The sequence below is a fragment of the Hemitrygon akajei genome, chromosome 5 (genome assembly GCF_048418815.1).
Source record: "Hemitrygon akajei chromosome 5, sHemAka1.3, whole genome shotgun sequence".
Lineage (NCBI taxonomy): Eukaryota > Metazoa > Chordata > Chondrichthyes > Myliobatiformes > Dasyatidae > Hemitrygon > Hemitrygon akajei.
In genome coordinates this window covers 82,448,087-83,024,802 of record NC_133128.1, presented here as the reverse complement: position 1 = coordinate 83,024,802, position 576,716 = coordinate 82,448,087, and the positions used below count along the sequence as shown (strand labels likewise).

Sequence of the window (576,716 nt, the reverse complement as noted above, 5' to 3'; positions counted from 1 at the left end):
ATGATTTATGTGATGAAGAGCCTCAGGGATATTCTTGATGTTCAGGTGCCATATAAACTAAAGATGCTGCTGATTAACAAAGGGCTGTAGTGTTTCTCAGAGAATTGAGAGCGAGATGGAGAACTCTCTATTGGCCAAGGGTGGGAGTTGAGGAGAATGGTAGGTGGTGGCCACCAGATTGAAAGCTGCAGCTCCAGCTCTGGATCAGTCAACATGGAAGAACTGCCATGATCTTCCACACCGACGCTTGGAAGATCAGCAACATACCGCTTACTGGCGATTGTGAACGCAGGGAAGAGGATCCACTGGCCTCTTGGAGACGGATGGATGGACAATGTTGAAAGAAAGCATTGACTCTGGAAATGTTATGAAATAGTTTGGTATTGCTGGCCACTTTTCATACTCTGTGCAATACAGAGATCACTTCTCCTGCCTCGAGAGCAAGTTAAAGTATGCTCCAAAGGCCCAAACATAATAACGTGTATTGGATACTGTGAGCGTGGCAGTACCAAGCACATACTCTTCTGTCTCCCAGAAGGAAATGAGCTTGATTGCAAATTAATTGCTTAATTTATGTGCAGCAAAGGAATGAAGAGCATGCGGTATTGTAGAGGATTATCTCTACTCACTGTGATACTTGTATCATAAAGAATAAGTACAAAGTACACCCAGTGTCCACTCACTTTAGGCCACTGTTACAGCACATTCTGGACTTGGGGTGGATAGCAAAATATTAACTTCAGCCACACATCTTTAGACCTGCAGATTAAATTTAAAATGCAGCTCTGGACAATAGGTCCCTGGAGCTGTTTATTGAAAAACCACACGATGCCAGTAAACATTCATTATGGTCGTCTGGAGTGTGGGCCCAAAGAAGGAGTTGTAAAAGTTATATGTAATTCAAAGGAAGCATTGTAGATGCATTGTAATATAGAATCTTTAGCATATAAAATGTCATGGAATATTGGGTCGAGCAGGCCTCTTCCTTCAAAATGGTCTCAATGTGATGCCTGCTCTGCTCCATTTTGTCAAATAAAAGACTACTTCATACCTATCAGCTGCATCTCTCTGTTCACACAACAACAACCACGGTAATCCAAAAGCTAATCCAAAGAAAGCACTAGCTTTACACATGCAAGACAGATACGTCGTACCTTACCTATGGACACCCAACCTCCCTGCAGTGAGAGACCAAGGTAATCCTGATGCTTTTAACCTTTATCACTCAAACCTGTCGCTGCCAGCTCATCTACAGTGGTAAAGATTACAGCATCGGCAGCCCAGGTACAATCCTGTCATCCAGCAGTGTTGTGTTGGGTTTGTGCATTATTCCTGTGACCCTGTGGGATTCCCCCTGCATCCTAAAGATTTTCAGGTTGGTAGTTTAACATGCTGTAACATGTCCCTACTTTGTAGCTAAATGCTAGAGTTGATGGGACTGTGAGGAGAATAAAGTGAAATAAGCTTATCACTGAAAATGAATGCTTGATGGTTGGCCTAGAGTTAGTGGACTGAATCTGTTAATTATTACCTTTCATGGCTGTCAATCAAACACAAAACCTCCCTTGTTCCTTGGTTTTGATATTAATTGCTTGGCTTGCTTGCTGCTGAAGATGGCAAACATCTTTACCCATCAGTCATAATCATCCCTAAACTGCCCACCTATCAGTATCAACAAGCCCTTGGAAGAACCCCATCGCTCTTTTTAAATATTGACCTTTTTGCTATTAGGTACAAAAATATGCTGGTAAGTGGGAATTACAACTTAAGCCTTAGTAAGTGGACAAAAATATCAAAATGTTGAGCATCCTCACCCGCCTACACAACACAAATAAAATACATTCCAGCACCAGGGAAGGTGTTCATCAACCCATGGCCAGTTACCATATCGGCTCAGCAAGGTCCCAGAAAGCATCATTTGACTGGACCTGACCAAACCTGTCTGTGCCTCTCCTGAAAGGATAAGAAAGATTTGGACTTAAATGGCATCCCATCTGGCCTCAGGGTCCGCCAAGAATTCTGATTCCAACAAAGTATCTGTGGGGTGTACTCACCACTGGGATGGGGGGGAAATGCGGTCTGTGCACAGCAAGATTCCAGCAGCAACAGTGAGGGGGAAAGACAAGATGATTTTTATGGGGATGCTGGTGTAGGAACAAATATTGCCCGGACATTGTCAGATAGAATTTCTGGATTCCTTAAGTCTATAAGAAAGGCAAAGATGAATTAGGGGAGATCAGTGCAGGAAAGCTGCATAAGGTATCCTACATAGTGTTTCAATAAATGAGAAGGTATAAAGCTGAAAAAGCTTTTTTTGTTTTGCTTTAAAGGGTCAGAGTACAGCCTTTAATCAAGCAAAATACCTATCAGATATAACTACTGCACAGTACTTCAGTATTAAGTCGCAGGGGTTCTCCTCCCTAGCTGCCCCTCTACCTGCTCCTCCAGGCATTAAGATCGGGGCCTCCTTTCCTTTCTTCTTCCCATAATCTTCAACTTCTCTACAGTCAAAAGCCTGTCTGTGTTGGCCCCAGATACAATGCTTCGGTTCTCCAGCTCCCAGCATAGAATTCCAAATATTGATGGCTCCTCGGGGGAAACATTCTTCTCCTTTCCATCTTAAATCCTGAAATGAGGGTCCCTGGTTGCAGATAACCCCACTGCAGTAAAGGTCATTTCAAGAGCCCTCAGAAAATATACATGGTGTAAATACTCAGCTAATCTGACAGCATCCGTGGAGAGGGAAACGAGCTAACACTTCAGCCTGAAAACACTTTCTCTGAACTGGAGTCAGAATCCAACCCTAGCTCCATGTGCAGCTTCCATTCATTATTCATTTTTTAACGTCAGAATCAGAATTATTATCGCTGACACATGATGAGAAACTTGTTTTGTGACAGCATACTGTGCAAAGACATTAAATTACTATAAATCACAAAAAGGAATAGTGCATAAAAAAGAATAACAAGGTCGTGCACTTGGGTTCATGGACTGCTGGCAGAGGGTAAGAGGCTGCTTCCTAATTGTTTAATGTTGTAGGTATGCAGATATATGTACAGCAATGTAAAACATAAACTTCAAAGCAGATACTCCCAACTATGCATACTTTTACACATTTTTGATGTTAAAAATCACTGTTAATCCTTGATCTCTTGGTTATTCAATTCAATTCAAGTTTCATTGTCATTCAACCACACAGGAACACAGCCAAACGAGACAGCGTTACTCCGGGGCCAAGGTGCAAAACACAGAACCAACAGTCACACACAGCACAAAGCACACATAGCACATGCAAGACAGCAAGCACATAAAATTATCAGTAAGATTCGGCAACAAAAATAGTCCAGACCCGAGCCATGAGTGCCGCAGTAACCTGCAGTCAACCACAATACAGCTTGTCCTCTGCCGAGCAGGCACTGGGGTGTAGCACTGACCCCAGCCTGGAGCCACGCCTCACCACCCCGTAGGAATGCACCGACTCCGATGCCTTTCTCCTGGTGGCTGGAAACAGGCGACACCACGGCTTGAGGCCTAATCCTCACACATACAAGATAGCAAGCACATATAAGTTATCAGCAAAATACAATCATGCAAAATATATATATATACACACAGTATATAGCTATGGGGAATTACTGAAGCATTGTGCAGAACTAAGTTGACAAGTCTAATACTTCCTGCAGTATAATTTTCAAAAAGCTCCCTCCAACAAAACTTATGACTGCTTACTGAACCCAGGGTCTCTACAGTCGAGGAGGACGAGGAAGCAGGATCACGAGAACACCACTATTGGTAGATTTCCCTCCCAGTTGCACACTATCCCAATTCAGAAGTGTATTACCAGTACTTCACATTTATGAGGTACTCCTTGGTTTTCCCAGCACAGTTGGTGTACCTTCACCTGAAACACTGCACTAGTTCAGGAAGGTGACTCATACCAACTTCCCAATACCAATTAGGGATGGATTTGCTGAAGTCCAAAATTTTAAATTGATTTTTTAAAGAATTGCCTGTAAAATTTCACTGAGCTGGCATTTTAAATAGTCAATCCTATTATTTTTATGAGCAATTTTTAAACTGAAACTGTGCCATAATAATACCCCTCCCAATATTAACTGTGTGATCAGTTCCTTGTTCATCGATGTACATGTGTCTGTTGGTGCCATTTTCACTCTAGAGCCTGTGGTGGAGTAGACCATCTCAAGGTCTTTCATCGGAAGTCCATGACACCAGAAAAGCTCTTTATACAGAACTAAAGAAGGGGACAATGACTAAAAGATTGATCAATGAGGCAGGAATTCTCAGTTGTGCCTTAAAGGAATGATGGTGAGAGGTTTACAGAGAAAATTTGGATCTTCAGGGTCACCAGTGATGGAGCATTAGAAATCAAGAGACCAGAAATGGGGGAGCACACCTCAGAGGGCTGGGCAGGTGCAGGAGGTGAGTGAAATGGGGTGATTGGGGGGGGCGGGGAAGTGAGATTATGGTAAATTAAAGAACACTAGGGTAACAATTTTAAACGCAGAGCTTTCAAGGAGCCAGTATGTGAACTCGGTGGGAGTTTCAAATCAAGTAGGATTTCAATATATCTGTGCAACGTTCTGCTACTTTAAACTTACAGATCTCTCGGCATTTAATACATTGCACGTTGTGATGATGGGAGACAAATCTATGTACAAAAAAGAGGCCCACATATGAAATTAATGATGAGAGACATATGTCTCAGGTGAGATGTACTTTTCAAAATGCTTGCCCAACAGGGTTAAGTGCTGGGAACGATACATTGTAAATTACCCTATCTTCAATTTTAAGGAGGTAGAATCTTTCCCTCTCCCGTGCTCTTTCACACACTTAAATGTAAGGGCTGAAAAAATATAATCTAGTGGGAGAAAAGTCTCTCTATCCAAACTGGCAACTATAGGACAAATATCAGGGCAACCTCTCGTCTCCAACTGCAATTAAAGACTTCGTCTACGTCCAGTGGCTAGAAAATTACTTGTAGTCCTAATCTTTACTATCCTTTATGCTTTCTGTATTCCAGGATATGACAGTTTGTGGCATTTCTGTTCAGTTCTAATGTAGTGCTGCCAATTCGTGCTCCCCAAAGATGGAAAGAAACCCTTTCGCTAAACAAAGGAACTGAATACCTGGTTACAATGAAACATTTCCTCCTGCCACTGCACCCTTTAAAAAATCATAAGAATTTATCTGTTTTTAATAAGGAGTAATGTCAATGCAATCAGTGTTTGGCAGCACCAAACATTTTTGGACCGTGAGAAAGGGAAAACACATGATTACTACACAAAACCATATAACCATATAACAATTACAACACGGAAACAGGCCATCTCGGCCCTTCTAGTCCATGACGAATGCTTACTCTCACTTAGTCCCAATGACCCACACTCAATTGACCCAATAATATTTTCATTAATAGATCTGCTTCATTCAAGATGACAGAGTCCCTGTATGTAGAGGCCCAGAAATACAATACATTAATTCCATAGCTTGCTCATTTTTCTTTACAAGCTGGCAGAGACATGCTACATGTTGTGATATATACGTAATCACTTTTATTTATTTATTGACGTACATCGAGCCGCACTGCCCACCAACCCCCGATTTAATCCTAGTCTTATCACTGAACTATTTACAATGACCAATTAACCTACCAGTCTCTGTGGGAGGAAACCCACTGGGTCACAGGGAGAAGGTACAAACCCCTTACACCCTTACAGGTAGTGGCTGGGATTGAACCCTGGTAACTTGTATCATAAAGCGTTGTTCTAACCACTACCCTACCATGCCACCCCATTACTACTGCTATTCAGGTGAATTGTCCGAGTCAAGTTCTCCACAGTTTTAACTCAGTTATCTCATGAATGTTATTTACGGGTAATTGGTTTATTATCACCACACGTACCAAAGTCCAGTGAAACGTTTTTGCTTCAAACCATCCGGACAGACTGGTCCATTTTGAAGGCATTAAAAAGGAGGACAGGGGAAACAACTCATATTATAGTGTTACAGTTACAGAGAAAATACAGTATGGGTAGAGAAATAAAGTGCAAGGGCCAGGATGAGGTAGACTGAAAGATCAAGAGTTCATCTTTATCAAAAATCTTATAGTAGTATGACCATTATTTTCTTTTAAAATTGCTTCTTCTGGTGAACTTGACAAGGTGAGCATTTACTCCCATCCCTCACTGCCGGCTTAACAATCTTACCTGCTACACCAGAAGACCATAAGACATAGGAGCAGAATTAGGCCATTTGGCCCATCGAGTCTGCTCCACCCTTCAGTCATGGCTGATCCTTTTTCCCCTCCTCAGCCCCACTCCCCAGCTTCTTCCCATAACCTTTGATGTCCAATCAAGAACCTATCAAGCTCTGCCTTAAGTACACCCAGCGACTTGGCCTCCACAGCTGCCTGTGGTAACAAATACCACAAATTCACCACTCTCTGGCGAAAGAAATTTCTCTGCATCTCTTTTTTAAATGGACGCCCCTCTATCCTGAGGCTGTGCCCTCTTGTCCTAGACTTCCCCACCATGGGAAACATCCTTTCCACATCTACTCTGTCTAGGACTTTCAACATTTGAAAGGTTTCAATGAGATCACTTTTCACCCTTCTGAAGTCCAGCAAGTACAGACCCAGAGCCATCAAACATTCCTCATAAGATAACTCTTTCATTCCCAGAATCATCCTTGCGAACCTCCTCTCAATCCTCTCCAATGCCAGCACATCTTTTCTTGGATAAGGAGCCCAAATGCTAACCTTGCATTTGCCTTCCTCACCACCAACTCTACCTGCAAGTTAACCTTTAGGTTGTTCTGCACAAGCACTCCCAAGTCCCTTTGCATCTCAGATTTTTAGATTTTTTTTCCCTGTTTAGAAAGCAGTCTGCATATGTATTTCTACTACCAAGGTGCATGATCATGCATTTTCCAACGTTGTGTTTCATTTGCCACTTTCTTGCCCATTCTTCAAATCTGTCTAAGTTCTTCTGCAGCTTTTCTATTTCCTAAACACTACCTGCCCCTCCACCAATTTTTGTATCATCTGCAAACTTGGCAACAAAGCCATTAATTCCACCATCTAAACATTGAGGTACAGCATAAAAAGAAGTGAACCCAACACCAACCCCTGTGGAACACCACTACTCACAGTGGATGTAAACAGCGGATTAATAAATGTCAATCCTGCTGATGTGGCACTGCAGTCACACACAGGTCAAAAACCTCAGGTTTTCTTCATCAGCACAGCGGCTGTTTTACTGAGCTGGTAGGGCTGAAGCCGAGACTGATAATTTGGAGAGATGAAATAAATAGCTTCAAGTCTGTTTGTATTAAAACCATCTTTTTAATTACCAAATTGCTCAGATTGAATTTAAATTCCCAAATTGATAGAATATTAATTAACTTTCTCCAAATTGTTAGTCTAGACATTTACATTAATGGCTCTGTAAAGTAGTCAATGCTCACCTATTATTAAAAGATAACGTTATCTTTTTCACAAACAAGGGAAAATCTGCAGATGTTGGAAATCCAAAACAACACACACAAAATGCTGGAGGAACTCTGCAGGTCAGGCAGCGTCTACAGAAAAGAGTACAATCAATTATTCAGGCCAAGACCCTTCAGCAGGGCTGGAGAAAAAATGTAAATGACTATATTACTTATTCATACATATCCAGAAGGTAGGTCAGAGCATAGCATGGATTAAAGTACCAATTGATCTTCCAGAGAAGGTCAAGACTAAGAAATATTTTCATAGGAGTGTTTTAATGAAATTGTTACAGATATTCAGAGATTAGGAATTTGTTCCAGAGAAATGAGAGTGTCTAGAAAGGTGAAGTGTCTCAATTGCCCTGAAAAAGGTAGTAGTGAACTGTCTACTGTCTGCATTTTATATTGTGAAGGAACTTCTGAGATGTTGCTTGAATGATGATTCCATGATATAGACTCAACATTTCTGATGGAATTACAGTGTGTCCTAAATTAGGATGATATATGATGCAAGGTGTTTGGGGTGTGAACCAATCATATGACATGAAATACCAGGGCAGACAGCCCTGCAGAGTATTTTCCAGTGTTGGTCATGTTACATTCAAAAATATATTTTGTTTTGGACAAAGAATTATCGTGACAAGGTATTTTTTAAAACAAACCTGAGAAGACTGTTGAAGTGCAGGGATAAGTTCAAGCTTTTAAAACAACACAATGAGAAAAAGTTGAGTTAAAAAAAATTGCAGCATGTTTTTTTCCGTTCTGAGCAGTACGTTTTCTTTGCAAAAGGGAAGATGTTGGAACTAAAAAAAAAAGGCAGGAAACAGGAGAATTCATAAACAGTGAGTACTGGGTGATAACAATCGTAAACAAGAGCAGAAATGATTGCCTGCATCAGAATGATTGACGTGTTTGATTACACAACAGATACTGGATATTATATATTAAACCGATTGAGCAGTATTTTAAAGCTAATGAAATAGTCAAAGAGAAATGAGTACCAATTTTGCTGAATGCATTGGATTTAAAGGAATGCAATTTGCTTAGAGATGTAACTGCTCCAAGCAAACCAGCTGAAATGATATTGTGAAAATAATGCAGGGACATTTAAAAACCAAAATTGTTGTTGATTGGAGAACGCTTTGGGTTTCAGAAGCAGAATCAAAGAGAAGGAGATTCCATTTCAGCGTACATGGCTGAATTGAAGAGATTGCCTGAGCATTGCCAGTTCAATGATGGGCTTAATCATACACTGAGAGATGGTTTAGTTTGTGGAATCTTACATGAAAGCGTTCAAAAATGTCTCCTATCTAAATCACAACTTACATTTGAAAGAGCAGTTGAAATAGCTGTATCAATGGAAACAACAGACAGAGATGCAATTGAGCTGCAGTCAAGAGTGTGAACAAAATTGTAATGTCTAAACAGAAACCAGCCAGGCCAAACAAATTGTGTTTCCGTTGTGGCAGGGGCTTACATACACCAGACCAATGCAGGCAAAACCTGCAGAAAGTACAACAAAGTAGGGTATATACAAAGAGCATGCCGGGCAGACAAAAATAAATAGGGAAGAGAAAAAGTTAAAAAGTCAAGTTGCAATTTCAAAAGGAGAACTAATCTGCATACTGTTGATGAAAAATCTGATAATGTTGAGAGTGACACAGGACCGAGTAGCCTCGAGATTTACCATGTAAAAACTAACAATAGACAAGCAATACAGCTTACACTAGAAGTGAATGGCATGTTAATTAACATGGAATTGGACACTGGCTCAGTTGTTTCAGTCATTCCATAATATGAGTTTGAGCAGTATTTCAAAGATGCTGAAACGAAGCCTGCAGATATCCAACTAAGAACTTTTACTGGATAAAAGATAACTCCTGTGGAAATTCATAACAGAGAAATTCAAAAACCAATAAGCCACATTGGACTTGTATGTAGTAAAAACACAAGGGACAGCATTATGGGGATATGCTGCGCTGTGACAACTAGAACTTGATTGGAGATCCATCCACCATTTGAATACCACATCCCCTGCAATAGAGTCAACTGAAAGTGAATTAAGAAAGGTACTGGATGATGCCACAACTGTCTCCATGCTGTAAACCATGAACTGTTGCCCAACATAGGACAAACAGGTATGTTGGTGTCAACATCTGTGTCTCTAGTTGGAAAGCATATTGGACCAAGGAAGGACCTTGCTGCTCAGAGGGTTCATGAAAGTGACAAAGCAATGGTCCAACTATAACAGTTTCTGTAGGCAACATATCTGAGAAAGCTTCTGATACGTTTATCAGGCAGTTACTTGTGAAATATGGCTTGGTTATAAGCTGAAAGGAAGTTCAAGGAGCTTCAGGAAAGTTGCAAGCATTCATGTTTTGTGAGTATAAACAACCAGAATCTACCCTGCGTGCATTGAGGTTATTCCATGAACTTCAAGTGGGAGACAAAAAGCAGCTTATGAAAATAGATGCAAAGACCAAAGCTCAGCTAGATGAACAGAAGGCCAAAAAGAAAGGAATGAATGGAGTTACGAAAACAGAGCAGTTTTCAGATGACGTTGTGGATAAGCAAACCAAGAGGAAAGATCGGATCATAAAGAGAGCAATAGAGGATTAATAATACTCCTGTGAACTAAATGCACCTTCCCAATTCCACGACTCACATCCTAGAAAGAAGAAAAAGGAAGATGACAGAGTACAAAAAATCGAAGCAAGGGGCGGAGAGGGAAGACATAAAAAAAAGCTCGGAGAGAAGCCGTTTTGTTTTTAACTGATCGGGGCAAAGAGGCTAGACTGAGCAGGCAGGTGACGTAGCATGCCAAGGGTTTAAAAGAAAGACCACCATATACAGCGGCCATCATCGTAGCAGCCATCCTCGGAGTAGACTGAGGCAGAGTGGGTCGACTTTGGCTCAATCGGGCTTCAGTGAGAACAAGCAGAAGCGAGGTTTGAACGGGGCATAACTGCGCAAGCACATGAAAGTCAGCCTCTGAGATCAGCGGGAGAATTTAAAGAACAAGCAGAGGCTGAGGACGAGCTTCACTCCAGGTGAGGTAAGGCCAGGTAAGCTCCTTTAATTAATCTGATTAGTTTAGGAGTAGGTAATGGAGGCAGCAGTTAGGGCAGTTGAGTGCTCCGTTTGCAGTATGTGGGAAGTCAGGGCGAGCACTGTTGTCCCTGATGACTACACCTGCAAAAGGTGCTTCCAGCTGCAGCTCCTGACAAACTGTGTTAGGGAACTGGAGCTGGAGCTGGATGAACTTCGGATCATTCAGGAGGCAGAGGCAGAAATAGACAAGAGTTTCACGGAGATAGACACCCCTAAAAGTCAGGAGACAGGTAGTTGGGTGACTGTCAGGAGAGGGAAGGGGAATAGACAGGAAGAGCAGAGCACCCCTGTGGCCGTTCCCATCAACAGTAAGTATACCGTTTTGGATACTGTTGGTGGGGACAACCTACCAGGGACAAGTTGCAATGGTTGTGTCTCTGGCACTGAGACTGGACCCTCAGCTCAGAAGGGAAGGAGGGAAAAGAGGAGAGTAGTAGTGATAGGGGGATTCGATAGTTAGGGGGACAGATAGGAGGTTGTGTGGAAGAGATCGAGAATCCCAGATGGTCTGTTGCCTCCCTGGTGCCAGGGTCCGCGATATCTCGGATTCTCAAGCAGGAGGGTGAACAGCCGGATGTCGTGGTCCATGTAGGGACCAATGACATGGGTAAGAAGAGTGAGGAGGTCCTGAAAGGTGAGTTTAGGGAGCTAGGCACCAAGTTAAAGGACAGGACCTCCAGGATAGCAATCTCAGGATTGCTACCAGTGCCACATGCAGGTGGGTTTAGAAATAATAAGATAGTGCAGATCAACACGTGGCTGAAGACATGGTGCAGGAGGGAGGGCTTCAGATTTATAGATAATTGGGCAGTTTTCCAGGGAAAGTGGGACCTGTTCCGGTCGGATAGTTTACATCTGAACAGGAGGGGAACAAATATTCTTGCAGGTAGGTTTGCTAGAGAGGCTCCAGTGGACTAAAGCTAGATATGAGGGATGGGAACCAGAGTGTAGGAACAGATGTATGGGAGAAGGAAGAAAAAGAAGACAGTAAAGTTATTTGTACCATTAGTGATAAACAGAGAAGAAGAAGTGGAGAATTTCTTAAAAGCATTTATTTTAATGCTAGGAGCATTGTAAGAAAGGTGGATGAGCTTAGAGCATGGATTGATAGCTGGAAATATGATGTTGTAGCTATTAGTAAAACATGGTCGCAGGAGGGATGTGATTGGCATTGATTTCGTTGCTTCAGCTGTGATGGAATTGGAGGGTCAAGAGGGGGAGGTGTTACGTTGCTTGTCAGAGAAAATATTACAGCGGTGCTCTGGGAGGATAGATTAGAGGACTCATCTAGGGAAGCTATTTGGGTGGAATTGAAGAATGGGAAAGGTGTAGTAAAGGTGTATTATAGACCACCTAATGGGGAGCGAGAATCGGAGGAGCAAATTTGAAAGGAGATAGCAGTTATTTGTAGTAAGCACAGGGTTGTGATTGTGGGAGATTTTAATTTTCCACACGTAGACTGGGAAGCCCATTCTGTAAAAGTGATGGATGGTTTGGAGTTTGTAAAATGTGTGCAGGATAGTTTTTTGCAGCAATACATAGAGGTACCGACTAGAGAAGGGGCAGTGTTGGATCTTCTGTCAGGAAATGAAATAGGTCAGGGTGACGGAGGTATGTGTTGGGGAGCACTTCGGGTCCAGTGATCACAATGCCATTAGTTTCAATATAATTATAGAGAAGGATAGGACTGGACCCAGGGTTGAGATTTTTGATTGGAGAAAGGCTAACTTTGAGGAGATGCGAAAGGATTTGGAAGGAGTGGATTGGGACTATTTATTTTATGGGAAGGATGTAATAGAGAAACGGAGGTCATTTAAAGGTGAAATTTTGAGGGTACAGAATCTTTATGTTCCTGTTAGGTTGAAAGGAAAGGTTAAAAGTTTGAGAGAGCCATGGTTTTCAAGGGATATTGGAAACTTGGTTAGGAAAAAGAGAGATATCTACAATAAATATAGGCAGTATAGAGTAAATGAGGTGCTTGAGGAATATAAGAAGAATCTTAAGAAAGGAATTAGAAAAGCTAAAAGAAGATACGAGGTTGCTTTGGCAAGTAAGGTGAAAATAAATCCAAAGGGTTTCTACAGTTATATTAATAGCAAAAAGATAGTGAGGGATAAAATTGGTCCCTTAGAGAATCAGAGTGGACAGCTATGTGTGGAGCCAAAAGAGATGGGGGAGATTTTGAACAATTTCTTTTCTTCTATATTCGCTAAGGAGAAGGATATTGAATTGTGTAAGGTAAGGGAAACAAGTAGGGAAGCTATGGAAACTATGACAATTAAAGAGGAGGAAGTACAGGCGCTTTTAAGGAATATAAAAGTAGATAAATTTCCAGGTCCTGACAGGATATCCCTAGGACCTTGGGGGAAGTTAGTGTAGAAATAGCAGGGGCTCTGACAGAAATATTCCAAATGTCATTAGAAACGGGGATGGTGCCGGAGGATTGGCGTATTGCTCATGTGGTTTCGTTGTTTAAAAAGGGTTCTAAGAGTAAACCTAGCAATTATAGGCCTGTCAGTTTGACGTCAGAGGTGGGTAAATTAACGTAAAGTATTCTTAGAGATGGTATATATAATTATCTGGATAGACAGGGTCTGATTAGGAACAGTCAACATGGATTTGTGCGTGGAAGGTCATGTTTAACAGATCTTATTGAATTTTTTGAAGAGGTTACGAGGAAAGTTGATGAGGGTAAAGCATTGGATGTTGTCCATATGGACTTCAGTAAGGCCTTTGACAAGGTTCCGCACAGAAGGTTAGTTAGTAAGGTTCAATCGTTGGGTATTAATATTGAAGTAGTAAAATGGATTCAACAGTAGCTGGATGGGAGATGCCAGAGAGTAGTGGTGGATAACTGTTTGTCAGGTTGGAGTGCTAGATATTTAATTTCAACTGATTACCATGGGAATAACATCTACATCCTGTAGAGTGCAAGCTTATCTCCAGCCTTCTTGCCCCAGTCAGCATCTATCCCGTTGGATGATGAGCTTCAGACATCTCATGCCCATTTGGCTGTGTACCGGGTGCTCAGAGGCTATTTTTGCACATATTATGATTGATATTGCAATGTAAGGCTGGGCCTTGAGGCACTGCACTAGCTTCCCACTCAGTCTGTTGGGATCTGAAGATGACAGGAAAACACATCTCTGGGCAGTGGGAAACAGAAGGAAGCTTCCGCCATGTCTCTGTGATGTGAGCCCGTCTCTTATCCCTAGATAAAGCACAGCAAGGCATTTGGGAATCACAAACATGAGAAGTTCCTCCAGTATCTTGTGTGTCTTGCAAAGCATTTGGGGAAACTAGTTAAAAGGTTCAATCGTTGGGTATTAATATTGAAGGAGTAAAATGGATTCAACAGTGGCTGGATGGGAGATGCCAGAGAGTAGTGGTGGATAACTGTTTGTCAGGTTGGAGGCTGGTGACTAGTGGTGTGCCTCAGGGATCTGTACTAGGTCCAATGTTGTTTGTCATATATATTAATGATCTGGATGATGGGGTGGTAAATTGGATTAGTAAGTATGCAGATGATACTAAGGTAGGTGGCATTGTGGATAATGAAGTAGGTTTTCAAAGCTTGCAGAGAGATTTCGGCCGGTTAGAAGAGTGGGCAGAATGATGGCAGATGGAGTTTAATGCTGATAAGTGTGAGGTGCTACATTTTGGTAGGAATAATCCAAATAGGACATACATGGTAAATGGTAGGGCATTGAAGAATGCAGTAGAACAGAGTGATATAAGAATAATGGTGCACAGTTCCCTGAAGGTGGAATCTCATGTGGATAGGGTGGTGAAGAAAGCTTTTGGTATGCTGGCCTTTATAAATCAGAGCATTGAGTATAGGAGTTGGGATGTAATGTTAAAATTGTACAAGGCATTGGTGAGACCAAATTTGGAGTATTGTGTACAGTTCTGGTCACCGAATTATAGGAAAGATGTCAACAAAATAGAGAGAGTACAGAGAAGATTTACTAGAATGTTACCTGGGTTTCAGCACCTAAGTTACAGGGAAAGGTTGAACAAGTTAGGTCTTTATTCTTCGGAGCGTAGAAGGTTGAGGGGGGACTTTAGATAGAGGTATTTAAAATTATGAGGGGTATAGATAGAGTTGGTGTGGATAGGCTTTTTCCATTGAGAGTAGGGGAGATTCAAACAAGAGGACATGAGTTGAGAGTTGGGGGCAAAAGTTTAGGGGTAACACAAGGGGGAATTTCTTTAACTCAGAGAGTGGTAGCTGTGTGGAATGAGCTTCCAGTAGAAGTGGTAGAGGCAGGTTCGGTATTGTCATTTAAAGTAAAATTGGATAGCTCTATGGACAGGAAAGGAATGGAGGGTTATGGGCTGAGTGCGGGTCAGTGGGACTAGGTGAGAGCACAGACTAGAACGGCCGAGATGGCCTGTTTCCGTGCTGTAATTGTTATATGGTTATATAAATGAGGAAATGCCATTGCTAAAGTATTGTTAACTACAGATAGGGATTTAACATTATGGTGGAAAAAATAAATGACAATAGAAGTCTGTCATATCCGTGATGATTAAAAAAGAGTTACTTTGACCTGGCACAGGATTCATAGCACTACAGGGAATGACTCTTCATCCAAGTACTGTTTAACTGCAATATGAGTTTCTGTCTCTCCCACCAGACTCTCACCAAGTTTATATGGTTCAAAAGGAAGGCGAGAAAAAAGAAAGGCAAGAAGTTGAGAAAATGAGAACTGCTAGAGAGAAAGAATGTGAGCAAGAAAGAGAAAGCCATAAAAGAGAGAAGGAACATGAGAAAGAAAAAGAAAGATCAAGACTGGGATAAAGAGAGAAAGAAGAGGGACTGGGAAAGAAGCAAGGATCGAAGATGATGCAGAGAGAAAAGGAAAAAGAAAGATGACCAAAGCTGACAGAGGCCCCTCCTGCTGTGTCAGGTTTGGCTCCTGCAGCCACCACAGAGAAAGCCCCAGAGCCTGAGACAGTTTTCACGCCTATGCATCTCACCTTGCAAGCAGAGTGACCTCTTTTGTCAGGAAAGATATTATCCCGCAAAAATAAGAAATCCTCCACAGCAAATAAATCTTTAGGCCTCAATCAGACCATTTAAAAATTTACTGTGCTATGGATGTCTATATGGTAGTCACTTTAGATAGATAGATAGATAGATAGATAGATACTTTATTCATCCCCATGGGGAAATTCAACATTTTTTCCAATGTCCCATACACTTGTTGTAGCAAAAACTCCTTACATACAATACTTAACTCAGTAATAATATGATATGCATCTAAATCACTAACTCAAAGAGCATTAATAATAGCTTTAAAAAAAAAAAAAAAAAAAAGTTCTTAAGTCCTGGCAGTTGAATTGTAAAGCCTAATGGCATTGGGGAGTATTGACCTCTTCATCCTGTCTGAGGAGCATTGCATCAACAGTAACCTGTCGCTGAAACTGCTTCTCTGTCTCTGGATGGTGCTATGTAGAGGATGTTCAGGGTTTTCCATAATTGACCGTAGCCTACTCAGCGCCCTTCGCTCAGCTACCGATGTTAAACTCTCCAGTACTTTGCCCACGACAGAGCCCGCCTTCCTTATCAGCTTATTAAGACGTGAGGCGTCCTTCTTCTTAATGCTTCCTCCCCAACACGCCACCACAAAGAAGAGGGCGCTCTCAACAACTGACCTATAGAACATCATCAGCATCTCACTGCAGACATTGAATGACGCCAACCTTCTAAGGAAGTACAGTCGACTCTGTGCCTTCCTGCACAAGGCATCTGTGTTGGCAGTCCAGTCTAGCTTCTCGTCCAACTGTACTCCCAGATACTTGTAGGTCTTAACCTGCTCCACACATTCTCCATTAATGATCACTGGCTCCATATGTAAGGTGAGATGTATTCTATATTGAGTTGGACTTTATAGCTAAGTAGGAGTGTTGTGTATTTAATATGTCAATAATATTTGAGTAATAGTGTAAATATAGTTTGATTAAGCATTCTTGTTCATTTAAATAATTCATTATGGGTTATATGTAAAAATACGTGAATTGCATACGTCATGACACTACCATGTGATACGTGACTGCCTCACTTAAAGTAAAAAAAAATGAAGTTAGACACACATTCCAGGCTCTTGTTTTTATTTCGATTAGTCGTGTGTTTTGGAATTACAAAACGTAACAGGCAGGAACTCCCTGGAACAGTAAATGGCTCCGGTGAGAACTATCTTGCTCGGATGAGTTCGAAGGAAAGCTGGGTATTGAGAGGAGGTATTAACGTTCTGTTAAGATTTACTTAAAAAGTGGTGGTTGGGGGTGGGTGGGATGCTTGCTTGAAATAAAATATTGACACAGTGTTCTGAAATGGTTCATCTATGGGAGAGCTATCCCAGATCAGTTGATAGTAAGGAAGGAAGACATTTAAAGACACAAACAAGAAGCAGGAGGAAATCAACGGACCAGGCTGCTTCCTTAGAGGGAAATGGGCATTCTGAGACCCTTCATCTGGACTGAAGTTAGAGGGGAGTAATGACTGACGGGTGATGATAACTGTGACGAGGAGGTGATAGATAGAGGGCTGTAGGTGAGGGAAGGCAAGCTGATACAGAAGGAAGGTGGAGCATGGAACTAAATAAAGGACATTGACTGGGCAGATGCTTCAGCAGATAGTTAATTGCTCCACATTCCAGCATCTACAGTCACACGTCTACATTTGAAGATTAGATTAGACTAGTAACCAGTTTACCAAATACAGCAGATTCTGGTTCAATGGGCCATTAGTTAATCGGAGCAACCACTTATTTGGGCCAACTCTTAAAGAACAAAAACTAAACAAGAAAATATTTGGGACACTATGCTATTAATAGGGCAGGAGCATGTTACCAAACGGTTTCTAACTAGCGTCAGCCACGTGCACTTGTGCGGCCATCTGACACTACAGTGTGCTCAGAGTGAACAGTTTTTAAATGGCGTCACCTGCGTGTGTTTGTGTTAAAAAAGCAGTGATTTTTGTCGCTGATAGTTGGTGAGAAATAAGCTGTAAGACAATTCATAACTGTTTTGCTCAGTGTGTTTTCAAGCATTCAGGTTTGGAGATGCCAGAAATGGCCGGGAGTGAAAACTAAATGATTCAGCACTTCAATAAGTTACAAACTACTAAGAATTTGAAAGGACTGACAGTCTGTGTCTTTACTGCTGCTTTGCTCACAATTGAGTGCTTGGTGGTGGGTGCTGATGCTTTTTTTTTGCCATTGGGGGGAGGGGGGATTGTTACTTGCTGCCGCTTACGCATGGGAGGGAACTGGGGGGGGGGGACTTTTAAATGTTAGAACCCCACTGTTATTCATTCTTTGGGGCTCTCTGTTTTTGTGGATGGTTGCCAAGAAAAAGCATTTCAGGATGTATATTGGATACATTTCTCTGACATTAAATGTATCTTTGAAACCTCTAAATTACCCCTACTTATTTTTAAACTCATGTCTGATACAGTAATTTGTGCACAATTTACACTTAATTATTCAGATATGTATTCTTCTCAACTTCTGTATCTGCTGCAACACTTCTCAGCTCACTGGCATAACCCTGACTCCACATAAAATAAGCTTTCCTGAAATGACTAATGCTTGATTCTGGCAGCAGCATGAGACAAAGTGGCTAGTTATGGTGTTTGTAAATCAATATTGTTTCTAAATTTCTCCTATGACCGCTTCACATTTTTGTTGTGGCATCAGAATCAAAATTATGTAAATCTTGCTATTTTTGATTCAAAATACAAGAACTTTTTAAAAGCAACACGTATCAAAACATATAGTTCACACTGGTGATATTAAGCCTGATTGTGATTCTGCATTCTTTAGCAAGGCAACCTTTGTCAGAGCATTAATTCATCAGGAGCACACAAATGGATCAACACAATTCCAGGATCATTGGTCAATATTAATATGTGCACAATATTCTGTCGAGGTGTGCAGAATGAAGATCCCTATGTTGTTGGAAGTGGAAATTTTCTGCTATCCACATAGAAATAATAGCTTTCAAGTCTCTCTGAAGAGGGAGAGAATGCTTCCTTTCCTTGCCAACAGGAGAGTTCCCTTTACCATCTCTGTACCTACAGCTAGAGATCATTACCAGTACTGATAGGACCTTACATTCCACACTGTGTTTCACAGAGCAGTGACTATGTGTCAAGAGTCATCAGTCTAATGAAAGGATCATTTATTTATTATTTACTTTGTATTATTTTATAGCCATGTGACTCATGATGTATGCACCTTGGGGCCATATTTATGCATTAGTTCTTTTAAACTGTGTGGTGCAGTCACTGTCACTAAAGAGAAGTGGGGTTCAGTTCTTCCCACCTTACTTGCCCATATTTTATAGAGATTGCATCTTCATTCTGGGAGGGCCGAAGCTCAGTCCACTCCAATACAGTATAACGTGAACGCTCTCAGTGCTCACACTGTTGTAGCACTTGCTATTCACCTGGAGGAGCTGTGCTTTCCTGGTCAACATCAAGCAATGGAACACAACCTTTAACAACAATTTATTGAGAATGAAGGGTATCACAACTTCATCATTGCATCAGTGGGTATCCCATCTGCATTAGGATTATTACAGTTGGGAGCCAAAGGAGGATGCCCTTGGATATACTGCACACAGTACTGGGGAATATCATTTATTTTGCTACACATTAGCCATTGATTTTTAAAATTGCAAATTAAGTGCATTGGGATAAAATTTCATAACCACAGTTCAATTGATATTTACCAAAACATTGGAAAATTTTAATGTAATTTATGTTAATAGAGTTTAATATATTTACACCTGTAGCTTTATCCAGGACTCTACATCTAAACAGATCCACTTTCCATTAAAGAAAAGGTTTACTTTCCATTTCAGATGGTAAGCTTCTGCGGATGACATTGAGGGCCTTCACTTTGATTTAATTCTCTCAGAGCAGCAGAAGTAGGAATATTTTATATATTTTAATATAAAATTAAATGATTCAATGTTCAAACTAAGTTTATTATCGAAGTACATATATGCCACAATATAAAACCCTGAGAACCATTTTCTTGCAGGGAAAAAAATCAATAAATCCATGATCGAATAAAATAGAATCAATGAAAACCACACCAACCTGGGCATTCAGCAGCGTGCAAAAGAAAACAAACTGTACAAATACAAAAGTAAATAATGGTCATTTATTTTATGGTTATTGGATTATTGAGTCTGCCCGCAGGAAAATGAATCTCAGGGTTGTATATGGTGGCATATTTTTACTTCGAAAATATTTACTTTGAACTTTGAAATTCCAGGCTGTGTCTGGAAGTTTTGCGACAAGGAGTTTGAGAGAATCATCGGGTTGATGTTTTGGTTTGAAGTGAAAAAGATGTTAAGTTAAAGGCACAGCAAGTATATCTACAGGTGCAATGAAAAACCTATTGCAGCTGCATCACAGGCACAAAGCATCAGATGCGGCCAGTTCATGCACCAGACAGTTTGATCACATGGAGTACAGCTCTGAGTGTGGGGTGGATGAGATGACATGGAACTAGGGCAGACACTGTCTACTGTACTCAATGCCTTCTGAACCAAACAGAACTCTTTATTAACAAGCAAGGGTCAAGTTCCCATAATCTAGATCTTGGAAATGTGCCCCATATAAATGTTTTAAAAGTGGTGGAGAGATGACAAAATGTGCTTGTGACCTCAAGCCTGCAATTGCAACAAATTAGAAAAAGCAGCAACACACACAAAATACTGGTGGAATGCAGCAGGCCAGGCAGCATCTATAGGAAGAAGCGCTGTTGACGAAGGGTCTCGGCCCGAAACGTTGACAGTGTTTCTTCCTATAGATGCTGCCTGGCCTGCTGTGTTCCACCAGCATTTTGTGTGTGTTGATTGAATTTCCAGCATCTGCAGATTTCCTTGTGTTTGCAAATTAGAAAAAGAAATGTTGCTTCAGCTACCTGGAGCTGATGGTCTTCACTGACGGTAGTGCTGTCAGAGGAATCTGTGTTTTCCCTCAGTCCCTGCCCCTTCACTTTCTTGCCTCAGGGAACAGTGGGGACAATGGCCAGTGAGGAGGTGAATACTCTTTCTATGCCATTAGCACCTTTATACTAAATGGTAAATTAGATGAAGGGACTTGTGCCAGAAGCCTTCAAGCACCTTCTGTGTCACTACTTTCAATAAACTATGTACCTGCACATCCCAGTGTCTCTGCTCCAGACTATTCCCCAGGGCCTTGCTACACACTGCACATGTCCAGCCCTGGCTTGTCTTGCCAAAATGCAACCCCTCACATTTACCTGAATTAAACTCTATCTGCTGTTCCTGGGCCTACTGCCCAGTTGATCAAGACCCCATTGTAATTTTCCATGAATTTTGATAAATGTCCAAGTTGCATTATAATGCAAGTCCATACACATTGTAAGATTAGTTTCACTTTTTTTTTGTTATTGTTGTAACTTTCCATCAGCCATTGTCAGATTCGGGACTTCAACACTTCTTACTGAATAGCTACGGGGATCTGACCATCTCTAGCCACAGCCCAACCATGCAGCTGGCTTGTGGCCTCTTCATGCAAAGCAGCATCCAGCTCTCTTAGAAATTCGCAGAGGACAGGGCCCCATCCGTGTAAACGGACCTTGCAGAGGCTGAGTTTGGGCAATCCCAATACAGTAACACAACAAAGGTGATAAATCAGGAGTCGAGGTCACCAGCACTGGATCAGAACTTTGAGCAGCGTATTCGCCTCCGAATTTCAGAAGTCTGCAAATGGAAGTAGTTAACAATCAGTCTAATAGATCCCAATTAGAATGGGATTCAATTACTACCTAGGAAAGTCACAAATATGTTATGATTTTTATAACCACACTTCATCGTAGCTTTACAAATGTAATGAACACGTGTGGGGATTTACTCGAACGCAGATATGAGGAGCCTAATTGAAACTCGCCAAGTTCCAGAAACTGAACTGTCAAATTGACCGGACAACGTCCGCCTTAATATATAGTTGGTTGGATATTTGCCAAACTACCCTTGGAAACTGATCCTAAAAATAGGAACGTAGATTTTATAATCCAGAATAGGAGAAAGGGTCTTGGTTCAATTTAGCATCCAAGACAGCACATTGCCTTAATTTAACAACTCTGCTATGCAATAATCGATCCTTTGGTGCCGTACTGCCCCGGAGTACGATACAAGTTTCTCATTCACAAAGCACAATGTTAGCAATGAATGCAACTGGCATTGAGAGAAAAACAATTTTCCCTAATTTTGAGAATCTTAAAATGCTTTATAAATTGTAAATAAACCCCTGAATAAAAAAAAACCAATGACTGCACGTTTAGTTTGTAAAGAAGCACGAGATTATGGCTTTTTATAAACAGGATACAATTATCCTTACCCAATTACACCCACGTACCAATCCAATTCCTTGGTGTCGCATAGTAACTACCTTCTTCAGTTCATAGTGGAGTTAAACGACTACTAGCTCAGCAGATTTAGAGTTGGTCCACTACCGACTGCTTGGCCAATATGCCTTTCCAACATCTTCATTACAAAATAAATAACGCATAACTGGAGTCCGACAATGTAATCTGCCACTGGAAATTCAGATGCTTTTTTTTTTAAACGCCCTTGCTAACAGCCCTACTTCTTGTCTTTGGAATAAGGAAACCGCTCCCTAATTTGCTCAATTTTAGGAATAGGAACGAAGAGATCATGAAGAGGCAGAAACACGTTTCAAATTTCTGATGATCAGAGTCGGAGATGATCAGTTTTGGAGTCCATTATGGGTGCAGAAGAGCCACGCAGGCCGATCCGATAATGTTCAAGGGGAACTGGGTAGAGATTTAAAGAGAAAAGTTGCAGCAGTTACGGGGTAAGAGCGAAGGGTCGGAGATGGACAGTAAACCGAAAAAGCCGGCACAGGCACAACGGGTCAGTTGGAGTCCTCGTGAAACCACGAGTGCTGGAATTCGGCACGGAACTAGTTTAAAGTTCTGCCGCCCTAACGACGCTCGCTCTCGAACGAGTCACGGATTAACGGCGTCCTAAATTGCTTATCACTGCAATTAAAAATGGAATTCAGATAAGTGTTGTTGCTTCAGTATCATTAAATTTAACATTATAACTGAAATCAATTTCAAATTGTTTTTTTCCCCCCACTTTCATTGCGTAGAAGAATAGCTAGCTTTTGTGAATGTTGTGGGAAGGGAGTTTCAGGTCTGGTATGTATTTACTAATTAAACTAAGAGGTAATTAGTTGAATCTACAGGAGGTTCAGACAACCCAACAATAAATTTGTAAAACCTTAAGTTCATAAGACACAGGAGCAGAATTAGGCTTTGTGGTTTATCGAGTCTGCCCCGCTATTCCATCGTGGTCGTTTTTATTATCCCTCTCAACCCCATTTCCTCGTCTTCTCCCGGTAACCTTTAGCGTCCTGATTAATCAATAAGCTATAAACCTTCTCCTTAAATATACTTAATGAACTGGCCTGCACAACCATCTGTGGTAATGAATTCCACAAACGCACCACTCTCTCGTTAAAGAAAGTTTTCCTCATCTGTTCTAAACATTCCGAGTCGATTCCGAGGTTGTACCCTCTGGTCCTAGACTACCCCCCCCCCCCCCCCCCCAACTATAGGAAACATCCTCGCCATATCCACTCTACATGGGCTTTTCAATATTCGATAGATTTCAATACCCCCTCCCCAATTCTTCTAAACTCCAGCAAGTATGGGCTCGGAGCCATCAAACGCCCCCCACCCCACATTAACCCTTTTATTCCTGGAATCATTCTCGTGAACCTCCTCTGCACCCTCTCCAATGCCGGCACATTTTTTTTTAGATAAGGGTCCCAAAACTGTTCACAGTACTTTAAGTGTTGTTTGACCAATACTTTATAAAGCCTCGGAATTATATCCCTGCATTTGTATTCTAGTCCTCTGAAAATAAATGCTAACATTGCATTTGCCTTCCTTACCATCAACCAGAAAGTTACCTTTATGATAGGGCTTCCCAATTTTTAATGCCATGGGCCAATACCATTAAGCAAGATGTCCATGGACTCCAGGTTGGGAACCGCTACTTTACGGAATCCTACACAAGGACTTCCAAGTCCCTTCGCAAAATTTTCTCCCCATTTAGCGATTAGTCTCTGCTTTTATTCATTCTACCAAAGAGCATGACCATGCACTTCCCTACACTATATTCCATCTGCCACGTTTTTGCCAATTTCCCCCATTTTCTAAGTCCTTCTGCAGAGATGGTGCTTCTCCAACTCCCGCTGGCTTTCCATCTACATTCATAACATCCACTAACTTGGACACAAAGCCATCAATTCATTCATCCAAATAATTAACATATAGCGTGAACAATCCCAACACCAATCTCTAGGGCACATCACTAATTACTGGCACCCAACCAGAAAAGACACCCTTTATTCCCACTCTTTGCCTCCTGCCAGTCAGCCAATTAACTATCCAATTTAGTATCTTTTGTGTAATAACACGAGCTTTTAACTTAAGCAGCCTCATGTGTAGCACCTTGTTGCCGGCCTTCTGAAAATCAAAATAAACAACATCCAAGGACTCTCCGTTGTCTATCCTGCCTGCTATTTCCTCAAAAAAATTCCAACGAATTTGTCAGGCAGCATTTCCCCTTTAGAAAACCTTGCTGACTTTGGCCTAGTTTATCATGTGCCTTCAAGTACCCTGAAACTTAATCCTTAATATTGGACTTCAACGTATTCCCAACCATTAAAGTTAAGCTAACTGGCCTATAATTTCCTTTCTTCCACTTCCCTACCTTCATAAAATGTGGAGTGACAGCTGAAATCCTCCATTCCTCCAGAACCATTCCAAAATCTATTGATTCTTGAAAGATCATTACTAATACCTCCACAATCTCTTCAGCCACCTCTTTCAGACCTTGGGGTGTACTCCATCTGATCATGTGATTTATCTACCTTCAGATTTTTCCGTTTCCCCAGCACCATCTCCTTAGTAATAGCATTGACACTCACCTCCGGCCCATGACACTCTTGCATTTCCAGCATTCTGCCAGAGTCTTCCCCGGTGAACCAATCACAAACAAGAGAAAATCTGCCGCTGCTGGAAATCTGAGAAACACACGCAAAATGCCAGAGGAACTCAGCAGGCTAGGCAGCATCTAGGAAGTGTACAGTCGACATTTCAGGTCTAAACCCTTTGACAGGACACAGTGAAGAGTGATGCAAAAGTTTGTCCATTTCTTTGTCCACCATCACTACCTCTTCAGCATCATTTTGCAACATTCAATGCCCAATCTCGTCTCTTTTACTCTATATGTCTGAAAATTACTTTACGTATCCTCTCTTATGTTACTGGTTTGCTTACCTTCATATTTCATTTTTTCCTCATGTTATGGTTTTTGTTAGTTGCCTTCTGTTGGTTTATAGAAGCTTCCCACTCCTCTACCTCTGCTGTCTTTGACTTTCCTTGTCAGGCACGGTTGCCTCATCCTCCCTTTTAGAATACTTCCTCTTCTTTGGAAAGCATCTTTCCTGTTCTTTTCGAATTACCCCCAGAAACATCAGCCATTGCTGTTCTGGTGACATCCCTGAAATGTCCCCTTCCAATCAACTTTGGTCAGCTCCTCTTTCATTCCTCCATATTCTCTTTAATACTGATACATCTGAGTTTAGCTTCAGGGTGAATTCTATCACTGCCTAAGGGTTTTTTTTAAACCTTAAGTTTGCTAATCAAACCTGCTTCATTACATAACACTCAATCCAGTACTGTCGTCCCCCTAGTGAACTTAACCACACACTGCTCTAAAAAGCCATTTCACAAACATTCTACAAATTCCCTCTTGGGATGCAGCACCAATCTGCCTGCATATTGAATCCACATGACTATAATATTGCTTTTTTTTACATACCTTTTCTATCTCCTTTTGCAATTTATAGTCCACATTCTGGCTGCTGGTTGGAAGCCTGTATCTAACTCAACTTTTTTTTTCTTTACTCTATGCACAAGGATTCTACATCTTCTGATCCTGTGTCACTTCTAAGGACCTGATATCATTTTTGTTAAAACGAACAGAGCCACCTCTGCCTACCTGCCAGTCCTTTCAATACAATGTATATTCTTGGATGTTAAACTCCCAACTATGATCTTCTTTCATCCATGACTCAGGTGCCCATATCATATCTCCCCATGTCTAACTGTGCTTCAAGATCACTGGCCTTATTCCTTATGTGTGCATTCAAATGTAACATCTTCAGTCCCATATAACATGAGGAATAGGAGCAGGTAAGCCCATCTGGCTGTCACGACTGCTCCACCATTCAATAAGATCATGGCTGATCTGGCCATGGCCTCATCTCCACCTACATGCCTTTTTCCCATAACCGTTAATCCCCCTACTTTGCAAAAATCTATCTAACCTGGTCTTAAATATATTTACTGAGGTAGCCTTCACTGGGCAGAGAACTTCAGAGATTCACCACTCTCTGGGAAAAGCAGTTCCTCCTCAATTTCATCCTAAATCTACTCCCCCGAATCTTGAAGCTATGTCCCCTAGTTCTAGTCTCACCTACCAATGGAAGCAACTTTCTTGCCTCTATCTTTTCTATCCCTTTTATAATTTTATATGTTTCTACAAGATCTCCTCTCATCCTTCTGAATTCCAGTGAGTAGTCCCAGGTGACTCAATCTCTCCTCATAGTCTAACCCTCTCATCTCTGAAATCAACCTGCTGAACCTCCTCTGCACTGCCTTCAAAGCCAGTATAACCTGCCTCAAGTAAGGAGACTAGAACCACATGCAGTACTCCAGGTGCGGCCTCACTAGTACCCTGCACAGTTAAAGCATAATCTCACTGATCTCAAATTCAATCCCTCCAGCAATGAAAGCCAACACTCCATTGGCCTTTTTGATAGCCTGCTGCACCTACAAACCAACCGTTTGTGATTCATACACAGGCACTCTCAAGTCCTTCTGCACAGCAGCATGCTGCAATCTTTTACCATTTAAATAATAATCTGATCTTCCATTTTTCCTTCCAAAGTGGACAACATTGTACTCCATCTGCCAGACCCTTGCCCACTCACTTAACCTATCTATACCTCTCTGCAGATGCTCCATATATCCTGCACAATTTACTTTTCCAGTCAATTTAGTGTCATCAGCAAACTTAGGTACACTACACTCGGTCCCCTCTTCCATATCATTAATATCTATCATGAAGTTACGGGCCCAGCACCGACCCCTAAGGCACACCACTTACCACTAATTGCCAACCAGAGTAACACCCATGTATCCCAACTCTCTGCTTTCTATTAGTTAACCAATCTTCTATCCATGCTAATACATCACCCCCCAACTCTATGCATCCTTATCTTATGGACTAGTCTATTATGTGGTACCTTATTGAACTCCTTCTGCAAATCCAAATAAATAACATCAATCTGTTCCCCTCTATCCACTGACCTTGTTATATCCTCAGAGAATGCCAGTAAGTTTGTCAAACAGGACCTGCATTTGCTGAATCCTTGCTGCATCTGCTTGATGGATCAATTTCTTTCCAGGCACCTTGCTATTTCCTCTTTAATGATGGCTTCAAGTGTTTTCCCAACTACAGCTGTTAAACTAACTGGCCTATAGTTACAGTGGCATGCAAAAGTTTGGGCACCCCTGGTCAAAATTTCTTTTACTGTGTGTAGTTAAGTGAGTAGAAGATGAACTGATCTCCAAAAGTCAAAGTTAAAGATGAAACATACTTTTCAATATTTTAAGCAAGATTAGTGTTTTGTACAATTTTAGAGTGGAAAAAAAAGGAAAGGAGCACCATGCAAAAGTTTGGGCACCCCAAGAAATTTGAACTCTCTGATAACTTCTACCAAGATCTCAGACCTTAATTACCTTGTTAGGGCTGTGGCTTGTTCAGTCCTCATTAGGAAAGGCAAATATCAAAGCTTTATAAATACCATGATTCCTCAAACCTTGTCCCAACAACCAGCAGCCATGGGCTCCTCTAAGCAGCTGCCCAGCACTCTGAAAATTAAAATAAATGATGTCCACAAAGCAGAAGGCTATAAGATAGTAAAGCGATCTCAGGTAGCTATTTCCTCAGTTCATAAGGTAATTAAGAAATGGCAGTTAACAGGAATGGTGGAGGTCAAGTTGAGGTCTGGAAGATCAAGAAAACTTTCCGAGAGAACTGCTCGTAGGATGGCTAGAAAGGCAAATCAACTCCCCCTCCCCCACCCCCGTCTGACTGCAAAAGACTTTCAGGAAGATTTAGCAGTCTCTGGAGTGGTGGTGCACTGTTCTACTGTGCAGTGACACCTGCACAAATATAACCTTCATGGAAGAGACATCAGAAGAAAACCTTTCCTCACCACAAAATTCAGCGTCAGAAGTTTGCAAAGGAACATCTAAACAAGCCTGATGCATTTTGGCTACAAGTCCTGTGGACTGATGAAGTTAAAATAGAACTTTCTGGCCACAATGAGCAAAGGTATGTTTGGAGAAAAAAAAAGGGTGCAGAACTTCATGAAAAGAACACCTCTCCAACTGTTAAGCACAGGGGTGGATCGATCATGCTTTGGGCGTGTGTTGCAGCCAGTGGCACGGGAAACATTTCACTGGTAGAGGGAAGAATGAATTCTATTAAATACCAGCAAAGTCTGGAAGCAAACATCACACTATCTGTAAAAAAGCTGAAGATGAAGAGGATGGCTTCGACAACAGGATAATGATCCTAAACACACCTCAAAATCCACAATCAAGAGGCGCAAGTTGAAGGTTTTGCCATAGCCCTCACAGTTCCCCGATCTAAACATCATCGAAAATCTGTGGATAGACCTCAAAAGAGCAGTGCATGCAAGACAGCCCAAGAATCTCACAGAACTAGAAGCCTTTTTTAAGGAAGAATGAGCGAAAATCCCCCAAACAAGAATTGACTCTTAGCTGGCTACAGAAAGTGTTTACAAGCTGTGATACTTGCCAAAAGGGGTGTTACTAAGTACTGAGCGTGCAGGGCGCCCGAACTTCTGCTTTGGGCCCTTTTCCTTTTTTGTTATTTTGGAACTGTAAAAGTTGGAAGTAAAAAAGTAATCTTGCTTAAAATATTAAAGAAATGTGTCATCTTTAACTTTATGCCTTTTTGAAATCAGGTCAGCTTTTACTCGCTTAGCTATTCACAGTAACAGAAATTTTGACCAAGAGGTGCCCAAACTTTTGCATGCCACTGTACTTGTCTTTTGCCTACATCCTGTTTTGAACAGTGGCATGACATTTGCAGTCTTGCAATCTGCTGGGACCTGTGCAGAGTCCAGAAAACTTTGGTAAATTATCACCAAAGTCTCTACTATAACTTCTGCCATTTCGTTCAGTACGCTGGGATGCATTCCATCAGGACTAGGAAATTTACCCATCTACAGGCCCACAAGTTGGCTCAGCACCACCTCTTTTGTGATAGCTATTGTATTGAGGTCCTCACATCTCATCACATCCATAACATCTCTCTATGGCATGTTAGACCGATACAAAATAGTCATTCAAGCCTCTGCCATTTCCTCATTACTGATAATCAATTCTCCCTTGTCCTCCAAGAAACCTATGTTCACTTTAGCCACCCTTTTCTGCTTTATATTATAGAAACTTCTATCATCACCCTCATCAATTTTGCCCCCACATTACACTTCAACTCATCCCACTGACTGTAATTTTGTCATATCATCTGCCTCTCCTCAGTTTTACTGCACACAGTATCTACTTATATACCAACTGCTCCATCATTAGCCCTATTCTTCTGGTTCCCATCCTCCTGCTGAATTATTTTAGATCCTCTGCAACAGCTCTAGCAAACCTACCTGCAATAATATTGGTCCTCCTCAGGTTCAGGTTTTTATACAGGTCATACCTTTCTCAGAAAAGATCCTATGATACAGAAATCCAAAACTCAGCCCCCTGTAACATTTCTTTAGCCATGCATTCATCTGCCGTATCATCCTAATTTTACCTTCACATGCACATGGCAGAGACACCAAATCAGAAATTGTTACCCTGCAGGTCTTACTTTTCAGTTTCCTGCTGAACTCCCAACATTCTCTCTTCAAGACCTCCTCCCTTTTCCTACCTACGTTGTTGATACCAATATGCACCACAGCTTCTGGCTGTTCATCAATCACTTTTAGAATGCAATCCAACACATCCTTGACTGTGGCACCTGGAAGGAAATGTACCATCCAGGTATCTTTCACATCCACAGAATCTGCTTTCTGCTGCTCAGATTATGGAAGCCCCCATTACTACTGCACTCCCCTCTCCTTCTGAACCACAATGCCAAAGACCCAGTCACTGCCACTTCCTCCAGAACCTTTGCCCATCACTATTCAAAGCAGTATAGTTATTATTGAGGGAATGACCACAGGGGTACTCTTCAGTGATTACCCACTCCTTTTCCCTTGCCTGAGAGCCACCCAGTGCCTGCCTCCTGCAACTTTGGGGTGACCACCTTCCTGTAACTTCTATATATCACCACCTCATTTTCCCATATAAGCCAAAGGTCATCAAGGTGTAGCTCCAGTTCCTTAATGTGATGTCTAAGGAGGTGCAGCTTGATGCACTTCACGCAGATGTAGTTATCAGGACTGGTCTCACACAAAGAACATACCACATTCTCAGTGCACTAGCTGTGTACTAACAGAAAAAACTTGCTTTGAACCTTCACCTGTGATTGCCCAAGCCGGACCACTCTAACACTGCCCTACTCACACAATGGCCACTCCACTTACTGTTCTTTTTATTGGCCCTGCAGTGATTGCAGCCTGAAAACCATCTGAGCTCTTTTTAAATCTCACACTGTTAACAGCCTGGCAAAAAAGAGCCAATAAGCAGCGGAGCCCTTTTTCAATCGTGCTGCATCACCAAAAAATGACCTCTCATGCTGATTGCAGCCCGCAAGAATCTTTCACAAACACAGAATCACATCAGCCAACTAATGTCAATGGGTAAGGTTGCTCCAAGTAATCAACGATCACAAATTTGTCAACTGTTTAAAGTATGTAAGATGTGACATTGAGGTTCAAAGAATGTTGATTTAAGAAAATTCACAAGCAACAGCAGTTAATAATAGATTGAATTAGACACAATATTTGTGTAAAATAACAATTGTTTATTGTACTGAATGGCCTGGTATGGAACCAGTAATGCCCTTGAATGGAAAATCCTACAGTCGTGGATACAGCACAGCCCATCGCAGGTAAAGCCCACCCTGCCATTGAGCATATCTATACAATGAGCTGTCGCAGGAAAACAGCATCTAAAATCAAGCACACCCTCCATCCATGCCATACTTTCTTCTTACTGCTGCTCCAGCACCAGGGTTAGGAACACCTATTACCACTCAACTATCAGTCTCTTGAACCAGAGGTAATAACTTCACTCAATTTCTCTTGCCCCATTGCTGAACTATTCCCATAACACATGGACTCACTTTCAAGGCCTCTTCAACTCACATCCTCAGTATTAAATTGTTTATTTATTATCTTCTTCCTTTTTGTATTTGCGGTTTGTTGTACACACACTGGTTGTTTGCAGGTCCTTTTGGGTATCTATAGTGTTTCTTGTAATTACTGTGAATACCAGCAAGAAAATGAATCTCAGGGTTATATATGGTAACATATACTGTATGTACTTTGATTAAAAAATACTTTGAACTGGCAAACATTCAAAACATTGTGTCTAAAAACATGTTAATAAGGAACAAAATCAATGAAGAAATATTCCTAGGAGTCAAACTACTGAACATGTTATTTAGTAACACCATTTATCTTGACAGTGAAATTAAAGATTTTATATCCCAGCCAATAGAAAATTCATCACTGGCACAGATGGCTATTATCAGCACTATGTACTTTCAAAGCAAGTGGCAGAATTCATTTTCACTCTCAGAGATCCAGCACTTCACATTTACCAAAGCAGATACATCACTGGCACTTTAATGACACACCAAACATCAGAGGTGTCATACTGGTTCTTCAATTGGACTGGTAATCCAGAAAATAAACTCAAAATGGAAACCTTGGCTGGAAAATAAAAGCAAACACAATTAAGTGTCTATAAATGTGCTTGTAAAAGTACTTGAAGGATTACTGCCCTGCAAGGAAGATTGGATTGCTAAACTTCTCCTTTCTGGTCATATCTGGAACAACAAAGAGGCCATTCTTAAATGAACCAGCACGACAACAGTCTGAGCCGTTTCTTTCTAGCAGTGGTTATGACCAGCCACATTAGCAACATTCAATGTGAAGAGTTTATTTGTTAATTACAGGAGAAAATTATGCTCATTCTTCAGTTTCTAAAGTGGTGCTGATAGAAGAGCTGATGCATCTGAGCATGTGACCTGGATTCAAGTCAGAGCTATGGTGCTGTTAATATGAGTCTCCAGATTCTTTCCATGACTGTTTGGTTACCCCACATCCTAAAGACATGCCAATCAATCAATAAATAAAACAATACACGAATGCCATGGTAATTTACTGTGTGCATGGGAATTAAATGGGAATGTGAGGCAGAAAAGGTTACAGAAAAATGTGGAGAATAGAATTGATGACTGCACAGAGTTGACCAAAGAGGGGCATTCAGGTTATTGAGTCTTTTGTGATAAGAAAACATACCTTTATGGGAAATTACAATTTAAGAAAGTACTCTTTAAGAGCTGGGAAGATCAATTATTCTTCAAGCTCAGTGAAATAGTGAGGTCCTCTGATCAGGATATCCCTACGGCATACAAGGACATACAGTTGCAAGTAGTTTGTGAACTTTGCAATTACCTGGTTTTCTGCATTAACTACTCATAAAATGTGGACTGATCTTCATCGAAGTCACAATAATAGACCAACACAATCTGCCTAAACGAATAACACACAATTCTACTTTTCATGTCTTTAATGAACATATTGTTTAATCATTCACAATCCAGGCTGGAAAAATTATGTGAACTCTTTTATGTAATAGAACATGGAATAGTACAGCACATTACAGACCCTTCAGCCCACAATGTTGTGCTGACCCTCAAACCCTGCCTCACATATAACCCCCCCCCCCACCTTAAATTCTTCCATATACTTGTCTAGTAGTCTCTTAAACTTCACTAGTGTGTCTGCCTCCACCACTGACTCAGGCAGTGCATTCCACGCACCAACCACTGAGTGAAAAACCTTCCTCTAATATTCCCCTTGAACTTCCCTCCCCTTAACTTAAAGCCATGTCCTCTTGTACTGAGCAGTGGTGCCCTGGGGAAGAGGCGCTGGCTGTCTATTCCTCTTAATATCTTGTACACCTCTATCATGTCTCCTCTCATCCTCCTTCTCTCCAAAGAGTAAAGCCCTAGATCCCTTAATCTCTGATCATAATCCATACTCTCTAAACCAGGCAGCATCCTGGCAAATCTCCTCTGTACCCTTTCCAATGCTTCCACATCCTTCCTATAGTGAGGCGACTAGAACTGGACACAGTACTCCAAGTGTGGCCTAACTAGAGTTTTATAGAGCTGCATCATTACATCGCATCTCTTAAACTCTATCCCTCGACTTATGAAAGCTAACACCCCATAAGCTTTCTTAACTACCCTATCTAACTGTGAGGCAACTTTCAGGGATCCATGGACATGTACCCCCAGATTCCTCTGCTCCTCCACACTACCAAGTATCCTGCTATTTACATTGTACTCTGCCTTGGAGTTTGTCCTTCCAAAGTGTACCAGCTCACACTTCTCCGGGTTGAACTCCATCTGCCACTGCTCAGCCCACTTCTGCATCCTATCAACGTCTCTCTGCAATCTTTGACAATCCTCTACACTATCTACAACACCACCAACCTTTGTGTCATCTGCAAACTTGCCAACCCACCCTTCTACCCCCACATCCAGGTCGTTAACAAAAATCACAAAAAGTAGAGGTCCCAGAACAGATCCTTGTGGGACACCACTAGTCACAACCCTCCAATCTGAATGTACTCCCTCCACCACAACCCTCTGCCTTCTGCAGGCAAGCCAATTCTGAATCCACCTGGCCAAACTTCCCTGGATCCCATGCCTTCTTTCTGAATAAGCCTACCATGTGGAACCTTGTCAAATGCCTTACTAAAATCCATGTAGATCACATCCACTGCACTACCCTCATCTATATGCCTGGTCGTCACCTCAAAGAACTCTATCAGGCTTGTTAGGCACGATCTGCCCTTCACAAAGCCATGCTGACTGTCCCTGATCAGACCATGATTCTCTAAATGCCCATAGATCCTATCTCTAAGAATCTTTTCCAACAGCTTTCCCACCACAGACATAAGGCTCACTGGTCTATAATTACCCAGACTATCCCTACTACCTTTTTTGAACAAGGGGACAACATTCGCCTCCCTCTAATCCTCCAGTACCATTCCTGTGGACAATGAGGACATAAAGATCCTAGCCAGAGGCTCAGCAATCTCTTCCCTCACCTCGTGGAGCAGCCTGGGGAATATTCCGTCATGCCCCGGGAACTTATCCGTCCTAATGTATTTTAACAACTCCAACACCTCCTCTCCCTTAATATCAACATGCTCCAGAACATCAACCTCACTCATATTGTCCTCACCGTCATCAAGTTCCCTCTCATTGGTGAATACCAAAGAGAAGTATTTACTGAGGACCTCGCTCACTTTCACAGCCTCCAGGCACATCTTCCCACTTTTATCTCCAATCGGTCCTACCTTTACTCCTGTCATCCTTTTGTTCTTCGCATAATTGAAGAATGCCTTGGGGTTTTTCCTTTACCCTACTCGCCAAGGCCTTCTCATGACCCCTTCTTGCTCTTCTCAGCCCCTTCTTAAGCTCCTTTCTTGCTACCCTATATTCCTCAATAGACCCATCTGATCCTTGCTTCCTAAACCTCATGTATGCTGCCTTCTTCCACCTGACTAGATTTTCCACTTCACTTGTCACCCATGGTTCCTTCACCCTACCATTCTTTATCTTCCTCACCGGGACAAAATTATCCCTAACATCCTGCAAGATATCCCTAAACATCGACCACATGTCCATAGTACATTTCCCTGTAAAAACATCATCCCAATTCACACCCGCAAGTTCTAGCCTTATAGCCTCATAATTTGCCCTTCTCCAATTAAAAATTTTCATGTCCTCTCTGATTCTATCCTTTTCCATAATAATGCTAGAGGTCAGGGAGCGGTGATCACTGTCCCCCAGATGCTTAACCACTGACAGATCTGTGACCTGACCCGGTTCATTACCTAATACTAGATCTAGTATGGCATTCCCCCTAGTTGGCCTGTCAACATACTGTGACAGGAATCCATCCTGGACACACTTAACAAATTCTGCCCCATCTAAACCCTTGGAACTAATCAAGTGCCAATCAATATTAGGGAAGTTAAAGTCACCCATTATAACAACCGTTATTTTTTCACCTTATTTTTGTACCAGTAATAACTGGTAGAACCTCCTTAAGTAACAATAGCCTCCACCAAACATTTCCTGCAGCAGCTAATCAGACTTGCACAATGACAAGGAATTTTAGATATTCTTCCATACAAAACTGTTTCAGTTCGTCAATATTTCTTGCAAAACTGCCTAATCTGAGGGAGTAATGATTTCTAAGCTGTATTAAAACATTTCACAGGAGAATGTTGGAGTAGTGGTCCATTACCTGAAGGTTAATCAAAGTTGGATGATGCATCGAGACAACAATTCCAAAAACTGCTTCAAATCATGCTACAGCATCTCAATTGGGTTAATTGGACTCAGCCATTCTAAAACACAAATTTTCTTCTTTTTAAACCATTCTGTTGTTGATTCACTCAGTGTTTCAAATTGTTGCCTGTTCCCCAAAAACAACATTGCTGCACATCTTAAGTTTGCAAAGACACTTCAGGGTCAATGTTCTGTGGACAGATGAGACAAAAGTTGAACATTTTGGTAGAAATGCACACTGCCACTTTTGGAGGAAAAGGCACTGCACACCAATGTCAAAACTTCAACCCAACTGTGAAGCATTGGTGGAAGGAACATCATGGTTTGGGGCAGCTTTGCTGCCTCAGGGCTCAGCAACTTGCAATCAGTGAGGGAAAAATGAATTCAAAATTGTATGAAGACATTTTACGAGAGAATGTCAGGGTAGCTGTCCATTACCTGAAGCTTAATAGAAGTTAGAGGATGCAACAAGACAATGATCCAAATCACAAGAGTAAGTCAACAGAATGGTTTAAAAATAAGAAAATTCATGGTTTGGAATGGCCAAGTCCTTAACCCAATTGAGATGCTGTGTCATGACCTGAAGAGGGCTGTTTTTGTGAGGTATTTCAGAAATACTGATGAACTGAAACAGTTTGTATGGAGGAATGGTCTAAACTCTCTCCTTCGCATTGTGCAATTCTGATCAGCAGCTACAGGAAATGTTTGGTGAAAGTTATTGCTACTAAAGGAGGTTCTGCCAGTTATTACGAAAAGGGTTCACATACATCTTGCAGCCTGGATGGTGAATGATTAAACAATGTGTTCAATAAAGACATGAAAAGTACAATTGTTTGTGTGTTATAAGTTTAGGCAGATTGTGTTTATCTATTATTGTGGCTTTGATGAAGATCAGATCACATTTTATGAGTAATTAATGCAGAAAGTCAGGTAATTGCAAAGGGTTCACTTTTTCTTGCAACTGTACATAAAAATAAAGGGTTTATTCTTAAAATCAAGGCTAATTTGACACTTATCTCTTCTCTCCCCTGAAATTTCAAGTCAGATCAAAATGGGAGTTTTAGTGGTTGAACTCAGCAGCTGAAACACACAATGAGCATGTTTGTAATCATTCCCAGTGAAAGGGGGAAAAAGTATCTCCTGCGTCGAGTCACACGTCACTGTTCCAACAATATCAGCATGGTCTAAAAGTACAAGAAGAATGAAAATGGAAGTTTTCATACCCAGGTAAGTTTGGGGCTTGCAGAAATAAACATACATACAATACTGTATATACAAAGACAAATTACATTAATAACACCCTCCATAATGTTTCAGTAAAAAATTGTAGAGGACCCTTGAATGACATCACAATTCAAATTATTTCTCCACATATGCTGATTTGGTGAAAATGAAGAATTTCAGTCATAGCATATTAATATTAAATTGTGGAGCCATCATTCAAACACCACAGATGAAGCAAACTTCTGATGAGCTTCCATCTAATGATACCTAAATTGCATCTCTAAGACCCACATGAGCAAATGTAACTCAAGCAGATTTTTCTCTAATTATATATATCCAAGCTTTTTGTCATTTCAGTTCACTTACTCATCTTGTTTAATTAATTCCCAAGCTCTAGAAGTTACCAACTGTCAGACAATACTACTTGCATGACTTAATGCAGTTAATGGATCATTTCCACAAGACCAAATTACTGCACCTTGACAATAAACAAAATATCACGTTTTTTGCAGTTCTTAAATTTTAGGGTAAACACAACAATGTTAATAGTCTTCTAACATTAATTGATAACTCCAGTAGCTTTCCAGTTTCCTTGTCCCCAATCCAGTGTGCTGCACTTAAAAGTGTACTTAGAAATTGGTCACCTTTTTATCCTTTACAGATAGCATCAGATTGACAAGACCACCAAGAGACAAAGCAGACCTGCCTCCACTTCACACCCCACCTACCCCTCCCTAACCAATATCGTTAGTTTGATTTTCTGCAGCTGAATGGGCAGCATGGGAGCATCATGACTAGAACAACACTATTACAGCGCCAGCAACCTGGCTTCAATTCCACTGCTGTAAGGAATTTGTACATTGTCCGTGACCACATGGGTGCTCTGGTTTCCTCCCACAGTCCAAAGGTGTACGGGTTAGTAGGTTAATTGATCACAAGTCTAATTAGGTGGCATTGACTTCTTGGTCCAGAAGGGCCTGGTACTAGGCTGTATCTCTAAATAAAATGAAGAATGGGGGTCAGCTGACAAATTAAGATGACCTTTCACTGCTGTGGTTGCATGAACCACCAAACTGCTTCCTGTCTAGTCACCTGATACTTGGGTTTCAAGAAATGCCAAGCAAGTTTAATCTCAAGACAGTGTAAATAACTTTGGCAATCACCAATCTTTTCAGTCCCAGCAAAGATGACTACAAGGGGAATTCTGGTAAGCAGACTAATCCTAAAAAGACAGGAAGTATTTATATGAGACACTGTAATAGATTTCTAATATTCCTGTCTAACCTTCATTTAAAGCATTTGGGTCTTCCTATTCAAACCATATTAAATGCAGAGACAGCTTGTTTGTTATCTTCGATAAAATGGTTGATAGCTTATTTCGTTAGAAACTAATTTAATAATCAAGCTCCATTTTGAAATGCAAGTGATTTTGAATGTTGAGTAGTAACCGGTGATGGTGCATAATTTTAGAGCATAAAGTCAATTGTTTCTGAACCTCTTCATGAAAAATAGAAGTAATAGAAGATAGCACTGAAACTGTTATGAATGAAGCTGACAGGCATTTACTGTTATGAATGTACTCATCCAGAGTAACTTTATGCAGCCATACAGTTGTTCCTCTAGGGTGTACAAAGTGGGTTCCCTTGAATTAGAGTTATAGGCATGTGCAGAGTAACAAAGGTTTGTGTGTTTTCTGTAATTACCATGTTAAATCTACATTAAACCTGTGGTTAATCCTGAGGGCCCTCCACCTGGACAAAAAAAGACACGTACTTTCGAATGCTGTTAATAGACTTCAGTTCAGCATTCAACACAACCATTCCTCAGCACCTGATTGGAAAGCTGAAACTGCTAGGCCTGAACACCACCTTCTGCAACTGGATCCGAGACTTCCTGACCGGGAGACCTCAATCAGTCTGGATCGGAGGCAGCATCTCCAACACCATCACACTGAGCACAGGGGCCACCCTGGGCTGTGTGCTCAGTCCACTGCTGTTCACTCTGCTGACCCACGACTGGGCAGCAATACACAGCTCGAACCACATAATCAAGTTCGCCGAAGACACGTCCGTGGTGGGTCTCATCAGCAAGAACGAGTCAGCATACAGAGAGGAAGTGCAGCGGCTAACGGACTGGTGCAGAGCCAACAACCTGTCTCTGAATGTGAACAAGAGATGGTTGTTGACTTCAGGAGAGTACGGAGCGACCACTCTCCACTGAACATTGACGACTCCTCTGTTGAGATCATTAAGAGCACCAAATTTCTTGGGGAATCTCAGGGATTCAGGGTCAGGGATGTCTCTGATTGCGTGCACAGCATTCTTAAAGTGGGAGGGTGAGCAACCAGATGTCATGGTACATACACATTGGTACCAATGACGTAGGAAGAAAGAGTGAGGAGGTCCTGAAAAATGAGTATAGTGAGCATGGTAGGAAGTTAAAAATCAGGACCGAGGGTAGTAATCTCAGGATTGCTACCTGTGCCACGTGCCAGTGAGGGCAAGTGTAGGATGCTCTGGAGGATAAACACGTGACTGAGGAACTGGTGTAGGGGGCAGGGTTTCAGATTTTTGGATCATTGGGGCCTCTTCTGGGCCTGGTGGAACATGTACAAGAGAGATGGGTTACATCTGAACTACAAGGGGACCAATATCCTTGCAGGGAGGTTTGCTAGTGCTATTGGGGAGGGTTTGAACTAGATTTGCAGGGGGTTATGAACCAGAGTGCCAGAGCAGATAGTGGAACGGGGGTGAAAATAATGTTAAAAGTTCAAAGTCAGAAATAGAAGGGTTGTGTGCGGTGGGAATAATCTTCTGAGGTGTGTCTATTTCAATGTGAGGAGTATTGTAGGGAAGGCTGACGAGCTGAGGGCGTGGATTGATACATGGAATTATGACATTATAGCCATTAGTGAAACTTGGCTACAGGAGGGGCAGGACTGGCAGCTTAATGTTCCAGGGTTCCGATGTTTCAGACCTGATAGAGGCAGAGGAATGAAGGGTGGGGGCGGCATTGTAAAATGTTACAGCAGTGCTCAGGCAGGACAGATTAGAGGGCTTGTTTACCGAGGCCATATGGGTGGAGCTGAGAAACAGGAAAGGTATGACCACATTAATGGGGTTGTATTATAGACCACCCAATAGTCAGCGAGAATTGGAAGAGCAAACCTGTAGGGTGATGGCAGACAACTGCAGGAAACAAAGTTGTGATAGTAGGGGATTTTATTTTTCCACATATTGTGACTCCCATACTGTTAAATGTCTAGACAGGTTAGAGTTTGTAAAATGTGTTCAGGAAAGTTTTCTAAATCAATATATAGAGGTACCAACTAGAGAGGATGCAATATTAGATCACCCATTAGGAAAAAAGTTAGGACAAGTGACGGAAGTGTGTGTAGGGGAACACTTTGGTTCCAGTGATCATAACACCATTAGTTTCAACTTGGTCATGGATAAAGATAGATCTGGTCCTTGGGTTGAGGTACTAAACTGGAGAAAGGCCAAATTTGAAGAAATGAGAAAAGATCTCAAAAGCATTGATTGGTACAGGTTGTTCTCTGGCAAGGATGTGATAGGTAAGTGGGAAGCCTTCAAAGGAGAATTTTCAGAGTGCAGAGTTTGTATGTTCCTGCCAGGGTTAAAGGCAAAGTGAACAAGAATAAGGAACCTTGGTTTTCGAGGGATATTGGAACTCTGATAAAGAAAGGAGATGCATGACAAATAAGGTGTTTGAGGGGTATAAAAAGTGCAAGAAAATACTTAAATCAGGAGGGCTAAGAGAAGACATGAGGTTGCTTTGGCAGTCAAAGTGAAAGATAATCCTAAGAGCTTCTACAGGTATATTAAGAGCAAAAGGATAGCAAGGGATAAAATTGGTCATCTTGAAGATCAGAGTGGTCGGCTATGTATGGAACCAAAAGAAATGGGGCAAATCTTAAATGGGTTTTTTGCATTTGTATTTACTAAGGAAACTGGCAAGGAGTCTATGGAAATAAGACATACAAGTAGTGAGGTCATGGAACCTATACAGACTAAAGAGGAGGAGGTGCTTGCTGTCTTGAGACAAATCAGAGTAGATAAATCCCCAGGACCTGACAGAGTATTCCTTCGGACCTTGAAGGAGACTAGTATTGAAATTGCAGGGGCCATGGCAGATATATTTAAAATGTCGGTATCTATGGGTGAGGTGCCAGAGGATTGGAGGATAGCTCATGTTGTTCCGTTGTTTAAAAAAAGGCTCTAAAAGTAATCCGGGAAATTATAGGCCGGTAAGTTTGATGTCAGTAGTAGGTAAATTATTGGAAGGAGTACTAAGAGATAGGATCTACAAGTATTTGGATAGACAGGGACTTACGTATTTTGACAAGGTCCCACATGGGAGGTTAGTTAGGAAGATTCAGTCGCTAGGTATACATGGTGAGGTAGTAAATTGGATTAGACATTGGCTCAGTGGGAGAACCCAGAGAGTGGTAGTGGAGGATTGCTTCTCTGAGTGGAGGCCTACGACTAGTGGTGTGCCACAGGGATCAGTGCAGTAGAACAGAGGGATCTGGGAATACTGATACATAATTCCCTAAAAGTGGCGTCTTAGGTAGATAGGGTCATAAAGAGAGCTTTTGGCACATTGGCCTTTATAAATCAAAGTATTGAGTATAAGAGTTGGAATGTTATGGTGAGGTTGTACAAGACATTGGTGAGGCCAAATTTGGAGTATTGTGTGCAGTTTTGGTCACCAATTACAGGAAGGATATTAATAAGGTTGAAAGAGTACAGAGAAGGTTTACAAGGATGTTGCCGGGACTTGAGAAACTGAGTTACAGAGAAAGGTTGAATAGGTTAGGACTTTATTCCCTGGAGTGTAGAAAAATGAGAGGAGATTTGATAGAGGTGTATAAAATTATGATGCGTATAGATAGAGTGAATGCAAGCAGGCTCTTTCCTCTGAGGCTAGGGGAGAAAAAAACCAGAGGACATGGGTTAAGGGTGAAGGGGGAAACGTTTAAAGGGAACATGGGGGGGGGGGCTTCTTCACACAGTAGTGGGAGTGTGGAATGAGCTGCCTGTTGAAGTGGTGAATGCAGGCTCACTTTTAATATTTAAGAAAAACTTGGACAGCTACATGGATGAGAGAGGTATGGAGGGATATGGTCTAGGTGCAGGTCAATGGGACTAGGCAGAAAAATGGTTCGGCAGAGCCAAGAAGGGCCTAAAGGCCTGTTTGTGCTGTAATGTTCTATGGTTCTATGGTCCCTCAACACCAGCTCCATAGCAAAGAAAACCCAGCAGCGTCTCTACTTTCTGCAAAGGCTGAGGAAAGTCCACCTCCCACTCATCCTCACCCCATTCTACAGAGGATGTATTGAGAGCATCCTGAGCAGCTGCATCACTGCCTGGTTCGGGAATTGCATCATCTCAGATCGCAAGACCCTGCAGCGGATAGTGAGATCAGCTGAAAAGATCAGGGTCTCTCTTCCTACTATTACATTTACACCACACGCTGCACCCGCAAAGCTAACAGCATTGTGAAGGACCCCACGCACCCCTCACACAAACTCTCCTCTCTCCTGCTATCTGGCAAAAGGTACCGAAGCATTCGGGCTCTCACGACCAGACTATGCAACAGTTTCTTCCCCCAAGCCATCAGACTCCTCAATACCCAGAGCCTGCACTGACATCTACATCGTTATTATTTTGTAATTTGTCCTCTGTCTGTTGTCTTGTTTATTAATTTCTGTACTGCCCTGCACTGTTTTGTGCACTTTACGTAGTCCTGTGCAGGTCTGTAGTCTAGTGCAGTTTTTATGTTGTTTTACGTACTCTAGTGTAGCCTTATGCTGTTTCATAGTCTAGTGTAGTTTTGTGTTGTTTCATGTAGCACCAAGGTCCTGGAGGAACGTTGTTTCGTCTTTACTGTGTACTGTACCAGCAGTTTGGTGGAAATGACAATAAACTTGGGGCATTTTTCTTGCTGGGGTCAGAAGGTTGTGGGTGTAAATCCACATCACAGATCAAAGCACAAAGCTCAGATCGACAGTCTGGTGTTAAGTCTGCAGAAGTAGCATTATTTACACAAGTCATTAAGCATTCTGCACTATCAGGTGCATGTGAAAGATCCCATGGAACTACCGCACAAGATATTCTAATTCTAAACAGTTAGTTATCACTAATGCTGTTTGCAGGACCTTGCTGAATGCAAATAGTATGTAGTTGTGGAATATAGATAAAAGGGGAAATAGTGTTTGTTATCCCTTGCCAACAGGGGTGGAGGTAATAAAGTTATCCTACTTCTCTCCAAGTAAAGCAGCTCTAAAAACAAGAATTTAAAAAGTATCTTCAAGAAACACAAAATGACATAACTGCCAGGAATGGTGGTACACAAAGACAAGGACATATAGTTAATACAAATACCTTAAGTTAATATAATGAATTTCTTAAAGTGTCACATGAACTTTTATCGTGTATCTGGGACAAATTTGGAATTTTGATTAAATCACTGGGACGTATGGAGAATTCAAGATTGTAGTTGGATTTATGAAGGGACAAGATACCAAACTTACCATGGAATGAAGAAAACTAGCTATGAAATACCCTTCACCAAAGAGTAATTTTATTTTTAGTTTGGCCTGTTAACTCTGTTCTGCTTTATTTTAGCCATGATTCTACTGACAAGATCCTGGGCACTTGTATTTAAGGCTGACATGCCATTTTACTTTTTGCTGTGCCATCGCAACATAGGTAAAATGATATTGACACATGTTGCTTTTCAAATAATGCTCTTCATATGCAGTTGTTCAAATTACCATACATTTATACACCTCTTCCCTTAATATTTTATGTTCACAAAAGAATCCCAGTGTTTGTCATGTTTCCACATAACTGAATATCCTCTTTTGGGCTTCATTTCTTGCAAATCATCCCTGCATCCTTCAATGTCTTTTCCTAAGTTTAGAGCTAGGATTTGAAACCACACTCAGTGGTCCAACCAGCGATAGGCATTGTATTTGAAGCTTAATCCTTCATGCTTTTGCTAAATACATAGTACATTTAAGATAATTAAGATGTTGATTTATAATTAATTTGCTCAAAAATAGTACATAAATAGTAGCACATTATGTAGCATTCTAATTGTTCAGGCATTTGGGCAAATTTTACCTCGCAGAACTTGGAAACAATGTAAAAATGTCATTTTAATACAGGCTATTTAATTCCACAGGACAATAGTTTTCATGGGTCAAGTAATGGATCCTCATGAATAAAGACATTTCAAAGGTTATTGGCTGTTTTGGATGAACCATTAAACTGAGGCCCACTCTGCTCATTCAGGTGCACACAAAAGATTCTATGGTACTATTTTGCAGAATAGCTGAGTTATCCCCAGCATCCTGACCAACAGCTACCTTCACCTGTATCACTAAAGCATCTCACCTTTAGTACACTGCTGTTGGTGGCAACCTCATGTACAAGTTGGTTCAATGTTCCCTACATTTCAACATTTGAATATCAAACAGACAACTGGTTTTAAAGAATTTTGCAATATCCTGAAAGGTGCTACAGAAATTAAAATCTTTATGGAATTTTGAATTATTAATTAAGCAATAAGCCCTTTGTACCTTCCAGGAATTTGTATGTTATTGTTCTATTTACTTTGTTAATTTAAATAGCATCTAGCTGGGGAATTACTAACTATACATACCACTTGACAAATAAGATTGCATAATTTAATTCTAGAAGTAGTAGTTAACTCATCTATGCAACAGAAATTCAGAATTATTTAACACTTTTTTCCTAAAGTAAGGTTTGTTCAGTCAAAGTACTATTTACACAAGGAGTAAAACTGCCTGAGAATTCCCAAAAGGGGTACATTCAAGTGGTACATCACTTCCTTTCTTGAGTCCACTCAAAATATTTGGACTTACCTTCTACAAAAGTGAAAATCCAGTCCAAGACATGTATTAATCAGTTGAGTACACTGCCAATGCATCACTACACAGCAGTTCAGATAATTAATATCTACAAAAATGGCATCCTCCCAAGTAGACAGTGGGGCCAATTGTTCAGGAAAAAGACACCCAGAGTACACAAGGCTGGTTACACACGCACAGGAAAACAATCCAATATAAAATAGATATTTTTAATGCAGGAAATAGTAACAAAGGCATTTAAATAATCTCCAAAATATGGCCTTTTACGATAGAATGTTCCATTCAAAAATAATTTGTCTTAGGCAAATCAGTTTTGTTTAAAAAAAGACAAATGTCCTTATTATTTATACAACTTTCTTGATAAGGGCCAGTTCCCAAAGATTTATCAGAAGGACTGACCTGAGTAAACCAGGGCAGGCCAAAAGGAAACTGTGACAAAATGCAGACAAGACAAAAACACATCTTGGAATTCATTGGACACAAAAGACTTTTCCTCCTTTTAATTCCATGCAACATGAAAATCCAATTGGGTTCACTTTTGCCAAATGATTTATCCCATTTTTGAGGCAAGTTCCTTCAACACAAAAACAATAATTAATCACAGAAAGCATATGTTACAGAATGGTGTCTTTCTGAAGGTAAAATAACATAAGTCATCTGTTTAGATAGTAACGTGCCTTGTGCCCAGTGTCCTGAATGTGTCATACAATCATCTTTATCACCAAATGATGGCACTCCTAACACTACTTTTGCCAATGTCCAGATAGATCTATTGGCGCAAAGAAAAGTGAAGGCAAATTTAACCACAGAATGAGTGAAAGTACAGTAAAAATAAGCTTGTGTGGTCCATTGTGGCTTTCTCAAATGTTTTAAGAGAATACCAGAAAACAGTCCGGTCTCACATCTCAGGATTCATTATCGGCTGTTGATAAAATTTACCCGACTGGATTTACTTTGTATTTCTTCCAAAATCCCTTCAAGTTCTTCAATCAGTACTCGTTTTTTAAACCTATTTAAAAAACAAAATTAAAGAGCATTAGTGTTTTGTAGCAAAAATCCATTAATGGTTTCTTCATCACGGAGATATTTAGGGTGGTGGAGACCTTTCAATCATGAATGATATTAACTGCTGGAATTAATCAAAATATTGCTATAATCAAAAACTGCTATAATCAAAATATGTATAACTTTCCTATTCCTATCAAGCTGGTTTATTTCAATCACATGAGCATCCAAAATAGGTCTAATCAGACTCATTATAAGCCAGTCAAATTAATTTAAAGCCAAATAAAGATTTTGTCACTTTCCCACTTGAAAACACCATCTCACTAAATAATGCCTAATTTTCAAGTATCTCTACACCTTCAGTCTCATGAAGAGCCTTAACGGCTTTCTTTCAAAAGCTGACTGATTGCTTCTTTGTTGCTGTTCACAGCTGGAAAGAGAGAAGTCATTCCAGTACAATGTGAGGTATCCACTGATTACTGAAGAAAACATTCTCAGGAAACCAAATCATTTTTTGTTGTTAAAAAAAAAGAGGAAGATTATGCTTTAAAGGAAACACAAATATTTTTCCCCCATGTGTTTTCTGGGGAGGGTAGAGGGGAGAAACACAGCTGAACTGTGGATGAAATCACATCCACACTGGTATTACTCTGGTCATGCCTAGTCAATGCTCTGCTGCCCGCCCACCTTTATTCCATTCACCATGAACTTGCTCCAACACTACTGCCAGCATCCAACTCTCAAAATGCCTTCGCCTTAAAACTTGTTTTCTGTATTTGCTCCCAGTCTCGTATCAGCTCCCCATCGCCTTGCTCTCCCTGGAATTATATAAGCAATGAAATTCTCTTCCTAAGAACCCACATTTAGAACATAGACAAATGCAAATCATTGTTGCAATAAAATTACAAGCTGCAAGATCAATTTTCAAGAAATTCTCAGAATAAGACTGCAAAACAGCTTGTGAAAGCATGACTCAAGCATATTGCTCTATGTATTGTATGTGAATCTCCTACAAGTTTGCTAGTAAAATCCTCTCCAAAATTTGCAGCCACACACTGACCTTCAAAATGGATAACATTTTCGTTTTCCATGGTTAGTCTCTACACTGCAGTTGTGCAATATAGATAGATTCTGGTGGTTCTTTATTGCACAGCACCAGTTCACCATTGATTTGTTGCTTCAAGGTCTCAATAGCTTGCTGTGCACGCCAGAGAAGTATCTGCAGTTGTACAAGTTTCATAACCATGCTCTGCATCAGATATTAGCCAAAGGATACAAGGACATCAGCCATAGCTGAAGAGGTTAACTAAGTCGTCCTTGCAGATTGTCTCCACATTCAAAAAACAACAGAAAAAAAGTTGAAGAATACTTTCAAATGAACCAGCTGTGCTTGGGAAGCAGGAAATGATCCACAATTAAGTACGTGATCAATAACAGATGGATGCATAGAGGTTCCGCAGTAAGCATCAGGTTCTGGGTGCCCAGAAGATAATGCCAACTGTATAACCAGAATACCATGAGTTTTTAAAACATTATGTAGCCAGTCACATCACATTATTGCTCAACAGAAAAGTGAATGAAGACATTGCCATGAAAAAAAATCTGTACAACAATGTGCCTCAAATGAATTTTTATTATAGATATCTTAAGTAGGAGGTCTTTGAAAAGCCAAAGGCAGTAGTAATCTTGAGTGAGTATGCTGCCCTGGGATAAGCTAGGGAGGATGTTAGCAGATCTGTTTCAAACTGTCAACCGTTCAGAAATAGTTGGCTGGGTGAACGAGTTGGCAAGAACGCTTTGATTCTAACACTGATAAACTTTGGGTGACCCTATAAACATTACTGTCCTGGCAGCAGTGATTCCAGCCAGTCTGGATTGTCCTTGCATTCTTTGTTTAATGAATATTTCCTTCTCTATAAATGCAACAAGAGAGAAGCAGTATGCATTTCATTACAAACATTTGAAATTCAAATATAGTAATTTGCAGGGGACAGAATTTTACATAACATGTTATGAAATGGAGAACTGCAGGCACTCTGAATTGAGTGAGAAGTTCTCAAGGTGTACATTCAGAACAGAAACTTGAAATAAAAGTGTGATTCTCACATCATGAAGCCATTAAGAGACATCAAATCAATTTCTAACCAGAAGCTTGAAAGTAGAAATACACACACTCAAATTATTCTGAGCTCCAAATCCTTGCTCAATATGCTTAGACCTTGGAATTTACTTCTCTATTTAAAAAAGACACTGAAAAAATTCATCAAGCACTGAAGATATTTAAAACAGCTGTCGGTGAAAACTAATGCAGCTTTTTCATGAGTTGCAACCTGTTTTATCACCACAAGGGTATGAATTGTAAACCAGATTGTTATCCTGCACAATATACCTAATAAAGTGGCGGGCTTTATCAGGTACACCCCATAAACCTGCTCATTAATGCAAATATTAAATCAGCCAATCATGTAGCATCAATTCAATGCATTAAAGTGTGCAAACTTGGTTAAGAGCTTCAGTTGTTACTCAGACCAAACATAAGAATTGGGAAGAGATGTGATCTAAGTGACTTTGACTATGGAATGATTGTTGCTATCAGACTGGGTGGTTTGTATGGAATTTCCCTGATACACGCACTGATCTACACTAAGAGCTTTTCTTAACCAGAAGGAAGTTGTAATCAGATTGCACATAGAAGCTAATTAATATCTTCCAAATAATTTTCAATAAAGTGTGGAAGATCAAAAGAATCTAGAACAGAATGATCAAAAACATACAAATACAAAACTGAACCAGAAGCAACCAAAACAGAGACACACATACATACATATAGATACACACACACACACACACATCAATATATGGATTCAATTTTTGTTGTTTTTGCACCTAAAATCAATCCTGGTGCATCTAAATAAATGTGATCCCATCACTCCTGTAATAGATACTTCTATTTTGAGTATCAACACCTTTTAAAATTTGTAGGCTTGTCAGTTGCCAAAAATGACTTGAAACACAAGGGTGGGGGTGGAGGGAATGAAAGTGTCCCTTCAAAAACATAACAGGTCAGCATAAGATGTGAATGCAGCAAAACACTAAGAAAAACAAAGTCCCAACTATACCATCACCAAAGTGCAATTGATCAATTGGCTACTTTTGATATATCAAATAATCCTTAAACTGGCATGATGCACTTTCAAATTCCCATTGATAGATCATTTGATGAATTACCTTGCTGCCTCTTTAATGACATTTTGTACAAAAACCATCCGTGTCTCCAGACTGCCTTGCACTAGTTTCAATAAATAGAAGATATTTTCATAATCTGAAAAACAGACAATATTAAATTAACATTGTAATTTAATACTCCAGCATCTTCAAGTGCTACAGTGCTTTAATTGTTCCCATCATAGTCAATGAAAAAAACAATCCTGGTCAGTGTCATGCCTAGCAAAGTCACGTGATCACTACAAGGCAGGGGTGCCTCCACTACAAACTTACTAAGATGCTAGGTTGCTGAGACCCTATCCATCTTAGGAAAGGATCGCAACAATACTAAATGGTTAAGACCCATTCCCATCCTCCCTTTCAACTCACCAGACCTTTGTTTTCCCACTCAAACTTTCCTGGCTCACTATAAAATTATACTATTAACATCTTAAAAAAGGCATATTAAAGTCTTGTGGAGTAATATCTAAGTTTAGAAAACCTTTCAGTCTGGTACACAAGGACTGAAGGGTGTTGAATTATCCAAATCTTACTGTAAATGTTTTCAAAGTATAGACACTAATTATCTATTGAAAATTGAACTGAATAGAACATCGGTTTACTGTACCACATCCGTACGGACATTCCAAGATGTGTCCATGAACAGTTAGGAGAAAGCAAGAGTTTTCTAATGTTTATTTCAGTTTCCATATTGTCAGAAATCATTTCTGCCATTGATCTGCTTATATCTTGAACTCTGCCAACTAGCCAACTGTAAAAATATCAGCAATTATAACATAATGGAGTTATTTGTTTGACAGGTGGTGTACCAAACATCTTGTATGGCTCCATTATTGTGAATGGAATTAATTACCTGACAAGTTACACAAAGTGATGATTATAGAAAGCATAAGGATATTGGTTTCATACTAAGATACACAATTTCCTTAAGGAAACAAAAAATTTTAAACAGATGTGGCCTGAACTTTGAACACTACTACAATCCTCAGCAGAATTTCGTAACCATGGACTCAAAAGTACGAAATCACCCAGTGTTACCTTTTGATGTGGGCAAAAATGTTTACACCTTTGAAATACATCATTGAGCATTTGAGCAAAATACTGAAATGGTGCTATATAAATGTAAAATAATCTTTCCCCAAATATATTTTTAAAATTGTATATACTCAGGTCAACTAGCACTTATTGAAGACATTAGTTACTCCTCTTTGCAGAGGATTTACCTGCAGTTTTGTTGTACCCAATGTCAATGTTGATGGAATTTATCAGTTAAATTTCGCAACCAAAAGGGTGCCATGGATGAATCAACTAGCTCCATAACAAAAGGTCAGTGCCTTCATTCAAGTACAAATCCTTGGTCAGGTACAAGGGTAATGACGGGACCAAATCTCTACAGTGCAGCTTTTGATAAATTCCAAACTGCCCCTAGTTTAACTAACTTGTTTTATACTATCTCTACGGACACTATTCAAGGAAGAGGACTTCTATTAAATTGCACTTGATCAATCTTTGCCAGCATTAGAACACTCTTTGCAGTTCTGCTGATGATCAGGATACAAGTGATTACTTATCACAGCAGTACATAAATCACAGCACAGACTAACCAAAGTTCAGGGTAACTTGTAGCAGGAGGTAAAGTTGTTGCTCACTACAGTTACCACCACCTAGTTCCAGTCTTGCCTTTGCTACACTTTCTACAATCTAGCGAGAAAAGCTGCAACTTTCTGCTGTTACTAAATTACCGTCAAAAACAGATTGGGACTTTACCCTTGTTCATAGACCCGAGGATAAGAAGTTTGTTTGATATGAAGACAGAAAAGTGTCAGGCTCAATTAGCTGCCTACAGTGAATTAACTATGGTAACAGAGATTGAGACCTTAATGCTTCTGCTGTCCCAGTTTTTTTTTTTAAAGTGGCTAAATCAATCTCCTTAAGTCCACCAAATGATAACAGAAAATGGAGTTGAAGTCAGTGAAACACAATCAGATTTGTGATTTCCACTGTCAAATAATCTATGAAAAGCCAAGTAAAATACTCAAAAGACAAATTCTAAAGGGACCAGTCAACTGGCTAGACCAGATTGTGTTCAAAAAAATAAAATGATAAAACACAGGGCAAATCTCTCAAACACTTCATTGTCAGTTCCAGCTGCTGATTTTTTTTTTGACAAAACAGACAGCAATATCTAGTTAAGTAGAATTAAATTCCAAAACTGTGGTCCACAGCCTTAAATACTAGAGGGCCATCTATAGTATCATAGTTTTGTGTACATTTGATTAAATATCATGTCTGGCCTTCCAAAGAAATCACTGAGGAAGTCTAACTTTCATGCAAAACCAATTGGTTTCTCCTGGTCCTAGTGCAACCCAGGACATTTTTCATTATTGCCAGTAATTTCAACCAAGCTAACTTCAAGAGGGTTTCCTGTCCCACTAGGGCCCAGACATTTGTGACCATTGCTATATAACCAAAGATGCCTACCTACTTATTCCTCATCCACACTTTGGTAAATCAGACCAGCAAGTTGTGCTCTTACTCCTTGGATACAAACAAACTGAAAAGGGAGGATCATGAAGACAGTCATACAGTTCTGGTCTGAGGAAACATGAGATTCCATGTAACTGTTTTGAGTCAGTGGACTGGTCTATTTTCAAAGACTCAACTGCCAACCTAGATGAATGTGTCACTACCATCACAGACTTTATCAGCAAGTGTGTTGAGGACTGTGTACCAAAGAAAACAATCCAAAAACTATGGATGAACTCTGCTGGAAAGCCTAGGTCTACAGTATCCAAATCAGGTGACCATGACCTTTAAGAATTCAAAATCTGACCTCCATAAAGCTATCAGAGATGGTAAGAGACAGTACTAGTAGAAAATTAGTCTCAACCATGGCAGGGTTTATGTACGAAATGGGTTACCAAACAAAGTTCGGCAGCATCACCAACAATAGCACATCCCTTCCTGATGAGCTTACCACACTCAAGCATGTTTTAAACAAAAGGGAATGGACACGTCAGCACCCACCCTGATAGTGTACCTTAATCCACAGTAATCATCACAGATGCAAGATCCGTCTTTGGCTGTGTCCTTAGATCCTGTGCAGATCAGCTGGCAGGGGTATTTGCAGACATTTTTAACCTCTCCCTGCTTCAAGACCATTATAATCCCGGTACCCAAGAAAAACAAGATAATGACTACGGCATCCTACCATCAAGTGTTTCAAGAAGTTGGTTATGACACACATCAACTCCAGCTTTCAGACCCAGATAAATCACTGTGATTTATCTAGAGCAGACACCATCTCTACACTCATCTCTGGAGCAGAGAAACCTACGTCACCCTATTATTTATTGGCTACAGTTCTGACTTCAAAACTATTATTCCAAGCAAACTCATCACCAACCTCTGGATCCTGGGAGTTAATGCCTCCCTCTGCAACTGGATCCTTGCCTTTCTGACCAACTGACCATAATCAGTAGGGATAGACAGCAACTCCTGATACCGGTGCTCCACCTACTCTACTCCCTGCATACTCACGACTGCATGGTCAAATTCTGCTCCAACTCCATATACAATTTTGCAGATGATAACATTGTAGTGATCTGCATCTCAAAAAAAGATGAGTCAGAGTACAGGAAAGAGAGATGGAGGACTTAGTGACAAGGTTTCAAAACAACAACTTTTCCCTCAATGTCAACAGAAGAGCTAGTTAACAAATTCAAGAAGAGAAGCAGTGCACATGTTCCTGTCAACATCAATGACCACAAGAAACTACAGAGTTGTGCGCACAAACCAGCCTCCTCTCAACATGCATATTTCTCACTGCCTCAGTAAAGCAGCCAGCATAATCAAAGACCCCTACCCACCCTATACATGCTCTCTTCTCCCCTCTCCCATTAGGCAAAAGATAGAAACGACTAAAAGCATGTATCAACAGGCTCAATTTCCTGGCCTTAAATTTACCTCATTATAATCCTGCACTTTATCATTCATCTGCAGTGCACTACTTTAACTGTTACTCTTTATTCTACACTGTTATCGTTTTATCTGTTCTAGCTCAATGCACTGTGTAATGATTTGATCTGTATGCAAGACTTTCACTGTATCTTGTTACATGTGATAATAATAAACCAAACCATCAGCCAAGTGGCATTAGGGCTGTGACAAAGACTTGGGAAAGCAGATCCACATTCAACTCTGGACACTGTACCAGGTACGACTTTGACAATAACCACTGGATGTTTCCAACATTCTTCCAATCATACAACTGATCCATACACCGATGTTAATGCAGACCACTAAGCACCGCTTCTGCAGATTCTTTGCCTTCCTAGCTTTGGTTTTTTAAAAGTTTGATCGTGTGACAGGTAACTATACAGATAGAGTAAGGAAAATAACAATGACAAGGAAAATGAGAACATGTTAAATGAGACTACTTCTGGAACAGAGCCTCACCATGTGAGAGTACAGACAGCTACTACAATACCTGAACACCTCAAAAGCTTAACACTTCAGATCATCTGAAGCAGTAGCAAAGGCTGCAGATGAGATCAACAAGCAAAGTCAAACATTCTGAAAATGCATAACAGAAACATTGCTAAAGACTGTTACTCCAGGGAAGCAAAGCAAGTGACATTTTATTCTTCAATTATACTTACGTCTGCCTGGTTTACGGATTTCCTTAAAAATTTGTGCCCTTAGCTCTATATTAGTCTCTTGCTGTTTTGACCTCATAAGTGTTTTAATAGCATTTGGTGAAGACCTGTTCAAAAGTCCATCCTGACAAACTCCACTGTCTTTTGATTCCTCGTGATTAAGGTCAACACTGCTAATAGAATTATTATTGACCACTAATAGACCACCGTCCATCTCATGATTGGTGAATTCTTCTGCAAACTCCACGGAGCCAGAAGTTGAATGGATCAGCGGTGATGATGAGTCGAGTCTCTGGGATGGAATTTCAACTGCAAGTGAGTCCGCAATATTGTTTTCAACATAATCAACACACATAGCCTGGTTTTCTTCAGTCTCTACAAAAGGAGAAATAAACAACCCAGTAAACATTAATGCAGCCATTTAAAATTTTACATAGATTATTTACTCTTTAAACAAAGCACTCCATTCATTTGTCTTTGAGAGTCATCGTGGTTAGATGACTTTAACCTTGAATTCAGAACATGACAGATCAACACCACACAATAGTTCTTGTACACAATCTGGGTGATATTTCAATGTAGTAAATATTACACTGTTGGTGGTGCTGCTTGCCTGCTCAGCCAGATGTCAACAGCTCCCCCAACATCTTACAGCAGAAAAGCCAGCTCTCAGTGACTCAACCAAGACTCTCCCAAATCATTACCAGAGAAAAGCTTCATTCACCTTTGTCGTATATTTCCCTGAACTAATTGCCTGATATCTTTACCATTGCTCGATTGTGACATGGCTGCTAATTGAAGTTCCATTCCAAAGACCTCAGGATTGAATAATGCAATGCAGCACTAAGGAAGAAATGCACTGTTAAGCAGCATTGCCTGCATCAGTTGAGGGAAAACTAACATTGGTAGCTATAGTCAAGCTCAATCTGTGGAAAAGTCAAGGGTAGTATGTTGAAAGTCATGTCCCAAGCACAACTATACAGAATATTATTAAACATAATAAAGCCATAAAACATTGAGCAGAACTAGGCCATTCAGCCTACTTCACCATTCCATCATGGCTGATTTATTACTCCTCTCAAACCTCATTCCCTTGCTTTCACCCTGTAACCTTTAACACCCTGACTAATCAAGAACCTATCAATCTCCATTTCAAATATACTCCACACCTTGGCCTCCACAGCCGTCGATGACAATGAATTCCACAGATTCACCCCCTCCGGCTAAAGAAATACTTTCTCATCTCCATTCTAAAGACATATTCTTGTTTTCTGAGGCTGACTCACCCACTACAGGAAACATCCTGCCCACATCCACTCTACCTAGGACTGTCAATATTCAATATATTTCAATGAGATTCCCCCCTCCCCCATTCTTCTGTACTCTAGCAAGTACAGGCATAGAGCCATCAAACACTCCCAGAATCATTCTTGTGAACCTTTTGACCTTCTCCAATGCAAGCACATTTTTTTTTAAAAAAAGGTAAGAGGTCCAAAACTACTCTCAATACTCCAAGTGTGGTCTGACCAATTCATTACAAAGCCTCAGCAAATTCTAGTACTTTCAAAACAAATACTAACTCACATTTGCCTTCCTTACCACCAAATCAACCCACAAGCTAACCTTTAGGAAATCGTGCACAAGATCTCTCAAGTCCAATTGCGCCTGATTTTTGAATGTTCTCCCATTTAGAAAATAGACTATGCTTTTATTCCTTCTACCAAAGTGCATGAATGTACACTTCCTTACACTATATTCCATCTGCAACTTCTTTGACCATTCTCCCAATCTGTTCAAGTCCTTCAGCAGACTCTGCTTCCTCAACACTACCTGCCTCGCCAACATTCTTCACATCATTTGCAAACTTGGCCACAAAGCCATCAATTCCATCATCCAAATCATGGACATATAATATGAAAAGTGGCCCCAATACTGACCTGCACACCACTAGTCACCAGCAGCCAATCAGAAAAGGCACCTTTTCTTCCCACTCTTTGCACCCTGCCAGTCAGCCAATCTGCCATCCAGGCTACTATCTTTTGTGTCATACCATGGCTTCTTATCTTGTTAAGCAACTTCTTGTGCAGCACCTTGTCAAAGGCCTTCTGAAAATCCAAGTAAACAACATCCACGGTCTCTTTGTCTATCCTGCCTGTTATTGCCTCAAAGAATTCCAACAGATTCATCTGCAAGTCTTCCCCTCAAGGAAACCATGCTGACTTTGGCCCATTTTATCATGTGCCTCCAAGAGCCCCAGAACCGCATCCTTAATAATAGACTCCAACATCTTCCCAACCACTGAAGTCAGGCTAATTGGACTACAATTTCCTTTCTTCTGCCTCCCTCCCTTCTTAAAGGGTGGTGTGACATTTGCAATTTTCCAGTCCTATAGAACCATTCCAGAATCTAGTGATACTTGAAAGAATCCTTCAGATACTTCTTTCAGAACCTTGGGGTGTAGTCCATCCAGTCCAGGTGGCTCATCTACCTTCAGACCTTTCAAGCTTCCCAAGTACCTTCTCCTTAGTAATAGCAACTACACTCACTCGTTTCCACTTACACGCTCGAACTTCTGGCATACTGCTAATGTCTTCCACAATTAAGAATTACGCAAAATACTTAATCAAGATTGTCCGATATTTCTCTGTCCACCATTACTACTTCTCCAACATCATTTTCCAACAGTCCAATATCCACTCTCAACTCTTTTTAATATACATATGAAAAACTTCTGGTATCCTTTTATATTATTAGCTAGCTTATCTTCATATTCTCCTCTCCTTATGGCTTTTATTCCTGTTGTTTTAATAACTTCCCAATCCTCTAACTCCGCATTAATTTTTGCAATATTATATACCCACTCTTTCCCTTTTATGTTGCCTTTGACTTCCTTTGTTAGTCTGTGGCCTCATCTTCCCTTTAGAATACTTCATCTTTAAGATTTATCTATTCTGGGCCTTCTGAATTGTCCCCAGAAACTCTAGCCATTGCTATTCTGCTGTTATTCCTGCTAGTGTCCCCTTTCAATCAACTTTGGCCAGTTCCTCTCTCATTCCTTTCACTCCACTGTAATGCTGATAAATCTGACTTCACTTTTGCCCTCTCAAACTGCAGGGTAAATTCTATCATATTATGATCACTGTCTCCTAAAGTTTCAATTACCTGAAGCTCCCTAATCAAATCTGGTTCATTGCACAACACCCAATCCAGAACTTCCATTCCCTTAATGGGCTCAACCACAAGCTGCTCTAAAAAGCTTATCTCACTGGCATTCTACAAATTCCCTCTCAAGTTGATAATGTCATGAAGTTCAGTCTTTGAAGACACCAGTTTCTCAGTAAACAGTCCCTGTAGGCTCTCAAAACAAGGACAAAGAACAGATGCTAAACTAAATATAATGACAATAAGACATTGTACTCTTTTAGGATACCCAATGTAGGATAATAAATTATTAGTATCACACGAGCCCAACATTAATATGTTATAATCAGAATCAGGTTTAATATCACCAGCATATGTCATGAAAATTGTTAACTTTGCTGCAGCAGTACAAGATAAATATAAGAAAAAACTGAATTACAGTAAGAGTATGTGAAATAAATAGTTCAATTAAAATTACTGCAAGAACAGAAATAAAAGTTGAACCACGCACCTACACAATAAAGTGATGGTAAAATTGAAACAAAGGAGCAGAAAGGGCTGTAAAAGGTAGTCCACAAGGTTTGTAAACACAGGACAGAGGTAAACCAGAGTAGAAACTATGAGTGGTTAAGGCTTTGGCCATTTACAATAATGAAACAATCCTCCAGCAAAATGTTAAAAAAAAATTAACCAAATCCAATTTGAGTGAATTCAATCTAGCATAGGTCTGTTTAACTCTTCTGCATTCAACACAAGTGACTGATATATTCTGTTCCATTTGCTTTATTAACAGCAAACTCATACCAGTTTGAGATACAGGCTTTTCATTAGTTCATGTACAAGCTTGTTTCAAATCTTCATGTTGGACATTCACAAACTGCGTAAGTTCTTACCTTGAATAGCAGCCACCGGCTTTATAAGATCTGCCTGTGGTTGTATAACTGGGATAAGGGGAGGGCCCTTGCCACCACTGTGATTAGCCACTGTTGATAGCGTTAGTGGACGTCCCTTCAATAAAGGTGACATACAGCGACGCCTTTTTGGAATTCCTGCCACATTCAGTTCTGTTGGTCTCTTGCTTCTGTTCTGAGGTCCTGACACAAACTCATCAGCTTCATCAATCATCATTCCCTGCAAGACAAAGGTCCTTAACTCAAGTCCATATAAGGAAATGTGAGCTTTAAAAGATTGAAGGTATGTTTTAAAACATATGGTGAGAGTAAAGGAAAAAGCCAGTTTCAACTAAATGGAGGGGAAAAAAAATCTCAATTTCAAGCCAAGAGTAAAAGAGTGAGACTAAGTAGGTAGCTTGTTCAAAATAAACTTATTATCATGAGACTGAATAACGTCCATCTAGCTGTATCTTATGATCAAGCAAAAAGCAAGTACAATATGCAAGTCTGCAAAGAATCAGGGGGCAAATTTCCTCAAATTAATAACTTATCCAGTGACAGTCAGGATGATATTATTCATAGGATTACTCTTAGTCTCAGCACCTCTATTTTAAGCAAGGAGAGAACAAATACAATACAGGATCCAATCTGCACTGTACTTTAACTACTCTGGCAAGGAGCGTGTAAACCTCAATTCAAAGTCTCATTGATAAACAGCACACCCATTAATGAGATTCATCCATAACATCACTAAGGGTGCTGGAAAAGGCTCACAACCCATTGCTACCACCTATAAGCTACAGTTTTAGGAGGACGTAGAAGTGGAGCACAAACATTTAACATGAAAATCAAAAGGCGACATTTGCTAGAATTCTTAAGAACAGAAAAAGCTGGAAATAATCAGGTGGTCAGCCAGCACCTGGATAGAAAGCTAGGTTGTGAATGGAAAAGGGATAGTTGTGGTAGGAGACCAAAGCAATCAAATGACATTGATGCCACCTACTTAACAGATGAATTAGAATGAATAGATAACCTGAAGAAAATAATGCAACCAACTTAGTTAATATTGGGCATTCTTAAAACTGTTGAATGGATACTTAAAGTGGGTTTAAAATGCATTGATGGTAGATCAGATCAAAGTTCTGGTAGCAGTACTGCCTTATCATATTAAAAAAATGGGAAACTGAATTGCTCTGTGTCTGTTGGCTCCATTTTCAGGTCAGATTTGATACAAAATACATTTCACTTTGATAGTTAAATGGAATATTGTACAGCAGCATTTTGCCAATTCCAAATCCAATCAGTAAAAGCAATGAAGGTTATATTCAAAAAATAGTTAGTTCTTCGCCCCCGCCACCTCCCCAAGAAAAGAATGTTCACATAAGGTACAGTACTGTGCAAAAATCCTTGGCACATAAATAGATAGAGTGTCCAAGACCTTTGCACAGTATTGCAAATGTCTTTTCAGTTATCAAATAACACTTAAAGAGTGCTTAGCTCTGTATTAGTTCAGTAGTATTTCCCCAACCACTTTGGCAACGGCATATGATGAATGTCGAGCTTTATGACGACCTACCGATGCTCAATATTAAAATCAAGGCGAGAAGACTGCAACTAGCAGGGCACTGTCTATGCCACCCTGAGCTACCTGCCAGCCTAGTCATCACATGGGAGCCCAAGCATGGGAGGATGAACCCTGGGCACCCTCTCAAGACTGTGGTCAACACGTTCCTAGAAGATAGCGGCACAGCTAATGTAGATGAACAGAACACACTGATGAGGGAGAGGGAGGAGTGGTGAGCCCGTCATAGCGCCCGACGCCGGCCCCCTAGGCCTGAGTCGACGTAGTAGTAACCACTTTCTCATTTTAACCAATAGATAGTACTGTGCAAAAGTCTTAAGACACTCTAGAGATATAGATATATAACACATATACACACACACACCCAAGACATTTGCACAGTACTGTAGATTTAACCAAGACATAACAAATATTCCTTGTAAGCAAAAGTACTGGAGCAAAAACAATCAGTCTCCAGAGAGCCATTAACATGTCTGCCCAATGACTTATGCTACTTATGGCTTCAGTTAAAATCACTAAAGAAAAATAGTACAAGGCAAAAACAGAAAACTCCCAACAGCTCAAGAGACTCAAGCTACAGTACAGCAGGAAATGTTTGTATAAACACCTTGGAAGGACGCCGAGGTATACAAGCTCTTCTGGGAAAGGTTAAGGAACACTCAAGTGCAGTAGCCCATATTTAAATACATTGGCATTTACCTTCTTGTCCAATTTGAAAGGATTTCCAAATGTATGCAATCTCCTGGGCTGATCAGGGTCAAGTTCGCGTAGAGGAGAAGGCACATGTTTCAGGAATTCCTGGTAATTTCCCATCTGTGCTATTGGGACACTGTGCACCTGATCTGAAGGAGAATAAATATTAACATGGACAAGTCATCATTTCTCATTTTCACAGCAGACCCGAGTATAATGCCAGAGATTCTACTCATATACAACACTACTACTTCTCACAGCATACAACTATACCATTAACTTGCAATATTTCATTAATCCCCATCGTCAAAGGCAGAAACTGGAACCGAGCAAATTCCATAACAAAAATAGTATACATTACATACATGAAAATAATTTTTAAATATTCTTAAAAAAATGCAACAATTACATATGGCATGTAGGAACTCTAGAAATTGATGCCCAAAAATAACAGATAAAAAAACACACACAACACACAAGACAAAGGAGCAAAATTAGGCCATTTGGCCCATTGAACCTGCTCCATTTCATCATGGCTGATCGGTTTCCCTCTCAACCCCATCCTATGCCTTCTGCCCATACCCTTGTATGCCCCGATTAATCTAGAACCTATCAACCTCTGTCTTAAATACACAAAATAAACTGACCTCCACAGCCCCTTGTGGAAACAAATTCCACAGATTCACCACCCTCCTCAACTTTGTTCTAAATAGATCCCCCTCTATTCTGAGGCTGTGCCATCTGGTCCTAGACTCCCCCACCATAGGAAACATCCCCTCCACTATCTAAGCCTTTCAAGTTTCAACAAGATTCTACCCCCCCCCCACCCCACATTCTTAAAAATTCCAACAAGGCCCAGATCCATCAATTGCTCCTCATACGACAAGCCTTCCCATTACTAGAATCATTCTTGTGACCCTCCTGTGAACCCTCTCCTATTTCTTAGATAAGAAACCCATAACTGCTCATAATACTTCAAAGTACTGGCTTTTTTAGTTGCTTTCTGTTGGAACACACATATTATATGTGCCTAAGACTTTTGCATAGTTCTGTAGTAATTTAATGTATTGCACTGTACTGCTGTCACAAGAAAAAGTCATGACATATATAAGTGAAGATAAACCTGATTCATAGGGGACAGAACAGGAAGCACCAGAAAGACATTCTGCAATGATCAATAAACCAATTGCTTGAATCACATCACTTTGCCTGGTGTCTCAGGGTTGTGTGTGCCTGCACCCACACCACCCCAGCACACCAGCTGTCACCTGCACCATACCCCTACCGCAGCACTCTACCCTCACCATTTCCAACATCATTTGCTCCTGCCAGATTTACAAACTTGCTCTCTGCTCCATATTGACAAATAGTAATTTAAACACCTTAGTTTTATATACATGGCTAAGAGCTTTGCACAGTACTGAACACACATAAATATGACATTTCAAGATGAACTGTAAAAATGAATTAGAAAATTAAACAATTCCATATAACTACCAACTCCAAAATGTGATAGCATTTTAACTGAGCTACAAGAACAATTTAATAAATTAATATTTCAAGGTGCAATGCTAATGACTGCCTCTATGTAACTAAAGAAACTACAAGTTCAGATCCCATTTTAAGACTAAAAGTAAAATTTTAATTATCTGTGTCCATTCTTAGTCTTGCCATTCTGTATGTCTAACTCCACTGGCCTCAGACTAGAGATAATTTCTTCAATGCTTTCTCCAACAACTCTCCTCAAAATTACCCATCTTTTTCAATATTCTTAAGGATAATGCATAGAAAGTTTTTAATACAATTTTTCCTATCATTTTGGATTCAGTGTCAATGTTACACTGTCCTGAAGTGTTTTGCAGTTTTATTTTCTTCCCTGGGTTAGAATAAATGAAATTATTGCTGTCCTATTTGACAGTACTTTGCACAGGAGGCAAAACACTTTTGGACCACTCCAGGTAACAGTGTGATATGAAAGCACATTTTCTTCTTCTAAATGATCAGACATCTCTTTTCTACCTTCTTGAGTTATTAAATACAACAGAATAATTATAAGGAAAAGCACAACTACTGTTTGTTAGATTTCTTTGACACTAAAAGAAAAAGGTTCTTTTGCGAACACCGAGTAATTGTTTTTCCTGCTTCATTGCTTCACCCAATTAATAATGAAAATGGTGTTTAATTACCCATATCATGCACCCATTACAATGGCACCCATTCAAATGACATGTACAAAGCATTAAATCACATCCCATTTTCCCCCCACCTTCATCTTGTCCTTTCAATGGGCCGTGTGCTGTTTTTAATAGGTTTAACCTCATGCGTGTAAGCTGATCCAGAAGATTTCTTCTTGGTATGTCATAAGCATTCTTGTAACTCTGTGGCTTCAAATCCTTAAAAAAAATTTAAAAGGAAATAAAATTTAGATACTAACATGTTCTTACATGTCAGACATTTGCTAAGGTGACTTTCAAGAACCAGGTCCAGAACTGTGGTGCTTCTATAGTTACAGTTGCATTGATAATTCTGTCCAGTGCACAATCAACTCAGGGTCATGTGAAATATATTTATGAACAGAACTGCCTGCTGTTTCAACCTAGAGATATGGTAACACTAGGATCAGGAGAAACTAAGTGGTTTTGCATGAAAACACTTAGTTCCAACAGACTTCCTCAGTGAGTTCTTTATTTAAAAGGCCAGATATAATTATTAATCAAATATACACAAGAGAAGGAAACATTACTCTCCATTGGAAAAATACACATCAGAATACCCGTAAGTAAAATCAGAAGCCATGGCCTTGTCTTGGAACCCAAAAGGTATAGATATATCCAATTAGAAGTCAAAATACCATCCTTCTTTAGCGATCAATTCTGATCTAACATTTGAAGAAATTAATATTGCTGGCAAAATTTTAATGGAATAACAAGACTCACATAATTGCAATAAAATCCCATTCCACTGTGTTGCAACATGATAGAAAACATTTTAAATAATTTGGTGATCTTGGTTTAGCATGATTCATCATTCTGAAGTTATGATAAACTCCAATTAGTTCCAAACAGGATAACCTAACAGGCATAGCAAAATACAAACACTGGGAAATCTGCAGATGCTGGAAATTCAAGCAACACAGACAAAATACTGGCAGAATGCAGCAGGCCAGGCAGCATCTATAGGAAGAAGCACAGTCAACATTTCGGGCTGAGACCAGGGGGCCTGCTGCGTTCCACCAGCATTTTGTGTGTGAGGCATAGTAAAAATATCTGCTTTGTTAATCAAAAACAACTAATTTTGTCTAGATATCAATACAATTTCAGGGAAATACTCAATGGATTCTACAGCTCACCAAAGGAGAGTTTGACAAAAGATTTCTCATTCAAGATGCTTCTTTCTACCTTCAATGCAGAAAATCACCATAATGTATCTGGTGATCAGCTTTCACTAGTTTTCTGGAAATTTCATTCCAAAATTGTCCAGTTTTTCTTTTCTCGATTAAGGACACCTCCCCCCCCCCCCCCCCCCACCCTGACTCTAACCTTGGTACCTTGCATAATAAAACACACACTTAGTGGCCACTTTATTAGGTACACCCGTTTGTTAATGCAAATACCTAATCAGCCAATCATATAGCAACAAATGAATGCATTAAAAGCACACAGGCATACATAATCAAGAGGTTCTGTTGTTGTTCAGACCAAACATCAGAATGGGGAAGAAATGTTATCTAAGTGACTTAGACCGTGGAAGGATTGCTGGCACCAGATAGGGTGGATTCCTGGATTTTCACTCAGGTCTCTAGAGTTTATAGAGAATGGTGTGAAGAATAAATATCATGCAGTGAACAGCAGTTCTGTGGGTGAAAATGCCATGTTAATGAGAAGTCAGAGGAGATTGGCCAGACTAGTTCAAGCTGAAAAAAGGTTACAGCAACTCAAATAACCATGCGTTACAACAGTGGTGTACAGAAGAACATTCCTGAATGTATAACACGTCGAACCTTGAAGTGGATGGGCTACAGCAGGAGACAACATGGGGTTCCCCTCCTGTACCTAATAAGTGGCCACTGTGTAAAGGCAAATCAGGAACTGGCATCATCTGCCCTAGGTTATAAAATCACTTTCATTAACTTCAAATATTGCCTCTTAAATGAGACTTAACCAACAGGCTCCAATGATTTACTGTTAGAAAATCCAAGCCTATTTCACAGTAGAGTACTCACCAACAACTTTAACTTTTGTTTTTCTTTTTTATTTACAGCACAGAATGGGCCCTTCAAGCCACTCCACCCAACAATCCCCCATTTAATCCTAGTGTCATCATGGGACAACTTACAATGACCAATAACCTACCAGTAGGTCTTTGGACTGTGGGAGGAGACACACGAGGTACAAGAAGGTACAAACTCCTTACAAACAGTGGCAGGAACTGAGTCTGGATCGCTGGCATCGCAACGCTACGCTACCATGCTACCCTGGAATACTTGGTGCAAGGCATTGCTTCTCAGGATGCTTAACTACAAATAAATATCTTCTTCAGTGAATTACAGCCTTCATTGCTCTAACAAGAAATGTAATGTGATGCCAAAGGGCTCAAACCACTTTCCTGCAGATTACTCTGTTTATCATTAAGGAGGCAACATACCTCTAGTGATCATCACAATTTCCTCGTGAAGCTGAAGAGCAAAAGATTTCCAAAACCAAAGCTTTTAACTTTCAAATCAGCCTGATATGAAAATGGAAAGTTCTCCTTTTGGTTCTGGAAATCTCTTTAGAGAAGTTAATTTTAAAAAACCTTTTCAATTCCTGTGTTTTATATTCAAATAATAATTCTCACTTAGGCAATAAAATAATTTCTGAATTTAAAACTGCAAATACCTGAAAGGTGTCTCACCTTAGTCAGAATTCCAATTTGATAGCCAGCAAACTCCTTCACATTTAGATCCATGAGTCTGTATGGAGGCTCTCCTGTGATGCCCATAAGAATTTGCCTCAAGTCTTTGCGTTGTGTTAACAAGAGAGCATTGCTTCTGTTTCTTACTTTAATGCCAGACTCTTGAAGTTGCTTCTTACCCACTGAACTTATGATTCGATCAGATTCTACTTTAGCCTGAGAATTGAAAGAAGGATGTTTTACCAAGGAAATAAATCAAAATTCAAAACAGAGATGACAGACAAGCGGTTGAAAAATATTTCTATTAACTAAATATTTAAAGAATCGAGATCACATTCCATGTGTGACAATCAATGAGGAATCATCTAAAGTGCACAAACATATTCAAGAACCAAAATGATTTCATTCAAAGATGTAAGCAGTTAAAAATAAAACCAAATTTTCACTGCACTTTACAACCTTTGTCCCAAAGCACAAAGGCTTGATTATAAATCTCTAAACTGTAAGCAAGCAAAAAATGGACAAAACAAAAAAATTGAAGTGAGCACAACTAATACTATATACAGCCTTTCTCAAAATCACTGAAGCCTTTGACCAGGAGGAACTTATGGAACACTCATTTAACATTCAATTGCCCACAGAACTAGGTCTCTAATTTACATTTGCTGTATGATGAGATGCAAGTCACAGGTCAAAAACGGAGTTGGTCTCAGTGAAGACAGGTGTCAAACAAGGCTGTAATATTGCCCCCATTTTTCCAAATCTTTATTATAGTGCTACATTTCTCTTCCAACAAGCTTCCAACAGGAGTAGAGCAAATCTTCAAAACTAATGGTAGACAATTCACCTATGGTGCATCACAGGGACACAACTAGTAGAGCTGCTGCCTCATACTAAGAGTGACCTGGTTCATTACTGACCTCCAATGTAGTCTGTGTGGAATTTATGTATCCTCTTTGTCATTACTGTCGTATGAGTGCAAATGGGCTTTGTGGGTCAGAGGCAGTTTCTGTGCTATACAACCACGGCAACACCCCAAAACCTTACAATAGTCAAGGTGCATACACTCATTCAACTGAGCACCAAGCCACCATCAATTCATTGACTGAAGCAGACGAGGACCTTGCACCCAATACCCAGAGATAAAAGATTGTCTGCTAACTAGCCTCCAATGCAGACTTCTCACAAACAACCCACAAATGATCACAGAGGTACTCTGGAAATCATAAAAATCATCACCTACCATGGACCATCAGTCTTTGTTCAATTGAGAAACAGTATCATCAAGTCCTCAAATTTGGCGCAAAACCCATGTCTACTAAACATTGACCCTGCCCTCCTAAATGCTCTTAAGAACTAGAGTACCAACAGAAATCCAACATGGCACTAGAAAATGATGTTGCTAATATCACTTCAGCAAAACCCTCAATTTCACTGGAAGAATAAGCAATGATCAGTGGGAGTGGCTGTGGACCATACCCACCAGTACCAAGGTCCCAGTTATGCTCAGTAAATTCCTTCAGACAGGCCACACTGTTACATAAATGACATCAGAATCCTGAATCTGCAATACTTTTCTAATGTTTTACTCACAGGAAGAGACTAAGAAGCAGATTAATGAAAACATTTAACAATGTTCACAAATGATAAAACACAGCATCAATAATGATTGCTGGGAATTACATACACAGGATCAATTTAAGGAAAGAGTAGGCCATTAGGATTGTATTCATGCAATGAAAACACACAGAAGTCATGCTCAAAAAGCAAAAATTGCATACCCTCTCACAAACTAACCACCCATCCTGTATGTACCTCATACCTTTTCCTCACTAGCTACCCGAGAACCCACAAACTGGAGTACAAGAAAACCAGTTTCCATTCTGAGGAAAATCCTAAGAAAAAACAGTGCTATTAGCTGGATACTATGCCAGGGTCCCCCCACTCCTTAAAAATTGTTTCTCCCCCATAACAGAAAGCAGGTGTAATAGCTTTTTCAGCAAAATTATCTCCAAGTACTATCAAGTCTCTCAGTGCTCAATTTTAAAACAGTATTTGATGCATTAGATGAATTTGATACTAACAGCATTGAGATAAAGCACTGCTGCTTGCTTACCATCAGTGAAGCAACTCAGAATGCAAATCTCAGTAGTCAGAAAAGTAGATCAAGAGAAAGTGAGCAAATATGAACTACAACCTTAGGGATTGGAAAATACAAACCAAAGCAACACAAGAAAATTACTATATGTAGCCCAGCTCATCCCTCAAGCCTGCCCAATCATTTAATATGATCATGGCTGATTTGCACCAGGCCTCAATTCTTCTGTGCTGGAATGATTGAAACAATCCTAATTTCGTATTTGTGCCAGTGAAAATGTATTGGCAAGGATGGAGCTCTGTGAAAGTGCTGCTATTTCCACACCAACACACAAATAAGTGATTTTTTAAACTTTAGTTAACGTGGCCACAAAGTTGGATTAAAAACTTAACTATTCTTTACAGGAAATACTCAAGATCTCCAAACCAATCCAGTGTTACCACAGTGTGGGAAGGGTGCTGGAAAGAAGTGATCAGATAAATTGAAAATAAAATCTTTACCTGCTGGCTAAGTTTTTTGAGGTAAGAAATAACACTGTAGCTGAGACCATAGTCCACTCCTTCTGCAATCAAATTTGGAGCTCCCATCATCCTCAATGCTTTTTTCAAAGGCTGTTGAAATTTAAGAAAATATTTACTATATCAAATGTCATTAACACTCAAGGAATCATCAAAATGAAAAAAAAATGCTGTGAAATTTCACACTGCATCAACTCTGCCTAAGACACAAGCAAATTTTTCTGGTCTGAGTACCATATTTGAAGATGATGGCACCAAGATTACAGTACAAGGAAATGTAGATGCTTAAGTGTAGAAGAAAACATCAACTGACAGAAGAACTCAGTAGGTCAACTAGCTTATTGGAGCTAAGAAATAACCATTTCAGGTCAAGATCCTGCATCTGCCCAGCACTGGTTAAAGGATAGAAATATAGACGATCCCATGGCTTCCACATTTGCTGTTTAAACCACCATGTGTTCTTCCAGTAGTTTTTTTTTTACCCTTGACATTGTAATGAAGGATCACAATTGCAAAAATAAAAAAGTTCTGCTCCTATTGCATTCATAAACTGGTCTCTGGATGTCCGATAACATTTAATGCCACACAAACTGCTTTTTAAAATGGTACCTTCATACAAAATGTACATTTGTTTCAGCACATTGACATTCAGGAACCAACTGTCTATGCCACATTGCAAACCTCAAAGCAATATACACTCAGGGAAACCTGTAACAAATATCTATGGCTTTAGCAATATATACCAAAGCCAGTAGAGACAAAATTTCTTCTGATAACTTTCTTTGTGTAAGATCACAAACATTATGGAAATGCCAGTCTAGGCACTCCAGAGACATTGGGTAAATGACAGCAATTTGGAGGCCAAACAATCCAATACCTGACTTTCACCTAATTAATAAATATTGTGTGCATTTCATCTCACATAGTCACCTACAACACACATCAGTGCCCTGCATGAATTAACAAGACCTTTGTTATCCAATTCTGCTACAAAAGCAAGGATACATGGCTCTGCAATCAGGCCAAACCTCACCAAAAAAAGGCCAAGCAGAAAACAACGTTGTGCCAAACAAGCCGACAACCAACTGTTCCAAAATCACCTTTGCTAGTTTCCAAGTTAACTAACAAAAGCTTTAATGTAATCTGGAATTGGCCACTAGATAGGGAAATGGGGAAGCATAGTTTCAGCCACTTTAAAGGAAAGCATGGAATTATACATGAGCCAAAATTTATGGAACAACACTTTAAAAAATTGTAATTATATTTGAACTAATCAAATTGATATTTTTCTGTAAATGCTAACAGTTCCAGAATTTATAACAGGCTGGGCTTGAAAGATAATTTCTTGAGATTTGAAAAGAGTGATACAACATGTCTTCAGAATACAGGGTGATACAGTATAGAAATAAGTTAGCCATGAATTTATTGGAATGAACATCTTAACACAACATAACCCTACCATCATTTTTCATCAAAATGTCAGTTTAACTCTGATGTAAATTCAGTGTTCCCTTAATTCTGTGTTATTTACCTTCATTCACGTTTGTGATAGACCTCACATTCTGACCAAAACCACTCCTTGGTAATTTTGTCAATTGTTTTCTTTGTCACCACAAGCAGTCTCTACTTCTATCCCTGAAAATTTTATATATTATAAATTACCTTTAGCAAAAAAATAAGCTAGCCTCAATGATGTGACTACAAAACCAGAGTGCTGATAACAAAGACCTGATTTTCTAGTGTCCATCTTTAGGCAATAGGCTTTCTCAGTCGAACAACACTATCAAATGACAATAAATGCTGTCATTTTTAGCATGTTCACACTCCAAGTGAAATAACAAGAAAAACAGTTGGTATCACTGGCTTCAACATTTTGCACACCAACCTTCAAACACCTTTACATATCAGCACTGATTAGTTCATGAGATTTGTTTCATGAATTTATAAAGCACTAAGAACTGCATTAAGGCCATTACTGTATATAAAAGAAACAGCACTTTGCTGCAGTCCTCTATCTTAGACCATTCACAATCTTCAAATGTCACAAAACACTTCACAGCCAATTAAGTGTGTTATGAAATGTAATTGCTTCATGCATTAAACACAGCAGCCAGGTTGCAAGCAACAATACCCAGAAGGCAGTTTCTGCAACATTAATTGACCAATATTCACCAACACACCCAAGTACACAGGGCACGTTTATATTTCATCTCAAAGGATAATTCAGATGGCACAGAACTTTCAAAGTACAGTGAATTCCAGTTAATTGGTCCCGGGGTTAATAGGGTACCTGATTTACTTGATACAACTCTTAAGGAATAAAAAACTAATCGAGAAAATAGCCAGGATTCCCTTCACTTAATTGGGACACTGCTGCTTAATTCAAGTTCAATTGTCATTCTACTATATATGAATATCAATACAGGCGAATCGAAAGAGCTTTCCAGAGTCAAGGTGCAAACACAGTACTGACACGGCACAAGGCATATATTGCACATGTAAGATAGCAGTAAAGTCATAAAAAATATAGTATAGCTCAAGACGCTGAGAAAATTCATGCCCTGTAGTTTGATGTACTCCATAATGTACTGGTTAGGCACAGGAGTACATTCAGCCAGAGACTCATTCCACCGAGATGTAACACTGAGCATCATAGGAAGTCATTCCTGCCTGTGGCCATCAAACTTTACAACTCCTCCCTCGGAGTGTCAGACACCCTGAGCCAATTGTCCTGGACTTATTTCCACTTGGCATGATTAACTTATTATTATTTAATTATTTATGGTTTTATATTGCTATATTTCTACACTATCCTTGGTTGGCGCGGCCGTAACAAAACCCAATTTCCCTCGGGATCAATAAAGTATGTCTGTCTGTCACACGGATGTTGTCAGCAAGAACAAGCCCACAACAGTCAGCAGACGAATGCAATCCAGGTCGTCTTCAACTGGAGGGCAACACTGACATGAGGGGCCAGCCCCCAACCCAGGTTGGACACCACGCCACACCACCTCTGGTGTCTTCTCTCCTGGGCGACTGCAACAGGAAAGCATGCGGCAGGAGGCCGAGTCTGCACTACATCTGAGGCCACGCAGTGCTCCCCCACTGTCAGTCTCGCCAATAAAACAGTGAAATGGACTTACAGTATTTACATTACCAATGTCCAACAGGGTCTTGTGATCACAAGAAAAATGTCCAAGACAACTATTTGCTGTTCAACTGCACACTGCCTTCGCACACCGATTCTGACACCTTTCTATAGCAGGCAGCATCATCATCTGCACCAAGTCCAGCTCCTCTTGCAGTACTTGAAGTTCTTAATATCCAGCTGTATCATGCAATCATATAAGAGACACTTAAAAAGACAGTAACACCCTTGGTTTGATCCTGAGAAACAGATGCAACTGAGCTCGCTGCCATCTTACCAGAAGATGTTGGGACAGGAGACTGGTGCTGAACAGTGTAAAATTAGTTTAGGTCTCATTTAGAGCGAACGGTTTTTAAAATAGTAGCACTTGTGCATGTGTGTTCAAAAAGCAGAGGTTTTTGAGACAGATACTTAGCAAGCAATAAGCAGGAAGACAATTTAGAACTGTTTTGCTCACTGCAGTTTCAAACATTCAGGCTTGGAGATGCCAAAAGTGGCCAGGAATGAAAATGACAGCGAGGAGAAAAATCAGCAGATGCTGGAAATCCAAGTAACATAAAATGTTGGAGGAACTCAGCAGGCCAGGAAGCAGCTATGGGACAGAGTAGACAGTAGATGTTTCAGGCCGAAACCCTTCATCAGGACTGGAGAAAAAAAGATGAGGTCAGTAAGGTGGTGGGGGAAGAGGAGGAAAAAATACAAGGTAGTAGGTGACAGGTGAAACTGGGAGAGGACGACAGCTGAAGTAAAGAGCTGGGAAGTCAATTGGTGAAAGAGACAAATGGAGAAGGGGGAATTTGATAGGAGAGGACAGAAGGCTATGGAAGGAGGAGGAATACGAGGTGATGGGCAAGCAAAGATGAAGTGAGAGAGGGAATACGTTGATATACAACGTAAAAAGCTGCCCCAACACTGACCCCTGTGGAACACCACTGGTAACCATCAGCCAATAGAATGGGATCCCTTTATTCCCACTCTGTTTCCTGCCAATCAGCCGACGCTCTATCTACGTATGTAACTTTCCCATAATTCCATGGGCTCTTATCTTGTTTAGCAGCCTCATGTGCGGCACCTTGTCAAATCCCTTCTGAAAATCCAAATACACAACATCTACTGCATCTCCCTTGTCTAGCCTACTTGTAATTTCCTCAAAAAACTGTACTAGGTTTGTCAGGCAGGCTTTTCCTTTAAGGAAACCATGCTGAGTTCTGCCTATCTTGTCATATGCCTCCAGGTACTCTGTAACCTCATCCTTGACAATCGACTCCCAACAACTTCCCAACCACCGATGTCAAGCTAACAGGTCTATAATTTTCTTTTTGCTTCCTTGCCTCCTTCTTAAATACACCATTTCGGCTTACGAAAGGTTTCATAAGAACGCTCTACTTTCAGATAGTGGGGGAACCTGTACAGTGCCAAGCTAAGTATTCACCCCCTTGCAAGTTTTTGTTTTATTGTTTTACAACATTGAATCACTGTGGATTTAATTTGGACTTTTTTGACACTGATCAACATAAAGACTCTCTGTGTCGACTTCCAGTAAGATGGCGATTGTTTAGTCGCTTCAAACTTTTGCTCTGTTATACTTCCTTATCTTTGCACTATGTGTCTCCCTTTTTAAACCTTAGTTTGTTATTTTATTTGTTTTCTTTTATCTGCCTGCGAATACATCTATCTCATTATAGCTACAAAAGGTACTAAAATCAGGAAAAAAGAAACTTCCACGGCTCTGTCGACTGAGATTCTCGCTATTTTGGAACAACATCGACAAGATACTTTAACGGATATCAAGACTGAATTTAGAGCTTCTATCAATCAACTGGAATCAAAATTGGATCAGATTAATGCCAGAGTGGATGACCATGCTGAACATTTATCTCGCATCGACCTAACCTCTGAAGATTTAGAACGCCGTGTTCAACATCTCAAAACTTTCTGCTCCAACCTAGCGGAGAAGAACAGTAAACTTACTTCCAAAATGGTGGATCTCAAAAATCAGAGCAGACACTGCAATCTGCGAATTCTCGGTTTGCCAGAGGCCACCGAAAAGGGCTCTTGCGTTGAATTTTTCTCTTCTTTTCTCAGATTTTCGGGAAAGAATTTCTTCCGACTCCACCTGAGCTAGAAAGGGCTCACAGGATTTATGTTCCTTGCGCAATTTTGGGTTCCCGTCCACGGCCAATTATTTTATGCTTTCATCGATACCAGGTGAAAAACTGTTTGATTATGGAGGCACGCCACAGAGGTACTTTTGCTTTTCAAAACACAAATATTCGTTTTGTGGAAGATTATGCCCCCCAGGTTCTGAAGATGCGTGCTGAGTTTAAAGGCGTAATGAAAGTGCTTTTTGATCGTGGATTCAGGCCTTCTCTTCGTAATCCAGCCGATCTTCGAATTATGCTTACTATTGGAGAATATAAGTGGTTTAAATCAGTGAAGGAGGCTGAGTTGTTTGTTGGAAATCTTCCAGCCATCTTGGCTTCTTCGAACCCAGTCTGACTTTCTAAAATGGCTGATAAGTACTTTTTGAAGTAAAGTTCTTTTTTCCCGAACTCAGACTCTACTTGAATAATTCAGACATTAACTATTGAGATTCTAAGGGCTCTAGTTAATCTCTCCCTGGACTTGGTGCGTTTTTCCTAAATAGATGATTTAAATTTAATGTTTCCCTGCGGACTTTTAGATTTTACCTGTGTAATTTCATTTACTTCTGAATAACTTTATCTATAGAGAACTACAATTGATCTTAATTTGTTTTGGAGGCTTGGAGTTTTTTATTGAAGGCCTCCCTGTTGGTTGATTTATAGTATAAGATTTGCTTTTTTTTTTGTAAACGGCTGATAAGTACTCTCTTTAAATTTATAATTTCCCCCCTTTTCCCCTTCTCCCTTTTTTATTTTTTTTCTTTCAATTTTTCATAGTTTCTCGCGGGTAGGTTAGTTTTTTTTCTGATTTTTTTTGTATTAAGTTTTATACCTTTTCTGATGAAGTTGTTCCTATTTGTAATTTTGCTCTCTAGTGCATAAATTAGCTATTATTTGCTATATTATATATACGGAACCTTTGTCAACGATACAGAACTGGAAGTCATTTTTGGGTTAACATTCTTTGTAGAGCTAGCTGCTTTTTTGGGTAGCCATCTAGTTTTGGGTTGCAAGGGTGGGGTGGGTTCTCCAGTTCCAACACTACTCACTGCTTTTTTTGTTTTCCCTTGTTACTCAGGACATGTCTGTGTCCTGATTCTACTGATTTATGTTTACATTTTTGCTCCCAGACTGTTATTGTACTGTTTGATTTTTTATATGCCTACTACCTTCTATGCACTAACAATTGATAATAGTTTATACACTTAAATTTGTGAGCTGGAATGTAAAGGGATTGAATCATCCTGTTAAAAGGAGGAAGGTCTTCTCTCATATTAAACAACTCAAAGCTGACATTGCTTTCCTTCAAGAAACTCATATTCGTAGTTTTAATAATTCTCGGCTTTTGTCAAAGTGGGTGGGTCAACATTTTCATTCATCCTTTGCCGCCAAAGCTAAGGGGGGGGGGGGTTTCCATCCTTATTAATTCAAATATTCCTTTTGAACTCCATAATAAGATATCTGATACAAATGGCCGTTTTATTATCATTTCCGGTAAATTATATAATACTGAAGTTGTACTAGCAAACCTGTATGCTCCCAATTTTGATGATGTTAATTTTTTTTGAACGTTTTTTTCTCCTCACTACCAGATTTAAACTCATATTCTCATATACTGGGTGGCGACTTTAATTGTTGGTTAGATCCTAATTTGGATCGATCGTCCTCTGTTACTAGATCACCTACTAAATCTGCCTTAGCTATTCACTCTTTTCTTTCTAATTATGGTATCTCTGATATATGGCGTTTCCTTCATCCTACTGAGAGAGATTATTCTTTTTTTTCACGTTCATCATACCTTTACTAGAATTGACTATTTTTTTACTTGATGTGCTGCCTTTATGGCAGTTATTTAGTTTATAATATTTTCGCTTAGTAATTTGTTAGCATTTTTTTAGTCAAAGTTAGGGTTGTTTAAATCATTTATTTGTCTGTAATACATCGCGGCTGCGATGACGTCACATCCAGGTTCGCCGCGTCTTGTGGGAAATTACCGGTTTGAGATTCACGCAAGGGTGGGGGTCACTCACATGTGCCACCATAACTCCGGCTAGGTTTTCTCTATGCACCAAAGACACAGTGAAAGCAACGCTGTAAGTCATTAGATAATCGATATGTTGAGTTAAAATGTTAATGCCGATTCTGTTAAAAGTAACGATGGTCGGTAAGGTTTATGTTTTCGTCAGTTAAAGAGTTGGGATAGTTTGTATTGAAGTGTATCTGAAGCAGTCAATGGAGCAGCTAGATTCTGACTGTATGCTGCACTTTAATGTAATGTAGTTATTGTAGTTTTACCTTTGCAAGTATTCACAATGTAAATGTGATATTTAGAAGGAAACAAACACTGTACCAATCTTGTATTGTTTTTCAACAGTTTTCACCATATGTTAATGTGAAGAGTGAACAGTAAATGGTTAATCTTACTGCGGCCTCGTTTGCATTGATTCTGGTTTATCTCGACGTTTACCTCGGCGTTAGGTCACACCCGAGCGAGAACGTTACACTTGATAATCAACTTATTTCATTTGTCCATTCTTGTGATTATCAGAGTATACTGATTTCTGATCATGCCCCAATTACTTTGTCTTTAAACTTTCCTGGTCTTCCTCAGAGGAATAAACACTGGTGTTTTAACTCGACTTTATTATCAGATGATGATTTTCTAAAATTTATTAAGGATCGGATAACTTTTTATTTTAACACTAATACATCATCTGAAGTGTCATCCCAGATTGCCTGGGATGCCATGAAAGCATACTTGAGGGGTCAAATAATCTCATATACAGCAAATCTTAATAGAAAGTCCCATATAGATCAATTAGACCTAATTAATCAGATTAAAGAATTAGATCAATTGTATGCTCAAACTAATAATCCTGAATTATACAAGAAGCGTGTAGAACTTCAAACTAAATTTGATCTTCTGCCTACTCAACCTGTTGAATGCCAACTTCTTGAAAGTAAGAGTCACTTTTATATTCATGGTGACAAATCCGGTAAATTTCTAGTTAATCAGCTGAGGCGTTCTAAAGCTAAACAACATATTACAAAGATCCGGAAGGAGAATTGAGATTTTACATCGGATCACTTAGAAATCAACGACGCATCTAAAAATTTTTACTCTGGGCTTTATTCCTCTGAATCTCTGAATGAGAATATTTCTGTTGATCTTTTCTTAAATAATCTGAACATTCCTTCGCTTTCATCTGATTTTAAAGCAAAACTTAATGAGCCTATATCATCAGAAGAAATATCTTTTGCAATTTCTGCATTGTCTTCAGGAAAATCTCCTGGACCTGATGGGTTCCCCGTAGAATTTTATAAATCATTCTCTTCACTCCTTTCTCCTCAGTTACACTCAGTACTATCTGACTCGTTTAATTATGGTAAATTGCCACCCTCTTTTAATGAGGCATGTATTATTCTTTTATTAAAAAAGGGTAAAGACCCAACAGAGTGCTCCTCGTACAGGCCGATTTTTTTGCTTAATGTTGATGTTAAAATCTTGGCCAAAGTTTTGGCTCATAGATTAGAAACTGTTATTCCCTCTATTATTTCTGATGATCAAACTGGTTTTATTAAAAACCGTCTTCCTTTTTTTAACATTCAGCATTTATTTAACATTTTATATTCACCTTCAACTGGGATTCCTGAATGCGTTATTTCTCTCGATGCGGAGAAAGCATTTGATCAGAAACAGTGGAACTACCTCTTTGCAGTTTTAGAAAAATTTGACTTTGGTCAAGTTTTATCTCTCGGATCAAATTGCTGTATCTGTATCCTACCACCTCTGTTTTGACTAATTTTCAGCAATCCCAGCTATTTAAGCTCAAACGTGGCACCCGTCAAGGATGCCCTTCAAGTCCCTTTCTTTTTGATTTGGCTATAGAACCTCTGGCGATAGCATTCCGAAGCTGTCCTGAACTGACTGGGATTTGGAGGGGGGGGGGGGGGGGGTGTTGAGCATAAAGTTTCTCTTTATGCTGATGATCTATTACTTTTTCTTTCAAATCCATCCACATCCTTACCTCCAATGTTTTCACTTCTTGATCAATTTAGCCAGTTTTCTGGCTATAAACTTAATTTACATAAGAGTGAACTTTTCCCAATTAACAAAGAAGCACAAGTATTAGCATTTCGTGACCTCCCCTTTAAAGTAGTTCATAATCAATTTACTTACCTTGGGATTACAGTTACAAGGAAGTTTAAAGATCTTTTTCGTGAAAATTTTGCCAATCTTTTATATACTACAAAACAGAGTCTGTCACTATGGTCACCTCTATCTATGTCCTTGGTAGGTCGTATTAATGTTGTTAAAATGTATGCTCTCCCTAAATTTTTATATTTATTTCAATCTATCCCAATTTTTATTCCTAAAACCTTTTTTGATTCCTTAGACTCTATTATTTTGACATATCTGTGGAAGAATAAGCGTTCTAGAATTAATAAAGTTTATCTTCAAAAATCTAAAAAAGAGGGTGGCATGGCCTTACCTAACTTTCGTTTATATTACTGGGCAGCAACATATGTTGTACTACCTTTTGGTCTTTTTTTCCATAGTCAATCCGAGTGCCTTAATTTGGTGGCAATGGAGTTGAATTCCACTAAAGATTTATCTATTTCTGCACTTCTTGGCTCTGCACTCCCTAGTAGTTTGTCTAGACTAATTGTTAATCCTCTTGTCAGACACACTTCGCGAATATGGGCCCAGTTTAGGAAATTTTATGGTTTTTATGGTTTTTCCCTTTCTAGTCCTATCTTACATAATCATCTTTTTTTACCTACTATGTATGACTCAACATTCTATTATTGGTATAGGAAGGGCATTACACATTTTGAAGATCTTTTTATCGGTAATCGCTTGGCATCCTTTCAACAGCTTTCTGCTAAATTCAATCTGCCTAATGCCCATTTTTTTTTAGATATCTCCAAATTAGACACTTTATCAATCCTTTAATTCCTAACTTCCCTGAAATGCCCGAGAAAAATGTTATGGATTTATTTATTTCTATTAATCCACTGGGTAAAGGTTTAATATCATTTATTCGTGATAAATTAGCATTCTTACGGCATGCCCTTGTGGATAAAATTAGAATGGCTTGGGAGCATGATTTAAATATCTCTTTATCTGATGAGATTTGGGACTAGATTCTCAAATCAGTTAATTCAACCTCTCTTTGTGCTCGCCATTGCCTTTTACAGTTTAAGATTGTTCATAGAGCCCATATGTCCAAATCTAAATTATCTCGATTTTACCCTAATATTAGTCCTCTTTGTGGTAAATGCAAAAGGGGCGAGGCTTCTCTTATTCATATGTACTGGTCCTGTCCTAGCTTAGAGAAATTTTGGAAAGATGTTTTTATAACTTTATCCTGTATTCTGAATCAGCACTTAGAACCTAACCCTTTAATTGCTCTGTTTGGTTTTTTGGGTGAGACAGATATACGTTTGAGTTCGACTAAGTGTCGAATATTATCTTTTGTTTCTCTCCTGGCTAGACGTCTCCTTAGATGGAGAGATGTTGCCCCGCCCATGCATGCTCAATGGCTTAATGATATTATGTTCTGTTTAGACCTTGAAAAAATCCATTATTCAATTCTTAATTCGGATATAAAGTTTCATAAGGTCTGGGGACCTTTTATTGAGTACTTTCATAACTTTCCTCTTAAGTTTTTTTTTCAGTCCCTTACTTTCAGCTCTTCTTTTTTTGGTAGTAGGCATTATTATCTTCTGTTTTCAAGTGTATTTACAGTTTTGGGGGTTTGAATGTCCTGATTTATATTCTCTACATTTTGTCGTGGTTGGTCTGGAGTTTTTTTTTGTTGTGGGGCTTGGGGAGGATACTAACTTTACATGACTTCAATTTGGGTGCATTCTCAATTATCTTTTTTGTATTATATTATTATTGTATGTTTATTTTGCACTGTATTAATTTTCTATTTTGGTTTGGGTTTTTTTTATTTGTAGTGTTGTAGAAAATGCATTAAAAAAATCAATTAAAAAAAACTGTCAAAGTGAAAACAAATCTTGACAGAGTGATCTAAATGAATGACAAACATAAAACAATTGATTGCATAAGTATTCACCCCCTTCAAGTCAGTATTTAGTGAATGCACCTTTAGCAGCAATTACAGCCATGAGTTTGTGCGGATAGGTCTCCATCAGCTTTGCACACTGGGCACTGCAATTTATCCCCATTCTTCTGTACAAAACTGCTCAAGCTCTGTCCGATTGCATAGGGGTTGTGACTGAACAGTCCTTTTCAAGTCCAGCCACAAATTCTCAATTGGATCAAAGTCTGGACTCTGACTTGGCCACTCCAGGAATTCACTTTGTTGTTTTTAAGCCATTCCCGTGTACCTTTAGCTTTATGCTTGGGGTCATCATCTTGTTGCAAAACAAATCTTCTCTCAGGTCGCAGTTCTCTTAGAGACTGCATCACATTTTCCTCCAAGATTTCCTTGTATTTGCTGTATTCACTTTACCCTCTACCTTGGCAAGGCTTCCAGAGCCTGCTGTAGTGAAGCATCCCCATAGCATGATGCAGCCACCAACATGCTTCACAGTAGGAATGGTGTGTTTTTGATGATGTGTAGTGTTCGGCTTATGCCAAACATAGCATTTAATCTGATGGCTAAAAAGCTCAAGTTTGCTTTCATCAGTCCATAGAACCTACTTTCAGCTAACTTCAGAGTCTCCCACATGCCTTCTGGCAAACTCTAGCCAAGATTTTAATGAGTTTTTTCCTTCCCACCAACAGTATCTTTCTCTCTCCCATAACATTGCAACTGGTGAAGCACCCAGGCAACATACGCGCAGTCTCTCCCATCTCAGCCAAGGAAGATTGTAACTCCTCCAGAGTTGTCATAGATCTCCCGGTGGCCTCCTTCACTAGTCCCTTTCTTGCACAGTCACTCAGTTTTTGAGGAAGGCCTGCTCAGGGCAGATTTACAGCTGTGCCATATTCTTTCCATTTTTTGATGATAGACTTAACTGCACTCCATCAGTGACTTGGAAAGTTTCCTGTATCCATCTCCTGTGCTTTTCAATAACCTTTTTGTGGAGTTGCTTGGACTGTTCTTTTGTCTTCATGGTGTAGATTTTACCAGGATACTGACTCACCAGCAGTTGGACCTTCCAGATACAGGTGTATTTTTACTACAATCGGTTGAAACACTGACTGCACACAACGATCTCTATTTAACTACGCGATTTTTAAAACCAACTGGCTGCACCAGTGATGATTTGGTGTATCATATTAAAGGGGGTGAATAATTATGCAATCAATCATTTTGTATTTTATATTTGTAATTAATTTAGATCACTTTTTAAAGAGATCTGTTTTCTTCTTGACACAAAAGTCTTTCTGTTGATCAATGTCAAAACAGCCAAATTAAATCCACTGTAATTCAATGTCATAAAACAATAAAACATGAAAATTTCTGGGGGGGGGGGTGGAATGAATACTTTTTATAGGCGCTGCATTAGAGAAATGTGTTTGTATTTAAGAACTGAACAAGGGGAAACGGAGATGAATAGGTGCACATTATTTTTTTCATTAACAAGCAGAATGACTCGAGGTGTCCATAATTAGTTGTATTTAATGCTTCTTTGAAATTGCTTTTAATTCATTAAAAGTACAAGATGCCAATTCAGCTATTTATGCAAGAGACACTGTACTCTGCATCTCACCAAAGAAAACTAGATAAAATCTAGTGCATGAGACGTGCCGCACTGTGAAAATAATTTAAATTCCCTGGACAAATTTACATCAAAACCATAATCAAACAAATAATGCAGTAACATATGGATGCAACGATCTGGATTCTAAAGCAATGTATAATTCTACCTTTTACTGAATATTTGTAGATGTTTTCTTTGAAAGCTTTCAACAGCAATTTGCACAAGACAGCCTGATGGATACATTAACTGGAAAGGGCATAAGTATGCTTGCACCAACACCTCAAAAATTTTCAAATATATTTCTGAACAAACATCAGAAGTGGGTTAGAGATGAACTGCATAGTGTGGCTCTGCCTTCAGACACAGTGCTGACAACTCAATCATTTCTTTAATTATGATTATAATTGTGGAGTTGGTCAGGATTTGCAAATTAAAGTTTAACGCCATGACAAAGAGTTAGAATGAAAGTCAGCAACATCATACTAAATTTTCAAATGGCCATTCTATTCGCTACATATTCACACAACTACAATGCAAGATGGAGCTATTGCTCAGTGCACCAATATTCATTGACCTTGTCCAGTGTTATGTTTTTCCCTTTCCTAACCCTTCTTTTCACCACCACATAACATTTCTCAATTAACAAAATGTGTCTTTAAAACTTTGTCTTAACCATCAGCTATAGCTAAAACGCTATCCCGCCCACAATGAACCTACACATGTAATTGCAAATCAGATTTACAAATGAAGAAAAAAGATCAAATTAAACATACCCCAATATAATAAGGAGGCATTGTCTTCAAATAATTTTCAAATGCCTGTCGCCATTTCATAACTGGCTTCATTTTATGCACTTTAAACAAATCATCTGCAAAACAAAAATTAAATAACAATGAGTTATTATTTAAGTGCAAGGAGCAATTCTCTTTTGTACACCAGTTGACCTGGGTTTTCATGCAAAAATATATTTAATGTGTCATCTCTGTTGCAGTCGATGCATCCCATGTGGTTTTTCCCAGGCCATTTTATTTTAAATACACTGTAAATAACTGTGCCTTTGCCATTACAAAGCTGGCCCTCTTCAAGATCTTGGTTTATACTTGAAGTACAGCAAGAGGGAATAAAATTAAACCTGCATCAATTTATCTAACAACATTAAAAGTTTGAACTCTAGAGCAGCTTGCAGTCACAAGATGGGTTAAAGACTCAGTACAGTCGCTTGGGCCCACAAATCTGTACTGCCCTTTGAACCTACTCTGTAAATCAATCAAACCCTTCCCTCCTACATAGCCCTCCACTTTATATCATCCATGCTATGTAAAAAATTTCTTAAATGCCCCTAATGTATCTGCCAGTACCACCACCACTGGGAGGGCACTCCACACATTCTGCTTGTATATAAAAAAAACTTACCTCCGACATTTCCCCTATATATTCCTCCAATCACCTTAAAATAATGTCTCCTCATATTTATTAGCCACTTCTGCCCTGGTAAAATATATCTGGCTAACCACTCGACCAATGCCTCATATCATCTTGTACACCTCAATCAAGTCACCTTTCATCCTCTAATCCAAAGAGAAAAGCTCTAGCTCACTCAACCTGTCCTTGTGAGACATGCTCTCTAATCCAAACAGCATCCTGGTAAATCTCCTCTGCAGCCTTTCTAAACCTTCTATATCCTTCCTACAATGAGGTGAACAGAACTGAACAATATTCCAAGTGTGGTCTAACCAGGGTTTTACAGCGTTGCAACAATACTTCGTGGCTCTTGAACTCAACCCCCCGACTAATGTCAAACAACACACCATATGCGTTAACAATCCCTATCAACATGCATGGCAACTTTGAGGGAAATATGGACATAGACTCCAAGATCCTTCTGTTCCTCCACATTACTAAGAATTCTACCTTTAATCCTGTATTCTGCCTTCAAATTCAACTGTCCAAAGTGGATCACTTCAAACCTTTCTTGGTTGAACTCCATCTGCCACTGCTCAACCCAGCTCTGCATATTTATGACAATGGATCCCAAATACTTCATTCATTTAATTAAAATTTGAATACACACAAAACAAATCCACATTCCAATTAAAAAAACAATGTTTATAGATCAAGAACTATCCTGTAAATTCAGATTCAAATATAAAGCGAGTGTTGAATGAATGCTTTCTTTCCCTCATTGTGAAGGCTACCTACCAATCATGTTTGGGTGGTCTCTATCCAGTCCCCCAAAGCAACACATTCAACATTCCAACTCTATTCATTCACTTGTGCATTGCTGCTAATTTCAATCAGATTCCTGGCAACCTACATAATTGCTCATGTTCCATGTATATTGTACAGAATCCAGTTTTTCCTCACCATGGCAGCAGAACTTTTGACTCCTCAAAGTAAACCTAACTATGCATGAGAATAAAAGTAGGTTCGACGAAATGGCTGGCACCAGATGCATGGCCACTGTTCCAAAGTTATTGTAGCCATTTCATTATGCCAAAGCAGAAAGAAATTTATTTTGTACTTGGCCAAACTACAACTGATGTGGAAGAGTCCTGAAATGCTCAAGAACTCACATTATTCTGCTTCATGAACATCTCCCACAATGCACTAAAATGACCAAAAATGCAAGGTCAAAATATTAAAGTGAAATAGTTTTGTCTGTTAGAAAAATTTGGCAACACCATTGAGATCCCAAATTTATTTAAAAACTATTTTTAAGGCAGTAATAACATTCGGACTTCAGCTTGCAGTTCAGAACCTTCATCAAGTCATCAATTAGAGAAATAACATTTTCAGTCTCATATGGTACCATTAAAACTAAGATATCCAGCACTAAATATGGAATCTATACTTGAAGGCCATTAACAATAATAATGAAGTAACACTAAAATAAAACAAGTTGAAGCAACGTCCACATTTCTGGAATTTGGAATGAATTAGAATCAAAAAACATGTATAAAGATCACATGTATAAAGACCAGCATAATTAAGTCACTTCTATAAAACAGCATCAGATACACAAACACATTTATACTGCTCTCTGGTTCTGACTGTGCAGACAAAACCTGCCATTTGAGTCATCTGGCCTGCTTGTTTAATAACTTGCTGTATTAAACAGTCAAAGCTGCACATATCTTTTATTATTGCCAATCCAATTTGGCAAACCTCAGCAGCAGTAGCAATGTAAAAATTATGGGTTTATTTTATTCCAGCTAACAACTTACAAGTTCAATATACCCTATAAAGCACAAATCCTCAACATGCCCAACTTTCCCGCTCTACCTGCAATCTGACAAGGCCAAACACCTTACAGCAGGGGTTCGCAATTTTTTTTAATGTCTTTGAGCCTTACCATTAACTGAGGGGTTTGTGGACCCCAGGTTGGAAACCCTTGCCTTTAGGCATTTTTACCCTGAGTCTAGTCACTATCAAACAAGAAAAACATTAGAATCATTTTGTGTATAGTGAGAAGTGCCCTCATAAAGTAAAACTATTAAAAGATTTTTTTTAAAAACAAAGCCCCATATACAGGGAGACAGAAAACAGATCGCTTAGTACTTCAGATGTGTTCTCAGAATCAAGAACACAAACAGAGTCAACATTAGAAGGGGGCACAGCAGTACAAGAGAGAATGTGTTATCTCCAACACTGCTCCACTGGGAATCGGATGTGAAAATACCCTCCCAGTATGTCAGGAACAATGTACACCTCAACCCTCCCTGTTATTATGTACTACTCTGAATCCTTACTTTCCCCACAGATGTGTCAAATCTGGCATGAATCTCAGCTCTCTGCTGGCATTCCACAGCTGAGTACTAAGAAGCTGACTCAGAAGACTGCAGTTGGATAGGCCAGGTCAAGTGGTGAGGCTGCTCAGTACTGCACCCCAGCCACAATGGTGTGCACAAGCCATCGTTAGGGACTGACCGATTTTTCTCCACACGTGAGCAGATACCTAGATTCTGTAGTCTCTCTCATCACCACCTACTGAACATGATGGAGACTGCCCCCCTCACTTGTTTGGCTGTAGTTTCTTCCACCCCACAGATTTCACCATGGTAAAATTATCCATAGCAAGTGACCACTGTTTTATTTATTACCATACACCAGTCACTGGGGAGGGAGATCAGTGAAACCAAACAGAAGTGGGAGACAGCACCTTCCAGAAGATGAAAAAATTAGACTTACCTGTAGGATTCAAGGGGTGGCCAACACAAACAGCAGCTACTGCCAGACAACAGAAGGAGCCCACACTCACCATGCTGGCCAAGCACAGCCCTGAAACTACCATCTCAACTTTGAAAGGCCACACCATTCTACCTTGGCCTGTTCAACACTGGATCCTCACAGCTGGTCTCTGCACACTGAGCCATAGCTGCTGTCTGAGGCAGGGATCTATTTTGACCTTCAAGGTCAGTAACACATAGCTCAAATGAATACATTTTTCCCAATACCTAGGAATGTACCTCAGGGTTTGGACTGAGTACTGTATCAAATAAATGCTCTGCAGAGTGCCAGTGTATCAAATTTAAGCAAAATGACAATTCAGCTTACAACATCCGTAAAAATTTAATTCCATTAATCCTGAAAGCAATACAGGAGTTCATTATCTGTCAATTTATCCATTAAACCATGCTCTTTAGCCAGTAAAGAGAAAGGAAGTAGAGATGGAAAACTCTCTCAATTTATCTGTTTGAAGTCAAACCTCAAACTTTGGTCATTATGTAGAAAGCACGGCAGCATCTCAACTTCCTAAAAAGTTTGCGAAGATTCGGTAAGTCATAGATAGGCAATGGAGAGTATACTGATTGGTCACATTATGGCCTGGTATGGAAACACTGATGCCAGAAAAGCTAAGAAAAAGTAGTAGATAGAGCCCAATCCATCAAGGGTAAAACCCTGCCACCCACCATTAAGCTGATCTATACAGAGTGCTGTCGCAGGAAAGAGGTATCCACCCAGGAAACCCACCATCTAGGCCATGTTCTCTCCTTGCTACTACCATCACAAAGGTGGTACAGGGGCCTCAGGACCCACACTGCCAGGTTCAGGAACAGTTATTACCACTCAACCATCAAGCTCTTGAATAAGAGGGGATAACTTCACTCAACTTCATCACTGAACTGTTCCCACAACCTATGGATTCATCTACAAGGACTGTTCATCTCATGTTTTCAATATTTAATGCTTATTTATTATTATTACTACTTCCTTTTTCTGCACATTGGTTGTTGTTCATCCTGTTGGGTGTAGTCTTTCATTGATTCTATTTTGTTTCTTGTATCTACTGTGATTGCCCGCGAGAAAATGATTCTCAGGTGACACATGTACTTTGATAATAAATTTACTCTGAACATTGGATTTTGGTTAGTGAAGTGCTCAAGTCTGAGAAAATGCTCATGCATAACAAATGTAAAGTTCACAGCAAAGCTAGCTGACTTACTAAGGCAGGTTGCAGGGTATACAAACTGATTTGAAAAAAATTTCTGTTACTTGATGTTTCCAACAGGTTCATTCCAGTTTGTGTCAGTGACGAAAAACCCCAATAATCCAAAAGAAAATCAAGTAAACATTTTTAAATGACACTTTATAGTGGTCACAGATTACATGGTCTGCTCCAAAACAAGGTTAAGGACAGCACAACCTTCTATAACAAAACCAACACTTAATATACACAGTTAGAGCTAAAGTCAATTCAATATATATCTATAATATTTAATTAGAAAACCCAGCAAATTAAAATCCATGACTTCATTTGAGCTTAATGCTTTCTGATCTGTTGATGGTGGTTTTGTCCTATTTTGGAATTAGCAAGGAAGATGAAACAAGCAATAGGAAGGGAAGGACGTTGTACAATAAAGTTCCCACTTGATGTAGAATAGATGCAAGAATGATGAAAACATGGACCTGTACTTGTTGGCTAAGAATAGCTAATAGCCCAACAAGAGTTTCAGCTCAGATTTTTTACTTTCAATACATCCATAAGCTAGCTGCTCCCCATCTCTAATAATTCTAAGACTCAGCTCTCTGCACTACTCCAACAATGACGATTCATAAACTAACACTCTTACTGGTGGCTGCATGTTCAGCTACCAAGGTCACGTGGTCTAGAATTCCCTCCTTTAATGAGAGGTGTGGACCCCCTCGACTCTGGCCCATCTTTTTTGACCAAGCCTAAACATCTGTTTAGATACCTCTTACAACAGCATCAAATAAAGCTAATCTAACTAAAATTGTGATTAATATCTTTGGAGCAATTTGGATTATTTTGCCATGTTAAAAGGTATAATATTTATATACATTATTCCTCAGCTCAATCCAACAAGAATTTGGATTCACACAGCAACATTAATGTAACCCGTTCCAAGGCAAAAAGTGTCTTCAGACAAAAAGATGCTACCTTGAAATAGAAGGGGATGCTTAGTCAAAAGAGATGGATCATAAAGAGAAGGGCGAGCTACTAAAACAGAGGTAATTCCTGCTACCCAAAATGGATCTAAGTGCACAGAAACAGAATTGAAGAATGCAGAGTTCTCAAAGGGGAAGGGAAAGGCTATGAAACTATTTGAATTGACTGAGAATTCTTTTTTTAAAAACCAAAGCAATGCTGGACCAGGAGTCAATGTATGTTAACAAGCACAGTATTAATTATTAATTAACAACTTTCATTATTAATCCATCGAACGAATCATCAGTGAAGACTATTTTAAATGTCACCCTTGTTCTTCTAATTATTTTATATGCTTCTATTGATAATACTGCAAAAACCAACATGGACTAAGAAATCACAAATAATGTGCAGTCAATTTGTCAAGGTGGTATCTGATTAAAGTTTTAACAGAATGCTGAGTATTCATTATTGTCCAGTAACAATTCATACCAAATAAAATATAACCTCATGAAATCCAAATAAATTGGAAGGAAGCAATTGCATGAGAAAATGTCATATAATACCAGAGTTCAGCAAAAGTTACCTACCCATGAAACAATGCAACAGCAATGGCGGGCCTTGGTGTCGACCAATGAACCATGTTTTCTGACTGTCAGAGGAAGTCGAGAGAGAGGCTTATTGGTCAGGCCCAGTTGGTGCTGATTGCATTTCTCTGGACATGTAAAGACACACACATATATACCATCATTAGATTCATGAACAACAAATAAATGCAACATATAGCAATACTAAGGCCCAGAAGAAGAGATGCAAAAGCAGATCTTGTTTACATCTGTTCAAAAAAAAAAAGAACCCTGAAACACTACAGGGATTTTCGTAAACACACAGGTCAATGATCAATTTCGGTGTTAAACTCAGAGCTCATAAACTTAAAAAAACATTTTTATGAGCATTGTTTGCTTAATTCAAGCATCAATCTCTGGGACAACAATTACTACACAATGAAAATGGGTTATACTGCAACCTTGCCTTCCATTAATACAAAATGAGCCAGAGAAGCTTGGAGAACAAGACAATATTTAATCATAATCAGTTTATATATGGCTACAATTTCCATTCCACATCATCCACAATATTTCAGCAGGATGTTGCCTGCATTGGAAGGCTGGAGTTAAGTGATATAGGATAGGTTGGGTTTATTCTCACTGGAATGTAGGAAGACGAGAGGTGACTTCAGAGGTTCATAAATGAATTGCATGAATAGGATAGGTCAAAATCTTTTTTCCCCCGGGACAGAGGAGTTAAGAACTAGAGGACACAGCTTTAAGGTAAAGTGGAGAAATTTAAAGCAGATCAGGAGGATGAGTTATTCCCATACTGGTAGAGAATATGATGAACAAGCTACCAGATGGAATGGTAGAGCCAGATACCATAACGTTTAGAACATGTTTGGACAGAAACAACAAAAGGATGTGCCTAATGTAGACAAATAGGATTAGTGTAGATAAACTTCATGGTTGGCATGGACAAGATGGGCTTATAGATATAATTTCTTTATCAGCCTTTTCATCAAATACAAAAAATCATGACTCAATCCATTCTCTCCAGAAAAACCAAGACATCATTACTTGGCAATTTATTTGTTTGTCACAAATCTTATAACTGGCCTTCAAACTTTTTGGTGGGTAGCAATTACATATGAGCAGAACACAGCTGTTGTCGAGTCAGCATTTCTAACCTCCTTTAATGAGGTGAGATCCTGCCGGTACCACCCATGGCTTCTCTCAATGATGTCTATTACTCTACTACTTAAAGTAACCAATAAAACAGCACTGACAGGGCATTTTAAATGCACAACAGCTGCATTTTACTTATATTCTTACTTAATATTTATTATATTTTCTTAATTCAAGATTTTTTTTCACTTATTATTTTATCTCAATTAAATTTAACTTCTAAGACCATGTCTATGAATAGCACATGAACCATCCAGTGATTGGAATGGTGTAACATATTACTGTGTCGCAAATATATATATTTATATATTATATATATATTTTACTTCGGGCAATGGAAAGAAGCTGGAAATTATATTTAATACCAAGCCGTAAAACTAAAATGTGCAATTCCTCTCCTACAGGCCAATTGCAAAGTGTTGCATATATTCAGAGAAATACTGATTGATTCTCCACAATATGCTTAGAAGATGCACAATTTTGACTCCAAACAAGTTAACCTGTCTGCATGAAAATACTTCCCAGCCAAGAATTGGTGAACAACGCAAATTGCCCAAAATGTCTCATTTTTTGTCTTAAGCATCACAATCAACACTCGCTATGAGCTGGCATTTTTTCACAGCTCAATTGATACTCAAGTGTTTCTATGCAGGATTTCAATCTGCAATCGGTAAATTAAGTGACTTCCAGTAGAAGCAATCAATTGATTCTAATTTAAACAATATAACTCATGATATTTCAATTTAATGACTTCTTAGCAACCCATCTGCATTTGCATCCCATAGTATATATAGACAATGACCACAGTCAATGTAAATTAACAAGAATGAAAAAGAAATCAGGTTGCATGAGCACTATAGTTCACTTCAAAACTTGGTCCTCCATTAGAATGCTTTCAAAACAATATACTTACCCAAAAGTGGAAGCAGTACAGGATAGTTGTAAGGCATCACAAAGAGATTAACACAATTCAAAGCTGTACTAGCTTTCAGATAACCAAAAGGATGACCCAGGTCACTATACTTTCCACTGTTGTTCACATACACCTGGAATGACAATTTAATGGGTTAGAATGTTAAGATGGAAGTGTGAAATCAGATCTGATTTCTACATGCCTACAAATGGTGTATTTTGTCCACCATTTTGTCCAATAGTAAACTGCATGGCTTAGATCAAGTTTGATGAACACAAAATCTAAGCACGCGAAAAAGTTTTTTTGTAGAATTATTTCATATATTCAATTATGTTTTAACTCACTGGCTCCATTATTTTATAATGAAGTTCATGTAAATATTCCATCCTGGTTTCCAAGTGCTAAAATCAAAATATAAAGCTTGAAAGAAACTACCTGATCATCCAACCAAAACATTGTGAAAAAACTGATCACTGAAAGGAATGGTCATTCTAGCACTCGGCACATTCCTTATTCAACTAGGCAAAAGCTGATATTTAACAACTCAATATGCCCAATGTTGTTTTATATTCTTGAAGATCTTCTGCTACTGTAATAACCTTATCTAGTAATCAGAATCCTGAAGTTGTCAGTTACAACTGCAGATCACCAGCAACATCCAAAAGGTTTATGGAAGAGTTTCACAGACAGACTTCTTCAACCACCTCTATCACTCCATTATGTTAGTTGATTCCTTGCTGTTAGTTTGCTCAATTCCAGTATTGATTAGCCAAGCAATATGGCATTCTGCATCAGGGTGAATGAAATTCAGCTAAGAACAGACCATGAATGCAAATCTACTTGGTGGGCACAAAACAGTACAATCTGTGCCATTGCTTTAACCCTGAATTTCCTTTGACTTTTTTAAAAATATCATCATAATTTGAGATTAACAAATGGAATCCATTTGATTCATGCTCTGTTATCCAGTTTTACCAGTATTGTATTAGATTTTTTCATTCTCAATGAATACAATATGATAAACAGGTGGCTAGATAGGACACCAACTTTCCAATTTTCTGCATCATACAGGTGAAGCTACTGTAGCAACTTCATTCAGCCCATGCTGCATTCATAGCTTTTCCCCTGTACTTCTTTTCAGAGGAGTGAGAATTGAAAATAGTTTTAATTGTATATGCTAAAAATCTAAAATAAAAATTGCCATAAATGCTCAGTAGATCAAGTAGCAACTGTGGAGAGAGAAACAACTCGTGTAAAAACAGAAGTAACAAGCCTGGGTAATATCCTTGATTGAGGTTCGAATTTTAAGAAAGTAACCAGAGCAGCATTTCCCTACTCAAGAAATATTGCAAAGATATGTTTGCTTCTTTCACATAATGATGTTGAAAAACTAATTCATGCCTTTCTATCGAATAGACTAGATTACCGCAATGCACTTTTTACTGGCCTTCTAAAGTGATCTATTGACAAATTTCAACTCCTTCAGAACGCCACTGCCAGATTCTTAACTAAAACCAGGAAGAGTGAGCATATTACTCCCATCCTAGCTACTACTTATTTGCTTCCTGATCTTTTAGAATTGATTTTAAAGCTCTCTCATTTGTCTTTAAAGCTCTCAAAGGTCTGCACCAGAGTACATCACATAATTGCTTTCTTTTTATAATTCTGCTCAAGCTCTCACATCTTCAGCTGATCTCTTAAATTTAAACAATCTCCCTCAAAAGATAATTGGCAGGTCAGCTTTTTCAAACTACACTCCTAAACTATGGAACCCAATAAGGGATGCACACTCAGCTGACATTTTTAAATGCCAGTTCAAAACCAAGTTATTTATCTTTGCTTCTAAACTAATATTTTTGTCTTTTATTTTCATACTTGCACTTCATCCCATTATAACCACTTTAAACTACATTGTATGAAAAATGCTCTATGTTACTAATTATTGATATTTCAGGTCAAAACTTCATCAGATCAGATATCTGATGAAGGCATTCAACTTGAAGCACTAATTCTGTTCCTCTCTCCATAGTTGCTTCCTGACCTGCCGGAAGTTTCCAACATTCTCTGTCTCCAAAGCAAACACCATTTTGAAATTTGAAATTAATTGCTGACAAGAAAGCAAACCAAGGGCATTTAGTTGTGGAATACAAATGTTGGGATACAAGAAAAAAGGCAAATTCTTTGGACAAGTAATAGAACATAACTTGACATTAATATAAAAACATTAAGTTATGTTAGCACTGTATAAAAGGATTGTGAAACAGCATCATGAAGATCAAACAACATTTTAATATTAACTAAAATATTTATCAATTTTGGTTATGTACTTTATCTAACAAGAGGTTGCTGTTGCAATAATGGAAGGAACTTTACATATAAGAATAGAAAATAACACACACACACACACACACACACACACAAGACAATAGCACTGAACAACAGAATATCCCAAATGATAAATTATCAAGATTACATTGACCAGGTACAAAAATAATTGACTCTTAAAATGATGCTTGATATATTCAATGCACAAGTTCCCTGAACGTGCATACAGCTCCTATGCTCAAAGCATATTATGCACAAAGAACAAAAAAGTCATACTGTGCAGTAGTTTTACGTCCAACAGTTTTATAAGTCTTCCCTACAAAATGGATAGTTTAGTGAAGTGCAACATTGAGCAAAGAGGTAAAAATAAAATCAAAATGGCCAACTAGACAACTCACAAATGATTTAAAACAAGGTGTCGTTACACCAGTTAAGAGTTATATTAGCATCTGGGAGACTGGGCAAGCTAGTAATAAATGGAAGTGTATACAAATGCAGAGTAACAGATCCAGAAGGAAGCTGGGTAGGTGAAACAGGCATGTGGATTACTTGTATTCTATTCCTCAAGTAGAAAGGCAAGAGTACAACGTCAAACGCGAGTTAGATGACAGCTTGAACAGTGAATTGCTTTGGTCACAATACAAGGAGGATGGGACAGCACAAGACCAGATACAGATGAGATATAGAAGACAAGTAGGTTGAATGTTATAGGTATGAGTAGAGTGTGATTGGGCTAGAGTTGTTTTGAGTGGATGTATCCAGAGATACCGGCCACGTGACAGATGCACTGCCACCTGGCTGGTCGGAGGACACACCACATGCCAATCAACATTTGGTCCCTCCCAACTAATCAATGCACACCTAAATTATTTATCACCTTAATTGGATAAACTCACCCAGCCCCATGCTTTAAAAGGTGAGACTTGCCCTTGGGCTAGCCCTCTCTTACAGACCACCACATTGGAGGTAAGTGCATTGATTTATGCTTGGGAAGGTCTACTGTTTGTCCTGGTAAGGGAGCCGCAGCTATCCAAGGTCAAGGGGGATAGCTGTTGTAGTGCTTTTCCCTTGTTCTTTGTTTGTGTAACCGTACCCTGTCCCCACACCGCTTCCTGTGTATTGTAGTTGCTTGTGTTGACCCGACTTCCCCTTGTAAATAAATTCCTTATTATTAAAACTGTGTGTGTCTAGGCCTCTACTGTTGAGACTCAAAGAACCAGTTATTTTCCATCACAACATTTGGCGCTGCGAGCAGGGTCTCATTGGTTTTGGCTGGACACAAGCACAGGGGATAATGTTCTGGAATAAGGGGAAGAAAGCCAGTGCAGGCACCCAGGATAAGATCCCCGGGTGGGCTGATGAAAGGGAGGGATTTGAGAGTCTGGCCAGCATGCTGGCAGACCACGGAAAACCAGTGGACTGGTCTGAGCAGTTAGAGCCCCGTGGAGAGAAGTTGGGCCATCATGTGGTCTCCCTCCTGAAGGAATCAGGGTTCCCCAAAGCCAAGGGGAGTCAAAGGGGTGCCTTCTGGTTGTTTGCGTCCCTGCTGAGACGCCAGGTTAGAATTACTGATCACCTGCAGCACTTGTGTGGTCAGAAGGACAGGGAAATTGAAGACCTCAGTCAGCGTTGCTGCACGCTGAAGGAAGCAGCACAGGCTGCCCAGGCCCGAGCCAATGACCTTGAAGTTAGGGGAACTGAACTTGCCTGTCGCCTCATAAAACTTCAGCAGGCCAGGGCAGCCCGTCGGTCTGGCTGGCAGCCGGACCCATTAAAGATTCGAGCCTTAGTCCAGTGTGGCGACAAGCTGGACATATGGCTGGGGGATGGGGACATCTGGCTGGATAGTGACGACGAGGGGCTGCCCGAGGAACCAAGGTCCCACAACCACCCTTCCCCCTTCTCACCCGAGCTCCAACATGCCCGACCCGTCACCACGCGGTCCCAGGTTCACCGCAGGGAGGAAGGGAACGAGGGGGAGATGGTCGGACCTTCCCCTAGTCACTCCGAGACCACGGAGACCCGGGACTTCTCCCCCAAGGAGCTGACCCAGTTGGCGGATCGCTACCGCCAACGACCAGGCGAGCACCTCGCGGCCTGGCTGCTCCGGCTGTGGGACGAAGGGGGGCCCAACCTCAGCCTCTCCCATCAGGAGGCAAGTGCCCTGGAAAGCCTCTCTGACCAGCAGAGCATAAACAATGCACTGCGGGCGCCACAAGCAGAAATCTGCGACGGCACAACCCTGTGGGATCGGGTAGTGACCGCGGTACAAGCTCGCTATCCCACACTTCTGGAGTGGGATCTACACGGGCGCCCGCAATGGGGTACGGTCAGTGAGGGCACCCGGGTTATCAGGGAATGGGCACTGGTCAATGGCATCTATCGAGGTGCCTGCGACTGTAACTTCCTTGAAAACACACGCGTGACCGGTGCCCTAGCGGGATAATTGGTCACTACCGCACGCCCCGATCTGAAGTCGGTAATCCTGCCCCTCATGGCACCAGCCAACGGTAGGACCGTACGGGATGCCATCACCCTCCTAGAGGGATTAGAATATATGCAGAGGGGGGCACCTACGCAGGTCCGCAAGACCGAGACAAGGGCCCTAGACACTATCCCTCTCAGATATACACGCAGGCAGCTGTACACGGACCTGCTGCGTGCAGGGGTGGATCGTAACCAGATAGATGGCATCCCCACCCCCAAACTATATGCCCTGTGGAAGGAGCATTGCAGGGGGAAGACTACTTACAAAAAGACCCACACCGAGCCACCCTCCGCACCTTCCCTGCCCGAAACTGTCTCGGAGGCCCTCGAAGCAGAACTCAGGCAGCTCGTCAGGCAGGAAATGTCCCACCTCCACCAGCAAAGTGCCTCACCCCCGGCATGGCAGCCCTCTTCCCCCCTCCCATAGGATGAAGGCCAGGGCCCCCGGTGCATTTGCTCTCTCGCCCTTTCCCGCCTGGGGGACCTGAGGCCACATATACCCATCACAGTACATTGGGGAAAGGGAAACACACAGAGGTGGATGGCGCTTGTCGACACAGGCACCCAGCACACGATTATCCCAGGCAATCCTGCCTTGTGGAGGGGTACGGACATGCAGATAGAGGGATTGGGGGGCTCCCTGTTACCAGCTAGGGAAGTCACCCTTCGCCTAGCCATAGGCAACCATTCCCCCAGACGTGTACAAGTCCTTATTGCCTCCTCCCCGGAATGTATCCTCGGGATCAATGTTTTAAAGGGACAATCACTTGAAACAAACAGGGGCAAATTCACCTTCGGCATCGCGCAAGCCACTATTGTCGTCGGGGCAGCTAAGTGGGAGCCAATTGTTATTCCCCCTCCCTCCAAGATCATCTGTAACAGTCAGTACAGATTGCCGGGGGGGGGGGGGGGGGCCAAGAAATCGCAGACTCCATTCAAGCCCTGTTACGGGAGGGAATTATTAGAACTGCTGCCTCGCCTTTCAATAGCCCCATTTGGCCCGTCCATAAGAGGAACGGCTCCTGGCGGATGACCGTTGATTATAGGCAACTGAACAAGGCTGCACCCCCCCTCGCCACCGCTGTACCTGACATTGTCACCCTTATTGAAGACATCGCAGGCCGTCCCCATAAACCCTGGTATGCTGTTGTCGATTTAGCGAATGCATTTTTGTCGATTCCCCTGCACTCAGATAGCCAAGACCAGTTTGCCTTTACTTCATAGCAGACAATACACATTTAATCGCCTGCCCCAAGGCTATATTCATAGCCCCACAATCTGCCATGGCCTTGTCTCCCACGATTTACACAACATCCAATTCCCACCGGAGATTTCGATTGCCCATTATATAGACGATATCCTTCTCCAAGGCCCTTCTGAGACCATTGTGTCAAAGGCCCTTCACATGCTAATCGAATCCATCAGGGGACGGGGCTGGGCCATTAACATGGAAAAAATAGAGGGCCCCAGCCAGGGTGTCATTTTCCTTGGAGTACAATGGAACTCCGGGCACAGAAGCATGCCCGATGCCGCCAAAAATTTTAAATTTTGCCGTCCCCTCGAATAAAACTGACACACAGAGATTCGTGGGGCTCCTGGGCTATTGGCGGCAGCATATACCCCACTTGACCATGCTTCTCTGGCCGCTCTATAGGATCTCCAGGAAAAAATCCACATTTCTCTGGGGGCCAGCGGAACAGGCTGCCTTTGATACGGCGAAACTAGCGGTGGAACAAGCCATGCCACTTTCTTCCCACCAGGCGGGTCTGCCTTTTGAGTTACAGGTCTCAGCGAGCGAGACGGTCGCCGAGTGGAGCCTCTGGCAGAAGACCCACGGGCGCAGAGTCCCCCTCGGTTTCTGGACTAAGTCCCTACCTGAAGCGGCAGTGTGCTACAGCCCCTTCGAGCGCCAGCTGCTAGCCTGCTACCTGGCGCTCCTCGCCACAGAACACCAAACCGGCACCAACCCTGTCGTCCTTCGCCCCCATCTCCCCATAATGCGATGGGTCAAGTCCCCCGATTCTACCACAAGGAGGGCCGTGGTCCTCCATTGTCAAGTGGAAGTGGTACATTGCAGACCAGGCTGAGCCCGGTCCTGAAGGGGTCAGCCGCCTCCATGAACAAGTCATGGCTTTCCCCCAGTCCCAGGACCCTGCCCCGGACATCCCCGAGGTACAACCCTCCCCAGTATGTTGGGGTCAACCCTTCGCTTCCCTCGACCCCAGCAGCAAACTGCGTGCCTGGTTCACAGACGGCTCCAGCCGCTGGAAAGGGGGTAAACAATTTTGGAAAGCGGCAGCACTTTATCCCACCACGGGTAGAATTTTAACCACCGAGGGAGAGAGGGGTTCCAGTCAACTTGCCGAGCTGGCAGCAGTAGCCCTCACCCTCCAAAACACTACCGGACCAGTCCACACCTATACTGACTCCTGGGCAGTAGCTAAGGGCATTGCAGTGTGGATGGCCCGGTGGCAAGACATGGGGTGGGAAATACACGGACGTCCCCTCTGGGGACAGCACCACTGGCATTTCATTTGGGACCAGGCTACCCACAGAAAAAATTTCTATCCACCATGTAGATACCCATACCCGGAAAGATAATGAAGAGGCAACGTTTAACGCTGCTGTGGACCAGGCTGCCCAAATATCATCTGCCACCACTTCCACCCCTGACACAGACCCCAGTGCACTAGCTGCGTGGGCACACCGCAAAAGTGGCCACTTAGGGGCCGATGGCACGCGGCGCTGGGCTGAACAATTCGGTGTTGACTTGACACTCGATCAATGTAAAACATCTGTAGATAACTGCCCCATCTGCCAGCAAGTCAAGCCACAGGACTGGCCGATAGGGCCGCCGGGCCACATTCGTCGCGGCACGGGAGCGGGTCAGGTATGGCAAATTGACTATATTGGACCGCTCCTGCGACAGAATAAGAAGCAGTATGTCCTCACGATGGTGGACACATACTCAGGTGTCCTGGTGGCGGTGCCCTGTGAGAGGGCCGACCAGAACGGCACCATCAGAGGATTACAGCACCTCTCCTCTCTCTATGGGGTCCCATGGGAGGTACAATCCGATCAGGGCTCACACTTTGCTGGGAATCCACCGAACCCCCCGAGGCCGAGGACTCGGGCAGAGTATGGATCCGACAGCCGCAGAGCCTCCCCAGAAAGGGAGAAATTGTCGCGCGCGGTCCAGGGGACATCCGCTGGGTTGCCATTCCAGGCAAATCTGATTTGTCCTGTATACATACCCGGCATTTAACCAGACGGGAATGAGTTTCCTCCTACACCTACCCCCACCCCCGTCTCCCTCTACAGGACAATGGTGCGACTCCAGTCATCCCTCCTGGTCGTTGCGATGCTCGGCTCCGTGACAGCTGCCAACACCTTCCTCAGGGTCGCTTATGAGTTTGCCAGCAACACCAACAGATCGGACTGCTGGATCTGCTTGCGGGCCCCAGCACACGCTGATGATGCGCTGCCACTCACGCCAATCCCGCTGGATGACATTGAGATGAACTGTTTACACAGACTGTTTGCTCCTGCTGGTTTTGGTAGATCTGTTTGGGGGGGGGGGGGCCTGCTGGCAGTCCCCCACCACTCTCCTCCCCACTACACAACATCTCTTCCCTTGACCCCCAATGGGGTTGGTGCTTCAGGAACTGGCATTTCCCTCCCTACAATTTGACCTCCACCCGAGTCCCCACCCTCAGAGTTATTCCACAGCCACTGAGTATACCTAACAAATGCTGGTGCAGACTCCGCAATACGCACACTTCTAACTTTTCCGTTGGTCACAGCAACCGTGAGCAAAACTGGTACCCAGGTGCCCCAGTGACCACTGCCGACGATGCCGCTAAGCTGGGAGCTCCCTGGACTCTAAACGGGACCCACTGGATCTGCGGCCACCGCGCCTACCTGTGGCTCCCCACAAGCTGGTACGGCTGCTGCTTTCCAGCATATGTGGTGCCCCTTCATCCACCCCCTGAATGACCTTGGGAAACATCCGGTGTACAGCGGCCACCGGGACAAGAGGGCCATTACAGAAGCAGAGAGGTTCTGGATGATAGCCTTTCCCAGTTATGGTACGGCCTGGCTGTCCCAGGAGGTGATCCAGATGGCCAGTGTGCTCGAGACTCTGGCCAACGAGACGGCAGTGGCACTGCAACACACGGAGGATGCCCTCACCCGAACGGCGGCAGAAATGACAGCTGTCAGGATGGTCGCCCTGCAGAACCGAATGGCACTGGACTACCTACTCGCTGCTGATGGTGGAATGTGTGCAGTGGTTGGTAAGGAATGCTGTACCTTTATCCCTGATGAGTCCAGCAACATCACTCACTTGGCCGCTCACATTCGGGACTCGGTGGCTAAAATTCAAAAATCAAGGGACCAGCTCCTCCAGCACAACACCTCATGGGACAATTGGTGGCCGTTTGGGTCCCTAGAGAGGTGGTGGGCAACTGTCATTCACTGGTCCATCGCACTCATAGCCATTTCTATACTATGTTGCGCATGCCAGCTGATTAAGAGTGTCTCTGCATTAACTTAGCTGCTCAAAATTGGTTATTTTTGGTATACACGATTTTGTTCCACCCTCTTATGTGTGTTGGCTATGTGGTGCGTCTTCCGAGGGGTGGAGTGTATCCAGAGATACCGGCCACATGACAGATGCACTGCCACCTGGCTGGTCGGAGGACACACCACATGCCAATCAACATTTGGTCCCTCCCAACTAATCAATTTGTCACCTTAATTGGATTATCTCGCCCAGCCCCATGCTTTAAGAGGTGAGACTTACCCTTGGCTAGCCCTCTCTTACAGACCACCACATTGGAGGTAAGTGCATTGATTTATGCTTGGGAAGGTCTATCGTTTGTCCTGGTAAGGGAGCAGCAGCTATCCAAGGTCAAGGGGGATAGCTGTTGTAGTGCTTTTCCCTTGTTCTTTGTTTGTGTAACCGTACCCTGACCCCACACCGCTTCCTGTGTATTGTAGTTGCTTGTGTTGACCCTACTTCCCCTTGTAAATAAATTCCTTATTATTAAAACTGTGTGTGTCCAGGCCTCTACTGTTGAGACTCAAAGAATCAGTTATTTTCCATCACAACAGTGGAATAAAGGATAATGAGGGGAAAATTGAAGTGTACAAAACCATGAGAAGCCTAAATCAGGGAAACTAAAGATTTAAATAAATAGATGAAATTAGCCAAAATCTTTTATTTTACACCCAAAAGTCACTCAGGGCCCACGTTTGCTATATAAAAGTGATTAAAAAAACAGATGAAAACGTAAGAGAACTTGATTATACCTTGCAGATTCCACTATTTAGTTATATCTGGTCTACTAAAATAGGCACCTAGTTTATGTGCAAGTCAGAAATCAAGAAACTGGTCTCACTGCAGGTTAGTGAAGTCAACATGTACACTTGCACAACATTGAATTAAACACAAGAAGGGTTAAATATTACTTTGCCATTTCCTTACATTGAAAGGTCACTATTCACATTTATTTCGCTTTTTGTTTGAGCCATTCTATATTCTTCTAACTCTGATATACCAAATGTACTTGCTAACTAAATCCATAAATCATTATACTTCATCTCAATACCCGCAGAACTATGCAAATGCTTTAGTTTTATTTTCTTAGTTGCAAGTTTCTGGGTGAAAATCACAGCAAGTAGTTTGAATAATCATTAACAATAATTAAGAATGTTAATCTAAGACATTAATGACTCTGAAGACTAATTTCAAGATAGATATATTGAAGGACAGAACCATACCAGGTATCTTACCTGCCAGCAGATGTGAGGGGATTTGCGTTCCAGAATATACTGAGTTAAAGGTGAAGGTTCCAGTTCATATTTATCAAAAGGCAGTTTATCAATAACCATTGGGTCACAATCAACACAAGAAAACTTCACCACTGGATGGGCACTACGAGGTGGCTGGATTAAATGATAAAACATCAAGAATGAATTATGAGTAACCAGTAATGAATATTTTTACTTATCTCTCCTTTGTTCTCACAAGTTGTAATCACCAGCCAGCCAAGAGTATGGGTGTAAACAGTATGCCTTTTAAGTAATAAGTGGCAGAGTGAAGAGAAACTAACTCAAATTTATATTAACATATAAAACTTCACAATTTTAGGAGTTCCTTACTTGAACAACCAAAACTGAAAGTAATCAAGCATTAAGAAAATGTTGTGCTAAAGTACTGGAGCAGTATGACAGTTTCTTCTGTAATTCCCAATTTTGTTAGCAATCCACACTTTCACCACCCTCTGCCAGAAGAAATTCCTCCTCATCTCTGTTCCAAAGGGATGGTCTTCTTTTCTGATGTTGTGTCACACACTCTTGGATGATCCTCGCCACGTCCACTTTCAATATTCAGTAGCTTTCAGAAATTCTCTCCAAAACCACCCTCCCAACATTCTTCAAACTCCAACAAATACATGTCCAGAGCAATCAAACACTCCTTGTACGCTAACACTTCTATTCCTCGGATCATTCTTATGAACCTCCTCTGCAATGCCAGCATATCCTTTCTTAGATAAGAGGCCCAAAACTGCTCACAATACTCCAAGCATGGTCTGACCAACACCTTATAAAGCCTCAGCATTACATCCTTGCTCTTATATTTTAGTCCCCTTGAAATGACCACTAGAAATATATTTGGCATCCATACTACTGACTCATTCTGCAGGTTAACTTTAGGGAATCCTGCATGAGGACTCCCAAGTCCATTTGCACCTCATTTCTGAATTTGCTCCTCATTTAGAAAATAGTTTTTATTCCTTCTACTAAAGTATCTGGCCATTCATTTTCCTACATTGCATTCCAATTGCCACTTCTTTGCCCATTCTCCCAATCTATCCAAGTCATTCTGCAGACTCCCTGCCCCTCCATCTACCTTTGCATCATCCACAAACTTGGTCACAGAGCCATGAATTCTGTCATTTAGATAATTAACATACAAAATGAGAAGTAGTGGACACAACACCGATCCCTGCAGAACACTAGTCACTGACAGCCAACCAGAAAAGACCCCTTTTATTCCCACTCTGCCTTCTGCCAGTCAACCAAGCTTCTATCCAAGCTAGCACCTTCCCTAAACTTTGGGCTCTTACATTGTTTAGCAGCCTCATATGTGGCAAATTGTCAAAGACCTTCTGAAATTCCAAGTAAACAACATCTACTGATTCTTTGTCTGCAGTGCCTGTTAATCTTCAATGAATTCCATTTTTTTTAATATAAAAGTCAAGCATGATTTATCCTGAAAACCATCTTGACTTCCATCTATCATATCATATGCCTCCAAATATCCTGAAACCTTTTCCTTAATAAACTCCAACACCTTCCCACGTCAGGCTAACTAGTCTATAATTTTCTGTATTTTGCCTCCCTCCTGAGAGTAGAATGATATTTCCAATCTTCCAGTCCTCCAAAACCACTTCAGAATCCAGTGACTCTTGAAAGATCTCTGAAAAAATGCCTCCATAATCTCAACAGCTTCCTCTCTCAGAACACTGATGTGTAGTCCATCTGGTCCAGGTGACCTACCTACCTTTAGACCTTTCAGCTTAACAAGCATCTTCTCCTTAGTCATAGCAATTATTCTCACTTCTACCCCCAACACTCTGAATTTCTGGCATAAGACACGAGAAGAATTGGGCCATTTGGCCCATCGGGTCTGCTCACCAATCAATCATGGCTGATCCCTTTTCCCCTCCTCAGCCCCACTCCCTGGCCTTCTCCCCATAACCTTCAATACTGTGGCCAATCAAGAACCTTTCAATTTCCATCTTAAATACACCCAATGACTTGGCATCCACAACTGCCTGTGGAAACAAATTCCACAACTTAGTACAGGCCCAGAACTAATAAACATTCCCACAATCATCTTTGTGAACCTCGTCTAATCCTCTCCAATGCCAACACATCTTTTCTTGGATAAGGAACCCAAAACTGTTGACAGTATTCAAGGTGAGGCCTCACCAGTGCCTTTCAAGCCTCAGCTTCATATCCCTGCTCCTGTATTCTAGACCTCTTGAAATGAATAGTAACACTGCACTTGCCTTCCTCACCACTGACTCAACTTACAAGTTAACCTTTTGGGTGCTCTACACAAGGACTCACTGGTCCCTTTCCATCACAGATTTTTGGATTTTCTCTCTATTTAGAAAATAGTCTGCACATTTATTTCCTCTACCAAAGTGCATGACCATGCATTTTCCAACACTATTTCATTTGTCACTTTCTTGCCTATCCTCCTAATCTGGCTAAGCCCTTCTGCATACTACCCGTTTCCTCAACACTACCTGCCTTTCCACTAAATCTTCATATCATCTGCGAACTTGGCAACAAAGGCATCTATTCCATCATCTAAATCATTGGTATACAGCATAAAAAGCAGTCCCAACGCTGTCCACTGTGGAACACCACTAGTCAGCCAACCAGAAAAGGATTCTTACACTTCCAGTCGCTGCCTCCTACCGATCAGCCAATGCTCAAGCCATGCAAGTAACTTTCCTGTAATACCATGGGCACTTAACTTGGTACGCAGCCTCATATGTAGCACCTTATCAAAAGCCCACTGAAAAGCCTTATCCACTGCATCCTCTATCTATTGTACTTATAGTCTCCTCAAAGAATTTCAACAGTTCGTCAGTAAGATTTTCCCTTAAGGAAACCATACTGACTTTGTCCTACCCTGTCCTGTGTCACCAAGTACTCCATAACCTCGTACTTAACAAGTGACTCCAACATCTTCCCAAACACTGAGGTCAGACTAACTGGCCTATAATTTCCTTTTTGCTGCCTTCCTCCTTTCTTAAAGAGCAGAGTGACATTTGCAATATTCCAGGCCTCCAGAACCATAACCAGAGTCCAATGATTCTTGAAAGATCATTAGTAATGCCTCTACAATCTCTACCACTACCTTTTTCAGAACCCAAGGGTGCAGTTCATCTGGTCCGGTTGACATATGCACCTTTAGATCTTTCTCTTCCCTCACAAACTTCAACACCCAGCACGCTACTAGTGTCTTCCACTGTGAAGACTGATGCAAAATACTCATTTAAGTTCATCTGCCCTCTCCTTGTCCCCTGATATTATTTCTTCAGTCTTATTTTCTAGCAGTCCTATATCTGTTCACATCTATCTTTTTCATCTACTTGAAAAAGCTTTTTCTATCCACCTTGATATTGTTTGCTAGTTAGCCTTCATATTTCATCTTCTCCCTCCTAATTATTCGTTTAGTTGCTTTTTTGTAAGTTTTCAAAAGCTTCCCAATCCTCTATTTTCCCACTAATTTCTACTTTGTTGTATGCCCACTTTTGCTTTTATGTTAGCTTTAACATCCCTTGTCAGCCACAGTTGTACTATTATACATAGGGGACATAGGGTCAGGAGAAGTAGAGTCTGTGTAGATAGAACTGAGGAACAGTAAGGGCAAAAGGACCCAAATGGGTGTTGTCTACAGGCCACCAAACAGTAGCATGGATATTGGGTGCAAGTTGAATAGGGAGTTAACATTGGCATGTGGCAAAGGTAATGTCGCAGTAGTTATGGGGGATTTCAACATGCAGATGAACTGGGAGAATCAGGTTGGTGCTGGACCACAGGATAGGGAGTTTGTAGAGTGCCTACGGGATGCGTTCTTGGAACAGCTTGTACGAGAGCTGACCAGGGACAAGACTATTCTGGATTTAGTGTTATGTAATGAACAGGATTTGATAAGCGATCTCACAGTAAAGGAGCCATTAGGAGGTAGTGATCACAATATGATAAGCTTTTATCTGCAATTTGAGAAGGATAAGGGCAGCTCGGAGGTGTCAGTGTGGCAGATGAACAGGGGAAACTATGGAGCCATGAGGGAGGAGCTGGCCAAAGTTGACTGGATGGATAGCCTAGCAGAAAAGACAGTGGAACAGCAATGGCAGGTATTCTTGGGAATAATGCACAAGGTGCAAAATCAGTTCATCCCCCAGAGAAGGAAGGATTCAAAGGGGGGAAAGGGGCCACAGTGGTTGACAAAGGAAGTCAGAGATTGCATAGCATTAAAAAAAAGGAAATATGACAGAGCTAAGGTGAGTGGGAGGACAGATGATTGGGAACTGTTTAAGGAACAACAGAACTTAACTAAAAAGACAATACGGGGAGAAAAAAATGAGGTACGAACGCAAGCTAGCCAGGAATATAAAGGAAGATAGCAAAAGCTTTTTTTTTTGGTATGTGAAGAGAAAGAAGATAGTTAAGAACAACGTTGGGCCCTTGAAGAATGAATTGGGTGAAATTGTTATGGGAAACAGAAATGGCAGAAGAATTTAATGAGTACTTTAGATCTGTTTTCACTAAGGAAGACACAAGCAATCTCCCAGATGTATGGATGGGCCAAGGACATAGGGTAACAGAGGAAATGAAACAGATTGACATTAGGAAGGAAACGGTGTTGTGAAGACTGATGGGACTGAAGGCTGACAAATCCCCAGGTCCAGATGGTCTGCATCCTAGGGTACTAAAGGAGGTGGCCCTGGAAATTGCGGATGCATTGGTAATCATTTTCCAATGTTCCTTAGATTCAGGATCAGTCCCTGAGGATTGGAGAATGGCTAATGTTATCCCACTTTTTAAGAAAGGAGGGAGGGAGAAAACAGAGAACTATCGACCTGTCAGCCTGACATCGGTGGTGGGGAAGATGCTAGAGTCCATTATTAAGGATGAAATAGTGGCATATCTAGATAGCAGTGATAGGATTGGGCCGAGCCAGCATGGATTTACCAAGGGTAAATCATGCTTGACTAATCTGTTGGGAGTTTTTCGAGGATGTAACCAGGAAGTTAGACGGGGGAGATCCAGTGAATGTAGTGTACCTCGATTTTCAGAAGGCATTTGATAAGGTCCCACATAACAGATTGGTGGGTAAAATCAAAGCTCAGGGCATCGGGGGGAAGGCATTGACATGGATAGAAAACTGGTTGGCAGATAGAAAGCAAAGGGTAGCGGTGAATGGGTGTTTCTCTGAATGGCAGGTGGTGACTAGTGGGGGGCCACAGGGTTCGGTATTGGGACCACAGCTGTTTATCATTTACGTTAACGATTTGGATGAAGGCATGGAAAATAACATCAGCAAATTTGCTGATGATACTAAGCTGGGTGGCAGTGTGACATGTGATGAGGATGTTAGGAGAATTCAGGGTGACTTGGATAGGCTGGGTGAGTGGACAGATGGCGTTTAATGTGAATAAGTGTGAGGTTATCCACTTTGGGAGTAAGAACAGGAAGGCAGATTATTATCTGAATGGTGTAGAGTTAGGTAAGGGAGAAATACAAAGAGATCTTGGAGTCCTTGTTCATCAGTCACTGAAGGTGAAAGAGCAAGTGCAGCAGGCAGTGAAGAAGGCTAATGGAATGTTGGCCTTTATTACAAAGGGAATTGAGTACAAGAGCAAGGAAATCCTCTTGCATTTGTACAGAGCCCTGGTGAGACCACACCTGGAGTACTGTGTACAGTTTTGGTCTCCAGGGTTAAGGAAGGACATCCTGGCTATAGAGGAAGTGCAGCACAGATGCACGAGGTTAATTCCTGGGATGTCTGGACTGTCTTACGCAGAGAGGTTAGAGAGACTGGGCTTGTACACACTGGAATTAAGGAGATTGAGAGGGGATCTGATTGAAACATATAAGATTACTAAGGGATTGGAGAAGATAGAGGCAGGAAATATGTTCCAGATGCTGGGAGAGTCCAGTACCAGAGGGCATGGTTTGAGAATAAGGGGTAGGTCATTTAGGACAGAGTTAAGGAAAAACTTCTTCTCCCAGAGAGTTGTGGGGGTCTGGAATGCACTGCCTCGGAAGGTAGTGGAGGCCAATTCTCTAGATGCTTTCAAGAAGGAGCTAGATAGGTATCTTATGGATAGGGGAATCAAGGGATATGGGGACAAGGCAGGAACTGGGTATTGATAGGAATTGATCAGCCATGATCTCAAAATGGCGGTGCAGGCTCGAAGGGCCGAATGGTCTACTTCTGCACCTATTGTCTATTGTCTATTATTTCTTTGTTTTTGGAATACATCTATCCCGCACCTTCCTCATTTTTCCCCCCAGAAACTCAAGCCACTGCTGCTCTGCAGTCATCACTGCCAGCATCTCCTTCCACTTTGGCCAACTCCCCTCTCATACCACTGCAATTTCCTTTACTCTACTGAAATACTGCTATGTCAGACTTTCTCCCTATCAAATTTTAAGTTGAACTCAATCTGGCACGCTGCTGATGTCTTCCACAGTGAAGACTAATGCAAAATACTTAACAGTTCATCTGCCATTTCTTTGTCCCCCATTACTACCTCTCCAACATCATTTCCCAACAGTCCAATGTCCGCTCTTTCCTCTTTATATCTGAAAAAGAAATCTTTTGGTGTGCTCTTTTATATTATTGGCTAGCTTATCTTCTGTTGGTTTTTAAAATCTTTCTAATCCTCCACCTTCCCACCATTTTTGCTATATCATATGCCTTAAGAGATACAAAATGTATTAAATGCACACAACCGCGACTTACTAGGGTTGGAGAGTTTTGGTCTGGCCAAAAGGATTCAGGGATTGGCCAATGTCCAACTGGAACACCAGTTTTGTGGTTGGGACGTACATAAATGAGTTTGTGACAACTGTGCCAGAGTTGTGGTCCAAGCAGAGGGGTAGATTTAAGGGCATCAGGAGCACCATCTAGAACAGATAAACAGCATTCATGTGATGAACCACCATATTTACCATTAGTTGTTTCAAAACACTACAATACCTTGCACAAAGAACTGCACATCTTCCGTTCACTATATCTAACGATTGCAATCACAAGGGAGGTCAGCCGAACAAGAGGCTCAAATTCTTTTGGGTAGCCTTTCAATTGTAGGATCTTTGTTTCAAATGTTACTCTTGATTTAGTGAAACAAAGTTTCCCACTGGTTATTTGAATTTATGGGCATGGTCTTGTAGTACAGAGCTGTCTTACTTTCATGTAGTGAGAAATAGCTACGTTTTCACATCCTAGTCCCAAGGATGTCTGAAATGGATAAAATGTGCTTTAAAATGCAAAGACCTATTATCCATAACAATAGGCTAAATGAGCACAAAATTATTACAAGTTGTAGCGACAGTACTGGGCACATCCTTAATGATAAATTCACATTTATCCACCCATACTCAACCAAGGAACAACTAAAATAAAGGCATCTTGAGAGTCTTTGGTTGGCTGTTGCCTTTTGTGCATTATCAAAAAGATTTAGAACAGCAAAGATAAACATTCAGAGAATATTACTATTCCTATTGAAGGAAGACTAACATTGAACAACTTTTCTACTCATAGACCTTTCCAAAACTTTTTTTCAAAAATATTTGACAGGATTCTGATCACTAAATTTGAAACAAGCAACTCCACAAAGCAAAACTAGCTTACAGCCTAAAACATTTTCATCATTCTTCAAGATTAAAATAATCCTTTCTAATGATAAATAAGAATAAAATTAAAACATGGCAAGCAAAGAAAGAGTGTATGCAAGATGGCTGAATGAAAATATTTTTAAAATCCACCTCTTACTGGAATGTTGGTAGAAGGCTGTTGAAATAAAAAAAATTTTTAAGTTACTCCTCTCCACCCAAATGTTAGCAGGATTGAGGTTACACAGATCAATATTTTGATGATACGTGTAAATAGTCTGGATTTCAGGTCATCGTGAATCTTGTAGTAATTAACTAAAACCACATCAGCAAAGAGTCAAAGATAGCAAGATTTTAATAACTGCAAATGTTTAATGTGATTATACTGGACTTTCAGAAATATTCAAAATGTTCAGACTAAGCAGACAGCTTTCATTCAGCAAGTATAAAATGAAACAGCTGTGATTAGGACAGTTTAGAACTTCAATGCTTTCTCGCAGTTGTACTTACGAAAAACAGATTGAAGTTGGCCAAATGAAACAGCACTGTTAATTTACCTTATTGTCATGTTCATCTCACTGCACTTCAATGCTCCATGAACATGCCACAATTCCCTGATGTTGCAACCAAATATGAAATCAAAGATTTCTTTCTCAACAAATCTGATTCAACACGCTCACAAGAACCTATCTGATACATTTATAATGTTCCATAATATGTCACCTCCTATGTCTCGTCCTTCTCACACTTTCTTTGTGCAAAGACCTTTAAACTCCTTTTGTTTTTATATATCAATGAGTCTTGGACAAATGCTCAACCCAAAAGCCAAGCAGCAAATCACATTTGTTGTTTACAACTCCACATTCTGGCTCTGCTAAGAGGTTAGACACTTAAGAAGCCTCTTCACATTCTTCCAATGTAGCCTTCATTAGTCTAACTCGTTTAAGCTTTGGATAAACTAGCATCCTCAGAATACATCCTCTGATGGGATGGGAGAGGTGTTATTATACTGCAATAAGCCTTTATTATGCCACACAATAAACAACAAATTCACTAGACCAGTGTGAAAACAATTGACTCCTGTATTGCGACTGTTGAGGTAACAAGCATCTCCACTTCAAAAATCACTACTCAAATATGAGATCTGAAATTGACGTGGGAAACAAACTGCAGAACATTTTTTCCATCTATTTTTAGTCTCTCAATGCTATGGAGTAATAAAGTTTGGATATGAAGTTACAGCATTAATTGAGTTGGCAGTCACGACAAAGTTCCTCCTTTGTCGTACTCTTTCCAGCCTGAGGATATGTGAACAGATATCTAAGAGTGCACTGCTGCCATGGTCTTCATCTACAAGGTACTTTCTCTAATGCATTGTAATATGGAGAGTTACAGTAGTCATAGCTAGCCCTTGGTATTTTCCAATTCCTCCCACTTCCAACCAAGTCATTGTGCACCCTTTACACCCCAAATTCCATTGATACCATCTTTCTCCCATGAACCCTGATTCTCAAACCCCATCCCTTTTCTTGATAACCCAGTTCTCAAAACCTGTTTGCTGCCTTGAGGCAAATTAGGGTGGATAAGTCCCCAGGGCCTGACAAGGTGTCTCCTCGCACCTTGTGGGAGGTGAGTGCAGAAATTGCAGGAGCCCTGGCAGAGATATTTACAATGTCCTTAGCCACAGGTGAGGTGCTTAAGCACTGGAGGACAGCTAATGTTGCTCCACTGTTAAAGAAAGGCTCTAAGAATAAACTGGGAAATTACAGAGGCAGATGAATCTGATGTAAGTAGTGGGCAAATTGTTGGAATGTGTTCTAGGGACAAGATATACAAGTATTTCAATAGACAGGCATGATTAGGGATAGTCAACATGTCCTTTTGTGTGGTAAGTTATATCTAACCAATCTTTTTTCAAGGAAGTTACCAGGAAAATTGATGAAGGAAAGGCAGCGGGCTTCATCTACATGAACTTTAGCAAAGTGTTTGACCAAGTCCTGTATTGGACTGGAGGCCTGTGACTAGTGGTGTGCTGCAGGGATCAATGCAGAGTATGTGTTGTTTGTTATCTACATTAGTGATCTGAATGATGACGTGCCAATCTGGATCATCAAAATTGAGGACGACACCAAGACTGGAGGCATTGTGGACAGAGAGGAAGGCTATCAAAGCTTGCAGTGGGATCTGGACCAGTTGGAAAAATGGCACATGGTTTTTAATGCAGACAACTGAGGTATTGCACTTTGGGAGAATAAATCAGAGTAGTACTAAGGAAAGTACTAAGCACGAAAGAATGTGGTAGAACAACGGGATCTGGGAATACAGATGTACAATTCCATGATAGAGGAGTCATAGGGTTGTATAGAGAGTTTTTGACACATTGGCCTCCATAAATCAACATTTTACGTAGAAGTGTTGGAATGTTCTTTTGAAATTGTACAAGATGTTGGTGAGGCCTAATTTGGAGTACTGGGTGCAGTTCTGGTCAACTACCTACATGGAAGATGTCAATAAGATTGAAAGAGTACACAGAAGATTGAATAAGATGGGGCTTTATTCTCTGGAGCATATGAAAATGAGGAGATTTTTAAATAGAGGTGTACAAAATTACGAGGGGTATAGATCAGCTAAACGCAAGCAGGCTTTTTCCATTGAAGTTGAGTGAGACTAGAAGTAGAGGTCAAAGGCTAAGGGTAAAACATGAAATACTGAAATGCAAACCTCAGGGGGAACTTCATTCAGAGGGTGGTGCAAATGTAGACTGAGCTACCAATGGAAGTGGTGGATGCAGGTTTGCTTGCAACATTTAAGAAAATTTTGGTTAAGTATATAGATGGGAAGGGTATGGAGGGCTATGCTTCACATGTAGGGCAATTGGACTGGGCAGAATTACAGTTCAGCAAAGACTAGAAAGGTCAAAGGGCCTGTTTCTGTGCTTTAGTGGTCCATAACTCTAATCTACATGCCTGGCCCATCTCCCAAACAGCCTCTCCTGAGTCTAATGTTGGCCTCAGCTGTTAAATCACCAAGTGCAACTATTAACACTTGTCACCCATGATGAAATATTTTAATATGGGAGTAAAGCATCCCAGAGGACAACACTTCAGCTTGTAAAACTGTATTCAATGGGAAAAGAGGACTTCTGCTACAGGGAATTCTAATACAGATAGTCCTCCAGGCATGCAACTCTTCTGTAATGTAAGGGTCACCTGCACACTATACCACTGGCCAAGCAGTCAGAACCTAGTCAAACTTTAAAAAAAAATTACTGTGCACTGCCAAGGCTTTTTATTGGCATAAAATTTAATAGGATAGATAAATAGAACTTATGTCCAAGTACATAACAAGGACATAAACAAAATTAGAGTGAGATAAAAGAAGATTCTTAACACCTGTGATCATTGAAATCTGGAACACTATTACTAAGCTTCCCTCCACCAAGGTTATGATTTTAGAATCAAGAAGAACAGATTCTTTGAGAAGCATTTCAAGGATTGTAGTACTAAAGCAAGAAAATGGGGTTTCATATACAAAATCAGACATGATAGTGGAAAAAAAGAACATGCACAACCTGACTGGCCATTTATTTCTTTGTTTCATTATAACCACTCCTCTTTGATTGGCACTCTCACCACAAAAAAAAATCACTAATCACAGATCATTGATCAAACTCTAATGTAGAAGTCATGGGAATTAGATAATTTAGTTTTGGTCATCAATGCCTGCAAAATCCCAACTGACCTTCGCCAATAGGTGGTGGATCTGGACCAGTTTTTTCAAAGTGCAGCACCACTCCACTTTGCACTTTCTGCACAAGTGACTCCAGACACTGAAGCAGCATTCGCTGTGTGCACACACAGTATGAACGACCTGGATCATTCACAGAAAGAAGTGCAATGTTAGCTATATTTGGCAACATTTTTAATAGGACAATAAAAATAGTATAGAAATCTTTGCAAGCATATTGTTCATATTAAATTTAGCCAAAATAAAATTCTAACATATCCAATGCGTCAAAACACCAGAAAAAGTTGAAAGTTAAGATGCCTGTCAAAAACATTACAAGTTCCTTTTTTCAGCTGAGTGGGGTGGAATAAAGGATCAATTCTCTGACAAGTTACTGCAAGTAACAGAACATGTAACTGGGGTACAAAAGAAGTAAATGGGAAACAAGAGATTAACAGTAAAATTCCTGCCTTTTACTCAACATGGCCTCCTACTGTACACGTGCAGATCACATCCATATTGGAATACAAAACACTGACTAACATTGGAGGAACCAGCTGTACAATGATAGTTACCTGTGTTATACACACAGGAAATGTGTTCATGCATCTTCACAGAAAAGCTGTAATCAAAAGTCATCAGCCTGAAATGTTAATCATCTCTCTATGCATGCTGGCTGGCCTGCTGAACATATCCAGAAGTTCATTTACACTTCACAACACCTGAAAATTAACACCTTGAGAACCAATATATTCACTTTGGTTGGTCAATCAATCTGAAAATCAACAACTACACGAATTTTAGACTATGATACAAGCCAGGTTTTTGGAACTCAACAAGGTACTTGTGTAACAAGAAAATAACTAGTCCCAATGAAGTGTCTCAACCCAAAATATCAACTCTTCATTTCCCTCTACAGATTCTGCCTGATCCACTGAGTCCCTCCAGTGGTTTGCTTGCTCCAGAGTCTCCAAGTCAGCAGAATATTCATTACAGGATAGGAACAAGTTATATAAGCTTAAGTTCAGAACAACCCAACGTGCAGCAAGAGACTTGAATACCTGGAAATACCTCTGACCTAATGTCTGATGGGTCAGACAAGCAAGGGGAATACCTTGTTCTGAGTAAGTTTAAATGACTGCAAGATGGAGATAGTATCTCAGACAACTACAGGCAACAAACGTAACGGGGTGGGAGGAGAGTGGGTTTCTAGAAATATATCTTTTTACCAGAAAATTGATTTTCCTTAATCTGAAGCCCTGCATCATCTGTCTACGTGCCAAGAAACAGGTTAGAAAAAAAAGTGATGATTTACTTTGTTTTCCACAAAAATTCTAAATGCAAGCTTTATTCTGCATCTCAAATTTTTGAGTACCCTAGGGCAAATTTCTTTAACCTGAACACCTGTACCACACTGTGTGGGGAGGGGGAATGGCAGGGGAGTGGCCTGTAGTAACAAATCAACTGCCCTTCACATGATAGATTTGCACCTTGAACAAGCATTTTTAGACCAATCATACAGGTCAATAGACCAAATGCTATGTTTTTTCAATAAAAGCCTACCTCATGTACAATTTAAAGTGGTCATATAACCGCAGTGTGCTAGGATAATCAATGTTACCTTCTGTATAACCTCAAGCCAAAAATCAAACTTAACAGATCAGCTAAGTCTTAATTTTAATAAGAACTGTTCAAATAACTATTACATGCATTTGTAATGTATTCTCCAGCTCATTGAAGGTAAATAGGCTTGTCAATATTGAAATTCACGTAGATTGAATCTGGTATCACATAGGGGGATTTAAATTTAATTAAATCACTCTGGAATAAGTGACAACAAAACTCAGATTATTGTTGAAAAAACATCAATTTCATGAATGTTGTTTTGGTAAAGAGATCTGCTGACAGTATGATGCAAGTGGCACCATACCCACAGAAACACAGCTCACACTTCTGAATGGCTTGGATCAAGTTTCTCAAATTCACCAACAAGCCACCTCTCTTTGTGACAAAATCTTCATGGATTTCAGTGTTTTGAAAGACCAGCGTGTTTTCTCATTTAAGGATAGTCAATGTGCTGGCCCTGCCAACAACATGAACACCACATGTATAAATTAAACTTTTCCACAAGCATACTGTCATACTGACCGGAAATTTAAAGTGCTTCAAAACAATAACAGACTTATCCTCATCTGGTCATTTAGAGCTTCAGTTAGAATGCTTGATTTGATCACCATAATAGGTTCCATGCTAAGACTAGGTGATATAACTAGAAAACATTTCCTGAAGGAATTTTATCAAAAAGGCATGTGTAATTGAGTGAAAGGATACACATAAGCACAGTTAAGAGTAAAGTAACAAGAAATTAGTAAAATCAAAGCAGGAGGCTGAAATACTAAACGGTGACTCCTTTGCCTACATCTTCAGAAACAGCTCTATTTCCATCTTTAATATCCTTATTTTCCCCTTTCAGGGTTCTTTTGAAGACCCTGACCTGGAGTTAAACGCTGACTTCAGTTCTTTGCGAGAATGAATGGGACCTGCTCTCGGGGTTCCATAACTGGCCTTTGTTCAGCATGCCAAGGGTTCAGCATGCCAGACTCTCAGGCTCAAATTCGGAAATCTAAGATCTTGGGGTTCTGGAGACAGGCAGATTGAGGGTCAGTGTCACAGCAGGAGACCCATGCGTCGTCAGGGGAGTCAGGATATCTGCTGTGGGCCCAAAAACCCGAGATCTTATCGATCTTCGGGCACAGAGCTCGGAAAAAGCAACGTAACAGACTTCTAACATCATAAGCCAGTGAGCTGTTTGTTATGTCTCCCCACTCACTGGTGAAAAGCGGAGACACCTTTTTCTTCCTTATTAGGGAAAGGGAGAGAAACTGCGGTATGTCGTACGCCCGATGAAACGCAAAGTCTTTGGGGTAACTGCAAATCTGTGTCTTGGCTATTGCTTTGCTCGGTGGTGGTACCGATGCTTGCTTTTTATTGCCGATGGGGGTGGGGAGAGAGCAGGGGAATTGTTGCTTGCTGCTGCTTACACACGGGATGGAGGGGAGCTGGGGGGACTTTGGGGTTCTAACGTTTATCTGTCGTTCATTCTTTGGGGGCACTTCTGTGTTTTCATGGATGTTTGCAAAGGAAAAGCATTTCAGAATGTATATTGTATGTATTTCTCTGATATTAAATTGGACCTTTGAACCTTAAAGACTTAAGAAACTTGGACAGGCACATGGATAGCAGAAAAAAAAATGGAGGGTTATACAGGAAGTAGGTGTTAGATTGATCTTCGAGTACGTTAAAAGGTCAGCACATCATGGGTCAAAGGGTCTAGTTTTATATACATACATACATATATATATACACACACACACACATATACATATATATACACACACACACACATATATATACACACACACACATATATATACACATATATATACATATATATATACATATATATACACACATATATATACACACACATATATATACATATATATATACATATATATATACATATATATATACACACACATATATATACACACACACACATATATATACATATATATATACACACACATATATATACATACATATATACATACATATATACATATATACATACATATATACATACATATATACATACATATATACATACATATATACATACATATATACATACATACATATATACATACATACATATATACATACATACATATATACATACATACATATATACATACATACATATATACATACATACATATATACATACATACATATATATATACATACATATATATATACATATTTCTCCATCACATTTCCTCCCCACCACCACCTCTGCAAATTAAAGACAGCTCATTTTGTCTCCTAGTTCAAATCTAAATCAGAAATTCCATTTCTCTCTACTGATGTCATCTGACTTGCAGTGTTTCCAATATTTTATGCTGATAATTTATTTAGTGATACAGCATGGAGTAGGCCTTTCTGGCCCTTCGAGCCATGCCACCCCACCACCCCAATTAACCACAACTTAATCATGGGGCAACATACAATGACTAATTAACTTATCAATGACTTTTGAAGAGGTAATTAATAAATATTCTCTCGCTCATACACATTTTTTGCAATATTTTCAGGTTAGACATTTTTTTACAACAATATTTACCGAAGTTTCCATACTTACAAGAATCTGATTTGTTGAATACCATTTTGAAATTGAATCCCTTAGTGAAAGATTCCATTAGCAGAATTTATAATTTACTCTCGTTACAAAAAGAGAACTTATCACTAAAGATTAAACAAGATTGGGAGAGAGAACTTAATATGACCTTTGTGAATGAAGATTGGGTTCAAATTTTGAAAAATGTAAATTATTCTTCTATATGTGCCAATCACTGTCTAATTCAATTTAAAATTGTCCATCGTTATTATTTAACAAAGGAGAGACTATCTAAAATATTTGCTGGTGTAGATAATTATTGTGATAGATGTAAAACTGAAGTAGCCACTTTGTCACACATGTTCTGGTCATGTTCTTCATTAAAACTGTTTTGGAAATCTTTATTTTTTATCATCTCTAAAGCTTTGAAAATTAATTTACAAATAGATTAACTGTTCTATTTGGAATAGTTCCACATCATATTCAGGGTATTTCATCTTCAGATCAACATGTCATTGCATTTGTTACATTGTTGGCAAGAAGGGCTATTTTATTAAAATGGAAAGATATCTCTTCCCTTACATTAATTGAATGGTTTTCTCAAGTAATGTTATGTCTCATCTTGGAAAAAATTAGTAGAATTTTTGAAACTCAATTTGATTTTGAAAGAAGATGGGGTTCTTCTTCTTCTTAAATTACCATTTAATTTGAATTATTCTATATGGTTTCCTTCCAATTTTATTATCTTTTTTTAAAAAAAAATGTGAACTGGTGGTTGATGATTTTTTTCCTATATATCCAGATGATGGTTAAACGTATTGCTTCCAGGGGTTGATTCCTAATGGGTTTTTTTGTAGTTAATGGGTTTTTTTTTCTTAGTTAGATGGGGGGTTTTTCTATATATAATTTTTTTTCATTTTTATATATTATGATTAATTTTTTTCTTCAGCTCTATTAATTGTATACATATTAATTTGTTGAAATTTTGTATTATTTATAGTTGTAGAAGATTATGTATTAATAAAAAGATTTTAAAAATGAAATGAAACTTACCAAGCAAGTCTTTGGACTGTGGGAGGAAACCACTGCACCCAGGGAAAACACACGTATTCCATGGGAGTATGTACAGAGACCCCTTACAAAACAATGTCAGAATTGAACTGCATACTCTGGCGCCACAATAGAGCAGCAGTTAGCATGACACTATTACAGCTTGGTATGTTCCAAAGTTTTTTTTAAAAATTGTGACCCCAGTCTAGAACAGTAACACACCAAAGAGAAAGAAACCAGGGAGCGAACCCTGGTCTGGCCAAATATTAATAATCTTCCCATCGCAAAAACATCCTAAACCGTTAACTTACAATGAACTAACTTTGGATCTGATTTACTACTCTCCCTTGTGTTAGAAGGCTTTTTACTTTTTTTGTTCAGTTTGCTTTACAGGATTTCTCAAATGCCATTGCTTTAGAAAAATCCAATTAGACTACATAAACTTATCAACCTTTCAGATTTCTCAAACACTACCGTTCCTAAATGCATGCCAACAGTCACTAACTAATCTGTGACTTTCTAGCCACAGATTATGGTGTGTCTGAGAACGGACTTCAATAGTTTTCTCATAGTCGAGTTGATTGGCCTGTAATTACCTTACAAGCCTTCCTCCTCTTTTAAACAATATTACAACATTAACCAGCATCTGCAACTACTTCAGGAAATACAGAAAAAGATGTCAAAAGCCTCTATTTTTCTTTCCTTGTAATTTCTAATAGCCTAAAATGTACTATTCTTCACTCACTGTAATTAATTCACTTTCAAGAATTCTAATCTCCTTTCGTATTTCCCTCTTTACTTAGTTTATCCCATTCAATAATTCACACAACTCCAAATGCATCACTCCCCACTCCTTCGAAGACAAATAGTCATTCAGAAACTGACTCACATCATCCACCTCCACGTAAACACTACTCTCCTTGTCCACTTGTTCTTCATGAAAATTTAAACACATGAATTTCCTTTGATCTTACTTGCAGTTTTACCCACTGTCCTCCACTTTCTGTAATTAGCTGTGCCTACAATATTTGTTTAAAATTTCTGTAGAATCTCAAAACTAGTGATAGGTAAATTTATGTAAAGTGCTTTTAAATTGATCAGATTTTGTACTGCAACTTCTGCAATCTCCAACTCATGACTAACACCATGCCATACATGAACCAATATAAAAGTCACTGAAAAATATTTACAAAGTACATTAAGATTTGAGTAACAAAACAAAGATCCAGCAAATCTGTCATGATTAATTTTATTAAACAAAACTGATTTAAGGATTATTTTCAAGTGCAAGTTAGCCCACTGAAGTTAACTGAATGATGATCTCACCTCCTGTGACCTCACACATAGGTGTAATGGCAGATTCATCAGATGGCACACTACCCAATTGCTCTGCTTCAAGGGGCATCAATCCAGGAAGTCGCAAGACGAGAGCAAATAATCGCTGATCCCAACGAAATGGCTCCTTAGTTAATTCACTGCCTGGCAAGGGAGAATTGAGTGGTAGGTGGAGCTGGAATTGTGAAAAGAAACAGCTTAATTAGTGTGTTATTCATGCACAACCACAAACTTAATTGTATTCCCACATTTTCAATAATTCGTTGAAACAAAAAAGCCAACACTAACTCAATCACAGAGTGACAGATAAATGTATTTCGGCATCCAAGTTTTTTTTGGGGGGGGAAACGAAGCTGGATAGAGTTGGGAGGGAGGGTGGATTTATTTGCATCAGTAATTTTCCACTGATGAAATGTTACCTAGGATTTGAAAACAACCCCTTTTGGATTGTAGAAGATATGCAATGCAGATGCATACAATCATCCTGCCGTATTCATATTACAGGTGGCCCCCGTTTTTCAGACATTCGCTTAACGACAGGTCTCTGTTACAAAAGACCATCCTTACCTGTTTTTGCTAACCAAAGAGGATTTTCGCTTTTATGAGAAAGACACCCGCTGTATACGTGTGTTTACCCCAAGAAAGACTACCATGACTGTGAAGCCTTGTGCGGGCAGTCGTGCGCGCATGCGTGTACGTGCCGATTTTTTTTCTCCACATCGATTTTGGCTCACTATCTTCCCAATATTAATAAGTGAAACTACACCATACATACAATATTTCTATTTTATATAGGCTGTATATTTATCATATTATTCCTGCTTTTACTGTATGTTTGTGTTATTTTAGGTTTTGTGTTATTTGGTAGGTTATTTTTTGGGTCTGGGAACGCTCAAAAATTTTTCCCATATAAATTAATGGTAATTGCTTCTTTGCTTTACGATATTTCAGCTTACAAAGGGTTTCAGAGGAACGCTCTACTTTGGGATAGCGGGAGAAACCTGTACTGGGCTTTTAGCCTCTCCTCTATCTGTTGTAAAATATGGTTTTGCATAGCTATGTACATTTCACTGGCTCTCTGGGCCTTATTCTTGGAAAACTTCCAGAGAGGTGACTTGGTAGGGTGTACATGATAAGAGGCATAGTTCAAGTGGACAGCCGGGTACTGTTTCCCCACAGCAGAAACAGCTAATACAAAGGGGTAAACACCAAAACTTGGTGTTTAAACACCACTGCCTTGGTTCCTGTAGTACTCAAGGCAGTGACTCCATCTGAAATGGATGACTACAGACCAAATGCCCTCACATATCAAGTGATGAAACATAGAAAGCCTACAGCACAATACAGGTCCTTTGACTGACAAAGTTGTGCCGAACATGTCCCTAGCTTAGAAATTACAATAGCCCTCTATTTTTCTAAGCTCCATGTACTTATCTAAAAGGTCTCTTAAAAGACCCTATTGTATCCACCTCCACCACCGTTGCCGGCAGCCCATTCCACGCACTCACCATTCTGTGTGTAAAAAAAAACACTTACCCCTGACATCTCCTCTGTACCTACTCCCTAGCACCTTAAACCTATCCTCTTGTGGCAACCATTTTGGCCCTGGGAAAAAGCTTCTGACTATCCACACGATCAATGCCTCTCATTATCTGATACACCTCTGTCAGGTCACCTCTCATCCTCCATCACTCCAAGGAGAAAAGGCCAAGTTCACACAACCTATTCTCATAAGGCATGCTCCCCAATCCAGGAAACATCCTTGTAAATCTCCTCGGCACCCTTTCTATGGCTTCCACTTCCTTCCCTGAGTGAAGCGACCAGAACTAAGCACAGTACTCCAAGTGGGGTCTAACCAGGGTCCTATATAGCTGCAACATTACCTCTCGGCTCCTAAATTCAATTCCACAATTAATGAAGGCTAATACACCATTTGCCTTCTTAACCAGAGTCAACCCGAGCAGCTGCTTTGAGTGTCCTATGGACTTGGCCCCAAGATCCCTCTTACCATTAATATGATATTCTGCCATCATATTTGACTTACCAAAATGAAACACCTCACTTATTTGGGTTGAACTCTATCTGCCACTTTTCAGCCCAATTTCCCAATATCAATGTCCCGCTGTAACCTCTGACAGCCCTCCACACTATTCACAACACCTCCAACCTTTGTGTCATCAGCAAACTTACTAACCCATCCTTCCACTTCCTCATCTAGGTCATTTATAAAAATCACAAAGAGTAAGGGTCCCAGAACGGATCCCTGAGGCACAGCACTGGTCATCGACTTCCATGCAGAATATTACCCGTCTACAACCACTCTTTGCCTTCTGTGGGCAAGCCAGTTCTGGATCCACAAAGCAATGTCCCCTTGGATCCCATGCCTCCTTACTTTCTCAATAAGCCTTGCATGGGGTACCTTATCAAATGCCTTACTGAAATCCATATACAGTACATCTACTGCTCTTCCTTCATCAATGTGTTTAGTCACATCCTCAACAAATTCAATCAGGCTCGTAAGGCACGACCTGCCCCTGACAAAGCCATGCTGACTATTCCCAATCATATTATGCCTCTCCAAATATTCATAAATCCTGTCTCAGGATCTTCTCCATCAACTTATCAACCACTTAAGAAAGACTCACTGGTCTATAATTTCCTGGGCTATCTCTACTCCCTTTCTTGAATAAAGGAACAACATCCACAACCCTCCAATTCTCCAGAACCTCTCCCGTCCCCATTGATGATGCAAAGATCATTGCCAAAGGCTCAGCAATCTCCTCGCTCGCCTCCCACAGTAGCCTGGGGTACATCTCATCTGGTCCCGGCGAAGGTGCTGGAGAAGCTGGTCCTGACTTACCTCAGGCCGCAGGGTGATATCTTCATTGGACCCTCTACAGTTTGCCTGCCAACCCCATATGGGAGTGGATGGTGCCATCATCTACCTGTTTTACAGAGAGCTCACTCCCACCTAGATGATGTTGGTGGCATTGTGAAAAATCACATTTTGATTTCTCTAGTGCCTTCAATGCAATCCAGCCGCTTCTTCTGTGTGAGAAACTGCAAAGGATGGGTGTAGACAAATCCACTATCTCCTGGATTACTGACTACCTGACAGATAGACCCCAGCTTGTATGACTGGGTAGTTCTCTGTCTGAGATGGTGGTGAGTGGCACTGAAGCGCCACAAGGGACTGCCCTGTCTCCATTTCTCTTCACACTGTACACCTCAAAATCCAGTCTCCACAATTTTAACTCATTTTGGAAAAAAAATGGAATTCCAAGTAAAACAAAGACTGACTACTTCCTTTTTAAAAAGTTAAGCGGCTTCAACATGATAAATTCACATTTCCTATAAATTTTACTCAGCAGTACAGGTGTCCCCAGTTTTTCAAACATTCGTTTTACAACACCTCGCTGTTACAAAAGACCTACATTAGTTAACTATTTTCGCTAACAGAAAGTGTTTTCACTGTTACAAAACAAAGGCAGCGCGCACCCCGAGCAGCCAAGCTCCTCCCCCGGAACTGCATTCTAGCCGGCATTGCTTAAACACATGCCTGTGAGCATTAGTGATGAGTTCTAAGGCATCGGAAAAGCCTAAAAGAGCGAGTTAAGGGCATTACACTTAGCGTAAAACTAGACATAATTAAGCGTTTCAATTCTGGTGATCGAATTAAGGATATAGTGAATTTGGCTAAGGGTTTGTGGAAGTTGACGAAGATGATGTTGAAGAGGTTTTGGCATCCCATGACCAAAAACTGAAAGATGAACAGCTGATGAAGAGGAAAGGATAACAATTGAAGCCGAACACAGTAGCAAACTGCCCGAAAGTGAAGTCGTCCAGGAACTGAACGTGAAGCAATTGCGTGAGATTTTCACTGCGATTGACAACACTGCAATGATTGCAGAGAAGTATGACTTTAATTTTGAAAGGGTACATAGGTTTAGGGCATATTTGCAGGATGGTTTGAGTGCTTACAAAGAACTATATGAAAGAAAAATGCGCAAGGCTAAGCAGTCAAGCATACTGTTGTTTTTCAAGCCTTCCACATCAGCCACAGCAGACGACAAACATCGACCTTCAACATCAAGGCAAGCAGATACAGAAGGTGACCTGCCTGCCCTGATGGAAACAGATGACGATGAGATGACACCCCAGTCTCCTCTACCTCCCACTACCCCAACCTCTGACGACTCAGCCTAACACACCATCATCAGTGTGCTCACTGTCTTCCTGATTCTACACTGGACGTACATTACTTCTACTTCATATAGGCTGTGTATTTTTATGTTATTTGGTATGATTTCACAGCTTCATAGCTTAAAGATTACTGGAAAGAGTGCTTCTGCTGAGAGCAATTGCGCCGTGTGTTTTTGCCGTGAGTGCTGCCAAGAGCGCTTGCGCAGAGTCTTTCTGCCGAAAGCACTTGCATGAGATTTTCACTACGGTGGACAGTGCTGCAATAATTGCAGAAAAGTCTTCCAACTTTATATAGGCTGTGTATTTATCAGATCATTCTTGCTTTTACTATATGTTAGTTATTTTAGGTTTTATGTATTATTTTGGCATGATTTGGTAGGTTATTTTTTGGGTCTGCGAATGCGCACAAATTTTTCCAATATAAATAAATGGTAGTTGCTTCTTTACAACATTCGTGCTTATGAACTATTTCATAGGAACGCTCTACCTTTGAATAGTGGGGGAAACCTGTACTGATACACAGTCACGACAAAATTGATACAAGAATACTGTATTTATAAACCTAAACAAAATGTCTCGCTTCATATTTCAATGTTATAGCCTTCTTGCAGAAGGATTTCTGCATGGTACTTACAGAAGCATATAGTGCTGTAAGTGATTTTGGAACAACATTGCACAAACTGAAGGCATCTGAGAAAATTACAAGTGATATTTTTCTTTTTCTCTCATCTCCCACAGGTGAAGAAAATTGAGAAGCTACACATAGCTTGCCATCTTGACCAAATTTTTTTGCCATTTGCGGCAGAGGAAATACCTGCTAATATGGTCCATAATAGAAGTGCATTGCTGTTAAAGGGAGCAACTCTCACTTAGGGAAAAGAAACAATACAATAAACATTCTCAATCTGTAACTAAAGCCAAATTATCTGATCTGATTGTCAAATATGTTTTGCTATTTACTCTCAATACTTTGCAGAGGGAGAGATTCTTTCTCTGAAAAAAACTGATTTGTACTGATCTGCATCAATGGCAATTCAAGATTCAAAAAGTTTGTCATTCCAACCATACATCAGCTCTGCAAGGCAGAATGAGACAGCGTTGCTCAGGGGCAAGTGCAATCATAACATAACAAACGCAACAATAAATAGTAAACACAAACAATAAATAGTGAAAAAACAGCCACATGTCGGTAAAATCAAGTTATAAGTGTCCAGTCCAAATTAAAAGTGTCCAAAGCAGAGTCAGGTAGAGCAGCTATTTAGCAGTCTGACTGCAAATTACTTCACATTCTGCCCCACCCACCTGAACAAGCAGAAGGTTGCTGGTAAACTAAGAATGGCCAATTTCAGCAGTAGCCTGAACTATTCGGAAGGGCCAAAACTTGGTTGAAGGCAGGGAAGGCTAGCTGCATAAAGATGCAGTGTGAACCTTTCCAGCACTCTGACATGAATCAAATAGTACATGCAACCCACAAAACCTTGATCTATGGTAGAAAAAGCCAGTGGAGAGCCAAGAGCTTTGAAAATGTGTTGTGTAACTTCTGCAGCACTGGTATGTAAATCTCAAGAGCAAATAATCCTACAAAACAACACAGAAATAGATGGAGAGAAATACCCATTCTTTTACTTTAAAATGCTTTACTTCTTTATGAGTGCTTGATATAGGTAAACAGCAGAACACATGGAATAAAGTCTTAGAGAAAAAAAAATACAAGTTTCTAAGAGACCAGTTAATTATTGTTTAAAGGAAGTTGGAGTGAATCCACTGAAAAACCATTCTCTTCCTCCAATTACCAGTAAAGTGATTTAATGGCGGGCAGGAGATATGATTATGCACTATTCCACCGTGTTCACTGAAGGATATGTCTGTTGTCTAAAGTAAAAACTGAATTTTTGTAAGAGGGATTGCTCTTCATGCAACTTCCTTGTCAGCTCATCCCTCCCAGCACTTATGCTTGCAAACAGGCCAATGCTACACCTGCTACCACACCTCTTCCCTTACAACCTTTCAGGGTCCCAAACTTCTTCCAGGTGAGGGAAGGGGTTGTTTGAATCACCTATTGTATTCTGTGATCCTGGTATGGCCTCCTCAACATCGCCGAGACTTGATGTATGTTGGGGACACCACTTCGTCAACCATCTTTGCTCCATCTACCACAAAAGACAGGATTTCCCAGTGGCCACTCATTTAAATTTGACTTCTCATTCCCATTCCAACATGTTGGTCCATGGCCTCCTCTACTACCAAGATGAGTTCACACTCAAGTTGGAAGAGCAACACCTCATTCCGTCAGGGTAACGTCCACCCTGATGCCATGAACATGAATTTCTCCACCTTGTGGTAATTTCTCCTTCATTCCCTTCTCTATTTTTCCATTCCCCATCTGGTACCCCTATCACCCTTTTTCTCCTTAACTGCCAATCACCTCCCTCTGGTGCCTCTCCTCGTCCCCTCTGCCCCACCCCAAGGCCCACTCTCTTCTCATATCAGATTCCAACTTCAGCAATTTACCTCCTCGACCTATTACCTCATTGCTCATTTTCTCCCCTATCCCCCACTCACTTAACATCCCCTCACCTGGTGTCACCTATTGTACTCAAGCATGCACTCCTTCCCCCCCCCCCCCCCCCAACATCATTCTGGCTCGACCTCCTTCCTTTCCAGTACTGACAGTGTCTCAGCCCAAACTGTTTATTCCCCTTCATTGATGCTGCCTGACCTGCTGAGTTCATCCAGTACTGTTTGTGTTACTTGAGATTTCCAGTATCTGCAGTAACTCATTTATGGATATATAGCTTTTAAAGAGTTTAATGGTAGCATAAAACTGGATCTTAATTTGGATCAGTTTTTCATTCACCTTTTATAACCAAAATAATGTATCATAATTTGAAACCTAACGTCTAACACTTCTTCTCAAATTTATTTCTTTAAAAGAAACAAAAGGGGACATTGAAACATGGCTGACTGAATGCAGAGAGATGGAACAAAATTAAGTTTTTTTTTGAAACGCACATCCGGTGATGGTAACTATGATTCCAGTTGACTTATGACAAACAAATACAATTTCCCATGTTCTGGAAGGATCACCAATCTTGAGCATAGCTGCCACACAGTGTTTATGGTCTTCTCAACTGTACTAGATGTTTACACAGAATGGGTGATACAGTTGAGAGGGCTGATGTTACAAATGCATTAATTGATGGTTCACTGCCTTGCTAACCACTATTTCCTGACTTCTAAGTGCCATCCAATTGCAGCATCAAGCACACCACAACCCAAATTCCAGTATCAATCGTGGAAAAAAACATTTTCCCCAACTCCAAAAGCCATGGCCTCAGTTCCTAGTCACCCACCATCACTAAAACCAACAGATCGCCCCTCCATTTCTCGCCACTCTCAAGCATGGATTAACTATCCAATGGAATGCTGATATATTAGAAACTTTGAAAGGCAAAGCTCAACGATTAAAACTACTCAATCTGAGAAATACTAGATTAAAAAAAGGAGTTTCATTTTTTAACATCCCATATTTATGGTACTTGAAGGATTAAGAAAATGGCTAATTATGAGACAATAATGAGATGGGGATCAGATTGTTCAATATACACAAGTTGATACAGGAAAACATCTTAAATGCAAAAGCATTCTTGACGAAAAATGCCAACAACATTCCAATGCCTCATAGTTTGTGGTATCATGTCCTATTCCAATACCTTGATTAGCATTGTTAAATCACATTTTTGCTCTTTACACTATCTCTCAATTTGCAAGATGTGGTCCTCATTCTCACTTATACCTTCCTTTCAGCCTTGTTGTATGCAAGTATATATTCTTCACTACTTTTTAACCACCAACACCCAAACCAAGTGAAGCTTGCCCTTTAATAATTAGGAACTCCAAAACAAAATGTATCAGGTGTATTTAAAGTCTTAAGACAAAGATTTTTCAAAAACAGGTTTAAACAAATTGATACAAGTCATACAAAAAGAGACTGGAAAAGTTAATTAATTAGCACATTAGTTGAATTTATCTTAAATCACACTCAAGAAACAAGAACAACCCTATCTACCATAGGATGAAAGTCTATAAACCTAAACTGATATGTTCACTGATGAAAACAACACACCACAACTTACCTCCTCCTGTATACCACTATTGTTTGTCAACTTATTTCCATCAGTAATTGTGATGATGATTGACGGCTCCAGAAAGAAAGGATTTCTTCCCTGAAACACAAATTAATGCTATTTTTAAAATTTACAAGCTGTATTAAATGTTCCTACCAACATAACAGTTGCTACCAAAAACAGGCAAGTCAGTGAGGTGGAAGCAGAAAACAGTAACATTCTTACATTGCTCACATCCCAAGGAAAGACAAGCTCAGACAAATGCCTGGAAATAGTTCATGTAAATCATGCAGTCAGCATTATACACGTCTTAAGTGTTTGTGCCCATTCCTGCTGAGGTCTCACCTTACTGGAACTGAACCAGGTCCTTTCCATGTTTCACTCTCAGCTCTCTTTCATATTGCTCTCGATGACATATCAATGGAATTTGTTTCAGAAGGTCATAATCCATAACCTTCATTAATTATGCTTTAAGTATGAAATAGGTGCAATCCAAAGTATTCCTGTGCCGTTTACACTAAATCACATTTTTAAAAGACTACAATTTTCACTGCTAGCAGCCAATAGCATCAAAGTAGTTACATATTGGCATCTACAATCAGAGATCTTGCTTTGACTCAGGATTATCAAAGATGGTCTGGTTCGTGGAGCTTCTTTCCTGGGGAGAAGGGGCAGCAAATGGATACTCATGCAGTCATACCTGTTCCTCCCATCCCACCTCTCCAAAATAATTTTCTTCTACCTTCCCTGGCCATCAAGAGCTCTTCAGTGCCACCTCTTCACATTTATTAGCACATGCATAACAGCACCCCACTGCACAAATGCAACCAAATTTATAATACTTATGGATGCCATCTGATTTGGCATTAGCTAACACCACCAAATTAATATACCAAAAATGAATGAACTCCAACTTTTAGATATAAATTTGAAATATAATTATTTGTTGAATATTATAAACATCAAGGAAATTAGATTCGGGCTCTGCACTCTCTGCAAACCTTACCTCCTTTAAATGCACTGCCCTCCAGTCTCTGCACCAATCCCAACCTTAACATCAAACCCACAAAGGCATTGCTGTTGTAGTACGGCAGACTGTCCTCTACCTTACTGAAGCCAGGTGGCAACTGTCACGACACCTCCTCATACCGATCCATTGAAAACATTACAGACCATTAGAAAACTGTCTCCAACACCAAATTCAGTTCTTTCCCTGCACTGCTTGCTTCTACCTCCTACAAACCTGACTATCTGGGTAGGCCCATTGTCCCTGCTTGCTCCTAACTCCATTGAACTCACATCCTCATAACTCAACTCCATTCTATCCCCCTTGGTTCAGACCCTTCTACCCTACACTCATGACATTCTCCTGCTCTAGATCTCATTATAACTTTCAACACCTGGTCCTGAACGCCTCATTTTCACCATGGATGTTCGGTCCCAATACACTTATATACCCAATCAAGAAGGCCTACAAGCTCTCTACTTCTTTCTCGATAAAAAATCCAACCAGTTCCCCTCCACCACCACCACCATCTGGCAGAACTGGTCCTCGCCCTTAATTTTTCCTTCGGCTCCTCCCACTTTCTCCAGACTCGAGGGGTAGCCCTTAATGGGCCCCCAGCTATGTCTGCCTCTTCGCTGGCTATGCAGAATAGTCCATGTTCCAAGCCTTCCCTGGTTATGTTCCCCAACTCTTCCTCTCCACTACATTGACAACTGCACTGGTGCTGCTGCATGCATCCATGCTGAGCTCGTCAATTTCATCAACTTTACTTCTAATTTGCACCCTGCCCTTAAGTTCACTTTGCCTATTTCTGACACTTCCCCTCCCCCCTTTCTCAATCTCTGTCTCCATCTCTAGAGACAAACTGTCAACCAATACTTTTGATAAACCTGCCGATTGCCACTGTAATCTTGACTATTCCACTTCCCAACTTCTCCTTTAAAAATGCTATTCCCTTTTCTCCACCACCTTGGTTCCCAAGATACGACATTCTTTTCCAGGACATCACAGATATCCTCCTTCAAAGGACAGGGTTTCCCTTCCTCTACTATTGATGCTGCCCTCATCCACATCTCCATTTCCTGAACACCCACACTCATCTCATCTTCTCAATGCCTTAATAGGGATAGATTTCCTCCTCACCTTACCTACCACCACATCAGCCTCCACATCCAAAAGCATCATTCTCCACAACTTCCACCAAAGGGATCCTACCACCAGATACATTTTCACCTCCCCCTCTCCCCCCGCCGTCTTCCATGATTCCTTTGTCAATTCATGCTTCCCCGCTAATCTTCTTCCTGGCACTTATCCCTGCAAACTGCCAAAGTGCAACACCTGCCAATTCACCTCCTCCATCTCAATTCAGGGCCCCAAAAAGTCCTTCCAGATGAGGCAACACTTCATGTGCAAGTCAACTTGGATCATCTGTTTCCCGTGCTCTTGAGGCAGCCTCCTCTACATTAGTGAGACTTGTTGTAAACTGGGGGAGAGTTTCTTCAAACACCTCCGCTCCATCTGCCTAAAGTAGAACTTCCCAACAACCAAACATTTTAATTCCCATTCCAGTTCCAACAGGTCAGTCCACAGCCTCTTGTGCCACTCTGAGGCCACCCTCAGGTTGAAGCAACACCTTATATTCTGTCTGTGCAGCCTCCAACCTGATGGCACGAACATTGATTTCTCCTTCCAGTAAAATGTATTCCCTCTATCCCCTCTTCTTCTATTCCCCACTCTGGCCTCTTAACTCTTCACTTCACCTGAGACGACTCCTCCCTTCCTTTATCCTATTGTCCACTCTCCATTCCTATCAGATTCCTTCCTCTCCAATCCTTTACCTTTCCTACCCACCTGACCTCCTCTATCACCTTCGAGCTAGTCCTCCTTCCCCTCCCCCCGATTTTATTCTGGCATCTTCCCCCTTCCTTTCCAGTCTTGAAGAAGGGTCTCGGCATGAAACATTGACTGATTATTCATTTCCATAGATGCTACCTGAGTTCCTCCAGCACTTGTGTGTGCACGCTGCAATAGATTAAGGCACTTATTTCTTTAATTGTGAAGAGGGTGAGATTTGTGATAGAAGTTATACAAATATGCAGCAAAATCTATGTAGTAGCAATTGGAAAATCCCATACAAGTACTTCCCCTCACATCAGCTGTTCAAATTTAACCTGGACATCAAAATAAATCTGCCAATAAGAGTGAGGGAAAATCTAGTCAATATCTTCTTCGTAATAAGTGTTAAAACAAATCCAAGACCATAACAATTTACATTCAGTTAGGAAACATTCCATCATGCCAAAATTTATTGACTAACCAGCAGAAACAAAAGCAAAACTATGAGAAGCAGGCAAATTATTTTGCCATGTCCAAAAATAAGCCTCAGTACAACAAAAACCACAAATTATCTGGTCACTGGAACTATAATTGTTTTCAAATTCTGAAGCCCTAATCTCCTATGTATGAAGAATACACTGGAAACCAGCTTCAGAGGATTACACAGCCATCATAAGCCTACGTGATCTGTAGCTGCCAAAAACTTGCTCACAACCAAAAGCTTGAGACCTATCAGTAATATTTCATGCTGATGACACTTATTCACAAATTTAGAAATGGATCATATCAACTCTGAAGCTTAGATGAAAACTGCCTAAAAAACACAGCAAAATACATATTGAAATTTGTGTTTATGATCCTGTCAATTCTTATAATGGTTACCAGACCAAAACATGAGCAGAAGTAGCAACAATTGATACAGTAAACATCAGTTCACACAAATTTGGAATCCTCAATTTCAATCCTGTCAAGAAATTAAACTGAAGTGTTTTCTAATGCTCTCCTCAGTTTAAACCACAAAACAAAGAACCATTTGGCCCATCAAGTCTGCTCCATTCCATTGCAGCTAATTTATTAGCCCTCTCAACCCCATTCTCACACCTTCTTCCCTAAACCTTTCATGCTCTGATTAATCAAGAGCCCATCACCCTTTGTCTTAAATATACCCAATCACCTGGCCTGCACAGCTGTCTACGGAAATGATTTCCACCGACTCATCAACCTCTGGCTTAAGTAATTCCTTCTCATCTCTGTTCTAAATGGATGTCCACAGACCCCTTGCTTAATAATATTGGTCCATGGCATAAAAAAGGTTGGAAACCCCTGCTCTAAATTGAGGATATGCCCTCAAATCCTAGACTCTCCCACTTTAGGAAACATCCTCTCCACATCCACTATCTTGGACTTCCAATATATTTCAAATAGATCCCCCCCCCCCCCCCCCCATCATTCTTCTAAACTCCAGCAAGGACAGGCCCAAAACCATCAAATACTCATATGTTAACCCTTTAATTCCTGGGATCAATCTTGTGAGCCTCCTCTGGACTCTCTCCAATGCCAACATAATGTTTCTTAGGCAAGAGATGCAAAACTACAATACTGCAAGTACAGCCTGACCACTGTCTTAGAAATCCTTAGCATTACATCCTGCCTTTTGCATTCTAATCCTCTTGAAATGAATGCTAACATTGTATTTGCCTTCCTTGCCACCAACTCAACCTGCAAATTAACCTTTCAGGAATCCTGCACAAGGACCCTTTGTGGAAATTTAAATTTCCTCGCCATTTAGAAAATAGTGAATACCTTTATTCCTTCTTCCAAATTACATGACCATGCACTTCTCTGCACTATATTGCATCTGTCACTTCTTTGCCTGTTCTTCCAATCTGTCCAAAACTTTCCGCAGAAATACTACTTCCTCAACACTACCTGCCCTTCCACCTATCTTCACATCATCTGCAAACTTGGCAACCAAGCCATCAATTGTTTCATCCAATCATTGACAATATTATGTGAAAAGAAGTGGTCTCAACTAGTGCAGAACGCCACTAGTCACTAGGAGCCAATCAGAAAAGGCCCCCTTTATTCCCATTCTTTGCCTCTTGTCAGTCAGCCAAGCTTTTTATCCATGCTACTGTCTTTCCTGTAATACCATAGGCTATCTTGTTAAGCAACCTCATGTGTGGCACCTTGTCGAAAATCATCTGAAAATCCAAATATGCAACATCGACTGATCTCCTTTATCTATCCAGCCTGTTAGTTCCTCAAAGAATTCCCAACCGATTTGTCAGGCAAGCTTTCTCCTCAAGGAAAACATGTTGACTTTGGCCTGGTTTATCATGTGCCAAGTACCCTGAAACCTCATCCTTAATAACAGACTCCGACAGAATCTAGTGATTCTGGAAAGATCATTACTAATGCCTCCACTATCTTTTCAGCTCCTTCTTTCAGAACCCTGCAGTGTAGTCCATCTACCTACAGATCTTTTGGCTTCCTAAGCACCTTATCCTTAGTAGTGCAACAATAGTCATTTCTGCCCCGTGACACTCAAATTTCTGGCATACTACTAGTGTCTTCCATAGTGAAGACTGACGCAAAACACAGTCAGCTTGTCTGCCATTTCTTTATCCTCCATTACTATGTTTCCAGTGTCAATATCCACTCATGTCATTTTTTTTTTTAACTCTTTTACTCTAAGCTATAAATACATTTGGTATCCTTTTTTATATTATTGGTTTTCTTACCTTCATATTTCATCTTTTCTCTATGGCTTTTTTTTTTTAAGTTGCTTTCTGTTGGGTTTTTTTTAAAGCTTCCCAATCCTCTAACTTCCCACTAATTTTTGCTTACATTATATGCCTTCTCTTCTTCTTTTATACTGTCTTTGACTTCCCTTGTCAGCCTCAATGGGCTCACCCTCCCTTGAGAATACTTCATCTTTGGATGAATCTTTACTGTGTCTTCCCAATTACTCCCAGAAACTCGAGTCATTGTTCTGTCATCATCTCTGCTAGTATCCCCTTCCAATCAACTTTGGCCAGCTCCTTGCTATGCCTCTGATTCCCTTTACTCCACTGTATTACTGATACATCCTATTTTAGCTTTTCCCTCTCAAACTGCAGGGTAAATTCTCTCATATTATGATCACTGCCTCTTAAGAGTTCCTTTAACTTAAGCTCCCTAATCAAATCTGGGTCACTACACAACACCCAATCCAGAATTGCTATTACCCTAGTGGGAACTAAAAAGCCATCTCATAGGCATTCTATAAATTCCCTCTTGGGATACAGCACCAACTGGATTTTTCCAATCTAACTGCATACTGAAAACCTCCATGATTATTGCAAAATTACACTTCTTACATGCCTTTTCTATCTCCTATTGAAATTTACACCTAACATCCTGATAACTATTTGAAGGCTTGTATATACAGTACCATGCAAAAGTCTTTGGAACATATTATATATAAATTAAAAAAGGGTGCCCAAGATTGTTGCACAGTACTGCATCTGTTAATATGGAGTACACAGCAAGTCTGTAAATCTGGTGAGAGCAAAGGATGTTGGGAATGGGAGGGTGTGGGTCAGGTGGCAGACAAGGAGTGCTGGGGCAGTGGGTGGTGCGATGCAAATATACTCAGCTCTAAGATACCAGGCAAGGTCTTCTGATTCCAATTAACTGGTTTACTGATCATTACAGAATGCCTCTCTGGTGCTTCCTGCTCCCTCCCCTCTCCTCTCCCTGCCCGCTTCCCACTCTCAATCCACAATACAGATTCTTATCAGAATCAGGTTCATCATCACTTTCATGCCATTATTTATTCCTGCGACAGCAGTACAGTGCAATACATAAATTACTACAGTACTGTGCAAAAGTCTTTCGCACCTGAGCTTTATACACATGCACAGTATTGTAACTCCCATCAAGGGTTTTTTTTTTTTTAAACCCTTGCAGTTTCTTACCTCTACCCACAAGGATTCTACATTTTCTGATCTTACAGCACCTAAGGATTTAATTATGTTTTTTTTTAAAACCACAGCCAGCCCACCCCCTCTGACTACCTGTCTACCTTTTCAATTCAAGGTGTATCCTTGGATATTAAGCTCCCATCAATGATCTTCTTTTAGCCATGACTCAGTGATGCACAGATCATACCTGTCAAACTCCAACTGCACTACAAAACCATCTACTTTATTCCATATACTCCACGCATTCAAATAAAATATTTTCAGTCCTGTATTCATCTGAGTTTGGGCCCCTGTTACACTTTAACTCATCCTAATATTGGTCTAGGCCTGTCCTTCTTGACAGTCTCAATGGACATGGCTTCTTTATATTTTGGCTGCAAGTCCAACTGGACCCTTGGTATCAGCTGCAACTTAGCTGGTAGCATTTTCATCTTAAGTCCCACTTTCAAAATCTGAACACAAAATCTGGGTTCACATGAACCTAGGACCCATCTGTAGTCACATCTGCCAACAAAAGATCCCACAGCATTATCATTAAAAGAGGCAGAATTTTTCAGTTACCTTAAAACAATACTTAACCCTTATTTCACATTCAAATGCTAATGATGACGTCAACTCAGGCCCGAGAGGCCAGCATCGGGCATTTTCATGTTTACAAGGCGCGGAACGAGAGACTGTGTGGCGCGCCACTCCTCACACAAGACATTTCGCAGTATTTTTCTTTATTTTATAAGGTCAAGTTGTGAGCTCAACACCCAACCTGGCACAGATGGAAAGTGTACTCGGGAACAGCCCGACTAGATTTGAACCCAGGAACCTCTGGAGTCCAGCGCTGATATCACTGCGCCACCAGCCAACCTATTCAAAATGGACTATAATTTCACTGTTTGTAGGGATTTAGTATGGACAAATACCTTTTTTTTTTGCAAAGTGCCCCTGACTGGTATAACAAGGTTATGAAATCTGTTTTTACTGGGAATATTGGGTTACTGAAAAAAAAGAGTGCCCTAATTTTCAAGACATGCAGATTATACTTTATGTTTATATACAAATACAATTAAATTCTGATAAACCTACACTAATGCGACTTTGGTAGTACTTGGTTAGCAAAATTTTCAAACCATTGGGTATTAAATAGGAGTAACATCCAACACACTTACATTTCACTATAAAAAGATGTTACACAGTAGTATAATAAACCAATAAGCATAAAGAGAGCAGGATATATAACAGCACTCCAGACCCTGATACTCACCATTCCAACCCACACACTCTGGACCTCAAACTTGACTGCACACCCAAATGACACTATGAACCATGTTCTTACACCACAACCTGGACCTAGAGTTCATATTATGGCCCAACAAACCAGCCAAAAGACAGAATATCCCATGTTGGTTTACCTGAATTTCACTGGGCAGTAACATAGGAACACAAGAAATTGGAGCAGGAGTAGGCCACCTGGCACGTTGAGCCTGTTCCACCATTCAATAAGATCATGGCTGATCTGACCATGGAATCATCTCCACCTACCCGAATTTTTCCCATAACCCTTAATTCCCCTACTTGCAAAAATTTACCAACCTTGGCAGTAAGAATGCAAAGCCTAAGTATCAAATAAGAAAGTAAATTTCCTTTGCTAATGGAGGCTTCTCTCCCCCCCCCCCCCCCTTAAGGCATAAAGAATTAAAGCTAAAATAAACTGTTGGAATTCAGCAGGTCAAAACTGTTCTGTGGAAGCAAAGAAATACCCAACCTTTTGGAGTCACAGGTTTCTTCTATGACTTTCAGTCTGTCCCTACCCTCCCCCATACTGTCTAATTTCCCCTCTAATTTCCCCCACCCAACCCCACCCATGTTTCTATCCATTTACCAGATGGTCTCACCCTTCCTTCTCACGTCTACACACTGGACATCTACCCCCTACACTCAGTCCTGATGCGGGGTCTCAACCCAAAATCCTGACAATCCCTTTGTATCCAAATGCCATCTGACCAGTATTTTTCCAGCATTTAAGTCCTTGCCAAGATTCTAGTATCAATAGTCTCTTGGTGTCTTCAAGAACCAAAAAAAATCGTTCAGAAAAATCCATCTTCAAATAATCCAACCAGGCATTATATTTTTCCCTTTAAGGTGACGTTACAGAAAAATTCACAAGAAAAACATTGAAACAGGAAATGATTTAACAAAATGAGCTGAACTTACAGTAGCCAGGAAAGAGAGCAAACAGAATAAAAACTTCTGCACAAATGCACATTATTAAGCTGTTTTGCGACAAAAGCGTTGAAACAGTGTACTTCGAAGTTAAGGGAACAGTTAATCTAATGGAAATACTAAACACTGCTATCTACATTGTTGGTAGATTTTTTTTTAACTAGCTGGCATATTGATACCTAAAAATGCCTTCAGTTGGCAGTATTAGTGGTCATGTTATGATAAGAAAGCTCACGACTGTTACTAACACTGGAATGAATTACAATAAAACATTTATTATTATGAAAGATCTTAGGACTTTGTTGATGTTTCCAGGATTAATTCCTACAGCTCTGCCCTTTTTAATCTAAGGACTGTGGATTAGCATTCTTATTCAGGTTGGTTATATTGTGGTTATTCCTCTGCCACTGTGCTGCGAAGTTTGGTGTAATAAAAGATTTAATTGACCAACACAGCTGTAATTTCAATATTCAGCAGTGATGTAAAATGAATAGCAAATGTAATCCACAGAATGGTAAAACAGAAGTTCCCCAAAATAAACTTTGTCCACGTTAACATCGAATACAGTAACTTGCTGTGACAGAACATCTTTAATGAGGAAAATGCCCCAGTAGACTTCAGACAAATACAATCAGTATTAAAATCATATCACCATGCTGAGCAGTGCTACAGCTGGTGGAAACCAAAAGCTTGATCAAAGTAGCCCACTAGCAAGATCCTTATAAAAACTGGAGGAAGTCCACACCTTGGGGCAAAAGTGGTTGAGTCATGGTCTTCAAAAGGCAAGAAAGAAAATTTGTGGAAGATTATTTGAAGGTAAATGGTGAGTGGAGGGGGGAAGATGGAAGACAATAAATCTTGAAGAATTTAAAAGAATAAGGGCATAAAATTATGAAAAAATATTTTTTTTATTGTTGGGTGAACCGGGATTCACTATGTCAGATGACTGAATAAGATGGCAAGGGTTAGAATATGGATAACATAGTTTGGATGAACCCAGGTTTATGGAGGAAAGAAAGCAACATAATAACTAAATCTTGGAAAAACTTAAAACTTGGCTGATATGAGCAGTTGATGGGCTACAGAGCAGCCATGCAAATGAAATAAAGTAGATGAAGTTAGGAGTATGCCGGAAATCTGGGCTCAAGTTTTCACTAATGGCTGAATATATTAAGCAAATTAGTTTTACTTCAAAATATCAGGAATAATCCTCAACTCTTGTCATGGTGGGTACAGTCACCCATTCACATTTTTAAACATTTAGAGTGTATCGTCCCTTGATTTTTGCTTACAGTGAATGGCACACACCACCCCCAGTCACTATGCTCTTACCAAGGTCAACAAACAGAAACAATCAACAAAGGAGACCAGAAGACACATTGTGACCAGCCCATTTCAAGAGATAACCAACTAGACCCAGTGACCTGCTCTTGCATGTGAGCAAATTGACTTTGCTACATGGTAGACTGCTTAGTACAAGTCATACAGGCAACACCACCTCCAATTAACTGACTGATGATGCAATTTTGTGAATAATGTTCTTCACATACAATAGTCAGGAATCTTTAAAAAGGAAAACACGAGGAAATCTGCAGATGCTGGAAATTCAAGCAACACACACAAAATGCTGGTGGAACACAGCAGGTCAGCATCTATAGGGAGAAGCGCTGTCAACGTTTCGGGCCGAGACCCTTCGTTAGTTAGTCCTGACGAAGGGTCTCGGCCCAAAACGTCGAAAGCGCTTCTCCCTATAGATGCTGCCTGACCTGCTGTGTTCCACCAGCATTTTGTGTGTTGTCAGTAATCTTTGGCTCTTTTTCCAATTTCAGCGAGAGTCAGATAATTAATATCCAGAAGAAAGATCCCTCACTTTAATACTAACCTATTTCTCTCTCTCTCCGCCTTCCTCAATGTGTTTGTCTCAGCAAATTTATTTACAATCAATTCTTATCCCTATAGTATTTTAGGTTAATTGAGCAGAGTATACCAAGCTTGAAATATCTGAGAACTAAAAATATCAAATTAAGTCCAGCACCTGAGCCTGACAACACTCTAATTCCACTTATAGCACTGACTCACAAAACCCTCTTCACTCATGAATCCTGAAATCTGTGGCCTGTCTTGGTATCATTTCAAATTTAACATTTTGCACCAGCATTCAAACCCTTTTATGTTCTATTCATATTTCCTCCTCATTCAGGCAAATGACTTGGAGAAATATTACCCTGCTCTCAGATTTTGGCGCACTGTGCTGATGGAAATTGTGTAGATGTTTTTGCCGTCCGAACTGACTGGGTCTGCAAGTGAGAAAAATGAGGATCTATTTGCACAAGGAGATATTGGGGCCATGGTCTTGAAACTTATTGATGAATTTTCAGAGGATATAGTATCAAATGCTGACCTGTATGCATTTTGGCTATCCAGATGTTCCAGGGTTGAGTGAAGAGCCAATGAAATAACATCAGTTGTGGACCCGTTGTGACAGTAGACAAATTGGAGCAGATCCAAGTAGGTAAGAGTATCTGTTTCATCACCAGCCTCTCAAAACACCTATCACAGTTGATGCAAGTGCCACTGGGCGACAGTCATTGAGGCAGGTCACCACGTTCTTCATAAGGAAATGTATAAAGCCTGCTTGAAGCAGATGTGTACACTGACCCCAAAATAAGAAGTTTTTTTAAAAAAAAGCTATTGATGAACACCCTGGCCAATTAATCAGCACAAGTTTCTAGTACTTGGTCAGATACACCATCCAGACCGGATACTTTCTGTGGGCTCATCCTCTTGAAGGAAACTCTCATGTCAGCCCCCATCACAGGGTCATGGGGGAGGCCATGTCATGAAGATTCTTCCATGTTTTGACCGTCAAAGCAAGCAGACAAGGATCTCGTGTGACCAAAGTCTTGTTGTCACCTATGTCACTTTGTTTTACTTTGTAAGAAGCAAAAGCGTTCAAGCCCTACCACATCTGTCAAGCATCCTTCAGTGATTCAAGTTTGATCTGAATTCCTGCCATTCACGAGATGGCTTTCTAAAGATCGCACCTGGACCTCTTGTATGTTTCTTGGCTGCTAGACCTGATTGCCACTGAGGCCCCCAGCAGACTGTGAATCTCAGTTAATCCAGGGCTTCCAGTTGGGAAAGACACTGAATGATTTTGATGGTGTGTGGAGGTTACACTCACCTACACCAACTTTTGTAAAGTCTGTGACAACTGCGGTGTATTTGTTCAGATCCTCTAGTAAGTTCTCAAAAATAGCCCAATCCACCAATTTGAAGCAAGCCTATAGCTGCTATTCTGCTTCACACGAGCACCTCTTTGGTGTCTTTACCTCTGGACTCTTGCTCTTCAGCTTCTGCTTATATGCAGGTAGGAGGACAGCCAAGTGATCAGATTTCCCAAAATGCAGCTTAGGCATGGAACAGTAGGCATCCCTAATTATAGATAGCAGTGACTGTGTGCTGGGACCCCTAGTGCTGCAGGTAATATGTTGATGATAATAATTGGGCAGAGATTTCTTCAAACAAGTCTGATTCAAGTCCCTGACAATGGTTTGAAAGGAGTCAGGGTTGACTGTTTCTTGTTTACTGAAGGCAGTACACAATCTCTCGAGTGCCTGATGTGGGTAGAGTCATGGGTACAAAAATTGAGTCTGCAAACTATGTATCATTAAAGTGAATGGCCAAATATAAATCTTTGGAAATCTCAGCCATAGTGTTTGTCATATGCCAACTAGGTACGAGTATAGCCATTCCTCCAGTGCCTTTTGTAAGTTTACAGGCTGAAGTGATATATTTAGTAAAATCATCAGGTCCTTTTATTATCTGCAATAAGCAAGACTATTTTGGAAAAATCTGCAAAAAACAAAAATCAGATGCCCAGATGCTGATGAGATTATAAAGCCAATCAATTTGATTTTGAAAACAAGCGACTACAGATGCTATAACCTGGGACAAAACAAAAACAAAGCTAAAAGAACTCAATCGATCAATTGTCATCTGCAGAGTCAAAAGGTGTAAGTAAAAATCCTGCAACAGAATTGCAAAGGAATGGGAAAGATTCAATACAGGCAGTTATGTTGTTATGTTTCCATAACACATACTGGACTTAATGCAATGAGTGGATTAGGTCATAAGACATATCAATTTGTTACTAACACCATTTCAAATGGAATTAGAAAATAATTTAAGAGTTACTTAGGAAAATGACAAGCAGAAGAATAAGCTATCTTGGGAAATCAAGTGGCTTACATGCAATCTCCCCAAAGTAATCAGACACCATGTTTCTTACACAAGCTTTTAGTTTCACCAAAGGGAGGCCACTGGAAATTGTCAAGTAACCACTTCTATGACTTTTTTGCAAGGATACCCAACTAAACAATGCAATATTCAGTTTAGTACTTTTAGCTTGCAGTAACAGAATGAACTTAAAAGGTAACAAAACCTGATTTTGAAAATGCTGTATAAAAGTAACAACTATTGCAAGTCTGAAACATTCCTGCTCCAAACTTTCCATTGACACAATTGTTTTCACTATGATTTTCTTTAACGCAAGGTTTCGTCGGAACATAACTGTCCCATTACAGCAGAAATAGCTATCTGTGGATAGTGGTACAAGGGTGAGTGTTTGTGTCCAGATAATAAGGGAATGATGGGCAGATGAAATTAAGTGGGTGACAGGTGTGAATGAGATAATAAACAGGAACAAAGAAAACTTTGGTAGACAGGTCTGTGTGTGTGGGATGAGAACACTGGGAATGGGTAATCTGAAAATTCAACCTTCCAAGCCATTGGGTTGTAAGCAGTGCAACATAGGAGGTATTATTTGGCATTCTCGTATTTTTTTTTGTGTGTAGGCCATGTATTACATGGGTTAGTGCTAATAAATGCTCTTTGCTACAACAGACTGGCTGGAACACATTACTTACTTCTGGGTATTTATTATCCTTGTGAAGTTTATCTCTTTTGGCCCCAAACAGTTTCAGAATTTACATTTTTTCTTTAAATATCACCTAGCAGTGACAGGAACAGATGTTCTAGCATTGTTTCCCTTGGGGTGACAGAAACTTCAGATCAACAAGAACCCAAGGATAACTTAATTCACTAACTTCTAATCTGTAGAAGTCAAAATTGTTACATTGCTGAAATTCTACATTTAGTAATATCATGTCCCCATGCACTCCTAAGATGTGACCTCCATCATAGATCCTCCAAAGACTGTTTGCCTCCTTGACCTAAGTGTCATAGATTGAATCCACAAATTAAATGCATTGAATCCACAAATTAAATGGAGACAAGAGACTGCAGTACTGGAATCAGAGCAACAATCTGCTTTAAAAAAAAATCAACAGGTCGAGCAGGATCTGTGGGAAGAAAGGAATATGCAAGGTTTCAACCCTAAACATAAACAATTCATCCTCCTGCTATCCAACAGATGTTGTTCAACCAACAGGTTTCCTCCAGCAGATTGTTTATTCCAAATTAATTGCATGCCTGGATTGAAGCAATGAACCATAGTGTATAAGGATTATGTATTGTTAAAGCAATATCTTAGGTTAAACACTCCTCTGACTTGAAGGAATACTTCAAATATTTTAAGCTTTGTAGTTACATAGTTTACATAATCTCCTCCCACACCCCCAAGAAAAAACGGTTTACTGACTGTAAGTGATCTCACTTACTTGGGACAACTCTTCAAAGAACAAAAGCAAATCAACAAAATACCTGTAATTCCCTTCATTCATTTGGGACCTTATGCTGCTTAATTGGGACAGAAGAATGTTGCTGAACATCTTCAAACTAGAGTTAGTCGCATGCACATCATGTGGCTGTTCGACACAAGACCATGCTTAGAGCAAACAATTTTTAAGTAGCATCCCTTGCATGTCTGTTCAGAAGCAGTGATTTTTGTCACTAACAGCTGGCGAGTGGGGTTCTGGTGACGTCGTCGTTCAGACTAGCTGCTTAAATCAAGAGATAATTCAGAAAAACGCATATTTTGCCCCATTAATCCATCAAATACAAGATCTTTCGAAAATATCTGAATTGATAAGGGGATGCAAGAATGGAGATAAAAAATACATTACCACAGAGCCTATGGAAGAGTGAGGTACAATGCGCGGCTCTCCTACACGTGTGCGTGGTGGCGAGGCTGACGCTGAGCCTCGTTCAGGCAAAGCAGCAAATATGATAAGGATTTTGGAAAAGTTAAGAGAAGTCCAAAAAGATATAAAACAGCAACTCGATGATATAAAGTCAGAGCTCGCCAACGTCAATCAGAAAATAGCGGTGGCAGAGACACGAATTGAGAAGGTGGAAGATCACCTGCAAAATGTGGAACAGATACTAAGTAAGACGATAAAAATATTAAATCAACAGGAAAGTAAATTGTTTGACCAGGAGGGAAGATCACGAAGGAAAAATATCAGGATTTATAATGTTCCCAAAGGAGCGGAGGGGTTGTCGATGATGGAGTTTGCAGAAAAGTTGCTGCAGGAAGCAATGGAGAGTCCCCCAACTATGGAGATTGAAATTGAGAGGGCGCATCGTGCACTTGTCCCGAGGCCTTCTGGAGACAGAAAAAGTAAGCTGTGCTCAATAGTACTTAGATTCCTTCGATTCAAAAGCAAGGTGCAGGTTCTACAAAGGGCCTGGGGAAAGAAGAGGGTGTCCTGGAACAGGAAGTTAATATACTTCGATCAAGATTACCCCCCCCCCCCGGCGGTCCGACAGAAACTGAAGGAATATTCAAAGTGAAACGAATATTAAAGTAAGAAAAGATTAAATTCCAATCCCTGTACCCTGCTAAACTGAGGGTGTTTTACAAAGGCATACAGCAATATCAGACGGTGGAAGAGGTGACCGCAGACATGAACAACAGAGGATTGCCTGTTAGCATGGTCAAACCAAGGGAAAGTCTGGCTGAGCAGTTATCCTGATCTGCTTGGGAAATAGTAAGAGAACCGAGAAAGCAGGGGACGGGAGGAAGACGAGAGAAGGATATTAGGAAGAGACTGAGTTCTCCGATGACAGCCCTCACCTCCTCCAGAACAGTCATAAGGTTTGGCTAACTTTAAAAGTGGATAAACTAAACGGAAGCAAAAATAGACGGTGATATACCTATCTTGAGAAATACGTATTATAATGTGGATTTTATGTTACTTTTTTTTCCATTCATTCACTCCTTTTTCCCCACCTAAATGAGAATACATACATGGGGAAATCATTTCTGTGTAATGGACATAAATTTTTTTACTCCTTTTATAGGTACTGCAGCGGGGGCCCTCAACTCACAGGTAGGAGGAGCTATTCCCCACGGCTAGACGTTTCTTCTAGCTCAACCCAGGGTCATCGAGAGACCCCAGCCTTGGAATCACACCTTCGTTACCCTTTTTTTCATTCGTGTTTCTTGGCTCTTATTTGTTCAGGGAGTAGATCGATTAAGTTATATTCTACAAATTTACATCTTTAAATGTGAAATACCCTTAGACAGTAAGACCATATATTTTGGGTATATACCTCAAGAATGGTTGAAAAGAGATAAAAATTTAATGAATATACTGCTGATAGCTGGTAAAAAGACTTACCAGGAAATGGTTAACACAGGAGAGCCCAACTTTAAATGTATGGATGGAAATTACAGTGGACATTTACAAAATGAAGATAACAGCATCTGTTAATCATAAGTTGGAACAATTTGGTTCATAGTGGGAAAAATGGTTTAACTACACAACACCTCATAGGCCTGATTTTATTCTCACAAGTCAATGAATATGTTGTTTTAAAAAAATCACTCCCTACTTTGTACATAGTTTTCTTATTTCGATTGTTTTTTCTCTCCTCTCCTTTCTATAAGTGTACACCTCAAATAATTATGTGGAGATTTGTGACAAATATGATTACATTATATATATGTACAGTATCTGAAATACATTTTATGGAAATGTTTGTTTGATGATAAAACTTCAATAAAAAATAAATTACAAAAAAACAGCTGGCGAGTAATAAAGGGTAAGTCAATTCAAAACTGTTTTGCTTACTGCAGTTTCGAGCTTGGCTTGAAAGCCAATTTACAGGCTTGGCGATGTCAGACAAGACCGGGAATGAAAATTAAATGATTTCATTACTTCAACAAGAACTACGAAGAATTTGCTGGTATCAACAAACATCTGAACATTACAATTAAAATGAAGATTTGAAGGATGCAATTGCCTAAAGCACTGTTTTAAGGCAATCTATCTACACTATGCGCAGGTTTTGTTCACTTACAGTCAAAGGAACGGAGTGTACACTAAATTAATTCCTCTGTTGATAAATATTTGGAACTAATATACAGTTTTGTGGTACTGTAGTAATTTTGGTAGTGTTCTAATTTGTTCCGCAATTCATTTAAATACATAATTTGTTACTCAGTTATATAGTAGTTAGCCTTTTTAAAAAGAACATACCTTTTTAACTATTTCCATGAAAGTTCAATTAATTGGGTCAATGTGTCCCAATTAACTGGAATCCACAGCATTAAACTTTTGGAGACGTCTTGTCCTCAATTGTTTTTCTGGAGTTTGCCCCACTTTTGATTAGGGCCTTCCTTAACAGTGAAATAAAGAATTAAGAGCTCCTGTTATGACATAAAAAAGTGGAATTGAAAAGGTGTTGTGGATAGTATTTTTGCTTTCCTAAGATATAACTAGTATGTTTCCTGGAAGTCCACTGACTGGCTGTAACAGCTTAAAGCTGGAAAACAAGAACATTGAAACAGGACAGAAAAACTAACAGCTGGTAGATACTAATCAGAGCAATTGGACTATTATTTGAATCCAATAGAGAAAGCACAGAAAAGAGTAAAAACAAAACCACAATTAATTGAAGGACCAATTCAATATCTTATGTCGGATAATATTCTGATACACCCTTCCCTCAAAATTAAGTTACAACAGTGCAACATGCAGAGAAAAGAAAATTAAATGTTTACATTAGCTGAATAATTGCAATCATATTGTATAAAACTTGTGCAAGGTGAAATAGATGTCCTCTGAAACATAATTAGATCAAATGATGCTTGACATTTAAGACAAATTTACTAAATAGACAATATACCAATAAAATAATCAGACGCACTGCGGGACTCACGTTCAATGGCGTCAAGGAGATGGAGAGAAAACAAAATCAGTCACAACACAATGCGAAACACTAAGCTAAAGTTGATACTCGTGGAACTGAAGGCAAACAACTGAACTGGCTCAAACTGACAGGCAAAGAACAAAAGGGATAATCAGCAGGTACTTAAGCTAACTTCTGGGGTGCTACAGGGATATTTTAATCAGTAATATAACTATTCACTTTGTTATTGCAAGATTTCAGTATTGCACTAGAAAGCCATGCAAAGTTGGGCCAAAATAAATGAATACTCTCTTACATTGTATAACGATAGCATAGCATATCTAAAGAACTAGAAGAGCATGTACATAGATGAATAAAAGATTCACAAAAAAAATAGGCTAATGCAAAGCCTTTATATAGAGGACTGGTGTGGTATTTTAACCACCAGCTTGAAAAAGATACTAAACAATTATCAACAACAAATCACTTGTAGTACCAGAGGAAGCAACACACTAGGCCCCTGTTACACTAAGATCAAGAGTGCTTACCGAGCTATTCCACTGCCTCTCTTCGGGAAGTCTAATCACCTGGCTGTACTGCTATTCCCCAAATACAGGCTGAGAATGAAGACTGCAGCACCAGTAGCGAGGATCAAGGTATGGACAAGGGAAGCACAGGAGCACTTACAAGACCTTATTCAGGGATTCATCTTTGAATCTGGATGAGTATACTGCAGTTATTACTGACTTCTTCAAAATCTGTTTGGACGAGGGCTTGCTGTACATTCCCAAACCAAAAGACATGGATGAACCAGGAGGTTCATCATCTGCTCAGGGCTAGATCTGTGACATTTAAGTCAGTCAACCCATGCCTGTACAAGAAAACAAGGTATGATTTGCAGAGGGCTATTTCAAGAAACAATTCCGAGTGAGGTAGGTGACATCGGATGCACTATGTCCGGCAGGGTTTGCAGGACATTACTTCCTACAAAGTGAAACTGAATAGCATGAATGACAGCATTGCTTCACTACCAGATGAACTTAATGCCTTCTATGCCTGCTTTGAAAGGGAGCAATATAACTACAGCTGTGAAGATCCCTGCTGCACCCAGTGACCCTGTGGTATCTGTCTCCTACAGTCCTGATCGATAAACTATGGAACCTAGATCTCTGTACCTTCCCTGCAACTGGTTCGACTTGCTAACTGGAAGATCACAATCTGTGCGTTTTAATATTAATATCTCCTCGCTTACAATCAACGCTGCCACATGTCAGGGATGTGTGCTTAGCTCACTGCTTTTCACTCTATACCCATGACTACGTGGCTAGGCATTGCTCAAATGCCATCTATAAATTTACTGATGATACAACCACTGTTGGCAGAATCTCAGATGGAGGCAAGAAGGCAGAGGAACGAAATATACCAGCTAGCTGAGTGGTGTTGCAGCAATAACCTTGCACTCAAAGTCAGTAAGACCAAAGAGCTGCTTCAGGACTTCAGAAAGGGCAGTATGAGGGATGATGAACCAATCCTCACAGGCATCAGAAATGAAAAGAGTGAGCAATTTCAAGTTCCTGGGTGTCAAGATCTCGGAGGATCTTAATTGGTCCCAGCATACTGACAGAGCTATAAAGGCAGCAATACAATGGCTATATTTCATTAGGAGTTCGAGGAGATTTGGATTGTCACTGAAGACACTTGTAAACATCTACAGAGGTATTGTGGAGAGCATTCTGACATGCTGCATCACTTTCTCATATGGGGGGCGTACAAGGGATGCTACTGGACAGGATCGAAAGATACAGAAAGTTGTAAAATTAGTCAGCTCCATCTTGGGTACGAGCCTCCATAGTACACAAGACATCTTCAAGGAGCAGTGTTTCAGAAAGGTGGTATCTGTCAGTAAGGACTCCCATCACCCAGGACATGCCCTTTTCTCACTGTTACCAACAGGAAGGAGGCACAGAACCCCGAAGGCACACTCAGTGATTCAGGAACAGTTTCTTCCTCTCTGCCATCCGATTTCTAAAGACAGTGAACTCATGAACACTACCTCACTTTTATTATTTCTGTTTTTGTTTTGTTTTTAATATACGTAAAAAATATATACAGTGGCACGTAAAAGTTTGGGCACCCCGGTCAAAATTTCTTTTACTGTGAATAGTTAGGTGAGTAGAAGATGAACTGATCTCCAAAAGTCGAAGTTAAAGATGAAACATACTTTTCAATATTTTAAGCAAGATTAGTGTTTTGTACAATTTTAGAGTGAAAAAAAAGGAAAGGAGCACCATGCAAAAGTTTGGGCACCCCAAGAAATTTGAGCTCTCCGATAACTTTTACCAAGGTCTCAGACCTTAATTAGCTTGCTAGGGCTATGGCTTGTTCACAGTCATCGTTAGGAAAGGCCAGGTGATGCAAATTTCAAAGCTTTATAAATACCCTCACTCCTCAAACCTTGTTCCAACAATCAGCAACCATGGTCTCCTCTAAGCAGCTGCCTAGCACTCTGAAAATTAAAATAAATGATGCCCACAAAGCAGGAGCAGACTATAAGAAGATAGCAAAGTGTTCTCAGGTAGCTGTTTCCTCAGTTCGTAATGTAATTAAGGAATGGCAGTTAACAGGAATGGTGGAGGTCAAGTTGAGGTCTGTAAGACCAAGAAAACTTTCCCAGAGAACTGCTCATAGGATTGCTAGAAAGGCAAATCAAAATCCCCGTTTGATTGCAGAAGACCTTCAGGAAGATTTAGCAGACTCTGGAGTGGTGGTGCACTGTTCTACTGTGCAGCGACATCTGCACAAATATGACCTTCATGGAAAAGTCATCAGAAGAAAACCTTTCCTGCATCCTCACCACAAAATTCAGCATCAGAAGTTTGCAAAGGAACATCTAAACAAGCCTGATGCATTTTGGAAACAAGTCCTGTGGACTGATGAAGTTAAAATAGTACTTTTTAGCCGCAATGAGCACAGGTATGTTTGGAGAAAAACGGGTGCAAAATTTTATTAAAAGAACACCTCTCCAACTGTTAAGCACGGGTGGGGGTGGATCGATCACAGGCTCCTGTTGCAACCTGTGGCACGGGGAACATTTCACTGGTAGAGGGAAGAATGAATTCAATTAAATACCAGCAAACTCTAGAAGCAAACATCACACCATCTGTAAAAAAGCTGAAGATAAAGAGGATGGCTTCTACTACAGGATAATGATCCTAAAACACACCTCAAAATCCACAATGGACTACCTCAAGAGGCACAAGCTGAAGGTTTTGCCATGGCCCTCACAGTCCCCCGACCAAAACATCATCGAAAATCTGTGGATAGACCTCAAAAGAGCAGTGCATGCAAGACAGCCCAAGAATCTCACAGAACTAGAAGCCTTTTTTAAAGGAAGAATGGGCAAAAATCCCCCAAACAAGAATTGAAAGACTCTTAAGGCCGATTTATACTTGTGCATCGCATCAACGCCGTAGGTTTGCCCTAGGCAGCAGGGTGATGTGCACCTCTCCTGAAAAGTTACTCACGCGTTGCAGCGACACAGACCGGAATAAATGTGATTGGTCAGCTTGGAAGCATCTCTACCCATTTCCGGTTGCTTCTTCTCCGCCATGTCTGTAGGCTGTGTGTACACCAATGCGAAATAGATGAACCAAATAGTCAGATCTACCTGCTGGCATGCAAAAATGTTTGAAATGCATTTCCTTGTCCATGTCTCTCACGAAGAAACTCAGTGGCATAGAATCCCCACCGCCAACTAGCGTTTTGGCACACACCAACGCATGCTCACTATGGCATAAAGCGACGCAGAAGTGAAAATCAGGGTTACTGCGTAGGCTGCGGCGTAGCCAGTACGCACAAGTATAAATCAGCCTTTAGCTGGCTACAGAAAGAGTTTACAAGCTGTGATACTTGCCAAAGGGGTGTTCCTAAGTACTGACCATGCAGGGTGCCCAAACTTTTGCTTCAAGCCCTTTTCCTTTGTTATTGTGAAACTGTAGAAGATGGAAATAAAAAAGTAATCTTGCTTAAAATATTTTAAAAATGTGTCATCTGTAACTTTATGCCTTTTGGAAATCAAGTTGTCTTTTACTCGCTTAACAGAAACTTTGACCAGGGGTGCCCAAACGTTTGCATGCCACTGTATATGAGTGAGAGAGAGCGAGAGCAAGACAGGCACACACATACACTTACTACAATTGATTTAATTATGTTTTTCCCTATATATCAGATATTGCATTGTACTGCTGCTGCTTAATTAACAAAGTTTACAACATATGCCGTTGATATTAAACCTGATTCTGATCTGCTCATTAATGCAAATATCTAAATCAGCCAATCATCTGGCAGCAACTCAATGCATAAACTCATGCAGACATGGTGAAAACCATGAGACATAGGAGCAGAATTAGGCCATCTGGCCCATTGAGTCTGCTCCACCATTCAACCATGGCTGATCCTTTTTTTTAAAAAAAATCTCCTGAACCCCAGTTCCTGACCTTCTCCCCATAACCTTTGATGCAATGTTCAATCAAGAACCTATCAATCTCTGCCTTAAATACACCCAACGACCTAGCCTCCGCAGCTGCCCGTGGCAACAAATTCAACACCCCCTGGCTAAAGAAATTTCTCCACATCTCTGTTTTGAAAGGGTGCCCTCTATCCTGAGACTATGCCCTCTTGTCCTAGATTCTCCCACCATGGGAAACATCCTTTCCACATCTACTCTGTCTAGGTCTTTCAACATTCAAAAGGTTTCAATGAGAACCCCCCCCCCCCCATCCTTCTGAATTCCAGCAAGTACAGACCCAGAGCCATCAAGCATCCCTCATATGATAACTCTGTCATTCCTGTAATCATCCTTGCGAATGTCCTCTGGAGCCTCTCCAATGCCAGCACATCTTTTCTGTGATGAGGGGCCCGAAACTGCTCCGATACTCAAGGTGAGGCCTCACCAGTGCCTTATAAAGCCTCAGCATCACACCCTTGCTCTTGTAATGAATGCTGACATCACATTTGCCTTCACCACCGACTCAACCTGCAAGTTAACTTTCAGTGTGTTTTGCACAAGGACTCCCAAGTCCCTCTGCATCTCAGATTCCTCAATTTTCTCCGTTTAGAAAATAGTCCGCATTTATTTCTTCTACCAAAGTGCATGATCATGCATTTTCCAACATTGTATTTCATTTGCCACTTTCTTGCCCATTCTCCTAATCTGCCTAATTCCTTCTACATCCTACCTGTTTCCTTAATACTACCTGCCCCTCCACCAATCTCCGTATCATCTGCAAACTTCGCAACAAAGCCATCTATTCCATCATCTAAACCATTTATATACAGCATAAAGAGGTTCAGCTGTTGTTCAGACTAAATATCAGAAAGGGGGAATTGTATCAAAGTTGTCTGCCCGTGGTATGATTGCTGGTGCCAAAATGGGATGGTTTGAGTATCTCAGATAGTGCTGATCTCCTGGGATTGTCACACACAGACAACCAAGAATGGTGTGAAAAACAAAAATCATCCGGTGAGCAGCAGTTCTGCAGGCGAGGATGCCTTGTTAATGAGAGAGATCAGAGAATAACGGCCAGATTGGTTCAAGTTGACAGGAAGGCAACAGTAACTCAAATAACCACACATTACCACAGTGGTGTGCAGAAGCACTTCTCTGAACACACATTACGTCGAAACTCGAACTGGATGGGCTACAGCAGCAGAAGACCACAAACATACTTCTTTTTAGGTAAAAACAAACAGCGCCAGTAGAGAATTGTCTGTGGAGCAAGAGATTGCAGAGTGAGTTGGAGACAGTTCCTTGTGGACTTTACGCACCAGTTTTAAAAAGCAAACAGGCCCTTTGGGACTTGTCTGTGGAGCAGATTGCTTCAGTTATTTGTAACTTAGAAAGGGCCAATAAAAAAAAAAGCAAGGTGTAAGCGGAGTGACCCTTAGAGTGGGCCAGGGTTAGAGTGGGAAACTTCAGCTCAACAGGTTTCGGTGAGGAAAGACAGAGGCTAAGGGTGCTGAATCTTTGGGAATCAAATATTTCATTGTAGAAGTTAAAGCCAAAGACATAATGAGTGCAGGATGCGAGTCAGGGCAGTGGAATACTCCACCTCGAAATGTGGGTGTGCAAGGTACCAAACAGCTTTCCTGATGAATACATCTCCAGGAAGTGGGCCCAACTTCAGCTCCTTACTGACAAAGTCAATGAACTGGATGTATTGAGGGCTATCTGAGAGGCTGAAAACCCCTCAGATGAAACTACTACTGAGGTGGTCAAGCCCAGTGTGCAGGCTTCAGTAAATGGGTGACCACCAGGAGGAGTACTCCTGTGGGCCATTCCCCTCAGCAACAAGTATACCCATTTGGATTCTGGTGCTGGTGGTGGGGGTGGGGGGTGGGAATTGACCTATCAGGGTAGGCCCAAGGCAATGTGACTGGCTCTGAGGCTCAGTAAGGAAGGGTAGTCAGGCAGAGCGATAGTGATAGGAGACTCATTATTTGGGGGGGGGGGGGGGGGGAGAAGAGACAGACAGGAGATTCTGTGGCAGTGGAAGAGACGCCAGCATGGTGTGTTGTCTCCAAGGTGCTAGGGTTCATGATATCTCAGAGCAGATGCAGAATACTCTTTAAGAGTGAAGATGAGCAGCCAGAGGTATAATGCATATTGTTACCAATGACCGAAGTAGGAGGGAAAAGGTGCTGCACATTGATTATAGGGAGTTAGGAAAGAGGCTGACAAACAGGGCCTCCAAGGTAGTAACCTCTGGATTTCTACTGTGGCATATGCTAGTCAGGGTTTCACATTCTTAGATAATTGGAACCTTTTCTGAGGCAGGGGTGACTTGCACAAGCAGGGCAAGTTGCACCTCAACTGGAGAGGAACCAATTTCCCACCTGGGGAGGTTTGCTAGTACTACTTGGATTTAAACTAGTTTAGCAGGGGATGGGAACTCAACCAAGACAGAAAGTGGAGGGAATGAGGAAGGTAGATATCAGGGCCAGTAAAAACAGGCAGGTGCAAAATAATAGATATGTTGGGACAGACAGTTATAATTTGCAGAGTTCTTTTTGCACTTTGGTTGCTTGCCCAGCCTGTTGGGTGCAGTCATTCATAGGTCTTAATGTGTTTCTTCTATTTACTGTGAATGCCCAAAAGAAAATGGATTTCAGAGTTGTATATGCTGACATACATGTACTTCAATAATTTACTTTGAACTCTGGGGAAGGAAGGACAAGGATGGCAAGGTAAGAGCACTCTGGATGTCTCAAGAGCAAGAGGCTAATTAAGGAGAGGGTAGGACTGCTCAAGGATAAAGGATGGAACATTTGATTGGATGCAGAGGATGTGGATGAGGTCCTTCATGAATACTTTACATCAGTATTTACCAAGGAGAAGGACATGGCAGATAGGGAGATTAGTGCAGAGTGATATACTAGGACATTTTGAGGCAAAGGAGGAGGAAGTGTTGGTTTCCTTAAAGAGCTGTAAGATGGGTATGTCCCCAGGGCCTGATGGGATATACCCCAGGTTATTGAGAGAGGCAAGTTAAGAGATTGCCAGGGCCCTGAGCAATATCGCCATATTCTCTCTTGCCACAGGTGAGGTCCTGGAGGACTGGTGAATAGCTAATGTTCCACTATTTAATAAGTGAATCAGGGATAATCCTGGAAAATAAAAACTGGTGAGCCTCATGTCAGTGGTAGGAAAGTTACTGCAGAAAATTAATAGGGATAGGATTTGAGCCTTTGCTAAACCATGGCCTAATAAGGGAAAACCAGCATGGCTTTGTGTGGGGCAAGTCGTGTCTCAGTAACTTGAGTCTTTTGATGAGGTAATGAGGGTGACTGACGAAAGTTGTTATCTATATGGATTTTATTAAGCCATCTGACTAGGACCCTCAGGGGAGGCTCATCCAGAAGATTAAGATGCATCGGATCCATGGTTAGTTGGCCATTTCAAAGTACAAAGTACACTATACTGTATACATACCTTAAGATTTGCCTCCTTACAGGCAACCACAAAACAAAGAAAACCAACAGAACCAATTAAAAGGACTGACAAACATAGAAAGTGCAAAAACAGAACAAATTGTGCAAACAATAAAAAGTAAGGAAATAACATTTAGAACTTAGGCTCACGAAAGTGAGTTCACAGGCACGAAGCCAATTATCATTGCAGCCAATCCACAAGCCTGTTAGTTGCAGGCCACAGCCTCCATTCAACGCAGAGGAGTAAGCCTAGCTGAGCAGTGAGCCGAACACTGGACCGTTCCTCACCCCCAGCCCCGACACCCTGACCTCTTCAATCTGCCCTGCTTAAATCAGCCGAAGATCAGCTTGTTCCTCACTCTGGGGCCTGGACCCTGCCACCTCAATCCAGCCCTTGCCACAATTGTCCTACACCTTTAAAATTTCAATTCACACCACAAAAATGACTGATTGCCTAGGTGGTTCAAAAGTTCAACTCCAAAAAGGAAGTTACAGGCTATCAATTGCAATGATTATTGTCCAAAGGAAAAAAAGCATGATTACTAGTATAGTTCAGGGGTTCCCAACCTGGAGCCCACAGACCCTTTGCTTAATGTTATTGGTCCATGGCATAAAGGCGAGAACCCCTGGTATGAACCCCTACTTCAGCTTGGTTAAACATCTTAAATTAATGGCATAATTTTTCAAGCAATCATTAAAGGTGTACAGTATAATGCTGTTACATGTCCTACTCTCCTTTCTCTATTGGTTTTTATCTGATCATAACCAAGACTGACAGGGACATTTCTCTCTAATACAGAAAATACAAAGGTTTGTGACACTTCGTGACATTTTCAAAATGCAAGATAAAAGTGCTGACTGCTATTTATTAAATTGAACTTCTGTTCAGACACTATTGTACCATAGTGCATCTCAGTGGGAACAATGGACTTGCTTCAGAATACCATCACTACTATTAAAACAGTACAGCCATAAATGTTAATTCAAGTTTGTTAAACCTCTTCACTAAATCCTGCAAAATGTCCTACAGCAAACTAGCCTTTGAGTATTGCAGTTTAGCAGAAACACAGTATGTGAAACCAGTCTTATCAATGACCAGCCAAAATTATTTTATTTCAATGAAACTAAAATAGTTACCTGTAGAGTTTGCCAAGATTATTCAAGAAAAATGTCAACAAATGGAACTTCCTCATGTTGAAGATTTTACAATGAACACAATTTTCTGTGGAACTACCCAAATATAGTATTTGGGTAATTCAACCTTCACTGGTTGAACCCATTTTTTGCCAAATAAAATGATTTCTCATAAATTAAATTTCTAAAATATTACTGCAAGAACCAATGTTTTGAGGATGTGCTTACTCAGTTACAAAATAAACTTGTGACTCCAAATCTAATCTTAATGTGGATCTTAATCCACATGAAAGCAAATTATGGAGGTTCAAGTAGATGTTTTCTTAGCCAATTTACATCTGCATTCGAACACTAATATCTACATCTGAATATGCAAATCATACTTCAAGGTTGCATTCATTCTCTTGAAATAAGAGTGCAAACAAAAATCACAATGGGAAAAAGTAGTAAAAATAGAACTAAACCCATCATCCATTCCACTACATCACAAATTTCAAAGCTTATGTCTACCCAGTTCCAGAAAAATGCACCTGGTGGCAAACTTAATCAGTTTACTGATAATGCATCAAAGGGAAGGCAATACATGTGGTAGGTTTTCAATAAAAAGAGGAAGTGCTCAAAATACTCCGCATGTGTTTTAAAGGCTTTATTTTCAACTAAAGATGAGACCTTCCCATCTGCTGCTTGCTGATTTGATTATAATGAATCCAAATTTAGACTTTCAAACTTGGCTATGCTGGACAGATAGCCCAAAAACTGGTTGAAGTATATGGGGGGGGGGGGGGGGGGGGAAGAGAGACGGGACTCAGTTCCTTGATAAAGTAGCAAGCCCAAAGTGAAAGCAGCTATTTTACACTGATGGCAGAGTAAACAGAATCAGAATGTATTGAAACTCAAGTTTGCACACCAGTGCTCAAAATAATCTCATTCTCTCAATTTCTCATATTTGTAGCAAAGTACTTAAGTCTATCTTTTTATATCTCAAGTAATTTATGAACTATTTTCAAAGGTATTACCAAATTTACCCATCAGAGAAAAAGGAAAAGAAATCTCAACACCACTCTTATTTCTGACTTAAACCCACTCAAAAGTATTCACTGGCTAGGCTTAGGAGGGTCCCCTGTGACCTCAATTGGGAAGCATTTAGTACATGCAAAATATAAGTGGGGTAGGGTCTAGTGCCTGCTCTATATTTAAGAACTCCTGGCTCATTTTTACATCACGTTACTGACCTCCACTGTCTCCATACTTCTACAAAATCTGAAAATATATCCATCTCTGAAGAAACTCAGCTGTGGAAGCCTAGTTGCTACCCTCTGGATGAAGAATTCCTTTCATTTCAGTTTTGACAGATAAATTCTTACTTTGAAACTATGACCCAGAGGTTCTTGACACCCTAGCAAGGTGAACAGTGCCCTTGTATATGCTGACTAGCTTAAGAATATTAACATTTCAATAACTTCTTTAAACTTTAGCTCCAGTCTGCTCACTCTCTTCACAGGTTAATCCCCTCACCCTATCAATCAGGCAAACCATCATAACCTCTTCTGATGGAGAAACTACATCTGTATACCATATTCTATGTGTGGGTGGTCTCAGCAGAGCTGGATATAATTAAAGTAACACATCTTCACTCTTGTATTTGAATCCTAATGCAATAAAGGTTTGTCTTCTTAATTGCTTAGCGTAAGAATACATTTATTTTTGCAGATCCCATGCAAAGACAACCCCAACAATACTACCCTAGCTACAGCCTCCCAACACAAATGATTTAAATATTCATTAGCTTCAAAGTTAAATGACACTAGTTAGTTGACACTGCATTATTCATTGACCTAGCATGTACAAACTAGTAGGAAAACATAATGCACGATAACATGGATGAATAAATTCTTGTTCCAAATTTCAGTAACATAGTGGTTGGTACACATTATTACAGTGCCAGCATCCCAGGATCAATTCCACTCCAGTCTGTAAAGAGTTTGTCAGCTCTCCCATGACCACTTGGGATTTCCTCCAGGTGCTCCAGTTTCCTCCCACATTCCAATGACGTACAAGTTAGTAGGTTAATTGGTTAGCACAGGCTTGTTGGGCTTATATACTTCCCAATTCCTTTAAACTCACCAGGTCCACTGAAATTGTGCAGCTTCCATTGTGTCATGTGAAATAAAAGTGCAGGGTAGTAAGAGTACTATCCAACAGTACAAAAATCTGCTTGTTCAGCATTTCCGGATCAATGAAACTAGGCAGATTGATGGTTTGGCACAGGTTAGGTTGGCCAAAGGGCCTGTTTCTGTACTGTAGAGTTCTATGACTATTACTGGAATTTTACAACAGTTTACATCTGATTTACAAACAGGGCCAATCTAATGTAGTGAGCTCCCACCCAGTCTCCACACAGCAGTGCAAATGAAAGTGTTACTGACAGTGTTATTAAGAGGCATTTACTCCAATAACAAGCTCACCAATACCCAGTTATGTTTGGCCAGGGGAGCTCAGCACCAGCTTATTCCAATCATGAACCAAAAGAGCTGATTTTCAGACCTCAGAACTCAACAGTTGAACTCCAGACCTTAACTTTGTACAGAGGCTGTGTTAGACAGTGTGGTCCTGGTAACCTGAATTCAAGGGGAATAAATGTCGGTGGATAGTGTCACACCTTGCACAATGGAAGACCACGGTTGGTTTTATGATCAGTCATCAGACACCACAGGATCTCTAACATTACCAAAATTCCTCAGAGCAATGTCCTAGGCACAACCATTTTCAGCTGCTCCTCAACTACCTCTACATCATCTGGTTAGAAGAGGGGATGTTTACTAATAATTACACAAAATGTATTACATTTGTTATCTTTGGCAAATAAAACAACCCATACCTAAAAGGGTTGGCCCACATTCAGGCATGTCTAATATATGGCAAGTACCGTTCATCTTATAGTCCAGATAATTAATTTCCAAGAGTTCAATGGCCAGCCTTCACATTCAATGGTATCACCACAGCCAAGGCTGTCAGTAACATCCTAAGGGAATGACAATTCATGCAACCGCAGACACAGTGGCTACGAAAGCAGGTCAGACTATATGTACAAGTAAAGCAACTGCCACTCATTCATTCTTTCCACCACTGTAGTATGAATGGGTAGAGTACACAAAATGCATTGCAATTATTTGCTAAGCATAGTACAATAGCACCTCTCAAATCCCCAGTCCCTTTCACCAAAGGCACTCACCACCTAAAAGTATCCCTACGAGTCACACACCATCCTGTCTTGAAAATAAATCACCATCTCTTTAGCATTATGACAACCTACATTCATAAATATACAAATCATCTCAGAAGAGCTGTGGTGATTAAAATAAACTCAACATATAACCCTACAGTACAGTACAGGTTCTTCAGTCCACAATGTTGTGCCTCTTACTCTACTCCAAAATCAATCTAATACTTCCCTCCCTTTTTCTGTCACACACGTGCCTCAGTCTCTTAAATGTTATGAATGTAGCTGCTTCTACTGCCACCCCTGGCAGTGCATTCCACACACCAACCACTGTCCGAGCAAAAAAAAAACTCTAACGTCATCCGAAAACTTTCCTCCAATCGCCTGAAAACCACACACTCTTGTATTAGCCATTTTAGCACTGAGAACAAGGAATGGGAGTCCACACCATCAATGTCTGTTATCATGTTATACAACTCTGTTAAGCCACCTCTCATCCTTCTTTGCTCTTAAGAGAAAGGAACTGGGTTCACTAAACCTCTCCTCAGGTGGCGGCTCACCATCAATTTATTCTGGAGCCATTAACAATGGGGAATTAAAAGCTGGAGTTAGACTCAGAGCAATACAGCAGAGATGAAACCCTTAATATTGAATCCATGCACAATGCCCACACAGTTAGTCGCAAATCCCTGCTTTCAGCCCCACCCTACCATGTAGCTATCTAAGTCCTTCTTTAGTGATACCACTGTACCTGCTTGAACCACTTCATCTGTGAAATAGGTGCACCAGGTCACTTCTAAATATTTCCCCTCACCTTAAATCTATGCTCCCGAATTTTGGTCTCACCTACCCTTAGGAAAAAACACTTGTCACATACTTTATCTATGCCTCTCACTTTTTAAAATATTTCTATAAGGTTGCCTCTCACTCTCCTACATTCCAAGGAATGAAGGCCTAGCCTGGCCAATAACCCACCGTATAACTCAGGCCCTCTATTCCTCAAATATTTACTGCATTTTCCGGTTTAATCACATCCTCCCTATAACAGGGGATGAAATTTAAATGGTACTCCAATTGCAGCCTTATCAACAATTTATGCAATTGCAATATAATGTATAAACTCATACTCTCATTACCCTGACTGAAGGCCAGCATGCAAAATGCCTTTCTCTATCTACCTGTGATGTCATTTTCAACTAACTTAGCACTTGCTCTCCTGGGCCCTTCCGTTCCAATATGCTCCCTAGTGTTCTGCCATTGATAATACAAGTCCTACATTGGTTTGACTTTACAAAATGCATCACCTCATATTTAACTGTATTGTCACTCCTCAGCCAACTTCATTAGCTGATCAAGATCCCTCTAAACTACAATAACCTTTTTCCACCATCAGCAACACCTGATTTCATGTCACTTGAAAGCTTACTGATCATTTATACATTCACAACCAAGTCATTTATATGAACACCAAATAACATGGCTTCCAACACACACCTCTGTGGCACACCACTTATAAACCAGCCTCCATTCCAAGAAACAATCTTCAGACACCACCTTCTGCTTTCTACATCCAACCCAATCTTGTATCCACCTAACTAGCTCTCCCTCAATTTTCTGGAACTTAAACTTCCAGACCATCTACTTCCAGGATCTTCTAGAAGGCCTTGTTAAAAGTCCAAATAGACAACATTCACTGCCCTACCCAAATCCACCTTTATGGTTACTCCTTCAAAAGTCTAAGGTTTGTCAAGCATAATTTCTCATGCACAAAGCCACAAAGATCCCTCCAAATCTAACTCCACCTATCCAAATGCCGGCAGATCCAGTTCCTCAGAATTACCTCCAGTAACTTCTCCAGTACTGATGTCAGGCTTATCAGCCTTTAGTTGTCTGTCCTCGCTACCCTTCTAAAGCAACAGTACATCAACAGCCTTCCAGTATTTTGGAATTTCACCAGAGCTAGTGATGAAACAACTATATCTGCAAGGCCCTCCACAATTTCCTCTCTCGCATCCCACCAAGTCCAAGCCCAAAGTTGACCTAACAAGTAGGCTATTCATAGATCAGCAGAGTCTGGATAATGGAATGTCATACTGGTCAGAATTGCAACACATCAAAAATGTAACATAGCTGTCCAAAAGTTTTAAAATCTGCTGGACTCAAATGAAGTATTGGTTCCCTTATGGTAAAAATCAAATGCACTTCAAAGGAATTAAATAAATCTAAAATGATAAATTAATGTCAATTATATTCACTGTGGAACACCTACATTATCAAATACTCTCCAGGTACATCTATATCTTTGGGGCAATATTTTGTTACCCTTACTACTCTACCCTACGTGCACTACCCAGCTTCATTTAAATAGTCAACTCTTAGTTCTTTGAACTGGCTTGCAATTAAGGGTGAATAAAAATGTTAGTTTAATAATGATGACCACATCAAATAATCTACAAAGCTGCCAGTTCTCATTTCCATCCAATATTACCAGAGATAATAGAACAAGCCAACTGACCAATAAGCAAATATTTTTCCAAAAGATTTGGGAATCAAACAACTTTTCACTTTCAATGGGAAGTTATACGGTCAAGCTCCATTTCAGAGATCTGACTCAAATGAAGTGGTGTTCATTTGAAGCAGTGCTACATGTCAACTAAACAGATTTTCCTCCAATTATTTTAGCTACCTTTTATTTCACAGTCTTCTACTAAAACAATCTTTTCAATTATCTTTTGGCACTTAGTGCACAAAAATTGTATTGACTTGAAGTAGAGCCAGGGACTTGAAAAATGTTTCTTATTGGAAGTTATTTCAGTATGTCAAGCTGGGCATTTATTGTAGTTGTATGGTACAGTAAGAAAAAGGAACAGTAGTCCCATAAAGATCTTGACTGCTCAGAACTTCATTCCCTCCACCCAGCTTAACACATATCCCTTGATTTTTGATAGCCAAGAATGTTAATCACAAATGATTGCACTAATTTAAACAGAATGACAATAATTTAATGCTCTTAGCATTGTTTTTTGCACATTTGACCATAAGATTAAAGAAAATTAGGCTATTTGACCCATTGCGTCCACTTCACCATGAAATCATGACTGATTTCTTCTTACTCAACCCCATTCTTCTGCCTTCTCCCCTTACCCTTTGACACCCTCACTAATCAAAAACATATCAACCTCTGCCTTAAATATACCTCATGACCTGGCCTCCACAGCCATCTGTAGCACTGAATTCCACAGATTCACCACCCTCTGGCTGAAGCCATTACCTCCTCATCTCAGTTCTAAAGGGATGTCCTTCTACTCTGAGCCTGTGCCATCTGATCCCCCAATAGAGGAAACATCCTCTGCACATCCACTATCTTGACCTTTCAATATTCAATGGATTTCAATTATATCTCCCCCCCCCCCCCCCCCACACACACACTTTCTTCTAAACTTCATCAGGTACAGGCTCAGAGCCATTTAATGCTCCTTGTACATTAACTCTTTCATTCTGGGATCATTCACATGAACCACGTCTGGACTCTCTCCAATGCCAGCACAAGGCACCCAAAACTGCTCAGAATACTCCAAGTGCAGTCTGACCAATGTCTTATAAAACCTCAGCATTACTTCCTTGCTTTTAATATTCTACTCAAATATCTCCCAAATTAAGATTGTCCATTTGTCAAAAATGTCCCCACTTGCCAAATCAATTGCAAAATCTGGTCTCTATTTACTTATTACATACTTTGTTCTGGGGTATCTGCCTCTTATTTATTCTCTCCCCAATTTATCCATTGTGGCATTCTGGTGATTCTGTATGACACTCTTCAAGACCTTTTCTGAAGGTGTGGTGCTAGAAATAAAAATAAAATCTCCAAAGCTGGTATAGTAGAGCATCCAAACCTTTGATATTCTACACCTGTAATTATTAGCAAACCTTCTATTACACCTTTCATAAGTTTTATACCCAGTTGCTCCATTTTAGGAACCCATGCACATGGACTTCCTAACCCTTTATGAAATCACTTATTGTGGCTACCTCTCACTTTAATATTTTCTGTTTGACTAGAAATGGAGAACCTTGCACTTAACTACATGAAGTTAACTTTCTTTGATAGACATGCTAATTCATCAACCTGGCCAAATTCATACTGCCATTCACACCATTGTGTCACTAAACAGTGTCATTCCCTGATTTTGATATTGTTTTCTACTAAGCAATTAAAGTATTGATAAATATGAATAGTTGGAACTCCAGTAAATATGCCACAGCGTTGCCAATTCAAATAAGGGAATGGTCATTTTATTAACGTATAACCCAGAGGGACTGATAATTGCATGAACAGTACAAATTACATTTTGGCAGCTTGTAAAATTAAACATTTTAACAACTAATCGGGGGGGGGGGGGGAAGAGTTCATCAGTCCTGTTGACTGTAGGTCTAGTGAACCTCCTCCCCAGATCTTGACGGCCCTCAAAAAAAAACAACAAATTATCAAATTATAATTATTACAAATTTCAATTATATAAAACTTCACAAGTGATCTGGGCATGACATGCAATGTCTGGCACCAAACAAGAAAGGTCATCTTCAATGATATTGAAGACATGGTTAAGACACAAAAATAGGTCCCATGAATAAGCAAATACAGAGGAACAAAATCATGTCAAAAACATGCCTTTCAGCCCAAATCTTACATGCTGTACCAACCACTTGCTTTAAAAAAAATCCATACCTCCAGCCCATACTGTCCCAGTAAAATATTTCCAAAAATATGGAAGATCAGCTAATATGTCCAGTCCTCAAACAGAACCATTTTATCACAACCAATTGCTAACTCAATCTACTCTGAATCATTAGTGAAATGAATAAGAGGTGCTGGCAATATTGCGCTCAAGTCACACTTAATAACCAGTAACTTGCTCAGATTTTACTGTCTTGACATCATTGATTTGCTTTTAAAACAAAGTAACAGCATGCTCGCTTTGACTGCTACCATATATTTCAAAACTCCAATTAAATTCCCAAACTGCCATAATGCAATTTGAACTAATTATTTGGATTAGATTAAGTTTAGGGAAATTTCAACCATCTTAATGAATAAAAACAATTTTTAAATCCATTTTAAATGTTACAAAAAAGCCAAGATCTTGAGTTTTATGTACTTGCTTTTTCTTAAATATTTCAGGGAAAACAAATGAAGAGGGGCTGGTGAACAAAACCTCTGATGAAATAACTTCAGGTTCAAATAATTTTAAGTACTGTATAAATATAATTGGTTTCTAAAAATCAGTGGGCAAAGTATTTTTTATGACATTTGTCATGTCAACATTGCTAATTACTGGCAGCACTCAGGTCACCAAAAATGTTTGGGGGCTTACTTGCCACTTTGAATACTTCAGCAATCCATAATTTATAGGAGCACTGCACATCAGCAGTACCAAGGTAGAGATGACAGAATCAGGAGCCACTTGTTTAAAACAGCAGATCCACAAAATCTTATAGAACTATACAAAGAACAAAAAGTTTATAAAAATATTTTCCCTTTGGGACAGCATTAAATATGGGACTTTAAATACAAGAGAATCACTATGAAATATGAAGCTGCAATGAGAATGTGGAATTGGATTTCACCCACAGCAATATAATGTGTTTGAAAGAAAAAGTGTGAGAAAAAGAAGTATAAGAAGAAAAAGGATAGCTTTGGTGGGCCTTGATAGATTGATAGAAAAGTTAAAAGGGGAAGATACGGAACACGAACAACAGGCAAAATAACAAATTTCTGTGTGTAATTCCTTCAAGGTCCATCATACTCTCGGCCCAACAACACACACTTAACATCCTGACATATACAAAGTAATTCTACTTGGATCATCTCCTTTAGTGTGTCTGATTCAGACAGCAATTATAAAAGTATTGCATTAGTCAATTTAATTCTTTGTAATGTCACAAGAACATAAAGGAAACCATGGAAAAGTTTCCATTGCACTAAATGTAAGCATTATTAAAAAAGTCTTGGGGAAGTATACATTAAGGGTGTACATACATACATACACACACACACATCATATAGTAAATAAATGTTGGCATGTTAACTGCAACAATTGGTGCAGTAGCACCCCCCCCCCCCAACAGCCAAATGTCTAAATGCAATACTCAATGTTGAGCTAAATAAAAAGCCAAACTGAAAAAAACTGCACATATTTGAAATCTGAAAGAGAAGTTAAAAGTAGTGGAAATAACCAGCTCAGTCAACACCATAGAAAACAGTGTTACCATTTCCAGTCAGCTACCCTTCATAACTTGGAAAGGAGAAAAAAATGCTTAAAATTAACTTCTTTAAAACTCCTTCTCAGTTCTGACACAAAGTCTTTGATTCAAAGCCATGAGTTTCTCTTTTTAGAAATATTACCTGAGCCACAGTCTTCCCAGACAAATTCTATTCTCATTTTCAGTTAGCTGATTGCAACACAGCTAATTAGGTCACAAAGGTAATAGCAAAGCAAGACAGAGGTAATTATGGTTAGTCATCACTGAAGAGGGTTAATACATTCACCTCTCCTACTACACTTTTCATAAAGATCACAGTATCTTTATCAAAATAGATTTGCATGACATCAGGCAGTTGGGAAGGTACAGAAGGAAAAGTGGCCACTGATGAAGAGTGTACTTAGACAATAACGCTGCTCAGACCAAAGAATGAACCAATTAAAGGCAAGCAATAACTGAAACTCTATATCACCAACTCCAAACTAGAATGCAGATGTTTTTGTGAACTGATTGATCGAGACTGGAATCCAAGTTTGAAAATACAACTGCATGTATTTTTTTTTTAAATGAAGAAATTGAAAAGTCTTCACAATAACAGAAATGATAAACTTCTTCCACTGCATGTGTAAATAACCTGTAGGAATTCTAATGCCACAATGCTTGGAATTCTTGTTGGAAAAAATACAGATTTTCCATTGGAATAGACATGCAATTCTTATCAAACTACAGTTGTAGTTTTCTTTTTGGTTCACAAGCCACTCATATTAAGTTATACACTACTTAAATCAAAAATTAACTCATTTTCAAGGTGTATCAATGAAAATCATAGTACGAGTATTTGTTCCAAAAGTTCTGCCCATCTCAATCATCATTTAAAATACTTGATATCTATTTAGAATTTATTAGTCAGAAAGTTTAACTTCCAATTTAATTTTACTTTTAAAAATCTGAAGTCCTACATTTAGATTTTTAGCTGAAACCAGGTACCAATGACAATGCCCAATCTAAGAAGACCACCTTATTTGCATCAATGTAGTCTGTGCAGAAACTTTCACACTTTATGATCAGGGACCTAGGACACTGGTCCTGTAGTTTGTTATGTGAGACTTGGAAGATATTATACAAAATCAACTTTTATGACTAATTCTCATAATTTAAACATTATTTACTCCTTGGCTGATCAGTCATTCGCACTGTGGAATAAAGCTCAAACTTCTGTAGTAGCAGAGGCAACCTAAAACATGATTTCTGTCCTTTTGATAAGAATTGTGTGAAGTAGTAAAAGAGTTACAAACCAAAAATGGAAATCAAAACAACTGATTGGTCTTCATTTTTGGGAAATAAAACTATCTCAGCCATATATGTCAATTTCCTATTACAGATGGTTCCCAAGAATTAGGACCCCTTGTGCCCCTTTGGAATACCAAAGCTCCTTTTGTTTGCAGATTAATAATTAAATCCTATTATTTCTTCCACTGTGCACACAGCAAGTTATACAAAATACACCTTCAGTTAATTCATGTAAAAGGAAAAAAGTGACCAGAAATGACATGGTTATCTGTTTCACAACTACCAACTCTGTTTTATCAGTATGAAGCTTGAAGCAGAGACCAACAGAAACATACTGCAATAGTGCCAGTGATAGCACTGCTTTATAAACATGAAAAATAAAATTACAATTGAGTTGACTTCTACCAGGTCTATTTAATAATTGTATTTTCCAGCAAAGTGCAGTTAAATAATCTGAAAGGAGACCCAAAATCTAAGTTACACAGAAACTTAATACAATGAGAAGAGAAACTGCCAGAGGCAGTCACCGGTGAACTCTTCTAAATTGCTCAGCATAGAACTAAATTTGCTGTCTCAAGCAGCAGTTTGTAATTATACAGGTGTCAGCATGAGGCAATTCAACTGTCTTTTCTAACTCCCCCCAGCACAATATCAAAGTTGTTAGACATCCATACCAGAATCCTGACCAAGCCTGAGATCAGTTGAACTATTGAAGGGAAGCAGGATTTTGATTTATCCTTAGCTAATGGAGATACCTGATAAACCAGTATCAATTATTTTTGAAGTCATTTTCCAATCATTCCTAAAACTGTAGTAACTTGTGTACTAATTTTAATCTGTGCTTTCTTGACAATGTCATTTCCAGACATAGTGAGGACAAATGGAAAATTCTCATCAAATTACAAGACTGAGATGGATTTCAAATATAGTTTGTAAGCAGCTAAACTCCACTTGATGGACTTCTCTGCTTTTTGAAATGGAAGAGGGTGTACTTTTGGTGTTAGCCATTTAAAAAGTAGCAAAAGCACATTCTTACCCATGTAAAATGGACTTCACTGTTGTACAAATGACAGTATGATGCAAAATGGACACACACGTCGGAGTCTACTCTAAATTAGGTTTTGTAAATGGGTAAAATAACCAAATGAAAAAGAGACACTTGGCTGAGATGAGCACCCCACTCCCATCAGGCTCGGTCACTTGCTGTTGGAACAAAACCTGGGTCAATTTCAGCATTGATCCCTCATTCAATAAGTCACTTGTTTAATTGTTTAGGCTTTCAGCTAAAATGGTTTCTTGGCTAAAGTACTGAAGGGCACCAAGGACATGCTAAATCATTGAGATTCTTCAGGTCCAAATATTGCAGGATGTTTGAAAGACCTACCTTACAAAACAAAGGTACAAGTTGATGATAATTACTCAGTTTAAAATTGATGTTTTCATTGAGCAATTACACCAAAACAAAAAAATGCTTTATCTTTGTCTTCTGTGAATGTCAGAATTAAAATAATCAAATGTTACGTGAAAATTTTCTTTCAAATCCATATAAATAAGACATTGATGATTGTAGGCAAAGTAGAGTGGTATGAAGTTCTTAGTTCTTAGCCACAGCTCAGTTAAGCTTTCGGAATGCAGGGTTAATACAGAGGAAATGTATTTCTTTACCCTTCAATAACCCTTTCAAGTTAATCATCCATTAGGCAGCACTGGGCAGCTCTACACTGTGATAAGGAGTTTTAACAGAGCACAACTCATGAGTGCCGAGACAGCAAGAAATTTAAAGCTCTGAAGAAAATTTCAAATCACATCTTCAAAGACTGCATTTCATAGCATCAACACAGCACCTTCGGAACTTGATGTTGGATCAAATATAGTTCACTTTCTTAGTGAGTATCCAAGGTGGTAAGGTAAAACAAATGGAACCTTTTCCTGAAGGATTGTCTAAAGAATAACTTCCCTTAAAATTAGTCTTTCATAAATGTTTGGCCTTATGTATTTTTAGAGGAATGTTTAAAGGTCAAAATACTGAGGGAATATTTACAAACTATAAAATGTGTTGTAACTTACACTGCAAATACAGTTCCCTGTTTTTGAACAGACATATGCTTTTTATCAACCATCTCCCATTGAATATTAAATAAATTGGCCAAAATAACTTTCAAAGTGTTAAAAATTTTCAAGCCGGAAAGTTATGCAGCAGATCTAAATGTATAAATACACACACCTACTTTAGCTACATCATGAACACAAAAAGTTTTATACATTGATAAAGTCACCAAGGGCAGCTAAAATATTTGGACATCTAAATTTTTCTTGCTTGGAAATATTATGTGGAATGATTCCCACCCACCAGTACGTACTCCAAACAACTGCTGTTCAAACTTCTATCAGTTCAGGAGCATATTGGTTTAACAGCAAGATTCAAGTTCTGTGTACACTTGCTGGCCACAGTAAGCATTAGGGATCTAAACTTAATGGTCACTTTATTAGGTACACCTGCTTGTTAATGCAAATATCTCATCAGCCAATCATGTGGCAGCAACTTAATGCACAAATTGAACATGCAGACATAGTCAAGTGGTTCAGTTGTTCAGACCAAACATCAGAATGGGGGAGAAATGTCATCCAAGTTACTTTGACCTTGGAATGATTGTTGCTGCCAGTCAGGGTGGATTCAGCATCTCAAACTGATCTCCTGGGATTTTCATGCACAACAGTCTCTGGAGTTTAGAGAATTGTGTGTAAAAAAACCAAACATCCAGTGAGCAGCAGCTCTGTGGGTGAAAACATCTTGTTAATGAGGACAAAACGTGAATTGCCAGATTCAGGCTAGCAGGAAGGTGGCAATTCAAATAAACACGTTACAACAGTGGTGTGCAGAAGAGCATCTCCGAACCACGATACATTGAACCTTGAAGTGAATGGGCTACAGTAGAAGACCACAAACATACACACACCAGCCACTTTATTGGGTAGCTCCTGGATCAAATAAAGTCCTTAAAAAATAAAAAAAGGGTCTCAGCCTGAAACATCTATTTATTTCCATAGATGCTTCAACCTGAAAAGTTCTCCAGCATTTTGTATTTTGCTTTGGATTTCAGCATCTGAAGACTTTCTCATGTACCTAATAAAGTGGCCAGAGTGTATAGTGCCATGCATTCTTTCCCAAACCTCGAAACACAGCTTATAACAGGAAGTTAACAGGAGTAAAAAAAAACAATTAAGTCACACACCTAACCTTCAACAGGCCCAAGAAAATTTTAAATATTGTGATGTAACATTTGTGAAATACAAATGGAATATGGGGCAAACTCTGGTAAAAGGAACTAGCTTGGATAGGGCATCCTGGTCAGAGACCAGTTGGGTCAAAGGGCCTGTTTTCATGTTAGGTATCTCTAGTTTCCCATGTCCAATTGTATTTAAAGAATTTTTAAATTCAACATAATGTATAGTTACATGTTTTGACCTTTTATACTTCTAGAAAATTCACTTTCATAGTCATGTGACACATACAAGGTACATTGTATTTTGCTTCCCCAGTCTTCAAGACTTTTTCCTCGAGTGCTGCTCCATTGTTGCCACCAGTTGTCTCCAACAGCAAACATCAATGTGCTATCCAGCTACAGGTGTGGAAAGACGATCATTGAAGCTCAATCATGATGCCTTTGGCCAACTTATAACCTGAGGATCAATCTTTCTATACTATGGGCTGGTTACTCACTAAATGAACTTGAAATCCAGGGAACCCATAGGTTTCATAAAAAACCCCAGAAGACATTCCAAAAATATGAATTCCTTAAAGAAACTAACAACCACTTGTGTCAAAACTTACCAGTGCCTCCCCTGGAAAAACAGTATCACTCATCACTTAACACTTTCTTAATCCACATCTCTCCTGAATGTTTTGCACTCACTTATCTACTCAAATGGCCTTCCTTCACAGTACAGAAAGCTGCAGTATTCTGCTTTCCAGCTACTTGTTAAATCTTTAGCACAGATCAGAAATTGCAATCATTAAATGACCCTGTTACCCACAGGGAATATCACATCAAAAAACTTGGCTGAGAGGAGTCAGGGTTCAGGATCTTGCCTTTCTGCATGGAAAATACAAGGTCACTCGACTGGCAATGGAACACAAAGGAAATTAAGTCACTTAAATTGCCAAACATACACTAGTATCATGTGTTCATGTGTTTTTTTTCCTGATTTGTTACTGTGAAAGGAACAGTTCCCAGGGATTTTTTTTTTTATTGTGCTTCTATGCAGAGCTTTTGAGATATATTTGGTAGAACTGTATTTCTGTGTTAAACATACCTGCCCATAGTTGTCTATTCCAGTAACTAATCTATTTAAATTTAATAAATCAAAGGATGTCCTTAAAGACTGGCCAAGAGTTGACAGTCCTACAGCTTGAAGATTTTTCAATTCGTTCATGAACGTTGCATGGTTTTCCTTCCAGCCAGCCTGAAAAATAAAACATTTCAGTCATGTTCACTCGTTTCCTGTTCAGAAATGCTTCCAATTCTTTCATCACTTGCTACATGGAGACAGCTTTCGCAGGTCATTTTAATAAGATGTCAACACAAAAAAAAGCATTAAAATATTTCAGATTGATAACTTAAATATGAAACTTTTTAAAAATCGTCACATTTTAATAGAATCTCTACACTGCAGAGCCTGGCTTCACTTTATTTGTTAAAAGGCATCATCACTGAAATGGGATACAGCTACAGAGCCCAGACCAACATGCACTTCATTCACGTAGCCTGAGCTTTGATGATAAATGTTGCAGAATACGGTTTTAAAAATTGCCATCCAATTTAATAAATTCAACTCCAGGTTACTCATTTCAGCTAATTTTATCTAGACCTCAAAACAGTTTTCAGTCTGGGCTGAGATTTGCTAATGTAATTCATGTGCAAAATCATTTTTAACAAAAAAAAGTTAGCCCATTGGTTCACTAACATACCCCTCCAAAACAGCAATCCTTGAGCACCTCAGTCTTGATGAAAGGAAATTGGAGCATCGCTACTTGGAATATCCAATTTCCCCTCAAATTACAGCCAGCACAGTTTTGCAGCTAGTCAAACTGCCACCTCAGGCACAAATCTCATCCTGACACGGTTTACAATCTGTGACCACTTGCGATCCCTGTGGGTGCTCCAATCTCCACCCACATCAAGATCTGCATCGGTAGGTTAATTAGCCATTGCAAGTTACCCTGTGTGCGAGTGGTACACTTGAGGGAAAGATAAATCGAATATGGGGAGATTAAAAAATAGGATTTATGTCAGATTGATACTGGATGGTTAGTGCACTCAATGGGATGAAGGGCCCTTTTTTAAACTGAATCTCTCCATGTCTACTACCAGTCCATCTCCCCTCAACAATAAAACTAAGCAGTATTCTCCCACTATATGGCCAAGATGGAAATTCAGCAGCATAGTTTCGTCCTCTCCCTTCACAGAACGCCACCAATTCAATAAACAACTACCCAATTTAAACAGCCTTGAGCAATAAAACATCCCAATGCTCTTTATAGGAGTTTTATTAACAAAATTTGGCACAGTCACATTCAGGCAGATAACAAAAAAGTTTGATAGATTTATTTTCAATGATCTGAGAGGCAGAAGGCTTAAAGATGGAATGCCTTGGTCTTCGGGAACAGCTTTAGCAGCCTCTGCAATAATCAGAGATGATCAAGAACCAAAAAAATGTTTAGGCACAGATTTCAGAGAGCTGGACAAGATCACTGACAGATGCAACTGTGAACAAAGACAAGCATTTTTTAATTGAGGCTCTGCTTAATTGGAAGATGAGGGTCAGTAGACTTGAAGATAACGAATGACTAGGTCATTGTGAATTAAATCAAAAGACTGCAGATCTGGAATATGAAACAATGTAAATTAAGAGTTTTGAATGCCTTTAAGTTTAGAGTGTAGAAAAAGCAACATCACCCAGGAGTGCATCAAAATTACCATTCTGGAATAACAAATGCACAAGGAACTGTATGAAGAGCATGGGAGCAGAAGTCATGTTTAAAAAGTGGAAACAGGGCATCTTTAATGATGTCTCAACTTAAGTTGGTATAATGATACCCTAAGGCAGCAAACACATTGGTTCAAGTTTAAACATATGCCAAGGAAACCTGCCAGATATTGAGTCCACAGCAGAGTCTGTAACAGGGACTAAAAATAAACACTGCAGCCTTCCAAAATGTTCTTGTTTCTCTCCATCCACGGCAATATACCAAAGTTAGAAAACTGAAATTGTGTGGTGGGAGGGTGGGGGAGAATGAGAGGGACTATGTTACTGGACCATCAATCCAAAGATTAGAGCTAAATGATCCAGAGACAAACCCAAATTGCATCACAGCAGCTGGAACAGTTAAATACAATTCATTTTCCGGTACCAGTAATGCTGACAAACAAATGGATTGTTGTGAAAGGACAACTGGTTTACTACACTATCTGGATACCTCAACTGTACCCATGTCCCAAGATTGGATTAAGAAATAAAATGAGCATTCCTATGAAACTGATTTGGGTTTTTAGATATGGCTGTGGCATAGCATGAGAATAAAGTAATTACTGCCACCTGAACTAACCAGCTATACAAGGATTAACCAATGCAAACTCAGTCTCCCAACCAATTCCATCCTCTCTAGCATTCAATAAATGTCCATCCAGCCTTGATGCCCTATGTTTCCAAATCTGCTTTACACTACCACCTTAATAAAACCATATTTTCTCATTCATCCTCAGAATACTGAACGATTCCAATATACTCCTGGCTGGTCTTCTTTGTTCTCTTACTCTTCACAAAGTTACCATCCCAAAATCTGCTGCCCATGTCCAGATTCCACCAACTTGCCCTTCTGCATGCTTGCTAACCTACAGTTGCTCAGAGGGGAGAAAAAAGAACCCATATTTAAAATTATCATCCTTGTTTCCCCTTCTCATCCATAATGTTAAGCTTCTTGGTAATCTCCTGCAGTACTACTGCAATTGCAACCTCTGGATCATCTCGACCACTGTAACCCAAGTTTCTGAAAATCTGCCCCTTCAGCTCAAACTACTTTTCCCCCTCAACCAAAGTACTCCTCAAAAATTTAGTCCTTTGATCAAGCTTTAAAACGTGTGCAGTTCAGTGCCAGATTTTGTTTGACAACACTTCTGCGAGTTGCCTTGAGACATTCAGCTCCATTAAAGGTGCTGGGTTGTTGTTACCTAAAATTGGAAGAAGATATTTTAAGTACAAATAATTCAACAAAATTACTCTTAAATTTCCAGTAGCAAATCTCAGCACCTGCTTCACATTGCCTTAATTTTTCCATGAGGATGTTGGCAAAGCCATCCCCAATTAAACACCCTAGGTGATGATAACAGAGTAACTATCCTGAAACACTGGGGGAAAATGTTCATATATGTTATTGAGGGGAAACTTTAGAATAAAGATCAGTGACAAATAGAAACCAATAGATATCCCAAATCATTCTAGTGTGCAGTTGAGGGGGAAGTTTGCTAATGGCTGTGATATGAGCTTGTTGTCGATCTTGATTTCAGTAGCTAAGACTGTGGGGTGTGTCAAAGTACGTCCCACCCCCAGAAAATAATTAAAGCTTTATAGGGGACGTTCACCTTTAGGCAGCAAATCTGGGCACTTGCTGTCCTCCCCCTTAAAGGAACAAGTTTGGATATTTGACAAAGACTGCCCTTCCCCTTTAAGGAGTAAGCCTGCAACACAACATCCTTGTGAAACTGAATCACGGAGGAATGTACCGACTTCACATACAGTACAAAACAGTGGGGGGAGGTTGTTTTGAAACTGCCCAAGCTAGCTCCTTCCCATCAACTCCCTCCCCTCCCAACCCAACTTTTTTTTGTGTGTGAAATGAGGCGGCGTACCAGTCGTGATTCCCCCCCGCTCCCCCGGGCCCAGCAGCTACAACCGAGCCTCACAGGAAGAAGTCGGCCATGTTGGAGGTTCCCTGGCGGAGCGGCAGCCGCAATCCTTCTCTCGCCTTTCACACACAACTTAATAAAGGCAGATCGATCTCTCCTCCCTCCCCCCAACCCCCAATCGTTAGCGCCAGGGCACGGGTTTTACCTTAATACCGTAGGGCGGCTCATCGAACGACACCAACATGTACCTGTCCCCGCGGCTGGCAGGGTCGCGGGCCCGCAGCTGTACAGACGGGGGGAATAAGATAGAGGTGGGGGGGATTGTAGGGAGGGAGAAGACAGAGAGAGGAGACAAGTTAGAAGATCAACCACCGCCGCCACTGCGGGGCCTAAGGCCTCTCTCCCAACCCAGTTTTTTTTTTAAATTTAAAAACTCCCATTGCTTTTTTAATTCCTCTTTTTTTTTTACCTTCATGAAGGTCTCAACCGCGCCTTTGGCTATGTCCAAGTAGGTGGTGCCCAGATGGGTGCGCTGGCTCATGGAGGCGGACGTGTCTATGAGGAAAAGTAAGATGGGCATGGTGGAGGGGGTTATTTAGGGGGTCAACCTGGGGTGGGGTGAGGGAAGGAGGGGGGCAATGTGTTGTCACCCGAACACCCTAGGCAGGCGGCTAACAGACGGGGCGGGGGTTTGCACTCGGGATTGGGGGGGTGAAAGAAGGTGGGGTGAGTAGCCTCAGATCTCCACAGCTGGACACCGATCGTTGAAGTTTGAAGGAAGGGGGGGGAAAGAAAGGAGATGGCAATGGTGGGAAGGGGGCTGCAGGTGTGGGACGCTCGGCTTTGTTGTGTCTGCCTGTCACCTTTACCTCCAACCACTTCCCCCCCCAAAGAGCTGTGAGGCCGCTTCCCACGCCCCGCCAAACGCACACACCGCACTAGCTTAGCCACCCAGCCCCAGCTCTCTGCCTTTGCCTGCCGTGTGCCTGTCCCTCTCTTAAATGCCGCTCGGCACAACTTTGCTTCTCGTTTTGACTCCCTGCCCCCACCCTCCTCCACGGGGCCACGTGACGCGCCGCCGCCGCGGCCCTTTATTGGTCGCGAGTTGTCCCTCTCCTTTGCATATTAGGACACGCCGCTCCGGTTTGGCGGGGGTGGGACGCTGCGCCGGGGTTCGTGCGCGGCGCAAGCGGACCAGCGCCGCACACGTCAGTCCTCCCCCTCTGCGCATGCGCGGCTGTTTTTCAAACCCGCCTGCCTTCCAAAACCGCCCTGGGTTTCCGCGCATGCGCGCTGGGCGAGGGCTGCGCGAGCCGAGGTTGTGGTCGATTCGGAGGGAAGGAAGCGTGCGCGCTCGAGATCCCGGGAACATCCATAAACCGCCCATTCGACCCATCTAGTCTGTGCTGACTTGTCCTCTGCCCAGTCCCATCTACCTGCACCCAGACCATAGATTTACATGCCCCTCTCATCACGCATCCACCAGTTCCACTGGCAGCTTGTTCCACACTCGCACCACCCTCTGAGTAAATATGTTCCATTTAAATATTTGATATTTTAACCTAAACCTGTTCACGTTCCTGTCTGAATACCTCATAAACATCACTATCATATCTGTTTCCATCTCTTCTGGCAGCTTGCTTCAGGCACCCACCACTCAAGCAAAAAAAAATTGCCCTGCAAATCCCCTTCTTCCATCTCCTTTTTAAGTTGTCTCTGGGGATTAGCAATGCCTTGCATCCACTCTTGATTTTGCAGATTGTGAGGTGTCTCAGGGTGCAGGATCTCTGGACACACTGTCATGCACCAGGAAGGATGGCTCCCACCCAAAGCTCTGTACAATGGAATGAAGCTGCTTCACTCTCACGGCTGGGGTCAGGCACATTTGAGGGTGTAGAGTGCACCATAGGAATAAAAACTTGGATAAGAAGAGCAGCAACATTCTATTTGGTCCTTCACGTCTACTTCCCCACTCATGATCATGGCCAATCACTCAGATTCAAAGTACATTTATTATCTAAGTATGCATACTATATACAACCTTGAATTCGTCTCCATTCAGCCAGCCACAAAACAAAGAAACCCAATAGAACCCATTTAAAAAGACTGTCAACACCCAACGTGCAGAGAAAAATCATGCAAACAGTAAAAGTGACCAAATAACATTCAGAACTGAAGTTCAAAAGAGTGAGTTTACAGCCACGAAGCCTGTCGCAGCCAATCCAGGATCCTGTTAGTTGCAGGCTACAGCCTCAGTTCAGCACAGAGATGAGTAAACCTCACGGGCACCGAGCTTTCACTTTCGGCCCCGGCACCCTGACCTTTTCAATTTGGCCTGGCATTAAATTGGCCAAACAGTGGGCCGTTCCTCACTCTTGGGCCCACTTCAATACACAAATTCACAACATCTTCTGGTTCTCCCCATCCACTCCACGAGTAACATCCTCAAAAATTCCAGTAAGTTTCTTAAGTATGATCTGCCTTTCATAAATCCCTGCGTACTTTGTCTGATCTTGTCACAGTCCTTTCATTACAGGTATTTAGTGTTTTTCGTATTACTGATGAGATAACCAGTCTGTAATTCTCCATTTTCTCACTTCCAACTTTTTTCTTGATTAGTCAAGTCACATTAGCTGCCCTCTGATCTGTAGGAACTAATCCAAAGTCTGATGAATGACCATTTACTCTTTCTCACTGGCTCGCTACTCAGCTATGGAATGCCTAGACAACAGCAAAACATACATCAGACTGCTGTTTATTGATTACAAATCAGCATTCAACACCACGGTCCACTCAGTACTGATAAACGAGCTTCAAAACCTCAGTCTCTGTACCTCCTCTGCAAATGGATCCTCAACTTCCTTATCAGGAGACTATAGTGTGTGCAGATTGACAGTAACATCTCCTTGCTGACAGTCAACACAGGTGCCCCTCAAGGATGCACGCTTGGTCCAGTGCTCTACACTCATGACACAGCTCGAACGCCAACTATAAATTTGCCAGTGTTTGCAAGAGGCTACGGAAGATTGGAGACTCAGCCATTTCCATCACAGGCACAACACCACCACCACCCCCGCCATTGAGGACATCCTCAAGAGGCAGTGCCTCAAGAAGGAGGCATCCATCATTAAAGACCCTCTGAGACATGCCCTCTTCATGGTACTACTGTTGGGCAGGAGGTACAGGAATCTGAAAATACATACACAACATTTTAGGAGCAGCTTCTTCCCCTCCACCATCAGAATCCTGAATAATCCGTTAACCCATGAACATTATCTTTTGCACCATTTATTTAGTTTGGTAGCTTTTATATCTTGTATGACTGCTGCTGCACATCAACAAAGTTCATGAACTTCAATGGTAATAATTCTGATTCTGAAACAAATTCTTAAAATATTCTGGGATGCAGATTATGAGACCCTGGGATTGTTTGGCCTTCAATTCCATCAATTTCTCTAATCCCATTGCTTTACTAATGCTGATTTCCCTCTGTTCCTTCCTTTCATTAGATCCAAGATTCACTAACATTTCTGGGATGTCATTTTTGTCCTTCTCTATGAAGATAGAATCAAAATACAAGCCACATATAATTTAAAAAATCAAATACCATTATGTTTTATGCAAATAAAGTATGTGTGTAAAATGAGTGGTGTTGAATTTATCCGAGGTATTATTCAGCACTCGGTTAGATATTGGATGTTAAGTTATATAGCCATATTAGAGGTTTAAAAAGTGCACAGCAAAGGCTTGAGATTATGTAAGGGAAGATGTGGTCTATCCCTAACAGTTGAAATGTCATTTTTTCCATGAAAAACTTGAATTGTACCATAACTTGGGTTAACTTACACAATGAGGGATGGTAGAAAATTCCCTCTGGTAATTTTAGTCTCTAAGTCAGAAGGTCGGTGCTCATACCAGACAGTCCCAGGAGAGGAAGCTCGGACTCTGGCTCTGCATACTGACATAGCATTCAATAGGATAGTTCCAGCCAGTTGGCATAGGCTGCTTGCTTCATCTCTTGTTCTGTTGGATCGACCACCTTGACAGCTTTTACAAAGATAGATATGTGCCACGACAGGAATATTCACATTGCCAGCTGTCAACCTATTAAACTGTGAATCCTCCCACTCCTTCAGGCTGATGGGCAAAGAATTAGGTAGACAATGAGAAGAGAACAATTGTCAGGTATGTAAAGTTATGCTTGAAGTGAACTTGAATGTAAATTCTGGCTTTAATTTTTTTCCAGGTAATGTTTACATTGTAAGTGCTAACCGAAAGGGTTTACTTGAAAAAAGCAAGAGTAGGAAGGAAGTGAAAAGCATAAACAGAAAACAGCTCGGAGAGTGCAGTGTAGTTGGGGAGGAGGCAGCTGAGGACTGGTGGGGGGTGAGATGTGTATAATACTTCTGTAGCCATAATTATCCCAAGATCAATCGGCCAGGTATCCTACATGATAGGAGGTCTTTATCACTTTTAAATGGGTGTGAATATCCCACCCTTCACACAAAATGTCACTCTCCCACTCCTCACACATGATGTCAGTAGCTCATTCCTCACATGGAATGTCACTTTTGCACTCTTCACATGGGGTGTCAGTATCCCACCCCTCAAACATAATAGTACTATCCCATCCTCACAAGGTATTAAAGCATTCCACTCCCCTGAGGCCTCAGCAGGCCTGATCTGGAGCATCTTGAGGTTTGGTGGAAGACCACTTCAATCAGTTCCACGGTACTTTTCCAAAGAGAGCAAAAAGCGGTAGGAGCAAATGAGACTATTTAATGAGTACTTTTTCTTCTGATTTTGAGAGGAAAACCTAGAGGAATTACAAGAGATGCAACAGCATGATTCAGTGGTCAGAGACTAAAACTGTATCATTTTGGTGAATGTCTGAAACAGAAAAATGAGTCCAAAATAAATCCAAAAAATTAAGTTAAAAGTAAGGGAAAAAATCATAAAACCTTTTAACTGACACTCCATCTATTGACTCAAGTATCCACTGTGTTGCTGTTCTGTGACCATGATGTACACTGACTACATAAACTCTGTACCATTCCTTGGCAGCTCCGCCCAAACTGATGACTTCCCCCTTTAGAAAGTAAAGGCTAGAAATGTATAAGGATGCCATTATTTTCGGGTGACCAGTAACCACCCACTTTAAGAGCGATCTTGATGACATTTCCTCCAATCTCAGTCATAGCAAGGTCTCTCTTTCATTCTCCTGGTATCTCTATCTCTGTTGCACCTGTTCTATGTATGTCACCTACTGTTATAAGATTCATTGAATGGTCACTTTGTACAGTAAGATGGACTCTTGACCAGATAATCTACCTCACCATGGCCTTTCACCTTATTGTCTGCCTGTATTGCTCCTTTTCTGTAATTGTAACACATTCTGTTAGTATGGAAGACTGGCAAAGAATATAGCACAATACAGATCAGTTGCAGATATGGGCAAAGAAATGGCAGATGGAGTTTAACCCAGATAAATGAGAGGTGTTGCTCCTTGGTAGGGCAAATTCAAGGAGCCAGTACACTGACATGGGCAAGACCCTTAACAGTGTTGCTGAGCAGAGAGATCTTAGGGTCCAAGTTCATAACTCCTTGAAAATGGCTACGCAGGTTGACAGGGTGGTTAAGAAGGCTAATGGCATGCTTGCTTTTATTAGTCAAGGCATTGAGTTCAAAAGTCAAGAGGTTATGTTGCAACTTTTTAAAACTCTGGTTCGGCCACGTCTGGAGTATCGCGATCAGTTCTGGTTGCCTCACTATAGGAACAATGTTGAGGCTTTGGAGAGGGTGCAGAAGAGGTTTATGAGGATGCTGCCTGGTTTAGAGGGTATGTGCTAACATGAGAGGCTGGACAAACTTGGTTAATTTCTTTGGAGCAGCGAAGGCTGAGGGGAGATCTGATAGAGGTTAATAAGATTATGAGAGGCATAGATAGAGTAGACTAAGTTGGAAACCACTTTTTTAATAATACTTTTTTTTAGAAGATTTGTACTTTTTAACAAACTCACGTATTTTTCACACTCATAGGCAGAAAGCAGTCTTGCAGCTAAACTATCGGTTTATCGCCTTTCTCATTTTTCACTGGCTAAGTATTAACACATTACCCAAGTGGTGTAATTGTTTAATAATGTAGCCTATTAACTAATTTATCTCTAAGGTATTTTCTTTATCTTATCTATAAAAGTGATAGATTTTTCAGAGGCACCATTTTTTATTCCTTAGTCTTGAACCCCTTAGCATTAGTTCCCCTCTTAACATCATTTCTCAGCTCTTTATTTAGTTTGCTTTGTACTTCTATGTTTAAACATAGAAACATAGAAAACCTACAGCACAATACAGGCCCTTCGGCCCACAAAGTTATGCCAAACATGTGCCTACCTTACAAATTACGGTACTAGGTTTACCCATAGCCTTCTATTTTTCTAAGCTCCATGTACCTATCCAGAAGTCTCTTAAAAGACCCTATCGTATCCGCTAAATAAATGTACACTAAAACAAATGGAAATCTTGGAATTAAGACTGCTCACCACTTTGACCCCTTGAAGAACCGTAAGGATCAGAATTTAAATGGGGATCCAACAACCCAGTTTATCTGAGTTAAGCTCCACCTTTTCCCCAGAGCAGAGATGCCTAATACTGGAGGGCATGCATTAAAGGTGAGAGGTGGTCGGTTCAAAGGGGATGTGAGGGGTAAGTTTTCACTCAGAGAGTGGTGGATGTCTGGAATGTGCTGCCTGGTATGGCGGTAGAGGCAAATAAATTAGCAGCCCTTAAGAAATGTCTATGTAGGCACATGAATGTGAGGAAGATGGAGGCATATGGACACTGTGTAGGTAGGAAGGATTCATTTTTGGTGGGGGGAGGGTTGGTTTACTTTTTAGTTGGTTCACCACAACATAGTGAGTCGAAGGGCCTGTTCTTGTGCTGTACTGCTCTTTGTTCTAATAATACGACATAATCTTATTAAATCGTGTAAGTTCTTACAGAGCGTAAGCAGGGATGATGTTTTTGCTGCCAGGTGTGCGCAGAACTAAGATCTCGGAGCAAAGAGTTAGATATTGAGGAATGAGCCAAGAAGAAATTTCTTCACTTACATGACAATGAATCTTTGTAATTGCCCATGCAAGTCAGTTCTGAAGGCTTAGTCACTGAGACCGATAGATTTTTGATTATTAGGGGTATGAAGGAATATGGGGTTAGTTTCAGAGACTGGAGCTGAGGTAGAAACCATGATCTTATTGAATGGATAACAAACATAAGGTGTTATAGGACAAGTGACCCCTTATATTTCTTATCTTTAACTCCTGGAAAATTAGGTGAACTTTTAGAATCCTTTATCCAATAGGCTTTTAAGGACCCAGTTGGTGAGTGTATTCAACACACAGATTAATGGATTTTTACACATTAAAGGTAACTACTTACATATTAAGGGTATGGAGTTGGAGCAAGAATATGGTACTGAGGTGGAAAATCCGCGTAATTTTATTGCTTGGTGAAGATCCAAATGACTTACAGTACTCCTGGTGTTAATTCTTTCCTCCACAAAAAAAAAACAGCAAGAAGGCAATGAAGCATTTGTGGCCTGCCTTGCTGTCACACTGGAAGACATTGCGGGATACTGAGTATGTGTTGACAAAGATGGAGTACTGAACCAGGGCATGAATACTGAACCGGAAAGGGAGGGAATCTTAGGTGCGAGTGAAAACAAACAAAACTGCAGATGCTGGAAATCTGAAATTAAATCTGTGAATCATGCAAGATTGGTGAAATTAATAACTATTTTTCCCTCCACAGATGCTGCCTGACCTACTGAATATTTCTTGTATTCTCTGTTTTAACTCTTTTTGTGATTTGTAGCAGGATATAAAAGTGACATTAAGCGGCTTCTAGTTTGGCACAAAATGCTGGAGGAATTCAGCATCCATGGAGAGGAATAATCAGTAAACATTTCAGGCTGGTGAAGGGTGTAGGCCAGAAATGTTCATTGTTTATTCCTCTCCATAGATGCTGTCTGATCTGCTGAGTTTCTCCAGCATTTTGTGTGTGTTACTCTGGATTTCCAGAGACTCTACAGAGTCTCTAGCATTTTAGATCGGCACATGGACATACAGAAAATGGAGTGATATAGACTGTGCAGGCAGAAGGAATAAGTCTAATTTGGCATCATATTTAGCATAGGCATTGTGGGCCTAAAAGCCAGTTCCTATGCTGTAATATTCTAGCACAATTCTGGGAACTCCCAGGGTCTGGTAACTTGTGGGGGGGGGGGGGGGGCAAAACTGTAAATTTTCTCAACTGACAACAAAGACGATTTCATTTCTCCTTGGCTTTCCTCAAACACTACTGTGTGTAAGCTCCCAGTCAAAATCAGGATGTAATTCCTTCACCTACTGGCTACCTGCAATAGTGGAGGTGTTCTGCTTTCAAGCAGTGAAGGGAATATAGTCCCAATCTTACACCACCTAATTTCAGCCTGTGGATGTCTTAAAATACAGAATGATCTCCCATCCTCCGGTCACCCTCGTTTGATTCCAATCACAGAGGAATGAGAAGTAATGGGAATACTCAAATCACCAATGTAAAATAAATTTAGGACATACATACTAATACAGTATATATATAGAACCGCTATAGAAATACTCTCACCACTGCAGTTACCATTTCTACCTCACACGTGTAAGTTTGAAGAAGAGCCCAGTTTGAATTTAAGTTTCTTTAAAGTGCAATGGAAAGTGTTGGGTATTTAATATTTCAGTAATATTTGAGTGATGTTGTATAAGATAATGTTTGATCAAGCATTCTTTGTTGTTTACAGAATGCATTGTGGGTTATATGTAAAAATATGTAAATGCCATACGTCATCACGACACCACGTGATATGTGAGTGCCTCACTAAAAGTAAAAACTAAGCTTATACACACCTCTTGAGCTCCCTTGCTTTTCTTTCAATTAGACTTATGTTTAGGAGTTACAGAACATAACAGTGGTGACAAGGTAGTTTTAAGACAAACCTGAGATGACCACCAACCTGTTGAGATGTTCAAGTTTTGAAAAAAGTGCAGCAAGATGTTTGAGTTTTAAAAAAGGCAGAAAATGGACAAATTCATAGGTTCATTAATGATGAGTACTGGGTGATAATAATCATAAAAATCTTAAAAAGAGCAGAAATAGCTGGCTACATTGGAAAGATAAACAAATTCAATTGCACAATGAATAACTGGCTGATGTATATTGAGTTAACTGAGCAGCATTTTAAAGGAAATGGAAAGTGAGTGCAAGATTTGATGGGTGTAAATAGCTGGAAGTGCATAATTTACTTAGAGGTTTGACTGCTTCAATCAAACCAGCCAAAATGAGCTTTCCTGCTATCGTGAAAGTAACACAGGAACATTTAGAGCCAAAACTATTGTTGATTGCAGAACAATTTAGGTTTCTTCAATTGAATCAAAAGGAAAGGGAATCCATTTCAGCGTACATGGCTGAATTGAAGAGATTGTTTGAGCATTCTCAGTTCGGTAATGGGCTAAATGATGGACGAAGAGATCATTTAGTTTGTAGAATCTTACAAGAAAGCATTCAAAAACAGCTCCTAACTGAAGAACAACCCACATTTAAAAGAACAGTTGAAATCGCTGTATCAAGGCAACAAAAGCCAGTGACACAATTGAATTTGGTAATAAAAAGGAGCTTAAACAATATTGCAACATTTAAATAGAAACCTGCCTGGCCGAACAAATTTGGTTACCATTGTGGCAGGGGCTCACATATACCAGGCCAATGCAAATTTAAAAATGAAACTTGTGGAAAATGCAAGGACATAGAACACATACAAAAAGCATGTCAGGCAGACAAAAGTAAATTGTCTGCAAAGGGAAGAGATAAAGATAAGAAATCAAGTTACAGTTTCAAAAAGAGCACTAATTTGAATGCTGTTGATGAAAACTCTGATAATGATGAGAGTGACTCAGGGCCTGGTAGACTTGAGATTTACAAAGTGAAAAATAACAAGAGACAAGCAAGATGGCTTACACCAGAAGTGAACAACACAATGGCTCAGATGTTTCAGTTATTACACGAAATGAGTTTGAGTGGAATTTCAAAGATACTGAAACGAAGTCTGCAGGTATCTAACTAACAACTTATTCTGTTGAACAGATAACTCCTGTGGGAATGACATTTGTAACAGTGAAGTATAACAACTAACAAGCTCTTCTAGTTTGTATTTCGTAAAACCAGAAGGGCCAGCGTTGTGGGGTCATGATCAGATGAGACAACCCTAGCACAGAGTCTGACCCTGTGGCTCAGAAGGGTAGGGAAAGAAGAGGGTGGCAGCAGTGATAGGGCACTCTATAGTTAGGGGGTCAGACAGGCGATTCTGTGGATGCAGGAAAGAAACGCGGATGGTAGTTTGCCTCCCAGGTGCCAGGGTCCGGGATGTTCCTGATCATGTCCACGATATCTTGAAGTGGGAAAGAGAACAGCCAGTGGTTGTGGTACATATTGGTACCAATGACATAGGTAGGAAAAGGAAAAAGGTCCTGAAAAAAAGAGTATATGGAGTTAGGAAGGAAATTGAGAAGCAGGACCACAAAGGTCGTAATCTCAGGATTACTGCCTGTGCCATGCGACAGTGAGTATAGGAATAGAATGAGGTGAAGGATAAATGTGTGGCTGAGGGATTGGAGCAGGGGGCAGGGATTCGGATTTCTGGATGATTGGGACCTCTTTTTGGGGCAGGTGTGATCTGTACAAAAAGGACGGGTTACACTTGAATCCCAGGGGGACCAATATCCTGGCAGGGAGGTTTGCTAAGGCTATTGGGGAGAATTTAAACTAGAATTGTTGGGGGTGGGAACCAAACTGAAGTGATGGAGGAAAGGGAGGATGGCTCACAAATAGAGAAAGCTTGTAGACAGTGCGAAAGGGAGGATAGGCAGATGATAGGGAAGGGACACGCTTGTTGTGGCCATTACAGAGACTTAGATGGTGCAGGGCCAGGAATGGCTACTTCAAATGCCAAGCTTTAGATGTTTTAGAAAGGACAGAGAGGGAGGCAAAAGAGGTGGGGGCGTGGCATTGTTGGTCAAGAATAGTGTCACGGCCATAGAAAAGGAGGAAGTCACAGAGGGGTTGTCTCTGGAGTCTCTGTGGGTGGAAGTTAAAAATAGGAAGGGGTCAATAACTCTACTGGGTGTTTTTTATAGACCACCCAATAGTAACAGGGACATTGAGGAGCAGATAGGGAGACAGATTCTGGAAAAGTGTAATAACAGGGTCATGGTGGTGGGAGATTTTAATTTCCAAATATTGATTGGCATCTCCCTAGAGCAAGGGGTTTAGATGGCATGGAGTTTGTTAGGTATGTTCAGGAAGATTTCTTGACACAATATGTAGATAAGCCAACAAGAGGAGAGGCTGTACTTGATCTGGTATTGGGAAATGAACCTGGTCAGGTGTCAGATCTCTCAGTGGGAGAGCACTTTGGAGATAGTGATCACAATTCTATCTCCTTTACCATAGCATTGGAGAGGGATAGGAACAGAAAAGTTAGGAAAGCATTTAATTGAAGTAAGGGGAAATATGAGGCTATAAGGCAAGAACCTGGAAGCATAAATTGGAAACAGATGTTCCCAGGGAAACGTATGGAAGAAATGTGGCAAATGTTCAGAGGATATTTGCATGGTGTTCTGCATAAGTACATTCCAATGAGACAGGGAAAGGATGGTAGGGTACAGAAACTGTGGTGTGCAAAGGCAGTTGAAAATCTAGTCAAGAAGAAAAGAAAGGCTTATGAAAGGTTCATAAAACTAGATAATGACAGAAATCTAGAAGGTTATAAGGCTAGCAGGAAGGAGCTTAAGAATGAAATTAGGAGAGCCAGAAAGGGCCATGAGAAGGCTTTGGCAGACAGGATTAAGGAAAACCCCAAGGCATTCTACAAGTATGTGAGGAGCAAGAGGATAATGCGTGAGAAAATAGGACCAATCAAGTGTAACAGTGGAAAAGTGTATATAGGACCGGAGGAGATAGCAGAGGTACATAATGGATACTTTGCTTCAGTATTCACTACGGAAAAGGATGTTGATGATGTAGGGATGACTTGCAGTGGACTGAAAAGCTTGAGCATGTAGATATTAAGGAAGGGGATGTGCTGGAGCTTTTGGAAAGCATCAAGTTGGATAAGTCACCGAGACCAGACGGGATGTACCCCAAGCTACTGTGGGAAGTGAGGGAGGAGATCGCTGAGCCTCTGGCTATGATCTTTGCATCATCAATGAGGATGGGAGAGGAGGGTTGCAGATGTTGTTCCCTTATTCAAGAAAGGGAGTAAGGATAGCCCAGGAAATTATAGACCAGTGAGTCTTACTTCAGTGATTGGTAAGTTGATGGAGAAGATCCTGAGAGGCAGGATTTATGAACATTTGGAGAGGCATAATATGATGTCAGCATGGTTTTATCAAGGGCAGGTCATGCCTTAGGAGCCTGATTGAATCTTTTGAGGATGTGACTAAACACATTGATGAAGGTAGAGCCGTAGATGTAGTGTATATGGATTTCAGTAAGTCATTTAATAAGGCACTCCACGCAAGGCTTTGGAGAAAGTAAGGAGGCATGGGATCCAAGGGGAAATTGTTTTGTGGAACCAGAACTGTTTTGCCCACAGAAGGCAAAGAGTGGTTGTAGATGGGTCATATTCTGCATGGAGTCCGGTGACCAGTGGTGTGCCTCAGGGATCTGTTCTGGGACCCCTACTCTTTGTGATTTTTATAAATGACCTGGATGAGGAAGTGGAGGGATGGGTTAATAAGTTTACTGATGACACAAAGGTTGGGGGTGTTGTGGATAGTGTGGAGGGCTGTCAGAGGTTACAGCAGGATATTGATAGGATGCAAAACTGGGCTGAGAAGTGGCAGATGGAGTTCAACCCAGATAAGTGTGAGGTGGTTCATTTTGGTAGGTCAAATATGATGGCAGAATATAGCATTAACGAACGGTAAGACTCTTGGCAGAGTGGAGGATCAGAGGGATCTTGGGTTCTGAGTTCGTAGGACTCTCAAAGAGCCTACACAGGTTGACTGTTTGGTTAAGAAGGTATACGGTGCATTGGCCTTCATTAGTCATGGGATTGAGTTTAAGAGCCGAGAGGTACTGTGCTCAATTCCTGTCGCCTCACTACAGGAAGGACGTGGAAACCTTAGAAAGGGTGCAGAGGAGATTTACAAGGATGTTGCCTGGATTGGGGAGCATGCCTTATGAGAATAGGTTGAATGAACTCAGCATTTTCTCCTTGGAGCGACGGAGGATGAGAGGCGACCTGATGGAGGGTGTACAGGATAATGAGAGGCATTGATGGTGTGGATAGTAAGAGGCTTTTTCCCCAGGTCTGAAATGGCTAGCATTGTCATAAGGTGGGCGTTGGGAATGGACCCAAATGGACTCCGAGCCAGAGACTGGACAGGGACCCGGAACCTACGTCTTGACTCGGGCTTGGACTCCAGATCCAGGTGAGGACTGGACGTGGGGGCGGGACACGGGACTCCAGGGCTGGACGAGGACATGAAGCACTGACTTGATCTCGATCAAGGGAGAGCAGGAACACAAAGCCTAGGTCAAGGGAGAGCAAAGCAGAAGCAGGGTGAGGCGTAGCTGGACACGGACACTAGCCCCAGACGAGACCAGGACTCAGGGCCTAGGCTACGACTTGAACTTGGACACAGAATGGAACCTCCACAGAGCCTTGGACTGAAGCACAGGAACACAGAACACAGATATAGGACCCCTCCTTGGGAACAGGACATAGGGCCAGGGCTTTACACAGAATCAGGACCCCTCCTAGGTGACAGGACATAGGGTTGGGACTCACACACAGACACTAAACACAGAGACAGTTCCAAGCTCAACAATAGATAGTTCCTTCTGTTGGCATGGCAAGGCTCCAGTCTCACTCCCGCAGCTGAAATTGACAGCAATACAGGCAAGGTAGCCGACAGGGCTATGGGCCAGGCTACGGGGGAAGGAAGGGAACAGTCTAGCCTCAGGGTAACAGCAAAGATAGCCTGACTTCCCCCATAGAGGCAAGAACAGGATACCAACAAGACAAACCAGCACCTACACTCCAACCCAGGGCCACTTATATTCCCGGCCCCAAGACGAGAATCACGTGCCTATGATTAAGCCCAAATGAAACAAGGGACAGCCAGAAGACCCGGAGTCTGGACTCCATGGACCAGACCGTGAACCGGACTGCGGACATCACAGACCAGACCATGACAAGCATGAAAGGGCATAATTTTAATGTGCTTGGTAGTAGGTACAGAGGAGATGTCAGGGGTAAGTTTTTTTACACAGAAAGTGGTGAGTTCATGGAATGGGCTGCCAGCAGCAGTGGTGAAGGTGGAAACGATAGGGTCTTTTAAGAGACTCCTGGATAGGTACATGGTGGTACCTTGAAAAATAGTGGGCTATGGGTAAGCCTAGGTAGTTCTAAGGTGAGGACATATTTGACACAGCTTTATGGGCTGAAAGGCCCCGTATTGTGCTGTAGGTTTTCTATGTTTCTATGTTTTCTAACTACAACTTAATTGGAAATCTATCCACTATATGCATACCACATCCCCTGCAATAAAGTGAATTGAAAGTGAATTTAAAAACATGCTGGATGATGCCTCAACAGAGTTCAAGGATACCATTGGAAAACTCAGACATATCAAGGGTAAAATAATTTTAAATGAAAATGTCACACCTACAGAGGATATCTTTGCAAATCTTTCTGGAGGAAAACACTTCAGAATGTACCTGCATTCGGGCAGAAAGCTGTGGACCAGGAGCTTCAAGGCTGCCCTGACATTCACTGTTACCTGTAGGACATTATTGTTACCAGTAAGGATGACAAGGAACATCTCAAAAATCTTAAGAATGTGTTATTAGAAGATTATGGGCTCAGACCATGACACAACAAGTGTGAATTCCTTAAACCAAGCATCACTTACTGTGGTCACACCATTTTTTTTCATTAAGTACAATCGTGAACAAAAGCCAGATTAGAAATGCTGATAAAGTCAACTAGTTCCCAAAGAGAACGCTGATAGGCCAATCGGATGGTTCAGAGAAGCACACTTGAGCAGTGCGACAGAGGTGTGTGGTATGCATGACCTGATCTGAAAGCATCATGTAGACTCATAACAGATCGTGTTCACGGTGGGACAGCTTTGTCAAGGATGGGGTGATCAACACAGATGGACAAATCGTACCTCCACTACCCCTTATGCATCAGTTTGCAAAAGTGTGCTGAGAAGATTCAAGCAGTGGTGGATACCCCAAGGCTATAGGATGAGTCACATCTGAGGTCCTTTTTAGGATTCGTCAATTACTATATCAAGTCAAGTCACTTTTTATTGTCATTTTAACCAGAACTACTGGTACAGTACACAGTAAAAACGAGGCAATGTTTTTCAGGACCATGGTGCTACATGAAACAGTACAAAAACTACACTGAACTATATAAAAACAACACAGAAAAAAAAACTACAGACCTACACAGGACTGCATAATGTGCACAAAACAGTGCAGGCATTACAATAAATAATAAACAAGACAATAGGCACAGTAGAGGGCAGTAAGTTGGTGTCAGTCCAGACTCTGGGTATTGAGGAGTCTGATTGTTTGGGGGAAGAAACTGTTACATAGTCTGTTCGTGAGAGCCCGAATGCTTCGGTGCCTTTTCCCAGATGGCAGGAGGGAGAAGAGTTTGATATAACATGTAAGAGTTCTATATAACAGGTTCCCGCAAAACCTAGCTACTGTGAACTCACTACTGTCCTTGAATTCATTACTACAGGTTGGAAGAAATGGCAATGGACAAAGCAGAGTGAGGTGGCTTTCCAAAAGGTAAAGGAAGTGTGATATCAGACACTGTACTCACACATTATGATCCACATCGTCCAGTGAAGCTTCCTGTGACGCCTCGCCTAATGGTATAGGGTGCAGTCATGTCACATGTTCCGACTGATGGAGGTGAATGCCCCATAGACTTTGCATCATGTTCCCTTACCGCTGCACGAAAATTTATGCACAGATTGACAGAGAGGCCTTGAGTTTGGTTTGGAGTGTAAAACATTTCACCGCTACTTGTATGGGAGAGAGTTTACCCTCATTACTGATCATCTACCGCTAGTGTCCATTTTCAACCTACCGACGAGTGTTCCACAAACAGCAGCAGCTTGAACGTAGAGATGAGTTCCTTTTCTTGGACGTCACAATTACAAGCTTGAGTTCAGAAGGGCAACTAGTTATAGGAATGCTGATGCATTGTTGCATTTACCCTTGGGGAAGGAAATGCCTGAAAAACTTACAAAAGAGGGCACTCCTCGTGATGTATGCTCTCAAATCAAAAGTCTCCCTCTTTTGGCAGAGATGATCCAAGGGGAAACCAGAAAATGCTCCACACTGTCTCAGCTCTACATGACCACCCAAAATGGCTGGAACTCCCGTTATCTCATTTATAGCAGTGCAGGGGTGAATTTTCCCTTGATGGGGATTGCCTTATTGGGAATTCAGAATTGTACCATCCAAGTTGAGAGGTAAAATGTTAGACGAGCTACAGTACATGCTGATCATTTCGGCATGGTCAAAATGAAAGGATTATTTTGAAGCTTGGTCTGGTGGCCTGGGATAGGTCAGCAGGTTGAACAGCTTGCCGTACACAGTTCAGGATGCCAACATGTCCAGAAAGAAAAGCAGCCAAAGCTGTCAGAACCACTTCCTGCAGTTCCAGACTCAACTCCTACAACACGGATGAGGCCACAGGACCTGAGACTGTTTCACAGCCACAGTCTCACCTGCCAAGCAGAGCGATCCCCCTTGTCAGGAAAGAGGCGTTATCCCACAAGAGTAAGAAATCCTCCACAGCGATTAAACCTTCAGGCCTGAACGGGACAATTAAAAATTTAAATTTACTATGCTTTGGATGTCTATGTAGCAGTTGTATTGTATAGCGTAGCAGGCCAGGCAGCATCTATGGAAAAGAGTACAGTCGATGTTTTGGGCTGAGGCCCTTTGGCGGGACTAGAGAGAAAAAGCTGAGGAGTAGATTTAAAAGGTGGGGGGGGGGGTGGGGAAGGTGAGAGAGGAACACAAAGTGATAGGTAAAAACTGAAGGGGGAGGGATGAAATGAAGAGCTGGGAAGTTGATTGGTGAAAGAAATACAGGGCGGAAAGGGTGAGTCTGATAGAAGAGGACAGAAGACCATGGACGAAAGAAAAGGGGGGAGGAGCACCAGAGGGAGGCAATGGATGGACAAGCAGAAGAGGTGAGAGAGGGAAAAGGGGATGGGGAATGGTGAAGGGGGGAGGGAGCAATTACCAGAAGTCTGAGAAGTTGATGTTCATGCCATCAGGTTGCAGTCCATCCAGATGGAATACAAGGTGTTGTTCCTCCAACCTCATCATGACAGTGGAAGAGGCCATGGATAGACATGATGGTATGGGAATGGGAAGTGGAATTAAAAAGGGTGGCCACTGGGAGATCCCGCTTTCTCTGGAGGACGGAGCCTAGGTGCCAGGCGAAGTGGTCTCCCAATCCACGTCAAGTCTCACCGATATACAGGAGGCCATACCAGGAGCAATGGAAATAGTAGATGAGCCCACCAGACTCACAGGTAAAGAGTCACCTCACCTGGAAGGACTGTCTGGGGCCCTGAATGGTGGTGAGGGAGGAAGTGTAAGGGCAGGTGTAGCACTTGTTCCGCTTGCAAGGTAAGTGCCAGGAGGGAGATCGGTGGGAAGGGATGGGGGGGGGGGGACAAATGGACATAGGGAGCGATCCCTGTGGAAAGCAGAGAGATAGGGGGTGGGGAGGGAAAGATGTGCTTGGTGTTGGGATCCCATTGGAGATGGCAGAAGTTATGGAGAATTATGTGCTGGATGTGGAGGCTTGTGGGGTGGTAGGTGAGGACAAGAGGAACCCTATCCCTGGTAGTGTGGCGGGAGGATGGGGTGAGGGCAGACGTGCGTGAACTGGATGAGATGCGGTTGAGGGCAGTGTTGATGGTGGAGGAAGGGAAGCCCCTTTCGTTGAAGAAAGAACCCGTAATTCTCCACAACTTCCGCTGACATCATCAGTGGCCCAGTTCGATCAGAAGGTGAACAGGAAAGTGTCCAATGTAGCTGGAAGGCGGGACTTTATATGATCAATTACCAGCCACTCAAAGCCCTTCATGATAGTTGAAGTCAGTGCCACTGGGCAGAAATCATTTAGGCCAGTTAACATTGCTCTCTTGGGCACTGGAATGATGATGGCTGTCTTGAAGCCTGCAGGGACAGTAGTCTGTCATAAAGAGTTGGTAAAGATGTCTGTTAAGACCGCTGTTAGTTGGACTGCACAATCCCTCAGCACTTGGCCAGGTATGTTGTCTGGCCTCAGAGATTTGCAGGGGTTTACCCTGGCTTCAGGGGAGAGGGGGGCTTGCCTCGATGTCACTTCATTCATTGCATCAAATTGTGCACAGAAGGCATTCAGCCTGTCAGGAAGGGCGGTGTCATTGTTGACCTGCAGGGTGGACTTGTAATCTGTACCCTGCCACATGTGCCACATGTCCCCGGTTGCTGAAAATCTGAGATAATTTGGGAAATGCTCAGCAAATCAGCAGGCATCTGTGGAGGAGAGAAAACCAGAGTAAGCTTTGCCTCATCAACGAAACTACTGTAGAGATGGTCGACAGCGTCAGGTTCAGAAACAGAATCAGAAGTAGGTTTTATTGTCACTGCCATACAGTATGTTGTGAATTTTGTTGTTTGTACCAGTTACCTCACTGATGTGATGAGCAAGAAAGTGCTGCAGTGTATTTACTTTCTTCAGCACCTGAATCAATTTATCATGTCATTGAGGATTCTGTCAAAGACCTACAGATGCGCTATAGAAAGTAGTCTGATAATATTGTTGAGGATGTCTGCCATCCTGGCCGTTCCCTTTCTCTCTTCTCCTTTCTGGGAGAAGGTACAGGAGTTTAAGATCACAGATTTAAGAACAGCTTCTTCCCCACTTCTTTCAAACGTCGGAAGTAATCGCTTCCTTCACGTTCCCTTCCTAGTGGTGCTGCCACAGTTCTACTAACTCAATGCCTTTTGGTTGTTACTTTAGCATTTCATTTTGCATTACCTCAAGTGAGATCACGGGGAACGTATGTCATCATCTTTGCTCTCTTCGGAGATCAAGGATGTTTGGCTTGCCACTGAACATACAAACAAACTTTGCAGAAGTGCTGGTTGAACGTATCCTGACTGGTTGTATCACAGTCTGCTATGGCAATTTGAATGTGTAGGAATGTAAGAAGCTGTCGAGAGTAGTGACTTTGCTCAGTACATCACAAGCACATACTTTTGGTAGTGTCTGCAGGATGCATTGCCTCAAGGCACCATGCATCATTAAAGATCTCCACTCTTGGCCATTTTCTTGCGACTACCGTTGGGCAGGAGGTACAGAAGTGAATACTACTAGGTTCAAGGACAGCTTCTTCGCTTCAACCATTCAGTTTTTGGACCAACCATTCAACCGAATTCACATCATTCATTGCATCAAATTGTGCACAGAAGGCAGAACCCTAATTACAACAGTTTAGCAAATCTATGACCACATTGCTCTAAAATGGACATTGTTTCTTCTGTCTTGTAAAATTATCTACAAGTTATGTTTAATGTATGCTTTTCTTGTGAATACTGTTTATATGATGCTGCTGCAACAAAGTTTTTCACTGTGCATGTGCATTCATGTACTTGGGCATAGGACAATAAATTTGACTAACTTTTATTGTACTACGATCTTTGTACCATTTTAATATTTGTGCACATTGCTGTATTTATATATTTATTTTTACCTGTATACAGTTTACTCTGTGAGCTTCATGTATGCAGGGAATTTTGCTGCAGCCTGGTAAATATGACAAATTATAAACAAACGAAATTAATGCAGGTAAATGATCAGTTCTGACACAACCTGGTTTTCTGGTTTTCCCTGAGCGCAGTGTTTTGTTCTGGGAGTTGTACTATGTGCAGCTGGCAGATGAAACACTGTTCTTTTGACTTTATGTCAAAGGCCAAAGATAGAGGCGGCAGGTTGGGTGTGGGTTAGAAAATTAATGTGAATTGTTCTGCAAGCATTCACCCAATCTGCGTTTGTTTTCTGCAAGGTAGATGTGACTGCATAGTAACACTGATATCAATTCAGTAAACCTGAAGTACGGGTGAACTGTTGCATTGAAATCCTTCATGGTGGGAAGGGAAAATATCAAAAGCAGGTATTGTAAGATAAAGGGTGTGGATGTAGCAGAGAATCACAAAGGGAACAGTCACCACATGATGTGGAGTGGGGAGCAAGGGGAAAACATGCTTGTTGCTGGAATCACAGTGGAGCTGTGATATGATGATATGTTAATTATGAAAGTGTGGCATGTAAAGTGAAGAAAAAAGGGAAACCTTATCTTTGCAGTCTTGGTGGTCAACAGGTAAAATTCTGGAAATAATTTGGATGTGATTAAGATTCCCAATAGTGCTGGGAAATCAATTGTTAAGTGTAAAGGAAAACAAATCAGAAATACTGTTGTGGAGGAAATTATTATTAAAAGAAATATATAATGGAGCTGGAGAAATGCGAAGCAGAAGTTTCCATTATTGCCTTGGGGCTCCTCACAGAATGTGAAGATGGGTATCAGTTATTTCATTGTCCTTTACACTAGTGTACAGGAAATTACATTAAAATTTTGAATTTGAGGAAAAAAATTTCAGGAATAACTGGAAAATGGGGATTGGAGATTAATGAGATTGTTCCCCTGGAACCTGATAGACCTCTTTTGATGTTATTATGAGACTAAAACCTGATTATTTCGATTGCCCCTGGATGTCTCCACTTATCTAGGTTGGGAAAAGAAGTTAGATCTTACAAGTAGTCTATCCCTTGGTATTCAGCAATGCATTCCATTAGCTGTTTGGGCTACGGCGGGTGGGGGCACATAGTATTCAGAACACACAACACACCCTGACCTCCTTACTCCAAAGTGCTTGAGCTGGTAGTTAACTGTCGACAGCTTTGTGTAGTGTACTGGTGGGAAGGTGCAGTTAATAGACATGTGACCGAATAATTTACAGGGACGCAGGGAAATAATGAGGGGCATTGAACTAATGAGAATCGTTCCCCCTAATGCCTGTATGGGTCAAATGACGACCTTCTGTGTCATTGTAAGTAGCAAAAAATGTCTTCATTTCTAAATGGAAGATAAAATAGAGTCCGTACATTGACTGGATTCTGAGTTTGACAGACTATTTCTAGGGGAAGCATTACGACGTTGCACTGACCGGATTGATTTTGGTGCTGAACTGTGCCGCCGACTCTCACGTCTGCGTAGTGGGGACTGCTCGGAGGGCGGTGAGTAGCATCACCATGGCGGCGGAGCACAAGTCGAAGGCGCTAACTCGCAGGCCTGTGCTGCTCAGCAAGATCGAGGGCTCTCAGGATGTAGTGAACATGGCAGCCATCATCCCCAAGGAAGATGGGGTTATCAGCGTCAGTGAAGACAGGTTGGTGGTAGGGCTGGCGGGAAGAGGGGGAGCGGCATTGCGAGTCAGTGGTGAGTGGGACTGGGGCTGGGGCTGGAATTGTGAGAGAGCTGGATAGTGGGGAGAGGTAAAGAGGGAGAGCGCGGCAGGCGGGGGTGGAGGGGCAAATTTGAACTGGTTAGTTATAGCGGGATATGGGAGACTAAGGACTGAAGTTTGGGGGACTAACCTGTAGGTAGAAAGAGGAGGGCTGGAGAGTAGGGGCAATAATGGGAGAGGTTGTGATATGCGATGTTAGTGGCTATGTGTAGGCAGCTGTATTATGGGCATGATTGGGGATAGTCGTGATGATGTGGAGTCAGGGGTTGCCAAAGATCTCAGTTTGATGGAACGGGTTGAAGACGAGAATTGAAGTACAGTATTGGGGAGGACTGTTGACAAGCATTAGTCCCTGGAGGTGTAGGACACAGGAGTGTTGAGGCGAGAGAGGACAGGATGCTTAGTAGAGAAAGGAGGATTGTTGACAGAGTAATGCACAAAACACTGGAAGAACCCAGCGGGTCAGGCAGTAGCTATGGAGGGAAATGGACAGTTGACGTTTTTGGGTGAACACCCTTCATCTGGACTGAAAGAGTTCAGGTAACCAGCAAGAGCTGGCACTTGATGGATGGATCCAGCTTGGAGCGCAGGGAGGTTACAATTGGGGAGGGTAGGGATAGTGCCAGAAACTGGAGGACAACTTCTGTACGTGGTGCTGGGAGTACAATGAGGATGTATTTTGTGGTGGTTGATGAAAATTGTGGGGAGTGTGATGGGAAGGAAGTTTACCACATGAGCTGGGAATTAGATTAAAGTTTTCTTCATTTCTTTGCAAGCTGAGATGTGAAGGCAAAGTTGGGAAATGTATTTCAGTGCATGGAAGTGGAATTGGACAAGGGAAGGTTGAAATAAATAGAGTAGGATGAATTTGGGTGAAGGATTGAAGAGGCTGTACAAAATGGAACTGAAAAAACAGAAGGGAGGAAATAAAATGACTTCCTAAACTATTACATTTAACTGAATGTGAATGTATGTGGAATTGTGTAAGCAAGTGATAGGAAATGAAACTTTAAAGATAAAGCATTTTCAACAGAAACTGAAAGGTTGCCTTGCCATCTGCTCAGTTTACTGTACTTTGAGTTTTCAGAAAAAGGTTAGTGGATAGAAATACTTTGATTTGTTGACCCCTCATGACCTTATTACATATAAAGCATTAGTTAAGTATAATGTTGACTAGATTATGTACTGGCTGTTAAAAACAAAATCACTTGTTTTTCCTAAAGGATTGTGCTCTCTGTCTGCTTTAGAAAATACAGCATTTTAAAAATTACAGATTAATTCATGTTCTAAATCTGCTGTGCATGATACCTGATTTCCAATCCCATTGCATACTGGATTCAAGCAGCTCTCCACTATCGTCTACGTGGCAATATGGCACCTTGCCTCCAACAATCCTCCTCTGCAGGAGTGGAGTTCAAAAGCAGGAGGAATGGGAAACTTTAACCTCGTCAGCTTTTCACCAAAACAAAATCATCTCAACCTCACTCACAGATTGCAGCATATGGGCAAAGCTTGCATATAAAATAGCTATCCCGCAGAGGCTGAGGTCCAAATTATTGTTGGTCAGATACTGCATTCTTTACTTGAAGGTCAGAAGTTTATTTATGTTTTCTTCATCTGTTTATTAAAATACATCATTTTTGAAAAAAAAATGGGGCATATCTTTGAACAACAACACACACAAAATGCTGGTAGAACACAGCAGGCTAGGCAGCATCTATAGGGAGAAGCGCTCGAAACGTCGACAGCGCTTCTCCCTATAGATGCTGCCTATCCTGCTGTGTTCTACTAGCATTTTGTGTGTGTTGTTGTTTGAATTTCCAGCATCTGCAGATTTCCTCGGACATATCTTTGAGTATCTTTCCAGTTGTTTGTCATATTGCTCTCTGTTACCTAAGCCAAAGTGGTCTGGGATTCTTCAGGAGGTGAATGAAGTGCTTCCTGAATTGTCAGACTGACCTCTTGTACAAAGGGTCCTGGTTGTTGTGCCATGATGGGACTCGGCAAATTGAACATCCTCTAGCTAAGTCTGATGTTTGACTTTTGGTGTTTAACCTTTGTGTTTTTGGCAACAATTTTGTCAACACACTGCAGTGTCAACCTTGTCTGGATCTTGTTAATGCATTGCTGCTTGAAAGAAGTATTGCATGTTGGAAATACTGTCTAAGGTAATATAATGAGTTGTCTTCCTGCATTTAAAAAAAAAGCCAATGGGGATCATTATGTGAACATGGGAAGAGGAATCAGCCCTTTGAACTGGCTTTGTTAATTATGTACATCATGGTTGAATGTAGGAAATACAAGGTAATTGCAAATGTTTTGAATTCAACAGAACTTTGTCCTGTTTCAGAGGGAAAGTCTGATGGCTAAAATCTATGTGAGAGCAGCAGAAGATGTTTGTTTTAAAGGGAAAAAAAAGCAGATATAAAACCAGTTTATAGTTTTAAGTTCAGGAAAAGAAAGGAGGTCTTGTACAAGTAGAGGTAAGGAACAATGTAAAGTGGATGGGAAAAGTTTTTTTGAAAAGCATAAAACAAAGGAATCAGGCTGCATTTGACCACCTGAGATTACTCTGTGATTCATTAAGCTGAAAGCTGATCCAGTCTTGGCCTGAATACCACTTTTCTCATGTCCTTTAATTCCCTTGAAATTTAAATGCCTGTTGGTAACTCTCTTGAATATATTCAATAACTTTGTCACCTCAGTTCTCTGAGTAGCAAATTCCAAAGAGTTGCAGTCCTCTGAGAGAAGTTCCTTCTCATTTCCAACTGAAGTGGGTGACCTCTAATTCTATAACTCTGTCCTCTATTTTTAGTTAACTTCACTTAAAAAGCATTCTTTGTTTCCACTCTAATAATTTGTCAGTTTCTGTAAAATCACTTCTTATTCTTTGAAATTCTGAGCATAATCCCAACATGTTCAGTCTTTGTATGTCACTTTGTTTATCCCAGGAGTCAATCTAGTGAAAGTTCTATACGACCTTCAATGTGTGTACATCCTTCCTTAAATATGAAGATGAAATTTCCAGCTGTGAAGACCTACAGCACACTTTGTGTACCTGCTTGCAATAATTTTGTGTTGGATGTACCTCCACTCCCTCCCCCATATCACTTTGCTGCAACATTATATATTCTCAAGTTAAATCACTTGTTCATTCTTCCTTCTAATGTTGGTAACTAAATGTTTTTCTACATTACAGTTTTTCAAATTTTTGTCTTGTTTAAACTAAAAAAAAACAGGCTTTGGAAAGGAATGAGGAAAATCAACTTGAAGAGCTCTTCAAAATTAACAAAATTTAGTTACAGTAATGTTACCTGATTAAGATAGGAAACAAATATGGAATTGGGAGCTTGCTAAAATTAACATAACCAAAATATTTTTGTAGAAATTAATGGTACTAAAGGACGCGACAACAAATGGTTTCTGTTCCAAGATTATGTAGAATATGCAGCAGATGCACGTACTATAATTTCCCCAACTTCTCCTTTAGAAGAATATCTCTTCTAGAGTAAAAAATTGCAAATAAATTCCATATTTCAGAAAGGTGAAAGAGGGCAGAAGATTTTTGGCAAAGTCCATCACCTAAGTGTTGGCTCAAGTTAATCCATGTAACTGGAGGTAAATTATTAACCTGGCTAGGAAATTGTCCAAGAGGCAGGGGATGAGATAGGTTTTCAGATGGGCAGTAAATGATTTATTGTGCTTTGTAAAAAAAAAATAATTAATGCTGAGATTGTTGCTGTTTGCTATTTTTGGTTCATGACTGATTAGTGGGATATATATCATGTCCGTGGCACAAGAATTGTTGCTATCACAAGCAGAATAGGTGATGTTAAGTTACAAATATTGTTTTGAGTGGGGGGGAAAAAACTTAGTTTCAACATAGAAAAATGTGTGTTGTCCACATGGGATATTAAAATGGCAGAGTGAAAAATTGGCAAGTAGCTCAAAATCACAGGTCGAAGGAAATCCTGGAAATAACACAGACTGGAAGACAATATAATCAAAATAACTTTCAGCCTTTATTGACAGGACCAGTATATAAGGTGTAGGAGATGTGACAAAGCCCTGGTTATACCACACCTGAATATCAAGAGCAGTTCTGAGCAACATGCAAAAAATGTATTGACTTTGGTGGTGATCCAATGTAGATGTACATAAGCATACAGTGAAAGATTATTTAATTTGCTGGTTATGGTATCTGTTAATTAAGTTGTTCTTTTGTTGAAGGTTTTGAGATTTTAAGGGAAACAAACTTGATTAGCTAGTTTGCAAGTTTGGCTTGATTGTGAACTGAGGAAAAGAAAGCTATACTTCATAGACGTCTGTAACATTTTTCCACAAATGACAGTCGATGCATGGTCAATTTTGTCTTAAACTTTTGTATTTTTGGTAACCAAAGTGAGATTGGGGTTGAGGAAAGGTGTTTATTTGGAAGGTTTCAGAACACTCGAGGACCAAACTGCTGATTTTATCTTAGTGTTTCTATGATCTGGATGGACACCTTCCTGTTCTTGAAGATGTCGATGGACATTTGGAGATCCAAGTTTTAATTTCTCATGGATTGTGTTGGGAAGCTTTAAAATAAAGCTTCTCCCTGTAGGAGAGAGAGAGAGTGACTTCTCTTTTGACTCCATGCAAACATTTTCCTCTTAACCATAACAACCAAACCAGATTATCTGACAGCTTTATTTTTTTTGTTTGTGGGACCTGGTTCCTTAAGGTTGTCATAGCCGGGGGAGGTTTTGGGGATAAACTCTCACTACCTATTAAATGCTTTCAATGCTATGCGTCTCAAATAGCTACTGACAGCCAAGTTCAACTCTTGGCCTTCACGTGTGACTAAGCTACTCAGCCAGGCAGAAACATTTCTACTGACAGGAGAAGGGGCAAAGGCGGGTTACTGGCACCTTAAAACCAGTCACTTTACGCAGATGGGGTTTATCAGCCATGGTTCGCAGTTCAGCTAGGAGAAGGAAAACTCTGATCTCAAATCTCTGCTGCCTTGTGGCTGTACCTACTCATGGGAAAGGCCTTTGGGAGTAAACCCCGGGTAACAAAGGAGATAGATGAAGGTAGGGTAGTGGATATTATCTGTCTGGTTTTGAGTCAGGCTTTTTAACAAGGTCCTGCATGGACGGTTGATCTGGAAAGTTGTTCCATGGGATTCTGGAGTGTTTGTGAGGTGGATTCAGAATTGGCTCGATGATGGGAAGCAGAGGGTGATGATTGAAGATTGATTCTTTGTCTGGAAGCCTGTGACGCATGGTGTGCTCCAGGGGTTAGTGTTGGGGCCTCTATTTTGTTATTTATGTAAATGATCCTGATGTGAGTGATCATGGTGTGATTAGCAAGTTGGCTGATGCTGCTAAATTTGTGAGTCTTAACGACAGTGAAGCAGGTAACAATGAATTGAAAAGAGATCTTGATCAGTTATGGAGATGGGTTGAGCTATGGCAAGTGAATTTCAACTTAGACAAGTGCAAGATGATGCATTGATGCATACTGGTCAGGCAAACCAGGGACCTAGATGTGAATGGCAGGGGACTGATGAGTGTTTTGGAACAAAGGGATCTGGGCATGCAAGTGCCCAGTTTACAGAAAACCGCTGTGCAAGTAGATATGGAGTTGAAGAAAGTATTCAACAAGCTAGACTTCAGGGCATTGAGTTTAGGAGTAGGGACATTATGTGGTAGTTTTATAGGTTGTTGGTGAGGCTACACTAGTAATATTGTATACAGTCTTTGTTTCATCTTATAGGAAAGATGCTGGCAAGCTGGAGAGAGTTCAGAAGAGATTTGCAAGGTTGCTGCTTTGACTAGAGGGGGCTGAATTATAGTGGGAGGTGAACCACAGGAGAATGAAGGGGTTTGGTTAAGATGAACAGTCATATTTTTCCCCCAGGATTGGGTAGTCCAAAACTAGAGGACTTGGATACAAAATAAGAGAAAGAGATTTAAGAGACCTGGGAGGTAGCTGTCCTGGTACAGAGGGCAATGAGTGCATGGGATGGGCTGGCAGAATAGTTGACCATGATGGGTTCAACTGTAACATTAAGGAGACATTTGAATAGGTTCATGGAGTTGGGTGGGGGGTTGCGGTTGGGGGGGCTTCTGGCCAAACACAGGCAACTGAAACTTGCAAAGGGTATGCTGTGGTCAGCATGGGCCAATTGGGCTGAAGGGCCTGTTTGTGTTGTATTACTCTGACTCCAAGTACTGGGATATAGGAGTTGTCACTGTCTCCCTCTTCTTCCTGCCTGTCCCACCCATAGATTTAATGAGTTGATTTGAAAACCTGCAGGCAGTTTGGCTGATTTCCTAAAGTGGAAACCTGATCCAAATGCAAGCAGTACCTTCGTCAGAAATGCAAAATATAAAAGCTTTGAAATTGTTTGGTTGCATTTTAATTGATTTCTGCCAAGCCAAACAATTGCCAGAAGCATTGGTTGCAAACTTGGGTAGTTGATGGGCTCACCACAGAACTGGCCCAAATTTTGATTATTTTAATGTTTTCTAATCATGGGAGCGCAGCTGTATTTAGTTTACTCAGATCATACATTTTCAGCATTTCTAGTGGTAAATTGATAAAGATCCAAGTTTTAAAACTGCGTAATAGATTGTTGTTGCCTGAATGAAGTCACTGGAGAAAAGTACTGGTAGATATAAAGCAGCTTCTTTATTCGACAAAACAAGATGCAGCAGGCAACATATGGCAACACTTTCGGTTGAATCATAAGACCATAAGATAGGAGCAGATGCAGGCCATTCGGCCCATCGAGTCTGCTCTGCCATTCAATCATGGGCTGATCCAATTCTTGCAGTCATCCCTACTCCCTGCCTTCTCCCCATTCCCTTTGATGCCCTGGCTAATCAAGAACCTATCTATCTTTGTCTTAAGTGCACCCAATGACTTGGCCTCGACAGCTGCTCGTGGCAACAAATTCCACAGATTTACCACCTTCTGACTAAAGTAATTTCTCCGCATCTCAGTTCTAAATGGAGGATACCCTCTTGTCCTGGACTCCCCTACCATGGGAAATAACTTTGCTGTATCTAATCTGTTCAGGCCTTTTAACATTCGGAATCTTTCAGTGAGATTCCCCCTCATTCTCCTGAACTCCAGGGAGTACAGCCCAAGAGCTGCCAGACGTTCCTCATATGGTAACCCTTTCACTCCTGGAATCATTCTCATGAATCTTCTCTGAACCCTCTCCAATGTCAGTATATCCTTTCTAAAATAAGTCCAAAACTGAACACAGTAATCCAAGTGTGGTCTCACAAGTACCTCATAGAGCCTCAACATCACATCCCTGTTCTTATATTCTATACCTTTAGAAATGAATACCAACATTGCAGTCGCCTTCTGTACCACTGACTCAACCTGGAGGTTAACCTTTAGGGCATCCTGCACAAGGACTCCCAAGTCCCTTTGCATCTCTGCATTTTGAATTCTCTCCCCATCTAAATAATAGTCTGCCTGTTTATTTCTTCCACCAAAGTGCACGAGCATACACTTTACAACATAGATAGTTTAGGGCAGGGGTGTCAAACTCATTTTAGGTCACGGGCCGGATTGAGCAAAATGCAGCTTCATGCGGGCCGGATCAGTCGGACCTCCGTTTTTTCAGCCTGCTCTCATGTGTCTCAGTCTCTGCTATAACTACAAAGTGTTTCACTTTACAAATTCCGTTTCTTATGAAGAAGACTGCCGAATAAACACTAAAAACCCTGAAAACCTGGTACCTGAATAAACTCAGCATTAGCCATATCATACGCCATAGGCACTTCGATTACTGGGGCCAGCTTTAATAGTAATTAGATATTATCTCGCGGGCCAAAGATAATTCCACCGCGGGCCGGATTTGGCCCGCGAGCCTTGAGTTTGACATATATGGTTTAGGGGAATGGGCAAAGAAGTGGCAAATAAAATACTAAGTCTCTCTGCAGGCTCTCTGTTTCCTCAACACTACATGCTCCTCCACCTATCTTTGTATCATCTGCAAATTTAGCGACAAATCCATTAATCCCATAGTCCAAATCATTAACATACATCGTAAAAAGCTGCGTTCCCAGCACCGACTCCTGTGGAACTCCACTGGGAACCGGCAGCCAGTCAGAATAGGATCACTTTAGTCCCACTGTCCATTTTCTGCCAATCAGCCAATGCTTCATCCATTCTAGTAACTCCCCTGTAATTCCATGGGCTTTTATCTTGCTAACCAACCTCATGTGCGGCACCTTGTCAAACCTTCTGAAAATCCAAGAACATCACATCTACCGCATCTCCTTTGTCTATCCTGTTTGTAATTTCCTTAAAAATTGCAGTAGGTTAGTCAGGCAGGATTTTCTTTTCAGGGAAGCAATGCTGGCTTGGTCTATCTTGTCATGTGCCCCCAGGTATTCTGTAATCTCATCCCTAATAATCTTTTCCAACAACTTCCCAAATATCTGCCTATGCCCAGCACTACACACATTTTATGTGCTACAGATCAAAGAAAATGCAGGACAAATCAAACATCCATATTTACAGTCTTCTCACCATTGCACCTAAACAAGTATCAATCACTGTCGTATCCGTGCACTGTAATGTTGATTGGACTTGTGCATATGTGGACAATCAGCTAGGTGCCTGTTTCCTGGTCTGTGAACCTATTGTTCAGAGCTGCATTAAAATCAAATCCACAATCCATATTCAGATGTGAAGACTAGTAGCCGAAGTTATTTGCTGTCTGTAGAAACATAGAAAACCTACAGCACAATACAGGCCCTTTGGCCCACAATGTGCTAAACTTAAAAATCGTTCTAACATGGACAGTGCTGAACAATTTGTGTCAATTTATAGATATGTTGTTCTCATTGTTAGCTTCCCTTTTCTTGTGGCCACTTAGATTTTCAGTTGCGCTTTGTTGCCTTCTGTTGACTTCTTGGTTTACTTTTGGTTGGTGGATATTTGCAAGATTACATGAATTTGTTTCACTGATGTTCTTTACAGCCAAAATGTTAATTTCACATCCTTTGCATTCCATCACCTTTGCAGATGAATCATAAAGTGTAGGGGGAGGTCACCTGGTTTAGTATGTTTGTATCAACTCCAAGAAATTGCTATGGTTTTCCCCAAACTTCCTGAATATTTCTGCTCTCCAGGGTTTTGCTTAACCTTCATTTGGTAGTTGATAGTCTCCTTGTACCATATTTAACTGAAAACTAGCTAAGTTTATTGCAGTCTTGTTTCTAAAGCAGGAAGTTATGGATTCCTGTTCCACTCCAGATTTGTGTATAATAATATAGTTGCCATTCTAGTTACAATGAGATGCCAAACCATCCCATTTCCATGAAGACAATGTCATAGTGCCTTACTGCATTATTTTAAGGAAGAATAGGGAAATCCCCCCCCCCCTCATGATTTCACATCTTTATTCCTCAATCAGCATCATTATTACTTTCTGGTCTTTACTGTCCATAAATATACCACAGCATTTTATGTACTTTGCAGAAGTGACCTTAATTAAGAGGTATTTTGTTGTCTGAAAGGTAAGTTGACCTAAAGTTGTGAAAGGTACCATATGAATACAAGTCTGCCTTCCAATCTCTTCCTCTTTTTACTCAATTAAAAAGGGTTTGAAGCAGCTGTTAATCCTCTAGTGCTACTGATGTTTCACTTACTCGAGAAAAGAACTCGGCTAACTATGAAATGATTCATTTGAATTTGGTTGCAGTGTGTGAGTGATTGCAACTGTTGAGCTTTGATTTCACTACACAGAAACGAAAACAACCAAAAGCACGTGAAAATTTGCTTAAAAAATTGTGTAATTGTACTTAGTAAAATGCTCCACAGACCAAACCTAAATAACAAGCAAAGTGGATGCCGGGTCCTTAGAAATAACATAATCCATAATAGTGAAAGCTGTGTGACTCAATCAGTTTGTTGTAAGTCAATAGTTCAGCTACATTCATATGAGACTTGTATATCACATGGTGATGGGATGCAATAATGACTTTAATCCCTGATGCTGAGATGCATCCTAAGAAATGCTAAGGCACATGATCAGTGACGTAACCTGGGTCATCAAGTGTTTTGGGTCTTTCAACATCAGACACCCTCAGCCAGGGTTCATCAGGCCCTGGTTTGTGTCCCAGCAGCATTGGTCCATGAGTCACACCTCTTGATCCATAGCCATCTGGAGGCTCGTTAAGCAGTCTCTGTGATGGGCCTGATGGAATCTTGTTACAAAATCAACTCTCTTGTATGGGAAGCCATAAACTTGTTGTTCAGTCTACTGAATTTGGAAACTGCAGTTTCTTCCTCTTCCCATACAGAGCACTGCTGCTCAAGCTACGTGGGAGGCCCAGCCATCTTTGAAGGTAGCCATTGATCTTTCAAGAGCCTCAACTGTTGACTTGGATACCTCCTTCTGTTTTCCATCTTTGGCCAGAGGATTCAAGAGGGGGTGCTGTGTTGGTAGATTTAGCCCTTGAACTTGCCAGGTAGGCCTGACATGACCACACTGATGAGCCACACTTCTAACTCCTTGCTTGACTTCTGGATGATGGCAACACCAACCAAGGGGAAATGGATCTTGTCCCCAGGTCTGCCTTTCTTTAACACCAGAGACCTGGATTTCTCTGTCTTAAAGTTCATTCTAGTCCATGCGATGATCATCAAGGGCTTAAGAGGTTCAATCTACTGCCTGGGACTGATGTAATTGTCACTGTGAGTTCCTCCATAAAGGCTCTCCATGCCTGTCTTAATCAGAGGGTCTCTACAGTCCATTTTGGCTGCCTTAATTGGCACGTTCATGATCAGGGAGAAGAAGATCAGAGATTGTACATCTGGTTAAATTACCCTTCTCGAGCCAGTGCCAATGTGGTGTGGCATTCCTGAGGAGACTCTCAATCTGAAGTTCCAAAAGCAGTCCAAGATGAGGTCCTTTATCTTCCTCAGAACATGTCGTCAATTCAGCGCTATCTCCACTGGTTCATGTGGTGATGACCAGTATGTGTTGGCAGGGTCTAGCCATAATGCGACGAGATCTCCCTTTCCTTCATGTGCTTCCCTGATCAGCTGGAATACCATGCCTGAGTACTCCAGGCACCTGCCACTCTAGGAATCACTCCTTTCTGTACAGATACATCGATGTAGCCATTGTTGATAAGAAACTCAGTCGGGTGATGGGAAACGACACTGAAAAATTATCTTCTCTTCCACACTGAGCAGCAAGATGGATCTAAACTTCTCTAAGTCCTTGCAGTTCTCCTCTTTGGCAATCCAGACTTCCTGTGCACACCTCCACTGGTATATGACCTTTTCCCAATGCCAGATAACCCTAACAAATTTCCAAAGTACTGGAAGAACTTCAAGCAGTGCTTCTACACCTAATAGGGTACTCTGATGGGACCAGGGGCAGAACCAGCTCTGGCTGCTCTAACTGCTTTCTGGATCTCCTTCCAGATGAGCTCCTTGCCGTTCATAGCTGCAGGAGGAGGAGGATTTACTAGGATGCTATAGTGTCTCCCCCCCTCTGAGGCGCTGAGGGAGTCCTGAAGGTGTAGATCTATCTCTTGTTTGGAGCATGCGAGGTTCCTGCTCTGCTTGTGCCCCAGCAGCTGCTTGGTGAATCGAAAGGGGTTCATAATAAAGGCACTCATTTCCTGGCTCTCTTCCCCGTTTTCAATGCCATTCTGCCCTGTGCAGTCATAAGCTTACTTCTGAGGATGTATCGAAGCTTGGCAAGTGGTGGTTTTCTTGTTCACTTGCACACTCGTTTCCCTGTACTGTTAAGTCAGGGATTGGAGCTCCTGATGCAGCTTGTGTATTTTGGCTGCCCTACAGTTTATTCCTCTGGTCTTCTCCACTAGGCCAAATCTCTCAGCAAAGCTGACAATGATAGTTGATGTGGTCTGGAGTTGTCTATTGACATCTCTCTTGGTTATTGCCTCAGTGATATGGATTACATCCTCCTCAAACTGCAGGCTCAGTCTCAGATGGCTTGCTGGAGACCACTTAACCCAGTGGTGATCTGCTACTCTGCCTGGAGTGAGAGTTTCTGGCACTTGGTGGGGTGAGTTCCTCCTGCACCTGCATCTCACAAGGAGTGAATCCAGACTACTGCATTGCTCTCTCCTGCTCCAGGCATTTCATCTTGACCTGAAATATTTTTAGGCCACGTAGTTCCTTGCAGAACTTGCCACAAATGTGTCTCTCACTCGTAATCGATGATCCGTTTGCAAAGGTTGACATTCTACATCTAGCTACAAAATAATCCATGAGAATAATATGTCAATTTGCTGGTTAATCTTAACATTTGCATGCATGAAAGGTTTCCAGTTGAAAATAGTTTATTTCAATTTTCCTTCACACGTGGGTGCAATGTAAGAGAACATTTAGATTTCAGGCTCCAGTAATTTTAGAGCAAGAGAAATTGACACCCTTGTCTTCATGTAACAGTTCAATGTACTCAGTTAGTTCTTTGCACAATTTTCAAAATAAAGTCTAAATATTGGGATAATGATTTTATGTTCTATCAGACATAGTGAACTTAAAGTGATCAAAAAACAAAGTTAAGCATTTGGAAATCTTTAAACAAAAATACAATGCTGGAAATTGTTTCTCTTTCCACAGATGCTGAGGTAATGTTCAGGTTAGTGATGTTAGAAATCAGGTTTTTAAATCGCAGTAAGAGAATGGAAGTGGAGGAAACGAAGACAAATCTCTGCAGGTGGTGGAATCTGGAGCAGATCAGGCAGGAACAATAAAGACACTTCTGCTCAAGTCCTTTCATCTGGGCTAAGTTATGTCTTTTGGAGATGAATAAGAGATTGGATGACATATGATACCTGTTCATTATGTAGATTGCCTATCTGAGATGTAAATAGAGGGGGCTAAAGCAATGTTAAAACTAGCTTACAAAGCAGCCTGTTGCTGAAAGTCTAAAATAAAAGAATACCCCATAATGGAATATCCAACAGGTTAGGCAGCATCAATGGAGAAGGTTACAGTTACTGTTCAGGTTGGTGTTGGTATTGGTTTATTATTGTCACATGCTCTGAGGTAGAGTGAAAAGCTTGTGTTGCACACGTTGTTCATACATATCAAACTTTTAAACAGTGCATTGAGGTAGAATAAGGTAAAACACCAACAATGCAGAATAATGTATCAGTGCTACTGAAAAAGTGCAAAATCATGAGGTAGATTGTGAGGTCAAGAGTTGATCTTATCGTGGGTGGCATGGGAGTGTCGTGGTTAGCACAATGCTTTACAGTACTAGCAACCTGGGTCCAATTTCTGCTGCTGCCTGGAAGGAGTTAGTACGTTCTCCCCGTGACCACATGTGGTACTCTGGTTTCCTTCCACAGTCGAAAGATATACTGGTTGGTAGATGAATTGGTCATTGTAGATTGTCCTATGATTAGGCTAGGTTTAAATTGGAGGATTGCTGGGCGGTGCTGAAAGGGTCTATACCACATTGTATGTCAATTAAAAAAAAAATCATACAGGATGCAAACTTAGAAGATTTGGTTGTCTGAAATTGTTGAATCAAAAATAATGTTCTTTGGGCTTTAATTATTTTGGGATAGCAGAAGAGGCTAAAGACAAATTAATAGGATGAAGAATTAAATTGAATGGCAAATGCACTCAGTGGCCACTTTTTTTTTTAGATACCTCCTGTACCTAATAAAGTGGCCACTGAGTGTATCTAGTGCTTCTTGAAAGATCATTATTGATACCTCCACAGTCACTTCAGCTACCTCTTTCAGAATCCTGGTGTGCACACCATCAATCTGGTCCAGGTGACTTACCTACCTTCAGACCTTCCAGTTCCCAAGAACCTTCTCCCTGTAATGGGAATTTCATACACTTCATGACTCCTGACACCTGGAACTCCCACCATACTGCTAATGTCTTCTGCAGTGAAGACTGATGCAAAGTACTAATTCAGTTCGTCTGCCATTTCTTTGTCCCCCATAACTGCCTCGAAGGGTCTCGGCCCGAAACGTCGACAGCGCTTCTTCTTATAGATGCTGCCTGGCCTGCTGTGTTCCACCAGCATTTTGTGTGTGTTGTTGTTTGAATTTCCAGCATCTGCAGATTTCCTCGTGACTACCTTGCTAGCATCGTTTTCCAGTGGTCCAATATCCACTCTCTTCTCTTTTACACTATGGATCTGAAGAAACTTTGGTATCCTCTTGAATATTATTGGCTAGCTTACTTTGATATACCATCTTTATCTTAATGACTTTTTTTAGTTGGCGCTTTTGGTATTTAAAAGCTTCCAATTTTCTAACTTCCCACTTATTTTTGCTCTATTATATGCCCTCCCTTTGGCTTTTATGTTGGCTTTGACTTTGCTTGTTAGCCACGGTTGTGTCATATTGCCTTTAGAATACGACTTCCTCTTTGGAATATATATATATATCCCGTGCCTTCCAAATTTCTTCCAGAAATTCCAGCCATTACTGCTCTGTCATCATCCCTCCCAGTATTCTTTTCCGATCAAATCTGGCCAACTCTTTTCTCATGCTTCTCATTCTCATAACTTCACTCAAAGACTGATAACTTGGCTTTAGCTTCTCCTTCTTAAAGATGGATTTGATCATATTATGATCACTTGCCCCTTAGTTCTCTAATCAATTCCAGTTCATTGCACAACACCCAATCCAGAATAGCTGATCCCCTAGTGGGCTCAGCCACGAGTTGCTCTAAAAAGCCATCTCATAGGCATCCTGTAAATTCCCCCTCTTGGAATCCAGCACCAACCTGACTTTCCCAATCTTCCAGTATATTGAATTCCCATGTAACTATTCAAACAATGCCTTTTTGGCATGCATTTTCCATCTCCCATTGTAGACCACATCTTTTCTACTGTTTTGGGGTTTATATAACTGCCATCAGGGTCTTTTTGCCCTTGCAGTTACTTGGCTCTATCCACAACAATTCAACATTTTCCAAACCTTTGTCTCCTCTTTATAATGAATTGATTTCTTTTTTTTTTACCACCAGAGCAATGCTACCCCATCTGCCTTCCTGCCTGTCCTATTGATACAATGTGTATCCTTGGATGTTAAGCTCCCAGCAATAATCTTTTAGCCATGATTCAGTGTGACCGGCAATATCATACATGCTAATCACCAACAGAAGAAAATCTTTAGATGTTGGATATCCAATAACACACACAAATTGTTGGAGGAACTCAGCAGGCCAGGCAGCATCTATGGAAGAGAGTACAGTTGATGTTTTGGTCCAAGATCCTTCATCAGGACTGGAGGAAAAGAAGTTGCATACATGCCAATTTGTAACTGCCTTATTCATCTACCTTATTCAGTATACCGAACGCATTCAAATATAACACCTTCAGTCCTGTATTCACCCTCTTTGATTTTATCTGCTTTTCATGTTGTGACTCAAAGGTTCCTGTTGTCGCAACTATGCCCTATCATCAGCCTCTCCTTGCTAGAAATCTCACCACGCATTGCTTCTGTGTAAACCAACTAACTCATCTTCAGCACTAACACTCGGGTTTTCACCCCCCTGTCAATGTAGTTTAAACCCACCCGAGCAACTCTAGCCAACCTGCCTGCAAGGATATTGGACTCCCTTGGGTTCAGGTGTAACCTGTCCCTTTTTGTATAGGTCCTGCCTTCCCGAGAAGAGATTCTGTGATCCATAAGTCTGAGGTGCAAAGGGACTTGGAAGTCCTTGTGCAGGATTCCCCAAAGGTTAATTTGCAGGTTGAGTCTGGGTGAGGAAAGCAAATGTGATATAAGCATTAATTTCAAGAGGACTAGAGTATAAAAGCAAGCACTTAATGTTGAGACTTCATAAAGCACTGGTGAGGCCTCACTTGGAGTATTGTGAGCAGTTTTGGGTCCCTTACCTTACTTCAGATGTGCTGACACTGGAGAGGGTTCAAAGGAGGTTCACAAAAATGGTTCCAGGATTGAACGGCTCGTCATATGATGGCTCTGGGCCTGTATTCACTAGAATTCAGAAGAATGAGGGGTGACCTCATTGAAACCTATCGAATGGTGAAAGGCCTTGATAGGCTCTCCCACCACAGGAAACATCTCCACATCCACTCTTAAGACAAGAGGACACAGCCTCAGAGGGATGTATTTTCAGGATGGACATGAGGAGGAATCTACGGGAGGTGAATCTGTGGAATTCCTTATCACAGGCAGCTGTGGAGGCCAAGTCTTTATGTATATTTAAGGCAGTGGTTGATAGATTCTTGATTGCTCAGGGATTGAAGGCATATGGGGGGAGGTGGGGAAGATAGGTGCTGAGAGGAGAAAATGGATTAGTCATGATGAAATGGTGGAGCAGACTTTGGGCGAAATGGCCTAATTCTGCTCTGCTCCTATATCTTGTGTTTGTGGTCTTCTGCTGCTTTAGCCTATCACTTCTTCAAGGTGTGGCACTCAAGAGATGTTCTTCCACACAACGCTATTGTAACACATGGTTATTTGAGTTACTGTCACCTTCCTGTCAGCGTGAAACAGCTGGCCATTCTCCTCTGACCATGGACAGGCATTTTCTCTCACAGAACTGTCGCTCATTGGCTTTCACATTGTTCTCTGTAAATTCTAGAGACTGATGTGCATAAAAATCCCAGGAGTTCAGCTGTTTCTGAGATGTGCAAACCATGGCGTCTGGTATGAATAATCACTCTGGCACCTCAATCACATTTCTTCCCCATTCTGATATTTACTCTGAAGAACCACTGAGCCTTTCGACCATGTCTGCATGGTTTAATGCATTGTGTTGTTACCACATGATTGGCTGATTAGATATTTGTATTAACGAACAGGTGCACTTAATAAAGTGTCCACTGAGTGTAGAAGCTCTGGGTATCTTTATTGATTGAAGAGTCGTGTTCTTTAAAGCAGTGTCTCACTCAACATTTGCTGTAGAAACAGCATTGAGATTACTGAATGCAATACAATAAGAGGAATATGCATATGCAAATTGCTATTTCACCTGGAAAGTGTGGATCCCTACACAATGTGAAGGGAGAAATGAAGAGATGGCTTTGCATCTCTAGTGTCCGTGATGAGCAGAATTGGCAGTTGGTCTAGGTAAAAGAATGAACTTGTGGGTTATTGCATAGGGAATGATCTCCATTGAATGCTGGAAAGGGAAGTTGTGTTTGGAGATTGTGGTATGCTTGAAGGTGGCAGCAGTTAAGATAATTTGAATGTGGAGTGTGGTGGGGTGGAAAGTGAGGAAGGGAGGGGGAAGGGAAAGTGGAGCAGAGACTTGGGGAATGGAACAACTATAGTTAAGAAGGAAGACATTTTAGAGGTGTGTGTGTTTTAATCAGAAATTATGAGGTGGGGCTGGAGAAACTGGAAGCATGAAATGGAGTCCAAGAAGGATGCATGGTAGATAGATTTGTCTTGAGAGGAGGGCAGAAGCTTGCAACAAAGTAACAGACATGAGACTCTAGAGGTGATGGAAGTCTTAAGCTATGCACACAAAATGCTGGAGGAACTCCAAGTTGTGTAGCATCTATGGAGGGGAATAAATAGTCAGCATATCAGGCTGAGACCCCTCATCAGGACTGGAAAGGAATGGGGCAGACAGACATACTGTATTGATCCCGAGGGAAACTGGGTTTCGTTACAGCCGCGCCAACCAAGAATAGTGTAGAAATATAGTAATAGAAAACCTTAAATAATAATAAGTTAATCATGCCAAGTGGAAATAAGTCCAGGACCAGCCTATTGGCTCAGGATGTCTGACACTCCGAGGGAGGAGTTGTAAAGTTTGATGGCCACAGGCAGGAATGACTTGCTATGACGCTCAGTGTTACATCTCGGTGGAATGAGTCTCTGGCTGAATGTACTCCTGTGCCTAACCAGTACATTATGGAGTGGATGGGAGTCATTGTCCAAGATGGCGTGCAACTTGGATAGCATCCTCTTTTCAGACACCACCGTCAGAGAGTCCAGTTCCACCCCCACAACATCACTGGCCTTAAGAATGAGTTTGTTGATTTTGTTGGTGTCTGCTACCCTCAGCCTGCTGCCCCAGCACACAACAGCAAACATGATAGCACTGGCCACCACAGCCTCGTAGAACATCCTCAGCATCGTCCGGCAGATTTTAAAGGACCTCAGTCTCCTCAGGAGATAGAGACGGCTCTGCCCCTTCTTGTAGACAGCCTCAGTGTTCTTTGACCGGTCCAGTTTATTGTCAATTCGTATCCCCAAGTATTTGTAATCCTCCACCATGTCCACACTGACCCCTTAGATGGAAACAGGGGTCACCGGTGCCTTAGCCCTCCTCAGGTCCACCACTAGCTCCTTAGTCTTTTTCACAGCCAGAATAAAAAAGTTGAGGGAGGGGAAGGAGTACAAGCTGGCACGTTTTGGTAAGGGCTGATGTGTGAGTGGGTAGGGTGGGTTGAAGTAAGAAGTTAGGAGAGGAGGTAAAAATCTTCATCTTCACGAGGATAATGGATCATTAATAAAGAGGAGGAGAACCAGGGAGAGGTGATGGGCAGAGATGTGAAGGAGTAAGAGGGTAACAGAATGGGGAATGAAAAAAGTCTGGGGTAGAGAAATTACCACAGTTAGAGAAATTGATGCTCATGCCATTAGGTAGGAGGCTTTCGAAACAGAATGAGGTGTTGCACCTCCAACCTGAGTTTGACCTCCCTGTGGCAGTACAGGATACTGTAGCCATACCTGCTGGTTTGAAATGGAAAGTTGAATTGAACTGGGTAGTCACCAGGTGATCCTGTCTTTTATGGCAGTCGGAGCAAAGATGTTTAACAAAGCTGCCCCCATTCTGCATCGGGTCTCTATTGCAGAGGAGGTTGCATCGTGAGCACCAGATACAGTAAATGACCCCAACACACTCACAGGTGACGTGTCATTTCATCTGGAAAGACTGTTTAGGGTTCTGACTTAGGGTGAAGGAGGAGGTGTAGGGGCCAGTGTAGCACTTGTCACACTTGGATGGATGAGTGCCAGAAAGGCAGAATGGACAAGGAGGTTTCCCTATGGAAAATGGAGAATGTGATGGAGGGGTGGGGGAGTGATGGGGTACCATTTGATATGGCAGAAATTGTGAAGAAAATGTAATTGATACGGAGGCCAGTGGGGTGGTAGGTAAAGACTAGGGACACACTGGTGACATACTCCAAATTCTTGATGAGAGCAGGAAGTAACATTGAATAACATTATTGATATAAGAATGGGATTGAAACATAAACTCTGGTCCAACTCTGAAACATAAATGGTCCAAGCTGTGCTTGTGCGTTGAATACATTTAAGCACAGCTTGGACCATACGGATTATCCTTTAATTTGGAATTTAAAATGGGATGGAGCTCAGGCAGATGAGGGGAAGAGAGAAGGTATAAGGGGACTGCTCAGACCTCTCTTCAAAGGGCAGCCCAGTTGACTTGCTGATGTCAGATGATTTAAAAGAGTCAGTTGAAAATGGGAAATGGTAAACCATAGAAGTGGTGGAAGATGTTAAAACCTTTATAGATGGAGAAGTAATAATATAGGAAGGAGTAAGTTCTGTTTGATCAGAATAGATTGAAACTGTGGGTCTACTTGGAGATCTTGGGGAAGTGAAAAGAAGCTAACTGCAGGATTGAGCAGGACCCTGTGGAAGGAAGTTTAGCAGAGTAAAGGCAAATCTGCAGGGTGAATGAGAACTGTTCTGTCCTTGGCTTCAGAGCCATGGTTGTTCCAAAGCCTAGGAGGCAATCGCCTCATTTAGTGGTGCAATTGTGGTCCAGAGGGAACTATGATGAAAGGCAGAGAATTGGCATTCAGTCTCTGTGTGGTAGTGATTTGTTCAAGAACAACAACAGCTCCCATCAGCAGAGTTTGTGGCTTGGTTTAAAATTAAACTCGGTTGCTTATTTTAAAGAACCTGTGCAGTAAATTTGGATACAGTGATCAAATATAAGGGCTGGAATTCTTCAAAAACTGAGTTTGGGTTCAGATCTTTTTTGAAAAGAAAGAAGGTTAAATTAGATTTAATTGAAGTGATTATTTTTGCTTTCCAAAAGCATTGAACGGAATCATGTTTATTTTCACTTGTTTGATGTGAAATTTGTTCTACATCAGCGGTACTGTGTAAAGCAATAAGAATTATTACAAATTACAGAAATTGTGTGAAACAAGATGAGCCAATGCTCATGGACTGTTCAAATCTGGCGGTGGGGAAGAAACTATTTCTGAACTGAATGAGGGTCTTCTGGCTCTTTCATGTACCTACTCCTTGAAGGTTGTAATAAGAGGCCATGTCCCAGATGGTGAGAAGGTCCTCAGTGATGGACGCTGCCTTTTTGAGGCATCGACTCTTCAAGGTGTACTTGAAAGTGGGAACATTATGTCTTGTGATGGAGCTCATTGCAGTTTCTTGTGATCTTGCACATTGGAGCCTCTATACCAGGCTCTGATGCAACCAGTCAAAATGCTCTCTAGCAAACATCAGTAGACATTCACAAGAGTCTGTGGTGACATTTAAAATCTCCTCGAACTCCTAAGTAAGTAGACATGCCTCCTTGGTGACTGCATCAATGAGGTGAGTCCAGGAACTACAAGTTGTTCACCTTTTCCACTGCCAACTCCTCAGAGAAGACTTTTGTGTATTCTCCCACCTTCACCTTCCTGAAGTCTACAATTAATTCATTGCTCTTGGTGATGTTGAGTGGTTGCTGTTGCAAAAATTCTCAACCGGCTAATCTCCCTCCAAAATGCCACTTCATCACCATCTGAAATTCTACCAACAGCGGTGGTCTCATCAACAGATTAATAGATGGTGCCTGAGCTGTGCTCGGTACACAGTCATGAGAGTAGAGAGAGCAGCAATGAAAATCGTAACTCAGTCATGTGAAAACTGATAGGAGCATTAAGAACAATTATTAGTCTTTGGATTTCGTTGAAATGAGCTGCACAAGTCAAACAGGTAGCATTTGCTCACCCACTCTTTTGAATTACTGACTTTATTGAGTTGTGTTTCACAAATACCATTGACCTTCCATAAACCAGTCAGTGTGGCAGTAATGAATAAAAGAATGTGCCAGAAACTTTTCCAGCCAGTTAGTATATTGAAAGCTGTTTTGAGGTTGGATATTGTGTGATAATTCCATTGAACTTTTCACCATCTACAAAGCACAAATCAGAAGTTTCATGGCAAACACTTCACTTGCCTGCATGAGTGCAACTTCATCGCTATTCAAGCTTTATCTTCTGGAAGATGTAGTCTGCTTGATAGGTAACATTTTAAAATACTTACTTTGTAAATTGTGGCTACTGTGTACTGTCTATAAGATAGCAGGAATTTACCAGGTGGTCTTTGATCAAGCTTACCAAAATGTCAAGAAGTACTCCCTAATAAAGTAAATGGTAAGATTTGTGTGAATGCAGCTGTTGATGGATTCCTCTCTGAATCACAAAACATGCTGACTGGAAGTCCATCAGGTTCTTCATCTTCAGCACTTCTGACAAGGTTCCTCCTTTAATCAAATGAATTTACGGGGCAAAAGGAGAATTGTTTGCATCTGTCACCTCTGCTGTGAAGATACTCCAGCGTTTTCCATCAAACTGTGGTGTACTAACAATATTCAGTCATTGAACTCCAGATCAGTGTTTACTCACTCAGTGCAACACTGAGGGGTTGGGGAGGGGAGAACTCGGTTGAGTTGATTATCACATGCATTAGAACATTTATGCATATTTGCATCATATATGTAAGAAAAACATAAACAAATTTACATTTACAAGAAAGAACACAATTAGAATGAAAAAACATTTCATTTTAATGCAAGGTGGCCAAAGAGTTCAGAGTTCTGCTAAGTTGTAGAGATAAATACTTTCTGTTGGTTCACAAACTTGGTAATTAAAGGGAAGTTGTTCTTGCACTTGGTGGTGTGGGGTATCACTTTACGTATCTCAGGAACCAGTTTCTGCAGGAGGCATACGTGAAAGATTAAGTGCATTATTACATTGTTTAGCCATTTGAGGAAAAGAGTATTTAAAGATTAAGACTTTAAACCTGAAAGTAAGATCAGGTTGTACTAGAGAGCAGTAATCTATGTCCGCTTAGAAAATATGCCATCTGCAGCAGGCACTTCAAAGCACGAGGTATCAGTTACATTATTTCTGTTGGAGGATAGTCCAAAGCCATTGGCAGAATCAGGTAACCAACATCACACTTTCTCCTTAGCCAATGCCTCCAATATCAAAGGTATCTCATTTGGTGGTGATGAGTGGAATCATTCACATTTCCAGCTTCCTGCTCTGTTTTAGCAAGGATTTCCAGGAGAAATAAGAAAATATTTTGAATGCCCTGTGAGTAACCTTTGAGGGAGAACTAGCAATCTGAATGTGAGAGCCCCTGGCCTGGAACCAGTCTAAATGAAGACAAAACACTCTGTGTCACTTTAGAGCCTATAAAAGCCCAAGGGAAAATGGTAAAGGGAGAACTACCCATCGACCTCACAGCACAGTTTCCAGTGCCTTCAGTGGTTTAGTCAGCCACCTGAAAACCCACAGAACTGATGTGGAAACAAGTCATCCTTGATCCTTGAAGGATTGCCAAGAGAGGCAATGTGGTGAAATTTCTGTTGTTATCGTTACCTTTTCATAGGCATTAAGGAAGTGAACATTACCCTAACTAAATTCGTTAAGGTATCAATAAGTATATTAATGCTGCGTGCTTGTACTCATTGTAGTCAGTTTAGGTGGCTGTTATGTAGGCATTTCTTTTATGGAGTTTGCAGGTTTGGAACTGTTGGTGACCAAGCATTGAGTTACAGAAATGCATCCTGCAGATATTGTGCACACTCACTCTATCTCCAGCATAAGTCACTGGAGAGCTATGAATTCCTTCAAAGGCTTGATGGGGACAGATTGGATGAAGGAAGATCACACTTGGTCTTCAACAAACATGCTGGTTTTAAAATGATCTTTCTCAGTTGAAGTTTACTTTTTCATCTCTCTTTGCCATGATCAAGTTGATTCTTTTTCCTCTGCCAGATTACTCCCTGTTGAGTTGTTGCTGATTGAGTTTTTGATTTAGGCTCCATGTTGTCACTGTATGCCTTGTTTTCTTTTTGAAACCAGGTTAGTTTAAGACTAATTAGGTAATCTGAGCCTATTAAAACAAAGGATAAAAACATTTACTCAAACTCTCCTGTGATTCAGTTATTGCAAGAAAATGCATGATTTGCTTGGAATTTTACTCTCAGATAAAAGCATAAAATGTGGAAAATCTCAAAAAATAAATACTATGTGACTAATAATAAGCAAATTTGGTGGCAGACTAGATGAAAATGTACTTTGCTTAGTGCCTTGAGTTCAGTTGCATTTTTGTATTGTGTGTTGGCTGATCTATTTTTGTCCATGAAGTGCAGCTGGTCACAAGAGCCAGTTTTTCTTCATTGGGCCAAAAGACCGAAGAAGCTGAGTTTCAAGCAAAAGCTCTATACGAGAGTTACCTGCAGTTGTCAATGGCCGTGTCCTTCAGGACTTGGTGCAATGTTTGTATTAGAGTAGATACATCTTGCATCACAATGTCAATTTCCAATGAGCAGTGGTGTAGTTACACTATGGCATCATTGGAACAGCTCTTGGTGTAAGAGCGAGGTATTTGAGTAGCTAGTTCTGTGTTAGGGACAACAGCTCTACTCTTCAGTCCCAGTAAAGCTCTTCCCAGTCTGATATTGGAATTATAGATTACCAAAGAAGCAAGTTAAGGAAGCTGATTCAGGGTGGCCCATTGGCTTGCACCTTTCAGAATTGAAGCATTCAGCAGGAACAGGATCTTTCACTGTAATGCTATTGCCTGACTAAAACAGTCAATGGTAAAATACTGACTTCGTTGGAAGAGATTAAGTGTTCACAGAATGTTCCTTGTAGCTTTGCCCATGTCGTTTATTTAGATGTCTTGATGTTGAGTGCTTGCAGGTGTGCTTTATCTGGTTCTTCATAAATCTCCTGATTTGGCGGCTGCAGAAATCAGAGTTTGTCTCCTTGCAAATGAACTGTTTTGGTTTCTTATTAAGTTAAACATTTTTTTTCAAAAATCAATTTGACAATGTAATTCTTTTTCTAGAACAATTCGAGTGTGGATGAAAAGAGACAGTGGTCAATATTGGCCGAGCGTTTACCACTCAATGTCATGTAAGTTTGTTTTCCTAAAAATACTGTGCAAGTATGCAAGTCTAAATTGTTTGGTTTGATTGAAATACAAGTTAAAAATACTTCTGGAAGCACTTTGTTCATCTAAGTTTTCAAAAATTAAAATATTTTGAACTTTTCCAAGGAACTGGCCTCAAGATCTGGTGATTTAACCTATTTTCAGCTTTTGATAGTTAGAAACTGGCCAGCCAGCCCTAAAAAAGATGGCAATAATGTTTTTTGAAAATGTTAGCAGTTTGGTCCTTGAGGGCTTTCTGACAGTTAGTGCACAGTCATGAGTGTTTTCTTCTGAGCTTTATTTGTCAGACAAAAAGCACTTGCCAGTGCTGGTGGCTGTATCTTAACCTAGAAGAAAAGAAGTTGCACTCAGCTTGTGCCCCTTATTCAAAATGATTCAAAAATAACTTGGATAGATAAGTGTACTATTTCACTCTTCCCACTCTAGTTCATGTACTTGTTTCTTCTTCCCGAGAAGGGAGAACTCTATTGATTATCTGACTCACTTATCTAACACTGAGATTGTTGGTGTAGGGGTACATACAGTCCTCTTCTTAAGGCTCATAAAACGAGGTTCTGGGTTTGTATCCTAACCTAGTTCTCAAATATTGAAGTTTAAAGTATGGAAACTATATACAACCTTGAGATTTGTCATCTTGCAGGCAGCCACAAAACGAAACACAGTAGAACTCATTTTTTTAAAAAAAAAACCCATGCAGCTGAGACATTCAAACACCCGATGTCTGTTTAAAACAAAAGAACAAATCACGCATTTAATTAAAAAAAACAAATCCCACACAGAATCTGAACTGCAGAGTCCCCGAAAGTGAGTCCACAGCCATGGATTCAGTTTAGCTTTGAGGCGAGTGTTGATGGTTGCAAGCCACAGCTGCAGAATCAGTTCAGCAGCGAAGTAAGTAAACCTCTCAGATTAGTGGGTTGAACAGCAGTTTACCTTTCATCCTTGGCCTAGACACTTGATCTTTTTAATCTGGCTTGGCGCTTAACTCGGCCAAACGTCAGTTTGTTTTTCGCTCTTTTGGGCCCAGGCCCTGCCACTTCAGTCCTCAAGAGTCCAGTTCACTGAATCCTTCAGAATGTCGCAAAAATGCCAGGTTATACAGACGGTTCAAAAGAATAACTCCCGAAGGGAAACTGAGGAGTGTGGTAGAACAAACGGATCTGGGAATATAGGTCCATGATTCATTGAAAGTAGCGTCACAAGTAGATGGGGTTGTAAAGAAAGCTTTTGACACATTGGTTTCATAAATCAGAACTGGGAACAATGTTATATAACATTGGAGATGGCGTAATTTGGAGGATTGTGTACAGTTTCGGTCACCCACCTACAGGAAAGATGAAAATAAGATTGCTAGAGTACAGAGAAAATTTACAAGGATGTCAGAACTAGAGGACTTGAGTTACAGGGAAAGACTAAGTTAGAACTTTATTCCCTAGAATGTAGAAGATTGAGGGAAGGTTTGATAAAGGTATGGAAAATTATCAGTGGTGTAGATAAAATAAAGGCAAGCAGGCTTTTCCACTGAGGTTGAGTGAGACTACAACTAGAGGTCATGGTTTAAGGATGAAAGGTGAGTGAGGACACGAGGGTAAACTTCACTCGGGATATTGATGGTGTGGAACGAGCTGCCAGCACAGGTGGTGGAGGGGTTTTGATTTCGATGTTTAAGAGAAATTTGGATAGGTACATGGATGGAAGGGTATGGAGGGCTATGGTCCAGGTGCAGATCAATGGGTCTAGGCAATTTAAATGGTTCAGCATGGACTGTATAGGCTCTTTCTCTGCTGTATTTCGCTATGACTATGACTACATCTTTCTGTAATGTTTTCAAAATCAAGTTACTGTTTGACTGATACCATGGAGACGCAGAGAATTATTGGACATAGCACTTTGTACTTGGATGCAACAGTGATATGATAGCTGAGAATATTATTTATTTCCTCTACATGGTCTTGTTCCACACATTATGGTGTGATTTTGGTATGTTATTCTCAGAAGTACTCCATAGAAAGGTGCTGCAATGTGTTTAACTTACAGTTTTCTTTTAGTTTGGCTGCTTTAACCTGCTTTTTAAAAAAAATCAACATCTATATGAACGTTCACAAGGTTTATATGAAGTACATCTCATTCTTGGGTTAGTTTGGGAGTGGTGGCAGGATGGCTGAGTTAAATTCCAATGCAAAAGGGAAGACAATAGTATAAACAGTCAGCCTTTGATTGTTGTGCAGATAATGTTTATATCTGACTGTTATATTTCTGAACATATTCTGCAGCTACTGGAAACATTGAGTAACACTCAAAATGCTGGAGGTACGTTAAGCAGCATCTATGGGGGTGGGCATATAAATAATTGACAGTTTGACCAAGAACCTTCAACAGGGCTGATGATGGATCTCAGCCTGAAATGTCAACCGTTTCTCCCCCTTCATAGAAACATGGTGCTGAGCTCTTGGCCATGATGTCCTAGACATCAGATTTGGAGTTAGATTTAAGGCATCAAGCTTACTTTTGGGTCATTGCTTTTTGGATTTTTTTTAGTTACTAATCTCTTCACATAATATAATCTCTTGCTCAAGGCTTCATTGCAGTGGCTAATAAACAAATTTATGGATGTTTATTTCCCATTCGATCCACATTCCCAGGTTAATGAGAGATACACTGGAAGGATAGGTGAGGAAGGTCTGAAGTGTGTTTAACTGCTAAGAAAAAGATGGTGAATATGGGCTATGGTGTGATTTGTAGCAAAAACTGAAATTCAACGATCTATTTTTCAAATTGTTCGTCAACATATGAAGGAGTAATTATGATATTCAGGATGTTTGCTATTACCGTAAATTCCAGTGTATAAGCTGACCCCTTTTGTAGAGGTTTTTGGTCTAACCAGAAAAGATCACAAGATCTCACATGCCGGCACTCAGCTTTGCTGGATCTGGAACCTGGAAATTTTGTGAACCAGTAGCTGCTAAGAAGATAGGCCTACATATTGTAGAGCATTATAGGCGAATTCTTAATAAATAAATCAGGGAGGGAAGTTTTGGATTGGGTTCCCAATGATAAAGAATCCTCTGAAATGTAATCCTCTTGAAACCATTTAGCGCCCATCGTAATCTAGTTAAAACATAACACGGGGTGGTGGGATCAGTACGTGTACTCAGTATTGAGTTTGCGACCACCATGTACAAAAGATTAAAACAAATGCGATATGATGCTGGCTTCAAGCTGAAGGTTGTTGATTTTGCTAAAGGAACAAATAATTCTGCAGCTGCTAAGAAGTTTAGTGTAAACGAGAAGCAAGTGAGAGTGGAGAAAGGCAGAGGACATGCTGAGGGAAATGCCAAAGACGAAATGTGCAAGCTGGGGGAAAACATGCCAGTTGCCAGAACTGGAAGAAAAAGTTTTAGAGTGGGTGAATCACCAGCGATCATCCAGATACATTGTTACCGGAGAAATGATTCGAGTTCAAGCGTTGAAATGGGCCGAAAAACACTGTGAAGTCAGCGAAAATTTCAAAGCTACGCAAAGTTGGTGCACCCAATTTAAGTATAGACATGATCTTGTTTTGAGACAATAAACAAAGATTGCTCAGAAGTTGCCGAGCGACCTTGAGAATAAGATTACGGCCTTCCAATAGTTTGTAATCATGCATCAAAAGGCACATTCTTACCCACTCTTACTGATTGGTAACATGGACGAGACACCAATGTTCTTTGATTTTTCTGGCAACCGCGCTGTCAATCAGAAGGGGGAGAAAACAGTCCTTGTCAAAACAACTGGACACGAGAAGCAACAATTTACTGACATTTATGGCTGATGGGACCAAACCACCACCGATGGTGATTTTAAAGAGGAAAACATTCCCAAAGAGAGAAAAATTCCTGTGGGGTGTTGTTTACGTTCAAGAACGTGGCTGGATGGACGAAGCGGGTTGCTTGAAGTGGGTTAAAGAGGTGTGGCATTGACGTCCTGAAGGTTTCAGGAAGGAAAAATCGCTACTTGTCTGGGATATGTTCAAAGCGCACTTGTCAGGTGAAATAAAAGCAACATGGAAAGCTGAAAATACGGACATTGCAGTCATCCCTGGTGGTTTGATGTCCGTGCTCCAGCCACTAGATGTGTGTTTTGTAGATCTTTTCTTTTGTGTAGATTTCATAAGTGTTTGTATTTTCTTTTGTATTTGACTCAAAGACAGCCAATAAATCCGGTCTTCCATGTATTCGTTTTTCCAAAGTTGGTACCCTCTGTACAAGCGGACCCCCTAATTTTAGGACCAAAATTTAGGGCCATATTCTCGGCTTATACACCAGAATTTACAGTAATTGTTACTTTATAAACTTTTGCATTTTGGATGGGAAGCAAACTGAATTCATGCTAAAATGAGGAAATTCATGCTCATGAATTTATAAAAGTTGAGGAGTGTCATTCATGTTTCATTGCAAAGTTTGTCTTCAGATCTTTGAATATTAATGTTTGAAAAGCAATTGTATACAGTTGCAAGAAAAAGTTTGTGAATCCTTTATTACCTGTTTTCCTCATTAATTACTCAAAATGGGGTCTTCTTCATCTGTCGCAGTAATAGACAAACAGTTTGCCTAAATCAATAACACAAACAATTGTACTTGTCATTACTAAGTATACTATTTAAGTAATCGCAGTTGAGGTTCAAAAAAGATGTGAACTTCTGGGGTAATGCCTTCTCCAAAAGCTATTTGGAGTCTGGTGTTCCAAGTTTGCAAGCACCACCTGGATGTCCACGACACTTCTGGAACAAAGTTCTGTGGCCAGATGAGACAAAAGTTGAACTTTTTGACAGAAATACACACTGTTATGTTTGGAGGAAAAAGGACACTGCGCTCCAACACCAAAACCTCACCCCAGCTGTGAAGCATGGTGGAAGGAGCATCATGTTTTGGGGCTGCTTTCTGCCTCAGGGCATGGACAACTTGCAATCGTTGAGGGAACAATGAATTCAAAATTGTATCAGGACATTTTACAAGAGGATGTCATGGTAGTGGTCCTTCACTTAAAACTTTATAAAGTTGGATGATGCAACCAGGCAGTGACACAGAAGACAAGAGTAAATCATCAACAGAGTGGTTTAAAAAGAAGAAAATCTGTGTTTTGAAATGGCCAAGTCAGAGTCCAGATCTTAACCCAACTGAGGTACTGTGGCATGACCTGAAGAGGACTGTTCATGCAAGGCATCCCAGAAAAAATGATGAACTGAAACAGTTTTGTATGGAGGAATGGTCTAAAATTCCTTATTGTCTTTGTGCAGGACTGATCAACAGTTACCAGAAACATTTTTTTTTTTGGGGGGGGGGGCACATCAGTTACTTAAAGCAAAGGCTGACATACTTTTTCCAACAAATACATGTAACACTGGATCAGTTTTCTCAATAAATAAAGAAACCAGTATTTTTTTTTGTTATTGATTTAATTGGGTTCTCTTTATCCAGTTTAGGACTTGTGTGAAGATCTGACATTTTAGGTCATATTTATGCAGATTATTTGGAATTTTTTTTTTTTGCAGTTTTTGACTGCTAACTTTGATCTAATTTCGGCATAGCTTCCTGGGAAATTTTGCATCAGTTTACAATTTCATGCCAAAGCTGATCAATTGGAAATGTATCTTAGTTCTCTGATACCAGCTTTAATACTCTTACAGGCAAGCTTCCGTGTGTTGAGTACTTGCCTTGAAGTTTAAGTTGTCTGTATTTTGTAGTTGCATGTGGCATTGTTTTTCTTGCAAGTTTTCAATTGGCTTTTCAATTTTTTACACTGGTTTATCGAATAAAAACGCCTATCTGATTTTTGAAGGAGATGTAATTAACTTGCTGCTTTCCTCCTTTGTCCTGCTTTTTTTAAATTCCAAATAAGCATCCAAGTTTCTCATTGTATTTCAGCCAGTATATTTGGATCATAAATGACTGCTTTAAAGCAAGTGCCTTACTTGTCAAACCGAAGATTGTAATGGTTAGAGTGGTGCTGCTGCATTTAAATGTAAGATCTTAAACCAAGTGATTCAAACTCTGTTATAGTAACCTGAAGGACTCGTTATTTCCTGGCAGCAGTGTTTTCTCTCTGATAACCCCAAATCTTGCATTGGAGTCATTTCCAAATTCTTTATGATATTCTAAATATGTTCCAATCAATATTGAATGCTTATATTACATCAACTTAGTTACACATTTATAATATAGATTTTTTTCCAAAAATAAATTAGCACAGCTGCATTGTTTCAAAGAGATTGTATAATCTTGAGACTTGTAATTTGTTGGTCTTTAGATTATGAACCTTTTTTTATTCTTGTATTCCATTGTATTGTAAACTTAAATTCACCGGACTAATAACCACACCACAAACAGTTCTTTACTTTGTCCTTTTCACCAGTTTATTTGTTTGAACTCAGCCGGCGAGAAGTTCCGAGCCACACAGAACAGAGGAGAGAGTTCCTCTCCCTTTGGGGGCTCGTGTCGAACCTCTGTCTAACATGCAGAAACGTTACAATTTATAGAACTAGCAAAACAAAGAGCACTTCGTTCAACTGGTATTACCACCAAGTCTGTTGGAGCAAAACTTAATTTCTTAGATAAGAGAGTCCACTAAATCAGGGTTTTAATTACAAATGAATGTTCTGTCCGGTCTTTATCAGTTATTCCCTTTCGTTAGACAAAGGAGGGAACTTAGTTCAATTCGTGACCCATGAGAACTCAACTCTACGTAACATTCCCGAGACCTCTGTGAGTCATTAATCTAAACAAGCTGCAAGCAGATTCCTCAGTGAAGGACAAACAGAAATTTGCACACTTTCCAGAATAAAGTACACACAAGTTCACACTTAATTTTAACCAGTTATTTACAAGAGTCCAAAAATCATTTCTTACGTCCTCCAATACCCTTAAAACTTCATCAGTATGCATGGGTATCATATGTGTCCCTTTTACTGAGACAATTGATTGCTACTTTTTTTTTTGAGTAATACCCCCCCCCCCCAACTTGAAATGTGAAATATCCAGACATTTGGGCAAAGGAGGAATTATTTCCATGGGTGATGAATCCTTTGGACAGATTCTGGTCCCTGAAAGAATGGTTATCTGGACTGCCAACACAGATGCCTTGTGCAGGAAGGCACAGAGTCGACTGTACTTCCTTAGAAGGTTGGCGTCATTCAATGTCTGTAGTGAGATGCTGAAGATGTTCTATAGGTCAGTTGTGGAGAGCGCCCTCTTCTTTGTGGTGGCGTGTTGGGGAGGAAGCATTAAGAAGAGGGACGCCTCATGTCTTAATAAGCTGGTAAGGAAGGCGGGCTCTGTCGTGGGCAAAGTACTGGAGAGTTTAACATCGGTAGTTGAGCGAAGGGCGCTGAGTAGGCTACGGTCAATTATGGAAAACTCTGAACATCCTCTACATAGCACCATCCAGAAACAGAGAAGCAGTTTCAGCGACAGGTTACTATCGATGCAATGCTCCTCAGACAGGATGAAGAGGTCAATACTCCCCAATGCCATTAGGCTTTACAATTCAACCGCCAGGACTTAAGAACTTTTTAAAAGCTATTATTAATGCTTTTTGAGATAGTGATTTAGATGCATATCATATTTTTTACTGAGTTAAGTATTGTATGTAATTAGTTTTGCTACAACAAGTGTATGGGACATTGGAAAAAAGTTGAATTTCCCCATGGGGATGAATAAAGTATCTATCTATCTATCTATCTCTATCTATTTGCTCAAGAGCTGTCAGTATTCGGAAGTAAAATGCTTAAAAACAATTAACAATATTGGGTGGAGGATGTATTTGATGAGGAAGTTTGGGGAAAATATACCTGTAAAGTTTCAAGGTATACTTGTTATTACAAATTTTTAATAGGAATACTTAAATGGGTCTTGTCAGTAGAATTTGTGATGTGCATTTCGGGTCTGGTTTTATATTACCAAGAATTTTAAAACAATTCAGTATATCAATTAATAATATGCCCAGGTATATATAATGACCTGCCTCATGCTTCCCCATGGTTGTACACCAGAAACTACATACCATCACCTGTATCCATCCCAGACTGGTACTACTTTTCCCAGTGGGATGCACCAGCAACTCTAAATAAGATTTGCATATTCTACCTGACTACAGGCTATTGCCACATCTCAGAAATTGCTGATGGCAGCAAGAAGTTCTTTCAGGTGAGACCACACTTCACCTTCGAGTCTGTCTGGCTCATCTTTTGTAGATTGGGGGACTGCTTTGTCAAGTACCTTTGATCTGCCCACAACAAGCAGGATTTCCCAGTGGCCAACCATTTCATTCCACTGCCCATTCCCATTCTAACATGTTGGTCGTGGCTTCCTCTATTCCAACAATGACATCACTCTCAGACTGTAAGAACAACACCACGTGTTCTTTCTGGGTAGCCTCCAACCTGATGACATGAACATAATTTCTCTAACTGAAGGTAATTCCTCTCCCTCCCCTCCTCTTTTTGCATTGCCTGTTCTGGTTCCTCTTTTAACCCTGCACTTCCCCTCACCTCCCTCTGGCGCTCTTCCTCTTTCCTTTTCTCCTATTCTCCATTCTCCGCTTCCATCGGATTCCTTTTTCTTCAGCCCTTTACATTTTTCAGTTATCACCTTTCAGCTTCTCCCTTCATTCCCTCCCACCCATTTATCTTCCCCTCACCAGGTTTCACCTATAATTTTTAGCTTGTACTCCTTTCCCTCTTCCTCCCGCCCCCCCCCCCCAGCTTCTTCTCCCTACCTTACTTGTTCTGATGAAGGGTATCGATTGGCCTGAAATGTTGGCTCTTTATTCCTCTCCATGGGTGCTTAACCTACTGAGTTTCTCCAGCATTTGATGTATGGTACTCCTGGATTTCCAACTTCCACACAATCTCTTGCGTACAAGAAGGCTGAAAGCTATGTTTAATTAAAACTAAGATTTAGAATAACTGGTTTAAAAATGACTAAATGTGAATAATTCCTTGGCCCCAATCATCTGATCTTCACAACTTTCACACAGTTTTTTCCCTCCATTCCCCATCAAGAAGGTATTAATATCTTTTTACTTCCCCTAAGGACCAACTGCTTCCACCTAGCAGAACTTTCACTTGCTCTCAACTTCTTTTGATCCCTCCCACTTCCTACATGTAGCCACGTGCACTTGTATGGCCTGTTGTTTTGTTGGCCACGTAAAACAATTTATGCCTATTCTGGCACTCATCGACCTCCTCCCCATGCCTCACTCCTTTCCTATATGGATGGCTGTCTTGGTGTTGTGTCTTAGCACCCATGCAGCACTCATAAATGTTATCACCCTTGAAACCTACTGCTCCCCCGTCCTGAAATTCATTTGGACTATTTCTGTCGGTTCCTTTTTAGGATCTCTCTGTCTCCATCTTGGGGACAAACTAACCACCAAAATTTCTTCTAAACTATGGACCAGCAGTGCTACCTCCTCCCACCCTATCTCTCGTTAGGATGCTGCCACTTTCTCTCATTTTCTCTATCTAGGTGAAGAGACTTTCTGTTCTATACGTGTAAAATGACCCCGCTTTTTCAGGCAACCTGTTTTCCCCTCTCACTTGCATAATTTGCATCTTCTTTTGCTCTCATTACCTGGCAGAACTGAGTTGCCTTGGTCCTCATTTTTCAACCTACCAGCCTCTGATGCAATCCAGCCACCTGCCTGCTCCCACTTCCTGCAGGATCTGCTTTCCACATTTGGTATGTCAACAAATACACTCAAAAACCTCTATAGATGTACTGTGGACAGCATTCTGACAAGCTGTATCACTGTCTGATATCGGGGGGGGGGGGGGGGGGTTCCACTGCACAGGATCGAAAGAAACTGCAGAAGGTTGTAAATTTAGTCAGCTCTATCTTAAGGAACTAGCCTACAAAGTACCCAGGACATCTTCAAGGAGCAGTGTCTCAGAAAGGCACGTCCATTATTAAGGACCCCCAGCACCCAGGGCTTGCACTTTTCTCACTGTTACTGTCGGGTAGGAGGTACAGAAGCCTGAAGGCACACACTCAGCAATTCAGGAACAGCTTCTTCCCCTCTGCCATCTGATTCCTAAATGGACATTAAACCCTTGAGCACTACCTCACTTTTTTTTAATACATAGGATTATTTTTGCTCAATTTTTATCTATTCAATATATGTATACTGTAATTGATTTATTTATTTCTATTTTGTTTTTTTTCTTCTATATTATGTATTGCATTGAACTGCTGCTGCTAAGTTAAGAAATTTCACGTCACATGCCAGTGATAATAAACGGGATTCTGATTCTCAGTGACTCCATGGTGCACTCATCTCTCCCCACCCTTCCCTTTCTCATTCCCTGGCTTTTTCCCCAATATATGCCCCTACACCACCTCCCTCACCACCATCTAGCACCAAAACAGTCCTCCTAGGGTATGTAGAGATTTGTGTGCACATCTTCTATCTTTGACTCTCCATGTGGTCTCCTACATTGTTGAGACCAAGCATAGACTAGGCAACCATGTTAGAGAGTACCTGTGTCTGCAATGGCCAGCTTGAGTTTCTGTTTGCATGTTACTTCAAGTCTTTCCTTTTCATACTACATTCACTCCCTTTGCCTTCTGCACTGCCACATTAAGCCTAACACCAACTAGAAGAACAGTACCTTATACTCCACTTAGGTAACCTACAATAGTCCACCTAAGTTCTCTCTTGCTTTGTTCACTTTTCTCATTTCCATCTCCCCTCCCCACCTGGCTCCTTCTGTCCATCATCCCAAGGACACCTGGTTCCAGTTATCATTCATCAGCCTCTGCCTCAACCCCCTCTACTACCTAATGGCTGTCTTCCCTTGACACTAAGTCCAAACGCAGGGTCTCAACCTGATTGTTGACCATCCAAGTGCCTTCATCAATGCCGCCTGACTGCAGAGTTCCTTCAGTGCTTTGTGCCCCAGATTTCAGCTCTGCAGTCACTTGTCTCAAACTCAGTGGTTCCCAACCTTTTTTATGCACTGGACCAATACCATCAAGCAAGGGTCTCTGGGCACCAGGTTGGGAACTCCTGCTTTAACTAATTGTTTCATTAATTTGAGACTATGTGTGGCATCTTGAAGCAATAGTTGACAAAGGTTGATTCAGACTTGGGTTAGTTTATTGACTTGCATACCAGGGTGTAATGAAATTCCATGTTCATGTGAAGCTCAAAGAGTAAACAGGTATGCACTCAGTGGCCACTTTATTAGCTGCCTCCTGTGCCAAATAAAGGGACCACTTTATGTATGTTCATGGTCTTCTGCTGCTGTAGCCCGTCCATTTCAAGGTTTGATATATTATGGTTTTAGTGATGCTTTTCTGCACACTACTGTTGCAACGCATGGTTATTTGGGTTACTGTCACCTTCCAGTCAGTTTGAACGAGTCTGGGCATTCTCCTCTGACCTGTCTCACCCACAGAACTATTGCTCACTGGATGTTTTTTGTTTTTCCATAGTCCAGGTCAATTGGATCTCAGTTCACCCTCATCCTGATGTTCGGTTTGATCAACAACTGAACATCTTCACCATTGGGTTGCTGCCACATGATTGGCTGCTCAGATATTTGCATTAATGAGCAGGTGTACCTTATAAAGTGGCCACTGAGTGTATATGTTATTAATAAATACAGCAACAAGTACAAAAACAATGGAATGCTACCAAGTATAGTAATGCAACAAAACAAGCAGTAAAATTAACAATGGTAGAATTAAGAGTACAAGGATGTGGGAGCATCACTGGGAATGGAATGTGTGAGAGAGGTGATTAGTTCAGAAATTATTCTGATAGAGAAAGTGTTCTTAAGTCTGGTCGTCTGGATTTTAAAATTAAAATTGAAATTGACCTGTCTTTTGTTTCAGATCAAACCAATTCTTCCTCACCTGCCCCTCCACCACACCCCACCAAAAACTAAAGTCAAAACCTAGGTCTGAAAGAGTTGAGCTTCCTCTTCCTAATGTACTATTACAATTCCTCCCAGTAAAGGTGTCCCCCGCTTTACAGATGTTCGCTTTATGCCACTTTGCTTTTACAAAAGGCCTACATTAGTAACCTGTTTTCACATTACCAATAGGATTTTCGCTTTTATGGAAATATTTCCTGTATAAATTAATGGTTCTTCGCTTTACACCATTTCAGTTTTAGGAAGGTTTCATAGGATCGCTCTACCTTTGCGGGGGTGGGGGGAGGGAACACCTGTACTGCATCATGGTGTTGTCTGTTTTCTATAGTGCTCCATATCATATCCCTCTTATAGGCTTCCTATAAACTAATGAATTATCCTTGTTCACTCACATTATTGTGATTTTTTTGATATTATTTAGGCTAACAAAGCATTCATTCATTTTAGTCAGTTTATGGGATCATTTGTGCAAAGTGGGATTTCTATAACTTGGGTCTTCTACAGCCCTGGAGCCTCTTACTCTAGGATTCTGCAGCTTTTGATACCTTGCCTCTCCATCTAACTTAAAATTTAAAAAAAAAACAATTTTGGACCTATCAGCTATTTATTTTATTTTTATTTAGAGGTACCACAACGAATAGGCCCTTCCGACCCTTTGAGCCGCACCACTGACGACCCTGGTTTGACCCGGACCTAATCATGGGACAATTTACAATGACCATTTAACCTACCTGGTACGTTTTAGGCTATGGGAGGAAATCAGAACACCTGGGAAAACCCATTCATTTCATGGGGAAGACATACAGAGACTCCTCACGGAGGACACCGTAATTGAACTCTGAACTCTGACAACCCGAGCTGTAATAACGTTGAACTAGTAGCTGCACTGTGGTGACCTGGTAAGAAGATTTGAAGGATATGAAATTAAGGCGTATGTCAGTCACTATCCAATTGAGTTAATTAGGGTTAAACAGTGAAATAATTTTACTGTGTTCCAGAATACCACTAAAACTTCATTGATAACAATATTGCACCAGGCTTTTGCAAAACCCTGTGATAAGGCCAGTGTGAGCCTTTTCTGCATTCAGTCTCTGCTTGCTGGGGACTTTGAAATAGGTGGAGCAATATATTGATGGTATCTTTGTAATTTGTTGGTATTGGGCCTGGGAGCTCTAGACAAGACTGGCCAGAAATCGTGTGCTTTCTGTTGAAGTTATTAGTATGCAGATGAACAGAGTGATAAGTCATGCAATTTGCTTGGCTTTGCAGAAATCTCTGGTTATTGTGTGCCCATGCATTAATCTTTTTTGCAGAGAACAGGAATTGAGTATTAAATCTATGAATGCATTGCAACTTATTTCAAGCAATAAATGTGACTAGAAACTCTTATTGTTTTATTGAATGTGTTTTTGGGGTCATTTGCAATGCTTGAAACAGCTGAGCTTAAATAGTTGTTGTTGCAACCAGTATTACTACAAGCCTTTTTTTTTAAAACAGCTTCGTGTTCATGCATGTCCTTCAATCCAGAAACAAGGAGGCTGTCTGTAGGTCTGGACAATGGTACTATCTCTGTAAGTATTTGACTAAAATTAGAATTTGCTTTTTCTAATTGATTATAAATGTGTATCCTTGCTGTATCCAATTTTTCGTGGTTCAGCTCTTAATTCATTTACTTCTAATTGAAAGGAGAATTATTTTATTTCTTGGGCCATCAAAAGCTGATACACGGCAAGCAACTTGGTTTCCTGGATGTTCATTCCTTCTGATGTTGTGATAGTTCTTTCACGCATTCTTTAGTATCTTTCAGAACTTGACCACCAAGAAGTACTTGAATGCTACTGGCTGCAGGTTTACCTTCAAATAGCACACATCGTAATGTGGAATTATATTGCTATTCCTTTGTTTGCTGGCCATAATTCCTGGAACACTTCCCACTGCAGCTGTAGAAGTAATGTCATAAAGAAGGCCACAATCATTCAAGATCATGGCTCACCACTGTCTTCTTGAGGGCAGTTGCGGGTGGCCATAAATGCTGTTATTGCCAGAAACACACTCATTGCATTAATAAATAATGCCTCCTTCTCTTGAAATAGATTCATTTCAATCCTCAAATAACTAACCCTTAACCTGTGATCTTCAACAGCTGTTCAATCTCCAGTAATGTTTCTGGGACTTGTCATGGTATTAAGAGGGTGAGGATGGCAGATTACTTTCCCTGAATGATATTTGTGAACCATATGGGTTTTTTATGGCAATCCGTTAGCCTTGCTTTTACATGGAAGCTATAAAATATACGATACCGAAGCTGACCATTCTGCCCAATGCATTTGTCCTGTTTGCTTAAAACACTCCCTATGGTAGCAAGTTCCATCTTCTCGCCATTGTTTAGGTAAAAAAAAACCTTCTTTCTGAATTCCCTGTTGGATTTCTATGTGATTATCTTACATTGGCTTCCGGTTCTGCTCTTGGAAGCATGCTTTTTGTAGCCAGCTTATCAAAGCTCTCCATTTTATAGATCCCTGTTTGGTCACCGCTTCAGCTGCATTTTTTTAAACCAAAAGAAGTGGTCCTTTTCTTCATTCTTTCCTGATCAGTAGATGCTCATCATTCAGCCCAATGCAACTATACAATTTACTTCACTCATTTCTGTTACTATATATTTCTCTGCATTAGAGACCAAAACTGTACTCAATATTTTAAATGTGGTCTAACCATAAGTACGATCAGGTTTTACAGGACTGCCTACTTTTAAATTCTGTCACTTTGAGTTAAACTTGATATGCTTTCTCTATCACTTTATTAACCTGCAGTGCAAAATTTAGGGAATTGGTATTATAAATAACCTCCCTATTCCTAAAATATACACATCTTTGTCTTCAGTATTTTAACTGGCTTTTTATTTTTGGATTTGTGTAATTCCTTGTATCAAAATTCCCAGGTATGCTGGGCTGCAGATACTTGGAATTCAGAGCAAAAAAAAACAGCGAGAGGAGAACAATGGGTTAGGGGGCATCAGTGAAGGACAAAGGATGGTCACTATTTTGAGGCGCGATCCTGCAAATTTCCTAGCTGGGTTCATTCTACTTTATTTATTTTTTATTTGTTTTATTTAGAGATGCAGCATGGAACAGGCCCTTCCAGTCATACTGCTATGGAATCCCCAGTTTAACCCTAGCCTAATCATAGGATAACTTACAATAACCAATTAACCAGAGTCTTTGGACTGTGGGAGGAAAGTGGAGCATCCGGAGAAAACCCATGCATTCCACAGGGAAGACGTACGAACTCCAAACAGAGGATGCTGGGAGTGACTTCCTAACTCAAATGTGCCTAGCTGAAATAGTGTCGTACTAACTGCTACAGTTAGGAGATGCCTACAGATCTATAAATCCAATAACTTTACCATTTTCCTTTGGCACCTTTTAATATGGCTAACCACATTGTTCTCATATAAAGCATTTGTAAGGTTGGGACTTGACCAGTTGTACCTAGAGAATTTCCTGGCTCTATCTCTTCTAATGTTACTGTCCCCCAAGGACTCTTAGATCCACACTGTTGTATCATCAGTCTTTTTTTCTCTGTAACATGATTCAGAAAGGTACAGAAGGGTCCATGTGTATGCTGATGTTACCTAACTCTCTCAACCACCTCTCTTGACTAATCCACTATTATGGTGAACTGCTTGCCAACTTTTAAAAGAAGATGAGCAAAGATTTTCTTTCTCAGCTATACAGCATTCTTTGAACACCAATTCTGTATTTGCACATTGTAAATATTGAGGCTGAACCAGACTGTTTATAAACTGGCAGTAACATTTTTCATTCAAGACATTCTGATGATTGTGAGTCAGGAAATGTGTTTTTGATAACATTTTGTTTTGGCAGTGTTTCAGAGAAGTTCTTCATTAAGTTTTATTTCTGTGTTGTACTTCTCCTGATTTTTTTTTCTTTCACTCGGATGGTCATTCTGCATGTAATTTCTATGTGGAACTGCCAGTACTGAATGTGACCTGTTCCAAACAGGTTGGACTGTTGGAGACCCTGAAGGATGCATATTCTTGTCATTTTATCGATGCTTCCTGTGTTCTGTCCTATCCTTAATTTTTCCATCCTGCCTTATTTCCCAGCATCTGTGGAGAACAAACCAAATAGAAGCATATGGATCCTTGTGCCTACTTCATTCAGCAAGATTATGATGGATTGCTTACCTCCACGCCATTCTCCAGCAATAACCTGTTAACCCGTTATTCCCTTCATAATTAGAAATCCATCAAGAAGGTCACCAACCTGAAACTTCTGACCATTTTTTTCTCCATATATACTACCTGATTTGTTGAAAATTCCATTTTCTGTTTCAAAATAATTCTGAGATTTTGCCTTTCCTCTTTGCCCCCTCGCTCTAACGATATGGGGCTTAGCCACATACTGTTCACTGCAGAGTTGGGCATGTTCCTTCATTTTTAAACATTTGAGAGAGGCTTTCTTGTTGGACCATTTGAAAACTGTAAATAATTGAATTGAGACATTCTGGTTGGAATTTAATGAAAACATAGTTGACTTTTGTTTATTGTATCCACTCACAAACCATGACAGTTCTCAGAACTTAACGATGATGAAGTTGAGAGACTTGTTGATTGCTTTTGCAGGCTTCCAGGTTGTCTTCCATTGGTATTCAATTGTCTCACCTTGAGATTCTTGATGGTTGCATTACTTTATGTAATCCATTTGTTAATCTACCATGTGGAGAAATCATATCTCTGCCAACGTACCAGCTAGAAGGTGCAGGAAGTTATATTTTTAGAGAAAACGAAACTGGTACCTGAATTTGTTTGTGTGTTTCTTAAAAATTTAACTTTCAGAAGGCACTGTTTAAGCAATGTATTTACTTAAATATGAACAGGAATGATTGAGAAAATTTTGCAACTTAAATCTTGCATCTTCCCTCAGGAATTTATTTTGTCGGAGGATTACAACAAAATGACTTCTGTAAAGAACTACTTAGGTAAGAAACTTACTGATTCTTCAAATTTGTGAAGAAGAGTAGTGTGAGAAGGTGTGACCTTTTTGTCTGCTGCCAAGGGCCACAGCATGGTCAATTCACGTATTCTTGGTACTTCAAAAAGGTTTTGAAATGTTACCTAAAGCAAAGCTTGAATTTGATGTATTGTTTTTGAGCTAGCTAGATGAATCAGATCTTGCTTAACTAAGGTAGATAGATTTGCAGACCAGTATTGCAATAAGCTTATGGAGCATTCTGTACACATTGTATTCCTCAAGTTACTTGCCAACAATTGGACTATTTTTAGTCTTGCTTGTGTTCTGAAAAACATGTAAAATGACGGATGAGGAAAGGCTTTTGGTCCAATAAATACATCCTAACCTGGGACTCTGTTTCACGATTCATGATTTTTCAGACTGACAGCCACCTGATGTAACTATAAATCTAGATTTAAACCTAGTCTTGGAGAGGGAAGGTAGTTGGAATTTTCTCTCTTTAGAATCCTGACTTCACAGTGAACCTATGACTGTGGCTACATATTTGGGGAGCCGATTACCATGCCTTTCCAACGTGGTCTGGCTCCTGCTTAAGAAACATAGTCAACTGGTGTACATTGCATGAGTAGTCAATTCCACTGATTCTTTTTTCTCTGAGAAGAGAAATACCTTTGAATGTCTAACATGATTCTTGTCTTGCTAAACTTCAGATTCAGGCCACAAGAGCTCTCAACCCATTTCGCTGAAGCAGCCTGTCTACAGGAATGAATTTGATTCCCATCTCCAGCACGGCAAACATTAGCCAAGTTGCCCCTAAATATGCTGTTACAGTACTGCAATATTTGGTTGATCTGGGTACCACTTTTTCTAATTTAGAAAATAATGTCATGTTCCAAACAGAACTGATGAGCTACAGAACTTTTAAGTTGCATTTTAATTCTGTGGCTGAGGTTTAGAGGATTAGACATCATTCCTGGTATGGGGTTGGTGGGAAATGCTGTTTGTAATACTATCCTGAGGCACCCAAGCCTTTCAAACCCTAACCAAACAGCATTGTAAGCATGTTTCATCTCAGCACTGCTGTGAAGGCGATGCTGATACATTAAACATCCATACAGCATAGATGTGTCAAAGGATATAAACTGCGTGCTCTCCCCATCGCAATTTATGTCTACTTGCAGTATACACAGCAACCTGTTCACACCAACAAATCTTAACAGCTAATTATCCTAGAGTAAAGCATTCTGTGGCAAAGGTTATTTGAGAGAGTCTCTCCAGCTTTACAATTTGATAGTTAGGTTGACGAATCTGCAGATCCCAGTATGAAATGGTTCCAAGATCACATCCCACTTCTTTAAGAATTCACTGACATTTCCATGCTGCTATTTATTGGAGCTTTGAGCAGATATTTAAAAATAATTGAATAATACTCTCTTTTTGCCCCCCCCCCCCCAGTTAAGCAATGAAACCTTTTGTGGGCTATTAGTATGTGACACTTTACAGTTTTTCTATTGGCCAAACTGTGATTCCAATCCTATACAAGTGAGGTAGAGAGATATTTGTATTTTTTAAATAGGTTTTAGTTGGTAATATGCATGGCACAACATATAACTGAATTTCTCATCAACTCAGTTGTATAGGACTGCAATGAAAGTTTCACCAGTACAAAAGCTGTAAAGTGGCACATAGTAATAGTTTGCTTTCAGCTAAAGATTAGCAGACTTCACTGAAAATTCTGATTGCCATGCTTTTGTCAGTATTATTTGCCACTTGGGCATTTGCCTGGTGCTAGCTTGAAGTTCATGAGCTTTCGAATGCTGTTGTGATTGATTTTTTTTATTCTGTTTTGCCAGCTCATCAGAACAGAGTGACAATGGTCCTATTTATCTTGGAAATGGAATGGGTGCTGAGTACAGGACAGGACAAGAGCTTCACGTGGCATTGTTCCGAGAGTGGCGGGAAGTTAGGTAGCCACAAAACCTCTGCTTCAGCCTCATGCCTGCAGTATCCTGAACACAAATAATCAGTTATTTTACATGTTGTTTTATTCAGCTGCAGTTTTGGATTGGTTTCCTCAAATACTTTTCCATAACTGATGTTCACAGATTCGACATTGAAACACGACATGCTTTTGTGGGGGATTATTCTGGTCAGGTGACAATATTGAAGCTTGAACAAGACAATTGTTCTGTAGTTACAACATTTAAAGGACACAGTGGTAAGCCGAGTATTGTTTATCATTATACTGAGTTTACATTTGCCTTATTTTCTCAGCCCAAAAAGAACTTAATTACATAGTTCACAGCATCCATTATTGGTTGTATAAATATTTCCCTTATTACTGATGTATATGAATATTTGATACTTAGAAATTAGTGTGGATTTTTTTCTCGATAAATTTTCAATCATGCTCCAACCATGAGCCAACTTTGTGTTAGTGCTAGGGAAGAACGCAGTCGCTATTGTAATTAAAATGTGAACCCACACCCCTTTCCCACCACCCCAACCACCAGCATCCAAGTGTGTGTGTGCGCCCTTAACTCTTGGTGGAGTTGTCCGGGCGCCGTCGTGACAAGCTTTGCACTGATCTTTTTAGGTGCTCATCATACGGTGCGTCTTGGGCATCTGAAACCTGGCAGAGCCCATCCCTCTCCAGTTTTTTTTTAATGAGGTCGAGTTGCTAGCTCGACACTCAACCCAGCACGGATGGAGAGCGTGCAAGGGAGCCGGCCGGATTTGAACTCTGGACCTCTCGCCCTGAAGTCCAGCGCTGATGCCACTATGCCACCAGCCAGCATCCAAGTAACTGCTGTTTATCATCTTCAAAGGAATCCAGAAACTGCCCAAAGTGGGAATTGGAGCCAGGCATATTTTGTACTTGTATTTTTCTTTCAATATACATTAAGATGTTTTAAAAAAATATTTGGACTTTTCTCTCTGTACTATTTATGGAGAACAACTGAAGTTTACTTTTGTTTCCATATAAACTAAAATGCAAATTAATGTATAATATGTATGAAGAACAAAACTCCTGATATAGCACTGTAATTTCTGTTTAAAATTAGCTCTGACTAGGAAAACTTGGGTCTCTTCAGTTACACTTGGCTGTGACCTCAAGAAACTTTCAGAAATGGGTCATTTTGCCCAAAGGGGTGTAAGCCCTAATTTATTTAAGGAAGCAGAAAAATAATCTCGGACAATCATTTTCTAAGGTTAGGACTAAGGATTCTTTTTGATCAGAGTTGAATTTACATTTAACCATACATACTTGGCGAGTTTACTATAAAAGCAAATGAAGTACTTAATTTTTCACAATGAGGGCAATCGTCTAACTAATAACATTAAGCAAATAATGCTTTGAGTAAAAATCCAAAATGGGATCTGCTTTCTCTAAGTTGACCAATACAATGGATGAAAAATTAAGTTTGATTCACTTTATTTTGTAGGTTGCAACTTTTATTATTTATCCATCCTGAAGTCTCACTACATTTAGTTACTTGAGCTACGTTCTGTCTTTTAGGTAGCATTTCTGCACTTTGTTGGGACCCAGTTCAACGAACACTATTCTCAGGCAGTTCTGATCATTCCATTATTATGTGGGATATAGGAGGAAGAAAGGGAACAGCTATCGAGTTGCAAGGCCACAAGTGAGTGTGTGAATTCTGTATTGATTTGCACATACTAATTTTTCATGTCAAATAAAGACGGCAGTTGTGCTGCTTTAGCTAATTCTATTTTGTTTCTGCCATGCAGTGACAAAGTTCAGTCCCTTTGTTACGCTCTTCATACTCGGCAGCTTATCTCTTGTGGTGCGGATGGTGGGATAGTTGTGTGGAACATGGATGTAAAAAGACAAGAGGTCAGCAAATGATTTCATTCAGTCTTGGAACATTTTAACATAGAAAATGGAGACCAAGTTATCTTAATGTTTTACTAATAACGTGGGTGCTAATAGTAGTGAACATTCCATCTTCTTTCAGAGTGCGATGTTTTAGAATTATTAAGCAGGAGAAAATGTATGAGGTGATTGCATTTGACTTTAAATTTTGATATGTAGGTTAAGAGGTGTTACATTTCAATTGCATTTCATGATGCTTTAGGAAAGTGGACAAATTACAAGTTTGTGACATTGCAGCTCAGGAGCTTTTGGCCAAAAGTCTGAAGCTTGACCAGAAATGTCTACACTTGACTTTTCTGTTACTATACAATTAGTTTAGGCTGTTCAAGAATTGAGAGGGAAATAATGCTTGGAGTTGTTAAGGGGTTTCAGGGGTTGGAGGGTGATGAATTGAGGGAAAGTCTGTTCATTAGAGCACTTGCATAAATATATTGCTGAAATTATTTCCCTTGCCCCCATTCTCTCTCACTTCAACTTCGTTTTCTTATTTCAACTCGTTTTTTGATTATGCCAAATCAATTATGTCAATATTCAGTGCACTTGTGTCAATGTTATCTGCATTTGAACAAAAAGTACTTCTAGAGTCTGGTGGGTATGTGTAATCTGTTGCCAGAGCAAGTAGTTGAGGCAAGTACAGTTAAAAGGTACTTTGACAGATGTATGGATAGAAAGTTTAGAGGGATATGGGCATATGAGACTATCTATACAAGGCAACATTTTAGGCATGCACATGTTGGGCTGTGAAACCTGTTCTCGTGCTGTATTTCTGAGTGATGTGCAGCTTTCAGCATGGTCATAATCAGCAGTCAACCAGAGGAACGGTGAGCATTTAGAGATTGCAATCAATTGTATAACCTTACTTTTGTATCCAATTTTCCTTCTAGTACAATAATAAATTTGAATCGATCTTAAAGTACTATATTGAAATCTGGTTAATTGGGACATTCACTTATTTGGGCCAACTCTTAAAGAGCAAAAGCAAATCGAGAAAATGGCTGGGATTTTCTTCGTTTATTTGTGACACTATGCCGTTTAATTGGGACAAGAGACTCGTCGAATATTCTAACTAGCATTGGTTGCATGCACTTGTATCCAGGAATAAAGATGCAAAGTGCCGCAAATCTGAAATAAAACCCAACAAATGTTAAAACACTGAGTCTGTGGAAAGAAAAACTTTCAATGCTTCTGAGTGAGACTGAGTGTCCCTAGCATTTTCCATTCTTATTTCAACTTTCCCAGTTAAAATAGTTTTCATTTGGTTAGCCAGTGTTTTAAAAATTGAATCCCATATAGTGTTAATTGATATTTTTTTGTTTTTTTAATACAAATGATTTTAGACTCATAACAAAATCCAAATGAAAGCATTTATTGTTATGATTCTAAACAAAAAATATATCCCTAAATGTTAACCTTATTTTAAGTTTGCTGACTGTGCACAAAACATCCAGGATTTTGGCTGCATGTGTCTTTAATGAACAGCTATCAGTCCCATAATATGTTCACACACAGCTGGCTCTTGAGTCCTTAGCATGCATTCTTTCTTCAAATAAATTATTTCCAGATCTTAATGCTTGAATAATTAAGCAATTATTCAAGAAAAATATACAATTGACATATTGGAGCTCTGTTTATATTCTGGTGATGAGGGACTGAATTGTCTTTAAGAATTTTTTTCTTCACTTTATCAGACTCCTGATTGGTTAGATAGTGATTCCTGCCAGAAGTGTGACCAACCTTTCTTCTGGAACTTCAAACAAATGTGGGACAGTAAGAAAATTGGTCTGAGACAGGTATTCTTCTTCACATCTAAATGTTTTTAATTTGGAAGAATACAATTGCAGTTTAAAGATTAACTGAAGTTCTTCAGTTTGTAATGTGCCATTTAATTCATTATTATAGGCAGTAATTATTGGTGTCAGCATATGTAATATTTCTAGCATTTCCTCCCGTTGAGCTGTCAGTCTAATTACCATATAATACATCCTCTTGTTCCTTGATGTGACCTGACATGCCAACTTATTGGTGAATGAAACAAGGGGTGATCAAATAACAGAACATAGGACAGTGCAGCACATTATGGGTCCTTTGATCCATGATGATATGCTGAACGATATTAATCATTATCAGTTTAACCTTTCAGTCCTATACAACCTCATAGCCCTGCATATTCTTACATCCATGTGCCTATCTATGAGTCTCTTAAATGTCCTTATTGTATCAGCTTCTACTACCATCCCAGCAGTGCATTCCAGGTACTCGACACTCTGTGTGTAAGGAAGATAAGCAGAGACAATCTGCCCTAGATTTTTCCTTCACTCACCTTAAACAAATGGTATTAGTCTTTGCTGTCCTGGGGAAAAAGGTGCTGGCTATCCACTCTATCTATGCCTATCATAATCTTATACACTCTATCATGTTGCCCCTCATCCTCATTTGCCCCAAAGAGAGAAGCATGAGCTCGCTTGACCAAATTCTCATAACACATGTTCTCCAATCCAGAGTATATCCTGGTAAGTTTCCTTTGCAACCTGTCTAAAGCTTCCACATTCTTTCACGTAGCAATCCATATTGAAAACAATACTGCAAGTGTGATCTAACCAAGGTTTTATAGCGCTGCAACATTACTTTGTGGCTCTGGCACTCAATCCCCCAACTAATGAAGAGCATCACACTATATGCCACCTCAGTCACTCTAAAACTTTGAAGAATTTGTGGATTTGGACCCCAAGATCCTCCTGTTCCTCCACACTGTTCAGAATCCCGCCATTAGCCTTGTGTTCCATCTTCAAGTTTGATCTTGCAAAGTATATCACTTCTCAGATTTTTGGATTGAACTCCATCTGCTATTTCTTAGCCCAGTTCTGCATACTGTCAGTATTCCATTGTAATCTACGACGACCATTATCAACAAGACTATCAACCTTCATCTCATCTGAATACTTACTAACCCACCTTTCCACTTCCTCACCCAAGTCAGTAATAAAAATCACAAAGAGCAGGTGTCCTGGAGTGGATCCCTGTACAACACTAGTCACCAGCATCTAAGCAGAATATGCTCCCTATACCACCATCCTTTGAGGAAAGCTAAGTTTTCATGGATCCCATGCCCTGTGATTTTTTTTTTGGATAAGCCTACCATGAAGAACCTTGTCAAATACCTAGCTACAATCCATCCAGACTACAGCCACTGCTCTGAAAAAGAGAGCAGAGGCCAGAATAAGAGAACTGCTTCATCGAGCACCTTTGCCTTGACCACTGTATCTGCCAAGATCTCCCAGTGACCACACGTTTCAATCTCACTTCCCATTCCATTGTGAACATGTCAATCTGCGGCCTTCTCTACTGCTACAATGAGGCCAGATGCAGGTTGGAGGAACAATGTCATATTCTGTATTGGTAGTCTTCAACCTGACAGCATCAGCATTGATTTGGCTGACTTCCAGTGACCAGTCCACTCTGTTTTCCTTTCTCTCCACCCCTCTCTTTCCTTGTGTTCCTGTGCCTCATATCCCCTTCTCCCAACCCACTGCTCTCTCTAGTTCCCTACCTCCTTCCCTTTATTGTTTTGCTGTCCTGTCATGGATCCTTCTTCAGCTCTTGCCTCTTCCACCTATCACCTTCTAGCTGCTGCCCTTTCAACCCCCTTCCTATATCCAACTTCCTCCTCCTCACCTGGCCTCATCTATTCACTTCCAACTTGCGCTCCTCCCCTTCCTCTGGCTTCTACCCTCTTCCCTTCCAGTCCTGATGAAGGGCCTTGGACTGAAATGTCACCCGTTAATTTCTCTCCATAGACGCTACCAGACCAGCTGAGTTCCTCCAGCATTTTGTGTGTGTTGCTCAAGAGATTCAGCATCTATCGAATCTCTTGTATTCTGTATGCCACCAGCAAACTACAGATTCAGCTATGACTTGCTGGTTTGGAAATAAAAGTAATCTTTTATGATCATGGCAGTTTTTATAGTTAAAGGTGGTCGTATTAGAACGGGTTCTAAAAATCTGAGTTTTGCCTCAGATTTTTCTGGGAAGTGTTGTCATTTCCAGGTCCTGGTGATTTCTTTCTTAAGTAACACACTTGAATATAGAGGTCTCAAACTTCTTGAGATATCTGTTCATAATTTGCTAACTGCTCATCATGACATTGTGTGGCATTGTGCCACTTTCTGCAATTTCCAGTAGCTACCATTTGAAATACAGTATGTCCGCTGAACCTGAAACAGGATGGTACAGTGACATGCCTACAAGAGCTATTGCCTCATTGCTGTGCTCTATTATCAGGAATACTTTAACAGACAGTTGTGTTCCACCCTTAGTTTACCAGCTGTTAAAACTGTCAAAAAACTGTAGATTTGTACTGTGTTCTAAGTCTCTTAATTTTAAATTTTAAAAAGAATTGAAACTGAAACTGAAATACGTATGTCAAAAAACATAACTTATTCAAAAGTTTCAATCATTATGTTCTGTTGTTTCTAAATATAAATCACCTGGACTTGCCGAATTCTCAAACAGCTATTTCATCCTATTGAAATGAATAGAGTTTTCAAAGCTGCACCAAATGTAGCTCGGTACACATTCTGTGCATGAATTTCCCAGTGTTAGCTGCTAGGGAAATTGCAGGAAGTTAGCATGCCATTGCTTTATTCCAAGGCATCTGTGAAGAGATTGCATTTAGAACTTTTCAGTAAGTTCCAGGCTTCTACATTTGCACATGATTGTCTGCCTAGCATCAGCTATCATTGATCGGGCTTCAATTCCTATTGCTGTCTGTAAGGAGCCCATGTTTTCCCTATGGCCACGTAGTTTTCCTGAGGGTGCTCCAGTTTCCCTCAACACTCCAAAGGCGTACGGGTCAGGGTTAGTGGATTGTGGGCATGATATATTGGTGCTGGAAGTGTGGCAACTCTTGCGGGCTGTCCCCAGTGCACCGCAGACAATGGTGCCAGCAGTGCATTTCATTGCATATTTTTATGTACATCTCACAAATAAAGCTAATCTTATCTCTGCATAAAATTTTGCAACCCATTTTTTGAAAAGTAATTTTAGGCATGGTGGGCTATTCTTATCTGGTTCATTATTGGTACCCAGTATACAAATAACTTGACAAAAATGCCAAGACAAGTACTATGGAAGAAGATTTGGCAGATCAAATTATCAAACGTCAGTTCCTTCACTTGCACCAATTTTTAAACATTGTGCCTTGTTAGGACTTGTGCTAATGAATCACAGAAGCATGGGAGCTAGGAGTAGGATGTGAGGCATTTGTTCTTCAACTCTATTTCAGATTCGGTGTTCTTTTCCATTTTCCTCCCCATATCTCTTGATCTCGTTAGACTTTTGAATTATTTGTAGTTTTTGCAAAAATTGTCATTATTCTACAGTGTGCTTGGTCAGGTTTCCTAACCTAAACTGCGAGAAAGGAATAGGAAAGTACATTCAGCCTCAAGTTCTGCAGAACCCAGGCTGATCCATATCTTCAGTTCTGACTGATAATAGTCTTGGCTTTTTAAATTGCCCCCTTCCTCCCTCATGCCAGCAGCCCTTTAAGATATGAGAGTTTTGATTTCTTCCATTCTGAGTTTCCTTAAATGCCTCTGAGCATTTATAATTTGAGATTACAACATCTTGTTCTGAACTAGGACACTAGAGAAAATACTTTATCTATATAATGCCATCCTTTTGTTACCTTGGATAAAAGAATTGAATCGTGTTATAATGTTTGAAACCGTATATTCCTATTTGACATGTCTTCATAATTGGGGAAAAAAACAGTTGAAAAGCATTAAACAACAGATGCTGAAGTAAAACAAAATTTGGAAGTGCCTGAGGTACTCAGAAGGTTAGACAGCATCAGTCCAGAGAAGCAGTTAACATTTCAGTCCAATGGCACTTCATTTACATTCATAATTAACCTGCTTAACCATGAAATGTTGTGTAGCCAGAGTTGTGTTGAATTTTGGACTAATTTTGAATCTACTGCAAACGTCATTCTCTTTTGTTTGATTCAGCACCACTGCAGAAAGTGTGGGAAAGCTCTGTGTGGGAAGTGTAGCTCCAAACGTTCCTCCATCCCATTAATGGGATTTGAGTTTGAAGTGCGGGTCTGTGACAGCTGCTGTGAGTCCATCACAGATGAGGAGTGAGTACATTTCAAACTTGTAGCAGGGAAAGAATGGTCATGTCCAATTTTTGTTAATTTAAAAAAAAATACTGGAATAAAAAAGTGATCTGGTTTTATTTAAACTCCATTTGATTGCTACAGATGTCTTGTCAGCACTTATCAAAATTGGTAGGATATTTATTTGCATTCTGACTGTTGCATTAGACCTATAATGGTTACAAGCATTCCATTATCTTCTTCCAAATACAATTATTCAATTATACAATTTTTCCAAATACAACAGTCGGGAAGCGGCCTGGTCGAGGGAAGTGCCTGGTGTGAAAAGTGCTAGCCTTTGGCTCGATAGTCTTTGGCGAGGAGGCTGAGGGAGGAGACTACGCCACAGTTGGAGAGGGTGAAGACATGGCTGCTAAGCTGATTCAGTGTGCTACGTGCATCATGTGGGAGGTCAGGGATACTGATGGTGCCACCGGCTGCTACAGCTGTGGAAAGTGTGTCCAGATTCAGCTTTTGAAGGAGCATGTTGCAACACTGAAGAAAGAACTAGATGACCTCAGGTTCATCCATGAAAACAAGAGTTTTCTGGACAGGACCTACAGTGAGGTCGTTACACCGAGGATACCGGAAGAGAGAAGGGAGGTGACGATGAGGAAGGAAAGGATGCTTGAAGTACAGGAGACCCCAGGGGATGTGCCTCTCATAAACAAGTTCACCCTCTTGGAAGCTGTCAGGACAGAAGATACTGCCGGTCTGAGAGGCGGACAGGTCTGCGAGCCAAAAATTGGTGCAGAAGCAGAGCCGAGGAGTCAGACATCAGGAAGAGCCGTGGTAGTAGGGGACTCCATAGTAAGAGGTACAGAAAGGGATTTCTGCAGCAACAGGCGAGATTTAAGGATGGTGTGTTGCCTCCCTGGTGCTAGGATCCAGGACTTCACGGACCGATTGCAGGGAATCCTCAAGGGTGAAAGTGAACAGCCGGAAGTGGTAGTGCATGTCGGCACAAATGACATCAGGAAGAAGAGGAAGGACATTCTGCAGCGGGACTTCAGAGAACTCGGAAGAAGGCTGAAAAGCAGGACATCCAGGGTGGTTATCTCTGGTTTGCTTCCAGTTCCTCGTGCTGGAGAGGGCAGGAACAGGGAGAGAATGGATCTGAATGTGTGGCTGAGGAACTGATGCAGGAAGCAAGGATTTACATTCTTGGACCACTGGGGTATGTTTTGGGGTAGGGATAAATTGTACAAAAGGGACAGGTTGCACCTTAATAGGCAGGGGACCAGCATTCTGGCAGGCAGGTTTGCCACTGCAACACGGATGTGTTTAAACTAAGTAGTGGGGTGGAGGGGATGAACTGGAAATATAAAGATGGAGTTAAAGGGAAAGTGAAAATAGGAAAAGTTTAAAAAGGACAACAGAACCAATGGAGCAGAAAGCTCAAGAAGAGATCATATAGTATGGCCAAGTGAAATAGGAATTGATAGGTGAGGGGAGTAATGAATTAAAAGTATTATATATATGAATGCACGAAGTATAAGGAATAAATTAGATGAACTTGAGGCTCAGTTGGAAATTGGCAAGTACGATGTTGTGGAAATAACCGAGTCATGGCTTCAAGCGGACTGGGCCTGGGAAATGAATATTCAAGGATATATGTCTTATTGAAAGGACAGACTGACGGGCAGAGGGGGTGGGGTGGCTCTGTTGGTGAGGAATAATATTCAGTCCCTTGCGAGGGGGAACGTAGAATCAGGGGATGTAGAGTCAGTATGGATAGAACTGAGAAATTCTAAGGGTGGAAAGACCCTACTGGGTGTTATCTACAGGCCTCCAAACAGTAGTCTGGATGTAGGGTGTAAGTTGAATGAAGAGTTAAAATTGGCATGTCACAAAGATAATGATACAGTTGTCATGGGAGATTTCAACATGCAGGTAGACTGGGAGAATCAGGATGGCACTGGACCCCAAGAAAGGGAGTTTGTGGAGTGCCTCTGAGACGGATTCTTAGAACAGCTTGTACTGGAGCCTACCAGGGAGAAGGCAATTCTAGATTTGGTGTTGTGCAATGAACCGGATTTGATCAGGGACCTCGAGGTAAAGGAGCCATTAGCAGGTAGTGACCATAATATGAGATGTTTTAACCTACAATTTGAGAAGGAGAAGGGAAAATCAGATGTGTCAGTATTACAGTTGAATGAAGGGAACTGTGGAGCTATGAGGGAGGAGCTGGCCAAAGTTCAATGGAACAAAACCCTAGCAGGGAAGACAGTGGAACAACAATGGCAGGTATTTCTGGCAATAATGCAGAAGGTGCAGGATTGGTTCATTCCAAAGAGGGAGAAAGATCCTAAGGGGAGGCCGTGGCTGACGAGGGAAGTAAAGGACAGTATAAAAATAAAAGAGAAGTATAACATAGCAAAGATGAGCGGGAAACCAGAGGACTGGGAAGCTTTTAAAGAGCAACAGAAGATAACAAAAAAGGCAATACGCCGAGAACAAATGAGGTACGAAGGTAAACTAGCCAAGAATATAAAGGAGGATAGTAAAAGCTGCTTTAGGTATGTGAATAGCAAAAAAATAGTTAAGACCAAAATTGGGCCATTGAAGACAGAAACGGGTGAATTTATTATGGGGAACAAGGAAATGGCAGATGAGTTGAACAGGTGCTTTGGATCTGTCTTCACTAGTGAAGACACAAACGATCTCCCAGATGTAATAGTGGCCAAAGGAACTAAGGTAATGGATGAACTGAAGGAAATTTATATTAAGCAAGAAACGGTGTTGGATAGACAGTTGAGTCTGAAGGCTGATAAGTCCACGGGACCTGATGGTCTGCATCCCAGGGTACTTAAGGAGGTGGCTCTAGAAATCATGGACGCATTGGTAATCATTTTCCAATGTTCTATAGATTCAGGAACAGTTCCTGGGGATTGCAGGGTGGATAATGTCCCACTTTTCAAGAAAGGAGGGAGAGGGAAAACAGGGAATTATAGACCGGTTAGCCTGATGTCAGTGGCGGGAAAGATGCTGGAGGCAATTATAAAAGAGGAAATTACAACACATTTGGATAGCAGTAGAAGGATCAGTCCGAGTCAGCATGGATTTATGAAGGGGAAATCATGCTTGACTAATCTTTTGAGGATGTAACTATGAAAATGGACAAGGGAGAGCCAGTGGATGTAGTGCACCTGGACTTTCAGAAAGCCTTTGATAAAGTCCCACATAGGAGATTAGTGGGCAAAATTAGGGCACATGGTATTGGGGGCAGAGTACTGACATGGATTGAAAACTTGCTGGCTGACAGGAAACAGAGTAGCAATTAACGGGTCCCTTTTGGAATGGTCAGGCTGTGACCAGTGGGGTACAGCAAGGTTTGGTGCTGGGACCACAGCTGTTTACAATATACATTAATGATTTAGATGAAGGGATTAAAAGTAACATTAGCAAATTTGCCAATGACACAAAGCTGGGTGGCAGTGTGAAATGTCAGGAGGATGTTATGAGAATGCAGGGTGACTTAGACAGGTTGGGTGAGTGGGCAAAGGTATGGCAGATGCCGTTTAATGTGGATAAATGTGAGGTTATCCACTTTGGTGGTAAGAACAGGAAGGCAGATTACTATCTACATGGAGTCAAGTTAGGAAAAGGGGAAGTACAATGAGATCTAGGTGTTCTTGTACATCAGTCAATGAAAGCAAGCATGCAGGTACAGCAGGCAGTGAAGAAAGCTAATGGCATGCTGGCCTTTATAACAAGAAGAATTGAGTATAGGAGTAAAGAGGTCCTTCTGCAGCTGTACAGGGCCCTGGTGAGACCCCACCTGGAGTATTGTGTGCAGTTTTGGTCTCCAAATTTGAGGAAGGACATTCTTGCTATTGAGGGAGTGCAGCGTAGGTTCACAAGGTTAATTCCCGGAATGGCGGGACTGTCATATGTTGAAAGATTGGAGCGACTGGGCTTGTATACACTGGAATTTAGAAGAATGAGAGGGGATCTGATTGAAACATATAAGATTATTAAGGGATTGGACATGCTGGAGGCAGGAAGCATGTTCCTGCTGATGGGTGAGTCCAGAACTAGAGGCCACAGTTTAAGAATAAGGGGTAGGCCATTTAGAACAGAGATGCGGAAAAACTTTTTCACCCGGAGAGTGGTGGATATGTGGATTGCTCTGCCCCAGAAGGCAGTGGAAGCCAAGTCTCTGGATGCTTTCAAGAGAGAGTTAGATAGAGCTCTTATAGATAGCGGGGTCAAGGGATATGGGGAGAGGGCAGGAATGGGGTACTGATTGTGTATGATCAGCCATGATCACAGTGAATGGCGGTGCTGGCTAGAACGGCCGAATGGCCTACTCCTGCACCTACTGTCTATTGTCTAAAATTAATGTATTTTTATTGAACTATCCTGCTTGACTCAACAGTAATGTTGTCACTCTAGAGTCAGACTGTTGTTGCTTCAGATTCTTTTAAAGGTTTTACAAATTACGACCTCCTCCTCAGAAATACCTTCAGTTGCCATTAAATAGGTGTGTCAGGGAGTAAAATCTCTGAAAGTAGAGGCACAAAGTGACATAGTAGCACAGCTCATACACTGCTACCTCAAATCTTCAGTAACGCAGGTTCAATCCTGATCTCTGGTGCTGCCTCATTCTCTCTTACTACGTGGATCCACCCCACTACATCCCCCCCCCCCAAAAAAAAAGGGTGCTCCAGTTTCCTTCCATATCCCAGAGAGGTGCATGTTGGACGATTAATTGTTCATTAAATTGCCCATGTGCATAAGTGAATTGTTGATTCTGGGTGATTTATAGTCAATTCTGTCTCTTTCTGAAGGAGCAATTAGATGAATAGGGTGGTGACCTTGAGTTTAGAAAGCAACAGGGTTCGATCCTAATGTAAGACGCTGTTGGTATGGTGTTTGCTTGTTCCACCTGTGAACGTGTGGGTTTCCGTGATACTTTGGCTCCCTTCCACATACCAGATATGTGCCGGTAGGTTGCAACAAGCCATCTGCTGGAAAGCTCAACAGGCCAAGCAGGACCTGTGCAATGAAGGACTTGTTGACATTTCGAGTTGAAGTCCTGTATCGGGATTCAGCTACACTCGATTCCAATTGTTATTTTAACTCCTCTCACCTCCTACAACTCAAAGGAGAAGCTATGTGTACCCATATGTGTCCTAGCTAAAATTACCACAGATGCTACTTGACCTATTGGGTTCCTCCAGGAGATGTTTATTGCTCCAGGTCCCAGCATTTGCAGCTTCTTCTGTCTTCAATATGGTAATAGGTTAATTAGTTGTCAGCAAGAATGGGGTGGTGTTAGAGAATAGAGCCTGCTTTGCGATTATCCGTTGTTATATTGGAATGCAAGGAAATGGGAGATGTGAGTATCTAAAGAAAAAGATTAAGGGAATAAAGAAAAAGTGATTTAAAATGAAGAAAATAAAGAAAAGTGTGTTAAAATGAAGATTTGAATTTGCTAATGTTGGAGGACATCTTGGAGGTACAGATTAATGAGTCCTGAGGAGAAAAATAGAGACGTATAGAGAGCCGTCAAAGTTCAACATGTATGTCACTATATACAATGATGAGATGCATTTTCTTGCAGGCAGGCATACTCAATAAATCTAATAACCATAATAGAATCAATGAAAGACTGCTCCAACAGGGCTGACAACCAGTGTGCAAAAGACAACAAACTGTCCAAAGAAAAAAATGTAATAATAAATAAGCAATAAATATCAAGAAGGTGTGATGAACTATCATATCAGCTTACCAGAAAAAAAGTTGGCTCTGACATCTTAATTCCTGCAGAGGAGATAAATTGCAATACCTCAAAAATTGTTGGATTTTTGGAATCTTATCAAGAATATTAAAAACCATCCTTGCAGTGAATTCACTTCATTGGCCTTGCCTATATCATCATTTGCTTCTGCAGATGCCACATAATTAAAGCTGTGAAGAAATATTTATTAATTCATGATGCTTTTCAGCACTAGCTTTTAACCTTTTGTGCTTTCGTACATGATTTGTGTTTGCAGACGAGCACCCACAGCAACTTTCCACGACAGCAAGCATTCTGTGGTCCACATGGCATTTGATGTAACGAGAGGCTGGTTGTTAACTTCGGGAAATGACCGGATTATCAAGGTGAGAAAATGAAGCACGAGTCTACCCCAGTGTAACTTTTACTCATGTAAATTGTTTTGTACCCAGGTGCTTTTTAAATTATTTTTATTACTCGTTCAAAGGATGTAGGCTTTGCAGGCTGAACATGTAATTGCCCTTGTGAAGGTGGTGGTGAGTTGCCACCTTGAACCGCTGCAGTCCTTGGAAGTCTGGGTGTACTCAACACTGTTAGGGAAAGAATTTCATGATTTTGGGATTCCAACTTGTTGGAAACACTTTACTTTGTAATACAAATCACTCTCCTTGCGTAAAGATAACATATTAAATGTGGCCAGGAGGGGAAAAAATTGGGGGAGAAATTTTTTTAAAGAAATGTCAAATACAAGTAATCTGACCAAGCCTCCTTGATTTCATAATCTATTCAGAACTGGCATTAGTTGATGAATGGGTCTGTATTTGTGGTGAAATTAAATCAAGCCCATGTTCAGATGCTCACAGGTAATTAAGTCTTTGACTTATGCAAACCTGCTGAGTAATATGCCTTCACTTTTGTCATTCCACCACATTACTGGATTCTAATGGAGGCCCTGATCTTGCTGACATTGTGCTGTAAAATTCATCTTGGCCATCATGTGTCAGCCTGACCTGCTGGAGATCAATAGAACAGAACATGGCACAGCACAGGAACTGGCTGTTCAGACAACCACATCAAGTAAAGACATGAAAACCATTTCTTTATTGCATTGCAGATTCTAGCTTATACACCTCTTATCAGGTCACCTCTCATCCTCCGTCGCTCCAAGGAGAAAAGGCCGCGTTCACTCAACCTGTTTTCATAAAGCATGCTCCCCAATCCAGGCAACATCCTTGTAAATCTCCTCTGCACCCTTTCTATGGCTTCCACATCCTTCTTGTAGTGAGGCAACTAGAACTGAGCACAGTACTCCAAGTGGGGTCTGACCAGGGTCCTATATAGCTGCAAACTTTTGTGTATTTCAAGTAATAATATTAGAAATGTAAAAACTGCTACAAAATCTTGCTGGGCTTTGCTTGAAGCTGAGGCTCCATCCCCATGCCCTGTCAAAGGCTTAAGTGGAGGAGTTCCCCACCTGGGGTTCACCGACACCCCACCCCCCTTGGTGAATGGTAAGGGTCCATGGCATTAAAAAAGAGGTGGGAACTCCTACTTTAGGACTTAGGGAAGATTATGTTTTGGGGAGACCTCAGCAATACACTACACATGGCAAACTGGCACCTAGAAAATGATGAGCTGACAGAGAGAGAGTGCAGGGGAAAGGAAGGAGAAAAGGAGCATTGAGAGAGACAGTTAAGGACAAATGGTTAAATGGAGACTAGGAAAGGACTGCGGGCAAGTGATAAGGGGTGTGGGAAATGTGTGCAGTTCTACTTGCTGTTTCTGCTGCTGAGGTGGAGTGAAATCAACTTATCCACGATCTATTAATTTCACTTGGCACAGACAGGCCAAGTTTCCAGGAAATTCCTTCCTCTTTACTAAGTTGGAACCTGTTTTCTTATGAAGGAATTGATCAGTGCAAGTAAAGACATGAAAACCATTATTGCATTGCAGATTCTAGCTTTTTGTTTATAAAAGCTACAATTTAGTTTTCTTGAGTTGCATTTGCTTATAATTTGCATTTAGTCTGCAGTGTATATTATGTATTAATGAGTAGCTTAACTTCTGCAAAGTATTGAGGACATAGTTACCTCTGCTAATAACGTGGCTAAGGTACCTTGGGGGAGAGCAGTTTAATTTACTTTTATGAATTTGAATTGTAAATAACTTTTATTAAAATTGCTCATTTGAATGTAATTCCCTGCAGCTTTGGGATATGACTCCTGTGGTGTCGTGACCTGCTTTCGCTGGTGATCAGAAGGGATTCTGTCCATGAGCTAGTCTACACATGGAGGATTAGTCAGCAATGCTAAAACAGAGTTATGGCTTCGACAGGGAATGCACAGGAATTTAACTTTTTCCAAAGCAGCCTTCCAAATCCTGATCAGTATCTGCTAAAGTTTAAAAGTTGCACAATGATTCTGGTAAATCTTGGTTGTGAGGATTGAAGTACAATTTTCAAGAGGGTGTTTTGTACTATTAGTGTTTGTATGATTTTCTGTAATTTTTTGATAGACCTAAATGATTTTTTTTTTTAATATTGTGATGATAAGTTTTTGTCTGTTCATGTTTTTCTGTTGCTTGCCAATGAGTGAATAAGTGTCATGTTTGAGAGATGCCCAGTTTTGTTTTGGTAATGTACTTCGCGATAGTACATAGTTGTCTGTTTCGTGTCAAGAAATCATGGACTGCTAATACAGATTTTTCCAAAGCAGCAGATAAGAAAAACTAACATTGGGATTGCAGTGAAGGGAAAGATAAACCTTATTGTCTCACAGTCCTCTATCTACGTCAGCGTGAAATTAGGTCAAGCATTCCATGTTTTCTAGTGATTTAACCCATGACTGTAGAAGTGAGGTTTAAGAAAACCCGGTGTTTTCTAGAAGTTGCGATGTAAATAATTAGAAGGTATAACCACAAACTCTAGGCATGTTTAATGCAACCTGTGATAGTAGGATGAACAATAGTAAAATAAACCAGTGCAATAGATACAAGCAAGATTAACTCGATCTGCTGTTGAGACGGTGGAGAAGGGAATTTTGATACTTAGCTAAAAACCTATTCTTTCGCTCTAACTTCATACTCCTTATTATGTGTTTATGCCATTGCTGTCCCATTATGTTCCTTGAAACGGCAAGGTGAGAATTGAAAAGGGGAATGTGCCTTTCATTTCTACTTTAAAGTCTGTTCTTTGATTTCTGGACTGATATGCTTCCATTATGTCTTTGCAGCCATCCTTAGATACTGTAGTATAGTGTACATCTTTTGAATCCTGGTTTGATCAACATTGAGTATTACAATCTGTTGATGCATCCAGTGATCCAATTAAACTCTCATCTAACAAATTGAAATGTAATGGTTGATTTTGACTCTGTGGGACTAAAGTCTCCAATCACCAAGTTGTAGAAACATGGGAAGCTGCTCAGCTGATTACACTACTTACTGTTTGCTCCACATTGGAGCGCTCTACTCTATTCCCATTCTTCTTCTTGCAACTGTTACTCAGTTCCTGTGCAATTTGCTGAGGCTAGTTTCACTTTTAATTGTCCAATGTTGATTGTACATACTCTTGAAAAGACTAAACCACCTATCTGACTTTTGCAGCAAATGATAAAATCTGGGGTTTGGGATGCTGAATGGCTTGTTGGGGTTAATGGATAGTGATGGTGTTGGGTACAACAAGCCTCAAACTGGAAAATAAAAGCTAGTCATTTGCATGGTTGCATCCTCAGTTCTTCAATCCACAGAATTATTTTGAAGTGTAATTAGCAACAGTGATAGTTAATTCAGGAATTTAGACTGTTACATTTTAATGGTATGTAAAAGGTCACAAGTATCTCAAGTTGGGCTAAGCTAATCTCATTGCAGTTGTTTTTTATTTCTTTTTTTGCCTTCAGAAAACAAATCATGTCTATGCTTTGTCCTCATAGATTATCTACTACAGGTAGTCCCCAAGTTACGAACGTCTGACTTACGAACTGAGGAAGGAGAACGCTGTCCGCCATTTTAAGTTGTTGCCGTTGACACTGTTGAGTGTATAACTTTGTACTTAGCTTAAATTTTTCTTAGCAACATTCACCCTGACCCCGCTCGCGCTCTCCCCTTTTCCGGTTGGCTGGTGGCGCAGTGAGATCAGCGCCGGGCTCAAGAACGGTTTGATCCAGTGACAGACCACTTCCGAGCGCGCTCTCCATTCGTGCTGGGTCAATGTCGAGCTTGCAACTTGACCTCGTAAAAAAAAAAAACACTGCCACCTCCAGTTCAAATTCCCACGCGGAATATTGTGGAGGATGAAATACCCAAACCCAGCACAGCCCCCACTTGTCCCATTTAACCTGTCGCAGTGCGGTGGACTTTAGGACCCGGGAATTCAGTGCGGTGGTCCTTAGGACCCAGCGGAGCTCGGGAGCTGGCAAAGCTTGGGACCCACCGCCCACAGTGTTTCTGTTCCATTGACGGGAAGCGATCACGATTGAAAATAAAGTGGAAATAATAAAGCGTTTAGAAAGAGGTGAAACGCCTTCGGTCATTGGAAAAGCATTAGGCTGCAGTGGGTAAGCAATGCAGTGGTTTAATTATTAGAATACATACGTTTCTTAAGTGTTTTATATGCATAGAAAGGTAAAATATATACTAAGACAAACATTTGACTAACTGACGCTAAATAATACCAGATGCATACAAATCCGACTTAAAGACTGACTCAGGAATGGAACTCGTTCGTAACCCGGGGACTGCCTGTTACACACATTTTAACTGAAACTTTTTTTGCCATATGCTTACAATTAGCATTTATTCCACCTGTGGTACTTTCGTTTTGCATCTTAATAGAAGGAACAAAGATACTATGAAGCACAACTTAAAACCTGCAATGAATATTTTAACACAATGAAGTTCAAATTTGATATAGGAACTGGAGTAAGTTCTTCCATATCCTTTGATTCCCTTGCCTTAGAAATTTGTTTTTTAAGTCTTGAAAGTTCTGATGTTCGCTGTGCTTGTTTACTCTTGAGGGGTTGTGGGGTGATGAGAGGAGAATTCCAGATTTGGTTTGTGTTGTGTGGAGGCCTATGAGGCTTGGCTCAAATCTAAGGATCCCAATTCTTTCTCTATATCCCTCCTCCAGAGAAAATAGCTGTGAACTATTGAACTTATTGAAATTTTAGATCATTCCAATAGCTTCTACATTCCACTTGTGGGGCTTTTTACACATATTCCCTTAATAGCATGGTATCTTTATTTATTTGTGAGTACAATCATCCAATGGTTGTTTTGTCTTCCAAGTGGGAAATAAATTGGTTCTTTCTGTGCAGCCTATGTATCTTTGAGACTCATAATTGATCCAAAGAGCTGAAACTACAGTGGACGTCTGTCCTATCTCGATTACTCAACCAAGTGAGGGCTAAGTGCCCAGATGAAGGCACAGTGGTTTGTTCTGAAGTTAACTTATTTCCATTTTTCATAGTGTTCCAGTATTGGAGATTTACCAGTCAAAATAGTTGAGGCACTGTTTGTGCCAGTTCATTAGGAAATCTTAAATCCACTGCTTTCTCCCTTTCTGTTGTGACAATTTTAAAAATCAATCCACTTTTAAAACTGTTTTTGCCACAAAGCATCCCATACTCTAATGTATACCCCCATCAACTTAAATCAACCCAGTTAGTGCTTAGAAAAATTAAGTGATTTTAAAATCAATGATCAAATGTTCAAGGAGGCAAATTAGTAATACAATGTCATTGTTAGCTGTGTACAATAGGCTAATGGCTCTGAACTTTGTTCCTGCAGACTGCTATGTTGCCTAAAAACTTTTCCACTGTAATTTGTTCCCTCTCCTTACTACCTTTTCACTTGCCCCCCTCCCAAAAAAAAGTGTAGTGCATGTTTTAAACCTGTCTTTGCTAGCCAATGGAAAACTGTCCCATTTTGGTCAACAGTAGTTAAGTTTTACTAATGCAAAGTGGGTAAATCGAGAAAGTTATTGGTTAAGATAAAAAGGTTGGTGCCATTTGGTAATCTTTTGGCTGATCTTTAACCTCAGTGTTATAAACCTATGTTCTTTCATTGCCCAGCGATCCATTGATTTCTGAGTGACTGAACTCCGTGGTTGAGCCTGCACAGCCCCTTTCCTCAAAAGAATTCTGAAGATTGGCTACTTCCTGTGTGAAGAAATTTCTTCTCACCTTCTAACTGATTGACCATCTATTCTGAGCCTGTGACTCCTGGTTCTAGCCACGCCAGTCAAACCATCATCCATGCATTTCCTCTGTGAATCCCCAAAATAATTTCATTTGTTTTAATGAGATTGTTTTCAACCATCTAAATTCTAAAGAGCATACACCTTTTGTGCTCTCCATATATTTTTATTGGAAATCAGAATGGTACGCAATTATTTCAGTAGTCTCACCTGAGCCCTATAGCAGTTAGTTGTCTTTGCTTGAATTGATAAGTTCTTGATTGGTAAATGGGTTAAGAGTTACAAGCAGAAGGAAGCTGGGGATAAAGAAACATGACTAAATGGTGAAGCAGCGGTTATGGGCCAGTAGCCTAATCCTATATTTTATGGTGGAAACACTCTTGTAATGGAGGCCACTGTTGTGTTTGCCCTTGTCATTGGTTGTTCTATCTCTGAAAATTTTCCATTCAAACTGTAATACAATAACACTTGTGAATTTTGAGACATACTGCTTCAGATACTGTATTGTGAAGATGGAGCACAACACTGAAACTCTTATGGTTTAGTACTGTTATGGAAGTTGTATTGTTTGTGTATGAATATTTTCCCAAAATTTTTGTTTTAACACTTATCTCTAATATTTCTGAGAACTTTGTATAAGTTTGACTTGACTGGAAGTCTGTATCAGCAACAACTGCTGAGACCCAGAAGCCAATTGGGCAGGACTGAACTTACTTTTGATAAAGTAACTGATCCGTTAATTTCCAGTTATTAAATTTTAAGGCTAACTTCTCTAAATTTAGTTTTATTATTAGAATTGGCCAAGAATGGTTTCTAGAAGTATTGTGAGGTTCAGGGTAAGGTCCCTGAGAAGCAAGTCAGAAGTCCCAGGAAATAATTGAATGGAAATGGTAACAGCTGTATCAATTATATTGCAAAGAAACTTTCATCATCTCATCAATTTGGTACTTTCAAGAAGTTTTCTGATTTTTGATGTGGTCTCTAGATAATTTTTTTTGGAGCTTGTGATACTTCAAAGTAATACCCCTTCCCCTCCCACCAGTGGGAGTGCTTCATTAGAGCTGCCAGAGGTGATAGCTGGTCAGCCTTGGATAAAATTAATTGTTCCAGGACCTCAATTATTTACAGTACTCCTGAAGGAGATAGTTTCAAAGTGGTTTTTGTTATGTAGGCATCGTGCAATTTTGAGAGTAGTATTGTGAGTTCACTCTTGATGGAATGAGAAACTGTTGAATTAAGCAATATTCTATAGCAAACAATCTGATTGCTACAGACTCAATTTTATTTGCATTCTTTACCTGATACTTCATAACTGTATCCAGCAAATTATATTTTACTTTGTAGTGTCACTCTGAGAGCCTACTCTATTCTTTGCATTAGAACAGCTCAATTTTGTATTCCTCAGCCAAGAGAATCACAGATCACTGGAAATTGACTAGTTCCAATTTATCTATGTTGTTCAGGAAAAATCAACCAGGCCCCACCGAGAAGAACCAGCAGTTTTGTCTTATTGACAGCTGCTTTCAATGGAATTTAGTCCACTTGGAAGCCACTTAGCAGTCTAAACATCTTTAAGTACTGTGATTTTATTTTTAAGTGTGACCAAATCTTACTGCAAAGTGGTATTTCCTTCAGGTAGAGGAACGTCACATCTGTGGGTGAAGTGTATTGAACATTGTACCAGTGTGAACTTAAATGATGCTGCAACTAATGCTTCAAAACAAATTCTGCTCTAAAATAGGGCGACTCCTCCTGGTAAAATGCCGATAAATCATTGCAAAGGAATTTTACTCCCAGGTTGATTTCACGATTAATGCTTCATTTCAATTCAACGCTTATGACTTGTTAAATATTTAAATTGTTACTATATTTATGTATTGACAATTCCAAATAAAACTCTTTTAGAGGTGTTTGTAAGAGCACTGTCTCATTGTTGCAGATGGTTCCCCTCTTTCACTGTGACTGATCTCCAGTTGATTCATACACATGGAAACAGACACTCTAGCCCACCAGATTTGTGCTGATCGTCACACACTATTTATACTAATCCCATTTGTTTTCCCCTCTTTTTTTCCTTCAGTTTCTCACGCTTCTGCAATGCTCCACCTCTGCTGACGAGCTTTGAGCACTGCTATTTTTGGATCTCAGTAGTGGCTTCTCTTTCTTATCACTATCTCTTTCGTAATTCCTTAGGGATTTATTTTTGTCTCTTGGCCACTTCAGTTAACTGTGTCGCCGGTCAAAGTTGAGTTTATTGTCATATGCACAAGTACATGTATGCACAGGTGCAATGGAAAACATACTTGCAGCAGCATTACAGACAAATAGGAGATTGGGGCTGAGAGGAAAATTGGAACAGCCATGATGAAATGGCAGAAACATCGAAAACCTACAGCAAATACAGGCCCTTCAGCCCACAATGCTGTGTTGAGCATGTACTTACTTCAGAAATTAGCTAGGGTTACTCATAGCCCTCTATTTTTCTAAGCTCCATGTACCTATCCAGGAGTCTCTTAAAAGACCCTATTGTATCCACCTCCACCACAGTCACTGACAGCCCATTCCATGCACTCACCACTCTGTGTTTTTAAAATAAAGACTTATCCCTGACATCACCTCTTTACCAACTTCCAAGCACCTTAAAACTGTGCCCTCTCATATTAGCCATTTCAGCCCTGGGGGAAAAGCCTCTGACTATCCACATGATCAATGCCTCTCATCATCTTATACACCTCTTGTCCTCCCATCGCCCCAAAGAGAAAAGGCCAAGTTCACTCAACCTTTTCTTGTAAGGCATGCTCCCCAATCCAGGCAACATCCTTGTAAATCTCCTCTGCACCCTTTCTATGGCTTCCACATCCTTCCTGTAGTGAGCTGACCAGAACTGAGCACAGTACTCCAAGTAGGATCTGACCAGGGTCCTATATAGCTGTAACATTGCCTCTTAGCTCTTGAACACAATCCCACAGTTGAAGGAGGTCAACACACTGTGTGCCTTCTTAACCACAAATCAACCTGCGCAGCAACTTTGAGTGTCCTATGGACACGGACCCCAAGATCCCTCTGATCCTCCACACTGCCAAGAGTTTTACCACTAATACAATATTCTGCCATCATATTTGACCTACCAAAATGAATCACCTCACACTTATCTGGGTTGAGCTCCATCTGCCACTTCTCAGGCCAGTTTTGCATCCTATCAATGTCCCGCTGTAGCCTCTGACAGCCCTCCACACTATCCACAACACCTCCAACCTTTGTGTCAGCAGCAAATTTACTAACCCATCCCTCCACTTCCTCTTCCAGGTAATTTATAAAAATCACGAAGAGTAGGAGTCCCAGAACAGATCCCTGAGGCACACCACTGCTCACCAACCTCAATGCAGAATATGACCCATCTACAGCCACTCTTTGCCTTCTGGATCCACAAAGCAATGTCCCATTGGATCCAGTCCTCCTTACTTAATAAGCCTTGCAAGGGGCACATTATCAAATGCCTTGCTGAAATCCATATACACTACATCTACTGCCCTACCTTCATCCACGTGTTTAGTCACATCCTCAAAAAAGCCTTTGACAAAGCTATGCTGACTAGTGCCTCTCTAAATGTTCATAAATCCTGTCTCAGGATCTTCTCCAACTTATCAACTACTGTACTAAGAGTCACTGATCGATAATCTCCTGGACTATCTCTACTCCCTTTCTTGAATAAGGAAACAACATCTACAACCCTCCAATCCTCTGGAACCTCTCCCGCCCCCATTGATGATGAAAAAATCATCGTCAGAGGCTCAGTAATCTCATTCCTTGCCTACGACAGTAGCCTGGGGTATATCTCTTACGGTCCCAGTAACTTATCCAACTTGATGCTTTCCAAAAGCTTCAGCAGATCCTCTTTCTCAATGTCTATATGCTCAAGCTTTTTAATCCACTGTAAGTCATCCCTACAATCGCCAAGGTCCTTTTCCGTGGTGAATACTGAAGCAAAGTATTCATTAAGTACCTCCGCTAAACCTCTGGTTCCACACACACTTTTCCACTGTCGCCCTTGATTGGTCCTATTCTCTCATGTTTTATCCTCTTGCTCTTCACGCACTTTTGGAATGCCTTGGGGTTTTCCTTAATCCAGCTTGCCAAGGCCTTCTCATAGCCCCTTCTGGCTCTCCTAATTTCATTCTTAAGCTCCCTCCTGTTAGCCTTGTAACTTTCTAGATCTCTGTCATTACGTAGTTTTTTGAAACTCTCATAAGCTTTTCTTCTTGACTAGATTTTCAACAGCCTTTGTACACCATGGTTCCTGTACCCTACCATCCTTCCCTTTCCCTGTCTCATTGGAACATACCTATGACAAACGCCATGTAAATATCCCCTGAACATTTGCCACATTTCTGCTGTACATTTCCCTGAGAACATCTGCTCCCAATTTATGCTTCCAAGTTTCTGCTATCCCTCGCCAATGCTATGGTAAAGGAGATAGAATTGTGATCACTATCTCCAAAATGCTCTCCACTGAGAGACCTGACACCTGACCAGGTTCATTTCCCAATACCAGATCAAGTACAGCCTCTCCTCTTGTAGGCTTATCTACATATTGTCTCAGGAAACCTTCCTGAAAACACCTAACAAACTCCACCTCATCTAAACCCCAATCAATATTGGGGAAATTAAAATCACCCATCATGCCAACCCTGTTATTATTGCATCTTTCCAGTATCTGTCTCCCTATCTGCTCCTCGATGTCCCTGTTACCATTGGGCAGTCTATATATAAAAAAACATCCAGTAGAGTTATTGATTCCTTCCTGTACCTAACTTCCACCCACTGAGACTCAGTTGACAATCCCTCCATGACTTCCTTCTTTTCTGTAGCCATAACACTATCTCTGATGAGCAGTGCCACACCCCCACCTCTTTTGCCTCCCTCCCTGTGCTTTCTGAAACATCTAAAGCCTGGCACTCTAACCATTCCTGCCCCTGAGCCACCCAAGTCTCTGTAATGGCCACAACATCATATCTCCAAATATTGATCCACACTGTAACCTCAACCGCTTTGTTCGTGATGCTTCTTGCATTAAAATAGACACCTCAAACCATCAGTCTGGGCATATCCCTTCTCTATCACCTGCCTATCCTCCCTCTCACACTGTCTCCAAGCTTCCTCTATTTGTGAGCCAACTACCTCTTCCTCTGTCTCTTCAGTTTGGTTCCCAACCCCCAGGAATTCTAGTTTAAACTCTCCCCAATAGACTTAGCAAACCTCCCCACCAGGATATTAGACCCCCTGGGATTCAAGTGCGACCTGTCCTTTTTGTACAGGTCACACCTGCCCCAAAGAGGTCCCAATGATCCAGAAATCTGAATCCCTGCTCCAATCCCTCAGTCACGCATTTATCCTCCACCTCACTGTATTCCTATACTCACTGGTGGTACAGGCAGTATTCCTGAGATTACTACCTTTGTGGTCCTGCTTCTCAACTTCCTTCCTGACTCCCTGTAGTCTGTTTTCAGGACCTCCTCCCTTTTCCTACCTATGTCGTTGGTACCAATATATACTACGACCTCTGGTTGTTCACCTTCCCATTTCAGGATATGGTGGTCGTGATCAGAAACATCCTGGACTCTGGCACCTGGGAGGCAAACTACTATCCATGTTTCTTTCCTGCGTCCACAGAATCGCCTATCTGACCCCCTAACTAGAGTTCCCTATCACTGCTGCCATCATCTTCCTTTCCCTACCCTTCTGCGCCACAGGGCCAGACTCTGTGCCAGAGGTGCAGTCACTGCTGCTTCCCCCAGGTCAGTTCCCCCTCCCCCCCTCCAACAGTAGTCAAACAGGAATACTTATTGTTAAGGGGAACAGCCACTGGGGTACTTTCTAGTATCTGACTCTTGCCCTTCCCTCTCCTGACGGTTACCCACTTACCTGTCTCCCGAGGTCCCGGTGTCAATACTTGTTTATAGCTCCTCCCTATCACCTCTCTTTCCCTGACCAGACAAGGTCATCGAGCTGCATCTCCAGTTCCCTACCCCAGTCCCTAAGGGGCAGATGTGGCTGACCAGGAGGCTGGGAGCTAACCACACATCCCACATCTGACACCCAGTACAGAACACCAGCCCCATAGACATACTTCCTATTCCTATTCTTCACAAGTAACTTAACTCGCCTCGACCCGTTATCCCCAAAGCCCTGTTGAGCCAACGCCCTCCTACTCTGACTTCCTCTACTCTATGCCTGCTCTATAAAGTTGTCTTTAAATTCTTCCTGCCAGTCAAACTTGCTGACATCCATGGGCCTGCACAGTCGTGCTGCCATCAGAGCAGATTTGTTGGGCCAAATGGCCTGCTTCTGCTCATATCATGGTCTAAATAGCATTCACGAGAAAAACAAATTAAAATGTACACAAATTTCATAAGAGAACAAATTTTGAACAAATTGCTGAAGAATCTCAACAAGTCAGGCAGCATCTATGGAGGACAATAGACAGTTTCAAGCGGAGACATTCTGTTGGGACTGGCAAGGGGGAGAAGGTAGGAGGAGGGTAAGGAGTACTAGCTGGCGGGTGATGGGTGAGATCAAGGGGGGATGGGAATAAAGGACGCAGGGAAACGGATAGGTGGAAAATGTAGAGGGTTCAAAGAGGAATTCAACAGGAGAGGGCAGTGGACCATAGATGAAACAGGAGGAGGAAAACCAGAGGGAGGTGAGTTGGGAATCAGAATGGGAATGGGGAAAAAAGGGAAGGGGAGAAAATAGTGGAAGTTAGAGAAATTGATGTTCATGCTATCAGGTTAGAGGTACCTAGATGGAAAATGAGCTGTTGCTCCAACCTGAGTTTGGCAGTAGAGGATGCCATAGATAGATATGTCGGAACGGAAAGTCGAATTGAAACGATTAGTCATTGGGACAGAACAAAGGTGCTCAACACAGTGGTTCCCCCTATCTGCATCATGTCTTACTGATGTAGAGGAGGCTCCACTGGGTACAATAGATTCCAATAGACTCAGTTGACAGACAGACAGACATACTTTATTGATCCCGAGGGAAATTGGGTTTTGTTACAGCCTCACCAACCAAGAATAGTGAAGAAATATAGCAATATAAAACCATAAATAATTAAATAATAATAAGTTAATCATGCCAAGTGGAAGTAAGTCCAGGACCAGCCTATTGGCTCAGGGTGTCTGACACTCCGAGGGAGGAATTGTAAAGTTTGATGGATACAGGTAGGAATGACTTACTATGACGCTCAGTGTTACATCTCGGTGGAATGAGTCTCTGGCTGAATATACTCCTGTGACTAACCAGTACATTATGGAGTGGATGGGAGACATTGTCCAAGATGGCGTGCAACTTGGACAGCATCCTCTTTTCAGACACCACCATCAGAGAGTCCAGTTCCACCTCCACAACATCACTGGCCTTACGAATGAGTTTGTTGCTTCTGCTGTTGTCTGCTACCCTCAGCCTGCTGCCCCAGCACACAACAGCAAACCTGATAGCACTGGCCACCACAGACTCGTAGAACATCCTCAGCATCGTCTGGCAGATGTTAAAGGACCTCAGTCTCCTCAGGAAATAGAGACAGCTCTGACCCTTCTTGTAGACAGCCTCAGTGCTCTTTGACCAGTCCAGTTTATTGTCAATTCGTATCCCCAGGTATTTGTAATCCTCCACCATGTCCACACTGACCCCTTGGATGGAAACAGGGGTCACCGGTGCCTTAGCCCTCCTCAGGTTCACCACCAGCTCCTTAGTCTTTTTCATAATAAGCTGCAGATGATTCTGCTTGCATTATGTGACAAAGTTTCCTACCGTAGCCCTGTATTCAGCCTATCTCCCTTGCTGATGCATCCAACTATGGCAGAGTCATCAGAAAACTTCTGAAGATGGCAAGACTCTGTGTTGTAGTTGAAGTCCGAGGTGTAGATAGTGAAGAGAAAAGGAGACAGGACAGTCCCCTATGGAGCCCCAGTGCTGCTGACCACTCTGTCTGACACACAGTGTTGCAAGCACACGTACTATGGTCTGCCAGTCAGGTAATCAATAATCCATGATACCAGGGAAGCATCCACCTGCATCACTGTCAGCTTCTCACCCAGCAGAGCAGGGCGGATGGTGTTGAACGCACTGGAGAAGTCAAAAAACATGACCCTCACAGTGCTCGCCGGCTTGTCCAGGTGGGCGAAGACACGGTTCAGCAGGTAGACGATGGCATCCTCAACTCCTAGTCGGGGCTGATAGGCGAACTGGAGGGGGTCTAAGTGTGGCCTAACTGTAGGCCGGAGCTGCTCTAGAACAAGTCTCTCCAGGGTCTTCATGATGTGGGAGGTCAATGCCACCGTTCTGTAGTCATTGGAGCCACTGGGGCGTGACGTCTTCGGTACAGGAATGAGGAAGTATCACTTTATCTGAAAGAACTGTTTGGGGCTATAAATAATGGTGAGGCAGGAGGTGTAGCACTAATCACACTAGCAGGGATATGTGCCAGGAGGGAGATCAATGGGGAGGGATGAGTGGCCAAGGGAGTTGCATAGGGAGCGATCCTGGTGTTGGAAGTGGAAAAGGTTGTGGAGAATGTTACGGACAATCTCTCTGGTGCAGAGATATCCAGAGGTACACAATTACGTGGAGTACAGAAAGTGCAAAGGCATGTGGGTGCTTTCCCCTCAGGTTGGGTGAGACGAAATTTGGAGGTCATAGCTTTAGGGTAAAAAGTGAAATATCTAAGGGGAAGCTGAGGGGGAGTCTCTTCATTAAGAGGGTGGTGTGCGTGATTCAAGCTGCCACTGGAAATGGTTGATGTGAGCTCAATGTAACACTTAAGAGAAGCACCTAAATGAGAGGTATGGAAGGCTCTGGGCTAGGTGCGGGTGGATGGGACTGGTTAGAAGACCAGGCTGGCATGGATTAGATGAGCAAAGGGCCTGTTTCAGTGTTATAGTACTCTGATTCCATCTACTTTCTCCAAACAAAGGTGTAGCCATGGGCAATCGCTTGGTGCCTGGTTTTTGTTCACAATATGGGACAGTATGTTACAAGCCTACCAGCAATGGTCCCCAGTGTATCCCCTGCTTCATTTACCCGTGCTGAGCTCATCAATTCAACTTGGCCTCCCACTTTCACCCTGCCCTCAAATTTACCCGGTCCACCTGACCACTCTCCCCACTCTTGATCTCTCTGCCTCCATCTCCTGAGTCAGATTAATAACAGGCATTTAATACAAACCTACTGACTCTCATAGTTATCCATAAGCTCTTCCCACTCTGTCACTTGTAAAAATGGTCTTCCCTTCTCTCAATTCTTCTGTCTCCACCACATCTGTTCTCGGGATTGAGCTTTCCGTTCTAGAATATCTGAGGTGTCCTTTTTTTTTCAGAAAATGGAGTTTCCCTTATACAGTTAATGATGTTGCTCTCGTCCATTTCCTGCACTACTACTCTTACCCCTCTCCCCCGTGGTCACACCGGAGCTAGGCCTGCCACCCCATGAACCTCTGTATCCAGCACATCATTCTCCGCTACACTCGCTTGGGATACAACTACCAGGTAGATCTTTCCACAGGGATCACTCTCTTGTTCACTCATCTGTCCCCACAGATCTCTCTTGGCACTTACCCCTGCAACCACACCACATGCTACACCTGCCCCTATACCTTCCCTCTCACCATCATTCAGGACCCCGAACGGTCCTTCCAAATGAGGCAGGGAATCAGAGACTGGTTTATTATCACCAGCATGTGATGTGAAATTTGTTAACTTAGCAGCAGCAGTTCAATGCAAATACATAATGTAGTAGAGAAAAAAATAACAATAATAAATAAAATAAAAATAATAAATGAGCAAGTAAATCAATTACAGTATATGTATATTAAATAGATTAAAAATGTGCAAAACCAGAAATACTGTTTATTTAAAAAAGGTGAGGCAATGTCCAAAGATTCAAAGTCCATTTAGGAATCGGATGGCAGAGGGGAAGAAGCTGTTCCTGAATCGCTGAGTGTGTGTCTTCAGGCTTCTGTACCTCCTACCTGATGGTAACAGAGAGAAAAGGGCATGCCCTGGGTGCTGGAGGTCCTTAATAGTGGACGCTGCCTTACTGAGACACCACTCCCTGAAGATGTCCTGGGTACTTTGTAGGCTAGTGCCCAAAATGGAGCTGACTAGACTTACAACCTTCTGCAGCTTCTTTCGGTCCTGTGCAGTAGCCCCTCCATACCATATAGCGATGCAGCCTGTTAGAATGCTCTCCACGGTACAACTATAGAAGCTTTTGAGTGTATTTGTTGACATGCCAAATCTCTTCAAGCTGCTAATGACGTATAGCCAGTCGATGTTGCTTATTGTATCCTTTTCTGCCTCTGAGACTCAATACAGATTGGGAAATCACTTTGGCACCTTTGTTCTGTCAGCCGCAAAAGGTAGTTTCTCCTAGTTGCCACGCATTTCAACTTGACTTCCCATTCTCACACACACATATCTGTCCATGACCTCATCTACTGCCACAATGAGGCCAAATGCAGTTTGGAGAAACAACACTTCAATATTTTGTGTGGGTAGTCTCCAAGCTAATGGTATTACCATAGATTTCTCTAACTTCCGGTAACCTCTCCAACACTCCCCAGCCCCGTTCTGATGCCCCACACCATCTTTGCCCCTGCCTTAATGACCTACCCTCCCTCTGGCTCCTCACCATAGAACCATAGAAAACCTTCAGCACAATACAGACCCTTCAGCCCACAAAGCTGTGCTGAACATGTCCTTACCTGAGAAATTACCTAGAATTACTCACAGCTCTCTATTTTTCTGAGCTCCATGTATCTGTCCAGGAGTCTCTTAAAAGACCCTATCTTATCTGCTTCCACCATCGTCACCGGCAGTCCATTCCACACACTCACCACTCTCTGCATAAAAAACTTACCCCTGATATCTCCTCGGTACCTACTTCCAAGCACCTTAAAACTGTGCCCTTTTGTGCTAGCCACTTTAGCCCTGGGGAAAAGCCTTTGACTGTCCACACGATCAATGCCTCTCATCATCTTGTACACCTCTATCAGGTCATCTCTCATCATCCGTCGCTCCAAGGAAAAAAGGCCGCGTTCACTCAACCTATTCTCATAAGGCACGCTCCCCAATCCAGGCAACATCCTTGTAAATCTCCTCTGCACCCTTTCTATGGTTTCCACATCCTTCCTGTAGTGAGGTGACCAGAACTGAGCACAGTACTCACAGTACTGAGCAAGTGGGGTCTAACGAGGGTCCTATATAGCTGCAACATTACCTCTTGGCTTTAAACCTCAATCCCATGATTGATGAAGCCCAATGCACCGTATGCCTTCTTAACCACAGAGTCAACCTGCACAGCTGCTTTGAGTGTCCTATGGACTCAGCCCCAAGATCCCTCTGATCCTCCACACTGCCAAGAGTCTTACCATTAATACTATATTCTGCCATCATATTTGACCTACCAAAATGAACCACCTCACACTTATCTGGGTTGAACTCCATCTGCCACTTCTTAGCCCATTTTTGCATCCTATCAATGTCCCGCTGTAGCCTCTGACAGCCCTCCACACTATCCACAACACCTCCAACCTTTGTGTCATCAGCAAACTTATTAACCCATCCCTCCATTTCTTAATCCAGGTCATTTATAAAAATCACAAAGAGTAAGGGTCCCAGAACAGATCCCTGAGGCACCCCACTGGTCACCGACCTCCATGCAGAATATGACCTCTCTACAACCACTCTTTGCCTTCTGTGGGCAAGTCAGTTCTGGATCCACAAAGCAATGTCCCCTTGGATCTCCTGCCTCCTTACTTTCTCAATAAGCCTTGCATGGGGTACCTTATCAAATGCCTTGCTGAAATCCATATACACTACATCAACACTCTTCCTTCATCAATGTGTTTAGTCACATCCTCAAAAAATACAATCAGGCTCGTAGGCACGACCTGCCCTTGACAAAGCCATGCTGACTACTCCTAATCATATTTTCCTCTCCAAATGTTCATAAATCCTGCCTCTCAGGATCTTCTCCATCAACTTACCAACCACTGAGGTAAGACTCATTGGGCTATAATTTCCTGTGCAATCCCTACTCCCTTTCTTGAATACGGGAACAACATCCGCAACCCTCCAATCCTTTAGAACCTCTCCCGTCCCCATTGATGATGCAAAGATCATTGCCAGAGGCTCAGCAATCTTTTTCCCTCTCCTCCCACAGTAGCCTGGGGTACATCTCATCCGGTCCCGGTGACTTATCCAACTTGATGCTTTTCAAAAGCTCGTGCACATCCTCTTTCTTAATATCTACATACTCAAGCTTACCAGTCCGCTGTAAGTCATCCATCTTTCCTTTATTTCAGTAGATATAATCCTATCAAATTTCTTCTTTAACACTCTATCTCTTTCACTTATCATCTCCCAGTTTCTCACATCATACCCACTCCATCACCACCTTCTCCCTCTCATCTGAACTTCCCTATTACCTGCCTGCTTATATTAGACCATAAGATACAGGAGCTGAATTGAGCCGTTTGGACCATCAAGTCTGCTCCATGGCTGAGACGTTTCCCTTTAAACCCCAATCTCCTGCCTTCTCTCCACATCCCTTTAATGCCATGACTAATTAAGTCTACCAATCTCCGCCTTAAATATAACGAATGACATAACCTCCACAGACACCTGTATCAACAAATTCCACGGATTCAACATTCTCTGGATAAAGAAATTCCTCCTCATCTCTGTTCTAAATGGACACCACTCTATTCGGAGACTGTGACCTCTGGTCTTGGACTCACCCCCCCCCCCCCATCATAGGAAACATCCTCTCCACATCCACTATATTGAGGCTTTTCAACATTTAATAGGTTTCAATGAGGTCACCTTCTGAATTCCAGTGAGCGTAGGCCCAGAGTCATCAAACACTCCTCAGATGGTAAGTCTTTCAAGCCTGGAATCATTTTCGTGAACCTCCTTTGAATTCTCTCGAATGTCAGCACATTCTTATATAAAGGGCCCAAATCTGCTTACAATAATCTGAGGCCTTACCAGTAACTTGTAAAGCCTCAACATTACATCCTTGCTTTTATATTAAATTCCCATCAAAATGAGTGCCAACATCACTTTTGTCTTCTTCATCACTGACTCAACCCGCAAATTAATCTTTAGGGAATCCTGCATGAGGACTCCTAAGTCCCTTTTGCCTCCGATTTTTGAATTTTCTCTCCATTTAGAAAATGGTCTGTGCTTGAAGCAGGCCCAACACCAACCCTTCTGGAACATCACTAGTCACGACAGCTAACTAGAACAGACTCCCTCTACCCCCACTCTTTGCTTCCTGCCTGTCAGCTAATGCTCGATCCGAGCTAGTATTTTCCCTGTAATCCCATAGGCTTTTAACTTTTTAAGAAGCTTCATGTGTGGAACCTTGTCAAAGGCCTTCTGAAAATTCAAGTACACAACATCCGCTGATTCTCCTTTGTCTATACTGCTTGTTATCTCTTCAAAGAATTCCAACAGATCCGTCAAGCAAGATTTTCCTTTCAGGAAACCATGCTGACTTAGGCCTATTTCATCATTTCCCTCCAAGTACCCTGAAACCATATCTTTAACAAACAGCTCCAAAATATTCCCAACCACTGAGGTCAGACTAACTGGCCTGTAATTTCCTTTCTTCTGCCTCTCTCCCTTCTTGAAGAGTGGAGTGACATTTGCAATTTTCCGATTCTCCAGAACCGTTCCAGAATCAGTTGATTCTAGAAAGATCATTACTAATGCCTCCATAATCTCTTCAGCCATTTCTTTCAGAACCCTGGGGTGTAGACGATTTGGCACAGGTGACTTGTTAACCTTCAGACTTCAGTTTGCCAAGCACTTTCTCCCTAGTAATGACAACTTCATTCACTTCTGCCTTCTGACACACTCGAACTTCTGGCATACTGCTAGTATCTTTCACAGTGAAGACTGACGCAAAGTAGTTATTCAGTTTATCCGCCATTTCCCTGTTCCCCCAATACTACCTCTCCAGCATCATTTTCCATGCTCTGATATTTACTCTCCCCTCTCTTTTTCATTTTGTATATATGAACAAACTTTCGGTATCTTCTTTAAAATTATTGGCTAGCTTGTCTTTGTATCCATCTTTTCCTCCTTAATGCCTTTTTAAGTTGCCTTCTGGTGGTTTTTAAAAGTCTTTGGCTTTGACGTCTCGTCAGCCATAGTTGCACCATCCTCCCTTTGGAAGAGTACGTCTTCTTTGGGTTTTATCTATCCTGAGCCTTCTGAATTGCTCCCAGAAACTCCAGCCATTGCTGCTCTGCTGTCAACCCTGCTCGTGTTCCCTTCCAATCAATTTTGGCCAGCTCCTTTCTCCTGCCTCTGAAATTCCCTTTACTCCACTGTAATACTGATATGTCTGAGTTTAGCTCCTTCTCAAATTGCGGAGGGAATTGTATCATATTCTGATCACTGCCTTCTAAGGGTTCCTTTACCTTAACTTCTCTAATCAATTCCAGTACATTGCACAATACCTAATCCAGAATTGCCAATTCCCTCATGGCTCAACCATCTTATAGGCTTTCTACAAATTCCCTCTTGCCCTCACCACCTTATTCTGGCTTGTGTCCTCTTCATTCCAGGGTCTTGGCCTGAAACATTGACTGTTTTACCCTCTATCGACCCAAATTCCTCCAGAACCTTGTGTGTGTTGCTCCAGATTACAGCATCTCTTGTGTTTTGAACTACTTTAGTTTAGGAGAAAGAATCCTTGGACATCTCTTTTGTGTCTACATGTGACTCTAGGTTCATGGAAATGTAGTTGATTTTAAACTGCCCCGAAATGCTTTAGCGGTAATTCGGTAGAAATGATCGGAAGTGCTATGTTGGGTTGCAATGCTCCCAGATAACACTGGACAGCAAGTTTTTTCTGAAGTGTTGCTTCCTCAGAACTTTTTTTTTTGTTCATGATAGACCACTTGAAGCTGAAGACAAATATAATTGCAGACTACTTGTATCATGTGGAAAGTTGGACAAACAATAAATTAACTTTTATAGAAAATGAGTTTAATTGCATAATGGTGTTGACACTTTGCAATAGTTCAACTACGTTAAAACTATTTTCTTGATGAATTTCATTTATACTTGGTACCTGAGGTTTCCTGCTTAAGTGGGAAACAATAATTGGCCAGCATTGATGGATTCCAGTTGCCCTGATACCATTTCTCCAAGACCGCAATGTCCCGGTGAAACCTTTCACCATGCTCGTCACTGACAACGCCAAGATTTACAGGGAAATAGTCTAAATGGGAATGCAGAAAATCAATCTTTAGTGACTTGTTGCACTTCATGGTTTTGAATGCTTGAAGCATGTTGTCAACCAGCTGGATGTAGTTCAGTGCTCTGTAGTTGCCAAGAAAAATGTCAACATCCTTGAATCCCTTCATGTGATTTTCTCTGATCCCACTCAAAGTCCTTTGACTTGCCTGTCATTGAAGACCTGTTTGATTTATGGACCGACAAAAATGTGTTCCTTAATCTTGGCATCAGCTATTCCGGGAAACATCTGTCTCGAATATCAAAATCCTTCACGGAAATTTATAGCCTTTCTAAAACCTATCCTGCCACACAGCATCTGCCCTGACTAAGCACATCCAGACGTGCCTGGACAAGACAGAAAACTTTTCAACTTGCATTGTGGGCCACATTTTAATTGACTTGAATTATGAATTGAAATAACAAATATCGGCAAATTTTTTAAAAAGCTGTGTAATGGGAACATTTCATGGTGATTTTCATGATCAGCAGCCCAAATTCCAGAAGATAAACCCAAAAGTATTCAGAAAGCAAAATCTGTGTTGTCTGGTGTGATTAATAAATGAGCAATACAATAGCCAATGCACTGCTGTAACCCTAACTAAACCAACGATCACATCAGATATTTTAATACAGTTCTGGCTCCATTTGCATCATCCTCAAACTCCAGCACCTAACGTCAACTGGAATCTCGAATGACTAAATCAAGAAGCAGAAGAGGGATGATTTTCCCACTGCCCGCATAATCTCAACCCAACTCTAACCCAAATTCATGTGTCCCAGTGCACACCCGGTTAATTAAGCCATGTGGTGTTCGACCAGGTTAATGAAAGGCATGTGCCAGATTAGAGTGGCTCCACAACCCTATCAGCTACAGCCTCACATACTTCATGACACTAAACTCCACAACTCAATCTCTCCCAGCCCTACTCTTAACCCTAATCTTAACGTCCAAGGGCCTACACACTCCACCTAACCCTACCCACACCCCAACAAGCCAGCTTACTTGTGTAAGGAGGAGAAAGATCCAATAAAGGCAAGTGTTGGACCTGTTTAATGAAGGTGTGGGCCAGTGTGAGTGATGAGGTCAAAAAGCACTAGAGTAATGACTTTTCCACTAGCCACATAACCTCAACCTAACTCTAACCCTAATGCAAGTGTGCCAGTGTACACCCGGTTAATTAAGCCAAGTGGTGGTGGACCTGGTTAATGAAGGTGTGGGCCAGATCACAGTGGCAGGGTTGCGTGACACTGAATCTCAAGTGACAAGATCAAGAAGCACAAGACCGATGATATTCCCACTGGCCACATGATATCAACCTGACATCACCCAAGCCATCACCTTTAGCAACATACACAAAACACTGAATAAACTCATTGAGTCAGGCAACGTCTATGTAGGGAATGAACAGTTGGCATTTTGGGTCAAGAGCCTTCATCAAGATGCTGTCATCCTTTGCTGACTTCCTGCACATTGAAATCCATCTAAGGTTATTTCCTGAGGGGAAAATTCTGGTTGCTTAAAAGAAGAATAAATGGAGATGTTTTGGAGGATATTTGTATAGTATTACCTGTGAGCAGTTATTTATAGCCTTACAACGTATTAAGATAAACACCTCGGGCTTGTCCAAGTGCATGATTGGACTTTATGGAAAGCTAGACAAGTTATGGAAGCCACTGCAGAGATACTTGCTTCATCTCTGGCTACTAGTGAAGTCCCAAAGTACTATTGTTGGCTAATGTTCCATTGTGTAAGAAGGATAGCAAGGACAAAGCAGGGAAGTACAGGCTGGTCAGCCTGACATCAGCAATGAGGAAGTTACTGGAGGAGATTGAGGGCCATAGACAATCAGATTAGAAAGTTAGCATAGCTTTGTGCATGGAAATTTGTGCTTGACAAAGCATTTGGAGTGTTTCAAAGAGGTAACCAAAAATGTGAATGAGTGTAGGATTATTTATCCTTTAGCAAGGCTTTTGACAAAGTGCAGCCAGCCGGTTGTTCTGGAAGGTTAGGTCTCATGGAATTCAGAAGTCCACTCTTACCCCATCCTCCCGTAACCCTACCAGGGATAGGGTTCCTCTTGTCCTCACCTACCACCCCACCAGCCTCTGGGTCCAGAACATAATTCTCTGAAACTTCAGCCCACCACCAAGCACATCTTTCCGTTCTCCCCCCACCCCCATTTTCCGCTTTCCACAGGGATCGCTCTCTACATGACTCCCCTATCCATTCATCCATGCCCGCTGATCTCCCTCCTGGCACATCCTTGCAAGCAGAACAAGTGCTACATCTGTCCCTGCACCTCCTCCCTCACTACCATCTAGGGCCCTAAACAGTCGTTCCAGGTGAGGCGACACTTCACCTGTGAGTCTTTTGGGGTCATATATTATGTCCTGTGCTCCTGGTGTGGCCTCCTGTACATTGGTGAGACCTGATATAGATTGGGAGACCACTTCATTGAGCATCTACACTTCATCCACCAAGACAAGTGGGATCTCCCAGTGGCCACCCATTTTAATTCCTCTTCCCATTCCGATATGTCCATCTATGGCCTCTTCCACTATCATGATAAGGCACACTTAGGTTGGAGAAACAATACCTAATATTCCGTCTGGGTAGCCCCCAACCTGATGGCATGAACACTGATTTCTGAGACTTCCGGTAATGCCCCTCCTTCTCAATTTCCCATCCCCTTTTCCCTCTCTCACCTCATCTCCTTGTCCGCCCATCGCCTCCCTCTGGTGCTCCTCCCCATTTTTCTTTATTCCATGGCCTTCTGTCTCTTTCACCAACTTCCCAGCTCTTTACTTCATCCCTCCCCCAGGCTTCACCTATCACCTGGTGGTTCTCTTCCTTCCCCCCACCTTTTAAATCTACTCCTCCGCTTTTTCTCTTCAGTCCTGCTGAATATTTTCGGCCTGAAATGTCGACTGTACTTTTTTCCACAGATGCTGCCTGGCCTGCTGAGTGTCTCCAGCATTTTGTGTCTGTTGCTCACATTTCCAGCATTTGCAGACTTTCTCGTTTGAGGCCTCCATCAATTAAATTCTGGTACTCCTCTTCTTCCACGGCCTTCTGTTGCCAGCTCTTCATCTCTTTCACCAATTGAAATTCCCAGCTCTTTATTTCAGCCCTCCCTCTCTCCTGGTTTCACCTATCACCCTGTACTTCTTCCTCCCCTCCCCCCACCTTCTCATCTCTTCTCTCTAGTCGTGATGAACAGTCGCAGCCTGAAACATCCACTGGTTACTCTTTTCTATAGATGATGCCTGCCCTGCTGAGGTCCTCCAGCATTTTGTGTGTCTTGCTCAGCTTCCCAGCATCTGCAATTCTCTCTTGGCAGTTAATTTCAATACAGATTAGTATGAGGTGGTGCATTTTGGAAACTCAAACAAGTATAGAACTTGTATTATGTTCTATACTGTGAAATGCAATGGAACAGAGGGCTACAAGTGCATAGTCTGTTGAAAGCAGTGTCACAGGTACACAAAGTGGTGAAAAAGGCATTTAGCATGCTAACCTTCGTCAGTCAGGGTAATGAGTATAGGTGTTGGAACATTATGTTGCAGTTGTCCAAGTTGAGAGAGAGACAGCACATGGAGTATTTTGTACAGTTTTGGTCACCCTGTTACAAAAAAGACATGGTTAAAATGGTAAGTGCAGAGAAGATTTGAGGATGTTGCCAGGACTAGAAAATCTGAGTTAAAGGCAGATTTTCACCAGACCATAAGATTTAGGAGCAGAATTAGGCCATTTGGCCCATTGCACCTGCTCTACTATTTCATCCTGGCTGATCCAATATTCCTCTCAGCCCCAATCAACTGCCTTTTCCCCACACTCCTTCATGCCCTGACCAATCAAGAAGCTACCAACCTCTGCCTCCACAGCTGCCTGTGGAAAAGAACTCCACACATTCACCACTCTCTAGCTGAAGAAATGCTTCCTCTTCTCCATTTTAAAAGGATGCTCCTCTATTCTGAGGTTGTGTCCTCTGGTCTTTGGCTCTCCCACCATAGGAAACATCCACTCTATCGAGGCCTTTCACCATTTGATAGGTTTCAATGAGGTCACCCCTCATACTTCTGAATTCTAGTGAATACAGGCCCAGAGCCAATCAACGCTCTTCATATGACAAGCCATTCAATCCTGGAACCATTTTCATGAACCTCCACTGAACCCTCTCCAGTTTCAACACATCCTTTCTAAGGGGCCCAAACCTGCTCACAATACTTCGTGAGGCCTCACCAGTGCCTCATAAAGTTTCAACATTACATCCTTGCTTTTATATTCCAGTCCTCTTGAAATGAATGCTAACATTACATTGCCTTCCTCACCAGAGTCAGTCTGTAAATTAACCTTTAGTAAATCCTGCACAAGGACTCCCAAGTCCATTTGCACCTCGTTTTTTTTGCATTTTCTCTCCATTTAGAAAATAGTCCACCCTTTCATTTCTTCTACCAAAGTGCATGACCACACACTTTCCAACACTGTATTCCATCTGCCCTTTCTCCTAATATGTCCAAGTCCTTCCGTAGCCTGTCTGTCTAGGTACTATATCCGTTGCGGACGTTGGTGACCATGGTTTTCCATACAGATCTATCCCTTGTTCTTTAGATGACTTCCATTTCCACGATGTGTAGCCACCTGGCTAGGCTTTTGATGTACATAAGCCGAGGTCTTCCTCTAGATTTGCTCCCCTTGACCTTTCCAGAGAGTATGAGGTTTTCTAGTTCATCTTTCCGCATAATGTGTCCTAGGAATCTGAGTTGTCTTTCTCTTATTGTTGGTATGAGTGATCTAACTGCTTGGGTTCTTGTGAGAACTTATTCATTTGATGTGTGTGTAGTCCATATTTGCTTTGGGTAATGACATTACCGTTAACCATGGCTACCTCCAGGTCACTGTTAGGCAAGGTGTAGCACCTGTTAGCCTCCCTACTTGGGTTACAGTGAAGCCATGGAACGCAGGTGCTGGATGAAGCAGAAGGCAAGTTGTGAGTAACACAATCGATGGTTCCTGCTCCTCAGATGCTGAGCAGAAGATCCTTTTAATAGGACAATGGTCAGGGTCACCCGTCTTGTAAAGACAGCATCGGAAGCAAGGGGAAGCTACTTCTTGTACGTTTGTATTTCATCCGTAGTACAACCATGGTTAATACATGGTAGCCTCTTTACTTCCTCAAAACTACCTACCCCTCCACCCATCTTCTTATTGTCTGTAAATTCTGCAATAAAGCCATCAATTCCATCATCCAAATCATTGACATATAATGTAGAAAGAATTGGTCCCAACACAGACTCCTGTGGAACACTAGTAGTCAGTGGCAGCCAGCCAGCCAGACAAGGCTCTCTTCATTCCCACTCTTTGCCTCCTGCCAATCAGCCACTGCTTTATCCATGCTAAATCTTTCTATAAAATCATGGGCTTGTAGTTTGTTAAGCAGCCTCATGTGTGGCACCTTGTCAAAGGCCTTCTGAAAATCCAAGTACACAACATTAACAAATTCTCCTTTGTCTATACTGCTTGCTATTTCTTCAAGGAATTCCAACAGATTTGTCAGGCAAGATTTTCCCCTTGAGCAAATCATACTGACTATTGCCTATTTTATCATGTGCCTCCAAGTACCCTGAGACCTCAGCCTTAATAATCGACTCCAACATCTTCCCAACCACTGACGTCAGACTAGATGACGCATTCTTTCCTTTCTTCTGCCTCTCTTGGAGTGAAATTTGCACTTTTCCAGTCTTCCTGAACCATTCTACAACCTAGTGATTCTTGAAAGATCATTACTAATACCTCCACAATCCCTTCAGCCACCTCTTTCAGAACCCTGGGGTGCATACTATCTGGTCCAGGTGACTTATCTACCTTCAGACCTTTCAAATTACCAAGAACCTTCTCCCTCGTGTTGGCAACTTCACACATGTCATGGGCCCAGGCACCCAGAACTTCCACCATGTTTTCAACAGTTTTTATTCCTTGGAACGTCGGAGAATGAAGGGTGACCTTACAGAAATGTTTACAATTATGAGAGGCATGGTTAAGGTGGCTTTTCCCTAATGTAGGTGAGTTTAAAGCAAGGGGGCAATGAGGGAAGATTTTAAAGGGTTCCAATGGGCAGCTTTTTCCATACAGAGGGTGGCGAGTATATGGACCAAGCTGAAGAGAAAGTGGTTGAGTAAGGTACAATAGAATCAGTTGGAGTGGGCAAGGCCACGAGGAAACTTGGGTTGAGCCTTAAGGGCAACAAGGTTAGTGTGAACTTGATGGGCTGAAGACCATCTATCCATTCTGTATTGCTCAATGACTAAATAACAGCAGCAGAAAAACCTGACCAGTGTTGTGTGGTAGGCTGATGAAATCCCTTAGTCCACAGAATAACTATGGTGGGGCCTATGGTCTCAAAATGTTCACTGTATTTTACCTGGCATATCGGAAGAGTAATCCATGTTAAACTGCTTTGCGTCTCTAAATGATTGGCAAGTGTTATTCACAGTACAAATTCATACTGACACACAAACCTTGAGGAGAGGTGGTCTCTACTGAAAATACTCCGTTACAGTGTGAAGAGAATATTCTTGAAATAAATAAATGTACACAAAATTAAAATGTAATTCTTGCATATGCTTATTTTATTAATTTTACAAAACAAGAAATCGGACTAATTTAAGCAGCATTTACACTATTTAACATTTAAAAGGCACATTTTAAAAGGCTGAAAGTGTAAAGGAGATGTGTAGAATTTATTCAAGGGTGAAGAAATAAAACAGAAAAAAACACCATAGAGGCGAGTATCAAAAGGCTGAAAATGCTTACCAACATTCTACCTGACAAGCAATAAGTGGCCAAGGATCCACTCTCCACTGTATTGAGAATGTAGTGTTAGATGAGCAGGATGCCAAATTTATCAGAGTTAAACTGAGTTGCCATTCAGTTTGTGTTGGGATTGTCTGATGTGAATGAACAGGGATCAGGACTTTGATTCCAGTGATAATTCATTTCGGACTAGCATTATCACAAGTACCAGGCTTAAACTTTTCTGCTAATTCCTCCAGAATTTTCATTAGTTTATGCTCCTCTTCAGCTGTTGCTCTCGTCTGGGCCAAAAAGAGATGAGTAGACACTGGGCTCCGATCTAAATTATCCGGAAGAAAAATTAAGTGTGGCATCTTTAGAGAATGATATTTGTAAAGCAGAACAGCAAACTTATGGAATACTTAATAAAATGTTCATTCTTTAATGTGTTTCAAGTAAAGCCGATACAAGGGCATCCCTGACGCTGAGACAACAGATGTGCCCAGTATTTAACTACAGCAATAATTTCATACTTTATTAAACAAGACTGCAGTACAAAGCCATAAATGAGTTGGTTTTCTCCAGCTTTGTTCAAGTTGTGTGATATTGTGCCGACAACACTTCCTTTACCCTCATCTTTGTTCTCTGAAGTTGAGATGTTTCCCTCAGCTTTCTACCATCATACTGCAAACTAATCGTCTACAACTACACTTCTTAAAAGAGGTTCACTAGGTGCGTTCTGGAGCTTAACTATCAGGTGAATGTGCATGAGGTTGGGTCAACAGCCTAGCTCTACAAGAGAAGCTAACAGATCAAGTGTGTGAATCTTCCCCAAGTAGCCACTCAGCAGTTAAGGTTCTAATGCTTTGAGGTTATTATAAAAATATTGCTTTATGTGGTTTATAGATGGTGCAGTAGAGGACGATAGGCTATTTAGCCTTTCTAAGCTCCACCACTCAACATAATTGTACCTAATCCTTCATCTCAATATGATATTCCCTATGTCCAATAACACCTCGTGTATATTCAGCAACCTTACCTCCACCACCTTCGAGGAATCTGCTGGCCTAGCACCTTCTGAGTGAATAAATTCTCCACTCAGTTTAAAGTATTTTAAGATTGTGAAACCTGGTTTCTGGATCCTCTAACTTTGAGCCTTAGAATACTGTATGTTTCAGTGAGATTGCTTCTTATTCTTCTAAACTCATGAACACAGCCCTATTCAACTTAATTTCTCATCATATGATGGTCCCACCACCTTAGTAATTAATCTGGTGGATCTTTCTTGGGGTAATATGATGACAACTGTGCCCAGTAGTTAAGGCATGATCTCACAAGGATTCTCTAAGTATAGGAAGACATTCTTTCTCCTGTGCTCAAAGTCTCGTGTAAATGATGTTCCACAGTTGCTTCCTTATCTGCTTAAATGCTTTTTTTCTTTGTACATCAACAATTAAACAACCTAACTTCTATTTAATTTAATCTCAGAATCAGCTGTGTATTAAATAATTAAATAAACATATAACAATTACAGCACGGAAACAGGCCATCTCGGCCCTTCTAGTCCGTGCTGAACGCTTACACTCACCTAGTCCCACTGACCTGCACTCAGCCCATAACCCTCCATTCCTTTCCTGTCCATATACCTATCCAATTTTACTTTAAATGACAATACCGAACCTGCCTCTACCACTTCTACTGGAAGCTCATTCCACACAGCTACCACTCTGAGTAAAGAAGTTCCCCCTCGTGTTACCCCTAAACTTTTGTCCCCTAACTCTCAACTCATGTCCTCTTGTTTGAATCTTCCCTACTCTCAATGGAAAAAGCAGTGCAAAAATTAAAAGTAGTAGTGAGTTAGTGTTTGTGGGTTCAATGTCCACTCAGAAATCAGATGGGAGAGGGGAAGAAACTGTTTTTGAATTGTCGAGTGTGTTCTACCTGCTTCCTGATCGCAGTAACAAGAGCAAGGCATGTCCTGTGTGATGGGTGTCCTTAATGATGGATGCCACCTTTTTGAGGCATTGCTGCTTGAAGATGCCCTGGATACTACAGAGACTACTGCCCACGATGGAGCCAGCTATGTTTACAACTCTCTGCAGCTTATTCTGATCCTGTGGAATAGCACCCCCCCCCCGCCCCCACCCCAAACCAGACAGTGATGCAGCCATTAGAATTCTCTCCATGGCACATCTGTAGAAATTTCCAAGTGTCTTTGGTGACATCTCCTCAAACTCCCCATGAAATATAGCTGCTGCCATGCCTTTTGTAGCTGCAACAATACGTTCGGTCCAGAGATGCTCAGATATGTTAATGCCCAGGAGCTTGAAATTGCTCACTCTTTCCACTTCTGATCCCTCTGAGGACTGGTGTGTGTTCCCTCATCTTACCCTTTCTGAAGTCCACAATCAGTTCTTCAGTTTTACTGACGTTGAGTACAAGGTTGTTGCCGTGACACTACACAACAGGCTGATATATCGCGCTCCTGTACGCCCTCTCATCTCCACCTGAAATTCTGCCAACAATTTCCTTGTATTTTCTGGATGGAGAATTTCACATTTATCCACTTTTCCTGCATTTACCTTGTAGGAGCTCATTCACATTACGTTTCTAAATCACTTTGAAGACTCTCTGCAGCATTGTTGCAACCCTTGCTTCCCAACAGGCTCACATTTCTAGCAAACTGCAAGATACTTCTTTAAGTTCTTTCCATCCAAACCATTGATCTATTGTGAATAACTGGGGCCAAATATGGATCTGAGGAACGTAGCCAGTCGCTACTCACTATCCAGAAAAATTCCCTATTCATTTCCTCCATCAACCAATTTTAAATCCATGCCAACACATTATCCCCAAACTCATCCGCTTAAATTTCACAAACTAATCTTTTTTATCTTCCAAGGCTTTCTGAAAACTTAAATATGCCACATCCACAGTTCTCCCTTGTCAACCCTACTTCTTACACTCTCAAAAAAAAGTACACTCCAATAGGGTTGTCAGACACGGTTGCCTTTAACAAAACTATGAAATAGTTGGAAATGGTGGGAATAATTTGAGTTGATTCAGTCAATGTGAATGAGCAATGTATCCAGACATGCCCTCGTGTTACTATCTTCAGAGTACAGATAAAGGAGGTTTAAGACCCATTGTCAATGATTAAGGAACAGCATCTTCCCCTCCACCATCAGATTACTGGATGATCCATGAACCCATAAACACAACCTCATCATTTTGTGCACCATTTATGTTTTGAAATTTACAGATGTTTGTGTCTTTGCACAGCTACAGCAAAACGACAAATTTCACATTGTACACCAGTGATTCCAATTCTGCTGCAACATTTGCTCAGTGTAGCAAGCTTGGGAGGAGGGTTTCTAAACTGCAACAGACTCATGTCTGGGTCTGTTGTAGACTGTTAATCCTACTTTGTCATTGATCCCATCATCACTGTCACACAACAACGGAATAGTGGAGGCTTACTTCATTGGAATGCCTTGCATCTTTGAAAGGGACAACGGGGCAAGACGTGCCCCGAAACAGCCCGACTGGGCCAAGCCGATCTCTTACCCTGGAAGAAGAGGCCACTGGGTTGCTGTGACGCTGAGCTGGAGACAGCAAGCCAGAGCAATGTGTCTGCCCCCTGAGTCGCCGTCCTCAATCTGTCCTTCATCCTTGCATGAAAACTGGGCATGGAAGCTCTCACAGCTTGTGGAGGGATGAAAATACAGATTCAAATCAGACGAGATGTAAAGGCACTCTGAATTCTATCACAAATCGGGTCAGTCATGCATTGAAAACAGGTTCGTTTGCTCTTTGATTAATTTGACACTACCTGGGGTATCAGCCCAGCCGGGATGCATGGAGGAGAAGTGAATGTTCTTGTACGTTTTGGCCCATTGTTCTGTCATAATTACTTGCTGGCGCTGGGTTGGGGAGAGAAGACATCATAGAGGAAAAAGTTAATGCCGGCTCCACAATCACATCACAAACTAGAGAAAGTCTGCAGATGCTGGAACACACACACACACACACACACACACACACACACACACACACACACACACACACACACTCACACTCTCACACACACACACACACACACACACACACACACACACACACACACACACTCACACACACACACTCACACTCTCACACACACACACACACACACACACACACACACACACACACTCACACTCTCACACACACACACACACACACACACACACACACACACACACACACAGTGTTGATCAATCCACATGCTGGTTATTTGTAAATAGAAACAGAACATGCTAGAAATACTCATCAGATCTGGCAGTAGCTACAGTTACATTTGACAAAGTTTAACTTGGAATACAGAATTGGACGCAAGTTTCAATAACACTAGTAGCATCAGTTAATCCAGCTGAATTGCTTTATTATTGTTACATGCACAGATGTACAGTGAAAAACTTTGTCTTCTGTACTTTTATACAGATCAATTCATTACAGAGCATTGAGATAGTACAAGGTAAAATCACAGAATGGAGAATAAATTATTATGGTTATGGAGAAAGTGCAGTGTAGGTAAACAAGGTTATAACATGTAGATTGTGAAGTCAAGTGTCCATCTTATCATCCTAGGGAACTGATAGCCAGGGGCTAAAAGCTCTCCTTGAGCCTGGTGGCACATGGGCTCAGGCTCTTGTGTCCGCTGGGAGGGAGGAGAAGCGAGAATGTCTGGGGTGCATCACTGAGGAAGCGGGAAGTGCAGGCAGTCGTTGGAATGACGGCCAAATACTGTGAGGTGTAAGCTGGGTCCACAACCCTGCACTTTGTGGTTACAGGCAGAAGAGATGCTGTATCGAGCCATCGTGCATCCGGATAGGATCTTTTTCATGTTGCACCTAAGAAAATTCCTGAGGGTCAAAGAGGACATGCCAAAGATTTTTAGCCTCCTGAGGAGGTAGAGGAACTGGTTAGCTTCCTTTCCTATGGCATCCATGTGTTAAAAGCAGAACAGAATATTAGTGATGTTCACACCTAGGAACTCGAAGATCTTAACCCTTGACCTCGGCATCATTGATGTAAACAGGAACGCATGTACCACTCTCCTTCCTGAAGTCAATGACCAGCTCGTTTTGCTGACGTGGAGGGAAAGGTTGTTGTTATAACACCAGGTCACCAAGCTTTCTATCCCCTTCCTGTATGCTGACATTGTTACGTAATATACAGCCCATTACACTGGTGTCATCTGCAAACTTGTAGATGGAGTTCTAGTAGAATCTGGTCATACAGTTGAGTGTACAGGGAGTAGAGCCTTGTTGGGCACCAATGTCGAGGGTAATCCAATGGAAGTGTTACAGTCTATCCTCACCGATTGTGGCCTATTGGTCACATGCTCAAGGATCCCGTTGCAAAGGGAGACGTTGAGTTCCAGCTCCAGGAGTTTGGAGACGAGCTTGCTTGGAATTACAGTATTGAGCGTGGAGCTGTAGTCCATAAACAATGGTATAACATTGTTATTTTTACTCAGATGCTCCAGAGATGAGTGCAGGGCCACCAAGAGAGCATCTGCTATAGACCTGTTTCAGCAGTAGGCGATGGCAGTGGGCAGAGTTTGTCTGTAAGGCAGGAGTTAATGCGTGCCATGACTAGCCTCTCAAAGCTCTTCATTACGGTAGAGGTCAGAGCAAATGGGCAGTAGTCATTAAACCAGGTTACGTTGTTTTCCCTGAAGTGCCAGGATGTTAGTGGCCTTCTTAAAGCAGGTGGGAACCTTGCATTGAAGCAGGGCAAGGTTAAAAGTATCAAATGCTTTCTTCAGGTTCACTCTATGGAAGAGTGATCTCACGTCTGCAAGGGTGACCATGGACTCCGATGCACTGGAGGCCATCAGGGTGGGTGGTGACATTCCAGTCCCCTTCTGTTCAAAATGCATTTAGCTCATCAAGAAGGAATGCGCTATTCTTGGAGATGCTGCCCAACTTTGTTTTGTAGCCTGTCATAGCATTCAAACGCTGCTACAACTGACAGCTGGTCTGTGACTCGAATTTGAACTGCATTGACTCTTGGCATCCCTGATAGATTTACTCCAAGAGACAATACGCACCTTGATTTCTTATTAAGTTCAGGGTTACTTGATTTGAGTCCTAGACTTTAGTAGAGAATGGGTTCTCTAGTTCACCCATGGTTTTCAGTTTGGAAACACCTGGATTGTCTTCAACACACTTGCTGATAAAGTCTGTGGTCGTGTTGGAGACACACTCATCTAGGCTGCATGGACATGGCATTGGGACCCAGAGTTAATCTGATTAGGTCAGCCACAGTGATTACAAACCTGTTCCAACAGTGCAGAACATCTTTCCAGTTGGTGCTATGCTGAGCTTTAATATCATGGACATGTAGCTGATTATCTTGAGTTTTATATGTAATATACCTGGAATATGGTCATCTCCTTTGTGACTCGTTACCTGTATTAAATCAGTTACTCAGTTTGCTTTGTGCATCTTCCTGATTTCCAAATCTAGAAAACCATGTACAGTATAAAGGGTGAAATAAAACCTACCCTGACACCCAAATTTCGTGCCCTTTTGCTTCTGGCCCCATATACCTTGATAAACCAAGCACAATTCCTTTCGCAGTCCAACCTGCAATCACCACTGTTCAGTTTACTGAAACATGTCAGAGTGAAAGTTAATCAGCCTCCACCCACAAACTGGTGACTGAGTCAACACACCAACTAGAGGCAAGACCGTAAGTTATAGGAGCAAAATTAGGCCATTTGGCCCATCGAGACTGCTCTGTCATTTCATCATGGCTGATCCATTTTTCCTCTCAACCCCAATCTCCTGCCTTCCCCCCCCCCCCCCCCACCGAATCCCTTCATGCCCTGAAGGAAATGAGACTCATCTTGTTCCCATCAAATGATACAGGGTGTAACTGGGCTGCTAATCCTTTGGCATTATCCTGTGGTTTTTGGGAAATTAATATGAATCTCAACATGAAGCTCTGTGCATTTCCAAATAAATAATTGGAACTTGATTTTTCTTAAAATTTGGCCTTAAGTTGCTTTTTGAAATTATAAAAAAATTTGATAGAAGACATTTTATTGACAGTCAAGATTCATCTCTCACGGTCAATTAGGAGTCATTTATAACCAGAGGAAGGCAGGGCACAATTGTAGCGGAAGAGCAAAGTGGGAGGGTAGTGTCGGCAATTATAGGCAGTAGGTCATCTATTAAAGCCTCCAGAGTTGGTAACTCTTTGTAAACACATGTAGTTCAGCTTCAAAAGACAAACCTTGTTCTGTGCATAAGACATGGTCCCGTCAAATTGCCCCTTCTCAAATTGCAAATCTTCCACATTTAGTTTCTGAACGAGCATTCCTCCTGACGACACTGTGATCTGGCAGCAGGTAAAGTATTAGATTAGTACAGAGCAAGAAAGGAGAGGCAAGGTGGTTTCTATTTGGGAGAGGAGAGAGGTGGCTAGAAATGGTATGTTTAAAGAATACACAATAAAACTGCTCTTTAAAATGTGAAGCAGGCTAATGAGCTCACCACTCTAGCATCTTCAGACTTTTGGAGGAGCGGTATCAAAGCTGTGGTTAATATATATGCACCTGAGAAAAAGAGAACCACATACAAAGGTCATTAATCCATAGGGGATCACTTCAATACGCATTTATCATTTAATGCAATGTTTCCATACCAGGTTCTTACCCTGAAGAACAGATCGTGATTTTAGCTGCTTTAAAACTCTACTTTGAAAACTTTGCAAGCAGTGTCTGCTTGCAGTCCAATAGTAAAATTTCTTGAAGTACCTTTTGTTAACATTATTAAAACATAAAATTAAGTCAAATATTTCAAATGCTTTAGGAGAATATGTCCATTTTAATAAAAACCTTGGTCAGACTTCAGGTGGAGTACACTGTGCTTTAGGAAGCATGTTATAGTATTGAAAGGGTTGCAGTGTATATTTACCAACATGGTGCCTGGGATGGAGCAGTTCTGTTATGAGGAGAGTCATAGAACACTACAGCACAGAAAGAGGCCATTTGGCCCATCTAGTTAGTGCCAAACCTGCCTAGTCCTATCAACCTGCTGCACCAGGACCATAGCCCTCCATATCTCTCCCATCCATGTATCCCCTCATGTTCCCCTTCGACATTTCACCTTTCACCATTAACCCATGACCTCTAGTTGAAGTCTCACCTAACCTCACTGGAAAAAGCCTGCATTTACCCTATCTATATCTGTCATAATTTTGTATAACAAAACTCCCCTCAATCTTCTACAGTCTAGGGAATAAAGTCCTAACCGATTCAATCTTTTCCTATAACTCAGGTCCTCAAGATCCAGCAACATCCTTGTAAATTTTCCCCACCTTCTTTCAGTTTTATTTACATCTTTCCTGTAGGTAGGTGGCCAAAACTTCAAACATTTTACAAATTGGGCCACAACAATATCTTGTACAATTTCAACAAACATCTCAACTCCGTAATTTAATACATGGCCACTTTCAAGGAATTATGGATCTGTATTCCCAGATCCCTCTGCTCTAACACATTTCTCAGTGCCCTACCGCTCACCATGCAAGACCTACCTGGTTGATCATGGCTGATTCATCAAAGTGGGTCAAAGTGCAGCACCTCACACTTGTCTGCACTAAATGCCATCTGCCATTTCTCAGCCCATTTTTCCAGCTGCAAGTTTTTATAGTTTCCTTCCCTTTCCACTATACCCCTAATCTTGGTGTCATCCACAAGTTTACTGATACAGTTAACCACATTATCATTGATACAGATGACAAACACCAACAGACCCAGCACCGATTCCTGCAGAACATTGGTGATCACAGGCCTCAGGTCAGAGAGGCAACCGTCTACTACCACTCTCTGGTTTCTTCCACAAAGCCAATGTCTAATCCCATTTACTACCTCATCTTGAATGCCAAGTGACTGAGCCTCCCTCACCAACCTCCCATGTGGGACCTTGTTAAAGCCCTTGCTAAAATCCACATAGACATCAACTTTCTTGGTAACTTTCTCGAAGAACTGTAAGATTGGTTAGACATGACGTAACACACAAAAAGCCACGTTGACTATCCCTAATCAGTCCCTGTCTATCCAAATACTGACATATCTGGTCCCTCAGAATACCTTCCAATAATTTTCCCACTACAGATGTCAGACTCACCGGCCGATAATTTCCTTGCCTTTTCTTAAGGGTCTTTCTTAAACAACAGAACAACATTAGCTATCCTCCAATCCTCCAGCAACTCTCACACGGCTAATGATATTTTAAGTATCTCTGCTATGGCCCCTGCAATTTCTGCACTCCCAACCGGGTCCAAGGAAACATGTTGTCAGGTGCTGGGAATTTATCCACTCAAGACAGCAAACACCTCCTCCTCTGTAATCTATATAGGGTCACATTTTGGACACCATGTCCATCTTCCAAATAAGTACAGATGCAAAAAATCCATGTAAGATCTCCCCTGATCTTTTGGCTCCACGCACAGATTACCATTCTGATCCTCCAGAGGACCAATTTTGTCCCTTGTAACCCTCTTGCTTTTAACTTATCTATAGAAGCCCTTAGGAATCTCCTTCACCTTGTCTGCTAGGGCAACCTCATGCTTTCTTTTAGTCCTTCTGATTTCCTTAAGTGTCCTGTTGCATATCTTATACTCAAGTACCTCATTTGTTCCTACCCACCTATACCTGCTATGGCACTCTTTTCTTAACCAGGTCCTCAATATCTCAAAAACCAAGGTTCCCACAGCCTGTTATCCTTGCCATTTATTCTGATAGGAACTTGCAATATCTGTACTCTCAAAATTCCACTTTGAAGGTCTCCCACTTATCAAGTACTCCTTTGCCAGAAAACAACCTGTCCCAATCCACACTTGCCAGATCCTTTCTGATACCGTCAAAAGCAGCCTTCCTCCAATTTAGAATCTCAACCCAAAGACCAGACCGATCCTTTTCCATGATTACGTTGCATCTAGTGATCATAATGCCATTGATTTCAAAGTGTTCCCCTACACAAACATCCAACATCAGCCTCATTTCATTCTCTAATGGCACACTCTCTCATTGGGACTTCAATTTACTGATTATGGAAACTTCCCTTAACACATTTGACAAACTCTTCCCCGTCTGGCCCTTTTACAGGATGGGATTCCCATTCAATATGTGGAAAGTTAAAATTACCTGCCATCGCAACCTTGTTTCTTGCCACAGTCTGTGATCTCTATAAATTTGCTCCTCTAAATCCCACAGAGTGGTCTATAATCCCATTAACTAGGTCCTACCTTTCATATTCCTCACTTTTACCCGTAAAGCCTCACTAGATGACCTCTCCAGTCTGTACTGTGAGCACCGCCGTGACACTTTCCCCGACTAGAAGTGCCACACCCCCTCCTTTAATCCTTCCTGCTCTATCACGTCTAAGGTAACAGACATTGAGCTGCCAGTCCTGCCCCTCCTGCAACCAGGTCTCACTAATGGCTGCAATGTCACAGTTCCAGTTGCTGATTCATGCCCCAAGCTGATCCGCCTTTCCTACAATACTCCTCATGGTGAAATATACGCAGCTGAGAACATTAATCCCACCACGCTGGATCTTTTGATGCTCGACTTTGTATGTAGGCTTAACAACATCTTTCTCCACAACCACTCCAAGTGTATTCTGGTTCCCCTCCCCCTGCAACTCTAGTTTAAACACCCCCATACAGCAATAGCAAACCTTCCCGCTAGAATTTTAGTCCCCCTCCAGTTCCAGGGCAAACTGCCTCTTCTGTACAGGTCCCACCTGCCTTGGAAGAGAGCCCAATGATTCAAAAATCTGAAGACCTCACTCCTGCACCAACTCCTTAGCCACATGTTAAACTGCATCATCTTCCTATGTCTGGCTTCACCAGCACATGGCATGGGTAGCAATCTGAGATCACAATTCTGGAGATCATGTCCTTTAACTTAGCACTTAACTTCCAGAACTCACTTTGCAAGAGCTCATCACCTGTTCTCCAGAGATGGAGAAGCCAAGTCTGTTCTTACTGGAGAAGAGGAGGTTAAGGGGACATAATTGAGGTATATAAAATAGATAAGGTAGACTGTAGAAAACATATCCTTATACCAGAAGTAGATAAACCTAGAGAACATAGGTTTAGGGTAAAGGATAAGAGATTCTGAGGATTGGGGGGAGGGAACTTGAAGGGGCCTTTCTCATCCAGAGACTGGCAAGCACGGCTCGAGACAGCGGTGGAAGCAGAGTCATTGACAGCATTTTCAGATGAAACCTTGAACTGCTTCGGCACAGAAGGCTCTGGGATAAGTGCTGAGAGATGGGATTAACAGAGATGGTTGTCCAGTGATCAGTGTGGTCACGTTGAGCCAAATGGCCTGTTTCTATGCTATACTATTAAGTCATTCCCTTCTCTCTCACTGGGACACTGGTTCCCACTTTTCTCTTTCACCTGCTACACAGGGACATTTATTTAAATACATTTTTTAGAATTAAAAAGTGTATTGTAGTATTAATTAAAATAACATCCAATACTCCAGAAAACTTGAACATGAAACAGAACGAGGAACTCAGCAGGTCAGGCAGCAACTACGGAAATGAATATACAGTCCGAGATCCTTCTTCAGGACTGGAAAGGAAGGGGGAAGAAGCCTGAATAAGGTGAGTGGAGGGGAAGGGGTGGAGAAAGAGGAAGGAGTACAAACTAGAAGTTGATAGGTGAAGCCAGATGGGTGGGGGAGGAGGGGATGGGGTGAGAAGCTGGAAGGAGAGTGGACCGTGCGAGAAAAGGAAGGAGGAGGGGCTCCAGGGGGAGGTGATAAGCAGGTGAGGAGGGGAGGCGAGAGGGGAGCTAGAGTGGGGAATGGAAGAGGGAAGGGACAAAGGGACAAATAACCATAAGTTAGTGAAATCAATGTTCAAGCCATCATGTTGGAGACTACCCAGAAGGACAGTGTACTTGTCTTGGAGTCAATGCAAGATACATTCATTGATAAGGGGGCCTGCACTCAGAATGCAACTCATTGAGACACACCAGGTTATTGAGACAAAAGCTGAGAAACTTTTTCCATTTTGGGCAAGTAGTTCAGGACAAGGGAAAGGCTAGTTAGACAGGTGTGGGGGAGATTCCTTCACGTGACGATTGGGATTCTATACCTCAGAGGGCTGAGGATGTCCAGTCATTGATCACACTAAATTTTTTTGGCCACTTAGGGAATCAGGAACATGGGATCATGTGGACAAGTGGATGAGGACAGGACCAGACCACTAAATGGCAGACAAGACTCGAGGAGCCAGACAACTGACAAATATGTGCACCTTAATGTTCTTAAATTTAAAACAGGTGGCAAGCATTATTTGAAACAACTGTGACCATTCACTCAGAGATCTCTGTACAGGCTGCCCATGGGTTAGGAATGCTTGACTCATGGACACCTCTACACATGAATGATTTCCCATATTACTAAATCCTAAAATCTGATGTACATTCATCGCCATGATCAACAGAACTAGTTGCACCCCCCTCCCACTCTATCTTGGCACTCTTGTCTGCTTCCACATTTTTTACAATACCATGGCAGTCTGGTTACCAAGTTCAGTGACTGTTGTACATTTTATGCTTATGGACAAAACCGATTTGTGGATACCTGTGAAAATGGAACCCAGGGACAGCCTGTACCAAGATGTTCCTACTAAGAGAGGTCAAAGTGCATCGTTTTAAAACCAGGTGATTATAGCTTACCCAAGGTATTAGTGGCAAAGTTGCTCTCCAACTGATCTGCAGTCATCTGGCGTTCATGGATCATACAGCCTGCATTGTTGATCTGGAAAGACAGCTTTAAGTAAGCATGATGTCGATAAGCTCTTTGCTGCCCAGCACAGACACTCCCGTGGCTCAGGAGCCTCCTGCGTTGTCAGCTTTCACTACATCCCAAGCTCTGTAGCCAAACGGTGGCGACAAGGTGGACTTTGCTACCAGAGAGAGTGGCCGGGACAGGCAGGTTGGAGCCATTTAAGGAGAGCCTGGAGCAGCACGACAAGGGAGCTGGTGCACAAACTCTTCAGGTGCTGCTTGCGGAACTCCTGACTGTCATTTGCACACCCTCTGCAGGGGTAAAAGGCAGGTGCACAGCCAAATGTTGCCCGTTTTGAGGCCCACTGCTTGCTCACTTGGGGGAGGAAAGCAAATTGCAAGAGAAGGGCAGGAACCAGGGGGAGTAAATTAGGAGTTCTATTGTTGGCAGAAGGGCCTATTCCTGTGCTGTACCCTCTGTTCTATTTTAGCACCAATGTGGTCAGTGACCTGGTACATTTCTGCACCCCTTTAAAGGCTCCACTTTCTTTGCCACCTATTCAGCTCCATTCATCTGTCCATCAGTCACATTTTCCTGCAGCGAATGGAAGGGTTTCCATCAACCAAGACTGTAAGCATTCCGACTGGTTGCATCTAGGTCTGATCTGGAGGCTTCAGTGTGCTGGACTACAAGAGACTACAGTCCTCTGCAGCCTCGGTCAGCTCCATCATGAGCACAACCTTCCCCACCATCAGGAATATCCTGAAGAAGTAAGTGATGCCTCAGGAAGGCAGCATCCACTATCAATTGATCACCTTCCAGGACATGCCTTCTGCTCATTACTACTGCACAGGCATCTGACGACCAACACTCAACAATTCAGGAACAGCTTCTTCCCCTCCATCAGCAGATTTTTGAACAGTCCATGAACACTTCGGGACTACTTATTTACATTGTAATTTATGGTCATTTTAAGTCTGTAATGTACTGCTGCCACAAAAAAAAATCAAATTTCGCATCATTAAATCAATTATAATCCTGATTCTGAACCCAAAAAGTGCAATAAAAACAATTTGATGAAAAGGATCAAAAGAAAATCCTTACCATAACATTCAGCTTGCCATGGGTTTGTTGGAATTCATTTGCAAACGTCCAGATCATCGTTGGCTTTGACAAGTCCAAGATGTGGACAAAAACTTCCTATGAAAGAAAATGAAGGGTCACTCATCGTAGTTTAGTAGAAACCAGATTGACTTGACGGCAGCATTTCTTCCAACAAATGATCTGTCTTTGTGCTGGGACAGGATTTTTACTGCTGATTCAACCCAGCACCTTGCCGTTATATCCAAGTTGAGGTTGAGAGTGGATCAGCTCTCTTCTTGGAAAGTAATGCTGAATACAGGACCCATGTATCACATTGCCTTTATCAAACACTCAGGCCTTAGCTCAGAATCTCATTTTCAAACACAACTTGATTCGAAGGTGGTCGCTCCACAAACTGTTCTGGAGATGCTACAGGCAGCAGGATGGATAACACAGATTCCGCATCCCCCAGGAATTACTTTGTTAAAAGGTGAACGGAAGTTTACTGTCACTACAGTCTTTTTGCCTCACAAAATTATTAAGCAAAAGTGTCTTTACCTGATTATTGCTGGCATTCACAATCTCAGCCCTGGCCTCTTCAGCTCGCTCGTTGTTTCGACAGACGAGATGAACAGTTCCCCCTAAGGGAAGCCAAGGGTTTTACTGAGTACAGCAATCAGTGACCAAAGGACCCATGCATCACAGAGAGGAAGAGCAAGGTACTGAACTTCCAGTTCAAAGTTCAAATTTATTATCAAAGTTTGAATATCATATACAACTTTGACATACATTTTCTTGCAGGGACTCACAAAAGAAAAACACTATAGAACTCACTAAAAATGTCTCTCTCTCTCTCTCTCTCACACACACACACACACCGCCACATATCCAATTTGCAAAAAACAAAAGACCAATCATGCAAATAGTACATAGAGTAAACAAAAACCCTTGCAATATGAACAGCAGAATCCCCAAAAACAAGTCCACAACTGCAGAGCCTGTTCGGAGTCGAGGCAAGAGAAGCCTGTCCAAGAGCCCCATGGCTTCAGGGCGATAACTGCTCCTGAACCTGGTGGTGTGGGAATTGATGTGCATTTAATATTTCAGTAATTGTAAACATTGTTAAATTTAGCATTCCTGTTTGTTTAAATAATTCATTACTGTTTATATGTAAAAATATGCTATCATGCCATCACATGTTAGGTGCACACCTCGCTTAAAGAGCAATCTAAGACTCATACCTCTTGGGCCCCTGTCCTTTTCTTGCAATTAGTTTTTATGTTTTGGAATCACAGTGGCTTTGAGGAAAGTTTAAATGAACCTGAGACGACTACCTACCCTCGGAACTGCAGCACGATTTTTTCTTCAGAGCAGCACATTTTCTTTGTAAAAGAAAAGGCGATTGATTTTTAAAAAGAAAACACAGAAAATTAAATAATTCATGGGCTCATCAACATGGAGTACCAGGTGATGATCATTAAAAAAAGCAGAAATGGCTGGCTACATCAGAAAAAATTGACACACTTGATTGTACAACAGATAACTGGAAACTGTATATGGAATGGATTGAACAGCATTTTAAAGCAAATTAAATAACCAATGCAAAACCATTACCAATTTTGCAGAGTCCATTGGATTTAAAGGCACAGTTTGCTTAGAAATCTAAGCACTCCAAAAAACCAGCTGAAATTAACTTTGCTGATATCATGAAAATCATGCAGGTACATTTAGAATTAAAACCATTGTTGACTGCAGAATGTTTTAGGTTTCATAAGAGGAATTAAAAGGAAGGGGAATCCATTTCAACCTGTATGGCTGAAGTGAAGAGACTGCCACTTCAGTGATGGGCTTAACGATACACTGAGAGATCATTTAGTTAGAATCTTACAAGAAAGCATTAAAGCCTAACAGAAGCACAACTTACATTTAAAAGAGCACTTGAAATAGATGTATCAATGGAAACAGCAGAGACACAACTGAGTTGCAGTCAGATATGAAAGTGAGCGTGAACAACATTGCAACATCTAAATAGAAGCTGGCCGGGCTGAACAGTGTTACTGTTGTGGCAAGGGCTCACGTACACCAGACCAATACAGATCCAAAGGTGAAACTCGCAGAAAATGCAACAAAATGGGACACATACAAAGAGCTTATCAGGCAAAAAAAAAATGGACTGCACAAGGAAGAGAAGAAACAAGAAGTCAAGTTGCAGTTTCAAAAAGTGTACTAATCTGCATGCTATTGTTGATACTTGATGAGAGTGACATAAAATTGTGTAGCCTTAAGATTTACAATGTTAAAACTAACAACAGACAAGCAATATGGCTTGCACCAGAAGTGAGTGCCAAATTGATTAAAATGGAATTAGACACTGACAGCTGTTACAATCAATCCACAAAATTAGTTTGAAAGTCATTTCAAAGATACTGCCTACAGATATCCAACTAAGAACTTATATTGGAGAAAGGGTAACTCTTGTGGCAATGACATTCGTAACAGTAAAATGCAACAACAAGCCACATTATGCTTGTATGTGGTAGAACAGGAGAACCAGCATTGAGAGAGCATGATTGGCTGACACAACTACAACTTGAATGGAGATCCATCCACCATTTGCATGCAATAGAGTCAACTGCAGGTGAATTAAGAAAGGTAGTGCACGATGCCACAACTGTCTCCATGCTGTAAACCATGAACCACTGTCCAACAGAGGGCAAACAGGTGTTGATGCCAGCCTCTGTGCCTCTGGTTGGAAAGCGTATTGGACCGAGGAAGGACCTCGTTGCTCAGAGGAAGCATGAAAGTGACAAGGCAGTGATCTGACTACAACAGGTTTTGTAGGTAACATATCTGAGAAAGCCTCTTAAATGGTAATAGGACAGTTACTTGCAAAATGTGGCTTGGTTTTAAGCTAGAAGAGAGTTCAAGGAGCTTCAGGAACATTGCAAGCATTTGGCTTTTACGAATATAAAAACCAACATCTACTCTGCGTATGTAGCCCTCTCACCCGGCTCTTATGGAAACTTGGCTCATTGTCGGTCCCACTAACAGCCATGGACTCAAAAGTGAGAAGACCACCTTTTTAAAAAAATAGGTGTCTAGGGTCGGTATGATCTGGGATTCAATCAAACAGGAACATCGTGAGGTTCCAATTAAAGAAACCTCGATTTGAGCAAGTGCTATGTAAATACCGCCCATACACAATTGTTGGTTGGCAAGAAATAACAGATCATGCACCACAAAAAGTTATAAAGGAAGTATATTTACAAATTTCAGCTTTATCAAACAGTTAGTAGGAAAAAGAGAAAAAGGAAAAAAGGGCCTATTACAGTTAACCCAGTCCAAATGTGCACACAGTTGGAGTTCATCTTGAAGTTGTCCTTCACAACCCCTACCCCTCATGCACTGGACCCACGGTCTGCGTGAAAGCACACATCACATTCCAAACATAGCATGAAATCCCTCTTGAACAAACGGGCTCTCCCACAGGAGTACTGGCTCTTCCTCCTTGGAGCCATCCATCTGCACAAAGCACCTTGTGCAAGCAGGGATGGCGTCTTCAGCCATCTTCCCTCCTTTCCTCCTGCAGCTCCTGCCAAGAAAGACCCCCAAACCAGATTACTGTCCTTCATGTAACTCTTCCCCACAATCATGATTGTCCAGCTCAAGAATGTGAGTCAGCCAATGTTTCCTTACCTTAGCCAAAGCCAAGACACTTCCCAGCATGACACATGGTTTTTACAGAAAACTGCTAATAATGAAATACCTCCTGCATAGCAGTAAAAATCTTAACCAGGGCATTACACATACATTAAGTTTATTGCATGAATTTCAAGAGGGAGACAAAAAGCTGCTTGTAAAAGTAGATGCAAAGACCAAAGCCCAGTCAGATGAATGGAAGGAGTGAATGGAGATATGAAAACAGAGGCTTCATCAGATGATGTTATGGTTGAAGAAACCAAGAGGAAAGATCAGATTGTAAAGGGAGCAATAGAAGGAATATTAAGAGAACTCTCCAGTGAACTAAATGCACCTTCCCAAGATCAAGAAAGAAGAAAAAGGCAAAGAAAGAAGATGGTGACATAGTGCTATGGAAATGGAAGACAAGAAGAGAGAACCAATTTTGAGAAATTAGTAAATTCTGAGATATTCACAAGAGAAAAAAGCTGGGAACAGGAGAGGGGCAAGGAATAAAGTAGATACAGGGAGAAAAGCTGTGAAGAAAAAATAAAGTTGTCTGGAGCTGTCAGAACCACTTCCTGCAGTTCCAGAGTCAACTCCTACAACCACCGCGGAGGAGGCCCCAGAATCTGAGACTGTTTCACAGCCACAAGTCTCTCCTGCCAAGGAGAGTGACCACCTTAGTCAGAATGGATGTTATCCCACAAGAGTAAGAAGTCCTCCACAGCGATTAAATCTTTAGGCCTGAGTGGGTCGATTTAAAATTTACTATGCTGTGGATGTCTGTATAGTATACTGTGTTGAGATGTAGTTGAGATGTATTCTCTATTGAGTTGGAGTTTATAGCTAAGCTGGGAAGAATTTTGTGTATTTAATATTTCAGTAATGTTTGATTAATATTATAAATGTTGTATGATTAACCATTCTTGTTCATTTAGGTAATTATGGGTTATATGTAAAATTGCGTGGATTGCAAGTGTAATCATGCCACCAAGTGATACATGTGCACCTAGCTTAAAATGAAGAACTAAGACTTGCATCTCTTCGACTCCTGTCTTTTTCTTGCAATTAGTTTTTATACTTTCAAGTTGCAAACATAACAGGGTCCAAGACTCCTGCACCAGACGGCAGTCGCAAGAAGAGGGGGAGGCCGGTCTGACCAAGGCAGGTGTTGCTGAACATGTGTTCATTTTCCGCTCTCACGCTCGACACGGAGTAATGGAGCTGACCGCGGGTTTCTCTTCCGCCATCAAGATTCGACGCAGCATCTGCCCCCAGTGATGGGCACCCAGGATGTATCTGCACTCTCAAGAGTCTAGTCCCCGGGAGACTGCAAAATGGCCAGATTGTTTAACAGCCTTCCTCCAAGATTGCTGTATGGAACAAATACTAACCCCTACCTCACAGGTGCCACAGTTTTTACCAATCTCATGTTCACCATCGATCTGTTAGATACAGTCCTCCACATGATATCATCGGCTTCAAAGGCCTGAGTTCTGAGGTGTTGGAATCAATTAATCCAACAGGTGGTCAGAAACTTACAGCCTTTTAATGGCATCCTGTATATTCAATCTTCAAAAGCACTTAAATCTGAAGGAAACAAATATTTCCTCAAAGTTATAAAAATAAGATTACTGGACTCAGTCCTTGAAGTACAGGTGCAATACATCCTCCTGCACGGTTTCATTCACCAGATTAGCTCATCAACATTTAACCCTTTCATTGTCTAAGGTTCTGTATGATAACTTTGGTGAAAGCTTGCATATTAACTGGTACATCTTTTAAGCTGTTTCCTATTTACATGCATTTTGTTTGCAGGGTGTTAGAGCGAGTTTTTGGGTTAGTGCATGTAGCAATTAACTTCAACTGACTGCAGCCACTGACCTTCAGATTGAAATATGCATTGAAGATTAAATTTGAAATGCAGCTCAGAACAGTAAAATGTACCCAAGACAGACCAGGAAACATGCACCCGACTGATTGTCTACATATGCACAAAACCAATTTCCATGGATATGACAATGATTAACATTTATTGTGGGTGTAACAGTGGGAAGATCCAGGCATTTGAAACTGTTACATGTGGTTCAAAGGAAGCATTGTAAATATGGATTTCTTTGAATTGTCCTGGATTTTTCTTTGATCTTTAGCACAGAAAATATTGTGTAGTGCTGGGTCAAGGAGACCTCTTTCCTCTGAAAGGATCTCCATCCCCCGCCTGCTCCATTTCACTTTGTCGGATAGTGAGTCTGTTTTTTATCTACCAGTATTTCTCGCCAGTAACTTCGTTCACACAACAACACAGGGGTCGTGTAGTCGAGGAATTAATATTTTACAAATTATAAATAGTTAATGCTACCCTTGGTGGACTCTTTTTGAACCAGAAGCACAAAGTTATATTCTTGTCCCCAGATGGTTTCTTGAAATACCTTATATCCAAACAAAAGAAGGAATTAATATGAATTTGAAATATTAAATCAGCTATTTGCCCCGTCTAGTCTACTCTGCTTTTCTAGTGTGGCTCTGCCTTCTCCCTGCAACTCTTAACCACCCCTTTACCAATCATGAAAGTATCAAACCCTGCCTTAAATATACCAATGACTTTACTTCCACAGCCCTCAGTGACAATGAGTTCCAGAGATTCCTCCAGACCTCAGGTTTGAAGGGACATCCCTTTATTCTGAGGCGCAGGGGCAATGGAGATGTCAGCTTCTGGGTTTCTGTTGAGGTGTTTAGGAGTACAGGGGTCAGAGGTTAAGTTAAGTTAGGTGGAGAGCACCAGCTGATCACTAAAGGTGAACAAACTCTGGGAGTTACTTGAAAGCAGCTGCGGATGCCGTTGAAAGCCAGCAAGATTATTGAAGGGGTCATCTCTCTGGTTTTACAAGGCTTTTCCTATGAGCTGGTGTTTCTATTTCCATCCACCCTGTCTCCTAAAGATGAACTCAAGACCTCCAAATCTACCTCATCATGGCCCTGGCATTTCATTTGACAACTTGCTCATGTCTGTCTAAAATGTCTCAAACACTGGTAATGTAGCTGCTTTTACCATTTGTTCCAGGTACCTACCAATCTTTTTACTTAAAAATACTTACGTCACACATCTCCTTTACAACTCACCCCTCTTACCTTAAACCTATGCCGTAGTAGATGGTATGTCCCCCCCCCAGGTGAGGGGGAAGGAGGAGGTAAAACTACCATATCTGTGACCATTAGACACAGGAGCAGATTCAAGCCACTCAACCCATCGAGTAGTCTGCCATGCCATTTGATCCTGGCTGATTATCCCTTTCAACCCCATTCTCCTGGCTTCTCCCTGTAACCTTTGACGTCTTTACTATTCCAGAATCTATCAACCTCCATTTTAAATACACCCAATGACTTGGCCTCCACAGCCATCTGTGGCAATGAATTTCACAGATTCACCACGCTCTGGCTGAATATTTCCTCCTCAACACTGTCCTAAAGTGATGTCCTTGCATTCTGAGGCTGTACCCTCTGGACTTAGACCCCCACAATATAAGAAACATCCTCTCCATGTCCACTTTTATCTAGGCCTTTCAATATTTGATAGATTTCAATGAGGTTCCCTCCTCTTTTAAAAAAAAAATCCTCTCAGTACAGGCCCAGCGCCATCAAACACTCCTTGTACGTCAAGTCTTTCATTCCCGCAATCATTCTCGTGACCCTCTCCAATGCCCACACATCCTTCCTTAGATAAGGGGCCCTAAAATGCTCATAATTCTTCAAGTGCACTCTGAACGATGCCTTATAAAGTATGTAAGTGGTGCCCAGATCATCAGCAAGACTTGTTTACTCTCAGGCACTGGTTACTGTCAGAAGAGGGCTTGGGCCAAGTACTGTCCACCAAAAGTTCTTCCAGCCTCATTTCACAACTTAGTTATTGAACAATCATTTTTGTGGTCCACATTTCAATTCCTTTGCCAACACAACAAAACTAATGCTTCAACACATGACCTTCCTTTGCCCAGCCCAGAAACTTTCTAGCATCTAAAGTTGTTTTCTGGAAATAACCAAATATGGATTATTTTAATCCCACAGCTGGTTTTCAGTTTCATATAATGGCATGTGCAATGATAAGGGGCAATTCAAATATCCAGGACTCTGCTGGAATTCCCAAACATGGATAACTAACTACCGTCCTTTTTGATGAATCATCTTCAACACAGTCCAAACAAACCATCTGGTTAACTCTGTGATGGAAGGATTAGGGAAATGTCTACGTACCTCGCTTTGCAATTTCCAGGGCAGCAGCCTTGCCAATCCCACTGTTGGCTCCAGTGATCAGGAAGCACCTTCCTGTCACATCAACATCCAGATCTTTGGCATCAAAGTGCCGTGCTGCAGCCTCGTATCCGCTCCTGTAGAGTGCAAAGCGACACGAGGAGTGAGACAGGCCCCAAACATCTCCAATGAACAGGGAATGCAAAGGAGGCACGAATGAGTCATGGAAACATAGAAAATCTACAGCACAATGCTGTGCCAAACATGTACTTACTTTAGAAATTACCTAGGCTTACCCATAGCCCTCTATTTTTCTCAGCTTCATGTACCTATCCAGGAGTCTCCTATCGTATCTGCCTCCACCACCGTTGCCAGCAGCCCATTCACCCTCTGCATAAAGAAAAACTCATCCCTAACATCTCCTCTGTACCTACTTCCAAGCACCTTAAAACTGTGTCCTCTCGTGCTAGCCATTTCAGCCCTGGGAAAAAGCTTCTGACTATCCACACGATCAATGCCTCTCATTATCTTATCCTTGGTCAACAGGACGTTACAAGTGGCAGGTCACAGGATTTGGAGCTGGGTCTTCAACTTTCACGATTTATAGAAAGAACATGGATGAGGGCATCAAAGGTACTATTATTAAATTTGCTGATACGTAGTAAAGGAAGTTGTGAACAGGGAATGAAGAGGACAGCTATGGAAGATAAATAAGTTAGGTGAAAGGGCAAAGACATTGCAAATGCAGCATAATGTCAGAAATTGTGAAGTTGTTCACAAGCAGAAAGATAAAATGCTTATTATTGAAATGGTGAGGGTCTGCAGGGGACCTGGAAGGATTTGCAAAAAGCTAATGTGCAAAGCTGAAAGTAATTAGGGAGCTAAAATAATGCTTTTGCTTCTTTCCAGGGGAATTGATTTCAGATTCAGGAAGTTATATAAGGTAATGATGAGACAACATATGGACAATTCCTGGTCTACTCACTTAAGGAAAGATGTTAATGATGTTAACAGTTCAAGAAGCTTTACTAAATTAATCCCTGGAATGGGGAAATGATCTTATCAGGGAAGATTGCACAAGCTAGACTTGTATAGTGGAATTTAGGAAAGGGAATTTGATTAAAGAGAAAAAATTAAGGGGACAAGTAAACAGGGAGAGGATATTTCCACTTGTGGGAAAATTTAGAACAGGAAGGACATGATTGCTTAAAAAGAGATTGGGCATTAAGAAACGGATTTCTTTTTTCATTTGAGTGTGGGCGTTTAGACCTTAAAGGTCAGCAGTAGGAGGATGGGCTGAAAGACCTGTTTCTCCGCTATCTATACTCCCAATTAACTGTATGTTCACACACTCAAGTTAATCATTTCATGCAGGATTAGTATTTGGCTTAATCTCATGATTGTTGTTTCAATTCCTTTTGGCATAAATATTTGGAGATTTATATTTTAAACAGGATGAGTTAGGGTTTAATGTATCAAAGTGCAATCTGGTTGACTTGATTATTTTCTGTTGAGGTACAGCATGTGCCAGTTTGTACCCATTGATTAAACTTTCTCGACACCTTCAGAAACAATAGCCTAGAGTCAGGAAACAGGACAATGAAATCATTGTGATTAATAACGTGGTCAATGCTAAACAAGACCCAAGAATGTGAGCAACCTTTCAGCTTTTGCAGCTCTTGCTCTCTGCAAACTATTACCCCACCACAAGAAATTATGAAACGCAGCAAGTCTCCAGAGGCCTAAGGTCATGTGCTTTCCTTTCCAACCTGTAGATGGAGACAAGAATAAAAGCAGCAATAATGACCCTGACTCCAGAACCAGAGGAAACGATGGACGTTTCATTCTGCATTTACCGCTTCCTTAGACAAAGTTTGCAGTGTCTTGTTAACTTTTTTAAAAAAAGCATGTGAACAAGCTAATACTGGTTTATAGGAATTGAAATACCCTGACAAGCTTTTATGTGCAGATAGATCATACCATACACAGGTTCATTGAGATCACAAAATGGAAAACCGAACGCACAATATACTGGAGCAGCAACAGAGAAAGCAGCAGTACGGGTAGACAGTTCAGGTTCAGGGGCCTTAAAAAGTAGACTGGGAAATCAATTATCTGCCTTTTAATATGAGGGGTCCGTTCAAGAGCGGATAATGCAGATCAGAAGGAATCCTTGAGTTTGCTGGTACATGCTATCAAACATTTGTATCTTCCGCCCAACAAGAGCAGGGAGATGAGACAATGACCAGGGTAGGCAAGGTCTTTGATTATGTTAGATGAGTAGTTGAGGCAGCAGGGAGTTTCAGAGGGAGGAACAGAAAAAGACAATGTAAATTAGAGGACACAAATCTGAAAAGGGTTAAAGAACAGAGACAAACTAGAGGGCACAGCTCTGAAAGGGTAGAAGAACAGAGACAATGTAAGGTCATGTATGACAAATCTTATTGAATTTTTTGAAGAGGTTACTAGGAAAGTTGACGAGGGTAAAGCAGTGGATGTTGTCTATATGGACTTCAGTAAGGCCTTTGACAAGGTTCCACACGGAAGGTTTGTTAGGTAGGTTCAATCGTTAGGTATTAATATTGAAGTAGTAAAATGGATTCAACAGTGGCTGGATGGGAGATGCCAGAGAGTAGTGGTGGATAACTGTTTGTCAGGTTGGAGGCCGGTGACTAGTGGTGTGCCTCAGGGATCTGTACTGGGTCCAATGTTGTTTGTCATATACATTAATGATCTGGATGATGGGATGGTAAATTGGATTAGTAAGTATGCAGATGATACTAAGATAGGTGGTGTTGTGGATTTTCAAAGCTTGCAGAGAGATTTAGGCCAGGTAGAAGTGGGCTGAAAGATGGCAGATGCAATTTAATGCTGATAAGTGTGAGGTGCTACATTTTGGTAGGAATAATCCAAATAGGACATACATGGTAAATGGTAGGGCATTGAAGAATACAGTAGAACAGAGTGATTTAGGAATAATGGTGCATAGTTCCCTGAAGGTGGAATCTCATGTGGATAGGGTGGTGAAGAAAGCTTTTGGTATGCTGGCCTTTATAAATCAGAGTATTGAGTATAGGAGTTGGGATGTAATGTTAAAATTGTACAAGGCATTGGTGAGGCCAAATTTGGAGTATTGTATAATTCTGGTCACCGAATTATAGGAAAGATGTCAACAAAATAGAGAGAGTACAGAAGAGATTTACTAGAATGTTACCTGGGTTTCAGCACCTAAGTTACAGAGAAGGGTTGAACAAGTTAAGTCTTTATTCATTGGAGTGTAGAAGGTTGAGGGGGGACTTAATAGAGGTATTTAAAATTATGAGGGGGATAGATAGAGTTGATGGGGATAGGCTTTTTCCATTGAGAGTAGGGGAGATTCAAACAAGAGGACATGAGTTGAGACTTAGGGGGCAAAAGTTTAGGTGTAACACGAGTGGGAACTTCTTTACTCAGAGAGTGGTAGCTGTGTGGAACAAGCTTCCAGTAGAAGTGGTAGAGGCAGGTTCGGTATTGTCATTTAAAAAAAAATTGGATAGGTATATGGACAGGAAAGGAATGGAGGGTTATGGGCTGAGTGCAGGTCGGTGGGACTAGGTGAGTGTAAGCATTGGCACGGACTAGAAGGACCGAGATGGCCTGTTTCCGTGCTGTAATTGTTATATAGATATATGGTTATAGAGTAGAGGCCACAGTTCTGAAAGGGGTACAAAAACAAAGATCTGGGAGAAGAACCGTGTCTTGTTTATTGGAAGCAATAGCAGATTGCAAAGTGATTTTTTTTGTAATTTATTTTTTATTGACAAACATTTCCATAAGATGTATTTCAGATACTATACTGTACATATATCTCATATGGTCATATTTGCCACAAATCTCCACCTAATATTTATTGAGGTACTGTATACACTTACAGAAAAGAAAGAAAGAACAAGCAAAAGGAGAAAACTATGTACAAGTAGGGAGTAATCTTTTTTTTACAACATATTCATTGATTTGTGAGAATAATATCAGGCCTATGAAGTATTATGTAATTAAACCATTTTTTCCAGTATGAATCACATTGTTCCAATTTATGATTAACAAATGATGTTATCGTCTCCATTTTGTAAATGTCCATTGTAATTTCCATCCATGCATTTAAGGTTGGGCTCTCCTGTGATAGCCATTTCCTGGTAAGAGTCTTTTTATCAGCCACCAGCAGTATAGCATACAGAATTATATGGCTCGTAGAGTAAAAGAGCAAGGAAATCTTGAAAAATCTTTATAAAATAATAGCTCACCCAGAATATCGTGAGCATTTCTGGATACAACACTTTACGATAGATGCAAAGTTTTGGAGAAAGTACAGAGGAGATTTATTAGAAGATTCTAGGAATGTGCGGTTTCCATTTTATGGAGAGATTGCAAAAGCTGTTGGAGTTCTCCTGAGAACAGTGAACAGTTTGGTTAAAAATTGAGCAGGATGAGGGCTAAATGCAGAGAAGTGGCACTTGCTTAGAGGGGTATTGTGCTCAACATGGGCAAATTGGGCTGAGGGGCCCCATTTCCATACTCTGTCTCTCTATTAATCTACGATAAGGGTGTTTTGAATATACAGGCAGAGAGACATTGTTCCTGCTGGTAGAATTTTCAATAACAAAGTAAAATGAAGGTGATTGTATGAACACTGACACAGAGAAACCTCGCGTGGAGCGGACTGATGTCTTGCCCTTGGACTGCCTGGGGAAATGGTGGAGGCAGATTCATCTGGAGGTCTAGGAGCTGGGCACGGATCTGATAATGAGGAGAGGGCACCAACTCAGAGAGCCAATGGGCTCCTGTGCCAGAACTATTTCAGGAGCCGAGGATCCGGAGCTAATATATAGTGAATGAGTCTATAATCCCCCCAACCCCCAAAAAAAGATAAATTGAAGTAAATAAGTACACAGGAATTGGATAAGTATGTTTATGGGTAGGAGCAAACATGAACGTGTTAAGATACAAACACTTACGTTGGAAGTTACACAGGGTTACACACATTATTTTGGACAAGAAAGAAATGGACGAGAAGAGATACATGGAAATTATCATTCAACCACTATTATTACTATTTTTAACAACTACTATTATTATTTAGTTTAATAGTGTGGAATTACAATTGCACATAAATATCTATTTAAGTGCCTAATTATTTTTCTTTTCATATCATCTCAGTGTGTACTTGTGAATAAGTAGAAATAGATTTATACATATAAAAAATGGAAAGGGCTTTATATGTAAAAAAGTTTGTGTAATACTTGTGAATACCTTATCCAAATAAAAATAAAATTAAAAACAAGAGACTACAATCCCCAGCATTCCTTGAGCCTTGACGTTACGTTCTCCAGAAATAGTTCCTAGTGGAAAGGGACCAGGCAGAGTCAGATCGTTGCTTTAGTTGTTAAACAGCGACAATTCCCTCTTCGCTACTAGATGATTTAAGCAGACAGAAGGGTCGCTATTACCGAATCGCCCCCGCAGTTGTATCTTCAATCCCGGCCGAGTTTCTGGCCGTCGACGCACCCACCCTCGCTTATGTAACCCAGCGGCCGGGTTTATGCAACGGCACGACTGCGAGATTTATAAAGTAAAGGCAGATTGAAATCGTCTGCAACGTCCCAAACGAACGAGCAGCTTTTTAAAATATGTTCCTCTCCGCGAACAAAGCTCAGTTTGGGAGGGGAGGGGAGCGGCGACGAGCACCGGAGCCGGAGTGAAACAAGCGGCGGCCAGAGCTGTCACTGCTCTCGGTACTCACCGGGTGTACTCCCGGAGACCCTTCAGTAACCAGACGCCGTTCCTGTAGTAGGTCATCTCCACTCCAGCATCTGACCTCCCGACTGTGTCGCCTCCTCGGTTAACACGTGATCCTGACTCCTGTCACTGCAAACATTTCATACCCTCCGGAAACAGACCGGAGCTGGGGCTTGCTCAGCATTTCGCAAGCGCCGTTTCGGATGTACTCTGGGCATTCATGCTCCTCCTGGGCGCATCTCTTCTTCTTATTAACCCCCGTTGCATTGTTCCGAAATCCCTTGAACCATAATTCTCCTGTTTTCCATCCTTCCACGCGACATAGGAGCCCAGAGAGCTACAACACAAAGACGGGCCATTCAGCCCGTCGAGTGACAACCCCCCCCCCCTTCCCTGGAGCCGATCTAAGAATCATTGCTGCATACTCTCTATGATGAGCATATATTTTTTTAGATAAGTCCAAAACTATTTAACCTTCTAGGGATGGTTTTAATAAGCCCTGTTTTTTTTTTGCACTTGCGAGAATGCAATTCCTCCACTTCAATCTTCCAATAATAAAGGCGGGCAGACTATTTGCCATCCAAGTTATTTGCTCCATTTGTTATTGGCTTTCAAGTGACCTGTGTGGGAGGACACCTGGGTCCTCTAAAACATCAGCATCACACTACCTTTTTGGAATACCTCCTACCCAAGATCCACAAACCTGCCTGTCCAGGTAGACCTATTGTCTCAGCTTGCACCTGCCCCACCGAACTCATTTCTGCATACCTTGACACTGTCTTATCCCCCCTTGTCCACTTGTCCCCTCCCCATCCCTTCCCACTGATCTCCCTCCTGGCACTAATCCTTGCAAGCGGAACAAGTGCTACACCTGCCCTTACACTTCCTCCCTCACCACCATTCAGGGCCCCAGACAGTCCTTCCAGGTGAGGTGACACTTCACCTGTGAGTCGGTTGGTGTGGTATACTGCGTCCGGTGCTCCCGGTGTGGCCTTTTATATATTGGTGAGACCCGACGCAGACTGGGAGACCATTTCGCTGAACACCTACGCTCTGTCCACCAGAGAAAGCAGGATCTCCCAGTGGCCACACATTTTAATTCCACATCCCATTCCCATTCTGATATGTCTATCCATGGCCTCTACTGTCACGATGAGGCCACACTCAGGTTGGAGGAACAACACCTTATATTACACCTGGGTAGCCTCCAACCTGATGGCATGAACATTGACTTCTCTAACTTCCGTTAATGCCCCTCCTCCCCTTCTTACCCCATCCCTGACATATTTAGTTGTTTGTTTTTTTCCTCTCTCTCTGCCCATCACTCTGCCTGTTCTCCATCTCCCTCTGGTGCTCCCCCCTCCCCCTTTCTTTCTCCCGAGGCCTCCCATCCCATGATCCTTTCCCTTCTCTAGCTCTGTATCACTTTCGCCAATCACTTTTCCAGCACTTAGCTTCATCCCACCCCCTCCGGTCTTCTATCATTTTGCATTTCCCCCTCCCCCCACTACTTTCAAATCTCTTACTATCTTTCCTTTCAGTTAGTCCTGACGAAGGGTCTCAGCCCGAAACGTCGACAGTGCTTCTCCTTATAGATGCTGTCTGGCCTGCTGTGTGCCACCAGCATTTTGTGTGTGTTGATCACACTATCTTCCACTGTTTAAAACAAAACTTAAGTTTTGTGTAGCAAAAAAATAACTTCATCTTGTTCCACATTGTTTGCGTTGCCATGTACAATTAACTTGCTCATATGCCATTCCACTCTTACCGCCCTCCACTGGTTTTGTATCTTACAGTTCCAACATCCATTTTTTCCTCCCCTCCCCTCCTCTCCTCCTCCTCTCCCTCCACTCCCCTTCTCCTCCCCTTCCCTTCCCTCCCTTCCATCCTCCCCTCCCCTCCTTCCCACCCCTCTCCCATTTCCCTCCTCTCTCACTCTCCCCCAGCCCCTCCCCTCACTCTCCCCATCCCCTCGCCTCCTCCTCCCCCTCCCTTCCCTCCCCTACCCCTCTTCACCCACCCTCCACTCCCTTCCTCTCACTCTCTCTCTCCCCCTCTTCCCTTCCACCCCTCCCCCTCCCTTAATTTGCATCACCTCCAGATAGAGCAGCTATGACTAACCAACCTCTGCCACCTCTCTTGGCCTGCATCATTATCACTCCCTTGGTCCCTACCCTGCCACAGGTATTCCCTTCTTTCTCTGCACCATTCCCCATGTTTTCCAGCTCCTCCTAGATGTGGTGAAACGTCCTCAAGTTGAAACATTGCTTTTCTCCCCACAGTTGCCTGTAAATGTGCAGAATCTTTCTGGCACCTGCTTTTGTCACTGACACTTCATGTTGCTCTCTGAGGCATCAGAGAGCCTGCCTTTCTTTGTGGGTAGGAATATTTCCATGCTGGGGTGCTAAACGTTCTTGTTAAATCTTTTGGTCCTTTTGTTCACACTGTTGATCTGTTCAAGCATAATACATAGTATTGATAAACTAGTAGTTAAAATAGATTTTTTCATAAGACTATAAGATATAGGAGCAGAATTAGGCCATTTGGCCCATTGAGTCTGCTCTGCCATTTCAATCATGGCTGATCCATTTCCCTCTCAGCCCCAGTCTCCTGCCTTCTCCCTATATCCCTTCATGCCCCAACTAACCAAGAATCTATCAATCTCTGCCTTAACTATACTCAATGACTTGGCTTCCACAGCTGCTTGTGGCAACACAGTACCCAGATTCACCACCTTTGGCTAAACAATTTCCTCCTCATCTCCGTTCTAAAAGGACCTCCCTCTATTCTGAGGTTGTATCCTTCAAGCTGAAGTGTTAAGATTACTACATTAATGTGTCCAATGTCCTGGGGCACTGTTATAGAAATTGCATTTTTCCCAGAGCTGTAGTTGTAAAATAAGTACATAGATTCTGGCATTACTGCCACAGCCTAGAGTTTTTGTGTTTCTTTTCATAATCTAAACTTTTCTATGAAGTACCAGAGATTCTGGTATTATTGCTATGGCCCAGAGTTTCTGTGTTTTGTTCATAATCTAACCCTCTCTCTATGATGGACATCCTTTTAGAACGGTGATGAGGAGGGATTTCTTTAGGCAGAGGGTGGTAAGGTAATGAGGATTTGTGAAGGAATAACATTTTTATCACATGCAGGGCTCAATCACGGAAAGCAAACCTAACACCAGGGAGGGGTGTCGTACAAAGATGTGTGAGAGTTGCTTGTGTAGATTGCACAGACTGGTTTGCCAGGCACTGATGTGTTCATCACTTCAGAATGAGAAAATGCATGGTAAACAGCCAAATAGCTGGAGTCTGCAGTCTTTAAAGTTCACTAATACACCATTTAATTACGTTTAACATCTTTGATCACCGCCAAAACCATTTTCTAAAGCATTGACAACATCCTCTGTACTTCAGCAGTGAAACATTAGCTTAAGCCTTTGTTTAAAAACTTCCCAACCAACCGTCTCAATTTTCCACAACTGATAACCCACACTAAATGCCACAGACTGGATCTTCACCAAAGCCTCAATTTCTCTTAATTATATCATTCCTCCCTAGTTCTCTGCATTGGAGGAATTAAATTTTGGCCTCTCATGCCTCACCATTGTTCTCCAACCACTCCTCCCTCCCACCAGATTCACAGAAACATTTTCCATTGTCTTTCCTACCTTTTGCGGTTCAATGTAAATTTATTATCAAAGTCTGTAAATGTTAACCTATACTGCATTGAGGTTGATTGTCTTGCAGGTATTTACAGGGGGAAAAGAAATACAATAGAATTTTATGAAAAACTATATATAAACAGACAAAGACTGACAAATAACCAATGTGCAAATGAAGACAGACTTCAAATAGAAATAATACTGAAAACATGAATTGTTCTTGAACGCGAGTCTGTAGGTAGAAGCAGTTCAGAGTAGGATGAAGTTATCCACACTGATGGTTGTAATGGTGGGGAGGGGTTGCCCTGTAATCTGTATCCACTATTCTCTGTAACCTTTTCCATTCCTTGCTTCCATGATGCAACTGGTTAGGATACTCCACTGTGCAACTATAAAAGTTAGTCAAAGCTTGTGGTGACTTGCTGAATCTATGCAAACTTCTAATAAAGTAGGGGCATTGCTGTGCCTTCTTTGTGATGACACTTACGTGCTGGATCCAGGACAGACCCTCCGATATGAATTTAAAACTACTGACCCTCTCCACCTCCTTTCCCGAACGAGGACTGGCCACGTACCTCCAGCTTCTTCCACCTGTAGTTGATGATCAGCTCTTTGCCCTCCTTTCTCATTGTCTTCACCATTCCCAGTTATCTTCTACCACTTCCCTATACCCATCATTGCCTACATCTCTCCATCCCTACCTAATCCCTCCTATATTGCCCGTTCCTCTGGAAATAATTCTCCTCTAAATCTATCACAATGGCTCTCCAAGCTATCCAGCTTTCAGCAGTTGTTATCAAACCTACTCAGAGGCTGTGGATCTTGCACCGAGTGTCTCACCTCCTGACCCTCAAAAGTCTCCTCCCACCTTCTCATTTGCGGGTACTGGCTCTTATGGCTAAGAGGGCAACCTTGCTTAAATGGAAGGAGGTTGCCCCTCCTACACATGCCCAATGGTTATGCGATGTTATGTCATGTTTAAATTTAGAGAAGATTCGTTGTTTGATTTCTGATTCTAACCAAGATTTTCAAACGCTCTGGTGACCCTTTCTGAACTATTTTAAAAATCTTTGAATTGTTATTGTTATTAAAATATAGATCTGGGCTATTATTATAAAACACTATATGGTAAAGTACTCTTTTTTCCCCTCTTTTTTTTACCAACCAGCTTTGTCTTGGTAGTGGGTGTAGATTTTTTTAATAATATAATTAACAATATTATTGTATTTCATAATTCAATTTATTTTATTTAATTGATCATGAATACGGGATACCGTGATTGTATCAGCATGATTTATATATAGTGCATTTTGTGCTATCTTATTTTGGTTTATAATAAGTATCCTTATGAATTCTGTATTTGTGTATAAATTTAATAAAAAATATTGGAAAGAAAAGTCTTTTCACCATCTGCAAGGCACAACACAGGAGCAAGATGGAAAATTCTCACAGTGACTACAGAGTGAACCAGCTACAGAATGCACTGCAGTTACTCACCCAGGTTACTCTGGCAGCACTTCCCAAATCTGCAGCCTCTGTCACCAAGCAGCCACAGGTCAAAGGTGCTGGGGAACACTTGCCTGCTGGTTCCCTAACACTATCTTGATTTGAAAATATAGCACTAGTCTTTTTTGATTGCTCGGTTCAAATCCTGTAATACCCTGCCCAGTAACAAGTATTATGTTTGGTTTTGGTTGTCCTGCTGTAGGAAAGATGTTATTAAATTAGAAAGAGTGCAAAAAGATGTACAAAGGTGTTCCAGGGCTCTGGGGGCTGAGTTATAGGTTAGGACTTTATTCCTTGGAGTGTAGGAGACTGAGAGATGATCTAACAGAATTGCATTAAATCATGAGGGGTACAAACAGGGTGAATGCACTCAACCTTTTTCCCAGGGTTGGGGAACAGAGAACTAGACAGCATAGGTTTCAGGTAAGATGAGGAAGGTTCATTAGGAACTTGAGGGGCAGGTTTTTTGACACAAAAGGTGGTATCTATGTGGAATAAGCTGCCTGAAGAAGGGCTTGTGACAGATACTTGTAAAAGATGGTTGGACAGATACTTGGATTGAGAAGATTAGAAGGTCATGGGCTAAACACTAGAGAATGGAACAAGCTTGGATTGGGTATCTTGCTCAGAATAGACCAATTGGGCAGAAGGGCCTCTTTCTGTACTGTATAACTCTTTGACTCTCGACTCTCTCACACGGCGGGACTGCCTTCAACCAAAGGACTGTGGCAGCTCACCATCACCTGCTGAAGGACAGTAACGGGTTGACAGCAATATTCTCTCTAATTCTTTTACAGCTGTACATACCAACCATTGATCTGAGCAGGAAATTTTCACATGGCCTGAAAACTGCGCAGCACTACAAAAAATATGCAAACTATGAATATTTAGAATTGAAATGGAAAAAACAGACACTTTTGATTTTATTTATTAATTGAGGAGTACGATGAAATACAGTACACCAAAGAAAATCTTTCATGTTTCTTAAACTTTTTCTAGCTGCCTCCAATTCCAGCTGCGTAGCAATAAAGGCTACGTGCGTGGGGGCATTTCCATTACTGTGCGGCTGTGCACCCGCGCAGCATAGAGGGAGCAGTGGTTGACAGTAAATGTTTGCTTTAAGCTCAAATGATGCAGTGGTCTGCCACTGTTCCATGGTCCTTCTTAAATTCAGTGGAAGTATCCTTAGCTTCTTACCTCCAATTGCAAACATTTTTTCTAAAACCCACCATCTCTGTTCTATCCAGCAATCCCCTTCCCCCCAACAGACTTCATTGACACTTAGATTACGACAGTGCATGTAGTTGCTTCTCCTTCTTTTCTTGTCTGGTCTATCAACGGGAACGTTTAGCCAGCAATCAGGACATAAGAAACCGAATCAGGGGAGTTACTCATTCCCACCCCCCTGCCAACTCCACAATCCAATAAAATTATGGCTGATCTTTCACCTCAACAGCACTTTACTGCACTCTCAGATCTGTTGAGATTCCCTTAATACCTAAAAATCTATCAATCTCTTTATTAAATACAGTAAGTGACTGGGCTGCCGCAGGCCTCTTGGGGAGAGAAAGAGAATTCCAAATTCTCACTACCTCTGGGTAAAGCAATGTCTCTGTTCTCAATAGCCACCAAAGGTTTTGAGAATGGTAACCCTGCTGCTAATTACCCCAGTGAGGGGAAGAATCAGTTCCACATCTACCCTGCCATAACCTCCCAAACTGAAAGTGATCTTTTTATCTATGCTCTGCTCTCTGCCTGTGAATTATGCCAGCATATTACTCCCAAAGGCATCTACTCTAACAATCTCCCTTGTGCCAATATATCAAAGTCATTCTGAACATCCAATTGAACCAGTTGTCTGAACTTACTCTGCCAAGCAAAAAATAAAAAAACTACCGTATATGCTTGTCAAACATTGTTTCCCCTCTCTTAAGTCCACAAATCAAAACTTGTTTTTGAGCCATGATTTCATCTTTGTCTTCTCATCGTCAAAGTGGCAATTTGCACATGGCTAAGATAAGATTTCTTTCCCTCCCCCACTCTTTCTGCTTTCCGCAGGGATCGCTCCCTACGTGACTCCTTTGTCCACTCGTCCCCCCCATCCCTTCCCACCGATCTCCCTCCTGGCACTTATCCTTGCAAGGGGAACAAGTGCTACACCTGCCCTTACACTTCCTCCCTCACCACCATTCAGGGCCCCAGACAGTCCTTCCAGGTGAGGCAACACGTCACCTGTGAGTCGGCTGGAGTGGTATACTGCGTTCGGTGCTCCCGGTGCGGCCTTTTATATATTGGTGAGACCCGACGCAGACTGGGAGACCATTTCGCTGAACACCTACACTCTGTCCACCAGAGAAAGCAGGATCTCCCAGTGGCCACACATTTTAATTCCACGTCCCATTCCCATTCTGATATGTCTATCCATGGCCTCCTCTACTGTCAAGATGAAGCCACACTCAGGTGAGGAACAACACCTTATATATCGGCTGGGTAGCCTCCAACCTGATGGCATGAACCTTGACTTCTCTAACTTCCGTTAATGCCCCTCCTCCCCTTCTTACCCCATCCCTGACATATTTAGTTGTTTGTTTTTTTGTTTCTCTCTGCCCATCACTCTGCTTGTTCTCCATCTCCCTCTGGTGCTCCCCTCCCCTTTTCTTTCTCCCTAGGCCTCCCGTCCCATGATCCTTTCCCTTCTCCAGCTCTGTATCCCTTTTGCCAATCACCTTTCTGGCTCTCAGCTTCACCCCACCTCCTCTGGTCTTCTCCTATCATTTCAGATTTCCCCCTCCCCCTACTACTTTCAAATCTCTTACTACCTTTCCTTTCAGTTAGTCCTGACGAAGGGTCTCGGCCCGAAACGTCGACAGCGTTTCTCCCTATAGATGCTGCCTGGCCTGCTGTGTTCCACCAGCATTTTGTGTGTGTTGCTTGAATTTCCAGCATCTGCAGATTTCCTCGTGTTGGCTAAGATAATACTCACTTCTGCGGTGTTTAAATCTGGACCTAGCTTCCCATACCACTCTCTGCAGTATCTCAGGTCACAACACAGCACAGGTAATGAGGACTACAAAGGTATGATCAAGGGAAGTGGAAAAGTGCTCACAGGACTGCTCTGAATCAGTGGACTGAACCGTATTCAGGGATTCATCTTTGGATCTGAATGAATATTCAGATAAACGGTGTCACTAAACAGCGACTCCTTTGCTTGCATCTTCGGAAACAACTCTATTTCTATCTTTGAAATCTCTTTTTTTCCTTTTCAAGGTTCTTTTGAAGACCCCGACCTGGAGTTACACTCTGAGTTCGGTTCTTTGCAGGAATGGGACCTGCTCTCAGGGCCTCACGACCGGCTGCTATTTGAAATCCCAAGGACACTGCCTGGAAGACTAGCGCACCTTCAGGGTGCTGGATTTTCGTGGCTCTGGAGATGGGCTGATTCAATGCCAGTGCCGCTGATTGAGGTGTCGCGGGAGAGCACGGAACATTGGGAGCAGCAGGCTAGCTGCTGGCAGTGTCCAGAGATCTGAGCATTTCCGGGGCTAATTCTTTGGGCACAGAGCTCAGAAAAGCAACGCAACAGACTTTTAACAGCATAAATCAGCAATTATTTGTTATGTCTCCCCTCTCGCTGTGAAACGGAGACAACTCTTTTTCCCTTATTAGGGAGAGAGAGAGAGCCCGTGGTATGTCGAATACTGAGTGAACCAGTAGTCTTTGGGGTACCGCAAGTCTGTGTCTTTACTGATGCTTTGCTGCACGCTTGAGTGCTCGGTGGGGGGTGTGATACTTTTTTTGCTGGTGGGGGGGGTCATTGCCTTGCTACTGCTTGTGTGTGGGAGCGGAGCTGGGGGTTGCTTTGGGGTTCTAATGCTTAACTGTCATTCATTCTTTGGAGCACTCCTGTTTTCATGGATGTTTGTGAACAAAAAGAATTTCAGGATGTATATTGTATACATTTCTCTGAGATTAAATGTACCTATTGAATATGCCACCATTGTCAACAAATTCACTAAGACTAATGTGCCCTTGAGAACCAACTGAACACACCCAAACTAGAAGCCATGGGTGAACCTTGAGATTTGCGATCTACTGAGGGCTAGAGTTATGGCTTTTAAGAATGGTGATCCAGAAATCTACAAGAAGTCCAGGTGCGACCTATGAAAGGTCTTTTTAAGAGCACAGAAGCAATCCTGAGTGAGGTTAGAGATGGAATGGGATGCATGTCAGCTATGGCAGGGTTTGCAGGCCATTACTTCCTACAAGGTAAAATCTAATCATAACTGGCTGCGATGCTTCACTCCTGTTTGTTCTGGATGTCTTCTGTGCACTCTTTGAGGGGGAGAATAAAGCTGTAGCTGTGTAAATTCCCATAGCATCTGGCAACCCTGTGGTATCTGTCTCAGAGGCAGATGTCAGAACACCTTTCAAGGCATCAGGCCCCAATTGTGTGCGTTATAACGTTAGAACGTTTTTGACAAGAACAGGCCATTCGGCTCAACAAAACTTGCCGAATTCCGATTCATATAGTGTGTTGAAATAACTTACGAGGTTAGATTTGAAAGTCTCTAAGGAACTACCCTCAAATACATAACCAGGTAGTTTGTTCCATGTGTCCACGACTCGCTGTGTAAAGAAGAGCTTCCTGAAGTTAGTCTGAAATCTCCACCCGTGAAGCAGCAGCTGGCATCCACCTCCCTTACTCTATACCGTTAATGAGTTTGAACACTTCTCCTCTCATTTTACATCTACTTAGGCTAAAAAGATGTCATTCTTTCAATCTTTCTTCATAGCTCATACCCTGCAGACCGGGAATGGGTCTCATTGCTTTTTTCTGAACTCTCTCCAGAGCCTTCACATCCCTCACAAAATATGGAGACCAAAACTGTACACAGTACTCAAGATGTGGCCTCACAAGCACATTATACAGCTTAAGGAGAACGTCTCTGGACTTGGACTCCACTGAGAGCATTATATAGCACAATATTCTATTAGCCTTCCTAATCGCTTCTGTGTATCATCTAGATGTTGATAGCGATGAGTCTACCAGGATATCCAAATCCTTCTCGTACAGTGCACTTGCCAACTCAAGACCCCCCCACTTGTATATTTATATCTATTTCCTATATGTAATATTTTACATTTACTTACATTAAATTTCATCTGCCATTTATCTGCCCACATCGTGATTTTATTTACCCGGTAGAGCACTGAATGCACGTGCCAATCAACTGTCTGGAGTGTTCAAGAACCTCTTCAGCCTCTAATTGCAGCTGTCAGAAGATCCTACCTTCTTCAAAAAGGCATCAATCACACCAGTACCCAAGAAGAGCAGTGGGAGTTGCTACAACTCCTTCTTTCTGACAGTCTACGCAGGCATGCTTAGCCCACTGCTCTCCTCTCTCTACACCCATGACTCTGGGGTTAGGTTCAGCTCAAACACCATCTATAAATTTGCCAATGATGTTATTATTGTTGGCAGAATCTCAGATGGTGATGAAGAGGCATACAGGAGTGAGGTAGATCAGCTGACTGAGTGGTGTTGCAACAATAATCTTGCACTGTACGTCAGTTAGACCAAGGAATTGATTGTGGACTTCAGGAAGGGGAAGTTGGGAGAACACACCCCAGTCTTCATTGAGGTGTCAGCAGTGGAAAGGATGATCAGTTTCAAGTTCTTGGGTGTCAACATCTCTGAAGGTTTATCCTGGGCCCAACATGTTGATGACAGTCACGAAGAAGATGCATTAGCGGCTATACTTCATTAGGAGTTTTAGATTTGATATGTCACCAGAGACTCCAGCAAGTTTCTAAAGATGTACTATGGAGAGCATTCCAACTGGTTGCACTGACGTCTGATATGGAGTCTCCAATACTCAGGATCAAAAAAGGCCGCCAAGGGTGTAAACTCTGCCAACTTCCCGTCCGTGAGGATATCTTCAAAAGGCAATGCCTCGAAAAGGTGGCATTCATAGAACACAGAACTCTACAGCACATTACAGGCCCTTCGGCCCACAATGTCGTGCCAACCATGTAACCTACTCCAGAAACGGCCTAGAATTCCCCTACCTCATAGCCCTTTGTTTTTCTAAGCTCCGAAAGAGTCTCTTAAAAGGTTCCAGCTCCAGCACCATTAAGGATCCTCAGCATCTGGGAAGTGCCCTCTTCTCACTACTACAGGGAGACAAATTAGAGCCGATCCATGTCAGTCCTCAGGCAGGAGTTAATATGCTTCTTGACCAACCGCTCAAAGCACTTCCTCACAATGGATGTAAGTATTACTGGTACTGGATGCTAGTAATTGAGGCAGGGTACCGCGTTTTTATTGGCTACCATTATGACTAAAGGCTCGGGAATGGGCGTTGGGGAGGTGGCAATGGACATTAAGCTGCATGTGTGGAGGGAGAAAGATCACGATCAGATGAGTTTATTGTCAGATACATCAGGATTCAATGGAATTCCTTACTTGTGTGAAGCTCACAGATTAAACAGCAGCGTTGGAGCACGAGTGGAAGTCGAGCCCATGATCTGTGGCGTGGGTATAGCACGGCGAGAAGGGGCGAATGGTGCGGGAGGTGAGCGGGTTGCTGTGTGTGGCAGCGCCCAGCAGGGTGAGTGAGGATCCGCGGAGAGCCAGCTCCGGGGCGGAGATGGGACGCCGTCCCACAGGTGAAAGGTGCGCCGCCCGCCGCGGGCGGAGACTCGGCTTTGGAGCGCTCTCTTTCTCTCACACAGACACCGGGAGTGAGCGGCTCTGCCGGACGGCCCGAGGTGCCCCCTCCTCCCCATCGTGCAGCCCCCCGGATGAACGATCGCCCCGCCGGAGCCGGAGCCGGACCCCATGGCTGGGGAGGGGGTGCGAACGAGGGGAGCGGCAGCTGCCGACGAGCCGGACGGCACGGAGCCGGGCATCGGCGAGCGGAGGGCGGCCAAGGGTAGCCGCTGCGTGGAAGTTACCCTGAGTGGGGGAGCGCCCTGGGGATTCACGCTGCGGGGAGGCCAGGAGCACAGGGAACCTCTGCTCATCACCAAGGTAACTCGGCTGCTCTCCCCCACTCCCCCCCGTCCTCCATTTTCTCTCCCTCTCTCTCCCCCCCTTCAACCCCAACTTCACCCACCCCGAAAATAACAACTGGTACCCTCACCTTGCGGCGTCCTCTCTTTCAGGAAATAAGCAACCCTGATTCAGGAAGACACCAGTGTCCAGAGTGTTTTCTCAATTCATTTACTGGGTCTGGGTTGTGCAGGCCTGTATTAGACCAGTCCCCCCCCCACTCCTGACGGAGCTGTCAGGAAAAGTTGGACGAGCTAAGATTTTATTCCTTGTTGGATATTGAGGGGTGGCCGTATAGAGGTGTATCAGATTATGAGGGACATACATTGGGTGAATGCACATGTTTTTCATAGGGAAAGGGAAAATCAGAGGGCACAAATTTAAGATGATGAGAGAAGGATTTAATTTTTTAAGAGTTTGGACGAGGGACAACTTCTTCACACAGAAGGTGGTGGGTACATGGAACCAGCTGCCAGAGGACCTGGTTGAGGCATATACAATGCCAACATTTATATAGATACACGGAGAGGAAAAGTTTTAAGGGATACAGGCTAAATGTAGGCAAATAAGACTAATTAAAACAACACAGTACAGACCCTTCTGCTCACAATGACCTTTAACCTACCCCCAAGGTCAATCTAACTTCCCACATAGCCCCGTCCATTTTTCTTTCATCCATGCGCCATGTGGGTCAGCATGAACCAGTTGGGCAGAATGGCCTGCTTCCATGTATTATTTTATACCTAGGTGGCAGTGAGTTGCCCTCTTGATTCGCTGTTCCCTAGAGTTGAGAAAACTGAGAGGCAAGCTCAATGAAACATTCCAATCTCCTTACAGGGTTAATGAGGGGAGGATTTTTCCACCCAGATGGGGTATCTGGAAGCTGGGAATAAAAGGTCAGCCATTCCACACAGAAAGGATGACATGTTTAGAATTCTATGCTGGGACTAAGTCATTGATTTCTGGTCATAGGTGGGGCAGCAGGTAGTGCAGCTACCTCAGTGGGCTCAATCTTAACCCCTGGTGTGTGAGTGTGTGGGGAGGGGGGGTGGTTGGGGATGCATTTCTAGGTTTCTCCTATTTGCTCTGGTTAATTGGCTGTGGTATATTACCCTCTGTGTAGGAATCAGGGCTAATTGCAATCTGTGAGGGAAATCGGTGGGGAAATCAAATTGTTGGATTGGCCTGAGAGCCAGTATGGAATTGCTGAACTAAATAGTCTCCTGTGTCAACCCAGTTGGGTGATGTTACGGCTGTGTGGTCAGGTGGACATTGAATACCATGGATATGTGGTCTAAACCAGTTTTAGATCCCTGGTACCAGAGTGAAAGATGTAGTGGCCAGTGAAACAAACAAAACAGAGGATGTACTATTGGATGCATGGTGTGGACTGAATTTTATGTCCCTTGGGGTGAGGATGCTGTCTACAATCTGCTACTGGAAATTTTTTGTTGATACCATGGAAAAAACTGATAATATTCAAGGGCAAACAGCAAAAACCTTTAAGTATTAATAGTTGAAATGTCTTGCACATTGCCTTTATTAAAAATTGGTGATGATAATGAGAGAAAAAGAACGTACTGAGCGTTTCATGTTTATCTGCATTTTGCCATGGGTAATATTTATGTGTTGTGTGAATTGGGTACATTGTTGTGAAATGATACTATTTACATCACTGGTTATGTGTCATCAGTGAGTTCACACAGCCCTTTTCCATCTACTTGTTCAACTGTTTCTGAACTAATGATACTGTCTCTGAATGTCTATATACGTAAAACAGCTGGTGGAGTCTGTGTGTGTTGGAAAAAAAGCTGTTACTGGTGACTGAGCATATTGACTGGTATGCATTTCTTTGATATCACTGGTAAATTAGAATGATTGCCTGTTGCAGAAATTACTTGTGGCTAAAGTTACTCAATGGTGGAAAATATTCATTGTTGTCTGAACCTAAGATTGGATTCCAAAAGATTAACTGATGTAGAGCCATTGTGATGGCTGCTCTGTCTTTTTCTTTTATTGACTTTTATTCCCTGTATATGATTCTGGTCTGATAAGGCCATTTCAGCTGGAGAGGCTTCGGATGGACTCCTAGTTGGGTGAGGATCTGGATGTGGGTATTGTGTTCTGAAGATGGTGTTTTGGAGGTCACTTTGCATTGTGTCATGTGAACAAAGGATTCGATGCTTATTGTTTGGGTTTCAAATCTGAAACCACACTCTGTCAATGATTGATTTTAAAGTACATTGCCGGAACCATGTGCTGAAGTTGTGGCATTCATTTGACTCTTCAGTGAGTGTCACTGGCTGCAGTACTGGCTTCAGCAGACACAAATATTGGACACTTGGAATTGTCAACACTGTCTTCATATTGAGCTGAAATTAGGAGATGGGTATTGGCTTTATTTTGACATCACAGGACAGGGCCAAGTTAAAGGAAGTTATTTGGAACGACAGCCTGGTCGCAGTCTCCACCCAAAGTCTCAACACTTCTGATGCAGGGTCTTAATCCAAAACATTGACAGGTCTTTGCCTCACTGATGATTTTGGCCCACTGAGTTCCTACAGTTGTTTTTTTTTGCAAGTAAAGTTGTTTGAGCTTTTTTTCTGCTGAAGAACCTGTTCAGTGGAAGCCCAAATGTACATACAGGTGGCCCCCATTTTTCGAACGTTCGCTGTACGACAGCTCGCCGTTACGAAAGACCTACATTGGAACCTGTTTTTGCTAAACAAAGAGGATTTTCGCTTTTATGAAATGAAAGACTCCCACTTTATACGTGTGTTACCCTGAGAAAGACGACCATGACTGTGAAGCCTTGTGCGGGCAGTTGTGTGCGTATGCATGGATGTGTGTATGTGTGTACGTGCGTATGCGTGGACGTGCGTATGTGTGTACGTGCGTATGCGTGGACGTGCGTATGTGTGTACGTGCCGATTTTTGTTTCTCTCTCCACGTGGATTTTGACTCGCTGACTTCCTGATTTTGATAAGTGAAACTACACTATACATACAATATTTCTGTTTTATATAGGCTGTATATCATATCATTCCTGCTTTTACTATATGTTTGTGTTATTTTAGGTTTTATGTGTTATTTGGTTTGATTTGGTAGGTTATTTTTTGGGTCTGGGAATGCTCAAAAAATTTTCCCATATAAATTAATGGTAATTGCTTCTTCACTGTACGACATTTCAGTTTACAAATGGTCTCATAGGAACGTTCTACCTTCGGATAGCGGGGGAAACCTGTATTGGGATAGTTTTAATGCAGGTAGGAAATAGAATTCATGGTCCCTTTGCACACCATCAGGTTTAATAGAAAGGCCTTTCTTTAACGTCCTGGAATTCTGGGCAGCTGTACACAAGTAAAGGAGTTCCAAGGCCTCAATGTAAAATCCTGTTTTCATTTTTGTTAATGTTTAGATATTGTCTAAGAAATAACCCTTGTTTTCTAAATAGTGGGCTGGGGTTATGGGATTCTAAGCTCCATTTGAGAGCCGGACAAGCCTTTGGTGTCATCTCAGATGGCAACGAGGAGGCACACAGGACAGTGATAGTTACTGGTTGAGTGGTGTCACAATGGCAAGATGGAGGAACTGATTGTGAACATCAGAAAGGAGAGGTCGGGAGGAAACGGTGATTGAAAGGGGGAGCGGCTTTAAGGTTCTGTGTGTCAACATCTCAGAGAATCTGTCCTGGGCCCAATACGTTGAATCGATCGTGAAGAAGCCGGTTGTGGCCCTACTTTCTTAGGAATTTGGGGAGATTTGGTATGTTGCCGAAGACCATTGCAAGTTTCTGTATGGTGCAGAACATTCTGACTGGTTGCATCACAGCTTGATATGGAGGTTCCAGTGCAGAGGATCACAAGAGGTTGTTGACTTGGGCATCTCTAGCAAGAGCACACCTTCCTCCACATCAATAAATTATCAAGAGGCAGTGCCATCATTAAGGATCCTTGATTTTGGTGACATGCCCTCTTTTCGTTACTACCATTGCTCAAAGTTCGAAATGCATTTATTATCAAATTCTGCATACAGTACACAACCTTGAGATTCACCTTCTTGCAGACAGCCAGAAAACAAGGAAACACAATAGAACCGGTTCAAAGAAAAACCCCACACGAGGTTATCAAACACCCAGTGTGCAGGGGAAAAACAAATCACTCAAGCAGTAAAAAGTCAACAGATAACATTAACTGCAGAGTCCCCAGCGCTGTGCCAATGGCTGCAGGTCACAGCTGCAGAGTTAGTTCAGTGCCAGAGCGCTCCAGTCAAATCATTGCAAAGAGTAGAAAGTAAACAAAAAAACACAGGAGCAAGAACTGCCAAGTCTCTGAAGCAAGTCCACAATTGTGGAGAGCATTCAGCACTGAGGCAAGCCCATTTGGAAGCCCGACGATTGCAGGCAAGAGCCGCTTCTGAAACCGGTGTTTTCACTTGCAGGTAGCAGCGAGAGAGACCGGTCCAACGCAGGCAGACAGCGTTGAGCATCTGTTGGCTTTTCACTCTTGTCCTTGGTGACTTTGAGCTTGCTCATGCTTTAATTGGCGTGGAGTAATGGAGCGGACCATGGGTTCATGTTCCACCATTAGAAATCGACACAGAGTCTCATCCGTATCGAATCCCCCAGGCATCTGTGGGAATGCCAGGTTGTTCAGTCAGACCATAAATACATTCTTAAAAGGGAGAATGCTGCAACTGATCACAGTTTGAATAAGTAAATTTAGAAGAAGAGGAGTATCCAGTAGTCTTGTAAGCTGTCGGCAAGATGTCACTGTTGGTCACTGGCACCATTTTGTCAGAGGTCAGAGCAGTGGTATTGGGGAAATGGTTTCAGAGTCTGAAGACCCAGACTCAACAATATTGGAACAGCTTCTTTCCCGGATCAGGAATCCGATTTCTGACCAGTCCATGAACACTACCTCATTATTTCTTTATTTTGCACTAATTGTTTATATTGTAATTTATAATAATCAAATGTCTTTGCAAAGCAACAGCTTTCATATCACGTAAAGAAGGTGGTGATAAATCTGATTCTGATCCTGGTTTAAGTTTCACTGAAACTACCTCTTCCTCTAATTGGAGCATGTCTTGAAGTTGAGAATTAACTTATCTCTATGGCTGAGTTAGTAAGTGAGTTTCAAGCACAAAGCATATTTTGGCAATTTGCTTTGTAGTTTATTTATGTGATGAATGTGTGACTAAGAAATACACCTACCTGGACTGAACCATAGGATTTTACTGTCCCAAATTACATGTCTATGAAGCACCTGTTACTACTCAAAGTTCTCAATCACAAATGTGGCCTGGGACCTGAGGCAAGAAAATGAAGTTGAGAGCAGTCAAAATCTAATTAAATAGCAGAGTAGCCTACTGTGGTTTATAATGTTCTCAGAGATTTTTGGGCCCACTAATTTTTTTTAAGGTGCAATGTAAGATTTTGCCAAGAGTTTAAAGAAAGCTTAATACTCATTTTAAAGATGCAAAATGTTTCCTTTGATTTGTGAAAGTTATAATTCTTTTTAAAGTGCTTGGAAATATGTACAAGAGGGATGTCAGGGGTAAGCTTTTCACACAGAGAGTGGTGGGTGCATGGAATGCACTGCCAGTGACGGCGGTAGAGGTGAATACTATGGGGTCTTTTAAGAGACTCTTAGATAGGTACATGGAGCTTAGAAAAATAGAGAGCTATTGGGCAGGGAAATTCTAGGCAGCTTCTAGAGTAGGTTACATGGTCGGCACAACATTGTGGGTCAAAGGGCCTGTAATGTGCTGTAGATTTCTATGTCTATGAGTTGACCACCAAGTGAGAATTGAGCCCTTTATAGATCACTCTGACACGTGGGTTCCCTCAGCGTCATAGGGTGATGGGTGCCGTGAGGCTGGCTGTCAACCAGGGCTTCTCCTTCATCTGGGGACCTGATGGTCTCCTTGGAGGATGATGTAAGAGAATTTGAGAATAGTTGCCTTGGAAGGTGCTCATTGAAAAATAAAGGCAGAATCTCTTGTTCTTCTTTTGGTTCTTAAGGGAGAAAGGAACAGGAGTGGTTATAAGTTAGTTTTTGTTATAATTGGTTGAAAAATTCAATGAGTAAACATGTTTAACGCGCGTGCTTTGCCTCAAGCTGGAATTAATGATGGCAGACCTGTAAGAGTTCATCAACCATGATGTCCATGCACACGCACAGCAGAGTCAATGGCCCTTTCATTCCACTTGGTTCTTCTTGTTCTTGCTCTACACGAGCTTCCTTTGCCTTCCTCTCTTCAACTTAGCTGTGGAATCTTGTGCCGTTACTGGCCTATCTGTTACTGGCGACTGAACTTATTCACAGTGTATGATACCATTGGTAAATTAGAATGATTGCCTGTTGTAGAAATTACTTGTGGTTCAAGTTAGTCAACAGTGGAAAATATACATTGTATACTGAATTCCAAAAAAAAAGTGATGTAGAGTCATTGTGATGACTGCACTGTCTTTTTCTTTTGCAATATGACTTTTATTACCTGTGTATGTTTCTAGTCTGAGACTAATTGATGCGGTCGTTGTAGTTGGAGAGGCTTCGGATGGACTCCTAGTTGGGTGAGGATCTGGATGTGGGTATTGTGTTCTGAAGATGGTGTTTTGGAGGTCACTTTGCATTGTGTCATGTGAAGAACAGTACAAAGGATTCGATGCTTATTGTTTGGGTTTCAAATCTGAAACCGCACTCTGTCAATGATTGATTTTGAAGTACATCGCCGGAACCATGTGCTGAAGTTGTGGCATTCAGTGAGTGTCACTGGCTGCCTCCTTCTCAGATGGTCCCTCTTCAGCTGGCGGTAGCTCTCTGTGTGAGAAATCGGCGCAGGAATAGGCTGTTCAGCCCCCCTGTTTGCTCTACTAATCTATTAACTGGCCTTTTTCTGAGAATCACTTACTCGCACTAACCTTGGTTCCCTTAATTGTACTACATCTGGAATAAGTGAGCTTGCACAAACTTTTTGTGTAGAGAAGGGCACAGATTTGCCACCCGAGAAGCTGCTTCTCAGCTCCATCCTGACTGGCCACCAACCCATTTTCAGGTGGTGACCCCGGTTCTAAACTGGAAACTCAGGGTGTGAACATCAACTCTGCATCTGTCCAGTTCTAGGGTCAATGGTAGATCTAATGACCCAGATTCTGTCCCTACCGCTAATGTAGGTTTTCTTCCACATCCCAAAGATGTACAAGTTGGTGGGTTAATTAGCCATGTGAATGACCTCTTGTGTGCAGGTGAATTTAGGCTCTGGGGGGAGTAGATGGGTATGTGGGGAAATAAAATAGTTCTTGTAGGATTAATGTCAACGGATGGTGTGGACTCTGGTCAAAGGCCCTATTTCCTTGCTGTATGACTATCTAATTCTACTCACCAATTTCCCATCATTTCAAAAATACTTTTGTCCCAGCTTTCACACTCTCATTTTCTCGACACTGCCCATTGTCTTCTGTCTTCCTGCCCAAACACCCTGCTTGTACGCCTATTCACAGAGCTGTGTTCACTGTTTTCACGTTGGCACGCTCTCTGTGCCAGTCTCCCACAGGGGTGTACAGACACTGCCCAACAGCCTGAGCTGCTGCAGAAAGTTTATTTATTTATTGAAATACAGTGTGGAATAGGACCTTCTGGCCCTTCAAGCTGTGCCAGCCAGCAATCCCCGATTTAATCTGAGCCTAATCAAGGGACGATTAACAATGACCAATTAACCTACCAACCGTTACAGCTTTGGATTGTGGGAGGAAACCGGAGCACCCAGAGGAATCCCACACGGTCACGGAGACAACGTACAAACTCCTTACAGGAAGTGGCAGGAATTGAACCCCGGGCTGCCTGTACTATAAAGTGTTGTGCTAATTACTACGCTACTGTACTAGCTTAACCTCTTAGCTGGGACCAATTCTTAACTGTAGTCTTGCCATCAATTTTCCCACGTAGCAAACTTGGATGAAAAAGCAGAATTTATTACCCAAGTCAATGGTGTAGATTGTAACTGGCTGAAGACTGCAGCCTCCTGTGACACACTAACGACATTAATCAGGTGCCGGTACAGTATATGGATGTTTGAATTGCATTCTAACAAATCCTGCTTCTCTGCTTTTCTATTGCCCTGAAGTATGAATGCAGAGAACTATTTCCAACAAGCCCAATAACCTTGCCATCTTCTTCCATTGCTTTCCATCTGGATAAAACTGCACCGTAAATCTATGCCTGATTAAAATAAAGTATTTCAGCTCGTCCAACACCACCATTCAGTTGGCTATCTGCAAACTACCAAGTCTACATGTCTTAGATGACCAAGCACTAGTTTTTTTTGCTTTTATCATGGAGTTTTACAGCATAAAAACAGCTCAACTAGTCCACACTGACCAAAGTGTTAATTTGTGTTTTAAATCTGGTTCGTTAAAATTTTTGGGGTATGTAGCACTGTTTTTCCGCTAACCAATTGGGGTCACTGGCCATCCACAGAGGTAATCACTCAGCGTTTGGCAGCTCGCCAGCAGGCGCTGACGTTCTTGTTGGACGATGTTTGGGAACCTGTGGGGAACTACTTACCCCAAGTGAAGAAATATGTCGGACACGCTTCCTGATGCTGCAGCTTTCTGCGTGCTTTTGTTGAAGCAATCAAGTCTGTAAGCTTCCTCCTTGTTTGTTCACTCACCTTTCAAACCTGAAGAAACTACTCATGTGTGAAGGTTGAAAGAGGAATATTCAGTCCCTTCTGTCACATGTACGTTTGCTGTGAGGAACCTAGTACCTTCCAGATTGTCCACCTGAGCTTAAGGCTGCTGTTGGCAAAAATTACACCCGTCTTCATCACTGTGATCTTACACATTGGCAGACTCATCCCCACCAGTACTGTACCCTGGTATTATACTGTACAATAACAGAGCCATCCGCACCAGTATTTACGCCATTTCTACCTACAGTATTGTGTCCAGTGTGATATCAGAGTGGCACTGTAGTTTTACCTATTACTGCTTCCCTTGTACCATGTCAGAGTGTCCCCACCAGTCCCTACCAACTTGCATTTGGTGCTGGGGGTGGACTTAATCTGAGCCAAGAGTTTAAATGGGGCATGCTGTAGCCCTGGCCCAAGTTCCACTCTGGGCTGGAGTATTGGGTGGTCTTCGGAGTGTGCAGGTGAGGTGGTTCTATTCAAATGGTGACAGGATATCTCAGCCTCTGGTCTTGCAAGTCTTGGAGCTGTTGTTCTTGTGGGTGAGGGGTGGAATGGTGAGTAGCCAGTGGGGTAGCACTGGATTCCTTGCATCTTGCCAGACAGTGTGCAGCTGGCTGGACCTTCCTCCACCATCTCTTTAACGAGTGTATTTTTGGTGCATCAGCTAGTTCATGCTGTCTGTGAGTCATTGCATTCAGAAGTACAAGTGGTCATTTCTTTCCATAAAAGGTCTCACTAACCTCTCTCATTCACTTTATCTATCTCCAGTGAATGTTTATACTCACTTTATAGGGCACCGTTACAGGGTAGTCAAAGTTCTTTCCTGATGAAGTTTATAACATCCCCTTTTTATGCAAACTGTGCCATGTTAACCCTTTCGATACTGAAGATTTGTTAGCCTTTGGGCCAGAGCTGGGAATGTTTAGTCTGACTTGCCAGGCCCCATCTTTCTGTGTGTCTGAACTTGGCACATTGACCAAGCTTGAGGCTTCAGACCGCTCCCCCACCCCCCAACAGAAGTTGTTTCCACATCTTCCTCCTCCCTGAGAGTGAATAAAACTCTTGTGCCAGCCTTGTTATGAAAACAGACTGAATTTTCCTGTAAACAGTGACAGGAGTGGATCACCTCACACCCATCCACTCTGTGGGAGCACACCTTGCCTCGAAGTTGCAGGGCATTGAGATTTTATTTTGGATGCTGTGCAGCTCTGTGACTAGTGATACCCTCTTGTATAGCTTGTTGTTGACAGCATGGTCCCATTCATAACATTGAGTTGACAATCAGCATTTTAGTGACGTTGGCCACGTGGATAACATTGGGCAAGGGTGGTCAGCAGCTCCAGATTCTTCTGAATAGTGGTTGGAGACTCTGCACTTCCCACATTGGCCTATCGGTCCTTTCTGACCTACAGGAGCAGAGTTGGAGCAGGTTGTCCTCCATCCAAAGACGTGTTTGGATTTGCTCTTTGAGCCAGGCCTGCATGGAGCTATTGAATATTCTGTCATGATCAGTTTTGAGTTCTGAGAACTTCTACCACCTGCCAGTCATCTCCAGCTTTCCAGTGTGTGTTGGTTCTCTTTCACTGGATTGAATTTAAATTTCTTGTAGTTTATAAAAATTCTTCCACGGTTGTTCCTTGTGTTATAGTCAGCCCATTAAATCAAATCCATGCAAAGCACACTCCTACAAAATAAAAATCACATTCCATCAATTCCACCCCCCCAAGACTCTCCTACAGACTCGGGGCAATTTACACTAGCCAAGTAAACTTCCAACCTACATGCCATTGGGATGTGGGTGGAGATCAGAACATCTGGAGAAAACCAAAATAGTTACGAGAAGAACGTCGAAATTGGGGACGCCACAGCTCAGGACTGAACATGGGTCACTGGAGCAATGAGTTGCAACATTATCACCACTGTCCCCTCCCACCACCCCACATTTTCATACTCTTTTATCACTCTCTATAGCCGCTTTCCAACCTCCCGACACCGACCCTCAGATACTGTTCCTCCTCTTTGCTTCGATAAGTTGGCGAAAATCTCGGCTCTGATTCATGACATCCGGCTCATCGGCTTCCAAGTCATGTTTAACATATCAATCCTATCAGTCCCAATTGGGTGAGCCAGCAAGGCTGTGTTGTTTTTTTAAAATGATTTGATGCATCACAAGATTGTAACTTCCATCCATCCCCTCCAGCTTCATGTTGCATGACTTCAGGAGGGTGAGTGGTTTTATCAAGGGTATCTGAAACATCGGCCATTCCCATTTCTCGCTTTCGCCTTCTGGGAACAGGCGGAGGAGCTTGAAAGCTCAGACATTCAGTGTTAAAGCTTCTGCCCAATATGAGGCTCCTGAACTAATCTTCTCTTTCACAACCCCTTCCTACTGGTGCTGCCATGTTCTCAGACTCTTAACTCTACCTCTCTCAGTTATTTCATGGTAGGTAAGTTGGTTTATCATACTGTTCATACATATCAATTTGTTCCAACAGTGCATTGAGGCACTAGTAGGAAAGTATTGCAGAGAGAGTGCAGTGCAGGAGGGCAGTAGGTGTTAGGTCAATTGCGAGGTAGATTATAAGATCAAGAGTTAATCCTGTTGTACACAGGAACCGTTCAATAGTCTTATAGAAGCTATCCTTGATCCTGGTGGTACATGCTTTCATATCTTCTGAGTGGGGTGGGCAGAGAAGAGAGAAATCCTTGGGTGGGTGGAGTTTTGATCACGCTGGCAGCAAAACATGTCGTCAGAGTCCATGCAGGGGAGGCTGGCTTCCGTGATGTGCTGAGCTGTGTTCACAACTCTACTGCAGGCAGGCATGGGCAGCGCACTCGCTATACCAAGTGTGACGTATGAGGGCCGGATGCTTTCTGTGGTTCATCGATAAAATTAAGTGAGAGTGAAAGGGGTAGTGCCAGATATTTACAAAGAAGTAGAGGTGCTGGTGATCTTTCTTGGCCAACGCAGTTGGACCAGTCAATTAGTGATGTCCACTCTTAGGAACTTGAAGCTGTCAACCTCAGCACTATCAGTGTAGATGGGCACGCATGCGTACCCCCACCCCACATTCCTTAAGTCAATGATCAGCCCTTTCATTTTGCTGACAGTTAATGTACAGGTTGTTGTCACTCAGATTGCTATATCCTTCCTGTATTGTTATTTGAGATACAACCCACTACGGTGGTATCATCTGCAAACTTGTCTCTGGATTTAGAGCAGAATCTGGCCATGCAGTTTTGAGTGTATGGGGAGTAGAGAAGGGTCTGTCAGTGGAGGAGTTGCTGTCCGTCCTTATTTATTTGTAGTCTGTTGGTGAGAAAGTCAAGGGTCCAGTTTTAAAGGGAAGTGTTGAGTCTCAAGTCTAAGAGTTTGGAGATGAGTTTTGCTGGAATTATAATTTGAAGGTGGAGCTGTGGTTAATGAATAATGTAGGTATCTTTACTGTCCAGATGTTCCAGAGATGAGTGGAGGGCCAGCGAAATGGCATCTATTGTAGCACAAACACGAGAAAGTCTGCAATGCTAGAAATCCAAAGCAATCCACACACACAAAATGCTGGAGGAACTCAGCAAGCCAGGCAACATCTGTGGAAAAGAGTACAGTTGAAGCTTCATCCTGAAATGGGTTCTTGGCCTGTGACTTCGACTGTTTACTCCTTTCCAGAGATGCTGCTTGACCTGCTGAGTTCCTCCAGCATTTTGTGGGCCGTCTATTGTCGACCTGTTTTGCCAGTAGGCAAATTGCAGTGAGTTGGGTTTGTTTGGGAGGCTGAAGTTGGTGCAGTTGAAGACCAGCCTCTCCAAGCACTTCAGGATGGTGGATGTCAAAGCTACTGGGTCATCGTCATTAGTTTTGCCCTGTTTGGTGGTATTGGCCGTTTGGCATTTCTGTTTGCAAAACTGACAGCTGTAAAACTGCTGCACCATTTTGTTATTTTGCACTTATTGCTGTGTTTATTATCACCTTGTAATAATAAATACCCTGAGCTTCACAAACACAAAGAATTTCATCGCACCCTGGTGTCCTTCACTGTAAGCTCACCGGTGTCCGGCTAAATAGAAAAGCACGAGACAAATACCATTGACGTTCTCTCACGCTTGTTGCGGTGGGCCGGGATATTTTCAGCCCACGTTCTCGTCTATGTTTCCATGGATTGAAATTCAGGTTCTTCCAGTGGTGACATTAATTCCTAAACTTTGCTGGAAAAATAGCCCAAGACTGGAGTGTGCAGTTTTTTTGTTTCAAATCATCTTGGCAGTTAGACAGGGTGATGGTCCCATTAATCAGATTTCGCTCACTGAAAGCCCATTGAGTTCTGCTGTGAACAGTGACAGCCCTCGGCCAATAATTGCAGACAACACTTTTCCTCTATACCTGGCATCGTGGATGGTACGGTTGATTTATATTAACCACTGGGGCTGAGGTTTATGCTCCTTGTACCCCTGTGCTTTGCACCTTTGACTGACCGGAGCTACCCTGACTGTTGCCCTGATTTCCGTCTCACCCGGACACCGCGTTTTGTCCACTTTGCTGTTGCTGCCGTATGCAAGGTTTTTAAAAAAAATTGCCTTTTAAAAACAGAAACTCCACCCTGCTTCATGGGAAAGGGGGCGATTCAGGAATGATTTGTGAGCTGGTGATCTTTCCGGGAGGATCTGATGTCATTGGATTTCTTGGGGACCTGAGCCAACTATGGAATGCCTATGAAGAGTGAAGCTTGAAAGGCTTCCAGTGCCTCTCGGGTTCAGCCCTGGCCTTGGGTGCGTGCTGCCTGCATGTTCTTGGCACCACAAGCGTGTCCTCCTACAGAGCAAAGACTTGAAGTTAGGCATGTTAATCAGCCCCTACAAATTGTCCCCATTGCATGGTAGAGTTTGTAGGGAGTTGCTGATAAAGCGGGGAGATTAAAATGTGTTTAATGTCGTATTAGTGTAACTGGCTGGCTGATAGTTGGTGTACTTGATACGCCAAAGGGTGTGTTTGGCTCTGTGACTTGTGGGCATGTATCTTTGCTAACAAAGCACTCCTGAGGTGTGGTTGGTGGCCCATGCAGTTTGCTAGTTTGGTCACTAGTCAGTTCCACAAACGCCAGTGAAACCATGAGGGTGTCTGGTGAGAGGTTGATGTGAGGTGAGTATTGGTCGGGGTAGCAATGTAAGGACAACAGTGCTGTTGTCTTCTCTGCGGGATATTGAAACCCAGAGTGGGCTCACGCAGCAGAACGTGTTTGATAGGGTCTCTGGACTTTGCTACTACTTTGAGGATATTATTTTGCAATGAGGTGGAGGAAAAGGTGCAGGAGTGAAATGGATAGAAGTGGTAGAGGCAGGTTCGATTTTGTCATTTAAAAAAAATGGGATAGGTATACGGACAGGAAAGGAATGGAGGGTTATGGGCTGAGTGCAGGTAGGTGGGACTAGGTGAGAGTAAGCATTCGACACGGACTAGAAGGGCGGAGATGGCCTGTTTCCGTGCTGTAATTGTTATGTTATATGGGTAAAAACAGGCAATGCTGGAAATGTAGAGAAGGAGCAGTTTCGAAGAGCTGGAGCATGAAACACTGATTCACCGATTCTTTTAGGTGTGAGCGATTTCTATTCATGTTTGAGTACTCTCGTTTGGGAATCATACAGCTTTCAAAGTGTTATAAACTGAATAGCATTTTCACTCATTGGAAACTTACTGGAGAAAGAACTGACTGTACAGCAATGCCTGGTATAGTTAACTAGTTCTGTTGGGAACAATGAGCTATTAACCAGATAAATATTTTAGCAGGCTCATGTTTATTCACAATGCCTGACCTCCATTAACCTTCTCCAGTGATGCCTCAACTCGTTTAAGAACTGGATGATAAATCTCAATTTATGTTTTACCTTTCCTTTGCCTGCTGGTTAAGACACGATCTACAGTAAACAAGCGAAATAAATCAAAGTTCCAGGCACCCATATCAGGGTTGCCCGTACAGTTCCATGCATTGTGGAGGTTTTGTTAGCCTCGAGGGTTTTTCCCACACTCCCTCTTTGATATTCTGTTGCCTGGTTAAAGCTGCACCTTAGCAGTGACTCCTCCCTCATGTTTATGACTACAAGGACATGGTTGCTTTTAATGTCTCTCTTTCATTGCCCTGAGCAGGGGATGAGATTTTTCTTGACCAACTGATCAAAAGGAGATGGAGCCTGAACTGTCAGAACCAGCATACGTTGTGAAATTGTTGTCTTTATGGCAGCAGTACAATGTCATACATAACAATAGAGGAAGAAAACTGTGATCTAAACAAGTTGTGCAAAAATAAAAATTAAAAATAGTGAAGTAGTGTTCATGGGTTCAGTGTCCATTCACAAGTCAGAAGGCAAAGGGGAAGAAGCTGTTCCTGAATCGCTGAGTGTGTGCCTTCAGGCTCCTGTGCTTACTGATGGTAGCAATGAGAACAAGGCATAACTTGAGTGATGGGGGTCTGTCTTTTGGAGGCATCATTCCTTGAAGGTTTCCTGGATCCTACTGAGGTTAGTGCCCACGATGGAGCTGACCAAGTTTACAATTCTCTGCAGCTTATTTTGATCCTGTATAGTACTCTTCTTCCACCCCACCCCACCCCACCCCACCCATCATACCAGGCGGTGATACTGCCAATTAGAATCTGCAGAAATTTCCGAGAGTCTTTGGTGATATATCAAATCTTTTCAAACTCCTAACGAAATACAGCTGCTGTCTTGCCTTCTTTGTAGTTGCATCGATATGTTGGGCCAAGGATAGATCCTCTGAGATGTTGACATCAAGGAATCTGAAATTGCTCACCCTTTCCACTTCTGATCCCTCTGAGGACTGTCGTGTGTTCCCTTATCTTGCCCTTTCTGAAGTCCACAATCGGTTCTTTGATCTTACTGATGTGAGTGTAAGGTTGTTGCTGCAACCTTACTAGCAGATAAATCTGATAAATGTGAGGATGATAAGGTTTCTCCTCGCAGGGAAAGAGCTTTGTGCTTGTACACGGTCTTTCACAGCCTCTGATCATTCCAGTGCGTTTTGTAGCCAGTGATGTTGTTTTCACACGTGGTCATTTTTGAGAAGTGCAGCAGAGAGTTTATAGATAACAAGTCTTGATGTGGGAAGAACTGAATTACTAGTTTTCATGATGTGACTGTTTTTCCTTCAGCCAGCAACTTCACTCTCCCAAGCTGTGTCCATCTCAATGCAAACCTGTTCGTCTCCCGTTGTTGAATCTTCTGTCGATAAGATGTCATCTGAAACTCTGCCTGTACCTCAACTTGCACAGGATCCTACTGTTCCAGCAAGTTTGTGCTTACTAATCTGCCTCTAAACTCTTCATCATCTACATTTTAAAATCCTTATACTGGTTCTCAAATCCATCTATAGCCCCATATCCTTGCTTTTTCTGTGTGATCTTCTCAAGTCAATTTTAATACCTGACTTTTGATCATTTTGAATTCGAATGCTTTGCCTCTGGTGGAATGTCTTCAGATACCAAAGCCTCCATAAACTCCTTTGCCTCTACTTCTATTCATGATGCTCTTTAAAGCTATCTTTGGCCAAGCATTTGATCATCTACCCCACTGTCTCTTTGTGTGACTTTGTCTCATTGATAAATAAAAGGTCTAGGCATGTTAGATGCAAGGAGGATATGTTCCTTGACTGACGAGACCAGGGCGCTGTCTCAAAATAAGGAGTAGGCATCATGGGCCCATCGCTTCCCACCGTACAAGGTAACGTAGTTGTTAAGCACAATGCTTTACAGTAAAGGCGAACCAGGTTCAATTCCTGCCACTGCCTGTAAGGAGTTTGTTTTTCCTGCCTGTGACAGCATGGGTCTTTTCCCACGGTAAAGACATACTGGTTGGTCGGTTAATTGTTCAATGTAAATTGTTCCACGTTTAGGCTAGGATTAAATTAGGGGATTGCTGGCTGGGTGACGGGGCTCGAAGGCCCAGAAGGGCCTGTTCTGCCCTGTATGTCAGTAAACAAAACAATCATCAAGGATCCCTAGGCCATCTTCTCGCAGCTACCATTGGGCAGGGGAGACAGATGCCTGAACTCCTCACACCAGGTTCAAGAGCAGCTGTTCCCCTTCAACCATTTGGTCGTTGAACCAGTTTGCACAACCCTAATTGTTCCCTTAACCATTTAGTACTACCGTGCTCTTTATTGTAAAAATTGTGTATAATTTAAGTTTTTCTTGCTAACGTGGCACCTTTGGTGCTACAGAGGCTGTGTACAAGAAGGGCCAGAGTCACCTCTACCTTCTGAGGAGACTGAGGTGCATCGGGCCTCTCCTTCACATGTTCTACCAGTCTGTCTGTCAGTTTTCTATGTGGTGGTGTGTTGGGTGATGCCAACAGGCTCAATATACTGATTAGAAGGGCTGGTTCTGTTATAGGAGTGAAGCTGGACACACTGGAGACTGTGGTACAACAAAAGACCCTACAGAAAAATCTTGGCAATTTTGGACAGAGTTTCTCACCCTCTGCATCCCACCTTGGCTGAACAGAGCAGCGCTTTTAGTTATAGACGAAGACAACCACACTGCTCCAACGAGCACTACATGAGGTCATTTTTGCCCTCAGCCATTAGGCTCAATAATGAGTCAACCTATAGCCAGGGAGGTGATGACCCCTTCCTGTTAGACTGTTATTAACCTCTGCTGTTGTAGACACCTGTGCAATACTACCATCACTTCTAATCTGGATGGTGTGAATGTTTGCCCATTACATATAATATTACAGTAATTCTTGCACTACCACCTTACCAGTGTGAACTTCGTAATCTTGTAAATCTTATAACGTTGACTTGTAAATATTGAAGATTTTATTTTAAGGTAGCTTTTTTTTTCTTCTAATATTTGTCTATCTGTGCACTGTAATGCTGCTGTGACACTGTAATTTCCTTTGGGATCAATAAAGTATCTGTTTATCTAGGAGTCTCTTTCTTTCTACGTGCCTGTGCTGTTGCTGTAAGTAAACTTTTCACTGTCTATATGACAATAAGCTTGACTTAGAGGTCATGCAGAACTGGTGTCTGGAGAAATTTCTTCCCTTAGAAGAAGGTGAATCTTCAGAATTCTCCATTCTAAGGTCTGTGGAGGCTCATTATAATATCTATTAACTATTAACATTGTATGTTTTCTACCTCTGGTTTTTTTTCATTGGGTTCCACATTTCACATCATTGCCTGTTTTAATTAGCTTGTCCATAACCCCTGGAGGCACTGTGTGTCCTTTTGCCGCTGCTGCCCAACCTTGTACCCTCAGCAAGATTGGATGTAGCACACACTTGGTCCACATATTTCTAGTCATTGATACAGCAGTGAACAGCTTAGATTATGCGACTAGATCCTGAGGCTAGTCACAGTCTCCAAACCCAAAAATTACCTTTTCATATCTACTGCTTAATCAATTATCAATCTATGCCAGAAAGGTCCTCCCCTGGTTGTGCATGTCTGATTTATGTGCAGCCTGCATGTATAAACGGGAGTTTGGGAACCTGGCTTTAGCATATACACATTTGCCAGCTGCTGTGGAGCTGCAGGGGAACTCTGCTGTGTGGGAACTCAGTTTGAGTCGATCTCTGGTTGAGTTAAGCATCCTGGTTTCTCTCTCCTCCTCACTTCCTGCTCCTGAGTGAAGGCCCCTACGGGGGGTTTGAACTGTCTCTCTCTTCCTCTGTGCTGTTGGAGGATGTTACCGAAGTTCTGGGTCTGCGTTTTATGGGTTGAACTGTGGTTATCTTTTGGACGACTTTCAGTCAGGGCGGCCTACAGATAATGAACATTGAGTTGAACTGAATGTTGGCTCTTAGATTAAGTGTTTGTGTTTTTGCTCGTTCTTGTTGCCAATTTACTCGAGGGGGAGTTGATGTTCTTGTTGCCGTTTCGCAGTTTGTGTTTTACACATGGGGGCTCCGTGGTTTCCTTTATTACGTTTCTGTCTGTGGAGAAGATGAATCTCAGGGTTGTATACTGCATATGTACTTTGATAATAAATATATTTTGAATCTTCAACTTCATGATACACTTGACTTATTCAGGTTTTTTATTTGTCAGCTAGCCACATTTCCTATTTGGAAATAGTTCGGGTTACAACTGGTTCTCGGGGGCAGAACCCTGTTGTAATCTGTTTATTAGCACAAACCCTACATGCTCTACACTTACCTCTTGTGTGATACCTTTCAACGGCCTTTTAGACAATAGACAATAGGTGCAGGAGTAGGCCATTCGGCCCTTTGAGCCAGCACCGCCAATCACTGTGATCATGGTTGATCATCCACAATCTGTATCCCATTCCTGCCTTCTCCCCATATCCCTTGACTCTGCTATCTTTAAGAGCTCTAACTCTTTTAAATGGTTCCTCCTGAGCTATATTACAAATTACAACCTCAGCAATCACCTAGCTGTTCTGTGAAGTAGAGTTTCCTCTCCATATGTTCATTTGATTATGTGTAATCCATTTGTTTTTGTAAACTTCACAGTACAGGTTCTTCAGTCATAAATTCTAGCACATTCCCCCCCCCCCCCCGTTAACGTTGGGTGAATTGGTCTGTAGTTCATTGGTTTCCTTCTGTACTACACTGATTGGTGGGAATACATTTATTCCCTTCAAAAGTGGAAGAGCCAGTTGATAATTTTTAGGAATTTTGGATGCTGACAATCAGTGCATTTGCCATTTCCATTGCCAACTCTTTCAAAGCTTCTGGATATAGGTCATTGGGTCCCAGGGATTATTCACTTCCAGTTCAATTAATTAGCCTCAAGTCATTAAGCCCATTGAGTCTGCTCCATCATTTGATCATGGCTGATGTATTTTCCTTCTCAACCCCATTCTCTGCCTTCTCCCGTAACCTTTACTAATCAAGAAGTTATTAATATCCGCTTTAAATGTACAAGTGGGACAAATGAATGAGTCATGGAGTAGAAAAGCCCAACACATCCAATCTGCCTCCCTGAGCTCGTCCCATTTGCCTGTTTTCAGCCCACATTCTCCCATAAACCTTTCCCATCCAGATACCTGTCCGAGTGCTTTTTTAAAGCATTCCACTCAGACAGATCTCAAAGGAGCCAACACTTCCAAGCCACGATAACTATTCCTGCAAACGGGTTACACACATGAAGATGTGGGTTTGGGTTCTGTCTCTGACCCTCAAAGAACACTGATTTAAATCTGCCCCTGATTATTAAAATAGGCACATCCACCTTCTTGATGAATCAGACCATACAGTCCCTGTTTATTTTGCAGTTATAAGTTTTTTGGTCGTGGGCAAGCACCAGTTTAAATGGTTGATGAGCAAATTCTGAGGATGTTGTTTTAGGGAGTTTGATTTGTTGGCATTGCAGTGTTTCTTTTGTGCTGCATTTAAGCACCTGGGAGAAATAAGGATGTTCACTCTTAGAGAAAATACATTTGCAACGTTGCCTTGATGTTTAAATAATAAACAGCAGCATTGTATTTTCTTGTCGGGTTAATATGAGAAGCATTTTGCACAGGGAGCTCCTGGCTGGGGAGAAAAGAGTTGAAATTCTTGCTTTGATCTGGAAAAATAAATAATTAACTGCCAAAAGCTGTCTTTGAAAATGACTGGAATTTATTTTACACAATTCTCTTGAATCTTTGCTCTTATCCCTCCCCCTCGACTCAGCAGTTTTCTTTAGCGATACTTGACTTTGCCTTGACCTCAAACCGAGCCTACAATGCGTTGTCCCAGCTATTGCTGGTCTCGGGCACTCTTGAACCATTTTATGTTCACATTCTCGGAGTGCGGTTTGTGCAGAGAGGGGAAGGGTCAACGTTTGAAGTAAAACACATTTTGACATTAAGTCAGAGTATGCCGTTATGTTTGACTGATCAGTGATTAGCTCTGACCCAGTTGGGTCTAGTTTCACTGCCAGTTTTCAAAATAAAAACTGGAAAAGTTGCCTCAACTCTTTCTATATTGTGAGCTGGAAGATTTGTGACTCATAGGTGTTTTTTTCCATCTCAGTTTGGAAAGAAGAGCACTGATGTTATATTTTCACATTGAGATAATCTCTGCCTGAAAGCAACCTGGACTCCTGTTGGGTCTGCCTAATTGTTATGTAAATTACCCCTTTTCAGCATTGAGAGACCTCTTGACATTCAAATGCATTAAAATATGCTTGCTGTACAAGGCACACACTGGATTCTGAGGGATGAATTTGGGTTTGGTGGACGAGGAGGAGGAGGCATGGCCCAGGTTGAATTAGCCCAGGTTGCCCAGTAGAACTGTGCAGCAATTGACTGCCGGATGATATCGGCCAAGGCTGGAGAGCCAATCGGTCGCTTGGGTCCATGCACAAAGCGTAGCTGGGGGTTGTTACTGTTACGTGTATCAAGGTAGAGTGAAAGACTTTGTATGTCACCTGAACTGGCAATTCCAAGAATAAGCATACAGAGGTAGTACAATGGGAAAAGTAATGATACAATGCGGAATATAGTGTTACAGTAATAGGAAGTGCTGTGCAGGTAGACAAGGTAGAATGAGCAATCAGAATGAACTTTATCATACCAGAGGTCTGTTCAAAAGTCCTATAACAGTGGGTCAAAGCCGTTGGTTAGTCATACTTGCTTACTTGGGCCCTTAGCTCCCAGTGGAGCATAGACCATCGATGACCTCCTGTCTAGTTGGAGTTCATCAATGTTTCTGTTATCCATTGCACCCAATGTGCAAGGGATTGCCTGTACACTTCAGCAGAGCCCTGTTGGCAGGCCTTACCTGTTTCCACCTCTCACGTGTTGGATTTGAGAGGCTGTTGATTAGCCTGCTCGGCCCATGGTATAGAATCGGGACAATTACTGTAAAGAGAGTTTGCATATGCATACCCACTTTCGTGACCCCCTCCGAGTATTCTAAGTGTCTTTACAGTAAACACCCACATCCCCTCACAAATCACCTTCTCTAAATGACCCACTGGCGAAGTGTAATGGGAAAAAGTGAGAGTTTGCAGGCACTTGTGAGTGAGATAATTGGCAGGGGTACAGAGGGGAGGAAAGAGAGAGGGGATAGAAGTAACGGGAACAGGTATGGATCCTTTAGGCCAAGTAGTCTCCTCCCCTGCTGCTATAAAATAAACTGCTGGAAACAATGCATGGGCACAAGAAAATCTGCAGATGCTGGAAATCCAAAGCAACACAAACAAAATGCTGGAGGAGCTCAGCATCAGTCCTGAAGAAGGGTCACAGCCTGAAACATCAACTGTTTATTTATTTCCATAGATGCTGCCTGACCTGCTGAGTTCCTCCAGTATTTTGTGTGTGTTGCTTTGGAAACAGTACAGCCACTATTGTGTGTAGAGCAACTTCTACTGCCAGCAAAAGCATAATTGCTAGATGGTTGGTATTGTTAGAAATGCATACGATGGATGAAGTCAGCGGGTCAGGCAGGCCCTGTGCAGGGAAATAGATAACGAGGTTACAAATCGAATCTCCTCATCTGGGCTGAAGGATAGAGGGAAAGTAGCTAGCATAGAAAAACGTGGAACGAAGGGATGGAGCAAATGTCAGATGATAGGTGGATCCAGGGGAGGGAATTGACGGGGAGTGGGGGTGGTAGGAGAGGAAACTGACACGTGGAAAAAAGAGGAGTGAAGTGTATGGGCGATGGGTAGATGGGAGAGGGTGGAAGAGGGGAAAGAGATGTGGTGATGGGGGCCAGGTAACGTGTGAGGAGTGAGAAGATAGATAGATAGGTACTTTATTGATCCCAATGGAAATTACAGTGTCACAGTGGCATTACAAGTGCACAGATGTACAAACGTTTGTACAAATATTAGAAGAGAAATAAGAAAGAATAAAAAAAAAGTTACCACAAACAGTTCTAATAGGAGGTTGTCATCACTTCCCTGGCTATAGGTTGACTCATTCTAGAGCCTAATGGCCGATGGTAAAAATGACCTCATATGGTGCTCTTTGGAGCAGCACAGTTGTCTTAGTCTGCAATGTTCAGCCCTACATTGTTACATCACAGCACAATAAGCCCCTTTCCTCTCTCCCTCTCACACACACTGTCAGTCCTCCAACCGCAGGACAGACCGCCTCAGGGCCTCCCGCCTTCAGTAGACTCACGGACTCACAGACGTCTGGCCTCTGACTCTCCTGGTGACTCGCAAACCTGCTGAGACAGGGCTTTGGCCTTTGGGTCTTGTCCGGACTCGCTGACTTCAGACTTCGACCTTCGAGCTTCAATCTTCAGTATTGAGAGAGGAATTCCCCCTTTGGCCCCTACACTATCCCTACGAAGCTAAAAACCAAGTAATTGAGCCATGACCCGATGGACAGCACAGCTTAGCGCCATCTCGACCAAAGAAGCTGATCCCATCCCCAACTTGCCCAGATGGTTCAAGATATAAAGGGAGTGTCAGTTCTGTATAGCTCAGCCCTCAGGTGGTGAAATCGGATATCATAGTTACCTCACATCTGCCTGTGGGTCAGTACAGTGTCGCAGCTCCCGACATTTGGCCGAAATGCAGAGGACAATTTGCGGAAGTTATCCATCTTAAGGTTGACCTACTCATACTAGAGTCCTGTACTTCTGTTGCTTTTCATTCCAATCCTGAGCACTAGTGCTCAAGATCTATGTTGACTAACTTTCAGTTGAGTTGTTAGTGATCTTGGCTGTCGTGATGTCCACAAAGCCATGATACAACTCAAAGTACATATATCATCAGGAGTACACACTGTAGTTGTCAACATGTACAACTGAGACTCATTGTCTTGTGGGCATATTCAATAAATCCAACAGAATCAATGAAAGTCTGCACCAACAGGGTACACAACCAGTGTGCAAAAGACAACAACTGCAAATACAAAAAGAGAAAAATAATACTAATAAATAAGCAACGAACATTGAGAACATGAGATGAATTGTCCTTGGAAGTGAGTCCCCAGGTTGTGGGAACAGTTCAATGATGGGGCAAGTGAAGTTGAGTGAAGTTATCCTCTCTGGCTCAAGAGCTGATGGTTGAGGGGTAATAACTGTTTCTCAGCCTGGTGGTGTGAGTCCTGAGCCTCAAGCTCAAAACTCAAAAATAAACAAAATTCTGGTGTTCTCCCTAATAATTGTCATTCAGTCAACATCACTGAAACAGATAATCTGATCCGTTTTCTGGGGTGGTTTGTGGTTTGATTTTGTACAAATTGGCTTCTGAGGTTTCCATGCAAGGGCAAGATTTTGTGCAGTATTCCACTGGTTGCTAAATGATGCCCTGAGATTGTGAAGGGCGAAACCCAAATTGCAAGGATTTTTACGTGTGTGGTGTTAACTTGCACAAGCTCATACAGATTCTTTTTTTTCAGGTTCTGGGGACATTTGTGCAGATTTGTAGAACATATTCCTTGGCTTAGGCGTTGATAAACTCTGCTGGAAGAATGATTTTCAGTAGGAGAGTGGTGAAAATCCACAACCTATTGGAATGTTACCATGCTGGTCGCTCCTGCTCTGATGGTAGCCTGACTCTTTATCATACCAATGCAATTAGAAGTGAAAACATTCCTTGATGTGTTTGCAAAAATGTGTCTGTAAACACTTCAGAAATTCTGTGAATTCTCAATCCCTCCAGCTCTGGTCTTGTAACTCGACCACTTCCTTAACCCCAACACGTCTCTATCGTTGGAATTTCTTGCTTAAGCTCTGCCTGCTTTCATGCCTTTTTTTCGACTGCTTAAAGCTGTTTTTTTTAAATCAAGCTTTTTAATCACCTGTTCTTATCATCTTTCTCTTGGGGTCACCTCAGGTGTGACACTACATCACTACATAACAGTATAACGCCACTGGGGCTTGGTACGTGATGAAACCTGGGTAGTGGCTGGGAGTTCAGTAGTCTTGTGACCTGGAGGAAGAAGCCTATCCTAACAGAAGAATGCCAGCGGTTCTTGTCCTAATGCTACAGTAATGCCTGCTTGATGGTGGGGGGAGGTGGTCAAAGGGATTGCTGCACAAATGAGAGGGATTATTGACGATGCAAAGGGCCTTGCATACACAGTGCTCCAGATAAATGTCTCTGGGTGGAGGAGAGACCCCGGTCGGTGATCCTCTCAGGAGCCTTTGCAATACTTTGGAGGGACTTGCAGCCAGATGCTGTGCAGTTGCCGTACCAGGCAGGAATGCAGGTGGTCAGGACACTCTTAGAGGCGCTCCTGTAAAGATAGGTTAGAATGCGGAGGAGGGAAGCCTCACTAACCTCAATCTCCTCAGGAAGTGGGGATGCTGGAAGTATTGACTAAAGAGGTGGTCTTGAGGGACCAGGTGAGGTCACTGTTATGTCACTTCCAGAAACGTGGTGCTCCTAACTCCCTGCATGGAGGGAGGCTTTTGTGTGCAGTGAGGTGTGATCAGCCTGCACCTTCCTATATTCTACAATAATCTCTTTGGTCTTGTGCACACTGAGACTCAAGTTGTTGAGCTCGTACCACTGCCTCTGTTGGCGATGAGGGCAACCAGCAACAAACGATGAACTGGTTTGAACCGGGCCTAGCAGTGAAGTCATGCATCAGGAGTGGACTGAACGTGCAGCCCTGTTTGGGGGGTGTCTGTGCTCAGCGTGTGATGGAGCAGGAGATGTAACACACACTGACCGTGACCTTTCGGTCAAGAAGTCCAAGATCCAGTTACAGAGAGAGGTGTTGAGCGCCAATGAGGAGAGTTTCTCACCAGCTTCTGTGGGATAATCGTATTAAACGACAAGATGAAGTCAGTAAACATTGAATGAGGCACCACCTTCCAGTTGGGACAGGATGGAGCGGAGTGCAGAGGTTATGGCATCATCAATAGACTGAGCGATAAGCCACTGGATAGGCTGCGGTCTACAGGAAGATGGGGTTTAATGTGATCCATAACCAGCTGTTCAAAGCACTTCATTATTGTTGCGGCCAGCACCACTGGACAGTAGTCTCTGAGGCAGGTGTACTGTCGTCCTCTTGGGCACTGACCGGGATGATGTGGCCGCCTTGAAGCTTGCAGGGACAGTAGGATGTTCCAGAAGGATGATGAAGATGTCTGTTAGAAGCTCAGTTAACTGGGATGCACCCGACCAGGTATGTTATCAGGGCACGCAGTTTTACGTGGGTTGACCCTAGCTAGGGTTTTCCTTATAGCGATCCTGTTACTTGCCGTTGTCAGGTTGGGGACCAAACACAAGTATTGGACTCGGATCAAGTATTGGCTTTAAAGTAGAGTTCCCTCCAATCCCGTCTGCCATGTGATCTCCCCTGTCTCCCATGTTCTTGTTCTCTCCTCCCACTTCCCGCTTTGCCTTTTATTTCATTGCCAGCTTTCTTCAGTTCTGATGAAAGGTTATCACCCACGATGTTCAATCTCTGCTCCCATCCCAGACGCTGCGGAGCATTTTCAGCACCCTGTGTTTCTGTGCATTGTCGGATGGGCTTCTTCACCAGTGCTGCCTGAGTTTCCTACCTCTAACCCCCGCCTAGTGTGCAGTTTATCCGGGTACCAGAACGCAGAAGTACAAATCTACTTGAAAGCCACCATGAGTCCCACACTTCGGCTCGCTTTCTAACATGCTCATCCGTGCAGCAGGTTCGGAGGTGGATGCCGGTACTGAGACGTGGGTAGGTTTGCTCGCTGCTGGTGCATATTGAATTACAGATGGGACAGCCATGTTTGCCTGCTGCAGGCACAAAGTTGCAGCATCAATTTCAGCTTCCTTTTGCGGAGGACTCTCTGTTATGGAAATAAAGACTGCGTCATAGAAGCAGAATTAGGGCATTTGCCCATCGAGTCTGCCCCACCATTCCATCATGATTGATTTATTTTCCCTCTCAACTCTATTCTCCTGCCCCGTATCCTCCCTTATAATCTTTCAAACCCTTACCAATCAAGAACCTATCAACCTTTGCTTTAAGTGACTTCACCTCCCACCTGTCTGTGGCAATGAATTTCACAGATTCACCATCCTCTGGCTAAAGAAATCCCTCCTCATCTCTGTTCTAAAGGGACGTCCTTCTAATCTGGTGCTATGCCCTCTGGTCCCAGACTCACCAACTATAGGAAACATCCTCTCCACTTCCACTCTCTTTAGACCTTTCAATATTCGATAGTTTTCAGTGAGAATCCCTCCTTATTCTTCAAAACTCCAGCAAGAACAGGCCCAGAGCCACCAAATGATCCACACACATTAAGCCTTTCATTCCTGGGATCACTCTAAGGAACTTCCTCTGAGCTCTCTTCAATGCCAACTTTATTTCTTAGATAGGGGGCCCAAAACGGTGTCCAATACTCCCAACTGCGGTCTGAGCAATGCCTTATAAAGCCTCAGCATTAAGTCCTTGCTTTTATATTCTAGAACAGAAAAGAGGAGGGTTGATTGTGGGAGCAGGCTCTAAAAAACATTCCACCGGAGACAGAGTGGGAAACCTAGAATCCTTTCGCTGTATGTAGAACTCAGCCAGTCTGAAGGACCCAGTGGCATGTTCCCAGGCTTGTCAGGGAAACCTAGAGCACCATAATTATTCCATCACAGGCCAGCCTCCAATGTCACAAACTCCAGAGAGCACGATTTCTCTCTGCACTCAGGTACCCTCCTATTGGTCCTAATATCACCTTTTGGAGTTCAGTGAAATGTTGCCTGAAGCACCTTGGTACAGTTTGCTAAAGTCAGAGCACTACTTAAATCCAAGCTGTTTGATGAACAAAGTGATATTTCATCGCAAGGTCACGGTCTGTCGGTGAAAACTAATACCTGGACATTAAAAGCCTCATTGATCAGAATCAGTGTCGTCACTGATGAGTTGGACACTCGTTTCTCAATCACACTTTATTTATTTATTTATTTATGCACAAGGAGCACGGCACGGCCCCTGTCACCAAGCTGTTCTGAAGTCTGAACAAAGAAACACAGTTTTTATACAGATTGACTAGTGGTTACGGATACTGACCAATTGGTAACCTTGTAGATGTTCAGGTTCCTTATACGATCAATCACCAATCACACCACAAAGTAATGGTAGTAATAGCCAATATAATCTCCACGTTAAAGATCAATAATAGTTCACAATTAATAAAGTGTCATCTAGGATCCTTTACTTGCATCATTATCTTGTCTCTATGCCAGAAGGCTTTTGTCCCATGCTGTGCAAAGGGAAGCTATTCTCTTCATTGGTCTCTCTGCCTGGGTTGACTGCACAGGTTCTGTAAACTGTCCTTGCTTGGACATGATCATAACCCTCGTCTCGTCAGTTCTTCCACACTGTACAATCACTTACTTGCAACACTACTACCAAGCAGAGTTGAGCAATCTTATTTGCATCAAAGCAGAATCAGAATTGGGTTTAATATCACCAGCATATGCCGTGAAGTGTGTTAACTTAGTGGCAGCAGTACAATACAATACATAATAATATAGAAAAAATAAATAAGTTATAATAAAAATTATTTAAATTAATATATTATATATATAAATTAATTTAAGTGATTTATTTATTATAACTGATTTACTTGTATGTCCTTACATATCTGGAGAAGAGGGATGCTTATGTGAGAATGCTGTTAATGGACTACAGTTCAGCATTCAACAATATAATTCCCTCCAGGCTCAACAAGAAGTTCAGAGATCTCGGCCTTCACCCTGTCTTGCGTAGCTGGATCCTCGACTTCCTGTCAGATCGCCAGCAGGTGTTAAGAGTGGGCTCCCTCACCTCCACCCCTTTGACCCTCAACACAGGTGCCCCTTAGGGCTGTGTCCTAAGCCCCCTCCTTTACTCTCTGTACACCCATGACTATGTCGCCACCCACAGCTCCAATCTGCTAATTAAATTTGCTGATGACACTACACTGATTGGCCTAATCTCAAATAATAATGAGGTAGCCTACAGGGAAGAAGTCATCTCTCTAACACAGTGACGTCAAGAAAACAATCTCTCAATGTCGCAAAAACAAAGGAGCTGGTTGTGGACTACAGGAGGAATGGAGACAGGCTAACCCCTATTGACATTAATGGATCTGGGGTTGAGAGGGTGAACAGTTTTAAGTTCCTTGGCATCCACATCACCGAGGATCTCACGTGGTCTGTACACACCAGCTGTGTGGTGAGAAAGGCACAACAGCGCCTCTTTCACTTCAGACGGTTGAAGAAGTTTGGTATGGGCCCCCAAATCCTAAGAGCTTTCTACAGGGGCACAATTGAGAGCATCCTGACTGGCTGTATCACTGCCTGGTATGGGAACTGTACTTCCCTCAATTGCAGGACTCTGCAGAGAGTGGTGTGGACAGCCCAGCCCATCTGTAGATGTGAACTTCCCACTATTCAGGACATTTACAAAGACAGGTGTGTAAAAATGGCCCGAAGGATCATTGGGGACCTGAGTCACCCCAACCACAAACTGTTCCAGCTGCTACCATCTGGGAAACGGTACTGCAGCACAAAAGCCAGGACCAACAGGCTCCGGGACAGCTTCTTCCACCAGGCCATCAGACTGATTAATTCACACTGATACAATTATATTTCTATGTTATATCGACTGTCCTGTTGTACATACTATTTATTACAAATTACTATAAATTGCATATTGCACATTTAGACAGAGACGTAACAAAGGTTTTTACTCATGTATCTGAAGGATTTACCGTAAGTAATAAAGTCAATTCAATATATAAATATTATATATACGCACGTGTATGTGTATTTGTGTGTGTGTGTATACATATATATATTTATATTTGTGAGTACATAAAATATTAAATAGCTGGATTAAAAATAGTGCAAAGACAAATAATAAAAGTGAGGTAATGTTCAAGGGTTCAATGTCCATTTAGAAACTGGATGGCAGAGGGAAAGAAGCTGTTCCTGAATCGCTGAATGTGTGCCTTCAGGCTCCTGTACCTCCTTCCAGACGGTAACAATGAAAAGAGGGCATGTCCTGGGTGATGGGGTCCTTGATGGTGGACGCTGCCTTCTTGAGACACTGCTACTTGAAGATGACTTGGATACTACAGAGGCTAGTACCAAATAAGGAGCTGACTAACTTAACAATTTTCTGTAGATTCTTTCGATCCTGTGCAGTACCCCCCCCGCCCCAGCTCCCCGTTCCAGACTGTGGAGCAGCCAGTGAGAATACTCCCTGTGGTATACCTGTCGACGTTTTCAACTGTTTTAGGTGACAAACCAAATCTCCTCAAATCACTGCTGTTCTCTGTGAAAAGCTCTCACCAGCAGCTGCCCAGAAAGTGCGCACATCATGATTGGACCAGATATAGTAGCCATTTATACTTGTGACCTTTCTGATGCCCTCACCACTCTCCTGGTCCCCCACCAGCTCGCCTTCGCCAATCCCACCTTACCCCCTGCATTCACTGCGACAGCCAAACGATGTCAAACTTCCTCTTTGAACAGAGGCCTGCCCAATCTCCCAATACACACATGGATAAAATAATTTTCACTGCTCCTTAAACTCCACTACTCAATACAAGGTGTAAGATGGGTATGTACTGTGCCTGCCTCCTTGTGGGATACACGGAAGAGTCCTTACCTCAAGCCTCATTCTTCACCTCTTCCCGGTTCATCGATGCTGCTTCCTGCTCTCAGGAGGTGAAAGTCCCTCGTGCTCTGCTGCTGCCTTGCTCTCACCATCAGATGGCCATTTCTGGCTCCTGCTTTCCTGTGCACAATCTCTTCCTCCCTCTCTGGGAATTCATTAGCAGCTTATGTCCAGTACAAACCCTCAGATGACCACTGCTCCTTGACACCACCTCCCATCCCATTTCTTGTACAACTCCATTCTGTACCCTGGGTTCCTCTGACCTCACCATATCTGGTGGGAACGATGACACTTTCTCCATCCTGATGCGTTCTTTTCTCCGCTGGCTTCTGCTATCGGCAACAAGGTGCAAAACTGCACATTTTATTTCTTGCAATTCTGTACTCAGGCCCTCTCTTCAGATACATGATTGCTCCTCAGGCTTTTCCCTACATTCTCTCATCTCACCCAACACCACCACCACTGGCATCATTCGCTCTTTCTTGGTCTCCAGTTGGTCAAACACTCTCTTTGCTCTCTTCACCTCTTCCCTTTCTCCAGAACTTAAAGCACACCTGTTTCTAACCTTTGCAAGCTTTTCATGATTTGTAATTGGCCTGAATCACTGGGCTTCTCTCTCCACAGGTGCTGTCCAGTCTGCTGAGTATTTCCCAGTAATCTCTGTTCTCACTCAAGTGCCAGTTTACAGACAACAGAAATGACACAATGGGCACTGCCGTGCAGACATGGGGCCCTGTGATCTTGACTGTGGAAGGAAATATATAAGGTATACAAAATTATAAGGAGAGACAAGGTGGATAGAACATGGAACAGTGCAGCATAGAATCAGGCCCTTTAACCCACAACTAATTAAGCTAAAAATGAAACAATAACTAAACTATCCCTTCTGCCAAAGCAGTGTCCCCTCTGCTGCATCCTGTGCATATCAAAACCAGAATTGGGTTTATTAACACTGACACATGTCGTGAAATTTTGTTGCTTTTGTGACAGGCATAAAAAATTACTGTGAGTTACAATAAAAAGATAAAAGAAGTAAACAGTGAAAAAACGGAATAATGAGATGTTGGGCTCATATGCCATTGAACTATCTCATGGTGCATGGGAAGAAGCTGTCCCTAAGATGTTGAATGTGCATTTTCGGGCTGCTGTACCTCTTTCCTGATGGTGGTAATGAGAAGGGGGCATATCCCAAGTGGTGGGGGGTCCTTAATGATGGATGTCACCTTATTGAGGCACCAACATTTGCAGGTGTCCTTGATAGCAGGAAGGCTTCTCCCCATGGTTGAGCTGGCTGAGTTTGTACTTCTGCAGTCTAAATTGATCCTGTGCATTGGAACTTCCATACCAGGTGAGGATGTACATCTGTAGAAATTGGCTAGAGTCTTTGGTGACATACTAAACCTCCATAAGACATAGGAGCAGGATTAGGCTATATAGCTCATTGAGTCTGCTCTGCCATGCAATCATGGCTCATACCTTTTTTATTTCCCTCCTCAGCCCCACTCCCTGGCCTTCTCCCCGTAACCTTTGATGCTGTGGCCAACCAAGAACCTATCAAACACAAAGTACACTGCAGATACAAAGCAACACATACAATAAGCTGGAGGAACTCAGCAGGTCGGGCTTGTATTCATTTCCACAGATGCTGCCTGACCTGCTGAGTTCCTCCAGCTTGTTGTACATGTTGCAAGAACCTATCAATCTCTGCCGTAAATACACCCGACACCCTGGCCTCCACAGCAGGCAAGATTTGCCCTTAAGAAAACCATGCTGACTTTGTTTTGTCTTTTCCTGTACCACCAAGTACCCCATAACCCCATCCTTAATAATTGACTACAACATCTTCTCAACCACTGAGGTCAGGCTAACTGGTCTATAATTTCCTTTCTGCTGTCTCCCTCCTTTCTTAAAGAGTAGAGTAACATTTGCAATTTTCCACTATTCTGGAACCATTGTAAGAGTCCAGTGATTCTTGAAAGATCACTGCTAATGCCTCCACAATCTCTAATGCTACCTCTTTCAGAACCCTAGGGTGTAGTTCATCTGGTCTGGATGACTTGTGTACCCTTAGGTCTTTCAGCACTTTGAGCACCTTCTCCCTTGTGATAGTAACTGCACTCACTTCTCTTCCCTCACACCCTCCAACATCTGGTACACTGCTAGTGTCTTCCACAGTGAAGACTTTTGCAAAATACTCATTTAGTTCATCTGCTATCTCCTTGTCCCCTGTTATTATTTCTCTAGCCTCCTTTTCTAGCGATCCTATATCCACTCTCACCTCTCTTATTTTTATATCCTTGAAAAAGCTTTTTCTATCCACCTTGACATTGTTTGCTAGCTTGCTTTCATATTTCATCTTTCCTTCCTAATGATTGTTTTAGTTGTTTTTTGTAGGATTTTAAAAGCTTCCCAGCCCTCTATCTTCCCGCTAATTTTTGCTTTGTTGTATGCCCTTTCTTTTGGTTTTGCATTAGCTTTGACTTCCCTTGTCAGCCACGGTTGTACTATTTTGCCATTTGAGTATTTCTTTGTTTTTTGAATGCATCTATCCTGCACCTTCCTCATTTTTCTCAGAAACCCCACGCACCTTAAATGCATGGTCTCTCGTGCTAGACATGTCAACCCTGTGAAAAAGATGCTGGCTGTCAGCTGAATCCATACCTGTCATAATCTTATTAATCTCGTATAACCTTATCTGGATAGTGGGAAACCTTTATCACAGCAGAAACCACTGAAACTGGAGGAAAGAGGTTTAAGGCAAGGAGGAAGAGTTGGCATGGATCTGAGGAAATTCTTTTGTTACCCATAGGGCAGTTGCAATCTGCCTGAGAACATAGTGGACACAGGGACACTCGAAACGGCTAAGTAGCATTTGGACCGCAGTTAAATGTCCCAGAGGTAGAAGGTTACTGACCAAGTAATGGGACAGCACAAAAACTGCTGGAAAAATTCAGTGGGTCAGGCAGCATTAATGGAGAGAAACAGGCAGTCGATGCCTCAGATTGAGACGCTTCACCAGGACTCAAGGATTTCATGGGAAACGGGAATGGGATTACTATAGCTGGTTAGTCAATGGGCAGCGTGGACAGGATGGGTGAATAGCCCAGATCTCGGTTCTATTAAAATACAGGTGAACAACATTCCAAGATCCATAAAATTCTAGTCCACACTGGTCAACGTTGTTTCTGTATGAGGCTGATGCGTTTATTTAAAATGTGGGAGTTTGTTCACAGACAATTGGTAAGGAAACTTTTGGTGATAATTCTTCCTTTGCCGGGATGAGGAGTGGTCTCATATCTTGCTCCCACCTGCACGGGGAAAAAAACTCTCAGGATGTCCATGTCAATGAGTTAGGATGAAGCAGGACTTTTAAAGAATTTAGAAAAAGTGCTGACAAACTATTTCCTTTTATTGACCTCCCAAATACTACTTCCTCATTGGCTGGTTCTTTGGGAGAATAATTGCATGGGCACACAAACTGTGAAAACACTGGTTTCAGCTATAAAATAGTAAACAGATGAGAAATTAAACTCAAGCTGTTCAAAGCAAAATACAAGAGAAACCTCCATTGATATCAGTGTGTGGCTGTGGAATGCACTTAGACTAGCTGTAAAACAAAAGAGCTGGTCATTAACTTCAGGAAGTGGGGTGGCATAACACCTCTGAATGGATCAACGGTGCTGAGGTGGAGATGGCTGTGAGCTTCAGTTTTCCTAGGTGTCAAACCTCTCCACCAGTTTGTCCTGGTCCTGCCATGTAGACACCAGAGTCGAGAAAGGCACTATATCTCTACTTCTAAATTTGGTGTCTCAGCATCGATTCCCACCAACTTTTAGAAATGCACCATTGAAAGCATCAGAGCTTGTACAGTAACTGTAGACTCGCACAAACCAGCCTCTCTTTCATTGACTGTGCCTACTTTTCCTAGTGCCCCAGGAAAGCAACTGACATAATCAAGCACCCCCTCCAATCCTGGTCTTCCATCTTCTCCCTTCTTCCATCGGGCTGAAGATGCTAAAGCTTGAAAACCTGTACCGCCGTATTTAAGGGCAGCTTCTAACCTGCTGTCATCAGAGTCTTGAATGGACCTCTCGTGCACTAAAGATGAACTCTTGATTTCTAGATCTATCTCATCGTGACCCGTGTGCTTTTGCATTCACTTGCACTATACCATCTCTTTAGTTACTGCGTTCTATTTTCTTGATGTATATACTTATGTACGGCATGATGTGTCACAGCACACAATGGTATTCCACTGTATCTTGGTATATAATAAATCAATACCAATACCCTGTGTTTGAGGAATTGGGTTCAAGAGATGGATGAAAGGATTGAAGGGATGCTGAACATGGCGGGTAATTGATAGCATGGACTGACTGGGCCAAATTGCCAGATTCCATGTGTTAATATGATCTGCAATCAGTTCAGGTAAAGGAAATAAGATTCCTTTGAACTTTTCTTGAAATATTTTCTGTTTTCAAAGAGGGAAATAATTTTGGGGGTTTATTAAAGAATAAAGGCCCACAGATTTCAATGTAAGCTGCCAAATCTCACTATAAAATATCACAAATGGCACAGCAAGCTTTGGAATCCCATGCAATGGAAATAGAACTTGGTCTCATCAGATAACAGAGAAAATATTGGGCAGCTCATGGCTGATGGACCGTTCAGGGTCTGGGGAACAAACGGGTCGGTAGGATTAGAAGTTCCAACTTTGTACTTTCAAAGGGTTGGTCAGGCCTGTTCTGTCCTGGTTCATCCTACTGTATAATTTCATGATCTGTAGGTGGAACAACCCTAAAATCTACCTCATTGTAGATGCTTTAAGCTTGCGAAGTTGAAATGGAGACAAGTGTGGCTGTTGAAAATGTGGGAACAATTCATCCATGATGTTCATCTTTAAGCCAGGTTCTCTAGGTTATCCTTCTGTCAGTTTTTATTAAAAATGTTTTTTTTAAAATAGGCTAAGGTTAAAAGGGATCTGAGAGGCAACTTCTTCACACAGAGGGTGAAAAGAGCTGCCCGAGGAGGTGGTTGAGGCTGGATTAATATCAAGATTTGAAATGCATGTGGACAGGTACTTTGGATGGGAATGGTTCAGAGGGCTCAGGACCAAAGCTGGGAAAATAGACAAGCTTCTGAGTTTACAAAAGGATTTGTTTCCCTACAGTATTAGTCTGAGTGAACTAGCTGGAGAAGTCACCACTCGGGCACACTGTGATGGCTCCTTGGGTGAATCAGTGCCTGTAAAACATATGTTATCTAATTGTATGTGAAATAAAAGGTTTGCTTATGACCAAAAGTTCAGCAGCAGACATCTTTGTGGGATGGGGGGAGTGCCAAAAGGAAAGGAAGTAGAAGAATTTTTATGAGAAGAAATACAAATAAATTCTGGGCCTGCAGTTTCACAGAGCGACAATTCAAGGGCATTTTATGCTGGGCTGCTTTCTCCTGTTTACTTACCATTGCTGCAATAGCATGTGGAATGCAGGAATCTTTGATTCTGTCACAAGGGGAGGGGTTGGTGACATTCCCCAGGGAGTTAGTAACTGTGAAAATTTTAACAAACAGCATTCAAAGAACAAAGGCAAGGAGCCTTTTTTATTCTGGCAGTTTCTCCCCTCCTTTCCAGTCCTGAAGAAGGGTCTCAGCCCGAAACATGGACTGTTTATTCATTTCCATAGATGCTGCCTGACCTGTTGAGTTCCTCCAGTGTTTTGTGTGTTTCCCCGCATCTGCCGACTTTCTCCTGTTTATTCAAAGAGCCTGAGGGGTTAATGCAAATTGGGTTAAACATTCCAGGAATGTGCCAGCTCCCCCTCTTTGTGCTTGTCTCAATGTCTCCAAGTGGCTCTCCCCACCCACGTCAGGCAATCATTAACTTACTGGCGCAAGTCGGGTAGATAAGGGTGGCCTTGGGCTGGGACAGCTGGGTGACTATTAATCCTATTGACATATGTTGAGTGTTCTTTTTACTAGGCAGGGGAGCTGTAAATCTGAATATTAGCAAGTGGTAGATAGATCATGATGTAGTAGCCAGTCTCTGATACAATATACCCTGGAAGAATTCATTGTAAAAGGTCTCTCCCAACGTAAGGTTAAACTGATCATTCGGAACACTTGAGGCTTTGGCAGATTTTTGGTGTAATCGGATGTAGCAGGTTTCTGAAAAGTAGCCATGATCAGACAGGTGCTGATATGTCAGCTGGAAAAGGTCTCTTGCATTAAACTCCAATAATTTGGCATGCTTGAGGCTTTGACAGACTTCCATGACAATTGGATGTTACTTATTAATACTCAGAACTCTGTGTGACTTGAGCACCTCTCAAGAACACTTCTTTTGGTGTTACATGCTATTACGATAAATTTAGTGCAGGAGATAGGGTCCTGGTTAATTTAAAGAGAGTGCAGAGCTCTGCTCACGGTGAGTCAGAGGGGTTGGGGGGGAACCTATGGTCAGTGGGATTTGGACCAGGGTGGGCTAGCATAGGAATGGGGGGTTGATAGTGGGTTAGATGAGAGATGGTATCAAGGGAATGCAGAAGATTTTCATCCGAACCAAAGTATGAATGAAATGGGAAGTTTTCAAATCAAATGCCACACAGAGGAAGCCTACGGGATCTGAAAGCCGGTGTGAAAAATGGAGTAAGGGGTTTGACTCACTTCCATACTAACAACAGCAATGATGGAAAACAGTATTTCCAGACAAAGGTATAATAAAATAGTCAGTGCATCAGCAAATCGCTTGGTTATGGGCAAGGATGCATATCAATTCATCCAAACTAATGGGCCGAAATGACCTCCTCTATCATTTGAGGACACAGAAATGTTCCTAAGTACCTCCACAGGAAAATATTTGAAAGCTAGAGCAAGCATTCAGATGGCTACCAACTCACAGTGCAAAGTTGGCAGTCAGAGCAGAGGTATAGAGCCATAGAACATTACAGCACAGAAACAGGCCTTTTAGCCCTCCTTGGCTGTGCTGAACCAATAGTCTGGGACGGTGAGAATTAGTCAGGTTCATTTCTGTTTGAGTGCCTTATTAAAGCATCATCGATTATGAACGTGTCTCACAGTATCACCCGTGTCAAATGGTGGAGCAAGAAGTTGTCAAAGGAGCAGTGAAGCGACTTGTGGCAGATGAGAGCTCCTGTTTAATAACGAGGCATCAATTGGCACACATTCTGTGAACTGAAGGGCAGCACAGCACGGGCTAATGCTGCTGTGGGGTTGCTCAGTAGGGACTCAGAACAACATCGAGTTCTGTTGAGCCAAATTGGAGGACAGTTGAGACAGAAACAAAGTCACGATCCAGTGGATCATGTTATCCCGGCACTTACCCTTGCAAGCCGAACAAGGGCTACACCTGCCCCTACACCTCCTCCCTCACTACCATTCAGGGCCTCAAGCAGTCTTTCCAGGTGAGGCGACACTTCACTGTGAGTCTGTTAGGGTCATATACTGTGCCTGGTGCTCCCGATGTGGCCTCCTGTATATTGGTGAGACCCAATGTAGATTGGGAGATCGTTTCACCAAGTGCCTTTGCTCCGTCCATCAGAAGAAGCGGGATCTACCAGTGGCTACCCATTTTAATTCCACTTCCCGTTCCCATTCCGATATGTCTAGCCATGGCCTCCTCTAATGTTGGGATCAGGCCATGCTCAGGTTGGAGGAACTACACCTTGTATTCCATCTGGGTAGCCTCCAACCTAATGGCATGAACATCTATTTCTCGAACTCCAGTAATGCCCCTCTTGACCATTTCCCATCCCCTTTCCCCTCTCTCACCTTATCTCCTTGCCTGCCCATCACCTCCCTCTGGTGCTGTTCCCCTCTTTTCTTTCTTCCATGGCCTCCTGTCCTCTCCTATCAGACTCCCCCTTCTCCAGTCCCTGTATCTCTTTCACCAATCAACTTCCCAGCTCTTTACTTCACCTCTCCCCCCCTCTAGGTTTCATCTGTCACCTGTTGTTTCTCCCATCCTCCCCACACCCACCTTTTAAATCTACTCTCCTTTTTTTCTCTCCAGTCCTGCTGAAGGGTCTCGGCCTGAAACATCGACTGTGCTCTTTTCCGCAGATGCTGCCTGGCTTGCTGAGTTCCTCCAGCACTTTGTGTGTGTTGTTTAGGTAACTTGATGCAGTTCCTTATGCAAGCAGCACCTTGCAAATGTGATATTTGGGAATGGAGAGAAAGAGTTTATCACTGTACCTCAGTCATGTGATTGATTTAATTACTAATCCAGCTTGTTTTCAGTCTTTTCCATTGCTGATGGATTGAAAGAAATGGCTGAAGTAACAGTGAAGGCATTGGTCATAATTTACCAAAATTCTCTGAACTCTGGGCAGATCCCAGTGGATTCAAAGACAGTGAATGCTTCACCACTGTTTAAAATAAAAGTATGTAGGCAAAAGGTAAGTAATTATAAGCCATTTAGTTTAACATCTGTAGTTAGGAAAATGCTTAAAGCTATAATTAAGAAAGAAATAATGGATGAGGATTGAAATGGTTCCATCAAGCAGACTGCATGGATTTGGGAAGGTCAAACCCTATTTGAAAAAACTTACTGGAATGAACACAGTGGATAGAAGGGAAATGGGAGATGATGTATACTTAATTTTCCAGAAGGCATTTGATAAAGTGACACATACAAGACCTATCCATGATGTGAGGAGTTGAGAGTAATGTATTAGCATAGATAGAGGATTCGCTAACCGATGGAAGGTAAGGAATTGGGATAAATGGGTGTTCCTCTGGTTGGCAATCAGTGGTGCATCGAGTTCCACATGGGTTAGCAACTGTTCCTAATGTACACTAACTGCTTGAAATAGGGGACTGAGAGTAGGATATCTAATTTTGCTAATGGAAAAACAAACTGTGCAGAGGTTGCAGAGATTCTACCCAGGGATGTGATGGGTTAAGTTATTGGGCAAGGGTTTGGCAGATGGAGTACAGTGTTGGTAAGTGTGAAGTGATTCACTTTGGAAGTAAAAATAGAGGATGAGATTATCATTTAAATGGTGAAATATTTCAGCCTGCTGTTGTGCAGAGGAACTTAATTGGGAGTGCTTGTGCATGAATTGCAAAAGATTGTTTTGCAGGTACAATAGGTCATCAGGGAGGCAAATGGAATGTTGGCAATCATTGCTCGAGGGATTGAATTTAAGAGCAGAGAGGTTATGCTGCAACTGTACAGAGTACTGGTTAGGCAGAGCTGGAGTACTGCACACAGTTCTGCTGTCCTTCCTTTACTTGGGAAAATATATCCTGGCTTTGGGGAGCGTGCAGAAGTTGTTCACCTGGTTGATTGTGGAGATGAGGGGGGGGGGGGGGGAGTCTATGAGGACAGATCGGGATGATTCTCACCTGAATTCAAAAGTATGAAAGGAGATCTTGTAGAAACATATAAAATTATGAAAGGAGTAGATAAGTTAGAAACAAGAAAGTTGTTTCCAGTGGTAGGGGTGACTAGAACTAGGGGTCATAGTCTTAGATTTGCGGTAATAAATTTAGGACAGAGATGAGGAGAAACTGCTTTTCCCAGAAGATAGTGAATCTGTGGAATTCTTTGTCAAGGAAAGCAGTTGATGCTGCCTCTCTATACTTAAGACACAAATACACTCAATGGCCACTTCATTAGGTAGCTGCATTCTTCTCCACACCACTGTTATAACACGTGGTTACCTGAGTACTGTTGCCGTCCTATCAACTCGAACCAGCCTGGCCATTCTCCTCTGACTTCTCTCATTAACAAGGCATTTTCACCCACAGAACTGCCACTCACTGGATGGTTCTGATTTTCACACCATTCTCTGTAAACTCTAGGTTGTTGTGTGTGAAAACTCCCAGATCAGCGGTATCTGAGATACTCAAGCTACCCTGTCTGGCACCAACAAACATTCCATGGTCAAAGCCACTTAGATCACTTTTCTTCCCCATTCTGATCTCTGCTCTGAACAGCAATTGAACCTTTTGTCATTGTCTGCATGCTTTTATGCATTGGGTTGCTGCCATTTGATTGGCTGATTTAGGTATTTGCAGGTGTATAGCTGTGCCTAATAGAGGCCACTGATTTTTGCATAGTTAGGGCAAAGAAAAGGTGGGTAGGCTGAGCTGAGTCTACAACCAGAGCGGCCATGATCTTATTGAATGTTGGAGCAGGCGCAACAGGTCTGATGATCTATTTGTTGTGTTCTTAAAACACTAGGACCAAGAGCACAATGTAGAGTCCTGGTCATCACACAATGGGAAGGATGTGAGAGTTCCAGAGAAGGAGCACAGGTGCTTTGAGAATGTTGTGATGGCTGGGGAGTTATGGACATGAAGGGATGCTATTCTAGGGGTCATTTATGGTGCACCGGAGTCTGTGTGAATGTTCAATTGAAGTGTACAAAATAATGAGAAGTCCAGATGGAGCAAGGCTGTCACTTCTTTCATCCAGAGGAGTGAAAACTAGATTAAATTAATGGGTGGATGAAGGAGGAAGATCTTTACCCAAAGAGTGGTGGAGCCTGGAACTTTTTGCCTGAAAGGCTGTTGGAGGCAGAAACTCTGGACACCTGTAAAAACTACCTGAATATCAATCTTAAGAGCTGTAACTGACAAGGCTTTGGACAGAAAGCTCAGAAATGGAAGTATGTAAAAAAAAAGAAAGAAAGATTCATTTTTGCCCATCTGAACATAAATGGCCACCTTCAACCATCCACCATTGTGTTATTCTGTGTTGTAGACCATAAACACATGGCTTTTGCTTGCCAAACTATCAGCACTAGAGTATCCTCGTACATGAACTGTGTGGTTATAGAGTTGTAGTCATAGGGTGGAACAGCACCAAAAAAGGCCATTCAGCCCAACATATCCATGCTAACCTTTTTGGCCATCTACACTAATCACGTTTGTCTGCATTAGGACCATATCCTTCTCTGCCTTGCCTACTTAAATAGCTTCCTCAATACCACTTAAACGCAGGTTTAAGAAGGTGTTATTTTCTTGATGAAGTTGTAAAGGGCAGTGAATACCTGGTCTTACAGGTGTGTGCCAAGGATTGGTGGAAGGCCAAGCCAGAGTAACTAGGATTCCTGCTGGGCAGGTTAATTTTGGCTCCTGAACAATGAGAATCTATTGCATCTATGAAATGACTCAGGAAACCGGTGGTAACAGCAGGTGTAGTGGGAATTGAGAATGTAGCTCATGACTTTGTGCTGAGGGGCCATTGTTGGCACTGTGACCTCAGAGTCAGATCGGCATGGATTCAAATCCCATTCCAGTGACCTTCGACTGGCAGTACCAAGGGAATACTAGAATTATGGAGATGCCAGTTTTTTTTCTGGAAAGGTGTTCACCTAAAGCCTTTGTTCTCTGTCAAACCATCTCTTAAGCTTTATTTTGAAAAACAATCTTTAACAGGCATTTTCAAATGTTATAACTCAGTGAGTTACCAAGTTTTTAGTTATTACTAGATTAATGTTTGTGAAAACTTGCCCCAACTCCTTACTGTATAACAGTGACTCTGAAACATGTTAAAACATATTGAAATTATGGTATGTAAATACAAGTAGTTGTTTAACATGAGTTGCCTTGAGAAAATGGTTTCCAAGTGCAACTGTATGAAGGTACATGCTTTAAACTGCAAAAAGTAAAAATGTTGGAGAAGTACCTTTTTTATTGTCAATCTGAGGGTAACAAATCAGTATGAGTAACATTAGATTCTGATAAAATTGCACTTTTAATTGGATGATTTGGCATTGGACTCTGGCTAACTGTGCAGTGTGCCTGTGGGATTAAGGTGGGGCGGTGTGCTCATGTCTGTATGTGAACCGATAGAGGGAATTTATTTTTGTCGTGCAAAGCTGTGCGCTTAGGTGGGCTAGGTGCTGGGGCAAATGCCTTTCCTCTAGTAGCTGGGTAGAAAAAATCTGGAAATCTTGCCACCAAACTGCTGTAGATGCTGAAATGAACAGAGCTTTCAAAATTGAGTTTGTTGCATGCTTGGTGAGGGTGGTGTAGAGGAACTGGGGTGTATCTGATTTTGGTTAAAGGCTTATCTCACTGCAGGGACCATCACATTGTGAGACCAGAGAAAATGCTGGGAACGATTTGTGCTAGCTCCTTCCCTAATGTAACCCTCAGTTTGGCTAGCTGCTTAATCTAAGGGGAAGACAGCCCCCGGCCTGGCCAAACTTGAGAAATCTTGTTTGGGTGGATGCTGTGTGATGTGTACCCCTGTTACAAATCAGTACCCCGAAATAACAAACAGTACACAATGTGCAACTAAACGATTGAGCTTTATAATCCTTAATTTGACTATAGGTTAGTAAAGAAACGAAAAAAGAAAAAGGGCCCATTCACATGAAACAGTCTAATGCGCACCTTGGAGCTTACGTTTCTGTCCATTTGTTCCCTGTCGACCTCCTCTGAGCGTCATTGACTCCTGGACCCTCACTCCAAGTCCACTCCATCCGGCGGTCTACCAACTCTCTCCACTCGCGTCTTCTCTCTTCATCTCTCGCCGACAAAAGGCTGTGAAATCCCTTCTCTCAGACCCACAAGAAAGAACAACATGCCTCTCATTGAATGGCATATATTCCAAAGCCCCTGTTATCTCTAGTCATAACCCAAACATTACTGCCACAGAGAAACCATTACATTAGCAGTGAAACATTACAGAGTGTTACACTAAACGTACAGCGGTCACGTAATCGACGAACACCCACATCTCGGATGGATGTGGGTGAAACAGCTCCTGTGGGAAACCCATGGAATCACAGGGAGAACGTACTAATTCCACACAGTGCCTAAGGTCAGGCTCGAACCTGGGTCGATGGAACTGTGAGATAGAGGTTCTACTGCATCACTGTGCTACACACAATCACATTTGAAGAAGTAATGGGATTTCTGGTTGTTGCTATTTGTAGGAGATTGCCCGGTGCAGAATGCTTGGCTGGGCTATGTTAAAATTAGACTAGAACCCGAAGCAGTTTGCAATGCTCTTGAGATTTTCAGTTATTCATGTACGGGATGTGGGCATCGCCAGCTAAGCCAGCATTTACTGCCCATCGCTAGTTGCCCTTGAGAAGGTGGCAGGTGCTCTGTAAATGCAGCCCTTTCAGCACAGCAGTGCCTCTAGTTAAAGCATCAGGAGCGAGAGAAACCTGCCCACAGTTTCCACTTGCTGAAGTGTGCCGTTTTGAGCACAGGGTCGCAGGTTCACTGCCAGCCAGCACTTCAGAGGCTCAAGTGTGGTTGGCTTCAATTCAACTGACCATTGTACTAGTTACTCGCGTCCCAGAGCCCACCGTCAATGAGATCAGAAAGTGCTGGAAGTACTTAGCAGGTCAGGCAGCAAAGGAGTACTCAAACAGTATTTTTGCTTTTATTTTTCGTATTCCTGTCTTCATCTGAGGCTGCTCCTGGTGCAGTTTGATCTGCTGCACAGTAGATTGCACTTCTGTGTGAGGGATTCAGACACTGCTAATGAGTGGTCGTGAGGAGTCACGTAGACTGTATGGTCACAAGTTATAGTAAGGCTCTGGGACAGGGCCCAAAACGTCGACAGTGGAAGGGTCTCGGCCCGAGACGTCGACAGCGCTTCTCCCTATAGATGCTGCCTGGCCTGATGTGTTCCAGCAGCATTTTGTGTGTGTTGTTGTTTGAATTTCCAGCATCTGCAGATTTCCTTGTGTTTGCTCTGTCCATTCATCGTTAGATGGTGAGGTGACTGCGCCCTTCACGGAGCAATAAATTTTCTCCGAGCTATGCAGTTCAAGGTCCTGAGTCAATCCGTACTCTCGACCATTCACTGACGCTGGGAACTTCTGGGGGGGCATACCCTGAAGAGCTTGAGGGTGCCTCTGGTTGCAGAAGACAGGGAAATTTTGGTTGGCTGTTGCTCTGTGCTGGGTCTTAGTCCACAGCACTGGCCTGGAAGAGCTGCTGGTGAATACAATTCTTGCCTCACCTGATAGCCCCTTGTCCCCACACTACCCCTGCACTGAACAGACTGTCCCAGACCCCGTCCCTCCACTTCTGACAACTGCTCGCCACAAGTTTTGAAAGGCATCTTTTGAGATGCCTGCCCAGATTAATGCCCCCTCCTATCGCTCCCCCCCCCCCCCCCCCCCAGCATGCTGTACTCGAACTGCACCCAGCCCTCCAGTCCTCTATCAGGTCTGTGGCTAAACTCCTGGAGGAGGGAGGCTGAGGAGTGGCTTGATAGAGGTGTACAAAATCAAGAGTGGTGTAGATTGGGCGGACAGTAGCAAATATTTTCCCCGTGGCATGGGTAATACAACCAAGAGGACATAGGTGTAAGATAAGCAGCAAGAGGTTTAGAGGAGATGCAAGGAGGAATTCTTTTTACCTAGAGTGTGGAATGTACTGCCTGAGATAGTGGTGGAGGCAGAGACTCTCGCCAACATTTAACAAAGTTGATAGCTGGGTTGAACCAGGGGTTCCCAACCTTTTTTATGTCATAGACCCCTACCATTAACCGAGGGGTCCACGGACCCCCGAGCCCCTGGTATAGATAGCTGCTCGGTGTCTAGCGCTGACATGGTGGGCCAGTGGGCCTAATCTTTGATGTTTGACGCTCGACTCTTTATGTACCAGACAGCTGGTTTTTGAGTGACAGTGCTCTAGTGACCGGTGATCTTTCACTCAGCCCTCTCCATCACTCGGGGGGTTGTGAATGACGAAGTACGTGCAAAAGTCCAAGGAAGTCAACCACAACAAAGGCACTAAAAACCGAATCCTCAGCCTTCCTGAGTTATCCCTGTGGAGGAAGGTGAGAGTTACAGAGTTGGTTTGGCTTTGGTGCAATTGCCCCTCATTCTCTGGAACTTTAAAGACCAGAGACCCAAGTCTATCCTTGTACAGCAAACCACCCCCCCATCCTTGGAGCCAAGCTGGTGACTTTTTGTTGCCCTGCTTTGAGGTGACAGCCAAGATATTAAAGCTATCCAAGCACACCCTTTAGGTTGCTGACAATGTAGTTCCGAAATTTGTCTTCAATGTCAACATTAACTTGTTCTGGTCCAGCTACATGGATGCCACAGCCAGAAAAAAACACACACACAAGCACCTCTACTTTCTCAGAAGGTGAAGGAAATCTGGCATGTTCCCAGTGACTTTTACCAAGTTTTACCGTTGCACTGTGGAAAGCATAGTATCCCAATGCATCACATGTTGGTATGGGGGTACGCTGTCCAAGACTGCGAGAAATTGCAGAGAGGTGTGGATGTGGCCTATTCCATCATGAAAGCCAGCCTCTCCTCAATTGACTCTGTCTACACATTCCGCTGCCTCAGAGAAACAGCTGATGGAATCACGGATGCCTGAATCACTCCCTCTTCTCCCTTCTCCCGTCAGGCAGAAGGTACCAAAGCCCGAGAGCTCAAACCATCAGACACGAGGACAGCTTCTGTTCTACTGTTATCAGAGTCTTGAATGGACTCCTCATATGCTAAGGGATGAAATTCCAATCCTTCCTTGATAAGAGTTAAGGAATTAATCCAGACAAGAGGAATTGGTATAGATAGGCATGATGGTTGGCACAGAGACTGTGGGCCGAAGGGCCAATTTCTATTTTGAACAATTCTGACTCTATAACTTCCAATCTACCTCATTATTCCTCATGTATATTTCTTTGAGACACTATATTCTGCCTCTGTTTTCCCTTTTATACCTCAGTATAATTATATATGGCATGATCTGTCTGTATGGCATACAAAACATTAAACTTTTCACTATATCTCAGTACATGTGAGGGTAATCAACCAATGGCAATGTCGGGTAAATCAACAAGAAAAATTAGAATGATTGGAGCGAATGAATAAACTAAGAACATCTGGCACATCCTGGGGGGGGGGTGCTGAAATGTTTTGCAGCTGGGGAAAAGTATTTAGTGTCTGGGTTTCACACTTGTGCCTGGAGTGGGACGTGAACTCTGTGCCCGTGCCTTGGATGAAGTTGATGTCTGAGACATTCACGTTTTTTGCGACGTTTCCTCCTACTCTTCCCCTTGGTGAAGAAGGTTGAAAAATGTAACTAGCTTGAGGAGGTGGATGCCCTGTGCCCGTTTGCATCACGTCGAGTCATCAGAGTTACATCTATTTGTTGGCCGTACACGGAGTTCCCAAGAATGTTCTCTGACTTGATAAAAAAAAGGTGACTGATGGAAATATTCAGCAGGGCAGGTGACATCCGTGTGGAAGCGAAATTGAGTTAACACTTCAGTTTGAGACGATTCGGTGCGAAGGCTGTGATTAGATGAAGTGTGGGGTGCAGAGGGGAGGTGCACAAGACAAGATATGGGTTAGAGTGCAGGTCAGGTTTGTTTAACGAAGGTGATGGTGCTGCAGGCGAAATGCTCTCTGGCTGGCTCTGTGCGTGTGTGTGTGTGTGTGCCACTAGCACAGACTCCAAGCCACGTGCTCTCGAAGGCTGACCTTGCTATAATTATGATGAGCAGCAGAGTGAGGCTTTGCCATTTTTTAGTTGCTGGCTGTGTTAGGGGTGCACATTTTATTTAAATTATTGTGGTTGATCTTTGTGTTGTTACAGCAACCTCTGTCAAGTTGTAACTGCTGATGCGTGATGTTTCTCGTGATTTATTATAAGACTTTTTAACATCATCCCGCCAGTCTCGTGCAAAGTTTGCATCTGTGCTTTCCTCCATCACTACCAATTTTCTAACATGTACGAAGGAATTGATTGCTGTGAGAATTGAACTGAAATGGTTTAAATTTAATATGCTGGTGCTAGTTTTGCATCATTGTGCGTAGATGAATGTCTGCTTATCCATGAGAAAGAAGACCGTACTGATTTTTGCATTGAGTACAGACTGCTGAGAAGCTGAGTGCTCATGGTGAGAATGAGAGAATGTCTACAGGAAGGGGATGATGTGCTTAAGACTCCAGCTTTTCCCTGCCGCTTTCGGGAATTGTATTCCACTGCTTTGTAGCGATTTTGGAGTGGCTGATGGAAACGTTTTGGGAACGATTCCTTGCCTTTGTGGTTGCACAGTTGTTTTAGTGTGGAACGTATCCAATTTGTCTGTGGCCTTTCAGAAACTTGGGACCTTTAAACTCCAGTTATGGGCAGTGAAATACTTTTGAGACTGCGGATTTGAAAACTTGGCACCAATTCACGTAGGTCAGGGCTGCGCAAACTGAATTGAGCTAATGGCCAAATTATTTCAGCGGTGTCGCTGGAGTGTACTTACAACTTGCCAAGGAAACTTCTCTGTGACTTTTTGCAGTGGTGTGTGGAGTCTTTTGCACCAAGGTAGCAGGGTGATCTGCCAGGTAGTACGCTCTCTTTCACCACAGTATTCTCATCCCTGTCTTTGGCATTGGCTTAAGTCTGATGAACAGTGGAGGCTTGCAACGTGTGGAAGTGTTTGTGACCCTAGACTGCTATTCCAGGGAATATGCTGGAACTTTAGCTCCATTTGGAATAAAAGCCTGCAAATTGAAAGACTGTTCCTCTGCAAGGGAGACACAAAACCCATTTGGATCACTGATGTGTGTGAGGAAAGGGAGCCGCTGTCTCCTGGGGTATATGTAACACCAGTAATATACCCTGCAGTTGACTGTTAACTCTGTGATTGACCCACCCAATTATGAATGACCTGATTTACAGAAATATGACTTTATGCAAATTTTCCCATTCATTTTTGAAGCCTTTTTTCAACCCAAGTAAAATTAAAATGCTTCATGGTATTCTTTAATAACTATGTACTCCATTAGTTTAATTGTGCTAATGTTAGGGTGAACATTCAATGAAATTAAGTGGTTTCTGTGTGATGTGCCGAGACAATATTTTTTAAGGATGTAACTGGTAGAACAACCACATGAAAATAATGTGTGTGTTGTATTTGAGACGGACTTCGATAAAGGCTTGTGTAAGAGATTAGTGTGCAAATTTAAAACCCATGGGCTTGAGGATAATATACTGGATTGATCGATAAAGAGGAGGATTAAATTGGTTTTTTTTGGAGCTGGCAGGCAGTGACTTTAGAATATCGTAGGGATCAATGGAGGATTTGAACTTAATATTCTTGAGGTGGCTAGTGATGTGAAACAAAGTGGTATCTTGGGTTGTGAAGAGAAACAGAAAGTAAGAGAATAAAATGTTATTTCTTACATCCAAGGGAGTAAAAATCTTTATCTTGTATCTCCGTTGCAATGTACAAGCAATAAGGAGGGTAAATGCGGGAGGATATTGCCCAAACACTAAGATTGTACACGTAATTGTTTTGTATACATGTATGTACAGTTAGATATGCAATCAGATCAATGTGTGTTGATCAATCTGATGGCCTGGTGGAAGAAGCTGTCGAAGTCTGTTGGACCTGGCCTTAATGCTGTGGTACCATTTTCCAGATGGTGGCAGCTGGAACAGTTTGTGGTTGGGGTGGCTGGAGTCCCTGATGATCCTCTGGGCATCTGCTGCTGTAACTGCCCTGAATAGAGGAAAGCTCACATCCACAGATGCGCTGGGCAACTTGAATAGTGAGTGTTTGGGGAAATATCCTTATACAGCTGACCCTGAAAGTAAACGTGCAGATGAGTCCAAATACTTGAGAAATGCCATTCTGTTATTCTACGAAGATCTGAAGACTGGAGCAAGGGTGTCCTTTTGCAGTTATATATGACTTTTAAAGACCACACCTGAGTGCATATGGACTCCTTACCTGAAAATGAATGTAGTTGCCACAGAAGGTGTGAAGCAAAGGTTCACCCGATCCTTTGGATAGTGGGACTGCCAAATGAGGAGAGGTTGAGTCTGCATTCAGGGGAGTGTGAAGGATGAGAGAAGATATCAATGATATACATAAGTCCTGAGAGGTCCTGTGAAGCTAGGTGGGTTTCCCTGGTTTGTAGTGCTAAGAACCAGGGGTCACAGTCGGAGGACACAGGACTGAGGTGAGAGATTTCTTCACCCGGTGATTGGTGAACCTGTACAATTCTCCACAGCAGAGGGGAGATCATTGAACATTTTAAAGAAGAAAATGGATATATTTCTAGACAGAGGGTATGAGGGGGAATGAGAGAGTATGGGAATATAGTATTGAGATATCAGTAGGGCTGATTGGCCTACTCTGCCAGTTCTAAACAGATGCCATTTCTAAAGCAGTTGCATTGTATTTGCAATGTGTAGCATCCTCAAACTCAGACTGGAGAGATTAGCAGTAGTGGTTGTGTGGGGAGATGCAATAGCAGGCTTGGGAAAGGAGGTGGGAGTGGTCAGAGAGGCCACAATGTTCTACAGCTGGCCGATACAGACCACTGCCTGGTTTTCATTGAACCTTGAATTGTTACATTATTGGCACTACAGTTGTTAATAATTACTGCAGACTGGATGGAAAAGGAAACATTTAGGGTGGAAAATTTAACCCAACAAACCATTGCAAGTTTGTGTATGGTTGCTGATGACCAAATACTCACTACTCACTTGTCATTGTTTGTGCATCGCACATTTTCCATTATAATTCCCTGTGCCTACATTATACAGTGTCCCAGCTCCCTGCTTTACTCTGCATGGAAAAAAAAAATTGAACCATTGGATGTATTGTTATGTTTCCTAACTTCAGAAATGAATCAACAGAAAAACACGGGAGCCCGGGCAAATGTGTCTACTTCATTTTACTTTAGTGAGACGTGCATGTATGATGTGGTAGTGTAATAACGTATGCTGTTCATGTACTTTGTACATATAGCCTGGAATGAATTATGTAAGCAACAAAGAATGCTTAATCAAACAATATATTTCCAAGATTATTGAAATATGAACTAGTGGAGTGGTGTTGCAGCAACAACCTGGCACTCAACGTCAGAAAGACAAAAGAGCTGATTGTGGAATTCAGAAAGGGTAAGTCGAAGAAACACAAACCAGTCCTTATCAAGGGATCAGAGGTTGAGAGAGTGAGCAATTTCAAATTCCTGGGTGGCAATATCTCCGAGCATCTAACCTAGTCTCAACGTATTGATGCAGCTATAAAGATGGCAAGGTAGTGGGTGGCTATGTTTCATTAGGAGTTTGGGGAGATTTGGTTTATCACATAAAACACTCAAAAACTTCTACAGGTATACCATGGAGAGCATTCTGGCTGGCTGCATCACCGTCTGGTATGGGGGTGGGGGGGCTACTGTACAGGATCGAACTAAACTGCAGAGAGCTGTAAAATGAGTCAGCTCCATCATGGGCACTAGCACCTGCAGTATCCAAAACACCTTCAAGGTGTGATGCTTCAGAAAGGAAGCGTCCATTATTAAGGAACCCCACTACCCAGGACATGCCTTCTTCTCATTATTACCTTCAGGAAGGCGTGCAGAAGCCTAAAGACTCAACGATTCAGGAACAGCTTCTTCCCCGCTGCCATCCGATTCCTAAATGGACTTTAAACCCATGAACACTACCTCACTTTTAAAAAAAAATTTCTGCTTTTGCACTAATTTCAATTTAACTATTTAATATACATACATATACTTGCTGTAATTCAAATTTTTTCTATATTTATCTTGTATTGCATTGTACTACTGCCACAAAGTTCACAACATATTCCGGTGATATTAAACCTGATACTGAAATATAAAATACACTACATATATAGCACGAAAAATTTAACCTAACCATTGTATGCCAGCATTCATCCTCTATTTGAGTCCCTGCAATTAAGTCTATCAGCGTCACCCTCTGTTCCTTTCTCCCCCATGAGCTTGTCCAGCCTCCCCTTGAATGAATCAAGCCGGTTCAATAGCTTTCAGTGCGTACATTTAATGTCAGAGGAATGTTTACAATATACATCCTGAAATTCTTTTTCTTCACAAATATCCACAAGAACAGAGGAGTGCCCCAAAGAATGAATGACAGTTGAATGTTAGAACCCCAAAGCCCCCCCCAGCTTCCCCCTCCCATGCATAAGCAGCGCAAGGCAACGATGCCCCCCCACAGCAAACAAGCATCAGCACCCCCCCCCCCCCCCCCACTGAGCACTCAAGCGTGCAGTAAAGCATCAATAAAGACACAGACTTGCAGGACACCAAAGACAACTCGTTCTATAGACTGACTTTTCTTTGGGTATAGAAGTTTCTTTTGGATTTGCAGACATACAAGCGTTAGAGTGGTTAGTGAGCTGCTCATCCCCTAGCTGTCTGAACATTTAATGTAACGGTGGCTGCTCTGATTCTAACCTCAACCCTGCATTCCTGTCTACCCCTGGTAACCTTTCAACCTCCTTGCTTAACAGGAATCTACCTCGCAGAAATATTCACCAACTCGGGTGTTACCCAGCCTCAGTAATGAGAGCTTGGGCAGGCTAGGGCTTCATTCTTTGCAGTATGAGTGGCCAGGCAGTCTGAGAGCTGGTGTGTTTCTTCTGCCATCTTTGCTGGACTTCTATATTTCCCTGACCTTTATTGTCCAGGGGTGGGAGGGGGAGGCTACATTGGAACCAGGTTGGTAACAGACCTTTGTACCGTGGATGTATAGGAAAAAAACGCCCTGCGGATTGGAGATAACGTGTTGTGCATCAATGGCCCATTCTCGTGGTGGGTTTTTGACTAAGCCACCATCTCCACCACATTTCCACTGAGGCATTTATCAGCAGGTGTCTTCCCACCCATATCTTCAGGGTAGTTTGCCCAGGGTAGCATCTCTTCTGGGTGTTTACAGTCAAGCCACTACAGCAACTGATGGAGCAAGAACTGGACTTGTATAAGTGAGGTTCATTCACTGAAGAAATGGAATAGCTTTTGCTAAACTTTTCTCTGAAATTTTCTTGTATTTGTGGCAAGGTTGTCACTTCTCAGCCAAAGGATATGAGGTAAGAATTTCTTTCAGCACAGTGCAGAGGAATTGTACTGATGCAGGTGCTGCTTTTCAGATTAAGTGTCATATCAGGGCCTGCTGGTGCTCTTGGGAGGGTACTTGGGGAAGAGGGCACTCCCAGGAGCGTTTATTAGCTCTTGGCCTATTTTTAATGGAGTTAAGGAGGATTGGGGGGAGGGGTGGAATCTCATTTGAAACCCATCAGATGGTGAAAGGCCTGGATAGAGTGAATGTGGAGAGGCCACAGACTCTGAAGAAGGGGACATCCCTTTCAAACTGAGATGAGGAGGAAACTCTTCAGACGGAGGGTGTTGAGCTTATGGAACTGATTGCCACAGAAGGCAGTGGGTGGAACAAAGACAGACATTAAACCCACCCATCACATCTTGGCACCTGAATTATACCTTAGCTCAATTACCGTAGATTCCGGATTTTAAGCCGCTACTTTTTTCCCACATTTTGAACAGCTTTGAACTTTGCGGCCTTTAAAACGGAGCGGCTAATACATGATTTTTTTCATGCCGCCTCGTAAACATTTTGCCTCATAACAGTAGACCAATAAAATTGATGAGTAGTTCACAGAGGTCCAATGAAATTGTACGATAAATCAAGCGCACTTTCACAATTAAATTATTGTAAATCAGTCATTTGTACTCACCCTCATCAACATGGAAAACACTCGAAGAAAAGCATTGTGCTGCCTTTATGGCAGTTATTTAGTTTATAATATTTTCGCTCAGTAATTCATTTTCTAGTTAAAGTTAGAAGAGTTTTAACTATATTTGTTTTCTGTACTACATCGCGGGATGCTATGACGTCACACCCGGTTTCGCCGCATCTTGTGGGAAAAATGCCGTTTGCAATAAACGGAAAGGAGGGGGGGAGCGCATTACGCGAGCGGCATTGGATCTGAGCGAACGCTGCTTTTAAGTTAAAGGCGATCAATAACTTTTCCTGGTAGGCTGCAGTATATATATTTTTTACCAGTCGTTAGGAGATATTGGAATGTTGTTCAGTAAAGAAGTATACGCAATGTATATTTAAAAGTAGCCGCGTTACGGGCACGGTTCGAAAAAAAGCATTTGCAATATGTATTTGTTTTTGTTACCATATGGATTTAATTAAAAGTTAAAAAATCCTCACGTGTAATATCTTTCTGTGTAAATATCTCATATTACAACGTGGGACACCTGCGGCCGAAAATCCGGTGCGGCCGAAAATCCGGTGCGGCCTTTACAAGTAAAAAATTGATTTTATTTCTAAAATTAGAGCCAGCGGCTTTTAATCAGGTGCGCTCTGTAGTCCGGAATCTACGGTAATCATCTACCGCTTTCTCTGGATGCCCTCCTGAAACAAAAGTCTACTGTTCTCAACCTTGAAGATGCTAATTTATCTCTGACTGCAGCAGCTTTATACAAGGGAGGAAAGGGGAGCAAGTGTGAAAGAAAAGGTTTCCGGATTTTTGCTGCTTTTGTGTCAGGAAGTACTTCCCTATTTTTGAAGCAGGCCCTTCTTGCTCTGGATCCTTAATCGGAGTGATGACTTTCCCTGCATTAACACTGTTGAATCTCCTGATTACATTAAGTTTTGAGGAGTGATTCTCGCTGTACCCTCTGACAGAGATTGATGTTATTGGTTTAAGTCATCCTTGGGGGACTTTGCCACAAAAACCTGGGTTGAGACAAGGTGGCAGTGCTTCAGAATCAGATTTATCACCACCAGCATGTGACGTGAAATTTGTAACCTGGCAGCCGCAGTTCAGTGTGATACATAATCTAGCAGAGAGAAAATAATCATAAAACTTAATAATAAATAAATAAGTAAATCAATTATGTATATATTGAATAGATTATTAAAAATGTGCAAAAACAGAAATGCTGTATATTTTAAAAAGTGAGGTAGTGTCCAAAGCTTCAAAGTCCATTTAGGAATCGGATGGCAAAGGGGAAGAAGCTGTTCCTGAATCGCTGAGTGTGTGTCTTTAGGCTTCTGTATCTCCTACCCGATGGTAACAGTGAGAAAAGGGCATGCCCTGGGTGCTGGAAGTCCTTAATAATGGACGCTGCCTTTCTGAGACACCACTCCCTAATCTCAATCTGGATCGTGGGAAAGATGATACTAAATGCTGAGCTATAGTCGATGAACAGCATCCTGACGTAGGTGTTTCTGTTGTTTAGGTGGTTGATGCACTTTTGCAGAGCACATTAAACCAAGGCCCTGACTCTGTGGATGCAAAAGAGTCCATGAGGAGCAGCAGAATTTTCCCTGCAATATTATCCTGGGCAAGAGTAGATCCTTGGGGTATCCAATCAAATCATTGTCACCTTGTAGCTGTTGTGCACGCTGTGTATTGTGGTGTATTACCACGCGGTGTACAGCGCTTCGGGAAATCTGCAAGTGGAGAAGAAAGGTTCTCTGTAAATGCGGATCTTTGTTGCTGCAGGTCTTTGGACTCTTGTCTGGGGAAGATGATCAAAAGCAAGTTTACACTAGCGGCAGTGAATGGGGATTTGCTTTGCCCGGATTTTAACTTTATCTTTTACTTTGATCTGTACAAGTGGTGATTGTTAACAGGCTGAGGAGTTAATCGACTACCCTTGTGCAAGAGCCCAATGTGTGCAGTGAAGGGAATGATTTGCTATGCCATGGTCAATGTCTAACATTTGATGTATGACTTATTAGTGGTTTTACTTGCAGCTTTCAGTTCTCCTTGGACTGAACACCTTGTTCAGTCCAAGAAGGATGCTTATGTGAGAGTGCTGTTCTGGGACTACAGTTCAGCATTCAACACCGTAGTTCATCCAGGCTTGACAAGAAGCTCAGAGACCTCGGCCTTGACCCTGCCTTGTGCAGATGAATCCTGGACTTCCTGTCAGATCACCAGCAGGTTGTAAGAGTGGGCTCCTCACCTCCACCCCTCTGACTCTCAATACAGGAGCCCCTCAGGGCTGTGTAATGAGTCCCCTCCTTTACTCCCTGTATACCCATGACTGTGTCGCCACCCACAGCTCCAATCTGCTAATTAAATTTGCTGACAAAACTACATTGATTGGCCTTATCTCAAGGAATAACGAGGTGGCCTACAGGGAAGAAGTCATCTCTCTGACACAGTGATGTCAAGAAAACAACCTCTCCCTCAATGTCGCAAAATCAAAGGAGCTGGTTGTGGATTTCAGGAGGAATGGAGACGGGCTTATTGACATCCATGGATCTGGGGTTGAGAGGGTAAACAGCTTCAAGTTCCTCGGCATCCACAGGGCCTCACGTGGTCTGTACACACCAGCTGTGTGGTGAAAAAGGCACAACAGCACCTCTTTCACTTCAGATGGTTGAGGAAGTTTGGTGTGGGCCCCCATATTCTAAGAACTTTCTACAGGGGCACAATTGAGAGCACCCTGACTGGCTGCATCACTGCCTGGTATGGGAACTGTACCTCCCTTAATCACAGGATTCTGCAGAGAGTGGTGCGGACAACCCAGCACATCTGTAGATGTGAACTTCCCATGGTTCAGGACATTTACAAGGACAGGTGTGTAAAAAGGGCCCGTAGGATCATTGGGGACCCCAGCATCCCAATCACAATCTATTCCAGCTGCTACCATCCGGGAAGCAGTACCGCAGCATAAAAGCGGGACAGCTCCTTCCACCAGGCCATCAGACTGATGAACTCATGCTGATTTGAGTGTACTCTATATTACATTGACTGTTCTATTTATTGTAAATTACTATGATTGCACATTGCACATTTAGATGGAGATGTAACATAAAGATTTTTACTCCTCATGTATGTGAAGGATGTAAGAAATAAAGTCAATTCAGTTCAATAATTTCCAGCCCAACACTCTCTCGTGTTGCCCACTCATGCCTGTGGTGCGCTGGTCTGGATCATGTGGTCGTACTCCTGACTCACTGAGACTCCTTCTGATTGAAAGTAGGAGTCACTGTGAAGCTCATTCTCCCATCCTGCGCACGGACTGTTTGATCTGCTTCCGTCTGGTAGGCGCTTCAGATCCCTCCAGACTAAGACTAATAGGCACTGGAGAAGTTTTTTCCCTACTGCGGTCACTTTGCTGAACAGTTAACTGCCGGTTAACTGTCGGCTAACTATTACTTGGATTGCACTACCTGTATGTATAATCTATATTTTCATTTATATTTATCATTATTATTGTTATGAGCAGAGAGACAACATCTGCCGGAAGTAAATTCCTTGTATGTGCATAGGTACTTGGCGATTAAAGTCTGATTCTGATTCTGATTCTCTGTGGAGGTGAGGTTCCAGTTGAGGATGATGGATTACGTGCTGAGGAAAGAAACCTCAAGGTGTCATAGGATTATCAGAAGAGTCGTGCAGTGCAGAACCAGCTCCTTCCACCCAGCGTGGCTGTGTCGACCATCAGTAATCCTATTGGCCAGCACTTGACCCATAGCCTTCCATTAGTTGACAAGTCAAATGCTTATCCAGACACTGAAATACTGTGAGAGAGTACCAGCCTCCACTTTCCACCCAGGAAGTGTGTTCCAGATTCCAGTTACCAGATGGTGAAGACATGTCTTTTTCAGATCCCCTCTAAAGGCCACCCCCCCGTACCTCCCCGGAACCTGTGCCTTCAGATTATGGACATCTACGTGCGGGGAGAGGTTTCCTACACTCTGCCCTTGTTGTAGACTGGAGAGCCAGCAGTGCCAGTTGTAGAGGTGTATAAACACAGAGCTTGAAACAACCTGTCCAAACCGATATTCTGTTCAGAAGGTTTAGTGGAAGTACGATGCGCTGTTGATCCTGGGTAAACGTGGGATGTTGTGACTGTGGATTGGATTTGTGACGGAGAACGTCAAGTTGGTTTACGTGATGGGGGAAGTGTGGCTGACATTGGTGGTGCTGTCCTGGATGTGCGTGAGTAAATACCTGGGTCTGCCCTGTGAGTTTGCACGTGTCCACCTGGTGTGTTAACATTGTTAGATGAGGATGGAGTGAGGTCTCCTGCAGTGTTTCAGTGGGATGGGTGCCTGCCCAAGCTGGATGCATGCAGGTCTGATTACTGATAGGTTGTCGGGCCAGTTCTGCTGACCCCCTCGTGGCTGTTGTACTCGGGTTTGTGTTTGTTGCAGCTTGGGGTGTGGGAGCTGATTTCACTCTCTACTCCACTAAAGACAGAGAATGTTGGAAATATTCAGCAGGTCAGGCAGCATCTGTGGAGAGGGATACAGGGTTCGCAAGCACAAGAAAATCTGCGGATGTTGGAGGAAATCCAAATCAACAGCACAAAATGCTGGAGGGACTCACCGGGCCAGACAGCACTGATTGATGAGAGTAAGCAGTCGATGTTTCGGGCTGAGACCCTTCATCAGGACCCGATGAAGGATCTTGGCCTGAAATATCAAATGTTTACTCTTTTACATAGATGCTGCCTGGCCTGCTGAGTTCCTCCAGCATTTTGTGTGAGATACAGGGTAAATCATTCTGGCCTGGGACCTTTCTTCAGAAGTGGGAACCTTAGTATTGAGAAGCAAAGAAGATAAGGGGAAGGGTGGGAAGAACAAAGAAACTGTGTGGTTTATACGAACCTCAAGTAAATCACACATTTGACAAAGTCCCACATGGGAAACTGTTTTAAAATATTAGGACCCTTGGGATCCTGAGACAAGTTGCCAAACCAAGCCTGTTCTCCCGAGAGCAGAGAAGGTTAAGAGTTGGGACATCATTAAGATGTTTAGGATGGCTGGGTGGCACTGATGGTGTCACAGGTTGTGACAGGTGATCACATACCTGGTGATCTCCCTCAGCGGTTGCTGTGTAAAGGGGACTTCTGTTGCTTGGTGTGACGTAAAGTCAAAGTCAAGTTTATCGTCGTCTGCACAGGCACGTGTATGCATTGGTGCAGTAAAAATCTTATAGTGACATCACAGGAATATAATGTCACATACGTGAACAAAACAGAAGTCCATGTTGGTGTTAAGTAGTTATTATACTGCTGTACTGAGGTAGTGATTAGGGTGTGGCAGGTTGGTTCGAGAACCAAATGATTGAAGGTATGCAGCTGATTCTGTACCTGGTGGTGGAGATCTCTGCATGTTGCCTTCTGGAGGCAGTGCATCATTTAGATAGTACTGGGGAGGGATGTGCCCTGTTGTCTTGGTTTGGGGACAGTAAGATTCTGACAGCAGTGAAAATGGACATTGTCACCCTCAGCCTCCCCACCATCAATTCCTTTGGCACTTTGATTGACCAGTAGCTGAAGCTAACCATCTACCTAAATACCCTGCCCCCAAAGCGCAGCGAGTGACTCGCCTCCTGACACCCCAGTGACTTTTCACCTTTCACAAGGCACGAGGCATGGATCATGATGGAACCAACTACAAAATGCACTGCATTTACTCACTCAGACCACTCCAAACCCTTTGTCTCCACCGCCAAGAAACACAAGGGTAGCAGGTACACAGGAACACCGCTGTCTGTAGGTTCCCCTTAAAACTGCACGGTTTCCTGGTTTGGAAATATATCGCTGGTCTAAAGCCAGGAACTAGCTCACAACAGTGCATCCTTACTGGAGCGACTGTGCTGGTTCAAGAAGACATCTCTTGGTGGGCAAATTTGGAAGGGCAATAAATGTTGGCTTTCCCAATGATGCCAAGTTCCAAATAATAATAAAAAAAAATCTGTGGATAGTGAGGAAGGGGAACGTGACCGATCAGAGAGGGTTGGGGAAGCAAGAGTGCTCAGCCCAGGGACAGGAAAGGATTTTAAATGTGGAGTGAGTGTGTGTGCGCGCGCCGATCAGTACACTGAGACCAGATCATGGGCAGGTGAAGGGTGGGGGCAAAGATGGGTTGAGATACAGAGCCATGCGGATTTTGTTGCCCTGCAGAGATGTCAGTCAACCAGTTAGTGGGAGGGACGGACGATGAATGCGTGGTGTGTCTGGTGAAGCCAGCTGCCAACTACCTCAATATGCTAACAGTCCTGCAGCCCTTTGTATCCAAGCAATTTCATCTGCTTTCAATAAAAACTGATCCTATAATTGTGGAGAATTTTAATCATGACTGCAGCCAGCTAGCCTCTTAATTACAAGCAGTAAAAGGTGCCCACAGAGCCCATGTCTGAACCCTTGTGAGGGAGGAGTGTTTACATTCCACACATGCCTTCGGAAATACCTACTTTAGTGACGGAGGTGAAGTGGGCAACATCTGAACTGGGCTGCGGATTTAGGGGGTCATGAGTCTGCTTTGTGTGGGATCATCTGCAAGGATTGAGGAACTTTGGCAAAAGGAGCAAAACTTTGCAGCTGCTCCATCATTCAGTGTGTCTGTCTCCGATTACCTTCCTGCCCAATTCCCATTGATCCTGGTTCCACGTTCCAGGAATTTATCCACCTTCAATGTGGCTGCACTCAGGAGTTGAGCATCTCCAGCTCTCAGCAACGCAGTCTCTCCTCTCTCACCCTGGCTTAAAGTCCTCTGCTCATTCCTGTCATTCCCTCTCAGAACGATTACTCACTGAGATCACTGCACCTCTCCTAAACTCCGGCAGCTGTGGACCAGTCTCCCTCAACTCCTCCTTCCCAGGAGCCAGACTGGTGAATCTACGCAGCACCAGCCTCGTGACAAGTAAATCTTGCTTTAGCTTGATCCACCACAATTGAGGTGTGTTCTCCGGAACAGCTTATCTGCAGGGGAGAGACAGAGATTATATTAAAAAAAAGCAGGTCTCTCAGGACTTTGCACTCATTTGTGTGCTCTGATGTTGAAATCATGTCTTCGACTGCAGAATTTGTGGTGGCGCGGGACTGCGCTCACCTTCCTACAACAAAAGCCAGCCACCATTTTCTCTCCTTGGATTTTAACGTTTAACTTCTTTCTTTGCGTGAGTATGGACACCAAGTCCTCTCTTCATTGTTTTCTCACCATTTTTGAGGAAATGTTCTACCTTTCTCCCATTCCTCCTGGTGTGAATAATATTTGACCAGGTGATGTAAGATCGGCCACCTTCTCAGCCACTTCCACATTCTCTGCTCTCTTTGCACAGCTTCTTTCCAACCTGGCATTGCACCTCAAATAAGTTACACTCTGAAGAGCAGGGAGAGATTAAAATTGTCCTGTGACCTAGACACCATCCATGAATGATATTAACCCCCTACTTTGCACATGGTGCAGTGTTATTTACAAGCTAGGGCGTACACTCCACTGAGATGGATTTGGGAGTAGGTGCACATGTCCCGAAACAGTTATGTGCCAGAGACTGGTTGACAGATGTCAGGTGGCCCACTGCTACATAAGCTGTTCTCTAAGGCTGTGTGCGTAGCAAGAGGATTAGGCTGGGCTTTGAACTCGCTGAGTGAGATTGGGATACAGGTGGAAGTGAGTACTTGTGACTTTGGATTGAAATATTTGAAGTAAATTCCTAAGAGAGTTATAGTGTAATACCGGCCTCTGGTCCATCTCATCCTAGCTAGTCGCATTTCCCATGTTTCCCTGTATCCCTCTAAATCTTTATCCATTTTAAATATTGATATTGAACTTGCCTTAGCCACTTCCTCTGGCAATGGTGGTGATGAGGAAGGCAAATCGGACCAGCTTGGTCAGCATGGATGAAACGGGACCAGATTTGCATCAATATTGGGTCTGCTGTATTCTAAGGATGTTGCAGTTCTCTCCCGTCAACAAACAGCCTTTGGAGTGTGTTCATCCTGTATAACATTGGAACAGATTTGCCCAGAAGCAGAGTCACCAGGCAAGCTGTTTTTGCAGATGAATAAACCAGTGATATTGATGTTTTGTAAGATAAAATATGGAACTGATAAATGGGGAGAAGGATTTGCCCTGATTGTATCCACTGTATATACTCTGAACGATGTTGACCTGGTCTCCAGAAGGAACTCTGTCAAAGTAGTGTCAAGAGAAAACTCGAAGGTTTCAGGTCAATCTCTCTTAACGGAACACTGCTTTCCTCGGACATTGCTCTATCTGCTTGGTTGTTTCCATCATCTTCTCTTTTATACTGCGCCTTTCACCACTGGTTCCATCTTTGCACCAAATGATGCGGGTGAAACCCTCACTGAGGTAGTGGATTACTGACGGGCAAGCTGCATTGCCTGTTTGATGTGATGTTAAGCTAAGCTTCTGCGTAATCCCCGACCTGCACCCTACTGGCATATCTTGTTGAAAACAGACTTGGATACACAGCGTCATTCCTTTCCTCCCTCGCTCTCCGGGAGCTTGGAAGTCTAACACCATAGCTGTGTCGGACCACGTGGTTGCAGATGGTATTGTCCTACAAGCAATATGGAAATTTCAAATCTGGGGAGTAAGTTCCATCAGGGGGCAACTTGTACAGGCAGTTCACAATTTGTGTCTGAATTCTGCTCCTGAAACTGTTTATAATTCAGAAATGTCCATTTTCTCAAGTAACCTATATCCTATTGTTCTACACACCCTTGCTATATTGTTTCATTTCATTCAACGTTCACCCTAATGTTACCCAAAATTAACTAATTGAATATATCCTGATGAAGGGTCTCGGCCCAAAACATCGTTATTCCCATCCATAGATGCTGCCTGACCTGCTGAGCTCCTCCAGCACATTGTGTGTGTTGCTCTAGATTTCCAGCATCTGCAGTACCTCTTGTGTTTCTAATGGGATATAAACTGTATCCAGTCATTAATGAATACAATTCAACATATTATTACTGACAAGAAAATTGCTTTAAAAATCTATGGGAGAACTTGCATAAATTTGGAAGTCAGGCCATTTGTCTCCTAGGGAGCTCCTGTACCAGGGACAGAACAGTGACTCTGTAAGACTTCCAATACCAAGTGTATGTACGTGCAAGGGAGTCTTGTTTACTTCACTCTCTTCTCTTCGTATTAGAAAGCTATCTGTTCAGTGTTATTTTGGTTGCTGGCATTCTTCTTTAGAATAAGACAGAAACTGATCATGTTCTATTGGCTTAAAATATCTTTGGAATTAATCATTTGAGATCCTTTCAGCATTCTAGGCTGATCTTTGGACAACTTTACTAACTCTGTCGCTTGATCTCTTGCCTTGAACTGTCATATCCCCCAAACTAGTTCTGTGGGCTATCCTCCGGTCTCCTCCCTTCTCCCTTGCTCAAAGCTAACTCAAAACAGGTGGACTTTGACTCTTGCTGAAACAGCTTTTTATCACTCCTGTACAAGAAATGGAAATTAAACTGTCCCGTGACAGTTTAGTTGTCCTCTCAGGGTTGCCTGTCGCGCCGTACTGGAGTCCAATCAGATTGGCAAGTGACATTAAAGAAAACACCTGACCATCTCTGCCAAGTATCAACTGACCATCAGTTTTGCATTAATTTTGTTCTCCCAGAGTCAGTTTGTTATTTTTGCTGTTTTTCTGTCCATATCAGAATCGGGTTTAGTATCACTGGCATGTTCCTATAATGTTGAGAGTGTGTCTTCAGTCTCCTGTACCACTTCCCCTATGGAAGCAATGAGAAGAGGGCATGTCCTGGGTGATATGGGGGGGGGGGGGGGGTGGGTCGAGAATGATGGATGCCACCTTTTTAAGGGGTTGCCTTTCGAAGATGTCGTTGGTGCTGGAGAGGCAAGTACCTATGAGGAGCTGGCTGAGTTTGCAACTTTCTACAGTTTTTTCCAATCCTGTGCAGCGGCCCCTCCATACCAGGAGGTGATGTAACCAGTTAGAATGCTCTCCACGGCACATTTTACAGAACTTTGCAAGAGTCTTTGGTGACAAGTCTCTTCAAAGTCCTAGTGAAATATAGCTGCTGTCATGCCTTCTTTGTAATTACATCAATACGCTGGGGCCCATGATAGATCTTTAGAGGATCCACACCAGGTTTAATCTCACCGGCATATGTCATGAAATGTGGTCTTTTGCGGCAGCAGTGCATTGCAATACATGATAATAAAAACTACCAATTACAATAGGAAGTCTATATGTGTATGTAGATATCTATAATTTTTAAAAATATGTAGTGCAAAAAGAGAGCGGAAAAACTGAGGTAGTGTTCATGGGCTCATTGTCTATTCAGAAATTTGATGTCAGAGGGGAAGAAGCTGTTCTTGAAATGTTGAGTGTGTGTTTTCAGACGCCTGTGCTCCTCCTTGGTGGTAGCAATATGAAGAGGACGTGTCCTGGGTCATGGAGCTTTATAACGTTTTGCGGCTTGTTTCGATCCTGTGCAGTGGTCCCTCCATTCCAGATGATGCTGCAATCAGTTAGAATGCTCTCCACAGTACATTGTGGAAATTTGCGAGTGTCTTTGGTGATGTACCAGCTCTCCTCAACCTGCTATAGCTGCTGTTGTGCTTTCTTTGTAGTTGCGTCAATATGTTGGGCCAGGGCAAATCCTCAGACGTTGACACCCCAAAACGTGAAACTGTTCACCTTTTCCACTTCTGATCCCTCAGTGAGGCCTGGTTTGTGTTCCCCTTTCTGGTCCATAATCAATTGAGTGCAACGATATTGCTGCAACACCACTCAACCAGCAGATCTACCTCCCTCCTGTACGCCTCCTTGTCACCATGTGAAATTCTGCCAACAAGAGTTGCGTCATTGGCAAATTTGTAGATGCGCTTGAGCTGTCTGTAGCCATTCAGCTGTGGAGGAGGGAGGTACAGAGGCCCGGGTTAAGGAGCTTGTTGATTAGAACTGAGGGTATGATTGTGCTGAATGCTGAGCATAGTCAATTAACAGCAGCCTGATGTAGGTATCCAGGTGATCCAAGCTCGAGTGGAGAACCAGTGAGATCGCAGCTGCTGTAGACTTATTGTGGTAGAGAACAAACTGCAGTGGTTCCAGGCCCTTACTTCAGCAGGATTTGGTTCTAGCCATGACCAGCCTCTCAAAGCAAAGTAGATCAGCCTCCTCCTCTTGGCCACTGGTATGATTGTTGTACTTTTGTAGCAGGTGGGAGCTTCGAACTGCAGGAGTGAGAGATTGAAGATGCCAGTTGGTTGGCATGGATTTTCAGTGCCCTACCAGGCAAAACATCAGGAGCTGATGCCTAGAGGTCAGCAGGAGACGCTCATGGAGTGAGCACTGTTTCAGATTCGCTCCATAACCTTTACTTTTTTTAACCTATGATCACCCTTATTTAACTTACTTTTACCTACACCAAAAGATTCTTGCTACTTTTTTGGACTTATCTTTAAGAGTTTATTGTGAATTTTGAAGAAATGAATACAGAAATGGCTCTGAGATCTAAAGGGCGAGAACCTGGAAAAATTCTAACGGGAACGGGAAGAAGAAAAAGACTGATCCTAAGCGCACTGAATTGACTTATGAAATGTTATTGGAGGTTTTAAATGGAAAAATTTGAAGAACAACGACAAATTTTCAAACAAGATATAAAGGCCTTTCAGGATTATATGGATAAGTCTGATTCAGTAGTTAACCAGCAGCAAGCTCTAATCGCAACTTTGCAAGAGGATGCTCGGAAGCGAGACTTGATAATCGAAAAACTGGAGCAGAAATGATCTTCGACGATTAAACAGGTGGAAACACTTAAAGCCAAGAATGTCGACTTTGAGAATCGGTCCAGAAGACAGAACTTACGCATACTTGGTCTCCCGGAAGGTATTGAACAAGGGGATCCCTCGAAGTATTTTGCACAACTTTTAAAGGATGCGTTCCCTTCTGTATTCCCAGACAGTCCTCCGTTACTCGATCACGCTCACAGAATTATGCGTCGATCACCAAGTGCTTCAGCTAAACCACCGGTTGTAATTGTCCGATTTCATTATGTGCATGTTAAAGAGCAGCTTATTCATGTGGCTCGGCGTGTAGGGATGGTCAAATTCCGAGAATTCAATTTTCGATTAGTGGAGGATTTTAGTCCAGAAGTAATGAAGGCAAGGCTTCTTTTTAAACCTCTGATGTCCGAATGTTATGAGAAAAATCTAAAACCTGCGCTCTTATACCCTGCGAAGCTCAGAATCTCGCCTCCCAATGCATCACGGCGTGTTTTCTTTTCTATATCTGAAGCTCGAAGCTTTCTGAATGAGAACTTCCCTACTGCTGCGGATTCTCGTCTCTAATAAATGAGTGATTTTGATCGTTGCAAGATGGTTTTTGTTTCCAAAACCAGATTTTGTTTCTGGCTATTCGTGTAGGTTTACTCTATATTTTATACTCTAGTTAAAGTTTTTTTTGATGTACTAATCTTTTTTATTTTACTTACTTCAATCACTGTACTTTATCTTTGGTCATTATTATTAATCCTTCGAAGGCGAATGTTTTTTTACTAAGATGGCGGTTTCTTCTCTAAAATATTTTTGGCTTTTTTTTTATTTCGCCATTTTTTTTCTCTCTTCTTCCTGTAATGCAATTCTTATCACAGTTTAAATTTTTTTTTGGTTTGTTTGGGTTTTAACCCAATTTATAAGTTACTAGTGATTATATTCTTTTTGGTTTTTTTTACTAGCAATTATATTAAGAAGTTTGGTTTTAGTATAGTGATTATTATTTCTTTAGAGTTTGGGTGGATCTTTTTTATCCTTTATATACAGAGTTGCCTTCTGCTGATATGGGGGTAGATTTAGTTTCATTTCTCTTTCTTCCCAGCCTTTTCCTGGCTGGGGAGGGATTTTCTCCTCTTGGGTGGGGGGTGGGGGGTCTTTTTCTAAATCTTATGTTCCTTACATCAGTTTTTTTTTGTTTTTTCATTTGGGCTGATTTTAAACTACTAAAATGTCCGCGATGTCGTCACTTCCGGGTCCGTCCCTTATTTTTGTTCCTCTTCCGGGTGCATGAGTGCATAATTTGGTTAACCCTTTATATACCAAAGGGTTGATTTCAGAAATATGGCTCAGACCATTAATTTTGTCTCTTGGAATACTAATGGCTTAAACCATCCGATTGAACAGAAAAAGATTTTCAAAGTATTCCAAAGACTGAATGCACATATTATTTTTGTACAAGAAACTCATGTGAGGAAAGAGGATAATTATCGCTTTTTTAGGTTTTGGAGGGAATGCTAAAGTAAAGGGAGTTTCAATTTTTATTGACTCCTCTATTGCATTTGTCCAACACGATATTTTTTCGGATCCAAATGGTAGATTTTTGTTAATTACTGGCTTACTTTTTAACAAAAAGGTTGCTATGGTTAATGTTTATGCTCCAAATGTGGATTATCCCAATTTTTTCAAGTCCTTATTTACTTCTCTACCTAATCTAAATGAATATAAGTTAATAATGGGTGGTGACTTTAATTGTTGTTTAAATCCTTTGTTGGACAGATCTATATCTACTCAGACTTTACCTAATAAGTCGGCCACTTATATTAACTCTTTTTTGACTGATAATGGAATTTTTGATATTTGGAGATTTCGGCATTCTAAGGACAAAGAGTTTTCATTTTTCTCACATGTTTATCATTCTTACTCAAGAATTGATTATTTTTTTATTGACTCTTGTTTTATTCCATCGGTAATTGGTTGTAATTATGATATTATAGCCATCTCTGACCATGCTCCATTAAAACTTTCTATTAAATTTACGGATACAGCTTCTAGTGCTAGACAATGGCGACTTGATTCTACCTTACTGCAAGATCCGGATTTTATTAAATTTATGAAGGAACAGATCGATTTCTTCTTTTCAACTAATTCCACGGATGATATTTCTTGCGGAACACTTTAGGACACTTTTAAAGCATATATATGTGGACAGATTATCTCCTACTCCGTTGGTCTGAGAAAACGCATTAAGAAGGAAACTCTTTTATTGGTTGATAAAATTAAAGAGATTGACAAGAAATATTCGACTATTCCTAGTAAGGAGCTTTACAAACAAAGGGTTGAACTTCAAATGGAACATAGTTTATTACTTACATCTTCGATTGAAAATCAATTAATGAAAACCAGATCTGATTTTTAAATACATAGTGATAAATCGAGTAAACTGTTAGCTAGTCAATTGAAGAATGCTTTGGTTAAACGTCAAATTACTAAGATTCGTCAGCAGAATGGGGATCTGACAGTTAACCATGATGAGATAAACAAATCTTTTCAAGATTTTTATACCTCCCTGTATCATTCTGAATTCCCTCATGATTATAATACCATGTGTGATTTTCTTGGGAAATTGAATTTTCCAAAATTATCATCAGATAATCTTTCAATATTAGAAACTCCTATTACGGATGCAGAAATTAAAGGAGTTATTTCCTCTATGAATTCAGGGAAAGCACCAGGTCCAGATGGGTATACAGTAGAATTTTTAAAATGTTTTTCCGCTGGTCTTTCTCCTTGGTTATGCAGGGTTTTTGAAGAAGCAATTAGATTGGGTAATCTGCCACAATCTTTTTATAGAGCTTCCATTTCTTTAATATTGAAGAAAGATAGAGACCCTACTGACTGTACATCCTATAGACCAATATCCTTACTGAATGTAGATTCCAAGATCTTTTCCAAGTTACTGGCATCCAGGCTGGAGAAGGTATTACCTCAAATTATCTCGGAAGATCAAACTGGTTTTATTAAAAATCGCTATTCTTTTTTCAATGTTAGGAGATTATTGAATATTGTTTATACTCCTTCACATAGCACTTCAGAATGTGTCATTTCATTAGATGTGGAGAAAGCATTTGATAGAGTTGAATGGCCATACTTATTTATTGTGCTTGAGAAGTTTAATTTTAGTCCGACATTCATTTCCTGGATTAAACTGATATATCATACTGCAGTAGCCTCGGTGCTTACTAACAATCAAAGATCTCCCTTTTTTCGTTTATTTCGGGGTACTAGACAAGGCTGTCCTTTTAGTCCATTATTATTTGATATTGCTTTAGAACCCTTGGCAATTGCTATCAGAGAATCACAGAACATTTTTGGCATTAATCGTGGGACGGATATACATAAGCTATCATATGCAGATGATTTTTTATTATTTATTTCTGATCCTGAGAAATCCATTCCTGCAGTTATGTCATTATTGGCTTAATTTAGTAATTTTTCCGGGTATAAATTAAGTCTTAATAAGAGTGAATTGTTTCCTTTAAATAGACAGGTTCCAATTTATGGAAATTTACCTTTTAAATTAGTTAATGACTCTTTTATTTACTTAGGGATTAAAATCACAAAAAACTATAAGGACTTATTTAAGGTTAATTTTTTACCCCTAATCGATCAGATTAAATGTTTGTTTACTAAATGGTCACCAGTATCTTTATCTCTGATAGGTCGGATTAATGCTATTAAGATGGTTATTTTACCCAAGTTTTTATATATATTTCAAGCGGTACCAATTTTTATTCCGAAATCTTTTTTTGCTAATGTTGATTCAAAAATTTCCTCATATATATGGCAGAATAAAAATCCTAGATTAGGTAAAAAATATTTACAGAAGGCAAGGAAGGAAGGTGGATTGGCATTGCCTAATTTTAGATTTTATTATTGGGCAGTCAATATCCGATATTTGATATGTTGGTTAAAGGATTGGGATTTATCTTTTAGCCCTCATTGGGTGAACCTGGAAATTAAATCTGTACAAGGATTTTCATTGGGTTCTATTTTAGGATCTTCTCTTCCTTTTGCTCTTTCTAAATTGCAGAAATGAATTGACAATCTGATAGTTAAACATACTTTACGTATATGGTTTCAATTTCGGAAATTTTTTGGGTTGACTCAGTTTGTTTTAAATATTCCTATTGTATCCAATTGCTTTTTTTATCCTTCTATTATAGACCAAGCTTATTCAGCTTGGAAGACTAAAGGATTACTACGATTTTCTGATTTATTTTTGGATAATTGTTTTATGTCTTTTGAACAATTATCTAATAAATATAATTTGTCTAGATTTCATTTTTTTTTAGATATTTACAGATTAGGAATTTCTTAAATACTGTACCTCCTACCTTTCCAAATCTTGTGTCTTCAGGTATTTTGGAGAATTTGTTTGAACTAAATCCGTCTCAGAAAGGGCTAATATCAAAACTCTACAATATAATTATGAAGATACATTCAGAGCCCTTCTATAAGATTAAAAATGATTGGGAAAGAGAACTTACCCTTACTATCCCTATTGAGAATTGGGATAAAATTCTTCAATTAGTTAATTCATCATCTATATGTGCTAAACATTCATTAATACAGTTTAAGGTTGTACATAGGGCTCATATGTCCAAGGATAAATTGGCTCATTTTTATTCCTACATAAATCCTATTTGTGACAGATGTCATTCTGAGATAGCGTCTTTAACTCATATGTTCTGGTCTTGTCCGCTTTTGAAAAAATATTGGAAAGACATTTTTGATATTATTTCCACGGTATTGAACATTGATTTACAACCTCATCCTATTACTGCAATTTTTGGTTTACCAATGATGGACTCAGTCCATTTATCCTCTTCTGCTTGTCGAATGATTGCATTTCTTACATTAATGGCTAGAAGATCTATTTTGTTGAATTGGAAAGAAATTAATCCTCCTACCATATTTTATTGGTTTTCTCAAACTATGTTATGTATAAATTTAGAAAAAATTAGAAGTGTTGTATTTGATACTTCTATTAAATTTGAAAAGATATGGAGACCATTTATTCAATATTTTCATATGATGTAATGTGACCCTGTTCCAAGCCTATTTGTTTTTCCAGTTTTGATTTTACATATGTTGAGAGGATCGGAGTTGACGACACTGATGATTTTGTATTTTTGTTAGATATTATAAACAGCCCTTTTTTTCATTTTTTTCTTTTTCCCTTTTTTCTTTTTTTGTTTTTTTCCTTATTAGTTATTAGATTGTTAGATTAGTTGTTCTTGCATAATTTTTTATTTTCTTTTTCTTTTTTCTGTTTTTTTAAAATATATATTATGATATACCTAGGTTTTCCTTGTTTATTTGTTACTTGTATCGTCCATGATTTGGGAAGACTCATTTATACTGTAACTATTGCTTATGTATTCTTTCATGTTCAGTTGAAATGTGTATGTTTGTAATCCCATTATCTATGTATCAATCTTATTATGTTGATATTAATAATAATAATAATGATAATAATAAAAAGATTGAAAGAGAAAGAAAGGAGCTGATGCCTACAATGCATCACCCTCGTGGAAGGTTTTCTGATGTCATCCGATTCCATCTCTGACTTCAATTGGAATTGTTTTTTTACTCTTAAAACAGCCTTCCATAGGTCTTACATGTACATTACTTGTACAGTTGTGGATCACCAGTCCCGATTACCTGAGATCTAGCCCTCAGCAGACTACGAATCTCTTGGTTCATCCACAGCTTAGGTAGGTCTCAAAGGCGCACACTCATCCACACAGGCCTTGATGAAGTTGGTGAAGATGGTGTATTCATTCAGATTTGATGATGAATTCCCGAGTATTGTCTAGCCCACTGACTCAGAGAAGTCCTGTAAGTCCCCCTCCACTCCCCTTAACCATACCTTCTTGGATCTCACCGCTGGTGCTGCAGTCTTTTGCCTTTGCCCATACACTGAGGAATGGAAGTACAGCCAGATGATTGGATTTCCTCTGTAAATATCCTCAGTGACTGAACCTCCATAGATGTCTTGGGTGGACAGATCCGAATATTTTTGGGTAAAGAAAACTCTTCCAACTCTGGCCTGAATCAGCAACCCGATACTTTGGGGTTGTGAGATCCTTGTTCTAGACGTTACAGCCATGGGAAAAAAATCAACTGCACTTTGTGCATCAAATAGTTTGTTAATGTGATTGCCTTTAATTCTTTTAAACTCGAGAGTGCAGGCCCAAGCTGCTTAATTCTTTTCATTGGGCAAGACCACCATCCCTTATTATCTGGCAGCTACGTTAAACATGTTGCACTGACGGATACTTTTTTCTGTCGTAATATGAAGAGTATTACGTCAAAGTAGTCAGGTGTAACCTTAACAAATCCACACTGACTCTCCTTCATTAATCTGCTCCTTTCTAAGTGACCACATATTTGCTGTCTCGCTCTGACTGGAAGACGGTGCTGGGTGTGGGTGTGGGTGTGGGTGTGGGTGTGGGTGTGGGTGTGTGTGTGTGTGTGTGTGTGTGTGTGTGTGTGTGTGTGTGTGTGTGTGTGTGTGTGTGTGTGTGTGTGTGTGTGTGTGTGTGTGTGTGTGTGTGTGTGTGTGTGTGTGTGTGGTAGTTTGATAGTGTGATTGTACTGTCTTTAATTTCTACCTCAAATGATAGGGCCTCGTATGTTGATTCCTCTACACATCAGGCCAACTCCTTAACTGTAACCATTAACAACAACGGACAACACCATCTCACCTTTAAAACCTGTCAACAGGAACACTGAGTCGACGTCATGACCGCCTTTAATCCACGTGTCGGTAAACTGACGGGGAACCTCTGTTACACCCAGAGTAAAGCAGAATGTGACTTCTTTGAGGTGTTGCAGTGCCAATCTGAAGTGGTGACCGCTGAGTGTGTCACTGGTCCTGCAGAAAGGACGAAGTTACATCCAAGTTTAACTGTGATCAGTCTGACAAAGTGGCTACGTTGAATCCGACTTCTACGATCTGCCTCCATCTACCGGTTAGTTGCGTTTGAGTTTGGAAAATTCCGAAAGGGGTTTTGTTCTTTCAAACCGCCTGACCACTGTGCTTTGCTTTGCAGTCTCTGTGATGGTCAGGCTGCAGAAATCAGCAGCTGCTTGGCTGTGGTATGCACTTGTGTTTGTTGAAGGCTGAGGTGCACCTGTTTTTGTTTCCTGACACAAAGTGGATCATGTGTTGTTGCTGAGAACTGGATGTAGTATTGGCCAAACTGGCAGCACCTCCTGTGTCATAAACCTCGAGGAAGTTAAACTTGGGAACGCTAGAGCTGCTAAATGGAAAATAGAACTATCCTGTCGCCCTCTGGATGATAATGGAGTCATTGCTTAAACCTAATGGTCATGGAAATTTACAGCCTTTCAATTCTTCATCAAAACAATCATAGAATACAGCACAGGAACAGGCCCTTCAGCCCACAGTGTCTGTGCCAGCCACAATGCCAGATTGAACTGAATCTCTTTTGCCTGTGTGTAATCCATATCCCTCCATTCCCTGGCTTGTTCATGTGTCTGTCTAAAAGCCTCCTAAACACCACTGTTGTTATCTAGAAATGCTCACAATTGACAATAAGACTGGTGTGATAACCCTTGTGGGCTGCTGTTTCTGTGATGTGAAACGTAATGACTTGTGTTAATGGTTTTCCAAACTTACCTGACTGCTCGGTCCCAAGCAAGAAGTGGTCCTCTGAACCAGTCGTGACTGGAAAGGAGCTGCATGTCTCTGAGTCTGGCCCTTTGGCCCCATGCTTGATTATTGCATTGTCTACTCTTCATACACTCAGCTGTGGATGTGTCCGCCGGTTTAGGAACTAAGTTGTGCTCGGTGCTTACACGCCCATAACTTGGGTGCTGTTGAAGTTAATTTTATCGCAGCTTTGGAGCCAGCAGGAAATCGGATATAGAAAGCTGGAAATGTAGTGAGAGCGGAAGAAGTACATTAACATTCTCCGTGATATGAGGTGCTGAAGTGACCAGGCGTGACAGGTGAAACAGATAATGCCAGAGTTTGAGGTGATTCATTTTTGTTCAACAAATAAAGGGAGTAAAAAGTGATAGCAGGAGCAGAATAACTGGTAAGTGTGAGTGTGCAAGTCTTTGGCCGGTTCAGAAGACTGGTACAGTATTTCAGATTTTTTTGGGCGGGGGGGGGTGGGATGAGTTGCTGTGGGAACTCGGTGGATCAGGTAGAACCCGTGGGCGAAGTGGACAGTTGACGTTTCGGGTCGAGGTCTGGATGAAGGGTTTTAATTCAAAAAGACACTTCAGAAGATTCAAGATATTTATTATCGTAGTCTGTATGCGGTATACAACCCCGCGGTTCGTCTTCCCCACAGAAAACAAAGAAGAACCATGGAACCAACCCGCTCAAAGGAAAACATCAAACCCCACTACCCCCACGCGCAAAAGTAAAACTGAGCAAGCGGCAATAAAAACCCAGCAAAACACAGTATAAAACAGAAAAGGCATGTTTCAGTACAGTTCAGCTTAGTGTTCATTACCTGCAGGCCATATTCCTCCACAAATGCTGCCTGACCTGCCTGATTTCTGCTCCGGATTCCCGCATCCGCAGTCGTCATATTGCTATTGTTGGGTTTATAATTGGAGACAAAAGAATAAAAAAGAAATGGAGGAATGTTAATATTTCCTCTAACTCTGGGTGGACATCTGCTGGGGTATTGCGTTCCACTCCGGAAGCCAGACTATTGATATGTGTCAGACTAGAATGGTGGCAAGGGTGGAAGACTAGTTCATCAGAGGAAACAGTAACTTTGAATAGCAGAGCAATCTGTGAAGCTTTACCTGCAATGTTGTAAATAGTGGCCGACATATACCTTAACTCCACTACCCATCCAGCTTCCTTGTCCCTCTCTGTCCCAAGCTTTAAATTGCTGTTTTGCGTTCCTTGTTCCCTCTCCCTTTCCTTTGATTTTTAAAAAGATGTTTCCCCGATTTCTGCAGCATACTTCTTGATTTCGTTCCTTAACTCCCAGCTTTGATTTTGTGATCCTTTGAAGGTGCCTACTTGGAAATAGTTTCCTCTCAATCTGGAGGACCTCTGTTGTTCAGGGTTGACCATGGATGTTCCGACCTAGCTGACTACATTCAGTCAATTCCCAAACCAATGTGCAAGCCAGGGCAGTACAATATGGAGAGCAAGCTGTTGCCCATGCACCAGGCTGTCCCTCTCCACACAGCTGATGAATCCAATGGACTGATACATTTTGGCAGCATTGAACTCAGCATAGGACCACCTCAGGGATGCCAGCTTCAGATTTTCCCCTCGGGATTTACTCCCGAAGCCTTTCCTGTGAGTGGGCGTAGCGGCAAGGCAGTGGAGCTTTGAGATCAGAGCTTTCCTTCTCCAAAATGATCTGCTGACCATGGCTGACGAGTCCCACCTGCCTGGAGCGATTGGTTTACCCACCTTTGCCCCTTCTGTCAGTAGAAACGGTTCTGCTGGGCTTAGTAGCGAAACCACACGTGAAATCCCGGAGCAAACACGAGGAAATCTGCAGATGCTGGAAATTCAAACAACAACACACACAAAATGCCGGTGGAACACAGCAGGCCAGGCAGCATCTATAGGGAGAAGCGCTGTCGACGTTTCAGGCCGAGACCCTTCGTCAGGACTCATGAAATCCCGGAGCTGGACGTGGTTGTCAGAGACATTTAGTAGGCTGTGGGAGCTTACCCCCACTACCCCCCACCTCCTGGCTATGACAAACTTAAAGAACCTTTCCCATCACACAGCAGAAAGACTGTAGGAGCCCACATGTACATAAGCAAACTCACTGTTGACTTCAAAGCCACTTCTCTTGGACATTCCTCTAATCACCGTAAACACATCAGATCAGTCACCTCCTCCAGGGAACATCTTATCAATACAAACTTTCCTCATAATTTAATCTACCCTTCTGTTGGTGCCCTGATTACACTCCAAATGGAGTCTAACCAGGCGTTTTGACACCCAAACACAACTTGCAACATTTCATGAGCTGTTTTATGTCGTTCCACAAGCTTTGAGTTCTCCTAAAGATTTTAAATAAATAGATTCCTGTTGCAGTGGAAGTGTTGATGAGGGATAGGTTCCTCTTCCTTGCTCCTTCACAGTGTGAAGAAACTCTGAGTGATTCCCATCCCTGTCCTCCAGCCAATTCCGGGTGAAGTTGTCATTCACTGTACTCTCCCTGCTTCTCTGCCTGAAGCAGTAGAGCTTGGTGACTTAACCATCAAAAGAGAAAAATGCCAAGTGTCCACGCTCTAACTTTCTAGGACTCAGGATTTAAGCTTCAGCTTTTCTTTTCAAGAAGGACCCAAAGAATCAATCATATTGCGAAGAAAGCTGTTAACCTCAAAATCACTTCCCTTGGCCGTTCATTGATTTCACTGAATGCAAGAGCAATCTAAATCCCTTGAGCTTACCCGATTTGGTGTTTCAGCCCAGACCTATGAATGCTTTGACATTTTCCGGATGATTTCGAAAAATCCTATCTCCAAGTGTTTTGTCCCTCTTGTCCTGTTTCCATGCCCTCCATTGGCTATCAGACATGTCCGTCACCAGGATCCTCTGACTTCCTATGCCTATTGGATAGTTGAACATTCCCTTTATTAGATAGCAATGAAAGAAGGGAACGTACTTGCTTTTTACAGCCAGCAAATAGAACTAAGGACTTTAAAAAAAATCATGCTTTTAATTAAACCTCTTTGTTGTTAAACAACCCTTTATTGTTGCTTGTAATGTCAGAGATTGGCGTCAAATTTTAGTGGATTCCTGGCCAGATTAGCAACTGTTTCCAAAGCCAAGGGTACAGGAAGCTGTTGAGATACCGTTGTAAGAAACCTGCTCCTTGCTAACTGCATTGGCGTGCTGACTGCGCAAAACCTGTTTTTGTTTGGAAGTGGGAACAGCCTTGCCCTTGGGGACTAATGTCTCGCGCAGAGTTAATCAACCAGGGAAATAAAACTCAGCTGGGTGGAGCCTGAGGAGATGGTGAATGGTCATTAGTGGCTGATCTACCCATCCCCGACTCTGATCTCTTTTTAAAGTACAATTGAGTCCCCTTGGGGACAAATAGGAAATGCTGTACAGATATGTGTTTATTATTCAAGGGATCTTGTCAACTTGGGTGTCATTTTATGGTGCATGTGACTTTGTTTATGGTGATTCTGATGGGTGAGGAGGAGGAATGAGGAACAGTGTGCAGGAACAAACCATTCTTGTCAGACCTGCTGTGATTGATCACTGAAAGGATCAAAGTTTTGCCCTTGTTATTGAGTGAAAAGCAACTTAAAGTGATGAGCTATCTCCTTATGTTCTTGTATTTCCCTGCTTCACTCTGCCTGTTCTTGCCACTAGCCATCATGCATTTGAACGCCTGGCTGCTGCGCTACACATTTCCCATTTGAAATTTCTCTTCCTCTGGGCCCTTCGATTAGGTTTTTGTTTCCGTGCTCTTGTGTGACTCCATGTCAAAATTTAACAAAGCATCTCAACAAGGCACCAACCTACGACTCGGTGTCATTGCCTTGCATTCTTTGATAGGGAAGCCCTCAAATGGTTAGAAACAGCGTGGGACTGATGGCTGTCAATCAGCTGGGTGTAATTCCTAGTTTTGGCCCAACCTGGACACCAGATCTGGTTTATGAAATCACATGTATGTCATTCTCTGGAGGGCGGAAGCAAACGCTGCATTGGTTTAGATGGAGGCAGCAGTTCGCGGTTAAATGTCTGTTTGGTTTGCCCCCTCTGAGCTTAATAGTCTGTCACAGGAGGGTTTGCAGGGACTGGCGTGGCTGTCCACACAGAAACCATGAACACTGCCTCGCGATTCCATTTTTGCACCGTGACTTATCTTAATTTTTATGTCTTGCACTGCAGGGCTGCCACAAAGCAACACATTTAATGACATATGCCAGTGATAATACATTGGATTCTGATCCTAATCCCATCCCCGATGCTTTCTCCCTCTGACCTGTGAGGCAGTGTTAAATGTGAGCTCACTGCTCCGCGACGGTTCCTTGGCTCTCCGCTGAACCAAGGCTCTTTGAAACTTCAGTTCTGAACGTTATTTGAACTCTTTTAAAAAACTAGTATTGTTTGCATGACTAGTTTTATTTTCTCTCTGTACATTGTGTGTTTGATGGTCATTTTTAAAAAACGGGTTCTTTTGAGTTTCTTTGCTTTCCGGCTGCCTGTAAGGAGACAAATCTCAAGGTTGTATAATGTGTACATACTTTGATAATAAATGTACTTGGACTTTAAACTTTGAATTGAGTCATATTCTTTGAATGTTTGTTTATTTATTTGTGCTTATGGAGGAATGGAAGGTGCGTGGCCAGCCAGAAGAGCGTTGGGTTAGTTGATTCAATTCAGGAGATTTGGATGAAGATAAGAGTGCTGACTTTAACAATGATCAGAAACCCAGAACTGAAACCTGAAGCCAATAGATGACGTGCTTTAACTAGTGCATTCCCTCATCTGAAACCACACTTAAAAAGGTCAGCCTGCTGGGAATTGATCAACAGCCCTGCGCATTACAAATGTTGCATTGCATAATTCATGTGATGTAGCTTTTAAATGTAACGTTGATACACACAGCATTGATCATTAGGTTCCGGCAATGTATGTTACTATATCATCTCGGTCCCAGGGCAGGCCAAGAGCAGTAATGTGATCGGTAAGCCAGGGTATTAGTCATCATGACATCATTCATAGAGTTAGTTTTACAGCAATCATGCTTTTGGATTATTAAATGGACTTGGCAGCTTTAAATCCCAGAACAACTGAATCTTCAGTCAGTGCTTGATCATTATGGAGTGCAGGTAAACACTGCCAGTGCTTGTTGGGTTGGGTTGTTCTCCGATCTTAGCAATTTACTTGCAAATGTTTCATCACCATGCGAGAAGACATCGTCAGTGCCCTGTTGGTTGTGGTGTGCCCTCAGAATGCTTGGCCTTTATACACCTCTCGATCAGCTGATTGCACGGCATTTTGGAAACTCAGTCGTGATGTAGTGAGGAAGTCTCATCGCTGATTGGTTGCATCGTGAACTTTATGCATTATGGTCAGGAATTTTGCTGGCATTGGCTCAGAAAACAGGATCGAGGTCTACGTGTCTGTTCACATTGTTCATGGAAACCCATGCTTCTAGGAATTCTCCTGAATGCCGTGTGCTTGCTGGTGCCATAGCTTTCACTGGTGCCCAGTCGAGTCTCCATGGCTAGAGAATAGGGAGAGTTGGCCATGCTGCTTTATGGCCAGTTGATTTCATGGATCCTTGTGCATAGTTTTCTCCCAGTCTGGCTGCAGTCCCCACACTGGATTTTGTAGACCACCTTGGTCTTGTCTAAGAGCTTGGTTCGTTCTGTTGGTCTGCAAAGTATTCTCCTCAATTTTGCTGTTGGCTTGTGCACGATTGAAATTCTATGTTCTTGGAGCAGTTGGACCATCATTTCAATCCTCGATCCTTCTTGATGAGCCGATGCAGACAAAATTCCTGACCGGAACCTATGAAGTTCACCGCGCAGCCAATCAGCAACAAGATTTCCTCCTCACATCAGAGCTTCCGAAATGATGTCCAGTCCGCTGATGGAAAGGTTTTCAGAGTATTCAGAGGACACACCACACCAACAGCGCTCTGACGATGTCTCCTCGCATGCTGATGAAACGTTTGCAAGTAAATGGCCAAGATCGGAGAGCAACTCAACACAACTATCAACCACCTGAATCAAAATCTGGTCTCATATCACCGCATATGTTGCAAAATTTGTTGTCTTTGTGGCAGCAGTAAAATGCAAAACATAATAGAGAAAAATATGGAGCTGTGTGTGTGTGTGTTATAATTAAACAGGTAGTGCAAGAAATAGGAAATAAAAAAGTAGTGAGGTAGCGTTCATGGGTTCAATGTCAATTCAGGAAGTGGGTGGCTGATGGGAAGAAGCTGTTCCTGAATTACTGAGTGTGTGCCTTCAGGCTCCTGTACCTCCTCACTGATAGCAGCACTGAGAACAAGGCGTGACTTGGGTGGTGGTGGTCCTTCATGATGGATGCTGCCTTTTTGAGGCATTGCTTCTTGAAGATGTCCTGCAGTCTCTGGAGACAAGTGCCCATGATGTAACTGACTAAGTTTATGACTCACTGCAGCTTACTTCGATCCTATGCAGTAGCTCCCCAACTCCCCCATGCCAGACGGTGATACAGTCAGTTAGAATACTTTCCATGGTACATCTGTAGAAATTTTCAAGTGTTTTTGGTGACATACCAAATCTTCCCAAACTCCTAATGAAATACAGTTGATGTCGTGCCTTCTTTGTAGCTGCATCGATATATTGGGTCCAGGTTAGATCTCAGAGATATTGACGGGCAGAATCCCGAGCTATACCCCTTCCAAATTATTTCCATTACTGGTGCTACCCAATCAGTGTCAGTGTATTGATCTGTGAATCAGCTTGTTGGGATTACTAGAAGGCATGGCATGAGGTGGAGAATGTGTCATTGTTATCATTACCATTCAGATCGCTGATTGTGGAAGAACATTATCCAATCAATTCTGGATTTCTGGACATGGTTAAAGTACATGGGAATGTGACCTCACCAATTGATTACTTCTTAGTACACTAGTTGTTCAGTGGGCACGTGACGGATTGGTTTGCGGTTTGCAATTGTCTTGTCGGTAACTCTCTTCCATTCTCTGCTACCAGGTCACATTTGTCCTAATCTAGCTCTGTAACCATATCTACGATGCTGATATAGATTGTGCAGTAAGGTAGTGTAGTAGTTAGCGCAGTGCTATTACAGTGCCAGCAATGCAGGTTCAGTTCCTGCCGCTGTGTGGAGTTTGTACGCTCTCCCCATGGCCACGTCAGTTTCACAGAAAACCTACAGCACAATACAGGCCCTTCTGCCCACAAAGTTGTGCCGAACATGTCCCTATCTCAGAATTTACTAGGCTTACCTATAGCCCTCTATTTTACTAAGCTCTATGAACCTGTCTAAAAGCCTCTTAAAAGACCCTATTGTATCCGCCTCCACCACCATTGCCGGCAGCCCATTTCACACACTCACCACTCTCTGAGTTAAAAAACTTACCCTGATATCTCCTCTGTACCTACTCCCCAGCACCTTAAACCTGCGTCCTCTTGTGGCAACCACTTCAGCCCTGGGAAAAAGCCTCTGACTATCCACATGATCGATGCCTCTTATCCTCTTGTACACCTCTATCAGGTCACCTCTCATCCTCCTTCGTTCCAAGGAGAAAAGGCCGAGTTCACTCAACCTATTCTGGTAAGGCATGCTGCCCAATCCAGGCAACATCCTTGTAAATCTCCTCGGCACCCTTTCTATGGCTTCCACATCCTTCCTGTAGTGAGGCAACCTGAACTGAGCACAGTCTGACCAGGGTCCTATATAGCTGCAACATTACCTCTCGGGTCCTAAATTCAATTCCACGATTGATGAAGGCCAATACACCATACGCTTTCTTTTTTTGTGTAATTTATTTTTTTATTGAAGTTCATCATCAAACAAACATTTCCATAAGATTTATTTCAGACATTGTACACATATATCATATAATCATATATATCACAAATCTCCACAAAGTATTTATCTGAGGTATACACTTACATAAAAGAGTGGAAAGAAAAAAACAAGCAAAAGGAAAGAACTGTGCACAAGTAGGGAGTGATCTTTTTTTACAACAGATTCATTGATTTGTGAGAATAAAATCAGGCCTATGAGGCATTATGTAGTTAAACCATTTTTCCCAGTATGAATCAAATTGCTCCAAATTGGATAAAATTCTCTTACGTTTGATTGGATTTAATAGCCCATTGACATTAAAAGAAATAAATTTTACCTTGTCCTTAGCCATCTGTATGTATCTGTCAATGTATCATTGAAATTAGAATAAAACTTAATCGATCTACTCCCTGAACAAATAAGAACCAAGAAATGCAAATAATAACAAAAATGGCAATGAACGTGTGATTCCAAGGCTGAGGTCTCTAGCAGATGACCCTGCTTTGAGCTAGAGGAAATGTCTAGCTGTGGGGGATAACCCTCCTACTTGTGAGTTGAGGGTCCCCATTGCAGTATTCATAATAGTCAGCGAACAAATCCATTACACAGAAAAGATTTCCCTGTGTACTCCTCTCTCTCTCTCTCTCTCTCTCTCCTCTCTCTCTCTCTCTCTCTCAATAATAAATAAATAAATAAATAAATAAATAAATAAATATGTATATATCTCTATATATATATAGGAGGTATATTACTGTGTACTTTTGCTTCCATTTAGCTTCTCAACATTTTTAAAGTTAGCCAAACCTTATGGCTCTCTGAAGGGGGTGAGGACTGTCCTTGGGGAAACTCCCGGTCTCTTCCTGATATATTTCTCTTGGCCTCCTCCCGTCTCCTGCCTTCTCGATTCTCGCACTATTTCCCAAGCGGAGCGGGATAATTCCTCAGCCAGGTTTTCCATCATTTTGGTCACGCTGACGGGCAACCCTCTGGCCTTCATGTCTGTAGTTGCTTCTTCCACTGTTTGGTACAATCGTGTCCCGTTGTCATAAAACACTTGAAGTTTAGCAGGGTATGGAGTTTGAAATCTAATCTTTTTTTGCTTTAGTACTCGCTTTACTTCAGAGTATTCTTTGCGTTTCTGCAGGACTGCGGTGGGGGGTAATCTTGGTTGAAATATACTAATTTATCGTCAAAAAACACTCTCTTCTTACCCTAGGCCCTTCGTAGAATCTCCGCCTTGGTGCTGTACTGAAGGAATTTAATTATTATTGAGCGTGTCTTTCTATCCCGGGTAGGTTTCAGGACTAATGCATGGTGCGCTCTTTCGACTTCCAGCTCCATAGCCGAGGGAAGCTCCAGCGCATCCCGCAGTAACTTTCCGACAAACTCCGTCATAGACGGGCCCTCCGCTCCTTCGGGAATGTTGTAGATTCTGATATTTTTCCGCTGTGATCTTCCCTCCAGGTCAAGCAGTTTACCTTCTTGGTGATGTAATATTTTTATTGTCGTACTCAGTATCTGTTCCAAGTTTTGAACGCGATCTTCCACCTTCTCAATTCGAGTCTCTGCCACCGCTATTTTTTGATTAACGCTGGCGAGCTCTGCCTTAATATCACGGAGCTGCTGCTTTATATCTTTCTGGACCTCCATTATTTCTTTCAGGATTTCGAAGATATTTGTCGCTTCGTCTGAACGAGGCCCAGCATCCGCTTCGCTAGCACGAAGTCGGGTAGGAGAGCCGCTCACTGCACTCCTCTGGGACACAGGCTCCGCAGTGTCGCTTTTTTTATTTCCATTCTTTTTCCCCATTCTTGCCCCTCTTTTCAGTTCAAATATTTTTTGAAAAGTATTATATTTGATGGGTTAACGGGGTTTAATACGCGTTTTTCCGGAGGAGCTAGTGACTTAAGCTGCCATTCTCGATGATGACATCACTGGAACCACCATACGCTTTCTTAACCACAGAGTCAACCTGTGTAGCAGCTTTGAGCGTCCTATGGACTCGGACCCCAAGATCTCTCTGATCCTCCACACTGCCAAGAGTCTTACCATTAATGCTATATTCTGTCATTTGACCTACCAAAATGAACCACTTCACAATTATCTGGGTTTCACTCCATCTGCCACTTCTCAGCCCAGTTTTGCATCCTATCAATTGTCTGCTGTAGCCTCTGACAGCCCTCCACACTATCCACAACACTTCCAGCCTTTGTGTCATCAACAAACTTACTAACCCATCCCTCCACTTGCTCATCCAGGTCATTTATAAAAATCACAAAGAGTAGGAGTCCCAGAACAGATCCCTGAGGCACACCACTGGTCACCAATCTCCATGCAGAATATGACACGTTTACAACCACTCTTTGCCTTCTGTGGGCAAGCCAGTTCTGGATCCACAAAGCAATGCCCCCTTGGATCCCATGCCTCCTTACTTTCTCAATAAGCCTTGCATGGGGTACCTTATCAAATGACTTGCTGAAATCCATATACACTACATCTATTGCTCTTCTTTCATCAATGTGTTTAGACACATCCTCAACAAATTCAATCAGGCTCGTAGGCACGACCTGCCCTTGACAAAGCCATGCTGACTACTCCTAATCATATTATACCTCTCCAAATGTTCATAAATCCTGCCTGTCAGGATCTTCTCCATCAGCTTAGCAACCACTGAGGTAAGACTCACTGGTCTATAATTTCCTGGGCAATCCCTACTCCCTTTCTTGAATAAAGGAACAACATCCACAACCTCCAATCCTCCGGAACCTCTCCTGTCCTCATTGATGATGCAAAGACCATCGCCAGAGGCTCAGCAATCTCCTCCCTCGCCTCCCACAGTAGCCTGGGGTACATTTCATCTGGTCCCGGTGACTTATCCAACTTGATGCTTTCCAAAAGCTCCAGCACATCCTCTTAATATTTACATGCTCAAGCTTTTCAGTCTGCTGCAAGTCATCACTACAATCACTAAGATCCTTTTCCATAGTGAATACTGAAGTAAAGTATTCATTAAGTACCTCTGCTATTTCCTCTGGTTCCATACACACTTTCCCACTGTCACACTTGATAGGTCATATTCTTTCATTCCTTATCCTCTTGCTCTTCACATACTTGTAGAATGCCTTGGGGTTTTCCTTAATTCTGCCCACCAAGGCCTTCTCATGGCCCCTTCTGGCTCTCCTAATTTCCTTCTTAACCTCCTTCCTACTAGCCTTATAATCTTCTGGATCTCTAACATTACCTAGCTCTCTGAACCTTTTGTAAGCTTTTCTTTTCTTCTTGACTAGATTTATTACAGCCTTTGTATACCACGGTTCCTGTACCTTACCATAACTTCCCTGTCTCATTGGAACGTACCTATACAGAACTCTACACAAATATCCCCTGAACATTTGCCACATTTCTTCCGTACTTTTCCCTGAGAACATCTGTTTCCAATTTAAGCCTCCAATTTCCTGCCTGATAGCCTCATAATTCCCCTTACTCCAATTAAATGCTTTTCTAACTTGTCTGTTCCTATCCTTCTCCAGTGCTGTGGTAAAGGAGATAGAATTGTGATCACTATCTCCAAAATGCTCTCCCACTGAGAGATCTGACACCTGATCAGGTTCATTTCCCAATACCAAATCAAGTACAGCCTCTCCTCTTGTAGGCTTATCTATAGTGTCAAGAAACCTTCCTGGACACACCTAACAAACTCCACCCCATCTAAACCCCTCGCTCTAGGGAGATGCCAATCGATATTTGGGAAATTAAAATCTCCCATCATGACAACTCTCTTATTATTACATCTTTCCGGGATCTGTTTCCCTATCTGCTCCTCGATATCCCTGTTCCTATTGGGCAGCCTATAAAAAACACCCAGTAAAGTTATTGACCCCCTCCTGTTTCCTCCGGGTGTTCTGGTTTCCTCCCACACTGCAGAGATGTACGGGTTCGTGGGGTAATTGGGCTGTGCGAGCTGGTTGGTCTGGAAGGGCCTGTGACAGTGCTGTATCTCTGAGTGAGTAAAATAACGTCTGAGGCCACTGCTTACATTTCTGCTTTTGTCCTCCGGTTCTCTCCTTCCACCACTCCTGTTTCTTCTTTTTGTGATTTTTATTAACGACCTGGATGTGGGGGTAGAAGGGTGGGTTGGTAAGTTTGCAGACGACACAAAGGTTGGCGGTGTTGTAGATAGTGTAGAGGATTGTTGAAGATTGCAGAGAGACATTGGTAGGATGCAGAAGTGGGCTGAGAAGTGGCAGATGGAGTTCAACCCGGAGGAATGTGAGGTGGTACACTTTGGAAGGACAAACTCCAAGGCAGAGTACAAAGTAAATGGCAGGAAACTTGGAAGTGTGGAGGAGCAGAGGGATCTGGGGGTACATGTTCACAGATCCTTGAAAATTGCCTCACAGGTAGATAGGGTAGTTAAAGTTTATGGGGTGTTAGCTTTTATAAGTCAAGGGATAGAGTTTAAGAGACACGATGTAATGATGCAGCTCTATAAAACTCTAGTTAGGCCACACTTAGAGTACTGTGTCCAGTTCTGGTCACCTCACTATAGGAAGGATGTGGAAGCATTGGAAAGGGTACAGAGGAGATTTACCAGGATGCTGCCTGGTTTAGAGAGTATGGATTATGATCAGAGATTAAGGGAGCTAGGGCTTTACTCTTTGGAGAGAAGGAGGATGAGAGGAGACATGATAGAGGTGTACAAGATATTAAGAGGAACAGACAGAGTGGACAGCCAGCGCCTCTTCCCCAGGGCACCACTGCTCAGTACAAGAGGACATGGCTTTAAGGTAAGGGGAGGGAAGTTCAAGGGGGATATTAGAGGAAGGTTTTTCACTCAGAGAGTGGTTGGTGCGTGGAATGCACTGTCTGAGTCAGTGGTGGAGGCTGATACACTAGTGAAGTTTAAGAGACTACTAGACAGGTATATGGAGGAATTTAAGGTGGGGGGTTATATGGGAGGCAGGGTTTGAGGGTCGGCACAACATTGTGGGCCGAAGGGCCTGTAATGTGCTATACTATTCTATGTTCTATGTTCTTCCGTCTCTCCTCTTGTGGGTGCTCTTCCCAAACTTAACTCCTTCCCCCAATCTTCACCACCTTCCTCAATATATCTCTTTATGCTGTGCAGTGTCAGTATTATTTGACAGCCCTACTGTGAAGAATCTTGAGATGTTTTCTTCCATTAGGATGCTCTATAAATGCATGTGTTTGGACTTGAACCTGCAAAATCTCTCATGAAGTGAGATACAACACACAAAGGGACAACCTGCATACAAAGTGGATTTAACCGTCAGGCTCTTGAACAAAAGGAGATAACTACATCATTCTATTTCTGGTGCTCCCACAACAGATGGTTTCACTTTAAAGACCCTTCATCTTGTCATTTCGTGCTCTCATTTTTTATTTATATTTATGTTTGCATTTGCACAGTTTCCTGTTCAGCATTACATCCTTGCTTCTATATTCTAGTCCTCTTGAACTGAATGCTAACATTGCATTTGCCTTCCTTACCACCAACTCAGCCTGTAAGCTAAATTCAGGGAATCCTACACACAGACTTCCAAATCCCTGTGAACCTCTGATTGCTGAATTTTCTGTCCACTCTTGTGAACCATCACTCGTCACTGGCAGTCAACTAGAAAAGGCCCCTTTAGTTCCCACTCCTTGCTTCCTGCCAGATCCTGCTAGTAGCTTTCCTGTGACACCATGAGCTCTTATTAAGCAACCTCATGTGTGGCACCTTGTCAAATGCCTTCTGACAATCCAAGTACATAACATCCACTGACTGTCCTTTGTCTATCCTGGCTATTATTGCCTGAAAGAATTCCAACTGATTTGTCAGGCTATGTTTCCCCTTAAGGAAAGCATGTTAACTTTTGGCCTATTTTATCATGTGGCTCCAGTTACTCTGAAACCTCATCCTTAATAATGGACTCCAACATCTTCCTGATCACTGAAGTTTGGCTAACTGGCTTTTAATTTCCTTTATTTTTCCTCCTACCCTTCTTAAAAAGTGGTGTGATGTTTTCAATTTTCCAGTCTTCTGGAACCAATAAAGAATGCAGTGATTTTTGAAAGATCATTACTAATGCTTCCACAACCTCTTCAGCTATCTCTTTCAGAACCCTGAGGCGTAGTCCATCAAGTCCAGGTGACTTATCTACCTTCAGACCTTTAATAGCAATGACACTCACTTTTGCCCCTTGACACTCTTGGAATTTTTGGCATGACAGGTCATGGCGTTTCTCAGAATGCTGCAAAATTCAGGAGCTAATGAAATGATTCCATTGATCTTGAATATACTGTGACAAGTGAGCAAGCAGTATGCACCAAGGTCCCTCAATGAGATAATCTACATTATTGATGCCGACTGGGGATAAAACAGCCATTGTGCCTGAGGAAAAGTCCACTGCTCTACCAAAAGATCTCACGGGATCTTTAATGTCCAGGGAAAACGAGGCCTTGATTTTACCTGCAGAGTTTTCACTTACAGTAGTTGTACAGAGCAATGATTGAGGTGCCCTTTAAGCAGGTAGTAGATGCAGACAGATGGAAGTGTAAGAGATTGCTCAGAAGAAGGGGATGTTGCAAAGATATTGCAGAACCGTACAACTGTCCCAGAGTTCAGGCTGGGCAGTAAACTGGTAATGGGTTGTTTCATCATTTTGGGTCTTAATATTTTTTAAGTGTTTGCCGTGCAATCTATCTCAGAGCTGGAAGATTACTTCCCTTGACTGATTGTGCCTTCATCCTTATTAATGAGCATATTCCTGGTATCTTCTGCTTCTCCTCTTTTCCACCACACTTTCCTGTTTGAATCCCACAACTGTACATTTGGTCAAACCTGCAAGCCCCCACCCCACCACTTTCTCTGCCCCCCCCCCCCCCCCCCCCCCCCCCCGAGGGACTGCAATTTGGGTCTGGTTTAGGCTGCAGTTTGGGGAGGTGGGGCTGGTGTTGAATACCTAACAATTCGTTCGGACTTTGACAATACACTGTAAACTCACACTTGTGCTTCACATGTTTTCCAGAGCTGTTAGTGCACTGCCGGCTCAGTGGCAGGAAAGGAGGTTTATTATTAAAATTCTGCTTACAAAGGTGCTGTTGTTGGAGACCTGTGCAGAGCAACGTGAATTCAGGAGATGTAAATAAAGTGCTCAGGAGGCAAACTTGCAGATGCAAATAAGATTAGAATGGAAACAATAACTCTAGGAAAAGAAGTGATTGAACTGATATGGTTGCACTGAAAAATTTCTCTGCATTATTAAAACAGGTGCTCTGTATTTCCATTGAAAGCCTTCTACAGTTCTGATCCTAATCTTATGCAATCACTTTGTTTAGCATCTTGGTTAAATGGGTTTTAACTCCTGATCAGGAAGTGTGGAGTTTTTTTTACACACAATCCTGCATTTACAATTTGCAAGACAAAACTACATTTAACTGTTGTAATGCAATTACTTGGGACACCTGGTGGTGGAAGGCCTTGGAATGAAACCATTTGGTCTCAGCTCCAGTGGAGATTGCTTTTGTTTGTGCACTTGCTCCTGTGACCTATTCTGTGAGCACCCCTGGTGTTGGTTTCTAATGTTAATCCAGACAATAAGATTGGAGCTGCTTTTGTGTGCTGCATCTGGAAAGAGTGGGGCATAAACTAAGCGACTTGGTGCTCAAATTGCCATCGTTATCTTCCCGAGGTAGTGGCCAGGGAAAAAGCTGAGAGGGGGATATTGGCAGCATAGTGATGTGGCTTCACAGCTCCGGCATCTGGAGTTGGATCTTGACTTCGGACTCGGGTCCTTCAAGGTTCGGAAGATTGCCCGTCTAAAGACCCCCATATCTGCTGATTCCAACATTGGCAGGCCTCAATATTTCCAGACTGCGATCCCTGCTGCTGACCTCAATGGCTCGAACAATCCAGAACATGCTCAAAACACGGACTCCAAGTTAAATTCCTGCCTGGCCTGCTGAGTTCCTCCAGCGTTTTGTGTGTTGTTTGGGCATGCTTGAATAGAGTTTGCACATTCTGGTCAAGATGGTACTGAGCTGCAGTCTCCATTGAGTTGTGGCTGAGTTGTTTTTCTTTCATTTTGTAGGGATGGTTTTGGAGACGAAGGGGAGTTGAGGTTTATGGACAGGGTTGTGAGGTCAGATTAGGGTTTAGGGGGAGGGATGTGGAAGAGTTAGAGGTCAGGCTGGAGACTAGGCCTCTGCTGTGCGTTCGAAGGCCAGCAGCAAGGGTGGGTGATGATTGACTTTCAGAGCCAAGGACTCTACACTCGAAGCCCAGTGATATGGATATGGAATGAAAGACATCTGCACATGAAGGTCAACAATGTGAATGTGGGATGTAGGACATCCTGTGTCTAGATCTCCCATCCGCATTAGATGAGAAAGTGTGACCTGTGATGAAACACTTCTGTGGATGTCCGGCTGTCCCAGTTCAGTGGGTCCTGGGATCGGATTCCGTGTGAGTAGGGTGCACGAGGGCCTGTGATTCGGTGAGCCTGGAGCTTGGGGTCCCATCATCGGCTAGTCCAGGGGCTAATAGCAAAGATTGAAGCCCAAAGGTCTGCCCCCCGCACATCCTTGCGTTGTTAATGCAAATGATGCATTTCACTCTGTGTTTTGATGCACCTGTGATAAATAAATAAATCTGAATTGGAATCTCTCTAATCATATGGGTTTCCTCTGGTTCCCAAAGATGTGTGGGTTGGCATGTTAGTTGGCCACTGGTGTGTAGGTGAATGATAAAATCAGGGAAAGTTGTTTGGGAGTGTTGGAGAGAATAAAATGGGATTATTGTAGGATTAATGTAAATTGATATTTGGTGGTCGTGTGGACTCAGTAGAAACGGTCTAGAGGTTCTTATTAGTTGGTGAGGGCATCAAATTTTTTCAGAGAATCTTGGACAACATTTTTGAAATGTATTCTCTGTGCTCCTGGAAATTTCTTGATGTGACAGTGCTAAGGGTGAATTGTCGTTCTCCGGAACCTGGTGTCAGGCTCGTGTTTGGTACAATCAGTTCATGAGAACGGCTCATGTGTGGTACAATCAGTTCATGAGAACGGCCTGGAAAATGTACTAGTCCTTGCTGGCCAATTGTGCCACAGTGTCCGGAGGATCTGTGCAGCAGTAGTGGTCCCTTTCCAGTGCCTCATGATGGGTCCTGTAGGAGATCTTGGGTCTCACAGGAGCTTAAGGGTCATTGTTGCGTGGTGGACATTGGGGTCTTTGAATGCTCTGTTCTTCAGTCTATCCGGAGAGCATGATAGATTTTGTCACTGATGGTTAATTTTGCTGAGAAGTGTCTCACATTTAATACATGAGGCCCTTCAGCCCCTTGGGTGCTTGCTGACTCTCATCAGTCCCTTTTGTCCTCTCCTTAGTTCTATTTGGCCCTGCGTGTCTTCTTACACTTCCACCATGTGGCTTTGATTGTTTTACCACCTCGCCTCACTGGGGGTAATTTGTAGAAGTCTGTTTACCAGCCTATGTGTCTATAGGATGCAGAAGGAAACCGAAACAGGCAGAGGAAATGACCAGTCATGGGGAATGTGCAAATTCCACGCGGGAATTACTCGAGGTCAGGATCAAACCCAGGCCTCTGGAGCAGTGAGGGGGTGGTTCTTCCAGCTGTGCCCCCCCCCCCCCCCCCACAGTCTGGATTGTAATTCTCCTTTCATCGATGTAAACCTAAACTTTGCCTTTTCCATTTACTTAATATTTGGAGGAGATGGACTCTGGTGGCTCCAGAGTGAACTGAGAGCAGCCGGGCTGGAGTAATCAACCGGGGGTCAATCCTGTGACTTGGTGCTCAAGTCACCATCGTCGTCTTCTCAGAGGCAAAGCCAACAGAAGGATATTGGCAGCACTCTCTTATTATCTCAACAGCGACAGTTGTGTTTTACTGCTGGAAGCCTCCATTTAAAAAAAAGTGTTCTTAACAACAAAGGCACACGAATGAATCTGCACATGCTGGAAATAAATAAAAACACAAAATGCTGGCAGAACTCAGCAGGCCAGACAGCATTTTGTGTTTTTATTCTTAACAACAAAACTTTTAAGAAACCCCCTCTTGAAAACACAACAGAGAAGACGAGGAGCATGTTGGGATGAAATGAGGCTTCACTTCAAAGACCACAGTGTAAATTAAATCAATTCCACATTTGGGATCCTCTCATATCGATCCTGTAACGAGGAGCAACAAACCCCATCAGGATGTAGAAACACAGTGCTTCCATTCAGTGTGAATCTGATTTTAAATGACAAATATTGATCTGATGGATGGTGAGAGTAAATCTGTGCGGAGTAAAGGCTCCTATCCAACGTATTTGCTCTCGCCCTCATTTTCAACTGCCAACTTTGACCTGGTTGAGAGCACACTAGCCTCCAGGTTAGGAGGTTATAGGTACAAGAAACATTCCAGAGGTTTGAGCCTCAAATTCCAGGTGGACATTTCAGTGTAATGGTGAGGACATTCTGCACAGACATACCCTTTGAATCTTCTGAACTCTCTATCATTTTGCATCAGGATGTCTGTCGACTTCTTTCATAGCACCATAAAAGTAGAGCTTTAATACTGAGTCCCTCAATTAGTCTGTTAGTCTGCTGGCAAGCAAATGTATGCCAGTGACCTTTGTGCTGGGGGAAGGGTGTAATGAACAGTCTTTCCACAGTTACACTGGGTGAAGTCTCTAGTGCCATTTTTCACATCAGCTCTGACCAGTGTCACCCCTTGTCGAATTGAAGCCCAGTGACTGAATTGTGAGATGGATACAGTGTCTTCTGGGGAAAGGCATCTTTCAGTGTTTAACCTTGTGAATTTGCCAACATTGTCAATTGGAACGTGCTATGTTTGTGTCCAAGATGGGGTTTCGAGGAGATGTATGTTGAGTTGGAGAGATTGAATGCCAGGTTAAATTTATACAGTTTGCTCCTTTGTAAGTTGCTGCACTTTAAATATGTGTCAGAGCTCTGTGTGTGTGTGTGTGCACACCCTTAACGCCTGGTGGAGTCGTCGGGACACCGTCATGACAAGCTTTTTGCTCGGTGAGGACTGACAAAGGTTTGGTATGCATTTGGCAAAACTTTCTTGCGTTTCAGTAGCTCTTTTCCTTTTGGAACTGACCCTCGGAGTGAAGGCCAATTTGTTGTGTAGTCCTGAGCTGGCTGATAGGACCAGTGTGGCAGGCTGTGACACAGATGGGGCAGGAGGTGTCGGATGAGGCCGGTGGCTCAAAAGGCTGTGCTTTCTGCTCCTTGTTTTTTTGAGCTGCTGCATGTTCTCTGTTAAGAGGTTCTCAGTCCTTCCTGAATGCTCCTTCTCTATTTTGAGTGGTCACAGGCCATGAGGTAGTGGGAATGGTACCCCTTCTTAAAAGAGAGTATCGTATATAGTATAGATATTAATAATATTTAATATATTTAGAATATGTAGAAAATATAATTTAATATATTTCAAATTATTTCCTCTGTTCATCTGGGGATTCAACGTACATTTATTATCAAAGTATGTACACAGAATGCAGCTCTGAGATTCGTCCTTCCACGGGCAGCGATGAAACAAAGAAATACCATGGAACCCGTTCAAAGAAAACAGCAGGTATCCAACACGCAAATAGAAAAAAACAGATTGTGCCGTACACTCGCTTTTTGCCATGTGCACATCGAATATCAAAGCAGGAGTGTTCCGTTTAGGTCAGTGCCGTGTCGCTGCTGGCTACGGAACCAGCCTTCACCCAAGCACTCCAGACTGCACCGAAGCGCCTCGACGAAACTGCTCAAAAGCAGCAAAAAAATAATCTGAATCCAGAAACACATACAACATGCAAATTCTCCCAAGATGAGTCCACAGCCATGAGCCTCGCTAGTCAGTCCTTGCAACGTGGAACCCAAGGCCCCTGCACTTTCCTCCGTCTGTCCACTGGGCTACTAGGATGTCATGGCCTGCCAATTAGAGATGGCTGAAGATAACCAGGAGGTCTCGGAAAGGCTCTGGTGTTTGTACCCTGCTGATGGCTGTGGGTTTTGCTGAAATGACAGTGGAGCGTTTTGAGTTGCCAGCAGCCTAGTACACACCTGAGTTTATACAGGAGGGTAGGCTTGCCTGAAACAGGTCAGCACTGAGGCTCCATGACGTGTAGACTTGTTGGATAAGATCACACCCATCAGGGGAGAGGTGAATTTCTGTGGCATGCAGAATTAAGAAGGTTGCTTCATAATCCTTCGTGTGCAATCAAAGGTGGCACAGTTTGGGATTAATGCGAGTAGAGTATACAGTTTTAGGTGGAAAAACACACAGTTTGCTCAGAAATTTGACTGCTCCAACCAAACCAGCTGAAATGAGTTTTGTTGATATCGTGATAGTGATGCAGGAACATGTAGAACCCAAACCATTGTTGATTGCAGAACGCTTTAGGTTTTATCAGCAGAATCAAAAGGAAAAGGAGTCCATTTCAGCTTGTGTAGCTGGATTGAAGAGATTGTTTGAGCGTTGTCAGTTCAATGATGGGCTTAGTGTTGGTCTGAGAAATTGTTCAGTATGTGGAATCTTATAAGAAAACTTTCAAAAATGGTTCATAACTGAAGCAAAACTCACATTTAAATGAGCAGTTGAAATTACTGTGTCCATGGGAATTCATTCCAAGGTTGAGTGGAGCACATGGGCAACACCAGTGGTCCCAGTAGCCAAGAAGAATGGGTCTGTCACCATCAACCCAGTACTGAAAATAGCTCAGTACTCTCTGCCCAGGATAGAGGGTATCTTTGCGAATCTTAATGGAAGAAAGCACTTCAAAATGGATTTAACTGAGGCCTACCTAGAGATGGAGATGGAAAAAGAGTCTGAAGTATTTCTCACAAAGGGCTTTATCACTAGAAAAAGCTTTATTTTTGGAGTAGCATCTGCACCTGCACTCTGGCAGGAAAGGATGGACCAGGTGCTGCAAGGCTGCCCAGGCACTCAGTGTTACCTGGATGACATCATTGTTACCAGTAAAGGTAACAAGGAACATCTCCAAAATCTTAAAACAGTGTTAAAAGGTTAAAAGATTATGGGCTTGGAGCACGATGACACAAGTGCTTTAAACCAAGCATCACTGACTGTGGTCACACCATTGACGCACAAGGATTACACAAGTGTGCTGAGAAAATTGAAGCAGTGGTGGATGCCCCAAGGCCAAAGGACGTGTCACAATTGTGATCCTTTTTAGGATTTATCAATTTCTGTAACAGGTTCCAGCCAAACCTAAGTACTGAGCTCCACCACTTGAGTTCAGTTGCTACAGATTGGGAAGAAATGGCAATGGGCAAAGCAGAGTGAGGTGACTTTCCAAACGAGAAAGAAAATGGTGATGTCTGACACTGTATGCAGGACTTGCACATCATGATCCATATTGTCCAAAGAAGCTTGTCAGTGACGCCTTGCCTTATGGTAGAGGTGCAGTCATGTCACACGTTATGAGTGATGGAGGTTAATGCCCATAGCCTTTGTATCACATTCCCTTACCACTGCAGAGAAAAATTATGCACAGATTGACAGAGAGGCCTTAAGTCTTTTTGGGGTGTAAAACGTGTGTCCCAGTACTTGGATGGGAGAGAATTTACCCTCATTACTGATCATCAGCCACTAGTGTCCAGTACTTGTATGGGAGAGAGTTTACCCTCATTACTGATCATCAGCCACTGGTGTCCAGTACTTGTATGGGAGAGAGTTCACCCTCATTACTGATCATCAGCCACTAGTGTCCATTTCCCATCCACAGAAGGGAGTTCCACTAACAGCAGCAGCATGAATGCAGAGATGAACTCTGTTTCTTGAAGGACACAACTACAAATTTGAAAAATACTTTTAGTACTCTTTTATATTATTAGCTAGTTTACCCTCTGTTGGTTTTTAAAAGCTTCCCTCAGGCTCCGCACTTTTTGTTATATTGTATATCCTCTTTTGCTTTAATGTTGTCTTTGACTTCCTTTGTCTCTTAACAATATAAATTTTATTCATTATTTATTTAACATTTATTCAAACAGCATGCCTGGAGCTGAATTCATCAGCTAGTGCCTAACAAATTGGCCAATTCTGGACTAAACAAAGCAGTCCATGTGATGAAGCACTGGCAGACTGACTCGTTAACACTGGATATGCTGTGCAAGTGTCACCTCAACACACACGAGGCTCCCGTTTCATCCTATAACAGGCTGGCTGGATATACACGTTGCACCAGTGACCTGCCACAAACTGAATTCTGTTCAAATAGATGATTATGCAAATGTTAGTCAAATATCCAGCTGGTTTCCATGCATATGATACAGCATGCAGTCTCACTAATCAGCACCTGAGCAAGGTTAGGAGTCGGATAAACTTGCATTCTTATGTATTCAGCAAAGACTGATGCAGAAAATTGATTTAACACTCTAGCAGATTTTAATGATACCTTAGCTATGTAAAATTCTTCACTTATATTCAATTTGCCTTTTTCCCATTGCAGGAGAACATTTCCTGGTCAGTGTCCACCATGTTCCCTCTCAAGGGAGCTGTCTGATTCCACAGTCCAATTCCCCAGGAATATAGCTGGTGTCTCTGCGTTCCCGATGAACCATCCCACCCTCTGGATTATGCCTTTAAACATGATGAACTGGGCAGATCCTTTCTAATAGCAGGTCCCAACCCAACACAGATTGCAGAAAATTCCTTCAACGGTGCCACGAGTATCCTGGGAGAAAGGTGGATCTCTGAAGGAAAGTTCCCTCATTGAATGCATCCGTTCATTGGTGATGTTGAGGAGGCCAAAAGACTTCTGGCAGGAGAGCTAAAGGCATTTCTGAATGTGCTCAATTGGAGCTGGAAGCCCGAGCAACACGATCTCATTAATTGAGAACGAAGGGGCAGTAAAACAGCCCTGGGGCGGGTCTGGTTCCAGATTCGGTGCAGGCTGCTGCTGTGGTTTGCCAGGTTAGGGCTTGCGACGATGAGCGGCAGAGGTCAATTGAAAATGCCTTGAGGCTGCCTCTGACTTTGCTCTCCCACAGAGAGAGGTTTGTTGCCACTTGCTGTTTGTTATTCGACAGCTGTCTAGGCCAAGGAATGGGGTTTGATCCTACACAGTAGTATGTTTTGTCACTCCAAAAACTAATCAAAAGAAAAACACTCGGCTGGAGATAAACCTGACTCCTTAAGTTTCACTTTAGTGTATTTTTTTGCTCTTTTCCTCTCTGCACATTGGATGTTTGGTCTTTTTTATGGGTTCTTTGTTTTGCAGCTGCCTGTAAGGAGGTGAATCTCAGGGTTGTATAATGGATACACACTCTGACAATGAATGTATTTTGAACTTGTGATGTGGTGTAATGACGTATGCTATTCACATACTTTTATGTACAACCCATAATGAATTATTTAATAAATAAAGAATGCTTAATCGGACAATGTATTTACAATATGACTGTAATATTAAATAGTAATAGAAAAAATTATATATTGTGTGTAAAAATATATATATGTATATACTTATCTCTCTCTCTCTCTCACACACGCACACACGCAATATAATATTTATTTTCTATTACTATCTGTTCCTTGTCCAATATTACTGTGTCTGGTTGGTTGTCCAGTACCTGCTTCTCAGTCTGTATTTGAAGCTGTATGCCAGAAATGAAGGAGACATTGGCTGACTAATCCACCTGACGAAGGTATACTACAGAGACATCAGGATATCACTTGGACTGGGTAAGTGCAGCCGGATGGTAGTGAGAAGAGGCAAACTCGTCAAGACTGAAGGCCGTATACCAGGTAGACAGGACAGCTACAAGTACCTGGGGATCCTGCAGGCACATGGAAGCCACAATGAGGACACAAGGAAGGCTGCAACATCCAAGTACCTCCAAAGAGTGAGACAGGTCCTAAAAAGGCAGCTGAATAGGAAGAACAAGATCACAGCCGTCAACCAGTCATCAGATACCCAGCCGTAACAGTGTTCTGGCCAAGGAACGAACTGGAAGCAGCTGACATCAAGACCCAGAAACTACTAACTACTTACATCCAAAGTCCAAAGTTGATCCATTGTACACCCGCCGGCGTAAAGGAGGACGGGGACTTGGTGGATGTGTCAAGGCCACAGTCCTGGAAGAAATGCGAACCATTCATGAGTATGTCAGGAAGATGGCCCTAAAGGATGACCTGCTCGGAGAATACCTCAGACAGCAGGCAGGGGACATGGAAGTGTGTGAAGCAGATCCAGAGGCAATGGCAGGACAAGCCACTGCACGGGATGTACCATCGCCAGATATCAGAGGTGGCTGACATAAGAAAGTCCTACCAATCGCAAGAAATGGAGGAATTGCTCCTGGCTGGACAAGACCAGGCGCGAAGCACAAGGGCGATAGAAGCAGGGGTCTATCACACCAGACAAGACCCAAGGTGCAGAGTGTACGAGGAATCCGCTGAAACCATCCAGCACAGAGTAGCAGAGAAAAGATGGAGGCAGGGACAGCATTCACTGAGTGGCACAACCAAGTTGCAGGAATTGTGTACAGGAACATCTGCGCTGAGTGTGGATCGGACACTCCCCAGTCCAAATGGGATACACCGGAGAAGGTAGTGGAGATTGACAGAGCGAAGATCCAGTGGGACTTCCAAATACAGACTGATAAGCAGGTACAGCCAACCAACCAGACGTAGTAATACTGGACAAGGAACAGAAGAAAGCAATGGTAATAGATGTGGCAATCCCGAATGACAGTAACATCAGGAAGAAATGATATGAGAAGCTGGAGAAATACCAGGGCTTGAAAGAGCAGATAGAAAGGATGTGGAAGGTTAAAACCAGATGGTAATGGGGGCACTTGGAGCTGTGACACCTGGACTGGGACAGTGGCTCCAACAAATCGCAGGAACACCATTTGAGATCTCTGAACAGACGAGCGCACTATTAGGAACGGCAAGGATACCATGCTGAACCCTCAAGCTCCCAGGCCTCTGGTAGAGGATCTGTGATCGAGGGAAAAATACACACCGTACACACCACCCATAAGGGGTGAGGATAAAAAATGTTTTGCGGCAATACATAAAATACAATTATAAATTATTATAAGGAATATATAAAATAAGTGTAAAAGAGCAAAATAGTGAGGTAATTTTAAACACAAGAAATCCTCCAACACTTCAGCTCTCAGCTTGGATGGGACAACAACTCTCAATCCCCACACAAGGCAACCTCTGTCAAGGGCAAGTTCATCCTGGTGGGGGTAAAAATGGGGAAACTGTAGTTTCTGCTGCACATTCCAGCTATTTTGTGTGGCCGTGTAGACCTGGAAGAACGTGGGGTATTTGCTGATTTCCCTTTGGATCATTTCTGCCGTAAAGAGCATTCATTGAACGTGAGAGGGGGTAGGATCAAAGGGGAATTGAGGGGCAAGTTTTTTACTCAGAGAGTGGGGTATGTCTGGAATATGCGGCCTGGTATGGTGGAAGAGGCAAATACATTAGAGGCTCTTAAGAGACGCTTGGACAGGCACATGGATGTAAGGAAGATGGAGGGATATGGATTTTGTGTAGGTAGGAGAGATTAATTTATGGAGGTTTTTGATTTGCTTTTAAGCTGGTTCGGCACAACATTGCTGGCTGTAGGGCCATTCCTGTGCTGTACTTTTCTATGTACTATGTAATACGAAGATTTCTGATTTGCATTAGGGAGGAACATTAAAGGGTGTGTCCTCTTTTGTAAATTTTTCGGTTATTTCCTTTTCCCAAGGGTAAATGGGACAATCCATGAGCATTTCTGTGATTAGTCATCCTCTTGAATTCGATATATAAAGGTTAAAAAAGAGGAGAGATTGTGGCAGCGTTAATCATGACAATTCAGGCATCACCAGATTCTGGAATGGTTCCGGAGGACTGGAAAATTGTAATTGCACTCCTCTCTTTAAAATGGGAGGGAAGCAAAAGAGAGGAGATTATAGCCTGGTTAGCCTACTTCAGTGGTCGGCAAGATGATGGAGGATTACTAAGGATGAGGTTTTGGGGTATTTGGAGAAGAAGAAGAAAGCACTTAACTCCAAGTGGAGTCATCAGGACGTAGTCGTGATGGCGTTTTTTTAAGCAGGCTTTCTTATTTTTACAAGGCTGAGTTGCTAGCTCGACGCTCAACCCAGCACGGATGGAAAGCGTGCAAGGGAGCTGGCTGGATTTGAACTTGGGAGCCTTCGCTTCAAAGTCCGGTGCTGATGCCACTACGCCACCAGCCGGCCAGGTATTTGGAGGCACACAGTAAAATAGGCCAATTAAGGAGAAATCTTGCTTGCCAGATGTATTGGAATTCTTTGAGGAAATAGCAAGCAGTAAAGACAGAGGAGAGCCAGTGGATGTTGTTTACTTGGGCTTTTAGACTTTTAACAAGCTTCCATATGTGAGCTGCTAAACAAAATAAGAGCCCGTAGGACTGCAGGGAAGATACTAGTGTGGATAGAAGAGTGGTTTGACTGTTGAGGCAAAGAGTAGGGCTAAAGACGGTCTTTTCCGATTGAGTGGTTTTCTGCAGCAATTGTTGTTGTGTTTGCTATTTTTCACTTTATATATTAATGATCAAGATGGTGGTGGAAATCGATGGCTTTGCCAGCCAAGTTTGTAAATCATATGAGTGGCAGGTAGTGTTGAGGAAGCAAGGGGTCAACAGAAGGACTTAGAAAAATTAGGAGAAAGGGCAGAGAAGTGGCAGATGGAATAGGGAAGTGTATGGTCATGCACTTTGGTAGAAGGAATAAAGGCGTAGGCATTTTCTTAATGGGGAGGAAATTCAGAAATTGCAGGTGCATAGGGACTTAGGATTCCTGGTGCAGGATGCTAAAGGTTAATTTGCAGATTAGGTTGGTAGTAAGGAAGGCAAATGCATTGTTAGCATTAATTTTCCACAGAATGAGAGGATAAAAGCAAGGGTGTAATGCTGAGACTTTATAAGGCATAGGTCAGACTGTGCTTGTTGTATTGTGAGCAGTTTCTGGCCCCATATCTAAGAAAGGATATGCTGGCATTGGAGAGGGTCCCGATGAGGTTTACAAGAATGGTCCCAGAAATGGAAGCATTAATGTTTGATGCCTCTGGGCCAGTACTCACTGGAGTTCAGAAGAATGAGGGGTAATCTTTGAAACCTATCGAATGTTGAAAGCAACATACACAAAATGCTGGTGGAACACAGCAGTTCAAGCAGCATCTATAGGGAGAAGCGCTGTCAACGTTTTGGGAGGAGACATTTCGTCAGGACTCGGCCCGAAACGTCAACAGCGCTTCTCCCTGTAGACGCTGCCTGACCTGCTGCATTCCACCAGCATTTTGTGTGTATTGCTTGAATTTCCAGCATCTGCAGATATCCTCGTGTTTGAATATTGAAAGACATAGATAGAGTGGACGTAAGAGGATGTTTCAAATAGTGTGAGAGTCCACTACCAGAGGGCACAGCCTCAGAACAGAAGGACGTCACTTTGGAACAGAGATGAGGACGGATTTGCAGAAGGTGGTGAATCTGTGGAATTCAATGGCAGAGATGGTTGTAGAGTATATTTAAAGCAGAGTTGATAGATTCTTGATTAGTAAGTGCATCAAAGATTAGGGGGAAATGGCAGGAGAATCCTATTGAGAAGGAAAATAAACCAGCAATTCTCTAATAGCGGAGCAAACTTGGCAGACCTAATGGCCCAAATCTGCTACTATAGCTTATGGTGTTCTAGTTAATTTATGTTTTTCTGATAAATGTTGTGTACTTTATGCTATATGCTTGTGATGCAGCTGCAGCTAAATCTTTGTGCACATCATAAACACAAGAGATTCTGCAGATGCTGGAAATCCAAAGCAACGCATACAAAATGCTGGAGGAACTCAGCAGGTCAGGCAGCATCTATGGAACGGAATAAACAGTTGATTTTCAAGGCGAGGCCAGACGATAATAACCTTGATTTTGACTTTTTGAGTTTTATTTCTCTTTGGCATTAGGTCTCTAGGTGCATATTCACACATTTTCTGTATCTGAATTTTATCCTTTTCTGTTGGTAAATGGTCAGGAGAAAATCAGAGTGTATTTTAATCGCTCGACGTAACTCACTGGTTGCTGAATAGTTGAACACTTATGAAAAGTACATTTCTCTGCATTGCACTTGCAGATGTAACTTGTAAATTGGTTTATTGTTGTCACAATTACAGAGGTAGAGTGAAGAGCTTTGTTTTCATGCCATCCATACAGTGTTCGTTACATTAGTGTGTCAAGGTGATACAAGGGAAAACAGTAACAGAAACAATATAGAGTGTTACAGAGAAAATGCAGCACAGTCAGACGGTGGTGCAGGCTTATGACGTGGTAGATTGAGGTCAAGCGTCCATCTCATCATCTAGGGGACCATTCAATAGTCTTGTAACAACAGGATGGATATCGTCCTTGCGTCTGCTGGCATATGCTTTCAGGCTTTTGTATCTTCTTGATGGAAGAAGGGGAGAAGAAAGGTGTAGGCAGGAATTTTGATGATGTTGGCTGTTTTACTGGGACAGCCGAGAGCGTAGACAGAGTTCATTTAGGGGAGGCTGCTTATTGTGGTATCCTGAGCCCTGTCCACAACTCTCTGCGATTTCTTGTGATTTGGGGCAGAATAGTTGCCACACCAAACTCTTGTGGTCAAACCACGATGCATGTGATGCTTTCCATGGTGCACCAATAAAAACTGGTGAAGTCACAGGGGACGTGCCAAGTTTCTTCAGCCTTTTGAGGAAGAAGAACCGCTAGTGAGCTTTCTTCACTGCGGTGTCACCGTAGTTAGACCAGGACTGGCTCACTCCTTGGAGCGTGATGCTCTCGGGCCTCTCAGCCTCAGCACTGTTGATGTAAACAGGAGGGTGTGCACTGTTCCCCTTGGTGAAGCCGCTTTGTTTTGCTGACATTAAGGCCGTTGTCATAACATCATATCACTGGGCTGTCTATTACCTGTGCTTTGACTCATCATGATTTGAGATCCAGCCCTTAATGATGGTGTCACCTGCAAACTTGGAGTCAGAGTCAGAGCAGAATCTGGCCACACAATCATGAGTGTACAAGGAGTTGAGGATGCAGCCTTTTGGGGCACCGGTGTTGAGGATAATCATTCCCTACTTATTGTGGTCAGTTGCTCAGCAAGGCAAGGATCCAGCTGCAAAGGGGGCGTGCTGAGTCCAGGGTTTATTTACAGAGCCTATAAACAGTATTCGCAGCCCCTCCTGGAAGTTTTTATGTTTTATTGTCTTACAACATTGAATCACAGTGGATTTAATTTTTTTTGACACTGATCAACAGAAAGAGAGTCTTTCATGTCAAAGTGAAAACAGATCTCCACAGAGTGATCTGAATTGATTACAGGTATAAAGCACAAAATAATTGATTGCATTATTATTCACCCTCTTCAAGTCCGTATTTTTTAGATGCACCTTTGGCGGCAATTATAGCCTTCTGCCTTTGTGGAGAGATCTCTTTCAGTTTCGCACATTGGGACACTGCAATTTTTCCTCATTCTTCTGTACAAAACTGCTCAAGCTCTGTCAGATTGCATGGGGTTGTGAGTGGCCAGCCCTTTTCAAGTCCAATCACAAATTCTCAATTGGATTGAGGTCTGGACTCTGACTTGGCCACTCCAGGACATTAACTTTGCTGTTTTTAAGCCATTCCTGTGTGGCTTTGGTTTTATGTTTGGCGTCATTGTTTGCTGGAAAACAAATCTTCTCCCAAGTCACAGTTCTCTTGCAGAATGCATCAGGTTTTCCTCCAGGATTTCCCTGTATTTTGCTGCATTCATTTTACCCTCTACCTTCACAAGCCATCCAGGATCTGTTGCAGTGAAGTATCCCCATGGCATGATGCAACCACCACCATGTTTCACGGTAGGGATGGTCTGTTTTTGATGATGTGCATAGTGTTTAGTCTGATAGCCAAAAAGCCCAATTTTGCTTTCGTCAAACCATAGAACCACCTTCTAGCTGACTTCAGAGTCTCCTACATGCCTTCTGGCAAACTCTGTTCGAGTTTTCTTGAGAGTATTTTTCAACAGTGGCTTTCTCTTTGCCACACTCCTGTCGAGCTGCGTCTGGTGAAGCACACGGGCAACTGTTGTTTTATGCATAGTCTCTCCCATCACAGCTGTTGGAGCTTGTAACTCCTCCAGAGTTGTCACTGGTCTCTTGGTGGCCTCCCTCACTAGTCCCTTCTTGCAGGGTCACTCAGTTTTTGAGGACAGCCTGCTCTAGGCAGATTTACAGCTGTGCCATATTCTTTCCATTCCTTGATGATTGACTTAACTGTACTCCAAGAGATATTCAGTGCCTTAGAAATTTTCTTTAATCCACCTCCTAACTTGTGCTTTGCAATAACCTTTTCGTGGAGTTGCTTGGAGTGTTCTTTTGTCTTCATGGTGTAGTTTTTTCCCGGGATACAGACTCACCAGCATTTGGACCTTCCAGATCCAGGTGTATTTTTACTACAATCAATTGAAACACCTTGACTGCACACAGGTGATCTCCATTTAACTAACTATGTGACTTATGAAACTAATTGGTTGCACCATTGATAATTTGTGTCATATTAAAGGGGGTAAATACTTAAGCAGTCAATTATTTTGTGTTTTAAATCTGTAATTAATTTAGATCACCTTTTAGAAATCTGTTTTCACTTTGATACGTAAGAGTCTTTTTCTGCTGATCAGTGTCAAAAAAGCCAAATTAAGTCCACTGTGATTCAATGTTGTAAAACAATAAAACATGAAAACTTCCGGGGTGGGGGGGGGGTTGAATACTTTTTTATAGGCATTGTATTTATTTAGAAATATAGTGCAGAATAGGCCCTTCTGCCTCTTCACGCTATGATGCTCCAGCAATTCCCAACAACTCTGATTTAACCCTAACCTAATCATGGGACAATTTACAATGACCACTTAACCGACCCGGTACATCTTTGGATTGTGGGAGGAAACCAGAGGACTTGGGGAAAACCAATGAATTCCACAGGGAGGACGTACTCCTTACAGATTGAACTTTGACCTCCAATGCCCTATAGCACTAAATGCTATGTAAGACATTTTCTCCTAAATTTAAAGCTCATGGTTAAAATGGATTTGTCATATTCATTCCTGTGGTTGTTGAATGTATGTTTTGGATAAGATTACACCAATGAGAGCCCTGCCTTTTCTCTGTGGTTGATGAGACTGAAATAGCTGCATCTAGAGAATATGTTCCAGATGGTAAGACTGCAAGGGGTGACAGGTTATATTGAAGGTATGTGAAGCCCAAATTAGTCCACACCTGGTGAACTGTGAATTGATCAGGCCTCCAGACCCTAGAAAGGAAACAGTGACCTGGAGAGTATTATCTAAAAGTTGGAACCAGAGCTTTCAGAAATGAATACTTATTCATGGAAAGCTGGGTAAAAGTATGTAACTCACTTCAAATGGCAAATGAAGTTATGAAACTTTGTCAGGTTTCTAGCAGTTTATTTACCTTGGATACTGAGGAATGTGATACTTCATGGGTGCTAAACAGCAAGAGCAACGTTGGACAGCTAAGTGACCTGTTAATCAGTTTACACCTCTGCAGACTTGGTCGTTGATGATACTGGGCAATAAATGGGAGGAAGATGCTCCAAGTTCGATGGTGGGTAGCGTGCTGCCTGGAACTGCAGAAGGAAAGACGGAAATATTCGGAGCCACGTTCAGTGAACGCTATGAAATAAATGACCTATCTCAGCTGCCTCCCAAGATCCCCTCCATCACCGATGCCACTCTACAGCTAACTTGATTCACACCATAAGAGTTCAAGGAATGGTTGGCAGGACTAGATATGGCAAAGGCTCTGGGACCATGTAACATCTCAAGCTGTTCGTTCATTCGTTAGGCCGTGTCATATGGCATGGGTAATCATGGTCTTTCCATGGCTATGATGGTCCTTGGCAAATTTTTCTGCAGAAGTGCCTCCTCCTGGGATCTTGGTATTGGTTTTGTAATTGTGAATGTAATAAGTTACAGAGAAAAGCTTGTCTTGCATACTGTTCATGCAGGTCATACGGTGCACTGAGGTAGAACGATGTAAAACAGTAACAAAGTGGAATAAGAAAGATTGCAAGTAAGCAATGAAGTGCAAGGTCATGATGAGATGCTGTAGATTGTGAGGTCAGGAGTTCATCTTTACTGTACAGGAAGTCTGATCACAATAGCAAGATGTCAGCTGTCCTCCAGCCTGGTGGAAAGTGCTTCCAGGCTTTTGTATGAAGAATTTGATGCTGGCTCTTTACTAGCACAGCAAAAAGTACAGAGGGGAGGCTGACATGGTGAGCTGGATCCACAATTCTCTGCAGTCTGACAGGCAGAGCGGTTGTTGCTGTACCAAGCTGTTACGCATCTGGATAGGGTGCTTTCCGTGGTATGTTGATTAAAAATTGGTAAGCTGCAGAACGGGAAACTGTGCTACAGAATTAGCAGTGCCTCCAGCCAGCTTGTTTCAGTAGAGTTAGAAGATGATATGGAAAATTGCCGAGGGATGTCCGGGCTAACACAAGCTCCAATAAAGTAAATTTCCACCTAATTCCTTTCAAACATCGCCTCAGTGATGAAAGCTGTCGTTATCAGTGTTATTACCTCACTCAGCAGCTCTCCATTCACTCAGTGGCACCCTTCTCACTCGGCAGGGTAACACTTCCCCCTTCCCCCCATTCGACAGGGTGGGATTCCCTCCCCCACTCCCCCCCCTCACTCGGCTCCCTTTATCTGCCCGAAGTGTTCTCCTCTCCCAGCATCAGTGCCGAATGGCTACAGCATGTGTCACTTCCAAAAAGCACTGAAGGGCTACGTTGACAGCACCTCCCAAAACTGCTACCTGCACCGTGGGCAAGTGCAGTAACCTCCCCAGTCACACGCCATCTTGATTTGGAAATACCATTGTTGATTGTTATTGGGTTTACACCACGTAATGTTCCACCCAACGGTGCTGTGGGGAGTCTTCACTGTGACGGCTTCAGAAGTCCAAGAATCTGGCTCGCTGCCATCTTGCTGAGCATGATTTGGGATGGGGAGAAGGTGCTGCCAGGTCCTGAAAAATCAACTAGGGGTAGTGAGGGGCAAAGGCAGTTCAGGAGATGGATCCTTCATGTCTCTGAGGCTGGAAGAGGATGAATGGCTGGCACTACCTCATTACTTATTTATTTCTAATTCTCTTTAAAAGTATTTTTGCACTACTCATTTAATTTAATTTCATATATATGCTTCATATTTTTTTCTTTATTATTATGTCTTGCATGGTACTGCGGCCGTAAAGACAGCAAATTTCACAACATACGCTGGTGATGTGAAACCTGATTCTGATGCAACAGCAGGAATTTTGCTTTTGCTGCATTTCTGTGTTTAATGTAGTCTCCTCCCCCACCTCCTCCATCAGGAGGAAGAGGCAAGAAGGCTACGTGCCCACCAAGCTCAAAGATAACCTCTATGTTGTTGCTCTAAGACTCTCGAATGGATCTCTCGTACAACAACGATGGACTCCTGATCTTATCGGTTGCCCAGTAGTGGCCGTTGCACTTCGTTAGTCTGGCTGTTCAATACTTTCTCTGTAACTATAATACTGTACCTGGCATCTGTGTTTTTTTAAACCCTTTGTACTACTTCGAAATGCTTATGTGTGGAATGACCTGTCTGAATGGGATGCAAACAGAAGCTTTTCACTCTATCTCAGTACATATGACAATAATTTACCATTGTGACCATCCATGGGATGAGAACTTAAGGGACAGGAGTAGCCCACTTGCCCCCTCAAGCCTGCCCCGTCTTTCCAAATGGTCATGGTTGATCTGACCCGGGTCTTAACTCCTCTTTTATACTAGTTCCCCAAAACTATATCTTCAAATATTCGCAGTCATCTTGCCTCTGTAATCCTCTGGGGCTGAGAGATCCAGCAGCCCCTGTGCGATGGATCTTGGGGAGGTGTTGGGATGTTAGCAGAGGAGGAGATTTCCATTGGTGGACTCCTTGGTGCTTCTATGCACTACTGTGGGAGTGCAGCACTGTCAGAAAAGGCATCTTTATGAAAGCAATGCTTATGGCAATTTTTGAGAAAGTAGCACAAAATAGGCTTGTCATAAATTTTACTATCATATGCATCTTTCTCTTCTCTTTCAACATTCCCTCATGAATCGCTGATCCTCTCTTCCTTGTCTACTAACCATTCCCTTTCTCACAACTGCAGGAGATGTACCTCTTCCAATCCCACCATCCAGTGACCTAAACTGTCCTTTCAGCTGTAGCAGTGATTCTCTTAAGCCTTGAAAAGGTCTGGTTATGAAGTTGGCCTCCTCAATTTGGGTTTGATCCCACTTTGTACAGGGAATTAGCTGCTATCCTGTTGGAAAAGTTTGTAGTAAAGGAAGTGGCCCTTCGAGGACACTGGTTATTAGTTACAATGAACAACCTATGAAACCAAATCATTCATTCGTAGTCAATAGCACTTTTGTTTAAAACTTTATTTCTGACTTGCAGCCTTTATATATAAACATGAATTTTTTTCATCCTCATGTCTTAGCTAATTCGATTTGAACATGCAGTGTTGAGTCAGATTCTCCAGATTCCAATTTAACCAAATCCTTCCTGTTTTCTTCTTTTCTGAGCCTATTAGTAGGCATCTAAGTCATGGATGGAAATGTCCACTCTGGTTCTTTGCCCATAACCATCAGGAATGCAGAGTCTTCTGATCACCCCTCCTCCTCAAAGATGTCTTTCCACTGATGTCCTCAGTTCAATTCGCAGCCTTAACCTCGTGAATTTTATTTTGCTTATATTTTTTCACAACATTGAAGAAGGCCTCAAGTAACAACAGAATGTGGCAGAAATACTTTACAGGTCAGAAAGCATCTGTGGAAAGAAAAGGAGTTAGTGCTAGGATCTTTCATCAGATTTGAGAAACAGGTAGTTGAGACGAGCAAGACAGTTCAGTGACTGGACTAATTCTGTCAGTTCTAATAAAGAATCAAAAGTAAAAGGTTGGGGTTCAAATAATTGCTAGAGGATTACAAGGCAGATATTAGCTGGTCGGTGGTGTAGTGACATTGCACCGGACTACGAGGTGAGTGGTCCCAGGTTCGAATCCAGCCAGCTCCTTGCATGCTTTCCATCTGTGCTGGGCTGAGTGTTGAGCTAGCAACTCATAAAAAAAACAGACAAGTGCGAAAGAAACAGCAAGATTGCTGCCTGATGTGTCCCAAGGAATAACAATACAACAGGGCAGTTAAGGAAAGGCCATCTTTCATATTGGGAGTGGTGGACGTCTGGAACTATTGGTCAGAAGGCTAGTATTGGCAGGAACACTCACCACAGTTGATGAGTGCCCAGTTTTCTACTTGAAGAGCCATGACCTGCACAGTTGGTGTAACGCTAGGATGAGGCTCCACAGTTCCAGAGACAAGATATCTTTACTCTGTTGTAAAATTCCTCTGATTCTTTGAACATTGTTGACAAGTCGCTGTTTAAACAATTCAGGAGTCTGAATTACTTGGAGATGTTTTCCAGAGGTCGCGAAAGGTTTAGTAGACATCCGGCACTTGCATCTGTCTTGGACCTTGTGCTTTCCAGGGAACTGAAGAGCTGAAGTAGGTGAAAGGTTGAGAGGTTCCAACTAGTTGGAGTGGCTGGTACTTGGTTAAGGGGCCAGTCTTATTCTTGGAAAAACAATAGGGTTGCTATAGAAAGTGTGCAGCAATGATTTGTGGGCTGGTTCCAGGGATGGTGGTTTGCTGTTTGAGGAAGGACCTGCATGAAGAGCACTACGGCTGGTAGAGCTGCTACCTCACAGGTCCAGGCACCCTGGTTCACTGTGTGGAGTTTGTACGTTCTCCCCGTGACTGGGTGAGTTTTGGCCACATACTGCAGCTTCCTTCCACAACCCAAAGATATGCTGCTTGGTGAGTTTGGAAACCACTGTAATTTGACCCTGGTGTGGAGGGGGGGGGGTAGAACACGGGGGAATTGATGGGAATGTGGGCAGGGTTGGAAAAAAAGCAGGATTGATGCAGAATTGATGATAAAGGGGTTGTTGATTGTCGGTACAGACTCGATGGGCTGAAGGGCCTGTTTTTGTGCTGTATGACTTTATAATGGAGATGATGCAGGCACATTTCTCCATTTGCTTGATACTGTTGAACTTGGGAAAGTAATGTAAATGTGCGTGTACACACCTTCCTCCTGATGTCTGTCACCATATTCACAGAGCAAAATGGTTAGAGCCTGTGTTTGTGTAGTATCCCCTTTGCATGATTTGTCTTTTTTCTCTCTATACTTCGGCTGTTTGACGATCTTCTTTTGTTTTAATGGGTTCTATTGGTTTTTCTGTGGCTGCCCGTTAAGGAGACAAATCTCAAAGTTGTATAAAGTAGACTTTTTTTTGATAATAAATGTACTTTGAGCTTTCATTTAATGAGGGAATCACTGAACTCTTTACAGCCAGTGAAACCTTAGCTTGCGGAGTTGACATATGGGAAATGCAGTAACGTTCTGCACACTCTAAAGTCCCACAGTACTAACCCTGCAACGAGCAAACCATCTGTTCTGGTTTGGAGGCAAATAACGGTCTTCTCAAAGTCATCTCGGCGTCTTCCCTGATGTTTCTGCACAGTTCTGAGCAATGCTGTGCTGTGTTTCCATTGTACCTTCCGTCGTATATGGATGCTCGATTCTGTATAAATCTGCTCTCCCACGGAGAAGAGCCAGGGAGTTTTCCTGCCCTCTGTAGGACGTCTTACAGCCGCTACTGGTGAAACAGGTTACCCAGTTCCTTTCCTCATGGTAGCTTGCAATGATTTGTCACATTTCCAACGTAGTGGCTGGATCTAAAATTTACTGCGTGAACTGTGGCAGCAGAAGATGCTGTTTCTGCCTTTCCAGTTGAAAATTCCACCTCTGTTGCATTTATTACACAGCTGTTTCACTGTTTGTAAAGTGCTTTGTCACACCTCGTGTCAGGAATGGCGGATATACAACTGCACACGCTAGTCAGTTTACATTTTGATTGCACTGCCAGACACCAGGAAGAAGCTGCAAACGAGAAAGGATGTTTGTACTTGTATTTCTGAATAAATCCCCAAATCACAAACTACCCATAGCAAATCGTGGTAATATTCAATATATCGGCTTTGTTCCTGATAGAATGGAAGGTGCTTTTCTTTGTTTTTTTTCTTAGTTCAATCAGTGCGGGGCTGACATGTTTACACATTGCAACACGTACAACCTTCTCCTTCCCACCCTCCCCCCACCTTCTTTATAGGGCCCCTGCCCCCTCCCTCTTCAGTCCTGACGAAGGGTCTCAGCTGGAAACGTTGACTGCTCATTTGCACGGATGATGCCCAACCTGCTGAGTTCCTCCAGCGTGTTGTATGTGTTGCTTTGACCCCAGCATCTGCAGAGTACTTTGTGTTTACACATTGTTCTCCTGTTGCTGATTTTTCTTTTAGTTGAAGGTGTTGAAACAGCTTCCAATGAGGACGTCAGTCTTGCATTATAAATATTGGTCAGAAATTCAAACTCGCTGTGTTTGCAGTCTGCGGGAGGGAGGAGGGAGAAGGCAGGCACAAGGCACTTCCCAAATGAGTCAGGCTGCTAGTGGCTCTTCTGCTCTACTCACTGGAGCCTCAGGAAGAGCACCTTTTCATCCAATTCTCTATTGAAAATGTCCACCAGCAAGTGCATTTCTAGTTTTGGATAAGCAGACTGGTTTGAGGAGAGGTGAAATTCTTCGTTTGCTCATTCTCTGTCTTTAATGTCGTCACAGATTGAAGAAGGAAGCAAAGCGGCTGCAGCAGGGAAGCTTCAGGTCGGAGATGAGTTGGTCAGCATCAACGACGTGGTCCTGACTGGCTTCAGGCAAGAGGCCATTTGCCTTGTGAAGGGGTCGCATCGAGTGCTGAAGATGGTGGTGAGGAGGTGAGGCATGAAACAGAGCCTGGGGGAATGACGTTCACTGCTCATTTTCGACAGTCCTAGCTGAAGAGGCTGGGGATGAGTTCAAAGTGAAAACTGCTGGAACCAATCACCAGGTGGAAAGGCCATTTTAATGGTTCCAAAACTCTAAGCAATCTTTGAGTTTTGAAGGTAGCTTCTGAATTTGAGACTGGTGGTTTAAGCTCTTCACAAATATAACTCAAAAACAAACTTAACGCCTTTCTGGCGAGAAACTGACATGATGGAAAATGGAACATGAAAATCCATCCCACAATATGGTGTGAAACATTTGTAGAAAATAGTAGTGGCTTTCCTTAAATTGATGAAGGTACAGGGGATTTTTTTAAGAGGTATAATAATTATAGGTAGCAATCGGTACCTTTAATGTCAGAGAAATGTATACAATATACATCCCGAAATTCTTTTTCTTCTCAAACATCCACGAAAACAGGGGAGTGCCCAAAAGAATGAATGACAGTTAAACGTTAGAACCCCAAAGCACCCCCCTCCCACGCACAAACAGCAGCAAGGCAACGACCCCCCCCACCAGCAAAAAAACATTAGCACCCCCCACCGAGCACTCAAGTGTGCAGCAAAGCATCAATAAAAACACAGACTTGCAGTACCCCAAAGACTACTCGTTCACCCGGTATTCGACATACTACAGCTGCTCCCTCTCCCTCTCTCTCTCCCCGCTCCCCCTCTCTCCCCCTCCCTCCCCTCCCTCCCCTCCCTCTCTCCCCCCTTTCGCCCTCTCCCCCCTCCCCCTCCCCTCTCCCTCTTCCCCCCCCCCCCAATAAGGGAGAAAGAGATGTTCCCATTTCACAGCAAGAGGGGAGACATAACAACTCGCTGTTTTGATTAAGGAGAGACATCTTCTCAGATGGATTTTTGGGTAGGAAATCTAGCAACAATTTAAGATAGCTGTAAAAAGAACCAGACAGGAGAGGAGATGAATGATTTTGTTTTACACAACATGCTGCTGAGGCAAAAAGCCTTGTGTTTATAATGTGTCTTTTTTTCTGGATGTTCCAAGCACTTTACAGCCAAGGAAGTACTTTTGAAGTATGGAGAACATTATAAAGTGGGACTCACAGAGACCCACATGTACTCACTAAGCTCCCATAACAAAAGTGTGTTGGAGACCAGGTAAGGTATTTTAGTAATGGGGATTGAGAGGTAAACATTGGCTGGGGTATTGACAATTACATCCAGTGCTGCTTCAAAATGGCCTCATGGGAAATTTAAGCTCCTACTAATAAAGAAGAAATCATTGGTTCAAGTCTGACTCTAGAGACTTGAGTATGTACCGTAGATTCCGGACTACAGAGCGCACCTGATTAAAAGCCGCAGGCTCTAATTTTAGAAATAAAATCAATTTTTTAATTGTAAAGGCCGCACCGGATTTTAGGCCGCACCACTACTTTTAAATATACATACGTATCGGTAACACAAATTACGTTGCATATACTTTTTTACTGAACAGCACGAACAACATTCCAATATCTCCTAGCGACTGGTAAAAATATATATACTGCAGCCTACCAGGAAAAGTTATTGATCGACTTTAACTTAAAAGCAGCGTTTTCGCTCGGGTCTGACGCGCTTGCGTAATGCGATCGGGTCTAATCGGGTCTGACGCGCTCGGGTCTTGCTTTTCTTCGAGTATTTTCCATGTTGATGAGGGTGAGTACAAATGACTGATTTACAATAATTTAATTGTGAAAGTGCGCTTGATTTATCGTACAATTTCATTGGACCTCTGTGAACTACTCATCAATTTTATTGGTCTACTGTTACGAGGCAAAATGTTTACGAGGCGGCATGAAAAAAAACCATGTATTAGCCGCTCTGGATTATAGGCCGCAGAGTTCAAAGCTGTTCAAAATGTGGGAAAAAAGTAGCGGCTTATAATCCGGAATCTACGGTAGTTTAGATTGGACATTACTGAGGGACTGTTGTATTGATCGACATTCCACCTTTTAGATGTAATGTTGGGAATAAACCATTTCATAATACTCTTTTGAAGAAGAGTAGGGTGTTGAATCAAGGACGCAATTTATTTCTCACTGGACATCATTGAATGAATGGCCCAGCTGTTGCCATGTCGTTTGTGGACTGAGCTTTGACCTGGCTCCAACATCACAGTGCTGGTAAAAGACCCTTTCGTCGGCTATACAATGCTCAGGTGTGTTTGAGGCTGAGATGGTACCACATTAATGCATGTACCTGCCTCAGTTTGTGGTTGGTCACGGACCCAGTCCCGTAGCTTTAGTGCATAGATTCAGTGGAGTGCTGAGGTGTTGGCTTCCAGTCTTCCTTTCTTTCTGGTGATTGCTTTGAAAGGCCCTGCTTTGTTATGGGCCTTCTTGTAAATCATTCATGGACGATATGCCATGCACCTTTATAAAAGTGGAATGGATCCTAAATGAAGTGCACGATATTGTGTTACGGGAGGGAACAGTTTTCAACTTGGGTGTCACATTGCGAGCTATGCAGTGAAGCTATTTGGAAAAGGCTTTGCAGATCTGCAGAGCGTGGAATTGTTAGGTGCACTCTCATCTTGATGGGAATGTTCCCTTGATCCATGATTGTGACTGGATTAGAATGGAATTTCTACGGGAACATCTAAAGTGAGCCACATATTCACAAAGATGGCTTGCGACCACCTAAGGGTAACTAGACATGGCCAATAAACATCAACCTTGCTACCAGTCCCTTCGTTCCAGAAATATTCTATGTCAATAATTATTTTCCCACCCATTGTCCTCACTTGATGAACAGCGGCATCTTGATACTGCCGTTTTAAGCCCGTTATTTTACAGGCTACATAAGTCCCCAGTGATTTTATGCACTCCAGTACAATGCTTTGCTCTGGATTTTGACTCGATTTTGGGACATTTCCCAATAATTTATCATGTTTGATGATTCCTGAAATGTCCACAATCATCTGATGACAAATGTGTTTCAAAACATTACTTGAGGATCAAATGGTGAGCATGCGGTTTTCAAAGAGATATTCTCTCGAGAGGGTTAAACACCTCGTGGAAAGTAGAAGAAAAGAGAGGGATTTGTGCCTTTCACAAGTCCGAAGTGTTTGACATCCAGCAGTGCTCTAGAGTAATGTGATCACAGTTGGAATGTAGGAAATACCTAATTAGCAAACAGAAAACAATTCAGTAATGATCAGAAACCTATAAAGGTTGTCAACTGAAGGGTTAACACGGAAGGTATTGGAGGAACTTGGCGGTTCAGGCAGCATCTATGGACAGAAGTGGACAGTCAATGTTTCAGGTTGACCTGTTTCATCTGGGGGGGGGGGTTATCCAAGTGGAATCTTTATGTCACAGAGCTGGTGGGGCTTTCAAAGTTAGTGCCCTCAATGCACCAGGAGGCAAACCCTCTCCAGGTGATATTGCACAGAGGCCAAATAAACCTGTTACTTCCTTCCCCTTTGGGGGGGTTGTTGACGCTGGGGCGAGTCGAACATTTCAGAATGGAAGCTGATTGTTAGGAAGGAGAAGAAGTGATGGGCTGTGGGAGCAAAGTTAGGCTGCCTTAAGGGGCTCTTGTCACTAAACTGGGTGGAGGTGTTATTGGGCAGGATGGTGGTGTCCACTGGTCAAAAATTGCACTGACTTTCATTGCCAAGAATGACATGAAGGCTGAAAACTATGGAAACGGGGAGTTTAAACCATGCAAAGTGTTGGAAAGTACATTCACCGAGGCAGGGTTCTTTTCAAAATAGGATCTAATTAAAACAGGTGTGATGGGAAGGCTGTATCCCCATGGCATGTGATGCATTGTGCAAAACGAAGAGGCTGGGGAGATGGCTGTGCTGAAACCAAGTATTGGAGTGTGGGCAAAACCCGTGGTTGTCACAGTCCGGTGCGTGAACGTCACCGTGGGAGTGCCGCACTGAGGTAGTGGTGACGTGACATCGTGGTTCCTGACCCTGAGCCCTCATGACTGTCCGTTTGAAAGGAGCTTGGAACACATGGGAGGAGGCTGGGGGGAAATGGAATGGAGAAGGGGGAGTCTTTGGGAGGAATTGGGCCAGCTGGATAACTTAGAGAAGGGTGAAAGTCAGAGATGAGAGATTGAACAATGGGGCTAGCTCATTCAAGAACATTATTACTAAACACTACTGTGTTTGTTCAAGAAAATACTTCCCTGGATCAAGGGCCAATCCAATCCAGTGCAGTGGGTAGGGCTGCTGTTTCACAGCACCAGTGACTCAGATTCGATCCTGCTCTCCGCCATTACGTGTGGAGTTTGCTTGTCCAAGGGTTCAGTGTGGACATGGTGGAGGATTACAAATACCTGGGGATACGAATTGACAATAAACTGGACCGGTTAAAGAACACTGAGGCTGTCTACAAGAAAGGTCAGAGCCGTCTCTACTTCCTGAGGAGACTGAGACCCTTTTAACATCTGCCGGACGATGCTGAGGATGTTTCTATGAGGCTGTGGTGGCCAGTGCTATAATGTTTGCTCTTGTGTGCTGGGGCAGCAGGCTGAGGGTAGCAGACACCAACAGAATCAACAAACTCATTCGTAAGGCCAGTGATGTTGTAGGGGTGGAACTGGACTCTCTGACGGTGGTGTCTGAAAAGAGGATGCTGTTCAATCTTGGACAATGTCTCCCATCCACTCCATAATGTACTGGTTAGGCACAGGAGTACGTTCAGCCGGAGACTCATTCCACCGAGATGTAACACTGAGTGTCATAGGAAGTCATTCCTGCCTGTGGCCATCAAACTTTACAACTCTTCCCTCGGAGTGTCAGACACCCTGAGCCAATAGGCTGGTCCTGGACTTATTTCCACTTGGAATAATTTACTTATTACTATTTAATTATTTATGGTTTTATATTGCTATATTTCTACACTATTCTTGGTTGGTGCGACTGTAATGAAACCCAATTTCCCTCGGGATCAGTAAAGTCTCTCTGTTTTCTTCTGGGACTGTGCAGGTTTCTTTGGCATGCTCAGGTCTCCTTGCACATCCCAATGATGTGCTGATGGGTTGACTGGCTGTTGTAAGTTACCACTGGGCGAGAGGTAGGTCGCTCAGGCTGGAGTTAGAATGTGCTTAGCAGATAAATGGGGGTAGGGAACTGATGGGGTTCTTCTGAGAGCCAGCACCAACTCAATGGGTTGAATGGTTTCCTTCTGTTCATAAGGAAATGTGTCTTTAAATTGTGGGGACGTCACAGTTTGCAATTGTTTGCATTTTGTTTAAAGCTTCTCAATGCCACTTGCAAACCGGGGCGACATATTCACCCTTCCTGACCCCAGCATAGTTTAAATCTTTAAATTTCCCTTCCCACTTACACGATACCTTCTTCAGTAGAAAGGGACGTGTTTTTGTGTTGATAAGGAAAATCATGAGGTGAGAGTGGGGAAGGACTGAGGGTTGATCTGCAGGAATGAACATTTTGATTTCAAGTTGATGAGTTATTGCTGGTGAGCTGCCAGTGCTGCTCACTGAACTAATACGATTTGCATTGATCACTTGACTGAAAGGGTCCTGGATTGACTATCCCACAAGGCATGGAAGGAAACCATTGCGTCTATGGCAGCTCATGGAGTTTTAGCATTCACCACTAACTTACTCTGTCTCCTATCTCCCCTGCAGTCCCACTGACTCTCCTCAGTTTCAATCACATTTGTAGAGCACGTGGGCCAATTAACCTGCCAACCCCTCATGCCGCTGGGACGTGGGAGGGAACCCGTACACTCACTGGGATCCTGCATGCAGAACTGCGCCTGAGGTCAGGACTGAACCCAGGCTGAATGGCTCTACTTTCCAAGGTGCTGTGCCTATGTCGATGTACAGTACACGTAGCTGTGAAAGGCAGTGGGTCTGCGGTGGCCGGTTATAATGGGAGGAAAAACCTAAATGCTCTGTTGCAAGGAGTGGAACTAAAAGACGTGTTTCTCCAAATGGTGAGAAACTGTTATTGATATATCAAAGGATGGGGATCACAAGAGAGCGAGAATGTAAACATGCAGGTAGGCAAGCAAATGGTGTGTCAGCCCTTAAGGAGGTTGTAAAGCAACAGCAAAAAAACCTTCCAGAAATTGTGCTCACGTTTGAGATGAGATTACTGTGTGCAGATGTAGTCTCTGTATCCAAACGATATACAGTATAGGACAGTATGGTTGACCTCTACGCACAAGAGTTTGAAGGGAAAGTGACTTAATTGAGATAGTTACCTCTTCTGAGAGGGATTAATGAGAGTAGAACTTTACGTTAAAATAAAAACACAAAATGGTGGAAATGATCAACAGGTTAGGCCATATCTTTGGGGAGAAAATCAACATCTTGTTTCAAGTTGACGACCTTCCGTTTGAAGTGTTCACAGTTTCTCTGTCAGATGCTGTTATGATTTGCAGAGTATATTCACCATTCCCTGGGCTTTATTTCAGATTTCTGTCATCTGCAGTATTTTGCATTTGTACCTTATGAAGTAGAATCAGTGCGTTGTGCTTTGCCTCTTAACTTTGATCCTCTGGTAGATAGTGGTGTGCCTTAGGGATCTGTGCTGGGTCCAATGTTGTTTGTCATATACATTAATGATCTGGATGATGGGGTGGTAAATTGGATTAGGAAGTATGCAGATGATACTAAGATAGGTGGCGTTGTGGATAATGAAGTAGGTTTTCAAAGCTTGCAGAGAGATTTAGGCCAGTTAGAAGAGTGGGCTGAAAGATGGCAGATGGAGTTTAGTGCTGATAAGTGTGAGGTGCTACATTTTGGTAGGAATAATCCAAATAGGACATACATGGTAAACGGTAGGGCATTGAAGAATGCAGTAGAACAGAGTGATCTAGGAATAATGGTGCATAGTTCCCTGAAGGCGGAATCTCATGTGGATAGGGTGGTGAAGAAAGCTTTTGGTATGTTGACCTTTATAAATCAGAGCATTGAGTATAGGAGTTGGGATGTAATGTTAAAATTGAACAAGGCATTGGTAAGGCCGGATTTGGAATATTGTGTGCAGTTCTGGTAACCGAATTATAGGAAAGATGTCAACAAACTAGAGAGAGTACAGAGAAGATTTACTAGAATGTTACCTGGGTTTCAGCACCTAAGTTACAGGGAAAGGCTGAACAAGTTAGGTCTTCATTCTTTGGAGCGTAGAAGGTTGAGGGGGGGACTTGATAGAGGTATTTAAAATTATGAGGGGGATGGATAGAGTTGACGTGAATAGGCTTTTTCCTTTGAGTGTACGGGAGATTCAAACAAGAGGACATGAGTTGAGAGTTAAGGGGCAAAGGTTTAGGGGTAACACGAGTGGGAACTTCTTTACTCAGAGAGTGGTAGCTGTGCGGAATGAGCTTCCAGTAGAAGTGGTAGAGGCAGGTTCGGTATTGTCATTTAAAGCAAAATTGGATAGGTATATGGACAGGAAAGGAATGGATGGTTATGGGCTGAGTACAGGTCGGTGGGACTAGGTGAGAGTAAGCGTTCGGCACGGACTAGAAGGGCCGAGATGGCCTGTTTCCGTGCTATATTGTTATATGGTTATACTGTTGTGTATTTAATATTTCTGTGATATTTGAATAATACTGCATATATTTGTTTGATTAAGCATTCTTGTTCATTTAAATGCTTCATTACAGGTTATACTTTATGTAAAAGCACGTGAATGGCATTCGTCATCGTGCTACCACGTTACACGTGTACATTTCACTTCAAGTAAAAATGAATGCACACGAGTTATCTCCTGGCTCCTTGCTCTTATTTCAATTAGTTGCATGTTTTAGAGTTACAAAGCATAACAGTGGCGAAGAGGTATTTTTAACACTGACTTTTGATGACTGCCTATCTGTTGAAGTGCAGTGAGTCATTTGTATTAAAAATACACAGCAAGAAATGGTTGAGTAAAATAAACATTGCAGCATGTGCTTGAAAAAAGGAGTTGGAGATGGTCGAGTTAACAAAAAGGCAGAAAATGGAGCACTTCACAGCTTCATAAGCATTGAGTACCGGCTGATAATAACCATTTAAAAAATAGCAGAAATGGCTGGCTATGTTGGAAAGATTGACCCGTTTGATTGTGTAACAGATAACTGGATTTTGTATATTGAATAGAATGAGCAGAATTTTAAAGTATATGGAGTAACCAATGAGAAAGAAATAGTAATTTTGCTGAGTGCAAAATTACACAAATTATCTCCCGGCTCCTTGTTTTTATTTGAGTGATTTTTATGTTTTAGATTTACAAAATATTAAGGGTGCATTAATAATATTTATAATGTACTTGGACTGGTGCATGGATAGGAAAGGTTTAGGACCTGGGCCTTTTCCCATCTAAAGTAGTCCCATCTTGGGTGGCATGGACCAGTTAGGCTGAAGGGACCATTTCTGAGCCGTATGTCTCAATGACAATGAAGTTAATAGAATGAATTTTAGTAGAGGCATAGTACAATGTGCTGACTCTGCTTTGTAATGTACCAACTGTGATGAAATTACTAAGCATAAAGTTCTTGTTCTCATTCAGTTGTGTGTCTGCCAACTAATTTTGTTTTTCAGGGTAAAATCTTTCAGGCTTACTAAGTAAAGTGATGTTTCTGGACCTTTGCACTGTATAGAATTAACTTTTGCGGTTGTACAAATAATTACCCCGTAAGAACATCAGAGTAAAATGTTTGAAGATCTCTCTGTCAGTTTCAAAGGCAGGGTAAAACTGGAGTAGTTGTCCTGGGAGAGAGATGTCTCATTTCTGTTTGGAAATGAACTACTTTTCCATAAAATGGGAGACTACATGTCATCAAACTGTTGAGCTGAGAGTTCCAGATGGAACTAGGGATGAAGTAGGATATCCATTATCTACTACAGGCTTCCAGACTTCCAAGGCTACCTCAGCTACAGCTCCTACCCAGTCTCTCTTCTCCCAGTTTCTACAGTATATATCCATCGTATCTACTCTGATGACGAGCCTTTCCATACCTGTGCCTATGAAATGTCCTTTTCTCCTTAACTGCACCTTTCCCTTCACCATGGTTATTGGCTATAACTGTGTCCCATCAATTTCCTGGACTTCTGCTCTCAAATCCTTTCACCTCTGGTAGAGCAAGGATAGGATACCTTTTGTCCTCACCTTACCCACCCCCTACCCCCCTACTGCTTCCACATTTGATGGATTCTACAATATGATTTCCACCACCTCTAAAGCGTTTTCACTATCAGATTAGTAGTGAGTCAGGATCTGAATTGAAGCTCCTCCGGCGAAATCCAGACTGTTTTGAAGTTCTGATTGGGCAGGCTTGACCTGTTTTTGAGATCGTTGCTGGGACATGGGTATTGCCTTGAGGTGGTGATGCACCTCCCTGAAGCCTGCAGTTGTGTAGTAAGAGCCACGGTAAGGTCACTCAACGGGCATAAGGAACTTTGATTTTATTTTGGTTTGCTGGAGCTCAAGTCCCTGTGGGCTCGCATCCCCTGCACTTTGATGTAATTGATGTTACGGGATTGGAAGATTTTAGTCATTGGGATTGTTTGTGGTCTTGTTTCCAGAAGTTTTAATCATTAAAATTTGAGCAGCAGTGAATAGGAGGGTGTTTTTGGAATGACCATTTCCCAGCCCATAATTAATCAGGTGTCACAAGCACCACACTGCCATCTGCTGGTTGGGAAGACCAGGTGCAAGTAGAAAAAAATTAAATAAGTGTAATTTTCAAAGTTCAGAGTTCAAAATACATGTATTATCAAAGTATGTATGTATATTATGTACGAAGAATTCCAATAGAACCCCATTTAAAAACACCACCAAACTCTGAATGTGCAGAAAAAAAACAAATTGTGCAAACAATAGAAGTAAGTAAATAACATTCAGAACTGAAGTTTGTGAAAGTGAGTTCACAGCCATGAGGCTGGTCACAGCTGATCAAGGAGCCTGTTAGTTGCAGGCCACGGCCTCAGAGTAAATCTCGTGAACAGTGAGCTGAACCCTCTCCTTCGATCCCAACACCCTGACATTTCAATCTGGCCCAGCGCTCAAATTGGGCAAACAGCGCTTTTGCACTTGTTTCAACTTTTTTTCAAAATATAAATTTAAGTACAACAGGCAAGTCTTCACTAACAGCTCATCTGGAAAGCAAAGAATGGAACTAACTGCTTAAAAAGAACTAGGTCAACTTTGAAACCTAGTTGGTGTAGCTGTGCTAATTAGCTTGTTCTGAGATACCTGGTAACACTGTGCTGAGATGCAGAACCTACCCCTTAAGCGCCCTTGAATAATTCTAGAATGGATTTCCTGTACAATGAAAATGAGCTCTCGATCTTGTAATTTACCTCAATGTGGCCTTTGTATCACATAGTCTACCTGCACTGCACTCTCTCTGTGCAAGTGCAAGTGCAGCAGGCAGTGAAGAAGGCTAATGGAATGTTGGCCTTTATTACAAAGGGAATTGAGTACAAGAGCAAGGAAATCCTCTTGCATTTGTACAGAGCCCTGGTGAGACCACACCTGGAGTATTGTGTACAGTTTTGGTCTCCAGGGTTAAGGAAGGACATCCTGGCTGTAGAGGAAGTGCAGCGTAGAATCATGAGGTTAATTCCTGGGATGTCTGGACTGTCTTTACGCAGAGAGGTTAGAGAGACTGGGCTTGTACACGTTGGAATTGAGACTGAGAGGGGATCTGATTGCAGCATATAAGATTATTAAGGGATTGGACAAGATAGAGGCAGGAAATATGTTCCAGATGCTGGGAGAATCCAGTACCAGAGGGCATGGTTTGAGAATAAGGGGTAGGTCATTTAGGACAGAGTTAAGGAAAAACTTCTTCTCCCAGAGAGTTGTGGGGGTCTGGAATCCACTGCCTTGGAAGGCAGTGGAGGCCAATTCTCTGGATGCTTTCAAGAAGGAGCTAGATAGGTATCTTATGGATAGGGGAATGAAGGGATATGGGGACAAGGCAGGAACCGGGTATTGATGGTAGATGATCAGCCATGATCTCAAAATGGCGGTGCAGGCTCGAAGGGCCGAATGGTCTACTTCTGCACCTATTGTCTATTGTCTCTCTGTAATTGCAGCACTCAATTCTACGTTCTGTTATTGCTTTCCCTTTGTACTAACTATTGGTTTAAAAAATTATCTGTACGGATGCAATGCAAAACTGAAGTGTTTCACTGTGTCTTGATGTACGTGGCAATAACAAACCAGTTCCAATTATTGGTTCCTTGGATAATGACCCAGTTTGCCAGGTACCAGTAACTGGATAGACAGTATAGCCAGGAGGCTTTGTACTTTTTCTCTGGCAAATAGAGAGCTGATTGTGGCAGGACCATTCTCCAAGCATTTCCACATTGGAGCAATGAGCAATCTGCTGAAGGACTTTGGTAGGCTGAGGAGTATCCGGTGGGAGGAAAGGAGTTGTTGACAATACCCCTCCCTCCCCCCGAACACACAGATGGTGATCACTCCGCTGAGTTCCTTCAGCAGGTTGGTCGTTGCTCTGGATCCCAGCATGTGCAGTTTCCTGTGTCTCCCTGTCAGTGTTGGAGTTGGGTTTCTCCATTTCCTGCCAGGCTCTGAGACGCCTGTCCTTTCCATCATGACTCAGCTCTGTGTCTCCCACAGATCCTGATGCATGAGATAAACTGCAACCCTTCCTGATCCACACAATGCGTGATAAATTCAGGAAAAGGTAGAAAGTATATGAGGGCCTTTCTAAACCCATCAGCCAAGAGGATTGTACAGGGCTCGCTTGTGGCTGACTTCAATTCTTTTTGCCATTATTCATCTGCTCATAATGATGCAATAGGTCCACTCAGACTTGATCGCAGTCTGCTTCATTGCAGCAGCCCTTACTCAGTCCTCCTCACTGCACCACCGTGAAAACCAAGTTAACTCCATTGCACAACCAAACTCACTCCGTCCGGCCTCAATCACTTGTGCGCATTCTGAGTTAAAATCCTTCAACACAGCCCATTCAGGAAGAAATCAGGAGAGGTCAAGACCTCCACCGAAAATCTGTGAAACAAAAGTCCCCTCCGATCTTCTCCCGTAGATCCACACTGCCCCTTCCCCCTCCCCATCTACCAGACAATAAATGTCCAAGGTGAGTCCTTGAAAAAAGTGTGTGTGCGTGTGTGTATACTTATGGGGTGTGTGGGGCTCAATTTTCATAAGACCATAAGACACAGGAGCAGTTGTTTAAAATAAGAGAAAGTCAACATGATTTGAGAGGAACACGTATATTTCAAAAACAAAGGATAAGAACAAATGTAAAAGATCATTGTATTTCAGTTAGAGGGGTGAATCTGTGGAACAGTTGTAGTGAGAACTTAAAAACATGCACCACACTTAACAAGTTTAAAAAATTATTTAAAAATAATTTAATGAACAAATATAAAATACATGATTTAAGATGAATGGGAGTAATGTAAATAAATGATATTTGGAATTGGATTTTTGTGTTAAAAGATTATGAAATATTCTTTCCCATTCCCATTCTGATATGTCTATCCATTGCCTCCTCTACTGTCAAGATGAAGCCACACTCAGGTTGGAGGAACAACACCTTATATACCGGCTGGGTAGCCTCCAACCTGATGGCATGAACATTGACTTCTCTAACTTCTGTTAATGCCCCTCCTCCCCTTCTTACCCCATCCCTGACATATTTAGTTGTTTGTTTTTTTTTTCTCTCTCTCTGCCTATCACTCTGCCTGTTCTCCATCTCCCTCTGGTGCTCCCCTCCCCCTTTCTTTCTCCCGAGGACTCACGTCCCATGATCCTTTCCCTTTTCCAGCTCTGTATCACTTTCGCCAATCACTTTTCCAGCTCTCAGCTTCATCCCACCCCCTCCGGTCTTCTCCTATCATTTTGCATTTCCCCCTCCCCCCCACTACTTTCAAATCTCTTAGTATCTTTCCTTTCAGTGAGTCCTGATGAAGGGTCTTGGCCCGAAACGTCGACAGTGCTTCTCCCTATAGATGCTGCCTGGCCTGCTGTGTTCCACCAGCATTTTGTGTGTGTTGTATGAAATATTCTGTTTTGATGTGAAGATCGATGCCAGATATGTTTTTGTATAAGTAAGAGGGGTAGACATAATTAGCTTGTAGCTTCAGCCCACAGCCTTTCGGTCTGTTTTAAAGAACATCTATGTTTTTGTTGTTTTATGAAATCATTGTGGAGAATGATGTTTTTTGTTATGTTTGTACTGACCAAAATAAAATTTCATTCATTCATACATAGGAGCAGAGTTAGGCCATTTGGCCCATTGAGTCTGCTCTGCCATTCCATCATGCCTGATTAATTATCCCTCCTCAACACCATTCTTCCCATAACCTTTGACGTCCTTACTAATAAAGAATTTATAAACCTCTGCTTTAAATGTCACAATAACTTGGCCTCCACTGCCGTCTGTGGCAATGAAATCCACAGATACACTGCCCTCTGGCTAAAGGAATTCCTCCCTGTCTCTGTTTTAAAGGGGCATCTCTCTACTCTGAGGCTGTGCCCTTTGGTCCTGGATTCACCCACTATGGGAAACATCCTTTCCATATGCACTGTATCTAAGCCTTTCAATATTTGAGTACAGGCCCAGAGCCATCAAACACTCCTCATATGTTAATCCTTTCATTCCCAGGATCATTCTCGTGCACCTCCTCTGGACTGTCTGCAATACCAGCACATTTTTTTTTAAATAATGGGCCCAAAACTACTCACAATACTCCATGTGTGGCCTGACCAGACCCTTGGAAAGCTCGGCCTTACATCCTTGTTTTTATATTCTAATCCTCTTGAAGTGAATACTAACATTACATTTGACTTCTTTACCGCTGACGCAACCTGCAAGTTAACCTTTGGGGAATCCTGCACAAGGACTCGCAAGTCCCGTAGCACCTCTGGTTTCTGAATTTTCTGCCTGTTTAGAAAATAGCCTATGCTTTTATTCCTTCTACCAAACTTCCCGACACTGTATTCCACCTGTCACTTCTTTGCCCATTCTCCTAATGCAAGTCCTTCTGCAGACCGCCTGCTTTTTCAACACTAGGAGCGTGCACCTCCACCAATAACGTGACATATAACTTGAAAAGAATCGGTCCCAACGCCAACTCCTGCATAACACAAGTCACTGGCAGCCAACCAGAAAAGGATCCTTTTATTCCACTCTTTGCCTCCTGCCAGTCAGCAAATCTATCCATGCTAGTATCTTTCCTGTAATAGCAGGGGGCTGTTATCTTGCTAAGCAGTGTCAGGTGTGACACCTTGTCGAAGACTGACTGAGATTGCTCCCCGTATCTCGGGAGCAATGTTTCAGTGAAGGCAGGCACAGATGCTGGTTGTCAGAGCTCCCCATTTCTTCATACTGGTTTAATATCACCAGCATATGCAGTGAAATTTGAACTTTGTGGCAGCAATACATGATAATATAGCAAATAAACTGAATTATAGGGTGTGTATGTATGTATGTGATTGAGATAAGTAGTGCAAAGCAGAAATTTAAATAAAACTGTTCATCCCGCCTCTCCGTTCGCAGGGTTTCGACCGAAACTGTCAACAATTCTTTTGCTCTGGTTGATGCTGCTGAACCTGCAAGTTTCTCCTGGCAAATTTTCTGCTGCTGTACCCTGAGCTTTGATCTGACTCCAGTTTACTGGGACCCCATCGGTGTGGCTGGATTGCTGGAAGTGTTTGAGGTGGAGAGTTGATAAACCTTTGAAAGGTTGGCGAATGTAGGGATGAAGAGTAATTGGCACGGAGGTGAAGTGGGGCCCTCGGAGAGACAATCGCATTGAATGGTGGGCCAGACCTGAGGGGCCGTGCTCCAGGGAGACCACACAAAGTGGCAGAGGCGCAGTCGGGAAAGTACCGAGTTCAAGTCTCTCCAAAGGCGACAAACACACACACAGTCTGCGGATCGTGTGCCGAATTCCTCGGCTGCCTCCCAACCCATAGAACTGGGGTGGAAGCAAGTCTTCCCCCATTCTCGAGGGCAGCCTCAGGAAGAGGTGAATTCAGCCATAATAAAAAGATACTGGTTAGGCAACGTCTTCTGAAAGTGATCAGGGTTAGTGACTAAGGGCGCAATACACAGGTGCTGGGGGTACTCTGCGGGTCAGGCAGCATTTGTGGAGGGAAGTGGACAGTTGATAGACAATAGACAATAGGTGCAGAAGTAGACCATTCGGCCCTTCGAGCCTGCACCGCCATTTTGAGATCATGGCTGATCAACTACTATCAATACCCAGTTCCTGCCTTGTCCCCATATCCCTTGATTCCCCTATCCATAAGATACCTATCTAGCTCCTTCTTGAAAGCAGCCAGAGAATTGGCCTCCACTACCTTCTGAGGCAGTGCATTCCAGACCCCCACAACTCTCTGGGAGAAGAAGTTTTTCCTTAACTCTGTCCTAAATGACCTACCCCTTATTCTCAAACCATGCCCTCTGGTACTGGACTCTCACAGCATCTGGAACATTTCCTGCCTCTATCTTGTCCAATCCCTTAATAATCTTATATGTTTAAATCAGATTCCCTCTCAATCTCCTTAATTCCAGCGTGTACAAGCCCAGTCTCTCTAACCTCTCTGCGTAAGTCAGTCCAGCCATCCCAGGAATTAACCTCGTGAATCTACGCTGCACTTCCTCTACAGCCAGGATGTCCTTCCTTAACCCTGGAGACCAAAACTGTACACAATACTCCAGGTGTGGTCTCACCAGGGCTCTGTACAAATGCAAGAGGATTTCCTTGCTCTTGTACTCAATTCCCTTTGTAATAAAGGCCAACATTCCATTAGCCTTCTTCACTGCCTGCTGCACTTGCTCTTTCACCTTCAGTGACTGATGAACAAGGACTCCAAGATCTCTTTGTATTTCTCCCTTACCTAACTCTACACCATTCAGATAATAATCTGCCTTCCTGTTCTTACTCCCAAAGTGGATAACCTCACACTTATTCACATTAAACGCCATCTGCCAAGTATCTGCCTACTCACCCAGCCTATCCAAGTCACCCTGAATTCTCCTAACATCCTCATCACATGTCACACTGCCACCCAGCTTAGTATCATCAGCAAATTTGCTGATGTTATTTTCAATGCCTTCATCCAAATCGTTGACGTAAATTGTAAACAGCTGTGGTCCCAATACCGAGCCCTGTGGCACCCCACTAGTCACCACCTGCCATTCCGAGAAACACCCATTCACCGCTACCCTTTGCTTTCTATCTGCCAACCAGTTTTCTATCCATGTCAATGTCTTCCCCCTGATGCCCTGAGCTTTGATTTTACCCACCAATCTCCTATGTGGGACCTTATCAAATGCCTTCTGAAAATTCGAGGTACACTACATCCACTGGATCTCCCCCGTCTAACTTCCTGGTTACATCCTCGAAAAACTCCAACAGGTTAGTCAAGCATGATTTACCCTTGGTAAATCCATGCTGGCTCGGCCCAATCCTATCACTGCTATCTAGATATGCCACAATTTCATCCTTAATAATGGACTCTAGCATCTTCCCCACCACCGATGTCAGGCTGACAGGTCGATAGTTCTCTGTTTTCTCCCTCCCTCCTTTCTTAAAAAGTGGGATAACATTAGCCATTCTCCAATCCTCAGGAACTGATCCTGAATCTAAGGAACATTGGAAAATGATTACCAATGCATCCACAATTTCCAGGGCCACCTCCTTTAGTACCCTAGGATGCAGACCATCTGGACCTGGGGATTTGTCAGCCTTCAGTCCCATCAGTCTTCTCAACACCGTTTCCTTCCTAATGTCAATCTGTTTCATTTCCTCTGTTACCCTATGTCCTTGGCCCATCCATACATCTGGGAGATTGCTTGTGTCTTCCTTAGTGAAAACAGATCTAAAGTACTCATTAAATTCTTCTGCCATTTCTCTGTTTCCCATAACAATTTCACCCAATTCATTCTTCAAGGGCCCAACATTGTTCTTAACTATCTTCTTTCTCTTCACATACCTAAAAAGCTTTTGCTATCTTCCTTTATATTCCTAGCTAGCTTGCATTCGTTCCTCATTTTTTTCTCCCCGTATTGTCTTTTTAGTTAAGTTCTGTTGTTCCTTAAAAACTTCCCAATCATCTGTCCTCCCACTCACCTTAGCTCTGTCATACTTCCTTTTTTTTAATGCTATGCAATCTCTGACTTCCTTTGTCAACCACTGTGGCCCCTTTCCCCCCCTTGAATTCTTCCTTCTCTGGGGGATGAACTGATTTTGCACCTTGTGCATTATTCTCAAGAATACCTGCCATTGCTGTTCCACTGTCTTTTCTGCTAGGCTATCCGTCCAGTCAACTTTGGCCAGCTCCTCCCTCATGGCTCCATAGTTTCCCCTGTTCATCTGCAACACTGACACCTCCGAGCTGCCCTTATCCTTCTCAAATTGCAGATAAAAACTTAATCATATTATGATCACTACCTCCTAATGGCTCCCTTACTGCAAGATTGCTTATCAAATCCTGTTCATTACATAACACTAAATCCAGAATAGTCTTGTCCCTGGTCGGCTCTCGTACAAGCTGTTCCAAGAACGCATCCCGTAGGCACTCTACAAACTCCCTATCCTGTGGTCCAGCAGGTTTCAGGTCAAGACCCACAGACAGTCCCAATGAAGGGTCTCAACCCAAAAGGTCAACTGTTCAATTCCCACCATAGATGCTGCCTGACCCACTGAGCTCCTCCGGAATTTTGTGTCTCTTGCATCCCTGTTAATAGCTAAGGAAACTCTGTTTTTTGCACTCTGACCAGTTGAGTTTTTTTTTTAGCAATTTTTGGTTTTATTTCAGAATTCCAGCAACTAAAGATACTTAACGGTGCTTTAAAATTTCAGCAAGTTCTGTTTGGCCGCCAGCGCTGCCCCTCACCTATGTCTGGTGTAGAGAGAGGGAGTGGGCGGTGCGGGTGAATGTCAGCTGCTGCCTACAGTGAACGGGCAACAGCCGAGGAAGGTGGCAGTGGAACCCCAATGGGAGTCCCGATATCCCACTGGAGATCCCTTCCTTCTCAGCAGTCTTTCAGTCTGCTGCCTTGTTTCATTTGTAAATCCCAAGGCAGGAACAGCTGGCCAGGGGTAAGGGTTAACCGTATGGCATCTTGCTAAGGGAGGAGGGAGTAGGTATGTAGAAGGCAGCAGTCGGAGTTTGAACACCCTGCCCCCTCCCCACTCTGAGAGAGAGGGAGGGAGAGAGAGAGAGAGGGAGAGGGAGAGGGACTGACTGACTGACTGTCGGAAGAGCGATTTGCTGGACTCCGCTCTCATTGTTGCAGAAGCGACCTCTCTCCCTCAGTGGGGAGAGCAAGAGAGAGACTGACTGACTGAGATCTCGAAGTCCTGGCTTATGGACTGTAGTTTTGATGGTCTCTGTATCAACGTCTCTTTGGGGGGGGGGGGGGGCTTCTGATGTTGCTCGCATTGTGGGGGGGGGCGCGGTCAGTGTGAGTGGGGGTGAGGGAGGGTCGAGGTTGATGCTGCTGCTTATGAGAAGGGTGGTGGGGAGGAGACTGTCAGGAAGCTCACTGGTCTACAATTCCTTATTACGTTTCGTGGACAAAGGAATAACTTTTGCCACTCTCTAGTCTTCTTGTCCTACTCCTCTGGCCAGACAGGATGCGAAGATCATCTCCAGTGGCGTAGCAATCTCTTCCCTGTCTTCCTATAGTAACCTGGGTTATTTCTCTTCAGGCCCCAGGGACTTGTCTACCTTAAAGTTTTTAAAATTTCCAACTCATCCTTTTCCTTAACCTCAACATGTTCCAGCAAATCAGCCTGTTCTTCACTGACCTCACATTTGTCAAGGTCCCTGTGACAGGTGAATACTGAGGCAAAGTATTCATTAAGTCCCTCCACTACTTCCTCTGACTCCAGGCACATGATATCTTTTTTATCCTTGATCAGTCCTACCCTTCAGCTATCCTCCTATTCTTCATGTACGTATAAAATGCTTTGGGGTTTTCTTTAATCCTACTCACCAAGGCCTTCTCATGTCCCCTTCTAGTTCACCTATCTGCAAGTCCTTTTTTAAGCTCTTTCCTGGGTATGTTATAACTCTCAAGAGCCCTGAGAGATCTTTGGTTCCTAAACCTTAAGTGTGCTTCCTTCTTCCTCTTGACTAAATGTTCCACCTGTCTTGTCAACCATGGTTCCATCACCCTACCATCCTATCCATGCCTCAATGGGATAAACCTATCCGGAACTCCATGCAAGTACTCCCTAAACAACTTCCACATTTCTGTTGGACACTTCCCCGAGTATATCTGTTCCCAGTTTACGCTCCCAAGTTCCTTCCTAAATGCACCATAATTAGCCCTCTGAAGTGAAATACTTCCCCACACCTTCTGCTTGTGTCATTGGCCAAGGCTATGCTAAAGGTCAGGGAGTTTTGATTACAAAATCAAATACATAGAAACAGTGTGAGAAATGGATCCCTTGTTAGGGTGGATAACAGAGCCAGGTGCATTTAAAGGGAGTGTAGCAAACAGGGCATCCAGGAGACGGATGAAAAGTTCAAAGTACATTTGTTATCAAAGTATGTCTTCACTGAGATTGACTTTGAGATTCATCTCCTTACAGGCAGCCACAAAACAAAGGAACACAAAGCAACCCATTATTAAAAAGATCATCAAACACACAATGAGCAGAGAGGGAAGAAATAAGTCGTGCAAACGATAAATGTAAGCAAATAGCATTCAGAACAGAAGTTGCACTATGGAGATGGGACGGTAGATTGTCAGGGCTTATTGCATTTAAAAGAATGTTTGCAGTGCCGGGACCTGCATGGCTACTTTAGAAGAATGAGAGGGATCTCATCAAAACATTCAAATTGCTGACAATTCTTGACAGCATAGATAACTGAAGAATGTGGGATTGGGCTACTAGCTGTTCTTTGCCTGGCAGAATGGGCAGAAAGGCTTCCTTCTTCTCTGGTAAGCTATCTGTGATTCTGTTCGAACAATTGCAGGATAATGTCATTAAGTTAAAGACATAATCTGGTCCTTGGCATCTATGTTCTGTCGGCACAGGAGTCAGTTGGCATCTGAGTAGGTGGCCATATTCTGAGCCTGCTCTGTGTGTGGCAGTTTGCTTCCTCTGTTAGACAAAAAATGAACTGGTTGAATGTACTACGATTGGCAGCTTGTAGCCAGGACTCAGTGAGTTTCTGATCAGAAGGACCTGACCCTACACCCCAGTCCAGAGTTTAAACACATAGACTTTATGGCAAGTACTTTCTGGCCTTCCATCTCTCAAGGGAAGATGCTAGGCCAAAGACACTTTTCCCCCTTTGGTGAATCATGTGGCGATCTTTGCTGGAGTCCAACAAAATGATTGTCCTTCATTCAGCATCATTAAAAGAATTATCTGGTCATTCTCAACTGTTTGTATATAATCTGGCTTCTGCTTTGGGGCATCTTTGTGTTGTACAAAGCAATAGAAGTGCAAGTTCTTCATCTGTGGTGATTGAATTCAGTAGACCTGAACGATTGAGTTTTGTTGCACTTGTTACTGCAGGGTTTGATATGTAGGTTGCTAGTTAAATTCCACCACCATACCATCATTGGCAGGATAACTACATGGCTGCTGTTGCTTTTCCTGGATTAGTTGGAATTTATTGTGTTTTAGCTGGTGTGGGATGGTTTGTTTGTCAAGGTGACCTCAGTGCGCACTCGGCAAGAATTGCTTTTGTTTGTGGTGGGGATCAACATCGTGGCAAAGGCACAGCTCGCCATTGAAGGCTGGCAGAGCTCAAAGACAGAAGGAACAAAGTTGGCAGAGTTGCAGGCTTACCGCTTCAGAAACCAGGTTCAGTCCTAACCTCTAACTTTGCTGCAAGTACAAAATTTGCACATCCCTACTCTAATTGGTTTCCACTCACATCTAAATGGCAAGCGTAAATTACCAGTCAGTATAGGATAGTGTCAGAAAGAATCAACAGGGAAAGTTGGGTTGGCACGTAAGGAAAATAAGTGCAGGTTTATAAGAGAATACAGCAAGCAGGATGGGATAGATGGCTCTATTGGTAAAAATGAAATCAAATCATTAGAACAAGGTGACCTAGGATAGGAAGATGTACAATCCTTGTGGGTAGAGTTAAGAAACTGCAAGGAGGTTTGATGGGAGTTATTTACGGGCCTCTGAACAGTGGCCAGGATGAGGGATACAGATTACAATGGGAAATGGAAAAGGCATGTAATAACAGCAATTTTACTTTAGTCATGGAGGATTTCAATGTGCAGTTTGATTGGGGAAGTCAGGTTGATAGTGGATCCCAAGAGAGGGAATTTGTAGAATGTCTCCGAGATGACTTTTAGAGCAGCTTGTGGTTGCACCCACTAGGGGAAAGACAATTTTGGATTGGGTGTTGTGTAATGAACCAGATTTAATTAGGAAGCTTCAGATAAAGGTGCCCTTATGAGGCAGTGATCATAATATGATAGAATTCACCCTGCAGTTTGAGAGGGAGAAGCTAAAGTCAGATATGTCAGTGGAATAAAGGGCATTACAGAGGCATCTTTTGGTAAGATGGCAGCGTCCTCTGATGCACGACCACTCTGGGTCCAATCCAAGGAGTGGCTGTTCATCTTGTATATCTTTTGTATGTTTGAAAGTCACTGCTGGAAACGAAGAACATCAAGTACTGCAGGACTGTCCCGTCAGTGAGCTGCGCGATAGTGATGGAGTTGGACTCATTGTGTACCGTTGTTGTGCTTTTGCCTGGACTTGTCAGCTACTGTTGGACAGTGCGCAGACTAGGTGGTTGTCTTGGATGCTTTTATTGTGATCGCAAAACACTTTTGGACATGAGTAACATAGAATATTGCAAGTCCAGTTCATTGGTTTATTGGTGGGACCGACGGAGGGGGTACTGCTTTGCCTTGGTTATGGTGAGGGCTTGGCTGAGGCATGTGGCAGCCGACCAGGAGAAGAGACGTCAAAGCAGTGTGTGAGAGCGCCTGCAGGGCAGACTGGAATCCATACTTGGGTTGGGGACTGGCCCCTACAGTCGGTGCTGCTCTCCAGTGTTCACTCAGTACCGCTTTCTGGTGCTCACTTGGTGCTGCCCTCAAGTGTTCACTCAGTGGAATAACAAGCTGGAGCAGTACTGTACAACTTTCTGTAAGTCAGTCATGCCAGAGGCACTTGCGCTATATATTCTTTCTCTTTGTGGTTGTTTCTGTGAAACCGTAGCTATTTGTGCTATATGCTGTGTGTTGTTGGTAATATGTTTTGCCCCTTGGCTCCAGAGGAAAGACATTTCATTTGGCTATATTCAAGTATGGTTGAATGATAATTAAGTGTGAACTTGAATTAAACTTGAACTTGAATAGAGAGGAGCTGGCAAAATTTGATTAGCAGGGATGACAGCAGAACAGCAATGGCTGGACTCTCTGGGGATAATTCAGAAGATGCAAGATGGATACATCCCAATGACAAAGTATTCTAAAGGAAGGATGAGGCAACCATGGCTAACAAAGGAAGTCAAAGTCAGCATAAAAGCAAAAGAGAGGGCATATAGTACAGCAACAATTAATGGGAAGTTAGAGTTGGAAAGTTTTTAACAAACCAACCAAAAAGCCATAAGGAGATGAAAGATAAAGTATGAAGGTAAGCTAGCTAATAATATAAAACAGGATATCAAAATATTTTTCAGATATATAAACAGCAAAAGAGAGGGGGTGGATATATATCTATCTAGATAGATTATTTATTTAGCTATCCATCTAGATCGATAATCTATCTATACATTGAGATCAGCATAGAACAGGCCCTTCAAGCCACACTGCCCAGCAATCCCCCAAAATAATCCAAGCCTAATCAGACAACAATTCACAATGACCAATTCAATTAACTAACTGCTACATCTTTGGACTGCGGGAGGAAACTGGAGCACCCGGAGGAAAGCCACACAGTTACGGAGAGAATGTACAACTCGTTACTGGCAGCAGTGCGAATTGAAGCCGAGTCGCTGGCTCTGTAAAGCTTGATGCTCTCAGATATTTGAGAGTATCCGGGCAGAAGTGAGTGCAGTTGCTATTACCGAGGAGAAGGTGCTTGGTAGGTTGAAAGGTCTGAAGATTGATAAGTCACCTGGACCAGATGGGCTGCATGCCAGTGTTCTGAAAGAGGTATTTGAAGATATTCTGGAGGCATTAGTAATAATCCTTCAAGAATCACTGGATTCTGGAATGGTTCCAGAGGACTGGAAAATTGCAAATGTCACTCCACTCTTTAAGAAGGTAGGGAGAAGAGTTAAGGAAATTATAAGCCAGTTACCCTGACATCGGAGGTTGGGAAGATGTTGGAGTCCACTATTAAGGATGAGGTTTCAGAGTACTTGGAGGCATATGATAAAGTAAGCCAAAGTCAGCATGGTTTCCTTAAGGGGACATCTTTTCTGACAAATCTGTTGGAATTCTTTGAGAAAATAACAAGCAGGATAGGCAAAGGAGAGTCAGTGGGTTTTTGAAAGGCCTTGAAAGATGTTGCATATGAGGCTGCTTAACAAGATAAGAGCCCATGGTATTACAGGAAAGATACTAGCATGGATAGAAGATTGACTGGGAATAAGGAGTGGGAATAAAAGGGCCTTTTCTGATTGGCTTCCGGTGACTAGTGTTGTCCCACAGGAGTCGGTGGTGGGCCCACTTCATTTCACGTTATATGTCAATGATTTGAATGATGGAATTGATGGCTTTGTGGCTAAGTTTACAGTCCATACAAAAATAGGTGGAGGGGCAGGTATCGGTGAGAAAGCAGGGAGACTACGGAAGGACTTAGACAGTTTGTGAGGATGGGCAAAGAAGATGCAAAAGGAATAGGGAAGTGTTTGGTCATGCACTTTGGTAGAAGGAATAGAGGTGTAGGCTATTTTCCAGATGGAGATGATTCCAAAATAAGAGGTGCAAGGGGGCTTGGGAGTCCTTGTGCAGGATTAACTTGCAGGTTGAGTCGGTGGTAAGGAAAGCAAATGTAATGTTGGCATTCATTTCGAAAGAACTTGAATATAAAAGCAAGGCTGTAATGTGAGGCTTTATAAGGCTTTGGTCAGACTGCACATGGAGTATTGTGAGCAGTTTTGGGCTCCTTATCTAAGAAAGGATGTGCTAGTGTTGGAGAGGGTCTAGCAGAGGTTCACGAGAATGATTCTGGAATGAAAGGGTTAACATATGAGAAGTATTTGATGGTTCTGGGCCTGGACTTTAGAAAAATAAGGGGGGAGTGGTGATCTCAATGAAACCTAATCAATATTGAAAGGCCTAGATAGAGTGGATGTAGTGAGGACTTTTCCTATAGTGGGGGAGTCTAGGAGCAGAGGGCCACATCAACCTTTGCTCCACACCCCCAGCTTGTGATGACCTCTACCTAGAATGATCTGTGGGTTTCTCAGAGAGTAAGCTGCTTGCATGTGAGCCAAGCACCCACTGCTCTCCTTGTTTCTACCATCATATATCTTTAAATACATCCGTGCTGAAGCAACTCAACCACCTCATGGAGTAGCAAATTTCACAATCTCTGGGTAATAACTTTCACGTGGAGCCCACGTTGGCTCAGATATCTCAAAGAGTGGAATGGACAGTGGCCTCTGTACACTTACATTCCCGGGAGAGGGGGGATATTAACAGTTTATTAGTGGCGACTCTATCTGCATGGCCTTTGATTCTCATCTGTTTCCCAATCAAGTGGGATAATTTATGCAGCTACAATGTCAAAGTCTTCCACAGTTTAATACAAACTTAGTTTATTTTCCCTGTGCTCCTCCTGAACTGGAGTAATGTTTGGTGCTTTTCCGAGTGGGAGAAGCCTGGTGGGACTCCAGGTACACCTTGCCGCCTTGTTCACTGTCCAGGGTCAAGGAGAGAGTAGCAATCTGCCACTGAATTGTTAACTAATCTATGGGTGTCTTTAGAGATTTTGTCTCTCTTTGACTGGAGCACACGGGGTTCATGTTGCATGCTTAGGCTGAACAGCGGTTGATGAAGCTCACTGCAGGGTGTGGAGCTTCAGTCAATGCTGAGAGTTTCTTCCTTTGATTGAGTCGTCAGCACCCTGTCGCTCTGTTGAGGCCTATCACCCTCTTGAGGTTGTGATTTTGTTACAAAGCTTGAAGCTTTGGTACTCAAGTCCCATCCCTGACACTCAACATTGAACTTAGGTGGGGCACCCATTGCAGTGCTGTGGGTGTGCTGTACAGTCAGCATTCTCAGGTTATTATTCCAAACTCTTGCTTACTTTCTCGGATGTAAATGATGTAGTGCACAGATTCTGTGAAGGGCAGGGCGATCTCCTGGTGCGTTTATCATTGTTTATTCTCACTTGCGGTACCTCTAAACCATTAACTGGTCAACAATCTTCTTATCATTTGTAGATGCTTGTTAGCTGCTCTTTTTCTGACTCTACACTGGCAATTGAAAGAATCAAATTGGCTGTGAAATATGGGATGAAGTCTGGTTTTGAAAACTGCTGAAGTATCCTCAAATTACAAATTTTCAACATTGATACTTTGGGCATCTGTCTGCATAGTTTTGCTGTAACAATTAGCACACCAGTCTTTCATGGTGAATGCACGTAATAGCTTTTCCATTTATGAAAAGTCATCTAATGAAACATTTATGTGTAAATCATCTCTTTCATAAATCAGGGAATGATTTATGAGATTGTTCCTCGTTGTCGACAGTCACTGTACCTATTGCAATGCTTAGTCAAAAACCAAAATCTCAAAGTTTGTGTGCCTTGGGAGGAAACCTGAGAGTGCACAAGTATATTCAGAATGTTTGTGTAGATCTCCACTGAACTCTTATAATTCTTCTGCAGTTCTTATGCTCATTCAACACTTGAGGTGTCTTTGTTTATAAAGATATGTATCCTGAATTACATGGATTTTCTTTGAAAGAATCAGGACAGGTTCTTTTAAACAAATAAATGAAAGGAAATACAATCAAACAGTAGCTGAAAAAGTTGGACTAGTCTTTGGGATTAGACATACTAAATTTATTTTTCAAAAAGCAGTTCCCTCCTTCAGAGCCAGCTTTCGTTTTCTCAGAATACTAAGGTCACTGAACTTGGAGAAATGTGAGTGTTTATGAATGACTGTGAGTACTGGGTGTACAAAGAAGATTTCCTGTCATGTTACTTAGTTTTGCTTTTCTCAAAGTTCAGCTTCAGCCACCCAGGCCATGCTCTCTTCTCACTGCTGCCAGAAGGTACAAGAGCCTCAGGACTCACGCACCAGGTTCAAGAACAGTTACTACCCCTCAACTGTCAGGCCCTTGGATAAAAGGAGATAATTACACTCACTTGCTCAATCATTGAAATATTCCCAGAACCAATGATCTCAGTTTAAGAACTCTTTACCTTGTTATTTAATTTCTATTTGCATTTGTAGAGTTTAGTGTTTTCTGCACTCTGGTTGATCTTTCATTGATCCTGTTATAGTTACTATTCTATAGATTTGCTGAGTATGCCCACAGGAAAATGAATTTCATGGTTTTATATGGTGATATATACCTTGATAATAAAAATTTAAGCTGAACTTTGAACACCACAATCTTATTAGCAAAGTGGCCTGATACATACAGGTTATGAACTCCTGACTTTATATACATCTCATATATATGAATGAGCATTTGAGAGATGGGCAGGATGGATTTGTCAGCTGTTGTGGGCTGTAGGCGTCTTATGCCATGTGGCAACTTGATTCATGGCAATCTCTGAATGGTTAAGTTAAATGCCCCAGTTTAACTACACATTGCCCTTGGTGGGCTATGTTTTAGTTAAATATTTTGCTAGGCAGCCTCGTTTTTGACTTGCTTAGGTTACAAACAGTTCTTGGGAGTGGAACCTGGTCATAACCTGGAGAGGATTGGTGGAGACTTGGGAATACTGTCACACACAGACGAAGGGTTCTTAAACACAAAGTACACTGCAGATGCTGTGGTCACCCACTTCAACTCTGCTTCACATTCCCATTCGGATATGTCCATACATGGCCTCCTCTACTGCCATGATGAGGCCAAACTCAGGTTGGAGAATCAACACCTCATATACCGTCTGGGTAGTCTCCAGCCCCTTGGTATGAACATCTAATTCTCCAACTTCCGGTAATTCCCTCCCTCTCCCTTCCCCCATCCCACTTTCACTCTGCCTCCTCTTCCAGCTGCCTATCACCTATCTCATGATTCTGCCTTCTTCTACTACCCATAGTGCTTTCCCTTTACATTCCTTCTTCACTTCTCCTGCCTATCCCCTCCCCCACCCCTTGATCTTTCCTCTGATTGGTTTTTCACCTGGCACCTTCCACCCTCCCCCCACCTTCTTTATAGGGCCCCTGCCCCCTCCTTCTTCAGTCCTGATGAAGGGTCTCAGCCCGAAACGTTGACTGCTCATTTCAACGGATGCTGCCCGACCTGCTGAGTTCATCCAGCATGCTTGTATGTGATGAAGGGTTCTTCATTGCTGTGTCCGTTACAATTTTGTTTGACAAGTCAGGGTTGTTAGCCTTGAGCTGTTCCCCCTGCAGTGTAATGTATTTCCTCCCACAACCCAAGTATGCCCAGTTCATTTCACTGGTCACTGAACTTAGCTCTCAGCATATGAGACCAAAGAATCAAATGGAAGGTGATGGGTGTGTGAGTGAGAAAATGAGCAGTAGGTTTGCAGTGAACTATGGAGAGGGGAAATGGGACTATGGAATTGTCATGCTGCAAACCAGATAGCCTCATTTTGTCTGTGGTCGGAAAGTTAATTCCCCTACATTTCTTCTAAATTCCTCACAGATGGTGATTTAATTTTTAATTCCAGCACTAACCGCCTCATTCTGTTCTGTCCAATTTCGTAACTAGATGTTGTTCTAAGCGAGGTAGTCTTGGAAGTGTACCTTATACTGAGGGGCACTTTGAAGTTCGTTCACCCCTATCGGCCTGGTGCTCCCTTGAGGACACAGGAAATGAACACTGCTATTAGGGCTCACTTGTTAATGGGTGGTAACATAATCTGAAGGTATAAGGTATCACATTAATCACTCAAGGATCACTGCAGTTTCTGTGTCCTGGAGCCCCTAACTCTGCTTCACTTTGTTGTATTTTCCATCTTACCGAGTGACCCATTCTTTATGACCTCCGACAGTATAACCTGATGAGATAAAATGCTCATGAATTTAATGGCTGTGTTGCAAAAATGGGTTGTGGCTTCTCATGAGCATGTTTGTCCTGCAAAGGAAAGAACTTGCTTTTGTGTAGTTCCCTGTTGTGACCGTGAATACTACAGTCGATGGTTAAGACCCAAAATGTCTCCCTGTGCTGATTACCAATGTACAATTATCAGATAAAAGTGGCAGCAAACTTTATTTTTCCTGTTGCACTGATTAAAGAAACCAAGGCTTGCATTTATAAAGTCCATTTGTCGTCTCGGGATCTACAAAAGTGTTGAACTATTTTTGAAATATGGACTCTGGTGCAATGCTCAAAGGAGCCAATTTGCATGCAGTGCATTTCCACAGTGATGGAACAGACCAGAAGATCTAAATATTGGCTGGAACTCCAAGGATAGATCACGTTCTTCTTCGAATAGTACTGTAGCATTTTTAAAATTTTGGTTTAACATCTCCTCTGGAAGATGGTATCTCCAAACCAAAATGTTCTTCCATTGGTAAGCCAGAAGGCTGGCCTGCATTCTTTGGACTGGGGCTTGAGCTCTGTGACCTAAGAAGTGAAGATGTTGACTTTTGATACCTGAGACTTCCATATACAAAGACTATTAACTGTCTGTAAGGGTAGAAAGGAGAGAGTTGGGTATGTGGATGATCTTGAGTTCTGTGTGACCTGTGCTTTGGTGAATTCCTCGCTGCTTTACCAAGACATGATGCAGCTTTGCTCGTGACATGATACTTGCAGGGAGTAAAGAAGGCAAATGTGATATTAAGATGGATTTTGAACATCATTAAGGACATTTTCAAGAAGTGGTGTCTCTGGAAGACAGCTTCCACCATGAGAGACCCTTACCATCCAGGATATGCCCTCTTCTTGTTACAACCATCAGAGTCAGAATCTGCCTCCCTGACTGGAGGTTTGTGACTGGTGGAGTACCGCAGGGAATGGTGCTGGGTTTGTTGTTTTGACATCTGATTCAATCATCTGGATGATAATCTGGTAAACTGGATCAGCAAATGTGCAGATGTTACCAAGACTGGGAGTACAGCGAACAGCAAGGAAAACCATCAAGGCTTGCAGTGGGATCTGGACCAGCCGGAAAAATGGCAGATGGAAGCTAATGCAGACAAATGTGAGGTGTTGCACCTTGGAAGGACCAACCAGAGCAGGTCTTACACAATGAGCGGGAGCACGCTGAGGAGTGCAGTAGAACCAGGAAGGATGTAAATAAGATCTGGGAATATAGATCCATAATTCCTTGAAAGTGAGGTCACAGGTTGCAAATAAAACTTTTGGCACATTGGCCTTCATAAATCAATACATTGAGTACAGAAATTGGGATGTTATGTTGAAATTGTATAAGAAGTTGGTGAGGCATAATTTGGAGTATTGTGTCCAGATTTGGTCACCAACCTACAGGAAGGATGTACATAAGATTGAAAGAGTGCAGAGAAAATTTACAAGGATGTTGCCAAGACTTGAGGACCTGAGTTACAGGGGAAGATCGGATAGGTTAGGACTTTATTCCCTAGAATGTAAGAGATGAGGGCAGATTTGATAGAGGTATACAAAGTTATGAGGGGTAAAGATAGGGTAAACGGAAGCAGGCTTTTTCCACTGAGATTAGGTGAGACTAGAACTAGATGGCATGGGTTAAGGGTGAAAGGTGAAATGTTTAAGGGGAATATGAGGGGGAATTTCTTCACTCAAAGGGTGACGAGGATGTGGAACGAGGTGTCAATGCAAGTGGTGGATATGTATTCAATTTCAATATTTAAGAGAAATTTGGATAGGTACAGTGCATGGATGGTATGGGTATGGAGGGCTACGGTCTGGGTGCAGGTCAATGGGACTAGGCAGATAAATGATTCAGCATGGACTAGATGGGCTGAAGGGTCTGTTTCTGTACTCTAGTGTTCTATGACTGTGACTCTTACTGGCTTATGTCATGAAATTTGTTGTTTTGTGGCAGCTATGCATTGTAATTTATAGTTTTTTTTAATGCAGTGCAAAAAGAGCAAAATGGAGGAAAAAATTAGTCAATGGGTTTATTATCCATTCAGAAATCTGTTGGTGAATGGGAAGAAGCTGTTCCTGAAGTGTTGAGTGTGTGCCTTCAGGCTCCTGTACCTCCTCTTTGATAGTAGCAATGAGATGAGGGCATGTCCTGGGTGATGGGGTTACTTAATGATGGATGCTGCTTTTCTGAAGCATCGCCCTTTGAAGGTATCCTCAATGCTGGTGCCTATGATAGAGCTAGCCTTTTCTGATCTGTGCAGCGCCCCTCCACGTCACACAGTGATGCAATCAGTCAGAATGCTTTCCACAGTACATCTGGAGAAATTTGTGAGAGTCTTTGGTGACTCTCCTCAAACTCCTAATAAACTATCTCTGCTGTCGTGCCTTCTTTATAATTGCATCAATATGTTGGGTCCAAGATGGTTCTTCAGAGATATTGACACCAAGGAACTTGAAACTGCTGATCCCTCGATGAGGACCAGTTTGTGTTCCCTCGACTTCCCTTCCTGAAGTCCACAGTCAATTTCTTGGTCTTCCTGACACTGAGTGCAAGGTTGATGTTGTGACACCACTCAACCAGCCGATCTGTCTCGCTCCTGTATGCCTCCTTGTCACCATCTGAACTTCTGCTATCAATTGTGTCATCGGCAATTGTAGGTGTAGAGAGAGTACAGCGGTGGGCTGAGCATGCATCCTTGAGGTGCACCAGTGCTAATTGTCAGTGAAGAGGTGATGACTGTGGTCTGGTGAGGAAGTCAAGGATCCAATTGCAGAGGGAGGTACAGAGGCCCAGGTGTTTGGAGCTTGTTGAGAGGACTGAGGGTATCATTGTGTTGAATGCTGAGCTGTAATTCAAGGATGTTTAATGTCATTTCCAGTACACAAGTGTAAAGGAGAACAAAATAATTGTTACTCTGGACCTGATACAGGCACAAATAAACACAATATGATAAAGAACACAATAATAATTTGAAGAATACATTGATTGTATGCCATAACGTGATGGTAGGCACAGGGGTGTCTGTCCATAGGGTGACTGACAGGAAATGAGAAAGTAGTGGTGGTTAGGGGTGAGGTGTTGATTGGCCTTACTGCTTGGGGAAAGTAACTGTTTTTGAAGTGGGTGGTCCTGCCATGGATGATATGTAGCCTCCTCCCTGATGGGAGTGGGGCTAACAGTCAATGAGCAGGGTGGGTGGGATCCTTCATGATGTTACTGGTGCACCTTCCTGTACCTGTGTCCCCGATGGTGGGTGGGCTGGTGTCAGTGATGTGTTGGGCAGTTTTGACTACCCGTTGTGGAGTCTTCCTGTCCACCACGGAGCAGTTTCTGTGCCATGTAGTAACGCAGTTTGTTAGGATGCTCTCTACTGCGCCTCTGTGGAATGATGTGAGTATGGACGTGCATAGTCCAGTGTTCCTGATTGTATAGGGTGTGTTATGGGACTACAAGAGGTTGTGTGAGATGTGGACTCCCAGGAGTTCAAAACTGCTCGCAGTTTCCACTGCTGTGCTGCCGATGTAAAGAGGGGCCTGAGTGATGCGAGATCTCCTGAAGTTGAGAACCATCTCCTTGGCTTGTTGACGTTGAGAAAGAGGTTATTTACCAGGGACCAGGACTTGAGCTCCTCCACCTCCTCTCTGTAGGCTACCTCATCATAGTTTGTGATGAGCACCACCCCTGTTGTGCCATCGACAAACTGGACAACGTAGTTACGCGGGTGTTGGGCTGTGTACTCAGCTGTGAGCAGAGTGTGCAAGGATGGCTTTGCACATAACCCCGGAGTCACCTGTGTTGAGGTGATCAGGAGGGAGGAGTGGTCGTGCAACCTGACTACCTGAGGTCTGTTCGTTAGGAAGTCCAACAACCGGTTACACGGTGAGGAGTGGGAGTTAGTTCACCAGGGTCTGTGGGACAATAGTACTGAATGCCAAGCTGAAATCCAGAAACAACATTCTGATGTAAGTGTCCTTGTTTTCTAGGTGTGTCAGGGCCAGCTGCGTGACAGATGCTCTGATGTCTGTCGTAGAGCGGTTCTATTGGTGAGTGTCCATTGTGACAGGAATGGAGTTTTTAATGTGTGCTATTATCAGCCAAAGCACTGCGTGATGATTGACGTCACCCCCATCAGCAGTATTTGTTTAGCTCTGAAGGTGTAGAGTTCTTTGGTACAGGGATGATGGTGGCTGATTTGAAGCATGTAGAGACAGCAGTCTAGAATGGGTGAAGTGTTGAAGATATCACTGAGCTGGTGTGCAGACTGCCTAAGTACTCGGCCTGGGATAGTGTCTGGCCTGCCTTATGGAGGTCGACTCTCTGCAGAGTCCTCCTTGTGTCAGCTGCTGTTACAGACAGTGACTGCTCACTTGTGGGGGTTGCTTTTGTGGCTGGCGTTGTGTTGCATGCCTTGAGGCGTGTATAGAAGTTGTTAGTGTTTCAGGGATGGGGACGTCACTGGGACAGTAAACGCTGTTTTTCATTGCGTAGTCAGTAATGCCCTTGATGCCTAGCCACATACAGTGAGGATAGTTATCAGATGGGTGCTCCTGAACTCTTTGAGCATAGGCAGTCTTTGTGCTCTTGATGCCTAAGATGAGGTTGCTCTTGGCTCCTCTGAAAACTGTTCTGTCACCAGACTTGAAGGCAGTTTCCTGGACTTTTAGTAGATGGTGTACCTCAGCATTTAGCCTGGACTTCTAGTTGGGGTGTGAGGTGACCGTTCTTGAAGTACCAGTGTCAATTACTGTAGGCAGTGACAGATGAGGCATATTCCTTGAGGTCTGTGACTTCTCTGTTTGTGGCAGCCTCTTTGAACATCTGCTAGTTAGTCAGTTCAAAACAGTCTTGAAGCATAATGATTGCCTCATTAGCCCATATAGTGATGTCCTTTTGACTGGTTTCTCCATTTTCAGCAGCGGTCAGTATGTCGGCACTAACATTGTGGAGATGTGGCCGGAGAGGCCAAGATGAGGGTGTCTGATGGTTTTGTAAGTACATCTGTCTGTATAAACATGGGCCATTCTGTTTATTCCCATAGTGGCCATGGTGACACACTGGTGGAGTTTGGGTAAAATGTCTTGCAGGTTAACATGATAGTAGTTTCCTGCAGTTGTGAAGAGACTATAGCCAGCAGCTGATTACTGACTGTCCCAGTCTGCTGCGAGATCCTCTACCAGAGGAGGACAGACCGGGTCGTTTCCTGTTGCAATGGTATTTGAGTTGGGTCACACCACCAATTAAAGAGAACCTCATTTCTGTGTTGGAGCAGGACTCACAGTGACTCAGTGGGGCTGTGGCTGTGTTACTGGACAGGTAAATCAACCCTGGATTAAAGGATCAAATCTCTTCACTGCTGAGTGAGAATTGAATCTGATGTAAACTTATGTAGAAGTGACCTGTGATGAATAAAATAAACCCAAATGTTCCACTGATGTTCAGCCTGTACATAAGGACTGTCACAAACCTGCAGCAAACGGAGTGACACTCAAGTTCAAAGTCAATTTATTATCAAAGTACAGTCGGCCCTCCTTATCTGCGAATTCAACCAACCGCGAATCGCAAAAACCCGGAAATGCTCTTCCAGCACTTGTTGTTTGAGCATGTACAGACATTTTTCTCTTGTCATTATTCCCTAAACAATGCAGTATAACAACTATTTTACATAGCATTTACTTTGTATTAGGTATTATAAGTAATCTAAAGATGATTTAAAGTATACAGGAGGATGTGCGTAGGTTATCGTGGATTGGGATCGAAAAAAATCTTAAGTTCTCTTACTAAGTAAGTTGGAACAGGTTCATCTGGTATTATTTAGCATCAGTCAAATGTTTGTCTTTGTATATAGTATATATTTTACCTTTCTACGCATATAAAACACTTAAGAACTTATGTTTCAGTGCCGGGCTCAGGAACCGTTCCCAAGTTCGATCCAGTGACAGATCGCTCCTGAGCAGGCTCTCCACTGTGCCGGGTTGATGTGGAGGATCAAAAACCCAAAACCCCAAACCCAATAATTAAACCTCTGCGTTGCTTAGTAATAATTGTAGCTTTCATCGGTGCACAGCCTTTCTCACTTTATCCAATCAAATTGTTCCGATCGTTGACCGACTGTAGCTTAACGCTTTTCCAATGACCGATGGTATTTCACCTCTTTCTGATCACTTTATTATTTCCACTTTATTTTCAATCGTTATCGTGATTATTTTCGTGAACAAAAACACTGTGGATTCAGAGCTCCGCCGCTGGGTCCTAATGTCCACCGCACTGAGACAGGTTAAATAAGGTCTGGGGTTCCGCTGGGTCCTAATGTCCACTGCACTGAGACAGGTTAAATAAGGTCTGGGGTTCCGCTGGGTCCTAAGGTCCACCGCATTGAGACAGGTTGAATAAGGGACTTGAGCATCCGCAAATTTTGGTATCCGCGAGGGGTCCCAGAACCGATCCCTCGCGGATAAAGAGGGCCGACTGTACGTATACGGTGTGTCACATTCACAGAAAATACAAGAAACACAATAGAATCAATAAAAGATCGGACCCAGCAAAATGGACAACCAATGTGTAAAATAACAAAAAACTGTGCAAATACAAAGAGAAAACAAAATAATAATCATAAAGTAAGCAATAAATAAATATCGAGAACATGAGATGAAGAGTCCGTGAAAGTGAGTCCATGGGTTGTGGGAACAGTTCAGTGATGGGGCAAGTGAAGTTATCCCCTCCAGTTTAAGAGCCTGATGGTTGAGGGCTAATAACTGTTCCTGACCCTGATGGTGTGGGTCCTGAGTCTCTTGTACCGTCTTCCTGATGGCGGCAGGGAGAAGAGAGCATGGCCTGGATGCTGGGGGTCCTTGATGATGGATACTGCTTTCCTGCAGATGTGCTCAATGGTGAGATGGGCTTTACCCGTGATAGAATGGCTCCATCCCCTATTCAAGGGCATTGGTGTTTCCATACAAGGCTGTGATGCATCCAGTCAATATACTCTCCACCACACATCTACAGAAATTTATCAATTTATTACACACAATATGCCAAATCTTTGCAAACGTCTAAGAAGGTAGAGGTGCTCCCCTCCCCCTTTCTTTCTCCCTAGGCCTCCTGTCCCATGATCCTTTCCCTTCTCTAGCTCTGTATCCCTTTTGCCAATCACCTTTCTGGTTCTCAGCTTCACCCCACCTCCTCCAGTCTTCTCCTATCATTTCACATTTTCCCCTCCCCCTCCCCCACATTTTCCCCCTTCAAATCTCTTACTATCTTTCCTTTCAGTTAGTCCTGATGAAGGGTCTCGGCCCGAAACGTCGCCAGCGCTTCTCCCTATAGATGCTGCCTGGCTGGCCGAGTTCCTCCAGCATCTTGTGCGCGATGCTTTGGATTTCTAGCATCTGCAGATTTTCTCCTGTCTATCCCGTCTGATATGTACCCATCCTTTCTGCTGGGTTGGTGACTCCTTGCCCAGTGACTTAGTCAGCATGATGAAATGGGTTGGTGGAGAGGGAATAACTGCTGGACGTTATTTGAAAGAAAGGATGGTGGGGGAAAAATAACACTCCCCCCCCCCCCCCCGTCCGACTGTCCCCACACCCACCCAGATACTGTCTATTAAGGTCAAGCTGCTAATTAAGTGGGCCAGCCATGTTGCCATGGTTTTAAGGGGTGGGAAGGTGATGACAGGCTGCCTGACAGCATCTGTGCACTCTGAGCTGCCGGCAGACCGGGTCTTTAGTGCTCTGCTTAGCCGCAGCCATAGTAACCAGTTAGAAGAGGAGGGTTAGCCGGAATTACCTGTGGAGGGGAGGGGGAGGGGCAACACTATGCGAGGAATGCTGGATTTGTAAGGCTGCCTCACGACTGCATCTGCCCAGATCCTACTCCGACCTCATCGGCTCCATTGTTCCTGACGCAGAGCCGGGAAATGCACACAGGCCGGGCTTGGAGTCGAGCTGGGAGCTGTGCAGTTCATTCACACTCCGGCGCCTGCCGGTGACAGGGTGCCTCCCAGCCTGCCTCTGCCCGTGAGTGGGATGTTTAAACTCTTCCGATCAGCGCCTGCCTGACATGGTAAGACTGACTCCACTGATAAAGCCTGGCAAGTGTGCTTAGCTTAGCCGCACGCAGTCTTTGTGTCCTTACTCCTGTTGGTTCACTCCGTTAAATAGAGAACTGGCTGACTGGTAGATGTCAGAGGGTGTGGGGGGGGGGAGGGATCCGCTCCAGGATGGCTGCTGGTGATTGATGGAGTTCCCAGCACTCATTAATTTAGACCACAACTTTTCACTTTATACAAGAATGTTTTGGGTGAAAGAACTGATGGCATTGTGGCCAAATTTGCAGGCAGTACCAAGGTAGATAGAGGAACAAAGTTGAAAGTATAATAAACTGTATTAAACAGGTAGTGTGGCAGAGGCAGAAGGACTTGGGCAGCTTGGGAGAATGGGCAAAGAAGTGGCAGGTGGAATACGAAATAGCGAAGTGTGAGGTTATGCACTTTGGTGGGAAGAAAAGTGTAGAACTGTTGTCTAAACGGGGATAAAATTCCAGGTATTAGAGCTGTAGAGGGACTTGGAAGTCCTATTTCAAGATTCCCTCAAGGTTACCTTGCAGGTTGAGTCAGTAGTGAGGAAGGTAAATGCAGTGGTAGCACTCAATTTGAGGGCATGAGGGTATAAAAACAGGAAATACTGCTGAGGATTTACAAGGAGCAGGTCAGACCATATTCGGAATATTGAGCAAACATAGGCCCTGTAACTCAGGAGGGACGTGCTGGCCCTGGAGAGGGTTTCTAAAAGGTTCACAAGAATGATCCCAGGAGTGAAAGGATTAACATTTGAGGAACTTTTGATGTCTCTGGATCTTTACTTGATGGTGTTTGGAAGAATGAGGGGGAATCTCATTGAAACATACAGGATACTGAAAGGCCTGGATCGATTGGACAAGAAGAGGCTGTTTCTTTTAGTAGGAAAGTCCAGGATCCGAGGGCACAGCCTCCAAATAAGGGACATCCCTTTAAAACTGAGGTGAGGAGGACTTTCTTCAGCCAGAGGGCAGTAAATCTGTGGAGGCCAAGCTAATGTGTGTATTTAAGGCAAAGGTTGGTAGCTTCTGGATTGGTAAGGACGTAAAGGGTTACGGGGAGAAAGCAGCAGCATAGATTTGGAAAAATAATCAGTCAGTGAAAGGGAGAGCAGTTTTGATAGGCCAAATGACCCAATTCTACTCCTATATGTTAGGTTTTATAGATTATAAAATACAATGGTTTGTTTTAAATATCAGTTCGAGTGCTGGTTGTCTGGAATTTCATCTTCATATAATGTACTGTATATAAATTTTATATACATATAGAGAGGGCATCAGCTACCTATCAGCAAGTTTTGTTTTAGACCACAAGACATAGGCCATTCAGCCCATTCTCTTGCCTTCTCCCTGTTACCTCAGACACCGACTAATCAAGAACCTTATCAACCTCTGCCTTAAATACACCCAGTACCTGGGGCTCCACAGCTGCTCATGGCAATGAAATCCACAGACTCACCACCCCCTCGCTATAGAAATTCCTTTTTGTCTGTTCAAAATGGATGTCCCTTTATTTTGAGGCTGTGGCCTCTAGTCGTAGACACACCCAGTATAGGAAACAATCTTACCACATCCACTCTATCTGGGCTTTTCAATATTCAATAGGTTTCAATGGGATTCCCCCCCACCAATCCTTCTAAACTTCAGTGAGTACAGGCCCAGAGTCCCTCGTACATTAATCCTTTCATTTCTGGAATTATTCTTGTGAATCTGCTCTGGACCCTCTCCAATGCCAGCACATCTTTTCTTAGATAAGGGGCCCAAAACTGCTCACAATGCTCCAATGTAGTCTAATGAATGCTTTATAAAGCCTCAGCATTACATCATTGTTTTTATATTCTAGTCCTCTTGAAATGATTGCTAACATTGCATTTGCCTTCCTTACCACCGACTTAACCTACAAGTTAACCTTCGGAGTCCTGCACGAGGACTCCCAAGTCCCTTTGCACCTCTGATTTTTGAATTTTCTCTCCATTTAGAAAATAATCTATGCTTCTAAAGTGCATGGCCATACATTTCCCTACACTATATTTTATTTGACACTTCTTTGCCCTTTCTCCTAATGTGTCCAAGTCCTTCTGAAGCTTCCCTGCTTTCTCAACTCTACCTACTCCTCTAACTATCTTCATATCGTCCGCAAACTTGGCCACAAAGCCATCAATTCCATCATCCAAATCATTGATGTATAACGTGAAAAGAAGCAGTCCCAATATCGACCTCTGCAGTGACACTAGTCACTGGCTGCCAAACAGAAAAGGCCCCCTTTCTTCCTTCCCTGACATGATTGTTTTGGTTTTTACTTCCCCAGGAAAGGCCTGACTCCTACCAGATGCATCCTTAATGCATGGTGAGACACCCCCTTGCTCTCTCAGTCTTTAACCAGGCCAGTACTGCTTTGTCCTTATCTTCCACCGTTGGCTCAATATCAATTGCTGTGGCCTTGTGAAACAGGGGAGGCAGACAGACTTGCTCCTTAGAGAGCTGTCACAGACTTGAAATGAGGAATGGCCTTCTGCTCCTGTACTGTAATTCTACAAGTATTTATTGAGGCACAGGATAAATGCCAGTTGTCGTGGTTCATTATGGTTGATGGTCTCCCTTTTGCTTGGTCGAGTTGGGGCTCCGTTATTCCGTTTCAATACGAGCGTCAGGGGTGCATCTTGTTAACTTTGGGAAGTGTGACTGTCTCTGAGCTGGCTCTCGCCTTGGGTGATTGTCTCCAGCACACATCTCTTGTTTGAGTACATTTTTTAGTATTTTTCATTTCTTTATATTTTTCATTCTGGTTCTACAGAAAATTTGAGTTTGTTGTGATATTTTGTGGAGAATAAGTTCTGATTAATGATATTGTGTGTTAAAATACATCCTCTTCTCCACACTACAGACAGCTGTATGAACTCTGAAGATCTATTGCAATTCAGGGACTCCCTCACAATTACTGGGGCAACAGTAACAAACCGGAAACCTTTTCTTACTAATCTTGGAGCATTCCTGAAACGGAATTCCATGCTGCTGAACAGTGACATTACACTGGTGTGTTTAAATGCCCTTTTGTAAGTAATCCAATGGAATTGGATTTCTCGGCTTTGCTTGGAGTTCTTCGTCTGACTGGCTTGAATCAGCTCGTGCAGTTGTTGCACTTGAGACATGGGTTTGGTGTGCTCTTATGTAATAGTGCACCAGCACAACTGTATTGTGTAGGTGGGGGGTGGGGGGGAAGAGAGGGGAGTGACTCGCTGCTTCCATAATAAATCCTAATACTACCGGTTGAATAGGTTAGGACTTTATTCCTTGGAACATAGAAGATTGAGGGGAGATTTGTTAGAGGGTTATAAGGGTTATAGTACAGGAGTACACCCAGACAGCAAATCTGGGTGAAAGGTGAAAAGTTTAAGGGGAACATGAGGGGAAACTTCTTCCTCATCTCTTACTACACCCACAAGTTGGCCGGAGTCATGAGAGTGTGGAATGAGCTGCCAATGCAAGTGGTGCACGTGAGCTCGGTTTCAACGTCTAAGAGGAGTTTGGATAGGTACGTGGATGGTAGGGGTATGGTGGACTATGTTCCCGGTGTAGGTCAATGGGAGTAGGCAGGTTAAATGATTTGGCGTGGACTGTATAGGTGAAGGGCCTGTTTCTGTGTTGTACTTTTCTGTGATTATGAACTGCCTTCTGTCGATAGAGCATTGTGAAGTATGCTATAGTGAATGAGTTGCAATTGTAAAAAGTGTAGTAATTCAAATGTAGCAGGCTCTAGCAAGCGACAAACAAGGTTAATGGCCAGACCATTCAATTTTAGTGGCATTGGTTGATGGACAATTGCATAATAGCAGTGTTATTGCAGTAGTGATGTGGGACCTTTCACATCTCCCTGAGAAAGTAGGCCAAGGATTTGGGAGACATTTTGGTGGAAGGGCAGCAGGGGTGCAGCCTCTGATTCGGATTGTGCTACTTGTCCACACTGGCAAAACCACAGAGCCCACTTACTTATTTACTAAGCACCACTGCTTTTACTGCAGACTATTTTCATTCAAGTAGTGGAATTAGCTGCATGATTTAATTATCACCTACTGTTCCTCTGGATCCTTTCGCAATGGCTGGTATTTTTTTTAAGGGGTTTAAAAAATTTTTTAGGACATGTCCCTGGCCAGTTTACAAATACAACAGAATTTGCCAAAGACACAGAGATCACAAGATGTAGGTGTAAACTCGGGCAATGTTTCAGGAGAGCCAAACAGCAGGTGGAGGCTTTAAGGAGGAGTGGTGTAGGCAACTGGATTGTAAGCACCTGGGATTCAGTATTGTTCAGGGTCAGACCAGTTGTCATATTCAAATGCGGGCATTAGGATGTCGAGAGAAGGAAAGGTGAGCAATTAAATTGAAGTTGGGGGAACTATGAGCCCATGAAAGAATGGTGGTACGAATGATGGCTGAACACAATAATGCAAGGGAAATACATTTCTCCCAGTATCTGACAATCTTAGGGTGTCCCAACTTTGTATCCAGTGAACCACAAACATGAAGTCTGCAGGTACTGGAAATCTGGAACTCCTGATAAAGGGTCTTGGCTCGAAACATCAACTGTTTACTCTCTTCCATAGATGCTGCCTGACCTGTTGCATTCCTCCAGCATTTTGTGTGTGTTGCTTGTAGAGTGAAGTTCTTTTGTAAGCCATAATTGCTCTTGGAATGTAAGAGCGTGTCAAGATCTAGCTGACAGAAATGATTGGATCCTGTGGTTTTAGAATAGAGGCAGAAAAATGCTGGAAGTACTCAGCAGGTCAGGCCACATCTGTAGGCTCTTTCACTGCCAGTGTTTCAGATGGCCAACCCATTGACTAGTTTTAGGATTTAGTTGAAGGGTTTATTATTGGCAAGGCCAATGGAGGAACGCTCCTGTTTCCTTTGGAATAGTGCTGTGTATTTTTTTATATATGAACTTCCTTGAGAGAGCACGCGGAGCTTCATTTAAATACAGAGACAGAACTTGGAATGACTAATAGGGGTCAGTGGGAGGATTGTGTGTCTGCAATTGGCAAACCTGTCTCACCTGTACTGTAAAATATTGTGCTAACCACTACACTGCGGTACTGCCCCATGTAGCATAGGGCAATGAGAGCAAAGTCTAGTCAAGTGAGACTTTGGTCTGGTGGCCCTTCCAGTGAGAGAATGAAGAGAAGCTCCCTGAGGAAATGCGGCCAAGTTGTGGGTGCCATTTTGCCAACTCCCATCCAGCTAATAGGGTGATGTTTAGCTCGAGATTAATTTAAATTTTCCACTAGAGGATTCAGACTGATTTCCTTGGTTCAATGATTGGGGAAACTACAGATTTGGATGTCAGTGTCATGTGCACAGTCACACTTTACCATGGAGCTGTTTTGAGGAGGTTGAGTACAGAGTGGGTGTGCCCATGGAGCGCAAGGCCCCTCACTGAGTGACCACAAGTGATCTGGAAGCTTATTGACTGCCCTCAAGTAGAATAATTTCTGTTGACGTTTTGAAAATGTGTTTGATCATGACTCCAGTTTATAGCCTGGAACATGCTGCCAAGTGGAACGGTTACCCCTCAAGTCTTTCTCCTCTCTCTGTAAACCAACACCTTCTAGTTGGAGGCTCTCCTACACTGGAGAAAAGACAGCGACAATCCACCTTCCTTACACTTTACTCACTTATTAGTTAAAAAGTTCTAGTTTGGTCTGGTTCTAGCTTGTTCACTAACCAGCCATCCCCATCTCCCCCACACTGTGGTTCTCTTTCCTCCCTCCTGCACCAGCCTCTTCTCCCTTGCTCTCTCCCTCACTGATCTTCACAAGTCTTGTCCCCATACACCATCTGCTCCACAAGCCAAAATGTTGTAAAGCGAAGAAGCAATTTCCATTAATTTATGGGAAAAATTTTTGAGCATTCCAAGACCCAAAAAAACCTACCAAATCAAACCAAATAACTCATAAAACCTAAAATAACACTAACATATTGTAAAAGCAGGAATGATATGATAAATATACAGCCTATATAAAGTAGAAATATTGTATGTACGGTGTAGTTTCACTTATCAGATCGGGAAGGCAGGGAGGCAAAATCGATTTGGAGAAAAACAAAATTGGTGCATAGACGCATGAGGACATAACTGCCCGCACAAGGTTTCACGGTCATTGCAGTCTTTCTCGGGGTAAACACACGTATAAAGCGGCCGTCTTTTTTTCGTAAAAGTGAAAATCCTCTTTGGTTAGTGAAAACAGGTACTAATGCAAGTCTTTCATAACAGCAAGCAGTCGTAAAGCGAATATTTGAAAAACGGGGGCCACCTGTATTGAGAAGTCTGAATGAACGCATGGGGAGTCTGCAAGTAGCCAGAAGCAGAATGCATTCCCAAGTATTCACCCTTGTTCCTGTGATCAGGTCTGTTGGTCACACTTGAGACTTACTAGCCATCTCAGGATGGCCTGACAAACTTTACCATGATCTGGAAGCCACAGAGATGGTCTCAGAAACAAATCCAATGAACTGCACATTGTACAAACCAAATCCAGGAAGCAACACTGTACGTCTGAGAATGGGATAGAAGTACTGAACACCTTCTTGGAATGATTTCCAAGTGGAAATGCATCTCCTATGTGGCTGACTAGGGTTCTTTTCAGAATCAGCCTTGGGCAAAGCCTAGCACTTTAAGAACTGGGATTGTCTGTACGAAGGGGTTGTGCAAACCAATCCTTGGATTTGATTGGAGACCCAAGAACCTAGAAATGCTGGAATATGGAGCAATAGCAATCTGCTGGAGGAACTCAGTGAGTCAAACAGCAACTGTATGCAGGGGAAGGGATTGTCAGAGTTTCAGGTTGGAACCCAATGCAGTGTTTTGACCCGAAGTAATGATACTCTTCCTCCCACAGATGCTGCTCGAATGGCAGAACTTTAGCAATTCGCTTGTTGCCTTGGGTTTGATTCCCTGCCCGATGTGTTTTTCCCACCCCCAGTGAATTCCCAAACAGCAGATGCAGCTGTCCCCCATGCGTTGTTAATCCAGCTGCTCTCTAAGCTGAGGGCCTGCTGAACGGTTTGTGGCCAAATGGCATTGTGCAGCAGCACCTTGGGAAGGCTTATTATTGCAATAAAAGGAGCTTTGACGACTCTATTGCTGATGCAGCCTCATCTGACTGTTTTGAGATCACAGCAACAAACAATCTGCTGGTGGAACTCAGCGGGTTGAGCGGCATCTGTGAGAGGAAAGGGATTGTCAACATGGAGTCAAAACACTGCATCAAGGCTAATTGTTTCCCCCCCCCCCCCCCAACTCCTACACAGATCCTGCTTGACCTGCTGAGTTCCTCTAGCATATTGTTCATTGCTCCAGATTCTAGCATCTTACAGTTCAAAGTAAATCTGTTATCAAAGTAGGTATGTTACCATGAGTCATTTTCTAGTAGATTGATGAAATACAATAGAATCAAAAACTACAAAAAAGATTGAGAAACAACCAATGCGCAAGTGCCAGCTGCAAGTACAAAACAATCATAATACCAGGAACGCGATTTGTGGAGCCCTTGAAAGCGAGTCCCTAGCTTGTGGGAACAGTTCAGTGATGGGGTGAGTGAAGTTATCCCCTCTTGGTTCAGGAGTCTGATGGTTTAGTGGCAATAACTGTTCCTGAACCTGGTGCTGGAAGTCCCAAGACTCCTGTACTTCCTTTCTGATGGCAGCAGTGATAAGGAAGCATGGCCAGGATGGTGTGGGGTCTTTGACAACAGACGCTGCTTTCTTGTGAAGAGCTCCCTGTCGATGTGCTCAGCGGTAGGGAGGATTTTTCCTGTGATGGATTGGGCTCTATCTACTACTTTTTTGCAGGCTTTTCTGTTGTTGGGCACTAGTGTTTCCACTAGATGAAGAAAATTCTTCATCTGTTCTGTCTTTTCTCTATCCTTCTGTTGGAATCGAACCATAGCCTGTACGTCTCCAGTGAGGCAGGACAGCGATTTTTGACAGATCAAATGGGACACTAGTGGGTGAAGAGGATTCCCTTCCTATTGTGGGTTGCTAGAGATGTGAATTTGTTTCGAGCATGAAGGGATTCGGAGCAGAGGCAACCAATTGGAATTAAGCTGCAGACTAGCTTGACAGAATGGAGTGATGGAAGAGGCTATAGAAACCCATTGGGCTTGTCACGTTCCTATGCCATTGAAGTCCCTCTCAAGAAGTTCACAATCTGTTGCTTCCATATAGTTCCGGTTAAACATGAGGAACTTGCAGTGTTCATTCTACAGAACTTCACCTCCTCTGGGCAGCCCCAGGTACATCTGCAGTAGGAAGTGAGCATTGCATCCTGGCTCAGAGAGTCCGCCATACGACATAGTATCAGTCATGTTCTCCCAGGTGGGAGGGTGAGGTATTCAAGGACTAACTTTGACCAGCAAGTCTCATAGTCAGATCTTCAATTGGTTGGATGGGATTTGAGAGTTTATAGGCCCAAACATTTGATTCTCCATGAGCTTGTTCCTTCCTGATCTATTGACTGGTCTCCTCCTTCCTCCTAACAATCCCCTCAACCCCTGTCAGCTTACTTGAAGTACAGCAGCTGAGCCAATTTGTAGTCAGCTCAAAGTTTAGAGGACTGAACAATAACGTTACTGAAACGCAAGATAAGCAGCGCAGAATAATTGGGGTGATCTTAGAGGTAGATGGGATGAACATGTACTGTCTCTCCTCTCCCCCGCCCCCCCCCCCCCCCAAGATGCAGAATCAACTGGAGGACATACTTAAGATGAGGGCAAAGTGGTTAGTACATCAAATCAAGCCACTTCTTATTGTCATTTCAACCACGACTGCTGGTACAGTACACAGTAAAAACGAGACAACATTTTTCAGGACCATGGTGCTACATGAAACAGCACAAAAACTACACTGAACTACGTGAAAAGAGCACAGAAAAAAACATGAACTAAGCTGTCAGAGGAAGTGGTGGGCAGCATTTAAAAGATATTTGGACTGGTGTATGGGTAGGAAAGATTTAAGGGGATATGGGACACACATGGGCAAAAGGGACTAGTTTAGATAGCTCCGTGATCAGCTTGGACCTGTTGGATTGAGGACCTTGTTTCCTGCTGTATAAATGCAATGACTCAAAGTTTTGGTAGGGTGACTGGTGAGAGGATTCCTCTTGTGGGAGAATCTAGAATGGGGGGGGTGGTGGTGTTGTTTAAAAATAGTTTACCCATTTATGAATTTAATAAGCACTTTAAAGGATAATACAGTGTAGAGTTCGAACATAGAACAGTACAGCACAGGATCAGACACTTCAGCCCATTGAGTTTGCGCTGACCTTTACGCCAATTTGAACTCCATGCTTGCCTACGTGTGGTCTAAATAGAACAAGGCAGGAATGGGATGTCACATCGGACTAGTTTACTGGAACTCAAGGAGCTCTGGAAACTGGTGGGCAAAGTGCATTTGGATTTTTGCACGTGCCTAGTCCTGGTGAACAAGATTAGAACACATGGAGTTGGGACTGGGATACTGAAGGGCTGAATGTGGTTAACACACAAAGCATGAAGTGGGTACAGACAGATTTTTCTAGTTGGCATCCTGTGCCCCAATCAGATACCATATTTCCATTTTTATTGATAGAAAACTAGGCTAGATTGCAAAGGAGAGGATAGCAGCTTCGAGGGAACATAGCAAGCTGAGTAAATGGGTGAGAAGACAATAGCTACTTTGGTGCACAAAACAGGAAAACAGTACTTTCTAAATGAACGTCAACATTCCAGGTCTTTTGAAAGAAAGTGCACTCACACTGATGGTGAACATGTGGGTGTAGTAAGGGATGAGGAAGGTTTATGAGACCGAGTACAGGAGTAAAGATGCCTTACTGCAATTATGGGAGGACATGTAGAATATTGTACAGTTTTTGTGTCTTTATCAAAAAAGGATGTGCTCATGTTAAATTGCTAAGCTGGCTCCAAGGATAAAAAGCAGAAATTCTGCAGATGCTGGAAATGTTGAGTAGTACACAAACTACTGAAGAACCTCAGCAAGTCAGTCAGCACCTATGGAGGGGGAAACAAACAGATGACATTGAGCTGAGATCCTTCATGAGGATTGGGAAGGAAAGGGGTAGGGGAGGGGAAAGGAGTTCAAGCTGGTAGGTGATAAGCAAGGAGAGGCAAGGGGGAAGCTGGGTGGGTGGGGGAGGATGATAAAGAAGCTGGAAGGTGATAGGTGGAAGAGATAAACAGACTGAAGGAGGAATCTGATAGGAGAGAACAGACCTTGAAAGAAAAGGAAAATGGCCAAAGGACACACACAAGATGCTGGTGGAACGCAGCAGGTCAGGCAGCATCTATGGGGAGAAGCGCTGTTGACATTTCGGGCTGAGACCCTTCGTCAGGACTCAGGACTCAATGGGCCAAAGGGTTGGGCAGGTGAGAAGAGAAGGGAAGCAGGATGGGAGATGGGAAAAGTGGAGAGGGGTGAGAAATTACTAGAAGAGAAATTGATGTTCATGCCATGGTTTTGGAGGCTATCCCAATGGACTATGAGGTGTTGCTCCTGCAACCCAAGTGTGGCATCATTGTGACAGTAGAGTAGGCCAGGGACAGATACATCAGAATGGGAAGTGAAATTAAGTAACATGCCTTTTGTGGTGGATGGAACAAAGGTGCTTTTCGAAGCAGTCTCCCAATTTATGTTGGGTCTACGATATAGAGGCCACACTGACAGCACCAGATGCAATAGGAAATTTCAGCAGACAACGTGTCACCTCACCTGGAAGAACACTTTGAGGACCTGAATAGTGGAGAGGGAGTTGATGTAGGGATAGGTGCAGCATTTGTTGCACTTGCAGGGATAAGTGCCAGGAGGAAGATGAGAGGGGAGTGACTCGTGGTCAAAGGAGGCAAGGAGAGCTGAGGAGATACTGCAGAAAATGGTGACGAGGTGAAAGGTCGATCTTGATCTTGAGGAATGGCAGACTAGGCTGAAAAGGTGGAACAACCAGTCCCTGCTCTTTCAGAACAGGGCGAGGTGAAATCTTTTCACTGAAGGTTGAGTGTCTTTAGAAGTTCCTCAAGCACAGTGGAAACAGTCTTTGAATATTTTTAAGCCAGAGGTAGAGAGTTTGAAGGTAGACAAGTTACTGGGATCAGATGAACAACACTCCAGGGTCTGAAAGGTGGCTGAAGAGATTGTAGAGGCTTTAGTAATGATCTTTCAAGAAACAGGTTCTGGAGGACTGGAAAGTTGCAAATATCACTCTACTCTTCAATGGAGAGACCCGAGAAAAAGGAAATTATGAACTAGTTAGCCTGACTTAGTGTTTGGGAAGTTGCAGGAGTCCATTATCAAGGATGAAATTTCAAGGTAATTGAAGGCACATGATAAAATAGGCCAAGGTCAGCATGGCTTCTTTAAAGGGAAATCTTGCCTGACAAATCTGTTGGAATTCTTTGAGGAGATAACAGGCAGGCTTGACAAAGGAGAATCAGTGGATGTGGTTTACTTAGATTTTTCTAAGACATTCGATAAAGTGCTGCACACAAGGCTACTTAAGATTAGAAACAATGGTATTACAGGAAAGATATTAGCATGGTTAAAGATCGGCAGGAGGCAAATACAGTCGGCCCTCCTTATCTGCGAATTCCGCACCCGCGAATTCAACCAACCGTGAATCGAGAAAACCCAGAAGTGCTCTTCCAGCACTTGTTGTTCGAGCATGTACAGACTTTTTTTCTTGTCATTATTCCCTAAACAATGCAGTATAACAACTATTTTACATAGCATTTACATTGTATTAGGTATTATAAGTAATCTAGAGATGATTTAAAGCATACGGGAGGATGTGCGTGGGTTATAGTGGATCAGGATAAAAAAATTTGAATTTCTCTTACTCAGTAAGTCGGAACAGGTACATCTGGTATTATTTAGTGTCAGTTTGTCAAACGTTTGCATTCGTATATAGTATATATTTTACCTTTCTATGCATATAAAACACTTAAGAATGTATGTTTCAGCACCGAGCTCGGGAACTTCTTCCTGAGTTCGATCCAGTGACAGACCGTTATCGAGTGCGCTCTCCACCATGCCGGGTTGATGTGAGGATCAAAAACCCAAAACCCAATAATTAAACCACTACGTTGCTTAGTAATAATTGTAGCTTTCATCGGTGCACAGCCTTTCTCACTTTATCCATTAAAATTGTTCCTATCGTTGACCGACTGTAGCCTAACGCTTTTCCAATAAGCAATAGCATTTCACCTCTTTCCGATTGCTTTATTATTTCCACATTATTTTCAATCACGATCATGATTATTTTCATGAACAGAAGCACTGCAGATTCAGATCTCTGCCGCTGGGTCCTAATGTCCACCGCACTGAGACAGGTTAAATAAGGTCTGGGGTCCTGCTGGGTCCTAAGATCCACCACATTGAGACAGGTTGAATAAGGGACTTGAGCACCTGCAAATTTTGGTATCCTCGAGGGGTCCCGGAACCGATCCCTCGCGGATAAGGAGGGCCGACTGTAGTCAGAATAAAGGGGCCTATTCTGGTTGGCTGCCAGTGACGGTATTGAGTCCACTTCTTTTCACATTATATGTCAGTGATTTGGATGACAGAATTGATGGCCTTGTGGCCAGGTTTGCAGACGATACAAAGATAGATGGGGGTAACTAGTATCGAGGAAGCAGGGAGCCTGCAGAAGAACATGGACTGATTGGGAGAATGAGTAAACTGGCAGATGGAATGTAATGTGTGGTCGTGCACTTTGGTAGAAGGAATAAAGGCAAAGGCCATTTTCTAAACAGGGAGAAAACTCATAAATCAGAGGTGCAAAGAGTCTTGGGAGTCTTCATGCAGGATTCCCTAAAGTTTAACTTACAGACTGAGTCAGTGGTAAGAAAGGCAAATGAAATGTTAGCACTCATTTCGCTTGGACTACAATATAAAAGCAAGGATGTAATGCTGAGATTTTATAAAGCATTGGTCAGACTGCACTTGAAGTATTGTGAGTAGTTTTGGGCCCATTATCTATAATATGTGCTGGCATTGGAGAGTCCAGAGGAAGGTCACGAGAATGAGTTCAGGAATGAAAGGGTTAACGCGAGGAATATTTGATGGCTTTGGGTATATACACTCACTGGAGCCAGGGAGGGGGGGTGTGGGGGGCAGAAGGAGAAGAATCTCATTGAAACCTTTCAGTATTCAAAAGGCCCGGATAGAGTGGATGTGGAGAGGATGTTTCCTATAGTGGGAGAGTCTGTACACCTGAAAGTTCAAAACTCCCTGTCCCTGAAGAGCAAGCACCTCTTGTAATCCAATATGGTACTTTCACCTCAGTTCGAAGCTGCTTACCAAGTAACTGCAGATACCAAAAAAAAATCATTTAATATCTCCCCTCCCCAAATCTTATAACTCCAAAAAAAAAAAAGCAGAGTCACCTACTATCACAACTTGACATTTCCTACTAATCTGTTAACTCTACGAACGTGCTCCTCCAAATCCCAATGATTATTGGAAGGTCTATAATAGGATTATCCAGGATGTTCTACCTCTCCTGCAACCATGTCACTAATGGCTATAACGTTACAACTCTACATACAGATTGATGCCCTGAATTCATCTGCATTACCTGGTACAATACTCCTTGCATTGAAATTACTCAGAACATTAGTCCCACCATACCCAACCTTTCACTTTCTGTCTTTGCTTGTAGTTTTAGCATCCAGTTTCTCCACAGCCACTGTTTCCCAACACTTACAACTCTAGTTGAAGCACTTTCCACAAGGATATTGGTTTCCTTTCAGGTCAGGTGCAAACTGGAACATGTGCATGTTGCACCTGCTCAATGGTCCAAACATTTCAAGGCTTCAGCCCTACACCATTTCTTTAGCCACATGCTAAACTGCACAACCTTCATAATTCTTTCCTTCCGAGTATGTGGCACAGGTAGCCAACCTGCGATCACTACTCTGGTGATCTTATCTTTAAACTTGCACCCAACTCCCTGAGCTCACCTTGTAGGGCCTCATCACTTCTCCCACACGTTATTGGTACCACTGTGATCTACCACCTCTGGCTGCACACCCTCCCCCGTACGAATGCTATGGACTCAATCCTAGCTATAGGAACCTGGCAGCTGGGAGGCAACATAACTCTGAGAATCTCATTCTCATCCGCAAAACCTCCTGTCTGCAGCCCTAACTAATGAATCTCCTATCAATACTGCTCATCTCTTTCTCCTCTCCCCCATCCCCCCAGACTTCCTTTCATGAAATGATCCAGATTCAGCACCAGAGACTTCACTGGCTTTCCCCTGCTATATTGTCTCCTCAACACCATACTTGTTAGCGAGGACTGAGGTACACTGCACTGCCTTTTCCCTCTTCTGACAGAGACTCAGCTACCTGCATTCTGCAACTTAGATGTAACTATATAGGCATCCATTAGTCTTGTGAGACCATGGATTTGCACCTTGGAAGGTTTCCAGGGCACAGGCCTGGGCAGGGTTGTATGGGAGACTGGCAGTTGCCCAAGCTGCAAGCCTTCCCCTCTCCACACCCCCGATGTTGTCCACTAGGCACTAGGACCCAAGCAGCTTGGCACCGGCATCCTCGCAGAACAATGTGTGGTTAAGTGCCTTGCTCAAGGACACAACACGCTGCGTCAGCTGAGGTTCAAACCAGTGACCTTCAGATCACTAGACCAATGCCTTATCCACTAGGCCACACGCCAACAGTAACTCTAGCCCAGTAACCTCTATTAGTTAACCCTTCAGTCTTCCAAATGATTCGACAGGTCATCCAACTCCAGAACAATCTGTAAGGAAAACATAGATAGTACTCAGAGACTCTGGAAGAATCCCTGACTTCCCACATCCTGCAAGAGAAGTATACTATTACCCTGACTGCCACATCCACTGCTCTAATTGCATTAACAAAGGAACAGAATTTATAGAAACCCCACCTTAGCCTCTTACTGCTTCCATCACTTCTCACCAAAGCCTTAGCTGCCCACTTGTACAATAATAGTTCTGCTTGAGCCCATCTTCTTTTTATAGGCTGCTACCAATTGGCTAATTACCCAATGTATTATCAACCACAGTTTGCAGCTGTGTCCCTTCCATTGTGCTGCTGCCTGGAGGTTTGTGGATGATGGGACTCTTTGTATGTTTTACATGGATTCCAGCACATGTTGGTATTCGAGGGAACAAGCAAGCGGATAAATTAGCAAAGGAGGCAACTGGACGAGCAGAAGTGGATGTTCCTATAAATTACAACAAAGGAAAAATTAAAAACAGTATTAAAAGTGAAATCAAAAAAATGTGGAGATGAAGAGAGAACGGGAAGACATCCTTATAATGTTCAGAAAGAACCGGGATGGTCGAGGAATTCAGGAAAGAGCAGGAGAGAAGAGGTGATAATATCGAAATTGAGGTTTGGGGACAGAGGATACATTGTTTTTTAATGAAGAAACACAATAATGGGAGGTGTGAGTATTGTAATCAACAAGAGATGGTTGAGCATGATATCATCAAGCGAGGGGATGGTTGATTTTAAAGTTATCATGGAATAAAAGACAATTTAGCATTAGTGATATTTTGCAGAAGGGATCACAGGATTACTGCTTTAAATATATGGTACAGTTCCTTTAGAATATGGGTCCTTTTTTTTTGAATTTGATACCAATATATTTGCACAGGATTTAGATATCCTGACCCATACTCCAGTTCAGAAGGTGTCTATAATGCACCTTAAAGCTGTTTGCCAACGGAGACGAAGAAGAAGTTGTTTGTGGATGAGAGGGTTGGAGCAAACAACTGAGTCTGCTTTTGGGAGTTTTAGACAGGAAGGAGGTAGAGATGGCAGGAAGCAACGGAGAAGATGGACATAACAAACGGGAGGTGGTATTCGGTGATAGGAGTGGTATGGAGGAAGGTGAATGGCAGGCTTCTAGGAAACGGGATGGTAGGGGGCTGATTGAGGATTGTAGTGGCTTGTTATCCAGTGATGGAGGCAGGATTTAAATAAAAGAAGGAAGGAAGAGTTTAAGGTCTTGTTGAAAGTGGACCTGTTTCTGATATCAATCCAATTAGAATAAGGATTTGAAAAAAACATTAGGAGATATTGTGGGCGCAAAACCTTTAAGAGATTGGGCACTCTTAGTGTTTTGTAAAGATTGTAAGTAATGTGATAAATCAGTGGGGAGGTGGGGAGGGTAATAACACCAAGTAATTAGACTGAAGACAGTGGCTTTGGGGAGAAATCTTTGGAGTGCCTCTAGATGTATCCAGGGACTGAGTTAAGAATAATTTAGTCAAAGGTTGTGGATGCTAAACTTTGAAAAGGGTTTAGTGGTGGGGCTAGAACAGATAGGTTAGGTTAGGTGGTTAGGTTTAATTTGGGTTATATGAGTTATATGGTTTGAGTTTATGTGCTGCCCCCTTTGAAATGTTTTCAATGCCAGAAGTTTGATCATGCAGCAGTTGTGTTTTAGGGTAAAAATTGGTGTGGTAGATATGGTGGAAAACGTGATTACATGGAGAAGGCGTTAGGCTAAAGTGTAGCAACTGTAGAGGAAAACAGTTCTGCTTATGCAGGCTGTGGAAGTTCAGTGCTTTTGGCATTCTAATGTTTTTCTGTCAGTCATTTTTTGGGGTTTTTCTTTGTGTATGTCTGCAGCAAGTAAGAATTTCAGGTTGTACACTGTATACGTTCTCTGATATTAAATGGAACCATTGAACCATTGTTTGGGTGGAAATGGGCATATTATACGTTGAGGCTCAGCAGAAATTACAGAGGACAGTGTCTGTGGGACCTATTAATATCCAAAATACAGGTAGTTTAAATACAGTGTGTGAAGTGCATGACTGTATAAGAAAGGATCTCTGATTGTTAGTAAACTAAAGTTTGTCACTTTCATGGCAGATATGGTAAATTGTACAGCACAAATTAAAAGTAGGATAGAAATAGTTAAAGTTATATTAATTAAAAACTACAGAAAAATAACCTAGAGTTAAAAGACTTAACTCTACAAGGAGGAGTAAATAATATTCAGACTTCAAAGGAGGGTTGTTAAAGGTTTTTCTAAACTTACAATGGAATGCTAGAAACCTTTTAGCTAGTGGTCAAGAGTTTAAGAAACTTATTGAAAATTTGCCAAATAAACCTGATGTTATATGTGTACAGGAAACCTGGTTAAAGTCTTGTCTAAGTTTTAAGATACAAGGTTATGTTGATGTAAGATGTGATCGGTAATGGAAGTGGAGTGGCTACCTTTGTCAAAAAGGGGATTGCACATAAAGTTAGGAGATTGGGATTGTTTATGGGTTAGTTGTGGTGAAATTTAGGGAAAGGATAGTAAAGTTAAGGTGATAAATTTTTATAACCCTTGTAAAAGATTCACACCTGATATACTGGAAAGTGTGGGTGGAAATGGGAAAAATTAAGGTCATATGGTGTGGGGATTTTAATGCTCGTAGCACTACATGGGGTTGTAGTGACACAAAAGCAAATGGGACGATGGTGGAAGACTTTCTGGAAGAAAAGTGTTTGTGCTTGAATGATGGCAGGATTACACGGATAAACCTATTTAACAACAGTTTCTGCTAGAAATCTTACATTGGTATCTGAGGATATAGTAAGTGTATGTAACTAGGAAGTATATAATGATATCAGTGGAAAATAATCATTTCCCCAGCATCTATATAATGGGAATAGATGAATATCAGAGGGAAGGTTCTCATATGCCCAGATGGAATTTTAAAAAGGAAATTTGGGATGTATTTGATGATTTATGTGGAAGTTGATTTCCTGATCATTTGGTTTTGGAGGACATCAGGTTGAGTTATGATACTTTGTGTTCTGTATTCAATAGCCAAGGAATCAGTTCACAGATTGTTGGGAGATAATCAAAGGAGAGCTGTTCCCTGGTGGATAGATGAATGTAAAAGAGCTGTGAAGGTGTGGAATAAAGCTTTTTAGGAAATTTAGGCAGTGTTGCTCCCGTTCATCTTTCATACAATATAAAAGAGCTCAGGCTATAGTTAGAAAAGTAGTGAGAAGGGCAAAGAAAATATATTGAGGAACGTATTGAGTTAGTCTTGAGAAAGAGATCCAGGTAAGGAAGTTTGGGGTATGATACAGAAAATGTGGTGGGGGGGGGGGGTGGTTAGAAAACTTGATGTATTACTGGTTTTGTATGGTAGGGAGAAGGTTGCAGTTACTGACTCAGAATTATTAGCTTCACTTATCACCTTCTAGCATGTCCTCCTTCCTCTCCCCCACCATCTTCCCCCTTCCTGATGAAGGGCCTCGGCTTGAAATGTCAACTGCTTATTCATTTCCATAGAAGCTGCCTGACCTGCTGAGTTCCTCCAGTAGTCTGTGTTTTGCTCTTGATATTCCAGAGGATGGATATTGGCTGTCATTTCACTTCCTTTGTGAAAATTGATTCCTATTCCCCTGACATTCCTGTCTCAAATGCATCAGAATCCAAAAGTTGGGACAAGTATGATGGATGAAAGTACACCACAGTGGTGAAATGCTCTTGAGAGCAGCCAAAGGTAATGGTGTCATTGTATTCCAGTTGTTCTTAGTTTAGCAGGAAGTTACTTACCAGAAAGGGGTGTCTTCCATTACATAGAATAGGAAGTGTTTACTGCTGGTCTGAGGCGCATGGCCGTGTTGGTTGGAATGATTACTTTGCCAGTCAACATTCAGAAAAGGTATTGAGTCAATTAGAGTTAAGTTCAATCCTTTCATTGAACAGTGGTCCAAGGACTTGGCTTCAACGTAGGACTTTCTGCATATTCCACACCTCTTTTCTCCAACTTTCCACTTGGCTGAATTTCTTCCTTTTATTGTTTAGCTCCCTCAGGAAGGGCAAAACGGTGGCTATTGTAGCACAGAAAATTCTGAGGCTGATGTGGCGAGGAGCTTTCTGACGAAGATCTTGAGAAATTCTATGAGGTAACAGCACGCCTACCCGTTAGTCCTCCCCTCCCCTAATCCTGCAGGCCCCCTTCCAGCATCAGTGCATCTCACCAACCATCTGATCAATGGCTGGCTTCCACTGTCTTTGACTACATTGATGTTAGCCTTTTGTCTTCATCTGTGGTGATGTCGTTGAGTATCTGTGGTGTAAGTGATCTTGATTGTCTTCTGTTGTTCCTCGGTAACATCAACAGCATGGAACAGCTGTGGTATTGGGCTCATGCAGTAGTATAGTACATCTTAGGATGGCCCACTAAAGGAAAATTAACAGTAATATGTTCATCAATAAAGAGAAGTTTTCAACATAGAAAAGGCGCTAGCATATGGCTCTACAGTTTATTAAAATCCTTTTCTTGTGACCTAAGTGACATTGACAGGTTGGTATTTACTGTTGTTTCACTGTACCCAGAAGTTACCAATTATCCAGCCAGTCAAGATACAGAGCTGGTATCTCTCCATTTTCCACTGGATGCTGGATTTTTAACTTCATTAACTTCACAGGCAATGGGTATGTAGCCAAGCTAAAGTTGCTGGAAGAGTTGAAGATAATTCTAGTTAGCTTCTTTGGTGCTGATGATGTGTGTGTGATACAATTGTATAATTATGCAAAGTTATTGGCTTTTATAGACTGGTCTGCAACAGGGATAGTGGAGAGGCAGGAAAGCCCGAGTAGTGCCTGCAAGAAAATGAATCTCAGGGTTGTAAATGGTGACGAATACAGGATGTACTTTGATAATAAATTTACTTTGAACTTTGAACTTTTGGTGGCATGCTTTGGGCGTGACAGTTGTAAAGTCACTTGTTTCCCTAACAACACAAAACTTTACTCAACTTTAATTTAGTAGGTTTGATCTTGAGACCTGTGGGATTCCCAGTTTGTAATGACAAAACCATCTGACACATAGCAAACATACCTCTGGGCTCAGAGCCCAAAACCTGTTGTTCATACCACTGGGCCCAAAGCCCAAAACCTAACATTAGCAAATTTGCTGATGACACAAAGCTAGGTGGCAGTGTGAAATGTCGGGAGGATGTTATGAGAACGCAGGGTGACTTGGACAGGTTGGGTGAGTGGGCAAATGTATGGCAGATGCAGTTTAATGTGGATAAATGTGAGGTTATCCACTTTGGTGGCAAGAACAGGAAAGCAGATTACTATCTAAATGGAGTCAAGTTAGGAAAAGGGGAAGTACAATGAGATCTAGGTGTTCTTGTACATCAGTCAATGAAAGCAAGCATGCAGGTACAGCAGGCAGTGAAGAAAGCTAATGGCATGCTGGCTTTTATAACAAGAGGAATTGAGTATAGGAGTAAAGAGGTCCTTCTGCAGCTGTACAGGGCCCTGGTGAGACCCCACCTGGAGTATTGTGTGCAGTTTTGGTCTCCAAATTTGAGGAAGGACATTCTTGCTATTGAGGGAGTGCAGCGTAGGTTCACAAGGTTAATTCCCGGAATGGCGGGACTGTCATATGTTGAAAGATTGGAGCGACTGGGCTTGTATACACTGGAATTTAGAAGAATGAGAGGGGATCTGATTGAAACATATAAGATTATTAAGGGATTGGACATGCTGGAGGCAGGAAGCATGTTCCCGCTGATGGGCGAGTCCAGAACTAGAGGCCACAGTGTAAGAATAAGGGGTAGGCCATTTAGAACAGAGATGCGGAAAAACTTTTTCACCCAGAGAGTGGTGGATATGTGGAATGTTCTGCCCCAGAAGGCAGTGGAGGCCAAGTCTCTGGATGCTTTCAAGAGAGAGTTAGATAGAGCTCTTATAGATAGCGGGGTCAAGGGATATGGGGAGAGGGCATGAACGGGGTACTGATTGTGTATGATCAGCCATGATCACAGTGAATGGCGGTGCTGGCTAGAAGGGCCAAATGGCCTACTCCTGCACCTAATGTCTATTATCTATTGTCTAAGGGAGAGCTGCAGACAAGAACAGCCCAGGGTGCAGGAATACGTACCGATGGATGCCCTGGGTCTCAGTGCAGCCAACGCTAACTCTCTGTGGGGAAGGACCACTGTATGGTCTCATGCTGCTGCTGCACATGCTAGGGCAGCGCTGGATGGGAAAACCCCAAGTAATGAAAAGGGCACATCGCCCCGGGGGCCACATGAGGTACAAGGTGCTATGTTTGTTTGCCTATTTTTTTTAGAAAAATGGGAATTGCCCTTCTGTCTCTTGTTCCTAGCTCAAAACAGTTTTCTGTCGTTACACATTTTGGTCTCCCTCTTGTTGATGAATTTCCTATTCATGTCCTCCTAGTCCGCAGCAAGCCAGATAGTTGTCAGTGTGGGTTGTGAAAATGACAACCATCACCCCCTTTACATTGATTCCTCTGGGCAGATCCATTTAAGAAATCAGTTGGATCGTATCTCAATGAGCCAGGTTTTTGAACTTTCTAATATTAAATCACCAATGGAAACAGGTCCTTTGGCCTATTACATCCATGACAACCATCAATCACCACCGATAGTAATCCCATCTACCAGCACTTGTCCATAGCTCTCTATGCCTTAGTGATACAAGTACTTGTTCAGATGCTTTTTAAGTGTTGTGGGAGTATTTGCTTTCACCACCAACTCAGGCAGTATATAGATTCCAGCCACCCCCTGGATGAAATAAAATTCTTCCTCTGATCCCCTCTTAAGCCTTTTGCCCCTTAACCTCAGCTTTAGATAACTCATCTATGGAGAAAATTTCCCTGCACTCTCAAAGTTTAAAGTTCAAAGTAAATTTATTATTGAATTGATATATTATTAAATACAGTATATGGTTTATTAGTTTTCTCACGGGCATACTCAATAAATCCAATAACCATAATAGAATCAATGAAAGACCTTTCCCAAAAGGGTGGACAACAAACTGTGAAAATACAAAAAAAAATATTAATTAATAAATTAGCAATAAACATCAAGAACATGAGATAAAGAGTCCTTGAAAGTGAGTCCATAGGTTGTGGGAACAGTTCAGTAAAAGGGCAATTGAAGTTGAGGGAATTTATCTCCTCTGGTTCAAGAGCCTGATGGTTGAGAGGTAATAACTGTTCCTGAACCTGGTGGTGTGGGTCCTGAGGCTCCTGTACCTCCTTCCTGATGGCAGCAGAGAGCATGACCTAAGTGGTAGGGTCCCTGATGATGGATGCTGCTTTCCTGCGACAGTGCTGCTTGTAGATGTGCTCAATGGTTCGGGGGGCTTTACCTGTGATGGACTGGGCCATATCTACTATTCTTTTGTAGCATTTTCCATTCAAGGGCATTGGTGTTTCCATACCAGGTTGTGATGCAGACAGTCAATATACTCTCCACCACACATCTATAGAAGTTTGTCAGAGTTTTAAATGTCATGCTGTATCTTTGCAAACTCCTAAGGAAATAGAGGCGCTGACGTGCTTTCTTCCCACTTGCATTTATGTGCTGAGCCCAGGATAGGTTGCTATCAGGACCCCTATTAGCCGAAGGAAACAAAGACTTTCTGTCCTTTCTCGGACTATTCAGTATCCCGTCTACTTTTGAATCCTTCTGCTCTCCTTGTTTTACTTTTATCCAGAGACCCTGCTGTAAGACAATCCCTACCTTTGAGTATCCTGAAGACCAGTTGGGCTGCTTTACCAGTGACAAAGGAAGTCACTGAGTGCATGATCTAGTTCCTGTTGTAGTTTTTATGTCACACGTTGTATTTGACACACTTCCATTTATTAATGTGGTAAACTGGAGGGCCATGGAAGTGATACCCTAGTGAAAGGGTTAAATCATGAAGACAGTCAAGCCTTATATTCTGCAAAGCAGGACAGATTAGAAGCAATCAAATCAAGATGTTCAGGATGATTGTTAGATAATAGAATTGAGAGAGGTTTGACATCCATAAACTTAAAACTAGAGTTTGACCTTTGAAAGCTGATACAAGAATGGATGTCTTCACATTGATGATAGAAGGAACTGGAAAATCTCCTCAATAAGCTGCTGAGCTGAGGATAAATTTCAAACCTCAGCACTGAGAAAGATGTTGTTTGGCCAATGCTGCTAAGAAGTTCAAAACCAGCAAGGTAAACAAGATGCACATCAGGCATGGTCTAATTGGATGAAGATACAGGTTTGAGGGATTGAATAGATGGCCCCCATCCTGCAACTAGTGCAAGGACATCAGTGGCTTATTCCTGTTGCTATGTGCTGCTATGAAACTATCCAAGAACTGGATGCTGTGCTCCCTGCCGGCTAATACGATGAACTGAAAAGTGAGGCTTTGGGCCTACGCTTGGCTGCTCTGGAGTTCAAATCTGAGGATTCATTTTTAGTTTGGAAAGCTGTTGTTTGCTTCAACTGTTTGCAAGACTTGCGTTTTTTTCTTTCTCCTGTACATTGAGAGTTGGTCTTTTATTTTTATTCTTTATTTCTTTAATTTGGGTTCTTTTGGGTCTTTTGCTTTGTGGCTACCTGTGAGTAAGCAAGGTTGTATAATTTCTACATCCTTTGATGATAAATGTAATTTGAAACTTGAACTTGCCTTTTTTTTTGATGTGCTGTTGTGAAGCATGAGTCTGGGAGGGGGTGGACTGTAGGTTCCCACTGAAGTCAGGTGTTTGGGATACTCACAGGCTCCAGTGAAACCCTCGAAAGTGAAACATGCACAAGCTAGAATGGAGCTCAATCTATGAACTTTCAAAACCTTATCTCTTGGTAGATCTTTTTACCATTTCATCTGGATTCAGGCTCATTAGATGTTAAGGATCAAAGAGAGTGGGGAACAGTCCAACACCTCCCTCCCCGCCTCCCCTTCCTGATGTCAAACTACTTATGTTAACACGTGCATATGGAACATTACAATTACTGTTGAAATTCAACTCTCTGACTGTAACATGATGTCTTTTAAGTGCAGATGCTGTAAGTGGGACCGGTAACCCGATAGCCATTTAATCGAATGAAAAACATCAGAGAGCCTTCATCTACACTAGAACATAAGCCCCTTGGTTCAGTTAGCCTTTGATGGCGAGAGTTACAAATAAAACTCATCTCAGGCTAATCTGAGAGAGAGAGAGAGAGAGAGAGAGAGAGAGAGAGAGAGAGAGGATGCTGGCTACTTGCTGTTTAACTTCACCATTTTGCCTATTTTAAAATGTGTTACTTGTATGGAGTTGGGTACCTCCTTATTCTACCCTGACCAAAGGTCAGTATAGTGCTCGTACGTGGCTAATGTCACTGGTGTTAGACATGTCAGGTGAAAATTGATTCTTTGTGCTAGTGTCAGTACACTGTATGTGTGTAAAGCAACAAGTCACGAAGGGCTGTGGAGATAGGCCTTCCTTTGTATTCACAGAGTTCTGTTTTGTGGTGCTGAGCACTTTAAAGGGATTGTGGCATCCTGAATTAAAGTGAGTGTAGACAAAGTTCGATGAAGTCTTGCATGAGAAATAGTGGGAAAAGAGACTCATTCCCACAGCAGATGGTGCTACCTGTCCTTGCAGGTTTGGTCTAAAGTCCAAAAGTTGAAATTTATTTTCATATGCAGAAATGCAAAGGTGCAATGAAAAACTCACTTTCATCAGTACCACTGGCGTTCGCAAGTAAAGCATAAATGGAGCATAAAATATACACAATTTTTACAAGGAAGAACACAACTAGAACAGAAGAAAAGAGCTCTCGTTTTATTAAACCAAGTCATTCTTTGAAGTGTGACTGGCTGTATATTGATTGGTGGCTTTTGTCTTTAACAGGTTGAAGTGCTGGGTCTGTAGGTGGCAGGGTATTTTATTGAAAGCAACAGACCCTTTCATCAAAGCAACAGGGTTAAGTTCTCTGTAGTCCGTGTCCAATTTTATTTGCCTATGCTTTTGTTTCATTTCAGGCGGAATGAGCCAGTTGTTCGGCCTCACTCTTGGCATTCGACCAAGTTCACCGACAGCCCTCAGGATCCGGCCACAATGCAGCTATCTTCTAGCGGAGTGTGTTCCTCCTGGCACTCGAGGTACCACACCACGTGAGTGCCATGCTCTGCCCTATTTCTGTACTAGGGTCAGCTCCACCAAAACGGGATGGAATCCTTTGTTGGGCTTTGGGATAAGTTTTTTTGTTGAAGCAGTGATCAGTGGAACTGAAAGCAGGAGAGATGGAGAACAAGCCATATTTGTTGTCCATCCCTAGATCCTCCTGAGCTGAGTGTCTCACTGAACCAGATCAGAGGGCCGTTAAGATTTAATCTCAGTGCTGTGGATCTGGAATCACATTAAAGCAAGACTAGGTGAGGATGGCAAGTTTCATCACCTAAAGGACATTAGTGATCAATTTGTTTTCCCAACAACAAACCAGTAGATGTTTGATAATCATTATCAGTGCCAGTATTTTATTGTAATTTATCTAATCAATAGAAATTCCCCGGCTGCACTAGTTCCATTGGAGCTCATTGTCCAGATCGTTGGTCCACATCTTGATGATAGTCACTGAACTTATCCACAATGCTACTGTACCACATTTTAAATGATTTGCCCTTTAACTCCAAGAATCCTCCATTTGGCATTACTTGGCTCCCACGTACTTAGGCAATTCCTTTGGATCGGGGATGACTTGCTTCCTGTCTGATTTTGTGGGTTCTGAGGGAGCAGCTGGGGCCAATGGGGGAATCATAGGTTCTTCCACTGATGGGGAATAAGGTGGCTGATGGATAGGGATGAAGATAGCGTGTAAGGTGGTGAGTACCCTCCTCCACAGTTCTCATTGTCTGTCTTTGAGAATTCCAATCCAATCATGAAATCTCCTACTGTTCTTTCAGTGGTCACGTGCTGGAGGTTCCCAAGAGTCAGTGGGGTTATTAGACTTGTTTAAGCTTGTGCTTAATCATCCGATAGCCTTCCAAGGCAGAGGCTGGAACAAAATGTATGTATCAGAAGACTGGTGCCAGCTGTGCAAATACCTTGATCTGTCCAGTGGAGATGACTGAAGGCTTGTTAGCTTGGAAGAAGATGCTGGCGTTGATTCTCATCGTTCCAGTGAAGCTGGAGAGTTTTGTAAAGTCAGTACTGGTATTATCTTCCAATGCCTTGAATTACCTATTGTAGTTAGTCCAGGTTTCTGAAGCATATCAGAAGGCAGGGGTCACGATAGACCATCAGTTTTATGCCAAGTCTGAGGTCTTCTCCTTCCAATACCATTTACCTCATCAACCAATAGCTCTGTCAGTGAAGAATTTTATCATTCAGGTGATTTTTGAGGATCGGGAAGTAGTCAAACTTGTTCAGGATTTTGCCATTAACCTTTTTTTTTATTGAGGGTAGCGTGATACCATGGGAGCAAGTTTGTGGAGTATATCTTTCTTGTAGATATTGAGTGTAGATCCTCTCACGTTTCAGCGAAGGAGTGGATGATATCTTGGAGGTTGGTTTCTGAGTGTGTGCATAAGTGTACTGTGGCTCCTGAGTTCGGTTGGCCCTGCCTCTGGAGTATAAACTTTAGGTGGAAGAGTTTCCCGTTAATTCTGAAATTAATTGGATCTGGGGTGCAGGATTGAAAAGTTGTTTGACACCAGTCTTCACTGAGATTGGCTCTGTTGCAGACCTGTTGGTTAGTATAAAGGCTTGCATGCCACTGTGGAGCAAAGATAAAGTAGAGAAGAATTTCTGTCTCTCCCAGTTCATGAGGTCAAAATCTTCAGTGAGGTCTAAGAGTGCCAAGTATTGTGGCTGGTGCTACACCATGGATTTTCCTCAGAGCTGTTACATGACAAAGCTCAAAAAGGTCCTGTTCTCGACGGATGGATTCTGCACTGTGATTTAGGGGCAGGTGGTTGAGTGAGGGTTCAGACAATGACTTCCCCTGTGGCAGTCTGTAGAGAGGTCTCTTTGTAGTTACCACAGTCAGACTTGTCTCCTTTCTTGAAGATGAGTACCATTAACACATCTCTGAGACCCCCTGAGGTTTATCCTCCTCGTGCCAGATGCGGAAAGAGAGATTGTGGATTTGTAATTGCATCTTTCCACATGTACAATTTAGGACTTAAGTGGTGTCTGTTCCCAAAGCCTGTTCTTTTTTTTAAAGGATGATCAACTTATTATTGGTCAGTAATGGCAGCAAGATTGGCCCAGTTAGGCTGCTGAAGTGTAGAGTTCAGAGTGCTCGTGTCAGGGGTAGATATGTGCTTGAGAAGGCCTTTATGTTTCTCTCCACTGGAGGTGACTGCCGCTCTATCCCCATCTCAAGCTTTGCTGGGCACTTGGTGGTTTTACAGCACTGATTGGTTCACACACATCATGGATATTGGCAAGATCTTACACTCTCACTGTCTACCATCAGTTCTTGAGGTCCTTGGACCTTTGTCTTCAGTTGCCTGTAAAACCGTTTATGTTCCCTTGAATAAAGCTGAAACTTCCACTGGTGACTTTCCATTTCCTTGGATGAGTGTTGGCTTTGCTCAGCTGTAGATGGTTGCTTATCCTCTACCCCTTTGGGTTTGAGAGATGAGAACTAAGCAAGGCTCTGAAACCATCCTACATCACAGACTTTATTCACGTTCATCAACTTCATTATTAAATGCTACCTTCAGAACATTTTTCCACAGGGGAGGACAAGAGAGTTATTTTTTTTCAGCAGATGAAGTGGAGCTTGCTCATGTACAAGGATTACAGGTCCTGTTCGAAAGCTGCCTTATCTTGAAACTTTGTTATATCTCCTTGTTGGTACTTAGTCTCAGCATCCTTATCGCATTTGGACACCTCTTAACCAACAGTCTGAAGCACTTCTAGTTTTATCTGATCGCTTAAGCCTGAGCAACCTCAGAATCAGGTTTAATATCACCGGCGTATATCGTGAAATTTGTTGTATTTGTTGCAACAGTACGATGCAATACATAATAATAAAGCTGAGAATTACAGTAAATATTTTCATATATATTAGTTAAATTAAATAAGAAGTGCAAAAAGGTAATGAGTTAGTATTAATGGTTCATGCACTGTTCAGAAATCAGATGGCAGAGGGAAAGAAGCTGTTCCTGAATCACTGAGGTCTCTGTTCCTCCTCTCTGATGGAAGCAATGAGAAGAGGGAACGTGCACTGAAGGGTGCTCCCTTTTTGAGGCATCGCTCCTTGAGGGTGTCCTGGATACTACGGAGGCCGGTGCCCGTGAATGAGCTGACTGTGTTCACAACTTTCTGCAGCTTCTTCTGATCCTCTGCAATAGCCACCCCACCTCCCATACCAGACGGTGCTGCAGCCAGTCGGAATGTTACAACTGTAGAAATGTGTGAGTGTCTTTGGTGAGATACCAAGTCTCCTCAAGCTCCTCATGAAATATAGCCGCTGACGTGCTTTCTTTGTAACTGCGTCATGTGTTGGGCACAGGATAAATTCTCAGAGATGTTGACACTTGGGAACTTGAAACTGCTCACTCTTTCCACTGCTGATCCCTCAATGAGGACTGGTGTGTGATCCCTCCTCTTACCCTTTCTGAAGTCCACAGTCAATTCCTTGGTCTTACTGGTGTTGAAGCTAAGGTTATTGCAGTGACACCACTCAACCAGCTGATGTATCTCACTGCTGTACGCCTTCGCTTCACCATCTGAAATTCGGCCAACAATAGTTGTGTTGTCTTCAGCAAATTTATAGATGGCATTTGAGCTATGCCTAGCAACACAGCCATGGATATAGCGAGAGTAAAGCAATGGGGTAAGCACACATCTCTGAGGTGCAACAGTGTTGAATGTAAGCAAGGTGAGGATGTTATTTCTGATCTGTACAGACTGTGGTCTTCTGGTTAGGAAGTTGAGGATCCCATTGCAGAGGCAGATACAGAGACCCAGGTTCTGGAGCTTTTCAATCAGAACTGTAGGAACGATGATGTTAAATGCTGAGTTGTAGTCAATAATCAGCACCCTGACATAAGTATTAGTATTGTCCAGGTGATCCAAGGCTGCGTGAAGAGCCAATGAGATTGCATCCGCTGTAGACCTGTTGTGGTGACAGGTAAGCTACAATGGATCCAGGTCTGTGCTGAGGTAGGAGTTGGTTCTAGCCATGACCAGCCTCTCGGAGCACTTCATCCCTGTAGATGTGAGTGATACTGGGCAATAGTCATTAAGGCAGCTCACCCTGCCCTTCTTGGACACTGGAATAATCATTGCCCTTTTGAAGCAGGTGGAAACTTCTCGTACAACAAGCTGGAGGAACTCAGCAGGTCGGACAGCATCCGTAGAAATGAGCAGTCAGTGTTTCGTGCCAAGACCCTTCGTCAGGACTGACTGGTGGAAACTTCTGACTAGAAATTAGTAATGGAAAATATCTTTGAACAAATGTGCCAGTTGGTTGGCACAAGTTTTCAGAGCCTTACCAGGTACTTCATCAGGGCTTGTTGCCTTGCGAGGAGAAAGACAATCTGATGTCGGCCTCCAAGACGGAGATCGTAGGGTTACCCAATTAACATTCTGCCTCCAACCTCATTCAGAATTGTTCCTTTGCTCTTGAGGTAGCCCTCTGTAAGACATACCTGACCTTATATAGTCTTGGATCACCAGATCTAACCCCAGCAGACTACCTGGTTCATCCAGGGCTTTTGATTCAGATATGTACAGTAAGTTCTCGTAGTAGTCGGCAGCCGTTGATCCATGGGTTTACGCCTCTGGTGGACTGTGTGCTCGCTAGGGCGCAAGCCTGGGTGGGAAGATTTGAAGAACCGGCTGTTGCCCGTGCAGTGGTTCCCCATCTCCACGTCACTGATGCAGTCCAAGGGAAGGGCAAGTGCCAGTACAGCTTGGCACCAGTGTCGTCACAGAGGTTGCCAGAGTGAAGTTGTGAACGCCATCAAACTGCCTTAGGGACCCCGGCTCCGGATTTCTTCCTCGGGGTTTACTCCCAAAGCCTTTCCCATGGGTGGGTATGGCCGCAAGGCAGCGGAGGTTTAAAATCAGAGTTTTCCTTTTTGTAGGGACACGCTTATCCATACAGGTTTTAATGAAGTCAGTGACAACTGTGGCATACTCATTCAGACTCGAAGATGAATCCCCAAATACAATCCAGTCCACCGATTCAAAGCAATCCTGTAAGTGCTCTTGTGTCTCCCTTGTCCTCACTTCTGGCTGTGCGGTCTTCAGTCTCTGTACTCAGGAAGTAGAAGTACAGCCAGGTGATCAGACTTTCCAAAGTGTGGGTGTGGAATAGCACGGTAAGTGCTGTGGATGATAGTCAGTGTGTTGATTCCTCTGGTTCCACAAGTGATACGTTGGTGAAAATGATTTAGAGACTTTTTCAAGCTGGCTGGAAATCCCCCAGAAATGATGAGGAAGGCATCAGGATGTGCTACTTCATGCCTGTTGATTACGTTGCTCAGCTCCTTGAGAGCCTGTTTGACACGGGCCTGAGGTGGGACCACGATGATGGCTGAAAACTCCCGCGGCAGATAAAATGATCACTTGATCACAAGATGTCTGAGGTTGGCTGAGCAGGATTAGGATAGCCCTGCCACATTTGTACACCACGAGGAGTTGATCACAAGGCATACTCCACCTCCTCTGCCTTTGAAAGACTCAGCAGTTTCATCTTGGTGATGAATCATGAAGCCAGCGTGCTGTATCACTGCGTCCAGAATGGGGTGGGGGGGGGAGTTGATATCCAAGTCACTGTAAAACAAATAAACTTTAAATGTCCTTCTGGTGCAGCAATCTTGCTCTGAGCTCCTCCATTTTATTTTTCCAGACACCGTTTGTTTGTCAGCAGGGTAGTGGGTATTAGGAGTCGAAAGCCATGTTTCCATACACAAATTTGTAAACCAGAGCGGCATCCTCTCTTCCGTTGTCTTAAAGAGGAACTGCGCCAGGAACCAGAGTCTGCTCGAGACTCTTTGCTTTTGAGTAGCCACCCTTCCCAGCATGCCTTCTGATTTTGGTCGCATCATAACAAATCCAGGTTTTTGGGGCCTTTCTATCAATGTGTTTTGTAAATTGTTAATATAATGAAAATCAAAAATCCTCTTCCAATTTATTTGTACTATTTTTTAACAGAATCAGGGTGACATTCTCCTTGGAGCTTTGTGAGTTGCTGTCCCGCTATTGTCCCAAGCAAAGCGCTCACAGTCTAGACCAGAGCATTGAGAGAAGGAAATGGAAGAAAGTTACGTTATTTCTTAATGGGCAGAGATACTTCACCAAGCTGTTCAGTAGCTAGCGTTAGCATAGTTACATCACTCTCTCGGAGGGTTGTGAATCATTCTGAGGCAGGGGTGTTTGATGAGACTACACGTGCTAGGTGGGGTCTGCAGCGTGTGGACCTTACCTTGAGGTGGTACAGGTGCCCGGCATGCCAGGGGTTGGTCTAGGCTTGGACGCTTGGCAGATCTACCCAGAAGGGGATCCCGGATGTGGTACAAGTGGTTGAGTGGATACCGGACTTGGGTAGGGGGTGCCCCACATAGGTAGCCTTGAGGGGCTAGGATGCTGGATTCGAATGTTGGTGCTTGCTGGATGGGCTACAGTTTCCTGATACTTGCCATGGATACTGGAGTACAGGCTGTGGGCCCGATGGGATTCCAGATGGACTGGGTGGGGGAGTGGGGTAACATGGTATATTGGCAGTTGAGTGGATTATAACCCGGGAGCCCAGACTAACAGTCCAGAGAGCAGAGTTCAGGTCCCACCAAGGCAACTGTGGAATTTGAAAATAATCTGGAACTGATGAACAAAACAGCTGGAAGTTGTTAATAGATCTGTTAACACACCACCAAATCCAGTCATGTCCTTCAGGAGAGGGTCCTGCCATCCTTGTCCCTGATCCGCTGATGACCCCAGTACTGATAATGTGGTAGCCTCGTTAACGTCCTCCCAAGTGGCCTGATTGGCCACATCACAGGACAGTGAACGGCAGTATCCTTGCTGGTGAGGCTCGTGTCCGGACTTTGAGTAAATAAAACCCGTTCCTGACAGGCAGTTGTGGGTGGGTTTAGGGGGGCTCATGGGTGCATGGTCTTTGGAACTGGGCCGGATTGGGTGCCAGGTAGTGGATGTAGCCTGACTGGGCCACGGGTGCCTGAATGGTGGACGTGTGGCTGCCTGGCTGGGTGCTCAGATGCTGCACTGAGATGTGACTGTAGAACTGGGTTCTGTGCCTTGGCAGCAGTCTGGGGCATAGGAGTACAGTGCCCATTGGAGCCGCAGATTCATCCAGGGCTTCTACACTATTCTACCCATTCCCTCTACACTTCCAAGGTGTGGGTAGTGGTGTAGGGCTCAGGTTGGTGTTTGGAGGCCTGGTGGGCATGGGGAGTGTGGTAAGGTTGGGGGGCAGTGAAGCTGGATTCGGGTGCATGGCAGGTTTAGGGATATTGTAGAGGGCAAGATGCCAGCTGCTACATGAGTCTATATGGGTACGAGTGGGGATACAGTTTAACAAGAGCCTGGAAAATTTGGGATCATGCCTGTGTGCCTGGGAATATTTGCTCCCCCTGTTTCTGGGACCATTTCCCACCTATGCTTGAGATTGTCCCCATGCTCCCACGTCCTGGTGTTCACTGACTTTCCCATTCCTCTCTCTCTCTTTCTCTCCCTCCAGTTCTTCATCAAACAGCCTCTCAGATCCCTGGGACCAGCCCAACCTGCACCACATCTCGCACCAGTTCAGCTCCCTGGGCAGTATGGACAGCCTGGACCAGACCCCGGCCCTCTCCCTATCCCTCTCCCTGGCCAAATCTAACACCAGCGTGGAGCAAGCCGCCCAGCCCAACAGGAGGGACTCGGCCTACAGCTCCTTCTCCACCAACTGCAGCACGCCCGACTACTCGCTGTCGTCCTCCCGCAGTGACAACGGCTCCTCCACCGAGAATGTGCTGAGCAGGCTCGGCGGCTGGGAGGAGGGGAAGAGCACCCGGGTGGAGGAGCAGGCCAACTTCAGGGGGCTCCGCACCAGCCTTGGGCCAGTGTGGCACGTGCCGGAGAAGAGGGTCCTGGCCGACAGCCGCGGGCCCAGGGGCACCTCCCCACCCCCTCCCCCCATACGCAGTGACAGCTACGCGGCCACCAGGGTCCACGAGGGCGGTGGGCAGGTGCGGAGCAGGTCTCATCTCCGTGGAGACAAAGAAGCGATGGAGGGCAGCGGCTGGAGGAACCAGGCCTGCCCCCCCTGCCCAGAGCACCCCCCCGCCCCGGCTTCTTTGGACAGCGTCTCCTCGCACCCCCCTCCTCCCCCGCACCACCGGCAACAGCACAGCGATGAGCTAGCCCCAGCGTGGACCGTCACCTGGCGACAGGACCCAACCCAGGCCTGGGCTGGGGCCTCGCCAGTGCCGCCACCCTGCCTGGACTCAGCGGTCCCTGAGGGCCCTGGACCTAGCAGGTACTTCTGCCTCACCTCTGGGCCACCCCAGCAACTGGCGGTGGAGGGACAGGGCCGCCTCAGGCCGGAGCCTCAGGATGGCCAGAAGGGACTTCTCTGCCGCCCAGATCCAGCCTCCAGGCACCTCCCCGAAGAAGTGAGCCAGAAGCCTAACTGGGTGAGCCAGAGGATGGGAGGGGCTGGGACGGGCAGCTGGGCCTCAGACCCACAGGCTGGGGAGGACTGTAGGCCAGGCCCTGGGGTGGTGTGTCCCGAGCAGGCGCCTGCCTTCCCCTTGCCTGCCCAGGATGGCCGCAGGCCGCAGGCTGAGCCGGGCCAGGTAGCTCGCCAGTCGCGACGCAGCGACCGTTTTGCCACGGCCCTGCGCAATGAGATCCAGATGAAGCGGGCCTTGCTGCAGAAGAGCAGGAGCGTTGCGGCCTTGGCCGTGAGCCCGGAGGCAGGGGAAGGGACAGAGTGTGGCTGGGGAGGAGAACCATCGGCTGGAGCCGTACCCTGGCCTGACGGTACCTCGTACGCCGATGGCCTGAAGGAGGCCCAGGCACGAGTCCTGAGGGCCACCTCCTTCCAGAGGAGGGACCTAGGTCCCTTGGCCACCCCCCTCCGTCCCGCCAGGCCACCTCCCTGTCCTGCCCCTCCCCCCAGGAACGGGCCCCCGCCCCTACCTCTGGCTAACCCCCTAGTGACTGGGCGGGCGGCCAGCGGCCAACTTGGCCGGGTGGGGGGACGGAAGCGGCTGACCCAGGAGCAGAGGCTGCGGTCCTACTCTGAGCCTGGTAAGATGAATGAGGTGGGGACTCCTGAGGGGGAGGAGCCTCTCCCTCCGCTGGGCACCGCTCCCCTAGCCTCCTTCGCTGACAGGCGGCAGTTCTTCGAGGGCAGCATTAAGGCAGCCCAGCCCTTGGCTGCCTGTACCAGGCCTGCCCCAGCCTCTGGCGAGGTGGCCCATTGGAAAAGCCAGGCCATTGGCCCCAAGGCAGGGGAGCAGGGCCCGGAGAGTGAAGTGCGTGGCCGCGCTGCCTCCCTGGGCATGGATGGCTCGTGGAGAGGGCCCCACCAGACTGGGGGCCGGTCACAAGGGAGTGCGGGGGCCCATCCCAGCGGGTTCCCGGAGAGGGCGGGACAGGGTGGGGCCCCGGGCGCCAGGGAGCGAGAGGCTGATCTGCAGCGGCTGGGAACATTTGCGGAATACCAGGCCAAGTGGAGGGAGCAGAGGAAGCTGTCAGAGGCCAGGAGCTCGAGCAGGTACCATTCTGTGGACAACATCCTGGACCAGGGCTGCGAGCAGCCTGCGAAACTGCAGTACGTACATGAGAGGTCACGCTCGTCACCCTCCACTGATTTCTACCTGCAGGTAATCCCGGTTCCCTCCGTGTTGCGGGTTACTTGTTGCTGAACTAAGTGTGTTTTTGTGGGTGGGGTGCTTTTTTGGAAGCAGATGGCAGAGTCAGCTGGTATTTATGGTACAGAGTTGCCTCGTGGGCGTGTGTGTCTGACTGTTCTGTTCCCATAGACCAGCGACAGGGTGATAAGGGTTGAAATGTGAAGCAGCTGGAAGCTGAGGGTCTGGGCTTGTTCGGTGCAGGATTTGCCAAGGATGGCGTGGCTCAGCCCTCAGCTCTGTTTCTACATGTACGTACCCGCACAGCAGTCAGGAGTGAGCTGGCTCCACCTCTGCCACCACAGCCCTGTGGGTGAGTTCCTCCCAGAAGGAGACAACCCCCTTACTTTCTCTCAAAGGAGGAAATGTCCTCTCCACATCCACTCTGTCAACATCTCTCAGCGTCACCTACGTTTCCGTGAAGTTCTCTTCAATCCTCTGTGAACTCCACTCAAACCTATCCTGTGCCACCTTTCCTCATACGACAACTACCCCTTTCACGTATTAGTCTTGTCATGCTTAGAAATATCCTTCTTTAAATAAGGACACCAGTAGGCAGTACTCTGGACGTGGTCTCATTAATGCTGTATCTAACTGAAGCATGGCCTCCCTGAATCTCGGTTCCCTGAGCAGTGAGTGGGCAGTGACGTTTTGCTAGCCCCTTTCCTTTCTTGCTGTGGCTACGTACTATCCTTTGGCAGGCCTTTCACCCTGCATCAGAGTTCTACAATCCCTCACCACTCAGACAATCTGCATCTTCACTTTCCCTGCCAAAGTGGACATCTTTACGGTAACATAACTTCAGGTTTCCTAACACAAGTCTGTTTCTGTTCCCTTCCTCATGATGCATAGGAGCTTCTTACTTCACCTACTCTGTTTTAGCAAGCTCTTCAACTGAATGGACGACAATATTTATTACCCCTCACAGGGCGTCTACTTTTCACCCATCATTATTTCCAAGACCTAACTCAGTTCCATCTTTTGATGCACTTCAGAGAAAAGTACTCGGACATTTCCTGCCTTTCATGTTACAGTCACAGTTACTGGCATAGGCAGCTATTGGCCAAGTGGTGGAAGGTGGAATTGCTACAGATCAATGCCTGATGCTCGGCACGGGTGTGGTTGACCAAAAAGCACGTCTCTGGTGTATGGATGAGACGGCTCCGTGTCCAGAGCTACTGGCCAAGGCTGGAAGGACATCTGGACTCCCTGTACTATCATGGGGATGCACAGATAATCCAATAACCCAAGCCCTTGGCCAATAACCCAAGGGCTGAGCTGTCAAGCCCCACCAGCCCAAGAATTGAAATCACAGCTGAGTTGTGTAATCGACGTAGAAAGTTCAGGCATTTGCTTCCTAAAAGAAAATCATCTTACGAGTGCCTTTGATTGTGACTCCAGCCCTGGGCTGCATTTGGGTATAAAGGCTTTCCAAGCTGCCATTGGGTATGGAGCTAAAAGTGAAGTGCAAAATGCCAACCCTTTCCCCATAATGTTTACGAGATACCTGCAGTGCAAGAGAATTGGTGGCTGTAATTACTCCTGGTGCAGGTGAGTGGTGGGAGAATGTGGGAGGAGTAGACGGGCGTGAGAGTTGGGTGGTGGGGAAATGGAAATGGATTGGGATTGAAACTCAGAAGTGTGGTGCAGATGCCGGAAGTCTGAAACAGACACAGAATCTGTGAGAAGAAAAGCATGTTTCAGGTTGAAAACTGTTCAGAAGTGGGAAAGGAAGAAAAATGAAAGAGTTTGTTCTCTCACTTACCAAGTTCAGGTGAAGGAGAAAGAGTTGTTGTGAGAAGCAGCACAAAGCCAGTGGTCAGAGTTGCCTGAGGGCAGATGAAATATGAAAAGGTGCCCAGAGTGGTATGACAGTATTTTTCAAATCACTGTTGCAATGTGAAACCTTGATCACACGCATCTTTTACAGAGAATGTCCAACTTTTAATTTTTATGGAACCATTCTGCATCAGGTGTTGCTGTTGAAAGTCTAACCCGAGATTCCTCTGGACTATTTTGTTAGTGCCATGGAAATTTGAGACTAATCAGACAACTGCACTGGCAAGGTCATTTGTTTTGCCGTTTTTGTAGCACAACACACGGCTTAGCAGGATTAAACTATGCAAGCAAATTGTACAAGGGAGGCTTACACTGTTCCATTTAGGACTGAGCTCAGAAAAGAGCAAGCCTGTTTACTCGCATTGCTCTTCACCCGAAAAAGTAGGTTTGAACTTTGTGCTGAGATGGGGGTGAAAGAAAAATTCCAAAACCAGTTTCAGCGCATTCTTGTTCAGTGAAGTAAAGCAAGGACAGATGGTGGTGATATAAATCAGCGAGAGCCTGATCGAGCAGCAGGTCTATGAAGGGCTGAATGGTCTCACTTTGCTCTTGTGTAATTTACCTGTTTCTGCAGCAGTGTCATGCTTCAGGCCTTCTGCTGTGCTAATGTGCAGGTGGGGCATGTAAATAAGGATTGGTCATATTTACACATCCTGATATTTCTTTAGAAAGACTGAAAGACTGACTGCTTACATAGCTATTAGACAGAGTCACCCAGAAGCAGGCCGACCTGCCTCACACTCCCAACGACAGTGCCTGGCCCTACCCTGTCATTGTCGCTGCTACGTCAAACCTTGCCTCATCACGTTTACTCAGTGCTGGGATTTTGTCATCTCCAGCATGACTAGCCCTCCGTTACCATTCCCCTCCTAGTCCCAGAGCAGAACCTGATGGTGAGTCACTGACTTCAGTTGCTGCTGGTGCAATGAAACTGAGGGGACTGGAATCACCGGTGGAACAGTCTGTCCATAGGTGGCTGGTCTGTGTCCCCCAGGATGAAATGATTGAGATTTTCCAATCTGTTGTAATAAAGTTGATTACTACTTGGGGATGTTATTCAGCCGGTTGCAGAGGCCATGTCTTGCACTGGGGCAAAATCTCACTGAGTGCGACCCCCCACCCTTACCTTCCCCTACGCCCTCACAATCACTCACTCCCCTCTACCCCATCCCAACTGACTCTTTCAGCTGCTGTCTTGCCCCTGTACACACAGGACTGATGATCTAAATGTTACACACTTCCTGTTTCATTACTCATGTGCAATTAGTCACTTTCTCCTTGGGGGGAAAAGATATTACACCTCAGTTAGGAGTCCTTCATTAAAACTCCCAGCACTGTCAGCAACTTTAGTTTTTACTGCTGTGCAGGAGATAAGCTTTGAATATGTTTACTCTAGAAGGTAAATAGTGATTTTATTGATGCTATACATCTTAGTGTTTCTGTATGAGTGTGAGGGGGATTGTATTCCAGCCCTTTCAAAAATGGGAACCATTCTCGTTTCAGGACCTGTTATTTATATTTTATAAGAATCTCCAGAGGGTCAGAGTTGGGGGATTAGCTTGGCTTAATAGGATCATCTGTTCAATCACATTTGTTTGGATTCTGTAGGAGTTAATGGATTCAGTGCACTGCTTTAAACAACAGTATTTTTTCTTTCTGTTTTCTTTGATATGTTTTGATCGTTATAAAGATGTTGGAGATCAGGTTGTTGGGTGGGAAGACTGTTCCTGTGGGAAGGTGGAGCAAAGTGCAAATAGACCGATGATTGGAGTTTGGAGGTGGGCCAGTTTGAGGAGTGAGGTCATGTGATGAAGCCTTTAGGGATACTGAATTTCCTTTGGGAAGTTCTTTGTGGAGAGATAGAAATAACTTGAAGGAAGTTTTTTTTGGAGGGGTGAAGGTAGTTCACAAATGTTGCTGCACAGTCCTTGGTGTTGGTGGTTTGGGAGCCAGTCCAAAGACTGGCAGAGGGATTGCAGGGAGCTATGTGACCTTCAGAGACACACTCAGAACTTGGTCACCCTGCTCCGTTTACTGATTAGGGACCAAAGGACAAATAAATCCTACTCCAGACAGTACAGGCTTGGATACTACAGCTCCTGGTCTGCACCAGAAAGACTAATTAAAGCAGCAGCCCCTGTAGTTACCATTTGTTCATATTATATTGAGCAGAGATAGAGGTACTCGTGTCTCCAAATTTAGGGTAAAGGTAATGACCTACACTCCATGGCCACTCTATTAGGTACCTCCTGAACATAATGAAGTGGCCACTGAGTGCATGTTCATGGTCTTCTGCTGCTGTAGCCCGTCCACTTCAAAGTTTGATGTGTTGTGCATTCAGAGATGCCCTTCCGCACACCAATGGTTATTTGAGTTCCTGTCACCTTCCTGTCAGCTTGAACCAGTCTGGCCACTATCCTGTCCTCTCTCATTAACAAGGCATTTTGCCCACAGAACTGCTGCTTACCGGAGGCTTTTTTTTGTTTTTTGCACCGTTCTCAGTAAATTCTAGAGACTTGTGTGAGAAATCCCAGGTGATCTGCAGTTTCTGAGATACTCAAACCACCCTCTGTGGTACCAACTATCATTCCACGGTCAAAGTCACTTAGATCACATTTCTTCCCCATTCAGGTGTTTGGGCTGAACAGCAACTGAACCTCTTGACCATGTCTGCTTGCTTTTATGCACTGAGTTGCTGCCACATGATTGGCTGATTAGATACTTGCATTAGTGAGCAGGTGTATCTAGTAACGTGGCCACCGAGTGTATGTTTATACCACACAGTAGATTTCAGTTTGCTAAATAAACTCTGATACGTGAAATAACACGTAGGTTTATAGCAGGATTCCTCCCACATCCCAGAGGTGAGCAGGTTGGTAGGTCAGTTGGCATCCAGTGTGTGAATTTGAATTTGGGAGGAGTTGAGGGGAGTGTGGGGGAATAAATTGGGATGTGTGTAAATAAGTGTTTAACAGTCAGCATGGACTGTGTACCGTAGCGTCCATTTCTGTGCTTTAACTCTACGTGAGCTCAACCCCGGGTGTGTTTTACAGTTCTGATGAAGGCCCTTCAACCTGGGACATTAGCTTTCTCTTTCCACAGATGCTTCCCAAACTCCTGGTGTTCCCAGCGTTTTCTGGTTTTATTTCAGATTTCCAACACCTGCAGTTTGTTGATTTTCCTTGCACTTTTCCAAGGGGGTGGGCTCTCCATAATTAGTGCGGTATCATGTGAAATGCAGGCACCGGCTGACAGGTGCTTCTTCACCATCCTGCAGGATATTCCCATTGAGGCGAGGAGGCGTCCAGAAGGTTTCCAGAAGGAGATGGCTCATCCAACTACAGAAGCTGGTGCAAGTGCTTGCAGACGGTGAGTACTGAGGGGGTGGGGGAGTTCCATGCAGCGTTTCACTCTGATTCTGTCAACTGTTGATGAAGTTGTTGATTTTTGGTTGTGCTTGAACACAGAAACCCAAATTTACACTTCAGAAAGAATGGTTTGTAATGATAATCACAATGTTTAACAAGACCTGCATTGAAATTACAGCTGACAGGGGAAAGTTGAGTGGCTACCTTCAGTGAGGGCACTTTCATCAGATTTGATTCATACCGTTCAGGTCAAGCACTTACATAATTTGTTGCAAACTCTGCCTGTGGTCCATTGTTTCAGTGATCCGCCTCGGCTTCAAAACAAAATTCCAGGCAGCCTCCTTTGTAAGTGTTCCATTCCCCGTTCTTCGCGTAAGGGTGGTGGGAATTATAGAGTCTCCTCTCCCAAAGTTGCTGCAGCTGCTAGAAGTGGGCTGACTTCAGGACCCTGATCTTATTCTCGTTGCGAGTTTGAAGGTACATGTGGGATGAAGGTAGGAAAGTGGAGCTGAGGTTCAGTTTGCACTTGAAACTCATTGAATGGTGGAATGAAGCTGAGGGACTGAGTGGGCGTCTCCTGCTCGCGATGAGAATCCTCATTTTATTGTCCCCAAGTGATCTCAAGCCTGTCGGAGGATTCCCAAGTGCAGTGGAATAACAGGGCACCCTATCTTCCATCCAAGAATAACAAAAGCAAGCAAGGGTGATTTTCCTGCGTTTTTACCCCAAATTGCCCCAGGACTTGTTTTTTGTGTGTTTTATTTATTTTTTTTTAGGATCTGGACTTGCTAGAGGGGGCCAGCACTTATTGCTTATCCCAGTTGCCCTTGGGCTGTTGACATCGAGCTGCCTTCTCACCCCTTTTGGTAAAAATGCTGAGGAGGGAGTTGCAGGGTTTAAGCCCGGTGACAGTGAAGGAGCCATTCTGAACGAGGGTGGGTCGCAACTCGGAGGGAAACCTATGAGCAGCCTTGCCCCTGCTGCCCCTTTTCACCTCTTTCGGGAAACCCAGTGGTTAAGGTTGGGCTGAAAGTGATGAAGGATGGCTGACTGGACCTTCAGCTCATTTCTCGTTTGCTCACGTCCATTCTCTCTGACCCAGTGAGTGCAGAAGCGGTCTACACTCTTCTCTCCTTCCTGTCTTTGAGTTGGCCCTCGGTTGTTCTGATTCTGCTACGTGAACTCATTTGATAAAACAAAGAAGGAACAGTTCTTGGGAGTTTCAGGCTTCAGAAACAATGGAGTGGTTGCACTATAGTTGATTCTTTTGGAAGAAATACAGCTGTCAGTCATTGTTGGCAGTGTGTCCCCTGGTGGTTGGTTTTGAATAGTTGTTGTTGTGTGAGAAGTCGGTCTGACTGGCCTTATTTCACCATAATGTTTTATGGGGCTCTCTGTGAAGATGCTGGAGCTGCCCCTTCCTGGCCTGGTCATTGTGGATGCTGACTACATGATACTGGTCCTGATCTGTCATGAAAAGAGGACAGAGGGGATTTGAACGTAAGTGGACAATTGGTGTAAGGGAGGCGACCGACTGTTTCTCAGTTTCCACTTCCTCCATCTCACAACTCCCCCTCTTCTCTTTATACTGACTATCTCCCCCGTCCAGTCTTAGTCCTGATGTGAGATTTTAAAACATTAGGCCATTCAGCCCATCAAGTCTGCTCTGCCATTCCATCATGGCTGATTTATCACTCTCAACCCCATCCTCCTGCCTTCTCTCCGTAACCTTTGACACCCTGACTAACCAAGAAACTACTAAGCTCAGCTTTAAAAATACTCAATCAATAGGCTCCACAGCCATCCATGGCAAGGAATTCCATAGATTGACCATCCTCAGGGTAAAGGAATTTCTTCTCATCTCTGTTCTAAATGGACGTCCCTCTAATCTGAGCCTGTGCCCTCAGGTCCTAGAGTCTCCCACTGTAGGAAACATCTTCTCCACATCCACTCTATGCAGGCATTTACTATTCAATAGGTTTCAATTTCAATTTCAAGCAGATGGGGCTCATCAGCTGTGTTTGAGGTCTCATCTTCGAGAAGGAAAACTCTGATCCCAAACCTCCGCTGCCCTGTGGCTATACCCTCACGTGGAGAAGGCTTCCGGAGTTAAACCCCGAGAGGAAAGTTCCAGAGCTGGAGTTCCTAAGGCATTCCTACATTGACTTCAATGCTGACATGCTGACTGGCAACTCCTGAGACGTTGCTGGTACCAAACTGAATCAGTCTCTGCCGTTCCTTTGGGTTCATCAGATGCATGGAGAGAGGGAGAGCTTGCTCTCCATATCGTACCACCTTGGCTTGCATATCCAGACAGTTAGGATACAACATCCATGGTTGACCCTGACCAACGGAGGCCTCAGAGGTCTCAATGAGAGATCCCTCTGACTCTCGTGATCTTCAGTGAGTACAGGCCCTGAGCCATCAAATGCCCCCCCCCAATGTTAACACTTTCATTACCAGTCATTCTCATGAACCTCCCTCTTGACCCTTTCCAATGCCAACACATCTTTTTGTAGATAAAGGCCCAAAACTTTTCACAATAGTCCAAGTGCAGTCTGCCCAATGTGTTATAAAGCCACAGCAGCATATCCTTGCTTTTATATTCTAGACGTCTTGAAGTTAATGCTAACATTGCTTTTGCCTCCTTACCACTGACTGAACCTGTAAGTTAACCTTTAGGGAATCCTGCACAAGGACTCCCAAGTCCCTTTGCAAATCTGATTTTTGAATTTTCTCCTTGTTTAGAAAATAGCCCACACCTTTATTACTTCTGCCAAGGTGCATGACCATACACAGCCCTACATTGTATTTCACCTGCCACTTCTTTGCTCATTCTCACAATCTGTCCAGGTCTTTCTGCAGACTCCCCACTCCCTCAGCATTACCTGTCCCTCCACCTATCTTTGTATCGTCTGCAAACGTAGCCGCAAAGCCATCGATTCCATAATCCAAATCATTGATACATAACGTGAAAGGAAACGGTTCCCGTACCGATCCCTGTGGAACCCCTAGAGGTGCTGCCTTGAGGATGAGGCTCTTCTTCTTGGGGCAATTCAGGTGGATGTAAGTGACCCTGGTGGACTAGTGGACATCCAGGATGTTCTCCATGGTGTCCTGTCTAATCTTTATCCCTAAACCAGCATCATTACAATGGATGATATGGTTACTGTTACAATGCACATGCTGGTAGTTGCTATGTGCAATTTGACTGTCACATTTCTTACAACACTGTAAATGTTGCTGCAGTATCCACACTTCTCAAATGCTTCTTTAGTGGTAGGCCACTTTGCAGTGAACAAGGCCATGGAAATTCTTACTTAAATACAAGTTCACCCTTTAATTTTGGTTTGCTCTCTCACTTCCACGCTCTCTTTCACCTTGTGCTAATCAGTGACCAATACTGCTCACTTAAGAAGGTGGTCCTTGTCAATGTCATATCTTTAACTCACTGAAGTATCTCAGGCCTCATGGATATTGCCAAGCCAATTGAAACTTGTTGATTGCCACATTAAAGGAAAAGCCAGCTGTTCATGGAACTAAAAGCCAGGAAGAGAGCTTTTAAGGAAAGGAGAGAAGTGAAGACATTTTGGACAGGAAATCTAGAGTTTGGGATACATATGGTGGAAATCAAAGGTGAGATCCAAAATACCAGAGCAAGAGGAGAAGGGTCTCGGCCCAAAACGTTGACTGCTCGTTTCCACGGATGCTGCACGACCTGCTGAGTTCCTCCAGCTTGTTTGTACGGAGAAGAACGGAACCGTCTGTGTTGACATGAGATTCTGCAGATGCTGGAATCTGAGGCAACAATCTGCTGGAGGAACAGTGGGTTGAGTAGCGTCTGTCAAAAGAAAGCAAATGTCAACATTTTTGACAATTCCTGTCTTTCCAGTGATGCTGCTTGACCCACTGAGTTCTTACAGCCAATTGTTTCTGACTCTGTCATTGTCTCAAATGATGGAGGTGGGGGGGGGGGGTGTCATATGTGTACTGCTGTCGTCCATCCCATGCTGACTTTAGCTGTGATAATGAGCAGACTGTTGGGGTTTGGAACCAGCCAACAATTCAGTGCAACTCATTAACAGCGGACGCCCATTGAAAGGAATACACCTACAACAGCATTTTTTTTGCTAGTGTGGCACAATTATTTCTTTGTGGCTCTGGAATCTGTATAAAGCACAGTGCTGAGTAGCAGCTGTAACAACAAAAGCCCAGTGTCTGTCCGTATGGGTAAACCATCTTATGTTGCAGATGAGACCCAGTGGAAATGCAGTTGAATGCCTTCGTTCCGTTTCCTTGGGCCTGCTGGTGCAGTAGCCAGAACAATATCGAGTGTCCCATCAGCCTCTGAGAGAATACAAGCTAAAGCGTTAATGGGATTTGCTTGAAGCTACGCCGTGATCTTTGTGTAACTCGAGGGACTGCAGAGCAACGCCCTATCTGCTGGGTGAACTCAGCAGGCCTCGCAGCATCTGTAGGAGGAAAGGAATTGTTGACGTTCTGTGCTGAAGCCCCGGCACCCTCCTTCGCGAGAGCGTGGTCAAAGAGCCAGAGAGCAGTGGAAACCGTAGAAGGGAGTAAGAACGTAGTCGGTACAGGATACCTTGCATCCTTCTCGCTAAAAAGCTAACTGGTCTTGCACTGCTGGGGCTTCCAGGAGTGGGAGCAGAGACCCTGCTCTGGTGCGGAGTTGGCATTGTCAGCACAGAAGAGAGGCACAATGAAGATGAATAGTTTCACGGGTTAGTCACTGAAGCAGGAAATCATAAATCGTGAACCAGGATCACAGGAGATGTAGGTACCTGATGCTCAAGCTGGGGCCGCTTTGCCCAACCAGCTTCTTCAGAAGCAACAATGGTCCCCCTGCACGTAACGTAACGTATTGGGAGGCCCATGAGCACTGGCACTGCTCACTGCAGGTCAACTCAATCACCAGATCCTCTTCATAGATTGCAACTTAGGAGCCAGTGACAACCAGTAGGGGGCTTTCCAACTTAGGCTAAAGGTTCAGCCTACATGCAGATGCTTTACTCTGGCAGATGTATAGCTGAGACCAGTAGAGAGGCAATAGACTGGTGCAGTTGTGTGTCCCAGGGAATTGAGCAGGGCTCGTGCCTCAGACCAGCTTAGTAAGGGGTGGGGGTGGGTGCACTCATATCAAGAGTGGCATTGGCTTTCAGATTTAGGATCCACTGACAAATGTTTACCAAGTGGTCAGAGCTCATGGACGAGGAACCTAATGAGCCTGTGTCAGCCTGTTTTTTGGGTATCTACTCCCAGCACAGCTTCTACAGTGGTGGGATGAAGTAGAAAGGACAGGCGTGTAGGCCTGAGATAGGAACCCTTCTGTAAGTTGTGCAAGTGGCCTCCGGTAAGGTGACAGCTCTGCTGGACTTGATCTTGTTTGGTTTGGATTTCAATCTTCTCAGTCACTGACCGTTTTAACACTGGCTGGACATTGGAGCTCAGCGAGCAAGCCCACAGGGCAGGAGGGGGAAAAATTTGTGCTCTATGACTCTCACACGGGAACCACCTTCTGCCATTTTCCTGAAGGCAGGAGAATGGATGATCTCAGCTTTAAGCATTTGGCAATGGTTACTTTGGATAAACATAGTGACATAACCTAAGGGAATCCTGTTCAGGGTAAACAAGCTTAAAGGTTCGGGCAGATGAAACAAGTTAGCTTGGTTCTGCAGCTTGTCAGCTCTGCCTAACCTGAGAAAGCTCAATTTCCCTGACTCAAGGTAACAATGCTATCAGCGCCACTCATTTCAGAGTCTCGGAGTCCAAGTTCAGCACCAAGTGTATGTTTGCAGAGTACGAGGAGTTCTTGATATGAGTGTGTTGGTTATTACAACACCAGATAACCTGAGAAATAATAAAAGAGCTGTGGTAAATGAGTAAGTGATAACCATCAAATAGCTGCTGTGTTTTACAGCTTCGATATGGCCCACTTTGATTTCACTTTGTTCTTTTCTGTCTGTAACCACTTAGGACATTTGGAATTAATTTTCTAAGTATTATCTTGGAAAATCAGAAGTACCAAGGCAAATTTCAGACTAAATATTCGCAGAATCTCTCAGCACAGGAGCCCACCTATGCTTTTGAGAGCTTTAGGAAAGAAACACACTGTCTCATGGTCTCCCCATTGTTATCCAGCAGTGATCAGTTTGTAGTTTCCTGCTATGGTATGTACAATTCAGCTAATGTGTAATACAAGGTCAGGCAGCATCTATGGAAATGAATAAACAGTTGACGTTATGGGCTGAGACCCTTCGTCAGGACTGAAGAAGGGTCTCAGCTTGAAACGTCAGCTCTATTCATTTCCATAGATGCTGTCTGACCTGCTGTTCCTCCACATTTTGTGTGTGTTGCTGTGGATTTCTAGCCACTCCAGAATTTCTCGTGTGTATAATTTATTAATACATTTCTCACAAATCAAAACTACCTAATTTCCTTCAAGGATGTGGTAGTTGCTATATGAATGAAAGTATTTTCCTTTCACAACTCTCTAGATTTTTCCTTCCCGTGTGTTTATCCAACTTCATTTTAAAAATGGCCCTTCAATCAGCTGCCCCCATGCTTTCTGGCTGTGCTCAGCACGTTGTGCCAACTTGCTGGATAAAATATTCCTTCCTGTTGTTCTTCTAATTCTTTTCAGGGTGACCTTAAATCTGTTTGCTGGTTACTGACCTATGGCCAAAGCAAACAGTTGCTAATTTATGTAGGACTGCTCTGCTGGTGTATCGCCAGTTTCTGTTACCTTGTTGGGCAATAAGAGTACCAATGTTTTTGAATGGATCAATGGTAAATGGTTTTCCTTTGTCATCTTTAATAATTCATTTCAGAATTCCCTGTGTGCTACACTTTCTGTGGGCTTGCCTCTCCCTACCTCTGGAAGCACCTTCAGTCTGGGCACCTTCCTCTGATTGCCACCATTTAAAAAAATTTTCACCCACTCGTGTTGATGATTAGTAGTTTGGTCACACTTGAACAACAGAAGAATATTTTTCTGGGTAAGGTACTTCAAGGACTAGGTGATCGCAGGTTGGCAGCTCCCATTGAACCTGTGTTCTGCTGTGAAAACCCTTGGTCTCTTCTGGCTCTGCACGTCGACAACAGCCTGAGGCAGGTGAACTAGGGTTCAGTTTCAGGGCTTGTGAGTTTTGCGGTTTGAGCAAAGCTGAAAATTTCTGAGTCCACGTGATTTCCTGGGGTCCTATCGTGAGGGGAGTGACCTCTTTGTTGTCTCTAGCCAGCGAACAGTGAGCATGAGCAGGTGGTCTTGTGAGGCAAGGTCAGACTGGCCAGGTTTGTAGCTGTTGGAGCTTAAAAATATGAGAAGCAATTTAGATAGATAGATAGATAGATAGATACTTTATTCATCCCCATGGGGAAATTCAACTTTTTTTCCAATGTCCCATACACTTGTTGTAGCAAAACTAATTACATACAATACTTAACTCAGTAAAAAAATATGATATACATCTAAATCACCATCTCAAAAAGCATTAATAATAGCTTTAAAAAGTTCTTAAGTCCTGGCGGTTGAATTGTAAAGCCTAATGGCATTGGGGAGTATTGACCTCTTCATCCTGTCTGAGGAGCATTGCATCGATAGTAACCTGTCGCTGAAACTGCTTCTCTGTTTCTGGATGGTGCTATGTAGAGGATGTTCAGAGTTTTCCATAATTGACCGTAGCCTACTCAGCGCCCTTCGCTCAGCTACCAATGTTAAACTCTCCAGTACTTTGCCCACGACAGAGCCCGCCTTCCTTACCAGCTTATTAAGACATGAGGCGTCCCTCTTCTTAATGCTTCCTCCCCAACACGCCACCACAAAGAAGAGGGCGCTCTCCACAACTGACCTATAGAACATCTTCAACATCTCACTACAGACATTGAATGACGCCAACCTTCTAAGGAAGTACAGTCGACTCTGTGCCTTCCTGCACAAGGCATCTGTGTTGGCAGTCCAGTCTAGCTTCTCGTCTAACTGTACTCCCAGATACTTGTAGGTCTTAACCTGCTCCACACATTCTCCATTAATGATCACTGGCTCCATATGAGGCCTAGATCTCCTAAAGTCCACCACCATCTCCTTGGTCTTGGTGATATTGAGACGCAGGTAGTTTGAGTTGCACCATATCACAAAGTCCTGTATCAGTTTCCTATACTCCTCCTCCTGTCCATTCCTGACACACCCCACTATGGCCGTGTCATCAGCGAACGTCTGCACATGGCAGGACTCCGAGTTATATTGGAAGTCTGATGTGTACAGGGTGAACAGGACCGGAGAGAGTACGGTTCCCTGTGGCGCTCCTGTGCTGCTGACCACCGTGTCAGACCTGCAGTCTCCCAACCGCACATACTGAGGTCTATCTGTCAAGTAGTCCACTATCCAATCCACCATGTGAGAGTCTACTCCCATCTCCGTTAGTTTGTGCCTTAAGATCTTGGGCTGGATGGTGTTAAAGGCACTAGAGAAGTCAAGGAATGTAATCCTCACATTTGATTGAAGTATAAGAACCTGATTTTGGTTTTCTTTGTTTCGTGGCTGTCTGTGGGGAAGACGAACCTCAGGATTTGAAACTGCATACATACTTCGATAATAAATGTACTTTGAATCTTTGAAGTATTGACAGAGTGGATGTAGAGAGAATGGTTCTTCTTGTGGAAGAATCAGGAACTGGGAGTCACTTACTGAAACCTGATTCTGAATAAAAATTTGCCCATTTCTGGCCTAAAGTGAAATAGCTTTTTCTTGTAGAAGGTGATCAGTCTTTGGACCTCTCTTATTCGAAGGGTGGCAGAAACGGAATCAATACATGTTTTTGAGGAAGAGGTAGATTGATTCTTGATGAGAGAATGGGTGAAAGGTTATCAGGAGTGCACTGCTGATTCTTCAGTCATATCAGCTACGGTCATAGTGAATGATGGAGCAGACTTCAGAGGCTATGCGGTCTATGTTTGCTCCTGTTTCTAATGTTTGTACAAAGCAGAGCTGCACCCTCAGAGCAGGACTTCATTCTGTGACTGGGTTCATTCTAAAGCCAACAACTGGCTCAAGTTAATAGTACCCATCCGTTGCACAAGTGGTTAGAAGCTAGAGGCTTTGGTTTATGGGCTCCTGCGAAGGACGACACTTGTGCATCAATGCCACATGCTGTGGCAATAAGTGAGGTACTGGATTTGCAAAACAGGGTGAGTGGTCTTGGCATTTTGCTCTCAATAGAGCATTTCCTTTGGGCGATGTGGCAACCACTTCAGAGTTTCTTATCTTATTATTTATAAAGTATGTTTGTACACCTGATTAATTTGTGCATAGGACTAATGTGTTAATTTGCAATTACTTTAATCCCAGGTTAATTGGTAGCCCTAAAACACTAATTTTGAACAGAATTATCCCTAACTGGGGAGCACCATACTTTTAGCTCTTTCATCTGCAAATACTGTCAGCAAGTTTAATTTAAAGGGTGATTGTGGAATATGGAGCAGAAGCTCATGCTGGCTGAAAGCCTTTTGGGCCTTACATGCACATTTTCTTTCATCCCTTTCAAAGTGTTTTTGGAAGTTTTTGAAGTGAAGGTCTTTCCATAGCCAAATTGAAGTTGAGCATTTTCTCAGCCCTTTGACAGGATAAGGTCAGTGCAGCCAGTGTTGTGAGGTAGAGAGGCAGCCAATCAGCAGTGTGGAATGGGTGGGGCAGCCAGCGAGCGAGGGAAGGGCTTGTGGGTGGAATAGCTGTGGGATTGTCACTTGAGTGAATCATTCCAGCAACACCAGCCTGCCACAGCAAGCGTGCAGTGTGAGCTCGCTGGTCTGAAGTGAAAGATTGAGGTTAAGTGTGCTGTGAAGAGACTTCTCTCATTTTAAACTTCAGAGGATTTTGGGGAAATCTCCTGCTGAGGATGTACTTTGCCCAACAAATCAGGGTAAGTTCCCTGTGGTGGTAACGAAGGAACTTATTTTTTCCATGCTTTTCATGTCCACATTGCTATTTTAAAATGGTATTTAATTATACTGTTTATTGGAGTTTAACTTGCTGGCCTAGCTGTGTGCGCGGTTAATGACCTGCAGTAGCTTGTCTCCTCAATTGCACAATAAGATTCAGTGGATCAGGAGGTACAGACAGGCACCTGGCCCCCCCCACCCCCTCAGACCCAGCTGAAGCATTGAAGTGAAAATTGAAGGGCGAAGAGAGTCTGGTTATGTTGTAACTTTGCCAGGGTTGTGCTAGCTCTCAGGTATGGAGGCAGGAGCTGTGCCCATGGTCAGGCAATGTTTCAGGGAATACCCAGCTCTTGAAGAAAACATGTCAGTCGTGAAATTCTCCTAACTGCTGTAGTACCCCATCTAATGGGAAGCAGGACTGACATGTTATTTGCCTGGAAATAAAACTCCAACCAGAGGACCTTCCCGATGAAGGGTCTCGGCCTGAAACGTCGACTGTTGATTCATCTCCATAGATGCTGCCCGACTTGCTGAGTTCCTCCAGCGTTGTATGTGTGTTGCTTTGGACTTCTGGCATCTGCAGAATCTGTTACGCTTTTGATCTCCTTGTCATTTCGTCCATGAATATACAGGGATATGGTTCATGTGCAGACAGAAAGGCTGAGTCTGGTTTAGCAATGAAGTTCCTGTGCTGCACTGTTCTATGTTCTCTCTGACGGAGGGCCACCCAGCATGAAAGAGTGGTGTCTTGTAGCTATCACTTTGCCATCGGCAAGTTTACCCTCCGTTCTCTGCAGCCCCAAGCTCTGGCATTCTCTTTTGAGTGTTCGTTCCAAACCTATTGCAGCGACCCTGATCCCTGTTCCGACCAGAGTCTGGTTTCATTCTATGGCATGCTGCTGCGTTAAATGTGTGATTAAATCCCAAGTGTCTTGGTGCTGGTGAGGTGTAAGAAATTGCTGCTGATGGTTGCCGAGTGCTTTGTAAAGTACTGCACGTTAGTACAATCTTGCTGTGAGGAACTGTCGTTACAGAATCTGTAAATCTGTGTATTATTGACAAATCATGTAAATAAGGAGCAGGAATTGGCCATTTGGCCCCTTAGATTAGCCCGTCATTCAGTAAGATCCGACTCCAGATGATTTGTACAACATGCAGAGCTGGAGGAACTCAGTGGATTGGGCAGCGTCTATGGAGGAAAATGGACAGTCGACATTTTGAGCCGAGACCCTGCTCCTCCAGCCTTTTGTATGTTGCTGCAGATTCCAGCATCTTCAGTCTCTTTTGTCTTTGATTGACTTGTGTACAGCCCTCTGACCTTGCACGTACACCCTAGCTCCCAACAAAGCATGAAAGCTGCTCTTTGCAAGCCTCAAGCCTCAAGTTCAAGTTTATTGGCATGGGAATGAACAAACACTATGAATATTAGCTTTTTGCCACAGCATAATGTATTACAAACTTAAGAAACACAAACTTAGTTATACGTTACAGTGCCTGTAAAAGATATTCACCTCGCACCCCCCCCCAGAAGTTTTCATATGTTATTGTTTTACAACATTGAATCACAGATTTATTTGGCTTTTTTTGACACTGATCAACAGAAAAGACTCTTTCATGTCAATGTGAAAACAAATTTCTACAAATTGGTCTAAATTCATTATATTTATTAAACACAAAATAATTGATTGCATAAATTACTCAGCCCCTTCAAGACGATATTTAGTAGATCCACCTTTGGCAGCAATTACAGTCTTGAGTCTGTGTGGATGGGTCTCTATCAGCTTTGCACATCTGGACACTGCAATTTTCCCCCATTCTCCTTTACAAAACCGCTCAAGTTCTGTCAGATTGCATTGGATCGTGGGAGGACTGCCCTATTCAAGTCCAGCCACAAATTCTCAATTGGATTGTGGTCTGGACTTTGACTTGTCCATTCCAGGACATTAACTTTGTTGTTCTTAAGCCATTCCTGTGTAGTTTTGGCTTTATGTTTGAGGTAATTCTCTTGCTGGAAAACAAATCTTCTCCCAAGTTGCACGTCTCTTGCAGACTGCATCAGCTTTTCCTCCAGGATTTCCCTGTATTTTGCTGCATTCATTTTACCCTCTACCTTCACACACCTTCTAGGACCTGCTGCAGTGAAGCATCCCCACAGCATGATGCAGCCACTGCCCTGCTTCACGGTAGGGATGGTGTGTTTTTGATGATGTGCCGTGTTTGGCTTACACCAAGCATAGCTTTTACTCTGATGGCCAAAAAAGCTCAATTTTGGTTTCATCAGACCATAGAAACTTTTTCCAGCTGTCTTCAATGTCTCCCACATGCCTTCTGGTAAACTCTAGCAGAGATTTCATGTGAGTTTTTTACAACAGTGACTTTCACTTTGATACTCTCCCATAAAGCTGTGTCTGGTAAGTCACCCAGACAAAGGTGTTGTTTGCGCAGTCTCTCCAATCTCACCCACTGAAGCTTGCAGATCTTCCAGAGTTATCATAGGTCTCTTGGTGGCCTCCCTCACTAGTCCCCCCGTATTGCAGGGTCACTCATTTTTTTGAGGATGGCCTGCTCTAGAAAGATTTACAGCTGTGTCATATTCTTTCCACTTCTCGATGATTGACTTAACTGTACTCCAAGGGATATTCAGTGATTTGGAAATTTTCTTGCATCCATCCATCCATCCATCCTCCAGGATTTCCCTGTATTTTGCTGCATTCATTTTACCCTCTACCTTCACAAGCCTTCCAGGGTCTGCTGCAGTGAAGCATCCCCACGGCATGATGCAGCCACTGCCCTGCTTCATGGTAGGGATGGTCTGTTTTTGATGATGTGCATAGTGTTTAGTCTGATAGCCAAAAAGCCCAATTTTGCTTTCGTCAAACCATAGAACCACCTTCTAGCTGACTTCAGAGTCTCCTACATGCCTTCTGGCAAACTCTGTTCGAGTTTTCATGAGAGTATTTTTTAACAGTGGCTTTCTCTTTGCCACACTCCTGTCGAGCTGCGTCTGGTGAAGCACGCGGGCAACAGTTGTTTTATGCATAGTCTCTCCCATCACAGCTGTTGGAGCTTGTAACTCCTCCAGAGTTGTCACTGGTTTCTTGGTGGCCTCTCTCACTGGTCCCTTCTTGCACGGTCACTCAGTTTTTGAGGACAGCCTGCTCTAGGCAGATTTACAGCTGTGCCATACTCTTTCCATTTCTTGATGATTGACTTAACTGTACTCCAAGGGATATTCAGTGCATTAAAAATTTTCTTTAATCCACCTCCTAACTTGTGCTTTTCAATAACCTTTTCGTGGAGTTGCTTGGAGTGTTCTTTTGTCTTCATGGTGTAGTGTTTGCCAGGATACTGACTCACCAGCAGCTGGACCTTCCAGATACAGGTGTAATTTTACTACAATCAATTGAAACACATTGACTGCACACAGGTCTCCAAAAACAGATCTTCATTTAACTAATTGTGCGACTTCTAAAACCAGTTGGCTGCACCAGTGATGATTTGGTGTGTTATATTAAAGGGGGTGAACACTAATGCAATTAATTATTTTGTGTTTTATATTTGTAATTGATTTAGGTCACTTTATAAAGAGCTGTTTTCATTTTGACATAAAAGAGTCTTTTTCTGTTGATGAGCGTCAACAAAGGACAGATTAAATCCACTGTGATTCAATGTTGTAAAACAATAAAACATGAAAACTTACAAGGGAGGTGAATACTTTCTATTGGCACTATAACTTGCGTAGTACAATAAACAAAAACTAACGTAGCATTAGTGCAAGTTGAATTATTGTCACATTCAGATTCAGATTTAGCTTATTGTCATTTAGAAACCACAAATGCGATGCAGTTAAAAAATGAGACAACGTTCTCTGGAATGATATCACAAAAGCACACGACAAAACAGACCACACAAGAAAAACCACATAACGTTTGGCAATCCCCAATCCAGAGTCTGGAGAGGCTGCTGCGTATCGATATCGCGCTACCGTCTTAGCACGTTTCCCGGAAAGGAACTCCAAACCCATCAGACAAAACAAGACTACCTAGACACACCAAGTCAAGAGACCAGCACTACCACCCAACAAACCAAAAACCTACACAAAACCATATAGTTATAGTTAACATTTAGTTGCAACAGTGCAGACAATACCATAATTGATAAAAGACTAACTGAGAAAATCCACATAATTTAACATATAATTCCAACAGTGCAAAGCAATACCGTAATCTGATAAAAGAGCAGACCATGGCACGGTAAAAAGAGTCTCAAAGTCCCCGACAGCCCATCATCTCACGCAGACGGTAGAAGGAAGAAAAACTCTTCCTGCCATGAACCTCCAGTGCCGCAAACTTGCCGATACAACCCCCTGGAAGCACCCGACCACAGCCAACTCTGAGTCTATCCGAAACCTTCGAGCCTCCGACCAGCCCTCCGACACCGAGCACCGAGCACCATCTCTGCCGAGCGCTTCGACCCCGGCCCCGGCCGCCAAGCAACAGGCAAAGCCGAGGATTCGGGGCCTTCCTCTCCGGAGATTTTTCGATCGCACTGTAGCAGCGGCAGCGAAACAGGCATTTCAGAAGTTTCACCAGATGTTCCTCCATGCTTCACCCGTCCGTCTCCATCAAATCAGGATTGTACACGGCATCCTACTTGACAGATTACAGATATTCATTCCGAAGTGGCTGCTGCGCACTGCGTCGTGCCGCCATCTTGAAGCCTCTGAGATACAGTGAAAAGTTTCTGTTCCATACTGTTGATACAAATCAGATCTTTGAGGTAGTACAGGGTAAAACAATAATGCAAGATAAAGTGTAACCACTGCAGAGAAAGTGCATTGCCGGTAGACAATAAGGTGCAAGATCATAACGAGGTAGAGTGTGCAGTCAAGAGTCCATTTTATTGTACTAGGGAACTATATAACAGTGGGGTAGACACTGTCCTTGAGCCTGGTGATACGTATTTCTGTACCTTGTGCCCAGTGGAAGATGGGAAAATGGTGAATTTGTAAGGTGGGTGGTGTCTTTGATTGTGCTAGCTGCTTTACTTGTGCAGTGAGCAGTTTAGACACAGTGCTTGGAGGGGAGGCTGCTTTCTGTGATGTGCTGAGCTATGTCTACAACCCTACATTTTCTTGTGGTCACATGCAGAGCAGTTGCCAAGCCAAACTGTTGTGTCTCCAGGTAGGTGCTTTCTGTGGTGCATCAGTAACATTTGGTAAGGTTAGACGGGAACATGCAAAATTTCTTCAGCCTCCTGAGGAAGTAGAGACATTGGTGAGCTGTCTTGGCCGTGGTGTCTGCGTGGTTGCACAAGATAGGCTATTGTTGGGTTTCCATCCCCGGAACTCTCAACCCCAGCACTATTGCTGCAGACAGGAGCATGTGCACACCCCCCCCACCCCCCGCCCGAAGTCAATGACCAGCTCTTTTGCCTTGCTGAGGTAAGTATACTAGAATCAGGGGTCTGTATGGGCATATGCGTATAGGATTAAGAGTTCCAAAGTTTTCTCCAGGGTCTCCGAGGGCCCAGAACTTTCCATGAATGACTGGCTCCCTCGGCCAAGTTTGCAGAGTTGACTGACATAATAGTGGAAAAGCCACACCACAAGGATGTGCAGTGGTTATATTACTGGTCTAGTAATGCAGAGAATGTGAGTTCAAATCCCATTTTGGCTGTTGGAAAATTTAAAAGCAGTCTTAAAGTAAAAAACCTGATCCAAATAATATTGGCAAAGAAGCTATTGGATTCTTGTAAAAGCTCAGCTAATGTCTGATGGGAAAAGGAACTGCTAACTTTGCATTTTATTTGTTTCATTAAATCAAAGTTGAAATTAATTTATTTTCAAAGTACATGTACGTCACCATATACAACCCTGAGATTTGTTTTCTTGAGGGCATACTCAATAAATCCAAGAAGCATAAAAGGATCAGTGAGGTACCACACCCAACAGGGCGGGCAAACAACCAGAGGGCAAAAGGCAACAAACTGCAAGTACAAAAACAAAAATAATAATAATAATAAATAAACAAGCAGTAAGTATCGTGAACGTGAGATGAATAGTCCTTGAAAGTGAGTCCATAGGTTGTAGGAACAGTTCACAGTTCAATGCAGATTTTTAAAAATCAACTATGTATACTATATACAACCTTGAGATTTGTCTCCTTACAGGCAGCCACACAACAAAGAAACACAACAGAATTTTAAAAAGCATTAAACACCCCAATGTGCAGAATAAAGACAAATAGTGCAGACAATGAAAGTAAGCAATTAACATTTGGAACGGAAGTTCGCAAAAGTGAGCTTGCAGCCTCGAAGCCGGTCACGGCCAATCCAGGAGCCTGTTATTTGCAGGCCATAGCCTCAGTTCAACAAAGGGATGAGTAAATCTCGCGAGCAGTGAACTGAGCACTGGCCCATCCTTTTGATAGCTATCGATCTGTTGAAGGGCAGTGAGACACTTGAACTAAAAAAAATGCAGTGGAGAATGGCAAGATAAAAACACAGCCCAGCACATGCAGAGACAGGGAGTTTAAAAAAAAAATCAACAACACAGCCTGTGTACTTCGGAAGAAAAGACATGGTTGAGTTTAAAAAGAAAGTCAGAAAATGGAAAATTCATGGGTTCATAGAACAGTGAGTACCAGGTGATAGTAATCATTGAAAAAGAGCAGAAGTGGCTGGCTTCATCGGAAAGACTGGTGGGTTTGATTCCACAAGAGGTAACGGGCTCATATATACTGGGCAAATTGAACAGTATTTTTAAGCCAGTGAAAAATGAGTACCAAATTTGCTGAGAACATTGGGTTTAAAAGCTTCATGCTCAGCTGCTCCAATCTAACCATCCAAAATGAGCATTGCTGATATTGTGAAAGTAATACAGGAATATTTAGAACCAAAACCATTGTTGATTGCAAAACAAAGGTTTCATAAGAGCAACTAAAGTGAAAAGGAGTCCATTTCGGTGTACGTGGCTGAATTGAAGAGATTGTCCAAGCATTGCCAGTTCAGTGATGGCCTTAATGATGCACTAAGAGGTCGTTTAGTTTGTGCGGCGTTACAAGAGAACATTAAAAATGGGTCCTAACTGAAGCATAACTTGTACTTAAAAGGCAAGTTGGAATGACTGGTCTTTCAATGGAAACAGCAGATAGAGACGTAATTGAGTTGCAGTCTGGAATGATGGTGAGCATGAACAAAATTTTAATGTCTGAACAGAAACTGGCCTGGACAAACAAAATGTATTACCGTTGTGGCAGGGGCATATATACAACAGACCAATGCAGATTTAAAGGTAAAACTTGCAGAAAATGCAGCAAAGTAGGACACATACAAAGAGCATGTTGTGCAGACAAAAAGAATGGATGACACAGAAGAGAAAAGTCAAGTTGCAGTTTCAAAAAGAGCACTAATCTGTATGCTGTTAATGACAAATCTGATCATCTGGGTAACCTTGAGATTTACAATGTGAAACTAGCAATAGACAAGCAACATGGTTTACATCAGAAGTGAATGCCAAATTAAGTAAAATGGAATTGATCACTGGTTCAGCTATTTCAGTTATTCCACAAAATGAGTTTGAGTGGCATTTCAAAGATACTGAACCGAAGCCTGCAGCTATCCAACTAAGAACTTATACTGGAGAAAAGGTATTGTCTGTGGGAATGACATTTGTAACAGTGAAATACAACCACCAACAAGCCACGTTGGGCTTGTATGTGGTAAGAACAGAAGGACCAGAATTGTGGGGCCATGATTGGCTGAGACAACTGCAACTCGATTGAAGATCCATCCACAGTTTGGATGCCACATCTCCTATAAAGAAGCCAAATGAAAGCAAATTAAGGAAGGTACTGGATGATGTCCCAGCAGTGTTCAGTGATGGCATTGGAAACCTCAAACATATCATGGGTAAAATAGTGTTAAATGAAAAAGCGGCGCACAAACTTTGCTGAGCACGTCCGGTGCCTTATACAATCCCGTGATAAAGCCAGTCAGCTAGATCGCATGGAGTCTGTAGGGATTCTTTCTGAGTTTGAATGGAGCCCTTGGGCAACGGCAGTGGTCACAGTAGCCAAGAAGAATGGCTCTGTTAGGATCTGGACTGATTTTAAGAGTTAGGATCTGTGCTGATTTTAAGATCATCATCATCCCAGTACTGAAAGTAAATCAATTTCTTTGGCCGGGGTAGAGGATATCTTTGCAACCTTTCTGGAAGGAAATCTTCAGCAAAGTGGACTTAGCTTACAGTAGGAGATAGAAGAAGAATTCAAAGTGTTTAAAACCATAAACACTTAAAAAGGATTTTATCGCTAAAATAAGCTTATTTTTGGAGTAGCATCTGCACCTGCATTCTGGCAGAAAGCTATGGACCTGGTGTGCAAGACTGCCCAGGCATTCAGTGTTGTACCTCTGCAGCTTGCTACCGCCCACACTGTACCCCCTACAATTTGCCTACCGACACAACCAATTGACAGACGACGTAATAGGCACAGCTCTTCACACCGTCCTTACACATCTGGAGAAGAAGGATGTTTATGTGAGAATGCTGTTAATGGACTACAGTTCAGCATTCAACAATATAATTCCCTCCAGGCAGAACAAGAAGTTCAGAGACCTCGGCCTTCACCCTGTCTTGCGTAGCTGGATCCTCGACTTCCTGTCAGATCGCCAACAAGTGGTAAGAGTGGGCTCCTTCACCTCTGCCCCTCTGACCCGCAACACAGGTGCCCCTCAGGGCTGTGTACTAAGCCCCCTCCTTTACTTCCTGTATACCCATAACTGTGTCGCCACCCACAGCTCCAATCTGCTAATTAAATTTGCTGATGACACCAGACTGATTGGCCTAATCTCAAATAATAATGAGGCAGCCCACAGCGAAGAAGTCATTACCCTGACACAGTGGTGTCAAGAAAACAACCTCTCCCTCAATGTCACAAGAACAAAGGAGCTGGTTGTGGATTACAGGAGGAATGGAGACAGGCTAACCCCTATTGCCATAAGTAGATCTGGTTGAGAGGGTGAACAGCTTCAAGTTCCTCGGCATAAACATCACCGAGGACCTCACTTGGTCTGTACGTACTGACTGTGTGGTGAAAAAGGCACAACAGCATCTCTTTCACCTCAGACAGTTGAAGAAGTTTGGTGTGGGCCCCCAAATCCTAAGGACTTTCTACAGGGGCACAATTGAGAGCATCCTGACTGGCTGCATCACTGCCTGGTATGGGAGCTGTACTTCCCTCAATTGCAGGACTCTGCAGAGAGTGGTGTGGACAGCCCAGCCCATCTGTAGATGTGAACTTCCCACTATTCAGGACATTTACAAAGACAAGTGCGTAAAAATAGTCCGAAGGATCATTGGGTCCCGAGTCACCCCAACCACAAACTGTTCCAGCTGCTACTTTCCGGGAAACGGTACCGCAGCACAAAAGCCAGGACCAACAGGCTCCAGGACAGCTCTTCCACCAGGCCATCAGACTGATTAATTCACGCTGATACAACAGTATTTCTATGTTATATTGACTATCCTGTTGTACATACTAATTATTATAAATTACTATAAATTGCATATTGCACATTTCGACAGAGGCACGACATAAAGATTTTTACTCCTTGTGTATATGAAGGATGTAAGTAATAAAGTCAATTCAGTTACCTGGATGACATCATAGTCATTGGTAAGGATAACAAGGAACATCTCAAACCTCAAGACAGTGTAAAAAAGATTAGAAGATTATGGGCTCAGAGCATGACAGAGCCAGTGTGAATTCTTTAAACCAAGCATCACTTAATGTGGTCACGCTATTGACGCCCAAGGATTACACAAGTGTACTGAGAAAATTCAGTAGCAGATGTCCCAAGGCTAAAGGATGTGTCACAGTTGTGGTCCTTTAGGATTTGTCAATTACTAAGACAGGTTCCTGCCAAACCTGGCTACTGTGCTTCATCCCTTGAACTCATTACTGCAGATCGGGAAGATATGGCAAAGGACAATGCCGTGTGAGATGGCTTTTGAACATTATGATCATTATGAACATTATTTCACACATTATGATCCGTATCATCCAGTGAAGCTTGCCTGTGATGCCTCACCTAACGGTACAGGTGCAGTCTTGTCACATGTTATCAGAGATGGAAGAGAGTACCCAAGGGAACGTGCCTTTACTGCTTCCCACAGATTGATAGAGAGGTCTTGAGTCTGGTTTGGGGTGTAAAATGTTTCAACCAGTACTTTTATGGGAGAGAGTTTACCCTCATTACCGATCATCGACCACTCGTGGCCATTTTCCGTCCACAGAAGAGTGTCCCACTGACAGCAGCAGCACAATGCGGAGAGGGAGGGTCTCTGTTTCTTGGAGAACACAATTACAAGATTGAATTCAGGAGTTTGACTGATCGTGGAAATGCTGATGGATTGTCCTGTTTACCCTTGGAAAATGAAATACCGGAAAAATTTACAAAGAACGATACTCCTCTTGACGCATTCTCCCTAACGCAAATCGGAAGTCTCCCTATCATGGCAGAGATGATCCGAAGGGAAACCGGAAAAGACCCCACGCTGTCTCTGGTCTATATGGCCACCCAAAGTGGCTGGAATGTGCAATAGAAATTTCCTCATTTTTCCCAGTGCCAAGATTGCCTTATCTGGGGATGGAGAGCTGTTGTACCATACAAGCTGAGAGTTAAAATGTTACATGCTGGTCATCTCTGTATGGTCAAAGCATTGGCTCAAAGCTTTGTCTGGTGGCCTGGGATAGATCAGCAGATTGAGCAGCTTGCTTGGGATGTTTGGGATGCCGACAGGTTCAGAAGATAGCAAGAGCAGCCGCTCTCCATCCCTGGGAACGGCTTTCATTGCCCTGGTAGAGAATTCATGTGGATTTTGCCAGACCATTCATGGGCACATGTTTCTTGCTAGAAGTGGATGCAGCTACACAGTGGCCAGAAGTGTTTGCAACAGCCTCCACACCGTCAATGAGCTGAGAAGCCTATCCACACAGACTGGTGTTCCAGAACTCTCGGTCAGTGACAATGGACCACAGTTTGTTGTGGAACATCGTCAGTCATTCCTAAAAATGAATGCAATAAGACATACTACCACCCAGCTATAAATGGCTTGGTAGAAAGGTTTGTCCAGAGTTTAAAGAATGCACTGTGAGCAATGTTTGCAGAACCCACTGCACTAACAGTGAATCAGAAGCTCACCAATTCCCTCCGTGCATATCACAATGCATCACACTACACACACAACAACTCACCAGCTTTGCTGTTGCTTGGTCGTCCCTTGAGTTCGTGCTTGGATCTCCTGAAACCCAATCTGAGAATGAGTACGCAGGACAAATGACTGAGACAATTTGATGGCTCCTCAAACAAGGGGGTTCAGTGTTTCACTCCTGGATGAGCAGTTCTGGCGAGGAACTACAGAGGTGATCAAAAGTGAGTATTTGGAAAGATTAAGGACAGAACTGGACCACTCTCCTACACACCAGAGATTGAGTCTGATACCATCAGGAGACAACACATCAATCAGTTGAGGAGAGCAGAGTCCATTGTTGGAGAAGAAAGGTGGTTTCTGCTGTCAGAACCACTTCCTGCAGTTCCAGACTCAACTCCTACAACACGGATGAGGCCACAGGACCTGAGACTGTTTCACAGCCACAGTCTCACCTGCCAAGCAGAGCGATCCCCCTTGTCAGGAAAGAGGCGTTATTCCACAAGAGTAAGAAATCCTCCACAGTGATTAAATCTTTAGGCCTGAATGGGACAATTTAAGATTTACTATGCTGAGGATATCTATATAGTAGTTGTATTATATAGTATACTGTGTATATAGTTGAGATGCATTCTATATTGAGTTGGAGTTTATAGCAAAGCAGGGAGGAGTGTTAAGTGTTTAATATTTCAGTATGATTTGAGTAACTGTAAATATATTGTTTGATTAAGCATTCTCACTCGCTTGAATAATTCATTATGGGTTATATGTATAAATACGTGAATTGCAAAAGCCATCATGTGATATATGCACACCTTGCTTAAAGTAAGCACGAAGTTAGACTCTCATTTCAACCTTCCGTGTCTTCCTTTGAATCAGTTTGATTGTTTTGAAGCCAGAAAACATAACATGTCCCTCTCCTCCGGCCCCAACACTGTGACCTTTTCGATCTGACCTGCTTCGATACGCTCTCAGCCTACGACCCACTGACTCGAGTTGGCCAGTGCCTGGCCTGGCACTTCCGTTGGTTAACCATTGCCTAGTTGCTCGCTGTTGGGTTCAGGCCCCGCCACCCTCGGATGTGCCACTGCAAGCCCGCCCCAGCAGTGGCCGTACACTAGCCTGCTCTGCACCCTCAGGCCCGGGCCTCACCGCCCCAATTTGGTCCGTACACGCCACACTGCAGCCATCCTGCACCCCTGAGACTTCAATTCACACCACAAAATGTCGGGTTGTACAGGCAGTTCGAATGCTCAACTCCGAAAGGGAAGTTACGTGCTGTTGATTACGGTCACCCCATTTTTTGAGAAAAAGTGTGAGTAATAAAATAGTTAATAGTTGTGTTTGCTGCCAGCAAGTCGTCGCTGTTCTTCATCAGTGCTATCTTGAACTGGAAGTTTAATTGAATGAAGTTACCCCACTGTTTCAAGAGCCTGATGGCTGAGGGGTAATAACTGTTTCTGAACTTAGCAGTGTGAATCCTGAGGCGCTCATACCGTCTTCCTGATGCAACAGCGAGAAGATAGGATGACTTGGGCAATGTGGGGTTACTGTGACAGTGCTCCATGTAGATGTGTTCAATGGAGGGGACGGATTTACCTATGATGGCTGGGCCGTATCCACTACTTTTTCAATATACATGAGAATAATAAACTAGTATCAATACTCTAACCCAGATTGGACTTCAAATGACTCCATTCTCACTAATATAGATGATTTTTAAATGCACTGTCAAGTGGCGGAGCATCATAGGGTAAGTACTTGGGAATTTGGAGACGGTCTCATGCATGCTGTCAGGCTGGCCGTGGAAAGGATGAAAGCGCTGCTGAAAACTGACAGCCAGTGAGTCAGACCATGATGTTTGTCATGAGTCACACCACTTGATTGTGCATCCGTTCTCTCACTCTATTTAAGGAGAGCAGGAAATATAGATAGTGACTGAAACCATGACAGCATTTCCCAGCCCAAGCTGGGTACTGGCAGCAGGACTGATGGGAGTAGAGGGAGGAGAGTCGCCCTCAAATGATCCATTCCAGCTCGATCTCGGCGACCCACACTGACCACAATCATATCCACTCTGACTTGCAGGGAAAGTTGCCAGGATAATGAATGCATTAAGAGTATGTGTGTAAAGTGAGAAGGTGGTGGAGGAGGGGAGTGGAGGGATGCACCCCACTTGGAGACCACAAGGGCTGATGTTGGTCATTAACAGGAAGGCTGCAAGGGCAATTAACATAACATTGAAGGGGGGAAACGAAGAGTTGCAGAACAAAGTTTAAAGTAAGTTTATTACTGAAGTGCATATATGTCACCATGTACAACCCTGAAATTAATTTACCTGCGGGCATACTCAGCAGATCTATAGAATAGTAACTATAACAGGATCAATGAAAGATCAACCAGAGTGCAGAAAACACCAAACTGTGCAAATATAAATATAAATAAATAGCTATAAATAATGAGAACATGAGATAACAAGATAAAGAGTCCTTAAAGTGAGATCACTGGTTGTGGGAACATCCCAATGATGGAGCGAGTAAATGTAGTCATCCCCTTTTATTCAAGGGCCTGATTGTTGAGTGGTATTAATTGTTCTTGAACCTGATGGTGCGAGTCCTGAGGCTCCTGTACCTTCTGCCTGATGGCAGCAATGAGGAAAGTGCATGGCCTGGGTGGAGGGGATCTCTGATGATGGAAGCTGTTTTCCTACAACAGTGTTTCATGTAGATGTGCTCAGTGGTTGGGAAGGCTTTACCTGTGATGTACTGGGCTGAATCCAGTACCTTTTGCGGGAAAATCTTCACAAAAGTGTGGATAGAGGGAGAATGGAGGTGTGCGGAAGATGTGGTTAGTTGAGGAACTGAGGCCAATGCAGAAGGAATTGAAGTCAACAAATCACAAGGCGACATCACCAGTGAGAGAAGTCAAGTGGGACTGATGAGGAGTGAAAGCTCTTTGACGTTTGCTGGTCTGGCACTTGAGGTATATAAAAGGAGAGTTACTTGGCTAGTGCTCATTTAAAAGGTTAATGTAAGTTGTTGAGTTTGAAATCTGTATTAAAGCATGGAGTAACTACAATTTGTATTTACTCCAAGTCACACATGGAAATACAGGGACAAGAGAGCAGGGAGGGAGGTTAGAAGCAACAGCGGAAAGAGAGAGGGGGAATGGAGGTCAAAGGACAGGGTTTGGGCACTGACAGCAGTGGAACAATTTGAAACCAGAGATTTGGAACTTCAGGAGTGTGGCTGTGGCTGGGGGTGTTGTTATGGAGGAGAGAAGGTCTACTTGAAGCCAGATCCAGGCTCCACTTTGAGTGTATGAGGGAATGGAGTTAGGGACAAGGAGTGAGAAGGGAAAGGAGAGGTCAATGGGTGAGTGGGGCTAGGATGGAGGTGGTGAATGGAGCAGGACTGGAGGCATGTTCGGTGAGGTGAAGCACAGGCATGCGGGCTTGGCTGGGGATCGATGCTGCAGTGCCACCGGGGTCTGTAGAGGAAAGTGACCACACCTTTGTGCGGCCTGTGTCCCTCTCTGACCTGGGGAACATAGCTTCAAGGAGTAAAAGCAATGTATTGTCGGGAAACAATTCCAAGGGAATGCATGGGTGTTTCACTGAGTGGTGGCCTGGGATAAACTGTGTGCCTGAGTTACCAACAAAATTGGCCTCTAGTGACCCACTGACCCAGTTTAGGGAGGGTCAGAGGTACCAGAGCTATATTAAGTGTCCATGCCTCTGGATTCAGGAGAGAAAAAGGGGCAGGTTCCTTCCACTGATCGCAAATGGTGGAATGAAATGTGCTTGAGCAAAAGCCCCAAGGTCACCCTTTATATTGATGCCTTTACAGGGCATCGGAGGGCAGCTTCAGTACATGAAGTGAAAGCCTTCCCCAAGGCGGGGCTTTTGCATATTGGCAGTGGAAACCATTGGAGCAGAATGAGGCCACTCAGCCCATCAAGTCTGCTGCACCATTCCATCTCAGCTGATTTTGTTTTCAACCCCATTCTCCTGTCTTCTCCCTGTAACTCTTAATCTCCTTACCAATCAAAAACCTATCCATCTCTGCCTTATGTACACCCAATGGCTTTACCTCTGTGTCAATGAATTCTTCAGATTCACCACCCTCTGGCTGAAAAAAAAATCCACAACAGTTCATTTAAAGCGGCATTGCTTTATTATTCTGAGGCTGTGCTCTTGGATCGTAGGTCTCGTAAAACATCCTCTGTAAGTCCACTCTAAGCAGGCCTTTCGGTACTCGGAGAGGTGAGGGTTGGTTTCGCAAGTATGTCTTCAGCTAGCCTGAGGCTGCTGCTCCCTTTGCAGTGTTTCAGAATACGGGATTGTGTGTACACACCTGCCTGCTATAAATCCATAAACACCCTCCCCGCAGAGTGAGCACGAAAATGTGAAAGTTAATGATTAAGTTGTTGGGTCAGAGGTACACATGGAAGAATAATAATGCTACAGAGCCTGGTTTTCCACGGTCACCTTCCACACGAAGGGACCAAGTCAGTGTTTTCTCAGCACCTCAGCTGCAGTCAGTTTGTAAGAAAACAAGAGGGACCAATGCGTCATCTGTCTCTCCTCCTCCCTGTGTAAAATCTAACTGAAGTACTGATAGGCTTGAAACTATGCCACTAAAACTGGCCCTGGAAGCACGTGATCTTATTTACTGTGGGGAGCCTCCCTCAGCGTAATTGCCGCATCTGGTGCACTGAAACCTGAGAAGGAACGGGTGCCTTGGTCACACTGTCTGCTTGCTAACAATCAGATTCCTCTTTTGACTCAGCTAGTAATGCACCTTCCCTTGAACCCGCCTCTCGCTCTCAAGCACAACTCCCTCCGAAGAGGTGGGCGATCTTTTGGCACCGGGACCCTAGATATTCTCTAAGCAAACGGTTAAAAGATGCTGTGGCACGTTTTTGAAGGAATCAGAATCAGGTTGAATATCACTGGTATACGTCGTGAAATTTGTTTTCTTTGCGGCAGCAGTACAATGCAATATGAGTAAGCGTGTGCACGTGTGTGTGTGTGTGTGTGTGTGTGTGTGTGTGTGTGTGTGTGTGTGTGTGTGTGTGTGTGTGTGTGTGTGTGTGTGTGTGTGTGTGTGTGTGTGTGTATGTACTTAGAACAATTAGGCAGTGCAAAAAGAGAAATAATAAAGTAGTGAGGTAGTGTTCATGGGTTCAGTCAGCTCTGTCATGGGCACTAGCCGTCCCACCAATCGAGGACATTTTCAAAAAGCGGTGCCTCTAGAGGGTAGCATCCATCATTAAAGACCTTCAGTATTCTGGACATGCCCTCTTCTCGTTATTTCCATCTGCAAGGAGGTACAAGAGCCTGAAGATAAATACCCAATGATCCAGGAACAGCTTTCCCCCTTCTAGCATCAGATTTATGAATGGTCTCTGAACCCATGAACACTACCTCACTACTTTGCTTGCTTTTTGCACTATTTAGTTTTTCATATTTCTATTGTAACTGACAGTAACTTCTAAAGTATCGCCCTGCACTGCTGCCACAAAACAGCAAATTTCATGACGTACGTCAGTGATAATAAACCTGATTCTGGTTCTGAGAACTAACTTTGCTTACAGCTCATGCCCTCTAATCCTGATAAACCTTTTGTGCACCCTCCCATCGGAACTGCAAAGCATGCTCCAAGTGCACTCTGACTAAAGTTTTACATAGCTGCAGCACGATTCCCTTCGTCTTATTCTCAACGTCCAGACCAGTGAAGGAAGGCACACCATACACCTTCTTTGCCACCTTTTCTAAAGCATAGTGGCTTTCAGTGAACTTTGGACCTCAGTGTTATTAAGGGGTCTGCTATTAAATTTATACTTCTTACTTTCATTTGACCACTCAAAGTGCAACAACCCACACGTGCCCAATTAAACACTGTTTGCAACTTTTCTGCGCGTAACTGATCTATATCGCTGTATTTTTTGACACTCTCTTACACTGTCTGCATCTCCAACAACTTTGGTGTCATCTGCAACCGTACTAATTCACCCGTCTCCATTCCCAACCAAATTATTGATATATATCCAAACAACAGAGGTGCCAGCAGTGGCCTTTGCAGAACACCACTGGTCCAGCCAAAATAATCACCTTCCCACCCCACTCTCTGTCCTCTATTGGTGAACCGCTTCTGAATCTAAGCTTGCAATTCACCCTGGATCCCATACATGTTTATATTCTGAATCAATCTACCATGAGGGATCTTATCAAATGCCTTACAAAATTTAAATGGATAATGTCCACTGCTTTACCGTCATCAAATTCCTTGGTCACCTCCCCAAAAATCTCCTTCTAATTTGTAAGGCATGACCTGCCCTGTACAAACCATCCCTAAGCAGGTTATAGCTTTTCAAACGTGTGCAAATCTTATTCCCAGTATCCACAAATAGCTTCAACAGCTCTCCTACCGCTAATGTGAGGCTCAATGGACTATAATTACCCGGATTATCCTTGAACAAAGCCACAACATTTGCTACTTTCCGGTCCTCTGGGACCTCACCTGTGCTAATGAGGACACAAATAACTTTGTCAAAGCCTCAGCAATCTCCTCATTTTCTTCCTTCAGTATTCTGGGGTATGTGTCATCAGCCCCTGGAGAACTTCTGCCTTAATGCTTTAGAAACATAGAAAACCTACAGCACAATACAGGCCCTTCGGCCCACAAAGCTGTGTCAAACGTGTCCCTACCTTAGAACTACACAAAGCCCTCTATTTTTCTAAACTCCATGTAGCCATCCAGGAGTCTCTTAAAAGATCCTATCATTTCCGCCTCCACCACCGCCACCGGCAGCCCATTCTACACACTCACCACTCTCTGTGTAAAAACATACCCCTGACATCTCCTCTGTATCTACTTCCAAGCACCTTAAAACTGTGCCCCCTCGTGTTAGCCATTTCAGCCCTGGGGAAAAGCCTCTGACTATCCACACCACCTCTTGCTTAATCTCAAACTATCACGGCACATAAGCATGTCCAGTTAAGTCAAGGGCAAGCCTGTTGCTTCAGCTGGATGTACAAGTCTCACAGGACAGTTCTGAAGATCAGAGTGGTTTCTCCAGGTGCCCTAGTCAACATGTATTCCTCAGTATTCAGGAATTGGTTAACCTAAATGGGTGATTACTTGTCTATCGGCTGTATCTCAATTAGCAACTGCATCTCCTGCTGAAGTAGCTGTAAACCAGTATAGGTTTTGAAAGCTGCTATGCCAATGCAAAATTCTTTCTCCTTGTATTTCTCTGAGAAGGCTTGGTCAGTTGTGCTTGTTAATGCTGTTTTTTCAGAGGCGCAGGATTGTTGAGAAGCTTGGAAATCTGTCAGCTTTGTAACTGGCCCTCATGTTTTCTGGTTATTTCACACTTCACAGGTTCTTCCCATTGGGTGCAACTTGTTCTTGGAAGCATCCTTTCTCTCTCTGCTGCTTCTGAACAGTAAGGTGTTCTGCATGTTGCATGAAATTGAATGCAGCCCTGTGTGAGTCAGAACGCTGGGTTCAGTCCCCTTTTGCCCCACTTGCATGCGCTTTATTACATCACTGAAATGTTGTCATTTCTCTGTTCCTCATTGCTCTGAATGCTTTAACTGACACCAGGCCCAAACCTTGTTTGGAACAGACAAAGCAAAAATGCTGATTATTATGACCGCAACTCCATCCCAGCATCGAGCGCAGAAGATTAGTGAAGAATAGTAGCGGTGTTCTGCGTTGCAAAGAAAACAGCAATACAACTTTCCCAACAGCACACAGTGTAACCTCCTTACACACAGAAGAGAAAATTTACAGCTTCATTTTATTGTCAGCACGTGGGATACCAGTCGGGGCAAATTGGGGGATTGCAAGTCTCACTGATGAAGACAATCTGTGCTGTGTTTTCAGTACCACTCCTATCATCTGTGCACCTCTTTTCCCCAGCAGCCCACCCATGAACTATGAGAGAATTACTGTCTTGAATCTGCTGTCTTTAAGAATTAGTGGGGAGAACATGCTCCAGGCTGGTGCTTCAGGGAGGCCTTGAAGAAGCAGCTGTGTTTTGAGCGAGATGTCATGTGTAACTGTGAAAGGGTTACTGGCACTATTTAAGGAACCTCCTAGCTATCCTTGTCTTTCAGTCAATATCACTAAAGCAGATTCTCTCTGCCAGGATCAGGAAATCAATTACCTTTTAAGTCCAGTTTTTCCCAGTGATGTACCAGAATGTATTTGGGTCTGGTCAGAGCAGGCACCATTCAGTTTTGTGCTTGAACCTTGGCGTCCATAAACTGAGCAACCTTGGCGAGTTTTCAGTAAAGATTGATTACTTTCCTGCTTTCAAAAGGTCAGGGTCTGGGCAGCTCTGCAGAGTCCTTTTAAACATGGGTGGGTGTGAATAGCAGAGCTGTGATTTAGAAACTGCATGCGGTTAGGGCTCTGGAAAACTGAGTAGGTTTGACATAGAAGAGGAGAGTCAAATACAAAGACTTCTCCTTGTACTTCACCCTCTGCTTATGGCAGTTAATGGTGGGAGAAGGCAGCAGAGACTGTGCCAAGGGACAGCTTTTGTAAAACTGTGGGGGAATCTAGCTGCAAGTGGAAGAATAATGAACAACAGATGTGGATACAAAATAAGAAGCCGGTCGTTTAAATGCAGAGGTATTTCTTCCTCTCAGAGAGTCGCGGATCTCTGGAATTCCTGGCCCCGAGAGGGCGGAGGTTGGATCATTAGGTGTATTTAAGGCAGAGGTAGATAATTACTTGAAAGATGAAGGAATTGAGAGCTATGGGGAACTGGCGCAGAAGGAGATCTGAGGCCGGCCGGCTTAGAACAGCCGTGATAATATTGAATGTGGTGTAGGTTTGAGTAGCTTGGTAGCTTCTTCCTTCTCTATTTCCTTGTGTTCCTGTGCAAGCGGGCAAGGATTTGGTGAGAGCACAGTGTGCCATTTTGGTCCCCTTTTGAAATAGTTAGTGAGCAAAGCTTCACTGGATTAATTACTGGGATAAGGGAGTTGCTGTCATAGAACCATGCGTTTTGTATTTCCTTGGGCAAGGCAGGTGAATCTTGGAGAATCATACAGCAGGAAAGAGGTCATCAGGATAAGGGACCACTTGTGGTAGAAAGTGACGAAGAGGAACTTCTCCTTGGTGAAGATCCGCAACTGGAATTCTGTACCCCAGAGAGCTATGTGGTCTGACTCATTAAATGTCTTCAAGACTGGACAATTTTACTCAATAGCAGGGTAAAGAATGACAGGAATAGGTGGGGTTGAGGCCACGATCCAGCAAGGCGTCACCTTACTGAACGTAGGAGCAGGTTGGATGGGCTGAGTGGCCAGCTCCAACCATTTCCTGACACTTGTGTTCGTAGAGTTCCTAGTGCATCATTTCGGGGGGGGGGGGAGAAGAATTAACCCCAGGAGATCACTATCTAATGAAACCCACTGAGATTTGGAGAGCACTTGGACGCTCGGCCGCTTCTCCAGCCTGCTCCACGGTCAACTTGATCTGACTAGAACTCCAATTCCGCACGCCCACCTTTCACCGCACCCCTTGCCATTCAGGTGTCTGCATTTTAAATGTTCAAAAGAGTCTGCCCCTACCGTGTACAAAATGAAAAGAGAAGGTGTTGAAAATTCCCTGCAGGTCAGGCGGTATTTATGGAGGGTGAATATTTTAGGAGAACGACACGCTCAGTTCCTGAAGGAGATTGTTTGGTCACTGCTGTGTGTGTGGCAGCTTGCTGCCAGTTTTCCTATCTTGGTAACTGCACAGCATGCAGTTACTGGCTGTGAAAAGCTTCGTCGAGTTTGTGCAGGATGTTACAGAAGTTTACCCTCTTAATTCCTTTGGAGGAATGAACCAGCTGTTGGGCTTAGACATGAGGTGGAGTCCACATAACTCTGGTTTGTAACTCCAGGAACTAATCAAAAAACAGTCATGGGAGCAGGATATGTTTTGTCTATTTAGTTTTCTGTTCCTTTTTTTTAATGGGATGCTCTCAATTGGCAAGCTGGCACCATTCACATATGTCTCACATATAACCCATAATGACTTATGTAAAGAAACAAAGAATGCTGAATCAAACAATATATTCTACAATATTACTCAAAAATTACTGAAATATTAAATACAGTGCACTCATTGCCAGCTCGCCTTGGGATCTCCAAACGCAGACAATGCCACCGATCTGTGTGCCAAGATGTCCGACAGGGTGTGAGACTCATCATCAGGCATGTCTCTCAACCCCAGATGCCAACCCTACCCCTCTGTCAGTGTAAGTCACCTTGGCTGCTGGTGCGTTCCATGCCCTGCCACACAAGCTGGTGGCCTGAATCAGCATTGTGCCACAAGGGCTGTTGTGTACCCGGTCGCAAGATGTGATGGTGTTGCTTGAGCTCTCACCGGGCTTCGGGAAACAGCGTAGGCCTAAGTTAGGGAGGTTGGAGTGATAATTAAGGAAGCTCAGGGTCACCCACGTGGACAGAATAGGGGGTGTTCTGCAAAGCCATCTCCTTATCCAGTCCCGACGAAGGGTCTCAGCTGGAAACGTTGGCTGCTCATTTCCACGGATGCTGCCCGACCTGCTGAGTTCCTCCAACGTGTTTGTACGTGTTCCTTATCCTTTTCAGTTTCTACATTTTAGATAAGACCAAATTGTGAGCAATGAAACCCTTAAAAGGGTCATATGAACATTGATTCATGATTAAGTTGAAGGATTATTGCTTCACTTCATATAATTAATTTGGAGATACAGTTTGTAATTATCGCAGTGATTAGAACTCTCAGGCCTTCAATAGCCACATATAATCAATTAGTAGGCAGCCGCCGATCACAGGGGATCATGGGTTTGCGCCTCTGGTGGGCTGTGTCCTCTCCAGGGCGCAAGCCTGGGCAGGAAGAACCGGCTGTTGCCCGTGCAGTGGTTCCCCATCTCCACATCACTGATGCAGTCCAAGGGAAGGGCAAGTGCCAGTACAGCTTGGCACCAGTGTCGTCACAGAGGTTGCCAGAGTGAAGTTGTGAACGACATCAAACTGCCTTAGGGACCCCAGCTCCAGATTTCTTCCTCGGGGTTTACTCCCAAAGCCTTTCCCACGGGTGGGTATGGCCACAAGGCAGCAGAGGTTCAAAATCAGAGTTTTCCTTCCCCTAGGCGGGCTGCTGTCCAAGGCTGACGAGCCCCACCTACCTGAAATAGAGTAGTGTAATCAACAGAGTAGTACTGAGATCTTTGATCCATTCCTCACTCTCGCTGTTGAAGGCCTGATTTGCAACTTCAATCTCAGTTGTGTGCAATTCTGGTCACCCCTTTAACAGGACAAATGTGGAAGCTTTGGAAAGGGTACAAAAGTTTACCAGAGTGCTCCTCACATTTGGAGTTATCAGGAAAGAACTGGACAAACTTGTTTCTCTGGAGTGTCAAAGACTGAGAGGTGTAGATAGCGTCTTTTTCCCAGGAAAGAAATGTCAAATGCTAGAGGATGTGCATTCCAGGTGAGAGGGCGAAAGGTTAAGGGAAATGTGTGGGCATTTTCTTTTTGCACAGAGTTGTCAGTGTTTGAAATGGCCTACCCGGGATAACGGTGGAATTAAATACAATTGTGTTTAAGAGGCTTTTAGACAGACACGTAAGTATTCAGCGATTGGAGGGATATACATCATGTTTGGCCTAGACCATAGACATTGTTGGCTGTAGGGCCTGTTCTTCTGCTGTACTGGTCAATTTTCTATGCAGCCCAACTCCATCTGCAGCAGTTGGGCATTTAGCTGGCTTTCCTCGAGCTGACGTGGACGCAATGTGTCAATCAGTCTCATTTTGTATTACCAAGTTTCAATTGTCGAAGCTGTAAATAATTAATGCTAATGATCTCTTTTCTTAACTAGCAGACACCTGGATTCTGGGAGCTTGGAGAGTAGAGCCGAGGGGCAGCAGTTCCACACAAAGACAAAGTTGGGACAGACCTGGCCGGAGAGGACTGCTCAGACCCGTGAGCATCTGCCTCAGGAGAGGCATGGTCACCCAGTCAACATGCTGAGCGGGAACCATTATCCCGAGGAGCCCGAGGTCCAGGAGGGGTGGAGAGCCGAAGGGGACACCCCAGATCCCTGCCCCCAGGGCCAGGAACTGAGCCAAACCTGGGCCGCGGCTGAAGAGGAGGAGAACCTGGCAGCAGCCAGTACGAAGCGGGCGGTGGACGGACACTCGCAGCAGGAGCCCCATTCCCCAGCTGTGCCCCCGACCAGAACGGCTCCATTGGACCAGGCTTACCAGGGCACAACCCGGGCACCGACTGATCTGCTGCAGGGCTCTGAGGGCAGTGCGGGGAGTGACCTGCACGAGGCTCGGTTGGGCAGAGGCCCCGTGGAGGGTGCAGCCCGCTTGGGGAACACAAGAGGCGACGAGGGGAGTGAAGGAAGCCCAGCGTTTCACTGCCTCCCAACGCCAACGGTGGACGCTCCTCGGTCTCCTTCCCCACAGTTTGCCCCACAGCGACTAACCGATAAGCCACCGCTCGCCCTGGAGGATGACAGCCAGTCCAAGTGAGCATCTGTTAACTGCTTAGTTAAAGTTCATGCCTGAGGGTGTCCCGGGTGCCTCTGTGTGGGTCAGTTCTGACATACACTCCTGATCACCCTTCTGGGAATGGTGGCAGGCAGCTTAGTAAATTGTTGCCAGGTCATAGCACAGAAACATGACCACACTCCCATCTCAGTCTGACCTGCCTTTGGCCCGAATCGCTCAGAAACCTTTCCCTACGTACCTGTCCAAGTGTCTTAAATGCTGGTAAAGTACCTCCCTCAAACGCTTCCTCCGGCAGCTCATTCCACAGGTATACCACCCTCTTTGTGAAGAAATTACCCCTCAGATTTCTGTTAAGTCTTTTTTCTCTCACCTTGGACCTGTGCCCTCTAGTTTTTGATTCCCTTTTCCTTGAAAAGAGACTGTGCTTGTTCACCCTATTTACGTCCCTCATGATATCATAAACCGGAGTGAGGTCACCCGGCAGTGACTGCCTAAACTCTCCCTTTCACTCAGGCCCTCAAGTCCTGAAAACTTTCTCATAAATCGTCTGCACCCTTTCTAGTTTAGTGAGGCCTTTCCTGTAACAAGGTAGCCAAAACCGTAGAGAGTTCTCAGGCACCCCTCACCAACATCTTGTACAACTATAATACAGAGTGTTCCAGACTGTGACTTCATAAGTCCCTAAGATACAGGAGAAGAATTAGGCCATTTGGCCCACAGTCTGCTCCGCCATTTCATCATGGATGATCCATTTTTCCTCTCAGCCCCGATCTCCTGCCTTCCCCCCGTATCCCTTCATGCCCTGACTAATCAAGAATCTATCAACCTCCGCCTTAAATGAACTGAACGACTTGGCCTCCACAGCCGCCTGTGGCAATGAATTCCAGAGATTTGCCATTCTCTGGCTAAAGAAATTCCTCCTCATCTCCATTCCGAAAGGATGCCCCTCTATTCTGAGGCTGTGTTCGCTGGTCTTAGACTCTCCCAATCTCTCACCCTTGTTCTTCTGAATTCCAGTGAGTCCAGGCCCAGAGCCATTATCCTCATATGATAAGCCTCTCAGTACCAAAATCATTTTTGTGAACCTCCTTTGAACCGTCTCCAATGTCAGCACATCCTTCCTTAGATAAGGGGCCCAAAACTGCTCAAAATACTCCAAGTGAGGCCTCACCAGTGCTTTATAAAGCCTCAATATTACATTGTTGCTTTTATAGTCCAGTCCTCTGGAAATTAATGCTAATATTTCATTTGCTTTCCTCACCACTGACTAAACCTGCAAACTAACCTTTTGGAAATCCTGCACAAGGACTCCCAAGTCCCCTTTGCACCTCAGAATTTTGTATTTTCTTTCCATTTAGAAAATAGTCAACCCTTTCATTTCTTCCACCAAAGTGCATGACCATACACTTCGTGATACTGTATTTCGTCTACCACTTCTTTGCCCATTTTCCTAATCTGTTTAAGCTCTTCTGTAGCCTGTTTCCTCAAAACTGCCTACCCTTCCACCTATCTTCATATCATCTGTAAACTTTGCACCAAAGCCATCAATTCCATCATACAAATCATTGTCATATAACTTAAAAAGTATCGGTCCCAACACAGATCCTTGTGAAACACTACTGGTCACTGACAGCCAACCAGAAAAAACTCCCATTACTCTCACTCTTTGCCTCCTGCCAGTCAGCTACTGCTTTATACACATTAGTATCTTCCCTGTAACACCATGGACGCTTAACTTGTTAAGCAGCTTAATGTATGGCACATTGTCGAAGGCCTCGTGAAAATCCAAGTACACAACATTAACCGAATCTCCTTTGTCTATGCTGCTTATTATATCTTTAAAGAATTCCAACAGATTTATCAGGAAAGATTTTCCTTTAAGGTAACCATGCCGACTATGGCCTATTTTATCATGCACATACCAAGTACCCCCAAACCACATCCTTAACAACCACTGAGCTCGCTCTAACTGGCCTATAATTTTCTTTCTTCTGCCTCTCTCCCTCTTGAGGGTGGAGTGGACTGGCATTTGAAACTTTCCATTCCTCCAGAACCATGCCAGATCATTACGAATGCCTCCACAGTCTCTTCATCCACCTCTCTCAGAACCCTGGGGTGGAAACCATCTGGCCCAGGTGACTTATCTACCTCCATTCAACATCCATTCGGAAATCTGCTGGCGGGGAGTGGGGGTGGAGAATGTAGCTATTCCTGAATTGTTGAGGGTGTGTTTTCAGGTTTCTGTACCTCCTTCCAGTGCAATGAGAAGAGGGCATGTCCTGGGAGGTGAAGTTCCTTAATAACGGATACCACTTTTTTGAAGCATTCCTCCTCGAAGACGCTCTGGATGCTGTAGGTCTTTGCCCCTTTTAGTTTGTTAATGATCTTGAGAAATACCTTAGGAACTGTTGCTCTTTTACACCACAAGTTGGGTTTAGAGGGTCTAGACAAGAATTGATGGAGGTGTTTGGAAATGTAAAAGGTTTGTGCCGCGTACAGAAATGGATGCTACCGTTGTACAGCAGGTAGGTAGGGTTGCTGCCTCACAGATCCAGAGAGCCAAGTTCAATCCTGGCCATGTTCAAGTCACGCATGTCTTCCCCCCACCCCCCCGCCGCCCACTTCTTTCTTTCCGCAGGGGTCACTCCCCACACGACTGACTTGTCCATACGTCCCTCCCCGCTCATCTCCATCCGCCAGAAAAGTCGGATCTTCCAGTGGCCACCCATTTTAATTCCGTTCCCCATTCCCGTTCCAACATGTCAGTCCATGGTCTCCTCTACTGTCACGATGAGGCCACACTCAGGCTGGAGGAACAACACCTTATATACCGGCTGGGTAGCCTCCAACCTGATGGCATGAACATTGACTTCTCTAACTTCCCTCATCCCCTTTTCCCTCTCTCACCTTATCTCCTTGCCTGCTCATCGCCTCCCTCTTGTGCTTCTCCCCCCTTTTCTTTCTTCCATGGCCTCTACCCGCTCCTATTAGATACCCTCATTCTGCAGTCCTGTATCTCTTTCACCAGTCAACTCCCCAGCTCTTTACTTCACTCCTTCCCCCTCCCAATTTCACCTCTCACCGTGTGTTTCTCCCTCCCCTCTCCCACCTTCTTATTCTGACTCATCTTTTCCCCTCCAGTCCTGCTGAAGCGTCTCGGCCTGAAACATCCACTCTACTCTTTTCCACGGATACCGCCTGGCCTGCTGAGTTCCTCCAGCATTTTGTGTGTTCAATCCCGGCTGCTGGTGTTGTTGATGTGGAGAGTTTGTACCTCCTCCCTGTGACTGATTGCGTTTTGGTCCTGATGCTCCAATTTGCTAAGTGTGCGCAAATTAGTCCGGTAATTGGCCACTATAACTTGTCCCTCGTGTGTAGGTGAGCGGTGGAGTTGATGGGTATGTGAGAATTCGGTGGGCCAAAAGGTCTGTTTCTGTGCTATCTGGCCCCATGATTCTGACCAGCTCTGTTCAATGGTTTTTCAGGCCTGATAATTAGGGGGCGAAGTAGCGTAATGATTAGCACAACGTTCACTGTCCAGGCGACCTGGGTTCAATTCCCGCCGCTGCCTGTAAGCAGTTTATACGTTCTCCCTGTGACCGTGTGGGTTTCCTCTGGGTGCTCCGGTTTCCTCCCACAGTCCAAAGACATACTGGTTGCTTGGTTGATTGGTCATTGTAAACTGTCCCGTGATTAGTCTAGGGTTAAGTCGGGGGTTGATCGAAGGGTCTGTTGCACACTGTAGATCAGTAATAAATAAACATAGAGGTCAGAAGGGGTAAAGTGTGCGATCATGTTGAGTTGTCCTGTTCTAGAATATACTTCTTGAAAAGGTGATGAAAGCACTTGAAAATTAACATCAAAGGGCCAACATCAAATACCCAAGATAGATATGTAGGTGGAAGAGGGCCTGAGAAGAGGACAGTGAGACAGTTTGGTTGAGTCTATAACGTGAAATGCCTGGGCTGAATGGCTTCTAGTGCTGTCCCATACATCGCTGAATGTTCCTGACTTCCTTCAGAGGCTGGAGGTGATTTTGCACCTCAACCCCCGCCCCCCCCCCCCCCCCCCCCGTGCAGACTTCAAAGTGCCTACCTCAAAAAGACCTTGCAGTGAAGTGTCAAACTGTGGAATTGGGTCTGTAGATGCTGGGATCTGGAGCAACACACACAAAGTGCTGGAGAAACTCTGCAGGTCGGGCAGCATCCATAGAGAGAAGCAGACAGCTGATATTCCATATCAAGACCCTTCTTCAGGACTGAAAAGGAGGGTGGAGGACACCAGAATGAAAAGATGGGGAGAGGGCAAGGAGGATAGCTGGAGGGTGATAGGCGAAGCCAGGTGGGAAAGGTAAAAGGCTGGAGAGGAAAGGATCTGATAGGAGAGTAAAATGGACAATAGGAGAAAGGGAAGTAGAAGGAGACCCTGGGGGATGCGATAGACAGCTGAGACGAAGTAAAAGATCAGAGTGGGGAACAGAGGGGAGTGGGGAGAACAGGCTTCGATGGTGTACCTGATGGGGCTCTGAAAACCTGTGCCAACCAGGTGGTGAGAGGGGTGAGTACAAAGGAAATGTGAGATGTGGTGGGTGTCTGGACTGGTCGTAGAGGTTAGGTAAGTACATTCGGGACTTCTAAGAGATTTGTATTTATTTATTGCGATACAGTGAGGATAGGCCCTTAGAGTCACACGGCCAAGCAATCCCCAGATTTAACCCTACCCTAATCACGGGTCAATTTACAATGACCAATTACAATGACCGGTATGTCTCTGGATATGGGAGGAAACCGGATCACCCAAAGAAAACCCACACGGTCATGGGGAGAACATACAAACTCTTTACAGGTCCAGACTGGGGAATAGAAGAAGATGAGAGGGGGTGGAAAATTACTGGAATATTTTTACAATTGATAGTCATGCCATCAGGAAATGACTATTAGGACAGGAAAGAGTGGGTACGAAGAATACGCGGCTTATGAGAGTGACTCCCTCAGTGGCACCGGTTGTTTGGTTTTTGATCTCAGAATGTCCCAAATCTCGGTTAATGAAGTAATAGAGCAGTCACTGTTGAACAGCTCCAAACACAACAGCAAGCTTTCCCACTGGAAGCTGCCGCCAACGTTTATAAATTTGATGGCTTTTTCCAGCGATGCAGTTTAAAAATAAACATTGGCAGGGGTAATGGAGAGAGCTCCCTGCTCAGGGTCCAGTGTCGGAGTGAAGGGTAGATGCTCTGGCACAGTTGCAGTCTTTGATCGCAGTGGAGTACGCTGATCTGTGGAGCAGAGCTGGAGCTCCAGTGGCAAGAGAGACAGATGTCTGATCAGAGGAGAAAGAGCACCTGTATTCGACAAGCTCTTCAATCGTAACAGTAGTGATTCTGTTGAATTAAGAGTTTTGGAGGCCTGAATGCTGAGGTGATTGGTTTATAATTGTCATGTATAGAGATACAGTAAAACCTTTGTTTCCATGTACTGTCCACACCGATCATTTCAAAGCATCAGTAGACCGAGGGAATAACCAGAGCAATACACAAGGTGATGTTACAGTTGCAGAGAGAATGCAGTGAAGGTAGAAATTCAATACAGGGGCCATGATAAGGTAGATCTAGAGATTTTTAACATTGGTCCTTTTATTTGCACTATTTATTTTATTCTGGTACTTCATGGTAATTTTGTGATTTTACAGTTTACTGCTGTTGCAAAACAACAAGTTTCACGTCATATAGGTCTGTGATAATAAAAGTTATTTAGTTAATTTATTAGTTGAGACACAGCGTGGAACAGGCCTTGCTGGCCCTTCGAGTCTCATCGTCCAGCAACCCCCAATTCAATCCCAGCCTAATCACAGGCCAGTTTGCAATGACCAATTAACCTACCAACCGGTACGTCTTCGGACTGTGGCTGGGAACAGACACGGTCACAGGGAGAATGTACATGCTCCTTACAGGCAGAGGCGGGATTGAACCCGGGTCTCTGGTTCTTTAAAGCATTACACTAACCATTTTCGTTGACGTACAAGAGATCCATTCAATAGTCTTGTAGCAGCAGGGTAGAGGCTGTCCTTGAACTTGGTGATAAGTGTTCTTCTGCCTGCTGGAAGGAGGGGAGAAGAGAGGGTGACCGGGGGTATCCATGCTGGGCACAATTTCTAAGTGTGGTATCAGTCTGGTGGTGGGTGAGGTCATACTTCCTTCTAATTCAGTGACCTTCCTGTAAGCTCGATTCTTATTATCATTCATGAATTTTGCATGTTTCCTCTTATCCCAGTGTCTCTACTCATCACCAAGGTTTTCTTCCTCATCTTCACTCAAACAGATAAGGTTTTCATCTTCATCTTCCCTCAAATCGATAAGGTTTTCATCCTCATCTTCCCTCAAAAAGATAAGGATTTCATCTTCATCTTCCCTCAATGTTTAATCATAGTGTTTAATGGTTGGGGTTTAGCAGCTAATGTCAGAAACGAATTAGGGGTCACAGCTACACACAAAAAATGCTAGAGGAACTCAGCAGGCCAGGCAGCATCTGTGCAAAAGAGTACTCATGTCAATAGATGTTGCCTGGCCTGTTGAGTTCCTCCAGCATTTTGTCAGTGATGCTTGGGTTTCTAGCGTCTGGAGATTTTTGAGTGTTTGGGATCACAGCTGCCCTGTTGGAATGTGCAGGTTGAGAAACGTTTGTGTGGTTTGCTGTGGAGCGAGTCAGTTGGATGTATTTTTCTAGCTCAATCTTTCTTCTGTCTTGTACTTCTTTTCTGCTGAGTGCTACTTACCTTTTTCTCCTTGATAGGATCAAAAAGGTGATGGAGAACAACACAACCGTCAAGAAGGTACCCATAAAGATTGTGCGGTCGGAAAGCCAAACGGAGAAGGAGAACCGGCACAACCTCCTGAATAACGTAGACCTTATCAACTTCCCTAGCAACGAGCAGCCCAAGTCCATCGGAAACCACGAGCATCCTTACTCCGTCTTTGCTGCCTATTCCCGGCAGGAGCAGGAGTGGCTGGCCGAGGTGAATCAGAAGACGATAGGGGACTCGAGGGTCAGTGAGGGAGCCTCTCCTGCTCATGACTGCCCCAAAGCAAAGGAGAAGAGCGAGGAGGACATCAAGTCGGAGGAGCTGGTGAGGGAGATCGTCATCAAAGACCGATCCCTGGCTGACATTTTGTACCTTAACTCTAAAATGAAGACCACCATGGATCTGATGGAAGGGATATTTCCTAAAGATGAGAACTTGTTGGAAGAAGCCCAGCAACGCAGGAAGCTGCTTCCTCGATTGCACTCGCCCAAGGCCACAGAGGAGAGGTAAGTGCGACAATTCATAGTAAACAGCAGGAAACGACTGCTGGAGGTATCTGTAGCAGTTTTTTAGGTCACTGAAAAATGTACTGAATAACAGGATGCTATTTGGCCAATTGTTTGCGTCTGTCAAAGGGAAACCTTTGTTTTAATCCCACTTGGCCTCACAGCATTAATTAGACTTATTCATTTAGCATTTGAAGTCCTTTGCCATTTACTGTTGGCAAGGCTGGTATTTATTGCCTGTCCTAACTGCGCTGAAATCATGACATTTGTGGAGGTGGGTACAATTACAATATTTAATTACAATCTCCTCTCCTATCAGGTTCTTTCTTCTCCAGCCCTTGACCTTTCCCTCCCACCTGGCTTCTCTTATCAACTTCCAGCTGGCCTCCTTCCACCACGCCCATTTTTATTCTGGCATCTTCTCCCTTCTCAGACCTGAAGAAGGGTCTCAGCCCGTAACGCCAACTCTTCATTTCCATCATCGGTGCTGCCTGACCTGCTCAGCTCCCCTGGTGCTTGGTGTGTGTTGCTCTGTGACTGTACGGTGGGGTTATGTAACAAGAGAGTGACCATCCAGTTGGTGCTGCTACCTCACCGCTACACTGATCTGGTTACACGTTCTCTCTCCGGCTTCAGTTTTGCATTTCTCCGCAAGTGCTCTGGTTTCCCCCCAAACCCTAAGGACCTCGGGATTGGTTAGCTGGCTAGCTTAAGTTGCCCCTTAAGGTATCTGGCAAAAAGAATCTTAAGAGGGGTTGATGTATACATGAGAAGAAAGTAAGTTGCAGGGTTAATGAAAATCAAGAGAGGGAAATGGAAGTGATGGAATTACTCTAGACCAGGGGTTCCCAACCTTTTTTTATGTCATGGACCAATACCACTAAGCAAAGGGTCCATGGACCCCAGGTTGGGAACCCCTGTTGAGCCAGGCAGTAAGTGCTTTCAGACCTTTGTACCTTCTACCCAAAGGAAGGAGGGAGAAGGGGGACTTTATGGGGTGGGTGGGGTCTTTGATTCTGTTGGCTGGTTTACCGGAGCAGCAAGGAGTACGGACCGAGTGACGGAAATGCAGGCACTCCAAGCTCCAATGTCAAGGTTATAAATTCTCAAGATGATTGCTTGGGCAATGCCATCCAGGGTAAGATGGTGGTTGAGAGTTTGTCATCCTCAAGTGAGGTCCCTGCTCACCTAAAGGACAGTGTTCAATGTCTATTACATAATTCAGCTGACCTCGCCCTCACTCACTCCCTCCATATAACACTCGACAATTCATATGTTTCACCATCCCCATTGGTGTGCTACAAACAGCAGCTTTCATGGATTTTTCACTTCTAAACATCTAAAGTCATAGGGTAATAGAGCACAGAAACAGAATTTTGGTCAACCATGTCCAAACTGACCAATTTGTTCATCTGCATAAAACCCATTTGCCCTTTTAAATTGACAAGAAATCGCCCCTAAGTTAATGTTTTCTAGGGTTATTATTTTAAGGATTATTAATTGAATACAAAAAAGTCAACGAGGGTAACTCTTGTGAGGTTATATCCAAGAGGTTACAAGCACATTGTGGCTTCTCCTAACCTTTACTTCAAGGTTTCCTCAGGAATTTAGCAAGCATATGAGCTGGCCACCCTTTCCAAGGGTGTGGACAAATGGAAGGGTGGACAGGAGGTGGGAATGACCAAATCTTGCTGGGTTCTGAGTCAGTGAATACATCACTGAGGACACATGGAAATGCAAGCAGGGGTTATGGCTTGGATCTCGAAGCCGAAAGTTTACTGTATAAAACCATCATCAAACAACAAATCAGGAGCGTGCTGGAATGCTCTCCACCAACAGCTCTCAAGATGCTGAGCACTGGGAAGACCTTTCACTGGACAGCATTTGAACTACCTGAGAAGTCGGTAGAGGCAGGTTTTCTCATAACGTATAAGAGGCATCTGGACAAGCATTTGAATCAACAAAGCACAGTAGGCTATAGCTCCGCACTGAACTGACACTGAGGCTCCGGCCTGCTCCAGGCTCTGTGTCTGAGGGCTGTGCAACGTTTATTCAGCTCTACACTGAACTGACACTGAGGCTCCGGCCTGCTCCAGGCTCTGTGTCTGAGGGCTCTGCAACGTTTATTCAGCTCTACACTGAACTGACACTGAGGCTCCGGCCTGCTCCAGGCTCTGTGTCTGAGGGCTCTGCAACGTTTATTCAGCTCTACACTGAGGCTCCGGCCTGCTCCGGCTGCTCTGGGCTTCATGCTTAAGGACTCACTTTTGTTCTGAATCCTATTTGCTTATACTTATTGTTCGCACAATTTGTTTTTCTCTCTGCACAGTGGGTGTTTGATGGTTTTTTAAAATAGGTTCTTTTGGATGTCTTTGTGGCTGCCTGTAAGGAGAGGAATTTCAAGGTTGTGTAATGTACACATACTTGGATAACAAATGTACTTTGAACTTTTGAACTTTGAAGTGCTTGTAAAAGGAATTAATATACTGTAGAAAGATCCTGTGGCTGACATGGACAAGATGGGCCGAATGGCCTGATTCTGTACTGCGTGCCTCTTTCACTCCATTACTATCCAGGGCAAAGCAGTTCACTTGATTGACTTGGACAGTTTATTACTTGGAAGCTATCAGTCCAGGTGATGTGAAAATATACAGATCACTTCAAGTTGCTTTATGGTTAGCAAAGCTTCAAAACTGCCAACGAACATTAAACATTACTCAGAGGGACATGTGGAAAGTAGGAGTTATCCTGTGTGGAATCCTGATGGGATCACATTCAGAGTAAAGCAAACACCGCTTCATCAAAGAGATTTGGAGACCCTGATGAGTGTGTAGAGACGATACCGTGTACAAGGATGATCCACAAATACAAAAGTATGAACATCAGGAACAGGTGACTAGACTGGGTCCTTCTCTCTTGAGAAAGGAAAGCATAAGGACGACCTAATAATGACCTTTAAAATGATGGAGGGTTTTGTTAGCGTGGATAGAACGGGGACGTTTCCATTTGAGAAAATAAAACGTAACTAGAGGGCATCAATATAAACGAGTCATCAAGAAAAGCCGTGACACAGTGTGGCTGGAAGGAGACCCACGGCATCTTCCACAGGCTGGTATCGTTCTCATCACTGAAAACAATGAATTACTTCATCTTTGAAGAAACACCACCATCCCCAACCCTTCCTGGAGAAGCATCAAAAGTAGCCAGAGTTGATCATGGCAGCCAGCCAAATCCAAACAGGACAGAAATGTGCACTCCCCCCCCCCCCCCCCCCCCTTCCAGCTCTAATTTAATACTCCCTCTGTTTTCCTGCAGTCCTGACTGGACCTAGGGTCATTGTTTAATTTGCTTTTTAAAAAAATGAGAGATGTGCTACATTTTTCTTTGTTTCAGGGTCACGAATCTCCCTTCTCAAAGAGTAGCTGTCTGGGTATTTTTAAGGTGGAGTGACATGGATACATGGTGTAGTGTTACCAGTTAGGCAGGAACGAGGTTACATTACGATCAGCTGTCATCCTAAGAGTAATCCAGCAGTTTCAAGTGAGGCTTGGTTCCTGTTGGGTGCGGGTATTGAAGGATGCTTAAAGATTAATTAACCAAATAAACATTCAAGGCACATGGTTCTTGAGTGTTTATTCAGGGCCTTGTACTTCCTTAGGGAAGTTGAGACTGTGTCAACTGGCATCTAACTCGTGTCCTGGTTTGAAGCCCAGCTTCGGAGATGTGAACATGCTGGTGCAGGTCTGAAAGGGTGCTGCACCCTTTTGCCTAAGGTATTGAATAAAGGGTCAGTGAACCTTGTGTAAAATGCCCCAAGGCTCTGTAAGCAAGGGACTCCTCCAGTAGTTCTGGGAACAAAGTGTGATATATTTATTCCTTTTGTAAAAATGAGGTGTCTCATCCAGTTTATTAGCCCACAGAGAAAATTTTCATGCGCTTTCATTGAGTTTGAAGATGGTCTTACTGGAGGCATTTGCTTTGTCGTTCAGATAGATCCGAGTGGAGCCTACCCCAATATTCCACCCCTTCACCCTGCTTAAAGCCAATGCCCCAAACAAGAGCTTTGACAGTTCTCCGTCCCTGGATAGAAGGCTTGGGCCAGTCTCAAACTCTACCTGAATGGACATTGTTCAAAGTTACACATTACCGTACACAATGAGTGCTGGCTCTCCTGAGCTTACAAAACCTTTGGTCATTGGCCAGGTTTTTATGATGGAGGGGCTGCATTTCATTTCAGCTGATTGCTGCTTTTGAGCCAGGGACACATTGATTACCCATTGCTGAGCTGGCAATTAAAATGATTGATTAGGGTAGTGGTTGCCCTAGGAAGTAAATGCTTTTGAAAGGGTACAAAAGAGATTTACCAAGACGCTGTTTGGATTAGAAGAGTGTGAGCTTTAAGGAGAGGTTGGTTTGTTTTCTCTGCAGTGTTGGAAGCTGAGGAGGAGATCTGATTTACAAGAGGGTAGATAATCAGAACTTTTTCCCAGGATCAAAATGTCAAATACTAGAGGACATACATTTAGGGTGAGAAGGGGGAAACTTAATTGGGATGTGTGGGCCAATTTTTTTTACACAAGTAGCGGTAGGTGTCTGGACCAGGTTGTGGGTTGGGGTTTGTGGTTGAAAGTTGCTGTTGGATAGTTGCAGAGAATGGAGGGTTATGGATCATGAGCATGGAACATAGAAATCTACAGCACATTACAGGCCCTTCGGCCCACAATGCTGTGCCGAACGTGCAACCTACTCTAGAAACTGCCTAGAATTTCCCTTGCACATAGCCCTCTATTTTTCTAAGCTCCGTGTATCTATCTAAGAGGCTCTTAAAAGATCCTATTGTATCTGCTTCCACCACCATCGCCAGCAGAGTATTCTATGCACCCACCACTCTCTGTGTGAAAAACTTACCCCTGACATCCCCTCAGTACCTATTTCCAAGCACCTTAAAACTATACCCCCTTGTGTTAGCCATTTCCGCCCTGGGAAAAAGCCTCTGACTATCCACACGATCAATGCCTCTCATCATCTTATACACCTCTCATCCTCCGTCACTCCAAGGAGAAAAGGCCGAGTTCACTCAACCTATTCTCATAAGGTGTGCTCCCCAATCCAGGCAACATCCTTGTAAATCTCCTCTGCACCCTTTCTATGGTTTCCATATCGTTCCTGTAATGAGGTGACCAGAACTGAACACAGTACTCCAAGTGGGGTCTGATCAGGGTCCTATATAGCTTGACCAAGGATTTATATAACTATAAGAAGAGATTTAATCTAATTTGCTATCTTGTTTGATGGGGGCATGGTGGTCTGACATGCCTGTTCCAGTGCTGTACTGCTCTGTATTTTAAGTGTGGTACACAAGTGCTAATTCTGCCACATGTTTCACCAGGGAAGAAGAGAGCATGCCGATCGGAGCGTCCCTGACCACGAGCTCGACGTACTACAGCACGTCTGCCCCAAAGGCTGAGCTGCTGAACAAGCTGAAGGACATGCAGCAGCAGATGGAGGAAGAGGAGGATTCTGAAGATGAGCTGAGTGCTGACCTGACAGAAAAGAAGGTAATCCACTCTGGGTAACCTGAGGGACTCATCCGGTCACGAGCTCTGCACCCTCGTTCCTACGGCCCAGTGGCATAGCCAGTGGTGACGCAGGTTCAAACCTGACCTCTGCTGCTGTCCACGTGAAGGTCTCCCATGTAACTGTGGGCTTCCTCCAGGTGCTCAAATCCCAAAACACATAGATAGCTATTCAGGTAAATAGCCACCTTGAATTGTTCCCAGTGTCTAGATGAGTGGTCTAGATCAGTGTCTAGGGGAGCAGACGAGACTGGAGAGAATAAATAGCTTTATATAGAATTAATGTAAGTGGATGATTGATGGTTGGTGTAAGCTCAATGGGGCTGAAGAGTCTGTTTTTTATGTTACAGGGAGAAGGTGGGAGAATAAGGGTCGAAAAAAAATCATAATTGAATGGTGATGCAGACAAAGTGGACTAATTTGGCTCCTATAACATGGTCTGTGTTGGCCTTCATTACAAGGGGACCTTGTGTGTAGGTTGAAGACACCTTATATAGGGCTCTGATGAAACCATACCTTAGGAAGGATATACTCGTAGGGGGAGTGTAAAGAAGGCTCAGTATATTGACGACTGGGACTTAGATTTGGATGAATGAGCGGTGATCCCTTTGAACTCTACAAGAGAATTCTGGAGATTGAGATCACCTGTGATCTTACTGAATGGTGGAGCAGGCTCGAGGGAGCGAATGGCTGTCTCCTGTTTCTGTTTCTTATGCTTTTATGTTCTTCTCATGAGGAAACCAGCCACATGCACCGTGGTTTGAAATGGAGAGACCTGCGAGTTCTGTTCCTGCTGCCATCCAGCTTATGATGAATCACAAAACAGCTCAGAAGCTGTTGTTCCCTCACACTACGCACAGTCACCCTGTAAGTTATTTCCTTTCCCATCTAGCTCCTTTCCAACACTACATCTGAAGAAGCACATTCCAGACTGTCACTGTTCACTGTGGAAAAGATTGTCCTTGACACCTTCAGTTCTTTTGACATTATTTTCAACTTATGCCATCTCATTTTGACTCCCAGCACAAATGGGAACAATTATTCTCTGTCTATACCCTTCATGCTTGTAAATACCTCCATCAAATTCCCTCACATCTAGTTACCGTAAGATGTATGACTTCATAGGAGGTTCATGAAAATGATCCGGGATTGAAAGGAGTGTTTTGTTGGCTCTGGGCCTGTACTCGCTGGAATTCAAAAGAATGAGTGGTGATCTCATTGAAAGCTATCGAATGTTGAAAGGCCTTGATAGAGTGGACGTGGAGAGGATATTTCCAATGGTGGGAGAGTATTGGGCCAGAGGAGACAGCCTCAGAATAGAGGGACATCATTTTAGAATGGAGATGAGGAGGAATTTCTGTAGCCAGGGAGTGGTGAATCGGTGGAATTCATTGCCACAGGCAGCTGTGGAGGCAAGGCATTGGGTATATTTGAGACAGAGGTTGATAGATTCTTGATTAGTCAGTGAATGAAGGGATACGGGGAGAAGGCAGGAGACTGGGGCTGAGAGGAAAATGGATCAGCCATGATGAAATGGCGGAGCAGATTCGATGGGGCTAATTCTGCTCCAATGTCTTATGGTCTTCACCCCTGATGCATTTTAATAAATCTCTTTTGTATCCTCTCTAAAGCTTCATTCCCCAGCTGTGGCCCAGATACTCCAGTTGTGGCCAAACTAGTATTTTATAAAGGTTCATGTTGGCATCCTAGCCCTTGTACACTGTGCTTCTGTTTTCATACCTGCATCCTGTCACTTATAACCAACTGTGCAGATGTACACCCTTCAAACCTTCTTGTCTTCCTTTGAATTGAAGCCTCTGGTTTACAATGCTTCTCCTCAGTCTTCCCACAGATATGCAACATATCTCACATCAAATTCCAGCTGCCACATTCTTGCCCAGTATATCAGCCAGCCTATATTTCCCTAAATATTACTTTGCTCTTTACAGTTCATATTGTTGGTGTCACATACATTTCCAAATGCTGCCCTATGTGTCCAAGTTAAAATTATAAATATATTAAGAATCAGTCCATTGTTCGTATCTGTCCCATCGAACAAAAATTGTTTTACTCTTTACTGTTTTTATAACCAATTTTCCTCTATATTCCACAACATTTAATCTTAATGACACGACTCTTATGCGGCACTTTATCAAGTCTTTGTATGTCACATCAGCCACGTTTCCCTCACCAGCTTTGTTGAGCATCCTCTTTATTTCCATTGTGAAAGGCAGGATCTCGTGGTTACTCATTTCAATTTGACTTTTCGTTCCCATGACCATCTCTATTGCTACGACGAGGCCAAACTCAGGTTTGGAGAGCAGCCCCTCATTTTCCAACTAATACCGTCTCCAACCTGCTGGTATGAACATTGCTTTTTCTAACTTCTGGTAATTTCTCTCCCCCCCCCCAACTCTTTTTTTCCATTTTCCATTCTAGTTAGCCTCTTACTCCTCTTCTCCTCACCTGCCCATCGCCTCCCTCTGATTCTCCCTCCTTCCCTTACTTTTATGGTCCACTGTTGTCTCCCATTAGATTCCTCCTTCATGAACCCTTTACCTCTTCCACCTATCTCCTCCCAGCCTGTTACTCCATCCCCCTTTCACCCACACACCGACTGTCCCCCTCATCTGGTCTCACCTATCACCTGCCAACTTGAGGGCATTCCCCTCCTCCACCACCTTATTCTGGCCTTTGCCCTTTTCCTTTCCAGTCCTGATGAAGGATCTCTGTCTGAAATGCCCGCTGTTTATTCCCCTCCAGAGATGCTGCCTGACTTGCTGTGTTCCTCCAGCATTGTGTGTGTGTGTGTTGTTTGAGATTTCCAGCATCTGCGGAATCTCGTGCCTCCACTAACAATCTTGTTTGGTTTCTGCAGCAAGAGCTGATCGACAGTATAAGCAAGAAGCTGCAAGTGCTGCGAGAGGCCCGGGAGAGCCTGCAGGACGACATCCAGGCCAACAACCTCCTGGGTGACGAGGTGGAGTCTGTGGTGAAGCAAGTGTGCAAGCCCAACGAGTTCGACAAGTTCAGAATGTTCATCGGAGATCTGGACAAGGTGGTCAACCTGCTGTTGTCTCTTTCCGGTCGGCTGGCCAGGGTGGAGAATGCTCTCAACACCCTGGAGGAGGATGCCTCTCCAGATGAAAGGGTATGTGGCTCTGCACGTCCTGGAAACGCTATGCCGTCTGATGTAGTGTTTGTGATCATGGGCTGATGACCTGGGCCATGCTCACATTACTTTATCAAGTTTTATTCAAACTTTGTTTGAAGGATGTTGGCTTAGGGAGTTGTCCATATGGGACTGTAATCTTGGTAGCTTTGGTACCTTCAAAGGATGGGGAAGTCTTGCTTGGACCAAGGATGCAAAGAGGTATTTACTGCTGTGGGTACTTCTCTCATGAACTATAGTTGGCGTAATTTCCTTCAGTGGTTGTGGGCTTGGTCAGGTAGTGCTGCTGCCTCACTGAGACTTGGGTTCATTCCCACAGTGCTGTCTGTGTGGAGTTTGCACATTCTCTTTTGCCACTGATTAAGTTTCACTCTGAAGGTGTGCTGACAGGTGATTTAGTTACTGTAAATTGGTAAATGACAGAAGAACTAAAAGGGGAGTTGGTAGGCATATATGTGTGTGTGTGAGTGTGAGAGAGAGAGAATATAGGCTTCAGGGCTGTAGGGGTGAAGGCAAAGGAGAATAGAATTAATGGCATTGCACTGCTGGGGGCCGGTATGAACCCAATGAGCCAACTGGCCTGAGGGGTAATCAGAATGTTGCAGGGCAAGTGATCCCAGTTCTATCCTGAAACCCAGTGTTGTCTGTGGTGGAGTTAGCATGCCTTCTTTGTAACTGCAAGGATTTCCTCTGGGTGCTCTGTTGTCCTCGCCCATCTCGAGAGCGTGAGGTTTGGTAGGAGGCGAGTTGTGGTTGGTTGGTAGAATGTGGGGAGACGTTGGTAGGTTAGTTGTGGTTGGTTGGTAGAATTTGTGGGGTGATATTGGTAGGTTAGTTGTGGTTGGCAGAATGTGGGGAGACGTTGGTAGGTTAGTTGTGGTTGGCAGAATGTGGGGAGATGTTGGTAGGTGAGTTGTGGTTGGTGGGTAGAATGTGTGGGGAGATGTCGGGATGCGGGGAGGATAACAGAAGTGAAATTGACGTGGTATCAGTGTAAATGGGTGGGTGCTTGGATGAGGCAAGGGGTTTGTTTCCATGCTGTATCTTTTGGTGACTCCAGATGGTAAGGTTGGCACAGCTGAACTTGTGCAACACATTCAGACAGATGAGTTACCTTGTGCTTATCTTTCTCAGCGGACCCTCACTCAAAAGCAGAAGCTCCTCACGAGGCAGCACGAAGACGCAAAGGAACTGAAGGAGAACCTGGACAGGCGGGAGCGGCTGGTCTTCGACATCCTGTCCAGTTACCTGACTGATGAGCTCCTCCAGGACTATGAACATTTTGTCAAAATGAAGTCAGCTCTTACCATTGAGCAGAGGGAGCTGGAGGACAAGATCAAGCTGGGCGAGGAACAGCTGAAGTGCCTGCTGGAGAGCCTACCCTTTGACTGCAGATCAAAGTAGAATGTAAAGGGTTAACTCTAACTGGACATTGAGGTGCTACCTTTGCGTGTATATGTTCCCCTTTTGCTGCCGGTGTGCGTGGTATAGCTGGATCTGTCCACTAGGGGGAGCTGAGCATGGGAGTAATTGCCCAAATGACTGAAAGCTGTGTTTCAGAGAGCTTCAATATTCTCCGCAACATCCCATTGTTGTACTTGTAATATTGATAAGCTTCTGCATGTTTAGCTGCAAATACTTAACATTTCTGTTTCCACCTTTCCCCACAAAATTTGCTCAAATTTTGACCTAAAAACAATGCAAAGAACATCTTCATTACAGCAGTCAACCAAGAACCTGGTACTTTGTCCCCCTGTATTCTAAGTACAGGGTAATTCCATGACACAAATATTATACATTCATAAAATGATGTGATGACTGAATTTTGTTTTTTTAAAATGTGCATTAAATTAATTTATTGTAGCATAATTAAAATAAATAGGTGGTTACAGAATCCAGTGATGTTATTTTAGGTTGTAGTCATCGGAACAAATCAATTTTATTTTGTTTTTCTTGGTTTACAAATTCTTATGCCCGAATAGGGCAGATAAAATGGGTCGGGCTATTGATTTTTATGTGTTTGTCTGTACTGGTTCCTCTAGGAAAACATTGGCTTTTAACACCTAAGGAAAAAGCTCAACTCTTGAATGAATTGGATATGTGTTGGATCTCAAAGTGGTTCAGCTTTCATTTCTACAATGTGTGTTTGGTCTTTTAAAGAGCAAAAACTAATCAACTATGTTATCAGGCGAACACTGATGAAGATTTGCTTACACCCAGGCATTAAAGAGAAGGTTTTGCTTTCAGTCACTCAAACTATACTGCCAGGGCTTCTGTAAAGTCCTCTAGGTATTCTGAATGGATTGACACTGTGTGTTTTTAATATATATTAAAAACAAAATAATTGATGGCTGTTGTTGGACCATTAAAGTTCTGAATTTTGTTGTCTCTACCTAATGAGACGTTTTGTTTAAGTTCTTGGTTTGAACATGTGCACATTTGAGAAGGAGCAAAATCAGGAATAGTCAGAATTTGTGAACACTGGTTTAATTCTGCTAAGAAGAATTGGGTTACCTGACAGAACTGAGGGAGGCACAGTTACAGTGCCTATAAAAAGTATTCATCCCCCTTGGAAGTTTTCACGTTTTATTGTTTTACAACATTGAATCACGGTGGATTTGATTTAGTTTTTTGGACACTGATCAACAGAAAAACTCTTTTGTGTTAAAATGAAAACAAATTTCTACATATTGATCTAAATTTAGTACAATTATTAAACACAAAATAATTGGTTGCAAATATTCACCCCCTTCAAATCAGTATTTAGTAGATGCACTTTTGGCAGCAATTACAGTCTGTGTGGATAGGTCTCTATCAGCTTTGCACATCTGGACACTACAATGTTTCCCCATTCTTCTTTACAAAACCGCTCAAGCTCTGTCAGATTGCATGGGGATTGTCAGTGAACAGTCCTTTTCAAGTCCAATGGGATTGAAGTCTGGACTCCGACTTGGCAACTCCAGAACATTAATTTTGTTGTTTTTAAGCCACTCCTGAGTAGCTTTGGCTTTATGCTTGCTGGAAAACAAATTTTCTCCCAAGTCGCAGTTCTCTTGCAGAATGCATCAGGTTTTCCTCCAGGATTTCCCTGTATTTTGCTGCATTCATTTTATCCTCTACCTTCACAAGCCTTCCAGGACCTGCTGCAGTGAAGCATCCCCACAGCATGATGCAGCCACTGCCCTGCTTCACGGTAGGGATGGTGTGTTTTTGGTGATGTGTGGTGTTTGTCTTATGCCAAAAAGCTCAATTTTGGTTGCATCAGACCATAGAACCTTCTTCCAGCTGACTTCAGATTCTCCCACACGCCTTCTGGCAAACCCTACCTTAGATTTCATGTGAGTTTTTTTTTCAACAGTGGCTTTCTCTTTGCTATTCTCCCATAAAACTGTGACTGGTGATGCACCTGGGCTACAGTTATTGTATGCAAGGTCTCTCCTATCTCAGCCATTGAAGCTTGTAACTCCTCCAAAGTTGTCACAGGTCTCTTGGTGGCCTCCCTCACCAGTCCCCTTCTTGCATGGTCACTGAGTTTTTGAGGATGGCCTGCTCTAGGCAGATTTACAGCTGTGCCATATTCTTTCCATTTCTTGATGATTGACAACTGTACCCCAGGGATATTCAGTGACTTGGAAATTTTCTTGTATCCATCTCCTGACTTGAGCTTTTCAATAAGAGTGTTCTTTGGTCTTTATCATGTAATTTTTGCCAGGGTACTGACTCACCAGCAGTTGGACCACCTCCTTCTGATGTTTAGTGGGGATTGGCAGTCTCGCTTAAAGATGCATTATTGCCACCTACTGGACTTGGAATGTGGTGCAGGGTGTTGGGAATTAAAACCCCTACTAGTTCTTTATCAAATGGAAATTAAATTACCCCCAAAAGCCCCATAGATAGTAAATAATGAAAGACAATATTATGAATTAAATTACAATTACTTCTATAACTTTAAAGTTTTTAAATGAAAACTATTAACCTCCAAAGACAGTGGTCCAGCTTTCTTTTTTTTGTAATTTATTTTTTATTGAAGTGTATCATTGAACAAACATTTCCATAAGATGTATTTCAGATACTGTACATATATATCATATAATCATATTTGTCTCAAATCTCCACATAATTATCTGAGGTGTACACTCATAGAAAGGAGAGGAGAGAAAGAACAATCGAAATAAGAAAACTATGTACAAAGTAGGGAGTGATCTTTTTTAACAACATATTCATTGACTTGTGAGAATAAAATCAGGCCTATGAGGTGTTGTGTAGTTAAACCATTTTTCCCACTATGAATCAAATTGTTCCAACTTATGATTAACAGATGCTGTTATCTTCATTTTGTAAATGTCCATTGTAATTTCCATCCATGTATTTAAAGTTGGGCTCTCCTGTGATAACCATTTCCTAGTAAGAGCCTTTTTACCAGTCACCAAGAGTATATTTATTAAATATTTATCTCTTTTCAACCATTCTTGAGGTATATACCCAAAATATATGGTCTTACTCTCTAAGGGTATTTCACATTTAAAGATGTCTTGTAGGGCATTATGTATCCCACTCCAATAGTCTTTGATAACGGGGCATTCCCAGAAAATATGATAATAGCTTGCATTTTGATTTCCACAACTTCTCCAGCAAACAGGGATGTTAATATCATAACGGGATTTCTGAGAGAGTGTAGTAAAATATCGTATCAAGTTTTTCCACCTGAACTCCTTCCGTTTCTGTGAACTGGTACACTTCCATTGATATCTCCATATTGTTGTCCATTCTTCCCCAGATATAATTATCCCTCCTTCCTTCTCCCATTTTGTTTTAAAGTATGAAGTCGAATGTGTTTTAAGATTTGACAAACTCTTATACACGCTTGAAATGATTCTACTACCATTGTCTGAATTATATGCTTTTCTATATAGCTCTATCTGACATGTACTTGCCTTGGTTACATCTTTAACCATCCTGTTAACATATTGTTGCATCTGTAAATACCGATGAAAGTCTTGTTTTTCTAACAAGTGTTTCTCTTTGAGCATTTCAAAACTGAACAGTGTTCCTTCTTTCATTATGTTGCAAATAGCTGTTATTCCTTTCGCTGTCCAGTCCTTAAATCTAGCATCCAGTTTATTCGGTGTAAAATCTGAGTCATATGCACACCATTTAAGAATTGCAATGTCTCTCTCTAGTTTATATTCTTTTATAATAGTTTTCCATATTTTAAGAGTCCATTTCACCCATGGGTTATCAATAGTATTTATGTAACTTTGTAGGTTGTTATCAGCCAAAATTACCTGTATGGGGATGGAAGGTATCTTCTCCTCAATGTTTTTCTATTGAGCGTCATATGATGTGTTGCACCAACATATCACAGCTTTCAACTGTGCTGCAAAATAATAATCTCTAAGAGAAGGGAGGCCCCATCCCCCCTTTTCCTTGGCTAATTGCAAAGTTTTGAGACGAACTGTAGGCCTTTTACCTTGCCATATATATCTTGATAGCATCTTGTTCCATTCATTAAATTGATTTTGGTTAATCTCTACTGGTAGGGTCTGAAAAAGATATAGTAGTCTGGGCAGTATATTCATTTTAATAGATTCAATCCTTCAAAACTGAGACCAAGAAAAGGAATTAGTTTCCATCTTGTTATATCTTCCTTAATTTTTATATATAGGCTGATAATTGCATTCTGATAATTTTGCCAAATCTTTTGACATAATGATGCCCAAATATTTGAAAGACTCTGTGTGCCATGCCCAAGGGTATCTACTTTCAATTTCTCTTGGTGGGCTATAGTAATATGAAAGTAATTGGGTGTTATCTATGTTGATCTTGTATCCTGATAATTGACCATATTGTTCAAAGGATTGCATCAATTTAGGTAAAGAGTATGTTGGCTGCCCTAGATAGATCAAGATGTCATCTGTGTGACAGGCCAATTTATGCTCTGTTCCTTTAATAGTAATTCCCCTGATATCTTCATTTTGTCTGATGTATTGAGCTAATGGTTCCAGATATAATGCGAAGAGTAGCGGTGACCATGCACAACCCTGTCTAGGGTAAAACTATTAGATAAATATCCATTGATGTTAATCCTAGCAGTAGGATTGTCATATAGTGCCTGTATAGTTTTAATAATTGTGTCATGTAGACCAAATCTATGTAAAATTCTGTAAAGAAAATTCTGAATCAAATGCCTTTTCAGCAACCACACTTAACACTATTGCTTCAATTTCATTTTTTTTATATAATCCATAATGTGAAGTGTCCTTCGTATATTGTCTTGTGTTTGGTAGTGTTGTATAAAACCTGTCTGATCCTTATGTATCAGTGTGGGTGGAAACTCTTCTAATCGTTTGGCCATGATGGAGGTAAATATTCTATAATCCACATTAAGAACAGATATTGGTCTAAATGACCCACATTCCATTTTATCCTTGCCTTCTTTTGGTATAGCTGAGATTATCACATCCTTCCAACTGGGTGGCATTTGTGCCTTTTTTAGAGCCCAGTTCAGTGTGGGTAGTAAAACAGGAATTAACTCATTTTTAAATTCTTTGTACCACTCTGCCGTATACCCATCTGATCCTGGTAACTTGCTTAATTTAAGCCTACTAATCGCAGCTTTTAATTCAACTTCAGTTATGTCAGCAGTCATCGTTCTATTTTGTTCTTTGCTTAAAGTGGGTAACTCTAGAGAATTCAAGAAGGTGTCAATTTAGGTTATGCTTCCCCCTGGAACTTTGGAATATGGAGTTTTGTAAAACATTTCAAACGCTTCTTGAATTTCACTTAGCTTATTTTTTTTATCACTTTTGTTCTTGGATCCCTAATTCTATGAATTGTATTTTCTGCGATTTTTTTTTCCGTTTCCACGCCAGTTTTTTTCATAGATTTAGATCCACTTTCATAGTGCCTCTGTTTCAGAAACATTAATTTTTTTTCTAATTTCTTGTGTAGCCAAACTATTAATTTCATTCCTAATTTTTAAAAAATTTCCTCTAGTGTATCCTGTGCCAAACTCCATTTGTGTTTTTCTCTAGTTCCTTCAGCTTATTTTGTTATTCCTCTAATGTTTTATTCCTTATTTTTATATGAAGATATGGCTATAATTTTCCCTCTTAAGACAGCCTTCAGAGTATCCCATAGAATGGGAGGTGAAACCTCTCCATTATCTTTGAATTCTAAGTAGAGACCAATTTCTTTTTTAATTTGTTCCTTAAAATAGGGATCATTGAGTAGACTTCAATTTAGCTTCCACATACTATTCTTTGGTTGTAGGTCAAAATCAACAGATAAATATATAGGTGCATGGTCACTTACATCTATTGTCCCAATTCCACAGGTGATTATTTTGTCTTTATCTTTTCCAAATGTTATGAAATAGTTTATTCTTGTATATAGGGAATGGAAGGCAGAATAATGAGTGTAATCCCTTCTGTCAGGGAAAAGGTCCCTCCGTATATCAATTAAACCAACATCCTCAAAAAGTGTATTAACTTTCTTATGTAAGGACATTGTTTCATAGGTTTTTCTATTGAAGAGTCTAGCTTTGGTTGTAATTGTAAATTTAAGTCTCCCCCACATATCAAGAGAACTTCTGTTTCCACTACCATAATATTAGTAATTTTCTGGAAGAAACTAGTATCACTTCCTGGGGGTGCGTATATATTTAATAAAGTAACTGGATTTCTGTCTATATTTCCCCCTTACCAGAGTATATCTGCCCTCCTTATCTCCCATTTAGAATACTTTTTCAAAATTTAGCTTGCTTGAGATGAGAATAGCAACTCCTCTTCTATGTCCTGATTTATATGCGGAGAAAAATAAATTAGTGAAGCCCATTCTCTTTAATTTTCCATGTTCATTATCACTTAAGTGAATTTCCTGTAAAACTACATGGGCTTGTTCTTTCTTAATTTTTGATAGAATCTTACTGCATTTGAATGGATTCAACAGCCCATTGACATTAAAAGAAAGGAATTTTACTTTGTCCTTAGCCATGTGTATTTATCTGTTAGTATATCATTGAAATTTGTAGAATATAACTTAATCGATCTACTCCCTGAACAAATAAGAACCGAGAAACACGAATGAAAAAAAGGGTAATGAAGGTGTGATTCCAAGGCTGGGGTCTCTCGATGACCCTGGGTTGAGCTAGAAGAAACGTCTAGCCATGGGGAATAGCTCCTCCTACCTGTGAGTTGAGGGCCCCCGCTGCAGTACCTATAAAAGGAGTAAAAAAATTTATGTCCATTACACAGAAATGATTTCCCTGTGTATTCCTCCCATGTATGTATTCTCATTTAGGTGGGGAAAAAGGAGTGAATGAATGAATGAATTAGTAATATAAAATCCACATTATAATACGTATTTCTCAAGATAGGTATATCACCGTCTATTTTTGCTTCCGTTTAGTTTATCCACTTTTAAAGTTAGCCAAACCTTATGGCTGTTCTGGAGGAGGTGAGGGCTGTCATCGGAGAACTCAGTCTCTTCCTAATATCCTTCTCTCGTCTTCCTCCTGTCCCCTGCTTTCTCGGTTCTCTTACTATTTCCCAAGCAGATCAGGATAACTGCTCAGCCAGACTTTCCCTTGGTTTGACCATGCTAACAGGCAATCCTCTGTTGTTCATGTCTGCGGTCGCTTCTTCCACCGTCTGATATAGCTGTATGCCTTTGTAAAACACCCTCAGTTTAGCAGGGTACAGGGATTGGAATTTAATCTTTTCTTACTTTAATATTCGTTTCACTTTGAATATTCCTTCCGTTTCTGTCGGACCACCGGGGGGGTAATCTTGATCGAAGTATATTAACTTCCTGTTCCAGGACACCCTCTTCTTTCCCCAGGCCCTTTGTAGAACCTGCACCTTGCTTTTGAATCGAAGGAATCTAAGTACTATTGAGCACAGCTTACTTTTTCTGTCTCCAGAAGGCCTCGGGACAAGCGCACGATGCGCCCTCTCAATTTCAATCTCCATAGTTGGGGGACTCTCCATTGCTTCCCGCAGCAACTTTTCTGCAAACTCCATCATCGACAACCCCTCCGCTCCTTTGGGAACATTATAAATCCTGATATTTTTCCTTCGTGATCTTCCCTCCTGGTCAAACAATTTACTTTCCTGTTGATTTAATATTTTTATCGTCTTACTTAGTATCTGTTCCACATTTTGCAGGTGATCTTCCACCTTCTCAATTCGTGTCTCTGCCACCGCTATTTTCTGATTGACGTTGGCGAGCTCTGACTTTATATCATCGAGTTGCTGCTTTATATCTTTTTGGACTTCTCTTAACTTTTCCAAAATCCTTACCATATTTGCCACTTCTCCTGAACGAGGCTCAGCGTCAAGTAGTGCAGCTTTCATTTGCTTTCTTTCAACTTTATATGCTTCACATTGCAAAAGAAAAAGTTTAACTGTTTCATAATGATGTCAAAACCTACACACCCCAGAATGATGGTTTCCAACAAGATTAAGGAATAATTAAGCATAGTATACCCAATTCTAAGTCGAGTCAATATAATTCCTTTTCTTGTTTTACCGCCTTCACCTTTACCAACAGTTTTATGTATTCTGTAAAGTTGTTTCCCCTTATGCCCATTATCCCACAAGATGTTTATTTATTGGTACCTGTAATACAGGCACAAAAACAGCCACACCAACATTATTTTTTGATCCATCAGTAAAAATGGTTAACATATAACAATAATTCACCTTAACATATTGATGAACCAACGGACTCTCAGGCATATCAGGATTCTTGGACTTCATTAAAAGCCATAGGAAAAAGCCAAGTTGGGGTACCTACAGTGGGACGTATTGCATAATCCAGCAAACCCATATTCCTATCACAAACAAGAAAAAAATCTGCAGATGCTGGAAATCCAAGCAGCACACACACAATGCTGGAGGAACTCAGCAGGCCAGGCGGCGTCTATGGAAGAAAACACAGTCGATATTTTGAGCGAGACCCTTCAGGATGGCCGAACATTTTAAATTTGAAGGTGAAGCTGATCCCTAAGCTACACAGCCATAACCAAGTATAGATCTAATTAAACAGAGATTTTTGTGTAGCACCCCGAGAATATTTAATGCTCCTTTACATCTGTCAGTTATTTACTGATACGGTGCTTCCATGTCAGCTTATTATCCAGTCGCACACCAAGAAATCTTATCACCGCCACTGCAAGAGTTTGACCATATAATTTCAAATCAAATGCTGGTCTCTTTGTAAAACACATAATGTGTGTTTTAGCTACTGAGAGCTTAAAACCCCATCTATTTGCCCATTTTTGACCTTATTAATTGCTAATTGCATCCTATATACAGTTAAATTCAAATTTCTACCTCTGGTCTATAAAGCTCCATCATCTTCAAAAAGTGATTCACCAACCCCAGTACTTAATTCAGAGAAGTATCATTAATCATAATATTAAACAATAAAAGGCTACAAATACCGCCTTGTGTGGTCCCATAGAACACCTAACACACCTTACCTACCCCTACCTACACTGACCATCCAAGCAAATGAAACCCCTTTTTACAGGGTGCCTGTAGAGACACGGCTGGTTAACCCCTCGCTAACAAGCCAATGGACTCAGCAATGAGGAAACCACCTTTCTCAAACTCCATACATCTAGGGTCAATACAACTTGGACCCCACCAGACCAGGATGTTTCTACCACCCGCACCCCAATCAGAGTGAACACTCTGTAAATGCTGCTCACTTGCAATTGCCCCTCGGCAAGAAATAACAGACCCTACACTGCATACAATTATAAAGAAAGTATATTTACAAATTTTAGCTTTAGTGAACAGTGAATAGGAAAAAGAAAACAAAAATAAAAAGGGCCCATTACAGTTAACTCAGTCCAAATGTGCTATGGAGAGGGTGCAGAGGAGATTTACCAGGATGTTGCCTGGATTGGAGAACAAGTCATATGAAGCAAGGTTAGCAGAGCTGGGACTTTTCTCTTTGGAGCGTAGAAGAATGAGACGGGACTTGATAGAGGTCTATAAGATTATGAGAGGCATAGATAGGGTGGATAGTCAGTACCTGTTTCCCAGGGCAACAATAGCAAACACCAGAGGGCATATGTACAAAATTAAGGGAGGGAAGTTTAGGGGAGACATCAGGGGTAAGTTTTTTACACAGAGGGTTGTGAGTGCCTGGAATGACTTGCCAGGGATGGTGGTGGAGGCTAAAACATTAGGGGTATCTAAGAGCCTCTTGGACAGGCACATGGATGAAAGAAAAATGGAGGGTTATGGGGTAGTGTAGGTTTAGTAAAGGATTATATGGGTCAGCACAACATGGAGGGCTAAAAGGCCTGTACTGTTCCATGGTTCTATAGTAAGCTGGAGCTCATCTTGAAGTTGTCTAACTCACGCACTGGACCCACGGTCTGCGTGAAAGCACACACCACCTTCCAAGCATTGCTCGAAATCCATCCCGAACAAACTGGCTCCCTCATGGGCTCCCTTCCTCCTTGAAGCCATTCATCTGCACAAAGCACCTTGTGCACAGGGACGGCCTCAGCATCTTCCCTCCTGTCTTCTCCCAGCTCCCCCTAAAAAGACCTCGACCCACACCAGTGTCCGTCACAAAATCCTCTCCAACCAGCGTGCTCTAGAACCTTCTCCCAATTCCACCACCCTGATTGGCTGAAACACCATTCCTAAACTGAACAACATAGCCCTCTTTATCTTTAGCTCAAACCCAAACATGCTAAAAGCAGAACAGACTGCTCTCATAAAACTGTTAAAATGAACTACCTACAGCATAGCAGTAAAAATCTTAACCGGGTGTTACACTCTCCCCCCCACCAAAAATAGTCATCCTCATGACTTTGAAATTTATCAACCCATTATTAATAACACAGTTTTCAATGGAAGTTCATGATGTCAGGACCTCCAATCCATTTGTAAATGGTAGTGACGGTTCTCATGAGGGGGATGGATGCAACACTCTGTTCCCCTGGGGTGTCATAGGCCAGTCTATCTGGGGGTGTCCTGACTCTTTGAGACCTCCTTGTCCCATCTTCAGCTTCTCCAGTTTCAACCACTGCTTGTGACCCTTCCTGTCTACCAGAGGGCGCCTGCCCCTGTCTGTCACTCATGTCTTCCGGCACTTCAGGTCCCTCTGCTCCATGACTGAACTTCCTTCAGTTTAAGCCGGTGCTGCCAAACATCTTCAACCTCCACTGCTGCTTACCAACGAGAGCTCTCTCAGAAAGGCGTGTCCTCGGTTGCTCTAATAGTGTGGCAGGTACCAACATCAGACTTGTCAGTAGAAAAGAAATCTTCGCATTCCAGCATCTTCTCAGTTAATCTCATTTTCCATTCCTCGGACATTCTGGCAAATTTGTGGCTTCCTGTCACTAGCCACTCCTCCAGGATGTAACATGACAGGCTTAGACCGGATGTACACACAGTTCCTTGTTTCTGCTCATCATCCTGCTTAGAAGGAACTTGTACCTTCTCAAAAGCAGCTCTGAACACAGGGTGAATGGACAAGGTTTTCTAAAAGCTCTCTCCATTTCTCTCCTTGCATGCTCCCATGAGCCTTCTCACAACGGCAGTATTCGTTCCCACAAGAATGGAAGCTCCAGTCTTTGTAACCAGATCTGGACAGACCAACACTGGTGTGTCAATAGTCTGAGTTACTCCCACACCTGCTTCCAAATACTCCAGCTTCAATGACAAGTAACCTACGTATGGGTACTTATCAGTACTAAGCTCCTGAAACTCAAGGGTACAAAGTGTCATCAAATACTGGTTGTAAAAGGATCTATCAAGCAGAGTAACTTGAAAACCTGAGTCAAGTGTGGCTCTTACATAAACACTTTCAATCTATATGGATACACCAGAGCTTGGTCCCTCTAAACCTTCAGGAATAGTGTTTTGTGTTGTAGTATTTCCCTTCAAACACTGATACGAATGTATTCTCTCCAAAACATCAGTCCATTTCTTTACTGGGTCCCTCCATAGATTTTCCTGTCCTTCACACTCCCACTTAAAATATCCATCTTCTGCACAGTTGTAACAGAAAATACCAGTCACTTCCCTGGTCAAGGGACCCCGCTCCAGCTTTGTTACGCTTGGTGGCAGCACCAGCCAATATCATTCGAGGTACAGTACCTCGGTCCTCCGATCTTTCATGGCATCCTGCAAAACCCTTGTTTGTGTGACATCAGGGGTCTCTTCAGCAACAGAGGCTACTACTGAGGATTTTGCCCTCCTGACAGAGCCCTTGTGCTCCTCCATCACATTTTCCTCCTTTCTAACTTCTCTGAGTAACTTGATCAAAGATGGGGGAGGGCTCATCTCGCGGGTTATTCGAATACGTAGAGCAATCCCGTCGTGTGACAGCATGCCCTTCACAACTTGCTCCATCCTCAACAATTTCTCTCAGACAGTTGAATACCCCCCTTGTGGCACAAACAGTGCAGCAATTTCTCCAACTTGAAAATGGAGGCAGACAACTTCTCTCCTTCCTGATATGTGTGCCTAAACTTCATCGTGAGATCGGCTGCATTTTCAATAGTGCCAAAAGCATCAGCTCGCATGGAATTAGCTGATGTGGCTAATGAATTTTCTGCCTTGAGGAACCTCACTATATCATCTGCTAGGCCAGTGGTTCCCAACCTTTTCTATGCCCCACACACCTAGGAAATGTTTGATAAATGTTCGTACCCCCTACAAAAGTAATATCACATTTGAAGAAGAAGTCTAATTTCTAATTTTTGAACCACATACAATACTGCAGGTGAACAAATTGAACTTAAAAAAATAAGCTTTTAAGTCAGTGCATAAGATGCAAATATAAATTGTGCAATTAGATTCACACAAGTATGTTGTTGCAAATGGAATGAGGACACGGAGTGTTTTTCCACCAGGTCTTGGGAACATATCTAGTGCTGCGCACCAAAACTCCTCAAAAGTCTTGCTTTCAAATTGTATTTCAAGAGCTCGATTTGTCCTCAAATCAATAAGATCTTCCTTCAGCTCTTCATCATCTGACATTTTCTCCAAATTGTAGGAATATGGATTCATGATCCATTCTTCTGAAATCTTCAAGTCTCCGGCAGCAAAATATCCATCAAACGGTTCTGACAGCATTTCCAAATGAGCCACAATTTCTTCACGCACAGTAGGAGTTATGGATCCAGCATCATCAACCATCTCTTCTAGTGAAGGAAAATTTGAGAGACTGCCTCTTTTCATCCTTCGACGCCAAAGACGTAACTTTTCTTTGAAGGCATTCAACTTTTCACAGGCCTTCAATATGTTTATCCCTTTTCCTTGAAGAGAAACACTCAGGTCATTCATATGAGTGAAAATGTCAGCTAAGTAAGCCAGCATTTGAGTGAATTCCTGTAATTCCATTGCCCCAACCAGATCACATTCACGCTCCTCCAGAAAAACTTTGATTTCTTCCCGCAGTTCAAAGAAGCGGGTTAAAGCTTGTCCTCGTGACAACCAATAGACTTCTGCATGGAAAAGCAAAACTGAATGCACACTTCCCAGATCCTCACAAAATTATTTGAAGATGCGATGGTTCAAAGCACGCCCCCTGATCCAGTTGATGATCTTCACACAAGTATCAAGGACTTTCTTCAAATTTGGAGGCAATGTTTTTGATGCCAAAGCATGCCGATGAAGAAAACAATGCGTAACTTGCAAGTCTGGAATCTCCTTTTTCATTGATGCAGAAAAGCTAGGTTTATTTCCAAGCATTGCAGGTGCGCCATCAGTGCACAAAGAACCAATGACTTTGATATCTAAATCATGTTTGGCAAAGAAGTCTTTCACCAGCTGCATCACATCCTTTGCAGTTGTGTTTGTTTTCAGATCTTTACAAAACAGGAAATCTTCCTTCACAGCACCATCATTGACATACCTCACTCATGTGATGAGTTGACTATAACTGGAGACATCAGTTGACTCATCCAACTGAATAGAGATTTTAAGAGGACTAGCTCTGACATCTGAGATGACTTGGTCCAAAATATCTTCACTCAAATCACTGATTCGGTTGTGAATGACATTATTTGATAGGGACACCTGTTCTAATTTTTTTCTTGCTTCTTTGGCCAGGATAATTGTTGCCATTTCCAGTGCACATGGCTTGATGAGATCTTCCGCAATTGTATGGGGCTTTTTGGATTTGGCCAGTTTATATGCCACTTGGTATGAAGCAAGAAGTAGTGGTTTCTCAACAGAAACAAAACCTAATTTTGGAAGAGTTCCTTGTGAATCAAAACGAGGTCTTTTGATTTTCAATGACCCAACATCAGCTCTGCCATGCTTGTTCTTGAAGTGCTCTTGAGGCTTGAATGGCTTCAGATTTGAGTTGGAGAACACAACGCTACAAAGAATGCACTGGGGTTTTTGCAAGTCATCATTTCCTGTTGTGCAAGTGAAACCGAAGCACACATCGTCATCATTCCATTTCCTTCTTTTTGACATGATGAAGGGTTAAGGGTAAAGAGAAAATTATGAGCTAATATGAGAAAAACTGTCTGACTAAGTCAGGGATTACCACTTTACTCAACCAGACAAGCCTATAGCAAAGTATCACGAGAAAAACGCTTTTGAATATTATATTACGATATTATCTGTGGTTACGCCAAGATAAATTGTTGGGTGGAAATGTTATGGGAATGTGACGCGATTTATTAGGGTAATCTGTACTGAATTTACACACCTATTTCCGATGATTACCGGAGATATGAACTCCCATCACACGATTCAAAGTCCTCGGTGCTAACCATGATACCTCCTCAACTAACACAATTCAAAATTATCAACGATTCAAGAAAAAAACCTTTTAAGAGAAAAAAACCTTCGAAATTCAAAAACTTCTTTAATGCATTGAGACAAATACAAATGAATGACTGCAGCTGCTTTTTATCAAAATGCAGCTTTAAAAAATTTTATAATTGAATTATTTACCTACCGTTTGCGGGTTTGGTTTTAACGCGAAGTCGTTACTCGATGGTTGATTCGGGACGTATAAAGATTTTGGCATTATGAGATGATTTTTAACTCTGAGATGTAACCTAGCTAACATTGATGAGACTCCTCAACTCTGAGGTGTAACTCCCAGGTAACACTGATGAGAATCCTCAACGCTGACTCGGGCAGCGGGAGACTGGAGTGTGCTTGGGACAAATGTTACTACCACTTCTCAAGGCACACTGGCAGCTGGCTGAGTGATGACTCGTGACTCATCACTCAAGCACACAAGCCACTCTTTGTCGCACCCCCTGAAATTCCATCTCGCACCCCAGGTTGGGAACCCCTGTGCTAGACCCTTTAATTTCTCTGTCAATCTCAGTTTGTTCATATTATATGAGCTCTGCCGTTCATCCACTAACTGAGATGTTTGCTCAGCCCAAGCCTCATATTCTTCTTCCCCATTGGGTGTGGGCTTAACCCCAGAGAACTCTCCCAGCCTACAATAACGTTGTCTCTCTGCATTTATCAAACAGTGAGGTAAAAGCCAAAACGAGCCAAAATTTAAATCAGCCACTGAAGGACTCCATAGACCTTTCACATCAGACAGCTCCGTCCCCTCACCTTGCAGCAACTTGTCTTTAAAGTCTCTGCCCTCACTTACAGGAGACTCATCTTCCAATTCATCACCCTCGGCTCTACTCACCCCTTTTTATAAAAGTATGGACAGCCCAATCTGGGCACCCCAATCGTACCAAGCAGATCCACTCCTGTCACATCCTTGCTAGTCTGGACTAACACAACATCCTTATCAGCCAATTAATCAAAATGGCGTTCAATGAGCGTAACTTTCCCTAATACTTTAACGGTATATAAAACCCTAATCAACTATTTATCTGGGCTGCAGATTTCTGCCCTGCTCATAACACAAGCATTAGTTGTGGATAATCCCTTTGAATTGCTCCAAAGCTTAATCTCTGCGACGTCCATAATCAAGTATCTTAATCACTTTCCTGGACACTAGTTTAAACACATAAACCACATAATCAATTCTTACAGAAAATACACAGTATTAGTGAATCAGATCCCAGTCGAGCCCCTTTTTACTGGGCGTCTCTAGAAATACAGCTGATTAGCCCTTGGACAAGCCAATGGATTCAGCAGTGAGAAAACCACCTTTCTCCAACTCCGTACCTCTAGGGTTGATAAGACTTGGGTCCCACCAGACTGGGAGAGCCAGGATGTTTCGACCACCTGCACCCCAATCTGAGCGAATACTGTGTAAATATCGCCCACTTGCAATTACCTGCCAGCAACAGATCGTAACTGCATACAATTATAAAGTAAGTATATTAACAAATTTCAGCTTTATTGAACAGCGAGTGAAGGAAAGGTACGTCCTATCCGGAGTTTCTCTGGTTAGCGGACGATTTCCCTCCGTGCCTCTCTGATGTAGTGGGGAACCACGTACGAGGCAAGTTACAGCAGTGGTTTGCCATTGCCTTCTGCCTGGTGAGTTTCCAAAGAGATCACCGGCTCATAACCCAGCACAGATAGAAAGCGTGCAGGGGAGCCGGCTGGATTCGAACTCAGGACCTTTCGTCCCGAAGTCCAACGCTGATGCCACTAGTAGTGAAAAGAAATGAAAAAGATTTAAAAGGGCCCATTACAGTTAACCCAGTCCAAATGTGCACGCAAGTTGGAGCCTATCTTGAAGTTGTCTTTAACTCACATGCTGCATCTACATGAAAGCACACCTTCCAAATGTCGCTTGAAATCCATCTTGGGAGAATTTGTCCTCCTCGAAGCCATTCATCTGCACAAAGCATCCTCAGCCATCTTCCCTCTTGTCTTCTCCCAGCTCCCCCTAAAAAGACCTTGATCCACATTGGCATCCGTCACAAAAACCTCTCCCCCCAGCGTTCTCTAGAAACTTCTCCCAATTCCACCATCCTGATTGGCTGACACAACATTCCTAAGTTGAACAACAAAGCCCTTTATCTTTAGCTCAAACCCAAACATGCTGAAAGCAGAACAGACTGCTCTTACAGAACTGTTAAAATGAAATATCTACAGCATAGCAGTAAAAATCTTAACCAGGGCATTACATTAAAAACTCGGAACAAAGATATAAAGCTTTCCTCCAACTCCTAATTTCCATAATTTAATCAAAGGACATTCCTTCCATAACATATCATATGTTTTTTCAATATCATAAAATACTTCCAAACATAAAACTCAATCCAATGTTGTTCTACCCTTTCAAAATCTGCTCTGATAAAATGCTGTATCACCTCTTTTTTCCAAAATATAATTCAACCGCTCATTACCATACATTTTATAAGTTGACATAAATGTGACATTAATGATATCGATCTATAACTCGAAGGATCTGACCGGGGTTTCCCAGGTTTTAGAACAGTCACTACCACTGTCATTTTTCATGAGGAGGGAAGATGGCCTAAACTCCAAATATGATTCAAATATGTTGTTATCTCAAGAGAGTTGTCAGCTATATTGTATGATTAAAGATACAATAACATATATCATCCCCTCCTGGAGCCGTCTGACCTGTACTATTAATGGCTTTCTTAAATTCATACAAAGGAAACTCAACATCAGTAATACTCTCATTGCTACAGCTGGCTTCCAACACATCAGGGTATTCACTTAGAACCTTGTCCCTACATTGCTTAGCCTTTTCACTTAAATTATCTTGATTATGAACTGCAGTAAATGCCCAAGCCATTAACTCAGCCTACTCTATTTCAGTAACAATCGTATTACCTTCTTTAATCAATACTGGAATGTTATTAGCACAGTGAACCCCCCCCCCCCATTTTTTTAAATTATTCCCCAAACATCTCCAAATTTAGTATCTCTTCCAATACTATCACCATATGACCTCCAGTAAACCTTTATCGCAACCTTCACTATTTTCCTCACCGTGCCCTTTTATACTTAATAAGGTCACTCAGAGAGTGATACTTCTTAACTTTCCCAAATACCTTAGTTCTCTCGCTAATTGTCTCTGCACACTCCTCAATTCCCCATAGCACAGGGCTTTCTCCTATGAATGCCCTTTTTAATAGGAATCACTTCCTCCGTAGTTTGATGAATTATGTGACATAACCTCTCATTGCAAAATTCCACATCAGCTTCAACATTCAGCCCTGACAGATGTTCATCACATAAAACCTTAAACTTCCCCCAATTTGCTTTATCAAAATTCCACCTCCTAAAAGTGGCCTCTTGTCCCCCATATAAACCCAAACCCAGGCTTATAAACATAGGAAAATGATCATGCCCCAGTGTTTCATCTCCCATGACATCCCTCTCCCTCACTCCAGTCAGAATGTTCGAAACTAAAGTTAAATCTATCGCTGTTTCAGAACATTAAATCTCGTACCCCTCCCATCAGTAAAGCACACAAGATGGGAAATCTCTAAAAATTCTTCTACAATCAAACCATTACCATCATTCTGTGAACAACCCCACAGTGAACTATGTGCATTAAAATCCCCACACCATACAACCTTCAGTGAACTAGAACTACATATGCTTTCTAACAAATCAATCAGAGTTTTCCACAAGGGTTGTAAAAATTTACCATTGTTATAGCCCTACCTGTTGAATCAAATATTTCTACCTCAAGTCTCTCATTTACTTCATTCACATCCACAACTCAATATCATACCCCAATCCTTATAAAACTTGCAACAACACTTGCTCTACCAACTTATCTGTCACGCCTAACTACAATATAATCCTGCAAAGAAAATTGTAAATGTGGTAACAACCAGGTTTCCTAAATACATATAACATCCGGTGGATTTGATAAATCAGAAATAAACTTTTTAAAGTCTTGACCATTAATAATCAGGCTTCTCACATTACACTGAAATATTCTTAATCTCATTATGTATCTTGTCAAGGTGACTGAAATACAGACACCCCACCCATCAAAGCTTCATTTATAGCTACGCACGTAAGATCTGTTATACCAAGATATTTTTCAGCAGCTTTCACAATAATTTTAATTTTCTCAGTATGACTAGATGTTTGAGTACAAATCACCACATCTGTTATAAACATCACAAACTTCATTTTATCAACTAGTAAAGTATCTTTCCTTAGAGAACTGTGATGCCGACATGTAGCTTCTGACGTCACATTCTGTTCTCTGACTGGCAATACTTTATTCTGCTTAACTTTTTGCAAGGCCTCTGCATAAGACACACCTGTCTGTACGTTAACCTGGTGAACTTCAGCTGCCTTCTTAAGCACGTCACATCCTCTATAAGCTGCACTATGTTCTCCTCCAAAATTACAACAATAAGCTCTACACCTTCTCGACAATCTTCATACCTATGATCCCCACCGCTCTCACTACATCTTACTTTCCCACAACATAGCCAAACCTCTGACATTTATAACACCTAAGCTTGGGGAATATAAGCTCATACACTATAACAAACATACCCTAAACTAACTTTATCAGGGAACTTCACCTCATCAAAACATATCGATACAGATAAACTGCATCCATTCCCCATTTCTAACTACTTGTAATCTCTTTACCTCCTTAACCTTATTTCCCAATAAATGAAATTTAACCTCCTCTATTGACATCTCCACTGGAACACCCGTTATGACACCCCTAATGCCTCTATTTTTATTAGGCAACATAGATAATATCTTTTTGCCAAGCAAAGTCTTCAAACGTAATGCCTTCTCACTGTTTCTTGTCCTTACAAACGATTAACACATCCCCTCCTCTTAAGGTACAAGCAGAATCTGTAATCCCTATGGCCGATTTTAACTCTGTAATTAATATAATGGGATTGTTAGAGGGTGGCTGTTCTAGGTTAAATTTAATCAATACCTTGAAATCCTCTGTCCTTTTTTTCAAAATATCCCACCCTTCCTCTCCATTGCTTGAAATCGCTGCAATATAATCTTTCTTTTTCCGTTTTCCACAGCTAGATTCAACTTCAGTCCAAACACCTCCTGTCAACCCGCTCACACCCAAACCCTCCATTTGCGGATCCTCTTCCAGATCCTCCCCCCGTACCTGAACCAACACTATTTCCCATCATCCCCACACCATTCACAGCCAGCACCACCACCCGGCGCTCCTTCGAGCGGCCCACCAGCCAGCCAGCAATTGGACCTTCCAGAAACAGGTGTCTTTTTACCACAATCATTTTGACTGCAAAGAGGTGATTTCCATTTAAATAATTATGCAATTAATTTGATGTGTCAGATTAAAGAGGTGACAATATTTATGGAATCAAATATTTTGTATTTAATATCTGTAATCAATTCAGATTATTTTACAGAGATCTGAATTCACTTTGACATGAAAGAGACTTTTTCTGTTGATCATTGTTAAAAAAAAGTCAAATTAAATCCACTGTGATTCAATGTTGTAAATCATTAAAACATGAAAACTTCCAAGGGGGTGAATACTTTTTTTAGGCACAGTATCTGTCAGAACTGAGAGAGACATGGTTATCTGTCTGACTGAGAGAGACACGGTTATCTGTCTGACTGAGGGAGACACGGTTATCTGTCTGACTGAGGACACGGTTATCTGTCTGACTGAGGGAGACACGGTTATCTGTCTGACTGAGGGAGACACGGTTATCTGTCTGACTGAGAGAGAGACGGTTATCTGTCTGACTGAGAGAGAGACGGTTATCTGTCTGACTGAGGGAGACACGGTTATCTGTCTGACTGAGGGAGACACGGTTATCTGTCTGACTGAGAGAGACACGGTTATCTGTCTGACTGAGAGAGAGACGGTTATCTGTCTGACTGAGGGAGACACGGTTATCTGTCTGACTGAGGGAGACACGGTTATCTGTCTGACTGAGAGAGAGACGGTTATCTGTCTGACTGAGGGAGACACGGTTATCTGTCTGACTGAGAGAGACACGGTTATCTGTCTGACTGAGGGAGACACGGTTACCTGTCTGACTGAGGGAGACACGGTTATCTGTCTGACTGAGGGAGACACGGTTACCTGTCTGACTGAGAGAGACACGGTTATCTGTCTGACTGAGGACACGGTTATCTGTCTGACTGAGAGAGACACGGTTATCTGTCTGACTGAGAGAGACACGGTTATCTGTCTGACTGAGGGAGACACGGTTATCTGTCAGAACTGAGAGAGACACGGTTATCTGTCTGACTGAGAGAGACACGGTTATCTGTCTGACTGAGGGAGACACGGTTACCTGTCTGACTGAGAGAGA

At 42.5% G+C, this 576,716-nt stretch overlaps 4 protein-coding genes across 17 annotated transcripts; 2 read left to right on the top strand and 2 right to left on the bottom strand.

Annotated features, from left to right (window-relative positions):
• Nucleotides 1-44,690: 44,690 nt before the first annotated feature.
• On the bottom strand, nt 44,691-173,305 carry LOC140727922 (integrator complex subunit 6-like). 3 transcript variants are annotated; one of them, XM_073045903.1, is made up of 18 exons: nt 172,476-173,051; nt 172,212-172,289; nt 168,417-168,566; nt 126,095-126,184; nt 117,747-117,930; nt 111,206-111,334; nt 106,593-106,756; nt 99,827-99,979; nt 89,219-89,351; nt 80,952-81,046; nt 67,186-67,296; nt 64,588-64,803; nt 61,961-62,087; nt 59,701-59,843; nt 57,420-57,657; nt 53,389-53,760; nt 48,731-48,824; nt 44,691-45,506 (listed from the first exon to the last, which is right to left on the bottom strand). In XM_073045903.1, the coding sequence occupies exons 1-18, from the start codon at nt 172,584-172,586 to the stop codon at nt 45,413-45,415; spliced, it is 2,682 nt and encodes an 893-aa protein (XP_072902004.1). In that variant the 5' UTR covers nt 172,587-173,051; the 3' UTR covers nt 44,691-45,412. The 3 variants fall into 3 exon arrangements, 2 of the variants coding, with proteins under 2 accessions (XP_072902004.1, XP_072902005.1); XR_012098966.1 differs by lacking the exons at nt 44,691-45,506; nt 48,731-48,824; nt 53,389-53,760; ... (2 more) ...; nt 61,961-62,087; nt 64,588-64,803 and adding an exon at nt 87,157-87,281 and having other exon boundaries at nt 67,187-67,296; nt 172,476-173,227; XM_073045904.1 differs by lacking the exons at nt 44,691-45,506; nt 48,731-48,824; nt 53,389-53,760; ... (10 more) ...; nt 117,747-117,930; nt 126,095-126,184 and adding an exon at nt 160,729-161,014 and having other exon boundaries at nt 172,476-173,305.
• A 20,088-nt stretch (nt 173,306-193,393) lies between these two features.
• wdfy2 (WD repeat and FYVE domain containing 2) lies at nt 193,394-258,639 on the top strand. Of its 2 annotated transcripts, none has more exons than XM_073045901.1 (12): nt 193,394-193,585; nt 217,747-217,814; nt 231,263-231,336; nt 234,712-234,766; nt 236,613-236,763; nt 236,865-236,977; nt 238,280-238,406; nt 238,513-238,618; nt 240,346-240,447; nt 244,663-244,793; nt 250,814-250,922; nt 252,743-258,639. In XM_073045901.1, exons 1-12 carry the CDS (start codon nt 193,449-193,451, stop codon nt 252,770-252,772), a joined length of 1,203 nt encoding a protein of 400 aa, XP_072902002.1. In that variant the 5' UTR covers nt 193,394-193,448; the 3' UTR covers nt 252,773-258,639. The 2 variants fall into 2 exon arrangements, with proteins under 2 accessions (XP_072902002.1, XP_072902003.1); XM_073045902.1 differs by lacking the exon at nt 193,394-193,585 and adding an exon at nt 196,049-196,146.
• A 20,005-nt stretch (nt 258,640-278,644) lies between these two features.
• On the bottom strand, nt 278,645-306,613 carry dhrs12 (dehydrogenase/reductase (SDR family) member 12). Of its 2 annotated transcripts, XM_073045899.1 has the most exons (10): nt 306,433-306,613; nt 300,660-300,793; nt 293,289-293,371; nt 292,752-292,847; nt 291,596-291,677; nt 286,384-286,445; nt 286,124-286,228; nt 282,669-282,759; nt 282,404-282,541; nt 278,645-279,176 (listed from the first exon to the last, which is right to left on the bottom strand). In XM_073045899.1, the coding sequence occupies exons 1-10, from the start codon at nt 306,486-306,488 to the stop codon at nt 279,037-279,039; spliced, it is 987 nt and encodes a 328-aa protein (XP_072902000.1). In that variant the 5' UTR covers nt 306,489-306,613; the 3' UTR covers nt 278,645-279,036. The 2 variants fall into 2 exon arrangements, with proteins under 2 accessions (XP_072902000.1, XP_072902001.1); XM_073045900.1 differs by lacking the exon at nt 300,660-300,793 and having other exon boundaries at nt 306,433-306,574.
• An 11,669-nt stretch (nt 306,614-318,282) lies between these two features.
• On the top strand, nt 318,283-556,903 carry LOC140727918 (protein Shroom2-like). Of its 10 annotated transcripts, none has more exons than XM_073045889.1 (11): nt 318,283-318,631; nt 428,521-428,672; nt 460,817-460,876; nt 489,726-489,857; nt 497,402-499,535; nt 504,679-504,770; nt 537,818-538,471; nt 545,243-545,758; nt 551,148-551,316; nt 554,213-554,485; nt 555,641-556,903. In XM_073045889.1, exons 1-11 carry the CDS (start codon nt 318,440-318,442, stop codon nt 555,908-555,910), a joined length of 4,644 nt encoding a protein of 1,547 aa, XP_072901990.1. In that variant the 5' UTR covers nt 318,283-318,439; the 3' UTR covers nt 555,911-556,903. The 10 variants fall into 10 exon arrangements, with proteins under 10 accessions (XP_072901990.1, XP_072901989.1, XP_072901999.1 ...); XM_073045888.1 differs by having other exon boundaries at nt 318,284-318,631; nt 537,815-538,471; XM_073045898.1 differs by lacking the exon at nt 460,817-460,876 and having other exon boundaries at nt 318,284-318,631.
• The last annotated feature ends 19,813 nt before the right edge of the window (nt 556,904-576,716 follow it).

Bases quoted from the DNA above. Each gene is read 5' to 3' on its own strand.
- LOC140727922 (XM_073045903.1), bottom strand. From the start codon at position 172,586: ATGCCCATCTTACTTTTCCTCATAGACACGTCCGCCTCCATGAGCCAG. The intron at 126,185-168,416 runs GTATGTTTAACA...TTTGTGTTTCAG, and splicing joins GAATAGACAACTATGGGCAG to GGAAGAAATCCTTTCTTTCT. The intron at 89,352-99,826 runs GTAAGATACCTG...TTGTCATTCCAG, and splicing joins CCCCTCACATCTGCTGGCAG to GTGTATGTGAACAACAGTGG.
- wdfy2 (XM_073045901.1), top strand. From the start codon at position 193,449: ATGGCGGCGGAGCACAAGTCGAAGGCGCTAACTCGCAGGCCTGTGCTG. The intron at 231,337-234,711 runs GTAAGTATTTGA...ATCTTCCCTCAG, and splicing joins TGGACAATGGTACTATCTCT to GAATTTATTTTGTCGGAGGA. The intron at 244,794-250,813 runs GTGAGTACATTT...TTGTGTTTGCAG, and splicing joins GAGTCCATCACAGATGAGGA to ACGAGCACCCACAGCAACTT.
- dhrs12 (XM_073045899.1), bottom strand. From the start codon at position 306,488: ATGACCTACTACAGGAACGGCGTCTGGTTACTGAAGGGTCTCCGGGAG. The intron at 286,446-291,595 runs GTAAGCTATAAT...TCTTTTTCTCAG, and splicing joins CTTTGCCACTAATACCTTGG to GTGCATATATATTAACCACA. The intron at 279,177-282,403 runs GTAAGAGATCGG...CGGATAATTTAG, and splicing joins CAGTGGCCTCTTCTTCCAGG to ATCGGAGCCCAGTGTCTACT.
- LOC140727918 (XM_073045888.1), top strand. From the start codon at position 318,440: ATGGCTGGGGAGGGGGTGCGAACGAGGGGAGCGGCAGCTGCCGACGAG. The intron at 460,877-489,725 runs GTGAGTGTCCAT...GTTTCATTTCAG, and splicing joins GTCGTAGAGCGGTTCTATTG to GCGGAATGAGCCAGTTGTTC. The intron at 489,858-497,401 runs GTGAGTGCCATG...CTCTCCCTCCAG, and splicing joins CACTCGAGGTACCACACCAC to TTCTTCATCAAACAGCCTCT.